This window comes from Bos taurus, chromosome 2 (genome assembly GCF_002263795.3).
Source record: "Bos taurus isolate L1 Dominette 01449 registration number 42190680 breed Hereford chromosome 2, ARS-UCD2.0, whole genome shotgun sequence".
NCBI lineage: Eukaryota > Metazoa > Chordata > Mammalia > Artiodactyla > Bovidae > Bos > Bos taurus.
In genome coordinates, this window is record NC_037329.1 from 105,846,360 (window position 1) to 106,415,369 (window position 569,010).

The 569,010-nt window shown below is 50.4% G+C and overlaps 12 protein-coding genes, 3 long non-coding RNA genes and 4 other non-coding genes across 55 annotated transcripts in view; 12 read left to right on the forward strand and 7 right to left on the reverse strand.

Moving 5' to 3' along the window:
- Positions 1–19,371: 19,371 nt before the first annotated feature.
- TRNAC-ACA (transfer RNA cysteine (anticodon ACA)) lies at positions 19,372–19,443 on the forward strand. The gene has a single exon. It is a non-coding gene; the product is annotated as a tRNA-Cys (tRNA).
- Positions 19,444–55,717: 36,274 nt separating this feature from the next.
- TNS1 (tensin 1) lies at positions 55,718–322,514 on the reverse strand. Of its 23 annotated transcripts, XM_024999100.2 has the most exons (36): positions 271,897–272,057; positions 259,746–259,860; positions 245,300–245,337; positions 179,302–179,343; positions 163,945–163,986; positions 163,163–163,213; positions 156,649–156,698; positions 154,275–154,446; positions 151,041–151,091; positions 149,881–150,003; positions 149,459–149,523; positions 147,822–147,905; positions 144,621–144,733; positions 143,910–143,970; positions 143,613–143,688; positions 142,651–142,780; positions 141,113–141,178; positions 139,835–139,951; positions 105,600–107,186; positions 97,992–98,078; positions 92,758–92,954; positions 91,824–91,899; positions 86,792–86,884; positions 85,961–85,984; positions 85,528–85,566; positions 77,673–77,871; positions 73,256–74,322; positions 70,386–70,472; positions 69,190–69,321; positions 68,664–68,756; positions 67,652–67,729; positions 65,563–65,634; positions 65,141–65,309; positions 64,368–64,436; positions 63,835–63,867; positions 55,718–60,586 (listed from the first exon to the last, which is right to left on the reverse strand). In XM_024999100.2, the coding sequence occupies exons 1-36, from the start codon at positions 271,927–271,929 to the stop codon at positions 60,442–60,444; spliced, it is 5,676 nt and encodes a 1,891-aa protein (XP_024854868.1). In that variant the 5' UTR covers positions 271,930–272,057; the 3' UTR covers positions 55,718–60,441. The 23 variants fall into 23 exon arrangements, with proteins under 23 accessions (XP_024854868.1, XP_024854869.1, XP_024854846.1 ...); XM_024999101.1 differs by lacking the exons at positions 97,992–98,078; positions 271,897–272,057; XM_024999078.1 differs by lacking the exons at positions 85,961–85,984; positions 271,897–272,057.
- MIR2356 (microRNA mir-2356) lies at positions 164,970–165,042 on the reverse strand. Its single transcript, NR_031076.1, has one exon. It is a non-coding gene; the product is annotated as a microRNA mir-2356 (primary transcript).
- On the forward strand, positions 240,936–246,762 carry LOC132343295 (uncharacterized). Its single transcript, XR_009492036.1, has 3 exons — positions 240,936–241,132; positions 245,325–245,378; positions 246,501–246,762. It is a non-coding gene; the product is annotated as an uncharacterized lncRNA (long non-coding RNA).
- Positions 307,684–329,593, forward strand: RUFY4 (RUN and FYVE domain containing 4). 3 transcript variants are annotated; one of them, XM_024974983.2, is made up of 12 exons: positions 307,684–308,788; positions 309,962–310,113; positions 310,218–310,324; positions 311,929–312,054; positions 312,402–312,508; positions 312,789–312,932; positions 313,384–313,453; positions 314,638–315,285; positions 316,014–316,120; positions 323,066–323,212; positions 328,361–328,471; positions 329,026–329,593. In XM_024974983.2, exons 2-12 carry the CDS (start codon positions 310,068–310,070, stop codon positions 329,126–329,128), a joined length of 1,716 nt encoding a protein of 571 aa, XP_024830751.1. In that variant the 5' UTR covers positions 307,684–308,788; positions 309,962–310,067; the 3' UTR covers positions 329,129–329,593. The 3 variants fall into 3 exon arrangements, with proteins under 3 accessions (XP_024830751.1, XP_059730739.1, NP_001095551.2); XM_059874756.1 differs by having other exon boundaries at positions 310,025–310,113; NM_001102081.3 differs by having other exon boundaries at positions 307,769–307,968.
- Positions 329,594–338,278: 8,685 nt separating this feature from the next.
- CXCR2 (C-X-C motif chemokine receptor 2) lies at positions 338,279–347,770 on the forward strand. 4 transcript variants are annotated; one of them, XM_024978406.1, is made up of 3 exons: positions 338,279–338,322; positions 338,669–338,744; positions 345,078–347,770. In XM_024978406.1, the coding sequence occupies exons 1-3, from the start codon at positions 338,285–338,287 to the stop codon at positions 346,164–346,166; spliced, it is 1,203 nt and encodes a 400-aa protein (XP_024834174.1). In that variant the 5' UTR covers positions 338,279–338,284; the 3' UTR covers positions 346,167–347,770.
- A 6,469-nt stretch (positions 347,771–354,239) lies between these two features.
- Positions 354,240–359,432, reverse strand: LOC132343296 (uncharacterized). Its single transcript, XR_009492037.1, has 2 exons — positions 358,202–359,432; positions 354,240–358,080 (listed from the first exon to the last, which is right to left on the reverse strand). It is a non-coding gene; the product is annotated as an uncharacterized lncRNA (long non-coding RNA).
- A 9,339-nt stretch (positions 359,433–368,771) lies between these two features.
- Positions 368,772–372,799, reverse strand: CXCR1 (chemokine (C-X-C motif) receptor 1). Of its 2 annotated transcripts, XM_024998731.2 has the most exons (3): positions 372,713–372,744; positions 370,619–370,682; positions 368,819–370,493 (listed from the first exon to the last, which is right to left on the reverse strand). In XM_024998731.2, exons 2-3 carry the CDS (start codon positions 370,653–370,655, stop codon positions 369,391–369,393), a joined length of 1,140 nt encoding a protein of 379 aa, XP_024854499.1. In that variant the 5' UTR covers positions 370,656–370,682; positions 372,713–372,744; the 3' UTR covers positions 368,819–369,390. The 2 variants fall into 2 exon arrangements, with proteins under 2 accessions (NP_776785.2, XP_024854499.1); NM_174360.3 differs by lacking the exon at positions 370,619–370,682 and having other exon boundaries at positions 368,772–370,493; positions 372,713–372,799.
- Positions 372,800–410,414: 37,615 nt separating this feature from the next.
- Positions 410,415–438,032, forward strand: ARPC2 (actin related protein 2/3 complex subunit 2). The gene is given in 11 exon segments (NM_001034713.2): positions 410,415–410,448; positions 410,662–410,743; positions 418,770–418,804; positions 420,022–420,134; positions 424,120–424,165; positions 426,519–426,705; positions 427,299–427,392; positions 432,844–432,970; positions 434,478–434,578; positions 434,887–434,987; positions 437,582–438,032. Coding segments are annotated over 10 exon segments (903 nt in total). The 5' UTR covers positions 410,415–410,448; positions 410,662–410,669; the 3' UTR covers positions 437,607–438,032.
- LOC112443653 (small nucleolar RNA SNORA42/SNORA80 family) lies at positions 413,519–413,655 on the forward strand. Its single transcript, XR_003032059.1, has one exon. It is a non-coding gene; the product is annotated as a small nucleolar RNA SNORA42/SNORA80 family (small nucleolar RNA).
- A 5,618-nt stretch (positions 438,033–443,650) lies between the features above and the next one.
- Positions 443,651–446,886, forward strand: GPBAR1 (G protein-coupled bile acid receptor 1). Of its 2 annotated transcripts, XM_024999245.2 has the most exons (3): positions 443,651–443,854; positions 444,659–444,818; positions 445,703–446,886. In XM_024999245.2, exon 3 carries the CDS (start codon positions 445,748–445,750, stop codon positions 446,735–446,737), a length of 990 nt encoding a protein of 329 aa, XP_024855013.1. In that variant the 5' UTR covers positions 443,651–443,854; positions 444,659–444,818; positions 445,703–445,747; the 3' UTR covers positions 446,738–446,886. The 2 variants fall into 2 exon arrangements, with proteins under 2 accessions (XP_024855013.1, NP_778219.1); NM_175049.3 differs by lacking the exon at positions 444,659–444,818 and having other exon boundaries at positions 443,674–443,854.
- Positions 446,887–447,245: 359 nt separating this feature from the next.
- AAMP (angio associated migratory cell protein) lies at positions 447,246–452,150 on the reverse strand. Of its 2 annotated transcripts, none has more exons than XM_005202870.5 (11): positions 451,979–452,150; positions 451,344–451,499; positions 450,582–450,701; positions 449,927–450,066; positions 449,528–449,672; positions 449,165–449,248; positions 448,951–449,066; positions 448,690–448,793; positions 448,468–448,558; positions 448,158–448,312; positions 447,246–447,737 (listed from the first exon to the last, which is right to left on the reverse strand). In XM_005202870.5, the coding sequence occupies exons 1-11, from the start codon at positions 452,097–452,099 to the stop codon at positions 447,662–447,664; spliced, it is 1,308 nt and encodes a 435-aa protein (XP_005202927.1). In that variant the 5' UTR covers positions 452,100–452,150; the 3' UTR covers positions 447,246–447,661. The 2 variants fall into 2 exon arrangements, with proteins under 2 accessions (XP_005202927.1, NP_001070463.1); NM_001076995.2 differs by having other exon boundaries at positions 447,248–447,737; positions 451,344–451,496.
- Positions 452,151–452,544: 394 nt separating this feature from the next.
- PNKD (PNKD metallo-beta-lactamase domain containing) lies at positions 452,545–525,440 on the forward strand. 3 transcript variants are annotated; one of them, NM_001114170.1, is given in 10 exon segments: positions 452,554–452,622; positions 453,374–453,542; positions 519,243–519,358; positions 519,477–519,589; positions 520,174–520,232; positions 520,844–520,936; positions 521,300–521,463; positions 522,156–522,242; positions 523,151–523,266; positions 523,493–525,440. In NM_001114170.1, coding segments are annotated over 10 exon segments (1,158 nt in total). In that variant the 5' UTR covers positions 452,554–452,555; the 3' UTR covers positions 523,667–525,440.
- TMBIM1 (transmembrane BAX inhibitor motif containing 1) lies at positions 455,711–473,273 on the reverse strand. 2 transcript variants are annotated; one of them, XM_024999379.2, is made up of 12 exons: positions 469,847–473,273; positions 464,099–464,331; positions 462,694–462,794; positions 461,427–461,491; positions 461,164–461,217; positions 460,536–460,586; positions 459,748–459,787; positions 459,158–459,195; positions 458,896–458,983; positions 458,482–458,577; positions 457,457–457,510; positions 455,711–457,076 (listed from the first exon to the last, which is right to left on the reverse strand). In XM_024999379.2, exons 2-12 carry the CDS (start codon positions 464,289–464,291, stop codon positions 456,930–456,932), a joined length of 927 nt encoding a protein of 308 aa, XP_024855147.1. In that variant the 5' UTR covers positions 464,292–464,331; positions 469,847–473,273; the 3' UTR covers positions 455,711–456,929. The 2 variants fall into 2 exon arrangements, with proteins under 2 accessions (XP_024855147.1, NP_991367.1); NM_205798.2 differs by having other exon boundaries at positions 473,241–473,260.
- Positions 525,441–531,941: 6,501 nt separating the features above from the next.
- Positions 531,942–538,066, forward strand: CATIP (ciliogenesis associated TTC17 interacting protein). The gene is made up of 10 exons (XM_002685591.6): positions 531,942–532,090; positions 532,266–532,358; positions 532,755–532,955; positions 533,233–533,288; positions 533,451–533,537; positions 533,726–533,893; positions 535,507–535,631; positions 536,530–536,606; positions 537,340–537,428; positions 537,668–538,066. Exons 1-10 carry the CDS (start codon positions 532,066–532,068, stop codon positions 537,896–537,898), a joined length of 1,152 nt encoding a protein of 383 aa, XP_002685637.1. The 5' UTR covers positions 531,942–532,065; the 3' UTR covers positions 537,899–538,066.
- LOC104971307 (uncharacterized) lies at positions 534,228–536,596 on the reverse strand. Its single transcript, XR_003031359.2, has 2 exons — positions 536,509–536,596; positions 534,228–536,102 (listed from the first exon to the last, which is right to left on the reverse strand). It is a non-coding gene; the product is annotated as an uncharacterized lncRNA (long non-coding RNA).
- Positions 538,067–546,180: 8,114 nt separating the features above from the next.
- On the forward strand, positions 546,181–557,287 carry SLC11A1 (solute carrier family 11 member 1). Its single transcript, NM_174652.3, has 15 exons — positions 546,181–546,441; positions 546,982–547,115; positions 548,145–548,267; positions 548,578–548,697; positions 549,804–549,910; positions 550,334–550,404; positions 550,745–550,812; positions 551,222–551,377; positions 551,991–552,149; positions 553,501–553,590; positions 553,732–553,851; positions 554,261–554,410; positions 555,887–555,960; positions 556,351–556,504; positions 556,639–557,287. The coding sequence occupies exons 1-15, from the start codon at positions 546,435–546,437 to the stop codon at positions 556,750–556,752; spliced, it is 1,647 nt and encodes a 548-aa protein (NP_777077.2). The 5' UTR covers positions 546,181–546,434; the 3' UTR covers positions 556,753–557,287.
- Positions 557,288–561,952: 4,665 nt separating this feature from the next.
- Positions 561,953–569,010, forward strand: part of CTDSP1 (CTD small phosphatase 1) — a 9,372-nt gene continuing 2,314 nt past the window's right edge. The window contains exons 1-7 of one of the 4 annotated variants that reach the window (XM_005202838.5): positions 561,953–562,255; positions 563,655–563,803; positions 564,238–564,342; positions 564,532–564,588; positions 565,242–565,334; positions 565,473–565,658; positions 566,375–568,256. In XM_005202838.5, the coding sequence (XP_005202895.1) occupies positions 562,189–562,255; positions 563,655–563,803; positions 564,238–564,342; positions 564,532–564,588; positions 565,242–565,334; positions 565,473–565,658; positions 566,375–566,503 (786 nt within the window). In that variant the 5' untranslated portion in view covers positions 561,953–562,188 and the 3' untranslated portion in view covers positions 566,504–568,256. Of the gene's footprint in view, positions 562,256–563,654; positions 563,804–564,237; positions 564,343–564,531; positions 564,589–565,241; positions 565,335–565,472; positions 565,659–566,374; positions 568,257–569,010 lie in introns of those variants that run through there. The other 3 variants (NM_001192440.1, XM_010802334.4, XM_010802335.4) reach the window with 3 other exon arrangements.
- Positions 564,827–564,911, forward strand: MIR26B (microRNA mir-26b). The gene has a single exon (NR_030883.1). It is a non-coding gene; the product is annotated as a microRNA mir-26b (primary transcript).

Sequence of the window (569,010 nt, forward strand, 5' to 3'; positions counted from 1 at the left end):
GCACGAAATTTGGTATTCTCTCCATTTTGCATCCATATGAGGAGAAGCTTCAGGGAGGCTGAAATTTCAGGCTGGTGTTGGGAGGGTTAGATGACAAACCAAGGGATTTCTTGATTCAAATAATTCAGTTACGGATTAAAAAGCAACAACTTTCATCACTCAACACTGGTGATATTTCTCTCGATTTAGGGAGGAAGAAGGGTTGGTGTGAAACTTGGGAGTCATTCATACCCTTACAGACTGTGACTGCATTGGATATGTCATGAAAATGTCCTATGAAAGCTTTAAGTTTGCCTCTTTTTCAACTTGCTTTGTAAGGCTCCAATTTGCTCATAAATGGCTTTAATAAAGAATTCTGTTAGCTTCCAGCACATGAAAGTCAAACACAGGGCTACCACGATCATATGCCAAGGTAGCAGTTTAGTCCTTTTAAAACAAGAACAAATTTACAAGCTGAGTCAGCAAATCTAAATAGACACCCAGGCAGTGAGCATCCCATGGTGGGGAGTTGAGGACAGCACCACCCTCAGAGCCAGACACGTGGGGACCTTGCTCCAGTATTCCCCACAGGCAAGGATTGGGAGGCAAAGTGATTATGTCAGCCCAGCACTCAGCGCTTCCTTCTGAGCCACACTCTGGGTCTCTGCTGGGCCTCTGCCCAGGATTCCTCCTCCTGAAACAGGACCAAGCCACTCCAATAGCACCCACACACCTGGGCTTGGAGGGTGGCCAAGCTTGGCTGCAGGAGCTGGGGCAACCCCACACATGCACACATAAGCTCCAGGTGGGGCTGGAGCTGGTGGCAGGAGGAGCAAGGGCTGAGTGGGGTGGACAGGACCAGTTCTCCCCCATCCAGAATATTCTGGCACAGGACTCTGAAGGGTCTGAAGTCCCAAATTAGAACCTGATCTTCTAGGTTGTCGTAGAGGGATTTTGTCAAGGAGAGCATACACAGTCATAGCTCTGTTTATAACTTTGGAATATTAGCCATTCGCTTGATGGACTGCCACCCTGGGCCCCCCCAACAGTGGTGCTGAGCCTGCCTGGGAAGGTGCTTCTCCCCATCAAGGCCCTGAGCCTCATTGCTTACAAAGCCCACAAGTGAAGGATATTGGAGGACCTAAATCCCGGAGCAGCAAACCCTTCCTCCCAGGCACTTCTGCAGGATTTGACCTTGAATTTGAACTTCCACCTTCCTCTGACAGAAGGAAAAAGAGACTTTCCCAGATTGTGCAGTGAGTTGCCGAGGTCACTGCTGTTAAGTCAGCCAACTCCCAAAGCAGAATGAGACAAAACCAAAAAATGTGTGGGGAGAGGGGAGAGGGATTCAGGGGACTTTGGAAGGGCCTAGAAAGGTTGCTTTCTCTGGAGCATGATTCCCTGCCAGGTTTGGATGGCTGTTGAGAGATGGGGATAAGGGGGAGGAAGGAGACAGAGGCCTTCACAGTTTTCTGGATCCTTGGAGCCAAGTGGCTGAAGGATTGGTGTTCACCCTTACATCAGGTGGCAGCAGGGCCCAGAAGTGTTCTTGGAGCCCTAGAGCCGCAGACAAGACTGTCAGGCTTGCCCTGCCACTCACAGCACCGCCCGCGGGGCCAGCATCTCCATGAGGCTTTGAGCCTAGGGCCTGTGGTGCTCTAACAGCCCCTCAAAACTTCATTTTGCTGTGCTGTGCCTTGTCACTCACTCGTGTCTGACTCTTTGCGACCCCGTGGACTGTGGCCCACCAGGCTCCTCTGTCCATGGGGATTCTCCAGGCAAGAGCACTGGAGTGGGTAGCCTTTCCCTCCTCCAGAGGATCTTCCCAACCCAGGGATCGAACCCAGATCTCCCACATTGCAGGCAGATTCTTTACCAGATGAGCTACCAGGGAAACCCTTTTTTATTTTAGTTTCTTTAAAAATTATAAGGAAAAATGAGTATCATGAAAATGAACATATAACCATGAATCCAGCCTGAATTATATCTGTCTTTTTACCATGGTAGTCATCCAATATACTCTCTAAGATTTTTCTCTGGAGGATGGGGCCCACTAGGGTAGGGGGCCTCAGGTCCACAGACACTATACCCGGGCCCTGACAGCAAGAGGCCCTGAGGGGGTTTCAGCCCCGCAGGGAGAAATGACTGGGATCTGAGGACCCCCAGAGCCAGGCACAGAGCAGCAGCTGACTGAATGTGGGGATCTGGGTAAAGCCCTTGGCAGCAGCCAGGGACACAGCAGGAGGAGGAAGGTCCAAGAGGGAGGGAATATGTGTATGTGCATGTGTGCTAAGTCACTTCGGTTGTGTCAGACTCTGTGTGACTCTATGGACTGCAGCCTGCCAGGCTCCTCTGTCCATGGGATTCTCCAGGCAAGAATACTAGAGTGGGTTGCCATGCCCTCCTCCAGGGGATCTTCCCAACCCAGGGATGGAACCCAAGTCTCTTACATCTACCTGCACTGGCAGGTGGGTTCTTTACCACTAGCGCCACCTGGGAAGCCCAGATATATGTATACACATAACTTATTCCCAGGTGGTGTTAGTGGTAAAGAACCTGCCTACCAATGCGTGAAATGTTAAGAGCCTGGCTCCTCTGTCTGTAGGATCATAAACAGTCAGACAGGACTGAAGCTACAGTCCATAGGGTCACAAAGAGTGGGATGTGACTGAAGACACTTAGCACACATAGCTTATGGACTTCATTGTACAGCAGAAACTAACACAACATTGTAAAGCAGGTATACCCCAATCAAAAATAGTTAGCAAAGTCTCAGAATACAAGGTCACCTCACCAAAGGAAAAAAAAAAAGGTAGATAAGAATCCCAGGGCCAAGTGGGACTGCGAGTTTAGAGGGAAATATATTTCTACTGTGAGAACAGTAACAACAGAGCCTCAAAAGCACTGAGTGAAGGTCTCCAAAATAATCTGAACAGATTTCCAGTCCAGGACTGGAAAGGACAGAGAAGAGAGGAAAAGAGCTGAGCCCTGACTGGGGGAGAGAGATGGGGGAAGGCCTACACTCGAGCCAGCTGGGGGCCGTCTTCTGCATACTCACCAAAGAGGTTGATCCATCTCCCTGTTGATCAGCATGCCTTCCTGAGGCCATGTCATCCACCTCTCCACCCCCAGCAGGGCTGCTAAGAAACCCCAGAGCCATCAGGGAACGAACCTTCTTGTTTTCAAGGACTCTGTGGAAAGGCAGGGCTTTTCAGCCCCTTCCTCTCTCCCTGCACATTTTAGACAGTTTACTCATATGTCTCAGAGATGGTGTTGAAGCCATAGGACTTCCTGATGATCTGAAAATCCCTGTCCTCTGCCCTTTCCTGCCATCCCCTCCCTGTCTGACACCTTCCAGCTCCCACCTGCAAAGGACTCTCTCAGCAGGAATTTAATTCACATAGACCATTTTACAAACCTTTTTTTTTAAATAGAATGACTAATTTTTTTAACCATTTTTATGTCCAATACTTTGGCTACCTCATGCAAAGAGTTGACTCATTGGAAAAGACCCTGATGCTGGGAGGGATTGGGGGCAGGAGGAGAAGGGGACAACAGAGGATGAGATAGCTGGATGGCATCACTGACTCAATGGACGTGAGTTTGAGTGAACTCTGGGAGTTGGTGATGGACAAGGAGGCCTGGCGTGCTGCGATTCATGGGGTCAAAAAGAGTCGGACACGACTGAGCGACTGAACTGAACTGAACTGATGTTCAGAAATCAGCTAAAGCCAGACCAAAGACCTGTCTTTTTAAAAAAAATAATAATAATTTTATTGCACTAAAAATCAACCATATATTTAGTTTTTCATTCCCCAAGCCAAACAACATGTGTGGATCCAGGTTCTAAGTTTCATACCCTTCTCCCAACCAGCTCATCCCTGGTGCAGAATGCAAGTCAAACCAAACAAACGGAGAGGAGGGGTGAGAAGAAAAGGCTAACTCCTTCCGGGCCAGCTGCCTGGTTTCCATCAGGCCCAGCCTGAGACTTCTGTGGTTGAGCCACGTGGTTGATTACGATGCGGAGGCTGACAGGATTGCACAGGCGTCTGCAGAAGCTAGAACCTCCCGATAAATGCTCGCACATGGAAGGAAGCAGGATTCATTTCAAAGAAAAATCATCCCATGAGGTTAAAGCATCGATCAGCCAGCATCAGGGCAGAACCTTAGAAATGATTTATTCAAAAGATTTGGCTTTAGAAATTAATGAACAGATTCAGAGAGAGAGTACCTTGACCAGTAAGGCAGCAAGGCAGGGCTGCAATCCAAGGAGTTCCAACCCCCTGCCCTAAGATGTTTCCATGATACCATTTCCCCCCGCACCCCAGCTGAAACCCGAACAGCCAAAGGGGAAGTTCAGGGTCTCACAGGGCTTTCATCTGGAGGTATCAAAAATAAGCCAGATCATCTACCCCACCCACCTTCTCCCACTCAACAATAACTAAGTGAACTAAGCTGAAAGTTTCCAAAGAATTTCACTTTGGGGCCAAGCCCAGAGATGGAAACTTTTAGCCTGGGAAGGGAATTTAAGCAGGAAGCAGAGCGAGTGAAAACAGAAGGTGGAATTAGGATGCAATGCAAGGGGCATCAGGGCTTCTGCGCATCCGGCCCACGTGGCCCAGCACCACGCAGTGTCCAGCCTGTGATTTTCACCCAAGCGGGCATCCTGCTGCTGGTTTGCCAGGTGTGCATGCGGTGCCCTGGCAGGCTGCCATGTCCTTCTACCCTTAGGGCCAGAGTCACGGGGGCGGGGTGGGGAGGGGGGCCTCTGGCCTTTGTCCTCTGGCCAGCTCGCTATCTCCCTGCACCCTTTCCATCAGTGATATGACTGAGGGCTCCAAGCTGGGCCTCCTTTGGAGATGCTAACCAGTCCTGACCTAACATGGAGACCCCTGATGTCTACAGGAGAGGGTGTCAACTGGTCTACAGGGCCTGTTACTGGCACCAGAGGAATCACTCAAATGACCAAAATCTTTCAGAAAAGAAGCCCCTGTCTAAGGGGGAGGATGGAGACTGGAGGAGAATCTCTTATTACTGGGACCTCCAAGCCTCCTTCTCACACCCCCAGATAGACTTAGGCATTTCCTCATCACAAAAACACTCCTCTACAGAAAGGTGAGCACCAAAGAATTGGTGCTTTTGAACTGTGGTGTTGGAGAAGACTCTTAAACATCCCTTGGACTGCAAGGAGATCAAACCAGTCAATTCTAAAAGAAATCAACCCTGAATATTCACTGGAAGGACTGATGCTGAAGCTGAAGCTCCAATACTTTGGCCACCTGATGCGAAGAGCCAGCTCACTGGAAAAGATCCTGATGCTGGGAAAGATTGAGGGCAGGAGGAGAAGGGGATAATAAAAGATGAGATGGTTGGATGGCATCCCCGATTCAATGGACATAAGTTTGAGCAAACTCTGGGAGATAGTGAAGGACAGGGAAGCCTGGTGTGCCGCAGTCCATGGGGTCGCAAAGAGTCAGACATGAATGAGCGACTGAACAGCAAGAACAAAGAAGGATGCGAGCCCTACACTACCTGCTAAGGCTGCTGACTGCATTAAATGAAACAACGCAAGGGACGCTTTGAGCCTGGGGACTGGCACTCAAAACTGACCATTGACCGTTAGAACAAAAGCCCCCAGAAGCCGGGCACCATCCGGCACTGCAGCTCTGTGTTCCCAGTGCCTGGCCTCTCCGTGGCACCCAGAGGTGCCTAGTTAATGCAAGATGGGTGCACAGTCCCACATTAGGAGGAAGAGGAGCCCTGCAGGGACTGGGGAGGATCACACATGTACGTTACCCGCAGCCAGGCCCCCGGTCCAGGGAGGAGGAGGAGACAGCGCATCTCCATGACGTGAGGCTGCTTCCTAGAATCTCTGTGGACCCCAGAGTCCACCTCCAGGGAAACTGGCCAGGGGAGAAGGTTAAAAGTGATAAGATGTACCAGTCACAACTGTCCAGCCCAGTTCCAGAAGCCGAGCTGAGGTCAGGAGTTGCTCTTCCAGTCACACGGGTTTGCATCAAGTTTCCCCATCCCAACCCCCACCTGGGTAAGCTTGAGACTTTTTCTTTACCAGTGCCATTCCAGATACAACCCACTCGGTGGCCAGGAAATCGCTATGTAAGCACAAAGCATCATAACACAATGGGCAGGGATGGTGGTCATCAGTACAACTGGCAGACAAAGTATGCTCCCCATTTCACAGGCAAGGAAACAGGCCTGGCACTCCATCACTTACCCAAGTTCTCCCAGCTACTGGGTAGCAGAGTTCAAATTCAAGCCCGCTCAGCCTCTCTGGTCCAGAGTTTGGGCCCCTTATTATGACACTCTTCTCCCTAAGAGGATGAGGGTTTAACCCGATGGGAGTTAGAGGGATTCAGTGCCATTGGCTTAGCCCAAGAGGGCATCCTGGTGGGAGAAGGCCCTGCTGAGTTCTGAGAACACAGAGATGGGGTCTCTAAGGAAGCCAGGAAGGAACAGGCTTCATGAAGCAGGAGCCTCAGAGACAATGGCCAAGTGGAGAGCACACAGCCCAGGAACACCTTTGTGGTGAGAGATAACGAAGACTTGGATGTCCCCCATACATCACCCAGAAGCTTGCCCTGGGACCTGGAATTAAACTGTGTAAAACAAAATAAACAAACAACAACAGCAACAAACCTGCATCCTTTTAGGCCCGGGAAAGCAGTATCCTTGGGTCTGAGGAGAGGAGGTTTTTGCACGTCAGCCGTCAGTCTGGTCCACAGAACTTCAGAGACGTCAGTTGCTCTGGTGTGGCCCCCAGAGGCCTCACCATCTGACCCCAGTCTCCTTGTCCAGTATCACTTCCTCCACCTCCCAGCTTCCCACAGTCCAGCCACACAGATGTATTAACATCCCTCAACCCTTTAACCTCACACTCTCCAGACTTTTATCATCTGTCCCCTCATCCTGAGCTGAAAACTCCTATTCATCCTTCAAAGCCCAGCTCCAATGTCACCATCCAGGCAGACTTTCTAACTTCCCCTAGGCTCCCCCGAAAATTAGTTCTCAGGACTACAATGGTCCTGAATGCCTTGCACTATGGTTTGTTATCTATCCATCTATCTCTTGCACCAAAGTCCCTCCAGGAAGACTATCTCACCTTCAGGCCCCCCACAAGGATGTGCTCCTTCTTATGAGTGCCCCTTCACAGGGTCTTGAAAGGGAGATACCAATATTATTATTGATATGTATTTTTATCTCTGCCTTTTTTATTGTGGTAAAACCAGTCAGTTCAGCTGCTCATTCGTGTCTATTTGCAACCCCATGGACCGCAGTGTACCAGGCTTCCGTGTCCATCACCAACTCCTGAAACTTGCTCAAACTCATGTCCACGGAGTTGGTGATGCCATCCAACCATCTCATCCTCTGTTGCCCCCTTCTCCTCCTGCCTTCAATCTTTCCCAGCATCAGGGTCTTTTCAAAAGAGTCAGCTCTTCACATCAGGTGGCCAAAGTATCAGAGCTTCAGCTTCAGCATCAGTCCTTCCAAAGAATATTCAGGACTGATTTTCTTTAGAATTGACTGGTTTTATCTCCTTGCTGTCCACAGGACTCTCAAGAGTCTTCTCCAACACCACCGTTCAAAAGCATCAATTCTTCGGTGCTCAGCTTTCTTTATGGTTCAACTCTCACATCCATACGTGACTACTGGAAAAACCATATTTTTGACTACACAGACCTTTGTCAGTAATGTCTCTGCTTTTTAATATGCTGCATCCATAGCATAAAATTTACCCTTTTAACCATTTATATGCGTATTGTGCATGGGTATTAAGTACATTCTCACTGTTGTAAAACCATCACCACTATTTCTGCCCAGAACATTCTCATCATCCTCCATGGAAACTCTACACAGTAAACCCGTCACTGCTCCCAGCAGCCCCTGGGAACCACCATTCTACTTAATGTCTCTGAATTTGACTGCCTTAGGCACCTCATATAAATGGAAGCACACACCAATTTGTCTGTTTGTGTCTGGCTTTTTCAGCATATCTTCAAGGTTCATCCATATTGAACATGTAGCATGTGTCAGAATTTCATTCTTTTTTAAGGCTGAATAAGACTTCATTTGTATGGAATGTTAAATAAATATTAAACCCTATAATACTTACAAGTCAATCCAGTGTTCTTGCCTAGAGAATCCCAGGGACGGCGGGGCCTGGTGGGCTGCCGTCTATGGGGTCGCACAGAGTCGGACACGACTGAAGCGACTTAGCAGCAGCAGCAGCAGCACTGTAAATAAAACATCACATTTTCCATGTCCATTCATTTATTGACAACAGTTGAGTTGCTTTCATTCTTGGCTATTATGAATAGTGCTGCTATGAACACGGGCATGCAAATCGAAAGGAAAGTTTCAAGGGGGATGAGAAAGAGTCCTAAGGCAGCAGGCCAAGCCAAGGAAAGAAGCCCACACTTTCCGCTTCCTGTCTCAAACTCCCATTGCCAGCTAAGAGGAACAGGCTAGGATGACAACTAGGGCTAAAAGCACTTGTCAGACACATGCCCATGGAAACAAAAAGAAACACTATGCAATGCTTATTCCATCAGATAACGCTTTAACCACATGACATGTGTAACTCCTTAATCCTCATGGTAGCCTTGTAGATCATCACAGAGCAGCAAGCTGGGCTCCCCGCGTTATACAGCAGCTTCCCACTAGCTATCTATTTTACACATGGTACTGTATGTATTAATACCTCAATGCTACTCTCAATTCATTCTGCCCTCTCCTTCCCCTACTGTGGACAAATACTATTAGCATGCCCCTTCATAGGGAGAACAAGCAAGGTAGAGAGAGGGCGAGTGACTGCTCACAGCTTATCAGCTGGCAAGAGGCAGAGCCAAGATCAGAACTCAGAAATATGCTTTAAGTCAATGCTGCAGACCCTTACAGAGACCTCCCCTGATCCAGGTGAAGGCAGGGAAACCATTTTCATGCCCTGATCTGCCTCAACATCTTCACCAAACAGAGAGAAAGAGAGCGTGGGACTCAGTGAATCAGGAAGAATCTGGTGGAGACATGTCTGGCCACCAGGGCTGAAGTCCTGTGGGACTTGAGAAGTTGAGGGGCCCAAGAGGGAACCAGAGGGGGTGGTTGGTGCCCAGAGGAGGAAGGGTGTAATTCTGAGGCCTAGAGGACTCCTGGATGGGGAGCCCTCTTGGCAGCCTAGGTTTCTGTGGGCCCCACTTGCCTTGGAAACCACAAAGCCAAAATGTAAAGGAATCTATTTTCTAAGGAAAACACATACTTATACATCCTGAGTAATTTCCCGTGGAACTAGGAAAAAATAAACACAACACCCCAAATGGTTTTTTGCTTACAAATGGTTTCAACCAAACAGAAGTGGGAGAAGAAAATACAGGGTCGGGGGAAACTCTCTGCTGGTTCCAAACCTCAGAATCAGCCTGGAGGCTCAAGGGGACTGGAGGGCTGGGGGTGCCAGAGAGCCAGGTGGGGGTAGAGGAGGCACCCAGACCCAGGGGCCTGCTGACTCCTCTCAGGAATTCCTTACCCACTTTCCGAGGAATGGAGAGTCTCACATCACACATGGAGGGGGTTTGCCAGCTAGAGGAGACCACGTGCCATAAGCTTCAGACTGGGTTCAAGGGCCAAATGCATAGTGTCCATCAATCAACAGTGATGTAAGCAGGACTAAGGTAAAAACAGGGGTTGTGTGCCCATAGCCTGGGTGGTTAGGAAAGAACGGGCTGTGGAGGGCCTGGGGACCATGAAAGAACAGTTAGATGGCATGGGGTGGCGTGGGGGGGGACATTAATATGGAGAGCATCATTCCAAAGAAATCCTGAAAGAAGACATGGGTAATAAAGGACATTGAAAGTGAAAGTCGCTCAGTCGTGTCCGACTCTTTGCAACCTCATGGAATATACAGTCCATGGAATTCTCCAGGCCAGAATATTGGAGTGGGTAGCCTTTCCCTTCTCCAGGAATCTTCCCAACCCAGGGATCAAACCCAGGTCTCTCACATTGCAGGTGGATTCTTTACCAGCAGAGCCACAAGGAAAGTCCAAGAATACTGGAGTGGATAGCCTAGCCTTTCTCCAGCAGATCTTCCCGACCCAGGAATCAAACCGAGGTCTCCTGCATTTCAGGCAGATTCTTTACCAACTGAGCTATTATAGGGAAGCCCCATAGAGGGCATTCAGTTCAGTTCCATTCAGTCGCTCAGTCGTGTCCAACTCTTTGTGATCCCACGGACTGCAGCATGCCACGCTTCCCTTTCCATCACTAACTCCTGGAGCTTACTCAAACTCATGTCCATCATGTTGGTGATCCCATCCAACCATCTTATCCTCTGTCGTCCCCTTCTCCTCCCACCTTCAGTCATTCCCAGCATCAGGGTCTTTTCTAATGAGTCAGTTCTTCACATCAAGTGGCCAAAGTAGAAGACATTAGTAATAGTCAAATGAAGTAGACAAATCACTTCACTTTCCTGAGCCTCAGTCTCCCCTGTAAAACAGTGGGTATGCTCTGATTTCTATTAATAGCATCCCTTACATCCATACAATTTACATGAGCCTGGCATGTTGCAGCCCATGGGGTCACAGAGAGTCAGACACGGCTTAGTGACTGGACGACAATAACAACAATAAAGGGCAAAGATCTGTGGAACTGGAGTCCTGGAGCAGGGGCTGGAGGATGAGTTCTCAAGAGCCTAAGAGAACTTAGAACAGCTAAGGGTCCATCTGCACCACAAATCCAACCCGGGGGGATTCCTTGCCTGGCCAGGTCAGGTTGTGGAAAGTCTGGAAGCTCCCACATCCTGAGACCCTGGCCTGGATCTTCTCTAGCAGAGAAGTCACATTACATAAGGGTTTCCAGATCTCCAGGGCCCCAAAGGCCCCACTCTGCCCAGGGAGAGCCCAAGAGCATGCGTTTCCCCAGCCAGCAAGGACCTACCTGCTGCAGTCATACAGCACTGCACTGGGGACAGGTCCCGTGGCCTCTGCCACCTCATCTAACCTTCATGGCAGCCTGGCAAGGGAGGGTGAATCCTCATTCCCATTTCACATATGAGAACACTGAGGCTCAGACCAGCTACACGCCTAGCAGAGCCAGGAATGACTCCCACAACTCCTGCCCCCTCCCCAGAGGAAGTGCCATGTGGGTCCATGGGGGTGTCACTGCCCCCCTGGAGGGGGAGCAGGTATAATGCCAAGGGCAGGAACCCTTCTCATCCTCTGCACACCCCCCACCTCTCCCCTCCAGGGCCCACGGAAGGAGCTGGAAGCAGGGAGATTTAGAGGCAAGAACATTAGACAGGGGCCAGAAACTTGTGTCCAAGGCTTCCTGCCTTTGGGGCAAGTCCCTTCACCTGCCTGAACCTTAGTTTCATCATCTATAAGAATAGAGAATGCACAGGTGAGCAGGTACTTTAGAGCAAATCTTTGCTTTTCCCTGAATGGATCTTATTCTAAACCCCAATCTAAAAACAGGAAAAGCAGGGCCATTCCAAATGAATCAGACCAGAGCCCTGGCACAGCTAGCAGCCCATCAAAGCTCCGCCATCCCCCAAGGCTACTCCATAGATCAACACAGTGCAGAACACAAATGGAAAACCACTTTACGTTCTCCACAAGGCTACTGGGGGTCAGAACTCCTCAGAGCCCAAACTGGGCCTCTTTCTCTTCTTGTGTCTTCCTAAGAGCTCAGCCACCATCAAACTGCAGTCAACATCCACATTTTAATTTCAAATCATGATAAATGCTTACCCAATACTTACCCTTGGCTGTTGGTATCAGCTATTTATTGCTGCCTAACAAATTGCCCCAAAACTTATGGTTTAAAAACAACAAACATTATCTCACACAGTTTCTAAGAGTCAGGCATTCAGGAGACGCACAGCAAGGTGGTTCTGGCTCCAGGACCCTAATGAAGTGGGCTGGGGATGCAGTCTTCTGAAGGCTTGACAGGGGCTGGAGGATCCACTTCCAAAATGGTGCACACACACGGCTATTGGCTGAAGGCCTCAGTTCATTGCCACAAAGGTTTCTCATGATATGACGGTGAATTCCTCCATGGCAAGTGACCTAAGAGAGAGTACCCAGATGGAAGCCACAGTGCTTCTTATGCCCTAGTCTTAGAACATACACTGGCATTATCGCCATATTCCGTTTATTAGAATTAAGTTACTAAAGCCAGCCCACAATAAGGAGAGGAGAATCAAGCCCTATCTCTTGAAGAAAGTAATAGCAAAGAACTCACGGACCTAATTTCAAACCACTACACTGTCCAAGATCAGACTTGTGAACTCCTCTCCCAAACCCAGCCCCATTCAACTGGTACCTATGAGAGTAACTGGTACCCATGAAGCAAGCTGTGAGCATCTCTTATCTAACTCTCCCTCATATCTAATGGAACACTAAGTCTTCCCATACTCACCTTCTAACATCTGAACCATTGATGGCATAGAATGATGTTAAGTTTGTGGGCTCCTGGTCTGAACCTTGTTTCCACCAATTGCCAAACTTCCACCTACCAGATGGTGAGGATTAAACATTCCATGTAAAAGCCCTCAGAAGAGTGGCTGGCATGTAGAAAACACTAAAATAAATACTTGCTATTATATTTCTTAGATTCAGATCTCCCTCCATCTGCACTGGTCTAAACCATCACCACCTCTCACCTTGTCTGATTTCCATGGCCTTCTATTTGCTCTCCTTAAATACACTCTGTTCTTAAATCTGGCCTCCATAGAGAAGCCAAAAGGAGCTTTGAAAAATGCACCTTTGATCATATTCTATACCCCACATTCCACCACTGCATAAAAACCTTCAAAATTTCCCAGTGCACTCAGGATGAACACAAAGCCTGAGTCTGGCCTGCACGGTCCTACATAGCCTGGGCCCTTTCTCAAGCAAGGTCTTCCATCTCTGCTTTTCAGATATTCCTTTAAAGCACCATTCTCCTGCCCACCGCAAGGCCTCTACCCCAGTCCATCCCCAGCAGGAAAACACACGCTCCCTCACATCACCATCCCTTCCCTAGACAGAGTTCAGCATTTTTCCAATCTTAACTCAAGCGCCATTTTCCAAAGAAACCCTCCCTGGCCTTCGAATTTCCTCAGAGCACATATCCTAGCCCACAATTACTCGATTAATCCCTCTCTCCTGCTTGACACGAAACTCCATGGGAGCTGTAGGCCACACCTGCCTTTACTCACCACTGTTTACACAACTCTTAAGCCAGTACCTGGCACAGGGCTGGTTTTCAGCAAGTGTTTATGGAACGCAAAACTGGAATGTTCTCTCAGGTATTTGTGGCGAGGGTTCCAAGACCCAGGGATTGGCCGACAGAAAAGGATCCACCCTTACCCTTCCTCGCCCACCCTGAAGGTGCCGACTCACCAAGCAGCACCCTTAGCTGGACCACCTCTCACACCCCGCAGCCTGCATAAGTGCAAACAGACACCAGACCCCTCCTGAGAGCGCCAGAAGGGGGCTTCCCACCTCACTCTCCAGCTGGCTGGTGTTCCCTCCACTTCTGAGAAAGTGATGGATCAGTTTCATCCATGGCTTTATTGAATTCCTGGGAAAGGCTCGTATGCGCCTTGCTTCCTCAAGCCTACATCTCCTCGCAGTCCAAATCCCTGACCTTCTCCTCAACTGCCCTCCCTGAAATCGGGCTCAGGAAACACATGCACTCTCCACTTAATGTCAGTTAAAGAACTGCTTGATTTCAGCCCCATGGTAAGGACTCGGTTTCCCCAACGCTTCCATCCAGGCGCTTGGAGAGGCAGCAGAGGGTGGCAGAAAGAGACTGCCACCCATGTGTCTTCCACCAACTTGCTTATGGCCTGGGAAAAATCACTTTTTAAGTCTGAAAATACACTATGACTCCTGCCTGACCCCTCTCCATATTCAGTTACCCCTCCTGCAAGCACTCACACTCAACATCTGTAATTATCCCCCAAGGAACCTCCTGCAAGTCTTTCCCCAGCCACCCTCTGATACTGGGGACACTCTCCACTCCTCCCTGGAAAGACTGTGCACTCATTCCAAGCCGAGCACCAAAATCCAAGTCTGACCCACAGAGCAAATAGAGTTCCCTTCTAACATCACATAAAGACATTCAGTGTTGGCCATGACCTCTGTCTGCAATTGATCTCATTAGCCTTTCTTGTCCACATGACTATCTTACTTATTTGGGGTCTATACCTGGAGTTGGTGATGGACAGGGAAGCCTGGCATGCTGCAGTCCATGGGGTCGTAAAGAGTTGGACACGATTGAGCAACTGAACTGAACTGAACTGATACCTCCCCCACCCCACCTGATGCTGATATACCCCATGTTAGGATCCTGTCTGCTTCCTAAGCTCTGAGGCTCTCCTGTTCCCACCACTAGAGTCACATGATCCCCATCTGCAGCTCCCCTTGTCCAAGTTCTAGAATGAATCCAAAAGGAAGCCAGGAGGGAGAAGGAGCTTCAGCCTCGCCCCTGGAGACACAGCTTCCTTGCAGCCGTCAGACCTGAGTCACGGGCCCAGGCCTGCATGCTGCCTCCCTGCTGCTTTGGACCCGTCCTGAGCCCCATCTTGGAATTCTGCTTTGAAACTGGTGCCAGTGGCCTAGAACCCGTCTCACTCTCATTCCTACTCTTGCTCCAAGGCCCTGCTGTCAGCTGGTAGACATCACTGGACCACCTGAACTTCTAAAAGTCTCCCACTGCAGCCTCAGGAGGGGAGTTGACCATCCGGTATGATATCTGACTCCCTTGCCTGGCCCTCTGCCCACTCATCCAGACCACGACCTTTCATCACTGTCTTCCAGCCTGGGTTGCCCCCACAGCACCACTAATCTTCAGTTTTCTCTCTGCTTTCTCCCCCCATAGTTCTCCCTCCGTTTGTTCCCTACTGTAGGATATTCCTAAAATATCCCACAAAATATTCCTAAAATATCCCTTGCAAGCATTTCAAGGACCCCAATGTGAATTTGGAAGAGACTATTAGCTCAGTCCCTAATATATAATGTTCTTATACCCTTGTGCTCAAATTACTTATTCATTCAACAAACTTCTTTTTCTTGAGAACCTGATCTGTGCTCCTCTCTATTTTACACACTGACATTAAAGCAATGGGCAAAAGGGACAGGAACCTCTGCCTTCAGGGGTTTGCATCCCAGTGAGAGGCTCTCAGAGCTGGAGCCCAAGTCCAAACAGAGAGTTCCCTCTGCCTGAACATGAGGCCTCTCCACTTACCAAGTGGAGTCAACTTCTCTAGTGCCACCATCTTGAATCCCAAAGTATGGAGTCCATTATCATCTGCTTTCCAGCTCAACTCCTGTTCCAACTGTTGTTCTCCATGATTTCCCTTCCAAGAAGTGACAACTGTGTCCGTGGGGCCTCTTTTTCAGTCTCCCCACTGTTTTTCCTCCCCTCCTCCTGCCTCCTTCCTTTCTTGGGTCAGACTCTCTTTCTTGGGTCAGTCAGCATTTCTATCCCAGAGGAAGGCCTGTCTTTCCCCTCTTCAGGAACCCACCTCCCTCTTGTTTTGTCTCCTCAGTACGGCTGCCCTGCCCTGCCCTCTACGAGGATTTTCTCCTCCCCAGAGGTTGCTGCTGGTGTCCACAATGACAGGGAAGCAGAGCATTTCCCAGTCAGCCCTCAGTAGAGCTTGGCCTGGGGCCCAAGCAAGCATCTCAGGAGACAAAAATCAACTTTCCTGGACTCAGCCCCTGGCTTTCCAGTGAGAGCCCACAAGCTCCGCAAGCTGCTGGCACTCCCGTTGGAAAGGACATATGGGATGGTACATAGGACTGTACATCCTGCAGCCTGCAGGCTCCACAGGAGGAAGGCCTGGCCCTTTCCAGAGAGGACTTGCACAGGTGCTCGACCTCTGGTTCCCACGCAAACTTGGTGCATTCGAGACCCGGGCTGAGGCCTGGCCTTAGGGACCCCTGACTCCCAGGGCAGCTGAAGGACTCCTGAGGGTACTGAGGTTCTGACAAAGGCTGGGATGCAATGCCACAGACCACAATGCCACACACGAGTCATTAACTCTTCCCTCTCATACAGGGAACTGTCCTGCATGGCCTAACATCTCAGGGGCATACAGCCCCAGCATGGACAGTGAGAAATTGCACACATCTCCCCTCCCCCATCAAAACAAAAGACATCTACCCTCACAGGCCAAGCAACCAACCAGGTGCCAGCGCCCAGGTGAGCCTCATTTGGACTTTCTTAAGCCTCTGCACTATCATTGGGACCCTCCAGACCTAGTTTTGGACCGTCGGCAGCTTCCAGTCACCCTCTTCAGGGGGCTGAGATCCCATGAGGGTAGAGAGGACAGCTGGGCTGAAAAGGATGGTTCTCCTAGTCAATCACAAGAACGCCCCACAAGGGAACAAGTTGGGTCAAGACAAAAGGGCAATGGAAATCTAAATGGGCCTCTGATGCTGGGGTGACCAACTCGACCCCTGGGAAAGAAGGCCTGTGGGGGGACTGCATCATCCCTCCCCAAGTGTCTCTTTCCCCCATTAGAAGAGAACATGGGTTCTGAACAAAATAACATGGGTTAGTTCTGGTGCAAACCAGTCCTGAGCTATAACCCAGGCTGACCCAGAAACAGATACTAAGGAAAGAACACTGGCCTTAGAAGACCAGCTGTACAGAGAGGAAAAAAGAGGCCAGGGAAATAGTGGTGATCCCATTGACCTTGTAAACCCAGCAAGACTCCGGGTCAAAGCTCCCAGAGCAGCGAGTACTGGTATTCAGAAATCACAAGCAACAGGATGGCAGCAAGAGCCCTGGAGGTGCTTCTCCTCGGGGAGACAGAGGGATGTAAGAGGGGCCAGCAAGCAGGCATCATCCTCCCAGGCCATCAGTGTCAAAGAGGTCACTATCCAGACCGAGGTTCCAGATTCCAGACCTGAAACCAAGAATCAACCAGTTCTCCCATCAGCCAAGAAAGTTTCACCATGGAGATGCTGGGAAGGAATGAAAATCAGCTCAGCCCCTTTGCTCTGCCTCCTGTGCAGACAGGGGTCCCCAACCCCTAGCAGACAGGCCCCCGTGGTACCTCCCAGGACAGGAGTCATTACACCAAGAGCACGGGCCTGTGCAAAGGATCTGGACACACGGCTCTGAGTGACCGCCCTGTCCCGAGGGTGGGGGACAAGATCAGCACTTTCCAGACTTCCCCACAAATACTTCAACCAGAATGCTTGCCTTTCATCTTCTTGCATCCAGTGGGGTTCCTTTTTAGCTTTCTTTTAAAGAAAAATTCACATGGCGAATGGGAATCTCTGGACCCAGTGTTACCCATGGACCCTCCCATCCTCCACGTGTACCATCGCATCTCTACTGCCCCCTCCATTGCTTCCCTGAGTCCTAGGAGTAAGAGCTGACCAGCTCAGCTCCTTCAGGGTCAGAGTCCACTAGCCCATCCCCCAATATCCACTTTGACCAGCTGGCATCAGCCCACCTTTGAGTGTCTGTGCAGAGCCCTGGCAGCAGATCATTTTTTTCAAGGTGGGTATGCCTCCATGCCTGAAGGCCCTTTAAGAGCCCACAAGAAACAGTGGCTGCCAAGGCCCCTGGGAGCACAGCTCATGCCCCTGGCACAGTGGTGGGGGCCTGTTTCACTTGCTCCCCCTGCTGGATCAGATGCCCCCTGATCAGGAGCCCCAAACCAGTCCTCAACCACAGTGAAAGGACATCCCCCCTTCTCTTTAGACTATAAAAATGAGGTTTGGGGATTAGCAATGTTTTCTAGGGCTCCCCTAGTGGCTCAGACAGTAAAGAATCCACCTGAAATGCAGGAGACCCAGGTTCGATCCTTGGGTCAGGAAGATGCCCTGGAGAAGAGAATGGCAACCCACTCCAGTATTCTTGCCTGGAGAATCCCATGGATAGAAAAGCTTGGCGGGCTATAGTCCATGGTTTGCAGAGTCGGACATGACTGAGCGACTAAGCATGCTAGAAGATCTGAGAAACTCTAATCCCATTAGATGTTCCACAGAAACAGGTTTCTTTGGCCAAATAGTCCTGGGAAACGCTGCCACCATACCAAGGCTTTTGGAGCCCTCTGGGTTCCCTTAGGGGAATGAGGATGATGCGTTGAGGATGCTGCAGTGAGGCAGGGAGGCATGGGAAGGACCTTAACTTTGGGTGAGGTTTTATACACCCAGCTGCTGTTCTAAACACTTTAGGTCAAACTCTTTGGGTAAAGCAATATTACTAACCCCACTTCACAGAGGAGGAAACTGAGGCACAGGTTTTTCAGGGCACTCTGTCTCCAGAGTGGGAACCCTCACCCCCTCACTGCCCTTAGACTCACCAGTGCCCAAATTGCAAAGGGGGATGGTCATGGCCTGAGCACTGCTCCCTGGACTCAGAATCTCTTTCCCCAAAACTGGAGGGATCAGAGCTTCAAGGAGAAGGCTGGGCTCCTGCAACTCTCCAAAGTCAAATTCTGATCCTAGGTTGGTTGTGGGGAGGGGGTTGCAGACTCTGACAGGCTGCGTGGGAGGCAAGTTTGGGGACAGGTGGCCCAATTCATCACCTCTCAATTGAGGTCCAAGTAAGTGACTGCTGCTTCCTCCTGCTTGACCTGTGCCTGTCACTGAGCCTGCACAGACACAGAGCGAAGATCCAAAATAAAAAGCCCTTCCAAAGATAAATGGCCTGGACGGGAAAGGGTTGTGAATTCAAAGAAAGATGGAAAGAAAATGTCAACTTTCAGGGGCTACCATCTGTCTGCTCTTGGCTGGAGGTCTCTACAACAGGCGACTAGGCTGGAGCCAGGGGTGGGGGTGCCATAGGTGGGTGGGGGAAGGAGCACATTCATGGTCAGCCTGGGTCTCCTCTGTGAGCATGGGCTGCCTCTCCTCCCCCAGCCCCGGCCTAGTTCTACCTCTGCTTAACTTCCAAGTGCAGAAGCCTGTCCTCCCTGCCCCAGGCAAGGGGTAGAGACCTCCCAGGCTCCCCTGAGGCCTCCTCCTCATCCAGGCCAAGCTGCCCCCCGAGAATCCAGAGGGCAATGACGAGCTACCCTGTGTCCTCTATGAGGATTCATCACTCCCTAGGCAAGGGCAGTGCCGTCCTCAGCTTGTGGGTCAAAACACACATCCCGAGGGGCTTCTGGCCTCCCCCAGCCAGGCTGTAGAGCCCTCACTCATGGTCTGTCTCTCTTCCTTCAAAACAGGGCTTGAGTGATGGAACCGACCCCAGCTGGGTCGCCTTGGTAACGGGGGTGCTGACTCTCCCTCTCAGTGTCTCTCAGTGTCTCTGTGTACCTTTCTGTCTCAGTGCTGTGGGCAGGTGTATCTCTCTCCATCTCTCTGTCTCCCAACCTCTCTCTCAGTCTCTCTCTCTACCTCTCCCTCATTTAATGGGCCTATCTCACAACAGACTTCCCTGGTGGCTCAGATGGTAAAGTGTCTGCCTACAATGCAGGAGACCCAGGTTCAATCCCTGGGTTGGGAAGATCTCCTGGAGAAGGAAATGGCAACCCACTCCAGTATTCTTGCCTGGAAAATGCCATGGACAGAAGAGCCTGGTAGGCTACAGTCCATGGGGACATGGCTGAGCGACTTCACTTTCACTTTCACTTTTCACTTATCTCACAATAAGGCAAGCAGCTAGGCTTGCTAGTCTCAGAAGCACACCTGCCCACAGTTGCTCAAGCTCTGTCCCAGGGTGCTAAGATGTATTTCATGACAAGCATCCTAGGCTCAAACCCACTGTTCAGGGGGCTCTGGGTGGAGAGGAGACAGCAGAGTGCAAGGTGGGTCCATCTGGGGACCCTGCAGACAAATGGATGCACAGTGCTGGGCTGCCCACTTCCCTCCCCTGCACCTTTACACTCTCAACCCTGTAAAATGAAGATGGTAGTCAGAGCACCTACCTTCCAAGTTTGTTGTGCACATTAAATAAGATAAATGGGGGTGACTTAGCACATAGCACTCAAATGCTCACAGCTTTTATCATCCTTTCAACTTGAGGTTAGGGGAGGTCTCTCAGACCCCCAGAAAATGACAGTTCTCTTGGCAGACACCACAGACTTTATGGTCTGGCCCAAAGGCAGTGGGGAATGCCAGAAGCTTTGGGAGGGTGAGAGAGAAGTGTGGCTCCATCACCATGCTGAGGGGAGACTGTCTGGGGCAGAGCCTTCACCATCCCATTTTGCAGATGAGGAGACTGAGGCTCTTCACCCCAAGCCCAGCGAGCCTGCCCCTTCAACAAGTCAACTTGGAGTTTAGCAGAAATGATCAGGGAGTGCTGGGGAGCAGTGACTGAAGAAGGAGGCAGGATTCTGAAACACCCCCTCCACCGACCCATCCCCGGGGTGGGGTGGGGTGTCCACCTGGGCGACAGGCCTCAACACTGACCAGTCCTGTAATTCCCCTGAGTTTTACGTTTTCCAAATCCTGCCTCTCCCCTCCTCCTTCCCCCTGGAAAGCCATCGTAGGCAGGCCTCTCCCAAGCCCCTGTTTACAAAATTATAAGCTTCCTTTGTCCCCAGCCTCCTCTGGTTACAATAATACTCGTCAGCTCTCCAGCTCTCCAGTTTTCAGGGGCATGGAAAATGTGACTTCACTTCTCAAGGATTTTCTGCCTTAACAAAATGGTATTGGGGAAAGAAAAAGAAAAAGAATGATTTTTGCCCATCCTTGGGAGAAAAGGTACCAGGGATCCCGCCTCTCAGCCGAGAGGTAGAACCAGAAGGCCCCAGTGGGTCCGGCAGAGATGGCCAAGGGACCTCGCTTACCCCACGGGCTGGGTGGGCTCTGAGGGAAGCAGGGAGGGAAAGTGTCCCTGAAGAGAAGTTTCAAAAGTGCAAGTAAACTCATCTGCCTTGCTATTTGCCGACTAGACTAATTTATGATTTCTGCACTTGGGTATTTGTTCAGCCCATCAGCCAACTACTTACTTGCTCCAGATGTTTGGAATGAGGGGTTCCAGAGTCGACCACCTGGATGAGTGTCCTGCTCTGCCACCTGCTAGCTTCTTCACGTTGATGACGGATGGCACCTCTCCAAGCCTCAGTTTTCTCATCTGTAAAGTGGAGACAATAGACTACCGATTTCATAGGCTGTTGTGAGAACTCCTGAGACAACATATGCAAAGGGCTTCAAAGTATGCCCGGCAGATCATACACACTCAACAAATGGTGGCTATTACTGTTGTCATCCACTCCAGCCAACCTTCCCCAGGAGGGCCAACATGTCCAGTCCTGCTGGGGCTGCCGATCTCAAGGTGTCTGCTGTCTAGAGACCCAGCCCTGGGCTGTCCCAGTCAAGCCCATCATTCAGGCCTTACACAGTGGGGAGACCTTGTCAGGTAGCCTGGCCCATAAGGAGAAGGGCTCCCAAGCCTGTGCGGTGGGCCAGGCTCGGTGCGGGAGCTACAGGAATTTCAGAAATAGCAACTCTACATTGTCTCCACAATCTCAGGTGGGCAACAAACATCATTTTTAAAAATGTCTTTGCTGCTGCTGCTGCTAAGTCGCTTCAGTCATATCCGACTCTATGCAACCCCATAGACGGCAGCCCACCAGACTCCCCCATCCCTGGGATTTTCCAGGCAAGAGTACTGGAGTGGGTTGCCATTGCCTTCTCCGAAAAATGTTTTTGAATCAAGTTAAATCTGTCTCTGAGCCCACGTCCCACCTGAAGGGAGGAAAGTCAGTCTCCATTGTTAATGATACGCGCACCCAACCTCTCTCTCACCAGCATGCACGGTGAAGGGAGCACACGTGGTCACTGGCCATTTGCCCCCACTGGTTACTGCAGGGACACCTGGCCAAGGCCACACAGTCCTCAGGAGCCCAGAGGCTCTGCTGCCTCTGAGCCAAAGAAACCCAGCCCCAGACACATCACACAGTCTGCCCAAGGGTCCTGCCCACCACGGGCACTGCCAGGGGAGCAGGCCCTGGGCCTTGGGACTCCTCTCTCAAAGACACTCATGGCTCAAAGAACTTGGGCTCCCAGGGGGGAAAAAATGCAGAAGGAGTTACAGCAATTCCTACCCTCTACCCTGTAGCGCCAGCCTCCAAAGGCTGGGGTTAAAAACGAGCCGGCTGTCAACATGGGAGCGAGGGGTGCTGCAGGGAAAAACACGGGGAGAACAGAACATGGAGCCTCTTCTCTCACAGAAGCGGATGGCATGGCCCCACCTCCAAAGAGGTGACTTCCAGGGAACATGACCGGACATCGCTACCTCCTCCCCTTACCCACAGACACAGGAGCAGTAAGCCACCGGTGGTTTCTCAGGCATAGCAAAAAGCCCTCCAGGAGGCCCATCTGTCCTCTCCTGAGTGTTTCTGAATTTCTGCCCTCTCATTGTCCCCTGTGTACAGACACCCTGGAAAGGTCTGTGCCTACTGGGATCAGTTAATTTATCACCATGACCTCTGTGAGGTTAAGTTTTGATCAGGAAGTTAAGTTTTGATCAGGAAGCCGTGCTGGTCCAGGAAAGAACTTGGAATTTATTTAGAACCTACTGTGCACTGGGTGGTTCTACAAATATCCTCCCTGTTCATTGCAACTGCACAAAATGAGCACTGTTGCTCTCTGTTGATGAGGAGCAAACAACCGTCCAGCAGGGAGAAGGGTCAAGGTCACATACCACAGCAGGGAGAAGGGTCAAGGTCACATGCCATGGCAGGGGGAAGGGTCAAGGTCATGCGCCACAGCAGGGGGAAGGGTCAAAGTCACACACCACAGCAGGGGGAAGGGTCAAGGTCACGCACCAGAGTGGAAGGGTCAAGTCACACACCACAGCAGGGGGAAGGGTCACGGTCACACACCACAGCAAGGAGAAGGGTCAAGGTCGTGCGCCACAGCAGGGAGAAGGGTCGAGGTCGCACGCCACAGTAGGGGGAAGGGTCAAGGTCACGCGCCACAGGGAGGGAGCCGAGACAGACGCTCCACAGGTGTTCACTGACACAGTAACCGTGCCACGACTTAGGCTGCTGCGACTGTTACCAAGTCCAACCTCGCTCTGCTTGCCGCATGACAGGCAGATGAATCCGAGTAAGGAGGTGTTGAGGCAAGGTATACGACAGTCGGAAAGCCAGCTGACCTGACTGAGAAGATGGGAAACTAACATTTCAAAATCATCATCTTATCAGGGTCTGGATGCCAGGTTCTTCATAGAACAGAGATGAGGAAACATAGTTAAAAGGCCATTAATCTTGCAAATACCTCCTAGAATGGCAAGCCTCTGGGGAGGAGATGTGTTAATCGCTTCCTTCCTGTAGCCATCTGCAGGTGGACAGGGCACTGAACAAAGGCACTTCCTTTAATGTTCAAGCAGAGGGCCTGGGTTCCCCAAGGCAGGCCAGTACGTATAAACAGTATCTGGTGAACAAAAAGAACGGGAAGCCAAACGGATCCTGGAGTCAGAATTGGCTCCTCCCTGAAAAGACTATTCCCATTTTACAGATGCCACTCGATCAGGCAGGCTGACCCTGATGCCTGAGGTCTTCACCTCTACATTTTTCTCCTCTGGGTGAGGGGCTTTTGGTAGGAAAGTCCCAGCAGCTCTGAGAACTAGGGCTTGGACCAGATTCCTGAAAATGACTAGAGCACTATCCAAAGGCATTCATGCTTTTGCGGAGGACTTAACAACGCACATTATTTTGAAATAAAACTTTTATGAAAATAAAAATACAGATTTTGTTTAACCGATTAAAGCATGCTTTTGAGAGCAGAAGACAAAATTCCTTTCTTCTCTCCTCCCCTCCCTGGCCCCCAACTCCAGTCAGTGGCCTGAAATCCTTAACTCTTAAATGAGCAAAGATTTTTAAAGATGTCACCCAAAGGTGTTGAGCAACAAAGAAACATTGGCTGCCAGAGTGAAGGTCACCCTTCCTGACAGATGAGAAAACAGGTCCAGTTGACAGGAGCAACAGGCCCAGGCTCAGGCACACACCCGTGTGCACACGCACAGGTCATGCACACTTGAGCTGGGGCCTGCACAGCCAGCATGTGCCCTCCAGGTCGTACACACCCACACTGTACACACCACACACGCAGCAGCAACCTCTCCTTGAGCCCACACCCCAACCCTCTCTGGGACGCTTTGGGGCTCACTCGTGCGTAACGACTGCCCCCTAGTGGACATCAGACCACCACAACACCTGAGCTGTGATTAAGTCCGCCTGACATAAACCCCATGATGGAGGATGCCCTGGGGACTGGACTGCTCTGGGTCAGGCATCTTAAGACCAGAGGAAGAAGACAGCAGAGACTTGGTGCTGCAGGTCAAGTTCCACAGGAGGCTGACTCTGAGAAGAGCAACAGGAAATGTATTGGGAGCTTTCCAAGGATCAACACCTGTGCTGGGAGGAGACACAGCTGAACCCGTGGGAGCACTAAAGTTGGGATGGCCCTTCAAGAGGGCTACCAGATTTAACAAAGGAAACTCCAGGCTCCTCAGTTAAATTGGAATTTCAGATAAATAGTGAATGACTTTTTAGCATAAGGATGTTCCATGCAAAGTGAAGAAGAATGCTAAGTGTCTTCAGTCGTGTCCAACTCTTTGCGACCCTATGGACTGCAGCCCACCAGGCTCCTCTGTCCATGGGATCCTCCAGGCAAGAATCCTGGAGTGGGTTTCCATGCCCTCCTCCAGGGGATCTTCCAGACCCAGGGATCGAACCCACATTTCTTACGTCTACCTGCGTTGGCAGGCGGGTTCTTCACCACTCGTGCCACCTGGGAAGCCTGATTTAAAGTATATAGGAGGTTATATGCAGTGTGTGCTTAATCTCTCAGTCGTGACAGCCTCTTTGCAACCCATGAACTGTAGCCTGCCAGGCTCCTCTGTCCAAGGGATTCTCCAGGCAAGAATACTGGAGTGGGTAGCCTTTCCCTTCTCCAGGGGATCTTCCTGACTCAGGGATCAAACCTCGGTCTCCTACATTGCAGGTGGATTCTTTACTGTCCAAACCATGCAGGGAAGCCTGTTATGTGCAATACTATGCCCTTATAGAGACCTGAGCATCCATAGATTTTGGTATCTGTAGGTGTCTAGGAACCAATCCCCTGAAAATAGGGATGACTGTACTCAGGATAATCAGAGGTGATGAAGTCATGAGGGAGGCGCCCTCATGAATGTAATTAATGTTCCTCTAAGAGACCCTGCAAAGCTCCCTTGCGCCTCTGGCATGTGAGAACACAGCAAGAGGGCACTGCCTATGAACCGGGAGAATGGCCCTCACTGGAACACGATCATGCTGGCTCCTTGACCTTGAACTCTCAGCCTGCAGAACTGTGAGAAATAAGTTTCTGTTGTTTATCAACGACTCAGACTGTGGTACTTTGGTATAGCAGGCCAAGTGGACTGTCGTGACTTAAACTGTCAAATGTAAAAGCAGAGGTTAGAAGAATGGATTAAAAAAAAAAAATTACCTAACACACCTTAAATATAAAGACAGGGATACATTGAAATTAAATAAGTGAACTGAAAAGATATACCATACAGGACCATATGAGGGCTGGAGCAGTTATATAAATATCTGATAAAATAGACTTGAAGACAGGATATTACCAAAAATAGAGATACTTTATAAGGACAGAAGGATCAATTCACTGGGAAGACCAATAACCATACATGCGTATCCAACTATCAGAAGGGCTTCAAAATACACAATGCAAAATTTGACAGAATTAAAAGTAAAAAGAAACAACTGCACAATCATCTCAGGAGATTTTAACATCCCTCTTTTGACAATTTATAGATGGACTAGACAAGATCGCCAGTGAAGAGCTGTAATGGTAAAGATGTTATTCAAGGATCTGAATGACAGTCTGAACCATGTTGTCGTAACTGGTAGTTAGAGACACTGTGCCCAACTACAGAACACGCATTCACAGTAACTGCATGTTTTATGTCCACAACATGGACCACAAAACAAGCATCAATAGATTTAAAAGAATTGAAATAAAAGAGAATATCTCTCTAACACAACTAAATTTTAAAATCAAAAATTGTAAGATAGCCAGAAAAAAAAAATGAAAGGCTTATGACAAGATTCTTTTTTAGTTTCTTTTTTTAATTAATTAATGTATTTTAATTGGAGGCTAATTACTTTACAAAGTTGTAGTGGTTTTTGCCAAACATCAACATGAAGCAGCCATGGGCGAACACCTGTTCTCCATCCAGAACCCCCCTCCCACCTCCTTCCCCATCCCATCCCCCAGGGTCATCCCACTGCACCAGCCCTGAGCACCCTGTCCCATGCATCAAACCTGGACCAGCGATCTGCTTCACATATGATAATATACACGTTTCAACACTACCCTCTCAAATCATCCCACCCTTGCCTTCTCCCACAGAATCCAAAAGACTGTTCTTTACATCTGTGTCTCTTTTGCTGTCTCACATATAGGGTCATCGTTGCCATCTTTCTAAATTCCATATATATGCTCTAGTATACTGTATTCGTGTTTTTCTTTCTGACTTCACTCTGTATAATGGGCTCCAGTTTCATCCACCTTATTACAACTGATTCAAATGCATTCTCTTTAATGGCTGAGTAATATTCCACTGTGTATATGTACCACAACTTTCTTATCCATTCGTCTGCCAATGGACATCTAGGTTGCTTCCATGTCCTGGCTACTGAACTGCGATGAACAGTGGGGTACACGTGTCTCTTTCAATTCTTGTTTCCTCAGTGTGTGTGCCCAGCAGTGGGATTTCTGGGTCATATGGCAGTTCTATTTCCAGTTTTTTAAGGAATCTCCACACTGTTCTCCATAGTGGCTGTACTAGTTTGCATTCCCACCAAGCATAAGAGGGTTCCCTTTTCTCTGCACCCTCTCCAGCATTTATTGCTTGTAGACTTTTGGATAGCAGCCATTCTGACTGGCATGAAATGGTACCTTATTGTGGTTTTGATTTGCATTTCTCTGATAATGAGTGACACAGGACTGGAAAAGGTCAGTTTTCATTCCAATCCCAAAGAAAGGCAATGCCAAAGAATGCTCCAACTACCGCACAATTGTACTCATCTCACATGCTAGTAAAGTAATGCTCAAAATTCTGCAAGCCAGGCTTCAGCAATACGTGAACCGTGAACTTCCTGATGTTCAAGCTGGTTTTAGAAAAGACAGAGGAACCAGAGATCAAATTGCCAACATCCACTGGATCATGGAAAAAGCAAGAGAGTTCCAGAAAAACATCTATTTCTGCTTTATTGACTATGCCAAAGCCTTTGACTGTGTGGATCACAATAAACTGTGGAAAATTCTGAAAGAGATGGGAATACCAGACCACCTGACCTGCCTCTTGAGAAATTTGTATGCAGGTCAGGAAGCAACAGTTAGAACTGAACATGGGACAACAGACTGGTTCCAAATAGGAAAAAGAGTGCGTCAAGTCTGTATATTGTCACCCTGCTTATTTAACTTCTATGCAGAGTACATCATGAGAAATGCTGGGCTGGATGAAGCACAAGCTGGAATCAAGATTGCCAGGAGAAATCTCAATAACCTCAGATATGCAGATGACACCACCTTTATGGCAGAAAGTGAAGAGGAACTTAAAATCCTCTTGATGAAAGTGAAAGTGGAGAGTGAAAAAGTTGGCTTAAAGCTCAACATTCAGAAAATGAAGATCATGGCATCCGGTCCCAATACTTCATGGGAAATAGATGGGGAAACAGTCGAAACAGTGTCAGACTTTATTTTGGGGGGCTCCAAAATCACTGCAGATAGTGACTGCAGCCATGAAATTAAAAGACACTTACTCCTTGGAAGGAAAGTTATGACCAACCCAGATAGCATATTCAAAAGCAGAGACATTGCTTTGCCAACAAAGGTCCATCTAGTCAAGGCTATGGTTTTTCCTGTGGTCATGTATGGATGTGAGAGTTGGACTGTGAAGAAGGCTGAGCACCGAAGAATTGATGCTTTTGAACTGTGGTGTTGGAGAAGACTCTTGAGAGTCCCTTGGACTGCAAGGAGATCCAACCAGTCCATTCTGAAGGAGATGAGCCCTGGGATTTCTTTGGAAGGAATGATCTAAAGCTGAAACTCCAGTACTTTGGCCACCTCATGGGAAGAGTTGACTCATTTGAAAAGACTCTAATGCTGGGAGGGATTGGGGGCAGGAGGAGAAGGGAACAACAGAGGATGAGATGGCTGGATGGCATCACTGACTCGATGGACGTGAGTCTGGGTGAACTCCGGGAGTTGGTGATGGACAGGGAGGCCTGGCGTGCTGTGATTCATGGGGTTGCAAAGAGTCGGACACGACTGAGCGACTGAACTGAATGAACTGATAATGAGTGATGTTGAGCATCTTTTCATGTGTTTGTTAGCCATCTGTATGTCTTCTTTGGAGAAATGTCCGTTTAGTTCTTTGGCCCATTTTTTGATTGGGTTGTTTATTTTTGTGGAATTGAGCTGCAGGAGCTGCTTGTATATTTTTGAGATTAATTCTTTGTCAGCTACTTCGTTTGCTATTATTTTCTCCCATTCTGAAGGCTGTATTTTCACCTTGCTTATAGTTTCCTTCATTGTGCAAAAGGCTTTTAAGTTTAATAAGGTCCCATTTGTTTATTTTTGCTTTTATTTCCATTACTCTGGGAGGTGGGTCATAGAGGATCCTGCTGTGATTTATGTCAGAGAGTGTTTTTCCTGCTTTCCTCTAGGAGTTTTATAGTTTCTGGTCTTATGTTTAGATCTTTAATCCATTTTGAGTTTACTTTTGTGTATGGTGTTAGAAAGTGTTCTAGTTTCATTCTTTTACAAGTGGTTAACCAGTTTTCCCAGCACCACTTGTTAAAGAGATTGTTTTTTCTCCACTGTATCTTCTTTCCTCCTTTGTCGAAGATAAGGTATCCATAGGTGCGTGGATTTATCTCTTCTTAGCACAAGCATTAGGAAATTTAAAATTAGAAAGACTGACACTACCAAATGTTGGTAAGGAAGCAGAGCAACTGGAACCCACATACATTACTGGAAGAAATGTAAAATGATACAAACACTTCCAAAAACTGTTTGGTAGTTCATTAGAAAATTACAAATATTCTGACCATATGACCCAGCCACCCATCCTTCAGTATTTACCTAAGAAAAATAAAAGTGTTAAGTCCACCATAAGACTTGCACGGGCTCATACAGCTTTATTCTCATTTGCCAAGTAAAGTGAAAACAACCTAAGTAGCCATTATTTAAGCGAATGGATAAACAAAAATGGTGTATCTATCCCATGGACGGAAGAGCCTGGTAGGATGCAGTCTATGGGGTTGCTCAAAGTCGGACACGACTGAGCAACTTCACTTTCACTTTTCACTTTCATGCATTGGAGAAGGAAATGGCAACTCACTCCAGTGTTCTTGCCTTGAGAATCCCAGGGACGGGGGAGCCTGGTGGGCTGCCGTCTATGGGGTCCAACAGAGTCGGACACGACTGAAGTGACTTAGCAGCAGCAGCAGCATATAAAAGAGTACTAAGTGAAAAGTGAAAGGGAAGTTGCTCAGTTGTGTCCGACTCTTTGCGACCCCATGGACACCAGGCTCCTCCATCCATGGGATTTTCTAGGCAAGAGTACTGGAGTGGGTTGCCTTTTCCTTCTCCAGGGAACTTCCCAACCCAGGGATCGAACCCAGGTCTCCCACATTGTAGACAGACGCTTTATCATCTGAGCCACCAGGGAAGTCTAAATGAAAGTGAAGTCGCTCACTTGTATCCAACTCTTTGCAATCCCATGGACTGTAGCCTACCAGGTTCCTCCGTCCACAGGATTTTCCAGGCAAGAATACTGGAGTGGGTTGCCATTTCCTTCTCCAGGAGATCTTCCCAACCCAGGGATTGAACCCTGGTCTCCAGCATTGTAGGCAGCGCATTACCATCTGAGCCACAAAAGAGTACTACTTGGCAGTAAAAAGAAAAAGTAAAGGAACAGATTACTGATAAACACCAAAAATGACTGAATATCAAAATCAATATGCAGGGTGAAAGAAGCTAAAACTAAAAGAATATATATGATATTCAGTTCAGTTCAATTCAATTGCTCAGTTGTGTCTGACTCTTTGTGACCCCAAAGACTACAGCACACCAGGCCTCCCTGTCTATCACCAACTCCCAGAGCTTGCTCAAACTCATGTCCATCAAGTCAGTGATGCCATCCAACCATCTCATCCTCTTTTGTCCCCTTCTCCTCCTGCACTCAATCTTTTCCAGCACCAGGGTCTTTTCAAATGAGTCAGCTCTTTGCATCAGGTAGCCAAAGTATTGGAGTTTCAGCTTCAGCATCAGTCCTTCCAATGAATACTCAGGATTGATCTCCTTTAGGATTGACTGGTTGGATCTCCTTGCAGTGCAAGGGACTCTCAAGAGTCTTCTCCTAACACCACAGTTCAAAAGCATCAATTCTTCAGTGCTTAGCTTTCTTTTTGTCCAACTCACACATGCATACATGACTACTGGAAAAACCATAGCACTGACGAGACTGACCTTTGTTGGTAAAGTAATGTTTCTGCTTTTTAATATGGTGTCTAGGTTGGTCATAACTTCCCTTCCAAGGAGCAAGCATCTTTTAATTTCATGGCTGCAGTCACCATCTGAAGTGATTTTGGAGCCCAAAAAAATGAAGTCTCTCACTGTTTCCACTGTTTCCCCATTTATTTGCCATGAAGTGATGGGACCAGATGCCATGATCTTAGTGTTCTGAATGTTGACCTTTAAGCCAACATTTTCACTCTCCTCCTTCACTTTCATCAAAAGGCTCTTGAGTTCTTCTTCACTTTCTGCCATAAGGGTGGTATCATCTGCATATCTGAGGTTATTGAGATTTCTTCTGGCAATCTTGATTCCAGCTTGTGCTTCATCCAGCCCAGCATTTCTCATGATGTACTCTGCATATAAGTTAAATAAGCAGGGTGACAATATACAGCCTTGACGTACTCCTTTTCCTATTTGGAACCAGTCTGTTCCATGTCCAGTTCTAACTGTTGCTTCCTGATCTGCATACAGATTTCTCAGGAGGCAGGTCAGGTGGTCTGGTATTCCCATCTCTTGAAGAATTTTCCTCAGTTTGTTGTGATCCACACAGACAAAGGCTTTGGCATAGTCAATAAAGCAGAAGCAGATTTTTCCTGGAACTCTCTTGCTTTTTTGATGATCCAAAGGATGCTGGCAATTTGATCTCTGGTCCTCTGCTATTGTTGAAGCCAAAATTGGAGAATTTTGAGCATTACTTCACTAGCGTGTGAGATGAGTGCAATTGTATAGTAGTTTGAGCATTCTTTGGCATTGCCTTTCTTTGGGATTGGAATGAAAACTGACCTTTTCCAGTCCTGTGGCCACTGCTGAGTTTTCCAAATTCGCTGGCATATTGAGTGCAGCACTTTCACAGCATCATCTTCCAGGATTTGAAATAGCTCAACTGGAATTCCATCACCTCCACTAGCTTTATTCGTAGCGATGCTTCCTAAGGCCCACTTGACTTCACATTCCAGGATGTCTGGCTCTAGGTGAGTGATCACACCATCATGATTATCTGGGTCGTGAAGATCTTTTTTGTATAGTTCTGTGTATTCTTGCCCCCTCTTCTTAATAACTTCTGCTTCTGTTAGGTCCATACCATTTCTGTCCTTTATTATGCTTATCCTTGAATGAAATATTCCCTTGGTATCTCTAAGTTTCTTGAAGAGATCTCTAGTCTTTCCCATTCTATTGTTTTCCTCTATTTCTTTGCACTGATCGCTGAGGAAGGCTTTCTTATCTCTCCTTGCTATTCTTTGGAACTCTGCATTCAAGTGGATATATCTTTCCTTTTCCCCTTTACCTTTCACTTCTCTTCTTTTCATAGCTGTTTGTAAGGCCTCCTCAGACAACCATTTTGCCTTTTTGCATTTACTTTTCTTGGGGAAGGTCTTGATCCTTGCCTCCTGTACAATGTCATATATGGTATTACTCCATTTATAAAAAATTCTAGGAAATTCAAACTAATATATAGGGATAGAATTAGTAGTTGCCAGAGACTAGGAGTAGAAGGAAGGACATACTATAAAGAAGAATGAGGACCCTCTTGGGGTTACCCTCATCTTAATTACGGTCATAGTTTCATGGCTATCTACAACTGACAAGAGTATACACTTTAAGGGGATTCAATATATAGGATATTATTTATACCTCGAAGTTGCCTTTTGTAATTTCAGCATAAAAAAGTTAAAAACGTGATCAAATGGGACCATTCTAGGAATAGCAGTATAACTCATTGTTAGAAAAGCCATTAATATGATCGATAATGTTGAGATGATTTAACAGATGGAATTATTTCCATAAAAACTGGAAAACATTTGACTAAACCCTGGATCTTCTCATGATACAAAAATTTAAACTAAGTAAACAGAAATGTATGGATATTTCCTTTACGTGTTGAAATACCTTTAACAGAGAGTCACAGAAGACATTCATGATTAAGTCAGCAATAAGGTAAGAGTTACTATATTTGCTTCCTATTGCTTCTATAACAAATTATCACAAACTTCATGGCTTAAATCAACCCCAAGGGATTATCTTACAATTCTGGAATGAGTCACACTGACTAAAATCAGGGTGCTGGTGGGCCTCTGTTCCTTCTAGGGGCTCTATGAGGGAATGGATTCTTCCTTTCTCCAGCTGCTAAAGGCCACCTGTGCTCCTTGGCTCATATAATCACATCACTCTGATCTCTGCTTCATGCTCACATCTCCTTCTCTGACTCTCATCCTCCCGCCCCTTCTTATCAGACCCACCCAGATAATCCAGGATAATCTAGCTCTTACCTTTAACTTAATTATATCAGCAAAGTCCCTTTTGATATGACTTTGCAACGTCATATCACCAAAGTATAGGGTAAAACATCAGGAAGTCATTCTGCCTACCAAAATTACCAAATGCATTCTCTGCAGACATGACTTCTGGTGACTGAGTGAACAAGATGACCTACTCAGTGGATATCAGCTGGTCTCTCTAGCCAGACAGCCCAGTGCTTATTCAGTGAGTTCATGAACAAAGTGGCCTTGATAGCAGGGGTGGACTTCATACAAGAGCTCACACTTCCCTTCCCTGAGTTAGTCTGAGCATGCAATAGCAGGGACCAATATTGAGCTCCCAGTGCAATAGTTCACCACCCAATTAGACACCTTCCATCATGAAAGGGGAAGTGATTTGTCTTCACTGGAGTAGACACTTCCTGGAATATGAATTTGGCTTCTCTGCCAGGAACATTGTTTCTCCCTCTCAACACTGCTACTGTCCAGGAAAATCATTTTAGAGCAATGGATAAAAGGCTTATTTCCACAGGGTACACTTGAATTATCATGGGTCTCATTACCCAAAGTAGCTGGAGTAACAGAACAGTGGACTAATGTGTTGATGGTTTCATTACAACCTTAGCTTAGAGTCAACACCTTGTGAGTGTGGGATGTGATTGGCAGATCACAGTATGTGCTCAGAACTGGGGGCTAAGATAGGGTGCTATTGTGCTTATAGCCAGAAATACACACGTGCAGGACTGAGGAATAGAAATAGAGATACCCCTTCTCTAGTAACCCTAAGGGTCCCTTACAGACTTTTTTTTTTTTCCATTCCTTGGGCTAAGCTGACATAGAGGTCTAAGTACACAAGGTAGAAAACTGTCCCCTAGGAAAACAAAAATGGATCCACTAAACATAGGAATAGGAACTTGTTTCCTAGCCATGTGGTTCTTTTTTAAGCCATTAAATCAAAGGCATAAGAATAAGACAAAGGGAAAATAAAGTTTCATCTGGTGGCTCAGACAGTAAAAAATCTGCCTGCAGTGCAGGAGACACAGGAGACTTGAGTTTGATCCCTGGATTGGGAAGATCCCCTGGAGAAGGAAATGGCAACCCACTCCAATATTCTTGCCTGGAGAATTCCATGGATAGAGGATCTTGGAGGGCTATAGTCCATGGGGTCACAAAGAGTTGGACACAACTGAACAACACTTTAACTTTTTCATAGGAATAAAGTTCTGTGTGTGGCAGCACGGAAAATATGTTAAGAATCCAAGGGATCTTCTGAAGCATCTCAGATGGCCATGTTCAGTGGCAAATAAATGGAACACCCTAACAACCCAATAGGTCTAATCCATCTCACATGCCAGCAAAGTAACGCTCAAAATTCTCCAAGTAAGGCTTCAACAGTACATAAATTGTGAATTTTCAGCTGTTCAAGCTGGATTTAGAAAAGGTAGAACAACCAAAGATCAAATTGCCAACATTCATTGGATCATCAAAAAAGCAAGAGAGTTCCAGAAAAACATCTGCTTCTGCTTTATTGACTACTCCAAAGCCTTTGACTGTGTGGATCACAACAAACTGCAGAAAATTCTTCAAGAGATGGGAATACCAGACCACCTTACCTGCCTCCTGAGAAATCTGTATGCAGGTCAAGAAGCAACAGTTGTATATGGGACAACAGACTGGTTCCAAATAGGAAAAGGAGTACGTCAAGGCTGTATATTGTCACCCTGCTTATTTAACTTTTATACAGAATACATCATGAGAAATGCTGGGCTGGATGAAGCGCAAGCTGGGATCAAGATTGCCGGGAGAAATATCAATAACCTCAGATATGCAGATGACACCACCCTTATGGCAGAAAGTGAAGAAGAACTAAAGAGCATCTTGATGAAAGTGAAAGAGGAGAGTGAAAACGTTGGCTTAAAACTCAACATACAGAAAAATAAGATCATGGCATCCGGTCCCATCACCTCATGGCAAATAGAGGGGGAAACAGTGGAAACAGTGAGAGACTTTATTTTGGGGAGCTCCAAAATCACTTCAGATGGTGACTGAAGCCATGAAATTAAAAGACACTTGCTCCTTGGAAGAAAAGTTATGACCAACCTAGACAGCATATTAAAAAGCAGAGACATTACGTTGCCAACAAATGTCCATCTAGTCAAAGCTATGGTTTTTCTAGGAGTCATGTATGGATGTGAGAGTTGGACTATAAAGAAAGCTGAGTGGAGAAGAATTGCTGCTTTTGAACTGTGGTGTTGGAGAAAACTCTTGAGAGTCCCTTGGCCTGCAAGGAGATCCAACCAGTCCATCCTAAAGGAGATCAGTCCTGAGTATTCATTGGAAGGACTGATGTTGAAGCTGAAACACAAATACTTTGGCCACCTGATGCAAAGAACTTACTCATTTGAAAAGACCCTGATGCTGGGAAAGACTGATGGCAGGAGGAGAAGGGGACGACAGAGGATGAGATGGTTGCATGGCATCACTGACTCAATGGACTTGAGTTTGAGCAAGCTCTGGGAGTTGGTGATGGACAGAGAAGCCTGGCATGCTGCAGTCCATGAGGTCGAAAAGAGTTGGACACAACTGAGTGACTGAACTGAACAACCCAACAGAAACAAGATTGTCAAAGACTCAGAGCCCTCAAGAATGGTTTTGGGTCACTTCACCAGGGAAATACCCAAACGACACTACAACCTCATGGTCAACTGCAAAAAGGAAGGCCATGACAGCCACCTATATTCTTGTACTTTCTTTGTTATTTAAAAATAATAATAACAATTTCTTATTTCTCCCTTTTGCTTTTCCCTAAGAGATGGGAGTACCAGACCACCTGACCTGCCTCTTGAGAAATTTGTATGCAGGTCGGGAAGCAACAGTTAGAACTGGACATGGAACAACAGACTGGTTCCAAATAGGAAAAGGAGTACGTCAAGGCTGTATATTGTCACCCTGCTTATTTAACTTATATGCAGAGTACATCATGAGAAATGCTGGGCTGGATGAAGCACAAGCTGGAATCAAGATTGCTGGGAGAAATCTCAATAACCTCAGATATGCAGATGACACCACCCTTATGGCAGAAAGTGAACAGAAACTCAAAAGCCTCCTGATGAATGTGAAAGAGGAGAGTGAAAAAGTTGGCTTAAAACTCAACATTCAGAAAACGAAGGTCATGGCATCTGGTCCCATCACTTCATGGGAAATAGATGGGGAAAGGGTGTCAGACATTATTTTTTTGGGCTCCAAAATCACTGCAGATGGTGACTGCAGCCATGAAATTAAAAGACGCTTACTCCTTGGAAGAAAAGTTATGACCAACCTAGATAGCATATTGAAAAGCAGAGACATTACTTTGCCAACAAAGGTCCATCTAGTCAAGGCTATGGTTTTTCCTGTGGTCATGTATGGATGTGAGAGTTGGACTGTGAAGAAAGCTGAGCGCCAAAGAATTGATGCTTTTGAACTGTGGTGTTGGAGAAGACTCTTGAGAGTCCCTTGGACTGCAAGGAGATCCAACCAGTCCATTCTGAAGGAGATGAGCCCTGGGATTTCTTTGGAAGGAATGATGCTAAAGCTGAAACTCCAGTACTTTGGCCACCTCATGGGAAGAGTTGACTCACTGGAAAAGACTCTGAGGCTGGGAGGGCTTAGGGGCAGGAGGAGAAGGGGACAACAGAGGATGAGATGGCTGGATGGCAGCACTGACTCGATGGACGTGAGTTTGAGTGAACTCTGGGAGATGGTGATGGACAGGGAGGCCTGGCATGCTGCGATTCATGGGGTCGCAGAGAGTCGGACACGACTGAGCGACTGAACTGAACTGAACCACTCTTTATAGACTATGTCTGGGTGGTTAATTACATAATTTAGTCCATGGGCTACAAAATATCAAGATGGCATTGTAACTAAACAAGAGGAAGAAGGCTCATTACCCAGTGATGATTGAAATAACTAATGCAACTTTCGGCGTCTCGTCAGTTTCAGAGGAGATCGCGAATGTGATTTGGTTTATACAAGATGATTGTATTGCATTCAGAGAGGGAATGTTGTTCCTGTAGAGATTGTTTATAGATTTAAGTATGGGTGAAAGATGGAGTCTGATGGATGGAGTGGGTCGGTGCTCTGCCTCCACCTCTCTTGCCCCACCCTCTGTGGTGCTTTTCTGTTTGCAGAGGCTGGATGACTGAGCACTACATTTCCCAGGCTCCCTTGCAGCTCAGGTTTCAGCTGTGATTCATGCTACGTCAGTCAGAGGCACTCAAGGTGTCTGAAAGCAGCAGTGGGGTCTTTCTGCTTGATTCCTGCTGGCACACACAGCCAGGGAGGTGCTGGTGTTTCTGTGGCAGCATTAACAGAAGTCTAAGTGTCAGCCACCAGCTTCGAGAGTGTTGAGGCAGAGCTCAGAGTGACCATTCCGCTAGTCAAATCGAAGCACCTCTACGTGGATCTAGAGCCAGCAGTGACGACTCCTTCATTAAGACAGCATGCTGGTCACAGGACTGACAGGTGTGGCTATGGAGATGGCGGCTCCCTCACTCCAGAAGAGTCACAGATCTCTTGGGGACTGTTTCCAAAGCAGTTCCTGATATCTTGGGCTAGCATCTGTTTTGTTCAATCCTCCTGATAGTGTTGAAACACATTTAATAAATTCCTTCCCAGCCAAACAATCTAGAGTGGAATTTGTCCTGCACTAGAATCCTGAACACACAGTTGTGCTCATGTAAACACAGGATGGTGACTTCCAGCTTTTAGATTCAATCTAGAAATAAAGTGCTGAAGAGAAAATGAAGACTATGAACTTTGACCATATGTAAATAACAAAGACTGCTAGTTATTAATCAAAATGAATCATTCTGCTTTTCTCTTCTTCCTGAGCACCTAAGTGGAATATCTTTCCCAAATTCCCTTGCAGTAAGGTGTGTCCATATGACAGAATTCCAGCCAAGGGAATGTGCATGAAGTATCGTGTGCCACTTCCATGCCTGGTCCATAAACATCCCCCATGTACCACTGTCCACCGTCCTTATCCTTTCCAGCTGGCTGAAAAGCTGATGATTACCATGGAAACCACATTGATTTGTCTTTGAACTCATACGGCTTCCATCAGACTGAATCAATAAATGAACTGCCAACCTATTCATCTCCCAGAGCTGTTACATGAGCAGTGAGTAAGTTTTTTTTGTCCTTGAGACATAGTTGTTTCCTTCCTGTTTGCATCTAATATCACCCTAACAAGTACAGTAAGTAAAAGCACACGTGCAAAACATTAAATGTAAATGGGGAGAAAATAGATGAAGGAAATGGGCCTGAATACCTTCAATTTGGAGAAGGCAATGGCACCCCACTCCAGTACTCTTGCCTGGAAAATCCCATGGGTGGAGGAGCCTGGTGGGCTGCAGTCCATGGGGTAGCTGAGGGTCGGACACGACTGAGCGACTTCACTTTCACTTTTCATTTTCATGCATTGGAGAAGGAAATGGCAATCCACTCCAGTGTTCTTGCCTGGAGAGTCCCAGGGACCGGGGAGCCTGGTGGGCTGCTGTCTATGGGTCGTGCACGAGTGAAGTGACTTAGCACCTTCAGTTCACAAAATTAAGGACTCAAGGTACATTTTTATAACTTAGGTACCAAGAGATAAAGATGCATTTTATTTCTATAAAGTCTCAAAATAAACAAAAGAGGAGCTGAAAGGAACGATTTGGTAGGAAGTAGGATTATATGAATTAGCAGTTTATATGAATTAGAAGACAGGATAATCTCTGAAGCTGATCACTGAGAAACAGGAATATAGCATGGGAGAGGAAATCACAAACAAAACTCCAAAACAGAGTTAAAGAATATGCTGTTGTTGTTCAGTCATATCTGACTGCTTGTGACTGCATGGACTGCAGCACCCACTGGCTTCCCCGGTGGCTCAGATGGTAGAGACTCTGCCTGCAATGCAGGAGACCTGGGTTCACTCCCCGTGTCAGAAAGATCCCCTGGAGAAGGAAATGGCAACCCACTCCAGTGCCTGAAAAATCCCATGGACAGAGGAGCTTGGCGGGCTACAGTCTGTGGGGTCAGAAGAATCCGACACAACTGAAGCAACTTAATACACACAGCAGCATGCCAGTCTCCTCTATCCTCCACTATCTCCCAGAGTTTGCTCAAATTTATGTCCACTGAATCACTATGCTATAGACCTAAAACTAACACAATGTCGTAAACCAGCTATGTGCATGAGTGTGTGCTCAGTCAGGACTTGCTCTTTTATGACCCCATGGACTGTAGCCTGCCAGGCTCCTCTGTCCATGGAATTTTTCAGGCAAGAATACTGGAGCAGGTTGCCATTTTCTCCTCCAAAGGATCTTCCCAACCCAGGGATCAAACCCACATCTCTTGCCTCTCTTGCATGGCAGGAAATTCTTTGCCAGCTGAGCCACCAGGGAAGCCCAAATCAACCATACTTCAATTTAAAAAAAGAAAAAATCAACAAGTTAAAGCTCCGTGTGGATAAAGGGGCAGGATAAAGAAGACTGGAGCAGGGCTCTAGGGTCAGCTTCATAAGCATGCGATCCGTACATGCAAAGAGCCCTGCGTTCAGAAGAGCCCCATGCTTGTTTTAATGTCCTCTGTCAACGTAATGCCATTCTCAATGAGTGTATCAGTGAACCTGTGTTTCCTAAGTCTAGTGCAATGGGCCCGTGGAGCAGGCCTGTGAGCAGAGAAGACTCAGCAACAAGATTGTCCCCGATTTCCTACCTCACACACACATACAGCTGTTGGCAATGCCACATGAGCCCAGAATCCAGTGGATGCACTATGCGCGGGAATCCAGCAAGACTAAAAGTGAGTATGACGTAAGCACACTCTGTCGATGACTGGATAATCAGGACACTGACAGCCGTGAGAGGCCACACCTTCGATTGAATGAGAATTTGCTTTGAACTCAGAAGAAGGCAGTGGTATTCTAAGAAACCAACCAAGGAACCAATCACATGGTTTTCTTATTTGTGTCTCCTTTCACTATTTATGCTGAAAATGACAACATAGAAGGGAAAAAAAGAGATGAGAGAGGAGCCCATCAAAGGCATTCTTTATTTTTTGAAGATTTTTTTTTTACATTTTTTAAATTGAAGGATAGTTAACAATGTTGTGTTCATTTCTGGTGTGCAACAAAGTGAAATATATACCTTCTTTTTCATATTCTTTTCCATTATAGGTTATGACGAGATATTGAATATATAGTTCCCTGTGTGATACAGTAGGACCTTGTTGTTCATCTATTTTACATATAGTAGGATGCATTTGTTAATTCCAAACTCCCAATTTATCCCTCCTTTGCCTTCCCCCTTTGGTAACTAAAGCTTTGTTTTCTGCTTGTGAATTTGTTTCTGTTTTATTTAAAAAAAATAAATTCATTTGCCTCATAAATTATATTCCACATATAAGTGATATCATATAATATTTGTGTTTCCTATTTGACTTAACTTCACTTAGTATAATAATCTCTGCTGCTGCTGCTGCTAAGTCGCTTCAGTCGTGTCCGACTCTGTGCGACCCCAGAGATGGCAGCCCACCAGGCTCCCCCGTCCCTGGGACTCTCCAGGCAAGAACACTGGAGTGGGCTGCCATTTCCTTCTGCAATAATAATAATCTCTAGGTCCATCCATACCGCTGCAAACAGCATCATTTCATTCTTTATTATGACTGAATAGCATTCCATTGTTTACATTTTTATCACATTCTCTTTATCCATCCAACTGTCAATGGGTATTTAGGTTGCTTCCGTGTCTTGGTTATTGTGAATAGTACTGCTATGAAGTTGGGGTGCAGGTATCCCTTTGAACTGGTGTTTTCTCCAGATGTATGCCCAGGAGTGGAATCGCTGAATCACACGTTAACTTATTTTTAGTTTTTTAAGGAAGGTCTATACTGTTCTCCATTGGAGAAGGCGATGGCACCCCACTCCAGTACCCTTGCCTGGGAAATCCCATGGACGGAGGAGCGTGGTGGGCTGCCGTCTATGGGGTCGCACAGAGTCAGACACAACGGAAGCGACTTAGCAGCAGCAGCAGCAGCATACTGTTCTCCATAGTGACTGCACCAATTTACATTCTCACCAACAGTGGAGGAGGTTCCTTTTTTTCCACAACCTCTCCAGCATTTGTTTGTGAGCTTTTAAAAGATGGTCATTTTGACTGGTGTGAGGTGATGACACCTCTTTGTTGTTTTCACTTTCATTTCTCTGATAATTAGTGATGAAAGGCATTCTTCATTTCTGTTACTATATTTTCTATTTCTACCATTTTCATTTGATTTTTCCATAGTTTCCATCTTGCTTATGTCAGATGAACCTCAAAAACATATTGCTAAATGAAAGATTACATAGTTTATGATCCCATTTACATAGCATTCCAGAAAAGGCACAGCTATAAAGACAGAAAACAGAGCAGTGGTTTCTAGGGTCTGGGAGTGACAGCAGAGAACTGACTACAAAGAAAAGCAAGGGAACTTTGGGAGTGAGGAAATATTACATATTTTCATTACAAAAGCACATAGGTTAGTAAAAATTCATAGACCTGTACACCTAAATTAGTGAATTTGACTGTTCTACAAATTATGTGTCAATAAATCTAATTTTTTAAAAAATACATTGAAATGCCTGCCATTACACATACCCCGGAAGTGCTAGAATTTAAGAAACTGTCAGTGTTAAGTGCTGATGGAGATGGAGAGCAATGGGGATCCTCTTACACTATTGGTAGGAGTGTAAATTCCTACAAGGGATTTGGAAAATCATTTGACAATGTCAGTTGAAGGTGAACATATTAATACCCCCTTGACCCTGCCATTCCATTTATAGATTAATAGCCCTTGACCCAGCCATTCTATTTCTAGGTTCACATCCAGAAAGAAATTCTAAGAGTGAACATCAACAGTACAAAGATGTGTATAGAGCTTTATTCATGGTAGTCCAAAACTGGAAACAATACCATATACTTACTAATTCACTGAACTCTACATTTATTATGCACTTGAGTTTGTGTTCTTTACTGAATGTATTTTATGCTCTTCTATATAAAAAAACACACTCTGTAGCAAAGTTTGCAAAGCCCTTCGTGCTTGGCCCCACCCACCTCCACAGCCTAGGTTCCCTGTCTACAACCCTTGCCCAGACACGCTCATCCACAGACACTATGGCCTTTGACCCTCACGCCTTTGCACACCCTTCCAGCTGTCTGGATATTCTTCACCAGTCCCACGGAATACTCTTCATCTGCGTGGAAACCTTCAACTTCTACTTCAAAACCCAAACCAAATATTACCTCCTTTTCCCACTGCTTTTGTGGTCAACCTTGTAACTATCATGGTGCCTGTGGGTGTGTCATTTAGCATGCTGATGTGTTACAAGGATCATATGCTGAGCTTCAACGTTTAATGGAAGTCGACTCATCCGCCATCTTGGACCTGCTGCTGCTGCTGCTGCTAAGTCACTTCAGTCGTGTCCGACTCTGTGCGACCCCACAGACGGCAGCCCACCAGGCTCCCCCGTCCCTGGGATTCTCCAGGCAAGAACACTGGAGTGGGTTGCCATTTCCTTCTCCAATGCATGAAAGTGAAAAGTGAAAGGGAAGTTGCTCAGTCGTGTCCGATTCTTAGCGGACCGCATGGACTGCAGCCCATCAGGCTCCTCCATCCATGGGATTTTCCAGGCAAGAGTACTGGAGTGGGGTGCCATTGCCTTCTCCGCTTCTTGGACCTAGTTGGTCCTAGTCAATTTATGACGCTGTGTCGGGCTATGTCATTCCCTTAAAGGTTGCACCCCGTCCCCTTCCGGTCTCACTAGGAGCTCCGTGCACATCCTTCTAAGTCTCTGTCCACACTGTTGCCACTGTTTCAGTGTGCCCGGGACACTCACAGCCCCTAAGTATCACCAGAGAAAACTACACTCGCTACATTGACTCTCGAAAGCCACCCTCTATTCCCCCATGCGCCCTGTTCCTGGGCATCTCTCACAAAGGGAACCTGACACTGGGAAGACCTCAAACATTTTTCAACTAGGATAATGCACTGGGCACTTCCTCTGGCCTTCTGGCCTCTGCTCGCAGTGCCACCACCATGCGCCACCAGGGGGCGACATCCCCCTTCAAATGCCTCTACATCCGCCATTCTTTTTTTTTTTTTTTTAATTGGAGGATACTTACTTTATAACCTTGTGATGGCTTCTGCCATACTCCAACATGATCCAGCCACAGACACACACATGTCCCCTTCCTCTTAAACGTCCCTCCCCACTCCACCCCTCTAGGTCGTCACAGAGCACCAGCTTTGGATTCCCTGCATCATACAGCAAATTCCCACTGGCTACCTATTCTACATATGGTCAACCCTGAACATTCATTGGAAGGACTGATGCTGAAGCTGAAGCTCCAATAATCTGGCAACCTGATGAGAAGAGCCGACTTACTGCAAAAGACCCTGATGCAGGAAAAGACTTAGGGCAGGAGGAAAAGGGGGCAACGGAGGGTGAAATAGTTGGATGGCATCACCAACTCGATGGACATGAGTTTGAACAAACTCTGAGAGATGGTGAAGGACAGGGAAGCCTGGTGTGATGCAGTCCATGGGGTTACAAAGAGTTGGACACAACCGAGAAACTGAACAACGATGTATGTTTCAATACTATTCTCTCAAGTCATCCCACCCTCTCCCTCCCCGTCTGAAACTAAAAGTCTGTTTTCGTGTCTGTGTCTCCTTTGCTGCCCTGCAAATAGGATCATCAGAACCATCTTTCTTTAATCCATTTTTAGTTTATTTTTTAAGTTTACATTCTTAAAACCAATGTCTTCCCAGGATCAGGGCAGAGACAGCAGGGAGGCCAAATGTCCACTTTCATCTTCTGGGAAAAAAAGAGAGGATTTTGGACAAGACAACTGGCCTCACTGCCCCCAACAGGATGCTGGGCTGATTCAGACACTAAACTGTGACGTCCTCGGGCGTAAGCTGCCTGCCTGTGGCTTCACCTTCCCTGCTTCCCATGAGGGCAGTTCTCTCCTATCGAGTCCAGGAGCATCCCCAGCCCCTCTGGAGTCAGCAGAGGTGACCCCACCCCTCAGCCCTGTCTCATGGCCCTCCTGTCTCAGGCAGGGTAGGAAGACCCCATACTGACCTTCTGGCATCCCCTCTTTGAGAATGACCCCACTCCCTCTGTAAGCCTGCTTCCCTGTGCCATGCATAGTTAAGCCTGGATTCTTCCCAGATGCATCCTGGAGATCATGTCAAGTCTGGCCGGCCTCTTGATGCTGTTGTAGGGTCTTTATCACTGGCTCTTTGGACTAGCCAGGCTCAGAGTTCAAGTGACCTGTGGAAAGTCCCTTCCCCTCCCTGAGCTTGGCTGTCTTGCTTGCAAAGGGCACGGTGAGATGAGATGGTCACCAGGTCACATGAGCCCTGAGTCTTCTCTCCAAGGTCTATCCTTACTCTCTCTCCCTCCCTCCTTCCCTCCCTCTGACTCTTCTCTGATTTCACAAGGGTTTCTGCCTTCTCAGGACCCTGCCTTCAAAGGAATCCTGCCTCTACCCTATCTATACGTTTCTAGATATGCCCATAGTCTTTAGAACAGATAGAGGTGAGTTTTTATTCATTCAATTGTCACCTTCTTTGAGCTTTGGTTTGCTTATCTGTGAAATGGGGGTGACAGTGACCACCTAGTTGAGGGTTTTGTACATGAGATCCTGTGCATCTCCCACAGGACTTGGCATAACATAGGCAGTCAATAAATGTCACTTCACTCTCAATATTCCACATGAGCACAGAGCTAGACACTACATACAGAATCACTAATATTCATGCACCTTTGTCAGGGAGTCATTACTGTGCATTTTATAGACAAGGAAACTGAGGCACAAAGAGGGAAACCTGGCCCAGGGACCATGAGCTGAAACTCAGCTCCTAATTACAAGGACCTGAAGGCTGAGCGCCCGAAGAATTGATGCTTTTGAACTGTGGTGTTGGAGAAGACTCTTGAGAGTCCCTTGGACTGCAAGGAGATCCAACCAGTCCATTCTAAATATCAGTCTTGGGTGTTCTTTGGAAGGACTGACGCTAAAGCTGAAACTCCAGTACTTTGGCCACCTCATGCGAAAAGTTGACTCATTGGAAAAGACTCTGAGGCTGGGAGGGATTGGGGGCAAGAGGAGAAGGGGACGACAGAGGATGAGATGGCTGGATGGCATCACCGACTCGATGGACATGAGTTTGAGTGAACTCCGGAAGTTGGTGATGGACAGGGAGGCCTGGCGCGCTGCGATTCATGGGGTCACAAAGAGTCGGACACGACTGAGCGACCAAACTGAACTGAACTGAAGGCTTGTCCTCCTCAACCCCTGACTCTGTCTCCACATTTCACAGGCCAGTGAAAGAAGAGTTCTCTCATCTTCGTTTTGCACTTAGTTTATCAGAACTTTGATCCTGCCTGTGTAGAGGCACCCACCACCCCTCCTTTTTAAGGAAAAGAGGTTTATTCACTTACTTATTTTTTTTCCATCAGATTCAGCTTCTCTTTCATGAAGACCTGGGGCCCTTTGGTGAGATCAGAGGCCTAAGAGCGCTGGAGAGAAATGTTCGTGTTTATTCTCACTGTCTTCATGGGGGTCACTGACTGTGAAGAAGAGGGAAGTAAACTAACCAAGTCCCGGGGGATGTCAATGCCTGTTCCTGGTTCTCAGATCCAGACCCCTGAGGACTGGAAGCAGCTGTTTTCTGTCTTTGTGAGGGCTGGACTCTCCAGAAAAATGCTTGCACAGAAGGAGGAGGCATGAGGGTGAGCAGAAGAAAATTTCAAGAGTGTCAGATCCTTCTAAAGGGCCAAGGGAACAGAACATTGCATTGTTGGCCTGGGAGAGACACTCATCTGCTTGACAACTTGATGGAGACATAAACTTCAGGCTGACTGCAGGGGGATGGGCTGATTGGCCTTGCAGACCTAGGGAGTAAGAACACAGGGATGGGTCATGCAGGACTGTGTGAAGGCACCCAGAGATGTCATCTGTCCCAGGGGGCCGAGTTAAAGAAGAAGACATGGAGGATCTGAGAAGGAACTTCTCTTGGCCAGCCACTGGTCTAACCAAATCTCCTGGCTGCTTTTCCAATGCCCTTTCCACTGAGCCACACTCTGGGGCCACACTTCACCGGCTCCTCCCACCACTGGCCACCTCCATGGTCTCCAGTCCCGCCACTGGTAAGTTATGAGGCTGGGGACCACTCCAATCTGCGGGGTGGAGAAGGAGAGGGGGATGACTGATGCTGGAAACAGAGGCCACCAGCTATCCATCCCCACCACCTCCTGGAGCTTTCAATAAACAGCCTGCCTCTAAGTGGTCGATTATGCTCAGCTTCCAGCGTTCAACCCACCGTGTCCCTTAAGCCTTGGAAGTTGGCTCTGCTGGGAGCCCACTGTGACCTCTTCCAGAAGGTGCTCCGAGTGCCTGCAGTGCCCCCATTGCCCACTGGAGGGAGCGCTAGGCCCGCGACCGCACTAAGAAGTCATTGCCCAGTGTGGACTAGCGTAAGAATCCCAGCCCTGGCTGGACTTTCCAAACTCCTTCAGCCCTCCCTGCCCAAAGCCTAAGCCCCTCCTGCCCCTGCCCCAAGGTCCCTGGGAAGAGAGGTTCCCCTGGTCTCCACGCCCCAAGAGGGAGCATGGGCAGCAGTAACAGCCAAAGCCCTGTCTACCTCCTTGGGTCAAAGCCCTGTCTGTCTCCTTGGGTCGGGGCTGGGAGGGATCGCTGGGAAACAGAGGACGGGATGGGAAACGCAAGAAAGAGAGAATATGCAGATAGGAAGGGATAGGTGAAGGAGCTAGACAGGCAGGGCGAATCCAGATGAGGGCCCGCCACCCTCCTCTGGTGTCTGTGTCCCCTCCTTCCCTGCCTGTTCACCTGGTCCAGCCAGTCTCCTTAACAGAAATCCAGGACTTGGGGTTAGTAGAGGCTGGACCAGCGAGCTCCTGGAGCAGGAAGCCAAGAAGAGGAAGTGGGTGAGATGGCTGTAATGCCACCCGAGCCCACACAAAGGCTAACACTGCCGCTCACCTGGTTCTCACCTCTCTTATCTCCACGTGGGATAGAGTTCGCGGGCTTTAGTCACTGGAGGCATATCATTGAGTACAGGTTTCTCCTTCCCCCATTGACCCTGCTGATACCACTGCTTAGGTATCAGGAAGCCTCTCCTGAAAGGCTACCCCCAGGGGGCTTCAGATTTCCAGGACAAATCGCCTTCCTTCTCGTCTCTACCCGCCTCACCTCGACTTCTGATACAGGTGAAAGCCAGGCCAACAGAACCAGCTGGAAGCAGAGAGCAGCACTCAGGAAAAGAAGTTAGCAGTGGGTCAAAGTCAAGGTTTTTGCAAAGCCGTCCACACTTCCTGTTTTTCTCCTCTTCCTGGCCACCTGATGAGAAGAGCTGACTTATTAGAAAAGACCCTGATGCTGGGAAAGATTGAAGGTGGGAGGAGAAGGGGGCAACAGAGGATGAGATGGTTAGATGACATCACCGACTCAATGGACATGAGTTTGAGCAAGCTCCGGGAGATGGTGAAAGGCAGGGAAGCCTGGCCTGCTGCAGTCCATAGGGTCACAAAGAGTCAGACACGACTGAGTGACTGAACAACAGCAATCACTAATCAGGTCACCAGTTCTACGCCTGTTGTGAGCCTTTTTTGAGCCAGGTGCTACGCTAAGCCTCCTCCTCAGCCCGCGGCCCCACCACCCGACCGTCGCTCTTTTCCCAAGGGAAAAAAGCGACTTTCTCATCGTCAATCAATAACCTTCTCTGCGGCTCTTTCAACTTGATTCCAAGGGAGAACTGGACTGTTGACCAGCCATTTCCTCCTAGAAGCTCTCACTCCTTTCACCTACTGAGACAGCAGTCCATCCAGGCTCACCGCCTTCCTTCTGAGAACTCTTACCTTCTTCATGGCACCCTCTTCCTATAACCCTCTGCACCGAAAGGATGAGAAACTGTGAATTGTGTCCAATACCTGGGGCTTCGAGAGCGCCCAGGCATTGAGACAGGTCCATCTGGACTTCAAGTCCCCAGTCCAGGGGCTCAGCCTGAGACGTCCATCATCTGGTCTGGGGGGCCTGGGAGTCAGGCTGCTCTCTCTACAGTAGTTCCTGCACCACACGTGGAGCACAGGGACCTCTATGCTGTTGTCCCAGTCCTAATCCTTCATATCTTGTCCCTTCTGTAAGGACAATGTTGAGAAGTCCATGTAGCAAATCTCCCCCTTCCCCCAGGCCCTTTCTTTTTCCTTTCTCCAGTCCAGGCAAGAACTTGGATGGTCCCCAACCTGTGTCAGGCACTCACTGCAGCACAACCTGCTACATCCTGGGAGGAAGCAGTCAAGGTGTCCGAGTACAGACACGGCCGCTGGGGGCCAGCCCGGTAAGTCAGGCTCTTTTGTGACAGAGGGGGACCGTTGGGCTGCACAGCCAGCCCACCTGGAATCTGCTCTGATTTTGAATCTTTACCTCCTGCCCTTCAGGTCCATTGCCCAGTAAACATTCCCACCTGGAATTCTCAGAGCTGCTCTTCTCAACGTGACCAACTTCCAACACTCTGCTCGGGGTGTCATCAGGGTTCAAGCAGCTGTTCTCAACCCTCCTCCTTCCTTCACCCCTACGCCTGATCACTGGTTGAACTTTTCCACTTCTACCTGCTTAGCCTCCCCCGGGTGTGGTCCTAGAAAGAAGCATGGAGTCACCCCTCACCTCCTGCCGCTGAAACAACAGAGGAGCTCTGCTTCCCTCTGGCATCAGAATGTGAGTCAGAAGAGCTGCTCCCCAGACCCAATCTCCTCTTCTTCCTTTAGGAATAAGCCCCTGGTTGGGCTCATGCCTGCACAGCTTAAAAGTGACATTTCCCAGCAGCTAGTTGAATCCATGTGACAATACTGGCCAGGGGCAACTGAGCAGGAAACAATGTGTACGGTGGAAACAATGTATTATGTCGGTAAGAAGAAGGGCATGCCCTTTCCTTCCTCTTTTCCTGCTTTCCACTGCTGGAATGCGGTTGCAATGGCAGGAGCTGGAGCGACCATAATGGACCATGTACTGAGGATGGCAGAGCAACAAAACGGAAGGACCTGGGATCCCTGGACAGCTCCATGGCAGGAGCTATAATACAAGCCAGAGCCTTTGCTTGAGAGAGAAATGCATTTTTATCTCATGTAAGTGTTTGCTCATTTGAAATCTATTCTAGAAGTTGAACCGATATGTTAAATGATACAGAACTAAAGAGATCTTAAGTCCATTTATGTAGAATTTTCCAGCTATGAGATCTTGCGCAAACCTCTTAATCTTTCTAAGCTTTCATTTCCCTAGCTCTATACCTATTCCCCCGGGTCATTTTATCAACAAATAAATGAGATAACATCTAATACAATATCTCATAAAACACCTAACCTATAGTTGGGGTTCAACAGATGTTGAAACAGACAGCCCAGTCATCTTTGCAAAATGCCAACCTGATCCTAACACCCTGTTGGTTAAAAACCTTCAAAAAACTTCCACTGTTTTTATGACAAACACCAAACAGTTCACATGACCGAATAAGCCCCGCCTCACCCGTCCACCCTTTCTGATCCAACCTCCCCCTCACCCGGCTCCAAGGGTTACACTGACCTTGTCGTCACCTCACTCCTTCCACAAACACTGATAGAGGGCTTCCCGCGTACCAGACACCGTGCTGGGCCTTTAGATACAGCCCTGGGTCCTTGCTCTTAGGGACTTAATAGTCCAATGAGGGAGTGAGAAAATAGATATATAAATAATAAACCTGGCTAACATGGATGACCATTTGCTGGTGGCCAGCTGCTGTTTCAAGCTGTTTTTACAAGTATAGACTCCTAATTCTTACAACAACCCCCCACTATTACTATCCCACATTTACAAATGTGGGAACTGCAAGGTCAAGGAGCCGGCCAAAGGTTGCTTGACTAGTACAGCCAGAGCTAAAATTTGAACTCAGGCAGTCTGACACCACAGCCTGTGCACATAACTACTTGTCTACCTGGCCTCCAAAGAAGTGGCAAGTGACACTGTCAAAGGTATTCCCCAGGGGAGGTACAAGGGTTCAGACCCACACGCCCCCTCCCGCCCCTGGATGTGCTCTTGGCACGTGCTATTCCCTCGCCTGAAACACCTTACTCCCCTCACTGCCCAAGTCCACTCCTACTCACCCTTTGGACCTTAACATTCAGAAACTGTCGCTTCCTAAGGGACACCTTCTTGGCTCTCCCAGACCATCCACATCTATTTACAAACTCTGGCCGCATGGTGTACCTTCCCTCCAGGGCATTTATCACATTGTGATCCTACGTTTGCTGATGCTTTATAGGTGGTCCCTGCTCTCCCTTCCCCACTGCCCCTAGGCTGGGATGCTACAATATGAAAAAAACACCCCAGGATTGCTCAGCGCCTCACATATAGATGCTCAATGAATATTTGGTGAATTAAGGAATTGGAGTGACTGACTTACCCAAGGTGGCCCTGAGGTTTCCACGGCTGTAAGGCTTTCTTCATCGCTTCTGGTGGTCTCCTGCCCTCCTCAAGGCCTCCCCACCATGTGCCCCCACTCCTGAAATCTCCAAACACCCGAGTCCCCAAGGGAGGGCCCGTGATGCTGCCATCAGACTGTGCTCAGGCAGGATCTGGTGCTGGAGGAGGGTGGCGGAGGGGGGCTGGTGACTGTACGGACACCTCACACTTTCCCAGGACCTAACCCTGGAATGTGAGGTTTCCCAGGACCAAGCAGGAGTCAGGGGATGAAGCGGGGGTTGAGAGGAGGGACACAGAACCCGGACATCCTGTCTAGATGACCAAAGATGATCTCTAAAACCCCATAAAAGCTGGAGCCACGGAGGCGGCTGACCACCATCCCCTAAGAGCTGCGGTCTGGAGTCAGGAGACGGTGAGATCGATATCGTTCGGGAGGCTTTCAGCTACAAGTCCTCTCTGCTGCCAAGTCTCCCCAGAGGCCTGAGGAAATGTGTGGAGGAGGCAAGAGGCACAAGAAAAGGCAGGGAAATGCATATTCCTGAAGGGCCAACAGCCCAGTAGCAGACCAAGGGACATGCTCCACGCCACACACAGTCTCAGTCCTCACACCTCCGGGGAAGGTGCTAGCCCATTTTGCAGATGAGGAAACTGGGGCCCAGAGGAGGAAAAAAACCTTTTTGAGATCCCAGCAAAGCCAGAACCAAACCCAGCCGAGCCTGGCTCTGAGGCCAGCAGGCGCCGAGGCAGGAAACCTCGGCGGTTCTCAGTGGCTGCAGGGTCCTGCCACACCTGCACTACCGGCTCCGGCCGGAAGAGGGGGCGCTCCCAGGCTAAGCCCGCAGCCTGGCCGGGGATGGAGACTGGGAGGGGGCCCCTCGCCCTCGCAGGAACCCGGACCTCAGCCCTCCCAAAGCATCCTTTCCCTTAGCGACAGCCCTCTCTCCCATGACCTCCCTGCGGCCCTCACCTATGGCACTGGACGCCCAGCGAGGGCTGACCGTCTCCTCCAAGAGAGGCCACTGCACACTGGACAGCCAGCACCCCATCCTCCTCACGCCGTCTCTTCTCCAGCCAAGCTCTTCTCCCCCCGCTGCAGCTCGCTCAGGTGCCATGTGCGGTGCGCACCCGGCCCTCCGGTGTGTCTGACCCACCGAACCCACCCGGGGTGCTCTCTCCCCTCTCTGATTGTGCCGGCTCTGCTAATTAACGCAGCAAGGGGTGGGCTCACGGTGGGAGCGGCCCTGGCCCATCGCTGGCCTGGTACCCCTGGGCCTGAACGCTCACTAGAGAGTTGGAAAGAAGGAAGGAATAGAGATGCCTACTGTGGAGACTCAGCACAGCCCAAGGGGCCAAGTCTATTAAGTGTGTGTGTGTGTGTGTGTGTGTGTGTTCCTACACTTACTGTCGGTGTTTTTAGAAGCAGTGTATCCTTTCCACATTTTGAAATGTTTAGAAACTGTTGAGACTAATAGTCATTTTCACCAATTAATGAGGGAACTCTAGTTCTTGAAAAGGAGGCCGACTTTGATCTGGGCTTGCCCAATGGCTAAGTGGCAAAGAATCTGTCTATAGTGCAGGAGCCATGGGAGACACGGGTTGGATCCCTGGGTTGGGAAGATCCCCTGGAGGAGGGCGTGACAACCCACTCCAGTATTCTTGCCTGAAGAATCCCATTGACAGAGGAACCTGGCAGGGTACCAGCAAGGAGGAACTCCAGGGCTCCTGGAGTTCGATTCTCCAAGCCCTTCCCTCCCCATCACTGTCTGTCTATGGGCCCTAGAGGGCACATTCTCTCCAGAGACTGGCCCTTAGGAGGGTTGGGAACAGCCCAGCCTGGGTGCAGGGGAGGGATGCTTGGATGGCATTCTGCCCCAAGGAGAAGGGATGTGGGGAAGGGCTGACCGTGGGAAGCCCACGTCCATCCAGGGGGTCCTCTCCCCACTCTGCTCTCTCCCCGCCAACCCATCTCCAGTGCACACACACCTGCCGTGGAAGAGTCCACCGAAGGAGTGCTGCCTGTAGAATTCCTGGGGAGAGATCGAAGACCCCAGCGCCCCTGCTGGACCTCAGACCAATTGACTCACCCTCTGGGGGGGACCCAGGCTTTGCTCCTTTTCAGCCCAGTCTGACACTGAGTGCGAGACTCCTCACCTTCAGTCCCCAGCCCCACTCCCTGCCCCTCCTGCCCTCCCCTCAGCTGATATTCCTGGCCCTTCCCGGGTCATACTCTGCTAACTCCCTGCACCGTCTGCTGCAACAGGAGTTCCTGCTCACCGGGGCTGGGCCTCACCCCAAAGAGGGCCCCGTCTCTGCAGGGACTCCAGAATCCCATCAGCAGGGCAGGCCCAGGGTGAGGCCTAGGGTGATTCAGCCCTGTGGAGACCCAAACAGGAGCACTGCAGTCCTGACGTTTCAGGAGGTGCCGAGGCAAGGCCTGGGCTCTGTGTCTCAGGCCCTGGGGTCGTTCCCAGCTGATACCATCTGACCGATCACACAGTCCCAGCTGTGTGGTGCTCGGACTTCAGTGGCTGTGCAGGCTTCCTGGGGGTCTTCTTAACATGAAGATTCTGGTCCGCAGGTCTGAGGTGGGACTAAGAGCTCCCACCCTTCTAATAAGCTCCCAGCCGATGCTTAGGCTGACAGAGCGTGGGCTACACTTTTTACAAGAAATGAGATTTTTAGAATTCTGCTCCATGTTGCATGGCAGCCTGGATGGGAGGGGGGTTTGGGGGAGAGGGGATACATGTATTTGCATGGCTGAGCCCCTTGGCTGTTCACTTGAAACTATCACAACATTGTGAATCAGCTATCCCGATACAAAATAAAAAGTTCCCCCAAAAATTAAAAATTAAAAAAAAAAGCGAGAAAGTCCTTTAGGTTTTCCATGTACTAAGGTGGGTCATGAGCAGCCACCTCCCCACCCCTCGCTCAGCTGCAGCCCTTTGCCGTCCTCAGGGGCACCAGGAGCACAGCTGGCCCCACCCTGGCTCACCGTTTAGTTCCCTCCGAGCCAGGCTAGCTCAGCCAGGCGCACAAGCCTGGTTCTCGTCCCCTGTACCAGGCCCAGCCTCAGGCACCCACATGGCTCCACAGCTGGGTAGCATCAGGGGGTGCCCTCCATCACACACCAGGAGCCCTGGGCCACTCCCTGGGGAGCCACCGCAACTGCCCAGCCCTTGACCTCCTCCTGCCTGAGCAGTGCCATCAGTCTGCTCTCCTGCCTGCCCATTGCTCATCAGCCCATCTTTTCCGTCTTTTCCTTCTGATGAGAACCCTGAGCAGAGGAAGAGGTGTGAGCCAGGAAGTCAGCTCCCTGGGTTCTTAACCTGGCTCTGCCACTTGGCAATGTTATGGTTTCGTGCATTCTCTGAACCCCCATGAACCTGTTTCTTTCTCTGTAAAGTGAAGACAAGGACACAGCCCTTATCTCACTGGGTGTGTGCCCGTGAGAAATACACACAGTGCTTAGCACTTCGCAGGTGTGCTAAATGCTGGCCGTCCCCAGTAGTGACAAGCATCAGCTCTGCCCAGTTAGAAGCTACGTGACCTCTCGCAGCCTCAGTTTCCTTGTTTGGCGTGCAAGTGTGACAACTCCTGCCACGTGGGTCCTTTGGGAAGATGAGACAGAATGAAGCCTAGCGCAGGGTAGGGGTGCAGTGCATGCTAATCCCCTGTCACAGGTGGGGTATCTGTGTGCCCACACGTCCTCGACCCTGAGAGCGGCAGTTCTCGAAGTCTAGTCTGGGACCTCAGGGATTCCCTGAGACCCTTTCAGAGGTATTGTAAAGTCAAAACTATCAAAGGTAATTTCTACTTGTCTTTTTCACTCTCCTTTTCCCACGAGTGTATGGTGGAGTTTTCCAGGGGAGCGAACATGTAATATTACAACACAGGGAGTACAGGAGTAGATAGGAGAGTCCAGCTGGCTTCTGCTAAGCCAGGCATGAAAGAGGCTTTTCAGAAATGCTAAACAGTGTCTTCCTTCTCACTCACTCCTTTTAGTTTTAGAGAATATCATTTTTCATAAAAATGTTGTTTATGGGAACATGTGGTGAGTTTAATATTGCTGTGGAAGTGAATAAACATTTTTAAATGTTTTCAGTTTTAACTCATAATATGGCAACTATAGAAAGAGATAACCCATGTGAACAAAAGTTCTTTGAGGTCCTCAGTGATTTTTTAAAAATTGTTTGTTCATTTATTTATGGCCTCACTGGCTCTTCACTGCTGCACACGGGCTTTCTCTAGTTGCAAAGCGGGAGCTACTCTCTAGCTGCAGTGAGTGAGATTCTCATTGCAGTGACTTCTCCTGTGGCAGAACACAGGCTCTAAGGCACGTGGGCTCAGTAGGCATATGGGCTTAGTTACCCCACAGCATGTGGAATCTTCCTGGACCAGGAACCGAACCTGTGTCTCCTGCATTGGCAGGTGGATTCTTGACCAGTGAGCCACCAGGGAAGTCCTCCTCAGTAATACTTTTAAATGTAAAGGAGTCCTTAGACCACAGAGTTTGAAAAGGCTGCCATGTGCTGGCCACATGGGGGTCTCAGCACACACTCGCCCAAATCAGCTCATCCAAGCTCAAATCAACTCAACAGGGACCTACAGTTGATGTTCTGTATGAGTCTCTGAGATCTCCCAAGGAGCGCTGCACTGTGCTAGCATGCCACACTGCAAACCTTCTGAATTGCAGAGAATTGACCCAGGACCACAAGGCTGGGTGTCCAAGTGAGACACACACCTGCTATCTAATTGGCAGCCAGAGCTTTTCCTAGCAGCCTCTGTTCCTGCATCCTCTGATCAACCTCGCCCCTTCAGGGACCAGCCCCGCCCCGTTCCCAGCCCCAGTGGTTCAGAAGGCGCCACAGACAGTCACATGACCCAGACCCAGCGGAGAGGTTGGTTCAGAACCCAATGACCCAGAACTACGTGACCCAATCAGGGTCTATCAGAGCCAGTGAGCATTTGTCCCAAGTTGTCGTTGAAAACACCAGGAGAAAAGAGCTCTCTTTTCACTGGTAGGATGAAAGCCTGGGGCCTCGAGGGGCCATATTCTAGAGCATCTGATGGTACCACCCCTGAGATAGAGGTTGCCTGAGAATTAAGCCAAATTTGGAAACAAATTCCTGCTCCTACCATTTGAGCACCTGGATTCAGCTGTGCTTGGACTTCTTGGTCATGTGTGCCGGCTGACACCTTTTTTCCCTTAAATCAGTTTGAGTTGAGTTTCTCTTCTAGCTGAGAGTCTGAAAAACTCATTGTAATCAGACCCAAGACCTGGCTGGTGGGGAAGTTTTGGGAGAACTTGGGGTGAGTCGTCCCCCAGCAGCATCCCTGAAGCCCACCACAGGCCCGGAGCCTGAGTGGGACACTCTTTTGCCCACTGGAAGTGCAACAGAGCCCCTTTCCCAACAACAGAGCTAGTTAACAACACACAGATTTTTCTTTCACTTTATCATTTATAAAGCCATACAATGGATCGCAAAGAGAGCAGCTGTACAGGAGTGAAACAGCTTCAGTGTACAATACATTCATATCCAGGATAAGTAGCGTACATCAGGGTTTATACAAGGTGACAGAGGTTACAGGCACAAAGATACAAAATAGAAAGTATATTTCCATCTATATAAATACACAGCCAGGGGAATGGGAGGATGCTGGGTTTTTCCCGCAGAGGGTCTGGGAGGCAGGGGCAGGAGTGGGGGTAAGGAATTCCTTACATCTGTTTTGAATGGCATGTCAGAGAGGAGAGAGGTGGGGAACCAGCATGCCCGCACACACATGCTCTCTCTCACACAGACACGAACCACACGTGGGCACACAGGAGAGTCTCCGGCTGCTGAACACTGATTAGAAACAAAAGTGGGCTGTCCTTCTACAATCAACCTTGCCGCTGGGAAGCACCCAGGTGTGGGAAGTAGACAGAGGCCCTCCAACATTTCGGCCATCTGAGGACAGAGGAGCACCACTGTGTGGCTGATCCCCTTCGCCACTGACACTGAGATTCCCCCGGTCGGGGGACCCTGCAAGCCTCACCTCCGGATTCCTCTCGCCACTGGGTGGTAGTGAACTTGACATCCCATTGCCCACCACCTCCAACCCAACTCCTAAGTTCCCTAAAGAGACAAGCAAAATACGCGCACACACACACACCCACACTTGCACACGCGCGCACACACTTTCTGTGTTACCACTGGCCAGGGCACTCCAGTCTCAGGATGCCGGGGCCTGGACCCGGGTGAAGAGTGGCCCCAGGATGCTGCCCACCCCAGCCTCTCCCAGGACCCCAAGGGTGGGGAGATGTAGAGGCAGCAGGATGCCTTTAGAAAAGACATTGGCCCCCTTGATTCGCCCAGACTCTGAAGCCGGAAAAGACCAAAGCAGGGGGGAGTGCCCAGGAGGCAGAGCTGGTGGCACTGCAGGCAAGGGGAGCAGAGACAGCAGTCTAGGTACAGACTTGTCCACAGACCCCTGGGTGGTGTGGGGGGTCTGCCCAACCTCTGCTCAGCCCATCTGAGTGGGCAGAAGAATGCCCACCTCATCTCCCTCCTGGGACCCCCTTTCAGAGAATCACATCTGTTCCGCCAGCTCCCCCTTATAGTCACGCAACCACGGGGCCCCCACCCCTATCCTGTCCGTCTCCGACACACACAGGGATCCCTCTAAACCCTGCCAGGGGAGAAGGAATCCTGGCAGTCCACAAGCATCTGGAACTACTATGGGGTCAAAGGGCCTTTCCCAAATCTAGGACACAAAGTCTTTGTCCCTGGAACACCTGGCTGGAGGAGGGGCAGCCAGAACACCTCGATCGCAGGGCAGGGGCATCGCTCACCCCTGGGGCTCCATCCAGCAGCTTCCTTCCTCCCCACTTCCCCTCTGAGATCACCTCTCCCCTGTTCCCATGCCCAGTCCTCCCCTCAGGCTCCATCTGGGAAGAGCCGCCTGAACCTGGCTGGGCCTCTGTCCCTGCTGAATGGGAGGGCTGTCACTTCCCTGCCCCACCCCCTCCCCCACCAGATACCATACAGGGCAGCTACTGCGAGGCCCCAAATGCCTCAGAGGCCTGGCTGCACAGCAAGATGCAGGCTGGGCCTGGGGCTGCAGGCTGGGCCTGGGGCTGCAGCCCGAGCCTGCCTGGGGTCTCTGTCCCTGCCTCCCATGCTGACTAGGGCCTCCTGCCTACGCCTCCCAGCCCCTTTCCCATCCCCCGCTCCCCAGCCTACTTTCAAGACCAGAAGGGGCACTCTCCTGGCTGACAAACAGATTCAACAATAAACAACAGCAAGGAAGATTGAGGGGGAGGAGTGGGGAGAAAAAAGGATAAACATTTACACAATAATAACAATAATCATTAAAAGTGCTTTCTTTTAAAGGAAATCTTTGGCAAGAACATACTGCAATGCTATGGTGTGTGTGTGTGTGTGTGTGTGCGTGTGTGTGTGCGTGCGTGTTGTGTGCACGTGTGCAGGGTGCATGGGCCTAACCTGTGAGACACGGAGGGTTACGGTGTCTTCCCAAGCGCTGTCTGACCCACAGATGAGGCTGCAGTGGAGACTGGGGTAACCCTTCCCCATCGTTCTTCTGGACAGGCCACATGCTAGGAAACCGGCTCCTTCCAGAAGCCTGTGGGGCAGGGGGTGGATCGGCTTTCCAGCATCTCCTGGGGCCTTCCCAGAGTCGCACACGGTTCAGGCCTGAGTGGGGTGGGGTCTGGCTGGTCGTGCCTGGTGGTGGGCTGCTGGTGGGCGGTGGAAAAGCACGTGTGAGGGGTCTGACGCTCCGCCCGGCCATCCAGACCAGGAGGAAAGAGTCCCCGGGCAGTCCAGTGGGAGATTTACAAAGGAAGTAGGTGGGAATATCTTCTGTCTGGGAAGAGAGTTGGGGTTAGGTAGGGAATGAAAGGGGAAATCAGGGTGTCTGGCTTGAAGGCCTCAGGAGGAGGAGCCCCTGGGATGAAACTCGGTCACCAGGAACAAGGTTTCCATCTTTGGAAAGTGGGGGAGGGGGCTGCTCCCCACCATCTTCAGACACTCTCCTTTCCAACTCCCTGAAACAGAACGTCCACACAGATACAGCTTCTTGGAAAAGAAAAACTACAAGACGCACACGTCACCCACGCCCACCACGCACACCCGTGTCCCTGCAGGCTCACGCACCTGCCCTTGCAGGGCCCGCAAGGAGGCGGGCAGCGCCCCCGGCATCTCTGGGGTCTGACAGCCGGGCCTGGGCTTGCCAAAAATGAGAAGGGATGAAGGGGGTGAAACGCGTGCACCCCCTCTCCGCTGAGCCCCCATCAGAGTCTAGGGAAGGCCAAGGCCTGGTCAAGGAGATCCCCGATTGCTCCAAGGATGAAGGCCCTGACCTTTCAGGCTTTGCTTAGAGTACAGAGAGGGACGGGGATCAGATTATGCTGGGGAGGTAACAAAGCAGTATGGGAAAATAATAAATACTTCTTGTCAATTTGCCTATTCTTTTTTTTTTTAACCTTTTCTTATATTTTATTAGCTTACAGATTCTGTCAGTATGTCTCACATATATATTATATATATTTATATATCAGTACAGTGCCTCTCTCTAGGGAACCCAGAGGCTTAAGAAGCTACTCAAGGATGGAATCCTGGTGGATTTTTCCATCCGGCTTAGAGAGCTTGGGTGGTGGTCAGGGGGTCCCCAGTTGCCCAGCTGGACTCTCGGCCCTTTGACCTAAATGTGTGCCTTCTGCCCTCTGGTCCACGGCAGCTGGGCTTTGGGGGAGAAATAAGGGAGAAGGGTGGGGAGCAAGGCTTTGGTATCAGAGCAGGCCATGTGGTATGCAGCGAGCAGCCCCCAGAGCTCTGGCCAGCTCCCCTGGACAGCCCAGCAAAATCAGACCCCTAAACCCTTACAGAGGGGGCACAGGAACTACAGGGGTCTTCCCCGGATCTCGCCAAGCAGGGCTTCTAGAAGCAGGTCCCGGGATGAGCCCCAACATGGGGACCCCACAGGACAGGGCAGGGCAGGGCAGGGCAGGAAGGCTCGCTCTTCCAGCATCCTAATGGCATCCTGAACACGGGGCACATCTGAGAATGGCTGATCTGGGGCACGAAAGAGAAGAAGGCGCTGAGGACTGGGAGCGATGGGAGCCCCCTGCCTGCCCCGAGGCTGGGCCATACGCCTCGGGAAAGGCTCCCCGAGCTGGGCAGCCATCCTTCCTGAGGGGTCTTTTCTCCAAAGCCCTGGACACATCTGTCCTCATCTTCTCAAACCAACGCCCCAGCCTCCAGGTGCCGGCAGGTCAGGAGGAATGCTGCAGCGTGGCCAGCCCCACTCCGTGGGGGTCTCTGCTGAGGAGAAGGGGCTGGCGGCCCCGAAGGCTGTTAGAGCAGGTCCAGGGACCAGGAAAGTCCATGATCTACAATGCTGGGTGCCCCTGGGGAAGGGGACTTATGCCCCCTCCTTGCTGCCCTGTCACCCCATCCCCAGCTCTTTCTTTCTTTGGACGGTGTGCACATGTGTGTGCAAACACAGGGGAAAAGTATACCTTTTATAATTCTAGCTGAGAGGCAAAGAAACCAGTGAGTGAGGATGTGGGTGTGGCCATATATACACCCCATAAACACACCCACAAACTGTACATCGGAGGCAGAGCAAAGAGACCTTAGGTGCCTGGGGTCTGAGATACTTTCAGAAGCAACAGTTCGGCCGCTGGATGTCCCATGCGGGCTCTTTTTGGTTTGGTGATCTACCCCAGAGGTGGCCAGAGAAAGATTCTCCACGGGATTTCTCCTTGTAAAGCAGTTGGGTTAGGGAGGAAGAGCTTTTCCATTTTCATTCAAAATGTGGGTCTCCAAGGAGATCAGTCCTGTCTCCCCCAAGGAGCTCCATCAGAGGGTGGAGGGGGACTCTGGTGGACCTGGTGAGTTTTGGAGGCTCTGGGGGTTTCGCAGTATCCATCTCCCCAGGGGAATCTGAGTTATTCTCCTCCATCTCTTTCTTTCTTCCTCTCTCTCTCCCCCTCCCCACTCAATTCACTTCCCTCTCCCCACATGACACTTTCTTCTCTCCTTCTCCAAAATGGCCCAAAGTCCTCCTTCTAGATTCAAGGATGGTCAGGATTTATGGGTCCCCTCCCCACATGCCCCATCCCCACTGCCCTGGCCCTGGGCAAGGGGTGGCGGGGGCTCATCTCTTCTGGCCGGCACTCAGCATGACCTTGGAGACAAAGCTGACGATGGCGGAGGCCGGCTGGTTGGGGTCAAGCTCAGCAAAGAGGTGGCAGGCGTTGTCCGTGGCGCTGCCCTGTTTCCGGGCCACAAAACCGAAGAGCCTGCAGGGGCAGGAGACAGGTAACAGGTGTGAGTGGGGAGCGGGAGGAGCCCCAGGCCTTGGAGAGGCACCCCGGGGAGCAGGCTCCTCCCTGCTCCCTTCCCCGTCTTTCCCCACCTCCCCAAGCCCTGGGCACTGAGGGTGATGCACACAAGAAACCCTCTCTTCCCTTCACCAGCAAGGGAACCAGCACTGGAGATGGCATGTCACTTGTTCAGGGTCAGCAGAAATTCCCTGGCGGGGGGTAGGCGAGGAGAAGGAGGAGGCGCTGGAGGCAAACGAGCAACAAGACCAGACAGCAAGAGGTGGGGATGACGCCAAAAATAAAACGGAACATTCCTAAACCGGCTTCTCCTCGCCCGTCCCTGCCACACCCCTGGCCGACTGTTCTTACACACAACACATAAACAAAACACCATCTGCCTGTCAGAGGGCTCGTCCTCAGACACCACAGAGGGTCAGGGAGACCTAAGGACGAGAGGCCACTGTCCCCCACCACATACACACACACGTACACACACACACACATTTCTCCTGTGCTCTGGAGAATGGGAAGGAGGCGGGACCCCACACCTGTTCCCCAACCCCGATTCCCCACACTAGGACTGGAGTGACCGAGCATTCTCTCTTTGCAAAACAGAGTTAAAAATACGAGCGCAGAGAACAGAATGTGAGCTCAAGTCCCCTCCCAGTAGGCACGTTGCTAATTAGAGCTGGATGGGGAAATCAGGACAGCTGGGGATTCCAATGGAAACCCCTCGCCCAGGACTGGACACAGCAGCTAAAATTAGCCAGGCTGGGTCTGGTTTGCCATCCCGTGCACACATGCGTGTGTACACACACACACACATACACACACAGGGGGCTTCCCACAGCTTTGCTCTTCCCAAATGTGTTTCAGGGGATGAATCAACCCAATCAGCTCAGAGGCCTGGGGTGATCATCTGCACAGGAGGCGGGGAAGGTTAGGCCTGTGGACCACACCCAGAGTCCCTTCCCAGCCTTGCAGGGGTGAGGGGGTGGGGGCGCTCCTCGGCGCAGTAGAGGGAGACGAGGGCAGAGGGCTCCGAGCTGCCCGCGTGACAGCGAGCCAACCCCAGCTCGCTTCTGCCAAGATGAGAGCCCGTCAACCTCTTTGGCCTGAACACTGCCCACCTGCCCTCCCTGGTGTTTATTTCAGCTCCATAGGTCCCTGGGCCAACTCAACTGTAGCCCAAGCTCTTTCTCTGCTTGGAGGAGTGGATGCAGGCAAGAAACCTCAGCCCCAAAGGCAGAGAGGGGCATGACAAGCACCCAAGAGGAAGCACCTCCTTAAATTCGGGGCCCGAGGCATCTCTCTGGCCTCACCCTGGTCCAGCCCTGAGCTCTCCTGGGCCTCAGCAAGGGTGAGTCATAAGGAAGCTCCACACAAAACCTGCTTTTAAATAAAGAATTTCCAGACCTGGGACCAACCTGCTTCAGCCCCTGACCCATCTCCCACTCGCAGGGCCCAGCGGTGAGTAAGGATAAGACCCTTCAAACAGAGAGCTCTGGCCTCCTTACTGGCAGAAGGGACTCAGAGACCCTAATAACTCTGTGAGTCTCAGAGGCAGCTGAGACAGAAGGGAGGCAAGCTTCGAGAGGAACTGGACACCGGGGCCTCCTGCAGCTGTATGCGACCGTGGGCCAGGAGAGGTCTCCTCCATCCCTCACGGCCCCTCTGGACACCCCCAGAGGGAGATTCATCGTGCCAATGCTGGTCAGTTCTACTCAGTTGGACCATGGCGGCCTCACTGGGCCTCCTCCTCACTCTCCATCTCTCTGCCTCCATCTTTTCATTTCTTTCTTTATGCAGTAGACACAGTCCTGCCCTCAGGAGCTTGCAGTCTGGTGGCTTCCCTTTCCCATCCCCATGAAAGCAGCTCTCTCCTACCCACTGCACCCATTTCTACCCGTCTTATAAGACCTGTTTTTAAATACAGGTTCTTTCCCCAGGTGGCGCTGGTGGTAAAATAACCCATCTGCCAATACAGGAGGCAGGAGATGTAAGAGACATGAGTTCAGTCCCTGGGTTGGGAAGATCCCCTGGAGGCAGGCATGGCCACCCACTCCAGTATTCTTGCTGGAGAATCCCATGGACAGAGGAAGCTGGCAGGGTACACTCCATAGGGTCTCACAGAGTCGGACACAATCAAGCTACTAACACTTTTCCCCAAGTCTCTCCCTGCCTGGAAGCACTCCGCCTCATGATACCACAGATGTGAGCCGTCCCCTCCTGACATGCCTCATTCAGCAGTGGTTGTAGTTTTGTTTTTTTTTTAACAGTGAAAGTTTCCTTTCTCCAAAGCCAATCTTATATGAAGTCTGGATATGTAAAGGTGACAACAGTATTTATGGCTATAAATGTAACAATTCAATAGCATAACATGGACCGATGATAAAATCGATCAGAAAAAACGGGGCTGTCTGGATATGCCTGACAAAGCGCAAGGTGGAACTACAGACCTCAGTGAGCCTTACGTCAGCTTTAGTAGCCAGCTTATTCCCATGCTTTGTTTTGTTTTACTGAGAAAAACTGATTCATGCTGATAAATAACCGTAAATCACAGCAGGGTTTTTCCTCCCTTCAAGCAGCCCAGTTACACCCAAGGAACCTAGAGCTCCTTGGAACACAGTTTGAAAATTGCCGCAGCACCTCAGCCCGTTTATACACTTCTCTCATCTACCGTGCCAACGTCAGGCACCCAAGGGCAGAGCCAGCCTCCTGGTTGGTCTGAATTTTCCAAGAGCTGAGTTCCCTGGAAACACTTACAAATGCTGAAATGGATGGGAAATTAACCAAAGGGCCACAAGGCCATCCCTGGAATTCTGGAAGGAATTCAGACCTCCCGGACTTGTGTGGTCCCATGAGGAGGCCTAGTCCACCAGGAAAGCAGGAATGGGAGTTAAGGAAGCCAGGATTGTGGAAGAAAAGATTGTTTAAACAACCCCTGCCCCACTGCCATCACCTCCCAATAAAACTCTGGGTTTTCGATTCCCTTCCTCAGCCCCTGCTGGTCTGGTTCTGGGAGCAGGATGGGGACAAGGCGGGACGCTGGGCCTTCAGTCCCAGGCAGGAGGTCACAGACTTGGCTGCCTGGGCCAACTTTTCTCCAGAGCCACCTTTTGCTTGCCCCCTGGTCCTGGAGTTTAACCTGCTCCCACACCCACCTCCCCCTGAGCCAGGGAGCATAACAACCTGCCAGCCGGGTGGGGGAGAAGGACACTTACTTAGCAGGGGCACCTCCCTCCGTCTTTGTCCACCTAGGGAGAGAATGAGGACACAGCGTAAACCACCACTTCCCCCTCAGAGCCCAGCCCCAGCGCCCAGACCCCTGGGGAAGACAGAGCCAAGGTGCCTGGGACCAGGGTCCCTAAAGACAACACAGAGGGAGGGTGTTCACAGTGGAGGGATGGAGCGAGCACTGTGGCTGCTTCCCAGGGAGCTGTCCCCAGCATGCAGAGGGAAGCAGCTTCAAGTCAGAGGGGTGGAAGCAGGCATTTGAGTCCCCAGGAGGGGCTTCAAATTTGTGGGGGAAAATGCTAAAAGATGCCAACACAGCCACGCCACTCACGGTCCCACAGACATGGGCAGATCTCCAAATTGAGCCAAGAATGCACACCCTTACACTTGCAGCACACACATGAGTGCATACACACACATGTGCACACACTCACACATGCACACACACACATGGATGCACACACACAGACTTCCAGGGTTGGAGAGATGTCTGGGAGGGCAGGTGTCCACAGAGACTTACTTCCTCTCCTGTGGATCCAGGTCACAGAAGGTCACAGTGTTGAGGGGGTAGTGCCGCCTGAAGAAAAGCCTGTGGCACACACATCAGATAAACAGTAAGCACTGAAGTGACTGCTCTTCCCCGCCCCCCACTGCAGGCCAGGCCACCACCTGTGGCTGTCACAGGTCAACACAACCTCTCCCTGATGAGCACGATGGCCTGGGCTACTCCCCTTGGGGACATAAAGCAATGCACAGGGACAGAGAGATGTGTCATAGAAACGTGTCTCAAATGCTAGAGACTAGGAAAAGAAGGAAAAAACTGGCCTTGAGGAATGAGAAATGGGGAGACCCTAGAGGAGGAAGAAAAGGACCTGGGGAAAAAACATGAGAGAAAGGGTCTCTGCTCCAGAAAGCAGAGACTTTTACCAGTTGTATTTATAGCTATATGGCCAATGCAGGCAGGTTTATAGAAGGAAGGAAGAATGGATGAATGAATGGATGAACAGATGGATAGATGGGGGAGACGAATGAAGGGAAAAAATGGGTGGGGAAGATGGATGGAGGATGAATGGATGCAGGAATGGATAGATCAATTAGTGAGTGGGTGAGCAAGCGGATGGATGGGTGGGCAGGTAGATGGATGGGTGAATGAGTGGATGGATAAGTGGATGGATGGGTGGTTAGATGGGCAGAAGGGATGAATCAGCTGGTGAGCAGGTTGATACATGTATGGATAGATGGGTCACAAGGCGGTGGGGTTGCCCAACATAGAAGCAAGTAGAAGAGTCTTACTTTCTCTGGTTGTCAGTCAGTGTAATTCCCTGGGCAGAAACTTTGAAGTGAACGATGGTGGCAGCTGGTGTGGGGTCAGCAGCCAGGGTCTCAGAAATGGCTTTGGAGATGGCCTGTGGCCCAGTGAGTGACTCCATGTCCACAGAGTTGACGAAGAGCACGTTGCAGGCTGGGGAAAAAACCCACCCAAGGAGGAGTCACAGGGGCCAAAGTGGGTGGGGGCCATCCCCAGGTCCTCTTTTCAGGGAGAAGGCAGCAGATGAATTTCAGGCCAGCCTTGGACCAAGGCATCACATACAGAAATGTGGACTGCCTGGTGACCTCTGGGTCTAGGAGAGACATCCAGCCTGCACGTGCAGGAGGGTCCAGGGCCAGGGGGAGCAAAGGTCTGGGCAGGGATTCCATTTGGGGTGCCCACTCACCTGCCCCTTGCTTCAGCAGGTCACTGGTTGAGTTGGCAGGGCCCGAGCTATCTTTCGATTCATCTGTGGGGTCTGAGACAAAAATTTAATTCAGCTGGTAATTAAAACCCCAGAGCTGGAAAGAAGCACAGGGTTGGCCAGGCCTCAGGCTAGCTCTGCAAATACTTCCGCAACAGATACTGCTTCTCAAAACCAGCCCTGCCAGTCGGCACGTGTGTCCAGTGTGAACGTGCAGCAATTGCTCTAAGAATTCAGTACCCTGGTTGGGAGCTCTGGGGTCCCACAGAACCAGGGTCAGGCAATTATCAGCTATCTACAAAACAGAGGTGAAGATGAGAATACCCACTCACTGGGTTTTTCAGATGCTCCATCAACGGTGTTAGTCCCTAATTAACAAAAAGCAAGCCTTCAAGTGGCCATTAATATGGTTGCTTTGCATCAACATGTCTCTGTGTATACTAGTAAACACTCTAATTCATTAAACCATAAGGCAGCACAACTATAATTTCAACAGTAATAAGAACTGAATACGGTGGTGCTAGTGGTAAAGAACCTGCCTGCCAATGCAGGAGGCATAAGAGATGGGAGTTCAATCCCTGGGTTGGGAAGATCCCCTGGAGGAGGGCATGACAACCCACTCCAGTATTCTTGCCTGGAGAATCCCATGCACAGAGGAGCCTGGTGGGCTACAGTCCATAGGGCTGCAAAGAGTCCAAGACAACTGAAGCAACTTAGCAAGCAATTTATGCCGGCATTTCCTAGACTTTGGTATACAGGTTTGTTAAAACATGCATTTCTGGGCCCCACTCCAGAGTTTCTAATTAGCTGGGGCTCGAGAATATCTACATTTTTAACAATCTCCCAGGGGTGCTGATGCTGCTTCTCTGTGGACCATATTATGAGAACCACTGGTTTATATGATGTAAATAAATAGCAGTTATATAATTGTTAAGTTACTTTGGTAAATTCCTTAGAAATACAATTTAATTAGTGTCTAAATCATGTGTTTAATAGGGCTATTTAAATAATATTTGAACTTTTAAGTTAATAACAGTAGTCAATTATCATTAATAATTCAATGAATTTGGATTCAATACACAGAAATTGCCAAATAATATTGGAGATTTTAAGTGTGGACATAAGCCCAGGAGCTCCAAGAGAGACTGAAAGCAAATCCCAGGCACAATTCTGAATATTCCATTACTGGACAGAGAGCATGGGGAGAAGACACCCCAGTTACTGGTTCCTGGAGCTCAAGTTCATGACCAGGCATACTCCTTTCCCCTCGTGGGAGCCCCACATACCTGGGGCTGCATGAAGGAAGCCTGTGTCGTTGAAGAGTTTGGGGTGTCCATCGGCCCTCCTCCGAGGATGAGGCACCTCTCTGAGAGAAACTAAAAATCTCCTCGGCGGCCCCAGTGTCACTCAAATTCTCGCCCTGTATGTCTGGAGGCTCTTGGGTTCCATGTTTACTTCCCACAGTCAAGAGAGCTGGCTCCTCCCATCAGCCCCACGTCCCTCCTGGCCATGCAAACCAGAAACTTCAGGGACATCTTGGGCTTCCTGTTTCCTTCCCAAGCCACACACAGTGCAGCCACCTCTTCCTCTAAGTGATCCCTCGAGTGTACGTTTCCGTCTCCACTCAGACACCTGGACGCCCCATGTTCTACCTCTGCCCTCCCCTCCCCCTTCCTCGGCCCTGCCCACTGATGCCCATCTCCTCTGCCCATCTCCTCCGCCGAACACGGTCCTCCCCCGACGGCTGTTTCCTGCTTCTAGCACCTCCCCTGGGATGAGGCTTACTTCTGAGGACACAGGGATGAATTCTTAAAACCTCCAGAGAAGTTTCCAGAACAATCTGGCAAGTCAATTATGTATGTTTCTGGAATTAAGCTTTTAAGTGAACTTTCTCTTCTTTTTTTTATTAGAAAAAATAAAGCAGAGAGTGGTTTCGAGTTTCCCCAGATTGGCAGCATGACCCGTTTCCTCCAAGCCTGGCCCACGTTCTGGAGCAGCTGGCTGGGGGCTGAGACGCAGAGGAGGCCAGCGCAAGGGTGCGCTTGGAGGGCGAGGAGTCTCAGGTTCCTACCTCGGTTTGGAATGACCAGCTTGCAGGGCAGGGCCAGCGGGATGATGGAGTGCTGGTAGACCAGGGCAGACAGAGATCCTGCAGAGAGAGACAGCCCCGCAGCGGCAGTGTTATTGGGAGCAGGTCGCAGGCACTGCGGATCAGCCCACCCACCCCACCCCACCATCCATAATCCTCTACTTCTTTACTACCTCTCCCTCATCCCACCCACAAAGCTGAAACTTCACTCTCTCTTGGTTAGCAAGATCCAAGGGGGAAGATTCTAAAGGCTCACTCTGGGCATCAGAAGGGTCAGCTTTCCTTTATTGACAGCTACACCCAGCATCCCTCCTACGTCCCTCCCGCTGCCAGGGCCCCTCTCAGGAGAGTGTAGCAGAAGTGTCAGAGGATGGTGGGATCAAATCCACACTCAGGAACTTACAAGAGGTGTGTCCCTGGTAAGTCTAACTCCGACGAACCTCAGTTTCCTCGTGTGTGAAATGGGACCATGACACCTACCACACAGGATGGTCAGGAGACCAGAAGTGGTATAAAGTACCTAAGGTGGCTTTCAGCTTCCAAGGTGGCACTAGTGGTAAAGAACCCGCCTGCCAGTGCAGGAGACATAAGTGATGCAGGTTCAATCCCTGGGTCGGGAAGATCCCCTGGAGGAGGGCGTGGCAGCCCACTCCAGTATTCTTGCCTGGAGAATCCCATAGAGAGAAGAGCCTGACAGGCTACAGTCCATGGGGTCGCAAAGAGTTGGACACAACTGAAGCGACTTAGCAAGCATCGTGGCTTTCACATGGCAGCCTTTGTTATAGTTGTTATTCCACTGATCACAGTAACAGGTCCCCGTGGGGCAGGACAAAAACAGAAAGGAATTTGGCAGAGTGAAGGTACCACGGTACAGAGGAAGGGAGTCACAGTGCATTTCCCTGCTGCGTCTATGACAAGGGTGACAAGACAGAAGCTGCAGCAGGGAAGCCGGGACAGGCCTGAGACAGTGGGGACAGAGGCAAGGATGGCTCACCGAAGTTTGGCTCATTGGGGCAGCCCTTGAGCTTGACTCCTCTGGGGCCGGTCTCTATCAGGAAATGCCTCACGAGCTCGTGGGTCATGTCCCCTGGGACAAAGAGAAAGAAATGCAGATAGGTCACTGCTCATGGCATCCCCCCTACCACCTGCCAGCACCACTTCCCAACTTCTCCAGTGAGTGAGGCTGTGATGGAGAAAGGTTCACAGCGATAATATGGCCAGAGCCCTGGGATGGAGAGATCACCACTGCCAGCCCGCCTCTCAAGGAAACTCAGTCACAGGGTTCCAGTCATCTTGCTCCCCTGTTCTCTGACCCCGGTCATCACCAAGCTCAAGACCCATCTTTCTGAAGAGTCTGACTAGCAGGGACCAGCTCCCATGAGAACTAGAAGACCTGCACACCCCATCCTACCAGCGCCCCTGCCCACATCCCTACCCCCAACCCTGGTCCTTCTAACCGATCAGGATCTAAAGAGACTGCAGGGACCCCCTGGTCCTGAGCCCCGCTGGATAAGCTTTACCTTTTTTATTCTGCTGCATGATGGTCGGAGGGGGCGAAGACACCTTCATGGCCAGCCCATAGGCTCCTCGGAAGGAGTGGCTGTCACGGATGATGAAAGCCCCTGGCTCCTGGTCCTTAAGGAGGGCGATGGCTAAATCAGGAGAGAAAAGGAAATGAGAAACTGATGCACTGGTCTCACCAATTCAGTGGACATGAACTTGGGCAAACTCTGGGAGATGGTAAGGGACAGGGAGGCTAGTGTGCTGCAGTCCATGGGTTGCAAAGTGACTGAACAACAACAACTTCACTTAAGTCTTATCAGGCCTCAAATCTCATTCTTTCTCAGATGAGAGGAGAGTCCCTAAAGTTAAAATGTAAACACTCCTAAGGGTCCTCCTACACTAGAGTCAGCAAAATTTTTCTGTAAAGAGCCAGACAGTCAATATTTCAGGCTTTGCAGGCCATGCAGTGTTGGCTGCAACTATTCATGGCTGCCATCATAGCACAAAAGCAGCCCAGACAGTGAGTAATCAGATAGATGGGGCTTCCCTAATGACTCAGCAGGTAACGAATCCGCTTGCAACACAGGAGATGCTGGTTCGATCCCTGGGTCGGGAAGATCCCATGGAGGAGGAAATGGCAACCCATTCCAGGATTCTGGCCTGGAAAATCCCATGGACAAAGGAGCCTAGCAGGCTACAGTCCATAGGGTTGCAAAGAGTCTGACATGACTGAGTGACTGAGCATACAACGTTGCAAGAAAACTGTTTATGGAAACAAGCAGCAGCCCGGATCTGACCCATGGCTAGAAGTCACCCTGCCCTACATCTGCACAGACTTTTCACTGGAGCTGATGCCTCTCATCTCCATCTCCACAGCCCCAACTATGTTTTTCTATAAAATGTGCAGAAATCTCCCACAGCATGCAGATGGAGGTTCCATATGATCTCAGCCAGACTTTTCATTTTGCCCTGGAAAATCAAGACTTTGCGGCTTTTAAGGAACTAGCTACAACCACAACTCCTGCTCCCTGCCCTTGGCCTTGGGAAGGTGCCTCCTACTGTCTAACCTTGGGGCCAGTTCCTCTCTGTGACCAACACCTACTGCAGAGAGGAGTGAGTCTGCTTATATCCCTTGCCCAGGGAAGACAAGATGGGCAGCAGCCAGTGTGACCTCGGATGGATCCCAGGACCTTCAGTATCGCCCAACACTCACCCTGTTCTCTGGAGATCTCAGGCTTGTACCAATACTTGGAAGTGTCTTGGACAAACTTCACTTTAGCCCGCGTCTCAGGACTGTTGTCTAAAGAAAAAGAGGACTGGAGGTGTTATGAGTCTCCATCTCTGTCCCCCCAAAAAGATATGTTAGAATCCTAACCCCCAGGACCTGTGAAGGGAACTTTATTTGGAAATAGTCTTTGCAGATGTAACCAAGTTAAGACGCAGTCATGCCAGATTAGAGTGGACCCCAATCCAATATGACTTATGTCCTAATAAAAAAAGAGGAAGGGAGACAAAGGGGAGAGCATCATGGGAAGATGGAGGAAGAGACTGGGGAGACGTGTCTACAAGCCAACGGACCCCAAGACTGCCACCCACCATGAGGAGCAAAGAGAAAAAGCCTGGAACAGAGTCTCCCTCAGGGTCTCCAGATGGAGCCAGTCCTGCCAACACCTTGACTTTAGACTTCCCAGCTCAGCTACACTGACAGCATCAACTTGTGCTGTCTTAAGTCACCAAGTTTGTGGTCCTCTGTCATGGCTGACCTAGGAAACTAACACAGGAAGATGATCTGCTCAGACTTCGTCAGAGCATTGCTGGAAGGGGCCTCGAGCTGCTTTCTTATCCTACCCCATCTCCCAACAACCACTGTGGGTCACACAGCTGTCCTCCTGCTGAAAAGCCTGAACAGCATCTTCCCCCAGCCAGTGACAGTCCTACTCCAGCCCACCTTGCCCTTTCTCTAGAACAGTCAGACTAAATCCTTCCTGAAGCTTCTCTCCCACCTTTTAATCCCTTTCTCCATGGGCTCAATTTCTCCACTTCATCATAAAAACCTTGAGGATGAGAGTAAAAAAACACATTTCTGTCCACTTTCCCCAAGCCCCTCCTCACTCCCCATATGGAAAATCTCATTTAGAACAAAATTATCACTCCTGTCCTGCCTGGGATAAACAGAGGAAGGGTTGGCCTGGAACTAAGAAGCTGTCTACCGAGTGTCACGCACCCCACTTCTCTGGTAGACATTTCCCACACCAGACCCTTTGCAGACTACAGATGCTTTCGTAGGATGTTCTGGAAAGAGAGCATCATATCCAACTGCTTAACTTTACAAGTGAGGAATGTGAGGTTCCTGGAAGGGAAGCGACTTGCCCAAGTCACACAGATGGTCCTTAAAAGGCTTTTGTTAGATGTTTCCAGGTAAGAAGACACAATAGCCAGTTCAGGTCAGCTACATCGTATCTTCCTGGCTGGGAATAAGGACATGTGGGACTCTCACCAACCTCTTCTTTCATTTTCTGACAGCAAAGAAAACAAAACGGAGGACGGGGGGAAGAGGGAAAAAAGGAATATTCCAGATCTGTAGGTCTCCTCTCCTTTCTCTAGGGAGGGGCTGAAGCAGAGGACCCTGTGCTCACAGTGCTATAAAAAGTTCAGGGCACAGACCAGAGATGAGAGCTGGGCTGTGTGTCCCGTCAATTTACCTTGTTATTTACATTCTGTTAGGCTTCTGGGATCTGTCTCTGGAGGACAGCAGGGGGAAGGTCAGCTCCTTTTCCTGGCAGCTGTGCACAGAGCAGGGCCTCTGGGCTAGGCAGCTGGGCCCCACAGCTCTGCAAGCTGCATCTCTCTGCTCCAGAGTCCCAGGCCCCAGGGCTGCTGCTGCCTGTCTAATGAGCTGTCAGAGGCGGCTGCAGCCCCATGTGCCTTCCTGTGTTGACTCCCATGGCTATTTTAAGCAAGGAAGATGGTGGGAAACAGGAAATGTCCCAACTACTAGAAGTTTTGCATCCTCCAAGAACTGGGGCTGGGAACCAGATGTCTCTGGTGGGCAGCAGGAAGCGAGGTCGTGCAGTGTCACTTGGCAGGCTCAGGGCAGGACCTGGGAGTGACACGGAGACTCTGGGCAGCTGGGCCCATCCCAGGCTGCCTGCTGCATTCTACATCTTCCTCGAATGCCCCAGGACTCTGGGGTCACTCTGGACAAAGTCAGATTGGAGATCTGGCTGAAAAGATGCAGATCAGCTGAAGCCTTGACCTTTTCATTTAGATAACAGGCCCTCTAAGTGGCGGCTAAAGATGCCCAGTTCTGGTGATAAGTGAAGAATTCAGTGTGTAAACCTGCGCGGGCTTCTGTTAAGCCGAGCTGGTAGAAATGAGACTCCAGTAAAAATGCTTAACCCTTGGCCTTTTCCCATATCTCATCTGGCTGCCAGATCTATTATTAGTGATGTGTGCAAAGTGGGGATCAAACGGCGGGAACAGTGCTATGGGCTGGCAAAAAGTGGGGTGGGGGGCAGGTGGTCCAGGCTTGGAAGCCATATTTTCAAGGATACACTAAATTACAGAAACTATCAAGACAAGGCAGTAAGACAGCTCCAATCAGGTTTTAAGAGCACATGTTTTAGGGTCATAAGGGTCTGGATGCTAAACCATTTATTAACTGTGGGACCCTGGACAAATGATTGAACCTCTCCAAGCCTCACTTTGCTCATGTGTAAAATGGAGGGACTGACACCCACTTTGCTAGGGGGCCATGAAAACTGACAAGATAGACCATGGCTCAGAGCCTGGCACAGAGTGTGTGTTCAGCAAGGGGTGGTGGCTGTGAAGATGCTGATGATAATGGGAACAGCAGGGCCATCACAGGCATCGTCACATCCACATCCCTGCCCCCACAGCTGCCAGACTACAGCACATCTGCTCTGAGCACAGCTCCAACTCCACTAACACACCTGAGGACCCGAAGTCAGTGACCCACCCAAGGCTATCTGCCAAGGAGATGTCAGAACAGAGATGGGGACAGAGCGCCTGACTGGCGGGTGTCATCTGCCAGCAAGAGAGGTGGAGGGGAAGGAGGCGCACCTGGCATGGAGTACTTGGAGAAGTCGGGCAGAGTGTGGGAGAAGGAGACGGTGCTGCCCCCGCTGGGACTGGACATGCCACTGGCGACCGGCGAGGAGGACACCTTCCCGTTGACGGTGGCGTAGTTGGGGAGGCTGCCCGCTCGGTCGCCCATGGACATCCTCCGCTTCTCCGGCAAGGCCGGGGTGGGGCTCCCTTGTCGGAAAGCTGCCGAATCAGGCGACGGGGAGGTGGCGGGGCTGCTCAGGCCAGGGTAGTAGGCGGGGGACACAGGGAAGGAGGGCGTGGAAGGAGCCTGGTAGCCTGAGGCGCTGCTCTGCCGGGACAGCGTGGGTCTCCGGTCCTCAGGGGTGGAGTAGCCACCATAGGGCACGTGCCGGTCCAAGCTGGGGCTGCCGGGAACCACAGATCCAGACCCTCCCAAGTGACGGCCCAGGCTGGGGCTTCCGGGGCTGGCTACTGCATTGCTATGGAGATTGGAGGCCAGGGTGCCTTGGTGGGCCCCGGGGTGCCGGCCCAGGCTGGGGCTCCCAGGAGCGGTGACCACATTGCCATGGAGGTTGGAAACCTGGTGGGCCCCAGGGTGGCGACCCAGACTGGGGCTTCCCGGAGTGGTTGCTGCACTGCTCTGGGGGCTGGAGCCCGTGTTACCATGGAAACCGGTTCCCAGTGGACCCATCACCTGGCGGTGGCTCAAACTGGGGCTGCTGGGGGCAGCCAGGCTGGGGTTCACAGCCCGACGGCCAAAGCCAGGGCTCGGGGGTGTATTGGTGCCCACTGTCCTGTGCCGTGCCTGGGGGCTCCCAGGCACTGTGTGGACACCGGCCACACTGAACTGAGACCGGGCCTGGCCTTCTGGGGAGCTGAACTGCTGCAGTGAGTAGTCGGGGCTGCTGTAGCTGCTGCCTGCAGTTGGGAGAGGAGAAGAGCTCTGGTAGTTTCTCTGAGCCAAAGGACTTGGCTGGCCCAGGCTGCCGGAGCGGAAGCCAGAATCCAGCAGAGGCTGGGTAGGTGTTCGCGCGCCCTGGTCGCTGCTCTCCCCGGATGGGAAACTCCCCACTGAAGTGCTAGAGAGAGAGAGAGAGACATGGGCAGGTCGGATGTCAGCAGGCGGCATTTAATGAAGGACAGGCTTTCAGTGAAGCTTCAGCCCTCCCTTCAACCACTTTGTTGTCCAGTCATTCAGTCATATCTGACTGTTTGTGACCGCATGGACTGCAGCATGCCAGGCTTCCCTGTCCTTAGCTCCTCTCACATGAACAGAAAAGTCAAGGCTTTTGAACGTCACCCTACATTCAAGATGTCAGAAGATGAAACTCAGACTCAGAGAGGTTAAGCAATAGGCTCACAGCCACACAGCTCACAAAAGACCAGGATCTCAACTCAGCAGTGCCGGATTCCAAAGCCCTCGTACCCTCAAGCATCACACTGACTGCTCAACCACAAGTCAGAGCAAGATCTCTGCTATCAAAACTGAAGGAGGCTGTCCTGTTGCCCCTTCCGGCACCATAGAAACTGAACACTGGAGAGGGAGTTAAACCACTTGGGCCCTGGTCCTCCTGGAAGCATCTTCCCCTGACTCACTTTCCCCAGGTGAGTTGACATTTACACGCTGAGAGTGTAACTGAGCATCCATTCCTGGGTAGCTCAAAAAAAAAAAAAAAAAACAAAGATGAAGAAGTCTCATAGCAGGAGATTTCAGCTCATTATAGGATCTGCTTTCTAGTCATTGGATCTGGCCACTAATGGAGCAGGGTGCATTACATGGCATTGAGACTCCCATCATTAGGAGCATTTAAGCAGAGGCTGACCAACCTCTTAATCTGAATGCTGTGGAGGAAATTTCCTCCACTGGGAGGTTAGATTAGATGAGCTCAGAAGTCACTCTCAATTCTAAGACTGATGAAATTCAGTTCAGAGGGCACTGTACCTGGGAGAATGGCCACAAAGGTTTTCCTCTGAAATTAAGTACAAGTCCATACAGGAGTACAGGAAATGGCCTGTAAGTTTGGGAAACCTGGATTCTGTTTTTTAAAGTTTTCTCAATTGATATTTTCAAACTGTGGTGCTGGAGAAGACTCTTGAGAGTCCCTTGGACTGCAAGGAGATCAAACCAGTCAATCCTAAAGGAAATCAACCCTGAATATTCATTGGAAAGACTGATGATGAAGCTGAAGCGCCAATACTTTGGCCACCTGATGCGAAGAGCTAACTCATTGGAAAAGACCCTGATGCTGGGAAAGATTGAGGGCAGGAGGAGAAGTGGGTGACAAAGGATAAGATGGTTGGATGACATCACTGACTCCATAGACAGGAGTTTGAGCTAACTCTGGGGGATGGTGAAGGACTGGGAAGCCTGGCGTGCTCCAGTCCATGGGGTCACAAAGAATCAGACATGACTTAGCGACTGAACAACAACACAGAAAATGAGGCAGGTGGGTTAGATGGCTCTGATTCCTTCCAGACCCAAACTTCCTCAGTGACGTGGCAGCAGAGACAAAGGTTCTCAGGGACCGTGCACAAACATTTGGTGCAGGGAGGCAGCAGGCAGGCTCGCACAAGGAGCCCTTGGGTGGGGGCTGACAGTGGGGCAGCAGGGTGGAAGGGTCCTGACAGAAGCCGATGCACCAAAGCCTGCAGCCGCAGACTAGAAGGAGTTTGGAGGCTGGCAGGCCCCACCCTGGGTTGGCTCAGTTAAGCTCAGGTCCCCAGGGTGATGTGAGGTGGGAGGGCCAGGCAAGAGCCAAGGGCAGGGAGAAGGTCAGGGCCAGGCCAGGACAAAGTCTACCACACATCCCAGAAGAGGCCAGAATGAAACACCACTTCAGTACAGAATAACCTGGATTCTGAGAAAATGGGGGGAGGGAGGAGATGGGGACACGGAAATGGCGTTTTGGGTGATTAATCCTGGAGGCTTCCTGAATCTTACTGTGGGAGGAATTTGAGTGAGAAAAAGTGAAAACTCCCTAATGTCAGGACTTCTTGGATATCAGCAAGGGGGGCAAGAGGTGAGGAAACTCTCCTCTCCTTTAAAAGAAGAATGTAGCTCCTGCCCAGAGGCAGACCTTTCCCCAAGTGGAGCCCTTAAGAGGCTGGGGAGGGGGCCAGGTGGACTCGGGGTGTGTGCTTGGTTTGAAGTTTCAGATTCTTAGAGTCCAGAAGAAAATTGCCTCTGCTCACCCGAACCTCCCGCCCCAACCTGGGTCGGGGAGCACATGGCTGGATAGTTTCCGGACTCGTGGGGACCCAGTCTGAGAAGGGGAGTGGACGTGGGAAGGGATGGTTGGGGAAGACGCCCCTACTGGGGGGTGGAATTCTGGCTGGTGCAGGCCTCCTCCCCACCTGGCACCCTGTGCCCTACCTGGGCTCATCTCAGAGTCCCTCTCCTATATCATCTTCCTGTCTCCCCATTATAAAGCCTATGCCCCACCCCGCCAGTCGAACAGCTTCTCACTGCACCCCAAACACAGGAGCCTCCCTTTCTGGGGTCCTCTCTGTCTGACTCCATAAAATGTCAGCCGCCCATCCACCAAGACATCCCTCCTCTAACCCCACAGTGACCTGACCCCCAGACCCCACGCCCAATACCTCCACACCCCAGTCCTGTCCTTGCTGTGCTGTGAAGGCCCTCTCCCTCCCCTTCACCTTTCAACCCCTGCTCATCCTCTGGCCTTAGCACAAATACTTCCTGGACTTCCAGCCCCCAGAGACCCTCTCTGCAGACTAAGCCAGAAATAACGGCCTCTTGCTCAGAGCTCTTTGCTTACACCTCTGCTTTGAGCACCTCTAACTGCTGCTCTGTGATGGGGGGATGGGGGGTAGGATAGAGATGTGGACTCTGGAGCCAGACACCTTTGGTCCAAATCCTATTTCTGCTACTGTTTAGCTGTAGGACCTTGAATAAACTACTTTAATCTCTCTCTGCCTCAGTTTCCTCTTCTGAGAAGTGGGACTACTACTACTACTTACCTCGTAGGATAGCTGTGAAGTTTAAACAGAAAGCACTTAGCAAAACGCCTGGCAAATGGGAAGCACTCACAACATAGTAACTATACTTGTTCGATTTTAAATTTGGGGAAAGGAGGCTTCCTTGGCGGTCCAGTGGTCACAACTCCACACTTCCACTGCAGGGGGCACAGATGTGATCTCTGGGGAAGTAAGGCTCCCGCATGCCGCATGGTGCAGCCAATAAATAAATAAAAACAAAAGTAATACATCTGAGGGAAGAACTGTGCCTGGTTCATCTTCATACTCTCCCCGGGGAGTTGGCACTCAGGGGGTGCTCTTGCCATGCACCCCAATGAGATGGTTTCCCAAGGGCAGCACCCTGGATGTGACTTCTGCCCGTCCATGCCCTAATCAGATCCAGGAGGCCTCATCCATGCTGCCCCGGGCCTGGATTCTCCTCCCCACTTACCTGTCAGCACTGAGGATGGGGCTGCTGGTGGAGAGGGGGCTAGGGGAGACAAAGGAGCCTCCCAGGGTCCCAATCCTCAGGGGTGTCTCATGGCCATACGCCTGCGCACCTGGGGCGCTAAAGCTCTTGGGCTCAGGTTCCTGAGTCCGGGGCCCAGCCACCGCCGTTCGTACCACCGACTCCACGTAGCTCCGGGGCTCTGGAAGGGGCGAGGGGACAAGGACTGAGCATGGATCCAGGGGGTGCAATGTGGACCCCACCCAACCCATGGGAACCGGCCTCCCCAGAGCCTGTGAGGGAAATCCCAAAAGGACAGCCAAGCAGACAAGGGGCACGTCTCTAGGGCTCCTGCCTGCCCAGGTCCATCCTTTTTCCAGCATCATGGACAAGCCATGAGAGCCCCCAAAGAACCTTTAACTAGAGCCTTGTTCTGAGAAGCTTCCCAGAAAGGGACCCCAGAATACAGCCATCACAGAGTCCTCCTTCCTAGAGCTGGGACACTCTCCTTCACTGGTGGCCCCTCTAGCTGAGCTTTTCTTCCCCAACCCTGCAACGCAGGTCCCCAGGCCCTTCTTGGCTCCCCAGGCACTGCTGGGGTCTGGGCTCTCCGTGGACCCCAAGATCCAGCCCAGCCTTGCGTCTCGGGATGCTCACTCCACCCCACACCCAGAGTCCAGAAACAGGCTTGCTGGCCTAGCAACAGGCCTGTGCGGGTGAGTCACACCCAGCCCTGCGTGCCAAGACACACCCATCCACCTTGCCTGACACACTTAGCATGCCTCCCGAGACTGACATCATTATCCCGCTTGGTGTTCAGAATGGCCCGAGAGGAAGGCTGGATGGGGGAGAGGGCGGCAAGTGCCAGAGAGGTCACAGTGCAGGTGAAGGCGCCGAGGCCAGGAGACTGAAGGGGCTGGAGGCACAACCAGACCCAGGTTTCCTGTGCCACCCGCCCCACTGCCATGCTGCCCCCAACTGCCCTCCATCTCGGCCTCTGGAAGCCCCTCCGCAAGCCCCTCTACCCCACCACTGCAAACTAACTCGCCATCAAACAGAAAGAAGAAGCAGGACACTCTCGGCTTCTCCAGGGACAGATGGTGTTCCTGCCACCTCCAAACCGGGCACCGTTCCCGAGGACGTCCCAGGAGGGACGTGACCTGAGCACACACCAACACTATGCCCACCACAATTAGGGCAACCGCTGAAACCAGCCTGAGAACTGGAGGAACGGCAGAGTCCGTGCAGCCCTGGGGTGCAGGGAGGGGGCCAGTCTCTCTCACAGCTACTCAATTCTACTGTTGTTATTGCGAGAGTAGCTACAGTACAGCAATGAACATGGCTGTGTTACGATAAAACTTTCCAAAAACAGGATTTGGCCATAGTTTACTGGTTCCTGATGTAACATGTCTTCCCAGCCCAGAGAGGTGGAGCGATTCGTCCCAGAACACACAGCAGCCATAGCTACCATCTCCCGACTCCTGGTGCTGGCTCTGGGTGGCTGAGAGAGGGGCCACCAAGCCTCATGGGACACTCCGAGCTGGCTGCTGCTACTCAGAGCTCCAGCCCATCAGCCAGAGAAGAGCCAGCTCCACAGACTGTCAATAACAGCAGAAATAGCAAACAACTACATATGGAAAGTAGAATTTGGAGAATGTAAGTATCCTGTCTGGGCCACACAGTAGCAGGTGACAGAACTGGCCTAAGAACCCCGTGGTCTGGCCCAGAGCCTGCTCTTGGGCCCTGCACATCCCGCCAGCTGAAAATCAGGGGGATCGACAATTTCAGTGTGTCTTTAGCCTTGGGGGGCCGGCTCCACACCCTGGGGCAACTCGAACTGACAGAAAGGGACCCTCAGAAAGGAACTCACACCCACAGAAATGGCAGCTGAGACCCAAGGCCAGAGCCTACCTTCCGGCCCATCCCTCACCTCCCGGGGTCACTCTGAAAATTCCACCTGGACGCCTCCAGGCTCCCAGCTTCATGCTGGTGCCCGCAGCGCCCAGCACCCTTCTCTCCCACCCAGAGGTGGCAAGAGGATCCATCTGCCCCCTGGCTGCCCCAGGCTCCTCGCTGATCTGTACTCACAGCGCCTGGCACACATGACTCCTCAGTGAGTGTCTGCTTCACAAACTAGTAGACGCATGACCTTTACCCTCTGCCCCCTAGCTCCCCCCACCACAGAGGTACACGGTGACTAAGACCTAAGAGGCACACATTCGTTTCTCTCCTTCCCTGGAATTCTTGCTGACCCCAAAAATTCAAGCTAAAATGCCCGAGGGCGAGCCCTGAAGTCTGTGGCCCTCTCCACCCGCCGTGTCCTCCGGATTCATCCCCCAGCCTGCTCTGTGTCCCTGCAGGCCAGCTTTTATTCACAGCATCCACCGGACTCCCAGGCTCAGGGCTCCAGAGGGCCCTGGCCTTTGGCAGCTGGCGGGTAGGCAGGACTAACAGAAGATGGAGGTGGGTAGGGAGAGAGGGTCAAAGTTCCAGGGCCGCATCCTCCACCCAAGATACCAGCTCCAGGGGCGGGCCCTCTCCTCCAGCTCCTCCTGGTTTCTTCAGGCCTGGAGTGAGGATGGCTCCCGCCTCCTGCTCAGGAGCACTGGGGGAGGTGCTTCACCATCCCTCGTTGGTTTGCCCAGACCATCTAAATAGTCCATTAAACCCTCTTCAGTTGCCCCATTGGAATGAGCTGTTTTCTGCCAAGACCTGACCCATACAGTGGGTAAGCAGCTCACGTTATTGGATCAGCACCCCATCCTATTAAAAAAAAAAACAAATACACAGACCACTTCTACCATCGGTAAAATCTAAGTAAGGCCACCCACACCACCCCGTCCCAGAGTCAGGACGGAGCCAGGCCTGGGACCACAGACACTGACTCCCGTCTGCCCTGTTTACCAGGAGTCAAGGCCATGTCCCCACTAACTGCTTTTGACCCAAACGTAGTGTCAGGAGCCTGAGTGTAGTTTGCACAGAACATTGAAGGGACAGTATGTTAGAAAGTTGGAGATATCAGAAAACCTGAGACGGCTTTAGGATAGCCACATTCATAAAGCATCAGCCTCAGGAGCCCCATCCTCACACCCATCAGATCCTCAGCTACAGAGCAGCTTACAAAGGAGCTCTCAGAGGACTCAGCCTCTGAACTTGAAGACAGGACCACTCATCCAGGGAGAAGTACCCACAGCGGTTCCCACCACGTTTGCAGTTAACAGCTCTGTGAGTTTGGGTGGCCAACTAGCCTGGGGGCTCTGCTCAGGGGCTCCCAGCCTGTGGATTTGAGACCCAGCCCTCCTGGCCCTGCCGTCACTTTACTCTCCATCCTCTTTCTTGGTTGGCTGCCCTCTCCTGACCTCCCAGGACCAAATCAGGATAGAGACTCCCTCAATCTCTGTTCCTCATGAGCCGAGAGCAGGAGGGACCGTTTGGGAAGATACTTGATTCTGAGTCCAACTTCATAACTGTTCAAAACCAACCTTGAAGGACAAAATAGTCCATTTCCCCCAAGTTTTCAGACTCAGATTCCGTATTGAAAATACCCTCTTTCCCTATCTCTTCCCATTTTCCTCTCCTCCCCACCTTAGTACAACATACAACGTGTGAGCTCCCTGTCTTTCACTTACTGGAAGGGTGACCAGGGACAGGCTGCTGAACCTTTCTGGGACTCTGTTCTCTCGTCTGTAAAATAGGAATGAGAACACCCACCTGCCCAGCCTGGATCAAGTGACAGGAGACGAGAAAGTCCCTCCTAGTTCCTTCTTGCTAGCTCCAGCGCCAGTTTACCAGGGCCCCACAGCTGCCTGCTGGTGTCTGCCTCCCTCTACCCCCTCTCCTACTGTTTTGCACACTCTCTCCTGCAGTTTTCTCCTCTCCGCCAATCCTGGAGCAACTAGACCCAGAGGCAACGGGGACTCGGAAGGGCAGGAGATGTGGGGCCAGGAGGGTGCTTCATGCAGAACATTCCAGGAGCCCAAACCCATTCCAAGAGGCTGTTGGAGGCTGAGAGCAGCTGGACTAGAGGCTAAGTGACTTGGCCCCACCAGGCTGGGGGCGCTGTCAGCTCCTGACCCACACCCTCAAGTGCATTCTCTGCCTGGCAGAAAAGGTCTTTTCCTGGAGAGAAATGGCCTGCCTGCTCCGAGTGAAATGAAGACACGCAGATGGAGAGAGGAAAGAAGTAAAACTTCTGAGGCCCAAACCAGGAACTCAAAAGTTGGAATTCCAAACTCTGAGACTGGGCCACACGGCCCTCCTCTGAGTTCCCATCATGCCCTGTTCCTCCCCCAGCTCAGCATTTCTACCTTGTGCTGAAATATCATCCTGACCAGCCTATCTCACTCATCTTTATGTCCTCAGTGCCTAGCACAGGACCTGCACAGAGTAGGTGCTCCATAAATCTGTGTTGCACAGCACCCTCTTAAAATACCCAGAGGGCACAGTGCAACTGTCACCGAGGATTTCAGAGCAGGAGGGATCCCCAGAGGGGCCATTTCTAATCTGCCGTCTTCCTTTGCGCCAAATGCACCCATCTAATCATCGGAACAGACAGAACCTCAGCCGAATGTTCCTTGTTCCCATTCCTCTAGGAAAGAAGGTTCAGCCATTTCTTTCCCTGTTTCCCTACTGGAAGATCCTTGATGTTGACCTCATACCTTTACTGCTATGGGCTTTCTTCCTCTGCTTCTTTCATGGAGAAGGGTACCCTGTACCCACACCCAGTAAAGACACTGTTCATGCTTAGAGGTCATACCCCGTGCAATCCATGGAAAGCGGCATACACTCTCAGCTGTGCATGGAGAAGGGTACCCTGTACCCACACCCAGTAAAGACACTGTTCATGTTTAGAGGTCATACCCCGTGCAATCAATGGAAAGCGGCATACACTCTCAGCTGTGCCCTTGATCAGCTGTCTGGGCATGGACAAGTCATTTGACATCCTTACACGTCATCTCCTCATCAGCAAACTGGGGCTCCTACCACCTTCCTCTCAGCGCTTCTGTGATTATTTACGTAAGATGATTGTGACAATGACCCACAAGGTCGCATCCCTGCCTGCTGACCCTCGCTCTGTACCACACTGCCCCTTGCTCCAGCATCCAGCTCCTCCCTGCTCTCACTTCACTGACCTTGCAATTCATGGGGGGAAAAACTGCTATTCCTCCCACCCCAGGGCCTTTGCAAGTGCCCTTTACTTCTACCTGGAAAGCTCTTCTCCCATCCCAGTGTCACTGAGTTAATGTCACTCACCCTCTTCAGCCAGGGTCTCATAAAAACTGTATCTCTTCACTTTGGAGCACTTATCTCAAGAATTCTTGGTGATAATTTAATTATGTCACCGGTCAGGCATTTGTTCCATGAGACTAGGAACCACAGTACTGCTTATCATTATATCCCCAGAGTGCCTGGCACATAGTAGGCACACAAAATATTATTGAATCAATGAAGAACAGAACAAATAGATGTAAAGCATTTAGCATGGCACCTTGAACAGAGCACTTCCCTAAAGTCTTTTTTCCCCCCTGAATAAGCCTACTGGTTATTTTTCCTTATAGGCATTTTTTCTGAATTCACACATATCAGCAGGGCAATCAAGCAGCGCTTCAGAGGGTCAACAAAGAATATGCTTTAGTCTGACCCAGAAGGTGATGCATGAGTCAGGAAAAATGGAACCAGCCACCCACATCCTTGGCCCGTGTCCCCACTCCAGGTCAAGACAACAATTCCGATGCCCACGCTGGAATCCCAGGGCATGGCGCCTGGAGGCGGGAGGAGGGTTTTGAAGTGGCCACTTGATTAGGAAACAGGAGACCAGTAAGTCCAGACTAGCCCTGCTGCCTCTTAACTGTGACCTTGGGCAGATGCCTATCCCCACCTCACAACACGGACCTCAGGTCCACATTCCTGAAAACGATGGCTGCAGTAGAGTGGATCCCTAAGAACCTTCCCTGCAGACTCCATGCCTCCAGGAGAGATGAAGGAGGGTCAGAGGGCTCGGGGCCTGTACGCGGGGCCTCATCACTCATCAGGAGCAAGGGCCAGGTGTCAGTCCCATTCTGTTGAAGTGTCATCCCCAAGTGAGGAACACAGAGCCAGGGCCTGTCACCCTCAGACCTTCCCACTGGAGACTAAATAGGTCTCACCAGTCTGCAGAGGTCAGCAGCCACAAGGACAGCTGAGAGCCTCCTAGGTGGATGGGCTCCTGGAACACAGCACATGAACACTGGCTCTGGGCCCCAGCTGATTCTAGGCTCCTGGCGAGAACCAGCTGCCCACCCCCAGCCTGGGGAAGGTCCTCCCCCGGGTGTGAGGCTGGCCAGGGGTGAGAGCCCACTGTAGTTCATCCCATTCTGGGATCTGTTCTGGGGGGCTGCCTTGTTCTGTACCCCCAGGCAGTCTGGCATTGTTGCCAGTACTCTGGCTGGCTAGCAGTGGGTAATGTTTTATGGAAAACTCCAGCCATCTTACATGGGTGATGACAGATTCAGAGGGGTACAACCCATGCCCACTTTGGGGATAGAAAATCAAGGTAGTGAGTGCAAAGGAAGTGGGAAATGGGCTTAAGAATCAGGAAGAAGGAATTCCTTAGTGGTCCAGTGGTTAGGACTCTGCACTCTCACTGCTGAGGACCTGGGTTCAATCCCTGGTCTGGGAACTAAGATCCCACAAGCCAAGACGCGCCAAAAAAAACCTGGATGGAGTCTTTAAAGAAACCAGGCCATACGGACCCAGGGCCCAGGTGGGAAGTCAGAACATCTAACACATCCAAGCTGGGAAGTGCTCAACAACCACCTCGTCCAACCCCCTTCCCCCGCTTCACCAGGGTAGAGATGGGGACACGGAAGCCAAGGCCACCCAGGCCAGCATCTCCCTCCTTTCACCTGCTGCTCTGAGTCATCCTTTGAATTCTGTTTCTAATTAGTTAAAGGCCTTCAACCAGATTACATCCCCTCTCTGCTTCTCCACGTACAAGGCTGAGTTCATTTAAATCAGGGGTTAAGCCAGGACACAGACATGCTAACCAGATACTGTCACAACTGTGCATGGATGTCCCAAGGCATCTGTGTGTGGCAGGGGAGCTGGGGGGAGGGGAGCCGAAATCCATAGCTTTTTTAAAATCTCCCCCAGTACATCCAAGATCCTAGAAAGACAGACATCCTACTATCTGTGCTGATAGGAAACCGGGCAAGGGCTTCCAGAAGGCAGCTTATGGTTCCAAGACAGTGGCTCTGAACCAGGAGCAATCATCCCCCCAGGGTCATTTGTCATGTTGCAAACATTTTGATTGTCATGACGGTGAGTGCTACCCACATGTGTAACAGTAGGTAGAGACCAGGGACGGAGCTAAACACCCTGCAGGGCTCAGCACAGTCCCCACAACTAAGAACTGTGCGGCCCAATTATCGGTAGTGCTGAGGCTGAGAAATTGTGCTCTGAGCTGTACATGTGGGGCCACACCCAGGAAACGGGATAGGAGCCCCCAACATCTGAAGGGGCTGCTGCACCCCAGGCAGGTGGGCGGGAACGCCTCCCGGGGAGGAGCATTTTGTCAGCAAGGCGGCACCGCACTCGTGCCTGGACCCTTGGCCACGCCTGGACCCGTGCCCTGGGGCTATGGGCACCTCAGTCAGTATCCAGAATGGTAGCTGTCACCAGAGTGACAGCTCATCACCCCCCTGATCACCCATCAGGGGGTGGGGATCAGGGGGGCGTGGCCTATGCGCCGGGTCACATGAGACCTGATCAGAGAAGAGCGCTACCCACAGCCCCCCCAAGCCAGGCAGAACCAATGGAGTGAACGGCCATTCCTGGACACGGAGAGCAGGAAGCAGTCACACAGCAAAGCCACACTTACCTTCAGAAAGCTCTGTCAGCACCTTCCTCTCATCCTCCTCTGAGGGAAGATGGGAAGAGAGGTGAGGAGGAAGGAGAGGCAGGAAAGAGAGGCAGGGGACGGAGGGGAGAGGAAGAGCAAAAAGGAGAGAGAGAGATGGATTAACAGGGATTATTTCCTGAGAGACAGAGACTTCGTTGAGAAAAGGGGTGAGGCCGAGGCAGAGGCAGGCCCTCCAGGGCGCACAGGTAAGACAGGGCCTCGCTTTTGGGAGCAGAGGCCCATGTCCCTGTTACAGCCCCCACGTCTCAAGCAGGAGTGTGCTGGCCTGGTGACAGGCAGCCCCCCACCCGGTGACTCCGTGTCCCTGGCCATGCAGACACGTCCTGAGTGGGAGGCTGTGCCCGACTGTGTGTCTACGTGGCTCACACCTGTCATGCCACTGCCCACCTACCTGGCTGGATCAGTCTTCTGGGGACTAAAGAAAAGAAGCAAAGTTGGTCCCCAGAGCCCCAGTCCAGCCCACACCAGAGTCTAGAGAGCAAGTTTCTGGGCCCAGCCTGTTGGAAACGGTCACTAAGGGCCCAGGGTCTCTGCTTTCCCTTTCCCAATAAGAAGAGGAGCTGGGGAATGTGACGAGGTATGAACCTGGAGTGTGTGCGTGCATGTCTGCATGTGTGTGTGAGTATGTGTGCATGCATGTCTGCATCTGTGTATGTGTGCATGTCTCTGTGTGTGTGCATGTCTCTGTGTGTGTGCATGTCTCTGTGTGTGTGCATGTCTGCGTGTGTATGCACATGCATGTCTGGTTGTGCATGTCTGTGTGTGTGCACATGCATGCCTCTGTGTGTGTGCGTGTCTGCATGTGTGTGTATGTGTGTGCGTGCATGTCTCTGTGTGTGTGCATATCTGCATGTGTGTGTGTGTGCACACGCGCGCACAAGCACCTGGACTCTGAGGCATGGGAGCCAGGCTTCCGGCAGAAAGTTAACCACCTCCAGGGAAACAGGGCATGCCTCCAATCCCCGACGTCAGAGGATGCTGGGAGTGGTGCTGACTCCATAAGGCAAGGGCGGGAAGTCTCCATCCCCCTCAACCCCTGAACAGAGAGACCCACCCAGGCCTGACCTCATCATGGACACAGAGCCAGGCTGCCACCTTGTTTCCAGAAGAATCCCGAGAACCCACCAGGCCTGGGCCCTGCCCAGGACCACAGGCGTCCTCCAGCTCCCCACCCCACCCTCTGGCCTCCCCAGCCGCTTCCCTTCCTGCCAGAGTCACTCACCACCAGTGGGATGCAGCAGGATGTCGGCTGGGTTGTGGGGCTTCAGGCCCAGAGCAGACAAGGGTGTCTTGGCCAGACCTGGAGGGGAACGCACTGCACCGGGAATAAGAGAGGAGAGCTGGGAGTGAGTGCGGGTGGAGGTGTGGGGAGAGGACCCCTCCTGAGTGAGGGCATGTGGGGGAGCGGGGTTGGGGGGGCAGCAGGAAGCAGAGCAGAGGAACCAGCCCCGCCCTGGTGGTGCCGGAGCGGCTCCACTCCCCACTCCCGTCTCCTGTGTTTCTCTACAGGATGAAGGGTAAAAGGAGTCAGGAAACAGCCTTGCCCCTCACCCTCCAGAAAGTCATTTCTATCCCTAGACCCTGAGTTTCTTCCATATGGTCCCTCCACACTGCGTAGTTATAACACACACACTAGTTTCTTGGGCACCCTCTGACTTGCTCTGTATCACTCTCTAACCTCTCCTCTCACATTCCCTACCCTACCCCCAAACACATACACACACACACACACAGAGATGGACTTAAAGAAAGTGCAGTATCAAGATGGTACAACCTGTAAAGGACAGAAGGAGGAGAAGAGATCACCAGCAGAACCAACCCTGAGACCCCAGGCCAGTCTTTAGCCACAGGTCTTTGACCTCCAGCCGAGCAGGCCTTTTGCAAGCTCCAGGAAGAGAGAATTTCTCAGCTGGGAGCTCCCTTACTTCCCACAAACCACAGTGTTCTAGAAGAGGGAAAAGCCCCATCTCTAAAATACGTGGGCAAGACCATGACCACTCTGCACAAACCCAGGTCACCTCCCAAGCCACCTGTCTGGGTTGGAAGTGTCACATAACACACAAGGTCAGAAAGAGCAGTCAGGCTTTCTCCCATCAGCCAAGGACGTGGCTGGACTCCAAGCTGAGCTGAAGGTTGTTGCTCTGCCCAGTCATAAGATTTCTCAGTGGCAGCTGCCACGTCTCCTAACCCACCTCTGAGGAGAAGTAAAGAAATGAGCTCCGTGTCTCCTGTTGCAGCTGTCAGGACCCTGACGAGCCCACAGCTGTGGAGGACAGGCGGTCATAGAGGGCCACCAAAAGCCTAAGGCTGCCTACCCCACCCCAGTGGCCTCAACAGATGAGCCGTGGCCCTCGGGTGCCCAGGACCCACACAGCAACTCCAGGACCCTCCCTGGCATCTCCTCCCTTTCCCAAAAAGGCAGTGAGACCTACAGGAAACTAAACTCCCAAAATATAATCTTCCAATGAAAGCAATTTAAATAGCTTATTTGTGATCCCCTGGAGGAGGACACGGCAACCCACTCCAGTATTCTTGCCTGGAGAATCCCCACGAACAGAAGAGCTTGGTGGGCTACAGTCCATGGGGTCACAAAGAGTCGGACATGACTGAGCGACTAGGCGCACACATACACATTTGTGCACACGCTGGGGTATCCACAGGCGTCCCTGGGAACAGAGAGGCATCACAGGAGTCCAGATGGTCGGCCCGCCCTACACTCTACCCTCACTCGGCCCTGAGATGCCCAGCAGATGATACAGCAGAGGGGACGAGTGTGTAGAAACACACACATCCAGGCAGGGGGTAGGTCTAGGCCTCCATGCTTGTGTGTGTTCCTCTTTCTCTCTTTACACACACAAACACACACACATCTTACAATAGACGTTTATCAGCACTTAGCAATGTTTGTCAGACAAATGATTTTGAATGTAATTCATAATGGAAGAATGAGCCCAGCCTCAGAGACCACTGTCCGTGGAATGACCAGGAAGACTCTGGGCCCATAAGGCTGCCTAGTGGGTGCAGCAGAGGTGCAGGTGAACGGGATGAAGGGGACGAGGGGACGGAGGCAGTGGGAGGTTTCTCTGGGCTTCCCTCAGCACCTCCAGCTCTCTCATCACTCCTGCCCTCAGTGCCCAGGCATCCAGCCCTTCTGCTGAGGCAGACATGTGGGTGGCCCTGAAGCTAGGCAAGGCTTGGCTTCCCCAGAGAAGAATTCCTTGCATTTCTCCACCTCTGTTTTCTCTCCCAACCCTGTGTATGGAGGAAACCTCTAACTTATTCTCTCCTCCCCAGGCACCCGGGGCTGACCCAGGGGAGGGAGGGAAGAATGGGAACAGAAACATGTGGTAGAACCAACTCTAGCCCAGCCCAGATGGCTTCATCCCAGACAGGGTGATGGCCAGAATCCTGGCTGTTTGGACCCACAGGAAATTGGAGCAAGAGTGAAGGTGATGGGGCAGGGAGCTTCCCAGATGGCTCAGTGGTGAAAGAATCCACCTGCCAAGGCAGGAGACGCAGGTTCGATTCCTGGGTCGGGAAGACCCCCCAGAGGAGGAAATGGCAACCCAATTTAGTATTCTTGCCTAGAGAATCCCATGGACACAGGAGCGTGGCAGGCAACAGTCCAGGGAGTCACAAAGAGTCAGACACGACTGAGCATGCATACACATGCAGGTTGGGGAGTTAAGACCAGGGAGAGAGATTCCAGGAGTCTGAAGCCTTTTATAAGGCTAGAGAGCTGTCTTGAACAGACTGCCCTGGGCTTTCACTGTCCAGTACGGTAGTCAGGAGCCACACGGGGCTATGGTGCATCTGCTGTGTGTCCAGTCTGAACTGAGGTGCCATATGAGTGTAAAAACACACAGTGGATTTCAGACTTGTATGAAACAAGAATGAAAAATATATCTTTATGTTGATTACATGTTGAAATCATACTTTAGATCCTTAGGGTTAAATAACAGCAAAAAAAATTTTTTTGGCAGCACTGTGAGGCTTGTGGGAATCTTAGTTCCCGGATCAGGGATTGAACCCAGGCCCTCGGTAGTGAAATCACAGAGTCCTAAACACTGGACCACCAAGAAACTCCCTAAATCATACCTATTATTAGAATGAATTTCACCAACTTCTTTTTAGATTTCTTAAAAAGATTGTAGGATAATATTCTCATTAATCGTTTTATTTCTACTTACCTATAGAAATGATAATACTCTGTGGATATTTTGAGTTAAATTAAAAAATCATCACAATTAATTTCTCCAGTTTCCTGTATATTCTTTAATGGAGCTGTTAGAAAAGTTTCTAGTGCAAACAGTTCATGTTATTTTTCTGCTGGACAATCCACTCACAAATTTAGCTTCCTGTATGTCCAAGATACCCACTCCAGTATTCTTGCCTAGAGAATCTCAGGGATGGGGGAGCCTGGTGGGTTGCCGTCTATGGGGTCACACAGAGTCAGACATGACTGAAGCGACTTAGCAGCAGCAGCAGCATGTCCAAGATGGGCTTTCCAGGTGGCTCTAGTGGTAAAGACCCCACCTGCCAATGCAGGAGATGTAAGAGACATGGGTTAGATCCCTGGGTCAGGAAGATCCCCTGGAGGAGGGCATGGCAACCCACTGCAGTATTCTTGTCCAGAGAATCCCATGGACAGAGGAGCCTGGCGGGCTACAGGCCGTGGGGTTGCAAAGAGTCGGACACGACTGAAGTGACTGAGTACACGGGACGTGTCCAAGATGGTGGCCAACCTAATTTTGTTGGCACAGAAGGCAAGCACTGGTGCCACCTTCCTCCCCCTGGCAGGACAGCCAACCACCAGAGAACACATGGCCAGCTCCAACTCTGCTGTCCTCACCCTCTACCCGTCTCACCTGGATGAACGAATAGCTTGGGTGGACCACCCCCCCAGTCTAATCCTGGAGCATCACCAGTCTCTTCACCTCTGCCAACTCAGGCCTCTTACAGGAACCCTGAGTCCTTCACAGCCTGGTATTGATCCATCACCGCTTTCCCAGGTCTCCTCCAGCTCCTCTTCATGTCTCTTCTACCATGAAATGGAATACTTCCTCTCTCCTGGCTCATTCAGGTTTTCTCATTGTTTGGAAATGTCTCTGCCCTTTAGGGATCTGCCACTCTAGTGAGAACATCAAGAAAGACACAGGCTAAAGGCTCCTGTCTGGAGGCCAAGAGATGCATTGGGCATATGGTCAACCTGAGGGTTCTGAGCCTTTCTTTCCTTGGTGAAAACTAGAAAGTGGAAGAGGTGCCTGGATGCAGACAGAAATGGGAGTCAGAAGCAAGAAGGTCCAGGGGTTACTTTAGGATGTTTCTTTAGGATGGGGGATGTTTTACACATAGGATGCAAAGACTCTTCAGTTCAGTTCAGTTCAGTCGCTCAGTTGTGTCCTACTCTTTGCAACCCCATGAATTGCAGCACGCCAGGCCTCCCTGTCCATCACCAACTCCCAGAGTTCACTCAAACTCACATCCATCAAGTCGGTGATATCATCCAGCCATCTCATCCTCTGTTGTCCCCTTCTCTTCCTGCCCCCAATCCCTCCCAGCATCAGAGTCTTTTCCAATGAGTCAACTCTTCGCATCAGGTGACCAAATTACTGGAGTTTCAGCTTTAGCATCATTCCTTCCAAAGAAATCCCAGGGCTGATCTCCTTCAGAATGGACTGGGTGGATCTCCTTGCAGTCCAAGGGACTCTCAAGAGTCTTCTCCAACACCACAGTTCAAAAGCATCAATTCTTCGGCGCTCAGCTTTCTTCACAGTCCAACTCTCACATCCATACATGACTACTGGAAAAACCATAGCCTTGACTAGACAAAGTAATGTCTCTGTTTTTGAATATGCTATCTAGGTTGGTCATAACTTTCCTTCCAAGGAGTAAGCGTCTTTTAATTTCACGGCCGCAATCACCATCTGCAGTGATTTTGGAGCCCCAAAAAATAAAGTCTGACACTGTTTCCACTTAGCAACTAGCAAACCATAATATGGGAGTCCAGGGACCCCAGAGTAGGTCAGCCTGGATCCCAGGATGCAGCTGCTGCATCTTAGATGTGTGAGTGTGGACAGCAGAAAAGAAGTGAAGAGAAAAGAGGTGAGGAAGGGAAGCAGAAGCAAGATGAGCCATAGGGATGAGAAGCTGCAGATTCTGGTCCCACCCAACTCTGCCAGCACTCCCACACTTGGGAAACCTACACAGGCCAGAAGGACCCAGGGAAGGAAGGCTGAGGGTGGAGTTCTTACCCCCACTGGGTGGTGGGCTGGTCGGAGAGGTTCCCTCCATCTCCTCAAAGGCTTCCTTGTAGCTGTGCAGATGGGGCTGCATAAGGAGAACAAGGGAGCAAAGCCGTAGTCATAAGCCTGAGGAGGAGTTTCCAGTTACCAGCCTAACCAATCATCCTTTCCAGTAAACACAGAGGTCAGAGGCAGATCCTCGTCACCTGTGGCCCCAGCGACTACTTGCAGCCAAGAGAACAGAAAATGGCTGATTGCAAGGCAACTGTCCAGCAGTACCTGCCTTGGAAATATTTCACAACAGGGCCAAAGAGAAGGGACGGAAGGCAGGAGAGAAAAGATGTCCAAAAGCCATTTATGTCCAGAAGGACCCATTAACCTGGGATTTTACCAAATATGGACCACTCACATCAGAATCTTCCAGAATCAGATTCCTGGGTCCCACCCCAAGTCTAACAGGCTAGAATTTTTACAGGGGAACTTGAGAATCTACATTTTTAACAAACTCCCTGGTGATTGTTACACTCACTAACGTTTAAGATCTACTTCCTCAAACTGCTGAACTGTCTCAAAAATACAAAAATTTTGACACTGAAATTAGATCTATCTCCCAAGTAAACCCTACATCCAGAAAGGGTTCAAAAACAGTCTGTAGGATCTGGCTTGGAGTCTAGAGTCTGTGGTCACCTACATCACACCAGGGTCCTTTACCACTCAAGAAGGGAACCTCAGTCTCCATGTTCATGGAAGAAGTAGGGGAATAAAAGCTATTTAAAGAGGGAAATTGGCTCCTGATTCCACAAACCAAAGAGAAGCCCTAGGCTGAGGATGCAGGGAGGAAAAAAACACTGAGTTTACTGACAGGTCACCATTACTCAGATGACAATCAAGTCCCTCAATAGTTAAGGTGGGCTCTGCTACCCTCTGTGGCCCCAGGACTCACCTCTTTGGGTCGCCCTCCAGGATTGAGAGCGATGGTAAGAGCCAGCTCTGGGGAGACACATTGGACAGGCGAGCGAACCCCAGGGCTACGGGGGGATGTGGGTTCTGGTGACTGGTTCTCATACTGCCCATCACTGGCAGCCCGCTTCCGGAGAGGTGCTGGGGGCTCTGCAGGCTGCTTCTCCCGAGCCTGCACCCCTGGGAGGAATGGCAGGGCAGAGAGGGCGATGAGCAAAACGTGGGGGGAAAGGATCAATCCGCCTAACTCCCCTAGAGGAGGCAGTGCATCTTAGCTCAGGGGGGCCAAGCTGGAGCTGGACTTGCCTCCCCTCACACCTCCTCCCCCCAGACTCCCTCTGCCCACACCCCAGTTTCTCTGCTGGGTGGGGGAATCTGCTTAGGTTGAGCTGGCCTTCAGCAGGAATCTCTGTTCTGCACAGGGTTGGGGCCCAGAGCACAAAGGACTGATACAAGAAACAGATGTCAACTTCTTCCAAGCCCCGGAGGCAGAGGGCCAGAGCTTCCAGGCAAAGGAGGGAAGGTGGAGGGAGGAAAGACAGTCTCCAAGGCAACTGCATCAACCAACACGCAACACCAGGCCCATGGGGAAGGACTTGGAAAGACTGAATGACGCATCAGCTTGCAAATGGTGCTCCCGAGAAGAAACCCAAGAAATGACTAAGACCTGTCACGATGTCCCAGCCCCAGCTGGCCCCTGGAATACTGCTGGCCTTCTCTGGGGTTCCCCAACCCTCCTCCATTCAGTGTCACTCTGAAACCTCCCACCCACTTCCTGTATGCCCACACTTTTCTTGCCCCAAAGATGGCCCAGGTTTCCAGGCTGCCCCAGAGCAGCAGGCAAAGAGCCTGCAGACAAGTGCTCCCTGTGCTTTTGTGTATTTCCCTCCTATTCCCCAGGCCTTAACCTCACCATCCTCCCTTCCCACTCCCTCTTCCCACAGCTGGGCTGCAGCACGAAACCCATTGCCTCATTGAGCTGGCTCCAGAATCCTAGAAAAGTTACTCCCTTGGGGCCCAGAGGCCATGACCCAGCCTGAGGGTGGGCCCCTCATCCTCACTACCCTGAAGAAGGAAATTCCAGCCCTGCCTTCGCCACCACCCGAGAGGGCAGGCGAGGTGAAGAGAGGTGCTGGGACTTATCAAAGGTCTCGTGAGACCCTAGCTACACCAGCCTCAGGCCAGCACTTGTGGGCCGACCGACCACCCCATGGCACACGTGCACACGCACACACCAGACGGCCTTAGCAACGAGCCAGCACAGCCAAGCAGAAATCACCCTCCATCAGACTGCATTGTCATCTACCCTTCACAGGGGGGGGTCTGCATGGCCCCAAGAATCCCTAGCTCCCGCCTGGCACCGCCATTGAGGCCACTATGAAAAGCACAGGCTGAGAAGCCTACCTACTCGTCATGAACAGCAGGCTGCCAGCTGCCAAGTCTAGGGACGGATGTACACACTCTCACACACACACACAAACACACACACAGTCACTCCAAGACGTGCACTCAGACCAGCCCATAACTAGGAGCCTCGTCTGGAGAGCACTTGCAGATGCAGAAGGTCCCCGGTTGCGGTGGTGTCCTGAGTTTCCACTGCCAGCTCTTCATTCATCAGAGGCAACCTGCCTACCAGCTCAACCAAGAGAAAAAAGAGCCTCGGGTAAAGACCGTAAACCAGACTCACAAACCGCCCTACTTAAAACAAATAAGCCCCTTGCCTCAAAGAACCCTTATTTACAGAAGAGAAAAGTAGGGGTCGCACCGTCCTAACCAGGGGCTGCTATGAAGATCAACCTGAATGGAGACGGGGCACACCTCTGAAGGGCTGGGCAGGGCCCACTCAGGGACCCTGGGGCAACCCCAGGCTCTCAGCCCTCAGAGAATCGGTTGAGGGGGGGGTCCCCTACCCTCTCTCACACTTCCCCCACCTCCACCAAGCTCCCTTCCCCGTCGAGCCTCCCCGAGCGGCTTGGTCCAGAGCTGCCACTAGTTTCACTCCTGGCAAAAACATTAGAGAGAAACAGACGTAGCCATTGATTTTCTAATAATAATTGTGACAAAGGAGGCACATTCGGAAAAGGCTCCCGGGGCTTTGGAACTAAGTTCAGCCCCAAGGTTAAAAGAAACGCATTAGGGCTGCACTGAGTTCCGGCTCGCCCAGCCCCACTGCCTCCCTCAGCCAGAGCCCATGTCTTTGCAAGGGGCGGCTGATGTCCTTGTTTGGGGATCCGATGTCTGCCCTTGAAAAACAGGTCTGCTTTAACTCAGGGCCCTGACTCTCCTGGAGGGACACAGAACATTCTCCTGAATGCACTCAGAACATGAGCTCCATGTTCAAGGGCTGCAGAGGGTTGCAGTGGCCCAGAGAGGAGGCTAGCCCATTGTGGGGAGGGGAAGCTTCCAGGCTGTGGAGGGTGTGAGGTCTAACTCAAGGCGGTCAGACACTTGAGAGCAATCCCACCTCTTCTTCAAGCCCCCTCTCCACCACCACCAGAGTGGGACCAGCTCTGTCCAGAGGCAGGGGGATGGACAGGCTGCCATCCAAAGCATAGGGTCCTGCAGGGCACAGCCCCCCTCTGCAGAAGAGGGAAGCCCCGCATTCCACTCCCACGGGGACAGACCCTCTCCCGCGGAGTGCCCCCCGCAGCCCCAGTGGCCAGCCCCGGGGCCTCTCGCATTCTCTGAACACAGTGTGCCACTGTTGTCCGCCTTGGCAGGCCCAGATCTGCCCCTCGAGTGCCAGGAGAGCCATATTCCCTCTCTCTTGTCCCTCTCTACAGGAGGGGAGACGGGCCATGGCAGAGGGGAGAGAGAAGGGAGAGAAGAGAGCCCCATTGTTCCTCAGCCAAGTTGGGACGTCTGGACACAAGCTGACGGCCTGTGTCAGAGGGAGAACACCCCTCCCTCACGTCCCAGAGACTGACGGATAATAAAAATAGCCCCACTCTCTCCCACCAGCCTCCTCTCCACCCAGCACATCCCCCCACCCCCACCCCAGGACTTTCTCAGTCTCCTGGCCCCGCCCCCGCTCTCAGGGCCTCTGTCTACGTGCCCCACTCCCTGCATACACATAGGCATGTGCGCACACACAGACACACACACACACACACACACACGTGGGCACACACAGCCTGAGCCTGACAGGAACAGCAGTGGGTCACAGTCATGCTCAGAACCTCCACAGTCAGCCCTCCCTCAGCAGGAGACCGGGGACCAGAGAAAGTTTATGAAGAAAGTAGGGGGAAGACAGGCAGCCCAGGGACTCTGCAAAGTCTTCCCAGCAAAGCTGATGAGTCCAGCCTTCTAAGCCCAGCAGCACAAAGGAGCAGCCAGAAAGCGGCCTTTAGAATAGTGACCCGCTACACAAGAAGCCATGTGTTGTCCTTCAAGGGCTGCTCACACACTCTGGGCATCACGCCTTCCCCACTTCCTGGAGGACAGCGGTCACCTCAGCCCGGGGCCTCCACATTGGCCACCAGACCTGAAGAGCAGGGCACAGGGCGCTGGAGCAGCTCAATCTCCCGGGGCCCTCACTTGCTCCCCTAGGATGGTGCTGTGCTTAGGGGACAGCTGGCTCCAAGGCTCCCCTAAAGTGGCCTGGACCTGAGGTCAAGAATCTCCTTCATCTCACACACACACACACACACAGTTCTAGAGGCTGTCGCCCTAACACACATCAATACACCTGATTCACAGATACAGCATGGCTGCCCACCACCCCGGCGTCCGTGGACAAATGTCCTTGTGCCAGGCTTCGTCACATGCCTCCTCTACAACCCCCCGACTGGCCGCTTCCACCTTCACAGACCCAGCTCTTCTCTCCAGCCTTCCATTTTCCAAAAGACTGGATTCCTCAGCTCCAGGTGGCAGGGCTGGGTGTCCAACTGCTTGCCTGGGGCTCCGGAAGCGAGGGGATCCGGGAGGCCACCTGCTGGGGCCAGGGCACCAGAAAGCCACACGGCAATCACACTAGCTAACAGCCCCAGGGCAAGCCATGCCAGCTCCCCTCAGGACAGGCCCACCCTCAGAACTCCCCCAAACCCCAGGCCCAGCTGGACACTGCACTCCCCACCACTGGGCCAAGAAGAAGGTGGAGGGACAGAAGAGGAAGCGGACAGGGAACCTTTCTGCTAGAGCCATCTCCCTGTTGTCCATGGACTGGGAGAAGGAGGGCCCTGAAAGCACCAGATATTGCCACTGGGAGTCAACAGCTCCCTTCACCTCCTAAGCCTTTTCCCAGAGCTGCTTAAGGCCACGGCATGGGATAAACCCGTGCACACCATCATCTCCCTGACCTGGGCTTCTGGCTTCCAAGGAGCTGGGATAGAATGAGGGGATTCCCTCCCCAGAACTAAAAGCCCCAGCTGGGATGGAGGATGCCAGTGGACCACATCATTCTCAAATAGAGCAGTGTGACTCTGGATAGAAGGGCCACCATATTGGAGTACATCAAGTCACCAAGCTAAAGGCACATGCCCAGGCTACAGTCCTCCATTTGTCATGCTGGGAGAGTGAGCTCTGAGCAATTCAGAGACTTGCCCGGGAGTGTCACAGAGGTGGTAACAGGCAGAGCCAGGACCACACCCGGGGCTTCTGACTCTTGCCCATGGGTCCTGGGGTCAGAGATTCAGGATGAGTCAGAGGGGGGTGCCCTGCCCCATCGAGTGCTGTACTCCAGAATGGACAGAGCAGCAGGTGCCGGGGCACCACTCTGTGTCTTGTGCCCGCTGGTCCATACTGAGCATGGCCTGGCTCCTGCAGAGGCTCTGGCCAGGACAGCCTGGGTCATCTAAGAGCCAAGGCGGCTGGAGAGCTGGGCTGTCCCGAACCCTCACTGAGCACCCTTGTTGCAAAGACCTGCATGCCCACAAGGAGCCTGAAAGTTGGTCCAGTCACCCCAGACCCTGTTCCCAGCAGGGAAGGCCAAGGCTGGAAGCATCAGGCCGTGTCCATGCAGAAGTGGGAGCACTCACTCATGCAGAGAGAAGGGAGGGAGAAGGGAGCAAGGACAGAGGAGGGAGGCAGTGAGAAAAAAAGCGGAGGCAAAGAGAAGAAAGAGATGGAAAGGAGAGAATATTAGAGGGAAAGGAGGGAAAATGAGGAGGAGATGGGAAATGAGGAGGTGGAAGAAAGTAGGCAAAGTCTGGAAGGGAAGAGAGAGAAAAGGGGAGTTAGGGTGAGTCATAAAAGGAGGGGAGAGGGAGAGGAACCAACCAGAGAGAGAGGAAGATCGGAGCCGGTGGAGAGGAGGGTGCCAGGAGCTGACTCTCCGCCCAGTGCCCTGCAGCCTGGCATTGTACGCTGCCCACCCCCACCCCGGGGAGCCGGCAGGGGGGAGGCAAGCAGCATGGGGTGAGGTGGGGAACGAGGGAGGCGGGGAGAGGAGGACACCAGGCAAGGAAGGAAACACGCCCGCGGCACAGGGGACAGATGGACACGGAACACACGAAGAACGCCAGGGACGAGGCATTTAACAAGACGAAAACAAAACAAAAACAAAGAAAAAAATCAATATTAGTTGGTGTTCTGAGTCTAGAATCTGGCCACACACTTGAGGAAGGTAGGCAGGATGTCAGACAAGAAGAGAGGGTGGATCTGGGGTCTCACTTCTCCAAAGGACAGGTGGACGTTCTGCAGTCCAGTAGGACACCACTCACCTCTCTCTTTCCTAACCCCAGCGTGGAGCAGGAAGGTGCCAGCCTGGGACCAGGAGATTTCAATCCTTTGGCTCCACATCTCATCCACCCTCATGGTCAGCACATCCTCGTTCCAGGACCTCCCTCCTCTCATGGTCATCTCCCACCCCCTGGATTCATCAGTGACCCTGCCAGTCTCAGTCCAAGAGTCATCTCCCCAGGCATCAGGGCATTCCTTGGCCTTTTATTCTTCCATCACACCCTCCTTAGTAATCCTCTTCCATGGGAGCCACTTAGGAACCACTTCAACTCCTGCCCCAAACTGCTGGGCACCACTGAAAAGTCCTTAAGATGAGCCTGCCTGGATGCACTGTAAGGACCTGGTATGTCTTTTTCTTCAACCCAGCTGACTCCAATACATCTCACACCCCAGGGGCTGCACAGTGGCCAGTATCACTTCTTTCTGGCTTCCAGAGAGCCATACCTTTTGAGTTTTCTCTACTTCGAAAGCTGCTCCATATCAGTTTGTTTGTTTGTTTTTACTGGTTCCTCCTCATGTCTCAATGCTCCAGAACTCAATCCTAGAACCTCCCCTCTGTCTGTGCTCACCCCTTGGTAAGATCATGCAGTTTCTTACTTCACATGACATCACAGACTGATATCTCCCACATTCCTAAGCTCCAGTCTCTCCCCCATAAACTCCTGACTCATGCATCCAACTGTCTTAAACAGTTCATGGGCATCTCAAACGTAACGTGGCCAAAATCACACTTCTGATATCACCTCTAAGACTGCTCTTCCCACATTCTTCTCCATCTGAAAGAAGAGCCACTCCATCCTTTAGTTGCTCAAGCCAGAAACCTTGACTTTTCCTTCTCTCAGGAAGCTTTGCACTTGCTATTTCCTCTGGCACATTCCCTCCCTACCCAACAAAGTTTCTCCCTGATCATCCAACTACCCCACCACCACCCTTTACCCTTCACTGGCACTTCACTGCTTTATCTCTATGGCACTTATCATCCATCTGACAAATTACATGTGCATTTGCTTATTGGTTTATTGTCCATTTCTACCTCTTAAAAAAAAAATCTTTATCTTTTTTGTTTACCACCATTTCTCCAGAGCCTACCTAGGCTAACATGTAGCACAGACAAGGAGCACTTGTTGAGTGAATGACAGAATGGACCTTGATCTTGTCTCCTTTTCCCATGATGAAATATAAAAACTGAGTCTTAATTCAGGCTCTCAAAAGTTGACACCAATATTTGACTATATGTGTATCCATTCTCTATTCTTATTTCATGAAGAGGTAACTTACCTCCTCAGCTCAGATGTGTGCTCAATTGTATCTGACTCTTTTCAATCCCATGGGCTGTAGCCCACCAGGCTCCTCTGTCCACGGAATTCTCCAGGCAAGAATACTGGAGTGAGTTGCCATTTCCTACTCCAGAGGATCTTCCTGACCCAGAGAGCGAACCCGCATCTCTTGCATCTCCTGCACTGGCACGCGGATTCTTTACCAATTGTGCCACCTGGGAAACCCCTACCTTACCGCCTGGTTGAGCCTAAATTATCTACCCAGGTATCTACTCCTAAGCCTCAGTTCAGTTCAGTTCAGTTCAGTCGCTCAGTCGTGTCCGACTCTTTGCGACCCCATGAATCACAGCACGCCAGGCCTCCCTGTCCATCACCAACTCCCGGAGTTCACCCAGACTCACGTCCATTGAGCAGTGATGCCATCCAGCTATCTCATCCTCTGTTGTCCCCTTGTCCTCCTGCCCCCAATCCCTCCCAGTATCAGAGTCTTTTCCAATGAGTCAACTCTTCCCATGAGGTGGCCAAAGTACTGGAGTTTCAGCTTTAGATCATTCCTTCCAAAGAAATCCCAGGGCTGATCTCCTTCAGAATGGACTGGTTGGATCTCCTTGCAGTCCAAGGGACTCTCAAGAGTCTTCTCCAACACCACAGTTCAAAAGCATCAATTCTTCAGGGCTCAGCTTTCTTCACAGTCCAATTCTCACATCCATACATGACCACAGGAAAAACCATAGCCTTGACTAGATGAACCTTTGTTGGCAAAGTAATGTCTCTGCTTTTCAATATGCTATCTAGGTTGGTCATAACTTTCCTTCCAAGGAGTAAGCATCTTTTAATTTCATGGCTGCAGTCACCATCTGCAGTGATTTTGGAGCCCCCCAAAATAAAGTCTGACACTGTTTCTACTGTTTCCCCATCTATTTCCCATGAAGTGATGGGACCAAACGCCATGATCTTAGTTTTCTGAATGTTGAGCTTTAAGCCAACTTTTTCACTCTCCACTTTCACTTTCATCAAGAGGCTTTTGAGTTCCTCTTCACTTTCTGCCATAAGGGTGGTATCATCTGCATATCTGAGGTTATTGAGATTTCTCCCGGCAATCTTGATTCCAGCTTGTGTTTCTTCCAGTCCAGCGTTTCTCATGATGTACTCTGCATACAAGTTAAATAAGCAGGGTGACAATATACAGCCTTGATGTACTCCTTTTCCTATTTGGAACCAGTCTGTTGTTCCATGTCCAGTTCTAACTGTTGCTTCCTGACCTGCATACAGGTTTCTCAAGAGGCAGGTCAGGTGGTCTGGTATTCCCATCTCTTTCAGAATTTTCCACAGTTTATTGTGGTCCACACAGTCAAAGGCTTTGGCATAGTCAATAAAGCAGAAATAGATGTTTTTCTGGAACTCTCTTGCTTTTTTCCATGATCCAGCAGATGTTGGCAATTTGATCCCTGGTTTCTCTGCCTTTTCTAAAACCAGCTTGAACATCAGGAAGTTCATGGTTCACGTAAAGAGACCTGCTCTATCAGTTTCTTTCTCACTCGCTTATATCTTTCTCTTCTCACTCTTCCCCTGTATTCAACCTCTCTCTGTTCCACCTCTAAAAACTCTCATGGCTCCTATATTCACACAAAGAAGCTCTCAGTATCTTGCTACCCTCTTTAGCTACCACCCTCTTCCCTTTTATCACAAAACCATTCAAAAGAATAGATGATGTACTGTCTGCACTCTCTCATCTCTCACTCCTCAATCCCTCAGTCTGGCTTCCGTCATCACCACTCTACTGAAAATACGCCTTTGAAACCCCTGAGGCCACCTAACTGGCAAGCCCAGTGAGTTTTCCCGAGTCTTCCTCTTCGTGATTGCTCCACAGTGACGTTGTTAACCTCCTGGGAACCCTTTACAATTCTGACTTCTATGATGACCCACTGTCTCAGTGTCTTCTCCCTGCCCGGAACATTCGTTCTCAAGGCCCTGCATGGCTTCCATTCCCTCACAGCCATTTCATTCTAAGTTCTTTTCTCTCCATGCCTTCTGATATAGAGAGATTTCATCCATGCCCAAAGCGTTAACCTTCATCTTTGCGAGGAGGACTCCCAAATCTATAGCTCTTTCCACTCTTTCAGGTCCAATTCCAGATGTCCAATTGCCTTCCATACATCTCTATCTGGAGCCTCCACTGTCACTCAAATTCAACATAAGTAACACTGAGATCTTCATCTTACACCAAACTGCTCCTCCTCCTAACTTCTGGCTTGTTAACGGAACAAACATTCTGTTTCTATTTATGGAGCCTCAGAATTATCTTTGATATCTCCCTCCTCTTCACTTACTACACCCAATCAACTTGTAGATGTGTTGGTTCTCATCCCACTACAGCATCCCTGCCCTCAGCTCTTCTTTTTCATTTCCATGGCCAGCACCCTAATTCAGTCCCCATCACCTAGGTTAGCCAATAAGCTCCTAGCATCTCCCAGCTTAAAGTCTCTCCCCTTTTGTATCCTTCCTCCCCAGACCCACCAGATACATCTTCCTAAACTACAGCTCTGACCATGGCATCCTTTCCTAAAACACAGTAATGGCTTCCTTCACTTCCACTAGCTAAGATTCAAGCTTCTCTGTCTGACATTTAAAACCAACCAGACGCAAGCCCCAGGCTCCTTTCTTGACTCTCTACTACACAGCCTATCTGCTTTCAATCCACTCCATTCCTCAAATACATCCTATGACTTCCTAGCTTCATTATGAGCCTTCCTTTTCCAATAATCTCATGCATTTCAAACTCCTATCTTCCAAGGCTCTGTTTAAAATATATACTCAACACAGAGCCTCCCCAGTCTCTCTACCTGATAGTGATCTTTCTTTTTTCTTCAGTCCCACAGAACTTTTCTTCATATTTCTCTTATTGCAAATAACTTCATTTTAAAGGTCTAGTTCTTTTTCCCCTTACTAAACTCTAGACTCCTTAAGGATAAGATCCACATTTGATTTCCAACATGCATTGAAACCTCTACCTTTAGAGACACCTGAGATCAGTGCAGGCACAGAATCGGGATCATATGAAAACTGATTGGACTCAACAACTCTGACTCTTATTTCTTTTTCGTGTCTTATTGCACTGGCTAGGATAGCCAATACAATGTTAAATGATAGCCGTGATAACAATCATCTTTATTTTATCCCTGGTGTAATGGGAATGCTTCTAATGTTTCACAAGAAAGTGTGATATGTGCTTCAGGCTCCTGGTATCTACTGTTTATCAAGTTAAGAAAACTACTCTGACATTCTCTGAGAGCTAAGCTGAAATAAGACATAAGTAGTAGTTGGATCACAGTGGCATGAATTGAAGTACAGAGGACAGCCAAGGAGTAACAGGCAGACCTGAGGGTGAACGGCCAGAAGAAACTAGATCATATTCATGACCATATAGAGGTTCTGCTCGGATCTGAGCTTCCTAGGTTACTCATGTGGAAGCTTATACTCCAGCTCCTTGCAGAAGAATACAGAATGAGAAGAAAGAGGTAGTGCTGAAAGTCTATCCTTTGGCTCCAAGACTGTTTTACAAATTAATCCTGCTGGTGCATCTTTATCTACAACAAGCACTGCAGATATCCTGAAGGGCTACTGAAGAAGTTGTGCAAGCAAGATCTGCTGACATAAGAAATACTGGTCATGAGAGGGCATGGACCAAAGAGACCTTCTGAAGCCCTAGGGACCAAATGTAACTGTCCCTTCTATACATCTTAGCCCTTCTCCTGATGGAGTCACTCAGAGTTGGTGGAGATGACAGTAGGGTTGGGGGACACAGATACTGTGCCAGTAATATCCCTCCTTCCCTATGACTTCTTGGCAGCCAAAAGCTGAGCAGCTACAGGATATGGAGGCTGAGAGGCAAGACCTCAGAAACTTGTAGGAGAGAAAAGGCTGAGCGGAGAGCCACTGTAAGATGGACATCCTTCTGGGACCACTAAAGTATGGCTTCCTCTTGAGCTACACGGAAGGGTTCTGGGAGGGGGAGGAAACTCATCCTACTCACTTTAGATACTTCATACTTCTCTTCTTCTCTTATTATAAATAACTTCATTTTAAAGTTCTAGTTCTTTTTTCCCCTTACTAAACTCTAGACTCTTTAAGGATAAGATCCACATCTGATTTCCAAAACCCATTGAAATTTGTACCTCTAGAGACACCTAAGACCAGTCCAGTCACAGAATCAGGGTAAATTTCTTTGGATACTGCCCATCATTAGATTGGTGTGTCACTATTCCTCAGGCCACCACCCCAACTCTGTAAAACATTGAGAGAGCCCATTCCTTTCCCTTCAACAAAACCAGGAATAAAATGGTTTCTACTGACAAGCCAAGTATTCCTTATCTTAGTGGCCCGGATGTGGACAAAAATAGAAGATGGCGGTCCCTTGGGGACCACCCCAAGGAGCATTTTGCCCCTCAGGTTATAGAGCTACTCATCTTATCCTTTGACCCTTGGGTAAAGCTGATGATGTGTTGCTAGACCAGATCTCCAGGGAAGGTGAAGCCCTTAACTGCCAATTTCCATAGTGTGAATACTGCCATTATGACCAATTTCAAGTTACCCATAGTTGAACGGGGGGCTGTGTTCTGCTCCGAAGTATAGAAGCAGGGCATCCATGTTCCCCACACCAGATCCTGGACTCAGCCCAAAAGCCAACTGGCCTGGCCCCAGCTCCCTCCCTAAACCAACTGTCCATCCCCAAGAAGGGCGTCTCCCTCCTTGCAGCTGGCATGGTGACTCAGCTTCCCCTAAATTTAGGAAAAGGGACAGAAGGCAGACTCAGCTGCCCAGGCTCGTCTTCTGACCTCCTACCACCCTGTCATCTGAGGGGCTTGGCCCAAGGTCCCCCTCACCCCAGGCTCTGGTCCACCCCCGCCTGGGCTTCACCCCTACGATAAAGCTGGCTCATAGGATTTCCGACCCAGTTTAGCTATCCCCCTGGAATGGTTATAGGCTTCGGACAAAGTGAAGGTAGGTCCTTCCTGTTCCTTGCAACATGGCCTGGACACTCTGCCATTTCTTGCCTTTATCTCCCCAGTAAACCTGTCTGGTTGCCCCACTCTGTCTCCTCTCTCCAGAAAGATAAGTCCATTCTCTGGTAGAGAAGGTTGATCAGTGTCTCAGGAGTTTTCAATCTAATGAGAGATCTGTTTCTCAGTGCCTGCTTCCCATACAGAGCTGGTCCTAAAGCAAGGACTAGCAGGATAGCTGAACAAGAAGGGGGATCTTGGCCTCCCTGGAGACATAAATATCCTGAGAGGACCCACTAGGGTTAAACACTCAGATACAGTCCAAGGGCTTTGGGGCACCCTTTCAGACATTGTTATGCCTCTGGGAGGGCCAAAAAAGGAACTGGAGTCCACAGAGGCCTCCCTTCAACCTTCTCCACTACAGGCAGCTACAGAGAGCATCTCATCTCTGCCTAGAAAAATCTGTACTCAGTCCGAGAGTCACCACCTCCAGGAAGCTTTCCCTGATTGTCCTAAGTGGTAAGCCTTCCTTTCCCAGGCTCTGGGGCTTTGGTCCCCATCTCTGTTGTAGCACACACTGCACTCTGTTAGAATAATCTGTCTGTGTACCTCTTTCCTCACTAGATTGAAAACTCCTGAGACACTGATCTTTGAACCACAAGGCCTGGCTTGGAGTCTAACAGGCACAGAATGCAGGAAGGGATGGGTGGCACGTAGGTTCCTAAAAGCCTCTTCCCCAGGCCAAAATGGCACTCACTGAGGCATGATGGCTGTGCCTCCCCCTAGCAAAGCCAACCAAGACCAAAGAGGGAAAGTGTAGAGGGAATAAAGAGGGGACATCCAGCACTCACAGCCCCTGAGACTCTTACCTGCCACCCGGTGGGCCACCAGCCCTTCCAAGTTCAATGGTTCCTCCTCTGGAGTTCGGGATGGGTCTGAAGTCACCTCCTTTGGTGGAAGCTGAGGCTGAGTGGTGAGGCCAGGGAGAGAGGCTGGGGGCTGCTGAGGCCCCACAGAGCTCTGGGTGGTTGGAAGGAAGGAAGACGAGGAGGAGGTGGCCGGGCTCTTTGGATGGTAACTCTGGTTGGGCCCAGTTGGACATGGCTGATAATCATAAGGTGAGTAAGGCCTGCCAGTGGGAACAGACTCCAGGGGGGCCCGGGGGGCTGGCTCAGGGGTTCCCAAGGAATGCCCACTGGGGATGTAGCCAGATCTGGACTGGGTCAGTGGGTGGGACTGGCAAGAGGAGCCAGAGAAGGGCTGGGAAGAGAGCGGAGAAGCCCCTGGCCAGGCCCCAGGCACGCTCTGGGACTTGTGTAGGGGGGCGCCCGCCGTGGCTGGTTCCAAATCGAGCATCAGCATATTGAGGGCTTCGATGGACTGCTCGATCTCCTGCTGGGAGGCTGCGCGAGGGAACTCAGGGAGGCCAGACATGGGGGGCTCTGCTAGTGGCTGGGGGCTGGGCCTGCTGAGCCCAAGGCTCTCCAAGTGGACTCTTTCCTGTTGGCGAGGAGGTGGGCGAGGCTGCTGCTGCTGCTGCTGCTGTTGCTGCTGCTGCTGCCAGGAATTCAGACCCCTCTGCACAGCCTCCCGGCTGCTCCCACCACGGGCTGGAGCTGGGGGCAGCTGGGGCTCCGTTTCAGGAAAGGATTGAGAGCGAAACATACCGTTGGGGTCATGGCCATAGTGGGAGGTGGTCGCTGACTGTGGCCAGGCTGGGTGGGGTCCCTCCCGCTGGTAGCCAGCTAAACCCTCCTGTGTGGAGTAGGAGGGTCTCATGGGGGCTGTGTGGCCAGCCTGGGCAGAGACTGCCCGGCTGGCAGACTCATAGGGGTAGCCCCCACCGTTGACCATAGGTTCCATGGGGTAGGGCTTGTCCAGACCGTTGGTCAGCGGGGAGAGGGCCTCCGGGTAGCCACCCTCACTTGTGTTGGTGACTCCATCCAGGGAGGACAGGGTGCCCATGCTGCCCACGCTATGCCCATCCTGGTTGGGCAGCTCATCATCCAGGATGTCTGTCTCCCGCTCGGACGCTAAGGCCCCACCGTTGACGTGAACCTGGGCCGGGACGATGTGGCGGCCAGAGGAAGGGGCAGCAGGGCCTCCCACTGGGCGGGACCGGAGATGCTGAGGGTGGTACATGGCGCCTTGCTTCTCCCGCTCCAAGCCAAAGCCACTGAGCAGGCGGTCCAGCTCACGCTTCTCCTCGGGACTCAGGGCAGCAGGGGCACTGGCAGGGCCGGGGGCAGGCTCATCGGTCTTGTCTGTCTTGGTGGAGGCTGTGGAGTTGCCCGAGTCACTGCTCACGGAGAGGGTGTGCTCCACGTGATTGGGGGTGGCTGACAGCACGGGCCGCGTGGCGTTGACAGCCCCAGTGCTGCCGTGCAAGGAGTCCTTCTTCTTCACCTTGGCATACAGGCTCCCGTCCAGGGGTCCCTGGGTATGGCCCACAACCTCTACAAGAGAGGGACCAGAGGAGAGACAGAGAGCAGACATCAGTGGGAGGTGGGACATCCTCCATTCTCCCAAGGAAAGCATCTGAGAGCTTCCCTTCCCTGGACCCCCAAAGGGAATTTGCTGAGAGCAGAACATACCACTGGGGTCATGGCCATAGTGGGAGGTGGTCGCTGACTGCGGCCAGGCTGGGTTGGGTCCCTCCCACCGGTAGCCGCTAAACCCTCCTGTGCGGAGTAGGAGGGTCACATGAGGGCTGTGTGGCCAGCCTGGGCAGGCACCGCCAGCCAGGCTGGCAGACTCGTAGGGGTAGCCCCCACCATGTACCACCTTCAGCATCTCCAAAGGGAATCCTCTCAACCCCCAGAGATAGAGCCAAAGTGGCAGAAAGGACAAACGGACCCCTTCCCAAGGCTTCTGAGCAGAGCCTCCCCAGCACCCAGGGCCAGGGCCAGGCAGTGGAGCCCCAGATTGGTCAGGAGACCTGGGGTCAAGATGCCCCAGTTCAAAGCCTGGCTCTGGCATTGCACTCACTTCCCAAAGACCCGCAGGGGCTGGGCCAGGCTGGAGCTCAGTAAAGCCAGCAGGACTGGTGTTAGAAGAGAACAGTTTCCCTCTGAATGCCAGGGCCCATGGGGGTTCTGGAAAGGAGCTTCAGGGGCCAGGAGTAGAGGGAACAGCTTAGGGATGGAGAACACAAAGGCAGAGGTCTTCTTCAGGGAGAGGTGACCCCTATGTCATTTTGTCCGCAGATACTCTGGGGGCCCCATGAGCAATACTTTCTCTGAAAGGAAAAAGTGAGCGCTGGGTGGCGGGAGGCCAAAGGGCTGACTCAGGAGCGAAGAACTTCCCCGCCCAGAGGAACTCAGTGATTTCACACCCTGTACAGTTAGCAGCCCAGCTTCCAGCCTTCAGACACACACACACACACACACACACACCCCTCCCCTTCCCCCACTCCAAGGCAGGCCCTCAACTGGCAAGAAAAGAAAGCCCCCTCCCAAACACTGCAGAGACTCCAGCCCAGACACCAACAGTCACACGCAGAAAACCAGACACAAAGACATCCAGAGACACACATTCCCACCAGAAATCACCCAAATCAAACCCCCAGACACAGGCACTCGTGGAGTGCACCAGACAGGCACCCTCAGTCAGAAAGAGCGAGTGTGGATACAAACACACAAATGCTAATATTATCAGCTAACATGCAGGGAACGCCTTGCTCCATTTACACATACATTATTTCTAATCCTGTGAATTGGGGCTGTTATGCTTATTTTAAAGATGGAGAAACTGACACTCGGAAAGGTGAAACCACGTGTTTGCAGAAACATAGTACCCGGCAGGGCTTCTCAGGTGGTGCTAGTAGTAAAGAGCCCACCTGGCAGCGCAGGAGGCGTAAGAGATGCAGGTTCGATCCCTGGGTTGGGAAGATCCCCTGGAGGAGGGCATGGCAACCCACTCCAGTATTCTTACCTGGAGAATCCCCGTGGACAGAGGAGCCTGGTGGCTACAGTCCATGGGGGTGCAAAGAGTCCAACACAACTGAACAATTAAGCATGCATGCATGCAGTACCTGGTAAAGCTGGGATTTTAAGTCAGAACTAATTTAAAATTTAAAATAAAAGTAAATTAAAAGTAAATCAGAACTTTGAAGACCACATAACTTATTATTCTACACTGTTATACCTCACACACACACACACACACACAAACACACCCTTAGGAAAAAACACACAAAAAAGCAGCAAAACCCCAAAATAAGTACTTAAATTTAAAGCCACAAACATTTAAGAAAATACAAGCTCCTACCATGCCCAAGGACTAGCCCTCAGGCCAGAAGTGGCAACCTCTAAAAATAAACACTCATACAGAAGCCCACGGCCAAAAACAAGTGATCAGACGACCACAAAACAGGAACATCCTGATCAACATACACACACACAAACCACAGGCCAACCAAATGACGTCACCCAAGCACCAGCACTGAGATGCTCGAGGAGGCCCATCGTGCACACACACCCCTGGGGGCTGGAGGCGCTGCCCGTTCACGTAACTCTCCAGAAGCGTCTCTCTGCCCCCAGTTCTCCCTGGGGCTTTGGGACCTCAGCCAGCAGCAGGCCCCAAGTGACACTGGGCCAGAGTGCTGCCACAGCCGAAGGTTTACGGGGATGGCACTGGTCTGAACTAACATGGGGTTTCGGCAGAGAAAGGTCCGATTCTCCGACAGCCTGCCCTTAGTGCTACTGAGACGCAGCTGTGCACACGTTGCCTCTCCCGACTCGCCTGGCATCATCCCTGTTGTTGTTGTTTAGTCGCTAAGTCGTGTCCGACTCTTTGCAACCTCGTGGACTGCAGCCTGCCAGGCTCCTCTGTCCAGGCGATTCTCTAGGCAAGAACACTGGAGCAGGTTGCCAGTTCCTCCTCCAGAGGCTCTTCCTGACCCAGGGAATGAACTTGTGTCTCCTGCATTGGCAGGCAGGTTCTTTACTGCTGAGCCACCTGGGAAGCCCTGGATCATCCCTAACCCGGCCGAAATGCAGTTGAGAGGCTGCCCCTCGTGCCCTGTCCTTCCAAAGAACCGGGCTCCGTGCTACACTCACAAAACAGAGACTCGGCTGGCTGTTTCCAGAGGACAAAAGTATTACAGACAGAAGGTTCTCATCCACTCAGATCTTGGTGGAGAAGGGTTGGGGGCAGGGGAGGGGAAGGTTCGCACAAGGATGGGCCCCTCACACCACTTACTGGGAATCTGAAGAGCTGTCCTTCCTTCTCACCTGGAAAGGAAAGCTGCTGGCCCCTTCCTGAGCCCTGGCCCCACTCTGCAGCCCACACTGTGAGATGACAGAGTATTCCTCCTGGACTAGAGATCTCTTCCATCCCCCGAACCCCCTAATTCCCCAGGTCCATATGTACACAGTCCAGGAAGGGGGGAGAGGAGTTAAAGGTGAAGTGTCCCACGGCCTCCCAATTACACTCAGAAGGCAACGAGACCCCTTGGGTGCAAACCAGTGCAGGCCTGAGGCTTTTTCCTTCCAGGAAAAAGCACACCCAGTCCAGGATGTCCCTAGGCTCCACCAAAGAAGAGTTTTTGGCAAGACAGATAAGAAAGCATCTCCCAAGACAGAAAGGGAGAATTCACACTGATCACCACTGCCCGATATCTTGGCCCATTTGGGCCAACCCCACTCTCCACCGACTTTGAAAATGCCAATATTAAACTTCTTCTGTCATGTCATCTACCCCAGTGTGGGCTACTGTTTGCAAGAACAACAACAGGATAACTGCCAGGCCACTGGGGCTTAGTAAGAAAATCGAAGAAGTAGAAGCTGTTTAATTGAATCCTATTTGCTAAGCACAAATGGAAATGTCTATTTCTGTCCTCAAAGAAGGGGCTGGCTGCTCCTGACGCCCAGGGCTGGCAGCACGCTCCAGGCTGTTCTACACTTTCAATGGGTCATCTTCCTTTTCAAATTAAGAGAGGACACCTGGGCCCAACCCAGGTCTGTCAGCCCCAGGAGGGTTCAACTGAAACCCTAGTGCACCACCAGCACAACCCACGAGGCACAAACACGTGCTGCTCCCATCAGAGATGAAGGGAAGTGCCCCGTCCCCCTGCCACAACACACTCACCACCCCCTTCGCCCCATCGACCACGGCCACATTAAGAGCTATTTACCAGGACCACAAGGAGCCGGAACATGTCGGTTTCAATCTATTAAGGCAGGAAGGGCAAAAGAGAGAGGCGGCCAGAGCAAAGGGGAGGACTGAAATAGTGGGGGAGGAGGACAGGGAACTGGAGTGGTGAGGGAAGCTGGCTTCAAGGCTCTCAAGCTAGGGAGCCACCAGATGCATCTTCAAGTCCCAGCAGCTGTCATGGGCGTGGCCAACTCAGGTAAAAGCATCTCAGAGGAGAGGGAGTTGGACCCGCAGTGGGAGGGGACAGGGGATACAGATGGGCCCATGGGTGTTGAGATGGGTGACAATGGAGCAGAAGGGGGAAATACAAGGTATGGGCAGCCCAGAGAGGGGAGATCTCCCAGGTCCCCAGCCCAGACCAGACTGGACTTCCTGCCCACTTCTCTAGGGAAGTGAAGTCCACAGTCCCTTCCAGGCCCTGCTTGTTTTGTCTGACCACACCTCGCTCTTCCCAGCAGCTGCTCCAAGCCCTGGGCTCCACCCTCAATGCTGAGCTCGGCTGCACCAAGGGGCCCCTATTCCACGGCAGCCGTAATTCAGATGTGCGTGTCATGCTTCTGGAAAGCTCTGAGGAAAATCCCCAGCTGATCTGGACGTGGACTACTCCCTACTCCCCAGGCTCCCTCCAGTGAACGGCGGGAGTTCGAGCGGGGCTGGATGCACAGAACAGGCCAGTCCCCTGGAAAGGAAAGATGCGTCCATCTGTTGTGTTTCAAAAGGAACAAAAGAAATCAACACAGGATGCTAAGGTGATAAGAGTTTGGACAGTTGTCTGATTTTCACGTTCATAAGAATCTCCTCCGAGGATTGTTAAAAAAAAAAAACAAAAAACAACGTAGATTCCAGGGCCTTATCTCCAAAGATTTTTACTCATAGATCTAGGGCAGGACCAAGAATCAGCATTAAAACTAGCTCCCAGCAGCTTCTGGGTCACCTCTTGAGTAACCTTGACCCAGGTGGCCAGCGTTTTGAGCCCTGAGGTTAAGGACCTTCGCTTCTCTCACTAATGTCAAGTGGGGAGAGCTCATTTGTTTAGATGTCGGCACAGACAGGCCAACCAGGAAAAACAAAGGGTACCAGCCTAGTGGACTGCAGGAAAGTGATTCAGCGAGGACAGATCCCCTCCATGTCCCACAGCAAGCCTGCTGTGCACCATGAGTGATTTATTAAGGTCTTTAGGACAGGGCCCTTCGTGATAAGAAGTCCTTTGGGTCCACATCCAGCAGAAGAACAATTCATTAAAAGACATTACCCAGAGCAGTGATGACCAACCAACGTGGAGGAAAATCAATGCGCTGCCAACAGGAAGGGGCACGGTGCCCACCCCAGACACAGGTGGTTTAGAGGCAGGCGGGGGCCCCAGCAAGCCGAGAGGACTCAGCACTTTAAACGTGGGAATGAGGCATCAAAAACCATGTGTGTCAGGGAGGTAGGTGAGCTCTGACAAACACTGAGGCTTGGCCAGGAGGTAGCCAGGGGAGCAAGTTCTGGGCATGTTAACCCTTTAGCTACAACCTCTTCCCCAGCTACAGGAGAAGGTGGGTCGGGACTAGGGCTGGGGCTATTGAGAAGCGGCACGTGAATGCCAGAAGAAGGGTACCAGGGAGGCCAGAGGGATGTGATTCTGTAGAAAAAGCAGAGGAAAAGCAGCCCCTCCCTCCTCACCCCTGCACCAAAAACACCCACCACCCAGAAGGAAGACCCCCATCTTAATAGCTAACTCAGCCAACTCAACCACTTAAACCATGCGGAGCCTGGCCTCCCAGCCCATCAGGTGAAGACTCAGAGGCTTACTGATAGGTTTGCAGAGTGACAAGATTCAGGAACTGAGCACCTTGAGCTGGGCCTGAAACCTCCAGGCACACTAACCTCTCTTGTCTCCGTTTTACACCCCTCATCACCCACAAAGTAAGGCCCAATCCCCCCGCCTCCTCACACATGCAGACCTTTTATCATCTGGCCCCTGCCTGCCTTTTGAAGCCTCATCTTCACTGTCCTCGATACTCCAACCACGCCCCACGGTACTCTTACTATTTATATGTTCTTTCCCACCTTGCGCCTCGAACATGCTGTTCGCTCTCCTAAAAGTCCCTTCCCTATCCTGCTCCCACAACTGTCAACCTCCCTGGCAAACCTCTTCTTCCTCCTGGAGGCTCAGTTTGAACCTCTCTGGGAAGCCTCCCTCGGCCTTCCCCCTTTCCTACAGTCCTCCAGACCCAGATAAACTTTTTAAATTCCCATTGCCCTGTTCCCATGACTGTAACACTGGTCACACCAGATGGTCAATATTATTGCCCATGCTTGTTTTCCCCACTAAACTCCTTGAGGAAGGCCTTTGCCTCTTTCCCTCCATCCTCCGGTACCTAGTTCCCAGACAGTACGATTCATAACGTGGTGTATGTGAAGAAGGCACACAATTCAATGCACAACTCACATAGCTATACAGGATGGCCCTACAGAATGCAGGGTCTGGTACACGTTAGAGGTTCCATCAGTGCTTCTTGCAGGACATTCATGCTCAGACACTCAGTCCTGTCTGTCACTTTGCGACCCCATGGACTATAGCCCACCAGGCTCCTCTGTCCATGGAATTCTCCAGGCAAGAATACTGGAGTGGGTAGCCATTCACTCCTCCAAGGGATCTTTCTGACCCAGGGATTGAACCTGGGTCCCCTGCATTGCAGGCAGATTCTTTACCATCTGAGCAACCAATGCATGACATTAAAGTTTTATATACCCCTGTAAGCCACTGAGATGCTCTTCTTCCACTGCTAGCCAGAGAAGTAGAAAATTATGGATTCAAGGTGGACCCCAAGCTTCCCTGAACGGGAAGAGACACGTTGCCGCAAAAATATCATGAGAAGGGTGTTCTACAGAACTGGTAGCATAGGCTGCGCCCATGGAGGTCCCTGCAAATTGGCTGAGCCAGAGCCCACCCCACAGAATCCCTCACTGGACTCCTCAGTCACACTCCAGCCCTGTCCAGTGGACATTCACTTTCTTAATCAAGATCCCCTGGGGGTATCTGATGAATTACCCCCCAAAAAACACACAAATACAAACTCTGCACATCATTTCAGGGGGTGATGGACACCCCAGAGTCCATACACGCTTCTTAAATTAAGACATATGCCTATGACAGTTAGGGTGCTGCTTCTGGGGGTCCACCCCCAGCATCTGGACTTCTGTGGGGAACACCGGGCTCCATTCAGGAGAAAAGGGAGGACATGCAAAAAAGGCAAACCTTCTAGCGGCAGGAGCTGGAGAAGGAGCCCAGCCCAGAGCAACACGCCAAGCTGCAGCCGCCCCAGGGCAGATGTGAGAGTGAGGAAGGGCCGGCGATGGAGAGGGCTGTGGGAAACCTCAGCTCCATGGCTCAAGTGTGGCCTCCTGCGGCCCTTCTGTGACAGCGCTGGCCTCCACCCATGCTGACCACTCCCCCTCCCCACCCCACCCCACCCTGACACACACACAACCCCTCAGAGCCAGCCAGGGCCTGAGGTCACCCTTTGTTCAAAACAGCTCGCAGAGAGTTCTGGAACTTTCCTACATGGGAATGGGCTTCCTCAGGGGATCTGAAGAGCTTCAGAATTAGGGGCTGAAGAGAAGACCCGAGTCTCTGAAGGGGAACCATAGAAAGGAGGCACGGCCTCTGAGAGACAAAGAGGGCAGGCGACAGGTGCAGCCTGAGGGACGTAGGTTCACCCTGGGAAGAGTCCACGGGGGCCACAGGGACAAGCACTGAGGGCAGGGACAGATGAGTCCAGGAAGCCAGACAGACACCTGTCTTTCTTCTCGCTTAGCAGCACTCACAGGGAACCTACTGCACTTTCCGAGAGTGGAGAGAAGAGAACGAGCTTCTTCCCAGGGTTTCTGTCACTTTTCTCACATGTGGCTCTGTTCCCTGCACAAGGGGCCTCACCAAGGTCCCCCCAAACCCGCCTCTGTGGACCCAGGGCGGATCCACAACTGGCCGCCACCCCCCAATCTGCTGAGGTAGGAAAGAACGAGGAAGGCGCTAAGCCCCGCGTCCAAACGCAGTCCCATCCGAATCTCAGAAGACGGAGAAAGCCAGCATTCAAGCAGAAACAGAAACTAGAGCCCCCTCCCACCCGAGGCTACTGCCCCACGGCTCTCAGCCGGCGCTCAGAGGCAGCAGAACGGAGGTCTGAGAGGGATCAAGAAAGTCGGCTGAGCCAAAAGAGCGTTTTAAAAGCCAGGAGATCTGGAGAGCTGAAGGGCCTCAAAGGCTCAGTTAATCCATTGCCCAGCCCCCCTCATTTGTTCCACAGGCTCTGGGAAACCCCCAAGGTCACCCAGAGCAGAGGGCATACAGACTTGCCTGCCTGCCTGCCTCCAAATTGAGTGCTCTTCCCCCTGATGGCGCTTCAAGGTGAAGATGGCCGGAGGAGCCTGGGGGGGGCGGGGGGTACTCTACAGCTGTGACTGCGGCCTAAGAGCCTCACCATATAAGACACGGGACTTGGTCAAGCGGTGATGATAGACGTGTCCCCAGGCTCTCCTCAGGAAGGACCCACACTCTTTACACAGATACCATCTTAACTTGAATTCCTCCAGAGAGAGGGAGCAGGGACAGGAAACCTCCTGGTGGCCTTTACTTCAGGCCCGAGGGACCCGGCCTGCAGAGTGAGTGACCTGCCCCGTCACAGGCCCGTCCACTTCCACGAGGTGAAAGTGAACTTGCAGGGCCAGCCTCCTGACTCCAGCCTGGCCTTCGGCTCCCACGCCAGGCACTAGGGGCAGAGCCTGGCACTCCCACTCCCCGCCCTCGGCCTGTCCAGGCAGCGGCTATCACAGGCACACTCCGGATGGTAAAAATAGCTCCCGAGCCCACAGCGACCCAGGTCCCTCTCTGCCAGGCCAGGGCACCCGCCTGGACACTCGCAGATCAGATCCCTGGCCAGGGGGACTGTCGAGCCGCCAAGAGTCCTGGCAAAGTTAGGAGAAAGCCATGAATGGCAGCCCACAGGAGGTCAGCCCTGGGGTGGGGAGGGTTCCACAAAGTTCAGGTCACAGACCTGGGGAGTTGGGAGTGCTATCCTGAGTAAGTGGGAATGTTTCAGGGGCTAGTCAACGCCTCCACCACATGCCTTCTGCCCACCCCATCCTCTTCCACCATGAACCATTACACCAAAGAGTGAGGCTGGCTCAGATACACTGGCCCCCCTCCTACGTATGCAGCCACCCCTCAGATTTGAGGCGGCAGCTCCTCCGTGTCCCAGAGCAGCGAGTCCAGGAGGGAGGTGGCCAGGTCGGCTCCATCTGCTCCCATAGGCAGCACACTGCTGGCCACAGCCCCACAAAGCCACACACCCTTCCCCAGTCCAGGTCCAGAGCAGACCCTGGCCCCTGCGCCCAGAAGCTGCCCACCACCCTCTCCCCAGGTCCAGCAGGGAGCCACACAGGAGAAACACCTGCCCAGCAGACACTTACCCTCTGGACAGAGGGAGCGAGGGAAGGGAAAAGACGTGCTCTGAAGTGCCCCCTCGTCCCTCAAGTTTCAAATAATTCCTCCATGGCTGCAGCTCCCAGCACCGCCGCCCGGTCTGTGTCCTACTCAGGCTCCCTCGGACTGTCAGGGGTGGGAGGAGCAAGTGCCGCCTGCCTGCCCATACACACACACACACTCCCTCCCTCCAGCTCTCACTCGCTCTCTCCTCCTCTCCGCTCAGCTCTGCCTCACTCTGGCTTGTAGGAAGCCAGTGGGATAAAACTCTGTCTGTAATTTCAGCCAGCTGGGTCCCCAGGGCTTCACTTATCATCCTGTAGCTATGCAGCTCTTGAATGACATCACAGTGGCTTCCCAAGCCCTCCACACGGAGTGAGAAGTGGCCGGGCCAGCCCAGCTCCAGCCCTGGCTCCATCCTAGTCCAGCAGTGGCCCCAGCCCACTCCTGCCCAGCACAGCCCAGCATGGCCCCAGTACCACCCCGGCCAAGCCCCAGTCCTAAATCCACTGTGGCCCCAGGACCCAGAGAAGAAGTGGAAGCAAAACGGCTGAGATGTGAGGTAGAGGGAAGGGTGAGAGTTCCTACGAGGGTATTGAGATTTATTTCCCCAAATTTTTCCACATTTTTTTCCCATTCTCAGCAAATGAAAGGCAGAACAGATGACAACAATTTTCCAGCTGCTGAACAATAAGGTGGAAGTCTTTTTTTCCTTTCTCCCGCTCCATCCCACCCGTTCCCCCACCTCCACAGGGCAGAGTCTAGGAGCCAGGACACTTCCTTGGCTTATAAAAGGGGAAAAAACCCATGAGCTCCTGGATTTCCCAGGGGTGACCACGGGGCCTGAATGGAGGGACTGGGGTATCACACAGGCAGGCTGATGGGAGGGGAAGGGAACGCCAAAGTGAAGTTCTCAGTGCAAAGCTTTGGCTTCTAGCCCAGGAACCACAACCACTGAAACCTGACTTTGGGAAGGCCAGTGGATGTCCGGTCAAGGATGTTGATCTGCCAGGCCACCTGAGAGGCCTCCAGGTGACTGGTCATTCATATGCAGTTTGTTCCCACCTGTGACCACCACGAATGGCAGAAAGGACAACTTTCTGGAATAATCAGTGACATCTCCCCTCACACCCAGGCACCCAGATCCAAAACAGCCCCCTCAAAAGCCAAAGGGACTCCCCAAAGTCCCCACCACTGTCCTGGTGTGCCTTTAAAAGTACCAGAAGTCCCTGACGCAGGATGCCAAAGCCCACCTCTTCTCTGCACATCAATTGAATGTACCAACCCCACTCCCACAGGCCAGGGATTTGCAGCCAGGCCAGTGGGAGCTGCAGGGCCTGGTGTCTCCTTGCCAGAGCCCTGGTGAGTTTGCCATCCTAAAGTGCTTCTACAGCCTCCCCATGCTGATGCCCAGACCCTTCACTGCCAGGTCAGGCACTGCAGGCCCGGGAGGGAGAGCCATAACAGATGCAGGCCACTTACTTCTCCCTTTTCAGAGCAGACAGCTCATCCCTAGTCCCCTCCCCGTTGTCAGCATCACTGGCTGCACTGGTTGTATTACTAAAGGCATGTTTTCCAGAAACCGGGAGGTGACAGGCCTGTGGTGCCCCTCATAGGTCAGAGAGCCCGCATGAGTTGTCTCTTGCTTCAGAGTGATAAAAACCCCTGGCAGCAAGAGCTGAGAGTAAAGAAGGAAAATAAGTGGAAGAACAAAAACAGTGCCCTGTACTCTGGCCCCCGCCCTATCCTAAGAGCATCTTCACTGAGGAGATGAGGAGGCCCCCAGCCCAGTGACAAAGACTTCATAGAAATCATCAAGAATGAGGATGAGAGAAGAGGGGTTTCATGCCCCAGGCTCCAAACTGGGGGGCAGAAGGATTTCCAGTCTCCTCAGCACAGTTGTCAGATGACAATTTGGACAAACTACTGTAATTATCCTGCTTATCTCCATAGAACCTTCTAGAACTAATGGACAAACTAGGCTCTTGAAAGGATTATAGTCAACCAGTCCACCCTCTTTCTCATCCCTGCCCCACAACAGTGTTAACCTAGATTTTATTTGCATACACTCTTCACCTTTATCTGCATACCTGAACCCCATCAATAGTATTATTTTATAAGATTTTCTAAAATTTTGAAAATAAATATAACTTCAAGTAGTTTGAGGCATCAATACCCATGATATCACAGATTTGGTGCAAAAGCTATATACTTCCTCCTCTAATATGCATTAAAATAAATACACCTAAAATAATTTCATATATAATTACCAGTCTGGCCCATATACCATACTTTGGAAACATCATCATACAACAATCTCTTGTGAGTAGCAATCCGATCCAATGGTTCCCTGCTACCACCCAGGGACTAGCTGCACCAGAAGCCTTCTGGGGAGTTTTGTGAAAACCTTGACTTCCTGGCTCTACCCCAGACCTCCAGAGGCCGAATTGTCAGGGGTGAAGGTGAAAGTGAAAGTCATTCAGTCGTGTCCAACTCTTTGCAACCCCACGGACTATAGCCCACCAGGCTCCTCTGTCCATGGAATTCTCCAGGCAAGAATACTGGAGTGGGTTGCCATTCCCTTCTCCAGGGGATCTTCCCAGGGATCAAACCCAGGTCTCCCGCATTGTAGGCAGATTCTTTACCATCTGAGCTACCAGGGAAGCCCATTGTCAGGGGTAGGGCCTGGGAATTGGAATTGTAAGACACTCTCCAGTTGAGAATGCAAGGCAGACAGGTTTGGACCACCACCACCACCTCCCTGCACCACCACCCCACTCCCCGGCAGTAAAAAAAAAAAAAAAGGTCCTAGCTATACCAAACTGTTTTCAGTTATAAAGATCTTACTATCTACCCCTCAAAGCCCATTGCATCATGAGGTGTCTCTAACAGATAGATTTTAGCTCCTTAACTTTTCCACTAAGTTTGTGGTACCCAATGGGGTGGCTCAGACAAGCCAAATCTTTGCACATGAGAGCTTCAGACACTGAATGTGATGTGCACATCCTGAGTCTCTCCTTTGACAGACAATCCTCCCCCACTCCTGCCCCCAAAGCCCCTGAGTCCGCCCTACCTCCCTCTGCTTCTCCTCACCACCTGAGCACTTGCTACCAGAGGTTTTTTATCACTCTGAAGCAAGGGACAACCCATGTGACCTATGAGAGGCACCACTATCACCTCCTAACTTCTGGAACACATGCCTTTAGTAATGCAACCTAAAATTAAACCCAGCCCTTCTGATTTGTCTCACTTCAGCATCTTCCAGGAACACAGTGACTAAGAACACAGGCTTAGGGATCAGGTAGACACTGGCTTAAATACAGACACTATACTTAACTAGCTTAGTGCAGCCCTGGGCCAATTACTTAATTTTTTGAGTTTCAGTTTCTTTATAAAATGAGTATCTCAGAGAGTATTGCAAAGATCGATAATAATGTGTGTAAAGCGCTCAGCACAGCAGAAAAGCACACAGCGGTGCTCGAAATGAGGCACCACATATATACAAGCACCACTCTGACATCCGCTTTTCAGTCCTCCTTCCCTACCCAGCCCCACCCTGAATAGCACCTCAGAGACGCTAGCTCCCTGGGCCCAGATGAAATACACCTGATGCTTAAGCTTCAGGACATGTCATTTGGCCTGTCCTTTCTCTGCTCAAAACTCATGGCAACGAGTGTCCAGCAGAGAAGAGTCTCACAAAACGGCCCAGACTCTGAGGATGTGATGTTGCTCAATCAACAAACTCTGGAAATGTCGTGGCATCTGTTACTACCAACAGGATGTCCGAAAATGCCACCCTGTCTCCTACCTCCCGAGACAGCTTCAACACCAAGGACCACGAGGAAGGAGGGGTGGCACCTGTCCAGATCTGGCTTTTTGCTCTTTCTTTTAAGGAACAAAATGGGGCTTCTCTGGTGGTCCAGTGATTAAGAATCCACCTTGCAATCCAAGGGACATCCGTGGTCTGAGAAGATCCCATATGCCTTGGGACAACTAAGCCTGTGTGCCAGAACTACTGAGCCTGCACTCTGGAGCCCGTGAGCCACAATCACTGAGACTGTGTGCAGCAGCTACTGAAGTCTGCATGCCTAGAGCCCAGGCTCCACAACAAGAGAAGCCCGTGCACCGCCAACTAGAGAGTAGCCCCCACTCACCGCAACTAGAGAAAAGCCCTCACACAGCAATGAAGACCCAGTATGGAAAAAAAAAAAAAAATTTAAGGAGCAAAATGGCTGAGTGCTCTGGTTTCCCAGCAGCCTGATCCTCGAAAGGAAGCAGGAAGCAGAAAAGAGCATCTTTGGGGAAGGAATACCTCACGCCCTCCCTAGTGAGAGACGTAAGGTTTCAGAGACAGGGGCTGAAGGGACACCTAGACAGTGGTCCTCCCCTGGCGTGGTGTGCTCCCCAGGGAACATGTGAAAATGGCTGGAAATACTCAGGGTTAACTCATCCAGAAGAAATCCCATTGCATCCAGTGGGTAGAGATGCTGCTAAACACCCTCCAACACACACAGGACAGTCCCATGTTCAATGTCAATGGTGCCACAGCCAAGAGTGGCTGAGCCAGAGTGAGGGCAGAGGGAGTCTGGGGTGTGAGAGACAGAGCTCAGGATTGACTCAGGAGTCCTGGGTCCCAAACCCAGGGGGCCGCTAACTCACCATGAGAACTTGGCCAAGTCACTTCCTGGGGCCTCAATTTCCAAAGGGGTAAGATGAGAGATAAGAGCAAGATGAGCTTTGAACTCTCAGACTTCGGTTCTAAGCAGAAAACAAAGAGGAGAGAGGCCTGGACTTTCCAGGGGTTGCAGTGTGAAAGTCTGGGGGAGAGGGAGGACCCTGGCGATAGGCCATTGCCTGGGCCGGGTGCGAGGTATAGCACAGGAACAAGTCTCAGCACCCCCACAGGACTTCCTCTCTGCCTTTCAGTACAGCAGAGGGAAGACAGGCAGACCTAAAGCTCAGGGCACCCCTCACACAGCCCCAGCTTTCCAAGGTCTCCACACAGTCCCCCAGGAAGGCGGCAGACAGGGCCAGGTTCAGAAACATGTTCCCTGAGAGTCACGCAGAAGCCTCAGCGCCCGAGAACCTTTAGGAAGGGAATCGCCAACTCCCAGGCAGACAGCTGAGCCGGACAGGGTAGATCCACTCACCTCCCTCCTGCCTGCTGCACTTGGATCACCTCCCAAGGCCTCAACACCATCTCAGTAGCAGTCCTCACTTGGGAAGGATGGCAGAAGAGTGGGGAGTGGGATGTGGAGCTTGGGGAGCCAGGAAGGATGAGACAGCGCAACAGAACGGGGCGGGCGAGTTGTAAGTGTGTGCCTGCACGTTAATGGACGTTTTCCTGTTTGCTTCGACAACTGCCCTTCAAGGTAGATCCTTGATAGAGAAACTGAGGCTTCGAGGTTTGTGGTTTACATTGCCAGTCTGACTCTGACACTCAAGTTCTTTCTGCTTCCCAGAGAGGAAGGAGGAAGGAAGAAAGAGAGAGATGGGCAAAGAGTGAGAGCTTGGAGGATCCAGTGGGATGAAGGGAGTGGAGAGTGAGGATCAAATCACAGCACTGGTTTAGAACAACCAAACCCAAACCACAACATCCAAGTGGGCGCTGTCCTCAATGCACTGGCTCCTGGGAATTTTAGGCATTTACCTGAACGATGCTGCCAGGGTTCAAAGCACTTATGGTAACTCGTAGGGAACTGCCCCAGAGTTGGTTCACAACTGACACAAGGAACCCATCTCTTGGGGGTCCTTGATGGACCCTTGATGGACACCCATCTCTCGGGGTCAATCCCATGTCAGTGGTACTTAACAGGCCCATTTAAGTACCTCACATAAGTATTGGTTGCCAGATTGGTCATTTTTTATAAAGACAGCTCTCCTCACTCTGTGGGGGTGTGCAGTGGCAGGGAGGTCAGTGGGATTCTATGCACGAGTGATGGGTGTGTGCAGGGGGTTCTCTGTGATTCTGTTTTTGAGAGGATGTGGGAATGGGGATGGATGGGGGGTCTGGGTGGGGTCTCTGCTTCCTTTCCCTCTGCACTCACGAGTATAAGGAGGCTCAGTAGGCATCTCCGTAGGGGTCTCCCAGGACTCGTGTCATAGCTCACACACATGAGTAGGTGTGGGTCAGAAGCAGGAAGGCCCTGGTGAAGAGGAACAAGCTGGGAGTGATCTTCCTGACCCACAGAAGAGACAGCACCACGGGGTACAGGTCTGGACAGGAGCCAGGGCCCCACCCCAGGTCTCTTTCATCCTTGTAAAGAGTGCCTGCCTGATTCTCCAAGGTTGTCAAGCAGTACACAGACAGAGGGGGACAGAGAGGCAGAAAGGGAGAAGGAAGGATCTGAGAAGCTTTGCACTTTCATAACAAAATCTGATCTCATTGCCCCTGGAGAAGGAGAAGAACAAACATCAAAGAACACTTTGCTGCTAACAGTTTTTTAAGTAATCAAAGCAACACCAACGAGCACCAGCATCAACTAGCTGTAAGGATGTGAAGACGCAGTCCGGGAGGAGAAAGGATGAGAAAGGCCACCAGTAGCTCCTGGCCCCCATCCACCGACTGCTCTGCGCTGCTTCCCAGAACCAAGGGGCCCTGCTGGCAACCTGCACAACTCGGCTGGAGCTAGACCAGGCCCTGGCCCTGAAGGGTGAGAGGGCAGTCCAGTGGGCCTGCCATCTGGGGCAGGATGCCCCATGTCCCTTCAGGAGGGTTTTGGGGGGCAAATAATGTTTGAACAGAAAAAAAGGAGGGGCAGGTGAAAGGGGAGTCTGTCAAGACTCTCAGGTCCCCTTTGCATGCAGAACCTGCTGGGGCTTTATCAGAAATCTATAGAAGCTGCCTGCTCTTTCCTGTTCATGTACCCTGGTCACTCACCCTATTGGGACAGGTATGCAGGTGGAAGACTCTCCTCAATGTCAAGAAAATCCATTCCTGTTCCCAGTTCCCCATTCTCATGTCCCTCAAAAGCAAGACAGATTTCCTAGATGCCAGACTCCTATCCTGCCAGCTGTAGCTAAAACATACTCTCTCCAACTCAGCCCCCCAAATCCAAACTGGTCACTGCATGATACATAGGCCTAGAGAAAGCGTTGTCTGGTAGTAACAGTAGTAGAAAGAAAGTGAAGTCGCTCAGTCGTGTCCGACTCTTTGCGACCCCACAGACTGTAGCCTACCAGGCTCCTCTGTCCATGGGATTTTCCAGGCAATGGTACTGGAGTGGATTGCCATTTCCTTCTCCAGGGGATCTTCCCAACCCAGGGCTCGAACCCGGGTCTCCCACATTGTAGACAGACGCTTTACCGTCTGAGCCACCAGGAAGTCCAAACAGTAGTAGAGTAGGAGTCAAAGGGCTAGAGTACCAAGGAGTGATTGAGGATGGGCCTCAGTTTATTCCTCCATGCAACAGAAGAGTACAATCAGCTAATGGTCCCTGAAATCCTGGCCAATTTTAGATGCTCAAGGATCCAACACAGAGAAGATGCTCAGCCTGGCACTGTCTGTGTCCCAGAGCCCTTGGACTCTGTAAACCTGATGCTCCTCTCCTGTGTGGTCTTGCTTGGGTGGCTCCAGGCTCCAAGCTCGTCCAAGGCTATTTCTGCAGCAGACACAGAGCCCCTGGGGGCTAGGACAGAAACAGTGACTTACAGGAAGTCTGGAAATACATGCCAGGCTGCAGAGGTTCCGAAGGCCATGCACAGCAGTAAAGAGGCTGATTTATTTTCATCAGTGAAATGCCGAAACCCAATCCCTGGAACAAGCTGACCCAGCAGACGACAGCGGGGAGCTCCCCACCCAGAGCAGAATTAGCTAGATCGCAGCATCCCAGGTCTCACCACTGGGGCTGATGTTGGGAGGGACCGAAGGGGAGGCCATCTCAGCCAGTGTGACCACAGGTCCCTAGGGTTGGCCACTTCCCACCCTGCCGCTGGCCTGCAAGGGTCTCCAGGATGTAGGCGCAGGAGTGCTAGGTCCACATGCCCACGTGCACAGGGCAGGGAAGCAGAGGAACAAGAGGCAGGGTGGCTCAGACTCTCATCCTCATGAAGCCATGGTGAGGAATGGCAGGCATCAGAACCCCAGTTCTACATCTTTCTGGCTGTGTAAGCATTGGGAAATTACTTGACCTTTCTTGCCTGTTTGCTCATCTGTGAAAGGGGAACAAGAATACTCAGCTCACAGGAGGGTCATGAGGAGTAAAGAAAATAACGGGCACCTAATAGAAGCCACCCCCTGCGGCTACGCTGGTGGCTGGGTGGTAAAGAATTCGACTGCAATGCAGGAGACACAGGAGACACGGGTTCAATCCCTGGGCCAGAAGATCCCCTGAAGAAGGAAATGGCAACCCACTCCAGTATTCTTGCCTGGAAAATTCCATGCACAGAGAAGCCTGGTCGGCTGCAGTTCATGGGGTCACAAAGAGTCAGAGGCCACAGCACACACAAAATAGAAGCTCACGTGTGGAGGATGCATGCAGAAGGGAGAGAAATTTTCCTCCTAGTCCCTAATCAAATTGCTCACTGGGAGTGGCAACTAATACAACCCTATGGAAGCCAATTTGACGCTATCAAAATTATATATGCATACATTCATCCAGCCAATTCCACTTCTAGAAATTTGTCCTACAGACAGATTTGCACAAATGAAATGGTGTTATGCACAAATAAAAAGGTTACTCACTGCAGCATTTTTCAAAACAGTAAAAAATTGGAAACAACCTAACTGTCCATGTTATTTTAGTTAAACGCAGTACCCATGTACAGTGGAATATTATGTAGCTGAAAACAATGAGAAGGCTCTTTGTGTGCTATTATGAAAAGATCTCCACTATGTGTCATTAGATGAAACAGCTCAGGTACAAGCCAAATCTTTACAGTGTCTACCAGACCCTAAATGATCTGGTCCCGGTTACCTCTGACCTCAACTCCTATTACAATCTTCACTGCAGTCACACTGGCCCCTGTGCTGCTTCTCAAACATCTCAGGTGGGTTTCTGCCTCAGGACCTTTGCACTTGCTGCCCGCCTCACCCTGCCTGGAATGCTATTCCTCAGATATTTGCTTGGATGACTCTCTTACCTCCTTCAATTCTTTGTTCATATGTCCCCTCCTCAGTGAAGCCTAGGCTGTTAAGCTTTTAAAATTTTTCAAATTTTAAAACATTTCAATACCCAACCAACAACAGCTCCCAATCACACTTACTCTGCTCTATTTTTTCACAGAGTGTTTATCACCTTCTAATATGCTCTCTTACTTACAGTTGCTGCTGCTGCTAAGTCGCTTCAGTCGTGTCCGACTCTGTGCGACCCCGTAGATGGCAGCCCACCAGGCTCCTCCGTCCTTGGGATTCTCCAGTTGACCCTTGCACAATGCAGGGGTTAAGGGCACTGACTCACACAACATCTACATCCCACAGTCAAAAATCCACATACTGCTTTTTCTGCCCTCAAAACAAAGGAATTGATAAATGACTCACCAAAGGGCAAGAAGTTGAAACAGTCTGGGTAGAATCAGGACTAGTTCTTTTGATCCCACATATTGTAATCTCCAACTGAACACAAACTTTTCGCCACAAAGTCCCCCATAAAATGGGGAACTTCCCTGGTGGTCCAAGCTTCCACTGCAGGGGACACAGGTTCAATCCCTCATCAGGGAACTAAGATTCCACATGCCACCAAGAGTGGCCAAAAAAAAAAAAAATCCATAAAATGAAAATACAGGTATCATATTTGTGGAGAAAAAGTTGTGTATAAGGGACCTGCACAGTTCAGATCTGTGTTATCCAAGCGTCAAATATATTTATACCTTAAAAAAAAAAATTTATTCTTTGTCTTCTCCCACTAGAATACAATCACAACAAGGGCAAGGATCTTTATTGTGTTCACTATTGTATGCTCAGCATCTAGAATAGTGACACACAGTAGGCACTTCACAAATATTTGTTGCTTGAATAAATGAATGTTACCGCGGACAGTTCTTTGTGACAAAGAACAAATGATTTGTGTTTTTCTTTATTTCTTCTTCTTCTATACAGTGCATTCAAGGTTACACCCATAATCACGTCATTCTCACTCTCCTACATCCTGATGTCTTTTCTCAAACGAAAGAGAAAGAAGCATCTTTACAGCTGTTCCAGGATCAGTGAACTCAGAGAAGCACTGTGTACAGTACCACCCAAGACCTCGTGCTGGTATCAGTGACAACTAACATTGACTGATGACTTCTGAACAGGCACAGGACTGAGCACCCATCCATTACCTCAGTTAACTCTCAGAGCCTACGAGAGAAGTATATCCTTGTTCCCATTTTACAAGGTAGAACAAAGGCTCAGAAAGGCTAAATGATTTGCCCGAGGTCAACAGAGGGCAAGAGACAGAGCCAGGGCTTGACCCCAGGCAGCTCTGAGTCCCAAGCCCACACTGTCAACCACTATGGTGCCTCCACTGCCTCCCAAGGATGTGAGTTTTGCCCCTTCTCAGACCACTCTAAGACACGTCCTTCTTCACCTCAATGGAGGCTGCCTATTATGGAAGGTTTGTGAGCTCAGCAACTTTGTCAGGATCTTAGAAGGTCTACTTTGGCCACCTGATGCAAAGAGCTGACTCATTGGAAAAGACCATGATGCTGGGAAAGATTGAGGGCAGGAGGAGAAGGGGATGACAGAGGATGAGATGGTTGGATGGCATCACCGACTCGATGGACATGGGTTTGGGTAGACTCCGGGAGTTGGTGATGGACAGGGAGGCCTGGTGTGCTGGGGTTCATGGGGTCGCAAAGAGTCAGACACGACCGAGCAACTGAACTGAACTGAACTGAACTTGGCAGGGGGAGGAGCGAAGAGAAGAAAGAGATGTACAGGGGATAAATCACCCACGAGCAGCTGAGGAAGTAGAGGAAGGGGAATCATGAAAGAAGAAAGGACAGATCACGTTATGGATCCCAGATCCACTGAAACCTCTTCCCACAAATGGCCCCAGAACTGTCCATTGGACAGGAAGCAGGGCCTGGGAGGATGGGCCAAAAGGGATGGGCTCCGTTGCTTGCAGAGAAGCACACCAGCTAGCAGGCAGGAGAGGTGAGCAAGACACACAAAAGCTCCAGGGAGGGTGCTGAACCTCACGGGCTGATGGCGAGATAGGCCCGAAGACCAGCGCCACTAACGAAGAAGTTAAACTTTGCCCAGAAGCAAACCAGCCTCAGACAGCACCTCTGAGCCAGCCGCAGGCCAACTGCCTGGGCGAGGAGAAAGAAGCCAGGCACAGCCTCCAAGGGCAGGGAGAAGCACCCAGGGCCTGAATAGGCACAACAAGGAACAATCCAGAGAGACAACTCTGTTCTGCTCTGTTCTCTCCTAGTGCCCATCACTCCGCCATGTCACTCAGCCTGGACAACAGATCCAGGCTCCAAGGACCCATCCACTGTGGGATTTTGTGTGCTCTTTTCCTCTTAATCTCCTGGTTTGTTCTCCCCTCCTGGATTCCATGCATATGGTTCCTCAGTGCTCCACTCACCCTCCCTCCACCTTCTCCAACATTCCCACCCTCACCAACCCCTGCATCCCATTGATCTCCTAATACCCAGCCCACTACGGGACCAGGCAGCATGACAAGGAGGCTGGAGCAATTTGATTACTTTCTTTCCCTCTACTTTCTAGCCTTTGAGCAATGTTGTTCGGCCACTTTTGATTTGAAAAACAATTCTGTTTTCAATGCTATCTGTGCTCTCAGGCCCAAGACAGATACAGTCCTTCTGCAAAGCCATCCACCTCTGATCATCACCATCCCCAGAAACTTCTCTCCTGAGAAGCCTGGCTTTTAGCCAAGATCTTCTGCATTTGACTGTGGGTCAAGGAGGATGGCACACCTGTCTGATCTGGCCGCACCCCCTCCCCTCCCTTGTCTGCAGGCAACTCCGAGAGAGGACTTTCTACAGCACCCGAGCCAGCCCAGGGCTCACCATCTAGTACGTGCCCTCTAAGTATTTGGGAAAGAAAAGAGAGAGAAGGAAGCAAAGGAAAGCAGAAGGAGGCAGGGCAGCAAGGGAATGATGGGTGAAAAGCAGCTTTCGTTGGGTATCAAAAGCATTTGATCAATGGAAGCTTGAATTTCCTTTCTTGGACGTGGTTAGATCTTGGGGTCTCACCAGGTCCACCTAACTTGCACCTGTCTGCAGGTCTGGCAGGAGAGGAAGCAGGGAGAGTGGTTGGGGGGGGGGGGGCGGGGCGCGGGGAAGACTGCACATTCCCCTGTTCCCGGGGCTGGTGCTTGATATTTGAGCGCAGCAAGAGGGCAGACGTGCCGCTCAGGCCACTGGCCAAGAGCTCTGCGTCTGCTCCGAGTGTGGCTCCGGTTTTCCAACCTCCACCCGATGGCAGAGATTACCGAGGACCAAAGGCACATTCAGTCAGGAGGGTATTGGTTTACTGAATGTTCCGTGGGCAGACACTGCTCTCCAAGCCTGCCAGCTGCCTCGCAGAGCAGGGCCAGCTCAGGGTCCGAGGGCATCAGCACATGCCCCGCCCCACCCGACCAGGCCAGCGCCAAGCAGGTGGCTGGCAGGTGCTGAGGCGGTGGAGTCATCTTCTCTACCCACAAGGTCAGGCCGGCCCTACATTTAAATTCTTGGCACTCTGATCGGTCCAGCAGGCCAGGAGGGAACTCTCTCTTGGGGGAGTAGAAGGGACCCAGATCCTCCTCAAGAAGTCATCTCACCCCCCGCCTCTGTCACTATCTCTATGGAGACCACCCCACACTGAGGCCCATGTCCCTTGTTTCTCGACATCTCTGCCCAAACAGGCCAGGAGGACAAGGGCCTGACCTCCCTGCCACAGCTGATCGACCCCCTCACAGTCCGGAAGTTCTCCCAGGTGGCTAACTCAGATCCCTCCTGCTGCAGTCTAAGCCCTGTGATAGAACAGCGACAGAAGTTGAAGCTTCCCATAACAGCTTTGAATTTCTCTCTCCCTGCCCTTTCCCCAACCCCTGACCCTGACCAAACCAGAAGGGCTGCCCCCTCCAGCAGTCAGGTTAGGACTTCCCAACAAAAGTCAGGCTCTTGGGGGAGTTCCCTGGTGGTCTAGTGGTTAGGACTCTGCACTTTCACTGCCATGGCCCGGGTTCAACTCTGGTCGGGGAACTGAGATCCCACAAGCCAGCTGCACGAGAAAAAAATAAATAAAATAAAATCAGGCTCTCAGCACCTGTGCTTAGAAACCCCTTAAAACCCCCTTCTCAGAGACAAGGGGCAGACGTACCACTCTGGGACCCTTGGACCCTTTTCCTGAATTATTTGGGACTACCTGCAATCTTGTCCTCCTCTCTTTTACTGGTTCTTCCACATCTTACCCCAGAGTTCAGAAGGCAAGAATGTCACACCCTGTGAAAGTATGTCAAGGGCAAACATTCACCATAGTGCTCAAGTGTTCTTCCAAGAGGGCATGGAGGCTGTTGTCCCCATTAACTGCTTTACTCCATACCCAAAGGGGCCACGTTCTGCTACCCACCCACCCCCACCCTGCCTCGCCCTGGGAGATACAGGGCCATGGGCCATGTAGGTGGCTGAGGCAGCCAGGAGGCAAGACTCGTGGCTTTGGTGTTGCCCCACCATCCAAAGACCTGAAACCCAGCCTCCCTCTCTGTGTGATGGGGCAGGTGATCTAGACCAGTACAGGCACCAGTTCCAGGGCTGGAAAGAGATTAGATGAAGCAGCCTAAAGCATTTCAGGCTGCAGATGTATAATCTCAGATTAGGATTACAGGAAGCAGTATCCCTGATTGGCTCCAGACCCCCATCCACCCCAGAATCTTGCCTTCAACATCTACTAAGGGTATTGTCTGAACAAGGTCCCTAACCTCTCTGTGACAGCCTCAGTTTCCTCTCCTGTAAAATGGGAACACTCATAAGCAGGTGTTCATATGGAAGTATTTGGGTCCCAGTTGTGACAGAGGCCCCAGGAAAATGAATAACACATTCCAAAAGTAAGGCAGGGCTTTAAAAAGGGATGACTGACATCAAGACATCAAGAAAGTTAAAAGCCAGCCCACAGAATAGGAGAAAATTTTTGCAAATCATATATCTAATAAGGGACATATTCTCAAGATATAAAAAAAAAACTCTTATAATGATAACAAAAAGACACAGAATCTGAGTTTTAAAATGTATAAAAGATGTAAATAGATGTCCCTTTAAAGAAGATGGCCAATTAACAAAGATGTTCAACATCACTAATTACTAGGAAAATGCAAATGAAAACCACAATAAAACACCGCTTTACACCCACCAGGAGGGCTAGAATTCCAAAGATAGAAAATTACAAGTGTTGGTGAGGATGTACAGAAATTATAGTCCTCATACATTGGCTGGTAGGAATGTAAGATGGTGCAGCCACTTTGGAAGACAGTCTGACAGTTCCTCAAACAACTGAACACTGAGTTACTATCTGCCACGACAATTCCACTCACAGACATCTACCTGAGAGAAGTGGAAACATAAGGACACGCAAAAATTACACGCGAATCCCCACAGCAGCATTCTACACAACAGCCAAAAAGTGGAAACAGTGCAAATATTCACCCACTGATGTGTGTGGTATGGCCACACGATGGAGTATTACAAAGCAAATCAAAATGAACCAATGCATGCTACAAAATGGATCAACTCTGAAAACATCATGCTCAGTGAAAGAAGGCCACAAAAGATCACGCACTGTATAATTCCTTTTACATGAAATAAGCAGAACAGATAAATCTATAGAGATAGAAAGTAGATTAGGGCGGGGGTGGGGAAAGATGTGGGGAGTGACTATTAATGAGTGAAGTCTCTTCTAGGTGGGTGATACTATCCTGAAATCAGATTATGGTGATGGTTGTACAAGCGTAGATATACTAAAACCCACTGAACAGTATTCTTTAAATAGGGGAAGTTATGGTATTAAATTACATCAATGTAATGTCATTTCATTATATTTGATTATATTATATTAGAAATATATATTAGCTGTTTAAAATTTTTTAAAGACAGAGATGGCTGAAAACTGTTTGTGGCTCTAAACTACCCCTCTCCCCACCCCACCCCCTCAACACACACACATCCACGTCAAGTGAATGAAAAGATAAGGAAGTGGGGGATTCTAACAGGCATCTTGCAGAGAAGAGTTGTTTTGCCGCAAATGCCACCTGCCAGGGCTTTCCCCTCATCTCACGGAGTCTGCTCAGCTCAGTGTCAGTCGGCTGGAGCAGGAAAACGTGAGAAACAGGCCTGGCACAGACCCGGAAGTCTACACAGTGAGAAGCCGACCAGGGAACAGACAGGGGATGCGCTGGCCACCTCTGTCCCTGGCTTTGCTGAGCCCAAGAGCGCCTAAGGCTCCTGCAGACCCAGCGGAGAGAGCCAGCCCCCGGACTGCCTCAGATCCTGTCCGAGAGGGCCCCCTGCAGGGCTGAACCACCTCCGCAGAAGGAGGTGGAGGGAGCAAGGGATGCTCGGCCGAGGAAGGGTCCCGAGCCTCTGATGCAGCTGCAGTCACCCACCTAAAGGAAAACATGAAGAGAGACTCTTCGGGAGTTCAAGGTCTGAGAGGGGGGTGTCCTCCAAAATGCCCACAAAAGTGCTGCAGGAGGAAACAGCACTCGATGCCTCCAGAATCTTGCTCTGGCAAAGAGCTCAGGCGTCATATCACCCAGACCTGTGTCCCCACACAGAGCAACCTCACAGTGGTGCAGGCAGGCAAGAAGGCTCCCATCCCTTCCCTGTTTCCCCTCTTCTCATCTGTCAGGAAAACAGAGAGGAAAACCTGCTGAAACACCCCCACCCCTCACACCCATACCTGGTGCCTGGTAAGGGTGGACAAGCGGGAAGAACTAACTCTGGGTGAAACATCAAGTTCACTGGCACTGGGCATATTGATTACTGCCCAGAGGCTCTTGTATTACCCAAGTGTGACTAGAAAAGGCACACGGGACTCTCCCTAATGTCATCTGGGGGCAGAGCGAGCTTTAAAACCACATCCTACAAGTGCCACTTTTTCTGCCTAATGGTTACAAAACAGTAGCCGCCTGTGGGCGTTTGAGGACAACACGTAGGCAGTGTTGCCAGGCACAGGGTTGGCACACAAGGCCAGCTGTCATCTAGTCATTGTCTTTGTCATCATCAATGTCATCGTTGGGGAAGTCCTCTTAGGAATCCACCCGCCTCAATTCACTGATAAGGAAAACTGAGAACCAGAGAGGGAAAGTAACTTTTCCGAGGTATCCCAGCAAGTTGGTATCAGAGGCAAGTCTCCTGATTTCCAAGAGTGGGGCTCCCAGAACAGAACCAGCTACAGATGGTTCCCAGAGAGTAGAGGGACCAGGGGAATGTTTTTTCCTAAGAAGAAAGACCTTGTATCCAATCAAAATCATACCTCTATCTTCTTTCCCCCAGTACTTTAATAATAATAATAACAGACACGATTATTGCCAGCATAGTATACACCAGGCACTCTACTTTTCACATCTCCGCACATCTTCACTCACCGAGTCTTAATGATAATCCTAGGAGGAAAGCGCTATTATTGTACTGATTTTACAGATAAGACATCAGAGAGGCAAAGTGACTTGACCAAAGAACACAATTATAAACAGAGCTTGGAACCAGATCTTCTGATTCTCAATCTCACAGTCTTAATCCCTAGAGTAGACAACAGTCTGTTCAACGATATTTCTGTCCTCTTGCACGCACAGATTCCCTACCCTCTTTGAAGTTAGGCATCGATCTGTGACATGTTTTGGCCAATGTAACATGAGCAGAAGGAAAGCATGTCTTGTCCAGACTGAAGTAGCATGCAAGTCCCAGTGTCCTCCACCTACTTTAGCAGCTGAAGTGGACACGCCTGTGACATGAAGCCACTACCAGCCCGGAGGAAGAAAGATGAACAGAGACCCCTGCCAATCCCACTGGACTGGCATCATGAGCAAGTAATACACTTCTATTGATTAAGCCACTGAGAATTGGGGGCTGTTTGTTATGCAGCATAACCAAGCCTCTCCTGACTGACACAGCCACTGAGCAATGCTGCTTCTCAGTACAAGTTCAAGGGAGGGAACCTCTGCACGTCCATCTTAGCTCCTCACCAGTCACAAAAAGGAACAATGAGCTCAATGAAATGGAAAGAATTGCTAGCTACCCCAACATCCTCATTTTACAGGAAATAATAAAGGTCTAAAGAAAAGGAGTTACCAAAGACACTCAAACCTCCTGCCTCCCAGGCCAACATCTGTCTGGGTCTGTCTGCCCCTCCATGTTTCTCACTGTTTCCTTCTCCTTTTCACTCTCTCCCTGTTTGTGTGTGTCTCTCCCTTCCTCTTTCCTTTCTCTCAAAGACAAATCAGAATCCTTGGACAAGCCCAGCTGATGAGAAGTCACTATAGACCAGGGACTCCTGGCTGCCATTGGAGAGGCTCTTCTCCAGCTCAGACAAAAGACTGTGCAGAGGAGATGGGGGTCCCATGGAGTCAGAAGCTCTCCCCCAAGGAAGGGGCCTCTGCTCCTCAGGGAGCCTGAGGATAAGAGACTTGGATGAAAAAACCAGCCCCCTGTCACCAACCCCTGGCTCCGGTGGGGCTACCCACAGAAACAAAAGAGGGGCCGCTGGTTTTTCCTGCAGGAGGAAAAACCCAGAAGAGGGGTGGTGAGCAGTCCCCCGGCCATCTTCAGCCAGGACAGCGGTCTTTTCTTTTCTCCCTTCATTCTTCCGTTTGGCTCTGAGTGAGCTGCTGCCTTACCAGCCCCAGTCCTCTTCCTCAGTCCTCTTGTAAGTCTTGAGAAACTCTAATCAGTGAAATGTCCAAGGAGGTGGGGGAAGGGAGGGAAGGACTGGGTGGGCAAAGAGGCAATGCAAGCCTCGTCCACCTGTGAGTTTCTCGGCAGTGGGAGGCAGCCCACACCCCTCTGGCCTGGCACTTGCTTCCAGGAAGGCCTGCCCTGGAACACTCTGGAGGAGTCTGGAGACAGCTCTGTGCACCATAGGCAAAAAACACAGCCCCGCTCCCACCCACGACGAGCTGAGATCTGGGCACGGGGCTTTAGCACTCAGGCCAAAGAGCTAATGGGGCTGCTGGAGGCTGTGAAACATGGTGTCAGCTAGAGTGCTGAACTGGCAGGCTCCAGACCAAACCGGAGAAAGACAGCAGGCGGCTCATGGGAGACCAGACTGCTCTCCTTGCCTCCACCACCCTAGACCTTCACTTGCTCCTCATTCGGGACCAAGATTCTAGGCATCCAACTACAGAAAACCCAGCAAACCCCTTCCTAGATGTGATAGACTGAACCACCCTCCACTAAATTGCTGTGTTGAAGTCTTAACCCCCAGGACCTCAGAATATGACTGTACTTGGAGACAGAGTCCTTAGAGGGGGTGATTAAGTTAAATGAGGTCATAAGGGTGGGCCCCAACCCAACACAAGTGATGTCCCTAAGAGAAGGTGAGGACTCAGACCCGCACGGAGGGAGGGCCATGTGAAGACACAAGCGAGGAGTCAGCCGTCAACAAGCCAAGGGGAGGCCTCAGGAGAAGCCAGCCCTGCCCGCACCTTGATCTCAGACTTCTGGCCCCAGAACTGGGAGAAAATGAATGTCTGTTGTTTAAGGTAAACAGACGTGGTACTTTGTTGTGGCCGCCAGCACAGACTAGGACATCAGGCCCTCGGGTCCACCAGAGGGCTCTGCTCCCAAAGGAAGGAGTCCCTGAGATGACAGGCACCCCCTCCTCCCCCCAGCCACCCACCCCAAGGCCTGGAACCTTCTCTTCCCAGAAGGTTCTTCATTGGATTCTTCACTTTTCATCATTACCCTCCCAAACACCCCACTTCTGGCTCAAGTACAGAGGAGCAAAAATGACCCCAGGCAGCACAGTGACTACAGCCTCGGTCCACCAGGCAGAGGTACACTCTCCCTTGATTTCTGCTGCTACTTCCTGGCCCAGTCCTCCAGGGAAATGGGCTGCCCTGCAGGGCACCCTGTCATCTAAGGTGAAGAGTGAGGGGTGTGAGGACGGGAAGAAGCTGAGATCCAGAGGGAGAGAGGGATTTGGAGCTGATCCCTGGATCCACATGCCAACCCACCTCTGATCTTCATACCCTGGGTGAGATCGCTGCCCTCCCCACGTGCGGTGTGGTCATCACGCAATGCAGTGGTCACAGGGTGGGCTGAGGTCCTAAGGGAGTTCCACACATGGGGATGCCTCCCCCTTGGGCAGGTCCCTTCCCCTGCAGAGCCTGATCTGGGAGGACCAGCCTTCAGGGACCAGAAGTCTTCACACGATTTCTTCCTTCATTTAGCCGCTGAGATTGACGGAGGACTCCCTGAGGTAAGGGGCAAGCGTGCTGAGTGCCCCGGGGTCACACGTTCTGAAGTGGAAAACTGCACGAGGGTCCAGGGGGTGGCAATGCAGGCAGCGAGGGAGGAGTTAAACAGAGCAGTTGCTCACAGGCAAGGTTAAGTCGGGGTCACCGGGAAGGCTTCCTGGAGGAGCCGGAGCTCTGACCCCAGCGCTGACCGCCTCTCACTGCAGGGAACGCCGAGGTGGGGCCCAGGCCAGAGATGACCTTTGTCGCCAAGACCTGGACTCAGTGCCCTCGCCCACCACTATGAGTCACCCAGCGGACTCCAGAGGCGACTGGCCGGCCCCTCCTACACCCACCCCCAATGGGCCTGACGTAGGAAAGGCAGACAGCCTCCAGAAATGTCATCACCCCACCTTGCATACACCACCGCCTCTGTATTTTAAGAGGCCAGTCCCTCAGCAGAGGCTGTCCTGAGTGAGCAGCCTCTCCCGTAAGGGGGACAGGGGGACCTCAGGGAGGTGCCTCAGTTATTCCCGACCCCAAAGCCCTGCTAAGTACCTGCCACAGGTGACATTCTGTGTGGCCCTGCGTGTAGCCCCCTGTCCTGAGAGGCAGGGCAGGCGTGACCTGGACTGCCTGGTGGTGACTGTAGGGGGCACAGCAAGTAGAACACTCAGCCAGGCTCAGCAGGACCCAGGTACCGCCACAGACCACACACCCAGGACAAGCTCTGCAGACAACGGCCAGCCGCGGTCGGCACTGGGGCTCCACGTGGGATGTGCTCTTTACTAGTGAGGCAACCCAGGCAGGTCGCTTAACCCCTCTGCATGTAGTTCCCCATCCAGGCAGGAGAAGAGTGCCCACCTCACACGGTGGCTGTGGGCATCAGATGAGACGGTGGCTATCAAGCGCTGGGCATCGTGCCGGCATGTGGCAAAGCCAGAGCTGACTCCCAAGGCCAAGGGGCCTCCTCCCTTAGCCCTGTGGGCAGACCCCTGAGGTCATGGTCACTACTGACATGGCAGAGACTCACAAGGAAACACAGCAGGCAGGCTCGCTACAGTTCCTGCTCCCTGAAAGGTACTCAAAATGAACTGTCGACAAAACCCCTGTTTTACAACAGAGTAAACTGAGGGCCCCAGAGGATGACACCTTGGCAGAGGATTTGAACCCAGAGAGTTTGGCTTCAGGGACCACACTCTTAACCACTGTACAAACTGCCTCACACGAAAACTGATACAATAGCCCAGGGACGTGGGTACTGCCACCATCCCAAGTTTATAGATGAGGATACGAGGAACACGAGACGTGAAATCATTTGACCAAGGTCACAGAGCTGAGGAGGGGACACCTGCAGGGTGGACATGCATGCTTGAGCCCTGCACTCCAGCACCTCGGGGTCAGCCTTCCTTTCCTGGCCCAGCGGCTCCCTGGGGAACACACAAAGCCATCTCTGGTAGCACATCACACCCCACAAGGCCAAGCCCCAGCTCCACCGAATAGCCAAGCCCCTCCCAGGCTCCAGCGTGAGCCATCTCTTGAGTGCCCCCAGAGTCTTGGGGGTTAGGCACCCTTATCCTAGCTAGCATGTGCGGAAACCAGGCCCACAACCAGGAAAACAGACACAGGACTCCTGCTTCCCTCTAAGACCAGAGAACTAGCCAGAAGAAAATGCAAGCTGGATGGCATGACCAACTCAATGGACACGAGTTTGAGCAAGCTCTGGGAGATGGTGAAGAACAGGGAAGCCTGGCGTGCAGCAGTACATGGGGTCGCAGAGTCGGACACGACTCAGCAATTGAACAACAACTAGGCCCAGAATCTAGAGCCTTCCAGAAATGCTCCAGCCAGGAAAAGCAGGATGGAGGTTAACAATCACTGCTCCCACCACAAGGCCACCCGGCCAGCTCTCCTGTCCCTGTGGGGCATGCAGCCCAGCAACAGCGGGGAGCACACAGTGGGACTGGGATAACGTGGGGTGTGCCCAGACCATGCGAAGTGACCCCCTCAGCCACCCAGCCCCCAGCCTAGGCCAGCAGGCCAGGGAGGAGGACGGCTGGGCTGAGAGCCACTCCCTTTGCCTTCCCTTCCCACCCTCGGGCATAAGGCCAGCATCTCAGCCTCCAGACAGGAGCCCCTCTGTCCCTACAGGACAGGCTGACCTTTAACTGGCCTGAAGGTCCCACTGGTTCCATCCCCCTGCCTGGGGGAGCAGATCGGAGGAGAAAGGAGGATGGGTAAGTGGGTGGGAGAGGAACCCAGGGCCTCCCTCGCCCCCTTCTTCCTCCCCCTTCCCCGCCTCTGGTACCAGCCTCTGGCTCCTTCCGCCCACTTCCTTCCCTCAGGCTGACTCTGACCCAAGTCCCATCCTTCCCGTAGCCCCTCCTTTCCCCTTAATTATTTTACCTTCTGTTTGCCTGGCACTTTATAGTTTACTAAATGCTTTTACATTTATCATCGCATTGAATCCACACCAGGGAGAGATGGAGAGACATTGAAAATTCCTTCAGACTGCCAAGTGTTCTTGTTAAAAATGCAAACATCCCCAGGATGATGAACAATTAGGTTGGCAGCCACCGGTACCTCAGGACTGATTCATTGCATCCTCTTCCTCCTCCCAGCTACTGGGTTCAAGCGGACATGATTGGAGGGAGGAGAACTTTGGGGGCGGCCTCAGCATAGTGAGTCCCTGGTGGCTCAGAGGTTAAAGCATCTGCCTGCAATGCAGGAGATGCCGGTTCGACCCCTGAGCTGGGAAGATCCCCTGGAGAAGGAAATGGCAACCCACTCCAGTATTCTTGCTGGGAGAATCATGGAGGGAAGAGTCTAGTAGGCTACAATCCACGGGGTCGCAAAGAGTCGGACACGACCGAGCTACTTCACTTTCACTTTCACTTTTCACTTTCAGCAGAGTGGGCAGGGCTTAGTGTCTGGGCCTCTGGGGCAGGAGAAAGAAGAGCAAGAACTAAGTAGGTACAAAGACAAACTTGGACCGTTGCAACACTGCACGTGAACTCTCATCAAACCCCAAACTCTAGCCCCACCATCACCCTCATCGCACTCCCTCTGAACTCCATCGCTCATTCTGGAGTGTCCAAGGTCAGAGAGAGAAACTTTATGCAGAAAAACGCCAAAAAGACTTTCAGGGTGGAGTCAACAAATCCAAAACCTTGGAGACGGAGGCAGGGTGAGGGCCCCTGGGCTACCTAACCCAGCTCTGCCATATGGCCCAGGGTCCCCTCCCAAGGACCAGCGTCAACAAGGTGCAGAAGCACAGAGACTGGGTGCTGGTGTCCTTGAATGAACACAGGCTGGTCATGGGTATAAATCAAAGGGGGTCTCAGTTACCCCATCTGAAAACTGATGGGGGATGGGGAAATAAGCCTGTGACCAAACCCCAGACAGGGCGTCTCAAGAGTTCCTGAGCTCCAGACAAGCTCACTTCAGAGGCCCCGCATATTCAAATGAACCACATAAATCAACAGAATTCATACATAACTCTCAAGAGCTGATATGAGTTGTGAATGACCGTATGACATAATGCTAGGGTTTGCTGCTAAATTAAACATGTATTAATTTCATTTCTGCTGCTTTCTTTTCAAATTTTGGAGCCTACCAGTTTGTTTCCAGCTCACAAACATTTTCGTTGGCTGTTGATGAAAGCCTGTGGGCCCTGAACACTGTGTCTACATTCCTGGTGCTCTGACCCCAGAGAACTCAGGCAGCGAGCCTGGAGAAATCCAACAACAGGGTTAAAAGAAACCTAACAAATGCAGTGTTTGCAGCACAGCAGGTATCTCAAGCTCCATGCAAGGCTACCTCCTCCAAGGAGGCCTCCCAGACCACTCCAGATCTCAAGAATCCTTCCCCTGCCAATCTCAGAGCATTTGCTGCCTATGAGACTCATTTGGCACCAAGAATACACGCTTCTGTGGCTGGTTTGCTGCATTCTTTGGCTCTGCCTTCTTAGCTTAACACATTCGTGTTTGGTTTTATCTTCCCTCACTGAACCGTGAGCTCTCAGAAATGCCTTGGACTTCTCCTCTGTCCCCCCGACCCTCTGAACCCAGTACGGTATCACAGCAAACCAAGAGACCCAAGGCCATTTGAGCAGGGCTATGCAATTGCAGAGGGATTAGAAGTCACTGGTCCCACCTACCCTCCATGCCATCATCTCGATGCCCATTGAAGTTGTCATAGGAATCCCAGCGGATGAGGGGGTCAGAGGTGTTATAGTCCACGGACACGCTCGGGCCATTCTCCAGGTGTTCCATGCCTTAGAAAATGGGAAAGGAGGAGAAGATAGCAAAGAAAAAGAAAAAAAAAAAAAACAGATCAGCAGCTGGAAAAACAGAGGAAGCCAACAAGCTCCCCAAGGATGCTCCCTAAGGGACTTCTCATTTTCTTGACCATGCGGGGTGGAACCAGTGGCTTAAGTTGGATGGAGAACCCAGGAGTCTGGTTTCTTACATTCTTGAAAAAGCTCTCACCAGGTCATAAGGGTAAATCAGGACAGCAGCACTGAGCATCAAAGACCCCCCAGAACAGAGCTGGGGGGAAGCTCTCTGGCTGGGTGGCTGCCTCTTTCTCTTCTGTGCCCCAGGGGCCCTTGTGACAGTGCCAAGAGTCCAGAGAGGCTGGCCCTGGAGTCAGAGGGGAGGGTGGGAGAGACTTGCAGTGGGCTGCACGGGGCCAGGGACAGCAGGCAAGTCACAGCCTTGACACTGAGAGGACACAGGTCATCCCAGCCATCCCCCTGCCCCTCCACGTAAGAGGCTCTCTCCTCTAGGCAGAAATCTGAGGAGAGAGGCAGAATCTCGCCTACACTTTCAGAGAAAGCCCAGGATGTGGACAGAAAAGCTACAGGTCCGGCCTTCTGGGGTGAGTTACCCTTCTGACCCAGTAGTCCCTTCTTTAATCTCCCCAGAGTCCCTCTGTCTGTAACCTGACTTCATCTCTTCCTATTTGGTTCCCAAATAAGATGGCGAACAACTGGTCTCCACATATAACCAGTCTAAAGGCTTAACGGCTATTATTAAATTGCCCTTCTCATCTTCAGGTTGAATCACCTCAGTTCTCATAAATACTTATTGTCCATCCAGCACCTATGAGTGTCCCCTGGCCACTCATTCCATCCACCACGGCCCTCAGTCTCTGAATATAATAGGATGATGACTTAATGGGGCCAAAATAGTTTATCCAACCCAGCACTGGTCTACTTTTTTATTTTTACTATCCAGAGATTAAGTCACTGGTTCATGTTTAGCTGGGGGTCCACTATGATACCCAGATCCTCTTCTGCTGGTCTGCCTCTCAACCACAGGTAACTTGATATTTGTAGAGCAGACCAGTGGGGAAAGGGTGAAGGTGAGCTGAGGTGGGGCAGGGCTGGATGGAGGGAAGGGAGTGAATTAGTGGGTTCTAACTCAGCTATTACCTTGAATTTTCTCTGGTCCATAAGAAAATACAAATTCAACTTTGCCGTATTCTGGAAATCGATCGTCTGAAAAAGGAGAAGGAAAACAAAAATGGGCGGTCAATTCCCAGAAAAGGACTCCACACAAAGTTTTCTTCTAGAAAGGATTAAAGTAATATATGTATTTATTGTTGTTATCTAGTCACTAAGTCATGTCTGAGTCTTTTGCGACCCCATGGACTGTAGCCCTCCAGACTCCTCCGTCCATGGGATTTTCCCGGCAAGAATACTGGGATAGGTTGTCATTTCCTTCTCCAGAGGATCTCCCTGACTCAGGGAACGAACCTGCATCTCCTGCAGTGGCAGGCATCCGATTCTTTACCACTGAGCCACCAGGGAAGCCCAACATATGCATACACGGTTGATAATATAATAAATAATATGTACGATGATGGTAAGTCTCCTGCTCACTTTAGTCCAGTCCTACGTGCCTAAGGTAACCGCTTCTTACCATTTCTATTTTCTGTTCTACTAGCAGCTACCTCTAAGACTCTATATAACAGCCACAGTTTTTATGCCACTATTTTTAATCAGTTTTAAGTAATCTTCATTGATGCAACACGATGAAGATAAATAATTTGGACCACTTTTAATATTCCCACCTCCCTTCTTAAATCTTGTTATGATTATTAATCACCCTTCTGATTACCTCTGAAACTTTAAATATTGGAGTTGAGCCTCTATTTCTTGATCTGTCCATTTTTGATCGTGTCCTGACTCCCTCCCTACAGGGGGAGAAAATTTTTGCCCTTCCCTTCCCCCACCTTCCCACAACCCCTTTTATCTTGTCAGTTATTCCTTTACCTTCCTTGTTAGGACTGATACCATTTACATTCTCTTCTGCAAATGTAACAGCATCTTCTGTGTTTGCCCTCCTGGCTCTGGTACAGGGAAACCTCTTCATAGAAACATCGTTCTCCCTGCGTGAGCCAGACCACACTGGGGGCTCAGGCCTCCCCTCCTCGGAGCTCCAGCTCCATGCTCTGATCTCTGCCTGAACCCAGTCTGGACACAGATCACACCCACCCTTCTGCTTGTCAGAAGGGAAGTTACAGCAGGGGTGGCTTTCCCTCACTGGACCACCTGTCACGCCCGTGCACATCTCCATCACTGCAGGCAGCACTTCACAGTATCACGTGTGTGTGTCTCTTCCTCCCGTAAGACTGTGAGCTCCCTAAGGATAGGGCCTGACTCCTTTCTGTTTGTATCGCCAGGGTCTAGCACGTGCCGGGCACATACGGACACTCAGGTGATGCTGGTGGGTTTATAGATAGATGAATAGATGGGTGAATGGATGTAGACATGTCCCAGACCTGAACATGATGCAGATAAAACCTAATGGATAGAGGAAAGAAGCAAAGAGAGACAGCTCCCTGATCACCCCCCTTCCCCTGGGAAAACGGTCACCCTTCACTGCTGCCGCAGCCCCTCCATTAGGTCCTTCTATCCAGTGGTATAATTATTCCTTGTACGGCTGCCTGTCTACTCAACAAGCCTACCCTTGAAGGCATCGTCAAGGTCCTCCTTCCCAAAGACAACTCCCAGGTCATGGATGGCACAGGTGTGGAACTGCACCCTGAAGATGACATCTCGGGCTGGGCTCCGGAACTTCTTGTGGTAGCACTTCAGCTGGTGGGAGAGACAGCAGAGCCCATCAGGGGCCCAGAGGTCGGAAGTTAGTCCCAGGGTGCCTCCTTATCAGCTCCATTTCTGGGCCCCAAACCCACTGAGGGAGCGGTCACTCATCCCCAACAGGACCTCAGAGCTCTCTGGGGAAAATTCCAGAACAGCAGAGGTTGGAGGCCAGTCCTGCCCTGTGGGGACAAAACTACCCTCCCGAAAAGTTCCTGCATGTAAAACATAGCCAATGGAAATTTGCTGTATGACTCAGGGAGCTCAAACCAGGGCTCTGGAACAACCCAGAGGTGTGGGAACAGGTGGGAGGTGGGAGAAAGGTTCGGGGGAGGGGAATATGTACACTTAGGGCTGATTCACGTTGATGTGCAGCAGAAATCAAATCCATATTGTAAAGCAATCATCAATCAATTAAAAATAAAATTTTTTAGAAAAGAAGTTCCTGCACAACAGTCAAAATGGAGAAAGCAGAAGTGGATTTAAATTGCAAGTGGAAGGAGTGAAGCTGGAATTGAGGCAGTCCCGGTCACCAGCGGGAAGCCTGGAGGTAACAGCTCACACAGAGCCGTATTTCCCTGGAGGTGCTCCAGAACAAGAGGAAAGCCCAGGCAAGGCATATCCCACTGTGAGGAAGTGGATGGACAAGGACCTTCCAGGCTGGAAGGCCTTGCAGGGCCCCTGAGAGCCAGTCAACGCCCCCAAGGCTGGTGGCCCACCAGGAGGGACACACTTATCCAAAGAGACAGGAGGGGAGCACGATGAAAAAAGAAAGAAAAAAATAAACGGTTGGGGGCAGGGGAGAGCTTGAGACGGAGGAGCGACTCACCAAGATGTCTCCCTTCAAGAGCAGCCCAGGCTCAATGGTGATGCAGATGCTGGTCTGGCTGTCTCCTTGGACGTTGCTATGGGAGAGAGGCGGGCAGAGGGACAGAGGGCTGCTACGGGGGCTGAGCAGTACCTTCTTCCAGCGGCCCCTCCACCAGGGGACTGTCGGGAAAGCTCACTGATGCATCCCTCAGCCCTCCTCCTAGAAAAGGTTCTAAACACCCCTCCAATCCCTGTCCCCAGTCCTCAGCCTCAGTTCTCCAACATTCCTGGCCTCTCATTCCTGCGGAATACCTACTAGATGCCAGATGTGTAGACAGGTTGCATGGCCTGGTAGATCCGGAGAAATGGTCGACACCCTGTAAAGGAGGGGTGGTGTTAGCCAAGACAGCAGAAATAGCCAGAGGAGGAAGGGGGAGAGGAGAGATGCAGGAAGGAAGGACCAACCAGGAGGAAGAAGAGTGAGCAGGGGAAGGAGGAAAAGAGGAAGGAGAAATGGGAAAAGAACGAGGGAAAAAATGCTAACTTTTCATTAAAGGCATTTTGAGGGACTTCCCTGGTGGTCCAATGGTTAAGGATCTGCCTTCCAATGTTGGAGACACGGGTTTGATCCCTGATCGGGGAACTAAGATCCCACCTGCCACGGGGCAACTAAGCCCGCACACAACTAGAGAGAAGCCTGCATGCTGCGACGAAAGACCCCATATTCTGCAAGGAACCCCAATGCAGCCAAAATTAAATAAATAAATCAATATTTGTAAAATAATAGAGACATTTTGAGTTTAAGAACGTGGTCATATCCAGCGTCACCTGCCGGCAGGCACTGCCAGTATTAAACCCACTTTGCAGATGAGTCAACTGGGGTGCAAAGAAACAGGAAGTGGTACAGTTGAGATGCCAAGCCTAAGACTTGGCTGCTAGCCAGCATTTTTACCACCTAACAGTGCCTCCTCAGAGAAGGAGATGGAAGACAGGAGGAAAATGGAAGCCAGGGGGTTCAGAGAGTTACCTCCTTTAGACTCGAAGTTGGGGATGCCGTGCATGATCACGTGGTGCAGAAACAAGGGCTTGTTGTTCATTTTGATGGAGCCAGAGAGCAGGCCGCTGAAATAATGCACGTACCTGGAGCAGGGAGGGGGCGGCTTCAGCCAGGGAGGCCTGTGCTAGAATACAGCCATCCTGTTCTCTTTCTCCCCAGCACACTGCCCTAGGTGGCCCTGCCGACTCCCACCATCTCCATCAACCCCCAGGTCTCCTGGCACCTGGGGTCTTCTCCACCCTTGCTGCCTGTACAGGTACCGATACACCTAGAGTGGAGTCCAGCCAAACCTCCCACTTGGGGTTCTCCAGCGCCCCCTGGTGGTCAATGTGGCCATCTCTTTCCTGCTTCACTCCCGGCCCAGGAATCTCCAGCTGGACCAAATTTCCTCCCACACATCCCTGACAGGCATCATTTAGCTGTTCACTACAGAACAAGGCAGGATGATCAACCATCAAACAGCTCTGACACCCTGACCCCCAGCCCAAACCAAGTTTACATTTGTACCCACAGGCCCCAGTTCTGTCCCTACAGACGCACCAGCCACATAACAATATAGCAAATAGTAAGAGCTTAATAATTTTAGTCCTTCGCTTTTTCTTGCCTGGAGAATCCCACGGACAGAGAAGCCTGGCGGGCTACATCCAGTGGTCATCCATCCACTGAAGTGATTTAGCACTCATGCAAAAAGGGTACAAAGTTACTCTATAGCACTTCATTTGATACTGAAGGATATCTAACTTCCATTAAGTAGTCCTATCTTTAGAGTCAACATTCCCCAATTCCCTTAACAAGGATCTCGCTAGAAGACTGGAAGGAAAAGCCACCCGCACTCCTAGAAGAAAGGGAAAACTAATCCAGAAAGAGTCATGAGCCTCCCCAAAGACACAGCAAGAGGGCACAAAGGTGAGAGGGGAGCAGGTGGGAGGAGCAGGGAACCAGTCTGACTCCGATGCATCTACTAGAAGGAGGGGCCAGTCCATTTGGTCAGTGCTTCCTCCTCTCCTGACTGGCCAGAGGATGCCACTCTGGGTCAGCTGGACCAATCAGAATGTATTCTGATTTGAGGTGAGTGGGACCAGAACCCTCATGACCTTGACAATGGTCTCGTCCTGACTCTCAGCTCCTTGGCCTACCTCCAGGCCTGTGGGCCTCTGTCCCTGGCCTGGGGTGGGGCCACCTTGGACTACCCTAGCAAGATAATCTGATGGGCAGCACCAGCTCCTATTCAAGCCCCTACCCAGCCCCCAGCCCCGTTGCTCAAACCGGAAACCTGGAATGGCAGGTTCCTATCAGATCTTCTGATCGTGCCAACAGGATGTGTCTGTGTGCTGGGGACAATGAACCCGGGGGTGGGGTGACAATGAATGGGGGAGCTGCAGGCAAAGCTCCTCCCTCCCTCTTTCCCTGCCCTCCGCTCCTCCAGCTGATCCAATCCCTGGAAGTAACACTGACAAGGCGGGAAAGTGGCAATGAATGCCACTTCCCCAACGGTCGCACTTCCACATTTGAGCACAGACAGAATTACCCACCCATGAGCAGATGCAGCTACAGATATGAGCGGCAAGGCAGATACAAGGCAGATAATATAAACACAGACACACACACCCCCCAATGGCATGCTATGTAAGCACACACTGAGCACGGTGGAATCCTTGAACCATCCTATTCCTGAGAGTAACAGTAATCCCTGTCCTCCAGGCTTTTAGCTGCAGAGATGTGACTGCCCTGCCCACACCCTCCACGCCACATCGTACCATCATAAACATCATGCTCCTCTTATCTGAATTTAATCTTTTAAGGCCAAGGGCCAGACTTGTGACCAAGGCCACCAGCCATATGTAGCAAGCCAGGATCTTGAACAATTTTTGATATTCTAGTAAAAGAACTCAAAAAAAGAACTGTAGCAGCAAGCCAGGATCTTGAACAAATTTTTGATAATCTAGTAAAAGAACTCAAAAAAAGAGCTCCAGCAGTTCTTTCCTCCCTGGGAAGACTCTCCCTGACCCACTGCTGCTGTGTCTGACAGCCTAGTCAGAATTTTCTGCACAGAAAGATATTTCCTTTCCGATCTCTGACCCAGAAGCTAGCTACCCACTGCCCTGTGCTGGTTGTGAGGCTCTGGTGGCCTAAGGACTCATTCGCTTCTGCTTGGGCTTCCTCTACAATGACAGGAACACAATCCCCAGCGGAGCCAGCACACTTTTAGCCAGGCAAGATGGAGGCGACGGGGTGTGACTTGGGAATCCCCTGCCTGGAGAGGTTGGAAAGCTCCAGGACCTGCAGCTAGGAGGTCCTGCTTTGCCTGGTCAGTGTTCCAAGGGGCTGGAAAAGTCAACGAAACACCGCGGCCTTCATACCTGCTACCTGGACCCTTTACCTCAGGCCTTCACTCATATGCTTCCTTCTCCCTTCTCAGACCTCACCTTACATGGCATCTTCTCAGAATGGTCAGTCCATTGGAATCAGCCTCTCACATCCACCCCCATCACACTCTCTAGCTCATCATGTTCTATTTTGGCTTTTTCCCCTTCAAAGCATTTATCACTGTCTAAAATGACCCTGATGGTCTATTGTATAAAGTTCTCAACAGAATAATCAGCTTACTAAGGGCTAAAGATCATCCTGTTCAAGTAGATATTGCCAGCACTTGGAACATTAACTAGAGTATCAAAAATTTACCAGACGAATGAAGAAATCCATTCCTACCCTGCTTCCTGCATGGGCTGTTGTGGACCACATCGTTGAGAGCCCTTCGTAAAATTTTAAAGCTCTCACAGCAGAAAGGGACCCTCATCATGAATGAGTGTCTGTCACCTCCTTAGAGCAGATGGCAATAACTTTAGCCTCCTGCAGACCCATCCAAACACAGGACCAAGAACGGCACTGCTTTCTCATACAAGCTGTCTTCTCACACCCCCGACTCCCTACTGCTGGGCCCGCTGCTCTCTGGCACCAACCTCAGGAGCCAACTGCTGTGCCCCACTGTGGGCACACACAGCTGCCCACAGGCTCCTGAGTTCATGCCCCTCCAGGCTGGACCTGAACATGCATGCTTGGCACACCACCACATAGGTACACTGTGCAGTCCCATGGGTTCACGAGGCTGGTTCCCACATACAGCGCACACACACACATGTATGTACTGGGCCAAGAGCCCTGGAGACCCACCTCCTCTGGGATGGTTGGCCAATGGGTACAATCTTATCCTCGTAGAACCGTTTCATCGCAAACCGGTCCAGGGCCTGGTCGGCACTGTGCGGAGAGACAGGTGGTCAGAGGAGCCAACTTCCACGATCCCCCTGTCCCCCTACCCCTGCTCCCCAGACCTGCAGAGCCCTCCAGGCACTCTGTCCTGAGATACTTTCAAGAAAGGGTTGCTCCAGCATCCCTCCCTCCTGTGTGCTGCAATACTCAGCACGGGGGCCTTAGAACCAGACATCCTGGGAGCCCGTCTCAAGTCTACCACTGACTTAGTAGCCCCTGGTCTTTGGGGCAGGTTACTTAACCTTCCTGAACCTGATTTTCCTTTCCTGGCAAATGAGGTGATAACTATGCCTTCTTTGAATGTTGTTACGGCAATTGAGAGAGATAACATCTCTAAAGAGCTTGGCACATGTGGGCCCACAGTAGGTGCACAGGCAGTGTTCACCATTAAGCAAAGATTAAGCCGGGTCAGGTTTCTTAAAGTCATAAAACTACCGTCCTATTGGCAAGCCCTTCAGAGAACACTCTACTCATCCTCGAAGAGGTCACTTTATAAAGAGACAGATCATATAGCTCCGCCGTTCTAGACTCTCCACCAATGTCCCTCTTAGAATAAACCCCAAAGTCCTCACCAAGGGTTGCAAGGCCCCTGGACTCTGCCCCCTTGCAGCTTCACTTCCTAGTCTTTGTCCCTTCAATCATTCGGCTCCAAACATGCCAGGCCCTGGTATTCCCATTGCTGGCATTTGCCCTACTCTCTTCTCTGCCTGGAAGGTCCTCTGCCACCACCACCCCCCAGACCACATATGAGTCAGTCCTTCCCAGCCTCCTGCCACTTAATTCCAGTCTCTGCTCACATATCACCTCCTGGAGAGACCTCCCCACTGTCGTGCTTCAGTCTCTGTTCCCAAAGGACTTGCCTCCTGCCCTTAGGGATGTGTTTGTTCACTTATTTAACACTCACGAGGGCAGTGGCCCACCTTTGCCCACTGCTCTATTCTCAGCACCTAGAACAGCTTGCACAGTGACTGTTCTGTAACCATTGTCAAATGACAGAATGAATGGACCAACTCCTCTGCCTCTCTGCAAAGCCAAATCAGAATGGAACCCATGGCTGGCTGTTTCCTGTTCTTGCTGCAAACTCCAAAGTGGGAAGATGCCCGTGATGGCCAGAGGCAGGGGCATGGATGAGAAAACGTCTAGGTGGCTCAGCTGCACCCAGATGTGTTCCAACATTTCCTTGTGACTCCCTCGCTGCTCTTTGGGGTAAATAGAAGGCAGTTTGGCAAAGGAAAGTGGCCCCAAGAAGCCAGCTGGATGGGGCGCCCATGCAGGGTCTGCCTCCCACAGCTGCCCCCCGACCCTTGGGGCCCCAGATAGGAGGATGGTCTCTGCTCTATGCTACCCTCTGTCCAAGGGCCCCTACCCCAGAGCTGTGGGCAGGGACTTTCTCCTTTCTGGGGGCTCCTCACCCTGTCCTCAGCATCTCTTGTCTCCTCTGTCCTCATCCTCCAATTCCAAGGAAGGCCGAGGCCTTGGGTGGGTGGGGAAGGGGGTCCTGCTGTCAACATTCAGAGAACAGGAGACTTGGGTTCTCTTACCTGGCAGAAATGTTGCTGTAGTGCATGTAAGCCGCGATCACAACGCCGATCCTGCCTCGGTTTCCCTGAAAGAGCCCCAAACACAAAAGCCTTCACTGTTAAGGCCGGCCCTCCCACCCCAGAGCCCAACCAAAAGCCTTAAAGAAAAGGGGCTGGAGAGAGGGGGAGTGGCTCTCAGACAGAAAAGGAGGAGGGAGGAAGCAGGTGGGGCTGAATCTTAAAAAGAAGAAACAGTAGATTATCCACCACACCTGAGGGCCCCACAGGCTGGTAGACCCCGTTTCTCGTGGGTGCCGCCCCAGACAGAATGCATTATCCCCAAGAAGGAGAATACACACAAAGTTGCACACTCACACAATCCAATGACACGGGCAGGTACACGCACTCATCGCACACACGCACCGTGCCATCCCCGCTCTGACCTTGTTGTGTAGCACGACCACGTTGTGGGGGTCTGCATTGAGCCAGGTGTCCATGGCCTTGCAGACGCTGCAGATCTTCTCCAGGGCCGGGGTGTGGAGGTCGGGCCAGCCAAATTCCAGGACCTGTGGCCCAAGCCATGAGTAAGAAGTGGCAGAAGCGCAGAGACCCAACATGGGTAGGGGACGGTGAGGGGACGTTAGTTCCCGCCCTGCCCATCAACCCTACTCGGAGGCAGGGGTGTGGAGGCTGAGGACACTGGTCCAAGACTTTGTTCTGACACCGCTCCCTGTGGGGCCTCAGGTTAGTCACCACCTCTACCCCAGCCCCAGCCCCAGTTTCTCACATGTGTATAATGCAAAAGCTTAGCACCCCCGAAGATCCCAGGTCCCTTTCACACAACTTTGACCTTAAGACAAGCTCTCCTCCCACACACCCCAGGGGCTGGCTCAGGGAGGAAGAAGGAAAGCGGAAGGCTGATCACAGCTCTTTCCCAGGCCCTGGACACACAAAGCATCAAGTTTTCAGGCCAAAAGGGGCCTGAGTGGGACAGAGAGTAGACCTGAATAGCAGTCATCAGGTTCCTTCAAACTTTAACTCACAGAACTTTAAAGTACAAGAAAACCTGTGTTCAGAAGGACCCAGAGAGCTGATCTAATCCAGCCCATCCACTTTTAGACAGGCAAACCAAGGCCCAGAGAACTCTGCCGCCCACCCAAGGTCACACAACGACGGTCACTGGACTCCAGGGGCTGGAGCGGCACGCAGAGCCCCTCCACACACGCTCACTCAACAGCAGGTGAAAGAATGCTGGCTGTCGGAAGCCTGCACTGGCGATTCCCAGCCAGGGCAAATCCAGAAGACTCGTCATTAAGACTGAAAATCCCACAACCGCAGCCCTGCCCCAGGAACTCTGTGTGCACACCACCAGAGGCAGGCCTGGGTGGAAATGACTGTACTGAGCTTTGCTTTCTGTAATTCATATCACAGAAGCACTATGCACTTTTCTATTTTCCAAAGAGAAGGGAGCACAGTGACTTTGAACAGGCTTTGCAAACAGTCACAGCACTTTCCTCCAAGATTCTAACATGGGATCTTCAGAGGAAGGGAGCCCAGGCAAGGAGAACTCCCCCCAAAAAACCCCCAAACAGCACAGGCTCACCTTGGCGTGGAGCTTCGTGATGTCAGGTCTCCGCTCAGAGAGGTTGAAAAGCTAGAAGGAGGAAAAGGAAGAGGTTGTGAGAAGGCAGCCCTTTCTCTCTCTCTGTCTTCCCTGCTGGAAATTCTACTACATGAACACACATGAAGCCCCACCAGACACACACAGACTGATGGGAACCAACTACAGGTTCTCAGGATGAACAGGGAGACAGAGACAGGTATGCAGACACTCAGCCCCGCCCCTGGATGAGCAAACATCCTGAACTGAAGGTGAGAAGGGGATGGAATCTGTCTTGGGCCCCATAGGCCACCCCCAAGGTGGGTGTCTCTCCACACTGTATGGAGATCCAGTGGTGGCAACTGGTAAGCATTTGGCCATCTCTGGTCTCTACTTCACATGGTGCCTTTAGAAACTCACCCCATGGAGATGCAACTGCTATGTGGTCAGACACCCTCTATCAAAGGGTGCAAATCATGCTGGGTGGACCCTCTCAGATCCTTGACCTCCCAGGAGACATCCCCTGACACTTGACCACATCCCACGGGAACCCCCCTGTCTCTGAATTCCTGTCTTCCATCTCTGGAGGAGGCAGGCAGAACTCCCAACATCCAGCTCAAGGCCTGGGAAACTCAAAGGCCTCTGTGATATCTCCTGGGGAGAGAAGAGGACCACAGAGTCTGGAATGGGTGGGACAGAGTGGGGAAAGTACAGCAGAGACTCATGGAACTCTGGACTCCTGAAATTGGGCAGGATCTTAAATGGCTTCTGGTCCACTCTTCATAGGCTTCCCTGTTGGCTCAGTCAGTAAAGAGGCTGCCTGCAATGCAGGAGACCCAGGTTCAATCCCTAGCTCGGGAAGACCCCCTGGAGAAGGGAATGGCAGTATTCTTACCTGGAAAATCTTATGGACAGAGAAACCTGGTGGGCTACAGTCCATGGGGTCGCAAGAGTCAGACATGACTTAACGACTAAACCACTACATTACATCACTCTTGAGTCCCATAAAGGAATATGCTTTATGCCAGTAACAACAGCTACCACTTGGGTGTTCCCAGACAGCCAGGCCACACTAAGGACTTGACATTTGACAAGCTGCCTTAATTCTCTCCACAACCTCTGAAATAGATAGTGTCATTAGGCCCATTTTACAGATGGTATCCTAAGGCTTAGTGAGGCTAAGTGCCAGGATCAGACAGTTAGTAGGAGCAGAGTCAGCATAGAACTTTCTGATGTTTAAAGCTGGATGTCTTTTTTTTTTTTTTTGGCTGCGCCATGCAGCATGTGGAATCTTAGTCTCCAAACCAGGGATTAAACCCATGTCCCCTGCAGTGGAAGTATGCAGTCTTAACCACTGGCCAGTCAGGGAAGTCCCTAAAGCCACACTCTTAACAACGTCCAACATAGCTGACGGATGGGTCTCTATAGAGGGTCGAATGGTGTCCCACAAAAATTCATGTCCACCCAGAACTTCAGAATGTGACCTTATTTAGAAACAGGTCCTTTGCTGATGTAAGTACTCAAGGGTCTGGTGATGAGATCATCCTGGCTTCAGAGTGGGCCCCAAATCCAGTGACTGTGTCCTTATAAGAAGAGTAGAGGACACACAGACATGGGAAGAAGGACGGTCATGTGATGATGGAGGCAGAGACTAGGGCAAGGCGCCTATAGGCCAAGGAGCCACCAGAAGATGGGAGAAGGCAAGGAGAATTCTCCCCTACAGGATTCAGATGGAGCACGGCCCCAGTGACACCTTGACTCGGACTCCTAGCTTCCAGAACCGAGGAAAAATTAATTTTGTTGTCTTAAGCCACCTAATTTGTGGGAATTAGTTACAGCAGCCCTGGGGACCTAACACAGTCCCTACACCCTGCCTCTGCTCTCTCACCGTGGCACAGCCGGTCCATGAGTCCAGCCCACATGTACCTTCCTATAAAGTGGGCCTGAGCCCTCCTCTGGGGCCAGGATAGCTCCAATCCCCTGGCCAGCCTTTCTGACCCCCATAGTGGGTGAGGAGTCGGGGATAACCTCCTCCACATTGGTTGGGAGATTCTCCTGTCCCAAGTACGATTCTGTGTTCAGCAACACGAGGTCCCTCAAAACACACCCTGCCACAGCTCTGCCCTAAGACTTCTCAGAGGTGCTGACAGTGTGACACCTCTGCTACTTCCTGACGCTGTGACCTCAGGCAAATACCCCACCTCTCTGTGCTCCTGCAGTAGCTGCTTCCTAGGGCTGTAGTGATGTTAAATACGTGGGAAGGAGTTAGGACAGGGCCTGGATCATCACAGGTGCTCAATAACATGAGCGTCACCATCAGCGTCCCTCCTCCTGGTCAACACACACGTACACCCACACACATACAGACACACCACATGCACACACACCCACTTGTACACATATACACACAAACATACATACCTATACACATACCTATACACACACTTGTACAGACACACCACATGCACACACAACCCACTTGTACACATATACACACAAGCACACATACCTATACACATACACATATAGACACACCACATGCATACACACAGCCCACTTGTACACATACGTGCACAAGCACACACATACGAACCACACATACCCATAAACATGCAAACACACAAGGACAAGCACACACACTCCACGGTACACATACATGCACAGGCACACATACCTATACACACACACGTACAGACACTCCACATGCACACACACACCCCACTTGTACACATACACGCACAAGCACACACACACAGTACAAACCACACATACCCATACACATGCACACATATAAAGACAAGCACACACACACACATACAGACACACCACATGCACACACACACCCCACTTGTACACATACATGCACAAGCACACATACACACACAAACCACACATACCCACACATGTGCACACACAGGACAAGCACACACAATCCACTGTACACATACACATACAAGCACACAAACAAACCACACATACCATACACATGCACACACAGGACAAGCACACACACACACGACTTGGCTCAGATGCTGTGTCCCAGCCACAGAGACTCTCCTCAGAGGACAGCTGGACAGTGAGTGAGGACTCAGACCATGAGACGCCCGAAGTCAGGGGCAGGTGAGAGAAGAGGGGAGAAGAGCTGGCGCAGGAGCGGCTGGGATGAGACTCCAGCAGGAAGAGGTGGCACGCAGAAAGGATGGGGCCCTGGACCAGTGGGGGGGGGCCCATCCTCACCAGGTAGTTGCCTCCATGTTTGGACTTGAGCATCTGGGCCACCTCTCGGAGGTTGCTCCGGAAGTTCTCCTCATTGGCTGTGCTCGGGAAGGAGACGGCGATGATCCTCTCGGTGACATACACCAGGTCCAGCTCACAGCTGTCCTCCGTGGTCCGGCTCGTACTCATGTTTCTGGGGAGACAGCAGGCAGCAGATCAGAATCCAGGCCCCCAGGACGAGGTCCAGGAACCTGCACCCCTCCACACCATACATGGCCCCCAGATCTAACCCAGGAGGGCTTGGCTGCTCCCTGACTCTGAGCCAAGGCCAGAGGCTTCCCCGGGGCAAGGCCAGTGTAGCCCTCAAGGCCAGTCTGGGAGAGCCGGGGAGAACAGAGCTGCGCAGAAGCCGGCAAGGATCTCAAGCCGTTTCAGAAACAAAGAGTAATGACACTAGTCCTACATGTTCATCAGTCCTGTCGGCATCGCCTTCAACCTATGATCCCAGAGGTCAGAGCCAGGGCCGGAACCAGCCAGGGCCCAGGAGTCCAGCTCAGCCTCCCAACATACAGCAGCCACCTGGTCTGGCAGAAGCTTCTCGAAGGATCCAGGGAGAGCTCCAGAGAGGAAGGAGAGCCTGAAGCGAGGGCTCTTGCATCCCAGAGCTGAGCCTTCTACCGCCCTCTGCTTGCTCTGAGCTGTGGCATGGGCGGGGAGGCCCTCAGGGGTAGGGGCAGCTCAGGTGACACGCTCACCTGGGCTCCAGGTAAGCCAGACCACAGCGCACATTCCAGCCCTCCCTGGAGGCAGGCTGACTCCTGCCCTTTGTTTCTGGCTCTCCCCCCACCTCTGGCAGCTCCCACCGCCTCCGGGGCTGCTTCCTGCCAGTGACCTCCCTGGTTTCTAAGGGCCCAGGAGGCCGAGGATGCTGCCACAGTGGCAGGGGACTCCCAGACATCCCAGTGCCATCTGAGCTTCTAAGAGAGGTAGGGAGCTGCCTGGGCCGGCACTGAGTGAGAGGAAGCGAGGGCTCACACCTTTACACCTCACCCAGCTGCTCTTCCAGAGGAGGGTCCAGGCTGAGCTGACGGGATGGGGAAAGGGGTCTCGGGAAATTGGTAATCCATTCCAAAGCCCCCCAGTGGCTTCTAGGGGCACCTCATACCGTTCTTACCCCATCACCAGCCTCCTGCTTCCCCTCGCTACCCAAGATGGACCACACTCATGTTGATAACCTCTCACTACCTCCGGGTAAAGCTGGGACTGGAGGGGCAGTGGGAGGGATACCACTGGGGTGTTTCAGAGTGATGGGGTGGCAGTAGGGTGTACAGCCCCAGGACACCAAGAACCGGGGCAGAATCCAAATCTCCTCCAGGGTTAGCTCTGAGCCAGGTGTATAGATGGGGCTTGGACACAGGGGAGCCAAAGGTGACATATAGCTTCTCCATGGGGACGGTGACTGGGACGCAGTGATAGAGATGCCAGTGTGCTGGGAGCCCACTGTGAATTTGGCCTCCGAGTCCTGATCATTCCTGGCCCTGCAGCCTATGGGGGTGGGGCTCCTACTGAAGGCGGAACAGCGCCACCACCTGGACAACATCAGCATCGAACTCTGCACCCACCGATTCTCAGCTACAAGGGAGGAGGGATCTGCTAAGGGGGCCCTCCACTCTCTGTAGACAGCTGGCAGTAGGACTACTGCCCACTGGGAGCTTCAGCTACACACCAAGCCCTCTCTGGCTGGGGCTCCAGATCCCTGGGGCCAGATTCTCACTCATCTCAGAAGCCTCGGATGAAGGAGAGGCAGAGGAAGCCAAAAAAATCAGAGAACCTGGACCCAGGACAAAGTAACTCTGGATGAGCAAAGCACTGAGTCCCCTATGATCCCCTTGCCCCAGCCCCCATCAGCCCAGCCAGCCAGAGAACATTCCTTTTATAAATGATCCTCGAGTATCAGAAGCCACTGCTCATGGAAAGGAACAGTATCTAGCACGGGCCTCAATGCCAGCCAGTCCTGAAGGCAAATCCAAGTGCTGCCTGTTGGTGGTTGCGTGACCTTTAACAAGTTGCCTCATTTCCCTGAGACCCAGTTTCTTCATCTGTCAAATGGGGATAAAATACTTACCCTGCAGGGTTGTTGCAAGGACTAGATGAGATCATGCAGGTAAATAAAGAATCTAGCTCAAGGACTGGCTTCAAACTAGAATTCAAAATATGACTGATTCCCAGTGCCATCTACCCACATCCTCTCGCTGTAGCTTCCATGTCTGCCATGCTCCCAACCAGTGGCTTCATGACTTTGGCATTAGAGACTCAAAGGCATGACTTGCTGGGAATACCCACAGTGACCTCACTGCCTGCCCCCCATCCCCTGCCCCCTATAGTCCAGGCATACCTGATGGGCTGGGGATGAGGCTGGACACTTGGTGTAACTCTGGTGGAACTCTGGGAAAGAGAAGAGAGGAGCAGCGTTAGGATGGGGACCAGCTGGACGGCAGGAGAGCAGCAGAGAGCTGTCCACACAAGTGGTCAGGGCCACGGGCAAACACAGATTTCCTTCTGCTTCTGCCAACATTCCAGCCCAGGTGCCCTAAAGCCCCACCAACACAGCAACTCAAAGCCAAAAGCAATCGATGCCAACCCCACGTGAGTGTGCCTGTGTGCCTGCAAGCCCCTGAGGGGAAGCGCTTTCCTCCCTCCGGGCAAGGAAAAAATTCCCAGTGCCCAGAAATGCACCAGGCCTGGGCTGGTGCCACCTGTATGGAGTACACACTCAATAAAGCAGTTACTAAATTGATGGACACTCATTTCACCTGGAAGTGCTGGATATCGAAACAGTAATCCCAAGTGGTGAACAGAGATTCAAGCATGAAAGAAGGAAAGATGAGAGCGCTAGCACCCCTCCGTCCAGCTCTGAACATTTCTTCTCTGCCCACCAGCTGCCTGCAAGCCTCTCCTTTAAAGCAGCAACACCAGGTCAGTCAAAAGTTTTGGGACAAGAAGCCACCAGGCACGATGTGTACCAACCAGAGCTAGGCAGCAAATCATGCTTCTAAGGACCCACTGCCCATTGTCTGTTACCTCCCTCATCCGCTCCCATCTCTAGGGTTGTCAACTGGTACAAAATTAGGCAAATGGACCCAAGTTGGTGTCCAAAACATCTCTGGGAAACTGTATGGTACGGCAACGAAAGTACAGGATCAGAGCCCCCACAGGATCCTATGGGCAGCCTTGCACTACTCAATGCTCTGAGCCTCTGTAATGTCACGAGTGCTGTGCTGTGCTTAGCTGCTCTTCAGTCATCGCCGACTCTTTGCAACACCGTGGACTGTAGCCCTCCAGGCTCCTCTGTCCACAGGGATTCTCCAGGCAAGAATACTGGAGTGGGTTGCCATGCTCTCATCCAGGGGATCTTCCCAACCCAGGGATCAAACCCAGGTCTCCTTCATTGCAGGCAGATTCTTTACCATCTGAGCCACCAGGGAAGCCCCAATGTCACGAGTAAGATGCAACAATCCTCATGGGGTTATTTGAACAGTAAAGGAAATTATGCACATCCAGCCCTTAGACATTCTTACCATTATTACATCAAGTACAATTAAAAGAATAGTTAGAGACACAAACAAACAGTTACCTCTATAGAAAAGCAAAATCCTGCATCACCAGCTGCTACCCATCCCTTCATCCACCTCACTCGATGCAGAATTGAAGCCCTACCTGGACACTCGCAGCCAGAGCCCTCTGAGCCCACTGGCACTTTCCAAACATGCCTGAGCCTCCCCTAAACCAGCCTTTCATGACCACCAAGCTGTATTCGCTTGGAGGAGAGAGGAGCACAGTCCACCAAGGAGAGGAGAAACCAAGGCTACAGCAACTCACCCCCAAGTCCTGACGACCAGCAGGATTCATCCTTAGACTCCAGGCTGGACCACTGGGGCCCCAAGAAGAGGAGCCCCCTTCAGCCCTCTCCACGCAGCACCAACGAGGCGGGGGTGGGTGGGCTCTGCAACCCCGCACCCAGCTGAGCCCCAAGTCAGGGCAGCCCCCTTAAGAAGAGGACTCTCCATCCAGCCTTTCGCAAGAAGGCTGCAGCCAGAGCCTGGGGCTGCAGCACAGCCCCAAAAAGCTCAGCCTAGAGGCAGCAGGAGGAAACAGCCAAGTTGTGCTGTCCAGCGGGAAGTTTCTCTGTCTCCACAGCTCTCCTGGCCCCGAGGACTTGGGTTTGCATGAGTCAGGCATGGGGAGTTGAGGGGTGGGAAGTGGGGCGGGGGGGCGGGCAGTAAGGAGGGGTTGAGTTGTGTTTGGTTTTTAAGACCCAAACCAGGCTGTTCCAAGACGACCCGCTCAGAGGAACGCAGAAACCCGACACTTCATCGGTCTCCGTTTCTCCGGTCCCTGATGAGGAGACGATGAACCTCCCCAGGCCCTAGGCCTGGCTCCAGGCCCCAGGGCCACCCTGCTATAAATAGCCCCTCGGGTTCCGTCGACTGCTGTTCCACAGCCATGTTTGGAGGAGGCCACTATAGCTGCTTCTAACAACTGGAAGCCACAACTATAGCCAAGGCTGGAGGTGTAGCCAGGACCGCGGGGCCAGGCCCCCAGGAGCCTCAGGGATACTGAGCTGGGTTTGGTGGGGAGACTGGGGAGTCAAGAGCCTCCACCGGCGCAGGGGCGAAAGGGAAGCGCAGAGCAGGACAGCCAGGTCCTGCTTCTCCACCCCCCTCCCCAGTTACAACACTCCACATTCTTCAGCCTCCCCACCCCAAAAAGCCGGGAAAGATAAATAAAAACTTGGCCCCAGCAGAGTCTGGCCACACCGCCTCCAGAGGTGATAAGACAAAGTCCAAGCCGGCTCTGCGGTTGGAGGGGAGGGGGGAGGGGAGGCAGAGGAGGAAGCCGCCCTGGACAGTGACCCTCGTGCAGAGGATGGGGACGAACAGCTGGACGGTCATCCCCTGATGAATCACTGGGCTGCCCTCTCACTGACGGGGCTTCCTGTTTTCTGCAAAGTTTGGAAGCATGTGACACTCAGTAGCGGAAAGCAGACGTGCACAGGTAACACGTCTGGGGGTGGCTGGGCCGAGTCGCAGGGAGAACTAGAGAACCACAGATGGGCCGGGGGCGGGGGCGGGGCACGTGAGCAAAACAACTGAGGGCTCTGAGAAACACAGTGACCTCACAGACACAGGGCTGGAGACCGAGCCTCCAGCAGCTGGGACTCACACAGGGCCTTTCTCAGGAAGGCTGAGGTCTTCTCCGCACACCATCATCATACCCCCTCCCTCATTCAGTGAACGTTGCTGAGGGCCACCAGCTGGGCATAAGGCCCCCGACCTCAGAAAGCTTCCATCCTACAAAAGACGACTCTCATCTATGAAGCCCACGTGAGAAGCAGCTGTTTGGCCTCACTGACCGCTCTGTAGAATGGGTACAACACAGTCTGGTGTGATTTACCTGGTCCACCCAGAGCCTCTGGGGAAAACTACCCAAGGGTTTTACAAAGAGTTCTCTAGGGACTTTCCTGGTCCAGTGGTTAAGAATTCCCCCTCCATTGCAGGGGACATGAGTTCGATCCCTGGTTGGGGAACTAAGATCCCACATGCTGCAGGGCAACTAAGCTCGCATGCTTACAACTAGAGAAAAGCCCATGTACAGCCACAAAGAGCCTGCGTGCCGCACCTAAGACCTGATGCAGTCGAATAGATAAATACATTAAAAAAAAAAAAAAGAATACTCGAAGATTTTATTTTATAAAGAAAAATAAGCTCTCGGTCTGCCCACCCATCCCTTCATCCACCTTTAATTCTGTTCCTTTCCTCTCTGGGGCTCTCAAAGCCATCTATCCACAGCTCTGAACTTCTTCCCTGCACCTCCCAAGACACAGATCCATAATAGAACTTCTGATCCAACTCCCATAGGCACCAAGATCTCTCCCCTACCATCATCACCAAAACGCAATCGCTCCTCTGCTTAAAGGACACTATAAAAGGAAATTCCACACCCTCCCCCAAACCGTGTCTTATGTCTCTTCCTATCAGCCAGTTCCTCCTGGTATCTAACCCTCACCCTTCCTGTTGCAGATTCTGCCAGCACCGTTGACCCTGGTCCTCAATGCCGGCAGGGGCTGCTGACCACCGCTCAGATGCTCTGGGGCAGCTCAAGATCTGTGACCCTCGGCTCCGTTTTTCGCCTTCTCCTTTCCCACCATGCAGCAAGAGTGGGAACCCCAGGATCTGGGCGGGGTTGGTTTGGAGCAAAGACTGTGTGGGAAGAGTCCTGCCTTCTTTTGAGGTCCACAGACCAAACACAACAGCACTGGACCAAAGGGAAAGCTGTTTCCGGAGCCCAGGTCCCCAGGGGGCACAGTTGGGAGGAGGGTCTGTAAGCAGCAGCCATGTCAGGCAGCCAGAGACTGGTGACCAATCTACAGCGGGGGCCCTTCCCCACCCCGACATCTCCTCTGGGGGCTGCGGCCACCCCCTCCCCTCTGCACCAGCCCCTCCAGCCACACCCCTTCCTCTCTCCTTCCTGCCCACCCGCCTGGATTTTTCCAAAACAAAGTGCGACACAGCACACCATCCACAAACCCTGCAACACACCAGCCTTGCTGGAGGAAAACAGCCATGCCTGCCCTGTGAGTCCTGGGCCGCAGGCCAGAGACAGGAAAACAGCTCAACAAACAGGCACATTATCACAGCAGCAAGACCCTGAGCAGCAGCCATGCCGCTTCAGAAATGGTCTCCTCACCAGGAGAGAGGGCAAGAGAGCTCAGTGGTTGGGCAGGGGACCCTGGGGGTCACTCAACCTGGGACAGGTTTCTGGGAACCTCAAAAACTAGGTTTTCTCTCTTCCTTCACAGTACACAGGTCATTCTAGAATCTGCTCACTTGCTCAGCTTTTCATGAACTCCTTTAACTAGACTAAGCAGACCAAGACTCATCACGTCCCTCCTCCCATATCAAGGCAAGACACCACTCTTAACCACCCCTGGCACGCACAGACACACACACTTTCATCCCCAATCAACAGATTTTTCCCCTAAAAAAACTTCTAATCCCAGCTAAGCGGCAACCTCTTTTTTCTCCAGGACCAAGGTCCGACACCCCCTCATGTCAAAAAGTTCTTCACGATGTCTAACTTCACTCTCTCCTGCTGCATCTTTACCTTGTTGGATCTATCTGGCCTGGGACGGCATTGTGGGGAGCGGCTGCCCTAGGACTCGACTTATAAGAACGTCCAGACCATTGGCTAAAAGGCTTGGTTCACACGACATCACCCTGTACCCTGGGCAAGAGTCAGGAGTCCTGGAAACACCATATCCAGGCAGTGGTCCCAGGACGGAATGGAGAAGACAGATATTCATCGCATCTGTGAGCTCCTCCAAGCCTCTGTTTCCTCATCTATAAAATGGATTCATAGCATCTGCCATAGTGGGATGTCATGGGGATCAAAAAATACCCAGGCCAGCTTCTGGCCCTTAGCCAAAATAACAGTGATAAGAATGGCTTACATGTATTGAGCATACAGTATTCACTTTGTGAATTCACTTTGTGAATTATAGAATTCACTTTGTGTCCGTTAAGCTGGTTAATCCTTAGTAGTAGGTACACAAAACATTACTTCCCCCCTGCACCCCAGCCCCAGAAACATCACAAATGTGGACAAGGATCCCTCTCGGCATGTGTACTCCGCACCCACAGGACCCGTGCATACCTTTTCCACTAATTTGAGAGGCATGTTCTTCCTCCTGGCCAGCCCCCGTGTGGCCCTGGGGACACCTCCGCCTTGCGGGGCTGGGCAATGTGGAGTGGCAGTGGGCTCCCCACCGACGTGCACTGCCTGCAGGAGCCTAGCGCCTCCCTCCCCGCCGTGGGTCAGGCAGCTGTCAGATGATACGGCCCCATGCCATCAACAGCTCCCCCTGTGCCAACCGCCAAAACCACTCCCTGTTCCTCTGCAGATCAGGGCGGGAGAGGATGGAGAGGCCCGCTGAGGGGTGAATTGTCAGAGAAGGGCAGGGAAGAAAGGGAAGGTCCGACTTCACTGGGCATCTGGCCCTGGGGTGTGAGGACAAGCCCAGGCATGAGTTGGGCTCAAAGCAGGGGACCCAAGGAGCCCCTCCTTCGTTCCCTGGGGTCCTTCCACTTAAGGAGTTTGCCTGTCACCCTCCACCAAAAAACCACACAGCAGGAGAAGCCCGCGAGGTGAACCAGCCCATCTTTCAGCTTCCTCCTGAATCAGTGGCATTTAGCCATTTTCCAAGCCTCTTCTGTCCAAAGAAGCAGAGCCTATGATCCCCAAGAGCCTAGGAGTCCCTCTTCATCTCTGCCCTTAGTCCCTCTTGCTGCAGTGTCACCCATTCCCATGGCCCTGCTCACCACCCAGCCAGTCCTTGCACACCCTCCCTCCCCACCTACTGAGGTCTGCTTAAGTGATGGGCAAATGAGCCCTGAATCCAGCTGAGCTGGATGGAGGCTAAAGCCAAGACTGAGGCTAAGTCATGGGCCTGCTCACCCTTTTGCCCCACCCCCCGGTGGCTCAGATGGTAATGAGTCTGCCTGCAGTGCAGGAGACCAGGGTTCGATCCCTGGGTCAGGAAGATCCCCTGGAGAAGGAAATAGCAACCCACTCCAGTGTTTATGTCTGGAAAGTCCCATGGATGGAGGAGCCTGGCAGGCTACAGTCCATGGGGTCACAAAGAGTCGAACACAACTGAGCAACTTCACTTTCTTACTTTCTTTCTTGCAGTCTGGAATTGAGTTAAGTAACCTTGCCTGCCCTTCTAGATAGGAGATTGTGAGGGATGCCCCACCAAACAAATCAGGTGTGAGACGTCATCCACCTCCCCGCATCCCCCACTCACCAGGGAACCACCACGTCTTCCTCTTCCTCCCCTTCCCCATACTTACATCTTCCTCAAGGCTTTTCCGTGTGTTTCCACCCCGAGAGGCTGCTTCTCCCTGGAGACAAAGAAAAGGCAGTCAGGGAGGGGAGTCGAGGAAAGTCATCAAAAGGTCCTGGGTCTTTCACTGCCGGGTGTGGCAGTGATGGGAGTGGGGGCCTGGCAGGGAGCTTGCTTGTTTGTGCAGCATCTTTGTCCAGTAAAGGCCCCTTGGAGCCAACTGCACCCACTCATGTGTGTCTCTCCTGGGGAGATATCATTATTCCCATTTTGCAGATTAGAAAACTGAGGCACAGACAGGCTTGAGACATGCTACAGTATCACAAATAGAACCTTGGCTGAGTTGAGATATGAACCCAAGTCCTCCAAGCCCATCAGCTAGCTGCCAGCCTTGGTTTCCCCACTGCACGATCCACCCACTTCCTTCCCTTCCTCCTCCATGCAGCCTTGAGGAAACCATCTGTCCTTCTGCTAAGGCAGAAAGATGTGTTTGGAAAGATCTTCCTGGCTCTCTCACATGCTACATATTTAATAAAGAAGACCACATTTTAGCACTGGCCTCTCCCTCCCTGCCTGCCTCGTCCCCCAGCAATCATTTCCCAACACACAGGGGGATGGTCTGATGTCCGGCTCTCCATGTCACAAGGTCTCTACCCTTCCCCAAGTTCCACAAATCTACTCCAGAAGGGTGTCCTCAGACATATCTGTTCACTGTCCCCCCATCTTCCTTCTGCTTTCCCGGCCTCCCCAAGCTGCTCCCTGCCCCCCGCCCCACCTGCCATCACTCACCGTGTCCACTACATTCTTCGGAGCAGTCTCAGTGTTGACGGGCTGTGGACAGAGAGACAGCACAGCATGAGGCCTCAGGGCAAACAGCCCCAGGCTGGCTCTCCCCCCCGGGCTGGAGGCCATGATGGGCAGGAGGCCTCTGGAGACAGCTTGGATGGCGCCAACCCAAGACTCAGACACAATGTGCTGACACGAGGCTTGGGGGCAGAACTTGGAAAGTGGAAGACAATCCTATTGGTCCTAGAACCATCCAGCTCAACAAACCTCAAGAGGGACCCTAAGCCCGACCCCTCAAAAGGGAACAAGGAGCGAGTAAGCGACTCCTGTTCCTACCTGCCAGGCGTGTATACCTACACCAGACGCTTCATCTACTCATAAGAACCCAGTGGGGCAGGGACCCTTACCATCTTTGAGCCTTACTTTACCAATAAGAAGAAATCAGATGAATGGACCAAAGCCACTGACTACTAAGGGGAACAAAAGGGTTGGATCCCATCTTGGGTCTCTACGCCTCAAGCTGTGTGAAACTGCAGTGGTCCGGCTTTCAAGGACCAGCCCACACGGGCCCTGCCCCCCACCTTGCAGACCTCAGTCTCCATGCCCCAAAGCTCTGCTCCATCCAGACTCCTCGCTATTCCCACATCCAGGACTTGGCTTGTGGAATGGCTTCTCCCTTTTTCCTGCAAGCTCTCCTCTTCGATGAAGCCCTCTCTGAACACCCCAGCAAGGCGGGCTGTCTCCCACCTCTGAACTCCAGTAAGCCTTACTGTCTGAGCTATTTATCTGGGCCTCGGTGCATGAATAATCTCATTGTGGGAATAGGTCTCATTCCAACTATTGTTTTATTTGTGATTCTTATCCCATTTTCCTCCAAAACAGATTCAAAGCAGCTTTTCTTTAACCAACTCAGTTGCCACATCCCTCATGCTGGAGACTGTGGTTGATGTGTAGTGGGCAGTCACTAAACACCTGAGGACTGATCCTGTCCCTCATCCTGGTGCAATCCTTCCCTCACCCAGACCAACAGAAGTGCTTCCCACTAAAGGCATCCTGAAACATGGGCTCCTCAGACTCCCTCATCACAAGAGAAAAGCTTCCCATTCCAGGGCCACCTCCTGACCACAGTCTCCAGGGCTCTGTTTCCAACTCAGTGATGTGGTTAGAGGGGCACTTGAATCTTGCAAGTGGGCATGAGTTAAGGTCATGAAAACAAGTCTTCACTGAGATGACCATGGACCAGATATAGATAATGGATCTCAGAATAGGAAACATCGGCCCCAACCCTATCCCCAGGACCTGAGGATGCACTGTTCATGTCTGAAGACAGGGGAATGAACAGAATGACTTCTGGCATCGGGGAGAGAATTGGACCAAGACAGGCACGGAGGAGGGCTTCCCTGGTGGCTCAGACAGTAAAGAATCTGCCTACAATGAAAGAGACCTGGGTTTGATCTCTGGGTTGGGAAGATCCCCTGGAGAAGGAAACAGCAACCCACTTGGTTTTCTTGCCTGGAATACGCCATGGACAAAGGAGCCTGGCTGGCTGAAGTCCATGGGGTTGCAAAGAGTCGGATATGACTGAGCAACTAACACTTTCAGGCTTGGAGGAAGGAAGCAGGCTGAGCTAAAGGCAGTAGTGCTCTTTCTAAAAACGCACAAACTTTACCCTACCGTACTAGAGACAGAGTATGCCACGGCCAGAGGAGCCTGGCAGGCTGCAGTCCATGGGGTCGCAAAGAGTCAGACACAACTGAGTGACTAACACACACACACACTAGAGACAGGAGGCTGAGGCCAAAACTTCTTTCCAGGTGAATAAAACCTCCTGTGTAGTTCAGGGTCAAGGCAGCTTGGGACGGTCGAGGGAGCACAGGGTCCAGGAACGGAGTCGGAGCTGGGGAGGTCCATCAGCCAGCCCCTCCCAGCCTTCTCGGTTGACCCACCTGGAGTCTGAGGATGACTCCGCAGAGCAATGAAGATGCCACATTCTGTCCCCACCCAGCCCAGCCCTAACCCTCCCCCAGCTGCCCCCTTCCTCCCCCAGAGTCCCCACTCCTGAGCCACAGGCCATGGGGCAGGAGGCAAATGAGCCCACAAGAAATCCCCAGGGATCCCTGCCCTAGACGGAGCTCTAGGAGGTGCCTGACAATCGGGACCAGGGTCCCCCTCAGCCTCCCACCACCAGCCGGCCCCACCCAGCAGAGTCCTCAGAGGCAGAGCCAGGCTGCCCCGCCCTCGGATCCCCTGGCCGTCTCTTCTGGTCCACAGCTCTGTGATGCTCACGTGGAGACCGAGGGCTGCACAGCACGCCCAAGTGCCTCCACCCTGAGTGGCTCTGGCCTCCTGTGGGTAGGAGAAGGCCTAGAGAGCAGTTCACAGGGACCTTCTGCATGCAGAGTCTACACAGCACAACTGAGTCTGGACCCAGATCTCCCAGCTTCAGTGCCCTCACTCTTCACAGTCTGTACAATCAGCTTCCCTGACAGGGAAAAAGCACAGAAACGGGGTGGGGTGGAGAAGCTGCAGACAGAATACCTGCCTCAGGTCCATTACAGTCCCCTAAGAGCCCCTCGTCCTGCTCTGGGGAAAGCCTCCCAAGAGACCCCGACTGGGCGGAGCAGAGTGAGAGCTGGGGGCCTCAAACTGGAGTGTGCCTGCCAATCACCTGGAGGGCTGCTGACACTCAGGCGGGCCTCTGGGCCCTCCCCAGAGGTCAGAACCCACAGACTAGGGAAGGATCCAAAAACGAGCATTTCTAACAGGTTTCCAGGTCCGGGAATGACACTATGAAAACTACCAATCTAGACTGGCAGCGTTGGCAACAGCCGGCCAGACCATGTCCTGACTCTCTGCTACTAACTGCGACCTCAGGTAGGTCACCGTGTCCTTGCTGCTCTCCGGCAGGACTGCGCAGTCCTATCCTGGGAGATGCAAATGAGATGAAGCACAGAAAGCACTCAGAACAGGGCCGGGCCCTTAGGAAGCTCTCCATAAATGTGAGCTGTTGTTTATCATCTCCACCCCACCCCACCCTGCCCCACCTTGACCCTCCTGTCCCACCCCTCCTGGGTCTGGCACGGTGCAGACCAGGGAGGCAATATTAGAAACCACAGGCCTCAGCAGGGCAAGAGCAACCTCTCTCCCTGCCAGCAATCATCTGAGCACCAGCCCCTCTGCCCGCATCCCTTCCCACGCCAGCTGGAGGCCAGCCACAGGGCCAGCCATTAAAGGCCTGCCCTCAACATTAGTGAAGAGGCTTTCTGAGGAGCTAAAAATTTCCAAAAAAACACTTCCAATCTCAACACCCAGTGTTTTCCTGCAGTGTTTGCAAACATAGCCCAGCATGTACACTGCACTCCCCTCCCCTCTCCTCCACCCCTCGCCTCCACCCAGGCCTCCTGGGATTGAAGTCCTGCTTCCCTGTTTCCCAGGCACTGCCAGTTCTGGGGCTAGTGGGAATGAAAAAGGCAAGGGAACTGGTAACAGAAGAGGGGTCTCCCGTCAGGCCACCCCTGTCCCAGGCCCTGCAGGGAGGCTTGGGTATGCTACAGGAAGCTCCCAGGCCATCAGGGCTTCAGTGGCTGACAGAGACCCACTAGGCCTCAGCTGTCACCTTAATTTAGCATGCACACACACACCCTATTTTTTGCACACCACTCCTCAGACACCATCTCCTCCCTCCCCATTTCACAGATGGGGAAACTGAGGTACAGAAAGGTACGGGTATGACTTGCTCAGCCTCTCACAGTGAGATGCACAGCAGGACTCCGGTGGGCACCCATGTTTTATAAAGCCCACCACTGAGCCCCCTGCTGCCCCTCACCCCAATTCCCAGCTGGCCTGCAGGCGGGGTGAGCAGGTGCCAGCTGGCCAACTCTGCTTTTCCTTCCCCCTAAGGCTCAGCAGTACCTTGTGGCTCAGCTGATAAAGAATGCACATGCAGTGCGGGAAACCTGGGTTCGATCCCTGGGTTGGGAAGATGCCCTGGAGAAGGGAAAGGCTACCCACTCCAGTATTCTGGCCTGGAGAATTCCATGCACTGTATAGTCCATGGGGTCGCAAAGAGCTCGGACACGACTGAGCGACTTTCACTTTCACTTTTCAAGGTTCAGCAGTAGAAGGATGAAGCAGATGGAACCCAGATAAGGGTGGTACCCCCCCCATTTGGCCCCGCCCCCTGCCCAATGCCAGGACAAACCCAGGCTTTTCAAAGCCGAATCACTGCCCCACCAGGGGTCTTCCGGAATGCCTCCTGCCCCCAGGCAAGACAACTCAAATCCAGCTCAGGAGCAAGTGGAAGGGTTTGGACCTGGAACTGCTTGACGGCCAAGTCTCACGGTGCATGTTGCACCCCAGGTGCCTCACTCGCCTGACCTCCTCCTGGTCCTGGTCTGGAGGTGCCTTTTCATAATGTGACTGCAGTAACAAGAACGACTCAGCAGGCACTAAGGATGTCCTGGGCTTAACACTGGGCTCTTCACTTTCATGATTATCAGTCCTCACAACCAATGTTCACCAGGTAAGCATTATCCCATTTCACAGGTGAGGAAAACTGAGGGGCCAAGAGATTAAATCACCCGATCAAGGTCACATAGCCAGTAGATAAAGACAGCTGGTTTTTGAACGCGGCTCCTTACATCCACCTCATGCTAGTCTCCTCTTGGGTATAATCTTCATCCAGTTGCTCTTACTCTTAATCAACTGCCCTCCTGTTGGGAACAAGTCTTCTGCGGCTTAAAAACTAATTGTCTCGGGCCCTCAGGAGGATGAGGCTTCTTCAATACACTTCCAGAGGAAGAGGAGGAAATGGGCTGCAGCAGGAGAAACTGGGATCAGACATCAGAGAGAACTTCCTGAATGCGAAGGGCTGTGAACCACAGGATGGATAAGGGAAGCTGCACATCCTTTGCTCAATTTTTTCTTTTTTTTCCAAAAAAAGACAAGCATGTCCTCTCACTGGGTTTAATCACCCCCAGTGGTGTGGGCCGGAGGAGGGGCCAGTCTGCCAAGGCTGCTGTGGCTGGGATGACTGCCTCGAGGTTCATGCAAGAAGACACGTCGGTGGCCGGCAGGGAGGGTGGGCTGGGAAAAAAATGTGTCTGTAGGCTGCTGTTCTGGAGGAAGGAAAAGGCAGAGGGCCATGGCGGGTGGGGGAGGTGCCCAAGCCCCGGACTGGGGGGAGGAAGGGCCGGGCAGAATGCGGACTCAGCCTCCGGAGGAACATTCCGTCCAGAAATTCCTCACACCCTCCCCCCTCTCACCCCTCCAGCTTCCCCTCTCTTGCCCCCTGGGAGCCCTGGAATTCGGACAGTTTTTCAGGCCAAAAAAGACCCCATGACATCACATCTACTGCCACGGATAGACTGTGAGGTCAGGGACAGCGCTGCCTGCCCATTGGGAGGCGAATCGAGGACCCACATTATTCTAGGCTCGTGTGTTCTCAAAATAGAGCCCTAAGCAGATGAAGAAAAGGGGTTGAAAGCCAAAGGGAAGGGCAGGGAAGCACCATTAACTGGGCACTTAGAGGGGGCGTGGCCGGAAGGGCACTTCGCAGGCCTCACAGCCAGTCAGGGACCAGTAACCTGGTAACAAGGCAGCGGCAGGCAGGGGAGCACTCTGAATCTCTCTCAGCCAATGAGGACACTGAGTTTCCAGGGTGGTTGGCCAGCTCCACTTGAGATCCGGTCAGCCCTTCGCCTCCAGTTATTTCCCAGCATCCCGGGAAGAGGCGGTCATCAAAACGGAGGGCAAGGGGCTAAGGGAGAGGGCACCAGCAGCCCAGGGCCCATGAGTCTTTGAGTGAAGTTGCTGCAGAGGCCACATCCTCTCCTGGGCAGGCCAAGGCCACCAGAGTAAAAGAGCACGCTGGATGTGAACAAATGGAATGTGATGCCTGATTTTTCCCTGCACACCCAGGGAGGGGCCTAGGCAAGCTCACACCTGTCTTCAGGGTCCCCCCAATTCACCCTGAGGGACCCAGGACCCGACTCCAGGTGGTTGAGGCTGGGCAACTGTGGACCCCACCCCCCTACCCTGTCTTGCTTGTGCTCACCAGGCTGGCCCTGAGCCAGGCTGGAATATTTCTCACCCCCTCCTGCGACCCTCTCCTCCCTGTGGACGTTGTTCTCCTCCCTCTCGGTCAGGGCATTGCGAGTGTGCACCTCCCCAGGCCCTTCCTCCATGACCCCCTGGCTGCCCTGGCGCAAGTCTTCCACCCAACGACTGTGCCAGCGTCATCTGGTCTACCAGCCCTCCTCCTGGCAGCCCCCTCGCCCCCTGAGCCACACCCCACAGCTGGCGGCAGACTTCACTCACAACTCCTGCTTTGGGTCACTTCCCCACTCAAGGACCCACAATGGCCCTTAGTGCTTGGCTCATCAAGTTCAAGTTCCCCAACCTGGCTTCTGGATTCCTCTCCCTTATCTGGCCCCTTTTCCCTTGTGGACTCCACTTCCTTCCCCCTCCTTTTATCTGCATCCTCTGCTCTCCTCTCCTCACTGCCCACCACCATGCCACCTGGGTTCCCGCCTCCTTTCCCACACTCAGGCTCTTCCCACCAGCACCCCAGCCAGAGCCAAAGAAACAAGACGGCCCGGCCCCTCATCCCCCCAGCAAGGGCGCTGGATTTGCTCCAGCCCCCAAGCTTGGTCTTTTGTTTCAGCCCTCTCCGTTTCAGCCCTGCTGCTTGCTGGAAGGCCCACCCTCCTTCCCTCTTCTTGTCCATTTGCTCAAGTCTTAACCTGGATGTGAAACAGGAGGCAGGCTTGCCCACCCAGCGCAGCAGAGTGACGGCTGCCTCCTTGGACTCCAAGGCTACCTCTGGTCAAAACCCCTGAGTACAGCCACTAGTTCACTTCCACAGTAGGGTTCACTCTCTCCCACTAAACCGGGCGAGGCCCTTCACCCAACTGGGCCCTCTCCCAGTGGGAGTCAAAGGGGATGTGGTTAGTACATTCATGGATGCCTTGCCCTCTGGGGACCACGTCCCTTCATAGCCCAATATAAGGACGGGACCTCAGTGGGCCCTGAGGACTTCCACCCAAGCACCCCCCACAGCAAGAAAACCTTCCATCTGCACCATAATAGGCGTCAGTGAGTGTGATGTGTTCCAGTGACAGACAGTGACTCCACCAGACAGCCCCGACGGCCCATTTTAGGTGTTAGAAAACTCATCTCTATACCCAGGTCTCCTGCTCTTTATGAGACCTTCCACCTAGGAGGTGCTCCTCTGGAGAGCAATGGCAAGGAAGCCAGTTTGTCCTTCAGGAAGGTCTCACTCCCATTCTATACCCACCTCCCCACCCCATACCCTCCCTCTCCACACCAGGCAGTCGAGGGGGCTGCTGCTGCTAAGTCACTTCAGTCGTGTCCGACTCTGTGTGACCCCATAGACGGCAGCCCACCAGGCTCCCCCGTCCCTGGGATTCTCCAGGCAAGAACACTGGAGTGGGTTGCCATTTTCTTCTCCAATGCATGAAAGTGAAAAGTGAAAGTGAAGTCGCTCAGTCGTGTCCGACTCTTAGCAACGCCATGGACTGCAGCCTACTAGGCTCCTCCATCCATGGGATTTTCCAGGCAAGAGTACTGGAGTGGGGTGCCATTGCCTTCTCCAAGTCGAGGGGGCACACAAACTCATTTCCATCCCCACTCATGGCTCTGCGAATCCTCTTTGGAATGCAATGCTCAGAGTTTGCCCTTTCCTTTGAAAACCAGGACTCTCTCGGGTTCATCTCTCCTGGCTTTGCTCCATTTTCCAGAATCTCCAAAAGATGGCCCCCCATGGCCCACTCAGTGCCCTGGGATGAAATGCATCAAGGTTAGGAGTTCAGACGAACTAAAGCCACTGCCAGCCACTCTCCCTGATGGAGAGCAGGATGGCAGAGCTGGGCTGGGGGGCTCCACGTGCTTCTCAGGGGCCTTCTTCTCTTCCACGAGGCAGCCTGGTGCCTCCTCACCCTAGATCTGACACGGGGACACCCTGAGCAAGTCATCTGAAAATCTCAGGACCACCACCTCACAACCATTAGGATGCCTACTATCAAAAAGAAGAAGGAGAAGAAAACAAAGAGTTTGGGCAAAGATGTGGAGAAGTTAGAACCTCTTGTGCACCACCGGTTGTAATACAAAATGGTACAGCCACCGTGGGCGAGTATGGTGGTCCCTCCAAAAAAAGTCACAAGCAGAATTACTATGTAATCCAGCAGTTCCACTCATGAGTATATACCCAACAGCACTGCAAGCAGGGACTGACAGAGATATTTATATGACCATGTTCATAGTAGCATCATTCACAGTAACTGAAACGTGGAAACGACCCAAGTGTTTACTGACAGATACATGAGTCAGTAAAATGCGGTATATACACAGGGAAGCCTGGCGTGCTGCAGTCCATGGGGTCGCAAAGAGTCAGACACAACATAGCAACTGAACAACAAACAACAGTCCATGCAATGGAGTGTTCAGTTCAGTTCAGTCGCTCAGTCGTGTCCGACTCTTTGCGACCCCATTACTCAGCCTTAAAAAGGAAGGACATTCTGACACATGCTACAGCATGGATGAACCTTGAGGACATTACTCTGGGGGTAATAAGCCAGTCACAAAGGACAGATTTTGTATGAATCCACTCATGAGGTACATTAAGTCATCAGACTTACAGAGGCAGAAAGTAGAAAGGTGGCTGGCAGGGACTACAGAGCTCTTATTTAATGGGTGTAGAGCCTTGTGTTTCACAAGATGAAAAGCGTTCTGGAGGTGGATGGTGGTGATGGTTGTCCAATGAATCGGGTGTACTTAATACACTGATTGTGGACTCCAAAATGATTAAAATGATAATTTGTATGTTATGCGTATTTTACCACAGGTTTCCCTGGTGGCTCAGCGGTAAAGATTCCGCCTGCAATGTAGGAGCCGCTGGAGACACGGGTTTGATCCCTAGGTCGAGAAGATCCCCTGGAGGAAGGTATGGCAACCTACTCCAGTATTCTTGCCTGGAGAGTTCCATGGACAGAGGTGCCTGGAGGTCTACAGTCCATGGGGTTGCAAAGATTTGGACATAACCAAAGAGACTTTGTGCGTACATACATATTTTACCACAATTTAAAAAAAAAGTGAATCAGAGTGAAAAAAACAATGTCGGTGCCTCAGTTTCTTCTCCTAAGAAAGAGCAGGATTTGACTAGATGTCCTGTGGTCCTCTCACTTCTGTGGCTCCATGCCCACTGAATCCACATCTGCCCTCCAGAAGCCCTGGCACTCGGCAGAAAAGAACCAGCATGAAAACAGTGCCCGGCACAAGGGAGGTGCTGGGGAGATGTTAGGTGGTAGGACAGAGGGCAGATAGATGGATGGAGAGTGGGTTATGGGGCTTCCCTGGTGGCTCAGTGATAAAGAATCTGCCTGCTAATGTAGGAGACTCAAGTTCAATCTCTGGATTGGGAAGATCTCCTGGAAAAGGGAATGGTTACCCACTCCAGGACTCTTTGCCTGGAAAATTCCATAGCCAGAGGAGCCTGGCGAGCTACAAGATGGATGGCAGACAGATGGATGGATAGACTGGCCCCTAAATCCCAGGCCCTCTGGCTCGTGACTAGCACTGTTTAGAAGAAGAAATCCAGGAGAAGCCCACTTGGCAATAGCAGGCATTGACATCAGCAGCAATCACTGAGGGTATCGGGGGGAAAGCTGGCCTAGGAATCCACAACCCCACTCCTGATCCAGCCTACCCCCCACTGCTGTGTGACTGTGAACCAGTCACCTGGTCTTTCTAAGCACCAGTTTGCTCCTCTCCCCAGGATGGGCCCACACCTGTCCAGACCTCCACACAAGTCACTGTGGGCTCGGGGAGCCCAGCATCAGGGGAAAGGCTCTGAGAACCGCAGCTGCTGTGTAATAAACCAATCCCGTTTGTCACAATCATGGTTATGAGTGTGGACCCTGGTGCCAGGCTACTGAGGTGAAACCCCAGGGCCCCTTCCAAACAACTCTGCGGCCTTAAGTCTTATCAGGGTTCTTCATCTGAGACATTGGGGTAATCACAGCACCTCCTTTACTGCACTGTGCTGAAGAATAAATGAGTTTATTTTTGTAAAGCTCTCACAACAAAGGTCTGCAAAGAGGAAATTCCATACATGGGTTAGCTTTTCACTTGCTCTGATTACTGAAATCAACCTGGCATCCCCATCCCCCACAACACACTCTCCACCCCACCTGTGATTCAATAGGACTTGTTCCGCAGGACATTTCACATCCTGGTTTTGGGGCTGCCCTGTAGAGGAGAAGCAGTGCCCACACAGCTCTCCCCCCACCCAGGTCTCCTGGGTGCCAGGCTTTGGGTGCAGAAGGGCTCAGATCCAGCCCACTTCAGTGGCCACTGCACTTGGCCATCACCCTGGGGAAATTCCTTTGGACTCTTATTTTTCCGAAGTTGAGAAGAGCTGCCTCAGCGCTTTCCAAGGATCAGGAGCATCCCCGACAAGCACCCCCTCACCCCTCTCCAGCCTGCCCCCAGCAGTGGACCCCACAGGAGGGAGGTGACCCTAGGACCCTTCTCCTCAAGCCCTTGGGCAACATCTGTTGAGTAAGACGAAAATACGGGTTGAAGATTAAGCCACTCTGCCCTGGTTGGCCTGGCACAGGCTGGAAAATGTTTGGCTGGCAGGGCCCTGAGGCTGGCAGAGATCCCGGGCCCAAGGATGAGTGGTCCCAATCCTGGGGCAGCGGGGTGGGGGCTGAACGGAAGTGAGATGGGTGAGAAGGCCAGAGGGAGAGCTGGGGACATGGAGAAAACTCAACAGAAAGACGAACACAGTGTGAGGCAAGAGGGAGGAGTCGGGGAGCCCAGAGACCAGCCCTGCAGAGGCTGAAGGGCAGGCATGGAAGGGAAAAGGAAGGAAAAATACGACCCGCCCTTTCCTCCCTCTTCTGAACCTGCTCAAAGCCCTTGCCTGCCTGCCGTGAGGAAACAGGTGTTGAGTGCTCTCTAGGGGAAGCCAAACTTTCTCCCAGCTTCCCCTGGGCCACTTTCCCTCCCCAGGGACAGTATCAGAGCTTCCAGCTGGAGACTGGCCCCCCTAATAGACCCCCATGGCCCAAGAACAAAGAGTCAGAGGACAACAGTCCTGTTTATTGAGCACCTAATCTTCGCTGAGCATCTGGCTGAATGCCTTTCTTCCAGCCACACAATAAGCATGCACTGAGTACCTACTGTGTGTCAGATAGTGGGAATACAGCAGTGAACACAGCGGACAGAAACCCCTTGTCATCATAGAGTTTACATGCTGGTGTGGTGGGAGGCTATTTTTTTTTATTTATTTTTAATTGAAGGATAATTGCTTTGCAGTATTGTGTTGGTTTCTATCAAACATCAACATAAATCAGCCATAAGTTTACCCATGTCCCCTCCCACCTGAACATCCTTCCCACCTCAATTCCCACCCCACCCATCTGGGTTGTTACTGAGCCCCCTTAGAGTTTCCTGAGTCATACAGCAAATTCTCACAGGCTGTCTATTTTACATATGGTAATGTATGTTTCCATGCTGCTGCTGCTGCTGCTGCTGCTAAGTCACTTCAGTCGTGTCCGACTCTTAGCGATCCCATGGACTACAGCCTACCAGGCTCCTCCATCCATGGGATTTTCCAGGCAAGAGTACTGGAGTGGGATGCCATTGCCTTCTCCATGTTGGTGGGAGGCTTTTAAAGGAGATCAGCAAGTAAGATGGTGACACATGCTGAGGGGCAAAGAAGGCAGGGAAGAGAGAGTGGGTTGCTGGGGGAAGGGAAATCTGACACTTGAGTAAAGATCTCAAGGAGGGAAAGAGCCTGGCAGGTATCCTTGGGAAAAGGTCAGCAAGTGCAAAGGCCCTGAGGCAGTATCTGCCTGATGTTCAAGACCAGCAAGAAGGCCAGGTGGTCACAGCAGACTGAGAGAAGGAGGGAGCTTTCAGAAGATGAGGTGAGAAAGGAAATCTGCCCATCATTGTAGGGCTGTGTAGACCAATGGAAGAACCTGGGCCTTTACTCTCAGGGGTGAGCAGCCATTGGAGGATTTGAACACAGACTGATTCAGTGAGCTAATTTGTTCCTTTTATTCGTTTCACCTGTCGTCATGTATGGATGTGAGAGTTGGACTGTGAAGAAGGCTGAGCGCCAAAGAATTGATGCTTTTGAACTGTGGTGTTGGAGAAGACTCTTGAGAGTCCTTTGGACTGCAAGGAGATCCAACTAGTTCTTCCTAAAGGAAATCAATCCTGAATATTCATTGTAAGGACTGATGCTGAAGCTGAAACTCCAGTACTTTGGCCACCTCATGTGAAGAGTTGACTCATTGGAAAAGACTCTGATGCTGGGAGGGATTGGGGGCAGGAGGAGAAGGGGACGACAGAGGATGAGATGGCTGGATGGTATCACCGACTCGATGGACGTGGGTCTGAGTGAACTCCGGGAGTTGGTGATGGACAGGGAGGCCTGGCGTGCTGCGATTCATGGGGTCACAAAGAGTCGGACACGACTGAGCGACTGAACTGACTGAACTGATTCTTTTCACAGCCTTATAAGGTAGGTACTGTTACTAACTCCCAACCCGCAGAGGAGAAACTGAGGTCCAGAGAGGTTAACCAACGTGTCCATGGTCACAGACCCAGGCCTCGGGGAACTCCCTCCCTCTTGATCACTTCTGGGGGGAAGTGGAGTATCCTGACTCAGGCGGGGAAATCTTTGTTGTCACAACCACTCCTCCACCAGTTGGCTCATGCAACGTCCACGAGACTCAGAGCCCCTCTGCTCGGGCAGGCACATTAGAGATGGGAACATTCCACAGCCTGGCCCAGGCAGGAGTCCTTTCTGGTACCATGCTGTGCTGTGCAAGTAGCTTCAGTCGTGTCCGACTCTTTGTGACCCTATGGACTGTGGCCCACCAGGCTCCTCTGTCCATGGGATTCTTGAGGCAAGAATACTGGAGTGGGTTGCATGCCCTCCTCCAGGGGATCTTCCAGACCCAGGGTTTGAACCCACGTCTCTTTGTATCTCCTGCACTGGCAGATGGGTTCTTTATCACTAGTGCCACCTGGGAAGCTCATCCCTTCTGGTATCTAACTGCAATTCCTCCAGTCGGAAAGCCAACCTATTCCCTTCTGTTCCAATCCCTGACCCCTCCTCATGTAAACAAAGCTCACGAGACTCCTGGAGGTCAAGCGTCTGGCTCCTGCCTGGAGAGCCCTAGACTCCAGAGCCCCCCAACTATCCTCAACCAGCCAAGAACATTCTGTTCTCAGTGGCCAAGTAGTAATCGGGTTGAAATGCTGAGATGTGGGCTCCTTCCTCTCCACCCCTCCCTGCCTGCCCTTCCGCAATCCCAGAGAGAGTTCTCCCTGGCAGTTCCAAACCAGGCCTGCACTCTGGCCTCATCCCCACAGTATTCGACCCCTAAGCCCTGCTGTTGTGAGATGACCTTTGACTGAGCTCTGTGCAAAGAATACTCCACATCTGGAGACACACAGCTAGGCAGAGGTGAGGCCCAAAAGCATTTGAGCCCAGTGAGATTAGGAAGGAGGGGCCGATGCGAGGAAAGGACATGGAATGCCTGACCTCTGGGAGTCTTGTGAGCTTTGTTTATGTGAGGAGGGGTCACAGGTTGGAACAGAAGGGAACAGGTTGGCATTCCAGCTGGAGGAACTGCAATTAGATACCAGAAGGGACTCCTGCCTGAGCCAGGTTGTGGAATGTTCCAGTACCCAGGCCAAGCAAGTCATGGCAGGGCCTAGACCGAGAGGGCAGAGGGCAGTGACTCTGCTCTGCATCCAAGAGACATCTAAGAGTCATAATCACTTCTGCATACTTTTTTTTTTTTTTTTTTTGCATGCTTTATTTCATTCCACCAATGACCCTGAATAGGGAGGGGAAGGATGGGAGGCGGATATGTATCAGAACTGAGAAGGCCTTTGGAGCTTCGAGTGCAGCCCCCTTCTTTGACAAAAAGGGAACCTGAGGCCCAGAAAGAGGGCAGTACTGGCCCACTGTCACACAGCACGTGGGTGTCAGAAGAGAAAAGACCAGGAAACCCGAGTGAGATGCCAGCATCCAGGCTGAGCAAGTCATGTGCAGACACCTCCAACTGCCTGGGCCCCACTGGGCCCTTGCCTACTCCCCAAGACTCCCACCCACATCAATGTCACCACAGGCACCGCCACACCGATCAGTGGGATGGTGCCCACTTGGGCCCTCCATCACGAACTCTAGTCACAAACAAGTACACACATGGGTGCGGGCCTGCACACACATACCTGAGTGCAGGCAGGGCCCTCCCTCTCCAGTCCCCAGGGCCCCCGACTGCCTCCTGTGCTGGGCTGGGGAGCAGGAGGGAGCTGTGAAGGGTAAGAAGACAGAGAGACGGCAGGGAGGGAAACATTCCAAAGCAGCCCAGCTGGGATGGGTCTGGAGCAGGCCCCTCTCCCCAGCCCGTAACTCACAGGAGTCCTGCCCATCCACACTTTTCTGGAAGCCTGACTGGAGGAAAGAGGGAGCAGTGCGGCACTGGGGGACATGGAGGGAGGGCAGAAAAGCAGAGTCAGCCAAAGAGCCTGGAGATGCAGCAGGCCACCTCAATGTGACTAACTTCCCAGGTACCTGAACTCTGTGGGTCATGCCATCCATCCCAGAGCCCAGGGCACATGGTTCCACAGGTGTGGACCCCTTCTAAGCTGGCATGTCAAGCCAGGTGGTCCCTGGAGCTGGTCAGATGATAGAACAGAGTCAGGGGACAGAAGGGCTCAGGCAAAAGGGACCTGACCAGGGACCAGGCAGGTCAAAGGAGATGCCATCCCCCTGTTCTGTAAGCCCCAAGACAACAGGCACCTGACCAGGCCTAGAGACAGGCAGGATGCCCTTTTATGGGCTTTTCTAAGGACTTGAGTCTCAAGATTGAAACAAGAGGCCGCGAGTCTCATGAAGTCACGAAGGGACCTCATGACTCATTTCCTTCTAGTTGGGCTTCAGCTTCAGGACACGGCCCCTTCCTCCTCATTACCTAATGGCCCAGCACCTGTGGGAGCTACCAGGATGCTTGGGGCTTCCCCAGTGGCTCAGCGGTAACGAATCTGCCTACAATGCAGGACACACATGAGACATGGGTTGGATCCCTAGGTCTGGAAGATCCCCTGGAGAAGGGACTGGCAACCCACTCCAGTATTCTTGCCTGGGAAATCCCATGGACAGAGGAGCCTGGAGGGCTACAGTTCATGGGGTTGCAAAGAGTCGGACACAACTGAAGCGACTGAGCATGCATGCAGGCAAAGTAAGCTGAAGCAGGAGCTGCGGAAAGAGAGGAGGGTGGGCTGGCGGGGCAGGAATGGACTGTCACTCACCACCAGTTCATGGCTGGAAGGAGGAATGCAGGGGGCAGCCACCTGTGGGAGGAACAGAGAAAGGGCAAGGTTAGCATCTTTCATCCCCACAGAAACCCAGGGCCTCCTGAAATCATTTTGCTCCCCCACCAGCCGGGGCTAGACACCCCGCCCTTCAGTTCACAAACACTGACACCCTCCAGTAGGAGAGTTCATTGGAAGACTGTGTAGCAACACGAGAAAACGCCTAGGCAACAGTGCTCAGATGAAGAGGCAAAAGTGAAATGGACACATTCTTAAAATTCTGTACAAAGAAATATGCAGAAAGACTGGAGGTCAAAGCACCAAAGTTAAGGTAATAAGGTGGTTTTTTTTTTTTTCTTTCTATTTTCTAAATTTTCTGCAATATGGTAAGATTTGGTGTGTTTTTTTTTTTTTTTTAAACCATGTTTAAGACCTCTAGGAAAGGTCACCTCCTCCATTCTCCCAAATGCCAAGGTGTCTCATTCCAAGGTCAGAGCTGCAGAGGGCTGGCCAAGCTTCCCAGACTGTGTGGGGAAACAGCATGGGGAAGGGCCTGTCGGCTCTTTCAAAAGAAACTAGCCACTCTGCTAATACACGTGGAAGGTCTTGAGGGTGGAAACACTCTCCGAGGGTGAGCTATTATTTTGTCATCATCCTCATCTTCTCTGATGAGGGAGGGGGTGGCCCCGTGGCCTCAAGTCAGAGGGAGATGGGCAGAGAGAGGGGGCTGGATTCTCCCTACGCTGAGATAACACTCCCTCCCCAGGGGCCCGGCAGCCAAACCACTACCCTGACAATTAGCAGAGGCCTTTATCAGAGACTCGATGTGTTCCTTTTTTTCTAGCCAGGACACGTTTTTCTTGGAGCTCATACCTCAACCTTGGCTCCAATTCCTGACCTGAACACCACGTAGGGGCCCACAGAGGGGACGGAGGGGGAAGCTCTCCCCACGTCCCCCAGCCCCAGGCATGAGGATGTCTGGACACAAGCCATGGATCGCCAAAGGGCAGGTGGCTACCTTCTCCAACAGTGGGCGATCTGGCCCCTTCCCCAGAAGAGCAGTGACAGCCCCCAGCCTCAGGTGGAGCTGGCTGTTCATAGGGGCGTCACCCTCAGCTGAGCCTTTCTGTCCCCTGACCCTGTTCTATCATCTGACCAGCTCCAGGGACCACCTGGCTTGACATGCCAGCTTAGAAGGGGCCCACACCTGTGGAACCATGTGCCCCAGGCTCTGGAAGAGGTAGAGGGGCTAGGAGTTGGCATCCCTGGGTTCTTGGCAGTCACGCTGCAGGCTCCCTGCCAACTCAGCAAAGTGACCTGGGTTGAGTCTCAGTACCTATCACCCTTGGAGGAGAGCATGGCAACCCCCTGCAGTATTCATGCTTGGAGAACTCCATGGACAAAGGAGCCTGGTGAGTTATCATCCATAAGTTTCACAAAGAGTCAGACACGACTGAAGCGACTTAGCACAGCACACACACCTACCACCAGTTGAGGTACAGGGGGCACAGAGAAATTAAACAACTTTCCCAAGGTCACACAGCTGATCAGTGACCAGGGGTGGGGTGGAGGATGCCAGGAGAACAGGGCAGAAGGGCAGGAAAGTCTGGAGGTGGCTGCAGCCTTCAGGGCGCCCTGCCCATCAGACAAGCTCTCAGTCACGGGGACGCTTGCAGTCCCCTAGGCCCTTTCAGAGCAGGAGTCCAGCATCCAGCAGTGACCTCCTTCCTCCCTGGATCCTTGCACCCCAGCCCTAAATCCCACTCTTGTAGGTTTCAACCCCTGGGGCCAGGCCCTCCTATCCCACCTCCTATCACCCATGGGTCCTCAGGTCCGGGTGGGAGTGGGTCAACCCACAGATCAGCACCCTGCTCTGCTCCTTCTCTCGGAGCTAGAGCTGGAACAGGGCTGAGAACCTAAATGTGCAATCAGCTGCAAGAGGACGGGACGCTGCTGGCTAGTGCCATGGCATCCCAGACACAGGCAAGCCCCATCCACCACCGCTGTCTTCCCCTGCAGTACCCGAGAGTGCGTCTGGTCTCCATTCGGGACTGGGGGTTAGGGAAGTGAGGGGGGTTACGGACACATGATGAGGCAAAGGCAGGACGGACAGGTGTCCTCTGAGACAAGAGGGAGAGCCTCTTCTCTAGGACTAAAGTACTAGTCGCTCAATCATGTCCGACTCCTTGCAACCCCCTGGACTGTAGCCCACCAGGCTCTTATGTCCATGGCATTCTCCAGGCAAGAATACTGGAGTGGGTTGCCATTCCCTTCTCCAAGTACCACCCTGAAGCAGCGGGGAGCCATGGAACCTAACCCCAGGTCCTGTCCTTGTCCTCTCTGAGGACTTAGATCTGTACTGTGGACCCCCAGTTTGCAGGCCTGATGCCGGGGTGCCCCTTCGTGGCCTGCTGCCCCCCAGGGCCTCCTCCACCCACTGCCCACAGCTGCGCATTCCAGGCCGGCCCGCCAGCCAGCCCACTAACTTTGTTGTGTGTTTCAATGTTTCTTGTCTCTCTATTTTTTTTTTTTTTTAAAGCAGAGAAATGTTTCCTTAAAAGGCTCTCTCCTTCCCTCCGGCACCCTGGCTCCTGGCCACCCCCTCAGGAACCTGGAATGTACCAGGGAGGGCCAGAGCCCCTTGCCACTCTGGCCTGTGCCCTGTGGCCCCACACTCCTGGTGTCTGCAGCGACCACTCCCACTGGCCCCGGGGGACTCCAGCTAGCAGCCCTCCCTATGCAAAGAGGGCAGACACAGGGGGTGCCAGTCATTTGTCTCCCCAGGGCTGGCAGGACAGGATTCCAGGACTCAGGCCCAGAAATTCAGCCTCAGGTAAGCCTTCTCCCCAAGTCTCCCTCCATGATCCGTCGGCAGACAGAGGATGCGGGCTGGTGGGCCTAAGGTTCAGCCTTTCCATTCTGAAAACTGTAACAACACTAAAAGCAGCAGCAGCAGCAAATACTCCCATCAAACTTGCTACCCGCCAGGCACTCTGCTTTGTCCCTGGCGTGAATTAATTCACTTCATTCCCACAACCCTGAGCATCCCATTTTGTGACTGAGAAGACCAAGGCACAGAGGTCAATCAAGTGTCGAGCAGAGAAGGCAGGACGCAGCCCCAGCAGTCTGGCTGTAGACAGGGTTGTGCCGCAGCCCTCTCTGCCGTGCCCACTCTCCGGTAAAGATGAATTTCCCCAGAGCCCTACACAACTAGAGCAGGAACAGAAAGTTTATGGGATGTGCCTATGTGTCTGTTACTGTCCTAAGCCCTTTCCCTAGACTCATTTGATCCTAATAAAAATGCAGACTTTGGACATAGGTAGGGAAGGAGACGGTGGGATGAACTGAGACAGTAGCGCTGACATATATACACTATCATGTGTAAAATAGATAGCTAGTGGGAAGCTGCTATATGGGCACAGAGAGCCCAGCCTGTGCTCTGTGATGACCTAGAGGGGCGGGATGGGGTGGGAGGGTCAGGAGGGAAAGTTTCTTTAAAGTTCACAGGGAAAAAGATGCATGAGTTATACTGTTTTATCCCCATTTCACAGATGAAGAAACTAAGGCACAGCAAGGGTAACGACTTGCCCAAGGCCACTGCAGTAGAACGATGCAGCTCTGGAGGTAGAAAGACAGGAATGCTGCCAGGATGTGAGCGTTATCAGGCTCCATAGCCTGGCACTGGGGCCAAAGCCTGGCATTCATCAGCCCTCCACCCACTAGTATTTTCTGAACTTCAAAGGTCCCCGGGAACAGTGCCAACAACAGGACACAGCCTTGGGGACCCCCCCAGGACAAGAGAGTCCTGAGAGCAGGCAGCCCAGTCAGGGGGCTCCCTGCACAACCCGCCCCCTGGCCGGTTCCCCACTGTCACTCTGTCCATTCACCTTGTCCAGGCCCAAAGCCACACCCAAGGGGTGGGCTCCTCTCAGTCCTCGGGACACACCTAGCTCTGTTCTTCCTCAGGGCCTCTGAGTATGCAGTTTTCTTGCCCAGATGTTCTTAGCCCAGCTGTCTGCACAGCTGGGTCCTTCCTATTCTTCTGGCTTTGGCTTAAATGCTACCACCCTAGAGAGAAGCCCTCCCTGACTCCCTTAAGCTATACACACACACACACACACACACACACACACACACACACATAGCTATTCTCTCTCCTGAATTCCTATCTCTCCTTCCCAGCTCTAAATACAACGTGTAATTACAGATGTGTTTATTTCCTTGTCTATAATCTGTTACTCACTAGAGAAATCAAGTGCCCTAAAGGAAAGGAGCATGCCTTGTTCATCATGCTAGTCCCAGCACACAGGAGGTGCACACGAAAGATTTCTGGAAAGATGAAAGCGACTCAAGGCCCAAGGACAGGAGGCACCAGTTACCACGACTGTTAGGCACCTACTCAAGGGAGCTGATCTACCATATGCTTGTGTCGTCTCTGAGACCCTCCAATCCTGCAGAGTTGGTATTCTGCTCCCATTTTACAGATGAAGAAACTGAGGCTTGAAGAGATCATAACAGAGTCAACCAGCTGGAAGGGGAGAGTCGTAGGTGAAAACCCAGGCACCTGCCTCCCACTGCCCCCAGAACCTCACTACCTGACGAGTGGCAGGACCTCATCCCCAGCTGGGCGACACTCCCATTCTCAATCAGGATTGGTTACACAACATCCCAGCCTCCCACGGGTCCCCACACCCATGTCCACCTGGTCCCCAGGACTGGAGGACAGCCCAGCCAAACTAGAACCACTTGAGTCTGGGAATTGAGCATTTCATATAATCCTGAGCAGAAAAGAGATCTCCCCCATATCTGGCTTGCCTCTCCCCCGCTTTAATTATGGTAAAATGCACATAACATAAAATTTACCATTTTAAGTGTAAATCAGTGGCATTGTATATTAACAATGCTGTATAATCATCTCCACTATCCATTTCCAGAACATTTTCATTATTCCAAAATAGAAAAACCCTACACCCATCAAACAATAATTCCTCACTCCCCCCCAACCGTCCCCGGCCCCAGTAACCTCTCATCTACTTTCTGTTCCTATGAACTTGCCTATTCTAGGTACCTCATATAAGAGGAATCATACAATATTTGTCTTTTTGTCTGAATTATTTCACTAAATGTTATAAGCTGAAGTATCCCTCCAAATTCTTAGGTTGAAGTCCAAACCCCCAGTACCTCACAATATGACTGTATGTAGAGATGGGGCCTTTAAATATGTGTATTAGTCCCTCAGTTGTGTCTGACTCTTTGCAACCCCATGGACTGTAGCCTGCCAGGCTCCTCTGTCCGTGGGAATCTCCAGGCAAGAACACTGGAGTGGGTAGCCATTCCTTTCTCCAGGGAATCATGCTGATCCAGGGATCAAACCCACGTCTCCTGTGTTGCAGGCAGGCTCTTCACCATCTGAGCCACCAGGGAAGCCCCAGGGGTGATTAAGTTAAAGTGAGGCCATTAAGGTGGGCCCTAATCCAATATGACTGGTATCCTTACAAGATAAGATCAAGACCCACAGAGAGTCACTAGGGGGACCTGCGCAAAGGGAGGACCACGTGAAGACACAAGGAGAAAGTGGCCAGCTACAAGCCAAGGAGGGCCTCAGCGAAAACCAAACCTGCCGGCACCTTGATCATGACCTCCAGCCTCCACACTGCGAGAAAATAAAGTTCTGTTGTTTAAAGCACTGAGTTTGTGGGTCTTCCCTGGTGGTCCAGTGGCGAAGTCTCCACGCTCCCAATGCAGGAGGCCTGGGTGAGATTCCTGGTCAGGGAATTAGATGCCACATGCCACAACTAAGAGCTTGCATGCTGCATGTTGCAACAAGATTGAAAAGCTTGTGTGTCGCAACTAAGATCCAGGGCAGCCAAATAAATAAATAAACCACTGAGTGTGTGATATTTTGCTATGCCAGACCCAACAAACTAACATACTCTGCCTAATGGTTTCAAGACTCTTTCATGTTGCAGCATGTATCAGAGTTGCATTCTTCTTTGAGGCTGAATACTACTCCATTGGATGACTATACCGCACTGTGCTTACCCGTCCATCCATCAGCGGACACTTGGGTTGCTTCCAGAGAAGTTCTTGCTGACACCCACTGCACATGCCTCCCCCAACAACTCCAGGCACTCACCTCGAATGACACCCTCCCTTCTTCATGACCCCCCTGAAGTAGGTCCTTAGCATCCTCATCTTATAGAGGCTCAGGCAGTTCAACAATCCTGTGAGAGCCAAGATGGCACATCTATCAAGTAACAGCATCAGGACTGATACCAGGTCGGCCTGCCTGCAATACCTGCCTTTCCTAGCAAGCCACACTGTCCCCTTGGCCAGATGAGGCCCGTGCTGTGGCAGAGGATCCGGGGCTGTAATAGCACAGAGAAAGCTGGAGGGGAGTGAGGGGTTGCCCAGGCATACTCCATGGAAGAGGGGGCACCTGAGGCGGGCCTCAAGAACACACTGCTTTTGTTTGTCTACTGCGTGGCTCCCCCTGTGAGCCCCAGAAGGGCAGGAAGCCCACAGGTCATTTTTGTCAAGAAGCTCGGGCTCTGCTCAGAACCTGGAACTTACGAGGTCCATGGGCAGGTTTTGAAGGTGGCGATGGGGAAAGGGCATTTCAGGAGAAAATAACCACACAAACAAGGCATGGAGGTGGGAACGCTTCCCACATCAAAAGAATCCCCTTCGGCTGGGACACAGGATGGGTGAAGGAAAAGATGGCATTGAAAGGCATGTAGGAGATGAGGGAAGCAGACTGGCCTGAAAGTTTCCCTCCAGGCTGGATGATAGGAGACTCTGAACACCCAGCAGAGGAGTTAAAGCTTTCAGCTGCCAGCACTGGGAAGCCACTGAAGATGCCTGAGTAGGAGAGGGACCAGGGGAGATGAAGGATGCAGAGCTTAATGCAAGCAGGAGATGTTCGGTAACACTAAGAATAATGAGGGGAGGGGGAAAGATGGGGAGGAGCCCTGAAGTCTAGAGACAAGGGGCCATCGCATTGCAGGTCTCCTGCTTTGCAGGCAGATTCTTTACCAGCTGAGCCACAAGGGAAGCCCAAGAATACTGGAGTGGGTAGCCTTTCCCTTCTGCAGGAGATTTTCCCAACCTAGGGATCGAACTCAGGTCTCCAGCATTGCAGGCAGATTCTTTACCAGCTGAGTCACAAGGGAAGCCCAAGAATACTGGAGTGGGTAGCCTATCCCTTCTCCAGTGGATCTCCCCAACCCAGGAATCAAACCCGGGTCTCCTGCATTGCAGGTGGATTCTTTACCAACTAAGCTATCAGGGAAGCCCTAAGGGACCATCAGGTACCTGAACGTCTGTGGGCCCCCATCCCCACCTCATGTTAATAGATGCCCCCTCCAGACTCTACTGCTCTCCCCGACCCAGAGCATGGAGGGCACCGCCACCTTCCTGCCCTCCAGAGCCAGGGATCCCGCCCTCAGCTCTGCCTGCTGCTCATCCTCGGGGCCCCACTCAAGGAACCTGTGGTGGCCAGGAATCAGCCATCCTCCGAGACTTGGTCACTGAGGTGACACCAGGGAGTCAAGAATAATGCAGACAATGATCCCGGAGGGACCCAGCCCGCGTGCCCTGTGTGGACACAATCAGACGACCTCCGTGTGTGGAGAGCCCAGCACCTCCAAGTTCACATTACGAATCCCCACTGGGCTCTATAAAGCCCCAGCCAGCCCCTGCCAGCCAGACCAAAGCAGGCTGGGAGCCCCCGCCAACTGGACCAGGGCTTGGCTTGGGAACCGGGTGAGGGGTGACTGTGGATGCCCACAGTCAGACAGCTACACAGTGCCCAGCCATGCGGGGGACTGGGCAAGTACAAGGCCCGAGGGTGAAGAGGGCAGCACCCCAGAAGAGCTCGAAGACACTGGCCTCCCAGACTGAGCCTCAAGCCTCAAGCTCTGGGCAGGGGGGTTCCCGAGAAGGAGGGGGCCCCTGCCCTGGCTCCATTTCCTCCCCAGGCCTGGGCCTCCCCTCCAGGCCACCCATCCTCACCAGAGCTTGCTCTCAACCTGCTCTGCTGTTTCCTTCCCTTATATAGAGTTCTGCTCACGACCGGGAAAGGAACTGCGTCAAGTTCCTGGAGGCAAGAAGGGGCCTGTTCCCAGGGACACCTCGAGCTGAGGGGCGGGGGGCCGTGCCCCTTCAGGGCCAGGGAGCCAGCCGGGGGCAGGGAGGGGGCCTGACCCTTTCCCCAAGCCCAGCAGTCTCCAACTGAGACCCCAAGCAGACAAGACACAGGGGCGACCCAGAGGGCCGACTCCAGTCACTGTCCCCAGAGTTCCAGGCCCATCCCTTCCCCAAATCCTCCTGGGCCAGGCTCCTCTTGGACCATTGACCCAGTCATTCCCCCTGCCAGCTCCAGCAGCTCCCCTGAACCCCAACCCTCCCTCTTATCCCGGGAGCCTCTTCTCAGGCCCCACTCACTGGCCGCCCCAGCCCCTGCCAGCCTCCAAGTCCTGTTCCACGCTCAAGAAGGTCCTCCTAGACAGGGAAGTTTCTAGCCACACCCCACACAGCAGCCCTGACCTGCACAGCCCAACCCCATACAAGGGGAGGGCCGGGTGTGCCAGACCCTCTTGAGCCTGCCGGAATGTGGTATTTCAGAGCAGACACTTCCCCAGAAGGTCGTGGCAGCAGCAAAGCAGGTGAGGTGGGTCTAGCACTGAGCGCCAGCAGGCCCGGCCCTCTGCAGCCGGTCCCCTTCAGAGTCTGTCTGGAGGATGGCATAAGATAGCACCCAGATCTCTGGATGCCTAGCTGGTGGCAGAACATCTTTTCTGACGATCTGTTTCCCCTGGGACCCAAGCTGGGACCCCAAGGGCCGAGCTCAGGGGCCACACTGGCCCACACCCAACATCAGTGACCCTGGGAGGGCTGAGTTGCATACCGGACCAGACTTCTCATGAGCAAACCCTTGTGAGCAAGAAAGTCAGAGAAGTTGAGTTCAACAGACAGGTACCAAGCATCTCCTACATGCCAGGTCCTGGGAGCACAAGAGGGGAGCCAGGGGTCCAGGGGAAGCCTAGCAATGACAAGGGTGGGGCGTGTAGGGGCACAGGGAAGTACCAGCAGAGGCAAGAGGGCAGAGCTGGGCCCAGGACTTGACACTGGTCAGCGTCCTGGGTTCACAGCCCTGTCCCCTTTCTGCCTCCTCCTGGCTCCCTCACTGCCATTGACGACCACCCCACTCCCTGACCATCTAAGGTTGTTAAGCCAAAAACCTGAGGGTCAGCTGGACTCTTCCTACACCCCCGTCCCCCCCAAGCCTGGCCAATTCCTCCACCAGAGTATCCTTCCAAGCCACTCCCTCACCCCTAGTCTCTTTAAATCATGGAGATTCTTACAACAGCCTCCTGACATCCGCCTCCTTGCCCTCAGCCCAGCTCCACGGGATAAAGTCCAGATGCCCTAATATGGTCCTCACAGCCCTTCGGGACCTGGCTGTGTCTCTCTTTCCAGTCCCATTTCTCACCTCTCCGCCTCGAAGCTCTCGCTCCAGCCAGAGAATACCACTTTCAAGTTCGCTTGTTTGTTTTTCCCATATGGTACACAGTGAGGTGGGGGTTATCAGCCCATTTTACAGAAGGGGAAACGAGGCTCTGAGAGGTCACATCCTTAGCCTGCACTAGGTAATGGAACCAGAGTTCCAACCTGGTAGCACCCCATGACTTGGCCCTGCTCAGGACCACAGCACTTTGCCCAAATCAGGTGTCACACGTAGAGTTTCATGGGGGGCATGGCTTCTAAGGCAGGTGGGCTGGGAAGATGTCTGAGTCAAGAGGAGGGTGGAGGCAGAACGGGAGACCAAAATGAAAGGAGACTCTGAGCTGGGGTTCTGAGCAGAGTAGGGAGATTACTGAGAACATTCTAAGGGGATGTAAGAAGCCTGAGGAGAAACCGGCCACCACTGAGGAGCCCAGGCCGGAGCACTCAGAGGATGCAGGGCCTCTGTTAATAAGTGGAGGCACTCAACAGATGGTCTGACAAACAGACTCCAAGGTCACCTTCTCCTAAGATCTAAAGAGCAGGGAAACCCCAGCTCTTCTTTCCCACCTGGAGAAGAGCCATTTGTTCTGGAGCAGGGGGTTGGAGGACATGGCCTCCAGCACAGAAAACCCTGCTTCTAGGAAGTTCCTAGAAGAATCTGGTGAAGGAAAGGACTGTGGTCTGTGGTCAAGGTTCTAGTGGAACCTGGGACGGGGAGGAGGTGATGGGCACACAAGCAAGGCAGTGCACTCCTTCAACAACAGTAACGGGGCCCTTGGTGCCACGTTCCCGGCTTCAGAGCCAGAGGGGAATAAGGATGGCCTGACCCGGAGGGGAACTTGTGGCCCAGTGGAGGAGACAGGCATGTAAACAGAGAATTATAAACGAGCCCAAGAACTGCTGTAATGGAGGTATAAGAGGGCTATTATTTCACTGGGATTCAAGTCCATCTGGTTTTCCAGAAATTACACCCAGAGGGAGACTGCCCACCCTGCCCCCTTACTCCTCATGAGGGTTTCTGTCCCTGATGAAAACTTGAAGGATCAAAGTCTTTGACCCTAAGCTGTGCTAAAACAGTGAGAAAAGAAGGATGCGTGGGAGAAAAAAAAAATGTATTAATAAGAGCAAGGGGGAAACCCAAGAAGCCAGAGGGGTCAGGACCTGCCAAGGAGCATGAAAGGGGCCCCCGCAGAGGAGGCTGGGGCAGGGGTGGAGGAGAGAATGGGCTGAGCCAGGCCCCAAACTGAGAATTCCAAGGCTGGGAGCCACCCTCAAACCTGCACAGACAAGAGAGGTTCCCTGTACCTTCCTAAACTCAGCCATAGTCAGCTCTCAGGACAACAGGACAACAGCTTCCAGGCTTCAGTCCCTGCCACATCTTCAGGAGGCTTTGCAAACCACAGGTGTGCATGGCTCTGTTTCTTAATCTCAATGATACCACTGACTATCTGGGGTAGCATCAACTGGACAATAGCTTTTGAGGAGGGAAGGCTGCCCGAAAATCATAAGATGCATTCCAAGTTCAAAAGCATTAAACAGAATGTAGGAGGGAAAAAAAGACATCTCAGATTTGAAGAAATGGCCAAAAGCTTTTTTGGTTATTCAGGCTTCTCACGCTGCCTGCATCACTGCTCGATGCTGCTGCTGATCAGGAAGGCCTACCCCCTTCTTTAAAGATTTAAGGCTTGCCAAAAGAAAAGCAAACAGGAGAAAATTCTGTATTCTCCAAGCCCATCTGTAGCCTTGCATTCCCTAAGCCACTAAAATCATTTTGTCTCATCACTTGACGCCAAACTGCGCTGAACCTAACACAAACGTGGTAACTGGAAGTGGGTTCAATTCTAAAAGATCATAACACCTTCTGCTTGTGGGTCCTCATTTCTAAATTCCTGAACACACTAAGGGGCATGAGTTTCCGACCAAAAGATAAGAGGTAAGATAGAAAAGCCCTGGACTGGGTTAGTGGAGTGGAAGTCACTCAGTCGTGTCTGACTCTTTGTGACCCCATGGACTATACAATCCGTGGAATTCTCCAAGCCAGAATACTGGAGTGGGTAGCCATTACCTTCTCCAGGGGATCTTCCCAACCCAGGGATCAAACCCAGGTCTCCCGCATTGCAGGCGGATTCTTTACCAGCTGAGCCACAAGGGAAGCCAAGGGGACGCTTACTCACCTCATGGTACAAAAACAGAAAACTTGAAGATCCGTCCCTAAAGAGCCACTGACTTGCCACATGCAGGCCCTGCTCAAGGGTGGGTATTGTCTGAGTACCATCAAGACAGCAGTGAAACAGGCCAGTGACTTTCTAAGATGCACACAGCCTATGAATGACAGGTGATTCTTGCACCAAACCCGCAGCTGCCTTCGAGGAGCCTGAGGGTTAGGCCTGGGCTCAAATATCCATCTGCCACAGACCGGCTACTGAGAGCTAAACTGGGGATAAGGAGACCTACTTTGCAGAGTGGTTGCATGCGCTCGTGCTAAGTCTCTTCAGTAGTGTCCGACTCTGTGCAATAATATGGACTGTAGCCCGCCAGGCTCCTCTGTCCACAGGATTCTCCAGGCAAGAATACTGGAGTGGATTGCCATGCCCTCCTCCAGCGGGATCTTCCCAACCTAGGGATCGAACCCATGTTTCTTACATCTCTTGCACTGGCAGCCAAGTTCTTTACCACTGGTTGGGAGGACAAAATAAAGCTGACTGAGATGACACAAGTAAAAATGCCTGGAACACAGCACATGCTTGGAAAACGTTAGCCCCTTTCCATGTGAGCTGGACGCGGTTCCTGCACCTCTCCATGCCTCAGCGCCTTCATTTATAGGTGAGCAAATGTACAGGGTGTACCATGCGCATTTGATGTGTTGCAACTCACGTAATCTTCTCTTGAACCCTGTGACCTAGGTTCTGTTCATAGGCCCACCTTATAGAGGTCAAAACTGAGGAACAATAACAGAATAAGAGGAATCTACCTTAAGTCAGAGCTCGGAGCAGTATAACACAATGCAAAAGATTACCATCAAAACAATTCAACTTTTTTCTTTGCACGTCCAACTGTTACATGGCCTAAGCTTCAACTATCTGAAAATTCACTCATGTAGAAAACCCCTGGGCCACAGATGGCAGCAGCAGGAGGAGCCGGTGTGGTGGTTCCGCACAATTAGTGCGTGTCAAGGCTGGTGTTCTGGAGCCCCATCTGCTCTGATGGACTGCTCCAGGGGCCCCAGGGGCAGGAGGTCCCCAGGGCAGGGCAGTCCAGCTCCCGCAGCTCCTTTAAATCCATCTGTGGCCCAGTCACAGGAAGCCCCTTACCGATCCCAATTAGCCAGCAGCAGAGACTTGAAGCCAGGCCAGCACTGAAGGCCAGCGGAGGCCTGGCTGTCACCAGCATTGTTCGGGCTCCATCTGACGCATATCCACTCCCCCCTCCCCTCAATGTTTCCTTGTTCCCCGGGAGGCCCTTCAAGATGCACGCATCTGCATCCAAAACCAGGTCTGAAAGGAAGAGGGGGTGGAGAGAGGGGCAGGGGCAGCGGAAGACCGGGCTCTATCTGGCTGGTAAAACACAGGCAGGTTTTCAATACACAGGAGAGAGAGCCCACATCAGATAGAGGCTCCGGGGACCCAGAGACACTGCACAGAGCTCAGATGCCCGGAGGCACACACAGCGCACCCACACGTCACAGGACCACTGTCAGGCCCAGATGCAGAATCACTCCCTGGTGCCCCCTCCGTGCCCCACCCCAAGCAGAGCCTCACAGACGGGAACACACCCCCTGGCAGGGGCAGTCTGCACAGCCCTGAGCTCAGCTGACTTCAGGAAGCCAGAAGGGGAAATGACCCACGTGGGCAGACAGTGGGGAGGGCTGAGCATGAACCGGCAGAGGTGGGCGGCGTGAGGTGCCCACAGGAGCCTGCCCACCCACTGAGGCTGGACAAGTGACACTTTCCCCTCGGACTCACCAGGACCACCTGAGCCCTGGGCATCCTTCCGCTACAGCAGGTTGCAGGGGTGGGGAGGCGAGGGGCTGTGTAGGGCACACTGATGGAAGCTGGATACGAGATGGCAGAAACAGGACGGCATATGTACGAACGATGGGGCAGATCCAACTAGAAGATAAGCATCCTGAGAACGATGCGATGAAGATGTGGAAGCAGGAATTTTGGAGGTGGAGGTGCTAAGGAGGAGCAAAACAAAGTTCAGGGCTTATGGGACAACTGCTTTATCTGAAAACCTACCGGGTACCATTTACTTCAGACACAGTATCACATTTAACCCTTTCAGCAATATGCACAAAAAGCAACACTTCGTTCCTCCATATGTGACCACTGAAACTCAACCAGAAAAGTTAAGCTGCCCAAGACCACTCACTTCTGAACAGTTGAGCTGGCACTCAAACGCAGGACAGCTAGAATAAAAAATCTATACTCCTTCAGGCGATCAAGTCACCAGGGTGATTTGAAGACAAAACAGGGCAGCTATGGGGTCAAAGCGGGGTGGAGGTATAGGTGGTGGGAGGGGCTAGTGCAGAAAAACACAGGAGAGGCAAAGGGGCAGGGGATGCAGGCCTGCAGCTGCTAAGCTCCAGGAAACGAGGGACACCGGGCTCCTAAGGAGGGCAGGGGCTGTGGAGCTCAGGCTGCCGTGACTCAGTGGCTGGGCCTCCAGAGAGCATTTCCGGAGCCCTGGACAGCTCTGTACAGTCTAAGAGCCACCTGCCCAACAGACACACTCAGCCATTACTCACAACTGTTACTCACTCCTCTCTGTACGCCCTCGCTAAGCACATCACTTACTCCCACTGTCCCCTAAGCATGACCAAGGAGGAGCTGGCAGATCTGCCTAGCTCCCTCTCTTACTCCACCAGCTCTCATCCTGCCAGCGCGTCCCTACCTTAAAGAGTGGGACAGAGACCCAGAAGCTCTGGCCCCTCAACTCAAGACAGCTGTTGCCCTCTGCTCTGTTCCAAGAAATGGAGCTGAGGAGTGGTCACTGGGCAAAGAATCTTCTAATGCCAGGGCTGGAAGGGACCTCCCCAGCATCTCAGCAGGCTTCTCAGTAGATGCTTAAAGACCCTCCAGGGCCTGCACCTCTGTGCCAGACCCTGGCACCTTTGTGCCAGCTCTTCCCAGAGCCCTAAGAGCAAGGACCTCTCTGTTCAGAAAGAGCCATGGATTTGCAGAATTTCAACACCAATTAGAAATCAAGAACTCTAGCTACACCCTCTCCTTTCATAAATGAGGAAACTGAAGCCCAGAGAGGGGAAGTGATTTTCCCAAAGTCACACAGTGCCAAAGAGGGACTAGAAACAGGCCATCTGAATCCCCCTGCCATCAGTCCCTCCAGCCAACCCTTCCCCTGCCCCAACTCAGGGCAGGGCCCTGATGTTTACCCTCTCTCCCTCCTGTTGCAAAGCAGCTGCTCCTCCCACCAGACTGCTCCTCCAGCCCAAAGGAACTGCAGCCAGACAGTAGTTCATGCAGAGCAATCACTTTCTAACAGGGAAGGGGCATCAGAAACAGGCTGCCCAGGAAGCAGGGAGACTGGACCACAAGCCTTCCAAAGGCCCTGGAGCTAAAAAAAGGTCAGGACCTCTGGCAAGAGATGATGGAAAGAATTCCTCGGGTCTCAGCTGGGGACTAGGGATAGTCCTGGCCTCCTCTCTGCTCACCTCTCCTCCCCCACCCCTCGCCCCGGCTCTCCCCTGCTCTCCCAGGACTACAGCCGGGAATCCAGGCCTGGCTGCTGCCTCCGCTCCCACGCTCTGCTCAGCTCAGCTGGCCACAGCACAAGCAGGGCCCTGTGTGGCATCGCAAGCAACTCACAAGGCACCAAGGATTCTTCAAAGCCTCCATCTATCTCTTGCGCTCCCCTCACCTCCCTCTGGGTGGTTCCTCTCATGGCTGCCAAGAAGCCCCTGCCCCACTCCCTCCCTCTGCACCAAAAGTGGTAATAACAATAATAGTAATAATAACCACAGGTCCCCCACTCCAGAATTCTTGCCCAGAGAATCTCATGGACAGAGGAGCCTACAGTCTATAGGGACACACAAAGTTGGACACGACTGAAGCAACTTAGCATGCACACGTGCAATATGTCCATAGGACACAGATCTTTCTGGTGCCCACATTTCACAGTTAAGTAAACTGAAGCCCTGGCAGGTTAGATAAGTGGCCGGCAGGCACACAGCCTGCAGGAGGTGGTCTCAGGATTCAAACCCAGACAGTGCAGCTGCAGGGTATGTGGTCTTGACCTCCATGCCACTCCGCCCTAGGGACAGGACCTCACTTCAGGAAGTTAAAGCTCCTGAAATCCTTGCTACCTCCTCCGCACAGTCGCAGAGCACCCAGCCTCTGCGACACTCAACCTTCCTCTTAGCTCTGGACAGGCAGCCCATCAGACACTCACCGGTCCACTGACGGTCAGATGGGACACCACTGCCTCCACCTGACCAGGGGACGCCCTTGGTCATGTGTGAGCACCTACTGGGTAAATAACACCTTCTACAGGAGTCTCTCTTGCATAACTCTTTAGAAATGGGAGCTGCCAACCGTCTACCCTCACTCCCGCCTGCTGCAGTCTGTCCATCCGTTCCTGTGTGAAGCCGTGCCCAGGCTCTCTTCTGGCCCGAAAGATGGCCCAGGAAGACCTCAGTGCCTCCCCAGCCTTCTGACCCCGGAGAGGAAGACAGCACGTGGGAAAGAAGCCCAGAGGCGTGAAGTGATTCAGGGGAGGGTTTCCCAGCCCGGGGACCCCAGGAGGCTGGCCGTGGGACCTGTCCCCAGTCTCCCTGGCCCAGTCTGGCCTTCTCAGGTGCCCAAATCACCATCTCTTTGTGTTTCTTCTCTGTCAAAGCCCTCTGCCACTTCCCTCTTTAACCTCACCTAGTAAACCCCCTACAGTTGAGCCCCAGGCAACACCTCCAGGGTCCCCCAAAGTTAGCCTTCCCCACACAAACCACTTTCTGTGGGCTTGGCCTGTGCCAGGCACTGAGCCTCTCAAGCGGGCACTTCACAAGTACGATCTCATTTCATGCCCACCACAACTCTATGAGATTGCATGTTAACCCCATTTTACAGATGCAGATACTGAGGCTTGGCCCAAGGTCAGGCAGCTAGTAAGCAGCAGAGTTAGGAGGAACACCAAAGCCGGACTCTGACACGCGGCTGGAGCGATTATTTCATCCATCATTACAGCATGCCCCTGTGCCTTTGTGCAGGCCTCCCCTCATGCCCAAAGAAGCCTTTGTCCCTTTTCCTTCCTGCAGAACTCCTTCTCAACCTTCAAAACCCATCTCAAACAGCACCTCTTCTCCAAAATTTTCTCCATTCTATCACCTCATGTGCACTCCTTCCTGCTTGATACACCCCCTGCCTGCTGCAGAGACCCTCCAGCGATTCCCCTTTGCGTCCTACCAGAGCATGCCTCCCTGGCCTTTCCAGCCCCACACATATCCCTGGCACTCTGCCTGGTAGAGGGCTGACACCCAGAAAGCTTTAAGTGTGCCCAGCTGCACTCAGCCATTGCCACACCGCCTTGGCAGAGAGTCCAGGGCACTGCCCAGGCCCAAAGAGCCAACCCCCAACCCCGCACAGGCATCTAGCACCCCCTAGTCACAGCCACCACCCCAGTTCATGTCTCTCCTGACTGGGGGCTGCTCCCCATGCTTCTGCCTTTCTGGCCTGGTGGTCCCTCTCTGCTCTACCAGCTTGGCTGTTTCTGGGAGTCTCAGCCGGTGATTAGGGCCCTAATCAGCAGGACTTCCTGCCAGCGACTGCCAGAGGTGGGGACAGGGTTGGGGGTTGGGGGAGGGAAGCAAGGTCAATCCAAGGTGAAGTTCAAAGCCTGGGACCAGGGGAGGCTTCGGAAGGGACGTGGACTCACAGACTCCTCCAGCCCAGCATCTCTCCAGCCCTCTTTCCTACAGATGAGGACACCGGGCCCAGCAAGGGAAGGGACTGCTCCCAAGTGCAGGAAGAGGCAGGTGCCTTGCTCTCCGACCACCCTCGGCCACAGGAACTCCAAGGCAGGAACCCTTCCTTACATGTCCCTTGAAGCCCCCTGCCTGCCCCTGGGCAGCCCCATCCCAGGATCAAGCCCCATGCTGAACCCACAGGCTGTTCCCCATAAAGGGTTGTCAGAGCCCAAGTGACTGCTCAGGTCTGATTGAGGTCAAAGGTCAACGGTGAGCCCCTCCTCTAGATGAGCAATGGCCTAGAAATGGGACAGAAATGAGCAGGGGCTAAGACAGGGAAGACAGATAGGGCCAGGCTGAACTCAGAAACCCTCCCCAGCTGTCATCATCATCAGCCCAAGCCTATTCTTTCTTCAAAAAAAAAAAAATTGCTTAATGCCTTTTACAGCTGCAACTGGGCGGGCCAGGGGTCCGGAAACAGAGCTCACACACACTCCACACCCCCTCTCCCCACCCCCTGACCTGGAGCAACCTCAGCCTCCCTGGGTGGGAACCAGGACCAGGTGGAGGGTGTATGTGGCAGGTCTTGAGGGCTGACCCTGACTAATGAGGAACATCGGGGGCGCTGGAAAGCAGATGACCCCAAGAGAGGCCTGAGATGGAGAAAGAGCATGACCAGGAGCCTGCAACTGCCACCAGGGGGTCAGAGCTGCCAGCTTCAAGGCAGACAGGAAGGGCTGGGCGTGGTTCTCCCCCACCTCCTACCAACAGGGGATGGAACTAAGGCTACAGCGAGAGGGATGCAGGTTAGACCTCGGAGAGACCTAGAGGGCATGAGACAAGCAACTTAGAGGGCGTGAGACACAGCAACTTAGAGGGCGTAAGACGCAGCAACTTAGAGGGCGTGAGACGCAGCAACTTGCAGCATTACTGGGGGAATCCCACTTTTAAAATATAGATGCTACCGCTATGCATGTAGCCCATGGTCAAGGGGAGCCTGCCTGGAGGCCAGGCCACATCCTTGCTCAGCCTGGGAGTCTCTGATCCGGTGACTCTCATCAACAAATGGGATGGGAGCCAAGAAGGGGAAACTGGGCTGGTTTATAATAACGCATCTTGTTTACAGTGATGGCAGCTTTCTCAGAGTCCTCCGTAAACAGAGCTCCCTGGGCAGAGAAAGCCTGGAGAGGCTCCCTTATCTCCCACCTCCCCTCAGTCACACAGAGAGAGTTAGGCAGGGAAAGAAAATCTCTTCTCTAGGCTCTGAGGCTAGGACCCCTCAAGGGAAAACAGTGCCACTATCTCCTCCACTCTCTGGGCCCATAACCCTCCCTGTCTTAGGGCTGGAACAGCCGCAACAGGAGAGAAAAGAGCCAACCCAGAGTTGGGCACCGAGAATAATACCACCACCCCCACCACCAATAATAATAATAATAATCACTAATATTTATTGAGCACTTACTATGTGCCAGGCACTGTTCAAAGTGATTTCAAGAAACTAACTCATCTGATCCTCACAAACAAACCATGGAGCAGAAATTATCATTAAAACTGGCAAGGGCATTATACTAAGTGAAATAAGTCAGACAGGGAAAGACAAATACTGTGTGATGTCACTTTTATGTGGAATCTAAAAAATGCAACGACCTCGTGAACAGAACAAAAAAAGAAGCAAGACTCACAGATACAGAGAAGAAACTAGTGGTTACCAGTGTGTGTGTTTGGGGGGGGGGGCCAGGGGGCAGGCGGGGGGTGCTAGAGAATAAGTGCAGGGAAGTGGGAGTTACAAGCTATTGGGTGTAAGGTAGGCTACAAGGATGTATTGTACAACATGGAAAATAGCCACTATTTTGTAATAACTGTACATGGAGTGTGACCTTTAAAAATTACATTAAAGAATAAACTTAAAATGTTTTAAGCTATCTAAAACTGTCCCCTGAGCCCATTAGTCCATCGGTTCATGTTAAGCAGCATTCTGCCAGGTACAGCCAGCATCACCAGGGAGGCAAAAGGCACAGGCCTGCCCTCAAGGAGCTTGTAATCAGCAAGAAGACAGGTGAGCACAGAGGAAGCCTGCAAGGGCTAGGAAATTGGGGGACCCCCGTATTCTCTGCTGGAGAACGCCTAGGAATTTCCAGGGGACCTGACCTGGGACGGGGGCCCTTCCCCACAGTGGCAGATGGACAGGATTTGGCCCTCCTGTAGCACCTCGTGCCTCACCAGCTCCCTGGGACTCCGCCCTCCTGGGCCAGTCCCTGTCTGCCTCCAAGAACACCCAGGCCCAAGCTACAGGCTTCCAGCCCTAAAAAGGCAGGGATTAGAGCGACCAGATAAACCCTGGAGGAGGCAGCGCCAGGGACTGGCTTGGGCCCACCTACCACCCCCACCCCACCCAAGTTCCCACTCCACGGAGACCAACCACCCTCCCGGAGGGAAACCAAAGTGTGGAAGAGAAGAAAGATGGCCAGGGTCACCAACCTGGGTGAGAGAGCTGGCCAGGGACCCAGCTGCACCTTCTGAAGGCCTCCACCAGTCCCCCAACCCATCCCACGGGAAAGAGTTTCAGGAGACTGAAGATTAGGAAGGAGGCGAGGGCACGAGTGACCGTGCATAATGGAGGGACACCTGGGGGGTGGCATGGACCGCAAGGCTGGCAGCCCTGCCACCCCCACTACCCTCGTTCCAGCTCACTGGTACCCACACCTCTGCAAGCCTAATAACTTTGAAAGCTAAGACCAGCACCATAGGGGGTGGGGACAGTACACAGGAAGTCCCTCCAGTCTCCCCAAACCACTCTCTCCCTCCTGCAGCACCGCATTCATTTCTGATTTGCTTTTTTCTGTGTCTAGTGATTGGGAGGGCTTTCCTCTGCCCCACTTCAGCACTATCCCTCAACTGGGCCTGTTTCCCTTTCTGGAATGAAAGAGACTAGGGACCCCAGAAATAAGCCAAGAAGCCAGAGCGGCTGCACCTGAAACCCTTTGACAGCCACCCCAGCTCCAAGCTGACATCTCCAGCCCCTCACCTCCTGCCCCTCGAATTGGTCTTTATCAGACCAGAGGAAGATGGGTCCTAATTAAGCAGCCTCATCAGGTCCCGAGGTGCTGAAGTCAGACATTAGCAAGGATTTCATCCTCTGTCAAAGCCAGGACCCTCCTCCTTCAGTCTCCCACTAAGAAGAAAGAGGCTTCCCAGGTGGCTCAGGGATAAAGAATTTGCCTGCCAATGCAGGAGATGCCGGTTCAGCCCCTGGAGAAGGAAATGGCAACCCACTCCAATATTCTTGCCTGGGAAATTTCACGGACAGAGAAGCCTGGTGGACTACAGTCCATGGGGTCAAAAAGAGTCAGACGGGACTGAGCATGCATGCACGCACTAAGGAGAAAAGGGCTCATAGGCCATCCAGAGAGGAGGGGCTGCAAAGAGAGGCAGGCTGGGACACCCAGCGTGGGTCCAGAGCCCAGCCCAGAAGCCCACCTTGACACTCCATCAGGGGAAGCCCAAGGTTCCCAGGGTTTGGTGCTCAGAAATCTTGAGCCCCACCCCCACTGAACTTCACCTCTCTGTTCTCAAGGACCTCCCTCCCCCTGCCACCCCTAACCTTGGAAAACAGGTCTGGAGAGGCTGGTGTGGGGGGAGCAGGTGGCCAGTTCCTCCCACACCCCAGAGAGGCCCTAGAACAACTCTCTTGGCTTGCACCTCCAGCTGTTAGTTACACAAACCACTTCTAGCTGCCCCGACAACCCCAAACCGGTATTATTTTACAAATTCAGAAACTGAGGCTCAGAGAAGTACAACCCCTGCGTTTTTCGCAAGATCTTGGCTCCACTGCCTACCAGCGCCAGGCAGGCTGGGGAGGCCCCTTTTTCCAGTAGGGGACAAACTGGGGAGGAGCTCAAACTACCCATACTAGCACACTTCTCTGCCCCTCCACTGCCCCCAGTTAGATCTCAGGGCAGGAAGTGAGCTCTAGCTGCAGAGGGGCACGGGTCCCCTCCATTGCACACCATGTCCTGAGCCCACAGGTCCGCTCCAACCCTTGTGGGATTAACCGGCAGGGCAAGGCAAGGAGCAGGACACGAGGAATAGGAAGAAACTCAGAATCTTTGCAGGAAGCAGCTGGGACAACGTGGTGGGCTGGTGAGCAATGGGTGTGAAGGCAGAGCATCAGGTTCGCTGTTCCCCAAACACTGGCAGAGAGAAGGAGGACCCTGAGAAGTCCTGCCAGTGCCCACGCCCCAGGCCAGAGGCCACTGCCTTCCTGCTCCCTGACCCCAGTGTCAGAGAATTCCCCGACTCCAAGGATCCCAGGACCTCAGCATCCCCAGAGACCTTCAAGGTCATCCCTTCTAACCACATCCCAGCTCAGGAATCTGTTGTCCAGCTTCTGTCCGAACTCCTCCCTGGACGGGAAGCTCACTACCTTACAAGGCAGCCCTTTCTCCCACTGACCTGCTAAGCTTGTTAGGAAAGCCCTACGTTAAACAGACCTAAGCTTCCTTCACCAAACAAAAATCCATTCTGCCCCCTTGCTTCCTATTCTTACTTCAAAAGAAACAGGACACTGAGAGTTCCCAAACTCCAAAGCTTCAGCCACAGTCCCTCAGCAATGAGAAGATGGTCACCAAACAGTAACCTCGTCTCTGAACTCCTCTGTTCCCCATATACCCCAGCCCCACTCCAGCCCCCTGTTTTCACAGTTCCAGACACAATAGCACCCCCCCCCCGCCCCACCGCCGTGGGAGACTCTGAACTGGGGCTTTGGGGGAAGTGAAGTGTGAAGTCTGGGATGAGGGATCAGGAAGAAGGGCCAGGAGGGTTCAAGGCCAGAGGTCTGGAAACAGGGGTTGGTTCCCAGGTTGCCTCCTCCGCCACCCAAGACTTCTCAGCTCCAGATCAAAGTCCTGGCTTCAGTTCTACTGGCCTGGCTGAGACCCTCCTAGGCTCTAGCCCACTGTCTCCACTCCAGACCCTCTGCGGGACAGCAGAGTCAAGGCCAACCCTAAGCCGTAACCGCAGCACTGATCCCACTGACAGCTCTCCCAGCAGGCTCCCCATCCAGAGCCAGGCCCAGGGCCTCCTTCCCCCATCCCTAGGCCAGAGAGTTCGGGGCAGAGGATGCCTTAAGATGTAGCAAGTTTTGAGGTCCTGGGGGGAAAGCCAAGGTGGGGGAGACAGGAGCAGCCGCCCACTGGCAGGAGTGGAAGCAACTTAAGGCCAAGCCTGACCACAATGGTCCCCACCCCACCCAGGCAGCTTCAGGAAGGGGCCCAGCAGAGACTCAAGGGTGTTCCCTCTCCACCTTCTCGAACCCCTGGCTTGGCTGGGCCACACAGAAGGCACTCTGGGGCTCCCAGAAGAGAAATTCTTGTTCCCCGAAGGCTATAGAACCCTCATCTCCAGCCATCTCTCTTAGCCTCGCTCCACAGCCGTCTGTTCTGCTCTGGTCAAACCAGCTCCTCTCCTACCCAACACGCATTCTGGAGGGAGACTGACTTGAGAACACAGTGGGTCACCCCTCGGTCACCACCCTCCCAGTTCCGTCTTCTAAGAGAGTAGCCAACCTAAAAACATCTGGGCAGGCAGTCCTGGCTCTGGTCCTGAAGGAGGGGTGGAGAACAGACCCTGAAGTTAGCTCTGTATGGATGCTCGGGCTTGGGAAGGGGTGGCACACAGGGTCAGGGCCCAGAGAGAGCAGTGGGGACGGGGGAGGCGGGGGGGGGGGGGGGCGGTTAAAAGGCACCTGTGTGTGTCTGTTCATTAACCACCTGGATTAGCTATTTCTGCCCAGAGGGGTGAGAAAGGAGTAGGAGCTGCTGGTTGGGGGAGGGAGGCAGGAGGCACTCATGCCAGGCTGTGCCCATGGGCAAAGGAGCAGTGACCCATGAGATGTGGGCCTGCCAGACCCTCATTCTCCACCGTGGCCACCCCGCCCCGCCCCCGGGGGATGAGATATGAGAGGAAGAAGAGCCCCAAGGGGGGAAAAGGTACCCAGTAACAGCTCCAGCCAGTGGCAGGGGAAGAAACAGAGAGAAAAAGCTGCCTACATCTCAGTCCTCTCCGTGACAGAAAGCAGGCAGGGGAAGGGACCCTGGAGACTGAATACCCTGACCTCCCGCCTGCCTCAGTCAGCGAGTCCTCCTCACTAGTCCCTGCTGGCCTCGGTCTCAAGCAGCCACTGACACCAGCAACTTCTCCAGGAAACAAAACTCCTTCTGACTGGCAACCGCGCCCCAGACATCCCTGCCAGAACCAGACACTGACGGCGGCAGGGGACTGACATGATGGCCAGGACGGGCCACTGAGCCCAGAGGCATGTGACCAGGCGAACCGACTCCCCGCTCCCCTAATTCGTACCCTGACGGGTGGTCCTGACAGCATCGGGGCCGGCAGCCCGCTGCACACACTCACAAACAAACACTGCGCACACCCCACGCTCACCTTTCCGGTAGAGGAGTCACTGGGCGGGATGGGTGTCTGGGCTCACAGGACGGGGGCGGTGGGCAGTGATGGGGCCGCAGCTGTGGCTGGCAAGAAGCTGGTTGCCGAGAGGAGGGCGTGAGTGAGCCTTGTGTCCAGGCGGGGAGCGGGCGCAGGGAGCGGAGCCGGTCCCAGGGCCACTGCTGGGAGCAACTGAGCGAGGGCGCTGCTCGCCCGGCTCCCTCCCCCAGCGGAGGCGGGCGGGCTACCGGCGCACCGCCTCCTCCTTCCCCCTTCCCAGAGCCGGCCAGCGGTCCGCCCGCAGCCTCCTTTAACCCCTGAAGCACTCGTCCAGGACACTCAGGCCCAGCTCCCCGGCAGAGCGGCTGGGAGTCAGGGCACGTATGCCTGGGGCAAGGGATGCCAAGAAGAGTGGCCTGCCCCCTCCTTCAGCCGCCGGCTCAGCAGTCTCCCTGGGGACCTGCAGGGAGGGGCAGAGGGGTTTCCGGGGCAGAGGTGGGGAGAGGGGGCAAGATGCCAAGAAGTCCAGAAACCCCACCCTCCCCTCCCCCATGGAAGAGACACAACAGCAGACAAATGGCCCAAGAGCTACTGGGTGGAGAAAGGATGGTTGATGAGACAGTAATAATAATAGCAACTCCCAACTTTTGTAAACCGCCCTGCTTTATACTGTTTCCAACTCATTTTGTGACTGGAGACCTAGAATCTCACTTCTGAACCAGCTTTTGTTTTTTTCTCTGTCAAATGTGGGATAACAACCCTGGCTTTTTTCCTCTGGGCTGAGTTAGGACATTTATGACTGTATATTCAAAGTGATTTGAATTGAACTCTAGTTAGTGAAATGCACGCTTCAACTCTCTTTGAAAAATATTTAAAAAATAAGATGGATTGATGGAGGGAGAGACAGAAATGTGATAAAGCAAATATCACAAAGTGTCCATTACAGAATCAGGGAGTTTACCATGTTATCCTTTCAACTTTTCTACATGCAAAAGATTTCTTACAATTAAAAGTATTAGGGGAATGGGACTTCCCCAGTGGTCCAGAGGTTAAGACTCTAGGCTTCCACTGCAGGGGGCACGGGTTTAATCCCTGATTGGGGAACTAAAATCCCACATGCCCTGTGGCACAGCCAAAAAACAAAACAAAAAATTGGGAGGGAAATGTGATTTGAAACTTGGAGTACCACACAAATGACAAAAGAAACAGATAGGATTATCCTGAGGGGAAGGGAAAAGTCATTTGCCGCACACCTGTTTGTATGCCCAGCACTTAATGAATATTCTCTCTCACTTAAGTCTTTGAATCTCCCTTGTTATTTTAGCTGAAGAAAGTGACCTCCAAGCGGTTAGCTGACTTCTCCAAGACCACACAGGATGGTGCAGAGCGGGAACTCTGATCCCATGGGCTGGCTCCAAAGCCAAGCACCCCACCACTCAGGCCCTCCAGAGATTCAAAGGCCCTCCTCTCGGCCATCTGGGCCACCTTCCTGTGAGGTCCTGGGCCAGCAGGCCAGTGACCTGAACCTCGGAGCCTCCTCAGGTTCCCCGGCTATCCAGTGAGTACGGATGGGAAGGTTTTTGAGATTTTTTCCAGCTCTGAGACTCAGTAGTTTTTTGAATCCAGCCAAACCCTTCCCCAAGCTTCAATTTTCCAAAGAGTAAAGTGATAGGGGAGGCCTGGGAGGAACAAACAGCCTTAGAAAGATTTGGTGCCATCTTGGGCCAGTGTCACAGAGATGGTCACCACACTTCTAATGTCCCCTTCACTGTCACCACCTGTGACAGTGAAGCCAGGAGAATGGAGGCAGGAGAGAGAGGCACCTTCTGCTAGGGGAGGGCGGAGACAGAGGAATCCTTGCATCCACCCCCTGTCTCCAGAGCAAGATGACCTCATCCCTTCCCAGATGGGATGAGTTTGGCCTCCCAGAGTCCCAAATTTCAGCATCTCGGGACCTACCAGCCTTGACAGCAGCCTCAATCTAAGCCCATGTGTACTGACCAGAGATGGGAAAGTCCTGGCCCCACAGAACGTGCCTCTGAGACGTTCTAGACGTTCCAGACGTGCCTCTGGCTTCAGGCCTCCCCCAGCCCTCACTAGCTCCAACCCTGGTCCTGCCTGATCCTCACACCCGCTGCAGACCAGGGGCTGCTCAGGAGCTTGGGCCAGCCCTGGTCAGGGGAGGGAAGGGAGAGAGGTCCGTGTCAGCCATTGAGGCTCTTCCAGAGGTGGATGGGGGAGTCTGCTTTAAAAGAGGACCCCTCTCCTGGTCAGAGAAGTGTCATCCTCCCCCATCGCCTCCTTCCAACCCACATCCACTATCATCCTGCTTGACATCAGATAGTGCCTGGCTCCCCACCACCTACATATCCAGTCCCAGCTCTGCAGCAGGACATTAAGAACCTCTGTGATGCGGTCCTGCCCTTTGAACCTTACCATCACACCATTCAGGAAAGAGTTCAAAAGCCACATCCTCCATGCACCCTTCGCCAATCATTTGGCAGATACTGACCGCTCCTCTGAATACCTGACACTCTTGCTCGTATACTAACGCTGGGAGACACTTGTTGGGTGCACTCCTGTATCTCCCAATAGTTGAGCAAAGATTTATTTGTCCTTTTCTTTCTCCTTTCCAACCGTGTCCAGTGCTTAGCACAATGTTGACACCTCCAAGCAAGATTACTAGAGTGGGTTGCCATTTCCTCCCCCAGGGGATCTTCCTCACCCAGGGATGGAACCTGTGTCTCTTGCATTGGCAGGCAAGTTCTTTTACCACTAGCACCACTTGGGAAGCCCTTAGTAGATTCTCAATAAATGTGGAATAAATAATGGAATAATGGAGAGATGAGATGGATGGGTGATGGATTAAAAACTGAATAAAAGGGCTCTTTTAAACACTTAATTCTGCACAAGGCTGTATCAAGATAAATGTATGCAGATTTTTATCTTCAAAGTTATATGATGGCAGACAGAAAGCCTGACTATGCTAAGACATGGGAACCATCAGACTGATACGTGGATGTGCCAGGAGCATCCCACCCTCCCCAGGTCTGCAGCAGATGCAGGGGGGTGCTCTGAGAAGCACCCTCCTTCAGTGGTGCCCGGAGCCCCACCATTATTCTCCCAACCCACCATCATTCCCTCTATCCCAGCCTTCCTGTTCCAGCACCTGGGTACAGAATCATGAATTCAGCAAGTCTCTAAAAACCACACAGAGAGTAAATCAAGGAACTAGAGGTTTTCAAAGGAGAGCAGCCTTGCCCTGTATTTCCAAAAGCTGTCCCATAGCCGATCTCACATACACACACACGCGCGCACACACACACACAAGAGCCAGAACTGCTTTCCCGAAGAAGCCTGCTCAGCCCTTCTCTCCCCACCCAGCTCCTCCTCCTCTGGGCTGGGGAAGACAGCATTCCCAGGGTTTCCCATCTCCCATCCCCCGACCCCTCCCCCCTTCCTGAGCCAGCCCATGCCCCCTTTCCCTCCTCCCTCCTCCCGTCCCATCCCCAAGCGCAGTCCCGCACATCTGGTTCCAGTTGTGGTTGGTCCATTCAGGGGCAGGCCTGGGGGGTTCTCATAAAACTGAATAATACCAGTGTTGGAGCCCAGTGCAGCTGGGGGAAGGGAGGGCAGGAGGCCGAAGGGAGTGGGAGGGAAAGAAGCAGCAGCCGGGAGGCAAGGAGACAAGAAGAACCGAGAAAGGAGCAGGGCAGTGCCTGGCATCTAATGAGCGTTCAATGGGTGCTTGTTAATGGCAGATTAACGCTAGAGACACGGAGGGTAGAAAAGCCAGGAGGAGATAGGGGGACAAAGAATAGGGACCCAGAGGGAGGAAGGAGAGGAGCTGGGGGGTGGGTGCCCATGGAGCCACAGAGAGGCCATTGAGAAGAGAGGGAAAATGAACAGCTCATGGTCGGGGCCAGGTGCTGAGTTAGACGCTACCACGCAGAGCGGAGGGGATGGGACAAAAATGGGGCCAGAAGGACACAGAGAGACAGAGAAGAAAGAGCCAAGAGAAGGTCAAGGCCCAAGATTCTCTCAGCCTCTCAGCTCCCTGGGAGGTGGTGGGGTGGGAGTGGGGGGCTGTCGAGCCAGAGCTGATCTCACTTGCTCCTTCATTTCACTTTCATCACTATTTAAATGCCTACCCTGCACCAAACCTTTCCCTTGTGTTCATCCACACAGACCCCCATCAAAACCTGGGAAGTGACTGTGACTCTTATCGCACAATTAGAGATGGGCTCAGAGCAGTTAAATGATTCACCCAACATTACAGAGCAGCTGATGAAGGAGAAGGAATCTGGATCCAGGTCTTCCAGCTTAAGAAGGCTCAGTCCCCATATAGCACAACCAGGCATTCTGGGTCCCAGTGCTCCCCCTGGAGGGCACCATGTCACTTGAACCCCCACTCTTGAGAGGCCAGATTCCCAGCCTCTTACAGTTCTGAGCTGGGCTAAGAGTTAAGAACACCCAGAAGGGAGGGACTGGCTTCTTAAATCTTCCTAGGGTGGGGGCAGGGGAGTGGTCTGCAGGGGAAGTGCTGGAGCCAACCCCTCCAGCACCCTTGGATCCCACTCTCCTCCTCCTTCTCCACCACAGAGAAGACAGGGCCACATGCCTGGACCCCAAAGGGAGAGGCCCTGGGCCTCAGAACCCCGCTGGGTCCAACACACAGCTGGCTGGGAGCCAGACCCCGGGGGACCGCCCTAGGCATGTTTGTCTGTGCATTTGGGTAGCAGCCTCCCGCTTCTGACCACACCACCCCACCACGGCTGGGGATGAGTTGAGGCTGTCCTCCAGAATGCTTTCATCCCAGGACCACCCCTAGGACCCCTGTCTAGGGCACCCTCCAAAGCTGACTCCAGGAGCCACACTCTGCCCTGTTGCCCCACAGAGCCCCTTCTCCCTCGTTTCCTTCCTGAGCCTGGGCTTTGCAGCTCAGGTCACTGGTTGTTTCCTTTCCTATTTGTCATCCTTAACACTCAGGCCAGACTGAAGCAGGAGAGGGATGCCCCCTCCTCACCACACTCCCCTATTTGCATCTCATTTGCATGCATTCCCAGCATGTCTCAGCGTGCAGCCCAGCCTCAGGCCCTCAGCCACACAGGCCCCCCCAGGGAGGATGAAGTGCTATGTGTTAGTCACTGAGTTGCGTCTGACTCTCTGTGACCTCATGGACTGCAGCCCACCAAGCTCCTCTGTCCATGGAATTATCCAGGCAAGAATACTGGAGTGGGTTGCCATGCCCTTCTCCAGGGGATCTTCCTGACCCAAGGATCGAACCCAGGGCTCCCACGTTGCAGGCAGACTCTTTACCGTCTGAGCCACCAGGGGAAATGGATCAGGGAGAAGAGGCAATAGGCTTCCACATTCTGGCTTCCTTCTCTCAGATTTGTACCACAGTCTGAGGATGGAGGATCAAGAGGGCAGGGAAAGCCTGGGGAAAACGGTCTGCCAACAATGTGTGCCCAGGACACCTGCTGGCAGTCCCTCCCTCCCTGGAGCCTGCCTCAGTTTCCAGCCAGGAGAGGCACTGGGAGTCAGTTCCAGCCCTGCTCAGCCACCAATGGCTTGGGGACCAAAGGTCACTCCCAGTCCCTCTTGGCTTTCATCTCCTTATCGGATAACCTCAGGTCCCTTGGAAGTTTCCAGGCAGATGTTGATCCCTGGCTGCTGGTGTCAGTTGACTGTACACAAATCGCTATCTCCCCTGAGAAGTGCAATTTTAAAGCATGAAGGACTCTGAGATTCAGATGCCTCCAGGCAGGATTCCTCTTAGCCCTCCCCCAGTGATGATTACTGGCTCAGCCTGAATCCTTTCAGAGACCCACGTCCCTCCCCAGCAGAGCCACATCCACTACCAGAACTCCTTTATTATAAAGTTCCTGGACTGGACGGTGGGGGAATCCCCTAACCTGAATTATCTGGATCTCAGGAAGGTGTTGGCAGGATTCATGCTGAAATGCTTAGAGAAAAGATAGAAAGTCGAGTGGATTCCTAGCCAGCAAGCCAAGGAGTGTTGATTAATAGATCAATGTCAACTTCCGGACTTGCCAAAGGGCTCTGTCCTCTGCCCTGGCTTGTCCGAAATACTTATCAGTAACTAAGGTGAAGACTCAGAATGGAGGCTACTGAGCACACAAAGAAAACAAAAAGCAGAAAGAAAAGCTAAGGTATCCAACTGAAGTGCAAAACCAACTATAAAAAAGGTTAAAATTAGCAAGGAAACATTTTTCTTGCAGTGAAGTCCTGAACTAAGATTCAAAGGTTCATTTTTTTCAAAAACTGAATTAATCATGTAGGAAAAGGTCTAAGATTTGGTGAAAACAAATTCAGTTCATACGGCAGAAGGATATGGCTGACCCCTGAACTTTTGCAACTTTTGGTTGCCTGAAGAAAGGTATGGAATCAAAATTAAAGGAAGGGACAGTTCCATTCAACTCCACACAGCTTAGACATCATCAGAAATGTCAAGTTCTCTTCCACACACTACAAACCAAAGAGCATCCAGAGGAGGACAACAGTACACACTCAGTAAATATTTCTTTTAAAAAAGCACAAGAAAGGTTAATGAAATTGGGCCCCATTTTTATTTCATATGATAAAGAAAGGATACAACATTCATCATCAAATACTTGAAAAACTGTCTTGGGAAGGTGAGCCAGCGCAAATTCCACTGCCCATGTACACCTCCCTTTGTCTTTCTGCCCCTCCATCTGTGAATTCCTTGAGCCTGGGACCACTTCCCATTCATCTCTGAATGTCCAAGAGGCAGAAACAGCCAAGGCTAAGCAGTTGCTAAGGACAGGATAGCATCCTGACAAGGCCAGGCCTGCGGGTGCCAATCAGCAGAGTAAACGCTGGCCCCAGCATGAGAACCCACCTCTAGCCAAGCCGGCTGCCAGGCAGGAAGAGGCAAGGATCCGGGCTGGTGGCTGAACTTCCAGCTTGGACCTGCTACCCAGGCTGGCTCACTGGTCAACTAGCCTCCTACTCCCTAAAACTGCCTCCTTGCCTGCCCAGTAGCTCTGTAGGGACTGGCACTAGCTTGCCACCTTTGCCCAGAGTCTGAAGCCCTGCAGCAGCCCACTTCCTGCGAGAGGTTGGGTTCCTCTCCCTCCTCTCTCATCACCAGCATGGGGTTCGCCCATGCCTCACCCTTTAGGGCATCTACTTCCCTCCCCTGAAACACCCCCCGCCCCATTTCAAGGTGCCCCTCATCTCATCATTCCTTCTCCATAACATCTAAACACACGTCTCCAGAGTTCCTCTTATGACTGTCTCCTTGCCCTGGGCCCCCTGGCAATGAGCTGCTGAAAATTTTAGCCCTTGTCCTACTCTCAGGCTCTCCCCAGATTTTTTTTTAATTACATAGTACTTTTAGGGTTGGACAGAATTGGAGACTTCCTTCCTGAGAACTGAGGTTCCTATAGATAACAATAATCCCTATAGATAATAATCACCATTTGAGTTCCACCTTGAAATGAATTGATGTCCTTCCCTGGATATGAGAATCAGAGAAACCTGGCCCCCTCCTACTAAGGCTCAGGAGTGGAGAGAGTGTCCAGGCTTTGGAGTTACACGAGCCTGGCCAACCACTCACTGGCTGCATGATCTCAGGCAAGTCACTTAACCACTTAAGGCACTGCTGAGTGCAGAGTCTGGCCTGAGCAGCATTCTCCCCCCACTCACGCCCCGGTATGGTTATGCTCCCCCCACATCCTACTCCTTCAGAGAAGCCATCACCACCCCCACCCAGAATCAAGATTCATCTCTTCTTCCCATAAAACTCTTTGGTCCCGTTTAATAAATGTTCAAAATTTATTGTGCTTTCCATGTTCTTAGAGCTTTGTGGTTATTAACTCGCTTTAATCCTCTTAACAACCCTAGGGGTATTGACCATTATTAATCCCATTTTATAGACAACGAAACTGAAGTTCACAGACATCAGCTATGACTGTGATTACTCTTCTAGCTGAAGCAGCAGCATCCATCAGGCAAGGACCTCAAGGCCTTTTGAGTCGACATCCTGTACGACGCAGGGCTCCCCCTATGCCTGGCGTACCCCCAGACCCTACCTGCACACCCCCAGCCCTCAGTTCCTCCCACACACAAGGCAGCTCCCACTGCTGAGAGGCCGCCTGCTCCCCGAGATGCCTGGTTTCGCTTCAGAGAACAAACCTCAAGGCTTTAGTCCTAGGTGGCGCTAGTGGTAAAGAACCCACCTGCCAATGCAGGAGATGTAAGAGACTGGGGTTCAGTCCCTGGGTTGGGGAAGATCGCTTGGAGAAGGGCATGGCAACTCACTCCAGTTTTCTTGTCTGGAGAATCCCATGGACAGAAGAGCCTGGTGGGATACAGTCCATAGGGTCGCACAGAGTTGGACACGACTGAAGCAACTTAGCATCACACACACACATACACACACACACACATACACATACACACACACACACACAATCACTCACAATCTCCCAGAAAAGTCACTTCCTAAGCTGGACATTACCAACTCTTTCAGTTGCTGGATCTTTCCACTTTCTAGGTGTTCAGCTATTTCTCTGGTTCTGATCCTTTTCCAGCTGCCCTTCATTCATTTGTTCATTCATTCATTCACCCATTCAGTCAACAACTGTTTTGTGAGCACTGTGGGGTGGACAGGAGCCAAGCCAGGTGGAAGGCCTACCCTCAACATCTAGAGGAGGAGAGACATGGAACAAGCCAAAGCACAGACACAAGTATGCAGTGACGAGCGAAAGAGCGGGTTGCCAGTGGGAGGGACCACATCCCTCCCAACAGCTGGCGTGCCCTCCACCCACGCCAAGCCATCCATGCAGGAGCGCGCTCACTCCGCACCACAGGCCTGGTAGGAGGTGTAATCCCTGCCTGCTCTGAACAGCGCAGGAAGCTCAAGAGGTGAAGAGGTGAAGTCACTTGCCCAAAGTCAATCATGATAAGATGGCAAAGTAGAGGTGATACCATCTTATCTCCAGAGGTTCAGAGAAGGTTCCTTAAGATCCATTCCCAAACTACTAACCCCCCGGCCACACACACATCCCAGCAGCAGCTGACCATGGAGAAGACAGTGGGCCTGCCCTGGCATGTCCCAGACCCCACGCTGAGCCCCTAGTGCAACACTGGCTTCACCAAGACGGCAGTCACCCTAACGCCAGGCCCTCTGCTTTTCTCCCACTTAATGTCACCTTCACACCTTTGACCTTTAGCCTGGCTGGCTTCAAGGTGGCTGGAAGGACTGTCCAAAAGGACATGAAGAGGTCCAGTCGCCAGCCCCTCTTGCATGAGACATGGCCCCTGGTCTCACCGATGACATCAGGGAGGGAGCAAGAAGGACTCCAAAGTCTGGGTATCAATCCCCCCAGGCTCTCCCCAAAGCCACCCAATCAGGACTCACAAAATGTTGGTGAGAATCTAGAGCTGACCAGAAAAATCCTGGGGATTCCCAGGTGGCGCTAGTGGTAAAGAATCTGCCTGCAATGCAGGAGACGCAAGAGACAGGGGTTCCATCCCTGAGTGGAGGAGATCCCCTGGAGGAGGGCATGGCAGCCCACTCCAATATTCTTGCCTGGAGAATCCCATGGACAGAGGCGCCTGGCAGGTTACAGTCCATAGGGTTGCAGAGTCAGACACGACTGAGCGACTCAGCACGCACACGTGCAGGGACCAATCCTCTCCTTGTAGTGATGTGGGAACTGAAGCCCAGAAAGGACAAGTTGGGAATCCCAACGTCACCACAGGGTCAATGGACTTGAATAGAGAACCAGGTGTCCAGCTCCCAGCCTAGCCCCCAGGAGAGCCAGTGCCACCCCAGCCAGATCAGACCAGAAGCAGGAGCCTGTCCACTTAACCATAAGAAGGGAAAGAGCAACTTGGGCCCCTGGGGTGGTGAGGGACCCACAGGGTCTGGATAAAGCATGCTTGGGCTCCAGGTGCAGCAGGGCCCTGCTCCCCACAAGACAAACAGAGCAAAAGCAGGAGTGGGAAGGCTGAGCAGGGCAAGGGGCAACAGCTGGAAGCCCTCCCCATGGGTGCTCCTCCCCAGGGACCCCACGGGTGACTGTTTTCCTAGGAACATTGTGTTCAGGCTGTGAGTCTTGGCTCAAGCACCCTACCCTGGCAGATCTCCAGCTGCCTGTTTAATAATGTACAGCCATGGGCCATTAACAGCAGATTCCAAACAAAAAAAAGTTCGATGGTTGTTTTTGTTGTTGGGTTTTTTTTTCTTCTTCCGGGTAGTTGGTGGTGGTTATGAAAAACAAGTCTTCTCTGGCTGGTGTCCAGGGCAATCGCAGCCGACCAGGCTCAGGGATCCTGGCAGATCCTACCTGCCTCTGCCCACCCGTGCCCCACCACGCTGCGGTGCCAGGGTGCCCACTCCCACTTCCACACTCTTGGCAATACCCTGGGCCTGCTACCCCAGGGGGGCAGCCGTCCTGGCACCTGGGAGTTCCAGGGAGGCCTAGGAGGGCCAAGGGAGAGGATGTGGGAGGTGCGGGCAGGGGCAGGGGAGGGGCAGGTGGAGGGCCGAGCTTTCCACGGGCCCAGCACTTCCTAGGAATTCCACTCCTGTCTGGCCAGAGCTGGGGGCGGAAGGTGGGGCCAGGGTAGCCCAACCAGGTGCAAGGACCTCAGTCCACAGCCAAATGCCCAGCTCTTCTGCACCGGACTAGGTCAGCCAGGGAGCAAAAATCCTGGGGCCTGCCCCCAAGGACGCCCGTTTCTCTTCATCCAAAAGTCACTAATTTTTTTTAATGAAACAAAGATGAATGTTTTTAATGATAAAAGGTACAATTCACAAAGAAGATAGATATCATAAACCATTAGACACCTAACGACAAAGAAACAAAGGTACATAAAGCAAAAATCCGAAGAAATATGAGGGGGAAAAAAAGAACGTAATCATAGTGACATCCAAGAGTCAGGATTTGGAGTAGGACCTGGGGAGTTCAGAAGCAAAGACTTATCGGAGGGCAGTTGGGACAGAGAGTGGAAACCTCGTCCTGTAAGAAGCTGCGTGGTGAGCGGAAACACCCTGGGCTTCCTGAAGCAGCTGGCCTGGGCGAGAAAGCCCTCCAGACTCTCCCGACCACTCCTTCCTGGCAAGGCGCTTCCAACCCAGAAACACGAGCAAGGCAGAAAGAGCCTTGGAGCCAAGGAGCTGTGTGTTTATGGCTCTGCCGGTCTTCCTGGTGACCTTGGGCCAGTCTCGTGCCCTCTCTAGGCCTCCCTCTCATGGCCTGCAATGAGTGAGATGAGCTGGGGGTCCCACATTCTGCCTGGAAGTCCTGGCCAGAGAGGAGCTGTCAAGCCAGATGCTGGGCAGACAGGGAGGTGCACAGTCATCATGATGATGGTGATAATGTTATCATTTATCAAGCTTTTATTGATTGATTGATTATTTATCAAGCATTTATTGATAAATGTTATCATTTATCAATGTTATCATTTATCAAGTGGGTACCACACACTGCTTTTTTTATTCTGCCAATAACTCTACTGGGCAGGTTACTATTATCACCAACATACAGAGGAGGAAACTGAGGCTTGAAGAGGTTAAGTCACTTGCCCAAGTTCATGAGGCTAGTGAATGATGGAGGCAGGACTTGGACTCAGGCCAGTTGACCTCGGGGCTTTTTACCACTCTGCCGCGGAGAGTCCAGGCTAGGGGAGTGGCCCAGACCTCAGGTGCTGAGAGCCCCACCAGCCCCTGCTGCCTGCCCTGCACGTCTGCCTGCTATCCTACCTCCCCCATCCACCTCCCGGCATCTCCCCACTCCCTGGTGCCGTCCAGTCTCCCCTCTGTCCTTTACTTCCCTTCTGCTTCCTAGGCCTCCTCGGGAGAGCTTCCTGCTTTCGCCAGGTAGAATCACACACAGACATAGACATGTAACCACAAACACTCACACATTCATACACACACACACATACACACACTCATGCACACATGCCTGCACACGTATCCACACACCGCACACAAACATGTGCACTTAAACCCATGTGCACACACACAGGCGTGCACACATCACTGCAGATAGCCACGCACACTCTTTACACATGCACTTCCAAACTTAAAGGCACCCAAAGATCCACACCGACATGCACACTTGCACCCACACAGGCACGTGCCTCACACTGGTACATACAGATCCACACACACACACACACACACAGGCACACACATGAGCTTCAGCCACGGGAGGTTCGGTGCAGACACCGGAGGGCTGTCTGGGCAGGCAGAGCCGGACAGGTGTCTCTGCCACGCCACCCGGGTGATTATTCCAAAGGCGAGAAGGCTGCCGGCTAATAATACCGCAGAACATTCCTGGCCAGAGATAAGCAGCCCCAAGCATCCCCGGCACGTTCCGGCCTCGGTGTCTCACCCCTCTGGATTCCACCCACCCGCAGCGCCGTGCTGGAGGAGCCCAAGAAGCCGGCGCCACCAGTACAGACAGACGCCTTGGCCAGGGGCCTGGCACGCTCCCTTCTCCAGGGACCCCTCAGAAACACCCACCCCACACAGGCAAGAGAGGAGGGCTTCATGCATCCTGAGAAGTGGGCTGAACTACAGGTCATCCTCCCCGCATTCCAGTCCCTCCAAGCTGGACAAACGCACCCCACACACCTCCAGGACTGAGAGCACCCAACCGGGACCCCCCCAGCTGCCAAGGGGTGTCTAGGGCACCTCATCTCACCCCATTCTCTCCACCACTTAATGACATCAGTGATACTGCTGATATTTTGCAGATGAAGTGACCTAGGTTCACTGAGCTCCCATAGCTAGGAAGGAAGAGACCCAGAATTTGAACCCAGGTCTTCTAACTCCTAAGCCAGGGCTCTTTCTAGGACCTCAAACAATCATCCGTCCTGGCTGAATCTTAAGTTACATATTTTCAGGGATCGCTTTTCTCAGAGAAAAGACTCGTTCATTACAGGCTCAGGAAGAGGGCACCCTCAGTAACACATACAGGAGAGCAACACCCCCACAAAGGTGTCCAGTGTCGGGGGCTATTCTGGGCATTTGTAGCTGCCTTGGAACAGGAAGACAGATGGGTGTCCATCAGTCGGACAGACGACAGGAGGACGGGAGTCCTACAAACCCCCAAGTCACAGAGAGTTTTGGAAGAAACTTGGGAGATAAATGGACCCCTTGTGCATGGAGTCAAAAGGGAGGGGTCCTCGGTTTTTTAGGGCTGGGGTTCTGTACAAAAGGTTGCAGGGCATCAGGACGAAGGGCTGGGGACGAAGGCAGGACCTTGAGGATGACATGTACCTACAGAGTCCTGAGGGGCACAGCAGAAGGGAGAGGGTGACATGGACACAGAGAGAAAAGTCAGATAGGAAAGAGACAGAAGACAGAAATACATGGAGGTGGAACCTGAGATCCCCAGAGGAAAGACGCAGCAGAAGGAGAATACGAGACGTGACCATACACAGGGGCGAGAAGCTGGAAAGTTCTGTCGGGCCTTGGAGATGCCAGGCAGCCCTCACTTCAGTCTCCCTCTGACCTGGATGCTCAAGGGCTGCAATTCTAAAGCCTGGGTGCACACACGTGCACACACTCACAAGTGTGCGCATGCACACAAGCACATGCCTAAACCTCAAATGTCCCTCTTGACCACTTGGTCAAGAGGTAAAGCGTTGCTCTGAGCATTTGTCACAGGACAGCACTGAGATCCAGGGAAGGGTTGCAGTATCCCCCAAGGTGCCCAGAATCAGGAGAAGAAATCTGGAAATAGGACCCAAGTACCCCCATACCCCCAAGATTCCCAGGAGGCAAAGGGCTGAAGCATGAGACCTCGGAAGCAAAGGCGGGAGAGGAAGGACAGTCCCTGGGGATGCTGGGGCACGACTTTCCCAGCCCCAGGGAGATGGGATCAGAGGAGCAGAGCGGCATCCAAGCTCGAGACCAGGCTCAGAGAGGGCAGGACCTTGGCTGGCAATTAAAGCAAGAGGGCAGGGGTCCGGGGGGTGGGACCACGATGGGGAGCATGGCCGAAAGCAGAGGCGTGTTCCCACAAGGCCTTGGCTAGCCCCAGGCCAGCCACCCAGTAAGGCTTCCCAGAGCCACCTGATCCGCACGGCCAGACCCTTCAGTGCTGCCCACTGGCCCCCACTCCAAGCAAGCCAGGCAGCCCTGGGCATCTCAGGGACACAGTATTCATCAGGTGAGGCATCGACGGAGATGGGCACTTGGGCTCCTTCCTGTCCCCTAAGCCCCACCTCCATCAACTTCACCCAAGAAGCACCCACTGCCTCTCCCTCCTAAGTCCCCTCCTTCCTGGGCACAGGGCAGCAGGTCAGCAAGGCCAATGCCAGGGAGCGGAAGCTGGGACCAGGAGAAATAAATACTGGACTCCTGATTTCACAGCCAGCTGGACAGAGACCCCACTTAAGAGCCTGCAGGGATACATGAGTATCTCCAGTATAAGAGCCTGCAGGGATACATAGGTATCTCCAGTATAGACTGCAGAAAAAGAGGGATGCGAGAGGAGATGAATATAAACTACAGAATAGGGACCCATAAGAAAAAGGGATCATGTATCAGCAGTTGATTAGTGAAGAGACACAGGCAACAATACATGTAGACACACGATTATTACTGAAGTAGAAAGAGAGACTAGAGCACAGTTTTCAAGTCCATCTGCCTGATTCAAACCAACCAACGGAAACAAGACATTTTTAAGATAATCAGGGAAAACTGAATGCAGACGAGGTATTAGCTACTTTTAGGAAAATGTTATTAATTATGTTGACGGTGATAATGGTATTATGGTAACGTTAAAATTAAAAGTCCTTATCTGTTAATGATATGGACTGAAATATTTACAGTGAAATGATATAATGTCTGGGATTTGCTTTAAAAAAAAAAACAACACTCCAGCAAAAAAAGAGAAAGAAAAGAAAGTGAAGGGGGACAAATGAATCAAAAATAGCAAGAAACTGACAATTTTTGAAGCAGGAGTACGGGTACTATTATATAGTACTATTCTCCCTGCTTCTGTAGATGTTTCAAACCTCCCATAATAAAGAACTGACCAAAAAAAAAAAACATATATATATATGGTGGCTCAGTTGGTAAAGAATCTGCCTGCAATGCAGGAGACTGCCTGCAGGAGACCTGGGTTCGATCCCTGGGTCAGGAAGATCCCCTGGAGAAGGAAACGGCAACCCACTCCAGTACTCTTGCCTAGGAAATCCCATGGACAGAGGAACCTAGCAGGCAATAATCTATGAGGTCGCAAGAGTCAGACATGACTTAACGACTAAACCAGCACATACAAGAGTGAGAGAAGTTTACCTGATCCAAAATTCCTGAGATGTAGTATTCTATTACTACTGATTTTCCTTGGAAACATGGTTCAACAATGTTATTTTAATTTTTTAGTTTAATTTACCAAGAAGCTAAAACAGATAACTATAGATTAAGCCCAGTCTTAGAATGAGTAAAAGGTTAAAAAAGCAAGTCAGGTTTTTAAAATGATGTTATAGTGCAGGATGGTGATGACTGATACAGTAAAAGAGGAAAGGAGAGAGAGCACCGAATCCTAACCACCGCACCACCAGGGAGCATCTAAAGACGAAAGGAGACCAAGCCTGACAGCGGCTGGGAAACCAAGGGGCTCACCCACTGCGTGGGAAGCCGATAACTGTCCCACCGCGGGCGTCGTTTGCTGTCTGCCCAAGCTCTTGTCTGTACCCTATCGGCAGGGATGCAGCTACACCAGGGACGTCAACCACAGAGGATGGAGTGGGCTGCTGCTGGGAGTCCCTGTTGATGTAGCTGATGGTAAGACAGTGGAGAGCTGCTTGTTTATCAAGGGCAGCTCAGGCCTGGCTCTAAACTTCTAAAATCTCCAACCTCTAGACCATCCCTGGATAGTGACAATATCCTGCCTGTTTACAGATGGGAAAGCTGTGACTCAGAATAAACAGGCCCCAAGGTCACTGGGTGGTAAAGCCTGGATTCGAACCCACATCTCTCTGACACTCAAGGCTGCTAGGTGAACCTCGGAGGCAAGCAGATAACCAACCCAGCAGGAGCCTAAAGCCCCACCAAGAGCTGGAGCAACGAAAGAGCTGGAAAGGAAGACAAGAACTGTATGATCATGGGAGGAAAAGGAAGGAGAGGAAGGCAGGGAGGGCCTGCACCACTGGTCTGGGTGGCTGGACAGTTATCACACAGAAGTGGCAGAAAGGGAGACTGCAGCGAGTTGAATGGTGGTTAGACCACTAAGGGAACTGGATGGTAAAAACAGAAGATGGTGAGCCTTGGTCAACATTTCAGAACTCTTCTGAGCTTTGCAATTATTGCAACTCAGTAAGGGGAGTTTGGTTACCCCACACCTCCTGGAACTTCTAGTCAGCAACTGAAAATGGGTCTGATTAACAGAACTGGGGAAATGAGTATAATTTCTGAAATTGTGAAGTTCACAGGGGAAATACTAATAAAAGAATCCTTTCATTGTCCACCAGAGCCTGAAAACAAAAGCATTACAGTAATACCTTGGAGAGGGTTGCCTGCTTGCCCAGATCCCTAACTTCACGTCTCTAAGAACTGGAGCAGGAATGAGGAGGGACACTAACCTTCCTTTGCAAAGTTCTCAGCAGCCAGGCGGTCCCCATCCATCTTCCCTGGCAGGTGAGATGCCCAAGGGAGTTCCGGTCCCCTGAGCAAGTCTTGCCACCCATGGCTGCATCTTCTCTCAGGACTATGTCCTGTGTCCAGGGACCAGACCGGCTGATCGGAGCCTAACGCTGCGGCAGGGGAAGGGGGTGAAGGGGAGAGGATGGGGAGGCAGGGGACCACTGGGACCTCTGCAGCATTGGGGGTGGGGGGTTCTGGCTCCGCCTATTCACTAGCTTGTGGGGTGGGGCAAGCAGTTTGACCTCTCTGAGCCTCAGTCCCCCCCTTCCAATCCACCTTCCCCTCCCTGTCAGTGCTAAAACTGGAAGAATAATAATAGCAGCCTCATGGGGCTGTCTTGAGAATCCAGTGACATGATCCATGTAATGTGCTTAGCATGCAACCTAATTGCTTAATAAATAATAACCACTATTATCATTAATAATAATAATATTATTGTTGTTGTTGTTAACTATACTATCCAAGGCCCCCAGTTGGGCCCTTTGGTATTCAATGCTCTGCTGAGACCAGCTGGAAGGAAGTGGCCGGTGGGCAGCAGCCGGCAGGACAAAGGAGGGGTGAGCACCGCAGCTCAACCTCATCCTCTCCAGGAATGCAGGGCTGGCGGCTGGGAGGGTGGGGGGCGAGGGGAGATGCCTCGCCGCTGAGGTCAGGCCCTATTCGGAGCTGGCAGCCTGTTTATCATCCTCCCGGGTGGGGGGAGTGGGGGTGGGGGAGGAGGGGGAGCAGGGAGCAGGGAGCAGGGAGGAGGAGGAGAGGAGGAGAGGCAGCTGCAGAGAGCAGGGGGAGGACTCCCTGTAGGGGAGGGACCACTCCTGCAAAGCAGTCCCAGGAGATCCCTGCCCCTCCTAACTAGTCCAATGAGGGGGGGCAGGAGGAGCGCCAGATTCTATGAGTGGGGGTGTGCCCCCACTCAAAGCCCCAGCCAAGAACAGGACACTGACCCCCAAGGTGCAGCATCTTCAAAGCTCTCCCCACAGCACTCAGCAAGCTAGAGGTTATTTCCTGATCTCCATCTTCCAGAGGGAGAAATGGACAGAGGTTCAGGCTGGTCCAGCTCAAGGTCCAAGGATGCTCACTGACACCAGTCCCATCTCCTGGCTTTTGTCACTGCCCCAGAGGCTGGGCTCACAGAGGGGTACAGGGCTGGCATGAGAACAGATGTGCTCTTAAGGGGCACAGCTGGCCTGTGCAGTACTCCCCAGGTCAGGGCAAAGCAGGCTGGGACTCCAGGATTCTCCTGGGTTCATCATCCTGCCCTTACAGACAGACACTCCAGTGCTAGAAGGCCAACCCTCCCCAGCCGAACACAACTACCTCTACCCTTGAGATTCCAGTCAAGGGGCCCCAGTTGCCCCTTCAGTCCCCTGGGGCTCCTTCCTGGGCTCCCGCCAGCAGCCCCTGGAACTAACCCTTTCCAGCAGCAGTGTCAACCTGTTCCTCCTAGGTTGTCTTCCATGAAAATCAAGGGAACAGTCTGGTTCCCCCCAGTGACTGTGCCTGGTACCTGCCCTGGGCCGGGCTTCCCCTTATGGAAAGAAAGAGGGTAACTGATACCCAGGGAGGTGGGGGAACACCAAGACCCTCTCAGCAGGGCAGGTCTTTGGGGATATAGCTAGGGTTTTCCTCTTGCATGAAAGCTCCTTTTCCACTAGTTTCCACCTCAGCTTCTCCAGTTCTGGAGAAGCCAGGCCCCTCACCCCTACCTCCCTAGCAGTCTAAGAACCTCAGGGAATCCTGTCCAGTTAGAGAGCTCAGCACCTGTGGGCCCCTCGCAGGCTCAAGTCCCACAAGGGTCTCTCTGTATTTCCCTATCTGATTTCAGGATACTAAACACACGCACATACACACACACGTGTGTGCCCGGAGCCACAATTCCTGCCTGGGCTCTGTGGTTAATGCACTTCGGATTCTCTGAGGACCCTCTTCCAAAGTGATCAGATTAAGGAGAGGAACAGCTGCTGCTAACAGCCCCTCAGCCTCTCCTGGGTTGGAGGGGTACCCCAGGTGTATTCCCAGAAGGTTGGCGGCAAGTCCTGGAAGGTACTGGAAGCCTTGTGTGTGTGTGTGTGTGTGTGTGTGTGTGTGTGTGTTGGGATGTTCTCACTCAGACTTCCAAGACAGGCATTTAAAAATCCTTCTTATGAGAATTCCCCAGTGGTCTAGTGGTTAGAATTCTTCATTCCCACTTGCTGGGGGCACAGGTTCAATCCCTGGTCAGGGAACTAACATCCCACAAGCTGCAAAATAATTCTCCTTTTGAATCCACCCATGCCCAGTAACAGCGATTCTCCCATTTTACAGAAGAAAGGAGGCATTTGCCCCAAGCTGTCACAAAGAACAGGAATCAAAGGTCAAATCTGGAAACTAAAGGGACCTGGATTGGGACTGCAAACTTCCAGCCCAAACCAGCCTGACAGGGGCCCTGTGATGTCCATCCACCCACTCATGCTGACATACGAAAAGCCAAATGACTCTCCTGCTTCCTGTAGGATGAGTGGGTGTGACAGGCAGTTTCCTATATCAACTTGGCTAGATAAGAGTACCTGGCGACATCATCAAACACCAATCTAGGTATGTGTGAAAGTGTTTGTAGATAGGTTGCTGCTGCTGCTGCTAAGTCGCTTCAGTCGTGCCCGACTCTGTGTGACCCCATAGACGGCAGCCCACCAGGCTTCCCCGTCCCTGGGATTCTCCAGGCAAAAACACTGGAGTGGGTTGCCATTTCCTTCTTCAACGCATGAAAGTAAAAAGTGAAAGTAAAGTTGCTCAGTCGTGTCCGACTCCTAGCAACCCTGTGGACTGCAGCCTACAGGCTCCCCTGTCCACGGATTTTCCAGGCAAGAGTACTGGAGTAGGGTGCCATTGCCTTCTCTGTGTAGATAAGTTAATAGGCCTTAAATAAAGATTACTCTGGATCCAATATGGGCCTCATCTAATCAGTTGAAAAGCAAAAACTGGTTTCTCGGGAAAGATATTCTGCCTTAAGGCTGCAACATCAACTCCGGCCTGAGCTGCCAGTCTGAGAGACTGCCCTTGTCAAACCTGCTAGTCCTCACAATTTCATGAGCCAATTCCTTAAAACAATTCTCTTCATCTAAATATCCCATTGGTTCTGTTACTCTGGAGAAGCTTCACTGCTACCAGGAGAAAATAACAGCTCACAAACCGTGGGTCCTACCAACTTAAAGGAACTCCCAGTGCCCAGAGCTGAGACAATCAGACGCAAGAAAAACAACGAAAGCATTGGATTATAACCTATAAAATAAAATCAATATCCACATCCCATACAGACATAAATTCAGTTCAGTTCAGTTCAATCGCTCAGTTGTGTCCAACTTTTTGCGACCCCATGAACCACAGCACGCCAGGCCTCCCTGTCCATCACCAACTGCCGGAGTCTACCCAAACTCATGTCCATTGAGTCGGTAATGCCATCCAACCATCTCATCCTCTGTCGTCCCCTTCTCCTCCTGCCCTCAGTCTTTTCCAGCATCAGGGTCTTTTCAAATGAGTCAGCTCTTCACATCAGGTGGCCACATATTAAAAAGCAGAGACATTACTTTGCCAACAAAGGTCCGTCTAGTCAAGGCTATGGTTTTTCCAGTAGTCATGTATAGATGTGAGGGTTGGACTATAAAGAAAGCTGAGCGCCAAAGAACTGATGCTTTTGAACTGTGGTGTTGGGGAAGACTCTTGAGAGTCCCTTGAACTGTAAGGAGATCCAACCAGTCCATCCTAAAGGAGATCAGTCCTGGGTGTTCATTGGAAGGACTGATGCTGAAGCTGAAACTCCAATACTTTGGCTATCTTATGCGAAGACCTGACTCATTTGAAAAGACTCATAAATTTAAAATTGAATAAGTAAACAAATGGGGTGCGGGTGGGGTACAGGACAGTTCTTTATAGTAGAATTGCAATTAATAAACAAAGAAGTGGGAGTAGTGTTAGTCGTTCAGTGATGTCCAACTCTTTGCAACCCCATTAATGTAGCCTGCCAGGCCCCTCTGTCCATGGAATTATCTAGGCAAGAATACTGGACTGGGTTGCCATTCCCTTCTGCAGGGGATCTTTCTGACCCAGGGATCAAACCCAGGTCTCCTGAATTACAGGAATATACTTTACTGTCTGAGCCATCAAGGAATGATGGAAATAGAAAATCAAATAAACCAAAATTGAGGGACATTCTCAATAACTAAGATAACTAAGCAGTTCTCTTCAGAAATGCCAGAGTCAAAGGAGACAGAGCAAGACAGGAATTGTCCCAGCTTGGAGGAGGCTAAAGAGACGTGATGAATAAATGCAAAGTGGGATCTGAAACTGGATCCTGGATCTGAAAAGAGGTAATGGAAACACTGGCCAAATTCTACTAAGATCTGTAGATTAGTTAATAACATCAGATCAGTGTTTCATTTCCTGGTTTTGATAATTGTGTAACAGTTCCATCAGAGATCAACATTCAGAAAAATTGAGAAAAGAGTATACTGGTACTCTTTGTACCATTTCTGCAAATCTTCTGGAAGTTTAAAATTATCTCAAAAAATTTTTTAATTTAATTGGGTCCTGAAAAAGACACAGATTAGGGGTCAGAATGAGAGCCAGAAAAACATAATAGAATTAAGTCCTTAGAAGGGAAAGTGAATTCAACCTGAAAAGGTCCCCAGACACCTTGGAATCAGACAAAGACGCTCAGAAAAGAGGGCAGAGGAGGAAGAAGGCAGACTGCTCAGGGAGCAGAGCAAACAGGATAAGGTGACACAGGTGGAACACACAGGTCTTCCAGCTCTGGAATCATCACCTGGAGAGGGCCAGACTCGACATCTAATAATAACCATGATGCTACCACTACAGCTACAGCTGTCACAAATCCCTGGCTACTGTGCACCAGCAGCTGAAAAGCACTTTCCATATCTAGCTAATTTAATCCTATGACCCTGTAGGTAGAGAAGGAAATGGCAACCCACTCCAGTGTTCTTGCCTGGAGAATCCCAGGGACAGGGAAGCCTGGTGGGCTGCCGTCTATGGGGTTGCACAGAGTCGGACATGACTGAAGCGACTTAGCAGCAGCAGCAGCATGACCCTGTAGGAACGTTTTTGTGACCCTAGTTTGTAGATGAGAAACCAAGAATCAGAGCATGTCAGAAAATGGTCCAAGGTCATCCAGTTGTAAGCAAGGAAAGCAGGACACCAAGCCAGCTCTGTCTCCAAAGCTCCCAAGCCTTAGCACAAAAGAGATCTTCACTGCTTCCAGTCCAACCTCCTCCTCATAATGCAAGATGGCTGCTGAGGGCTCACCATTTCACAAGACAGCCTACTCGAGCATGGACCACTCCAACTGCCTACCCTGGAGGTCCAGGCAGGCTTAGCAAAGCAGAACTTTGTCCACCCAACCTGTCTCTCTCCTAGGACCCCATGCACAGGGGGGCCGTGATAATAATAATGACAATAATTGCTGGTATTTATCTATTGCTCTGCACACTTTAGATGCATTCACTCTTATTCTCTCAATAATCTTCGGAAGCAGGAACTATTTTTATGACTTTTATAGATAGGGAACCCAAGTCATAAACAAACAACTTGCCCAATTAGAATTATGAGCATTAAAGAAGGAAAGTCAGACAGGAGGTCAGGATTCTCATCACACCACCTCCAGGCAAACTCTCCCCTGGAGGCTCTCCCTGAGTCTGGGTTCAACTCCTGGGTCCTGGTTCTACCACCTTCCTGGCTGTGTGAGCACACTGCTCGACCGTCTCAACCCGTTTCCTCCTCTGTGTCCTAAGGGATTATACTAATGCCTATCTTTTAGTGCCGGTGTGAGGATTAGATTAAATGAGCCTGTCTGTACAGGCATAGAGGATCTTCATAAGACAGAGACTGATGGTGGAATTCAAGCCAGTGTGATTTTCGGAGTGCAGGAGAGGGCACTGGAGCTTTTCCGCAGCTCCTCCGATCACATATGACCCACAAGTGACCTTCCTTCCCTGCTTCCTTGAATAGAACCTGGTTTGAACCCAGACACCTCTGGACACCCTCGCTTGGGTGCCCAGGCCCAGCAGGTGGAAACAGGCCAGGAGGTTAATCTGTGACTGGCTCTGCTTCACTGTGCCCCAGGGCACACATACCCCTCTCCTCCTAATGGCCCCCCGCTAACATCCCACCCTGCCTGCCTGCTGCCTGCCAGCTTAGCCAATGACAATTGGCCAAGTCATTCACTAGCCAAGGGCCAAAACCTCAGGGAGGGAGCAGGGGCCTCATAGGTCCTAAGCAGGGCAGAGCAGACAGGAGGACACGGGGCCAGCAGGTGACCGCAGGGGACCAGCAGCTGACCACAGGCAGAGGAATCAGTGTGGGAGGAGGATAAAGGAATGTGGGCCATGGTCATTCCAGTAGAGCAAGCCAGGCCTGCTGGCTAGGGGGTGTCGGTTAAGAATCCACCTGCCAATCAGGGGACGTGGGTTCGATCCCTGGTCCAGGAAGATCCCACATGCCTCAGGGCAACTAAGCCCGTGTGTCACAACTACTGAGCCCGAGTTCTCTAGAGCCTGTGCTCTGCAACAAGAGAAGCCACCACAATGAGAAGTCTATGCACCATAACTAAAGAGTAGCCCCGGCTCTCTGCAACTAGAGAAAGCCCAGGCACAGCAACCAAGATTGAGCATAGCAAAGAAAATAATAAATTAAAAAAGATCCACCAGAGCCCAAGGCCAGAGGGGCTCCAACTCTACCAGCACATGCAGGCTCCGGCACTGGCTTTGGGTCAGAGGCTCAGAAGGTTAAGACTCTCCCCAGGGAGAGCCAAGCAGGGTCGGATGCTTGCGGGGTCCTCAGAAAGCATCTTAGGGCCCTTTCTCAGGACCAGCAGCTTCTCTTGGGCAAAAGTAGATGCCCCGGAGGGGAAACCCCACCTCTCCCTCACTCTCCCTGCTCAGCCAGCTCCAGGTGAATTGCAAACCCCCTAAGTTGAAAGCCAGAAGCAGACAGGGAAGCTGGCCTGGGCCAGGGGTTCAAAAGTCACCTCCCCTCTCATGCTACTGACAGACCTTCTAACCTGCCCTGGCCCCCCTGCCCTCTCCCTGCCCCGCAGACCCCAGCCCTCACCAGATCCCTCTTTAGCAGGAACCCCTGGTCTTTGTTCCCTCCTGCATATCTCACCACGTGTCCTGCTTCTATGGGACCCCAGGATCTCCCACCCCCGTCTCCCTTTCTGGCTCCAACTCTGCAGCTCCCATCTGCCCTCCTCTCCCTGCCCTGGGTTCCCACCCTCCCCCTTCCTAACTCCTGCAGTCTCTCAGATGCAGCAAACCCCCATGTGATGTTTACACAGTCCCAGAGTCAGAAACGCTGAAAAATATGAGACCTTTTGGGAACCACATTCCAGGAAAATGAGAAGCCAGTCACAGCTCAGTGTCACTTTCTCCCCAGCCTTGGGTGTGGGTGTGTGTGTGTGTGTGAGAGGGACCGCGCACACTAACTGACTGCTTATGACACACTCCAGACCTACCTATTAACCCCTGAAGGCCCTATACTCTCAGATGAGTGTGTGTGTGTGTGTGTGTGTGTGTGTGTGTGTGTGTGTGCACGCGCACGCTGACTGCTTATAACACACTCCAGGCCTACTTATTAACCCCTGAAGGCCCTATACTCTCAGAGAGCACTCTGGGAAGATTGTTAGGGGAGGGGTGAGAGGGCCTGTTACAGCTTCTTGAAAATTTTTAGAAAGTGGAGATAAAATGGCTTCTTGCCCAAGACCTACCTCATCGTTGACCCCCACTGTGGGGGAAGCAAAAGCCAGGAGAACAGAAGCCAGAGAAACCAGTAGCTCCCTAGAGACCTGTGCCCAGTGGAGTTGAAGAGGAGTTTCCAGAGGCAAAGACATGTTAGTCAGGTGCTATCAAGAGACTCCAACATCAGAATCCTTGGGGGGTGCGGGGGGAGTCTTAGAAATTAATGCATATCCCTGGGCCCAAGCCAAGACCCACTGAACCAAAGTTGAGGGTGGCAAGAATATGCTTAATGGGTTCATCAGGTGAGGCTGAGGCTCATTGATGGGTGATGTGAGAGAATGGTGAGCCACAGCTCTTCTCCTTAGAAATCAGAAAAAAAAAAAAAAAAAAAGAGCCTCAGCAGCAGAGAATAGAGGCTGAAATTGGGAAAGGAAGTAGTGAAAAGCCATCAAGCGATGGAGCTAGATACTCAGCCCTGAGCTGCCTGCTAGCTATATGACTGGTGCAGAATGCTTCCCTTCAGTTTTCTCACTCAAGAGTGTGACCAATTATAGCCACTTCATGTGTGGTTTTTCAAGGATTCAATGAGATGAGTGTCAAGCAGCCACCATGCAGAGGATACTCAATAAACAGTGGCTATACACAAACTGACTATGATGAAAACCCCTTCAAGCTAGAGAGAAAATAGGATCTTTGAAAAGGCCAACAAAGTTGATAAGCTGTTAGTAAACTGACCAGGAAAAAGAGAGAAGACAAAATTACTTGAATCAGAAATGAAAGAGGGGATATTACTACTGATCTTACAGAAATAAAAAGAATTATGAAGGAATACTATGAACAATTGTATGCCAATAAATTAGGTAAATAAGATGAAATGGACAAACTCCTTGAAAGACATATACTGTCAAAACCGACTCAAGAAGAAATGGAAAATCTGAATATATAACAAAGTATCTGTTAAACCGAACTAGCAACACTGCATACAGAGAAAAGCTCAGGCCCAGATGACTTCACCTGTGAATTCTATCAAACAGTTAAAGAATAATCGATATCAACTCTTCACAAACACTTTCAAAAAGTGGAAGAGGAGCAAACACCTGTTAACTCGTTGTATGAGATCAGTATTACCTCGATGTCAAAACTAGACAAAGACAATACAAGAAAAAGAAAACTAAAGATCAATATTTCTTCTGAATAAAGATGCACAAACTTTCAACAAAATACTAGAAACCAAACCCAGCAACATATAATAGTAAGAATTACACATCCTGACCAAATGGGATATATCCTGGGAATGCAAGGTTGTTTTAACATCTGAAAATCAATTACTCTAATACACCATATCAACAGAATAAAAAAAAGAAAAAAAGCAAACAATCATCTCAACAGATGTAAAAAAAAATTTGACAAAATCTTGATTTCAAAAACACTCAACAACAAACCATAAATTGAAGGAAATGTCCTCAATGTGATAAAGGGCATCTATGAAAGCCCCACAGCTAACATCCTGCTTAATGGTTAAAGACTGCATGCTTTCCCCTAAGATCAAGAACAAGATAAGGATTTCTCTTCTTGCCACTTCTAGTTCTAGCCAGGACAATTAGGCAAAAAAAAAAAAAAAAAAAAAGGAAAGAAAATTTGGAAAAAAAGAAGTAAAACTATCCCTATTCACAGATGACATGATCCTGTATACAGAAAATCCTAAAGAATTCAATTTTAAAACTACTGGAATTAATAAATGAGTTCATGAAGGTTAGGGCAAATCTTCAATATACAAAGATCAATTGTATTTCTATACACTGACAATGAGCAATCTGAAAATAAAATTAAGAAAATAATTTCATTTATAATAATATCAAAAAGAATAAAATATTTAGAAGTAAATTTAGCTCCCCAAAAGTATAAAACTTCTACTCTGAAAACTACAAAACAGTATGGAAAGAATTTAAAGAAGATAGAAATAAATGGAAAGATATCCCATGCTCACAGATAAGAAGACTCAACACTGTTAAGATGCAATACTCCCTAAATTGATCTACAGATTTAATTTAGTCCCTATTAGAATACCAGCTGGCTGCTTTGTAGAAAATAATAGGTTGATCCTAACATTCAAATGGAAACTCAAGGGACCCAAAACAGCCAAAACAATCTTGAAAAAGAAGGAAACTGGAAGACTCACACTTTTCCAATTTCAAAACTTACTACAAAACAGTAGTAATCAAAACAGCATGGTACTGGTGTTAAGGACAGACATACCCTTATTCCATTCTCAATGGAATACAATTAAGACTGTATAGGGGACTGGAAAGCAAAATTAGGAAGTCAAGAAACACCTGGAGTAACAGGCAAATTTGGCCTTGGAATACAGAATGAAGCAGGGCAAAGACTAATAGAGTTTTGCCAAGAGAACGCACTGGTCATAGCAAACACCCTCTTCCAACAACACAAGAGAAGACTCTATACATGGACATCACCAGATGGTCAACACCGAAATCAGATTGATTCTATTCTTTGCAGCCAAAGATGGAGAAGCTCTATACAGTCAGCAAAAACAAGACTGGGAGCTGATTGTGGCTCAGATCATGAGCTCCTTATTGCCAAATTCAGACTTAAATTGAAGAAAGTAGGGAAAACCACTAGACCATTCAGGTATGACCTAAATCAAATCCCTTATGATTATACAGTGGAAGTGAGAAAGAGATTTAAGGGACTAGATCTGATAGATAAGAGTGCCTGATGAACTATGGACTGAGGTTCGTGACATTGTACAGGAGACAGGGATCAAGACCATCCCCATGGAAAAGAAATGCCAAAAAGCAAAATGGCTGTCTGGGGAGGCCTTATAAATAGTTGTGAAAAGAAGAGAAGCGAAAAGCAAAGGAAAAAAGGAAAGATATAAGCATCTGAATGCAGAGTTCCAAAGAATAGCAAGAAGAGATAAGAAAGCCTTCTTCAGCGATCATTGCAAAGAAATAGAGGAAAACAACAGAATAGGAAAGACTAGAGATCTCTTCAAGAAAATTAGAGATACCAAAGGAACATTTCATGCAAAGATAGGCTCAATAAAGGACAGAAATCCTATGGACCTAACAGAAGCAGAAGATATTAAGAAGAGGTGGCAAGAATACACAGAAGAACTGAACAAAAAAGATCTTCATGACCAAGATAATCACGATGGTGTGATCACTCACCTAGAGCCAGACATCCTGGAATGTGAAGCCAAGTGGGCCTTAGAAAGCATCACTACGAACAAAGCTAGTGGAGGTGATGGAATTCCAGTTGAGCTATTTCAAATCCTGAAAGATGATGCTGTGAAAGTGCTGCACTCAATATGCCAGCAAATTTGGAAAACTCAGCAGTGGCCACAGGACTGGAAAAGGTCAGTTTTCATTCCAATCCCAAAGAAAGGCAATGGCAAAGAATGCTCAAACTACCACACAATTGCAGTCATCTCACATGCTAGTAAAGTAATGCTCAAAATTCTCCAAGCCAGGCTTCAGCAACACGTGAACCGTGAACTTCCAGATGTTCAAGCTGGTTTTAGAAAAGGCATAGGAACCAGAGATCAAATTGCCAACATCTGCTGGATCATCAAAACAGCAAAAGAGTTCCAGAAAAACATCTATTTCTGCTTTATTGACTATGCCAAAGCCTTTGACTGTGCAGATCACAATATACTGTGGAAAATTCTTCAAGAGACGGGAGTACCAGACCACTTGACCTGCCTATTGAGAAACCTATATGCAGGTCGGAGAAGGCAATGGCACCCCACTCCAGTACTCTTGCCTGGAAAATCCCATGGACGGAGGAGCCTGGTAGGCTGAAGTCCATGGGGTCGCTAGGAGTCAGACACGACTGAGCGACTTCATTTTCACTTTTCACTTTCATGCACTGGAGAAGGAAATGGCAACCCAATCCAGTGTTCTTGCCTGGAGAATCCCAGAGACAGAGGAGCCTGGTGGGCTGCCGTCTCTGGGGTTGCACAGAGTTGGACACGACTGAGGTGACTTAGCAGCAGCAGCAGCATATGCAGGTCAGGAGGCAACACTTAGAACTGGACATGGAACAACAGACTGGTTCCAAATAGGAAAAGGAGTACGTCAAGGCTGTATATTGTCACCCTGCTTATTTCACTTATATGCAAAGTACATCATGAGAAACGCTGGGCTGGAAGAAGCACAAGCTGGAATCAAGATTGCTGGGAGAAATATCAATAACCTCAGATATGCAGATGACACCACCCTTGTGGCAGAAAGTGAAGAGGAACTAAAAAGCCTCTTGATGAAAGTGAAAGAGGAGAGTGAAAAAGTTGGCTTAAAGCTCAACATTCAGAAAACGAAGATCATGGCATCTGGTCCCATCACTTCATGCGAAATAGATGGGGAAACAGTGGAAACAGTGTCAGACTTTATTTTTTTGGGCTCCAAAATCACTTGCAGGTGGTGACTGCAGCCATGAAATTAAAAGACACTTACTCTTTGGAAGGAAAGTTATGACCAACCTAGATAGCATATTGAAAAGCAGAGACACTACTTTGCCAACAAAGGTCCGTCTAGTCAAGGCTATGGTTTTTCCAGTGGTCAGGTATGAATGTAAGAGTTGGACCGTGAAGAAAGCTGAGCACTGAAAATTGATGCTTTTGAACTGTGGTGTTGGAGAAGACTCTTGAGAGTCCCTCGGACTTCGAGGAGATCCAACCAGTCCATTCTGAAGGAGATCAGCCCTGGGTGTTCTTTGGAAGGAATGATGCTAAAGCTGAAACTCCAGTACTTTGGCCACCTCATGTGAAGAGTTGACTCATTGGAAAAGACTCTCATACTGGGAGGGATTGGGGGCGAGGAGAGGGGACGACAGAGGATGAGATGGCTGGATGGCATCACTGACTCGATGGACGTGAGTCTGAGTGAACTCCGGGAGTTGGTGATGGACAGGGAGGCCTGGCATGCTGCGATTCATGGGGTCGCAAAGAGTCGGACACGACTGAGTGACTGAAATGACTGACTGACTGATGATACCAAAATCACAGACAAACAAACAAACAAAAAAAGAGATAAATTGGACTAAATCACATTTTAAAACGTGTGTGCTACAAAGTAAAAAGACAATCCACAGGATGGGGGAAAATATATCTCAAATGACGTATCTGATAAGGAACTTGTATCCTAAATATACAAAGAACTCTTATAACTCAACAATAAAGAGGCAAATAATTTAATTTTTTCAATGGGCAAGAATCTGAAAAGACATTTCTCAACAAAAGATATATCCATGACCAATAAGCACATGAAAAAAATACTCAACATCATCATCAGGGAAATCAAATCAAAACCACAGTGAGATATCACTTCATATCTATTAGGATGGCTATAATCAAAAAGTCAAATAAGTGTTCATGAGGACATAGAGAAATCAGAATCTTTATACATTGTTGGTGCAAATATAAAATGGTGCAGCTATGTTGTAAGTTGAGTTGTGTACCCACCCCCAAAAGAGGTATGTTGAAGTCCTAATTCCTCATCCCTTAGATGTGACCTTATTTGGAAGTAGAGTCTTTAATGAGGTCATCAAGTTAAAATGTGATCATTGTGGTGGGCCTTAATCCCATATGACTGGTGTCCTTGTAAAACTTGGACACAGAGACAGACATACACAGAGAAAAGATGATAAGAGGACACAAGGAGAAAATACCATGTGAAGATAAAGATCAAAGTGAAGTATCTATAACCCAAGAAACATCAAAGATTGCCAGCAACCCACCCAAAGACACAAGGAAGGCTTCTCCCTACAGTTTTCAGAGGCATATGGTCCAATTTTGGACATTTAAGCCTCCAGAGCTGTGAAACAAGAAATTTCTGTTGTTTTAAGTCAGTCTGTGATACTTTCCTACAGCAGACCTAGAAAACTAATATTAGCTACTTTGGAAAACAGCCTGAGAGTTCCTCAAAAAGTTAAATGTAGAGTTAAAACAGAACCCCATAATTTCACTCATAGGTAGAGATAACTAGATAGATAGAGCCAAGAGAAGTGAAAACATATGTCCAGTGACAACCTGGAGGGATAGATGGGGAGGGAGGTGGAAGAGGGCTTCAGGATGGGGGGACACATGTATCAGTTCAGTTCAGTTCAGTCACTCAGTCGTGTCCGACTCTTTGCGACTCCATGAATTGCAGCACGCCAGGCCTCCCTGTCCATCATCAACTCCCAGAGTTCACTCAGACTCATGTCCATCGAGTCAGTGATGCCATCCAGCCATCTCATCCTCTGGCGTCCCCTTCTCCTCCTGCCCACAATCCCTCCCAGCATCAGCGTCTTTTCCAATGAGTCAACTCTTCACATGAGGTGGCCAAAGTACTGGAGTTTCAGCTTTAGCATCATTCCTTCCAAAGAACACCCAGGGCTGATCTCCTTCAGAATGGACTGGTTGGATCTCCTTGCAGTAAAAGTGACTCTCAAGAGTCTCCTCCAACACCACAGTTCAAAAGCATCAATTCTTCAGCGCTCAGCTTTCTTCATGGTCCAACTCTCACATCCATACCTGACCACTGGAAAAACCATAGCCTTGACTAGACAGACCTTTGTTGGCAAAGTAGTGTCTCTGCTTTTCAATATGCTATCTAGGTTGGTCATAACCTGTCTTCCAAGGAGCAAGCGTCTCAATTTCATGGCTGCAGTCACCATCTGCAGTGATTTTGGAGCCCAAAAAAATAAAGTCTGACACTGTTTCCCCTAGAGCCAATTCATACTGATGTATGGCAAAAGCCATTGTAATATTGTAATTATCCTCCAATTAAAATAAATAATTTTTTAAAAAAAGAAAACATATATCCCCATGAAAACTTGCTCATGAATATTCATGTCAGCATATTCACAATAACCAAAAGATGGAAACAATCCAAAAGTCCATCAACTGATAAATGGATAAACAAAATGTGGTATACTCATACAGTGCAATATTATTAGGCCATAAAAAGGATGTACCTTAAAAACATTATGTTAAGTGAAAGAAGCCAGCCCTAAAGAACATACATTCTGCTATTCCATTTATATGACATCTCCAGAATAGAGAAATAACGTGGAGATAAAAAGCAGATTAGTGGTTGCTTAGGGCTGGGGCCAGGGTATGGGAAGGAGAGGGGTTGAGGGACAGTTAAAATGTAGGGGGTCTCTCAAATGCTGGAGAGGGTATGGCGGTAAAGGAACTCTCCTACACTATGGGTGGGACTGTAAGTTGGTACAGCCACTACTGAAAACAGTATGGAGGTTCCTCAAAAAGCTAAAAAGAGTTGCCATTCAGCAATCCCACTGTATACTCAAACTCTAATTCAAAAAGATGCACGCACCCCTGTGTAATTAGCGGCGCTAATTACAATAGTCAAGACATGGAAACAAGGACGTTTGTTTCCATCAACAGATGTCCATCAACAGATGAATGGGCAAAGAAGAGGCAGCGTATGTACATACACACACACGCAATGGAATACTGCTGCTGCTGCTGCATCGCTTCAGTCGTGGCCGACTCTGTGCGACCCCATAGACGGCAGCCCACCAGGCTCCCCCGTCCCTGGGATTCTCCAGGCGAGAACACTGGAGTGGGTTGCCATTTCCTTCTCCAATGCATGAAAGTGAAAAGTGAAAGTGAAGTCGCTCAGTCGTGTCCAACTCTTAGCAACCCCATGGACTGCAGCCTACCAGGCTCCTCCGTCCATGGGATTTGCCAGGCAAGAGTATTGGAGTGGGGTGCCATTCAATGGAATACTGCTCAGCCATAAAAAGAATGAAGTGATGCTATTTGCAGCAACAAGGATGGGCCTAGAAACTACCATACTACATGAAATGTCAGACAGAAAGACAAACATACAACATCACAAATGTAGACTCTAAAATGTGACTCAAATGAACTTATCTATGCAATAGAAACAGACTCATGGACACAGAGAACAGACCTGGTTGCCAAGTGGGAGAGGGAGCTTGGGAGGGGTGGGCTGGGAGCTTTGATCAGCAGATGCAAACTATTATATATAGAACAAGCTTCCCTGGCGGCTCAGCTGGTGAAGAGTCCACCTGCCATGTAGGAGACCCTAGTTCGATTCCTAGGTCTGGAAGATCCCCTGGAGAAGAGATACACTACCCATTCCAGTATTCATGGACATCCCTGACGGCTTAGATGGTAAAGAATTCACCTGCAATGCAGGAGACCTGAGTTCGATCCCTTAGTTAGAAAGATCCCCGGAGAAGGCCATGGCAACCCACTTCAGTATTCTTGCCTAGAGAATCCTATGGACACAGGAGCCTGGTGGGCTGCAGTCCATGGGGTCGCAAAGAGTTGGACAGGACTGAGAGACTAAACACACACAATCCATCTAGAGACTAGATAAACAACAAGGTCTTACTGTATGGCATAGGGAACAATACGCAATATCCTGCGATAAACCATAACGGAAAAGCAAATGAAAAAGGATGTATATAAATGTATAAGGGAGTCACTTTGCTGTACAGCAGAAATCAACACAACATTGTAAATCAACTATACTTCAGTAAAATAAAAAAAAAATTAATGTATGAAGTTTCAAGATGATATATTGACTGTGGTGATGGCTGCACAACATTGAATACACAAAACACCACTGAATCATACATTCTAAAAGGGTGAATTGTATTGTATGTGAATTACACCTCAATAAAGTTGCTATTAAAAAAAAAAAAGATGACTAGGAGAGGTCCTTGGCTGCTGAAAGCGCTATTATACACTAGGCACTGTGCTGGGTGCTGACCAAGACAGCAAGGGCAGAGATGGGTCTTCAAAAGCTGCAGACCAGCGATTCTCCAGACTGGCTGCACAGTGGACTCAGCTGGGAAACTTATTTAAATCAACTTTATTGACATAATTTATATACAATAAAGGCATCCCTTTTAAGAATATAGTTCAGTGAATTTGACAAATACGTACTCTGGGTAAGCACGACCACCACAATCGAGATAAAGGACATCTATATACCGTCCAAAAAAAAGTTCCCTCACACGCTTTTGGAAACAATCTTCCCACCACCCCCCAGATCCAGAAAAGTACCACTCTGCTTTTTGTCATGAGAGTTTTGCCTTGTTAAGAATTTCATAAAAATGGAACCATTTTTTCCATTTGTGTCTGGCTTCTTTCACTAAGCCCAGTGTTTTTGAGATTCATCAGCGATGCTGCGCATAATAAGAGTTCATTCGTTTTTATTACCGAGTAGTATTCCACGGGAACTTTACGTCATGATTTGTCCATTCAGCTGTTGTTGACTAATTGAGTTTTTCCAGTTTGGGACTATTATGAATAAAGCTGCTAAGAATTTATGTGCAAGGGACGTGTTTTCATTTCTCTTGGGTAAATATCTTGGAGTGGAATTGCTGGGTTATAAGGCAAATGCATGTTTAACTTTTTAGGGAATGGTCAACGGCTTTCCAAAATGGTTGCCCCATTTTACACTCCCAACTCTGGCGGCTACTTTCAAAAACCCCAATGCCCGGATCATGGCCCAAACCAATTAAATCAGATTCCCTGGGGAGGAGGACCCAGGTAGCACTACCTTTAAAGCACCCCAGTGATCCTAAAGTACAGACAAGATCTGGAACCATGACTACAGGTCTCGGTGCCCTGAGGCAAGCAAGTAAGCAAAAGACAAATTATATTTGCTGACATCTGTTTCCTCATTCTTCCTTGACAGTGGAGAGGGAAAAGAGAAGCCAAACACATGTCAGCATCTAGTCTTGCCTGACACCGGTGCCCTCAGCAACCTTGGTTGGTCCCTCAAATTCTCCCCACCTTTTTTTTCTGCCCCTGCAGTGGAAGCCCAGAGTTCTAATCCCTGGACCACCAGGGAATTCACTCTCTGCTTCCCAGGTGGCACAATGGTAAAGAATTCACCTGCTAACGCAGGAGAAGGGGTTTGATCCCAGGGCCAGGAAAAGCCCCTGGAGAAGGAAATGGCAACCTACTCCAGTATTCTTGCCTGGGAATCTCATGGACAAAGAAGCCTGGGAAGGGTGGCTGCCTACAGTCCATGGGGTTGCAAAGAGCCAGACACGATTTAGCTACAAAACAACAACAGAGTTAGAAGCAGCAAGAAGAATACAAAATAAATATTAGCAACATTTTGACCACTTATTTTGAGCTTAGTATTTTAGTCCAGGTATCACAGAGCCCTACAAGTCAGGTCCTATTATAATCCATGTTACAGATGAGGAAACTGGAGCTCAGAGAGGTTAAAACCCTTGACAGGGTCACACAGCCAGTTGTTAATGTAGAAGACATTTAAACTCAACAGTCTGTTTCCGAGTCCAAAACACTCACTGCACTCAGAGCAATCGATGGGTCTTAGAGCCATGAACCTCCTCCTGCTATCCTGCTATCTCAGTAGCAGGAAAACACAGCAAGTCTCCAACAACTGCACAGGGAGGCTGCAGGTGTGTTTATGAGAGAGCAGGAAAGGTGCTATGTAATGTGATTGAATAATGTGACTGAAAGATGGGGGTTAATTATAGGATTTCCTTTCCTTTCAAGCTTAAAGGATGGGGTTTAAACCCCTCTGGTACAGGGGAGGGGACCAAGTCATTGCTGCAGCCTCCTCCCTTCATGCCCCTGGTGCAGAGGGAAACGAGGAGCCAGGGCTGGGAAGAGGGTGTTATCGTTGTTGTTTGGTTGCTCAGTAGTGTCCAACTCTTTGCGACCCCGTGGGCTGCCGCCCGCCAGACTCCTGTTTGTGGGATTTCCCAGGCAAGAATACTAGAGTGGGTTGCCATTTCCTTCTCCAGGGAATCTTCCCAACCCAGGGATCAAACCAGGGTCTCCTGCACTGGGAGGCGGATTCTTTACCACTGAGCCACCAACGAAGCCCAAGGGTGAAGCGAAGTGGCTCAGTCGTGTCTGACTCTTTGGGACCCCATGGACTATAGCCTATCAGGCTCCTCCGTCCATGGGATTTTCCAAGCAAGAGTATTTGAGTGGGTTGCCATTTCCTTCTCCAGGGATCTTCCTGACCCAGGGATCAAACCCAGGTCTCCCGCATTGTAGGCAGACGCTTTTACCATCTGAGCCACCAGGGAAGCCCAAGGGCAGGAGAAGGTAAAGGCAGCAAGGTGAGAAGGGACTGCCTGGAGGCTGAGGTGTGGGTCCCAGCAATTTGCCTGCTCTGCAGCTACCTGGCTCTTTGAATTCTTATCAGACCCGGAATGGACAACCAGCATTTTGCTGGAAGAAGCCACTCTTGTCTGCTAGAACTGCTTTCAAAACAAGGGGGCAGATCAGGAGTAAAAAGAGGCTTTCTCAAACACTGTATCCAGATTAGGGGAACCTGGGTGTGGGCTGCACAGGAACTCTGTGTTATCTTTGCAACTTTTCTGTAAACCAACCAGCCTGGTGGGAAGGGGAGGGTGGGACAAATTGGGAGAGTATGTATGTGAATACATACACTACCACGTGTAAAACAGATAGCTAGTGGGAAGCTGCTGTATAGCACAAGGAGCTCAGCTGGGTGCTCTGTGATGACCTAGAAGAGTGGGACGGATGGGAGAGAGGCTCAAGAGGGAGGGGATATACGTATACATATAGCTGTTATACAGCAGAAACTAACACAACATTGTATATCATACACTAATATTTTACAAATAAATTTTTAAAAGACAAACTATGTTTAAAATGACAAATAAAAAGAAAACCAACCGAAAATCTCCTTTAAAATATTAAATACATAAATGAACAAATGTATATGGAGACTGTGGAACCCTATAGCAGGCGAGTGAGGAGAAAAGCAAAACAGAAGAAAATCTACTGTGTATATACACACTGTGCACGTGCTCAAATAAAAGTGGAAGACAAATCCTGGGCCATTCATTTTAAGTCCTCAACTGAGAGAAACAATGGGGAAAGACGAGGACCCCTATGAGACTTAAGGGTGGGGACTAAGGGAAACTCACAATTTGCTCCCCTGGAGAAATTTATGCGGGGGAAGGTGGGGTGAGGGGCGGCAGCGCAGGGAGTCTGGGGGGTCTGGGGGGTCTAGGCAGGACCAGGGAATTTGTTCGATCCCTGGTCTGGAAGCCAAGATTCCACATGCCACAGAGCAACTAACCCCAGGCTGAAACTAAGACCCCCAACTAAGACGCTGCAAAGCCAAATATAAATATTCTTTTTTAATGGAACTAGCTTTTTTAAAAAAGAGATTTGGAGGGGCAACTAGAGAGTGGGGCTTCCAGGAAGCACGATGAAATGCCAGTGCCTGAATCAGCCCCTTCTATTTGTCTCCGTTTCTCTGGCTCGCTCTCAACTCACTTCCCTTCTCACCTGCTTCCCACCCATTTTTCCCAGGGCAGTACCAGAAAGCTACTGACATCAAGGTGCCCTTAGCCAAGACCCTCCCTGAGCCTCAACAACAGATCTATAAAATGGGGCTCCCATGAGCTCTGCCCACCTCTTAGGACTGAGAGGGTGAGGGAAAATGTTTTGTGCATTACAAAGTTCAGTGTAGATACAGGTGATTAAATGTTCGTAGTAGGTCTGTTCATTATAGTTCCAAATTGGAGATAACCCAAAAGGCAATACACAATGGAATGGATAAATAAATTGTGGTTTATTCACCTACTGGAATACAACATAGCAATAAAAAAAGAATGAACCACCGCAACTCACTAGAACACAAATGAGCCTCCCGGACATAATGCTGAGTGAAATAAGCCAGACACAAAAGTAAACATACTGCATAATTCAATTTATATGAAGTTCATAAACAGGCAATACTAATCTCTGATGTTATAAGTAAGACTAGCAATTACCTTTGGGGGATACTGATTGGAGGGGGGCATAAGGACTGCTTCTAGGGTGCTAGAAATGTTCTAGCTCTTGATCTGGTTATAAACATGTACAAATTTATCAGTTGATGATATGTGAGTTGTATCCCAACTAGAAAATGTAAATGACTAGATTTATTATTTGGAGCATCTTTTTTTTTCTCTCTCTCTCTCTTCTATTGGCTGTACCATACAGCTTACAGGATCTTAGTTCCCAGTCAGATATCAAACCCAGGCCCACGCAGTGAAAACACCAAGTCCTAACCACTGGACCACCAGGGAATTCTTTATTTGGAGCATCTTTGTGTCAAGTGGTAGGAGAGCATTTTGAAGGGGTTTTAAAATGGTTTTTCTGCTCCTTCTTTTCTGCTTTCATCTACTCCCTCAGCCTCTCGCTACGTAGGAACTTCTTGTTTCTCAACATTCCTTTATTCCACTCCTTTATTTCTTCATGGAACCTCTACTACCAAACAGGCACTATTCTACAAGTTGAGGGCGCATCATATCTCTCAACAGTTCTAAGTGTAATAAACAGCTCAGTCTACTCTGAGCTGAGCACTAGGGCCCCTCTTCCAGCATTTCCTCTCAAACAGCTCCAATTTGCAAAGAATGAGGCACAGAATATACGGGCTTTTTTCTATTTTTGCCTATGGTTCCAAGAAAGGAGAAGATGCCTACTATGTGCCAATGGGCACCTAATCCTCTATAACCCAGCTGACACAGCTGGAAGGCAGCAGAGGTAGAGTTCAAATCCAGGTAAGTCTAATTCCTATGTCTTGCCCTTCCCACCACTCTTGAGACCTTCCAAAAGCCAGATCAGTTTTGCTCTCTTCCTGGAAATCTGTGGAAGTCAGCCTCCAAATGGTCTCAATGATTCTTGTCTCCAAGGCCCTTCCCACACTCAATGGGGCTAAAGTGGTAGTTGCTCAGTTGTATCCGACTCTTTGTGATCCCAAGGACTGTAGCTCACCAAGCTCTTCTGTCCATGGAATTCTCCAGGCAAGAATACTGGAGTGATTAGCCATTCCCTTTTCTAGGGAATCTTCTCGACCCAGGGATCAAACCCCGGTCTCCTGCATTGCAGTTGGATTCTTTATCGTCTGAGCCACCAGGGAAGTTCCTCTCAATGCGACTGACTTGCATTAACTAACAGCATATCGCAGAAACGGTGTTCGTCTTCCAAGACTCAAGGCTTCCGCCTTGTGTTCTTGATTCACCCACTCTGAGGCAGCTACTGCCATGTTGTGAGGATACCCAAGCAGTCCTACGGAGATGTCTGTGTAGCAAAAAACAGACCTCCTGCCAAAAGCCAGCCCCAACTTGTTAGCCACAAGAGTAAACCATCCTGGAACAGATCCAGTCCATCAGGCCTTCAGACAACTATAGCGCCAGCTGACATCTGGACTGCCACCCCAGGAGAGACCCCAGGCTAGAACCAAATCCCACCAAGCCACCCCCAAGTTTCTGACTCATAGAAACTGTGTGTTGGCTGCTTTAAGCTACTAAATTTGAGGGTAACTTGTTACATTGTATTGTGACTATAAATAACAGGGCACCTCTCAGAGTCCTGGGTTCATGCTGCAGGAACAGCCTGAGCGAAAGAATGTTTAGGCATCCAGAGCCAGCCACTTACTAGAGGGGTGGCCAGACTGAGCTGAATTTGAGAGGACAGAGGAGGATCAACGTCAGCAAGAATTCCCCAGTGCGTGGGAAAGGAACTGTGAAACAAGAGACCAAACAAAGCAGACATCCCGGCACCCTCTTCACTGGAAGTTTCTCATACACTTCATCTGTCTCAGTAAATGGAACCACGTGTACCCAGTGACTCCGGCCAAAAACCTGGGAGTCATCCCATTCTATCTCTCACAGCCAACACCCCCTCTACTAGCCAGGCTCTGGGCTCTGGCCCACCATGCACCCCAGGTCTGGTCCCTTCTCACCGTCTTTCCCTCAAGCACCAGGGACTATACTGCCAGCCACTCTCACGTGGGCAACGTCAGCCACCTCGGCCCATCTCCCTGCTCCTGCCCTTTTGCCGGCTCAAGGTGAGAATGGCCTTCTCCAAGTGAAGTGCGGCTTATGTCTTTGCTGCTCAAAACCCTCCAGCTCTCTCCTCTCCAGCGCTCTCTACTCTACACAGCCCTCTTTGAAGTGTGACAAGCTCAGCTCACCTCTGGAACTTTGTACTGGCTCTTTCCGTCTCTCAAATCATCATGTAACATCATTTGGGTCTCACCTCACACAACACTCCCTTGGAGGAGTCTCCCTGGGACACTTAGCCTAATCATCCTCTAACCTCCACTCTAGCTCATTTCCTTCATAACTTGGTTGCCTATTTATCATCTGTCTCCCATGTTCGAATGTCAGTCCCATGAGGGCAAAGGCTTTCTTGGTCTTGTTCACCTACAACAATGTCTGGCACATGGAAAGAGCTCAAAAAACACTGATTTAATGAATCCTGTCTAGAGGCAGGGGGATGGATGAGATGACCTCCAAGTTGATCTGGTTATAAAAGCTGGAGTACAGAGCTCTGCTGTGTGTTCTGGGGCTCACATCACCCTTTCCCAGCAAAAGGAAACAGCAGGGTGGTAGTAAGAACTGTGGTTTTAGGGGAGAGGCTTGCCAGCTGGGTGGAGCTCACAGCACCAGTGGGTCCCATTTCCTACAGAGGAAAATCCTACAAAAGGCCCATCTGTCCGGCCGGCTGGCTGCTGCCCTGGCAGTCCACCTCTCCCCTCCACGTTGGCCTCTTTGGCTGGGCAGAGCAGGGCTGCTGCAGCCTGGTATATTCTGACTCCCAGCATATATGAGAAGTGCCAAGCAGGCTGCACACCATCCCCAGAAGTCATCTTTGTCATCCCTCTGCCTCCACACAGGAGGCAGCTGTACAACAAGAAGCCATCTTCTATCATACTTCTCAGCCTCTACAGAACACTCCCCCCCGACCCCCCAGCCACCACCATTAGCCTGCTCAGACCCTTCACTGTGCATTCATCCCCTTCTCCTCTCTGACTACATCCACAACTGCAAGAGATGGATGGCAAAGAGGGAGGGGCAGCTAGGGACCAAGGAATGTCTGCCCATAGGCAAGGAGGGGACGTTTAGAAGGAAGTACAAGGGCCCGGAGACAGAGGTGGGTGAGGGTTTATACTGGGAGACCTTGGGAAAGTCATTCAACCTTTGGGTGCCTCGGTTTCCTTATTTGTAAAACCATAGGATCTTTCAGCCTGTTTTATCCTCTGGTAGAATTAAAAGAACAGAATCGATAATGCATTGAAGTGCTTTCTAAGGCCTACAGCACTGTAAGTGTCCACTGTCATTGAGAGAAACACGTGCAGGAAGGAGGGGGCATATTGGGGAGGAGCAAGAACACCAGAAAGTTCTGGGATTAAGAGTGGGAAAACTCTGCTCTAAATGAAGAGATCAAGGAAGGAGATGGAAGGAGAAGCAAAAACTCACTCCCCACCTGGAGTGAAAAGGCTGAGGGAGTCAGAAAAGCAGAAGACAACAGAAGAGGCAGAAACCATCCAGATGGCAAGAACAAGCCAGGCCTTTGACACTTGTGCTGGGAGAGCCTGGAGTTTCCAGATGAAGAGGACAACAGCCCTCAGCAAGGCCTGAGCAAAAGTCCCTCAGGAGGAAGTGGGTCCCCTCTCAGAGAGACCTGCTGAGTCTACAAGGTCTACAAGTGTCACCTTTCTACAAGGTAACCCTTGGCCCTCAGAGCTACCAACTGATAATCATCAATTACCCGCTATGTTTTGAGCACCTGTTGTGTCTCAGGAACTGCGCTGGGCATCACACGTATTATCCCATCTCATCCTCGTCAATAGCCTTTTCTTATTCCCACATCCTTAAAAATGAAACAGAGGCTCAGAGAAGTTTACCCAGCTAATAAGAAGCAGAGCAGAAGATGCTCTGCTGGGCTTCCGCTGCTCAAAGTTCCTTTTTGAAGCATCTTTCCTCCTCCTTCCATTCCCTGAACTCCTTCCTAAAAGATCAAGGGTGAATGGCAAAGGGAGGGGTTAGAGGGCAGGGAGGATATTAACAATAATGGAGGAAGGCACGCAGACTGGCTGCCTAGGAAAGGCAGGGCATTTCCAGCTCCAGAAAGCTGGGCGCATCTGACAGAACAATTTCCTTCCCAAGTAATCCATCATAATCCAGCCTGGTGTCGCCCCCACCCCCATGACTCCAGAAGGCTGCCACGGGTGATCCATCACTCTTCTGCCAGGGCCTGAGAGGATACAGCCAGCCCAGGGATCAGCCAGCTCGGCCAATCAGGACGAAGCAAACCCTCTGGTCTTCCTGCCTCTGGTTTTTCTCTCCCCCAAGACCAGCCAGGCAACACTGATGAGGAAACCGAGGGCGAAAAGTGGGACACCGCCAATAGAGTAGGATGGTCGCTCAGGAGGTTCCAGGCCCAGAGGTCGCGACCCTGAGCTCTGACCTTTTTCCACCTCACCCCTCCTCCCCCTACCTATCCCCTGCTCCCGCCCTCGCGGTCCTGTGGCTGTGACCCCCATCCCGCCAAATCCGGCCGACTAGAGCTCCACGCGCGGCCCACGGGGTGATTGTAAAGCATCCCTCTGCCCCTCCATACCACCCCCTGGAGAACTAAGGGGAAATACCTTCAAAGGCCCTGCCCCCGGAGCTCGGTCTCCGCCAGCCACCCCCCAGCAGCCGCCGAGCCTGCGCATCGCGCCCCCATCCCCCGCTCGCAGCCCCCCGCCCCCAGTCCTCGCCTTCACCTTGACCCGAGTCCGCTCAGGGGCCCAGGAGCTTTGCATAAACAAAGAGAGAAGGAGGGGACGATCGGGGCACCGCCCCCGGCCCGCCGGCGCCCCCGCTCCCGTCCCGGGACCCCAAGCCCGTCCGGCCCTCCAGTCCCCCACGGGACCGGGCGGCCCGCAGCCCCCTTACCTTGGCCTGGCATTTCCGATGACAGGAGAAGCTGCAGACTGCAAGAAGGCGAGACACAGAAAGAAAGTTTAGCCGCGAGGTATGAAATGGAAACTCCGGCGAAATCTCCTCCCACCCCCGCCCGCAACCCGCGCTCGGGAGAGAAGGAGGGACGGAGGGAAGGAGGGACGGAGAGAGGAGGGGGCGGGGGGCTGCCGTGGCTCCCCGGGGCCTGCGGGGCGGGAACGCCCGGGACTGCGGACCCGCGGCCCAGGAGGCGCCGAGGCCCCCGTCGCCTAGAGCCCCTCGGGCGGGCGCGGGAAGTTGGGAGGAGCAGCGGGAGACGAGGGGACCCACTCCGTGGCTGGGTCCTGGCCACCCAGGCCCCTTGCCAGCCGAGCCAGGAATAAGAGGACCGTCTCGCCTTACACACGAGGCAGCAGGCGGCACCCCAGAACCACATCACTCTCATTCCGGCAAAGAGAGACATACAGACCCAATTCGCGGTCCAGGAGAGGGCCTGTGCACGCACACATACACATTGACACCCACAGACACCAATAACCACTTACACACGGACACTCAGCATAGGTGCACACGCAGCACACACAGCCAGCCTCACACACCCACTGGCAAGCCACACACAATTTCATGGGAGACCCTCAGAGTACAGGCTGACAGACTGTGGACACAAACTCACAAAGTTTATGAGAAAACACATGTGAGTTGAAACACACACAGACACACACACGCTCACACATACATGCACGCGCGCGCGCACACACACACACACACACACACCAGGACTTGCTCTGCCCTCCCACTACCAGAAGTTGGAATCAAATTTCCTGTGGGGTTCCCTCAGCCTGGAATGTCCCAGCCCTGCCCGCCCTACCCCCAGGGCCCTCCACCCAGGATTTGGTAGTCCCCTCCCACCAGGTCCCAGAGATGGGGTGAGGGGTCTCCCGAGCTGAGCTGCTGCACGCACTTAGGCCTGCAAAGGCAGCTGGGCTGTGGAGCCAGGGGCCACCCTGACCCCAGATCCTCACAGCCCTGGTCTCAGTCAGCTGCCTTTCCTCCTGGATCCATAGTTTTGTTGTTGTTTAGTTGCTAAGTCACATCCAACTCTTTGCAACCTCAAGGACTGCAGCCCCCCAGGCTCCTCTATCTGTGGGATTTCCTAGGCGAGAATACTGGAATGGATTGCCACTTCCTTCTCCAGGGGATCTTCCCAATCCAAGGATCGAACCCAGGTCTCCTGTATTGGCAGGCGGATTCTTCACCGCTGAGTCACCAAAGAAGCCCGAATCTATAGTTACCCACCCCTTTCCAACCTCATGCCAAACAGATCCCCAGCGAAATGAAGAGGGGAGACCGAGGCACACATGAAGGCCCAGAGCTGTCAATAAAGCCTCCATGGCTCCTCACATGAAAGCTTCTGGTTTGTCTGCGGTAGTAGGGGGTGGGGCAGAAGTTGGAGGACACTGGGCGGAGTCTGCGATGTGACCTTGGCCAGACCTTGTTCTCCCAGAACCCAGTTCTGGCCACAGCTCAGGCCTGTGACTCAGCCAGTGCTAAGCAAAGCTTTCCTGACCCCACCAGTCACACAATCCAGCTCGGGGACTTCTCCACCCCCAGCCACCCAAGTCAAGTCATGCCCACCCTTCTAGCCTTTCTGCTTCTTTCTCAGTCCCACCCTCACCACCCCAAGTGGCAACCCCCTCCAGAGGGTGTTTCCACTCTGACACCAGCAGCCTTCCCATTCCCATCCCTGAGCCTCCTTTCCTGGCCTTGGAATGTGGAATTGAGAAAGCCTCAGGCCATGTGGCCTGAGCTTTGAAGGCCCTTCCAGCCAGGCAGGCGCCCATTGGGCCAGTGCCTCTTGACCCAAGGAGCTCTCCTCCTCCTCTGCTAGTCAAATGCCAGGTCTTCAAGAATAATAATTCAATGGACATGAATTTGAGCAAACTCCGGGAGATAGTGAAGGACAGGGAAGCCTGGCGTGCTACAGTCCATGGGATCACAAAGTCAGATACGACTTAGCGTCTGAACAACAACAAGAATAAGTGCTGGGGCCCTCTGGAGGCCTCTCCAGACACTGTTCCCTCCTCCTTGAAGCCATCACCACAGAGTGTGCTTCTCCTGACCATCTTTCTTCCTACACTTGCTGGCTCCTTCAAGGAAGGGACCTCCTCTCTCTCTCCGTCTCCCTGTCTCTCCCTCTCTGTCTGTCTCTTTCTCTTAAACACGTACACACACACACATATGTGACACGGTGGTGCCTAGTACAGAGTAGAGGCTTAATAAATGTTTGCTGCATTGACCTGACTGAAGATCTCCCCTGGAATTTATGTGCATCCCCATTTAATCGGGCTTCCCTGGTGGCTCACATGGTAAAGCATCTACCTGCAATGCAGGAGACCTGGGTTCGATTCCTGGGTCGGGAAGGTCTCCTGGAGAAGGAAATGGCAATCCACTCCAATATTCACGACTGGGAAATTCCACACAGAGGAGCCTGGCAGGCTACAGTTCATGGGGTCCTGGGTCTACAGTCCAAGAGTCAGATATGACTGAGCAACTAACACACACACCCATTTAATCATCCCCACCCAACACTTAGTCTTTTCCTGAGCCATAACCCTCCCTATGGAGAAGGCAATGGCACCCAACTCCAGTACTCTTGCCTGGAAAATCCCAAGGACGGAGGAGCCTGGTAGGCTGCAGTCCGTGGGGTCACTAGGAGTTGGACAAGACTGAGCGACTTCACTTTCACTTTTCACTTTCATGCATTGGAGAAGGAAATGGCAACCCACTCCAGTGTTCTTGCCTGGAGAATCCCAGGGACGGGGGAGCCTGGTGGGCTGCCGTCTCTGGGGTCGCACAGAATCAGACACGACTGAAGCGACTTAGCAGCAGCAGCAGCAGCAGCAACCCTCCCTACAGCATCTCACAGTCAATCAAAAAGGCATTCCGTAGGGCTTCCCTCCCCAGGCTTCCCAGGTGGCTCAGTGGTAAAGAATCTGCCTGCCTATGCAGGAGACACAAGAGATGTGGGTTCAATCCCTGGGTTTGGAAGATTCCCCTGGAAAAGGAAATGACAACCCACTCCAGTATTCTTGCCTGGAGAACCCCATGGACAGAGGAACCTGGAGGACTGCAGTGCCTGTTGTCGAAAAGGGTCAGACATGACTGAGCAACTGAGCATGAACTCAAGGGCTACCCTGATGGGCTCAGTGGTAAAGAATTCTGCCAATGCAGGAGACACAGGTTCAATCCATGATCCGGGAAGATCACACATGCCTCAGGCATCTAAGCCCGTGTGCCACAACTACTGAGCCTGTGCTCTAGAGCCACAGCTACTGAAGCCCAAATGCCCTAGAGCCTGTACTCCACAACAAGAGAAGCCTGCGCACCACAACGAAGAATAGCCCCTGCTCGCCACAATTAGAGAAAAGCCTGTGCAGCAGTGAAGACCCAGAATAGCCAAAAATAGTAAGTTAAAAAATTTTAAAGACATCCCTAAGGGTCCACTCCAGGCCTCCAAGCCCAGTCTAGACACTGGAAGCACAGTGAGAGCCAGGACTCCATCTTCTTCCAGCATCAGACTTCATACTCCTGACGTTCACAGCGTGCATCAGGCTCTTTCCTACCTCAGGGCCTTTGCACTTGCTGTCCTCACTGCCTGGAAGGCTCTTCCTCACCCCAGCTCTCCACTGTTCACCGATCCACATCCATCTTCTACTTCTAGAATCCACTGAAAGCTATCTCTTCCAAAGGGTCTTTCCATGACCACTCAAATTACAGTAGGCTCCCCGTTATTCTTTCTTAGCAGTACCCTGATAAAACTCCTCTTAGCACAGCTCACAATCTGAAGTCATCTTGGGGAATTCCTGCTTACCTGTATATAGTACACCTCCCCACACTAGACTGATGAGGGCAGGGAACATGTCTGTCTTGTTCACCCTGTATCCCCAGCAGCTAGATCAGTGTGTGCTACAAGCACACGGTGCCAAACAACATCTTTTAGAAAAAGTCCCACCCTCTGGGCAGACCAGCCCCCAGGACACTGACAACCTTGTCTTTGTGGGAATGGCACAAAGATGTCCTTTCTCCAGGTGGGCCCAGCCCTGTGCCTGGATGCATGGCTTGGTGAACAAGGCACAGACTAATTCCAGGACTCTCTTGGGCAGGCACCCTCGGCACTGAGCGGCCTGCATGACTATACAGGGCAGCCCTGCCTGTCACACAGTGGGCAGACACTCAGTAAATGCCCTTGAGTGGAGGGCAGATGGGGAAATCGTTGGGCAATTGCAGTACAATGTGCTGAGTGCTCCCTACGTGCTGGAATGCAAAGAGCTTGTCTTTGAAAGCTCTACAGTGGGGAGCAAAGAAATACCTCCCCAGCCTCCAGCTCAAAAGACAAAAGCTTGGCAAATGGAATTCAAGTGGCACGTTCCAGGCAGCCCCAGTGTGGTCAAGCCCCCACAGATGAATTTTTATGCCTTAAGAAGCACCTGCTCCCAAACCCAAGGAAATCCCAAACCCAAGGAAATCCTCTTGCCCCGAGCCCCCTCCAGGGAAGGCGCCTTTACAATCTTGGTCACCTGTCTCCGGTATTCTCCCATAGGGCAGTATTCCTACTCTCCAACTTGCATCCCTCCTGCTGTAATTTGAAATATGCTGATCAGCTGGCTTCTCACTTCTCGGATCAATGATGCGTTCAAATGGGTCACAGAAAGGGAACCGCAGCAGGCAGCCTCCAAGGTGGCCCCAGTGTGAATCACCTCCCAGTAAGCACACCCTTCTGCAGTCCCCTCACACGATGAACTGGTTTATAGACCAATCGTATATTATAGAAAAGATAGTGTATAACCTCTGAAGCTAAGTTATCAGCCTTTGTCTCCTGGATTGCTCACTCTCGGGGAAGCCAGTCACTGTGTCATGAGGACACTCAGCCCAATGCGGGGGCCGTGTGGGGGAACAACTGAGTCCTCCTGCTGCCAGCCAGCACCAGGTTGACTGGCACACAACTGAACCACCTTGGAAGTGGATCTTTACTCCATCAGGCCCTCTGATGACTACAGCCCCAGCTATCTTGACAGTAACTTTATGAGACACCCAAGTCCAAACCACCCAGGTATGTGGGTGAGGCCCTACTCATGAATCCCTGACCCACAGAATCTATGTGAGAGAATAATTTTGTACTTGATGTAAACTGCTAAGACTTAGGGTGATTTGTTACACAGCTACAGCTAACTAATACAGATACCAGAGCACAGGATCCTTCAGAAAGCAAGAGGCCAAAGGCTGACGCTGAGAACTAGTACTAGAGGCCATCCTTTGGGTCCTTCCTCGCTCCCTGACTATATGTATATTCCTCTCTGTAATTCCTTCTTCCCTTTCATTACCTTACCAAGCAGTCAGTCATCCAAAGAGGCTGCTGAGTCTCAAACCTCCTTTTCTACCACTGTACCAGTTCAGACCAATTATCCTTCCCTGGGCCACATCCCCCTGCCAGCCTTGTCTCCCTTCAATTCACTGAGTCACAGGCCATTCCAAGGAACAAACTGATCATATCACACCCCTGCTTAGAACCCTCTGTCCAGCTCAACACACTTATTAAGCCTACGTCTTGCCTCCACCTCCAGCCACTGCCCATAAAGAGATCTGTCCCTGCCACACCAAACTCCACAGACTCTGAGTCAACAAGGCTTATGTCTGGAATGGTGAACTCCCATACATCCTTCAAGGCCCAGTTCAAAATGCTCACCCTGGATAATAAAGCATTCAAAGATGGTCCCTCTCTCCTCTGTGCTCCAAGAATCCTCAACCCACAACAAAGCTCTTATCACCTTGGAGGACTAAGCATTCCGTTATTATTTGTTCTCCCCCACATTCAACTGTTTAAGACAGAAAGGGAGGTCCTTTTTAACTCTGTAGCTTTGTGTCCTGCCCCTTCCCCTAGTACTGGGTCTGGCATAGATGAGCCTCAATAAATGTGGAGTAAATTTCAAACTGGAAGGATTCTCTGCAGCCTAAACCCTTGGGACCAGGGCTGACATTCTGAAGCAATGGAAAACATGCAAGTGAGGGTAGGGAGCTTCACTCTTCAGCTCCACCCCCTGTGGGGAGAAGGCAGGTGGGGACCACAGTCAGTCTTCCTAAGTGCTTCAGGGCAAACACCACCTACGATCAAGCCTGGCAAAGGGTGAGAGCACTGAAGGAGTTGATTTATCCTCACCTACTCCCCCAGGGCTCCTGCTTTCTATCTACCCACTTTCCTACCTGGCTGCATGTAGACTGACTCTCAGCTCAGACGCAGGTCATGCACCAGCTCTGTGATCTGGGACAAGTTACTTAACCACTCTGACCCTTCATCTCCTCATTTCTAAAATGGGGGTAATAAAAGCATCGACCTCACAGAGTTGTTGTGAGAACTAAATAAGTTAATATACCTGGCCAGCCCAGAGGTTGTTCTGTATAAGGGTTAGTTGGACCAGCAGCATCTCCATCACCTTTGTACCATTAGATGGAAAAACTCGGAGTCAGGAGAACTGGGTTCTAGTCCTGACTGCTATTACAGCTGTGTGACCCAAAGCAAGTCACTCCCCTCTCTGAGTCTCAGACTTCTGCTCAGAAAATGAGGCAGCCAACTAGCAGCCTCCAGGGCAGATTGGGCCTGGGCCCTTGTCTTCATTAACTGCCTCAATGTTTAAAATACAAAGGCTTCTTCTCTCAGCTGGAGTGCCATGCAACAGAACAGCTCTCTCTGGATACTTGGTGGCCCCACCATGACCTGTCCACACTCACTTGCCTGCTTTAAAGTCCCCTGCATCTCTGACCCCTGTTCCAGGGGAACAAGCGCAGAACTCCAACCTCCCCCTCCTAGCACCCCTCAGATATCCTGGACACACATCTCAGGATCAACGCCACCTGAGCACACCCACAGAAGGCCAGGGACCCTGCAAGATGAGGACCTCTGGGGAGGGACCCTGTCAAACCAAAGCTCATGGAGCCCAGAAGCCCCATCTTGGCCAGTGGGTGTCAACACTGCCCCTTCACAATAGAGCCTGAGATGGAGCCAAAAGCCTTGGAGTGGGGAGGGGTCTGTAGGTCACCTGTGGGGAGGAGCACCCCAACCCCAGCCCTTGGCTGACTCCTGCCTCACTGGGCGGCCTGGACTCTGTCCTGGGGTGGCTTCCTGCCTCTTGGGAACACAGGAAGCCAACATTGTTGGGATCTAAATGGCCTTTTCCTCCTGGCCTCGGGTCGGAAAATGAGCGCAGAGCCTCCGTGTGCACCTGACCCTGGCGATAAAACGCCTGCGTGCCCGGCAGGCCTCTGCTCCTTCCCCAGCTGGCAGAAACCTGCCTCCTGCCCACCAGGCCTCACAGCTCTTCCCTGCCTTGCTTATTTCTGTGGCATGGCCTGGAGGTGTGTGATGGTTTATATTAGGTGTCAGCTTTCAGTAGATTGTGAGTGAAGCACACTGCCGGCCATAATGTGGGTGGGCCTCATCCAATCAGTTGAAGGCTTGAAAGGCAGAGACTGAGCTCCCCAAGACAGAAGGAATTCTGCCGGCTTTTAGACTTGAACGGTAACTCTCCCCTGGGTCTCCAACCTGACTGTCTGCCCTGCAGATGTTGGACTTGCCAAGCCTCTACAATCACGTGAGCCAATTCTTGACAATAAATATCTACCTACCTACCTACCTACCTACCTTATTAGTTCTGCTTCTCTGGAGAACCCTAATGCAAGATGACTTGGGGTGGTAGGGGGAGTGCGTATGGTGTGGCTCTGAAGTTGAAGCAAGAAGAAACCTTCTAGGTCACCCCATCCAGTGGTTTTTGTTTTTGTAGCCAAACTCTTGATGCAGCTGGACTCTTACATGGAATCTCAATGATGTTGTTTAACTGCTAAGTCATGTCTGTCTCTCTTGAATCCCAAGGACTCTAGCGCACCAGGTTCCTCTGTCCATGGAAATTTCCCAGGTAAGAATACTAGAGTGGGTTGCCATTTCCTTCTCCAGGGGATCTTCCTCACCCAGGGCTTTAACCCATGTCTCCTGAATTGGCAGGTGGAATCTTTACCACTGAGCCACCAGAGAAGCCCCCTCAATGATATTGTTCAATCACTAAGTCGTATCCGACTCTTTGCAACTGCATGAACTGCAGCACGCCAGGCCTCCGTGTCCTTCACTATCTCCCAGAGTGTGCTTAAACTCATGTCCATTGAGTCAGTGATGCCATCCAACCATCTTATCCTCTGTCACCCCCTTCTCCTGCCTTCAGTTTTTCCCAGCATCAGGGTCTTTTCCAATCAGTTGGCTCTCCACATCAGGTAACCAAAGTATTGGAGCTTCAGCTTCATCATCAGTCCTTCCAATGAATATTCAGGGTTGATCTCCTTTAGGATTGACTGGTTGGATCTCCTTGCAGTCCAAGGGACTCTCAAAAGTCTTCTCTGGCACCACAGTTTGAAAGCTTCAGTTCTTCGGCATTCAGCCTTCTTCATGGTCCAACTCTCACGTCCATCTATGACTACTAGAAAAACCATAGGTTTGACTAGACAGACCTTTGTCAGCAGAGTGATGTCTGTGCTTTTGAATATGCTGTCTAGGTTTGCCATAGCTTTTCTTTCAAGGAACAAGCGTCTTTTAATTTAGTGGCTGCAGTCAATGATATTGGTTGGCATTTATTGAATGCTTGTTATGTGCCAGGATCTGTTCTGAGCACTTTACATATATTGTCTCAGGTAATTCCCACAGTAACTCAAGGAGGAAGGTTTGCTGTGTGTCTTATTTGAAAGGTTAGGTAACAGAGGCACAGAAAGATGAAGCAAGCTGCTCTCACTAGTAAAAGTTGGGATTTGAATCTAGGATGTCTGAATCAAATGCAGGACCACCACCATTCTGCTCGCTGATATATTTAACTCTTGAAACCAGGGCTGCTCCAAGTAAAGTGGGCAGAGGTTCCAGGGCCCCAGGTCCTTAAGCCTACCCTTGATTTCCCCCTTTTTCCCACCTTCTCAGGCCCTGAAGAACCTTATAGTTCCTCTGGAACTCAGTTTAGAGCCTCAGATCTAGTGCAACCCCTCGTTTGGAGAACCAGGAAAACTAGGCCCAGAGAGGTTAAGCGTCTCACTCAAGGTCACACAGCCAGGCAAGAGGAAGCCAGGACTAGAACCCAGTGTCTTCCCACTTGACCAGGCTGCTTCCAATGACTCCAAGGAGTGACTGGGACACAGGCTGGAAGCTGGGATTCCCAGGAAAGAGGAGAAATCCTGAAACAAGGTTTCCCCAAACCCAGCTAGTGAGGGCATCTAGGTGGACTTGTCCCATTAAGGGCTGAAGCATCTTCCCCAGGTACATCCCACTCTCGGGGACACTGCAGATGACAGCCCTCACCTTGCAAGCTGACGAAGAAGGGGAGGGCTCTTAAGTCTGGGCCCCACTCAAGGCTGGATGGCAGTCTTGGGCTCTTGAGCTGCCATTCTGGTCTCCTCCCTTGGATATCAGCCTGGTGGGAGGCTGAGGCCATTGGTCCAGGCCCTAGACTCCCTAGAGCACTGCCCCCCAGGGACCTGTGGGAAATCCTCTGTTTGGACTGAGGAACTCCTACACATTCTTCAAGATCCAGACAACATATGGATTCCCTACTGAAGACTGACAGGAAAATCTGCTAAGTCAGAGGCAGCCTTTCACACACACTGGGCTCTGGAATTGCCCAACAGCACGTCTGTCTTCCCAGGTTAGGAGCTGGGTTTTGGCTCCAGCATGGCATACGGCCCAGAGGGGCCCAGTTCACGACTGTCAGATGGGTGCACGCCTGCACGCAGGTGGTGGAGGGTGGGCCTACATTGGGAGAGTTTTCCAGACTCTGCAGATGCCAACAAGGGAATTCTCCAGGGCCTCCCACGGTCTGGGCCTCAGTGGATATTCTTGGTCCAACCCTTTTTCTAAAGATGACAAAACTGATGCCCGACAGGGGAAGAGATTTATCTGAGCTCACCTGGCCTACGCATGGCCAGCCCCAGAAGTCAAGGATAGGCCACTGACAAAGGCCCCAGAGGCCTCTTCTCCCGCTGTCTCATCTACCTACATCTCCCCATGGGGAGACTTAGTCCTGACACCAGGGGTCACTCTCAGTTCAGTTCAGTTCAGTCACTTAGTCGTGTCCAACTCTTTGCGACCCCATGAATCGCAGCACGCCAGGCCTCCCTTTACAGCCACACAAAGAATCTCAGTGCTCCTCACAATCACCCCCTCAGAGAGAGGACTGGGTTTATTATTAACTCTTTGATACCTGGGAGGAAGACCAGCCACGGTCTCATGGCCACCACTTTGCCTGTATATCCGTCATGTTGGCACTCACATGTCCACCCACCTCCATTCTGTCTGCCTCGTTCACCTTTGAGCCTCTCAGAATCAGAACTAGACCCCGGGTTCCCTGACTCTCTTCCCGACCTTGTCTCCCACCCCACCTCCTTCAGCCATAGTCTGTTAAACAGTGAAAGGCAGGCGCGTGTGGGGAGCTATGGGGCAGGGCAGCCAGTGGGAGACAGGACCCAGAGCCCCCATCTTTCTAGGTCTGGGCTGGTGTCCTCACTGCCCCTGCCTGCAGCAAAAGTTCCCTCAACATTGCAAGCCCTATGGAGATTGTGCATGCAGGGCCTTGACACTCAACCCTGAACCCCTAACCACTAATCCAGAGAATCACTGTGTTGCAGCCTGAGACTTGAAGACAGGAAGAAGAGCTAGTTCAGTTCAGTTCAGTTGCTCGGTCATATCCAACTCTTTGCGACCCCATGGACTGCAGCACATCAGGCCTTTCTGTCCATCACCAGCTCCCGGAGTTTACTCAAACTCATTTTCATTGAGTCGGTGATGCCATCCAACCATCTCATCCTCTGTCGTCCCCTTCTCCTCCTGCCTTCAATCTTTCCCAGCATCAGGGTCTTTTCAAATGAGTTGGCCCTTCGCATCAGGTAGCCAAAGTACTGAAGTTTTAGCTTCAACATCAGTCCTTCCAATGAACATTCAGGACTGATTTCCTTTAGGATGGACTGGTTGGATCTAGGGATGCAACCCTAAATCCAACTGGTTGGATCTGGTTGCAGTCCAATGGACTCTCAAGAGTCTTCTCCAACACCACAAAAGCATCAATTCTTCATCTCTCAGCTTTCTTTATAGTCCAACTCTCACATCCATACATGACTACTTGGAAAACCATAGCCTTGACTAGACGGACCTTTGTTGGCAAAGTAATGTCTCTGCTTTTTAATATGCTGTCTAGGTTGGTCATAACTTTTCTTCCAAGGAAAGCATCTTTTTATTTCATGGCTGGAGTCACTATCTACAGTAATTTGGGAGCCCCCCAAAATAAAGTCTGCCACTGTTTCCACTGTTTCTCCATCTATTTGCCATGAGCTAGAGAGCACAACAAATCCTTTGGTTTGGCCTTGGAGAACTCACCCCTCAGCCAGTGAATGACCTGTGCAACCGTTTCTGGTGACCCTGGATGGATGGGTGGGTGGATGGATAAATGGGTGGGTGGAGGGAGGGAGAAAGGGATGGATAAGTGAGTCTCATGCCACCATGACCTCCTGGTTCTAAACCACAGACAGTCGGTCCACTTCTGCATCTCCTGCCATTAAGCCTAGTGGCCCCAACCCTGCCCCCAAACCTGGTGACCTCACCTGTCTCACTGGGGGTGTACATGTGGCCTGAAGAGCGAGGAGTCTTCTGTCTTCCCTTGCAGGGCTGGAGGCCCCTGGGCCTTCCGTGGCCCAGTTCTGACACCTGCTGGTGCCTCTGGAGAGTGGCCCCGGCTTCTTCCTTCTCGCCACTCATTCACTCAGAGCTACCAAACCAGCCTGGCAGCCCTCTTGGCTACCCGCCCTCCAGTCTGGTTCACACTGGCAGGGCCAGGCTCCAAACCAGATGAGACCCAGGACATCTTTGCTCACTGTGGGAGCCTTCCATTCACATGGGGTCAAAGCCCCTGCTCCACCCAGGCCCTCTAGCCAGGTCATCCTGGGAACCTAAGACCACAGACTATCACAGAACATGCAGCCGGAGTGCCCACGGTCATCCAGTGAGCGTGTCAGGACTTCTTCTACTCCCAGCCCTGTGCCGCCTCCTATCAGAGCAGTGTTGTGTGTCACTGGGGTGAAGGGAAGAAGCACTGGGAAAGGAAGGAGGGAACTGGGGGTGGGCCAGAGGTTAACAGGAGCAGGTTCAAGAGACAGGATGAGGTGGGGGCTATGATGCAAGCAACATGCAAGACCCCACCTTAGGCAATACCTCCTTGACTTCTCCCAGTTCAGTTCAGTTGCTCAGTCATGTCCAACTCTGCGACTCCATGGACTGCAGCACCCCAGGCTTCCCTGTCCATCACCAACTCCCAGAGCTTACTCAAACTCATGTCCATCGAGTCAGTGATGCCATCCACCCATCGCATCCTCTGTTGTCCCCTTCTCCTCCCACCTTCAATCTTTCCCAGCATCGAAAATGGGAGAAGGGGACGACAGAGGATGCGATGGTTGGATGGCATCACCGACTCAATGGACATGAGTTTGAGCAAGCTCCGGGAGCTGGTGATGGACTTCTCCCAGCTCTGACTCTTAAGCACCATCCATCCTCAGAAGATAAAGAATCCACCTGCAACGCGGGAGACCTGGGTTCAATCCCTGGGTTGGGAAGATCCCCTGGAAGAGGGCATGGCAACCCACTCCAGTATTCTTGCCTGGAGAATTCCATGGACAGAGGAGCCTGGTGGGCTATAGTCCATGGGGTTGCAAAGAGTCGGACAGCACCAAGCGACTAAACACATCCCAGCCAGACCACTTGGGAGGAGGGTGCCACCATGCGGCTAATTTGGGTATTACATATGTTCCTTCCTGCTGGCCCCCAGAGTCTGGGTGTCCCAATCCTGCAGTTAAGGATCATAAAACTCTGCCCTTGGCCTGTATCAGGCTTGCCTGGAATGCACTCCAAATGCATGCACACACTCACACACTTCCATCCATCCACTCCAACTTCAACACCAGCAGAAACTCCTCATCTAGGAAGCGCTCCTTGCCCAGAGAGCACACAGGCTGGAAACACCACTCCGACCCAGCCAGCTGCGTGTCTGGGCAAGAGACTTGACTACTTGGAACCTTAGTTCCTTCGGCTGTAGCACAGAGATGACACGATCACCTCCCACATGCCATGAGCCCTGCATGAAATCACGTGTCTGTGTGCTTCACTACTGTTTTCATCACTGTTCCCTAGGGTCTGACACCCATCTTCCCAGTCTCACTGGGACACGGGCATGGAGGGAAGGGAGGGGGAGAGCCCGGCTAGAAAGAAGGCTCCAGGAAAGAAAGAGCCTGGCGCTTTGGCATGTTTGACATACTTGGCGTACTCGGGAAGTACAAGAGGTGCAGCTGGTTTCACTGTGCACTTGGGGGGCAGGGGAGCTGGCAAGGGGCGAGTCCACCAGACTGCACGGCTGCAGGAAGGTGTCTGCGCTTTGCCTTGAGGGCGTGGGGGCTCCCGAGGCGAAACCCAGGGAACTGACGCCGAGTCCCAGGGAAGCTGGCATGGAGGTGAGCTGAGAGGGTGGGTGGGGATGCGAGAGGCAGAAGGGCTTCTGTCAGTCACCCAAGCGAGAGAAGTCACATAAGATGAGAAACTCAGGGACTCAAGCTGTATGGGAGCGGGGAGAGGTGCTGGCAATTGATGGGAGACGACAGAGGGAGGCAGCCGGTGGCAAGTATGTAGGTGATGGTGTCAGTCGCCGAGACTGGGCACAGGGGCTTCCTGCTGATTTCACCATGTGATCTGGGACAAGACACGGACTCCTCTGGTGGCAGTGACAGCCGAGCCCAGGCGGTTCCAGGAACATGTGAAAACAATGACTGCAAAATCCTGCCAGCCAGCAGGCCCTCTGCCGAGGCCAGCTGGGGGCCTCTTAGACTCTCCCCTCAGTTGCCACAAGGGAAGGACTGTGGCTTGGCATCTTTGCAGTACTCCCAGTGCCAAGGCACACGCCCCCAGACACCTTCCACACGCCCTGAACACACCAGCCACACACCAACCACATGACATCCACAGGCCAACCACACCCCTTCACACACCCTCCACGCTCCAGCCGCACACCAGCCACACACCACCCACCTGCCACCACGTACTATCCAAACGCCTTCCCCATGCCATTCACATGCTATCTGTAGGCCACCCACATACCTTCTTCATGTCATCCACACACAAACTACATGCTATTTCCATGCCATCCATCACCTGCCATGTGCCATTCACACACACCTACATGCTCGCCATCCGTGTGCTCAGCCTCTCCTCCCAAATGAGAACCAGGCACCCACTTGGAACCCCAAGGACATCCCAGCCCCGCCAGGGCCCCAAGCCTCTCATTTCCACAAAGACACGCTCCCCTCCCCCACGGCCCCGCCAGCCACTCACCTTTGCAGGTGCAGCCCTCTCGGGTGATGACCTGTCGGCAGATCCCACAGGGCTTCACCTTCTTGAAGGTCTTCACCTTGAAGTGGTGAGTCTTGGGGGCCTCCAGGTCCTCTGGCTGTGGGAGGAGAGGCACAGAGGTCAGGCTGGGCTCCTGGGGAAAGAGCTGGGAGACCGAGGGAGAAGCAGGCCAGCACTGGGGGAAGGAGAAGTGAGAGCCCCTTCAGCCGTGAAGGGCCTGAGCCCATTTCTGGAAGGAGGTGCCCATGGAAAGAGAAAGCTATGGGTGTGACCCAGACTCCCAGACGGCAGTGGGGCTCAGACAACCAAAAACCCCAGCATCCAGGCACCACAGGCTCCTCCATGGTTTCTTAACCACTCTTTCTGTATTAGCAAAGTGCACTGATTTTAAGCGTGCTGCTCAATACAATCTGACACATGTATGCCCCCTGGGTTCACACCCCTGGAGGCTCCCTGGTGACCTCAGTCACTATCACCCCAAGGTAAGCTCTATTGGCTTCTGTCACCAAAGACCCATTCTGCCAGGTTTTTAAACCTCATATGATAGAATGGCACCGTATATACTCCTCTGTCTGCTTCCTTGACTCCGCAAGAACCTGTGAGATTCACCCCTGTGGTCACACAGAACAGCAGCGCCCTCCTTCTCGCCGCTGCATAGTACTCCCCGTGCACATGCAGCTAACTTCATCCACCCCTGCTGACGGCCCTCAACGTCTCACCCCTGTGAGTGCACTGCCCCTCAGTTCTCTCTCGAATCCTCATTATTACTCCCTGCCTCAGCCCAGAAGTCTTCTTCCATCTTTATTTCTATTTCCTCTTCTTTACATTATGAAAATATCAATAGGTTAAATACCCTTTTTTAAAAATTTTCTTTTAGCTGCATGCAGCATGTAGGATCTCAGTTCCCTGACCAAGGACTGAACCTCCACCCTGCACTGGAAGTGTGGAGTCTTAACCACTGGACCACCAGAGAAGTCCCTAAATATCCTTTTTAAAATGACACCACCACACACATGGGATGAGAGACAGGCTGGCAGTCCAAGCCTTCTCTATGTCTGGCTTTCTGTGAGCTCTGGGCCAGCCGCCAGCCGACCACTAACGGGGCCTCAGTTGCCCCCTCCAGACAGTGCGAGGTTGGGCTCCACACCCCCTTGTGACCACAGATGTAAACACACTCTAAGTCACAAAGTCCTCCACGCTGCTTAAGACCCCCTCCCTCCTCCCACCCGCAGCCCCCAGCCCAGGCACAGGCTGTTCCAAGGACACCCCAGGAAACCACGCCCTGAGTGCAGACGCTGCTCCTCTCCCAGGCACCTCCCCCTGGTGTCTGACTGGATTTATTCCCCGGCTCAGGCAGCAGGGGCCAGCAGAGCATAGACACTGAGCTGCCCCACTGGCTCCCCAGGCACAGAACTTTCCAAAGCCCCCGGCACACGCATGGGCACACACAGATGCGACTGCACACCCCACCGTTCCAGGGAGAAGATTCTTTTTCTCCAAGTCCCCCTCCCAGCACCCCAGTCTGAGCCTCCCAGCTCTAGGTGCTCAGGGGACGGCTGGCAGAGTCCCAGAAAGTTTTGATAGCAAATAGACATACATAAATGTGTGCAATGCCTGTAGGTTGGAATACAAACCCAGCATGTCCAGGGCTTGCAGCTGAGAGCCCTGTAGTGCTGAGTCCTGGGTAAAGGAGATGGAGCCACGAGAGACACAGAGAAAAACAGATGAAAGGAGAGGCAGAAAGCCAGCAGGGAAAGAGGCAGAAAGACAGAGAGAGGCAGAGGGAGAGAGAGACAGAAACAAAAGAGGAAAATACAAAGAGAGACAGAGACAAAGAGAAAAGCAACAGTCGGAGAAGAAAAAAAAAAGAGGATCAAGATAAAGGCAGAAACAAAGGCAGAGACAAGCAAGCACATACAGAGAATGAGAATGATTAGATGGAAACACAGAGACTATAAAGGGAACCAGAGTCTCAAAGGGGAACAGACAGACAAAAAGGACACAGGAGCCAGCTTGAAGGGGCTGCTCAGATCTGGGAAGACGTGAGCATCAATACATCATGATAGTAGTGATTCATCAAAATACATGCTGACAGTAATGGCAGTCCATACTGATACGTGAAATAAGTGAAAACACTGAAAGGCTGGTGAGGAACAGAGCATTTACGAGGCTCAGAGCACCTCCCCACATCATGCTTATAAATTACAAAGGAGAAAAAAGTAACTCTGCCTGGCAGGCTCCGCTTTAATCAAGTGATCAAAGCTAACGTCACCGGTAAGGGGATGAGTGGAGATCGTGCGCTAGGGAGGGGATGGAATGAGAACAGAACATCACTTCTGCGATACTCCAGCCAAAGACACACAAGCTGAATCTAATCAAGAGGAAGCATCGGACCGACCCCAACGGAGGGACAGTCTACCAGTGAAGCGGCTTATAATCTTCCAAAGTGACAAGGTCACTAAAGTCAAGGAAAGGCTAAGGAGACTTCCAGACTGAAGGAGACTAAAGAGACCTGACAACCAAATGCCACCACTGATTCTGAACTGGATTCTTTCCACTCCCCTAAAGGACATCAGGAGGACAACTGGCCGATCTTCAGCGGAGACCAAGGATGAGAAGGTAGTCACTCATCAGTGGCAATTTTCTGACTTGGATGGCTGTGCTGGGTTAGGTAGGAAAAGTCCTTGTAGGAAAATAGGGCCGTATTCAGAGAGGGTGGGAGAAGGCAATGGCACCCCACTCCAGTACTCTTGCCTGGAGAATCCCATGGACGGAGGAGTCTGGTGGACTGCAGTCCATGGGGTCGCTAAGAGTCGGACCTGACTGAGCGACTTCACTTTCACTTTCACGCATTGGAGAAGGAAATGGCAACCCACTCCAGTGTTCTTGCCTGGAGAATCCCAGGGACGGGGAAGCCTGGTGGGCTGCTGTCTATGGGGTCACACAGAGTTGGACACGAATGAAGTGACTTAGCATAGCATAGCCTTCAGAGAGGGTACAGCAATGGGTCAGCTACTCTCAAATAGTTCAGGGGCAGCGGGGAAGGCTCTCTGCACTGTATTTGACACTTTTCTGAAGTTTTAGATTGTCTCAAAATTCAAAGAGAGACAGACTATATGTTGAGATGGTGGGGAGGCAGAAGGGAGCAGAGATAAAGCCCAGAGCCGAGACAAAGACAGCAGAGGGTAGTGAAGCCAGCAGGTGCAGGAGCCCAGCCGTGCCCCTGTTGGCTGGACCAGGCAGCAGGACCCAGGTTCTGATATTCCAGACACTTTATTCTGGGAGCTTCAGCTGAGGTTGGGGGTGAGGGGGTGGACTGAGAGTGGGGGCTGGGCACTGCCCAGCTCTGGACTTGACCCAGTACCTCTTATCCCACACCAGGAGGAGCAGGTGAGTCCTCTCCTATTCTGAGGTCTCACCTCCCGTGTTTTCCCATCTCAGCCCCCTGCTGGCGACCTTCCAAATTATCTCTGTCACTGACCTTCCAGGGAGGGGACCCAGTCCCTTGTCAACTGCAGTAGCCAAGGCTTAGATGGGAGGAGAAACAGGGAAGGGATTTGGGGTTCAATTTAAGGCATGTTTGAAGGGGCATGCCGGAAGCCCTAAAGCCCAGTCATCTCAAGCCTACTCTGCCCCCGGAAGCCTGCCTCTCCCACCCTACTAAGTCAGCAGAGCTCCCCATACCAGCTTATCTTCCAGCCTTATCTGCCTACGACCCCAAATCTAGCCCTTCCCCTAAAGCCCGGGGAAAGAGGCCCCCCCAACTAAAGCAAAGTCAGGGCAGTGGAATCTGCCCAGTAAACAGAAGAGGAGCAGACTGGCCTTCCAGGCTGACCAGCAAACACCCAGGCTTCTCCCCTGGGTCCTGGGCTTGCTTGCTCTGCTTGGACAACTCCATAAAGTCTGGTTTACAAAATCTCCTCCCCCGTGGGCTTGGAGAACAGACATGAGGTTCAGAAAACATGCTCTCCGGCCTTGGTCACGGCATCTTTGAGCTGCCCTGGGTGATGGTCCGTCACACACCTGTCCCCTATATCCACCCCATCCTGGTTCTCTGGCTAAAGGATCTCTGGGATCTCTGGGATGGGAGTCTAGAGACCAGCTTTCTAGACTGGCAGTCTTAGGACCATCAGTGGCCTTCTCCGGGCCTCATAGTCCCCAGATGGAAGTGAGGGGTTTGGACAAGACAGCCTGGGTGTACACAGTATCCGGGAAACAATGGGCCAGTCTGAGAGGAAGGGACTGTGGGATCTAGGGGGTGGGACTTGCTGACGTTTACAGAGAGAGAGCTGTCTAATGGGGCATCACACCTCCGTGAGGGGCTGGGCAACCCCAGTGGGAGTGAGGAGACCAGCTCGGCCATGCCCAGGAAAGTGACCCCAGGTCATAACCTTGACTCTGCCAGCATCTCTGGCTATATACACTGGGGTGTCTGGTAATCTTGTTAAGAGTCATCCACAGAGGTCTGAAGATTTCCTGGGATGACGGAGGAGGAAGTATAGGGTAGAATATCTTCAAATATCTGAAGGAGCTGTCATGGCTGTGAAGTTTCTAAAGGCAAAACAAAACCCCAGTGGGTAGAAGGTGCCAGAACTCATGATTAGACAAGGGGAAAATAACTTTCAAACAATCATAGGTCAAAATCCAGAGGAAGAAGATAAACGAGGGTCTAGCACCTCCCCTGCCCCGCCCACGGTTACTCCCCAGGTACAGGCAGAGGATGAGAACGGAGCCCATAAAGCACCATGCTCAAGGGTAACGGCTTGTTATGACAATAAGCATCATTTTCCCTGACAAGTGGCAGACAGCCTCACAAAGCACACTGGCCCCTCCCTTGCCGGATTAGCTTCTAACGGATCTAGGGAAAATTCAGAGCAGAAGAGGCCCGGCCATGGCAGAAGCTGCCTGGTCTGTCCCCAGTCCACCTCTCTTGAGAGCCAGAACTCAGAAAGGGAAAGGGTCCCAGCTGAAGTCATTCTTCTCCCCTCTCCAAGCCCAGAGCCCTAGCCCGGCAACAAGCCCAGCCAGCGTCAGAGGGCTGTTCTGGCCCTCTGGGGGAATCTCTCCCTGCCCTCCTCCCCACTGTTCAGTCAAGCTGCCTGCCAGAGGGGTGTGGCACATCTGGCTTGGGCAGCCTGGGCGGGAGTTCTTGGCCTTGGGCTGGGAATGGCTGTTTACTGGCTCCTCCCGGCCCCATGGGGCAGAGCGCAGTGGAGTGGGGGTGTGATGAAAGGGGACTGATAACCCTAGAGGTCCTCAGCTCATGAGCTCCTGACCCCAAAAACATCCCCAGCCCTGCCCCACTGGGCTCCCTGGGCCCCATACTAGGAGCCATGGATGACGAGGCCAGAGGACAGAAGTCGGCAAGCCGGTAAGCCTTGGGAAAGAAAATCACGATAAAGCAGGCCCCGGACAGACCTGGAGTGTCATTCAGTCCTCTCCCAGCAATCCACCCCTCCGTGTCTCATCACGGTCGGCTGGGACACCAGGACCTGGTTGGCATCAGCGCTTATTTCTGTGAGGAAGACTGGGACTCCCAGTGGAGCTACAGGCTGGAGTCTGGGACACTCCCCACCACCAGCACCACAAATGCAAGCTCCCTCCAGCCCCATCTCACCTTCACATACACACCACCCCACCAAAGTTCCTCTTCACCATCACCCCCCAGCCCCTAGCCAGCTAATGCGCTGACCGTGTTCTTGGTCGCTCCGGGTGGAAAACTCTGAGTCACTCTCAACGCCTCCCAGCCCTCCACCCTCCAATCCAACCAGCTGCCAGACTCTGTAAATTTTGCTTCCTAAATATTCTCTTGGCCCTCCTGTGCTTTTTCATTCCATTGCCTTTGCCCTATTAGAGGCCCTGTCACTTTTTTGCCTGGGCACTGTTGCCTGTGGCAACAGCCTCCTGGTCTCCTTCCGCCCTGCACAGCCTCTAAGGTACACAGTTTTCTGGGGTCACCCCCACTCACTGCGAAAGGCTTCCATGCCTTCCCGAGCATCCACCATAAAACGTGCGTTCCCTCCAATCAGCAGGGAGCAGCCTTGGTCCATACCCGGCCCACCCAGCCATCTCAGTCCCCATGCCCCATTCCCTGACTCCCTGCCTTGGATCCATACCTGAGACCTGGTTCTGCCGTTCCCTCTTCCCAGAATGTCCTTCCTGCCTCTCAGCATGTCAGGCTTCTAGGCATCCTTGAAAGCTTCATTCAAACCTCATCCCCGAAGGGAAATCTTCCCAAATAACGTCCCCACCATCCCTTTCAAAATCGGTCTCTCCATACTACTTTTCTTTTTTCATTGTGGAAAGTTTAAAAGCTCTGGAAAAGATGGACATGCATATGCCCTTGGCCCCGACTCACTGCTTGTGAGCATTCTGCCACTTCTATCCACCCTCTGTCTCTGTCCCCTACCTCAATCCAATATAATCACCACCCTCAGGAAATTCGACCTCGCGACAATAGCATTATCCAACATTCAGTAATATATTCTGATTTCCCCTTTTGCCACAATGACACCCATACGAGCTGGGTCTTTGCCTTTGTTTTTATTTTGGACTCAGGATCCAGGCAGGATCTTGTATTACGTTTAGTTGCTGGGTTTCCTTCCTCTTCTTTCATGTGGACACATGACCCCACCTTATGATTTCTCTTTGATGACGTGGACTTTTTTGAAGAGCCCAGGCTGTTTTGCAGAATGGCCCTCGGTATCTGGATGTGTCTGATCATTTCCTCATGATTCGATTCAGGCTAAGGGTCACCCAGCACCCCTTCCTTTCCTCAGTCATTCATGCTTGGCGCCCCGTCACAGCGCCCTGTTCAATCCGACTTGTTAGCAAGGTGACCCCTGGCAAGTTAATTAACCCCTGTCTGCCTCACTTTACTAATCTGTTAAGTGGGCTAATCGTAGCAACCATCTATAGATTGTGACAAGGCCTGAAAAGCCACCGGAACAGCGCCTGACACATGGCAAGCACTCACTTAGATGTGGACTCTTGATATGTGTTGTCACGCCTGGGTGTGCACTGGACTTGTCCACCAGGCACACACACCTGCATGGGCTTCTGCTCCGTGTCCACTGTGTCTAGAACAATGTGAGCCCAAAACAAGTCAGAAGGAGCAAATCCAATGGAGTTGCTGCCTGACCTCATTCCCTGCAGCGGTTTCACCCACTGCCACTGTCCTGCCCTCAGGGGACAGAACACGGGTTCAGGGGGTCCTCACAGCTGAGGAGCGAGCTCTCCTATGCCAAGCAGCCCTGGGTCTCCAAGGGAGGAAAGATGCAGAGAATGGCTGTAACTGAGTTCGCCATGTGACAGAGGAGCACGCAGACGCTTGGGCAGCCTGGATTCTGCCTGGTGGCCTTCGGCCCCTGACAGGGCTTCCTGAGCTGGCCCATCTCTCACCATTGGCCTGCCTCTCTCTCTCTCTCCCCACTTGGCTGCTTTATAAACCATGTCCCAACGTTTTTGAGCATTAAGCCCCGGGTCCCTTTTTGTGCTCTAACATGAAAAAAATCAGCTCCTGGAGTGGGAGGGCACAGTGAAGGTGAAAGTGTTAGTCGCTCAGTCATGTCTGACTCTTGAGACCCCACGGACTGTAGCCCTCCAGGCTCTTCTGTCCATGGAATTCTCCAGGCAAGAATACCAGCGTGGGTTGCCATTCCCTTCTCCAGGGGATCTTCCCAGCCCCGGGATCAAACCTGGATCTCCTGCATTGCAGATAGATTCTTTACCATCTGAGACACCAGGCACAGAGATGTGGGTGGTCTGAAACCCCATTAACGGGCCTGGCCTGATGGCGAGGGCCTGGCACGGCTTCCCTCACTGATTCCTCACCGCAACATCCTAGTGAGGCTGAGGATGCTCTGGGGCACCAGGGAAGCCAGGATGGAATGAAGATTCAGATTCATGTCTGTCTGAGATAGGGTCCCCAGTCCCTAACCACGGACCACCACTTCCGAAGGTGTGTCAACAGCTGCCGCCTGTATTATCTGGAGAAGCCTTGGCAGTTACATTGTCAGGACTCCTCTGCGCAAAGGCCATCTTCTGGCCAGTTTACCCCATCTTATCTTTCCTCAGTTATCCTTACTTCCTGCGCTTGGGTTTCAGCAGTCTCAGCTTCATCTTTGGATCTAGTTTAAAGTTCACCTCCCAAGAGGAGAACATCTCTTTCCTGATATGTCCCTCCTTCTCCCTCAGTCTAGGCGAGGTCTCTCCTTAAATGTCCTTACAGATTCCCTCTTGGATAATATCCATCTTACTGCAATCATTTGTCCAGTATCTGCCAGCTTCTTGAAGAAAGTGGGCACTCCATGATCAGTGGCGAGATAGGTGGAGGGAATATGGGTGGGTGGTGCTTAGATGGCAGCACAGTGCTTTCCTAACATCATTTCCCATCTCTGGGCTGCTGGCCACCAACCCCTCAACCCAGAGGTGCAAAACCCCCAGCCCATACCCTTCCACTTTTCAGGAGCACTGAACCCACCATGGCCCCCTGGGCAGGCCACTTGCCCTCTGTGGGACCCCTTCGCCTTGGCCAGAAACTGGAACTAGCCATCCTTGCCCTTCCTACCTCACAGAATTACAGTGAGGTTCAAACAACATAGTGTAAGTCAAGGACCTGGAGACAAGGAAGGCACAGGGAGGCTACTTGGCTGCCCGGACCACACAGCTAGTAAGTGGCTGAGCCAGGATTTGTCCCCAGAATCCGTGCTCTGACTATGCATGCTGCCTGCAGGAGAAAGCCTGCGTGTTCTGAGCCTTCACACTGTCCTCACACTCCACCTGCCCTTCCCGGGAGATCCCCAGAATGGAAAGCCCTGCATGGGGAGGCGGGAGAGCCAGGCCCTGGTTGTGCCTCTAACCTTGTGCGGCCTTGAACTGCACCGTCGTAGAAAGGGAGCTAACATTTCTTGAGCCCTTACTGAGGGAGAGACACTATTCTAAAATGTATTGGCTCCTTTAAAACCTAACAACCCTATAGGTAGGTGGGGAAACCAATGGAGAAACAGAGATTTGAAGTCACCTGCCTAAGGTCACAGAGCTCCCAAGTGACAAGGCAGGATGAAACCCAGGCTCTGCTCTCTTGGCCGGCCTGCCATCCTTCCTCTGAGCACCACAGAAAAACAGTACCGTATTGCTCCCTGACTTTGGGCCTCGAATGTCATGTTGAAAAATTTTACAAAGGGGTCTGTTTTATTTCAGACCTTGTTAGTGTCACACCACCCAGCCTAGCTCCCAAGCCCACAGTCAGGAGGCCCCACGGTGGGCACAACCCTACAAGCCAATGAAACTCCAAAGAGAGCGAGTTCAGGACCGAGGGATCTGAGTCGGGTTTACAGGGCAGAAGTGCACGCCAGGCAACCGGGAGCTCACGAGGACCCTCTGACAAAAATGTGTGCTTAGCGCTGGGAGGGACATGGGCTCCAGAAGAGAGAACACTTCTTTGTCTGCAGCTGCAAGCAGCCTCAGAGGACAGCATCCAAGTTCCTGTGAGAAACTCAGGATGAAGAGTCAACTGATGAGCCAGAGGCCACACGGCTCACTCAGCACAGGCCCAGCGCTGTACTTGGCCCCTGGCCGCTGTGCCTTGTGGCTCTCTCAGCCCCACCTAATAAGCCCTCTCCCAGGGCCTGCAGCTCTAACACCAAAAAACCTCAATTAATAGGCATGTAATTATTTTCTAAATAAACCATACTTGAATATGTAATAGCAAACAATGGGAGCATTTGATGAGAAAATCAAGTTACGCATGATATACAGCTACGCACCTCAGCTAATAAAGTGATTTTTATTCCTACAGCTTGTTAAAACTATGTGTTATGGACAGATGACTCCGTGGATGAAATGTGTGCAGCTATTCCTGGGGACATTCCCCGCCGCCAACACATATCAGACCTGGGATGCAGGGCATCCTATAAGCCAAGCAGGGTCTTGTGGAGTGGGATGAGGGACCCACATTTACTGAGCAGCTACTATGTGCTGGGTACCTGGTTTTCTGACGCATGTCATCTCTGTCCTCACCCCAGCCAAACAAGGTGTGTGTTCTTCTCCCTATTTTACAGATCAGGAAACTGAGGCTCAAGGAGGGAACTGTGATAGCCAAGGCTGCCCATCTGATAAATGACAGGAGGAGGATCTAAGCCCAGCCCTGCCTGGTGACAAAGGCCACCCACCTCCCGCCAGCAGGTGCCTCTCAAGGTGGGAGCAGCCCCCTTGTCAAGGTCTCCAAGACCTCTGTATCTCCTCTCCATAATTTGCACCAGCTAGTCCTCCCCTCCCTGCTACAAACTCATACCCCAACCCACAGAGGTCCATGCAAAAAAGAGGAAAGTTGCTGGGACAACTGCAAGGGAGGATCCAGGACAAGAAGTTTGATGGGATCAGGACTGTGCCCTGGGACCAGTCCTCGCCGCTCCCCCCAGACTTGGGCCCACCCTGGCGATGGGCATCCAGGCCAGAGCAGAATGGGGAAAAGACATCCTCCTCCCCAGTCCACTCCACCAGCCTCTTCCACCACAGAAAGGCGCCCACTGGGTTGTCCCATGAAGCTGGAGAGGGACCGGGGCGGGGAGTCACAGGAGAGAGGACAGGAAAAGGAGGGGGGAGAACCTTAGAGAAATCGTAGCATCCACACCAGCCCTTGGTCTCCAGTCCCCTCTCCCAGCTCTCAGGGAGAGGAGTCACCTGGACAAGGCACTCATGCTCACCTCTTGGCACCTCCCCTCCGTCACCCTCATTTCACCCCCCAGGGAAACTGAGGCTCACAGCCACGAGGCACTTTTCCCACAGCCTCTCTGCTGACGTGGCCTTGTCTCCATCCACAATAGCATCACCCCGGAAGTTTAACCACCAACCTTCCCGCCACAGGCCTCCCTCCCTGCCCGGCTCCATCCTCAGCACCATCTACAGAGCTCTTCCAGAGCTGGGCCCAGGGAGCCAGAAGGGCCTGGAGAGATGAACTTGGCCATGGCTCCCATTATACAGATGTGGACAGCAGCCCAGCGAACCCCGTCTGTGCAGGACGCTCCAGACGCCTTCAGTCTGTTACTGAGAGCCCCACACGCCACCCAAACACCCTCATCCCAATGCTCCTCACTTCCCCTCTCTGCCTAGGTCTGATGTCCCGCTGTTGTCCTTCAGCCTGGGCTCCAGCCTAAGCTCAGGAGGGTCCTCCCCAGGGCCAGCTGGAACAGGGAAAGGGCAGGGAAGACCACATCTGGACCCGGGACTGAAGCGCCATCCCCCAAACCAGCCGGCACTCTCTCAGAGACCAACATTAACCTCGGCCAGGGAAGACTTCCTCGCCCTCCTGACCCTTGCATGCCTTCGCCCAGCCTGACAGCCTAGCCAAGCCCCTCTGAGGAAAGGGTCTCCAGCCCCTGCCCCCTCCAGCAGCCGTCAGCCCCCTCTCTCCTTCTGACAGGCCTCAAGACTTTTAACCCTCACCGTGTGGCCCCAGACCTGCCTGCCTACCCCTCAGGCACTCGCCCGACACACACCTTCCCGAATCTGGGGCCAAGAAAGGGGAAAGACAAGGCCTGTCTTCCTCCTTGGGACTAGGGGGTGCGTGGGGGTGGTTCTTGGTAAGGGTGGGAGGGCTGTGGAGGAAGAAGTGGCAATGGTTAGCAGTTGAAATTGGGATAAAAGTGACGGAATCCAAGCAGAACTTCCCTCCAGCCGGGCTTCCCCAGATTTCATTTTCTAGATTAATACCCCTTGTTCCCCAGGCCCCCTACCATCGCGCCTTCCTCAAACTCTGAGGCTGAGCAACTTGAGGGCTGACGAATTTCGCCCCCAGTGCAGGGGAGGGGTAGGGTGGGAGTGGGAATGGAGACAGGAGAAGCTCCAAAAAGAAACCAACTTTGTGATGGCTTCTTCGCCTCACAGCTCCTGGGCTCAGCTGGGGGAGAGGGCGGGGGGTGGGGGACTGGACCGACCCCAGAACTGGGGTGAGGGGCCCCCACTGATGGGGAAGGACTCAGGCTGAGAGTCTACTCAATTCGGTCCCTCAGAGGCAGAAAGGCCCCCTCCTTCACAGCCAGCACTCCCCCCACCCCAGGCTCTCAGCATCAGGCTAAGGTTGAAGGGACCAGGGTAGGGGCTTCGACCTCCTAGCTAACACAACCACACGTACCCAGAGCATGCAGGATAGACAGATCCATGTCATCTTCGCTGAGTGCTGTCCCTGGGGCCACGTTGGGGCTGGCGGATGGTCCACCCCGAGCTCACAGCCCCCACAGAGCAGGCAGAAGGGAGCTCTGAGTCCGCAGCGGCCTCGGCTCTGGCTCAGTCAGCATCGCTCGCCCTGCCTGCCTCCAACTCACCCTCCCTCCCCCTCCTCCCCCCACTCCACCCCTTGTCCCAGCCTCTTGTCTCCTCCCGCCTCCCAGCTCCACTGGTGGCTTGCAGGGTCTGAAGCCTTTGCTTTGCAAGGGGTAAGCAGAAGGCGGAACAAAGGGACAGCTACTGGAGACGGCCCCTCCCCACCCAAACCTCCCCTGTACCCCCAATCCCAGACACCCAAGCCCTGTGAGCTACCGGGCTGCTCCTGCCTTCTGCTCCTGCCTTCTGGTTCCATCCAGCACTACTGGCCAGGAGTCTGCTTTACTCCCCACAGATCCCTACCCCCAGAACCCCGATGGAGGGACAGACAGACAAGTGATGGCACAGCCTGAACTATGGTTCTTCAGGCCCGTCCCATCTCCAAGGACACACACATGCCCTCCTGCCCTGGGAACACACTCCCTTGCACACACTTAGCTAGGTCGGGCTCTGGTGCCCATTCAGTGAGCTCTGAGCCTGCACCTCGCTTGACTCAAGAGAAACCAGGCCTGGGATGGCTGGAAAATGGCCCTGCCCTCCGGGCTGTGAATTTCGTTCCAACTTTTTCCTACTTTTTTTTCTTCCCCTTCTTTCTTTCTTTTCTCCAAACATCTGTCCCAGCCCTTCCTGCCCTTCCTAAAGGAGCCCCGCTCCAGGCTCCCGCGAGAGTCTGTTTTTCTTGACTGTGCCCTGGGCCAACATTTGGTTTGCATTTCCCCACTTCCTCCTCCGCCTCCCTGGCTCCCCCTCCCAGGGCCGTTTTCACCTCCCACCATTCCACATGCCTATTTCTCCCGAACACTGTCCCGTCTACTCACTCCTGCCAGCCCTTCCCTGCCCCCCACCACCTTAGCCCAGGGACTAGAGTTTGGGGTCCAGGGTGGGGGGGAAGACGAGGGGTACAGATTCCAAATGCATTCCCAGGGCTCGCTGCAGGGGAATCCAGCAAAATCTGCCCCGCGCCTTCATTGTCTCAACTCCCCCCTCCACTGTTCCCCCAGAAACTTTCCTCTTTGAGCTCTGGCCACAGCTGGACCAAGCGAGGGTGGGTGGGGCTGGTGAATCACCCACACTATTTTTTTGGAGACTTCCAGGGGAGGGAAAGAGGGCTCAGCCCCACCCCCTTCTGTAGACACACACACACACATACACACACACACACACACACCAGGACACACAGTCCAACTCACACAAACACACAGAATGCCGAGGACAGGGCCCCACCCAGAGTAGGCACTCTGAGACCATTTTCTTGGATTGAGTAACTTGGCAAGAAAGTCCTCTTGCATGAGGACTTATGTACACACCAGCGTGTGGTACATGCCCTGGGCCACATGTAAAAAGGGTTGTGCATCCCCTGCCTCTCTCCCCGACTCACCCAAGAACATGCCTTCACCACTCTCTGTCAGCACCACACGCGGTGCCATCCCAGCGTAGCGTCTATACGACCAGCCTCTCCCCTCAGATGGACCTGTCCAGCCAGGTGTACTGGCTTCCAGCCCACAGTCCAGTCAGGACATCTACCTAGGAAACCCCAGAATGAGAGGGAAACATTCACACTTTGTCTGGGGAAGGGCTGCCATGTGCGGAAGTGCAGGTTGTGTGCTGCACAGAGGACTCTATTCCTTGGCGATTCCGAGAGGTCAGGGGAGGACACTATAGCAAGATGTCTCATTCCGGTCCCTCCTGGGGCGGGTGCCTGAGTTAAGAGTCTTTGCTCTGATGACGACATGATAAGGTAAAAAATCAGGGCCCTTCTCACATCTCTCCAAGCCCTTCTGCAGAGCCGTGGAGCAATCAAGGATTCTGCCTCTACCCTATATCCCTTTCCAGAACCACAGTGCCCCTGGATATCCCCTCCCAAGCCTGCCAGGGCTCAAATGACAGTTTAGCCAACACTGTAATGAAACAGAGTCCCACATGTAGTGGGCCCTGCAGCCACCGCTGGGGATGGCCACAGGCAGACACTCCTGCCAACCCTTCGTCTCGACTGGCTGGAGCTCAGGGCAATATAGGAAGGGGGCCTCTCTGGGAGCCCCTGAGCCCACCCCTAGCCACCACCACCAGCGCTGCCAGCCCTCCCAAGGGTTCAGCCAGCTCAGCCCTGCCATCCCCGCACTCATTCCCACCCCATCTCCCCCCGCCCTGCTCCCACAGCCCTGCCCTTTACAGCTGGCATCACTAGATGTGCCTGCCGGCGGCTATCTCAAGAGTTCTGAGAAAGCACCTTGCAGCTTCCCAGAAATGCTGAACAAGGCCAAAGAGCAAGTCACAGTGACACCAATTTGTCTGGCCTCCCACGCAGCCCAAGGGGACCCTGCAGCCCCCAGGCCAGCTCCCTCTGCAGTCCCTTGAGCTGGGACTGAAAGACAGGAGTAGAGAACCCTAGTGCTGAGGGTCTTCTTGGAAGAATCCGGCCCCCAGAATTCCCCCATCCCTCTTTTCTGAGACTACGGGGGTCTCTCTTGTATTTTAATCTCTCACAGTCGGAAAGTCTTTCCTCCTACCCAATCACCATCTTCCCCATTGCAGGTTCAACTCTGCCACCAGAAGTGTCTCTAAACTGTATGTGATGACCCTGTTTCAGGACCCTGTTACCAATTATTCATCTTTCCCAGCTGGTTCCCCTGCTCCACCCACACAAGGAGAGTTCCTTGGGCAAGGATCTGTCCTGTGTTTGGTATCCTGAGAGCCCGGCATATAGCAGGTATCAGACATGATTGTAGAAACAATGGATCAATCTACCAATCAATAGGTCCCGACATATTTTCCTACTTCTACCACTTACTATCCCCTTCCCAGGGTTTCCCCGGAGGCTCAGCAGTAAAGAACCTGCCTGCAATCCAAGAGTCGCAGGAGACATAGTTTCAATCCCTGGGTCAGGAAGATCCCCTGGAGGAGGGCATGACAACCCACTCCAGGATTCTTGCCTGGAGAATCCCATGGACAGAGGAGCCTGACAGGCTACTGTCCATAGGGTCACACAGAGTCAGACATGACTGAAGTGACTTAGCACGCACACAGCAAGCATGCATCCCCTTCCTAGGGGCTTCCCACATGGCACAAGTGGTAAAGAATCTGCCTGCAATCTAAGAGTTGCAGGAGACATAGTTTTGATCCCTGGCTTGGGAAGATTCCCCTAGAGGAGGAAATGGCAACCCATTCCAGGATTCTTGCCTGGACAAGCCCATGGACAGAGGACCATGGCGGGCTACAGTCTGTAGGGTCGCACAGAGTCAGACACGACTGAAGTGACTTAGCACACACACATGTACGTTCCCTTCCCAAACCCTCCTCCTGGTCCACTTCAGCACCCCCTGAAAGGATGTTGGCATACCTTGCCAACACACCCAAATTTCCTCAGCACCATATCTTCCTGCCACATGCTGATCTCTGAGCTCTCCCAGAAGGGGGAGTCTCCAGAGGCTGGACCAGTATCGCCCTTCCTGGGGTCCTGACCCCATGCCTGGACCAGGGACTCACAGGCAGAAGCTGTGGGCTGGTTGGGTCTTCCGGGCTGAGATCCCAGAAGCCTCAGCACCTGCCCCCACCCTGTGCCATGACACCCACTGCCCCGGCCATTTCTGCAGCGGCTGGTGTTTAACCCCACTCTCCTCTCTGCAGGCCCAGCCTTCCTGCTCGCTGCCCATGGCCCTCCAGCCTCTAGCTCAGCAGTCAGTTGAGGAAAGAGCCAGGACTGCAGGCTCTGGGGCCGGCGCTGAACTGAGGCAGAGGGAAGGGTGAGTGAGGGCAGGAATAGAGCTAACAGGCCTCGTAAGCCTGAGCCTGGCACGCCTGTATCCCAGCCTGTTTCCTCACCTGCAAAATGACAGAGCTGATGGTCTCAAAGGTCCCTGCCGGCCCCACAGGTGCTGTGGGGTGAGACCACACAAATCGGTGTGAGACCACCGATTTCCCAGGCCAAGATCCCCGCTCCCTCCAACCCATTCCTCCTCTCCTTCCACACTTGTCCATCAGAAAGTTCTTCCTGTTGTCAGCCCATCTCCTAATGGAGCATCAAGTCTTTTCTTGGTCACCATGGGTCACAAAATTCAAAGGTCACGGAACGTCAGAGCTGGAAAGACCTGGAGCCTTTCTAGGGGTCACAATCAAAACCTTAAGGGCCCCGACAGAAGGTAAATGAAAGGAGCAGGCAAGGAGTCCCTCAGAGACCCAGAGAGCTGGCAGGCTCAGCTAAAGGGGACCCCGCTCCTCGTCAACAGCTGCTATGGATCAGTGACATGGCCCACACTGTCAGATCTTTTGATCTGTCAAGAGAAGCCCCAGATCTATATTATCTAACAAAATCTTTTCTACAAAATATGAAAAGTGCACTTTTTAAGAGCTGGCTTTTTCTTCTTTTAAAGCTGTTCTGCCAGATTAAATTAAACAAGTCTGCCAGGAGGGTTTGGCTTTCGGGCACCGCTCACCTAAGCAGCCCCCTCATCTGAGAGAGGACAGCACTGCAACGGAGGGAGGGGTGGGATCGCCCGGTGTCACAGGGCTGTGGCTCCCAGCACCTGCTGTCCAGCTACTGTAGGACCAGAGTCATGCTCTTGCCTTTCCCCTGCCAACCCTGCAACCCGCTGCCTCCACACGGGGCCGCACACACCACAACCTTCCTCCCAGCCGGTCCCAGGGGCCTCCCGTTCAATAGACAGGAGCAGAGATGGTGCTGGGATTCTCCACCAACGTCCAACTACAGATTCCAACAGCACAGAACCCAGGAATCTGACACCAAAGCCCTCGGTAACTGCGTTATACCCTTTGGCCCCCTTGGGCAATGTCCTTTCGCTCTGTGCCCCTGGAAAGAGCAATATTAACTAATCATACATGTAACTGTGGTATCATATTTAAGCCTCCTACCAGCTCTTGTTTTACAGATGCAGAAACTGAGGCACAAAGAGATCCAGCAACTTGCTCAGCATCACATAGCTACCATGTGTGAGAGTGGAGTCCAGGGCGTCTGATAACACATCTTGTGGGTATCAAGAATTTTCCTGCTGTTCCTCTAGCAACGGTGTCACCCAGAGACTAGGGCTTATGGTCCCATGTTGAGGTGATATGTTAACTGTCCTCCCCACTCCTTGGCCGAGGAGAAGGTCAGCTGCCCAGGCCCAGGACTACCTTGGGTTGGGGGAAAAGGGGACACAGAGAGGGAAGCCAAGGACAGTGCTGCCACCTGGGTCAGGATGAGACTGACTGGCTCCTGGGGCTTCCCTGATAGCTCAGTTGGTAAAGAATCCTCCTGCAATGCAGGAGACCATGGTTCAATTCCTGGGTCAGGAAGATCTGCTGGAGAAGGGGTAGACTACCCATTCCAGTATTCTTGGGCTTCCCTTGTGGCTCAGCTGGTAAAGAATTTGCCTGCAATGCGGGCGACCTGGGTCCAATCCTTGGGTTGGGAAGATCCCCTGGAGAAGGGAAAGGCTACCCACTCCAGTATTCTGGCCTGGAGAATTCCATGGAGTCGCAAAGAGTCAGATACAACTGAGTGACTAACAGCTGGTAAGCCCTGGGGCCTGAGTTCTGAGTGAGAACAGAGGCCACAGGGTTTCTGCTCAGATAAGCCACACTACCTCTCCCTGCCCCCCACCCCCCAAAAAATTGGCCTTTGAGTCCTGGGGGGCTCAGGGCCCTAGCAGAGCCTCCATGTACCACTGGACAGGATGTTCTTTGAACTAGGTTGCAACCAAAGGGTGCATGGGGTCTGAAGTCCCAGCCATGCTCTACTCATCAAGCCTGACCTGAGACACATCAGCCTGGAGAATGGAGCATTCATCTGAATGCCCACCAAAGTATCCTATGGGCCAGGGACGTCCAGCCCCTTCCCCCATGTCCACCACCCCTCTAGTATGAGACGGAGTTGCCTCCTTGCACTCCAGAAATCAGAATGCTCTTTAAGAAGGAAAGTGAGTTTCCAACCAGGCCCTGCCTGGGCCCAGCCGACCTAGGAAGGAACATTCCTCACACTCCCCTCCACCAGCACCCTTCCCCTACCTCCCCTCCACAAGCACCCTGGGTGGGGACAGCGTCTGGGCCAAATCTTAACAATTTTTAATAAAACCCTTCCCAGAGCTTGACTTGGTGATCTGGATCTCTTCCCCAGCTCTAATTTCCTGCCTGACTCGGACTCTCAGAGGCTGGAGGGAGACAGCTGCAGCTGATCACCAAGTCCCGCACCCCCAGCCCCCGACTCTTATCCTAGCTCAGGAGCACTGAGGTCATCCTCAACCTCTGCAAATGAGGAGGGGGAGTTGCCAAGTAGCCTGGGGTCCAACTGACCTGGTCTTGGCTGGCCATTCCTGCTGCAGGCTGCCTTTTCCCCAGTCAGCAAAGCTGGACTCCACAGCATCTGAACTCAGAGCCCACAGGAACGTAGATGGGGCTCTGGCCCCGCGGTCCGCAGCGTGTGCCTCCCAGCCAATCCCTGGACACAATGCATTTTGCTAGAAGATTTCAAAGCACACCTTGGGTGACTGGAGGGACTGGAGCCTGCTGGCACCTCTTCCTCACTGCGGAGTAGCAGTGGGGGAAACTGAGTCCCAGAGGCAGCACCTGGGAGGAGGAGCTGAACATTCAGGCTTCTTATGGAGTGGAAAAATCCTTCCCTATGCATGTGATGGGAAGAGTGGATGCAGAGATAAATCCCTCCATCCTCACATATCCCATGTCTGGCCTGCCGGAAGGTCTGCACGGAGGGAGAGCCTGCTGGAAAGGCACAAGAATAAACCCTGAATATTTACTGAGTACCTACTATGGAATAAGCACTTGGTAACCATTCCAAATGCCCTACATCATTTAATCCTCACAACAAGCCAGTGATATAGGCATTTTTATAATCCCTATTCCACATGTTTGAAAGCTAAGGTACAGGCAGAGTAAGTCACTTGCCCAAGGTCCACAGCTAAGACATGGTAAACCCAGAATTCAAATCCAGGCAGACCAGCTCTACTGACTCTTAACCTGAATACCACTGAGCCCCTTCCCCCATATGACAGGGCCCTCTCTAGTTTCCCTAAGGAAAGGGGAGTAGATCAAAAGCCAGACCCCCAGCCCCTGAAATCCCTCCCCTCACTGGAGCCTTTCTGGGGGCTCAAGGTCACGTTCTCGGAATTCTCTCCTCTCTGTGCTTCCAGGGGAGGATTTAAGGTTATAGGCAGTTTCACCAGTTCCCTACTCTGCTGGCCAGCTAGGCCCCCACCTCTTCCTTCTCCCCAGCCTCCCCCCACCCCACACACACACACACACAAGCACACACACCCTGAAGACAGTAAGGATCTCTGGAAGAAAGATGCTCAGCCATGGCACGCCCACCCACAGCACTGCGGGTCCCACCACTCCCCTCCTCCCTCAATAACCCAGCTACTGCCCCAGCCCCCATCCTTTCCACCTCTGTTCAGGTCCCTCCATCCTCCTGAAGAGATAGGAAGTCCCTCCTGACATCCACCAGGCTCATTTCTCGCCCTGTTAAGGGCCCAGCCTTAACAGTCTCACTCTGTCAAGTCTCACTCTGTTAAGTCTTAACAGCCTCACTCTGTTAAGGGCCCAGCCTTAACTCTGAAACCTCTGAGTCCAGTGCGGGGGCGGGGGAATGCGTTTCCAGGGACTTGCCCTCCTTTTCCACAGAAATTTCAGAGGGATGCGGAACGACCCCCAGAAGTGTTCCTCTGTGCCCAGGTCCCCAGCGTCCTCGCACAGACTCCAGTGGTATCCTTTAGACTTCTGACCTGAACCCCAGATGCTGTCCCCTGGCAGAGGGGCGTCCACTCCCCGACGTGGATCCATGCGTGGGAGGGGGTTCCCCAGGAGTTCCCAAAGTCTCACGAAAGCCACACTGACCCATTCAAGGTAGGTGTCCCTAAGGGCACGAGGGTGATAAACCCGAGGAGAGTGCCGGTAGGGAAGAGTGGAGCAGGTGTCAGGTGAGTTTACCTGTCTTCGGAGACAGAAGCGCAGGGGCAGGAAGCAGGAGAAGAGGTACTTGCTCCATCGAATCACGCAAGAGAAGCACCAGCTCAGTCGAGTCATGTTGACCCCCGAGGTGGGTGCCCCCCCACCCTGGGCACGAGGGTTAGGGTTCGGGGGAGGGGGAGGAGAACCGGCTGCTTTGGAGAGGCGGTGAGGAGCAAGGCGAGAGCCCCGCCCCGGGCTCTCCGGGACGCTTAGCCCCGCAGGAGCAGCCCGGGTGTCCCGGCCCCTCTAGCGGGAGGAGCTCGATGGGGCCCCCGCGGCGCCGCCCCGACGTAGGTCCATCTGCCCGGAAGCCCCGATGGGAGGCGCGGGGGCTGCGGGGCGCTTCCACCCTGGGGGACTCCTCCAGCTGCTGCCTCTCTCCTCCCCTCGGCCTGACGGCCTCCGCCTGCCGGTCTCCCAGGCGGGCTGGGGGGCGGGCACAGCAACTTCGTAGGAGGCTCGGGGAGAGGACCGCAGGCGAGGCTGAGCGGGCAGAGCAGAGGCGGTGCCAGGCACCCAGCGTCCACCTGCGGGGAAGGCGCAGCAGCGGCGGCGCAAGCCTGGGCGGCGGTGGCGGCAGCATTGTGCTCCAAGCTGCAGTGAGTGTGTGAGTGTGCGTGTGTGTGCCCGTGTGTGCGGATTTCCCTCCAGACCTCACTCCAATTTCCATATTGCTCCCCAGAGCATAATGTGATTAACTTAAACGGAGGCCTCCAGCTGCCCTGATTGAAGGAGAAACATCCGTGGGCCTGGCATGCACGTGAGAACACCTCCCAGACAGGGCTGTTCCAACTCAGCAACCTCTGACCCTGGCCACACCCCAACTCCGCTGCCTGGATCCCTCTCCAGACAACTACAGGAGGGAAGGAGCTCTGAGCATCCAGAGGCGCCCCCATGAGTTGGAAAGGCCCCTGCCTCCCAGGCTGAACCAGCTCTGACGGATGAGAGCTGGTGGGCCACCCACAGCTATGGCTGAACCACCCCTCAGGGTTCAGGGTGCGCCCCTTCCCATCGCCAAGTGTCACATGGCCGCCATCAGCCACCAGGGACACTTCTCTGCCTCTGCTGTGCTCAGAGGATGTGAATGGGGGTTGGGGGCCTCTCGGGAATATTGCTTGGGGTGGGGGGGTCGCCCTACTATGTCCCTGGCACTAGGCAGCAGGAAGAAGAGGGGGTGAGAAGGAGGTGCTGGACTCGGGAGAGAGGGAAAGAGACAGAGAGACAAAGGCAGAGGGAGACCCACAGACAGATTTCGGGGAGGGGGAGAGGCAGCAGTGAGCTTTGCCCCTGGTTTTTGTCGCTGCAGAGAAACTGGGAAGGGAGCCAGCCAGCCAAGCCCAGAAAGAAAAGGGGTGGGAGAGCTGGAGAGCTGCGGCTGAGAGCAGACCCTGCCAGGGCCTCCCCACAGTAACAGGCCGCTGGAGCACCAGCCAAGGGCCCGCCCCCGCACCCCACCACTGCCTGCACTCCCCGCCTGGGCTTCCCTAGGCACCTTCTCAGGGCCGGTTTTTTTTCCCCATGGCAATGCCGTCTCTCTGGCCCCCTCCTCCTCAAGGGAGGATGGCGACACAGAAACAACATCACACAGTCTCCTTCCCAGCCTGCGGCCTGAGGACCGAGTTTCTCAGTGAGCTCACTCCTGCCTCCAAGCTTTCCCCCACTCAGCAAATTTGTCAGGCCCCCCTACATCCCCAGCTCAGCTCCCCACTGTGAGACAAGCGCTTTGGGGGAGGTTGGCAGGAGCACAGTGAACACAATGAAGGAGAGGGAAGGGGGCCCTGCTACGGCCTGGCTAGAGAGAGAAGAAAGACAAACCTCAGCCCCCAACAATCTCCAAACAAGGGGGGACCCCAAGCTGCCTCCTGCCCCCGCAGCGTACATCACCAAGGAGGCCCTGGATGAAAGCTGGAGAAGGGGTACCAAGGAAGTTAGGTGGAAATAGAGCATATGAGCCCATCCCTAGCAGACCCTGCCTTTGCTCTTGCCAACGACCTCCAGCCAAGTGCCTGGCACTGTCGAAATCTCTGCCAGGCTGCAGAGCGGGCCTTCCTTCTCTCTGGTGGCAGAGGTTGGGTGGGGGGGCACGGGTCCTATAATCTCCACAGGCCCCCCAGCCTGGCGCCAAAGGAATTGGATATGTTGTGAGATGTGAGGAAACTGAGCAAGTGGAGCTAAGTTTAATCGAAAGGGATCACTGGTTGAATTTGTTAAACAGAAGGAAGTTCTTCAGATAGGCTGAAGCCTGGCCCTGCCTAGACTGAGAGAGGAGGACAAGGTGATTTTCCTTATGAGGATTCTTAACACCTCAACACCAAAGATCATGACAGGTACTCATCAAACAGAAGGAAAGAAGAGAGGATGGGAAGAAAGAAAAGAAAGCTATTTCTAAGCTTCAGCCCTTCTGGACAAGGAGATCTTGACGAATAGGGCTCAGAAAGTGGAGAGTCCTTAATTTCATCCACCGGCCAGCAGGAGGTGTCCTTAAGCCAATGACCCTCCAGAGAGGAAGGAAAAGACCATGGTTGACAGGGATAAGAAGCCAGGCCCAGCCCTGCCTGGAGCATCTCCAAGCTCTCCCCTCCCAGCCCCTGGCTCCACCACACCTCACTGAGCTTCATGCCTGGTTTCTCAGCTCCTGAAAGTCAGTGAAATCCTGCCCCCTTGTGCGTGCCCTTGAGACACAGAAATGTGTCCTTGGGGGTTTGGTGCCTCATGGGAAGTCACACATCCTCTGTTCTGTTTTCATCACCAAAGGAGATCAGAACCCCAGGGACAACAGCTACAGGATCCCCAGAACCTCCCGGGAAGCTTTAGCAGGGATTCCCTATGCTTCCTCTTTCAAATTTTGTGGATGCATGGAGGGGTCCAATCCCAGCAATCCATCTCTCGATTTCAATCCATTTCTCCTCAAAGCACCAGAAACTGCATCTGGTAGGTTCTAATGTGTATCCCACCCCCCCGTCTCTCCTTCCAGGCCCCCCGAGTGTCAGGGATAGAGATGCAGGATTCCACAGAATGGATCAGAGGCAGGGGATATAGGGGACCACAGATAAAGAGGAGCCTGGGCAGACCTGGTCTGTCAAAGGGACCTGACATCAGATTCCAACCTCTCTGCAGCCCCCATGTGGATACCTGACAACAGCCCCCCAGTTCCTCACCTTGGCCTCCACAGTGAAGCTTTTGAAAAGCTGGCCACCATCCTTGGAGGGTTAACCAACTCTCTGGGGACTTTTTGTCTCTCCTGTCCTGTGCAGGCTCCCACAGCCCCCCAGGCCTCTCTCCCAGCCCTCCCAGCCCCTGGGCCCACCCTTCCTCCCTTTGCCTCCTCCCCTCAGCTAGAGTCCAGACAGCCAAGTGGGTCTGGCCATGGCTTGAAAGAGGAGAAATTTCTGTTCCACACCCCACTCTTATTTACACAGCCCAGAGACCCGAATTCTGAGGCCAGGCCAGGGAGGAGATTCCAGAGTCTAGAGCCAGGCAGGATAGAAGCCACATTCACAGAAAGGGGGCTGCTTTCCCCTCACCCCACCAGCCTCCACACCCCCACTCCCTGCGAATCGGGAGAAGAACGGGAAACTTCCCAGCGGCATCCAGAGGAGGTGTCAGGGAAACAAGAGAGCAGGTCACAGCCTCCAGCTCCCTGGGGACAGGGTAAGCACAGATTCTCCTCTGTCCCAGGTCCCCAGGGCCACAGTGCCCCCACTGGTTTTGTCTGTTAGGAGACAAAGGCTGCTCCTGTGAGGGGAGAATGGCCTGGGCATCTGATCGGAGGCTCTGGGTCTTGCTTTCACACCGAGAGAGATGCATAGAGGCTGCTCCCTGGAGGCCCCCAGCCTTTCTCCTCCATCAGATGGGAGCAGACCCCAATCTTCCCAGCCATAGCAGTTCCTCCCTGGGGCTCCCACTTGGGTCTCACCTCCAAGACCAGGTTCCCCAGAGCCTCAGCACTTTCACCAAGGGTGGGTTTCCTTCCCCAGCCCCACTCAATGGTTAAACTACCCAACCATATTCAAGGTCCAGGACTTCCACATAGCCACAGAACTCCGGTCCCTGCAGAGCTGGAGTCTCATTTCATATTGGCTCCAAGGTTTCCTCCTCTGATGCCCCCACCTAAGTTCTTCCATCCCTTTAGTCCCGAGTCTCTGTGTGACCCCTAGCCAGTTCATGTCTTCAGAGCACTTAGCACTCTTATTGACAGATCCGCTCACTCCCTCACCCCCTTCCCCACCAGATTGTCAGCTTTCAGAGGACCTTGTCAGTCATTCAGGGCTGTACTCCCAACACTCAGAACCCGGCACCCAGCACTCAGCATGGTTCAGGGCACATGGTCCATGAACATGAGTTACTTGGTAGATTGGTTGGTTGGCTGCATGAATACAGGAGAGGAGGAAGGCAGGCCATCCCTTCTTCTAAACCCAGAGTCCCTGCCCCAGCCCTGGATTACAGCCAGTGGGCAGTATCATTTTCCAGGTTCTAAGTGCTACTGCACCAGGAGGGTAGGATCTTTGTGCCTCTCCACTCCACCCACCCCTGACAGGGGGCACCTCCTTATTCTGCTCCGCCACATCCTGTACTGATTCCAGTTAAACTTGAGAGTGAACCAACACCTTCTCTGCTCCCTCCCCCAAGCCCAACATGTGATTTAGGAATAGGATTCGAGATCCAGAGAGGGAAAGTGACTTGCCAGGAGTCACACAGCTAAAAGTAGCAGACCCAGAATGAATCAAGGTTTCCCCCACACACATTTCCGGCTCTTTGCTTTTCCATAGCACAACATTGCGGATGGAGGGGAGGAGGCTGAGAAGAGGAAAGGTCCCCCCTCTTATAGATAGCCCAAGGAGGTGAGTCCATAAATTCTCTTTCTCTTTACCACTACTAACCCAGGTCTGTGACCCCCGACAGGCAGGAAGTTCCTCCTGATACCTAACCTTCATCCCCACTCTCAAATTCCAGACCATTTCCTCTTAAACTGCTTTGCCTGGGGAAAGACAACTTGATCACTCTCTTTGCACAATAAATGCCTTCAGACATTGGCGACTCATTATTCACGCCCCCATCCCCACCCCACCCCCAGCCCTCTCTATTCTGCAGGCTGAGAATCCTGGGTCCTCTGGGCCCCTTTCCAAGTGACTTCCATCACCACCCAGCAGCTGACATGATAAATGGGTGGGGGAGGGATGGGGACAGATCTGGAGTGATGGTGCATATTGATCCATTAGGGAGCCCAGGGGCCGGGGGCTGCCTTTCCAGGCAAGCCATAGCATCTAGGGGTAGAAACGTGAGAATAGGGGCTCTGAGGTCATCCTGGTCATCCCTCTGCCCCCAGAGTGTTCATGGCAGGGCCCGTCATGGAGACTGCAGACCTAGGAGCTGGGCTGCTGGGTCTGAGCCCAGGTTCCAGCAATGAGATTAAAGCAGGGACTGTCTAATTGATTCTGATGGAACTGGGAGGGGGAGTGAGATGAATGGAGAGGGCAGGAGGAGAGGGTGGAAGGAGCGGGCAGGCAGGCCGGGAGAGTCCAATCTGGGAGACCCAATTGCATCAGAACCACCTAATACAATTACTGTCCACCCCACTCCCTCCTCCCAAACACAACCCCCTCCTCTTCCTGGGAAACCAGCCCACTGACTGTCTGCCCCTGAACTGGGCAGAGAAGGCAGCTGGGCATGGGAGGCACAGACGGAAAGAAGCTGGGTTAAAGCCCACAGTCCAAGGAACCAAGATGACCCAGAAAGGCAAAGATACTGACAGTGACAGCAGACAGCAAGGGACATCAGAGACAGAGACAAATGGAGATGGACACAGACAGATAAGCAAACCCCTCCTACTCCCCCACTCCATTTTCACCTGACAACCTTCCTCCATCCACTCCCTGGCACCCCTCGCCCCTCTCCAGCCAGGACATCACGCTGGGCTCCTCTCTTGGGCCCACCTCCCACGTTATTCCTACAGAGTGAAGAAATGGGAAGAGAGGCCAGGAAATGGGACCTCCAGTCTCTCCGGTCCCCCTCATCCCAGGGCCCTCAGCCTGTGCCGTGCAGGCATCCAGGATGGTGTGAGAAGGGAGGAGGGCCGGGAAGAGCCAGGCCACTGAGACAGATGCCAGGTGGACCCCAGGATGGAGAGGAGGACAGGAGGGGGAAAATGGAGCCTCCAAAAGGGACATCCAAGATGAGAAAAGCAGTGGAGCCGAGGCTGCCAAAGACCAGACAAGTGAGAGAAAGCCGGCCTGGGTGGAGAGGAAGCCAGCAAACAGAGGGAGGAGGAAATGGGGGCAAGGAGACAGGAGGAAGGTGATGAGCTCTAACCATCTCACAAAGAGCAGCAGGGAAGGGCCAGCATCAGGCAAGGGGTGGGCGATGGGCAAGAATAAAGAAGGGGGAGAGAAAGCATGGCATGCCACCAGCCAGGCTGCCAGGGAAACTGAGGCATGAAACGGAGTGACACGGCCTCATCTCCAGGCTCCAGAAGCAAGCAGGGCCCAGGGCTTCCAGGGGCTCCCAACCCCAGGTTCAGAAACCCAAAGGGCAGACCCAGAGCCGAGTCCAAGCTGACCCGCAAGTGTCTGGCTGCAGCCCCTGCAGTCAGGAGCCAGGTCTGGACCAAGGCTCTCAGGGTACTTGCTTCCAGACTAGGAGAAAGGCACGCCTGGTCCGGGGGGTTGGGCTGGGGAAAAGCTCCTGGGAGGGCCTCAAGCACCTCCAGACATGACTCCTTCACTCCTCCACAGAAGCAACTGTGTGCCCTGGATGGACCCTGTGTCAGATGTGGGTAAAACCCCTGCATGAGTGCTAACTCACTTCAGTCGTGTCCAGCTCTTTGAGATCCCGTGGACTGTAGCCCACCAGGGTCCTCTGTCCATGGGATTCTCCAGGCAAGAATACTGGAGTGGGTTGCCATGTCCTCCTCCAGGGGAGCTTCCCGACCTAGGAATTGAACCCACGTCTCTTACATCTCTTGCACTGGCAAGAGGGTTCTTTACCACTGGTGTCACCTGGGATGCCCAAGCAAAATCCCTGTATCCCCTCAAATCAAGGCTGCAGCTCTCCTGGGCTGGCAGATTTCCATTTGCTCCCCTGCCCTGAATGGTATCATGCGGCTTCCTCTCCCCCGCCAACCCCAAAAGGGTCCCAGGCCCCCTCTGTGATCCCCTGGATCCTGGTTCTGGTATGTTCTATTCTCACTCCGTCTGGGAGCTTCAGGGTAGAGCAGGGCAGGCCCAGCCCCAGACAGACCAGAGAGAACGAGCTTACTGATGCAGCCTGCCCAGCCCCAGCCCGGCCCTGGATGGATGAACAGAGGCCATAAGGGGTAGGGACTCAGACCGGAGGGCCAGAGGGAGCACCGCAGACTAGTGTTGGAGCACAGTCCCTCTGGGAGCTCCCGTGTCCTCGTCTGGGGAGCAGGCACCGCTGCATTTGCCTTTCTGACTTCCCAGTGCAGTTGAGAGCACACCAGGAGACACATATGCGAAGTGTCACCTCCATCGTTCCCACACTTACCTGCCAAAGCGGAGGGTTGAGGTACAAAGCCAGCAGAGACCAGGGTCCAAATCCTGGCCCTGATACTCCAGCTATGTGACCTTGAAGAGATTATTTCTCTATTCTGAACCTCTTTTCTCTTCTGTAAAATGGAGACAGGGATCCTAGCCTCCTGGTAGCTATGAGGATTAAATTAACTGTGAAAACGCCTGGCAGCAGACCTGACTCATCAAGGCACCCTCAGGAGCTACCGGACAACCATCTCAGAACCTGAGACCAGGACGGCACCCTAAGGTGACTGTAAAAGCAAGTTCATCTGCCCTGAAACCCTTCCTGGGTCTGCTAGCTCCACACTGCACACCCAGCCCCCACCAGACAGAAGCTCCCCGCCAGAGCCCTGGGCAAGAGCACCCTGTCTGGAACATGGAGTTCACACTGCCATCTGGGGAGTGGACACCAAAAGGAGGAGGAGCCAGGAGTCCCAGCAGGATGAAGCCAAAACAGCATGGTTAGGAAGACGCTGGGAGCAGGCCAGAGGAGAGGTAGAATGGGGGCACATGAGCCCAGAAGAGGCTGGAACTCAGGAAGAGGGAGGAACTGAAGGATGCCTCTCAAGTAAAGAAGACAGAAAGGAAAGCATAGCAGGGAGGTCCTGAGCTTCCCGTCCCCACTGAAGATGTGTGTGTGTGTGCTTCGTCGTGTCCAACTCTTTGAGATTCCAACCCCATGGACTGACTGTAGTCAGCCAGGCTCCTCTGTCCACGGGATTTTCCAAGCAAGAACACTGGAGTGAGTTGCCATTTCTTACTCCAGGGGATCTTTCCTACCCAGGGATCGAACCCACATCTCTCGAGCCTCCTGCCCTGGCAGGAAGGTTCTTTACTACTAGTGCCGCCTGGGAAGCCCCTCACTGAAGATAATAAGGAAGAAGTGGTCAGGAGATACTCGAGTTAGACAACAGGCAGAACTTCCAATGAGGCACCACACTGCCAGAGAGGCCTCTGCTCTTACCGTACTGTTCTCCTACTCTCCTCTTCTAAAATGAGGTTTGAGTCTTCAATTTCATATGACTTAGCACGAAACCTCAGTATTAAAAGTTCCTGTTCACTTTAGCAAAAAAGCTGGCCTGCCCTGCTCCCCTGGTCCCCAAATCTCCAGCCTTACTCAGCCCAGCACTTTCTGTATGGACTCTCTTGCTAAAACCAAAAACCAGTCCCACCATTCCTGGCCATCTTAGATCCCTGGGGCAGGGGACCACTTCCCATCCAGACATCTACTCCTCATCCATCAGAAACATCTTCCTCAATCAGGCCTTGCTGAGGCCACTCACATCTGGTTCTGTCTAGCACTAGATTATCCCCTTCCTGATGTTTGCATCTCTGGGAGGCGGAGGAAGGTGTGCAGAGGCTGAGGATAGAGACAGAGATGGTAGAAGTGGTGAAGCAACTTGCAAGACAGGCTGATGGAACCACATTATTGTTCCTGAAAGTTTGTAAGTAAGGGCTGGGACTTGGTTAGAAATGGGGTATGTTTTGTTTAAGGAGCCAAAGGAAAGAAGCAAAAATGAGCCTGGAGAGGAACTGTGTACAGCATACACAGACACAAATAAAACACACCTCAGGCAAGGTGAGGGTGCTGGAAGGAAGGATCTATGGCTGGAACTCGGTAGACAAGGAGGGCCAGGGGGACCGGGACAGGAAAGAATGGAAGGGGATGGAGCTGAGAAGCCCCAGAAAGAGAAATGTAGGTGCAAGTGGAAACTTCTGGCCATTTTGGACCCCAAATGACATGCAAGTTGGATACAGGAGAGTCTGCAAACGAGGCTGCTTCACAGAGAATTCTTTATCTCTGTCCTGCTTCACTATAAGGAGATGCTGATGTAGGGCTGCCCTGGAGGTTAGAACCACTCCAATCTTCCTCCTCAAGACCCTCATCTCCTTGGAGGTGGCCCCTCTCCCTCCAGCCTTGGGCCCCAGGGAGGGGAGCCTCCTGGGGCCTCTCCCTACCCTTACATCTCTTTCTAGATCCCCAGACGTCCTTATATCTCTGCCCCTCACACCCCAAACTTCCTCTTCCACAAGGGGTTTATCCTTTAACCCTGCAGAAGAGGGAACTCTGCTTCCCCTAGATAAAAGCTTTCTACTGATGAAAAGAGGAAGGAAGGCAGCAAAGGGAAGTCAAGAAATCAACAATCATAGGAGGGACTTCCCTGGTGCTCCAGTGACTAAGACTCCGCGCTCCCCAATGCAGAGCACCCAGGTTTGATTCCTGGTCAAGGAACAAGATCACACATGCCACAGCTAAGAGTTTGCATGCCACACTGAAGATCAAAGATCCCATGTGCTGCAACTCAGACCAGTGCAGCCAAATAAATAAATAAATATTTTTTAAAAATTATGGGGGCAGGACAGGCAGCAAGGATCATCTCAGTCAGCCCCCTGCCTTCCCGCAGATCCCCTCCAGCCAGGGTCAATAAGGGGCCCTCCTGGCTTAAAGTTCTTCCAGAAGGGAGACTCCAGAGCCTCCCCAGACCATCCTGTTCTCTAGCTTCACAGCCCTGACTACTGGGAAGTGCTTCCTAAACCCTGACCTCCTGCCCTTCTGCTGCTCTTCTCACACCTGCTGGTGGCTTCACACCTCACATCCCATCAGTGGCCTCAAGGCCACAACTAAGACAGCAGATCTAGGAGGAAGAGAGTGGAGGAGACCCTGTATCTGGGTCCCGCACCTTGCAGCCCTCCTCGCCAGGCTCAGCCTTCCTGCCAGCCTCACTCCACTGCAGGTTGAGGGAGGCCCCCGCCCAGAGGACCCCAGGTGGACACTTCCGGGGAAGCTGGCTGATTGAACATACATGTGGACTTTTGCTCTCCTCTCAAAACGCCTCTAATGCAACAGAAAACTTTTTTGTTTTAATGAAAGTACAGAGACTTTCCTGGTGGTCCAGGAGTTAAGAATCCACCTGACAATGCACAGGACACGGGTTTGATACCTAGTTCGGAAGGATCCCACATGCCGTGGGACCCTTAAGCCCGTGGGCCACAGCGATGGAGCCACACACTTACAGCCTGTGCTGCGCAGCACCAGAAGCCACTGAAATGAGAAGCCCACCCGCTACAACTAGAGAGAAGTCCTCCGCTCAGTGCAACTAGAGAAAGTCTGTGTGCAGCAACAAAGATCCAGCGCAGCCAAAAATATATAAATAATAAATAATTTTTTTAAAAAAGCATAAAGCCTGGAGGATCAAAAAAGACCAAAACAGGGGAGAGAAGACCATAGGAGCGATGTTCAGCACAGCACAACCATGGCGGTTGCTAAAAACTAATGAGTCCAGTGAGTAGTTACAGTGCACCCACCCTCCCAAAGCTCTAGCCCCTCCTCTGGACCCAAAAGGGCTAACTCTTGGCTCACAAGGGGCCTCAGGACCCTCTCCAGACTCTCAGTGCAGTCCCTAGGATCTCTTGTTAAATATTTTGATTATCACCCCTGACAACAGTGTCAAAATTCTGGGAGGCGGAGAGCAGATGGATGCGTGGGAACCCTGAGCCTGAGAAAACTAAACTCTGAGCTGGCTGCAGAAAAAGCCAAGAAGCCACCCAATTCTTCCGCGCAGACCCCCCAAAGGCTCAGGATCAGTGGCTTTGGAATCCCTTTGCAAGCCAAGGAGGAGATGGGGGAGGGAGGCGGGAGGGGCAGGGTGTGAACGTAAATCTGAACCTGATTGGTAGGACACCGAAGAAGTGGTTAAATTTCTAGATCCTCTCCCTGACCCCCAGCAGAAGACAGATTTATTCCCTGGAAAGGATAAGAGAGTGAGCTCTGGCCCCAGGGCCAGCAGGCACAGTTAAGAACACAAGTACTAATAGGAAAGACAGAGTCAGCTGGGCGTTTCCTGAGCAACAGGCAGCCAGGCCTTTACCTGCCGCCAGGCAGAAAAGTGAAAACTTCTCTGGAGATCTGGCAAGCCCAAGAAGAGAAACCCAAAGATACCGACAGCAGTTTCCCCAAAGTAGCAGCCCAGCCGGACACCTGAGAGCTGGAGAAGCCCTTGGTGTGTCCACCCTCACCTCCAGTGCAAAGGATCCACCCTTTAAATCTCCCACTTGAAATAGAAGTGGAAAACCCAGGTTCCCAGGCATTTAAGGAAAGCTTAGTGTTAGTCGCTCAGTCGTGTCCAACTCTTTGCAACCCCACAGACTGTAGCCCACCCGGCTCCTCTGCCCGTGGAATTCTCCAAACAAGAATATTGGAGTGGGATGGAACCACCACATTCTCCAGGGATGGAACCCTAGTCTCCTGCATTGTAGGCAGATTCTTTACCATCTGAGCCACCAGGGGAGCCTCCCTAAGGCAAGCTTAGCAGAGAAATAACAGAGGCCAACAGCAACTGAGAGAAAGTAAGTGAAATTCAGTGGGGAGAAAACTGTAAGAAAAAGTTATCAATATCCTTAGGGAGATCAGAGAAGAAAATGTATCCGTGAAACAAGAACAGCAGGTAATAACATAAAAAGAATATTCAGAGAGCAAGAAGAAGAATAACAAAACCTCAGAAATTTAAAAGCATGGAGCCCAGACTGAGGCCCACACCAAGCGCCCGGCCTGTACCTGCCCCTTCACCCACTCCGTACACACTGACAGGGGCCTGGCTCTCCTCTCCAAGCGGCTCTGCAGACCCCGGAGGGGCCCTCTGGGATGGGAACCATCTGGAGACCAGAGAAGGAATGAAAACCCGGACACAGGGAGGGACCCAAAGGGCCAGGAGGAGACGGAGGGCCCAGGGCTGAGGCTGAAAAGGACAGAGGCCACCACCTTGGTGAGCCTGTGGACATCCCCAGGGAGCCCTGTCAACCACTGAGCCAGTAGCCATGGGCCTAGTGACGGCCCGATCACCCACATAGGAACGCTGATGCTCGGAGAGCCCAAGTCATCGCTCAGAGCCTAAAGCAAGAGAAGTGAAAAGCTGGGCATGAGAACTCGTCTTAATTCAACCCACGTGAACAAAACCAGCTACGGCTAGAGTGGTACTGCCTCCAGTCTGAGAGCCTGGACTTGGGTTCAAGTCCTAACCAGCTTCCCTGGTAGCTCAGACAGTAAAGAATCCACCTGCAATACAGGAGCCCTGGGTTTGATCCCTGGGTTGGAAAGATTCCCCTGGAGGAGGGCATGGCAACCCATTCCAGTATTTTCGCCTGGAGAATCCCCATGGACAGAGGAGCCTGGTGGGCTGCGGTCCATAGAGTTGCACAGAGTCGGACACAACTGAGCTATGAAGCACACAACCACCCACACTTACCAACTGGGGATCTTGGTTTGATCTCGGCACTCAGCTTGCCTCTTTCTGCCCACATGTCACCCACCAGCAACAGAAAGTCCCTCCCAGGTGTCGCTGGGGCCTGAGGCCCTCCACCCAAGAGCTTCTGGTTGCAGCAAGATGGTGCGGAGGCCCCAGGGCCCTGGAGGAATAAGTTCCCCAAGGACAGCATGAGGGGGCCTGTGGGCTGGACCCTCCCTCTGCCCCAGACTGCCCCGAAAGCACACCACAGAAGGGAGTATTTTTAGCCAGGCCCCAGCAGGCAGCCAGCCACCCAGTGTTATTCGAGACTCTGGGGTCAGCAGGCCAGCCAGGGTCAAGGGAGCCAGGCTGAGGCTGCGGAAATAGCACCCCTGGGAGGAGGCACCCTGTAGGTTGGAGGGCTGGATCCCAGAGCAGGGAGTCATGGCCAGAAGGGCTGAGCTCAGGACAGAAGTCAAGAAAAGGTTAAAATACTGGGATGGCAGCAGGTGACAGGGTCTCCCTGGAACTAACATCCAGGGGCCGGGTGGGGTGCCCTCCTGGCTTCTCCTCAGTAAGGGGGTCAGTGCCAAGGAGGGCAGATGCCAAGGTGAGAATAAGGGAGTGGATGGAGAGAGATTGTAAGAAGAGACAAGGAGCAGGGAAGGGAAAAGAGGGAGGCGAATGATGGTCTCGGGGTGGGGAGGGGTGACAGCACCCAACTGGACCCAGGGTCACTCCAGGCCCAATCACCCCCTCCTCAAGGCACCCAGTCTTCTTTCTCCCACTAGGGTCTCTCAGCCTTGGTATAGGCTTGCATCTCTAAATCCTTTCAAGATTCCTCCCTGTCACCCCATATAAGAGAGGCCAAGCTGGGATGTGAACACACGCACGTGTATACACACACACACACACACACACACACAGCCTCCTGGGAAGAGACAAGACAATGGAGAGGGGAGAGGGGTGTCCCTTTGTCCACCCCACACCCCCCACCCCTGCCCAGCCTTGAGAGCTCAGATCCACACAAAGAGCTTCACAAAGGGCTTCTGGCTCCCAGAGCGGGAGATAAATGAGGAGAGGAGGACAGGAGAGACCCTGGAGCTGGAAATGCCCGGTCAGTGGGTCTGGGAAGCAAGATGGGGGCTGTTCTCACAGCCACGGAGGCCGCTGAGGAGCACCGAGGGCAGGGGAATTGGGGTGAGGGTGGGGCTCATGTGCCCAGAGGGTGAGGAGAAAGCTGGGGCAAGAGGCCGCTTCCTGGAGGAGGCAGCCAGAAATGCCAGCCTGCTGGCCAGCCAGCTGGAGGCAATCAAGAGACAGGTGGCTGCCCAGCCTGAATGAGAGGGGCAACAGGGCTAACCCTACCCCAACCCCAAAGATGGTCGCTGCACCAGACCAACCCCCACGTACCCCCTACACTGACTCAGGTCTGGCAGGGAGGAAGGTGGGTGCCTTCAAGGCTCAGGGCCAGACCAGGAAGGGGGGGCATGTCTGTCCCAGAAGGACTGACTGGTCAAACAGAACACTGACTTCTTACTCCCAAGAGACTGCAGAGAACAAGAGGAACCTCCCTTCTACTCGTATCACACACCCCTCCCCAGCACAGTTAAGGGGGGCTGTCTTGCTCAGCAGGAAGAGAATGGATAAGAGGCAGTTGGCAGGGCAAGTGCAGAGAGCCAGGGACCCTAAGACCGCACTGACAGTGATGAGACCATGGACAAGTCACTCACTGGGTCTCAGCCTGCCCACCTGTGAAACAGGGTGATGATGCCTGCTCACGTTGTTTTTCAGGGTTGTTGTGGCATCATGTGAGGTTGGTATGAAGGACATTTATTATTATTATTATTATTATTATTATTATTATTGCTAAATGACCTCTGACCTGTCTGCCAAGTCAGAGACCCCAAGCCCAGGGCTCTCCCCAGCCATCCCTCTTTCTGAAATGGGCTCAGATGTGAGGCCCTTGGCCAAGCCAGCAAGTGAAGGGGTGGACCAGATGATTCAAAGGCCCCTTCCAGGGGGAGAAAGAAACTGATGTGTATTGAGGGCCTACAAAGTGTTGGGAACTTTACCTACATCAGCTAACTTAACCTCCTACCTAACACTGTGAGTAGGTGTTATCATTCCCATTTCCCAGGTTAGGAAACTGAGGCTCACAAAATTAGTCAGTGGCAGAGCACAGACTTGCAACCAGATCAGCCTGGCCCACTGAAAGTGGTTCCACACTTTCCCACCACACACCCTCCCTCATTTTGTTGGTATCTGGGGTGGCGCTAGTGGTAACGAACATGCCTGCCAATACAGGAGATGTTAGGGACACAGGTTCAATCCCTGGGTCGGGAAGATACTCCAGAGGAGGGCACAGCAATCCACTCCAGTATTCTTGCCTGGAGGATCCCATGGACAGAGGAGCCTGGCGAAAAGAGTCGGGCATGACTGAATCGACTTAGCCCACACATCCCACCTCTAATCCCTGAACCCCAGAGCAGAGCTCCCAGAACAGCCTCCTCCCTGCACACCCATCCCCAGCTGACCTCAGAATTCAGGAGTCCAGACAGCAGAGGGTGATACAAGAGGGAAAGAGGGGCCAACAAGAATCGAGTGTGGACAGGCTCCAACTGTGCCTCTGCCCGCTGTGTCCCAGGGCTTGGCATACACTCTTCACAACAGCTGGCAAGGTGGGCTCTATTGTCCCCATTTTACAGGTGAGGAAGCTGAGGCTACTAGGTTGGCCAGTGCTCCCAGCTAGGAAGCAGTAAGCAAGGACTCCTCAGGTGCCTGTCCGCAAGTCCCTGCTCCCTTCACGACAGGCTCTCCTCTCTGAGCTGACCGCCTTGAGAGGGACGGTGCTGAGTCACACAGGGAGCTGGGGTCTTACAGCAGAACTGTGGAGAACCACCCTCCCGCCCCCAGCCCCATCAGACGCCTCCAACACACTCAGCCCCTGCTGGCTTTGCTGCAGTTCCATTAAGGAGAAAGGGGATAAATTAGCCCTGCTTAGCATATCCAGTGGCTGGGGTTCAAGAGGCCGTCTGGGTGGCTCACGCATCTCAATGAAGTCTGCAGTGGCGGGGAGCTGAGGCGGGCAGTGGACGGGGGACAGTCTGGCCAGACTGGGCCTGGTCTGACTGCCCACAGACAGCCTCAGCTCAATACCCAAAAAACGCTTGTTCCTGCTCCAACTTCATTCCCCTAATGGTGTCGCAGCTTGGCTCGGGTGTCTGCACCCCTGTGCCACACTCAGGCCAGTCCCGGAGGACACTCAAGGTTAGCGTAGGGGTAGTTACCGGCTGCCCAGCCTCTCCTAGGATGAACCTGGAAGTGAATGGCTCTGTCCAATGGGGAAGGGAAGGCCATTCAGAACAATACAGATTCCTGAGTGCCCCCGCCTGGAACCCACACCTGCCCAGTGAATCTGTGCCTCAGTTTCCCCCCTCAGCACTGAGGTGCCTCAAGCAGGAAGGGAAGACTGGGTGGAGAACAGAGAACAGTGCCACAGGCCAGGTACAGTCAGCCCTCTGCTCCAATCAGGACCACCACACCATTAGCACAATGAAGCTAACACCCAGGACTCAGCCTGAAGCCAGGCCCTGAGTGAGGAGGCCTGGCAGCCAGGCCAAGAAGGCCCGGGGCCCATGCTCCATGGCAACCTGGGACCCAGGCCTCTGCCCCCTTCCAGCTCCTTGGGTCACCCCCTCCACCTGTCCCACCCCACCTCAGACTCCAGAACCAAAGGCCCTGTCCTCCTCTGAGTCGCAAGGCCTCAGGGGGCACCTCGCAGGCCTCCCGTGGGAGGAGCAGGGGCCCAGCTGTGCTTTGAAATCCACGTCTCCCTCAGGCTGCTACCCACCGTTGATTTTAAGGCCGATCAGTTACTGGGGATGAGAAGGCTTGTCGGCCAACTGTGTCTCCTGGATTCCCTGTCCTGAGAGGACGGGGAGGTATGGGACACTTCTGCCCCTCTCTAGCTCCCTGTCTCCCCTTCGCCAGGGGTCAGGCTCTTGCTGCCTGCTAAAGGCTCTCTCAGCCTTCCCCGGCTCCTTACTCTCACTCAAGCATTTCCCCTAATAAAATCTTTACACATTTAATCCCATCTTGTTTCTCGGAGGACTTGGGCTAATACAATCATTCCATAACCATAACGACAGCAACAACAACAGCTACTCTTTATTAAATGCTATCGATATGCTTCACGCTAAGTGCTCTTATGGGCAGCGGAAGCACAGAGAGGCTACATAGTCACTCGGGGAGGCACAGCCCTGCAGTGGCAAAGCCCAAAGCTGAATTTAGTTCACCCCAGAAGGCCACTGGTGTAACCACAATGCCACAGTGCCTCTTCGGTCAGAGAGAGGCCATCTATCCATCCCCATCTCCGGCCCGTGGGGAGGAAGAAAGGTGGGAAAGGGACTTGAAACTCCTAAGGAAGGGACGAGCCAGAGAGAAAAACAGAGAGACAGAGCTTGAGGGAGACTTAAGAAGAGAAAGAAGGCGGAAATGAAACAGAGGAGACCAGGAAGAGAGCCAGGGCTGGGCCTCAAAGAATCCTGATTCTACAAGCAACAGTGCCTCACGTCCCCGGGGCAGGGCTGGGCTGGGCTGTAGGACCAAGAGAAACGGAGGAGGAAGGAGAAGGCGGCCCTGGAGCACTTTCCAACCCCACCCTCCTCTTGCCACCCTTGGCCAAGCACCCCCAACTGCGCCCTCGGGCACGTGACCAGAGTATGTCAGAGGTGGCAGCCTAGGAAGTCTGCAGTCAGACTCTTCACAGCCCCAGGTCCAGGCACCTCCGTCCCTTCCCGCCCCCTGCATTCCTTGTCCTCCAGCCCTTCCAGGGCAGACACAACAGGCCCAGCCCAGGTCTTGGGGTCCCAACAAAGCCAGGCCTGTCCCCTGCCCAGCCTCCGTGGGAGTGACGTCTGGGCTGGGCAGCAGGTGAAACTGAGCCAAAGGGATGAGGCAAAGAGCCAGGAACTACCTCCCCTAGGTGAGCCTGCAGCTTAACTCCTGGTTTGCCAGATCCAAGTTCTTGGGGTTGTTGGTTAGGGGAGGAAGGGGTGGGTGGAGGTGAAGTCAGGGACGAAGAAGGGGAGCAGCTTCCAGGGGCACCCCTTAGCACACACACATACACAAACACAAGCACATGCACACACTTGCACACACACACACACACACACGGCCCCATTTGGTCCAGCCACAGTCACATGAGAATGACCCACCAGCTAGCTCACACCCACCCATCACCTATCCCCTACCCTACCCCGTAGTTTAAAATGCAGGCTCCCTCCAACCTTGGTTGAGACTTCCAGAGGCTCTCTATGACCCACAGAAGTCCAAGGTCCAAACTCTTTAGCTTGGCATTCAAGGCCCTTCCCATGCTGGCCCACTCTTTCTTAGCCTCTCCTCTGCTCCCCTCTACTCCAGCCCCCTAAGGACACCACACACTTTCATACCCCCAGGCCTGACAAAAAGTGGCTTTGGCTCCCCTCTGTGAACTCCTACTCACCTGCTAGACCCAGGTCAAAATGTCACCTCCTCTGGGAGAGCTTTCCAGACAGCCCCCGGCAGAAGAGCCACTCCCTGCCCTACAGCCAGGTGCCAGCTTGCACAGGCCTGCCTGCACCTTGTCTCAGGATGAGGTGTTTGCATTCTGGCCCCCCCGCCACCTGCCCCCACCCCCACAGGGCCCCTCCCACCACAGAGTGAGGACTCACTGGGGAAGACAACGTGTGTGCGCCCGGGCAGCGGGTGGGTGAGTGAGAGAGAAGGGTGACAAGGACGAAGGGTGGATGGGATAGAGAAGATGGTAGAGGGAGGCAGCAGCAGGCAGGTGGAGAGGCAGATGGGCTGAGAGGTGAGAAGACAAATGAGAACAGGGAAGAACAGGGCCAACATGTCACATCCAGGGCACCAAGGCCTATGGAACATCAGACCAAGCTTTGCCAGAAGGCTCTGAAAATTGAGTCCAAGGACCCACTCAGCCATTCTTGACAACTCTGATTTCAGCTGCGGCAAGAAGAAGGGGGTGAATGGGGCTTGATGGGGGCCCCTAGAAGTTCCTGAGAGGGAGATCCTGGCAGGAATGCCCAGAGGAGGTAGGCAGAGGCAAAAGCTTGAGCTGACAGCAGAAGACAACCCCTTCACCACCACCGGCCTCCTTGGGACTGCCACCCACTGCTGGTCCCACCGAACACCAGGGTCTTAGCTCCCTTCCCACTCCTTCCAAACCTTCAAAATTCCTGCTCTTCTGACCCTGCACACATTCCTATTTGACCCTCCCAATCAGGTCTGAGCTTGACCAAGGTTGTCTTATCCCAGCTCCGTCCCCACTCCAGCCCCAGCCACCACCCGGTGGGTGTCCAGAGGAGCCTACGACCCAGGGGAGAAGGTGGCTTTCCAGGCACAAAAGCAGCAGGCCCACCTGCCCATCACTGTTCCCTGTGCCAGGCCTCCACCTGGATTCTCTCTCCTTCTCCAGGGTCTTCACCTGCCCACCCTCTCCATCTATCCACTGAATAGCCCTTACTGAGCATCTCTCTGATCTACATCCTGGGATATCTAATCCACCAAACACCGGCTCACAGACTTACAGGGGAGACTGGCTAGTGAATAGACATCACCCAAAGCACCCAACACTCCCCTTGTCTTGTCCAGAAAGCAGCACTAAAGCTGAGGCCTCTCCACCCTCTTTTCCTGGGGTCTGTTTGGAGATCCAGTGTCCTGACGTGGGCTCTAGGGCTATTCAGGTTGAGAGAGAGGGGGGCTGGCCGGAAGCACCAGGGCTGGGGTATCAACTTAGGGCTCTGAGCTGGGACAGTCAGCAAGAAGACCTGGACCCTCGGCATCGCCTGGGTCTCCTTCGCTCCCCACCACTGGGTTTCTCTGCAGATGGCAGCCTTGGCTTCCCACTCACCAGCTGCTGTCCCTCCAGGGGTTGCCTTGGCTTGCCTGCCCTTGGTTCTGTGCTCCCTACTGGTGCCAGGGTCTCCCTGCAAGTTCATACATCAAACAAGGAGGCAGTGGCTGGCTTCCTGCCCTTGGCAAAGAGAGAAGGACTAGAGGCCACAGCCCTCAGCCTTGTATACTCCTGACCCATCAGGGACCTGGGCCTGCCCCCAGAGAGCGGGTGAAACTGAAAGAGGTGGTCGGCTGCCCTCCACCCACCCTGACTCGAATACAGACCTCCAGGGCTTCTTCCTCCTTCCTCTCTGATATGTGAGCCCCACACTGGGGGCGAGGGGTGGCAAGATGAGAAGAGTCACCACAAAGGGACATATTAGGGACCTAGATAATGTTCTCCCCTTCCCCTGGATGTCTCTCATGCCTATTGTCAAGACAGTGAAGGTCTCCCTTTATAGAATGATGCCTCAGACTCTTGAGATACTTGAGCCTTCTAGAGACAGCGTATTAAAAAGCAGAAAAAAAATTAAAAAATAAAAAGCAGAGACAGGCTGCCCAGACTCTCCTAGGATGAACTTTGAAGCAGATGGCTCCATCCAGGGGTGAAGGGGAGGCCATTCAGTGCAATACAGATTCCTGAGTGCCACCATCTGGAACCCACACCAGCCCAGTGGATCTGTGCCTCAGGTTCCCCATCAGCACTGGGGGACCTCAACAGAAAGGGAAGATGGGGAGGGGAACAGAGAGCAGTGTCACAGGCCAGGTGGAGTCAGCCCAATGCTCCAAGCAGGACCACCACACCATTAGCATGACTAAGCTAACAGCATATTAAAAAGCAGAGATGTTACTTTGCCGACAAAGGTCCGTAAAGTCAAAGATATGGTTTTCCCAGTAGTCATGAACGAATGTAAGAGTTAGACCATAAAGAAGGCTGAGTGCCGAGAATTGATGCTTCCAAACTCTGGTGCTGGAAAAGACTCTCATTCAATGAATATTCAATGAATATTCATTGGAAGGACTAATGCTGAAGCTGAAGCTCCAATACTTTGGCCACCTGATGCAAAGAGCCAACTCATTGGAGAAGATCCTGTTGCTGGGAAAGATTAAAGGCAGGAGGAGAAGGGGACGACAGAGGATGAGATGGTTGGATGGAATCACCAATTCAATGGACTTGAGTTTGAGCAAACTCCTGGAGATAGTGAATGACAGGGAAGCCTGGTGTGCTGTAGTCCACGGGGTTGCAAAGAGTCAGACATGACTCAACAACTGAACAACAGAAAAGAGACATGCATCAAGATAGATGGATGAGTCTGCCCAACAGAAATTAGAACACAGGATCGCTGAAAGACATGCGTGAAAATGTTCATGTTCATGTGCAATAGCCCCAAACTAGAAACAAGCTAAATGCCTGTCAGTAGCAGAATTGATAGCTTCAAACAGTGGAGCACTAAGCAGCAGTGAGAAGAAATGCTCTACAACCAGACACAAGCACGTGGATGAACTTCTCAACCATCATGTTGATCAGAAGTCAGACATCAAAGAACACACATGCTCCATTTCTGAGAAGTTCTATAATAGGCACATCTATGCTGGTAGAAGTCAGGACAATGAATAACCCTCAAAGGGCAATTAATACCTGGAAGGGAACGGGGAAGGGGACCTTCTGGTTGTGGGCAAGGCTCTATTTCTTGACTGGTGCTGGTTACATGGCCACAGGAGTATGTTCATTTTGTGGAAAGTTTGTGCACTTTAATGCATTTATGAAATACTTCACTAAAATGGAGGAATGCCCAATGAAGCCTTCAGATCAGATCAGTCGCTCAGTCGTGTCCGACTCTTTGCAACCCCATGAATTGCAGCACGCCAGGCCTCCCTGTCCATCACCAACTCCCGGAGTTCACTCAGACTCATGTCCATGAGTCAGTGATGCCATCCAGCCATCTCATCTCCTGTCGTCCCCTTCTCCTCTTGCCCCTAATCCCTCCCAGCCTCAGAGTCTTTTCCAATGAGTCAACCCTTCGCATGAAGTGGCCAAAGTACTGGAGTTTCAGCTTTAGCATCATTCCTTCCAAAGAAATCCCAGGGCTGATCTCCTTCAGAATGGACTGGTTGGATCTCCTTGCAGTCCAAGGGACTCTCAAGAGTCTTCTCCATCACCACAGTTCAAAAGCATCAATTCTTCGGCGCTCAGCCTTCCTCACAGTCCAACTCTCACATCCATACATGACCACAGGAAAAACCATAGCCTTGACTAGACGAAACTTTGTTGGCAAGGTAATGTCTCTGCTTTTGAATATGCTATCTAGGTTGGTCATAACTTTCCTTCCAAGGAGTAAGCGTCTTTTAATTTCATGGCTGCAGTCACCATCTGCAGTGATTTTGGAGCCCAGAAGAATAAAGTCTGACACTGTTTCCACTGTTTCCCCATCTATTTCCCATGAAGTGATGGGACCGGATGCCATGACTTCGTTTTCTGAATGTTGAGCTTTAAGCCAACTTTTTCACTCTCCACTTTCACCTTCATCAAGAGGCTTTTTAGTTCCTCTTCACTTTCTGCCATAAGGGTGGTGTCATCTGCATATCTGAGGTTATTGAGATTTCTCCTGGCAATCTTGATTCCAGCTTGTGTTTCTTCCAGTCCAGCGTTTCTCATGATGTACTCTGCATAGAAGTTAAATAAACAGGGTGACAATATACAGCCTTGATGTACTCCTTTTCCTATTTGGAACCAGTCTGTTGTTCATGTCCAGTTCTAACTGTTGCTTCCTGACCTGCATACAAATTTCTCAAGAGGCAGATCAGGTGGTCTGGTATTTCCATCTCTTTCAGAATTTTCCACAGTTTATTGTGATCCACACAGTCAAAGGCTTTGGCATAGTCAATAAAGCAGAAATAGATGTTTTTCTGGAACTCTCTTGTTTTTTCGATGATCCAGCAGATATTGGCAATTTGATCTCTGGTTCCTCTGCCTTTTCTAAAACCAGCTTGAACATCACCACCTTCCATTACTATAAGGGGAATCTTCACCTCACACCCTCCTTCCTGCTCCCTCTCACCCCACCTCCAAGCCTCCATGGCCTGTCCCTTCTCTGGAATCAGTCCTGGCCTCACCCACCCCACGTGACCCCTCCCCATGACCTGTCACCTCTCTAACCCAAACCACCATCATCTCTCCCCCAGGTAACAGCGACCACCTCCCCAGGTCTTGTTGCTCTGCCTCTCCCTGCTTCCAGTACACACGCGTGCGCACACACACACACACACACTGCATGGATCACAGGGCTCAGGGGGAGCAGCTGGAGAAAGCCTTTGTAGAATTCCCCAGGAGCTCCCAACTCACCTCCATCTGAGGACCTTCACGTGTGCTGGTCCCACCACCTAGAACGCTTCTCCTCTAACTGCTACCAGCACGTCAGCTCCTTGTTTCAATGCTATTTCCTCCGCCTTCCTGATCTAACTCCAATCCCTCTGGTATCCCCCATTACCTCTATTGCACTGTTTCCAACAATGCATTTGTGCAATTACTTGTCTGCACTTGGTTCTCCCTCTCCTCTTGGACTGACACCCACTCTGAAGCCAAGAACAGGGGCTGCCTGCAGGGATCTGTGTGGCTGAGTCCCTTCGCTGTTCACCTGAAACTATCACCACACTGTTAATCAGCTACACTTCAATACAAAATTAAAAAGTTAAAAAAAAAAAAGAACAGGGACTGCCTGCATTCCTGCTCTGGCCTCAGCTGCCAGCTCCATGGCTAGCTCACTGCAGGTGCTCAAAAGTGCACATGGGCTAAGAGACCGGGTCTTCATTGCTCCCATCACTAAAAACGAAGTGATAATCATGTGACATGATAGAGGTGTTAGCCAATACAGCAGTGGTAATCACATCACAATATATAAACGCAACAAATCAAAATGTTGTATACTTTCACCTTACACAATGTGATATGTCAATTATATCTCAATAAAAATAAATTTAAGAAATACATAAACCTGGATGTAGGCGTGCTCAATCGTTTCAGTCGTGTCTGACTCTTTGAAACCCCATGGACTGTACTCCACCAGGGTCCTCTGTCTATGGGATTCTCCAAGCAAGAATACTGGAGTGGGTTACCATGCCCTCCTCTAGGGGATCTTCCCAAACCAGGGATCGAACCTGGGTCTCTTGCGGCTCCTGCATTGCTGGTAGACTCTTTCCCCAATGAGCCACCTGGGAAGCTCAATGCATACACTTACAGTGAAGTTAATTCTACTACAAACTGGGGCAATGAATATCCCAAAACTAAAGAAAAAAAAGTTTGTTAAATAGGTGAATGACCAGACCCACCTACCTTGCAGGCAGTCTGAGAACCAAATTCCCACTTATGCAGGGTCAGGACACAGATTATGGTCCTGTCTATCCCTCTATTATGGCTCTGCTATCCCTCGTGTGGCCCTGGACGAGTCATTTCCCTTCCGTGGGCCTCTGTGTGCTCATCTGTGCAGTGCAGGGTTGGGGTTGGTATGGATCAGGACCTGATATTGTGCGAGAGTGATCCTACAGTGGTGCAGTGTGTGTGTGCATGCATGTCTGCATGTGTATCTGTGTGTGCACACGCCTGTGCACATTTCCCTAGCCGGAGAATCCATAGCTTTCATCAGATTCTCAAAGGAATCTATGACCTTTCAAAGTTCAGAACCACTAACCAAACCCCTTCAGCTGTGGGGTCTATGAGTATATATGACTAGAGAAATAGAGGAAGCAATTCAACCCAGAGCAGAGGGAGTTAGATGAGACCCCAGAACTCCCATCACAGATGTAGGACCCCATAACAGGAATGCAGGGGGGCTGCAGGACCTTTTACCCTTGGGGATCTCCTAAACTCAGTAGGGCTCTGAGCTACTGGGCAGAGGCTGGATGAACTGACCCCAGGAGCCGGCTTCCAGAGAGAGGAGGCAGAGGCGGCCCAGAGTCTCCTCCCCTCTGCTCCCACCAGCATCCAACAAGCAGCCACTTGTCTTGGGATATGGCAGAGAGTGAGGAGGCGAGGCTGGCACCTGGAGATGCCCTCCAGGCCCCTTGGCGCCCAGGTCAGAGAAGGTTTGGCAGGGAATGCTCCGCAGGAATGCCAAGCCCCACCTTCCCCTCTCCAGAGGCTGGCAGGCTGCTGTGTAAGACTAAGGGAGGGCTCCAGGTGTAGGGCAGTCATGGGACCACAAGGAGGCCGCCTGAAGGGTGCAAGGCCTACACCGCCAGGCTCCACTAATTCAGAGCTGAGGCTCAGAGTTGTGGGTACCAAGGCGAGGGCAAGCTTCCTTAAAGCCAAGAAGAGGAGTAGGTCACAGATTCCGGCCAGGGGAGGAGAGAGGTGCGGGCAATGGGGCCTGAGGGGGACAAAGAGGCCACCAGAGCGAGGAGGGCAGTGTGGCCTGAGTAGAGGACAGACTGCTTAGGGGGGTGAGTGTGGCCAGCATGCAGGAACTAGAGGACAAGATGGCCTGGTGGGAAGGGAACTTGCCAGAAGGGAGAGGGGAGGAGCGAGGCTGTGGGTGGGGACAGATGATGTGAGCACAGCCTGTGGCCCAAGGAGAGAAGTTCAGTCTATAGAAGGAGGCGGAGGGGAAGGGGGTCCTGTGGCAGGGAGGGTGGCATTTCAGTGGCAGGACCGTTGGTAGGAGTGCCCTGGCCAGGAGCCCAAATGCTTGAGTAGCTTCTAAGCCCTGACTCCTAAGGGAGGCTGAGAGCCCGAGAGATGTTTATCCACCACAGGAACGTGATAAAACACCTCCTCTGGCAGGCGATCAGCAGCCCGGCTGCCCTTTCCAGGGTGACCGAAGTCTCCTGAGGGTGGCAGTGTGAATGGGGCGCCTGGAGAGGGGAGAGCACACTGGCGACAGCACCTTCCCCACCCCCACCCGCTGGAGCCAGAGGAGCGGTGGGCATGAGCTCGGACTGGGACAGTTCCATCCTGCAGATGAAGGCAGGCTGAGTCATGGGTGAGAGCCAGGCTCTCTCAAGAGGCCACTCAGAAACCAGCTCATCCGAATGCAGACAGTCACTCGTCCCCATGCCCGTCCCCGTGGTTGTCACACGTGGGCGTCCACAGGCCCATGAGCCCACTCTCCCTGCCCCCACCTTCTCCCCTCTCCTTGATCACCCTCCTCTAGTGCCCCTGGCTCCTTCATCTGAGCTGCCCTGACTGCCTGTCCCTGCCCACCCTCAGGTGGCCCCCTGGCTCCCACCCACCACCCTCCACCCTGCAACCGCATCCAGAGTAGAGAAGGTAGGGAGACGGGAGACAGAGAGAAAAGTCAGAAAGGGTCTGCAATAGGAACGGACAGGGGAGGGAAACTGTGAACTCACTTTCCCCTGAAACCTTCCAAGGACAGAGGAGGGTTCATGAGGCTCTGAGGCCAGGACAAGACTGGATGACATCTGGGGAGGGGGATATAGAGTCCAAAAATTAGGCCACATCACCTTCACTTTCTGCCCCTTTTCCAGGACAGAGAGGCGGTAGTCTGGGATGCCCAGCACACCCTCAGGCTTCACCCTATCCTCAGGGCCCAAAGCTGGGCTCAGGCTTCCAACAGGATCATCCCTGGGCCACCAGTCACTGTAGGACCCAGAAAATATCTACACCCCACCAAGCCTGTCCCTCACCATGGTTGGTCATTACGGTGATGACTGGCGCTAGAGTTTGGGAAGGACAGAGTAGGGTTTATAAGCGCAGCCCTATGCCTGGCATTGTGAGTAAAACCACGAATATGCCAGATCTGAGACCTGGAGGGGCATCCAGTCAAGTGAGGCAGAGGAGTCACTTCGGTGCACACACACACACATATGCACATGCACACACCTGGCTTCACTGGTTGCCTCAAAAAAGGGGGATAAGGGAGCAGGGATTACCCGCACCATACATTCTGAGTTGCCCATACTCTGTGAGCCCCAGATGGAGGAACAAAAGACACCAGCATAATCCAAACCCCATACAGCAAATGAAACTTAGGAGGCTGCAGCCTTCACAGCCCCCAAACAGGGAGGTAGGCTGGGATTGTGCAGGAAGCCTATAGCAAGGTTGTCTAGTCCCAGGTGAGTCCAAGTATCCCTCCTCCTCCTTGGAGAAATCCAATGCCCACACCTACACCAAGCTTTCTAGTTCAGGGGACAGAGGCCTCATCCAGAACAGACACCTGCCTCCCTACGCCGGCCTATTCCCACCCACCTGGGTCAGCTTCCCACTTGCAAGGCTCTAAGGCTTACCCAGAACAGAGAGTGCAGAGGTGAGGGTCCAGCTCCCCCACCATCTTCAAGTCAGTCCTGGCTCTAACCAGACCCTCCCTGACTCAGAAGGCCCCCTCCCTCCTGACTATGGAGCCCTGGTCAGAGACAACAGTCCAGCTACGGGTGGGGACACACAGTTAACTGCTGGACTAGCTTGGGGAAAATTCATTCTTTCAGTGCCTTTCCCAGCAAGCCCAGCCCTGCCTCCCTTGCATGGCGCCTAAAATCTCACCTGAACTATTTGCCCTTTTAAGGGTCAGGTCCTACATCACCCTTCTCTCAGGGTCACAAGACAGCCAGATGAGACCTAACACGCTGCCCTTCACCTGGTCCGGGCTCCAGCGCGCCCTGACCCATGTTGGGTGCTTTCCCTGCGAGGCTCTTTACCTGTCTCAGGTGAACCAGGCTGTGCCTGCCACCTACCCGCACAGCGCCCTACCTGAAGCAGCAGCCGTCTGCTCTGGGCTCGGACTGAGCCCGGGGGCTCTCGGTCCTCCCACGGCGCGGGGGCCGGGGGACTCCCCGGGGGCTGGGGGCCGCAGGGGGGCCCGGGCTCCAGCGCCTCGCAGCACACCAAGCTCACCGTGCAGCCCATCCGGCCGGGCGCCCGTCCGCCCCTCACCCTGGCCACCGCTCGGCCCAGGGCGTCGGGAGGGGACCAGCGACTCCCCCAGCCCGTCCCCGCCCGGAGCCTCCTTGGCCCGCAGTGCCAGGAAGCGGGGGAGCGCGGGGCCGGGCGAGGGGCGGTGACACCGGCGCCCGGACGCAGCCAGTGAGGAGGGAGACCCGAGGGCTCGGTGGCGCGGGGAGGGGCGCGCGGGGTCTCGGGACCCGCCGGGAGAGAGACAGCGCCGGCGGGAGCGACGGGAGAGGCAGGAAGGAGATAAGGAGAGATAATGAGGGAGAGACGGGGACACGGGGGACGGAGAGGGGGGACGCAGCCTCTGCACGCGGGAGACCAAGTCCCGGAGAAGAAGAGACCGGCAGGAAGTCCTCACGGAAGGACGGAGCCAAGCTTGGGTACCGCGTGCGCGCCAGGGCTTACGCGCGGCTCCTAGCGCGGGGGTGGGTAAAGTGGGTTGTCCTCGCAGGGGCCTGCTGCTCTGTTCCCTGCGCTCAGTACTAGCTCCTGGGGACCCCACGGGGAAAAAACCCCAGCCTCAGAGAGGCAGAGCCATAGCCAGGGAGGGAGAGTCCCAGCCCACCTGGGCAATCCACCCAGCCCATTCCTGAATACAGCCTTTCACCAGTGCTTTCACTTTCGACCTTTCTCTGGTGATTCCCAGAACTGGGGAGATGGCACTGGTGATCAGCAGTCACGGGGAGACACGCAGTGGGACCCTTGTTCTCCTCTCCCCATCTGTACCACACTCCAACTGACAGTGAAGACCCGCGGTGATCATGGGGGCAGCATCATAGCCTCGTTGTGCCACCTGGTGGCGATAAGGAAGAAAGACAAGAGCAAGTGACCTTGATGAGAAGCGGATAGAACGTGCAAAGCAAGCACCTGCAAAGCAGCAGTTGCCTCTACTCTGGGTCCCCATCTCTGTTGGGCCAACTAGTGAATCTTCCCCTGGTCTGCCTAAGAGGAACCGTCTCCCATCTCAGGATCTGCCCCGGTGCCCTTGACCCTGCCTTTACCACTTCTTCCCTGTGTACAGTCTTCCGTTCCTCCTGCTCTGAGCAAAATTTCCCCTTAGTCCAGGGTGCTGGACTGGGCGTGAGTCACTTCCCAGGCAGCAAACCCTGAGAGAGGCTGTACAGAGCGCTCAGTCACAGATAACAGGCTGAGGCTGCAGTGCCCCAGCTTTCCATGCCCCAGAGAGCCAGGCCTTTCCAGGTGAGTAGCAAGGAGACCCCTGGGTCTCTGGGGGTGGCTGGAGAAAGGGAGTGATGCCAGAAGCAAGGGCAGAGGAATCCTGGATAGAGATGAGGAAGGGGAGGCGGTTCGGCTAGGTGTTTGTGGATTTCAGAGATCATCTGGGCTAAAAGGAGCTGCAGAGACCCTCCATCCAACCCCTTGGTCTACAGCTGGGGACATCCAGGCCCATGAAAGGTGAAGGATGTGCCCCAGGTCACACCGCAAGCTCACAACAGGGCCGGGTTGGAGGAGCAGGGCTCTTGACTCTCAGCACCGTGCTCCCTGAATACCATCCCCCGAGCCTCCCTCACCTTCCCTTCGTTTTGTTTTCCCTTCCCCTCCTCTGCATCCCAGCGCTCCTTCACTCCCACTCACCCCCAAATTCCAGCCACCACAGTGTGGGAGGCTGGACACCTGGCTTTCCCACCCTGTGCCTGTCTCAGGCTCAAAGAATAAGCTCATGGGCCCTAGGGGCCACGTCATTCCTCTCTGAGCCCCAGGATCCACTGTGTGTGGGGAAGACAGGCTGAGATTCCCTGGGCAGAGAGCAGCAGGGTTAAAACCCTGCTCCTCACACCCCACACCCCAGCATTCTAGCCCACCCCCCACTCTGGGGCCTTGCCTTGCTTCTGCCTCCTGCCTCCTTTTCCTCAAAAAACACACATTTTCCGCTCGGCTGGGGCCCAGGAAAGGATGAATGTGTGTCCCAAGGATGATGACTGTTTGGGCAAGGCCCCCTCTGGGGAATAGGGCCTCACCCCCTCAGCCCAGCATCCACATGGCTGGCACACATGAGCCCTTAGGACTGCTCACAGCCAGTCAGGGTTGAGAGCATGCACCCTGCAGGCACAGGGACCTGAGTTCAAATTCTAGTTTCATCCCTTAGAGTTTGGTAACTTTGGATAGAACACCCTCTCTGAGCCCCCCTCTCCTCGTATACAATGGAGTTAATAACCTCCCAGGGTTACTGTGGGGACTGAATGAGACATGGGTATCAGGCAAGGGCACAGAACTTGCCTCCCAGGAACAGCTCCCTGGGGCGTGGGGGAACCCCACCATCCTCCTCCTGCCTTGCCTCTCATGAAGGAGCTGGGGTTTTCTCCTACCAGTGGACTCGCCGGGTGACCCCAGAGATGTCACATTGTTCTTTAGGCTCTGATTCTTCCTTTGTATGAGAAGAGTGCTGGGCAGCTTTAACCTGAGGCTCCTTCCCAGGCCGGTATTCTAGACCATAAGGAATCACGTCCTTCAGATACTCATGGCCAAAGAAGGGGCTGTCCTCAAGATGACCAGGGACCTGAAAGGTGAGAGTGTCCAGAGAGAGCTCTGGGACGGCACTTGGGGAGAGGTGAGGGGTCTCGGAGCCCCACTCCTCTCTGAGGTCTGACGTCCACCGTCCTCCCCACAGCTGCTGTCTCTGCCATCCTTCAAGGCTACGGGGCTGGGCAGCAGCCGGTGACAGACACCAGTGCTGAGCTGCACAGACTCTGTGGCTGCCTGGAGCTTCTGCTGCAGGTAGGTCCTCCCCTCCCTGTCTCTCCCATCTCTCCAGGTCCCAATAACCAGTAACAGAAAGGGTTTTCCCAGGCGCTGAAGGAAGAGCCCCTGCCACTCTGTGTTACCACACACTACCTCGTCTCTGTGACTGTGTGTGCACACTCAGTTGTGTCTGACTCTTTGCGACCCCAAGGACTGTAGCCCACCAGGCTCCTCTGTCGATGGGATTCTCCAGGCAAGAATACTGGAGTGGGTTACCATTTCCGACCCAGGGATCGAACCCATGTCTCTTGCATTGCAGGCAGATTCTTTACTATTGAGCCACTGGGGCCTCCTCTCTGTCAATCAACAAATCCTTCTGGACATCTCACCTCACTTTTGGAGGGAAGTGAACCAGAGCAGAGCTAGGGTAGGGTTGGGTGGGGCTGGAGGCAGCCTCCTGCTCTAAAGACCAAGGTTTCAGAGGCATGGATGTCCCTGGGCTGGCCATCCTCACTGCTGGTTACAGCCTCAATCATCAGTAGCACTAGCTTTTATTGAGCACCTATTATGTGGCCAGCTAAACCTTTTATATGTTCACCTTGTTTAATTTGGGCTTCCCTGGATGGCTCAGATGGTAAAGAATCTGCCTACAGTACAGGAAACCCAGGTTCAATCCCTGGGTCAGAAAGATCCCCTAGAGAAGGGAATGGCAACCCAGACCAGTATTCTTGTCTGGAGAATTCCATGGACAGAGGAGCCTGGCGGGCTACAGTCCATAGGGTTGCAAAGAGTCAGACACGACTGAGCAACTTCACTTTCTTTCTTGTTTAATTTTTCTTTCCTGTGGTGCTTGATGACCAGCCCATGCCCAACCCCCCACACACATCCCCTTCCTACTTCTCTATGTGCGTGTAGATGTGTGTGGTGTGAGTGTGCATGTATGTGTGAGGTTTGTTTGTGTGTGGTGTATGTTGTGTGCCTAGGTGGTCTCCTGCCAGTCTGCCCTTCAGGTGCTGCACGCCAGTCACACTGGCCTCTTCCTAAAGCACAGCAGGAAAGCACCTGCCTCAGGGCCTTTGCACCTGCCGTTCCCTCTGCCTAGAATGCTCCTCATCCAGAAATTTGGATAGCACATTTTCCTTCAGATCTGGACTTGAATAAAACCTCCTCAGTGAGGCTTTCTTGAGCCACCCTAATCTACATTTTTAACACACACCACACATGCACATCACACACTCACACACATCTTACACATGCATGCACACGCCACACACTTTCCATTCCCTTTCTCCACCTTATTTTTTCTCCTTATCAGTCAGTGCAATCTAATGTACTATCTGTTTTGCTTATTCACTTTGTTCATTGCTGTATCCCCAAGGCTTAAAATGGGGCCCAGAACATAGTAAGTACTCAATAAGTATTTCTGAGATGAATGAATGAATGAAAACACCAAAGGCTCTGAAAGATCGAGCAGCTTACTCCTGATCACACAGCCAGCTAGGGCAGACCAGGACCCTAAGCTGGCTCTGTCTGCACTAGCCCTTTCCCTGCCATCACATGACCACTCAGCACGCTTGATGGCAGAGCGGGTTCTGGCAGGAAGCATTTCCACACTTTCCTTTCCCTCTTCTTGCTCCCAGTTTGACCAGAAAGAGCAGAAGAGCTTCCTGAGGCCTCGGAAAGACTATTGGGACTTCCTCTGTGCGGCCCTGTGGCAGCAGCGGGGGGACACGGAGCCAGTCCGCTTCGTCCACTCACTGGACAAGGTATCCAGGGCCGGGTGGCAGGGAGGCTAGCCTTGGCATGGTGGGGTCCTGCCCCTAGGCCCTTGACAAAGATGGCTCATGGGCTGGAGGGGACACAGGCCTGCCCAAGGTCCCCCTTGTCACCCATCCCTGCTCCACTGGCCATAGGAGCCCTCCCCTGGTCCCCACCTGTTATTAGCCCCTCCCTCAGCACCCCTCTCCACTCCCTTTCCTCCCACAGCCTTGAGTCCCAGGACACCCTTTCTCATCAACCATTCAGTCATTCCATCTTCTCTCCCTCTGTCCCGGTTGAGTTCCCTCTGTCCTAACACCTCCATCTGCCCAACTTGTCCCCTATGCACTCTCAGTTGAAGACTCCACTGGGGAAAGGCCGGGCCTTCATCCGCTTCTGCCTTGCCCATGGACAACTGGCCGAGTCCCTGCAGCTCTGCCTCCTGAACCCAGAGTTTACCAGGTGGGTAAGAGCCTCTTTACCCCAAAAAGGATGATTTGATATCAAGGACAAATAAAGGAAGGGAAGTAAAGGGAAAGTCAAGGAAGAAAGGGCAGAGGGGGAGCTTAGAGCCCCAGTCCTGGTAGCATCATGATGCTTGGGCCTCCTGGTCCCCAAGGGCCATAACCCTGTTCTGCAGAACCATCCCAATATGGTGTGCAATGGAAGTGGATTCTCTGAGGTCGGGGGTGGCAATAGCACCAGAACCAAAGGCCAAGGGCATGGGTCATTGTTAACACAGGGAGTGGTATGGCCCCCGGAGCCCTCTGGTGTGCCCTGAACTCCGGGAAGACATCCTGGACTCCCTCTATGCTCTCAACGGGATGACCTTCGACTTGGACCTGCAGCGGCCAGACTTGGATGGGGCCTGGCCCATGTTCTCAGAGTGAGTGGGGGCAGCATGGAGGGGAGCTTCTTTTCAATGCCTGCTCCCAGTACCACCACCCTCCCAAACTAACCCTAAGCCCTCAGTCCCTAGCCCCATCTTTTCCTCCCTCCTTTATTGCTCCCTGAAATCCCTGTTCTCCACCTCCCTAGACTTCTGTCTTCCAAGTGTCATCTTAGGATGTCCCATGATGCTTCATTAAAGAGTTGCTGGATTGTTGGGGTAGATGGTTAGAAGGATGAATGGATGTTGGGATGGAATGGAAGGATGGATGGAGGATGGGATGCATGTGTAGATGGACAGAAGGAATGCATGCATCAGGGCGGAAAGGCAGGAACGCGGGAAGGTGGGGGGATGAATGGGTGGCTGGAAAGATGGGGTGTCCTGCATCCGAGGACCAAGACCACTGCTGGAGAGAGACCCAGCTTCTCCCTGCTTCTTTCACTTTCAGGTCCCACTGCTCCAATTCCAGCCGGACCCGGGGAAGAAGACCCAGAAAGACCAGAGAGTCCCCAAAGGAGGTGCCTCTTCCCAACCTTCACTCTAGTTGCCTCTTCTCTATCTCTGTTGGGACCCCCAGGTTGAAAAGTAACTGAGCCCTGACCCAGCTAGACAAAGACGGAGAGGCCAACAGGTGGACCTCGGGAGCCACAGTAACATAAGCTTATATTCCTCAGGTGGTGAGGGTATCTACCAGGGAAAGAAAGGAACCACTGGCAGCACCTGCAGGCGCCGCTGGGGGCCCTGGGGAGCAGGGAAGGCTGGGGAGGGTGACTGGAAGCTTATAGAAAACAGCCCAGGGAAACCACCTCTGCTGGACCGTTTGCAAACATGTCAATTCAATTCAGAGAGTGACGAAAGAGCCAAAGTGCCTGCTTCGTATCCCGGCTCCATCCCTTACTAACTATAGTCCTTGGCACAAAACTTGTCCTGCCTCACAGGGTGGGGGTGGGGGTTGTGACGATGCATCAGCCCAGGTGCAGCGCAGGGCAAGGCTCCTGGTACATGCCCACTCATTAGGCAGTAGCTTGTGGTTCTCATCCTTCCATGGGCTCGCTTTTCACCACCACCCCTCCAGCTTCCAGGACCGGGGTGCAGATTCTATAGCTCAGTCTCAGACCTTAAGGAGTTCCAGATCTTTAGGGAGATAGACCCTAAAGGAACACATTGCAACACAAGTTAAAGGTAGTGACCAGACACACCTAGGAACATGGGAGTGCCAGGAAGGCTTCTTGACAGAGGTGACTCTTAGGGGCTGTTGGTCTATTTAAGCCTTCACCACAACCCTGTAAGGAGATAGTATTCCCATTTTACAGATCAGAAAAAGGAAACACAGAGAAGTCAAGTTTGGGGGGAGGGGGGAGATCAGAGGAGAGTGGTGGGAAGGACTTAGTGGAAATCAGATAGATGCAGAAGATGAAGGTAAAGGAGGGAGGAGGATGCAGACTGGAGGTGAGGAAGGAGAGGGCGTTGAGAAGCACCATTGCTCCCAGATGAGATGAAAGCCCAGGCCTTGGGTCACCTGAGGTTGTCAACACTCAGATTCCTGGGCCCTACCCCAAATATCCTGAATCAGGCTTCTAGTGGGAGGACACAGGAATTCATATATTTAGCAAACACACTAGATTAGGGCTGTGGCTTCTCCCATGCACCAGGATGGTGAGCTGGTGCTGAGAGTGATGATGGAGTCGGGGCTTCTTTGCAGATATCAGCCACATATGGGAACTCCACAGAAGTCCACCTGGAGGAGCCACACACAAGCCAAGCCAGCTGTCTGCAAGATGCACCCAGGAAAGACGGGTTGGCTGGACTTCCCAGGTCCCAGCAACACAGGCATCATCCCCACTTTTTGGAAAAGAAGAAGGAGGATCCCAGGAGCCTTGGGTGCCCCCCAAGCATGTGGGAACTAGATGGGGAGGAGTTTCAGCAAGACCAGGAGAAAGGAGTTCCAAGGACAGAGATCTGCCTGGAGGACTCAACACCCACCATCCAGGGACAGGGGGAGGGAGCCAGAGAGACCCTGAAGGAGGTGGTAGGGTCAGAGGCTGAGGGCAAGGGAGCTTTGCTGGGTGTGGAGGGCCAGAGGACAACAAAGGGGACTCATGAAGGGGAAGCAGAGAGGAGTCATATCCATAGACTGCTGGCCTCCAGCCCCAAAGGGACAATAGGGGATGTAGTGTCATGGGGCAAGCATGATGGGAAGGTGCCTAGTATCCCAGGGGAGCTCTGGGTCCTTCAGGGCCTGGGAACCAAGGAAGACTCCACCTCAGAGAAGCCTCAAGAGCAGACAGGAGTGACCAGTGTGACCAGGAGGGAGGAACAAGCAGAGATGGCCTTGCAGGATGTCGTCAAGGTGAGAACAGTCGAGCTCTGTACTTGTCTCTGCTCCCCGCTCTAACCTGCCCCATAGGCAGGTGTCTTCAAGGGTGGCCCTGGGCCCTTCCAGCCCATAGACTAATTTGTATTGGTCCACACAGAACCATTATGATCTGAGGATACCATTTGAAGTTCTTTGGTTCATCACATGAAGATCATGCATTCTTCAGTTTATCACAATCCCCACATCTCCCTATTGCCTCACACCAGGCCCACATTGTTCATCCATGCTACCTGCCCAGCTCTGTGGGCATCTGAGTTTGCAATCCCTTCCCAAAAGTTCTTCAGGGCAGTTGCTTATCCTCAAGGTCCATTACCCTCTTTATTGGCAGATTTCTTCCCAATATCTAAGTTCTGCTGTTGCAGGCCCCACCCACCTTGTTGCCCCTGTGGCTGCTTCTCCTCGAGGTCACCCAAATTGTTTTCAAGCCTTCCTCTAGCATCCTCCCTAGGCAGAGGCTTCCAGATGCTTGCTGCCAGTGACTTGGATTTTTTAGTGAAGGAAGAAATCATGGCTCCAGGCTCATCCAGGGGCACAGCCAGGCACCACAGCTCCCAGGGCTCTCCCCAGTCCTGCGCTCCACCCAAGAGCTGTTTCACATGACCTGGGGTCTCATGGGAGTGTTTGCCAGGTCAAGTCCCGGGCTGGGGGCTCTGCCCTCCTCCTTCACCTTCCATTTCCTTTCACCCTGTCCCTGCCTTCAGAGCCTCAGATATGGGCTGCAGAAAACCCAGGAGCAAGCCCAGCACCAGGAGCAGATGCTGAAGGAGCAGGAAGGGGAGCTGAAGGCACTGCAGGAGCAGCTCAGCAGGTAACCTGGGCAACCAACATCACAGCCAGGTGTGGGAGCCAGGAGGCAGGAGGCTCACATTCACGGTCACGCCAGGAAGCATCTTCTGAGCACCTCCCGTGTACCAGGCCTTGCCAGGGCACAACTTCGGGGTGCTGAGGTATACAGAACACTATTCCTGCTATCCCTTGCCAGCCCCCTCCCTCGCTGGCCTCCCTAAGTAGCCCCAGGAGAGCTCTATGGGTCCCTCCCTTCCTGCACTCACCTTTGCCACTTGCTGCTGCCTCTTCATCGTTCCCCTCTCTCTTTTCCATCCACAAAGCACCCCCGCCCCACCACATTCCTGCCCCACTCTCTGTCTCCCTCTTTCCCTCTGTTTGCCTCTCCTTTTCCTGTTCCCTGTTGTACAATCTCTCTTTCACCCTCTTGATCATCGTAATCATAACTATCATCACGGAGCACGTACAGCCCTGGCATTCTTCCAGGTGCTTGCTCCTAGCAACCTCAGGAGACCAGTCCTTCAAGAACCCCCGTTTTATAGATGAGGAGGCTAAGGCTCCAAGATGCTACACAACTCACCCAACATCAGCTAGTTAGTAGAGGAGCTGAGATCCAGACCCTGCAGCTGACTCCAGAAGCAATGGGCTAAAGGCCACTCCTCAGCCAGTACCCGCTATGCCTGTGTATCAGTCCCCCCATCTCTCCCTCTCTCAGCAACCAGCACATTCATCTTCCCATCATCACTCCACCTCAGGGGTCCAAAGTACACGTTTGTCTCTGCTTTCTCCCTCAGCCTTTCATTTTCTTAGGTTCTTGGTCACAATTTATTTTTAAATTATGACACCACGCGAAGTTCATCCTAGGTCTGACTCAGTCTCACCATGTGTCTCTCCCTTGGTGTCTGTGTGCCTCAGTCTGCCCGCCGGCCTTGCCTCTCCCACGTGGCTGACACCTGCCCTAAACCAGGGGAGCCTGCGTAGCTGTGATTCAGAGTGAATCACAGAGCCATCTACTGACTGCTTAACAGGCGCAAAGAGGCCTGGGACCCAGGAGCCAAGCCCAAAAGGCCCCCTGGGACTCCTACCGCTAGATGCTCAGCTGAGTCCCATGTTCTTTTTCAGCAAAGTATCCCATGATTCAGACCCTAAGTGAGTGTGGGGGCCTTGCCCACCCAAGACCATCTCTGGGGACCAAGACAGGCTGCAGGGAGAAGCTGGGAGGCTCTGGGAAGACCACCCAGCCCCAGTTGCTCCCTGGAGCTGGGTGAGCCCCTGTCTCACAGCCCCCTGTCCTGAGCCCATTATCCCATCCATCACCCAGTCATTCCACAAACACCACATGCCCACTCTGTGCCAGGCCTGTTCTATGTGCTATGGTAGTTATGATTATGATGGTCAAGAGGGTGGAAGAGAGATTGTGCAACAGGGAACTGGAAAATGAGAGGCAAACAGGAAAAGAGAGACAGAGAAAGAGAAGACACTTTCAAGGATAAAACGCAAAATCCCGGCCCTTGTGGAGCTTACACGCCAGTGGGAGAGGCAGTTAATAAATACAAGCAATAAAATACACAGGATGTCAGATTGTGATGAGTTCTAAGAAGAAAAAAATTAAAGCAGGAGAGAGGAATGGGAAGTAACAGGGCTGATACTTTAAAAGGAGGTGGCCTCACCAGGGGAGGCCTCCCTGGAAAGGTGAAGTTTGAGTTAAGACCTGAAGGAAGGGAAAAGGAGTCATTTGCATATGTGATAGAAGAATGTTCCAGGCAGGGGGAACGGCAGGAGCAAAGGCTCTGTGGTGGGAACGGGCATGGCATCAGGAGTGCCACTATAGCCCCAGTGGCGGGAAAGAGAGAGAGGATGTAGGAAAAGGTCAGGTGGGTCATGGGAAACCCTAGTGGGTCATCAGAGGACCTTGGCTTTGGCGTGACTTTGAATCACTGAGTCTCCTGAGCAGAGGAGGGACATGATGTAACTCTGCTTATGAAAACTATACTTCTCTGCATTTAAAAAACAATTCAGGGGTTTTTAGTGTATTCACAAAGTTGTGCATCCATAGTCAATTTTAGAATATTTTCATCATCCCAAAGAGAAACCTGGTACTCATTAGCAGACACTGCCCAACCCTCCTCCTCCGCCTCCTAGCCCTGGGCAAGCACTAATCTGCCCTCTGTCTGCATGGGTGTGCCTGTTTCAGGCTGGCCTGTGTTTTCGAGGATTCACGCCCCTGGACCCATGGAGCTAGTCTACAGGGGATCCAAGCTGGAAGCAGGGAGACCGATCAGGAAGGGGAGCTGGGATGTACTAGGGGCGATGAGGGTACAGGGAGCAGCTGGATCCTGAAGTCAGGCTCAAGGGACTGGATGTGGGGTGAGAGAGAAAGACGGAGTCGAGAATGACTCCAGGCCTTCGGCCTGACTAACTGGAAAGCTAGAGTCAGTGTGTGGAGGAGCAGGCTGGCAGGGACAGCTCAGGTGTTGGGTTTGGAGCCTGCCAAGTTCGAGACCCCTGTAAGACACCAAGTGGAGCTTTGGATGGGTGGTTGAGTGGAGTGGAGGAGAGAGGGTGGGCTAGAGGACCCACTGGAGAACCACTGGAATGAGGGTGGCGAGTAACAGAAGCTTCGGAGGCCAGGACAAAAATGTGCCCCTCTGCCTCCTGGAAGCCAGGAACTTAGACCCCACACCCCTCGGAAAGGAGCCGTGGGCTTCGAGCTGGTGACAGTGTGTCACCAACTGTGAGAAGGGCCATGGGGCCCAGGCAGAGAGTGAACAATGTTCACTCTGCCTCTGTTGTGGCCAGAGGTGGGGAGGGCACAGCAGGGAGCAGGACAGGCACGTCTACTCTCAGAGGCCTGCAGAGACAGACGACAGATCAACAAACAGAAATACAATTTTAGATAGTCATGGGCCCTGCAGGGGCCAGAGAGAGAGGAGAATCATCTAGAATTGGAGTCAGGGAAGCGCTCTCTGAGGAGGTGGCTTTTGAGCAGAAATTCCAACCACAGGCAAAGCTGGACCAGGCAGGTGTCTCGAGAGGAGCCTTTCAAGCAGGAGGACAGGCAGGTGCAAAGGCCCAGGAGATGTGAGCTTGGGGACAAGCAGGCGTGTGGCTAGAGCAGAGCCCTCCACGTGCTCTAGAAGCAGAGTCATGAACAGAAATGTCTCATGGTCTGACTTGGGTTTCTGAAGGATAGCTCTGGCTCTGGTGGGGAGAACGGACTCAGGATGGGCAGGGTGCAGAGCCCCAGGCTATACGCACAGGGGAGACGCGGCAGGTCCCAGAGCAGAACAACCCAGGGCTATAAAAATACACCTGGGCTTTCCATACCCGCTTCCTGGCTTTCTGACTGTGTGGCCCTGGGTCCCTCTTCTGCCTTAGGTCCCTGATTTGCAAAAAGGAGATGGTTGCCTCTCTTCCAGGTCAGATGCTCTGTGAGATCTTCTTTCTAAGCAGATCTGCCCCCTGGGTTAACCTCAAAGCAGAAGGGATTAGGACAGGTACGAGTGGAAGGTCTTCAGATGGGGAACTAGATAAATATCCCTTCTCCCCAACTTGGGTGGCAGCACTGAGCTCCCCAGAGGCTGCCGCAGGACCGTCAGGATCCATCCCACTCTCCTACCTGCTGTCCACTCAGCCCTGATGCCACAAACCACTGGTGACCAGGGCCCTGCATGCATGCAAGTATGGGGAGGCGAGTGATTAGAGCTGGGCAGGCCTGCTCTCAGATTTCTGCTCCCTCCACTTATCAAGTTGTGTGACCCTAGGCAAGTATTACTACCTCTCTAAAGGTCTGTTTTCTTTCCTATAAAGTGATGATCATATCACCTGTCCCATAAATTTGTGGAAGTTCAATGAAACAAGGCTATAAAGCACTAAGCTCAGTGCCAGGCACGTAGTAGATTCTCAATAGACTTTAATTCCCTCCGGGTTGAAAGAGGACACCTCCTGCCCTAGGAGGGTCGGTGGTGCTGGTGGTTTAGTCTCTTAAGTCGTGTTCAACTCTCGTGACCCCGTGGACTGTAGCCTGCCAGGCTTCTCTGTCCATAGGATTCTTCAGGCAACAATACTGGAGTGGGTTGCCATTTCCTTCTCCAGGGGATCTTTCCCACTCAGGAATCAAACCCAGGTCTCCTGCCTAGCAGGCAGATTCTTTACCAACTGAGCTATGAGGGAATCCCAGGAGTGTCTGTCACCCCCTTGAAAGTAAAAGTGAAAGTAACTCAGTCGTGTCCAACTCTTGTGACCTCATGGACTGTAGCCCACCAGACTCTTCTGTCCATGGGATTCTCCAGGCAAGAACACTGGAGTGGGTTGCCATTTCCTTCTCAAGGGGATCTTCCTGACCCAAGAATCGAACCTGATTCTCCTGCATTGCAGGCAGATTCTTTACAGACTGAGCTATGGAGGGAAGCCCTTAAATACTTAAAATGCTTCGGTGGTTTCCATGGCACTGAGATCAAAGTCCACTCCTCCTAGAGCACTGAGGACTCTGCCTGCCTCCCGCCTTGCCTCCTGCCTCCCCACCCCACCCCACCCCCTGTATTAGTTGGCCAAAAAGCTCATACAGGTTTTCCTATTACAGCTTATAAAAAACCCAAACAAACTTTTTGGCCAACCCAATAGTTTCGCACGTCTTTCTTTCATTTCCTCAAATAAGCCAAGTTCTTCCCAACTTGCAGAACTTGGTATGTCCCTTTCTCTGGCTCTGCAAGGCTGCTTCCTTGTCTTTCAGATCTGCTTAAAGGTCACCCTGTCTAAGAAGACCTCCTGAGTGCTCCCTCAGCTCTGCGGCTCTGCCACTCCTTTGGCGTTGTCACACACTTAATTATGTTATTGGTCCATCACTCATTTTAACCACTGCCCCAAACATGCTATAAGCTCCACCAAGAACCTTAGGCATTGCTGTATTCCTGGCACCTAACACAGTCATTGGCACACAGTAGGTGCTTAATTTCTTACCTGGAGAATCCCATGGTCAGAGGAGCCTGGTGGGTTCCAGTCTATAGAGTCACAAAGAGTTGGACACAACTGAAGTGACTTAATAACAGGTGCTTAATAAATGTTCCCTCTAACCCCAAAGACACTGACTAACCGCAGTGGTCACATTAGGGCCTGCGCTGCCCACACCAGAGGCCCTGGGATCACTGGGCAAGTAACTTAGCTTAAGAAAATGAAATCCTAATACTAAGAAATGAAGAGGCTGAGGACTCGAATGTTTGTTAAGTCACTCTTCCCTATGGCTGCAGGGACTGGCCTTTCTGGATTTCGGTGGCTAGCTGTTGTCTGTCTGATGTTATGGCTCACCCAGTTTTCCTCCCTGCAGCATGCTATGGCAGAAATTCTTAAATTAATAATTCAATTCATTGTCAAACCTCTTCCCTTAGGGGCATGGGTATACACACACAAACATACACACACACACACACACACACACACACACACACACATCCAGAGGTCATAGAACAGACACCACCATTACAACACCCACCTGTCTGAACAATGGAGTAAGAGGTAGGGGCCTGGAGCTAGGACCCTTTTATTTCCAGTCCATTAGATTTCTTAGAAACTTCTAGGAAGACACTAAGACAAAAGGAAAAGGCAAGAATAGAACTGAGGAGTTTCCAAGCCCAAACTGAAACAGAAATTTAAGAAAGCCATATGTTTAATATGACTTTTTTTTAAACTGAAAAGACAATCTAATGCAATTTTCAAAATATTTTAAAGCCAAAAAGTCACTTCAAATCCTGCATCACTTACTGCTTTCCCCAAACACCGCAGTTGTTTTCAGCTGGCACTGCCCATCCAGCCTGGGCTCCCAGGCATCCGCTACCCCCCAGAGATCAGCCAGGATTGTGAGCATGCCTTTCCAGAAAATGGTATTTTAAAATGAAAATGTTAGAGAGAGAAAGAAGGAAAACAATTGAAAATATTGGCTCGTTCTCTCTAGAGGAACATGCAAGGCTAGATCCTGTTTTCGTTGCTCTGATCGGTTGATGAGTCATCTGTAGGTGTCAGCTCACACAGTGCTTTTCTGGTGAGATGTGTGTGTTGGGTGATGAGTGTATGTGGTGTGTCATAGGAGTTATCGGTGTATGATGTGTTGTGAGTATGTGTGAAGTGTGTGCGTGTTGTGTGGTGTGTGTGTACATGTTATGTGCATGTGTGTGATGTATGTTGTGATGTGCAAGTTTAAGTGTGTGATGTGTTGTATGGTGAGTGTGTATGTCTAGTGGGGGTGTGGTATCGGTACATGTGATGTGTGTGGTATATGTGTAGTGTGTGTGTGCTGTGTTGTAAGTGTGTGGTGTATGTGTGTGTGGCATCTAGTGTGGTGTGTGCGCCTGTATGTGTGGTAAATGTGTGTTGTATGTGGTATGTGTGGGGTGTTGTGTATGGGGTGTGTGTGTGTAGTGTGTGCTATGTGTGTGTGGTGTCTAGTGTGGTGTGTGTGCCTGTATGGGTTGAGATTGTGTGTTATATGTGGTGTGTGTGTGTGCTCTGCTGTGAATGTATGGTGTGTGGTGTGTTATGCGGTGTGTGTATACAGTGTGTAGTGTGTGTGTACTATGTTGTAAGTATGTTCAGTGTGTGTGTGGTGTCTAGTGTGGTGTGTGTGCCTGTATGCGTTGAGATTGTGTGTCATATGTGGTGTGTGTGCGCTGTGTTGTGATTGTATGGTGTGTGGGGTGTTATGTGGTGTGTGTGTATAGTGTGCAGTGTGTGTGCTATGTTGTCAGTGTGTTCAGTATATGTGTGTGTGGTGTCTAGTGTAGTGTGTGTGCCTGTATGTGTTGTGGTTGCATGTTATATGTGGTGTCTGTGTGCAGTGTTGTCAATGTGTGGTGTGTGTGTACACTTCAGCTGCGGGGGCACCACCAGCTTCCCAGGTGGGGCTCCGGTCACTCAGCCCGGCTCAGACACAGATGCTGCGCCATCCCCTCAGAACTCAGCCCTCCTCTGTGCCCAGGTGTCAGGAGGAGAGGGCCCGGCTGCAGGCGGAGCTGGAGCAGAAGCAACGGGAGGCTGAAAGGAAGGACGCCGTGTATGAGGAGGAGCTTGGCGGGCAGCGGGACCTGGTCCGAGCCATGAAGAGTCGGGTGCTGGAGCTGATTCAGTAAGGGCGGGACCCCGGGCTGGGGTGCAGGAGAGGGCGTGGTATCAGGCATGCCCTCTGGACCTTTGGTACACCAACTCATCTCCTTCTTTCAGCCACCTCTGCTGTTATCCCCATGCCACAGATGAGAAAACTGAGGGTCAGAGAGGCTGACTTGGCCACCAAGGAAGCACAGCATACAAATTGCATAGAGTCCTCTGCCTCTAAGGAAGCCCCCCTCCAACCCCCACAAACACACACAACAACCAAGGCTAGGAGAAGGGAAAGGAGCCCAGAGGTTAACTGGGAGATAATCTCATGTCCTATACCTGCCTGCCTGCCGGACTTCCTCAGACCGCTGGGCCTGTGGCCTGTCCTGGGTCAGCTGCCCTGGGTTCCAGAGGCTGAGCTCACCAGGATTCATCCCAAACCACTAAACTCGCTGAAGGATAGGAGGAAATGCATAAAACCTGCTTTCTACCCTCCGGTCCAGTGAGGAGATAATTTCCAGATACACAGTGCTCTCTCACCTCATTCAGAAAATACGAGACTGCTGGACTCAGGTTCCCTTAGAACTGGAAGGCTGCTGAGGGGTCACCTAGAAATAAATCCTCTTGCACAAAATCCAAGTGATTAAAGGTGAGACAAGGGAGAGGTCAGACAGGAAAGAAAGAATAATTTAAGGAATAATCTCCCCTGAGGATCTGTCAACTGGGAAGAAGCTAATAAAAAATTAGCTATATATCTCACAAAAGAATTTAAGGTGGCTAACAATAAGACAGAGAGACAGAGGGAGGGAGATACATACACACACACACACACACACACACACATATATATATACACACACACACATATATATATACACTTATGATTGTTAAAGAAAAAGAGAAGATTTCCTGAAAGATGAAAAAGATACTCCTGAAGTATCAGGTTTAAAACTTAACTCTGAACATCTTGGTAGCAGGATGAAAAAGAGAAATGTAGAAAGTTTCACCATCCATTCAAAGGAGCAATACCAGTTCACCAAGAGAGACAAATGTTTTTCCTAGTGCTAAAGAAATTAATCACAAGGTCTCAAACCACATAGTACAATGTCCCTCCCAGAAGCATTATGGAAGACATGGCCCTAAGCCAAAAAAAAAGGAGTGTGGAGCAAGAAGTTTGACTTCTGTGTCAAAATGGTAGACTGACCACATGTTAGTTCAGTCGCTCAGTCGTGTCCGACTCTTTGTGACCCCATGGGCTGCAGCACGCCAGGCCTCCCTGTCCATCACCAACTCCCAGAGTTTACTCAAACTCCTGTCCATTGAGTCAGTGATGCCATCCAACCATCTCATCCTCTGTCATCCCCTTCTTCTCCCGCCTTCAATCTTTTCCCAGCAGCAGGGTCTTTTCAAATGAGTCAGCTCTTCACATCAGGTGACCACACATTATCCAGCCTCTATCCTGAGATCTCACTAGAATGACTGTAAAGGAATAAAACAGAGAGAAAGTTGGAGGAGCCAACCACAAGTGAGAGATAAGAGCTAATTTCAAGAAGCCAGAAAATAGATGGAGAAGTGGATACTGAATTTGGCCCAAGTTAGTACTCCAGGGCCCAGAGACACCGAGAACACAGATGGCAGAAGGGAGATGAGGGGCAGAAACCGGGAAAATGTACTGATAAAGTCATTAGGAAGAGCAGTGTACAGCCTGCTCTGTACAGCTGTGCGGTGTACAATGTACAGTACTTTCTGCCTGCCTCCCCAACTACAGAACATCTAAGAGTGAGGGGTCTATCATCAGGCAAATAAGTAAAAGTTGATGTGGCAGGTAGCTCCCTGCCCAATCTGCCCTAAAGTGAGGCTACTAGTCAGCCATCCCCATCTATGCCTTGGAGCCCTAACAGCTTGTATCACCTCTTTCTTAAACATGAAATGACAACCGAGGACCCCAGACATTTGGCGAGAGCCTAGAAAATAAAGGGGAGTGACAAAGATACACAGACAAAAAAGGTCCATCGTCCATGAAGCTATGAAAAGCAACCATCAAAAGATGAGAAACATTCTCGGAAATTAAAAATATGATTACTGACATGTTTCAATTCACTCGGATTGGAAAAGAAAGATGAGGCAGTCTCTCAGAAAATATAATGAAAGCGCAGATAAATGAAGACATGAGAGAAATAGAAACACAGAGAATCAATCCAGGAGTTCTGATAACTTCTCCAACTGACAGGAGTTCCAAAGAAGGAGAGAATAAAAAGGAGGTGATTTTCCAATAAAAATATGAGATGCTTTTCCAGTTCTGATGGGAGTTGTTCTTCAGATTTAAAGATTTCACTGAGCAACCAGCATAATAAAGGAAAGGGGCAGGGTAAACCGCGTCTAGATACATCATTGTGAAATTTCATTAAAACAAAGATGAGGAGAATATCCTAAAAGACAGGTCCACTTGTAGAAGAAATAGAACCCAACAAATTTTAAGGGTTCAGTGACGTAGCGGTCAATGGTTAAGACTCTATGGTGTAATGCTTTCAGGTTCTAAGAAAAACTGGCTTTTGCCCTCGAATTCTACATCCAGTCAAACTATGGAGCAAGTGGGGAGGTGGTGGAGGAAAGACATTTTTCAGATAGACAGGTTACATAAAATTCACCTCCCACACAGACTTTCTTCGGAAGTTAATTAAGGATGTGCTCCAGAGAAACAAGGAAGTAAGCTAAGAAAGGAGAAGATGTGGAACTCAGGAATAGTGGCTCTAGCCCATGAGGAAAGGAAAGGGAATTCCCAAGATGACAAGTGGGCAGCAAGCCCAGAAAGTAGTCAGTTCAGACTACAGGAGAAGTATGGAGGGCCCAGGAGGGAGGTCTCAGGAGAGAAAAAACTTCAGTAGAGTATCTGAGATGATGAAGGGGGTGGGTGTGGATTAGGCCATGTTAAATGCAAGTCATGAAAGGAGCAAAGAAAAGGAGTAAGAAAGTTCCAGAAAAACAAAAAATTTCCAAGAAAGGGAATATCACAGAACACAGCTCCAGGTGATGCAATATGTTTATGTACTGTCTAATAATGTAAATACTGCTCATTGATTATTTTCAATGTTAGAATCAATCTAAAGGTAAATCACAGAAAACAATTATAATTATAGAACAAACATAAATGTTACTTGGAGAAGGCAACGGCACCCCACTCCAGTACTCTTGCCTGGAAAATCCCATGGACGGAGGAGCCTGGTAGGCTGCAGTCCATGGGGTCACTAAGAGTCGGACACAACTGAGTGACTTCACTTTCACTTTTCACTTTCATGCGCTGGAGAAGGAAATGGCAACCCACTCCAGTTCCCAGGGACAGGGGAGCCTGGTGGGCTACTGTCTATGGGGTCACACAGAGTTGGACACGACTGAAGTGACTTAGCAGCAGCAGCAGCAAATGTTACTACCTAAACAATGTCAAGTATATAATAGGATCCAACAGGAATACCTGTGAAGATGGAAATGTTCTGCATTTGCCCAGTCCAGTATGATAGCTACTAGTCCCATGTAGCAACTGAGTATCTCAAATGTTGACTGATGCAACTGAGAAAATGAAGTTTTAACTTTATTTAACTTTAAGTTAAATAAACACCTGATATCACGTATATGTGGAATCTAAAAAATACAACAAACTAGTGAATAAAAAAAAAGAAGCAGACTGACAGCCATAGAGAACACACTAGTGGTTACCAGTGAAGAAAGGAAAGGAGGGAGGCGCAATATAAGGGACTTTTTAAGGAAGTTATTATGAGGTTATCGTGTGTGTGAAACTTTTGAAAATTCTAAAGTACTGTAGAATTTAAAGTATCTTTCATTCAATAAGCATAATAATAAGATAAAAAGTTAAACATATACCTAAATATCCACATATGGCTAATGGCTACCATATTGGATGTTGCAGGAGTAGATGACAAATTAGGAGGTGGAGAAGGAGGCGCACTGAAGAGAAGGGATGCTGACACCACCTTATTACAGAATGGCAGTCGTATTATGCTGTCTATAGTTAATAGAATGAGTGAGAAATAAATGTGTGGGTATATTCTATAAAATTCCAGTAGTAACCAATAAAGGAACAAAAAATGGAGATAAAATTGCATTGAGAGGAAAGAGGAGTTAGTAAGGAAGGTAATAAGTAAGCTGTATCCTGTGATATCAAGGAGTTCTATGAAAGATACTCTCGATAAATCAAGGTGGAAGAATATGAGCGTATTACTTGAATATGGAAGTAATATCAAGGAAAAAAAACCTAAAGGATGTAAGAAGTGGTTTGCCACTGAGAATGGGAAGGAGGCATATCGATTTCCTTTTGATATAATTCCTTCTGGACTGTTCAGTGTTTAAATCATGCCTGTGCGTGTCATTTTGGTAAAAATTTTAAGCAACCCACATTCCTAAACATTCTTCAAAAAAAAAAAAAAAAAACCAATGAGGATAGTTTTGGGGGAGCATGAACATACATAACTACAAGGCAGTTTGTACTGAGTGTCAAATAAAAATAATAGGCATTATATGCTATAGGAAGCTCCCTGGGGGCTTCCAGGATCAGGGAGCATTTCTTAGAGGAGGTGGGATATGAACAGATTCTTAAATAATGGGTCAAGATTATGTTGGGTGAAGGGAGCCTGGGTGTCATCGTCCATCTTCCCAGAAAAACTGGAGACTCGCTGATCTCTAATGTGTGTGTCTCTCACTGTCTCTTCATTTGTCTGTGTCTTTCTGCCTCACTACATCTCTTCCTTGGTCTCTCCATCTTGCTCCCTGTCTGTGACTCTGTCCCTGTCTGTCTCTGCATTTTCCCCCTGTGTCTTTCTCTCTCCCTCCACATTATCTCCCTGTCTCCCTCTCTGGGAGTCTGTCTCCCTCTCCAACTCCCTGACTTTCTCTCTCTCTCTGAGTGCCTGTATCTCTTTCCCTCCTTGTCTTCCTCTCCATTTCTGGCTCTCTGTCTTTCTGCTCTGCCGTTTCTCCTCTCTTCTTGTCTCTCTATGTGTATATCTCTGTGTGACTGCCTCTATTTTTCCCTGTCTCTCCCTCTTCTTTGTCTCTGTGTATCTGTTTCTGTCTCTCCATCTGTGTATCTCCATCTTTCTCTCTTTCTCTATCATCTTCTTCTTCCTCTCTCTGTCTGTGTGTGTCCCCACCTCCACCTGCCCATCAGAGAGAAGGATATTCTGTGGCAGAAAGTCCAGCATCTCTCGTCCATGGCCCCGGGATGCTGCGTCGTCTGCAGCAAGATCTTTGGCCGGTTGTCTCGGCGGTACCCATGCAGGTAATGGGTGGGGTACAGCATCCTTCCTTTGGGACAGCCCAGTTTCCACCAGCCCACAGCCCCGTGCCCACTCCAGAGAGGGAGGGGCACAGGAACTAGGCATTTGTGAAAGGCCACTTGAAGCTGGCCACTCATTTTCCCCAATACTTGGCAGAGACATGAGCAAGAACTGTAGAAAGGGGGCAGACAAGGAAGGGCCTCTGCAAGAAGGGACTGGGTGACCCTTCCAGGAGCTGACTGATTAATCGACCAGCTAATCTCATCTGGGAAGAGAGTTCCTGTCCAAAGCAAGCTGCTCTCCCCACTTTGCCCTGGGAACACGGTGAGAGGGCAGACAGCAAGAGAAAGGACAGTGGGCCATCAGCAGAACCTGCCACTTGGAGGACCCTGGAAGGGTGGGGCACCAGGAAAACTTTTTAGGAAAGAGGAGGCCTCCTGAGATAGATCCAGGGCCGTCCAGCCAGAAGATGAGAAATGCAGAGACAGACACAAAGATGCTTGAACTTCATGACCCATCCCCCGTATGCACCCACTCTTCTGCCTCTGCTCCCCAGGCTCTGTGGAGGCCTGGTTTGCCATGCCTGCTCTGTGGATTACAAGAAGAGAGAGCGCCACTGCCCACCCTGCTCCCAGAGGAGAGACGCCCAGGTTCTCTGACCGAGACCCATCCAGGACTGGCTGCTGCATCCCACGCGACCCCTCCCCTTGGCCCTTGGTGGCCCTCTGGTCCGACCAGTCCTGCCGTCTAAGGCAGGCAGCACTTGAGTGGACAGACCGTCGTGTGGAAGGTGGAAGGAGCCGGGGTGGCAGTCAGGAGAGGGGTTCTGACCCTGCATCTCCCACTGATGAGCTGGGTGACTTTGGCAGAGCTGTCAGGCTTTTCTCGTAAGGTGAGAGAGTGGGCTCCATCTTGGTCTAAAGTCCCTTCAGGCTCAGAATGTCTTGTCCAAGAATAAGACCTGGTGGCCTGGGTGTTTCCCTTCCACACTCATTCCTCAGTCAGCCCACCCTTCACAACACAGGGGAGCTTCCTGTCCGGAGTCTGCTTGGGGGTCTATGTAGTATTTTATTTTTAACAACTTTCTTCAGGTACTATTAACATATAATACACTTTATATAAAATCTGATGAGTTTTGACTTTAATATACACCCTGAAGCCATCACTGTATTCAAAATAACAGACGCATCATCCATCAGCCCCAGTTTCCTTGTGCCCTTTGTCATCTCTACCCCGACCCTCTCTCCATCCCCAGGCAACTACTTACTCACTTTCTGTCACTAGAGACTAGGTTGCATTTTCTAAAATTTTGTACAAAAAGAATCATACAGAATACACTCTTTATTATCTGCCTTCTTTCACTCAGCATAATTCAGTTCAGTTCAGTTCAGTCGCTCAGTCGTGTCCGACTCTTTGGGACCCCATGAACCGCAGCATGCCAGGCCTCCCTGTCCATCACCAACTCCCAGAGTCCACCCAAACCCATGTCCATCGAGTCGGTGATGCCATCCAACCATCTCATCCTCTGTTGTCCCCTTCTCCTCCTGCCCTCAATCTTTCCCAGCATCAGGGTCTTTTCAAATGAGTCAGCTCTTCACATCAGGTGGCCAAAGTATTGGAGTTTCAGCTTCAACATTAGTCCTTCCAATGAACATCCAGGACTGATCTCCTTTAGGATAGACTGGTTGGATCTCCTTGCAGTCCAAGGGACTCTCAAGAGTCTTCTCCAACACCACAGTTCAAAAGCATAGTTATTTTGTCATAAAATACTGCTGAGTAGTATTTCACTGCATGGATATACTGAATTAGTTTACACATTCAGCTGTTGCTGATACTTGGGTTGTTTCCAATTTGAGGTTATTACAAGTAAGTTTCTTCTCATCACCTGTGTACATATATTTGTGTAGAGATATGCCTTTATTCCTCTTGGGTAAATACCTAGGCATGAAATGACAAGGTGTGGTAGGTACATGTTTAAGAAATGGCAGAGTTATTTCCCAAAGAGATTATATTAATATGCCACATCTTCTCACTGACAGGGTGCAGGAGTACCAGTTACTCCCCAAAGCATCTGGTTTGGTGGGTTTGAGGGGAGGCTTGAGGCTCTCTGCCCTTTCCTTCCAACCACTACGGTGATTTGGTGGGTCCAAGTTCTGAGCACTTCAGAAGAAGGGGCTGAGTCTAGGTGACTTTCTCTACAGTGCTTACGCAGCTAGACTTCAGTACTAAAGACAGTTGATGAGGACTCTTGTAGCTCCATGGTATGAGATGATATCCCCCAACTGCTCAAGAAGTCTCACCCAAATTATGGTTACTCAGTAGGAGTTCCCCGGTGGCTCAAACAGTAAAGAATCCAACAGTAAAGAACCAGCTTCGACCCCTGGGTCAGGAAGATGCCCTGGAGAAGGGAATGGCAACACACTCCAGCCTTCTTGCCTAGAGAACCCAATGGACAGAGGAGCCTGGTGGGCTACAGTCCACGAGGCCGCAAAGAGTCTGACATGACTGAGCAACTAAGCACGCACACAGTGGTCATCCAGTTATGGTACTTCTGAGAATGCGGTTTCAGAAGAGGTGTGGACCCCATTCTGTGGCTAGGTGATTAGCTGCCTACTTGGGCTATAGGGCAGACTTCACAGCCTCAAAGAGGCATGCTACTCCTGGCCCCTCTGCCTCAAGCAGACTGCCAAAGCCTCTGCAGTGGTTGGGCAACTCTGTGGCTCTGACCAGAGCCTGCAGACCGCCTCTTGGGGTCAGGGCCGCCCAGATTGCATCCCATTACCATCTCAGGGAGGAAGAATTTTGCAACAGCAGTTCCTGCCCTGGAGAGCTGGTGAGAACTTCTCCTTAACAAAGGCAGCAGGGAGGTTGAAGCGGGGTGGGGGTGGGGAGCGGTGGCGGGGTCGGGGTGCAGGGAATAGAGGGAGTGAGGGGCAGAGCTGGGGCTATGGGAGCAAACAAGGCAATAGAATCATCCCTGCCCTAAAGGACAGTGGTCCCTTCCTGGAGGCTAGACTTACTCAGACACATTTATTAGGGCCGGTTCTTATTACAGCAGAAGACATCATATTCTAGTAGGACCTCCAGCGGGAAGCTCAGACCTACCTGATGAACTGATGGGGGGAGGGAACCCAGAAGAAGCCTATGCTCTAAGAGGAAGCAAGATGCTCTGGGAAGAGAACTCAGGAGGAAATCAGGGGCCAGGTACGGAGGAGCTTGACTGTCTCCCCTTATTTGGGAGAGATGGAAGGGCAATGTTGAAGACCAGCCTCTAGCTCAACACTGCCCCCCAAAGAGTCCCACCAAGTCCAACAGAGAGCACAGAAGCTCCACAAAGATGTTGGGAAGCTTGTTAGACCCTGGGGACCCTCCAGCCAAAGGTTCCACAAGGGTCACCATAGTCCATCCCAGAGCATGGCACTGCGAGGGCACCAGTCCACCAGAAAAGAGCCCAGGGCACAGGTCTAGCCCAGTAGCACCAGAGGCACACCTAGGGGATGCCTCCAACAGATTCCCCCATATTTCTGGGGAGCAGTCTATTGGGAATAAGCCCTGCATGAACACACGGGTCTGAGCCAGTGCAATCTGGGTTATCACTGTTGACATGACTTAATTTGTGCTCACAGGCTGGGGGGTGCCCGGGAAATTTGGGTGACATAATTATTTCTTTAAATCAGATTATCACTCAAATGCTCCAACATACATCAGTTCTCTCACTCTGTCAGTTTATTCAGTGCTCAACAAAATGATATCAAGCACCTAGAGTGCGCCAAACTCTGTGTGGGATAGCTTTGGGGAGACAAAATTTCATATATATATATATATATAATCCCTTCTTTCAAGAACCTCGCAATGTGGAGGAGGAAGCCGTCCTACTGATGATTATAAATCCCTGAAATTGATGCCATCGTAGAGGTAAGCCTGGGGATGCAGAGAAGCACAGAGAGGGGTGGCAGTGCGTGGAGGTGACGACAGGGCTGAACTGGAGAGGAGAGAGAGTCGGCCGGCCCAAGAAGGTGGGGAAAGGGAAAAGGAACTGTGTGCCAAAGCCCAAGAGGAACCAGAGCAGCTGTAGTGGGGGAACTTCGAGTTGTTCCCTGTGGCCAGAGTCAAGTATTCCAGAGGGCATGGCTAGAAATAAGGCAGGAGAAGCATCAGGGGCAGGGGCACCAAGTGCCCAGATCAGAAATTTGGCACTGACTGAGGGCAACTGGGGTCCTTGAAGGGCTGTAAGAGGGAAAGAAGGTAATAAAACTCACGTTTGAGGCACATGGTTCTGATAGAGAGTGGAGGATGGATTGAGAGGGGAAAGACTTAAGGCAGAGAACATTTAGGAAAATAGTGATCTGGTCATGGTGGTAGCAGCAGCAGCAGGAACCAACAGTGCCAAGCACCATTCTGTTTTGTAAATATAGACTCATTTCATCCACATGACAACCCTATGTGGTGAGTGCTCTAATTATCCCCATTTTACAGATGATGAAACTGAGACCAGTAAGACACAATAACTTGCCCAAGGTCTACAGCCACTGACATTGCTGGGATCCTAACTCAGACAGATTTGCTCTGAAATTCAGAGGCGTCCCACGATGAATCCAGTAGCTTAGGTGAGAGAGTAAAGCGGGGCCTAACTCGTCAATGACGATATTGAAGAGGAAATAATACAGAAAGATGTTAGAGAGATGGCCTTGGTAGAGAGGAGGAGCAAGGTGAGCCTAAGGGGCATGCCCGTTCCCCCGTTAAGGAGCAGGGGCACCCATGTCAGGGAATTCATGAGACCAGTTGTTTTTTTTTTTCCTTTAGCCACAGAGTTTATTGTTTGAATATTTGCAACTAATATTCTATACACAAATGTTAATTTCTTACAAAACCCTGTATTCCATATTGCTGGGTCACTTCACTCTCCATTTTATGCCATATTTCCATCAAAAACTATTTCCCTAAATTACAATGTGCCTGGTTGTATGTTGTTGTTCAGTTGCTAAGTTGTGTCCGACTCTGTGATGCCATGGACTGCATAGCCCACCAGGGTCCTCTGTCCATGAGATTTCTCAGGCAAGAATACCGGAGTGGGCTACCATTTCCTTCTCCAGAGACCAGTTTTCTGTATGTTGAGTTTGCAGCATCTGTGGGACCTCAGGGTAGATTTCAGGAAGTGGTTGCATGTAAGAATTTGAGCTTAGAGAGAAGCTTAGAAGAGAAGCTGGGAACTATAGGTGTGGGAGACACTGCCCCAGACTGGGTAGGGGCTGAAGCCAAGGAGGCAGGTGGGCTGGTCTAGGGAGAGCAGGGGGAGACAGGGGCCAAGGCAGACTCCAGGGAACATCCATATTTGAGGAATGAACCAATAAACAAAGCAACAAACAAGACCAAAAGAGTTTCTCAGAGAAATAAAAGAAGAATGGAGTTAGTGGGGTGAAATGTTGCAGAGATCAGATAATGTATAGTATCCATTTCACCATAAATAAAGTTTAAAAGCATACAGCAGGTTGGGAGAAAATATTTTACCATAATTGACAATTATGAGACAGTATGAGTGGATAGGGTAACAGGTCCTTATATAGGAGAAGGAAATGGCAACCCACTCCAGTGTTCTTGCCTGGAGAATCCCAGGGACGGGGGAGCCTGGCAGGCTGCCGTCTCTGGGGTCACGACTGAAGCGACTTAGCAGCAGCAGCAGCAGCAATAGGTAATAGGAGAGTACATAATAATAGGAGAGCACACTGGAACAGTCTTTTGAAGAACGATGAGTATTATTTATCAACATTTAAACATGCACAGTTATGACCCAGCAAAATTGTACTTAAGTTACTGAAGCATACAAATTCCCAAAGACCTACATCCAAAGATGCTCATAATAAGAACCTAAATATTCACCTGTAAGTGTTAGTAGCTCAGTCATGTCCAACTCTGCAACTCCTGACAGGCTCCTCTGCCCATGGAATTCTCCAGGAAAGAATCCTGGAGTGGGTTCCCATTTCCTTCTCCAGGAGATCTTCCTGACCAGGGGTCAAACCCGGGTCTCCTGCATTACAGGCAGATTTTTTACCACTATGTAATGAGGGCTTCATTCATCTATAAGCTAATTACCAAATAAATCATCTTATATCCTTGCCATGGACCATGATGTCATCACTGAAAAGAATAAGATGGATGTATATGGACTGATGTGAAATAGGAACATGATACATTGTTAAAGTGAAAAACAACATAACTAGTTTAACACTCTTAACTATGCATGGGGAAAAGTCTGGAAAGATACAGATGATACACCTGTACACAAGATACAGGTGAACAGAGGGATGGAAAGGAATCCAATTTCACTTTATATGCTCTTGCATCACCTGTATTCGTTACAGTATGCCCATTTTATTTTATAATATTAAAACAGCTTTATTTAAGAGAAGGGTTTACTGGGTTTAGCAACTCTAGGTTATTGGGAACCTTGGCAAAAGCTGTTTCCGCAGCGCAGTGGGAAGGAAGCTGGTTGCAGTGAGTTAAGCAGTGAACAAGAAGTTGGTGAAGTGGATACAGCAACTGCTCGCTGTGTTTTCAAGAAGTTTGCCTTTGAAATGGAGGCAAATACTTCTCCCAGGGGGAGAAGTAGCTGAAGGAGTCCTAGAACAGAGGAAGGGAGAGAAAGACAAATGCAAGTTCAGGGAAAGAGGTGGTTCCAGGAAAGAGAGGCAGAGGGACCAGGAGGCAAGACCCTCGAGGTTATGAGAGGCAGTGGGTCCCACCGGCAGGTGCAGGAATTCAAAAGGAGAAGAAAGGATACTTCTCATCCTGCCCCTAGAAGGAAGGAAGAAAGTGTACACATAAATTCAGCACATGTGTCAGCTGGGCGGTGGGGTTGCTTGCATCTCCCTTATAAAGAAGAAGGCATATTTTGAAAATGAGACAGATATGGACTAGGCAAACCACCACCTTCAGACTCCTCTAGAAACCGTTAGCCAGGAAGGTGTGAAAAGTTCCAGTGCTATTACAGAATTGCCAGGTAGAGCCTTGACCTTTAGTCAGAGTCCCAGGACAGACCTCGTTGCTCCTCTGTGGGGACACCTCCCCTGGTGGGCCTCCTGAACTTCCCCCTCGGCAGCCCTGGGTCAGAAGGTTCCACACAGAAGCTGCCTTCTCCTGTCCAACATCCCTGACAGCTACCAAGCCCTGGGTCACCGTGGAGGCATCAGTGGCTATTCCAATAACAGCAGCAGTAGCGACAACATCAGGCGGGTGAGCAGTGTGGCCTTCGGGCAGCTGGGGACATATTCTGATAGAAGGAACTTGGAAACGTCATTCTCTTCCTGTGAGTCCCCTGAGAACCGAAGTGATGAATTACAGAAACAAAATATTTACGTCTTCACTAAGGCAGCTCAGTACAAATGAACCTCCTACAGTAATAGAAATGTCCTACAGGACATCTGCACTCTCCAATATGATAGCCAAAAGCAGAGACATCACTTTGTCAACAAGGGTCCATCTAGTCAAGGCTATGGTTTTTCCAGTGGTCATGTATGGATGTGAGAGTTGAACTATAAAGAAAGCTGATTACCGAAGAATTGATGCTTTTGAACTGTGGTGTTGGAGAAGATTCTTGAGAGTTCCTTGGACTGCAAGGAGATCCAACCAGTCTATCCTAAAGGAGATCAGTTCTTCATTGGAAGGACTGATGTTGAAGCTGAAACTCCAATATTTTGGCCACCTGATGCGAAGAGCTAACTCATTTGAAAAGACCCTGATGCTGGGAAAGATTGAGGGCAGGAGGAGAAGGGGACAACAGAGGATGAGATGGTTGGATGGCATCACCGACTCGATGGACATGGGTTTGGGTGGACTCTGGGAGTTGGTGATGGACAGGGAGGCCTGGCATGCTGCGGTTCATGGGGTCCCAAAGAGTCGGACATGACTGAGTGACTGAACTGAACTGAGTCACATGTGGCCACTGAACACTTGAAAAACTAAATTTTTTATTTATTTTAATTAATTTAATTTTAAATAGCCATATGTGACTAACCTCGTTTTCCAGGGGACCACATGGAGGCCCAGAGAGAAATGACTTGTCCAAGCTCACCCTGATCTTTAACAGCAGAACCAGGACTGGAAAACAGTTCTGTATTCACCCCACCATCTGTAGGCCTGCGGTGGGCTCAGTGGAAATGAAATCAGTCTAATGAAAATTGAGAAGTAGGCTGCTTGGGAACTCCCTGGCAGCTCAGTGGTTAGCACTCCATGCTCTCATTGCCGAGGGCCTGGGTTCAATTCCTGGTCAGGAAACTAAAATCCCACAATCTCACGTTATGGCAAAAAGAAGAAAGAAAGAAAGAAGTAGACTGGTTGGGAAATGTCAGATCTGGACTGTCCTTTCTATATCCAGTTGTCTGGGACAGAGAAGTACTTACAGGAGCTCAGAAACCTAAGGCTGGGGTCCAGCCCCTCATTGCGGTGGACAGAATGCCAGATTTGAGGTCAGGTTAAAAAAAAAATGTCTTAAGAACTGCTTAAAACTCAGTTTATCTGCGTCATTCTAGGTAAGTTGCCTAACTTCACAGTCTCGGTTTCCTCATTCAGAAAATGCATATCTCATGCAGCTCCTGTGAAGATTAAATGATACAGATTCTGAAAAGCACTTTTCTTGGATGCTAGGCCCTAGCAGGCACTCATCATTAGAGCTAAAGTGACGACTGTTATTTCTGGTCAAAGCAAATTAAGATATACCTGGAAGTCAGCCCGGAAAGCAGACATGCTGCTTTCTCTTGCTTGGCAATGTAGTGGGAGAGACCCCATGCTTTTAGCTGATCAACTATTTCAGTAATAATAATACCAATAATAAATGCTAACCCTAAAAATAAAAAAAATAAAATAAATAAATGCTAACCCTGTGCTTTATGTATGTCTTAAGTGTTTTATAGGTAATCTCTCCTTTCATCCTCAGCACAACCTGGTGAGTCAGAGTCTACTATTGAGTCTAAAATGAGTCTCATTTTACGGATGAGCAAACTGAGAATCTGAAAGGAAAAGTCGCTTGTCCAGAGCAGCTAGGTTAGCAGTGTTCTTCACTGCTGCACTCAGGGCCTCTCCCCACAGGTCCTGGGTCTCTGGGTTTACCATCACCTGACCAGGAGTCTCTGGGTTCTTCAGCATAGTAAAGAGAAAGGTGACAGAACGTTTGCTAAACGGTTGGACTCAAAGGTTCTTTCCTAGGGGTAGGCAGCTAAGATGAGTTTTCCACAGGCTCTGAGTACCCTGTGGGCCCTGGGATGCCTGGGGCAAGAGGCCAGGATAACAAGTAGCAGAGGGCCTGGGGAATCAATCACTGTAAGGGTAAGGACTTGGGAGGGTGCGGTGAATTAATGTTCACAGCTCCACCCAAATTTATCCTTCCAGTTGTTATCAATAGCAAATGTGACAAAACATATGCTTGGTGTCATCTGTTTTCAAAAATGTATTTGAACTTGGATGGGATTTTAACCCTTACCAAATGTCTTTCTTTCCAAATGAGATGGTCTCGATTCCAAAATTAGTAGCTACTACTGACCCAGTTCCAAGTGGACAAATCAATAAAAAAATATCAATGCCCTAAGAGAGGAGCATGGTCAGAGAGGATGACTGGGGAGTGAGGAGAAAGACAAGAAGAGGTGAACAGGGCACCCATGTGGGGGTGGAAGTTGAGAAGGGCGTGGCGTGGAGAAGGAATTTATGAGGATTTAAGAACACCGGGGGTGTGTGGGGTGGAGATGAGAGGCCAGGGAAGAAAACCACCAGATGTGCCAAAGGCTAACGCTCCATTTCTGGTGCCTTCAAGAGCTGTTCCCTTTGAGATGGGAAAAATGTTGAAGGGCCATAGAACTGCTGGGGGGTAAGCACGGGAAGCCCGACACAACTGGAATGCAGGGAGAAACAGGCAGGGCAGCTGAAAGAGCCCGGGGCTGCTGAGCTCAAGGCAAAGACGAGAAATCTGTGCCAAGCAGGGCCAACTACTTCCTTTGGGTGGGCCTCAGTTTCTTCATCTGGGAAATGGAAAGATTGGCTAGGAAACCCCTTCCCAAAATGAACTCTGCCAGTTCATAAAAGGACGACTAGTTGTTAAAGAGCTGACCTGGGAATTAATTATTCAAACTATCAAAAGCATCCCGCACCCTCAGGGGCTCCACCCCAGAATTGAGCAATATAATCCACCACTCACTTCCTCACTGTGTTCTCAGCACCGCCGCCCTTTCTTCAGTCAGACACATCTGCCTTTCCTGGAGGTGTCCCACAGGTGACAAGCCCAGAATCATGGTAAGTCTTGAAACACCCACCCCTCCCACCTTCCAGACACTTCTCTGTTCTCTGTCCCCCTTGACACCCAGGCTCCATTTGTCCCCTCCATCTATCCCCACACCTCTCAGTCTTTCCATTCTCTCTTTAGACCACCCTGTCCTCAAAGGGAGAGCCTCTGCTCCTCTTCATACCCCTCTCTCCAGCAAGCACCTAGGGCAACTCACTGCCCACCCTCTTTTCTTCCCGCTCCCAGCCAGCTCTCCCTGCCTTGGCTAGAATTGAGTCTGAGCCAGATCCTAGTGAGGCTCTCCTTCCCCATATTAAACACAAATATGTGTGGATTCTATTTCTAGAGAGAAAGAATACTGGAATTGTATTCAAACAACCTGGACTTTGTTGCGTTATTATTGTGTTGCTGCTGTTAAACAGATTGCCTTAAGTATTTGGGCTCTTCTAAGTATAAAACTTTTGTGAAATAAATTAGAATCATGCTTTTCATGGAGTCACTAGGGGGCTGGCAATTCCACTCAGTGAGGGACTTTCCTGTTTGGTTACCAAGGACATAATTGGGTGGCTACCAGCAGGGAGCCAGTCAATTCAAGGACATTTGGTTTATTATTTCATGTGAGGGTTGTTTTTTTCATCCTGGGTCTTATTCACTTATTTGTTTTCATTTTCAGCTGCACTGGGTTGTAGCGAGCGGGGGCTGTTCTCTAGGTGCAGGAGCTTTTCACTGCGGTGGCTGCTCTTAGCGCAGAACATAGGCTGTAGGCTCACGGGCTTCAGGAGTTGTGGCGCACGGACTTAGTTGCTCTAGGGCATGTGGGATCTTCCTGGACTAGGGATCGAACCTGCGTTCCCTGCATTGGCTGGTGGGTTCTTAACCACTGGACCACCAGAGAAGTCCACAACTGTATTTGAATCATTGAGTTGTGATTTGTTGTTGTTTTTTTTTTTTTAAAGAAGCAGATCTGTGGACTGAAAATAGCATGTGAAGTCATTCACACCTAGTTGAAATTCTGGCCGTAGCACTGAGAGGCTCTGTGGCTAAAAGCTGGTTTCTGAGCCTTGCTGTGCCTGCCTGTTTGTAACTGCCGAGCAAGACCATGTACCTGCGAGGCACAAATCGGATCTCAAATATGCATCTCCCTTCAACTGTCAAACATCCTCACCAGAGACGGGTAAACCAAAAAAGAAACAAACAACAACAAAACATTCCCCTGCCCCAGCCTCCCGTGGCCGGAGGTCATTGCCCTGGCCTGGTTCCCATTTCTGAGTTCTCTACCTTCTGTCCTGACTTGCGTGGTCGCGCCCTGGTCCCTGAGACTGAGCCTTCGTGTCTAGTAATGGGAGCTCACCCATACACCTCCAGCCCATCTCCTGCACAGCTGAACACTGGATTATCCGGAATGAGGACTGGGCTGTGACAACTTGCTTGGCTGTTGCTGCTGCTTCTGAGAGAGGCAGTTTCTGTGGCTGCCCCACCTCTGCCTTTTCGCAGCTGATGCTTGTAAATGTTAGGTTCTTCCCTCTAAGGGCACAAGCTCTCTGCATCCATCGTGCTCTGTATCCACTCTCAAAGGTGGGTCTTCTCTTAGGTCATGTGTTCCCTGAAGAGCATCTCTGATCATCAGCTCCCAGAAGTGACCCACCTTGTGATTTCATTACTCTGGGCTTCTGAGAAAACTTGGCCTTGACCTTGGGATGGCAGAGTCAGTGGTTTCTCGCAGGTTTTGCAAGCAACACTGGCTGAGCCAGCTGTACTAGTCACCTCCCTCACTACAGTCCCTGTCTCCTGGCCAGGCAGGGCCCCATCTTTATCATCACATCTTTTAGGTTCATGGACTGACTTAATCTGCTCTATTTGTGATCTCTGTGTTCTGAGAAGGCAATTTATCTGGCCCCCATCACTAGCAGAGAGATACCATCTCAGAAAAGGGAAAGTTAAGAATTCTTTCACTCTAGAGGAAAGGGGCTTTGTTCTTCTAGTTCCTCGTAACCTCATTCTTCCTTCTTCTTTGCTATGTATGATTGACAATAACAGTTTCTTCTGCTAAAGAGGAGAACTTCCTAGGACTTTCGTGTTGACGATGATGAGGATGATATTACTGATTTAATATTTCTATTTCCTTTACACTTATGTTGTTGTTGTTGTTTATTAGCTAAGTCGTGTCCGACTCTTTGTGACCCCATGAATTGCAGCATGCCAGGCCTCCCTGTCCATCACCAACTCCTGGAGTTCACTCAAACTCATGTCCATCGAGTCGGTGATGCCATCCAGCCATCTCATCCTCTGTCGTCCCCTTCTCCTCCTGCCCCCAATCCCTCCCAGCATCAGAGTCTTTTCCAATGAGTCAACTCTTCATATGAGGTGGCCAAAGTATTGGAGTTTCAGCTTTAGCATCAGTCCTTCCAGTGAACATCCAGGACTGATCTCCTTTAGAAATCCCATGGACTGTAGCCCGCCAGACTCCTCTGTCCATGGGATTTCCCAGGCAAGAACACTGGAGTGGGTTGCCATTTCCTTCTCCAGAAGATCTTCCCAACCCAGGGATTGAACCCACAACTCCTGCATTGGCAGGCAGATCCTATATCACTGAGCCACCAGGGAAGGCCAATACACCTTTTTTCTTTTTTATTGAAGTATAATTGATTTATAATGTTGTGCCAATCTCTACTGTTCAGCAAAGTGACTCTGTTACACACACATACACATTCTTTTCTACACACCTTTGATTCATCTGTTGTAATTGAGATATAATCCACATGCGATAAAAGTCACCCATTTACAGTATACAATTCAGTGGGATTTTGTATACAGACAGTCCCCAACTTACAATGGTTCAACTAACAATTTTTCATCTTTGCAATGCTGCAAAAGTGATATGCCTTAGCTGGAAACTGTTCTCTGAATTTTGAATTTTGATCTTTTCCCAAGCAAGCAACGTACAATAATATACTCTCTCATGATGCTAGGCAGGGCCATGCAGTCAAGAGAATAAACTCATGAAGTCTTTTGTCTCTGGCTGTTTTCACTTAGAATAATGTTTTCAAGGTTCACCCATGTTGTAGCCTATATCAGTTCTTCATTACTTTTTATGATTGATTAATATTCCTTGTATGTGTATACCACCATTTGCATATCCATTTATCAGTTGATCGGCATTTGAATTACTTCCGCTTTTTGGCTGCGTGCTGCTGAGAAGATTCACATACAAGTTTTTGTGGGGATATACGCTTTCAGTTCTCTTGAGTATACTAGGAGTGGAATTGCTGGATCATATGGTAACTCTATGTTTTAGCTTTCTTAACAGCTGTTTTCCAAAGCAACTGTACCATTTTATATTTCCACCAGCAGTATATAAAGGGTTCAACTTCTCCACATCCCATCACCATCATTATAGTCTTTACTTTATTATTATGATCATGATACTCCAGTACTCTTGCCTGGAAAATCCCATATATGGAGGAGCCTGGTAGGCTCCAGTCCATGGGGTCACTACAAGTCATACACGACTGAGCAACTTCACTTTCAGTTTTCACTTTCCGGCATTGGAGAAGGAAATGGCAACCCACTCCAGTGTTCTTGCCTGGAGAATCCCAGGGACGGGGGAGCCTGGTGGGCTGCCGTCTATGGGGTCGCAGAGTCGGACACAACTGAAGCAACTTAGCAGCAGCAGCAGCAGTGAGTATAAGGTAGTTCCTGAGCCTTCTTATTTTGTATTCGTCTCTTTAACACTGGGTACCATGTTGAGGTGAGTTACAGACTGGCATAGGGTCACAGGATGGCCATATCTTGTTATAAAGAAATGACATGATAGTGATACAGTTTGTGGTTCAAAAGGAAGCTAATTCAGTAGCTGGTCACTTTAGTTTATTTCCTTTTGGAAAACTGGGATAATATTTCAGAGTGGCTGCAGCTTCCCACGAAAGCAGGTTCTCTGCTACCCCCATAACAACGGCAGAGCCCATAGAAGTTAGCTAGGGATAACCTGTGGTGGGGTTGGGGGTTGCTGGAGAGTCAGGTTTGGAAGAAGGCACCCGTGAGCAACACAGGAAGGATCTCTGTCAGGATTGGAAAGCCACGCAAACAAGAATTATGTGTCTCCACCTGCCTTCCCTGCTTCCTGCTGGCCTTCCTCCTTATGCTGGGAACATACTGCCTTTCTCTGCTCACCCCTGCATGGCAGAATATGCCTGCTCAGAGCTCCCAAAACAATCCGCTGCATTTCCACCCATATGGGAAAATCAGTCATCCACCTGCTCCTGATTTTTAATATACTTTTTCAAACTACACAAGTGTTCCCAGAGGAAGCCTCCCACATCAAAAGAAACACTCTGGGTGGTACAACTTCCTTTTAGCTTGGGCATCCTGAAACCCTACGCTGCTATCACTCAGATTGTTTTTCCAGAACACTTCATTTTATTTTCTTTCAAACTTTAAACTTTTTACTTTGTATTGCGGTAATAGCTGATTAACAATGTCGTGACAGTTTCAGGTGAACAGAAAAGAAACTCAGCCACACATATATGTGTATCCATTCTCCCCCAAACTCCCCTCCCATCCAGGCTGCCTCAGTGAGCAGAGTTCCATATGCTATACAGTAGGTCCTTGTTGGTTATCCATGTTAAATATAGCAGTGTGTACACGACCTTCTGAAAGTCCCTAACTACCCCTTCCCCCCACCCCCAGCCCCAGCAACCATAAGTTCATTTTCTAAGTCTGTGAGTCTCTTTCTGTTTTGTAAGTAAGTTCATTTGTATCATTTATTTTTGTTTCCACATATAAGGGATATCATATGATATTTTTCCTTCTCTGTCTGACTTGTTCCACTCAGTATGACACTCTCTAGGTCCATTCATGTTATTGCAAATGGCATTATTTCATTCTTTTTAATGGCTTTAGGTAATATTCCATTGTATATATATATACATCACAACTTCTTTATCCATTCCTCTGTAGGTGGACATTTAGGTTGCTTCCATGTCTTAGCTATTGTAAACAGTCCCACAATGAACACTGGGGTGCGTGTATCTTTTCAGATAATGTTTTTCTCCAGATATATGCCCAGGAGTGGGACTGCAGGGTCACACGGTAGCTCCATTTTTATCTTTTTTTTTTTTAAACTTTACAAATTGTATTAGTTTTGCCAAATATAAAAATGAATCCGCCACAGGTATACATGTGTTCCCCATCCTGAACCCTCCTCCCTCCTCCCTCCCCATACCCTCCCTCTGGGTCATCCCAGTGCACCAGCCCCAAGCATCCAGTATCGTGCATCAAACCTGGACTGGCAACTCGTTTCATACATGATATTATACATGTTTCAATGCCATTCTCCCAAATCTTCCCACCCTCTCCCTCTGCAACAGAGTCCATAAGACTGTTCTATACATCAGTGTCTCTTTTGCTGTCTCGTACACAGGGTTATTGTTACCATCTTTCTAAATTCCATATATATGCGTTAGTATACTGTATTGGTGTTTTTCTTTCTGGCTTACTTCACTCTGTATAATAGGCTCCAGTTTCATCCGCCTCATTAGAACTGATTCAAATGTATTCTTTTTAATGGCTGAGTAATACTCCATTGTATATATGTACCACAGCTTTCTTATCCATTCATCTGCTGATGGACATCTAGGTTGCTTCCATGTCCTGGCTATTATAAACAGTGCTGTGATGAACATTGGGGTACACGTGTCTCTTTCCCTTCTGGTTTCCTCAGTGTGTATGCCCAGCAGTGGGATTGCTGGATCATAAGGCAGTTCTATTTCCAGTTTTTTAAAGAATCTTTTTAAGGAACCTCCATACTGTTCTCCATCGTGGCTATACCAATTTACATTTGCACCAACAACCAGAGCAGTCCTTCCAAAATAACGTTCAGAAAGTTGGACAAAAGAATTCATCTCTTAGCTTTATAGTCAAGCTTTGATCTTTTTCTAGGGATCTAACCCAGTTAGATTCCCTGCTTAATTCCCTAGGTTGAAAAATGAGTGGTACCTCCTGTTTCTGACATTAAAATTAGCTTCAACGGTCAAATGCTCACCACCAAGGATCCAAGACAGTATGTTCTCTAGGGATTATAAGGGGAAGTTTCAACAATGGTTTGGGCAATGTCATGGAAAGTGATAAGAACCTCTCTGACATTGAAAGAAACTAGATGCTTTTTGTGAAATCATTTTTTCTAAATGTGTCTCCAAAACCTTAGAACTTTAGTGACTCCTTGAAGTGAAAGTTATCTCCATATAATATACAAGCTAACACAAAGAATTCCATCTGAGATGTACAAGTTGTTGGGCTAGAATCTGGGGAGGTTTTACTATGCAGTAACCCTGATCTCTCTTCTTTAGGCTGAAACAAAATTTACTTCAAATATAGAAGGATTTAACTGGGAAAATTACAGCGATGAAGATTTTGGCAATTACAGTTACAACACTGACCTGCCCTCTATTCTAACAGACTCTGCCCCATGTCGGCCAGAAATTCTGGATATCAATAAGCATGCTGTAGTCGTCATCTATGCCCTGGTCTTCTTGCTAAGCCTCCTGGGAAACTCCCTGGTAATGCTGGTCATCTTATACAGCCGGATTGGTCGCTCTGTCACTGATGTCTACCTGCTGAACCTGGCCATGGCTGACCTGCTCTTCGCCATGACCTTGCCTATCTGGGCCGCCTCCAAGGCAAAGGGTTGGGTCTTCGGCACACCCCTGTGCAAGGTGGTCTCACTCCTGAAGGAAGTGAACTTCTACAGCGGTATTCTACTGCTGGCCTGCATCAGCATGGACCGCTACCTGGCCATTGTCCATGCCACACGCACGCTGACCCAGAAGCGGCACTGGGTCAAGTTCATATGTTTAGGCATCTGGGCCCTGTCCGTGATCCTAGCCCTGCCCGTCTTCATCTTCCGCAGGGCCATCCACCCACCCTATTCCAGTGCAGTCTGCTATGAGGACATGGGTGCCAATACAACGAAATGGCGAATGGTGATGAGGGTCCTGCCCCAGACCTTTGGCTTCCTCCTGCCCCTGCTGGTCATGCTGTTCTGCTACGGATTCACCCTGCGCACGCTGTTTTCAGCCCAAATGGGGCAGAAGCACCGGGCCATGCGGGTCATCTTTGCTGTCGTGCTCGTCTTCCTGCTCTGCTGGCTGCCCTACAACCTGGTCCTGATCGTGGACACCCTCATGAGGGCCCATGTGATTGCTGAGACCTGTCAGCGCCGCAACGACATTGGCCGGGCCCTGGATGCCACCGAGATCCTGGGCTTCCTGCACAGCTGCCTCAACCCCCTCATCTACGTCTTCATTGGCCAGAAGTTTCGCCACGGACTCCTCAAGATCATGGCCATCCATGGCCTGATCAGCAAGGAGTTCTTAGCCAAGGATGGCAGGCCTTCCTTTGTTGGCTCTTCTTCAGGGAACACGTCTACTACCCTCTGAGACTCCACACCGGGCTCCTCGCTTCCCCTCAGCATCATCCCAAGCCCCATGTCCTCTGGCCGTTCACAGTCCCATGTCAAGGCAGCTCCCCATTGTGGTTACAGGAAGTTGCTGAGGCCATGTCCCTAATAGGCCCCCATCACATGGACTAGACAGCCTGTCCTGGGCCCACCTCTTGCTATAATCACCATGTCAACTGATAGAGCTTGGTGCATCCTACCACTGAGCCCACAGTGCTCTATCTTCTGGCAGACATCCTTTGAAGATATTCTTTACAATGATTACAAAAAGTTCCCACTATTGGGAACCATTAATGTAAAACACCATTGGTTACTTCCCTAACTCTCCCTTTCCTTGTCTGTCGGCAAAGTCCCCTTCCCTTGAGAGAGGCTGAAAATGACAGACACTCACTTTCCAAGATTCCCTTAAGATAGGAGTGGCCGTATCATCTTGTTCTGATTTGTAATACTTAAAAGCAATAGTGTGCTGGTAAACCACTCTCCTGGGGGAAAAAATGTCTTGATTTGTAGCATTTGCTGTGTGCCATGGTGTATATAAACACTCCCACCATAGCCAGTTTCAAGGGTGATGGCATTTAGCAATGAGTTCAAAAAAATCTAGAAAATGTAATAATCAACTTTCACCGTCTGGTACAAACTGGTTTTAGTGCATCATTACCTAAGAGGAAGTCTGCTGGGGCCAGAAGACACCTGGAAAGTGTTCCTGATTTGAGAGAGAGTGACATATCCTTGGTTCTTGACTTTGAATATGGTTGTAGGATAAGTTCTGTTGAGGCAGCCACTTTGTAACAATGATGCAAAAAATATACCCAACACACTTAGGCTGATGGAGTCAAACAATAAAAAGAACCTGAGAATAAAGAGCCCAAAGTAAACCCACCATAAATAATCAAATGAATTTTAACAAGGATACCAAGACTATGCAATGGGAAAAGGATAGTCCTTCAACAAACTGTGCTGGGAAAATTAGATATCCACATGCACAGAATGAAAATGGACCTTTACCTTACATCATACACAAAAATTGACTCAAAATGGATCGAAGACCTAAATTTAGAACCACAACTATAAAACTCTTTCAAGAAACCATAGAGGGAAAGCTTCATGTAATTGAATTTGGCAATGATTTCTTGGATATGATGCCAAAAGCACAATTAACCAAAGAAAAAATAGTTTAACTGGACTGCATCGAAGTTTAAAACTTTTGTGTGTCAGAGCCAGACACAAATATTATGTTTCCCGTTATATGAAGTACCAAAAATAGTGACATTCATAGACACCAGAAGCTAGGGAAAAGGGGGATGTGGGGAATTATTCTTTAATGGGTCCAGGATTCAGTTTGGAATGATGTAAAAGTTCTGGAGATGGACAATGGTGATAATTGAACAACAACATGAATGTACCTAATGCCACTAAGCTGTACTTTTTAAAAATGGTAAAATGGTAAATTCTGTGTTAGTGTATTTTGCCACAGTCAAAAACAAACAAAAAAATCTCGTTCTAAAAAGGCAAACTTGATCCACTGGAACCACCTACTTATAACTTCTTAAGTGAGATAATTAAATGTCTATTTTGTGTAAATTACGTTTAGTTGGGTATTACATTACTTGCAACAAAAAGCACCCCAAGTGCTACAGAGAGGTCTGGCAAGGGTGAGCAGAGGTCCTCAGTGAGGGTCTTTATAATAAATAAATCCTTTTGCTGTTTATGGAGTACATAGAGAGAAGGTCTAAAATCAAGATGGCGGCTGCTATCTCCTCTTTCTTCCCCAGCCCAAGCCTCCTGCTGCTGAACACATATTACAGAAGGAAACATATCCTGGGATCTTCCTGTGCATCTTGTTTCCCTGGGTGAAACAGTAGTCAAGAGGGTCAAGGGTGGGAGGACTTAGAACTGCCTAGAAAGTCCACCAAATCAGCTGGATTGTGTAGCCAAAAGTCAGAAGGCTCTCCTGAGGTCAGCCAGTGACTCCCACTTTGAGTCCCCCTTCACTCTCTTCTCTCTCCCACCCAAAACACACACACACACACACACACCCATCATTCAGGTTTGACAAAATGCCACACTCATGCAGAACGGGGAAAATGACTATGTCACCCAGACAAAACAAACAATTGATCTCATTTCTTCAACCGTATTAAGAGCCTATTGTTCCAGAGCTTTGGGTAAAGCAACAATCAAAACAGACTGAGCCTCACACTGGCACAGCCCCTGTTCACAGGGCTTGACTCTGAAAGGGCTTGGACGGGAGGGCCTCTGGGTCCAAGCAGCCTGCTAAGACAGTAAGGGAGCAAGGGGAACTAAACCACACTTTTACCAGCTTCTGATCACTTTCATGTTAACAACTCTCTGACCATTAAACTGAGGAGAGAGTAGCCTTGGCTATAGCACAAGACCTCTCCAGCAAGGCAGAAACAAACCTCAGAACTGAAGTGCTCAAGGGACAGGTGACCACCACTCCTAACTCAGGAACATGCTTTTCCTTTTGCAGTCAGCAAGCGGGCTCAATTCACCAACAATAACCCCTCCGTTCCAAGCTCACTCTGCCAGGTACTGGGCTGAACTCAGGATCAAGCATGACTTAGCTGTTCTGGCTGAGCTTCAGAACAGCTTCTGATTCAGCAAGAGGAAAAGGCAGGGGAATGTGTTTTTACCAAAGCCCCTAGTTACCGGAGGAACCAGTGGTGTCCTAACTGGACAAGGCGGACTAAGTGGACAGCTCTCTGTGATGACTATTGGTGGGAGGAGGCCACCCTGGTTCCAGGAACTCTGCTCTTTCCTTCTGGAACCAGGGCTGGAGGAAACATGGTTCTCCAAGGAAAACAAGAGGATAAAATAATCCCAGAAGCAATGAGGTGGAGGCTGAGTTGGACTTACGTGAACTGTTAATACTTAGCCCTGACTCTTACTCACACTCTCACACACAAGTAAAGACTGTCTTGGCATAAATAATCAACCTGCCAAGCCATCACTAGCACAGGGCAAATCCAAGGGCTGCTGATTTCTTTCTTCTCTCTGATGTTTCCAGGTTTGAGTCAGGGCCCAGCAGCTTTCTGCCTAGATCTGCCTTCTCAGTCTAAGCTGGCCCTCTTGCTTTCAGAGATATATGTTCCTCTACTTACACTAACACCATCTGTCTTTTTCCTCTGACCCAATATTTATGATGTCTTCCTCCACCACCATCCCTCTTCAGATTCTGTAAGATGGGATCCCCTCATTCATGACATCAGGACAGCCACCAGCCTCTCTTGGGTGATACAAAGAAGTACCTCCAGTTTGCACATCACGTTGAAATACATCACGTGTAGGCACACGTGGAAAACCACACCATCACACAATACCAAAGACAGGGGAGACCTAGAGACGCCCCTCCCCATGGAAAGGCTGACTCTTTCAGTACATAAACGAGGAAACTGAAGCCCAAGCAAAGCATCTTGACCATAATCTCATGGTTAAATAGTAATGAAATTGGAATAAAAATTCCTAGTTCACTTCATTTTTTCAGATATTTTGCTTTTCTAATGGTAAATTTTTAAACCTCTTACAAAGGAACAGGAAACAAATACAATGAACTTCTCAGAGCACTCGGGTCACGCCACAGGGCCAGTCTACATCTTCAGGGCCTGGACTCATCCGTGTTGGCACTGGGCTTTGGAATCTCCATCCTGTGATAGGGGCCACCCAAGGCTTGGGGCGCAGTGTGAAAGCAGGCTCAGCTGGGGTTACCCTATTCTGTGCTGGCAAGCAGGACAGTTAAGAGGCAATCATAGACCAACATGAAGTTCAAAGACAGGCCAAACTAAACCTTCTACTGAGGCACACCCTGTGTCACACAAGATTCACTTAGAAAACCAGAACTAAATTTCTGAAAAGAAGAAGGGATTTGTTACAGGGATCTGACTGTAGCACTTGGGAGCTGGTTCAGGAGCCTAGAGTAGCTGTCGACTTTGCTTCTGGTGCTGGGACGTGAAAGTGACAGGACACGCAAGTGAGAAGGAAAGATGCACATCAAGGGGCGAGGAACAAGGGCAGACTGAGAGATGAGTGGCAAGCTCTGGCTGTGGATGGCCCGCCTGCCGGATGTCTGTTGGTGTCTGCATCACAAAGGTCTCTTCCCAGGTGACTCAGTGGTAAAGAACTCACCTGCCAATGCAGGAGACACAAGTTGGATCCCTAGTCTGGGAAGATACCCTGGAGAAGGAAATGGCAACCCACTCCAGTATTCTTGCCTGAAGAACCCCACAGACAGAAGAATCTGGCAGGCTACAGTCATGGAGTAGATACAAAGAGTCAGATACAACTTAGTGACTGAACAACAACAGCAACGTGACAAAGGTCAGCACACTCCACGCGGGAGCACTCAGAGCTGCAGACCACTGCCAACCCGAAAGCAAGAGCAGCCAGAAGATAAGCGCCAGTAATGTCACAGTACTGCTGACTTTCCAGCGCATAAAACATGCATCTCTGGCCAACACGAACCTGGAATGATGCAAGGAAGGAAACTGGGGGAACATAGTTACAGCTGAACTAAAAGAAAAGTGAAAAGTGAAAGTCACTCAATCATGTCAGACTCTTTGTGACCCCCATGGATTGCAGCCCACTAGGCTCCTCTGTCCATGGAATTCTCCAGGCAAAAATACTAGTCTTCCCTTCTCCAGGGGATCTTCCCAGCCCCAGAGATCAAACCCAGGTCTCTCACATTGCAGGTGGATTCCATTCAAATCTTTTGCATGAATAGAGGTTACCTATGAATAGAACTCTAGAGAAAAAGAAATGGTTACCACAAAGGTTTGGATTATGCTTTTTCAAGTTTTAGTACATCAGAAAGGAGCACACTGGGGTATTTGAGGGTCCTGATCAAATTTTCTTTACCTTGATCTTGGACACCTAGTTCACTGTACTCTCATTCTTTAACCTATAAACATAACTTTTCTGCAAGCTGTTCACAATAAAAATGCTTTCAATCATTAAAATAAAAGAAAAAGCTATGAAGAAAGTTATCAAAACCACAAGTGGACACCTCCAGTAATTTCAAGGAGCCCCTACAGGGTGTTGGGCAGAGGTGTCTATTGCTCTGGGGTCCAAATGCAGCAGAGTAGAAGACAGTATCATCACCCACTACTTCTAGGAGAGTAAAGAGGTGCGACCTTTAGAGAATGTAATTTGATCAAACCTACTTCAGTGCACACACCCTGTGATCCAGGAATGACACTTCAGATGTGCACCCTATAGAAATACCCGCTTAAGTGGACAAATGTCCATCAGTAGGGAAGTGGCTAGTTCAACTGTGAAGGTCCATCCATACCATGGACTGTATTGATGGCAGTTGTTTAAACATACGGTTACAAACATGATGTTAAGTGGTAGAAACCAGAACAGAAGACCACATATCGTAGAATCCATTGACATAAAATGTCTGGAAAAGGTAAATCTACAGAGGAAGAAAGCAGATGAGTGATTGCCTGGGGCTGGGAGTGGGAGCAGGGCGTGATTGCAAACAGGACTGTGGTTCTGTTAGGGGCAGTGGAAATATTCTAAGTCTGGATTGTGGTATAGTTGTATAACTCTGCTAATTTACTAAAAATAATTATATCGTGTACTTAAAGCAGCTGAATTTTATATTAAACAAATTATACTTCAGTAAAACTATTTTTAAAAACCTTAAAAAATAATAAGGTAGTTACAGTCAGCCCTCCACATTCACAGGTCCTGCATCTGTGGATTCAAACAACCATGGATTGAAAACACTTGAAAAAAATATTCCAGAAAGTTCCAAAAAGCCAAAACTGACTTTGCCATGCATTAACAAATATTTTCATAGCATTTACATTGTGTTAGCTATTACAAGGAGTCTGGAGATAATTTAAAGTGTACAGACCAGGGGGCGGGGTGCTAAAAGAAAAGAAAATAAAGTGTACAGAAGTACATGCAGAGATTATATGCAAAGACAATGCTATTTAATTAAGTTTCATATAACTACTGAAACAACTGTGGATTTTGGTACCCAAGAGCGGGGAATGGGTTCCTACAACCAATACCCTGTGATGCCAAGTGTTGGTTGTATACGAATGGACATGGAAAGATCTTCAAAAAACCATATTGAATGAAAAAGGAAAGTAGAACAGCATGTGCAGTAACCAGTTTATCCATTTGTGTAAAAACATTATAATTATATGGCTTTATAAGTGTTCAGAAAAATATCTGGGAGGAAATACACCAAGCTGTTCAAAGGACTTCTTGTTAAAGAACTTTATTCTCTTTAGTCGTATTCATGATTAATTCATATGGCTTTGCATTGTTCTAATTTCTTTGGTTGGATCAGAGTTTTTGCAAAAACGAAGGAGCTGAGGCCTGGTATTTATGGATGAGACCTATGGGCTAGCACAGATATAGGCCTCCTTACGGACAAAGAACCTGAGCTATGTGGATGTGCCTGTGTCTCATTGACCAGTATTAGTCTTTTTTTTTTTTTTTTTAACTTGATTTCCTGATAAAGCTGCTTTTTGAAAAACATCACCGTAAATTGATGCTTTCATTTGAGATAAAGTTATCATCTCAAATAAGTTAAACACTAAGGGGCCAAAAAAGAACCAAGGAGCATTAAAGTCCAATGGAGCAGTATTTTTAATTTCTATCTCCATGTTTAAAATGGGCTCTTTGCTTAAAATGCAGCTTTATGGACAAGCCCAGACTGGATCAGCATCCTGGCAGGAACCTGATGGCATAGTGGACTGGGCAAGGAGATAGAGTTTCATCAAACTCATGAGAATTCAATACAAAGAGCTTTAACAAAAGTGGGGGAACAAAAATAAACTCAAAATGGATTAAAGATCTCAACATAAGACCAGAAACTATAAAACTCCTAGAGGAGAACATAGGCAAAACACTCTCTGACATACATCACAGCAGGATCCTCTATGACCCACCTCCCAGAATATTGGAAATAAAAGCAAAAATAAACAAATGGGACCTAATTAAACTTAAAAGCTTCTGCACAACAAAGGAAACTATTAGCAAGGTGAAAAGGCAGCCTTCAGAATGGGAGAAAATAATAGCAAATGAAGCAACTGACAAACAACTAATCTCAAAAATATACAAGCAACTCCTACAGCTCAACTCCAGAAAAATAAATGACCCAATCAAAAAATGGGCCAAAGAACTAAATAGACATTTCTCCAAAGAAGACATACAGATGGCTAACAAACACATGAAAAGATGCTCAATATCACTCATTATCAGAGAAATGCAAATCAAAACCACTATGAGGTACCATTTCACGCCAGTCAGAATGGCTGCGACCCAAAAGTCTACAAGCAATAAATGCTGGAGAGGGTGTGGAGAAAAGGGAACCCTCTTACACTGTTGGTGGGAATGCAAACTAGTACAGCCACTATGGAGAACAGTGTGGAGATTCCTTAAAAAACTGGAAATAGAACTGCCTTATGACCCAGCAATCCCACTGCTGGGCATACACACTGAGGAAACCAGAAGGGAAAGAGACACGTGTACCCCAATGTTCATCACAGCACTGTTTATAATAGCCAGGACATGGAAGCAACCTAGATGTCCATCAGCAGATGAATGGATAAGAAAGCAGTGGTACATATACACAATGGAGTATTACTCAGCCATTAAAAAGAATACATTTGAATCAGTTCTAATGAGGTGGATGAAACTGGAGCCTATTATACAGAGTGAAGTAAGCCAGAAAGAAAAACACCAATACAGTATACTAACGCATATATATGGAATTTAGAAAGATGGTAACAATAACCCTGTGTACGAGACAGCAAAAGAGACACTGATGTATAGATCAGTCTTATGGACTCTGTGGGAGAGGGAGAGGGTGGGGAGATTTGGGAGAATGGCATTGAAACATGTATAATATCATATATGAAACGAGTCGCCAGTCCAGGTTCGATGCACGATACTGGATGCTTGGGGCTGGTGCACTGGGATGACCCAGAGGGAGGGTATGGGGAGGGAGGAGGGAGGAGGGTTCAGGATGGGGAACACATGTATACCTGTGGCGGATTCATTTGTATATTTGGCAAAACTAATACAATATTGTAAAGCTTAAAAATAAAATAAAATTTTAAAAAAACTGGGGGAAGAATTTGGGGTAAGTAAGGCGCAATGGTTTAGCACCCCAAGGCCAGTAGCGACTGGGAGCTGTTACTATCCCTACGCCTAAGAAGTGAGGTAGGGGAGCTATCGCAGGAGCCCAGAAGGAAAGCTGTATGATAAGGCCTGTCTGACAAGAGTCAATCCCAGTATCCAAGGAACAGAGGTAGGAGAATAAATGCCCTGACCTGTAGTTTTGCCCACAGATCTCCAACAAGGGCTCCCATGAGCCAAGCTCAGAAATCAGAGTATGGGGAACCCACTAAGGTAGTCCATATTGGTCACTATCCCAGGGCACAGAGCGTGGTAAAAGAAGGCAGAGAGTGGGTCTGAAAGCACAAACAGAAGGTATCCAGCTTATGGTTAAGGTAAGGTGACAGTCTAAGCTAAGGAATGTGAATGGCTCAAGGTGGGTCCCTGGGAATCTGGAGCTAAGGTGAGTCTGATCAAGACTCAAGTTTATGTTGATGGGAATGTAAATTGGTGCAGCCACTATGAAGAACAGTATGGAGGTTCCTCAGAAAACCAAAAATAGAGTTACCATATGATCCAGCAATCCCACTCCTGGGCACATACCCAGACAGAACTATAATTGAAAAAGATACAGGTGCTACCATGTTCATAGCAGTGCTACTCACAATAGCTGAGACACGGAAACAACCTGTCTATTAACAGATGAATGGATAAAGAAGACGTGGTAATATATGCAGTGTAATACTATTCAGACATAAGAAAAGAATGAAATAAAGCCATTTTCAGCAGGATCGATGCACCTAGAGATTATCATACTAAGGAAGTAAGTCAGAAAGAGAAAGACAAATACTATATGATATCACTTACATGTGGGATCTAAAAATTTGGCGAAAATAAACCTATCTACAAAATCAAAAAAACTCATAGACTTATGGTTACAAAACAGGAGGGACTGTGGAGGAGGGAAGGACTGGGAGTTTGAGGTTAGTAGATGGAAACTATTACATATACAGCAAATAAACCACAAGTTCCTACTGGACACAAGGTACTCTATTCAATATCCTGTGATAAATCTTAATGGAAAAAATTTTTTAAAGATATGTGTGTGTGTGTGTGTGTGTGTGTGTGTAACTGAGTCACTTTGCCATGTAGCAGAAATTAACACAACCTGTACATCATCACTACTACAATAAAAAATAAATATCATTAAAGTCATGCTATTAAAAAAAAGATTCAAGTTTAAAACCCATTGACCCAGAAGCCATGGGGCAAATCTGCTCAAACTGGAGATGAGAAACGTCCTGTTGGAATTAAAACTGTCTGTGAGGATGATTCTTTCCCTTCCAGATATATGTTCTCCTTCCTCTCTCTCTCCTTGTACACTTCTGGTCTCTAAGACCCCCACAATTCCCCTTAGCTGACCTCTAGCCAAAAGCAAGGTGGCCTTGCAGGGAGTCGCCTCCTGACCATTTCACCCGCCCAAGGTGAGACAGATGTAGGGGTGGGGAGGGGGTGCAGGGAAGTGCACACATCACTGCCCCAACCTAAGGCCCCTCCTCCAGCAGCTTCATAGCCATAAGCATCTGCCCGGAAAAGACAGATACATCACTGATTTCTCAACAGAGTCTTGCAAAGTGTGATGTCAGACACGTCCCCTTGGCCATAACATTGGGGTTGGTGTCCTAGCAAAGCTGGCTCTGTGCCAAGCTACCCAGACATTGGGTCAAACTCTTGATTTTCACAAGGTGTCCTGTCCCGTGTTTGCTTTCTATCCCACCAGAGCAATAATTCCCACCAGCTAGCATTTCTAGAAGACTGGCTTGGAGATCCAGCATTATGCTAAGGGATTTACTTCTAGAGTATGCAGTCGGCTATGGCACTTGGGTACCTCTTGCTTCCCAGATGACTCAATGGTAGACAGTCCGCCTGCAACGCAGGAGACACAAATTCAATCCCTGGGTTGGGAAGATCCCTTGGAGAAGGAAATGCAACCCGCTCCAGTATTCTTGCCTGGAAAATCCCATGGAGAGAGGAGCCTGGCAGATTAGAGTCCATGGGGTCACAAACAGTCAGACACAATTGAGTGACTGAGCACAGACACACACACACACACACACACACACACGCCCCCTGCCTAACTCCCTTGCCCAAGGATCCAGCTCAACTGCCAAAAATGAAAAGCATGACTCCTAGGGAGCATCGAAATGCTTCCAGGGTCTCAGTGTCATAGTAGTTCCCAGGGACCAGAGTCAAGGTTGTACAAAATCCCTCTGTTTATGGGAAGATTCTACTAATTTCACTTAAGACATACATGCAATAAGTGTGTTAGTCACATTGTAACACACTCCTTTAGGGCTGTGCAGTGTCAAACCTGCCCATCTATCAGTGGTGGCCTTGAACTGCTTTGCCTAAATCTAGACTGTCGGGGTGGAAGGGAGCTTAAAAGATTCACTTCTAGACTGACCTCTCCTTTTATCAGGTGAGTTCCTTGTTGCCCAGAACAGGTGAATACTTGCCAAAGGTCTTGAACTGTGAGTGACAGAGGCAATGCTGGGCCCTGGTCTCCAGAGTCCGCATTCCTTCTCCTCTTTGCCATACTGGGAAAAGTGAAGTCGCTCAGTCACGTCCCACTCTTTGTGACCCCGTGGACTGTAGCCTACCAGGCTCCTCCATCCATGGGATTCTCCAGGCAAGAATACTGGAGTGGGTTGCGATTTCCTTCTTCAGGGGATCTTCCCCACCCAGGGATTAAACCCAGGTCTCCCGCATTGTAGGCAGACACTTTACCATCTGAGCCACCAGGGAAGTCCTCCCTACAAGTTGCTGGCAAACCTAATTCCCACAGGACGAATGGCAGGGCTCAAGACTGTGCTATAACCTTTCACTTCCAAACCTGTAGATAAAGGTTCAGGGAGAAAGAAAACTTTTTTTTTGAGAAAGATTCAAAGGGCAATTTCAAAGTTGCTAGTACCGTCACTTATTCACTTATTTCCATCCATCATGTGAAGCAGGTAAACATTTGGAGCTTATTCAGTGGTAAACATTAACACGATTAAAGCTTCTTGCAAGAGATTTGAACGCTAAGAAGACTTACACTCACACAGAGAGGGTTTTTTGTTTTGTTTTGTTTTTTCACTTTTTTAACAGTTTGGCTGAAGTGTAATTGACATAGCCAAAAAAAAAAAAAAAAACTGCAGGTGTTTATAATCAAGGTACTAAACATATCTGTCACCTCCACAAGTTTCCTTGCATCCCCTTGTACTTTTGCTTTTTTGTTGTTTGTTTTGGTTTGATTTTTTTTAATGTTTTCAGAGGTTTTATTGTTGCTGTTTGTGATGAGAATACATTTGAGATCTACCCTCTTAAAAAAGATTTTAAGTGCGTGATATCGTATGGCTTATTATAGGCACTATGTGCCTGTGCTGTCATTCCAGTCATGTCCAACTCTTTGTGACCCCATGGACTGCAGCCCAGTAGGTTTTTCTGTCCGTGGGATTCTCCAGGCAAAATTGCTGGAGTGAGTTGCTGCACCCTCCTCCCAGGGATCTTCCTGACCCAGGGACTGAGTCCACGTCTCCTGCATTGCAGGCAGATTCTTTACCACTGAGCCACTGGGGAAGCCCTCTAGGCACTGTTTTGTACAGCAAATCTCTGTAAGTAATTCATCTTTGGGATACATTTTTTAACTCAGCAGATTTCAAAAGGTTAAATTTTTTTATTATGCCAATATTAGTAAGAAAAGCAGGAAATTTAATTCCAAACATGATTTTTGTAAGTCACAGAGAGTTTTTTTTAATCTAAAAGAATAAACATAAAACATATTTTAAAAGAAAACTCTATTAAAGCATGGTGAAATAAGGCATAATTAAGTAACCACCATTAACAGATAAGTATTGGAAGAAAGGTACCAAACCATACCTGGAGGGAGTTTAGCAGAGTGATTGAAGGTGTAGGCCCTGGAGTCAGATCCCTGAATGCACATTCCAACTCTAGTTTAATTCTTGTGCCTCAGTTTCTTCCTCTGTAAAATGGGCTAAAAAGTAATTAATAAGAACCAACCTCATAGCTAGTTAATACATATAAAGCACTTAACCCAGTAATAGACTATGATAAGCTTTCAATCAATGTTAGCTATTAGGGAGTTTCTTAGCTCAGTGATTTGGACTCAGCGGTTTCACTGCCGAGAGCATGGGTTCAATCCTTGGTCGGGGAACTAGGATCCCACAAGTCACACAGCTTGGCCAAAAAAAAAAAGTTAGCTATTAATATTTATGTAACTCTTTAATTTTGTTCCAATTTGTGGATGTAGTAATTTGGACTGAACTTTATGGATAGCAATTTTGATATAAAGTCCAAATGAGTTCCTAACTGGTGTTTATATAAAATATACACAGCCACCATTGACATGCCTGTCGTATAAAGGTGGTGATGTTTTTCAAATCTGTTCTAAATCTGATTGGTTCCACTTTTAGCCATTCATTTATTTGCATCAGCTACTCCGTCAAGTTAGGCAGTTTACATCAGGAAGTCACAACCCTGTAAACTTGCAGAAAGCTAACCCTAAATTACGCAGTTTCCTGAGGGCAAATAACTCATGGGACTGTGATGAACAGTAAGAAACATGCTGCCATCAGAATTAGCCAACTGGGGTGTTTTCTTTTTTCCCATCTTATACTTGAATCCAGCCCACATGTGGTAAATGAAGGATAATTGGCTGTTCTGTTCATTCATTTAAAAGCTGAATCTATCCTCATTTTAGACCTACTTCTTCCTCTGAATCTAATGAGAGTGGTGAATAGATTTAGCAATGTCATAATGTAGTTTGAGACAGACCAATAATCAATTAAACAACCCAAATGTGATAAGCATTAGAGATAAGTCATGCAATGGTCTTGTGTGAACATGGAGAGAGGGACTCGTAACTCAGCCTGGGGAGGCTTTCTGGAAGTTCTTATTCTTTTTTTTTTTTATGTTTTTTAATGATTTTATTTATGGTTGTGCACGGTCTTTATGCTGCGTGGGCTTTTCTCTAGCTGTGGCTCCTCTTGTTGCGGAGCATGGGCTCTGGTGCCCACAGACCTCAGTTCTGCGGCTCCCGGGCTCGAGAGCCCCGGCCCAGTGGCTGTGATGCATGGACTCAGCTGCTCTGCCATGTGTGATCTTCCCAGACCAGGGGTGGAACTCTTCCCCTGCTTTGGCAGGGGGGCGATTCTTTACCACTGAGCCGCCAGGAAAGCCCTCAGGCGTATTTTAGACTAGTTTTCCACGCTCCTATCTGGTGAGAGAGGCCTGGGAGCCGGGAGTCCTCAGCCACAGTGCTGGCTCTGCCATCAAAAGCTCTGGGGCCTCTAGCGAGCGCCTGCCCCTCCCTCAGTCGTGTCTGACTCTTTGCCCACCAGGTTCCTCTGTCCATGGGATTTCCCAGGCAAGATTACTGGAGTGGGTTGCCATTTCCTTCTCCTGGAAGTTCTTATTCTTAAACTAACTTTTTTTTTTTTGGTTGAGCTGAGTCTTTGTCAATCCTAAAGAAAATCGGTCATGAATATTCATTGGAAGGACTGATGTTGAAGCTGAAACTCCAATACTTTGGCCACCTGATGCAAAGAACTGACTCACTGGAAACGACCCTAATGCTGGGAAAGATTGAAGGCAGGAGGAGAAGGGAACAACAGAGAATAAGGTGGTTGGATGGCATCACCGACTCAATGGACATGAGTTTGACCAAGCTCTGGGAGTTGGTAATGGGCAGAGAAGCCTGGCGTGCTGCAGTCCATGGGGTCGCAAAGAGTCGGACACAACTGAGCGACTGAACTGACTGACTGACTGAGTCTTTGTTGCTGTGCGTGGGCTTTCTCTCGCTGCCATGAGTGGGGGCTACTCTTCGTTGCGGTGTGCGGGCTTCTCATGGTGATGGCTTCTCTTGTTGTGGAGCACAGGCTCTAGGCACACAGGCTTCAGTAGTTGTGACACGTGGACTCAGCAGTTGCAGCTCACAGGCTCTAGAGTTGAGGGCTCAGTACAGTAGGTCTGGCACATGGGCTTAGGTGCTCCATGGCATGTGAGATCTTCCCAGACCAGGGATGGAATCCCTGTCCCCTACATTGGCAAGTGGTTTCTTATCCACTGCCCCTCCAAGAAAGATCTTGAGCTAACTTTTGAGAGATGAATAGAATTTATCTAACTGGAGACGCAGAGAAGGACATATAGTAAAGGAGAACAGTATATGCAAAGGTTCAGCAACAGACCAAGCCGCAGCCTGACTCAAAGCCCCCAGGGCTCTCCCTCCACCCCAGGGCTTCTGCATGCATAATAAGGAACTGAGAGCCCAGACTCTGAAAGCACTGATTCCTTAATTCGAACTCTGATTTGTGGTTTCTCTGCTGCTCTGCTACCATGGGCAAGATGCTTAATCTCCTTGGACCAGGTATTTAATCTCCTTGGACCTTATTTTCCTCATCTATAAAATGAGGATAATAATAATTACTACCTTAAGGTCTTAGGAAGCATTCAATGAAGTAATTCATGTAAAAAGTGCTTTTCACCAGTCTGGCACATCTTAGGTCTGCAGTTACTAGCAGGCACATCTGTTAGTAAGAGGCTAAGCTGATGTGTTGGATAGCAATGTGCAGGTTTGCTCATGACCTTGAAGGTGCAGAAAGAGAGATTCTTCTGTTCAAAAGAATGATTTCAAAAACCCATTATCTTTCTAAGCTAAATGACTGAAAGAAATGTAGTCCCCTCACCAGGGATATTTGCTGTTTTTCCAAAGGACCTGCCTACCCCAAAGGAGTGAACTGCTGACAGTTGAGGGAGGAAGGTGTTGGAGGGGAATAAGGGTGGATGGAAGAAGGAGTAAAGAGAGGGGGAAGGAGGAAGGCCTCTCTAGAACTTTTCATGTCAGTCCTGGGCAGCAGCTGCACAGAAAGCACACACTAAGTGGTCTTCTACGAAGCACCTAATTACTAAGTTTCATGTTCTAAGCAAAGATGGAAGTTTCATATCAAGTTCACTAAACATATAGATTCTCCAATTTAGAACATTGACGCTTCAAACAAAAAAGGAGCTTACCTAATTCAACCTCATTTCGTGGAAGAGGAAACTGAGATTCAGAAAGGTTTTTTGTTTTGTTTGTTTGTTTGTTTTTACCCCTAAAAGAGCAAACATTTATTGAGCTCCTATGTGCCAGCAGGAAGCTTAAATTAATATTCAAAGTCATACACCTACTAAGTTTTTCTTTTCGTTCTCTATTTAATTAGAAACATTTTTTTCCCCAAATTTTCAGATTAAGTTTGTGGTTCACTAGGACCTCCAGATAATTCTTTTTGTTCTGATCACCTTGTCACTACAGGAAACTTGATGAACTCTTCACATATCCTCAATTCACAAGTCTCCTTGTGTCCTAAGTTTCATTTCTATAGTACCTACCCTTATTTTAAGGGTCTTGCCTAAAGGTGGGCGCTTAATAGGCATTTGATACATACTCAGGTAACTGGCCATCTGATTCTTACTTAGGAACACACATTTTCTACAACACCTTGGGGAATGGGCACAGGGGCCTACAGAGTAAGATCCCAGCTAACAGGAGTGTCGAGTGTACAAGGATGATGGTAAAAAGAGGAACTCTGTACTGTCTGGCCCTTAGACCTTACTTGCTTAGTCTCCCTCCACCTTCAGTGTTCTCAAAGTTGGAGAAAAGCCAGCTCTTTCAGGAAAAGAGTCTTGTTTACGACATGGGAACCAAGAGAAGTACGGATGTGTCCTCATAGGTTTCTGTTGGGCAATACAATTTCTTCCCACGTCGGAAGTGACTAGATTTCTTCAGAAGCACCTCCCCACTTACCTTCTGTATTTCAGTCCTTTTACCCTGCTGACTTGAACCTGGCTAAAAGAAGGGGTGATAATCCTGAGATACTGCTGGTCATTCACCTCCAATACACATGCACACATGCGTATGCAGCATTCGCATCCGTGCTGTGAGTTAACTAGACATTTGGCCAATGTGTCCTCCAGACTGGCTTTTAATTTCACTGGGAGAAAGTTTCAACAATAGTTGTGTTTAAGGAAAGGAAAGAAATAGTGAAAAGAGACTGATCTATTTTATGATCTATTTGAATTTTTACTGATATCCTGTTATGATAGTACTCTGAGGATGCGTGGGAAGATGTATGGGAACAGTACACACACACATCGAAATATTAGATAACATATACTTTTAAATTTTTAAATAAATATCTGAGATCAAAAGCAAAAGGAGAGGGGGTCTCTGAAGGTCAGACGTGAAAAGGAAACTCAGAGATGTACAGGCTTATCAAGAAGCAGGAGTTGAAACCATGGGAATCCAGAAGGATACTAGAAGTGGTCATACATCTTAAGGATGAGAATGATAATATCAGTGGGTCTACAGACCGTGTGTATGGATTCCTTGCAAAAAACCAGGAACCACGGAAGAACTGGCCCAGGCTTTCCTGGAGACAGAAAACATTTGCCAGCTCTGAGACATGACCCCAAAGTGAGCGGCCTGCCCTAACTATGGATAAAGAGGGCCACCTGAGGGACAATTCAGACTTACAAGTCTTGAGTAAAAATTGATGAGGTTCCAAATATGCCATTTGGAACGATGTGGAAACAAGGGCTCAAGCAATAACAGCAAAAATTACCAAAAATGCTATGAACCATATGACCCAGTAGGGCCCCAGCAAGGACAGCCACCTGGTTCCCAGCAAAATTATTGAGAAAAGAACCCCAACAAGGCACATCATCATGCATTCTAAAACTGAAAAGATGAAGAGAATATCCTAAATGTTTCTAAGAGAAAATTTGATCACATACAATAGGTCAAGAATAGAATAACATCAGAAGTATTGATTGTAACCCTACAAGCTAGAAAAAATTAAGAAAAGCCTGCAAAACTCTGAAGGAAAATAAAGGCTAATCTAGAATTCAATACTCTGTCAAAATACTAATCACATGGGAGAACAGACTAAGACTTTTTTGAAAACTCAGGATCTCTAAAAGTTATCTACTATATGTATTTTTTCAGCAAAATCCAGTAGTAAAATGAAATAAGGGAGTAAACCAAAATTATAATGCCTCACATTTATATAGCACCTATGATATGGTAGGCATTCTTCTAAGTGGAGTGTGTATGGTGTGTTTGTAGTCATTTACTTTAATCCTCATGGAGAATAGTTGAACATCATCATTATTCACATTTTACCAAGTGCTAGAGGGAGCTCAAATGATCTGCCACTAGTCATGAAGACAGTAAGCAGCAGTAGTCTGGCTTCAGCAGAAAGAGGAAGATTTAATACCATTCATGAAAGGAACTTCCTCAACCTGAAAAGGGCCTCCATGAAAAATCTTTAGCTAACACCATATTTAATAGAGACAGACTGAATGCTTTACCCCTAAGACTAAGAATTGAGCAAACTCTTACAACTTCTATTCATCATTGTACTGGAGGTTGTAGTCAGTGAAATAAGGCAAGAAAAATAAATAAAAGGAAGAAATAAGATTGTCTTTATTCTCAGGTGACATGATTGTGTACATACAAAGTCCAAAAGAACCTTTAAAAATAAAACTACTAGAACTAATAAGTGAATTTACCAAGGTCCCAGAATACAAGGTCAATACAGATAACTCAATTATATTTCTCTATAGTAAGAAAAAACTGGAAATTTTTAAAAACTAGATACCACTTACGTGCTGTGCTATACTTAGTCAGTCGAGTCTGACTCCTTGTGACCCCCATGGACAGCAGCCCACCAGTTTCCTCTGTCCATGAGGACTTGCCAGGTAAGAATACTGGAGTGGGTTGTCATGCCCTTCTCCAGGGAATCTTCCTGACCCAGGGATCAAACCCAGGTCTCTCACATTGCAAGTGGATTCTTTACCGTCTGAACCACCAGGGAAGCCCAAATACCACTTATAAAGTATTCAAATAACCATAAAATACTTAGGGATAAATTTAACTTTAGGAATAAAATATGAAACAAGATCTATGTACTAAAAACTATGACACATTGCCAAGACAAATTAGAAAAGATCTAGTAGTTGGGAAAAGATGCCATGGTCATGGATTGGAAGACTCAATGTTATTAAGATGTCAACTTTTTCCAAATTGATCTATAAATTCAATGTAATTCAGATAAAAATCCCAGCAGGACATTTTATTGAAATTAGCAATCAGATTCTAAAATTTACCTGGAAATGTAATTAAAGCTATTTAGAAAAAAGAACCAGGCATGGAGAATAACCTATCCAGATTGGAACAGGGGTATAAAGGGCTCCAGAGACGGGGTCTCCAAAAAAGAAAAAATAATTATGGATTATCTCAAATTTATTATCTGATTAATGTGAATGTATTGAGGGAGACATTTGAGAGTGATGTAATGAAAAGTACATGGGAAAATTCTGTCATTAATTCTAAAGAAAAGAAAACTTGTACCAAAAAAGGAAGTGTAAATGTTGTACCCAACTGTGAATTACTTTTTATACAGTAAAACTGAAACACTGAATGCTGATTTAACCAAAAAGTATAGATCTATGTCCTGGAAGAACAGAAGAGGCAATGTTGTATTTTCTGGGACAGGAATAAAAGCAAGAAAAATGTGAAAGAGTGTTAAATCTTCAGAAGCCAAGATAGAAAGTCAATAGATGATATCCAAAACTCAGAAAAAAAAATCTCAAGAGCTAGCAGAATAAGCATAATATTTAGAAATACGTAGACCACTGTTGAGGCTTCCCTGGTGACTGAGTGGTAAAAAATATGCCTGCAGTGCAGGAGACATGGGTTTGACTCCTGGGTCAGGAAGATCCCCTGCAGAAGAAAATGGCAACCCACTCCAGTATTCTTGCCTGGGAAATCCCATGGACAGAGAAGCCTGGAAGGCTATAGTCCATGGGGTCACAAAACAGTCAGACATGACTTAGTGACCAAACAACAACAGACCACTACTGAATGAAACAGCTATGTGAGTTGAAAGTCACAGACTTTGACGTGGGGAAGTGGGACAGGAGGGCTGCTGCTGGTTTTCATTATAAACCTTGTAAATCTATTTCACTTTTATAAACAATGTCAGTGAAATATTTTGATTAAAAAAAAGAAAAACTAATTTTAGAAAGTTTGCATTAACATATTCTGCTTTTTTTTTTTAATTTTTCAATTCATTTCTACTCTCAAGGTTGGAAGAAGAACCTTGAGTTTAAAAACAAAACCCAGAATTTCCCTGGTGATGCAGTGGATAAAAATCAGACTGCCAATGCAGGGGACACAGGTTCGAATCCTGGTCCAGGAAGATTCCACATGCCTCAGAGCAACAACTACTGAGGCCTATGTACCACAACTACTGAAGCCTGCGTGCCCCGGAGCCTGAACTCTACAGGAGAAGCCACCACAATGAGAAGCCCATGCGCCACTACAGAGTAGCCCCCACTCGCTGCAATGAAAACTCGTGCAAAGCAATGACGATCCAGTGCAGCCAAAAATAAATAAATAAAATACCAGGATGGAAAAACCAGCCGTGGGGAAAGCCCAGATATGAGCCACTTGCAGGTGTCTGGGTCAAACCCAGAGATCTTTGGCCTCTCCAATCTCTGCATGGAAACACCAATGGCTGTACAGGAATACCTCCTCAGTTCATTGCCCTTCACTTTGTTGTCCTTTGCAGATATTGTGTTTTTTTACAGATTGAAGGTTGGTGGCAACACTTACCTGAAGCAAGTCTATTGGTGCCATTTTTCCAACATTATTTGCTCAGTAGTGATCTTCAGTGTTACTGTTGCAAAGAGATTATGATTCACTGAAGGCTCAGATGATGGTTAGCATTGTTTTGCAATAAAGTATTTTTAATTAAGGTATGTACATTTTTTAGACATAATGCTATTGCACACCTGATAGACTACAGTATAAACAACTTTTATATGCACAGAAAACCAAAAAAAAAAAAAAACAACAACCAGATGACCCACTTTATTTCCGTATTTGCTTTATTGTGGTGGTCTGGAACCAAACTTTCAATATTTCCAAATTACATCGGTACTCTTCATGACTTCTTGATTAGTGGTCATGTCTGGGACGACCCTTAGACCAAAGAGGATTTGGTCATTTAATTTCATCTTCATCTATAAGACTTCTCAGTCTCTGAAAGATCCTATAAAACACAAATTTCTGGAAAAGAAGCAATACTAAACCCCTATGGAACAAAATACAGATTATCAATTAATATTTTTGCTAGACTAAGAATGGGCTACTAGACAGGGAAACAAGGGCTGGTGAGGAGGCTGTGGTTGGTCAGAAGGGGAACAGTGTAGGGGGAAAAAGTATTATTCAACATTGTAACTTGAAGGCTGAAAACTTTTAACTAAACCCACAGAACAAATTTTCAAAATTTAAAATCAGCAAGCATGGGGACTTCCCTGGAAGGCCAGTGAGTAAGACTTCCTGCTTCCACTATCACAGGGAGAGTGGGTTCTATTCTTGGTCAGGGAACTAAGGTCCTGCATGTCACACAGTGCAGCCAAAAAAAATTTTAAAATAACTTTAAAGTTTTAAACATCAGCAAGCATTGTGCAAAATATACATTCACATCCCAATCTCTATCCCCCGTCTAATCCCTGGTGTTTACCCCATCATTAATGCCAATTCCATCCCCGACTCTCTCCATCCCTGACCACCTGCTGCTCCCCTTGATCTTAAGATGCAGCCCATCCTGATGCCAGCTCCATCCTGGATGCTGAGCTCCTCCCCGAGGTAAACAGCTCCCTAACTTTGAAAGTGAAAGTAAAATGGCTCAGTCGTGTCTGACTCTTTGCAACCCCATGGATTGTAGCCTACCAAGCTCCTCCATCCATGGGATTTTCCGGGCAAGAATACTGGAGTGAGTTGCCATTTCCTTCTGCATTTCCCTAACCTTGACCAGATAGCTAATCCTTACACTATTCAACGATTAGAACACCAGTTTCTGATATTTTCATACATTATGTTACTTAAGTACTAACATCTCGGCATTCTTACAGATCTAAAATCCAAATCATTGAGCTATACCCAGAGAATTACACACTGCATTAAAAAAAAAAAATCTAACTGAACAATGTTGCACTTGTTTGAAGAGAGTTCAGACGGAATCTTTGTCCTGAAAACATTTCCAAATTATTTTTTGCTCTTTGATTTCCACTTCGCAGGTTACTAGTGAGGGCAAGCATTTTTTCAAATGTGTTATTAGTCATCTGTATATTTCCACAGGCCCAATATGGATCCTTATTTACTTACTGAAGCCCCTGATGGAGTTGTCTTTAGGGCAGCAGAGGATGAAGGAAGGTGAGCATTGAGTTACACAGTAGGTGAGGTGGAGAGGGGACTAGGGGAGGGAGGGAGAGGAAAGGGAGGTTTCCAGGCCCAGTTCCTGCTTTCCTCCCTGGATTCTTTCTACATTCTTCTATCTTCTCCCCTGAATCAGAGGTATTTCTTAGGGCCTGAGCCCCTAACTCCTTCCTCACCAACCTACTTTTAGAGTCTCAAGCTGGACAGGCCAAGGTGTCTCCATCTGGGCCCCTGAGAGAGCATCATAGGCAATACTCCAGAGAGGATGGTGACCTTACTGGTGGTGCCTTTTGCAGCAGTCACTAACTAGATTAAATCATAGTGGCCAGTATTGTAGCCATTAACTCATCCTTGACATTCACTCTATTTCTGACACCCCTCCCACACTCCCACATTCATTCCATTCCCAAGACTTACTCCACACCTGGTCCCAACCCCATCTCCAACCTCCCTGAATCTCACCCCATCCTCAGCCTCAGTCTGTTTGTGGATCTCTCCTTATTTCTGACACTCATTCTTCTCTGATCATATCACAAACTACCATCCCATCCCTGGTTCCCCTACACTTCATCTCTGACTCCAACCTCAACCCCTGATCCCAGTCTCAACCTTGATCTAAATCCCATCTCTGAGCCTCACTCCATTCCCAACCTCAGACCAAATTATGCTTTTTCCTTAAGTTTTTTCCCAGGAGTTTTATAATTTTAGCTCTAATTGTAAGTCTTTGATCCATTCTAAATTAATTTTGTATATGATGTAAGGTAGGGGCCCAGATTCATTCTTGTGTATGTGGATATCTAATTTTCCCAGCACAATTTGTTGAAAGACCATCCTTTCCCCCTTAAATAGTCTTGGCACGCTTGTTGAAACTCATTTGACCATTTATGCTTAGGTTTATTCTGGGCTTTTTATTCTCAGGTCCTTATTATCCTTTGACTCCATCAGCCTAAGGCCTTTTCCCTCCTTTTCACAAAGTGGCTGCTTCAGCTCCACACATCATATCCTATAACCATAGTCAAAGTCAAGAACCAAGGATGTGTATGTGTGTGTGTGTTTTAAATTAAGAATATTTCCCAGGAGTCCCCTGAGCCCATTAGACTTCCTCTTAAGCAACAGTATGCTGAAGCCAGTTTGCACAAGCTTGTGAAAGCACATTATCACATTTTTTAGATTTTGTGAGCTTGTTGTTAAACACCACCATCCTTGAAACCAGCCATGGTGGTAGCATTTATTTATACCACAGAACATAGCAAATGCTACAAATCAGAACTTCCTCCCCACCAGGAGAGTGATTTACCAGCACATCATTATTTTTAAGTTTTATAAATCAGATCAAGATGATATGGCCACTCCTATCTTAAGGGAATCTTGGAAAATGAGTGTTTGTCATTTTCAGCCTCTCTCAAGGGAAGGGGACTTTCCTGGCTGACAAGGAAAGGGAGAGCTAGGGAAGTAACCAATGGTGTTTTACATTAATGGTTCCCATTAATGAGAACGTTTTGTAATCACTGAAAAGAATATCTTCAAAGGATGTCTGCCAGAAGATAGAGCACTGTGGGCTCAGTGGTAGGATGCACCAAGCTCTATCAGTTGACATGGTGATTATAGCAAGAGGTGGGCCCAGGACAGGCTGTCTAGTCCATGTGATGGGGGCCTATTAGGGACATGGCCTCAGCAACTTCCTGTAACCACAATGGGGAGCTGCCTTGACATGGGACTGTGAACGGCCAGAGGACATGGGGCTTGGGATGATGCTGAGGGGAAGCGAGGAGCCCGGTGTGGAGTCTCAGAGGGTAGTAGACGTGTTCCCTGAAGAAGAGCCAACAAAGGAAGGCCTGCCATCCTTGGCCAAGAACTCCTTGCTGATCAGGCCATGGATGGCCATGATCTTGAGGAGTCCGTGGCGAAACTTCTGGCCAATGAAGACGTAGATGAGGGGGTTGAGGCAGCTGTGCAGGAAGCCCAGGATCTCGGTGGCATCCAGGGCCCGGCCAATGTCATTGCGGCGCTGACAGGTCTCAGCAATCACATGGGCCCTCATGAGGGTGTCCGCGATCAGGACCAGGTTGTAGGGCAGCCAGCAGAGCAGGAAGACGAGCACGACAGCAAAGATGACCCGCATGGCCCGGTGCTTGTGCCCCATTTGGGCTGAAAACAGCGTGCGCAGGGTGAATCCGTAGCAGAACAGCATGACCAGCAGGGGCAGGAGGAAGCCAAAGGTCTGGGGCAGGACACGCATTATCATCCGCCATTTCGTTGTATTGGCACCCAGGTCCTCGTAGCAGACTAGGTCGGAGTACGGTGGTTGATAGGCCTCACGGAAGATGAAGATGGGCAGGGCCAGGATCACGGACAGGGCCCAGATGCCTAAACATATGAACTTGACCCAGTGCCGCTTCTGGGTCAGCGTGCGTGTGGCATGGACAATGGCCAGGTAGCGGTCCATGCTGATGCAGGCCAGCAGTAGAATACCGCTGTAGAAGTTCACTTCCTTCAGGAGTGAGACCACCTTGCACAGGGGTGTGCCGAAGACCCAACCCTTTGCCTTGGAGGCGGCCCAGATAGGCAAGGTCATGGCGAAGAGCAGGTCAGCCATGGCCAGGTTCAGCAGGTAGACATCAGTGACAGAGCGACCAATCCGGCTGTATAAGATGACCAGCATCACCAGGGAGTTTCCCAGGAGGCTTAGCAAGAAGACCAGGGCATAGATGACGACCACAGCATACTTGTTGAGTGTCTCAGTGCTTATCTCACAGGGACTATAATCATAGTCTTCTGTGGGTGGCGTGCCGCTGTAATTTCCAAACTCATCCTCAAACCCCTCCCACAAAATACTGCTATTAGATAAATCTTTCAGGATGATTGTCATGGTGTGATCTGGTTGAAAGACTAGAAGGAAAGAAAGGTGATTTAGTAACTCAGATCCAAATCACTCTCATCAAGGATGTGATAACTGTTACTAGGTTATCTTGTGCTTATCTGCTAGCTTGGTAACTGAAGAGCCCTTCCTTCACCTCTGTCACAGGCTGCTTTAAGGATCAGCTTCATCATGTTGTCAGCTTTCCAGAACCCCGAGGCCTAAATGTGGGATAATATGGACATACACACAGGGAAAAACATCAGCTGTTGGTTGGCCCCATAGTGGCATCAGGTTTACCTATAATACTGCCTCTGTGCTGACTTTGACTTTCTGCATCCTCAGCCATGTCTGGGCATTCAGATGGGAGGACTAAGTTGTTCTATACATTCAGGGAAGGGCCAGCATCAGGCAAAATGGAAGGAGGCAAACCTGCTCTAGGGCTTCCCAGGTGGCTCAGTGGTAAAGAAACTGCCAACTGATGCAGCAGATATGGGTTTGATCCCTGGACTGGGAAGATCCCCTGGAGAAGGAAATGACAACCCACTCCAGTATTCTTGCCTGAAGAATTCCATGGAGCCTGGTGGGCTACTGTCCATGGGGTGGCAAAGACAAAACCTGCTCTCAGATGCCCCTTTCTATGCTATTTCCCCTCCATGGTATTCCTGGTGTTTTGTTTGTTTTTTGCTGTATTATGCAGCCTGCAAGGGCCCAGCAGCGAAAGTGCTGAATCCTAACCACTGGACTACTAGGGAATTCCTTTACCAATTCTTATTTAACCTTCTTAAAATCCACTGAGGGAAGACAATATAGTAATAAATTGCATTAGAGTGTATTTCAAGGGGCTTCTGCTGGTGGTCCAGTGGTTAAGATTCCCGCTTCCACTGCAGGGGGCACAGGTTCAGTCCCTGGCTGGGGAACTGAGATACCACATGCCACGCAGCACAGCTCCCCCCCTCAAAAAAAGTGTATTTTAAGCTTTTTCTCTAAAGGAGCAATAAATGTTTGGGTCCTCTGTCTAAAGAAAGTGTAAGCATTTAAGAGAAACCCCCATCATGGTCACCCCTTAAATACCCACAGAATTGTTCAGCACTTTTCAAATAACTTTTAAGGTTGTTAAACATTTATTGAAGCAAAATCTTACCAGAAGAAACAGACATGAAACAGACAAAAGCTCTTCTGCTGAGGAGGGTGGGTGTGCCCCTCTCTCCAACTAAGTAGTCACTACAGAGGCTGCTGCTGCTGCTGCTAAGTCGCTTCAGTCCTGTTCGACTCTGTACGACCCCATAGACGGCAGCCCAGCAGGCTCCCCCGTCCCTGGGATTCTACAGAGGAGGTTCCCACAAAACCTCCAGGGCTCTTCCGAGAACAATCTGAAAACCCTACAAATGATTACCAAGACTGGAAATAAGGATATCTGGTATCCAGTGCTCGTGCTGTCCTGATTCTGTCACTAATTAGCTATGTGACCTTGAGTGGGTCCTTTTACCTCTCCAGATTTCCATTTCCTCATCCAAATTGAGGGAGGCAGAGTAAATAACCCCTGAGATGTTTCCAAATCTGAGGTTCTATGAGTTCATTCAAACCCACACCTTTTAATATCTCTGCCAGGACTGCATTTTCACAAAAGACTAAGCCTCAGGGCAAAGCAATAAACGTCAAATCAGAAAAAGTCATCCTCTTCCCTAAAAAAGGGGAGATGTGGAATTTCCCTGGTGGCACAGTGGTTAAGAATCTGTCTGCCAGTGTAGGAGACACAGGCTTGATCCCTGCTCCAGGAAGAGCCCACATACCACGAAGCAATTAAGCCCGTGAGCCGCAACTACCACTGAGCCCGTGCTCTAGAGCCTGCAAGCTGCAGCTACTAAGCCCCTGTTCCACCACTACTGAAGCCTACGTGCCTAGAGCCTGTGAACCTCAACTAGAGAGTAGCCCCCACTCTCTGCAACTAGAGAAAGCTCCCGTGTAGCAACAAAGACCAGCTCAGCCCCCCCAAAAATTTTTTTAATAAATAAATATTTTTAAAAGGAGAGAGGTGTGAAAGGTGAAGGTGAGAAGACTGTGGCCCCCTGGTCACCATCTGTAGCCATGTATAAAAACAGAACTGAATACATGGTCATGAGGAAGGAGGCAGGGAGTCAATGGAGTACAAATCACAGGTCCCAGACAACCAGATGCATTTTCCAAAATATAGTCAAACTAAGTCACCCTGCCCCAGAAAAAGTCCTGGCAATCAGAGGTGGCTCCCTACCTGAGTCACCAACCATGTATGTCCAACTGTAAGAGCCTGGAACTCAGAGACCAGAGTGCCTTAACACTGAGAGGAAACTTGATGAATAAAGAATAGGGAAGCCTCGTCACAGCACAGCTCCTCCTTGGGCCCTGCCCATGTCTATATTTGGAGAACAGGTTAAATCAGGGGGTCACAGGCTATCAGAGACTCACAGGGTCCCTGTGTCCAAGCAGGGGAACCCTAGGTGAAGATGGAGTTAAGGATCCATTATCTGAATTCTCCACTCTGTGGATGGCTATTGTCATTCTCTTCCTTTTCTTGCTTTTATTTCCGTTTGAAAGCTTCCAACTTGCCTGACCTGAATAAAGGGGAAAGAACTTGACTTTATATAGTACAGATTCTAGCAGTCCGTATGGGAGGGCCTTGTAGGAGCCCTCCACCACCGGGGTGGGGTTGACGGCTAGAGGACAACCCAGTGGGAAGGAGGTCAAAGACTGAGTTGTGTTTGGACAGCAAACATGCAGTGTTTACTTCAACTCTAGGCTTCTTTGGGATGGAGATGTTGATGGAGCTTTGGAGGAAGAAGCTCCACCACCACCAACGAAGAACTGGTTGATTAGAATTGCCCTGAGTCTGGGGGCCACTCCTGGAGTCTGGCTGGACCACAGGGAGACCAGCAGAGCTGGGGCCAATGGTGGTGATTGGAGGAGTGGTGGTAATGTCATTCGCCACGCTCTCAGTCTTGACGGATGGCATCTCTGGGAACCTGCCTCAGCTGCTCCCAGCAACTAATGTCTGTCCTTTAGCTTTACCTCTGGTACTTCGGTCACTTCTTCCTTATAACAGGAACCCTATTGTCCTGTAATGATGCATTTACAAGTCAGTCTGCCCCACTAGACCGTGGGCTGCTAGAGACCACTCCAATTCACCTTCAGAGCCTCTGCCAGGATACAGAGTAAGTGCTCACTCAATGGTTATAGAGTAAACAACATTAGTCATATCTCCTTGGATTGATGTGCTGTCGATCCTCCCCTACCTGCTTCCTGCGATTCAGGGTGCCTATCACTTTAAGGAACAGAGTGTATATAAGCTGTGCCTGAAAACTGCACTTTCATATAGCCGAGCTGGACTGTCTGTCCTTTCCAAACTATCTGCTACTGTTTAGAGTTGGTGCTGTGTAATCTGTGTTCTGCCTCTACCATGCATGCCGAATGTAGCATGGCACTGGTGCCTACAATTCTGCCCCTGGCAAGCATATTTCTTAAACTAAGTCATGCTCTCCTCCTGGGTTCTCTTATCCTTTATAAGTAATAGCAGGAAGTGTAAGGAGACAATTGCCCTGGGGCTACCCATGCTTTGATTTTACAGGTGTTGACCAATTGCAAACTAATGCCTAGACTAGAAAGGACTTGAAGATGGGGTAGTCCCTGGAAAGAGCAGACATGTCTCTAATTAATCATCTAGGGAAAAGGTAGCTCCTGGGGCAGAAAATAGAGAACAAGGGAGAAAACAGACTGGGGTCTGGACTGCGCAAGCCAGTATGCACTCCAGGGCAAACTGAGAATATTCGCCACGAGGGGGCAGCAGTCACTGGGCGAGGAAGTCTGCAAGGAAGAGGCCCATAAAGACCGGGGCAAGAAAAGTCTCATCTAATACTTAGTTTTAAGCTCCTCTTTGTGAATAATTCCCTTCTGCTTTCCCAGGCCCTCACTCAAGTTGTTTCAGCATTCCAGCATGTTTCAACTAATCACTGGGGTACTAGGGAAGAGTCCTCCCTCAAACCCAAGGAACAAAGGAGAATCAGCCCCTTGGGATGAGCATGACAGGGTGGGGGTGGCAATGGTGGTAGCTTAGGTCTCCAGTGGAAAAACAATCTGGGGAAAAGAGTTGAAAAGGATCTTTCCCTTTATGGTAGGAAAGGGCATTTCACTGAAGGAGGGGGAAAGGCACACACCGATGAGCTTGGAATAAAATTCTACCCACTTGAAAAGGTTCCAGCAAGTTCGCCCATACAACGTATCTTCTGTACGTCACTTTCCATTTATCACGGCTCCCCCTTAAATGGCTCTGCTGCTGCTGCTGCTAAGTCGCTTCAGTCGTGTCTGACTCTGTGTGACCCCAGATGGGAGAGCATGTTTCCATTCTGTGTAGAACATCCAGTGCCACAAAGACTGCTGTGACATGTGCAGCCCAAATGCCAGTCCTTAGCAAGACGCCGAGGCCTGTTCTTGCCATTCTGTTCTAGAAGTGGCAGCTTCTATGCAGGACCGTGTGAACCGCACAATTTGGCTATAAGGTTATCTATTTTGTCCCCCTGCCAGCTTTGATACCGGCCTCAACATCTCTGCACAGCCCTGCAGAAGAATCCACTCGGACCGGGGGACCAAATTAGAGGCAAGGGAGGTGGAGGAAAGGGTTCATCCCTCTCCCTGATGACAGTCCCTGTTGCCATCGTGACAGGTTCAAGGGCAAGTATATGACCTAAGACGATCCCACTCAGAACCAGGCTCAGGGTGGTTGTTTAATGACTGTGGAAAAGCAAGTATGTAGCCTTGTGGCTGCTGAAAGCCATTTTGCTACCATAAATGGCAAACCAGTCCAAAGACAAACCTAACACTTGGAGGAGACAGAACCGAGAGAATTGCAGAGAAACAGATCCAGGGTCCTGAACATACTGTGCCTAGAGTTCATCTTCTCTGTGTATTTTTCAGTTATGTGAGCCAGTAAATTGTCTTTATTGTTGAAGACCAGTTATAAGTGGAGTTGTCTGGTGGTGGTGGTTTAGTAACTAAGTCGTGTCCGACTCTTTGCAACCCCATAGACTGTACCTGCCAGGTTCTTCTGTCCGTGAGATTTTCCAGGCAAGACTACTGGAGTGGGTTGCCATTTCCTTCTCCAGGAGTTGTCTGTACATGCAACCAAAACTGGGCCTGACCAAGAGAGTTCTGGAACCCAACAGTAATCCAGGATGAGAGGAGAAGGGAGAGAATATGTGTCACGGGCAGACAGTTGTGTAACGCCAGGATGTGACAGGGGTGTGACCAGGGACCCAGCTATGGTTGGACCTCCCAGCCCTGGTTATTATCAGCCTCTGGTGGAAGATGGAGAGGAAAACTTGGAGACCAAGCAGATGAGATTCCAACTGAGGACACTCTCCTGAATGAACTCAGAAATCCTTCTGAGGAACCCAGAAACCACTGCTTTGGATACAGACAGCATGTGTGTGTGGTAAGTTGCTCAGTCGTGTCCTACTCTGTGTGACCCCATGGGCTGTAGCCCACCGGGCTCCTCTGTCCATGGGGATTCTCCAGGCAAGAGTACTGGAGTGAGTTGCCATGCCCCTCAGACAGACCATGATTCAAATATTGGTTTTCCTTTAACACTTTACAACCTTGGACACATTTCTTCAGTTCAGTTCAGTTCAGTCACTCAGTCATGTCCGACTCTTTGTGACCCCATGTACTGCAGCACACCAGGCCTCCCTGTCAGTTACCAACTCCTGGAGTTTAACCAAACCCATGTCCGTTGAGTCAGTGATATCATCCAACCATCTCATCCTCTGTTGTCCCCTTCTCCTCCCACCTTCAATCTTTCCCAGCATCAGGGCCTTTTCCAATGAGTCAGTTCTTTGCATCAGGTGGCCAAAATATTGGAGTTTCAGCTTCAACATCAGTCCTTCCAAAGAACACTCAGGACTGATTTCCTTTAAGATGGACTGGTTGGATCTCCTTGCTATCCAAGGGACTCTCAAGAGTCTTCTCCAACACCACAGTTTAAAAGCATCAATTCTTCGGTGCTCAGCTTTCTTTATAGTCCAACTCTCACATCCATACATGACTACTGGAAAAACCACAGCCTTGACTAGACGGACCTTTGTTGGCAAAGTAATGTCTCTGCTTTTCAATATGCTATCTAGGTTGGTCATAAGTTTCCTTCCAAGGAGTAAGCATCTTTTAATTTCATGGCTGCAGTCACCATCTGCAGTGATTTTGGAGCCCAAAAAAATAGTCTGACACTGTTTCCACTGGTTTCCTATCTATTTGCCATGAAGTGATGGGACCAGATGCCATGATCTTCGTTTTCTGAATGTTGAACTTTAAGCCAACTTTTTCACTCTCCTCTTTCACCTTCATCAAGAGGCTGTTTGGTTTTTCTTCACTTTCTGCCATAAGGGTGGTGTCATCTGCATATCTGAGGTGATTGATATCTCTCCCGGCAATCTTGATTCCAGCTTGTGCTTCTTCCAGCCCAGTGTTTCTCATGATGTAGTCTGCATAGAAGTTAAATAAGCAGGGTGACAATATACAGCCTTGACAAACTCCTTTCCCTATTTGAAACCAGTCTGTTGTACCATGTACAGTTCTAACTATTGCTTCCTGACCTGCATACAGATTTCTCATGAGACAGGTCAGGTGGTCTGGTATTTCCATCTCTTTCAGCATTTTCTACAGTTTATTGTGATCCACACAGTTAAAGGCTTTGGCATAATCAATAAAGAAGAAATAGATGTTTTTCTGGAACTCTCTTGCTTTTTCGATGATCCAGTGGATGTTGGCAATTTGATCTCTGGTTCCTCTGCCTTTTCTAAAACCAGCTTGACCATCAGGAAGTTCACGGTTCACATATTGTTGAAGACTGGCTTGGAGAATTTTGAGCATTGCTTTACTAGCGTGTGAGATGAGTGCAATTGTGCAGTAGTTTGAGCATTCTTTGGCTTTACCTTTCTTTGGGATTGGAATGAAAACTGACCTTTTCCAGTCCTGTGGCCACTGCTGAGTTTTCCAAATTTGCTTGCATATTGAGTGCAGCACTTTCACAACATCATCTTTCAGGATTTGAAATAGCTCAACTGGAATTCCATCACCTCCACTAGCTTTGTTCATAGTGATGCTTCCTAAGGCCCACTTGACTTCATATTCTAGGATGTCTGGCTGTAGGTGAGTGATCACTCCATCATGATTATCTGGGTCAAGAAGATCTTTTTTGTACAATTCTTCTGTGTATTCTTGCCACCTCTTCTTAATATCTTCTGCTTCTGTTAGGTCCATACCATTTCTGTCCTTTATTGAGCCCATCTTTGCATGAAATGTTCCCTTGGTATCTCTAATTTTCTTGAAGAGATCTCTAGTCTTTCCCATTCTGTTGTTTTCCTCTATTTCTTTGCACTGATCACTGAGGAAGGCTTACTTATCTCTCCTTGCTATTCTCTGGCAGACCTAAATTGAAGAAAGTAGGGAAAACCACTAGACTATTTCTGTATGACAAAAATCAAATTCCTTATGATTATACAGTAGAAGTGGGAAATAGATTTAAGGGCCTAGATCTGATAGAGTGCCTGATGAGCTGTGGATGGAGGTTCGTGACATTGTACAGGACACGTTTCTTAACCTATATCAAAATATCCTTAGCCATCAAAATGGGGCTACTTGCCTCATGAAGCTGTGTGAGGATGAACTGGGGTAAGATCATGGGCTCTAGAACCAAGCTGTGTGTGCTTGCGTGTTGAGTCACCTCAATCATGTCCGACTTTTTGCTACCGCATGGACTGTAGCCCTCTAGGCGCCTCTGTCCATGGGTATTCTCCAAGCAAGAATACTGGACTGGGTTGCCATTTCCTCCTCCAGGGATCTTGCCAACACAGGCATCAAACTCACATCTCTTACATCCCCTGTGTTAGCAGACAGGTTCTTTACCACTAGCGCCAACCAAGCCACCTCGGTGCAAATCCCAGCTCTGTCCCTGGCCAGCTCTGTGCCTTGGGAAGCTTAGATACAAACTCTGTGCCTCAATTTCCTCCTCTGTAAAAAGAGACTAAAAGTGGACGCTAACTCATAGGGCTGATACGAGGATCACTGAGTTAACGCATGTAGTGCTTAGCACAGAATCTGGCAGATGATAAATGTTCATGACTTGTACCTGTACACAGTCCTGTTCAGTGAGTGTGGGTCAGACTCACTAAACAATGCGAACCTTCTGACCCTGTGAGCCCACTTAACGTGAGGGAAGGAAGGAAGGAAAGAAATAGGAACAGGGAGGAAGAGGGGAAAGGGAGGGAGGATAAAGTTTGTCTCAGAGTCATTTATAGCCATAAAATTTGGTAATATTTCAATGCCTTTCAAAAAACTTATTTTACAAATTATAGTCGACCTGTAAAATGGAACACTATTTCCACTAAACACGATAAGGTATAGCTACAATTAATGCTGTGACAAGGTGTCTATAATAGAACCGCTGAAAGAAAGGTCAGCAAAAAGAATGCACAGGATGATAGGATTCTGTGATAAGTCTATGGATGCATGTGCACAGGGAGGAAAGACAATAGAGGGGAAATGTTAACAGTGGTTATCTTTGGATGGTGGGATTATGGATATTTGCTTTCTTGCTTATATCCTTTGATGTAGCCCAACTGGTAAAATGAGCACTAATTGTGCAATCAGAAAAAAAATATGTATTTAGCCATTTTCACTCAAAAGTAAATAAATAACACTATGACAGTCATTTCCCTCTCCTCTCTCAGATCTGCCTGCCAGCTAGGTCAGTGAGCAGATGTCCAAGACACTGAGATTCCTCCTATTTCTGCAGCCCTTCAATCTGCCATAGTCTCCTTCCCCTCGGGCCCTGTGGCACCCATCCTGTTTTCTATTGTTGTACTTTTTCGACTGGGTTCCATTTTCAGGACTCTGTCTCTCCTACTGAACTGCGAATAGGCGAGACTCTGATACAGAGCAGTGATTGGTAAAGCCTCTTTTCCTTTCCTCTTTGCCCCTCTGTAAAGGATTCTATTTTGCATCCTCAGTGCCCAGCAAAGTGTATGACACACACTAGTAGATGACACATGGGGAGTGGGCGTGTGACTGTGCAGTGTACAGGGCCCCATGCTGGGAAGAGCCCTGTGTTCAGGGTGGAATGCTCTGCAGCCACTACCATGAGACTCCTTGTAATTTTATTTTAGAATTTGTGTTTTTTAAGTGAGGTCTGAAGGGACAATGGAACACACACAGGGCCCTGAGCTCAGCTCTCATGTATCCCACCTCTTGTTGCCTTGGAATGGGAGAGCTCAGCCTGCCACTCCCCCACCCCCAAATATCCCCAGCCTCAGGGAGTCCAACATTAGATAGAAAATAAAAAAACACTCTGTCTCCCCCACACACTTTTTTTTTTGCCAGACCATGCAGCTTGTAGGATCTTATTTTCCCAACCAGGGATCAAATCCAGGTCCCTTGTGGTGGAATTTCAGAGACCTAATCACTGAAGCGATTTAGCAGCAGCAGCAGCAATCACTGGAAGGCCAGGAAGTTCCCACTCTGTCCCCTTAAGAGAAAGGCCATAAAAGGAAGAAACAAGCTTTTTCCTGCTTTCTGAACAAGGGACTCTGCATTTTCATTTTGCATTGGGTCCTTCAAATTATGCAACCAGCCTGGACACCAGATACATATCTCCTGGGTGGGTGAAATATTGAAGGAATGGAGAGGACACAAACACCAGACTGGACTTTTTACCTGAGCTCACTCAAGATGGCAACTCCATCCTTCCGACAGCTCAGGCCAGAATTCAGTGACACGTCTTTATCTGTTACACTCAAAATTCAATCTATCAGAAAATTACACTGACTCTACCAAAAGAAATTCCACCTTCTACTTTCTCATCTCCCCTACTGCTCTTGCCCTGGCCCCTGCCACCATTCCTTCTCACCTGAATTACTAAGGCAACCTCCCAGTCTTCCCTGTGTCCACCAGGTTTCTCCCACTGTCTGTTCTCATCACACCAGCCAGAGAGATCCGTTTACATTTTAAGTCAGATCATGTCATGCCTTCTTACTACCCTCCAATGTTTCCAAAAGATGAATTTTACAACTTTTATTTCTTAGGTGCATTTTAAGTGACTTCACAGTGTAGAAACCAGACAAATACCATCTTGACCAAGTGAAAAAGGCTGATGCTACCAGGGATGCTGTGTAGGTTTCACAAACCCACGGGATGTTGTGAAGAGAAGGGCACCTCACCTCTGGGGTAGTGTCTCTGAACACCCATCACCCTGACTGGTTATGAGGAAAACATCAGACAAGCCTAGACTGGGGCATACTCTACCGGACACCTGGCCAGCACTCCTCAACGCTGTCAGGGTCATGAAAAGCAAGGAAAGAATGAGCAAAATTGTCACAGACTAAGGGAGACTGGGGAGTTATGCCAACGGAAGCCTTGGGGAACCCTGCATCGGATCCTGATACAGAAAGAGAACTAGTGGAAAAACTGGAAAAATCCAGATAAAATCTGGATAACACTTGCTTTTAAAGTTGTTACTTATGTTATTTTATTGAGTTTTATTTTTTAAATCAGAAATAAGTATTGAATTTTGTCAAATGCCTCTAAAGATAATTATGTTTTTTTTCTTCTTAGATATATTAGCATGTGAATTATATTCATAGCTTTCTAACGTTGAGTAATGTTTGCATGGGGGGCGGATATAGCCCACCCAATCATAAAAAAAAAAAAGTGAATTTGATAAAAGTAAAAGTTCTCAAGTGCTTCCCTGGTTGTCCAGTGGTTAAGAGTCCCACTTTTAGTACAAGGGGCACAGTTCGACCCCTGGTTGGGGAACTAAGATCCCACATGCTGCACAGTCAAGAAAATTTTAAAAAATAAAATATGGCTAGATTTTTTAAAATAAAAAATGCCTTCTCCATCACTCCTCCACCTCTTGCCCCCTGGACCACAAACTGGGAGGATTAACCAACAGAAAAGCATTTTCTCACAGTTCTGGAGGCTGGAAACCCAAGATTAGGGTGTGAGCAGAGCTGCTTCCTTCCGAGGGCTACAAGGGAGAATCTGTGCCCAGCTTCTCCCCCAGCTTCCGGTGCTGTGCTAACTATTGCTGGCATTCCTTGGTTGTGGAAACACCACTTCAGTCTCTGCCTTCGTCTTCACATTGGTGTTCTCCTGATGTGTTTGTGTCCAAATTTCCCCTTTTTCTAAGGACACCAGTTTGTTAGACTAGAGCTCCCTCTAATGACTGCGTCTTAATTAATTACCTCTGCAAGGACCCTATTTCCAAATCAGGTCCTGTTTTGATGTAATGGACTTCAACATATGAATTTGGGGGGAAGGGACACAATTCAGTCCATAGCATCCTCTAATCGAATCCTCCTTTGTCTCTTAGAGCTCTGCTCCACCACACTGACCTCTTGGCTCGGCTGCTGTCTGAGGGCATTGCCTGTGCTGTTCAGGCTTCTAGGAATGGTCTTGTGTAGATGGTCCCCCAGGTAACCCTCATCTCCTTAGTGTTTGCTCAGACGCTGCCTTTTCACTGGGTCCCACCCTGTCCACCTATTTACAGTTGTATCTCCCCTAGCATTGCTGGGTATCCCTTTCTCCACTTTTTATTTTTTGAAATGACATATTTATTTATTCATTTATTGCAATGTTTATTATTGTTAGATTTTTTTTCCCCGAAAGATAATCACAAGCCTGGGGCTACATGGTGAGTGCCAGGCTAACAATATGAAAGTGTTCCCTGCTTTACTTTACACATTTTTCTCTCTCCACAGCACTTATCACTTTCCAACATAATACTATACAATCCACCTGTTTACTATAGACACTATTACTTATCGTCTCTCTCTCCTCTCTAGAACATAAGCCTCACAGGGGCAATGATCGTTATCTATTTTGATCACTGTATCCCAAGTGCCTAGGAGACAGCTTGGCCATTAGGTGCCACAAAAAGTTGTTGACCAAAGAAAAGGAAAGAAATATGGATTATATTTCTAGAGACTGGGAGACCCACGGGGGTTGTCTTCTGTTTAACTCGCCTCTAGCCTCCGGGAAATTACACTGGAGGGAAAGGTGACCGCACCATGGCTTCAGAAACCATGAGACCCATAGCAGTGCTGACAGCAGCACCTAAGCTCTAGCAGGAGAGCAAAAAACAATCTACTCCTGGTGGCCAGGATCTCTGTAGTTGAGAGGTCAATCCAGCAGAGGGAAGCATTACCTTCAAATCATACCAAATACAGGGAGGGTGAGGGCAGGCGGGGTGGAGAGGGGCGGGGCAGGCAGAAAAATAATCGCGGTAAAAGTACTCTACCCGCTGGAAGCTGGCTTAGGCAGTCAACGACTAGAACGTAACACCATCCTTTAAGGAGCGCAGGCTTTTTCACGTACATTCATTTTCCCCTTAATGTCCTCCCAGGTGGGAGTTTTGGGGCTTCCCAAGTGGCTCTAGTGGTAAAGAGCCCCGTTTGCCAGTGCAAGAGACAGAAGAGATGCGGGTTCGATCCCTGGATCAAGAAGATTCCCTGGAGGAGGGCATGGCAACCCTACTCCAGTAATCTTGCCTGGAGAATCCCCATGGACAGAGGAGCTTGGCGGGTACAGTCCATGGGGTCACAGAGTCGGACATGACTGAAGTGACCTAGCATGCATGCAGATGAGAGTTTAGCAATTCCCAGAGGGGCAGTGCGGCTTGGGATGAGCAGGTGAAGTTTATCACTCATTTGGTCATATCTCACTCAGCTTGTCACAGGCTTCGTGAATAGTCCTGTCCCTGTGGGCACCCCCCTTCTTCCGCAGACCCTTCCTCCACACCAGCAGTTCTCGGCCTCTCTGTGTGAATTCACACTTTTAAACACAACACGTTGGGATGCATTTGGCAAGGCAATTAAAAGGTATATTTCGGAGAACTGGAAATCTTTTCCCAGATTCCTTACAGCTCACTTTTTGGTCCTCCAAATTTATCTTAACTCAGGCTGCCATCACAAAATACTGTGGACTCAGTGGTTTAAACAACAGATTATTTATTTCTCACAGTTTTGGAGACTGGAAGTCTGAGATCAGGGAGCTGGTTGCATGGGTTCTCGGTGAGAGCTGTCTTTCTGGCTTGCAGACCGCTGCCTTCTGTGCAGAGAGATAAAGAGCTCTGGCTTCTTCCTCTTCTTCAGTTTAGTTCAGTCGCTCAGTCGTGGCCAACCCTTTGCGACCCCCGTGCACTGCCGCACAGCAGGCTTCCCTGTCCTTATGAGGATGCTAATCCCACCATGCAAAGGGCCTCACGGTCATGACCTCGTGTAAACCTAACTCCCTCCCACCCCCAAAATACCATCACATTGGAAATCAGGGCTTCAGCCACTGAATTTTTTTTAAATAAATTTATTTTTTTATGTTTGGCTGTGCTGGGTCTTTGTTGCTGCATGGACTTTCTCCAGTTGGGGTGAGCAGGGGCTACTCTTCGTTGAGGTGCTCAGGCTTCTTTATTGTGGTGGCTTTTCATGTTGCGAAGTACCAGCTCTAGGGCACTCAGGCTTCAGTAGTTGAGGTTCATGGGCCCGAGAGCACAAGCTCAATTGTTGTGGCACTCGGACTGGGGATGGAACCCGCATCTCCTGCATTGGCAGGCGGATTCTTTACCACTGAGCCACCAAGGAAGCCCCAGCCCATGAATTTTGATGGTCCTGACAGATTCTGGGTCTGGGGAGGACCTCCTTTTGTTATTTTTTTCTACTTCTACTAAAATGTAATCATAGGAAGTGATCCCCATTACAGGGATTTGGGGATTTTCTTCCAAAAAAGAAAGAATTTTGCAGGGATACAGACATTATTCAGCCCATAACAAGCACCATGTCCCATTTTGAGGAGAATGACCTCCCTCCCTGATAACACTCTCTTACATATTCATGAGACAAGGTTCTAGCAAGCGCTAACAAACTTCTGTCTTTCATGCAGCCTGGCTTGTTTTCTCTTACATGCAGCCCGCCACACCAAGCTCTCCCTGGTGTGGCTCCGTCAGCATAATCAACATTTTGCCTGACAGACGGGGCTGCCAAAGTGGTATCCTTGGTTGCGGTACAAATAAACAGCACAAATGTTTACCTGGGGGTGGAGGAGTTGGAGATAGGAACTGGGCAGATGGGAGGCAGTTGGGAAGAAGACTTTTCATCAATAGCTTTTAATATATTTTTTTTAATTTTTGAAATATGTGATGTGGTTCCCATTATGTTTTAGATGTGAAATATAGTCTTACCATGTTTAAAACAAATAGCTTCACCATGGGGGTGGGAAGCACGTGGTGCTGCCAGGAGCCATCCTTGAAGCTCTGGTGCCCACAGCTATGCTGTCTTTAGGCTGCCGGCTCACCTTCCACCTGACAAGCTGAACAAGCCTCAGACAGCTCCAGGAAGCGTTTTCCTGGGTCCGGGCCTAGCCGCTTGTCATTTCTCTAAGTCACTTCAGACCCCTTACTTCCAGTCAGGTCACCCTGGACTCTCTCAGTCCTTGTCCATTTCTTGTCACGTCTGTCTGGCTACCTATACTCTCTCCTCAGTTGCAGTCCAGGACATCCTGGCCTCTCCACATCTCCCACTAGGCCCTCTCGGTCTGTATTGTCCTTCCTGGCTCTCCTAGATGCCAAAGAAACCTTAGGCCCTGGGACTTTTTTTTATTAAAATATAATTGATTTACACTATTGTGTTAGTTCCTGCTGTACAGCAAAGTGACTCAGTGATATATATCTTTACATTCTTTTTTTTAATATTCTTTTCCATTGTGGTTTATCATAGGATATTGAATATGGTTCTCTGTGCTGTAGAGTAGGACCCTGTTGTTTCAGGACCTGGGTTTTAAACTCACCCTGGCAGTAAATTCTCATTGACTTTCCTGGTCTATTGAAATCCACGTACTTACTCTGGCAACATTCTCGTTTTCTTTCACTTAAAACAAGGCCCTTGAGACTTCTCTGGCAGACCAATGGTTGGGACTTTGTCCCAGTGCAGGGGGCTGGGGAGCAAGTTTGATTCCTGGTCAGGGAGCTAAGATTCTGCATGCTGCTGCTGCTAAGTCGCTTCAGTCGTGTCCAACTCTGTGCGACCCCATAGACGGCAGCCCACCAGGCTCCCCTATCCCTGGAGTGCGTTGCCATTTCCTTCTCCAGTGCATGAAAGTGAAAAGTGAAAGTAAAGTCACTCAGTCGTGTCCGACTCTTAGCGACCCCATGGACTACAGCCTACCAGGTTCCTCCATCCATGGGATTTTCCAGGCAAGACTACTGGAGTGATGTGCCTTCTCCAAGCTTCTGCGTGCCTTATGTCCAAAAAACCAGAACATAGAACAGAAACAATATTGTAGCAAATTCAATAAAGATTTTAAAAATGGTCCACATCAAAAAGATCTTTTAAAAAATAAAAAAACAAAAATTTTTAAAATAATATTTGAAGGAAAATTTTTCAGAAAATTAAATGAATATCTTGATATACAAATTTCATAATAGCATATTTCCATATTTAAACTTTAAATATTATAATAAATAACTAATTATTAATATCTTAAAGAAATAATAGTCACACAAACTTATACATCCTTGATTTATTCAAAATATAATCAACTCCCCAAAAAAATAAATAAATAAGGCCCTTGATTTATATTTGAGCATAAATAGGATTCTCCCAGTCCACACGCCATAGACCCAATCAGCCTGCAGATGACTTTCCTTGACTACCTAGGTTTGGTTTACTTATTTGTTCATTTAAAGTAGAATTGACTTTCAACTTATTAAAATTTAAACTTTTCACATTAAAATAAGTCTGGATTTCTATCCTCTCTCCTAACATTTGGAAGATGGGGCAATACTGAGTCCCTGGTAAAAATCAGCTGAAGTTGGTACACAAAAGAGATGCTAGAAATAGAACCATGCTACCACCATCACTTGATTTCATTAAAAGTGCCAAAGCAATCAAATGGGAAAAGGAAAATTCCATCCATAAAATGGTGGTGAAATAACTAGATATAGGAAAAACATGAACTTTGATCCATGCCTTATACACAAACATTATGTTGACGACTCATAGGTCTAAATGTAAAAGCTGAAACTGCAGAGCTTTTAGAGAAAAATGTGGATGAATATCATGACTTGGGAGTAAGCAAACTATTTGTTATAAATAAAAGAAAGCAGTAACCTTTAAAATACTTGACTTCATCAAATTTTTAAATTTAAGTTCTTCAAAAAGACATCATTATAAAAAAGTAATAAGCCACAGCCTGGTTGAAAATAATTGTAAAACATATATATCGCATAGTACTGGCATTGAGGATATACAAAGAATTCTGAAAATAACCCCTCCTAAATGGCAAGACAATATACAAATACACGAAATATACATATACACAAAAAAGTGTTATCAAGAAAATGCAGATTATAACCACAATGGAAATCCCATTATACAATCACCAAAATGACTCAAAAAAATTTTTAAATGATAATATCAAGTGTTAATGGGTCTTCCTAGGTGGTTCAGTGGTGAAGAATCCACCTACTAATCCAGGAGCCACAGGAGATCTTCCTGGGTCTGGAAGATCCCCTTGAGAAGGACATATTCTTGCCTGGGAAATCCCATGAACAGAGGAGCCTGGCAGGCTACAGTCCATAGGGTCGCATAGAGTCCGACACAACTGAGAGACTGATCGTGCTCACATCAAGTGCTGGTGAGGATGTAAAGCAATTGGAATTCTCATAGGTTATTGGTAGGAATGTAAAGTGGTACAACTGTTTTGGTAAATGGCCTGGCAGTTTCTTGTAAAACTAAACATACTCTTCCTCTCCTAAGAATATACCCAAGAGAGGTAAAAATATATGTCCACAAACATATTTGTCTAAAAATATTAGTAGATTTATTCATAATAGACAAAAACGAGAAACAGCCCAGGTGTCCATCCATAGGAGGATGGATAAACAAAATGTGGTATATTCATACAGTCAAATACAATGGAACACCTCTCAGCAACAAAAAGGAAAGAGCTGCTTATACACTCAACAACATGGATGTATCTTTAAAACTTTATGATGAAGAAAAAAAAAAACTTTATGATGAGTGGAAAGAAGCCTTGTACAAAAGAGTATATACTGTATAATTCAGTTTTTAGAAAGTTCTAAAATAGGCAAAACTAATCTGCCCAGATGATTTGGCCAGTTGATGTGAACAACTGACTCATTGGAAAAGACTCTGATGCTGGGAAAGATTGAATGCAGGAGGAGAAGGGGACAACAGGGGAGGAGATGGTTGGATGGCATCACTGACTCGATGGACATGACTTTGAGCAAGCTCCGGGAGTTGGTGATGAACAGGGAAGCCTGGCATGCTGCAGTCCATGGGGTTGAAAAGAATCAGACACAACTGAGTGAATGAATTGAACTGAATCTGTACTGAAAAATAATCAGAACAGTTGTTACCTTATGGGGGATGGAAGTAGAGACAATTAGGAGGAACATGGGGAGTTTAAGGGATAATGGTGATATTTTCTAGACTGGGGTTTTATTCCATGATGGAAATTGAGATGAGAGGAACACATATTTTGTCAAAACTTAGTGAATATACACTGAAGATCTGTGCATTTCATTGTATTAAAACATAAAAAAAACATAAATATTACATCAAAAGAAAAACTATATTGATCTCTAGTTAATGTTGTACATACATACTGATGTATTCATATTTAGAAAGATATGTACTGCTATCTGTAATTTCTCTTTAAATACATTTTAAAAAATAAAATGCGTTAATGAATATAAGGATAGTCAAATGGATAGGTACAAGATAAAACAAGTAAAATGCTCATGGTAGAAGCTAGGTAGTAGGTAGACAGACATACACTATAAAATTTTCAACTTTGCTATATGTTTGAAATTCTTCACAATAAAATGCCAGGTAGTCAAATCAGCTGGCACTTGGTCTCACCTACACCTTTATTCAGAGTGTACACCCTCCAATCTGCCACACTCCTCACCCCTCTTTATTGCCTCATGCCCATACTGCTTCACTCACTGATACTACCTGCACAATACATGGATGTTTTACCCTAGACATATATGGCATATCCAGGGATGCAGTTGTTACATACATTCCTGAAAGAGGCAGAATAGCATTGTACCAATCCCACCACTCGGAGAAGGCAATGGCACCCCACTCAGTACTCTTGCCTGGAAAATCCCATGGACGGAGGAGCCTGGTGGGCTGCAGTCCATGGGGTCGCGAAGAGTCGGACATGATTGAGCAACTTCACTTTCATTTTTCACTTTCATACATTGGAGAAGGAAATGGCAACCCAGTCCAATGTTCTTGCCTGGAGAATCCCAGGGACAGGGGAGCCTGGTGGGCTTCCGTCCATGGGGTCGCACAGAGTCGGACACGACTGAAGCGACTTAGCAGCAATCCCACCACTTACCAGTTTTGCAATCTTGGGCAAATTAATTCACCTCTTGAGCCTGTTTTTTCAACTGTAGGATAAGTGAAGTGAAAGTTTCTAGAACACAGTGGGCACCAGGTAAATGTTGACTATTTTTACATGTTTAATGTTTGACTTTGTAGATGTAAACAGAATAAGGACTGTTTTTCACAATAAAAAAATACTGTTGAGTTTAAACTGACAGGAGAAAGAGCAGGAAGACTATTTTCATGAAAATAGCCTTATCTGCTTTCACAAAAGTTCCTCTCACAGAAGAAAAGCTATCTGTTCAGTAGTTGTTTACCAAGAACCTACAACTACTACAAATCCTATGTGTAGCTGTGAGCTAACCGCAGACTCTGCCACAGAGATTTCAGTGAGTTAACTGCAATAATAAACATATGCTCAAGTCCTAAAGAGGGCAAGGAAAGCTTCAAGGAAGGGAGAACACTTGAGTTGGGTCTTGCAGGATGGATAGGAGTTTTCCAGGTAGACCTGGGGAAGAAAGGCTGTCCAGGCAGAAAGAACAGCATAAGCAAAGGCAGCACTGAGCAGTGAAGAAACAATGGGATCCTCAAATTCGATGAATAGTTTGTATTATTAGAGCTCAGGAAGACAGGAAATGAGACTAGATAGAGCAGGAGGTAGTGACCACACCACACCCTGTTTATGATGTTACAGGGTTTGAGTTCTGTGTGACATGAGAGACTCTGGTACATTTCAGGAAGACACTTCTGCAGCAGAGCAGGGCTAGACTGATAAGGGAGAGATTTGAGGCAGGGAGACCAGCATGGTCCCAGTGCCGCCCATTGCTTGGAAAAATTGCCAGGAATGTCTGTTAAGCATACGGATTCCAGGCCTATTGACTCAGAGTCTAGGGGAAGGGCCTGAGCATTTAGCTAATTAGCAAGCACCCCAGGTTTTCCAAAGAACTTGGGAAATACCAAATCCAGGAGATGGCAGCCACCATCCTCTGGAATGGAACGAAGAAGGTCTGAACTGAGACATTCGGGGAAGGAAAGAGGGGGCGTATTACAGTGTGATTCAGAGGAAAGAATCTGCATAATGTGGTAAGGGTTTGCATGTGGGGGTGATGACTTCCTGGCATGACTGTGTAGATGGCTCTACCATTTACCAAGACAGGGACTGCAAGAAAAACGTCAGGTTTAGGGGGAGGAAGTAATGATTTCTGCTTGACCAGGCTGAATCAGGATCTTGAGAGCCACCTTTGTCTTGGTGGTGGTTAAAGTCATGGTCGGGCAAGGTCACGCATGTAGCTCCACACTTGATTTCTCTTGTGCTTTTCACACAGATCTGGAGCTTAAATGCCCAACATCCTCCAAACATGTTAAAATTACAACCAGGACAAAAAATTACAGGCATAAAGTTTGGAAATAGACGAGCAGAAAGCTAAACATCCCCTAGGTCTCTGAAACCCAGGTGTGTGAGAGGGTCAGGCTGCCTCCTGCCTCCTGATTTAAGCCAGGGACAGACCTGATGGGTGATACGGAACAGCCCCAAAGGAAACTCCATCACTCACGTATTTTATTCTTTTGTCCTCTTGATACTACTTAAGAAATAAATACTTCCCTCTAAAGATGATCCTCCAAAAAATACAGAGATGGCATAAAGAATATGTTAGTTGTCAGAAAACCTTGGTTAAAGTCACATGAAGTTGAGCAACTTAACCTGAGTTTCTTTTTCCTCTTGTGTAAAATAAGGATTCTAATAGCTGCTGTAAAGAACAAACAAAAACACATACACTTTAACACATGTCAGAAACTCTGCTTGGAGCACAAGAAACTATACTCAGTGTCTTATAATAAACTATAAGGGAAAAGAAAAAAATATGTATATATATATATACACATATATATAAAACTGAATCATTTTGCTGTACACTTGAAACTAATATAACGTTGTAAATTTAACTGCTGTTGTTTAGTTGCTAAGTCATGTCTGACTCTTGCGACCCCATAGACTGTTGCTCACCAGGCTCCTCTGTCTGTGGGATTTCCCAGACAAGAATACTGGAGTGGGTTGCCATTTCCTCCTCCAGGGGATCTTCCCAACTCAAGGATCAAACCCACATCTCCTGCATTGCAGGCAGATTCTTTACCTTCTGAGCCACCAGGGTACTTAAATTTAAAAAAAAAAAAGAAAAAATTCTGCTTGGGGCTAGAATGAATAGAAACCCACTCCCACTAGCTCAAGTCAAAGGATGGTTTATGGAAATGATAAAACAGGCAATCTTGCCAACTTGCAAGAACATGAAATGAAGCACAGTTTGTTACTTAAGGATTGGAGCTGAGAGCCTGGTATTACTCCCACTGCAGCATCTCTTTGGGGCCAGATGGTATCCCGTTTCTGCATGTCTCTGCAGGTCCACACATCCACACATGGCAGACACTGCAGTTTTCTACCTACCCATTCGCCCTTCCTTCCTCACTAAGAGGACCTCAGTTTGATGAGAATGTACTAAGTCAATTACAACAATCTATGGTCCACTTTCCCAGTCTCCTTTACACTTCACAGTGACCATATATATTCAGGCAAATGAGGGTGAAGGAGAAGACTGCTGGGAACTCTGGAAAAGCTCTTACTTTTCCTGACAAAGGTCAAAGACACTGCTTGGTCCCACCTTCCTTTTTCTTCCTTTTGGTTGTGATAGCCAGAGCAGCAGCATCCATCATGGGACCATGAGAAAAAGGCCAAAAGAATCACAAAGTGGTCTTTCACCCTTGAACATCACTGAGTGCCTGAACCAACATAGTCCAACAAGTGAACATTACATGTAAAATAACAAAACCAAAAACAAACAAACAAACAACAACAACAACAACAAAACCTTCACCCCCTTGCTTTTAAGCCACTATGAGTTATTAATAGGTTGTTGTTACTTACATCTGAGGGTTTCCCGACTGGCTCAGCTGGTAAAGAATCCACCTGCAATGCAGGAGACCTGGGTTTGATCCCTGGATTGGAAAGATCCCCTGGAGAAGGGAAAGGCTACCCCCTCCAGTATTTTGGCCCAGAGAATTCCATGCATTATCCATGGGGTCACAAAGAGCCGGATACAACTGAGTGACTTTCACTTCACTTCCATCTGAGGGCACTTTTTTTTTTTTTTTTGCCACATCACTGGGGCTTCCCTGGTGGCTCAGTAAAGCATCTGCCTACAATGCGGGAGATCCGGATTCAATCCCTGGGTTGGGAGGATCCCCTGGAGAGGGAAATGGCGACCCACTTCAGTACTCTTGCCTGGAAAATCCCATGGATGGAGGAGCCTAGTAGGACATAGTCCATGTGGCCAAAAAGAGTCAGACACGACTGAGCGACTTCACTTGGCTTGTTGGATCTTAGCTTCTGGACCAGGGATCAAAACCGGGCTCTTGGCAGTAAAAAAACGGAGTCGTAACCACTGGACTGCCAGGGAAGAGCACCTGGGGCCACTCTTGACTGATAACACTGTCATCTGACTTGAGATTTTCCAAACCTTCAATCATCCTCAAACCGTCTATAGCATTTTATCACATCCACTCAAATACAGTATTCTTTAGGCTGATTCACTTATGTTAACCTACATACCTATTTTAAGCTTTGCACTCTCAGGTGTGTCTTATTTTTTTCTAATACTGATTAAAATAAATAAATAAATGTAACAATTATAATTAAAGCAGTTTCCAGATTGCTGAGTACATTCCCCTGCCATGAGGGTGGTGCACCCCAACTCCACAGGGAAGCTTCTGCTCTCAGGATCCTTCTAGAAGTTGCCTGTTCATCTGGCTGTTCACATTTATCCTTTACAAGGTAAGTAAAAAAAGAATAATAATTTTAAATTTTAATTAAATTAAAACAAATTCACCCCAAATCATCTCGTTTTTGTTTTTTGTTTGTTTTGTCTTACCAATGGAGCATTTTGTGAAAGTAAAGCCAGCTGTCTCGACATTCCTGTTCTAGATATACAGGAGGGAATGTTACAGATAAGGGTCTTCCCCTGAGCTGCATAGTACATAAGGCCTTACACACCTGAAGTCACTCAGGGGAGATGGAAATAGGTGGCAGGTCTACCACAACCTTAAACAGGACGATGATGAAGAAGGCAAAATGGCTACTAAGCTAAGATTTCTCTGTACACAGGGATAAAACAACCAGGGAATACTGGCCAGCCCTGTATGTCTTTGCAGAGCAAACTACATGGCCAGGGGAGAAATAAGAATACAGGCCGGCTGGTACAGCTGGTACATCAGAAACAGCAAGGGCTTCAAACACCCCTGAACACTCAACTATGCCCATCTCTCAAAATTCTCAATCTGGTGTTCATTCAACATATATAAAATAACATTTTAGGACTTCCCCAGTGGTCCAGCGGTTAAGACTCTTGAGTTCTCAATGCAGGGGATATGGGTTTGATCAAAGATGGGTTATTCAAACCATGGTGTTAAGATAGTTGGAAAACTATTGGGAAAAATTAAGTTGTATCTCTAATCACTACGCAAACACACATTTTCAGATGAATTGAAGACAAATATTTTAACAGACCACAATTTACGGTACATTCATACAATAAATTCATACAATAAACTATCATTCAGCAATAAGAAAAGAAAGAAATCAATACATAGGTACGGACAAGGAAATATTTAACCACTGTTAAATGAGAAAACAAGTTACAAATAACACATGTAAATGATGCTATTTATGTTGAATATGTGTGGGTATCTTCACATGAACACGTAAGAGTCTAAAATGATAGCCCTTAATCAAATAGCAGTGATTACTTCCAAGGAAGTTACTAGAATGTAATCACATATTGCTCTTCCGATTAAAAACAAGCAGAAACAAATAAAATTTTAACTAAAAAATGATAAACCTCAAAGCCATAGAGAAAACATAAGAATTTTTCAATAATTTTGATGTGACAATCAGCTTTATTAGTACTGTGCCAATGACAAAAACCATTTTTTAAAAAAGATTGAGAAAATTGACATGAAACTGTAAAATCTCTGAGGTAGGTGGGAAGGAGGCTCAAGAGGGAGGGAATATATGTATACTTAGAGCTGATTCATGTGGAACAGCAGAAACCAACACAACATTGTAAAGCAATTATCCTCCAATTAGAAATAAACTTTAAAAAAATGCAAAATTGCTTTATTGCAAAGCAAATCAACAGCAGAGCTAAACACCAAAATAGAAAAAAAGTATTTGCAACTTTCTGGAAAAAGAATAGTATTATTAAAGTATGAAAAGTGAAAGTGAAGTCGCTCAGTCATGTCCAACTCTTTGCAACCCCATGGACTGTAACCTACCACACTTCTCTGTCCATGGGATTTTCCAGGCAAGAGTACTGGAGTGGGTTGCCATTTCCTTCCCCAGAGGATCTTCCCAACCCAGGGATGGAACCTGGGTCTCCCACATTGTAGGCAGACGCTTTACCATCTGAGCCACCAGGGAAGTCACATTATTATTAAAGTATGGATTGTGCTTAATCACTCAGTCATGTCTGACTCTTTGTGACCCTATGGACTGTAGCCTGCCAGCCTCCTCTGTCCGTGGGGATCTCCAGGCAAGGATACTGGAGTGGGTAGCCTATCCTTCCTCCAGGGGATCTTCCCAACCCAGGAACTGAACTGAGATTTCCTGCATTGTAGACAGATTGTTCACCAGCTGAGCTACCAGGGAAACTCAGTCTCTGCAGAAGTAGATGGTAAATACCCTTGTTGTTATTGCTGTTTGAAGTAAAGTGAAGTGAAGTGAAGTCGCTCAGTCGTGTTGGACTCTTTGCAACCCCATGGACTATAGCCTATCAGGCTCCTCCATCCATGGGATTTTCCATTCAAGAGTGCTGGAGTGGATTGCCATTTCCTTCTCCAGGGGATTTTCCTGGCCCAGGAATAGAACCCGGGTCTCCTGCATTGCAGGCAGACGCTTTACCGTCTGAGCCACGCTCTTGGCAAGCACCAAGTTGTAGTTGACAGGGCCCGCTTGTGGTCATAAATCCAACGATACTTTGGGGGGGCATTTCATGACCATTTTGTCCCGAGTTGCTGGGAAGGCTCATTCCCAGTTACGAAGGTTTTTGCTGATAGGCCATTCAATGTTTACTCACTGTTTATCTGACTCATTAATTACAAGTTAATTAACGAGTCAGATAGACAGTGAGTGGATGGCACAAAGAAGCACTCCATAAAAGAAGACTTGAAAATGGCCAAAATTCATATTGAAGATGTAGAACCTCCCTAATAATTACAGACAAGCAGATTAAAACAAGATTCACTTTTTCCTTAGATGGACAGGATTAAAAAGATTTCTAATAGCCAGTTGTTGACAAGTGTATGTGCAGACAGGTAACCTGACATCCTGTTGATGGAAGCTTAAATTGGCACAGTCCTTCGGAGGGCAATTTGGAGACAGGTACCAAAATTTGAAATATACATATGTGCTGCCCTCTTTTAAATTTATTTTATTCTATTTATTTTTGTGGGGTAGGGAGCCACTCCATACAGCAGGTGGGATCTTAGTTCCCACATCAGGGATCAAACCCATCCCCCCTGCATTGGAAGGGCAGAGTCTGAATCACTGGAACACCAGGGAAGTCCCTAAATTTATTCTAATAAAATAATGGTATGGGTGTTCAAAGCTGTATTGAAAAATTAGCAACAACCTAAACGATTATCAAAAGAGGTTTTTGTTAATAAATGTACAAGACTCAAAGGGGTCATGGATATCAAGCAGGTGTTATGAAAGATAAGGAAATTCTTTACATATTGACACAAAGGATACAATGTTAAAGTGAGAAAAACAACTTACACAAATCCAGGCATAAGGTGATCTTTAGTTAATATGTAACCCACTGGGGCAAGGTAGATGCTCACCACTTGCTGTTGTTATCTCTGTGGGGGAAAATTTCAAGGGAAATTTTCTGTATTATTTACATTTTTTATAAAGAGCATGTGTCACTCATATGATAACTAAAGTCAATAAGTATTTCGTTTCGAAAAATCAAGGAAAACGTACACTATTTATGCTGTCCTTTAAAGGATTTCTGCACCTATTCTTTTATTCAACAAATATTAAGTTTATTATATGAAAAACTAGTGTCTCAGGGATAGGGGTGGACACAAAAGATACTTGGACCTGAACCCTGGAAACCTCCCTCTACTTTCTGACACCAAACCAATACTCTAACTGGGCCCCCTGCACACCTTCCTCCTTGCTTGTGCATCCCTCAGTATTTGCATCCCTCAGCCAACTCAAAGCCAGTCTGTGCCCTGGAGTCCATTTCCCCATCATTTTCTCAGAAGCCTCACACTACTAATTACCATCCTTGTTTTATTTTCACCTTCTCCTTCTCTCTTGCAGACTACTTGTCCTCAATGAAACTGGTCAAGTCTCTTCCATACTAATTTTGGAATGGAGGGAGGGAGGGAAGAAATACATTCTGGACAGAATGATTTAGGAGGAGGAAGAGAGAGGGAAGAGGAGAAAAGGAGAGGAAAGAGACTTCTTGAGTGTATTTTCCAACCTTAACATTCTTAAAGAAATGTGTTCAGTTCAGTTCAGTTGCTCAGTTGTGTCCGACTCTTTGCGACCCCATGAATCGCAGCACGCCAGGCCTCCCTGTCCATCATCAACTCCCAGAGTTCACTCAGACTCATGTCCATCGAGTTGGTGATGCCATCCAGCCATCTCATTCTCTGTCATCCCCTTCTCCTCCTGCCCCCAATCCCTCCCAGCTTCAGAGTTTTTTCCAATGAGTCAACTCTTCACATGAGGTGGCCAAAGTATTGGAGTTTCAGCTTCAACATCAGTCCTTCCAAAGAACACCCAGGACTGATCTCCTTTAGAATGGACTGGTTGGATCTCCTTCAGTCCAAGGGACTCTCAAGAGTCTTCTCCAACACCATAGTTCAAAATCATCAATTCTTCGGCACTCAGCTTTCTTCACAGTCCAACTCTCACATCCATACATGACCACTGGAAAAACCATAGCCTTGACTAGACAGACCTTTGTTGGCAAAGTAATGTCTCTGCTTTTAAATATGCTATCTAGGCTGGTCATAACTTTCCTTCCAAGGAGTAAGCATCTTTTAAAGAAATGTGTTAGCTTGACTATAATGAAAACATGATAGAGAAAGCAGTATAAAGGCACGATCAAAAAATCATCAGAGAAGATGTTCTCTTCCCTTTTGACCAAAAAGCCTGGTCCCACCCCAGTGCCTGTCTCGAGCTGCCCTCTCTCGGCATCAGAACCTGGCTGATCTCTACAGTGGATGACTCATCTGTCTCCAGTTATCACTCAGTCTTTCCTCCCCTACAGCCAGATTTCTAGAAAAAAAGGGTTGGCTTGCCTGCCCTTTCCTTACCTCCTGTCCGCTCCTTAGCCCCGCCACTCCACCAAAACCAGTTCTCCCCACAGACCCCTCTCAGTACTGACTCGGATTCTCAGGAGCATTTGACAACAGCCTCTTATGCCTGTCCTTTCTTGGTATCCTTTGGCAGTGTTTCCTCCTCAGCCTGACCTGTTGGTGCTGTGGCTCCTAGCATTCAGTCTTGAGACCCTGGCCTTCCTCTCTTCTACCCTCTTTTCGAGGCAGTCTCATCCAAGGTGGTGTGTTAATCAGTGTACAAACACCAGTGACCTCCAGGAGATACTGGCTCATTGCTGTCTACATTTGGATGTCTCAGAGAGGCATTTGTTCATCCATTCATTCTATTCAGCACCGACTATATGTTAGGAACTACTTGAGGTACTGGATAAAAGAACAGAATAGTCTTGCTTCACGCCCTTGAGCAGCTGACATGTCAACAGCTGAGCTCAGGAACTGCCCTCAACCAACGTGTCCCTCCATGTTTTCATCCCAATAAATAGCACAATAGCCATCCACCTGCTCAAGCAGAAATCTGAAAGTTAGGTTTGACACTTTGCTTTCCCTTATCCTTCCTGTGGGGGACACACTCTAAACTGATAAGCCCCCTCCACAGAGTTATGTTTCGGAGAAGGCAATGGCACTCCACTCCAGTACTCTTGCCTGGAAAATCCCATGGACAGAGGAGCCTGGTAGGCTGCAGTCCATAGGGTCGCTAAGAGTTGGACACGACTGAGCGACTTCGCTTTCACTTTTCACTTTCATGCGCTGGAGAAGGAAATGGCAACCCACTCCAGTGTTCTTGCCTAGAGACGGGGGAGCCTGGTGGGCTGCCATCTATGGGGTCGCACAGAGTCGGACACGATTGAAGTGACTTAGCATAGCATAGCATAGCATAATCCCTTCTCCTTGAGGCAAAATCTGTGACGTGCTTTCTAGTCAGTAGAGTATAGCCAAGGTGACCGATGTCAGCCTCTTGTTCAGGTTGTGTTATATTGCAAGGGTGACAGGATGTCAGCTCCATAGTTACATTCTAAGACTCCATCCTGCAGGCTGAAGTGAGAAAGACGTCCTTCCTGGTTTTAAAGAATTAAGCTGTCATATTTGTCAAGGGAGTTGTGGGGGTGGGGTGGTTTTGACAGCCAGAAAGAAAATGGGGGGCTTCCCTGGTGGGCTGAATTGTAAAGAATCCATCTGTCAATGCAGGAGACATGGGTTCAATCCCTGGTCCAGGAAGATCCCACATGCTGCGGAGCAACAAAGCCTGTGAGCTACTACAATTGAGCTTGTGCCCTAGAGCCCGTGCTCTGCAACAAGGGAAACCACGACAATGAGAAGGCTGTGTGCTTGCACACAGCAACTAGAGAGTAGCCCCCACTTGCCACACCTAGAGAAAAGCCAATGCAGCAACAAAAACCCAGCACAGCCAAAAATAAACATACAATTTTTTTTAATTTAACTGTGAATTATTTATTAAAAAAATGAAAGAAAGAAAATGGGGACCTCAGCGCTACAGTTGTTAGCAGATAAATTCTGCCAATAACTTTGGAAGTGGATCTTTTCCCAGTTGAATCTCTGATGAGACCACAGTCCCAGTCAGCACCTGGACTGAAGTCTGCTGAGATCCTGAACAGACGACCAAGTCAAACTATGCCTGGACTTCTGACCTATAGAAACTGTGAGCTAATGCTGCTGCTGCTGCTGCTGCTAGGTTGCATCAGTCGTGTCCGACTCTGTTCGACCCCATAGACAAGCAGCCCACCAGGCTCCCCGGTCCCTGGGAGTCTCCAGGCAAGAACACTGGAGTGGGTTGCCATTTCCTTCTCCAATGAGTGAAAGTGAAAAATGAAAGTGAAGTCGCTCAGTCATGTCCAACTCTTCACAACCCCATGGACTGTAGCCCACCAGGGTCCTCCATCCATGGGATTTTCCAAGCAAGAGTACTGGAGTGGGGTGCCATTGCCTTCTCCTGTGAGCTAATAAATGGGTGTTATTTTAGGTTGCTAAGTTTCTGGTAGCTTGATACTCAGCATAAAAAACGAATGCAGCACCTATTCAATCCACCACCAGAACTTTTTGATTCCTTCACTGCAATAACTCTAAAAATATCTAAATCTCTCCATCTTCCCTACTCCACCCAGAGCAGACTGTCATCCTCTCCAACCCAGACAAATAGAAGAGCCTCCTGATCTCCCCTGTCACATTTGTGCATCCTATCAAAACAGGGCCAAGACACGAGAGCATCCAAGGCAAGTGAATAATTTGACTTTCGTTCAAGTCAACCTTTATTCACCAGAGATGAGGAGAAATTGTCTATTAATAAAAGTAGTATGTCTCTCTTTTTATGCTGAAATGAGAGGCTCAATACATGTGATTTTTTTTTAAGCAGATAACTTCTTGGGAGGCATATGAAACCACTCAAAATTTAAATAAATCACTAATTTCCTGTGAATAGCACAACCTATTGCATTATTCATATTTAGCCGTTCAGCTGACTTTACTTAAATGACAGTCCTTGGCTGACTTATCTCAGGTTTAGAGGTATGGCTTGTATATGTCTATCACAAGTTTTTAATTTTGATGAACAATTTATTTTTCCTTTGTTGCTTCTGCTTTTAGTGTCAAGTCTAAGAATCTATTCACAAATCTGAGGTCATGAAGATTTTACCCCTATGTTTTCTTCTAATAGTTTCATAGTTTTGACATTTATATTTAGGTTGTTGATCCAGTTTGAATTAATTTTTGTACAAATAGTCAGATAAGGGTACAACTCCCTTCTTTTGCATAAGGTTATCCAGTTGTCCCAGCATAATTTGTTAAAGAGACTCTTCTTTCCCCCATTGAATAGTCTTGGCCTCCTTGTCAAAAGTTAGTTGGCCATAATGGGTTTCTTGGTGAATTCTCAATTCTGGTCCATTGGTCCATATATGTCTGTCTTTATGTCAGTACCACACTGTTTGGATTGCTGTCGCTTTGTAGCAAGTTTTTATTTTTGTTTGCTTTTGGTCATACTGCCTGGCATAAAGGATCTTAGTTCCCCAACCAGAGATCAAACCTGTGCCCCCTGTAGTGGAAGTGAGGACTCTTAACCACTGGAGCACTAGCAAAGTCCCACTTTGTAGTAAGTTTTGAAACCTGAAAGTGTGAGTCCTTCAATTTTGTTTTTTAAAAACATCGTTTTGGCTATTTAGTGGCCTTTGCACTTCTCTCTAAATTTGAAGATCAACTTCATTTAGGCAGAAAGGCTACTGGGATTTTGACTGAATCTATAGGTTGCTTTGGAGAATATTGTCAGCTTAACAATATTAGGTCTTTCAGTTTGTGAACATTGGGATGTCTTTTCATTAATTCAGGTCTTCTTTAAATTCTTCTTTTAGCCATGCTTTGTAGTTTTTAGTGTATGAATCTTTCACCTCCTTGGTTATTCTTATTCCTGGGTAATTGATTCTTTTAGATGTTATTGGAAGTAAAACTCTTTTCTTAACTTCCTTTTCAGATTATATATAGAAATGCAACTGATTTTTGTGTTGATATTGTTCCCAAAAATGTTGCCAAATTCTTTAATTAGCTCTAGCAGGGGTGTGTGTGTGTGTGTGTGTGTGTATTCTTTATGATTTTATTTCTATAGAATCATGTCATTCACAAATAGGGATAGTTTAATTCTTGTGTTCCAGTGTGGATGTTTTTCCTTTATTTTTATTGCCTAATTGCTCTGCTAGGACTTCCAGTACAATGCCAAAAACAATGGTGACGGTAGACATCTTTGTCTTGTTCCTGATCTGAGGGACAATGTTTTAAGTCTTTCAAAATTGTGAATGATGTCAGTTGTGGGTTTTTTCATAACTGTCCACTATTATGTTAAGGAAATCCCCTTTTGTTCCTAACTTCCTGAGTATTTGTATCATTAAAAAGTGCTCTATTAAAAAAAAGAAAAAGTGCTGCATTACATCAAATGCCCTTTCTGCATCTATTGAGATGTTCTTCATTCTTTTCTTTCATTCTGTTAATGTGATGTATCACATTGATTGATTTTCTTACATTGAACCATCCTGCATTCTTGGAGTAAATTCCACTCAGTCATGATATTCTTTATTCACTAAGTCAGGTCCGACTCTTTTGTGACCACTGGACTGTAGCCTGCCAGGCTTCTCGGTCCATGGGATATCCAGGTAAGAATACTAGAGTGGGTTGCCATTTCCTCCTCCAGGAGATCTTCCAAACCCAGGGATGGAACCCACATCTTCTGCATTGGCAGGCAGATCATTTATCACTGAGCCACCAGGGAAGCCCCGGTTGTGGTATACAATCTTTTTAATGTGCTGTCTGGCTTGGCTTGCTACCATTTTGTTCAAGATTTTTTCATATATATTCATAAAAGATAAGAGTAGTTTGCTTTTCTTGAGGTATCTATGTCTGGCTTTGGTATCAAAGCAATGCTGGCTTCACAGAATGTGTTAGGAAGTTTTCTCTTCCTCTTCTGTTTCTTGGAAGAGTTTGGATAGAGTTGGTATTAATTATTCTTTACACAGGGGGCTTCCCAAGTAGCTCACTAGTAAAGAATCCACCTCCATTGCAGGAGACATGTGTTTGATCCCTGGGTCAGGAAGATCCCATGGAGGAGGGCATGGCAACCCAATCCACTATTCTTGCATGAATACTGCAAGAATTGCATACTTCATGCAAATGAATACTGTGTGAATCCACGAACAGAAGATCCTGGCAAGCTACAGTACATCAAGTCGCAGAGTCAGATACAACTGAAGCCACTACACACACACACACACATTATTTACATGGTTAGTATAATTCACTAGTTAAGCCACCTGGTCCAGGACATTTCTTTCTTGGGAGATTTTTGATTATTGATTTAATATATTTTTCTGGTTAGAAGTCTGTTGATATTTTCCATTCCTTCTTAAGTTTTGGTCATTTCCACATATCTAAAAATTCTTCATCTACATTATCTAATTAATGGGCATACACTTATTCATAATATTCTCTTACAATCCTTTTAATTTCTGTAAGGGCTTCACTCGTCTGATTTTAGTTACTTGTAGCTTCTCTTTTTTCTCTTAGTTGAGTTAAAAGTTTTTCAATTTTGTTGGATCTTTTTAAAGAAAAGAATTCTCCTTTGGGTTTTGTCGGTACTCTGTACTGTTTCTCTGTCCTCTATTTAGCTATGCTCCAAACTTTATCATGGGCTGTCCTTTCTTTGCCAGCTTTGGGTTTAGTTTGCTCTGTTTTCTAGTTTCTTAAGATATGAAGTTAGGGTATTGATCTGTAAATATCCCCCTGAGGACTGCTTTCACTGCATCCCATACGTTTTGGTATATTTTAATTTTCATTCGTATCAAAGAATTTTCTAATTTCCCTAGTGACCTCTTCTTTGATGTATTTGTAGTTAGAGCATGTTGCTCAATTTCCATGCATTTGTGAATTTTTCAGTTTTCTTCTGTTACTGATTTCTAGTTTCATTCTCAAGTGGTTGAAGAAAATGTTTTGTATGATTTTGATCTTTTAAAATTCATCGAGTTTTTTTATGGCCTAACATATGGCTTATCGTAGAGAATGTTGCATGTACACTTGAGGAGAATGTGTATCTGCTGATGTTGGGTGGGATGTTCTGTATGTGCTAGGTTTAGTTGATTTATAATATTCTTCAAGTCCTCTGTTTCCTTACTGATCTTCTGCCTAGATATTCAATCCACTGTTGAAAGTGAGATATTGAAGGCCAACTGCAACTGTCATTGTAGAATTATATATTTCTCCCTTTAATTCTATCAGTATTTGCTTCTTATATTTTTGGACTTTGTTTGGTGTGTATGTTTGTAATGACTGCTATTTTCTCAATGAATTGAGCCTTTTATCAATATATAGCATTCTTCTTCATCTCTTGTAATAACTTTTAACTTAAAATATATATTTTCTGGTGCTAGTATAACCACCCCACCTCTCTTGTGCTTACTATTTGCACAGAATATATTTTTCCAATCCTTTCAACCTATTTGCGTGTTTTCTTCTTAAGTTTCTCTTAAGCAGCATATAGCTGGATCACAGGTTTTTATATGTTCTGCCAATCTCCATCTTTTAATAAAGTGAGCCAATCAATTTACATTTAAAATGATTACTGATAATAAAGGACTTACTTCTACCATTGTGCTATTTCTTTCCTTTGTATCTTAAGTCTTTTTTCTCCTTTATTTCCTTGAATACACTCTACTTTTGTGTATGACTGATTTTTCTAGTGTACAATTTTGGTCCTTCCTTCATTTTCTTTTCCATACTTTTTTTTTAGTTATTATCAGTGGTTACCCTGGGGGTTACAACAGACATCCTAAATTTATAAAAATCTAGGTTGAATTGATTCCAGGCCCCCAACCCCAATATGACCTCCAGCTTCTGTCTTTAAGACTGAAAGCAGCAAATTTATGGCTGTTTTAAAACAGTCACCTTCCTTATTTTGACCATTGGGGTTCAGCAGGATGAAGGTTCAATCAAGAAGCTACTGTCTTTATTTTTAAATGCAGTGTTAGGTACAGTTTTTTTATACTTTGATTTTATTATACTTGAAACTAAAATGCAGAACTATCCAATTCAGTATTGCATGTATTGCATGTCAAGAGCATGACATCTGGAGTCTAAATCCCAGTTCAATGATCAGCCACATGTAGCTACACATAAAGCTTCAATGATCAGCTACATTTGGATACATTTGGATACCTTTGGATACATTCTTAGCCTAAAGGCATCTCAGTTTCATCATCTATAAAAGGAACTAATGGTAGTTCCTACTTCTTACAGTTGTCACAGGAATTCAATGAGATACATGTAAAGTTCTTAAAATAGCACCAGCACCTAACAGAATAAATCTTCAACCTGAATAAATGTTAACCATTACTGTGTTTTCAGCTGTCTGCCTCCTGGCATTTCCCTCCCTCCCCCTTCAGCTCTACCCCACAACTTACCAGTCTGCTTTTACTTTCTGCAAGATGTCATGTTCTCTTGCCTCTAGGCCTTCATGTATGCCTCTTTATCGACTTGGCTAATTCTTATTTCTAAAACAGTCAGATGTCTTTTCATATCCATCCATTTGAAGTTTGACGATGCCAAGGACAGGGAGTAATAAGAACCCTTGTATATTGCAAGTGGGAGAATAAATTGGTACAATTTTTTGGAGAGCAATTTGGCAACAGATGGAAAAGTTAAAGGTATCCATAATCTGTATCTCAATAGCTACACTCCTAGGGATATATGTTAAAGAAACTTTCACACCTGTACACAGGAAATATGTATAAGAATGTTCCACACAGCACTGCTTTTTATGGCAAAAATACGGGAAAGAACTTTAGTGTCCTTCAACAGGAGAGTAGATAAGTACCCTGGTGATCATAACATATAATCATATACTGGAATGCTGCTGTTGTTGTTCAGTTGCTAAGTCATTCCCATGGACTGCAGCATGCCAGGCTTTGCTGTCCTTCACTATCTGCTGGAGTTTGCTCAAATTCATGTTCATTGAATCAGTGATGCTAACCATCTCATCCTCTGCCACACTCTTCTCCTTTTGCTTTCAATCTTGCCCAGCATCAAAGCCTTTTCCAATGAGTCAGGTTTTCCCATCAGGTGGCCAAAGTACTGTGTCAGGAGCTGTGTTAGGCATTACTGACAAAATGGAGGCACGGCCCCAACCCCCTCTCCTCATTCCGCAGGCACAGTCCCAGGATGAAGGAGTTAAGTTTTGTGATTCTGACTTGTTCTTTCCTTGCTTTGATTTAGTTGGCTGGAAAGAATGTTAAGGTGCTTATTGTTCTTGAGAGAAGCAGGAGAAAGCACAAAGCCTTCTGCAGTTGTGCCCAGAAAATAATCTATAAAGTAACCATTGACATTTGTTCAAGGATTTTTACAAAGAACGTCCCAGGATGAGCACATAAGGCCACAGCTTGAAGCCATGGGAAGGATTGTTATCTGAGACCTGTTTGTGAGGGAGATGTTTGTGGCAAAGGAAGTTTGCTGAGTTTAGGGTTTAGGAATAATTAAGAATAGTTGGAAGCCTTTTTAGGAGATAGTGAGCTTAGGATACTAGGGGCAAGCAGGATTTAGAAAGATAAAAAATAAACTGAGGAATGTAGAATGCAGCCCAGACATAAGCATGAGTTACAATGTAATCACAAGTAAACATGATTCTGAGAGAATCACTGAAGCAGGAACTCTGTTTGAAGGGCAACAAGGAGATAATACATCTGGGTGAGGGGGAGCTGAAAATGTAAAACCTCTGACCTGATGCTTTTGAAAAAGTATAAAAGAAGACCTGATGCTTGAAATAAACATGTAGTCCCAAACCTCGAGTCAGAGGCTACATCATTCCCCGACGACACCGCTCATCCCTTCAGGCTGATTCCCTGGCTGCTGGAGCTGGAGTCCTGCAGTACTGGAGCTTCAACATCAGCACTGGAATGCTACATCACAATTAAAATAGCTTCATGTAACAACATGGGTAAATCTCAAAAACATATTGCTGACTAAAAGAAACAAGTTTCAAAAGGAGATATACAGTATACTAATAACAAAAAGTTTAAAATCATGCAAATTTGCTACACATTATTTATGGATACATGCATATGTAATAACCCACTCCAGTGTTCTCACCTGGAGAATCCCAGGGACAGGGGAGCCTGGTGGGCTGCCGTCTATGGGGTCCCACAGAGTCGGACATGACTGAAGTGACTTAGCAGCAGCATATGTAATAAAAGTGTAAAAACATGCCATGGAAATAATAAACACCAAATGCAAGGTGATGGGTGCCTTTGAGGAGGAGGGGGAAGGAGAAAAGGGAATAGAGTTGGGTGGGCTTCACAGAAAGTTTCAACTGTATTTCTTCTTTTAAAAAAAGCACTCATGCACGTTTAATTATAAAACGTTAAAATTCCAGAAAGCTGGGTGGTGGGACAAAGAGGTTTGTTCAATCAGTCATAAGTTTAAATAAACCAAAAGCCAGATGAAGAAAATGGAAAGAGTGGTTGAAAAATCTGTGTAATAAAAAGTCTTTGGCACTCTAGGTTCCCAAACAGTCAAGTGATTACCCCTGTTTCCATCTGACCCATCCATTTCCACCCCTTCCTCCATCTCCACCAACAGAGATTCATTTTCTATACACTCTAGCCCTGGGGAAGGCAGTGGGGAGGCACAGGGCTTACAATGGGATTAAGTGGAAGTGGCTTGGAATTTAGAATGCATTCTTAAGACCCTAGGAACACTCATAGCCAAGTTTATAAGTCCCAAGAAACTAGAGGATGCTTCTCTGGAGAAAAGATCTCCCAGTACTGACATTTTTGGGCCCTCTAAGAAATCTGGCACATCAATGCTGTGCTTAGTCGCTCAGTCATGTCCAACTCTTTGCAACCCCATGGACTGTAGCCAACCAGATTCCTCTGTCCATGGGATTTTTCCAGGCAAAGATACTAGAGTGGGTTCCCAAGCCCTCCTCCAGGAGATGTTCCCAACCCAGGGATCGAACCCAGGTCTCCCACATTGCAGGCAGATTCTTTACCATCTGAGCCACCAGGGAAGCCCATGGATATTACGGTAGGTAGCCAATCCCTTCTGCAGCAGGAATCAAACTGGGAATCTACCACATTCCAGGTAGATTCTTCACCAGCTGAGCTACCAGGGAAGCTCAGCATATCATTGGTACACCTCATAATAAGCCCACTCATCCAGTGCTTCTCACAACATAAGTTGCATTTGAGTCACGTAGCAATCTTGTTAAAGTGCAGATTCTAAATCTGTAGTTTATGGTGGGACCAGAGATTCTGTATTTCCAAAAAGCTACCAAAGGAAGCCAACGCTGCTAGTCCCTTTTGAGTAGTAAGGTGCTTGTCAATGCTTCTTGCCCACACACTCAGCCTCCACTCAGCTTTTTGGAATCTCATCCCTAAATATGAACAAGTTGCTAAAGAAATCAGACTTTTGAGGATGGCCATTAACATAAATGAGACAAAACAAAAATAAACAAGCAAAAAGAAAAACAACAACAAAGAAATAGATCAAAGAGACGAAGAAAAACTAAAAGAAACACACTATTGTATGCTTAGAGAGAAGATATTCCTGTCCATAAAACATACAATATCCTCTGAAAGATAGAAGATACTCCTGTCAAATAAAACAAGGATAGGAAATTCCCCAGAGGTTTGGTGACTCCCAGTTTCATTCCCTAGTCAGGGCCAAGGTTCATTCCCTAGTCAGGGAACTACATCCCACATGCTGCAATTAAGACCCAGATCAGTAAAGAAAAGAAGCATAAAATAATATGGGAAGGGGAGTTGGGAAAAAAATGTCTTGGGAATTAAAAATAAAAAAACCTGAAACTTAAAATGGTTGAAGATAATGACAAGGAAATATCTCAGAAAAATAGAACAAAAACAAACAAACAATGGGTACAGAGTTTCAACTTTGCAAAATGAAAAGAGTTTTGAGACTGTTGCATTAAATTCCCAATAAATGACTTAACTGACTGAACTGTACACTTAAAAATGCTTAAGATGAGAAATTTCACATTATGTATATTTACAATTGAAAATAAAAATAAAACACAGCAACCCAAAGCAACAGAAAACAGAAGAAAAAAAAAAAAAATGAAAGTATCAATCCAGAAATCTAACTTTTACATAATAGGCATTCCAGAAAGTGAACAAGGAAAATGGAGAAGAAATTATCAAGGAAATAAAGAAAATTGCCTCCAAAGCTAAAGTACATGAGCTTCCATTTTGAACAAGTGCTCAATTCAAAAAAAATTAAGTCACAGCAAAGGAAATCATTATAAAATTTCCAACCCACAGCCTAAAGAGAAAATCCTAAAGCCTCCAGAGGCAGAGAAGATGTAACGTACAAAGGATCAGGAATATGAATAGGAATCAGGCTTTTCACAATAGCAACCTGGAAGATAGAAGAAAATGAATAATATCCTCAAATTTATGACAGGAAATTATTTTCAAAACTTAAATTCAATAACCAGCCCAACTATAAATTCAACTACAAATCAAGTATTAAGATAAAATAGATTTTAAAATATGCAAAGATTCCAATATATCCCCCTATGCCTTTTCCTTTCAAAGTTACCAGAGGCGGTGCTTCAGCAAAACAAGGAAGTAAACTAAGAAAGAAGACGGCATGGGATCCATGAAATGGGCAAAACCAGCCCAGGAAAATCCCAGAATGACAACTGTACAGCAAGTCTAGAGAGCAGTCAGTTCCGATTGAAACAAGAGGAAGGAGACTCTAGGATGAAGATTCTAGAGAAAAAAACAGAACTTATGCATTTGAGTATACAGAAAATACTGCCAGACTTTTGGACAGAGTCTTAAGAGCACCTTCAGGGGTGGGGGCAGCCAACTGTAGATAATACAAAAAACTAACAAGAGAGGGGGAAAAAGGCAATAATTAACTCTAAGAAAAATGAAGGGCTGTATAAATTATAAGGCACAGTTGTAGTACCCATTGGCTCATTGGTAAACAGTATTTGCATACATAATTTAAATGCTGATTATTGGTTTAACTAAAATTTTTACATAAATAAGGGAGGTGGGGAACAGAAGTGATAGACTCATGTTTTTAACTGTCATGGCAGGAAGTCAACAAATAACCCTTAAAATGAATAAATCAAGAATTAGTAGTATATGGATTTATTTAGATATATGCATCTAATCTGGATGAATACGTAATAGAGTTGAGACTACCGCCCCTAAAGAGTAGGCCAGGGAACAACTTTTTTCATTACAAGCCTTCTAGTATATGTATGTATTTTAAAGCTCTGTACCTGCATTATTTTAGTTCAATAAACCATGTTAAAACATTAGCATATAATTTGGGAGTAGTTTCAAATGGAAATCCATTTTGAAGGGCTGTCTGGGCCTTGATAACAAGGGCTAGTTATTTGTTCATTTTTGCATTCCCCATCCCTCCCTTTACCAAGAGCACGTAGCAGAAAGTAAATCAATACATGTAAAGAGAACTCAACTACATTTGTTCAATTCTCCTTGGGGAAAAAGACAAAACAAGACGCACAGGCATAAGACACAGACGCAGCACAAAAATGAGTTCATTTTCCACATGCTGCTGCTGCTGCGTCGCTCAGTCGTGTCCGACTCTGTGCGACCCCAGAGACGGCAGCCCACCAGGCTCCGCCGTCCCTGGGATTCTCCAGGCAAGAACACTGGAGTGGGTTGCCATTTCCTTCTCCAGTGCATGAAAGTGAAAAGTGAAAGGGAAGTCACTCAGTCGTGTCCGACTCTTAGCGACCCCATGGACTGCAGCCCACCAGACTTCTCCATCCATGGGATTTTCCAGACAAGAGTACTGGAGTGGGGTGCCATTATGTCTCTGGCAGAGGTACTGGAATGAAAGGGTTTCAAAGGCAGAGAAAAACCATGTTCGGAGCACCTAGAGGCAACTCTAGGCACAGAAATGGAGGCATGACAGGAATCTAGGTGGGCTTATTCACTTCGGTGACGTCTCATTCCTTTCCTTCCTTGACCTTGTTAACAATCTGTAGTTAGATAAATAGAGAATTTGTCCGTTTCCTTCACCAGACTATAAGCTCCTCGAGGGCGGGACCTCATGTGTTTCACTGTATTCCCCGCAGAGCAAGAGCCCACTACACATTTGGTGAAATCAATGAGCGACAATGCCGCTGGACAGCCATTGGTGTGGCACGAGGAAGGGTCACTGACAGGCTGAGAGCAAAGAAGCTGGCTGGGAGATGACACGTGCGAGCTTCTTGCAAGGTCTCTGAAATTACAAGACCGGAAGAGTGTAAGTTAACCTTTGGGGAGTACGGGACCGGACCGCCAGGTGGACCTCGGGGAACTACAGCAGGCCGGGAGACGGTAGGGATACTAGTGAAGAGGAGCTGGGACTACCGGTATCGCGCGTGCGCAAGCGCGGCACCACCACCCACTACATCTCCACCCCGCCCCCTGCCCGGCGCGATTGCGTGCGCGTGCACGAGGGGTCGGAGCGGAAATGGCGCCGCGGGGCCGCGCGTCCGGGCGGCGAGCGGAAGTGGGTGTGAGAGCGGAAGTGGCCGGCTAGAGCCGGGGGCTGGGCGGGGACCAGGCTTGTCGGTGAGGCGGCAGCGGCGGCGGCGGCGGCGGCTCGGCAGGCGGGTTCAGGCTTCAGGGGCCAGGTCGGTCGGGTGAGGGGTGTCTCCACAGTCAGTGCGTGCGCGGGCAGCGCGCAGGTTTTCCCCTTCTCCCACCCCGGTCCCTTTCCCCTTCTTCCCTAACCTCCTACCCCACCCAGCCCCCCTCCTCAAGGGGCAGCAGGGCCGCTCCCTCTGTCCTTTCCTCCCTTACCCACCCTCACCCGCCCTTGTTTCTCCTTCCCCTGTCCGGGGCAGCCGCCGCCATGATCCTGCTGGAGGTGAACAACCGCATCATCGAGGAGACGCTCGCGCTCAAGTTCGAGAACGCGGCCGCCGGGTGAGCGCGCGCCTGGGGCCGGTGGGTGGCGGGGGAGGCCGAGTTGACCCCTAATGGTCGTTCAGTCCTCCAGACCCAGAGGAGGGAGGTGGGAGACCTGGGCGGGTGTGGGGACTGCCCCGGCGGGGTTAGACGCGGGAGGTGATTGGGCGCGGTGGGGTGAAGGGCAGAGATGCGTGGGGAGAGGCTCAGAGGAGGGATGCGGAAGCAGTGAGTGGACAGGAGTGCGCGTGCCAAAGGTCAGGAGACCTGTGGGACGTGAGGGGAGCCGGAACTCTCCGCTGGAGGATCCCATTGCCCTCTGGAGCGAGCTGGGGACCACTTCCCTCTGTATTCCCCGTCATTGTTCAGAACCCAAAGAAAGCCTATTTGGGATTCGGTTGGAAGGAGTTTTCAGGAATTCCCAGCACTGGAGGAAGAAAGAAGGTGCCAGGCCCAGATTCACCACCCGTCTTCTCGCTCCCCACCCCCATCTTCTCGTCTAAAGGAGCAGAAGACTGAAGGCAGGTCCTGCCTTGCTGCCGGAAAACCCGTTGATCTCTCTAGTTTTACTTCCCTGAACCCTACTGTTAGAGAGACTGATCATTTTGTTACATTTCTCGAGCAAAGTTAATAGGTCCCCCATATCCACACTCCTTTCTTACCGCTCTTCTGAGGTCCTGATTCTTTTTTCCCCACTCACTGTCCTCTGTCTGGTTATCTTTTAAATCTTTGTACCGTACCCTGGGTCTGTGATTTCTTCTGTAGTCATTCCGGCCCAGATACGCACTTAAAAGCCTCCAGAGTCTATAATAAAGTTCTCAGATAAGACCTGTTTGTTAACCATTGGCCTTTTTAAAAGTGGGCTTTAGGACATGTTTCTAAGGCAGCCTTTGGAGTCAGACACAAGAATCAATAGAAGACGACCTCCTCCCCCAAAGCTGCTTTGCTTTTCTAATATAAAATTTAATACATGAACCAAAGAATCGGTTTTAACTTCTAATTTTTGATGGCTTGTGGCTAGTCCCTTTGCCTCATTTCCCCATGTGTGAGGATGGGAACTTCACATCTTGGTTACACAGTTGAGGAAATAGTGCAAACCGTTTCTGGTGAACTGGGAACTAATAATAAAGTAAGTGCTTGGAAGGCCACCGATGGGAGAAGATTGGTAGAGGGAATTTCTAAGTGGACATAATGAACTTGTGGCTTGGAGGCATTAAAAAAAAATACTTACTACCTGCCTCTTAAACTGAATATATTGTCTCCTATCTCTTTTATAAGGCCACGGGTTTTATCTGTAGTACAAAGCACAGCTTTCCTTGAAGTAACACAGTGAGCAGTAGTGACTGTTTCCTGCCAGGGGCTGCAGTTGCTTGTATTTTAGGCTGACTTGTTTCTTGTCTTCCGCCTCACTTACCAGTTCCTTTGCATTTTAAATGTTCAAGCGAATCAGCTTAGTGGCTTATTTTGGGTGATTGCTGTGTACTTTTTTGAGCAGTGTAGCACATAGGAGGAAGTTAAATGAACTTCTGCATTTTCACAGCTTATCTCAAGTGAATTCTCAAGTTTAGACTAGCGAAAAATGAGACCTGGGTGGTTATAAGCTGATCTACAAGATAAATCCTGTGCATTTCAAGTGGAAGCCTGCCTTGTAGTGTAGGAGTACGTTCACATCTGCTTGTTTATTAATAACTTGTGACTCTGAAATGTAGCCCATTATTCATAGCTTCAGCTCTTTTCCTTTTAGAACATTACTCTTAAAAAGAGCTCCTAACTATTTCAGCTGGGAGTAAGTAGTCACACAAGTCTGGAAGGCATAATTTAGAACTTCTCCACTTTTTTTTTTTTTTTTTACAAAGTATATGTTGTAACAATGTTGAATCTTAGGGCATGGCAGCAAATTTTGTTTTTTTTTTCTGGCCTGTCTTCCAGTTGAGATGTGACTTTAAGTTAGTTGACTCAGAACATACTCTGCTGAAAATCACCTCGAAAAGAGACCATGATATTTAACCTAACAGGTAGGGTTTTCCTGGGATTGCAAATGAAACACCTAGAAGAAGCCTAGAAGTTTCTAGGCATACTAGTAAGGTGAGGCAGCAGTAAAGCATTTAAGTATTTATCAAGTAGTTAACTACTTATCAAGGTGCATGCCTAGCCAGAACTTTTAGAGAATAATAACTAGTGTGATAATCATGAACATTTACAGGGTTCTCTCAGTGCTCAGCCCCAAACAGGAACAGGAAAGGGGGACCTTTCTAAGAGTATGGCAGCATTACAGAGGACCTAAGGGGGGACACATTTTGGGGTGGAAATCAGAGAAAGATTAAAGAAAGGCAGTAGCTCTAAGGAGAAACCTTTGAGATTGGAAAGGCTTGGCCATTGTGGGAACCTGCTGGGAGAGGTCAGCTCCGCCCTGCTTTTCCCAGTTGGGGAAATGAGGTTCTGTGCAGCCTTCCCCAGAGTGAAACCTCCAGCTCCACAATGCCTGGTAATAGGCAGTTAACTACGTGTGGCTAGTCAGGTTGAAATAAAAAAGTGAATTAAAATAATAAAGCTCCCCAGTCACACTAGCCACAGTTCTGGGACTCAGTTGCCACACGTGGTTAGAAGCAGCCAAATGTGGGCAGCCAGATGTAGGACATTTCCATTATTGCAGAAAGTCCCCTTGGACAGCCCTGTTGCAGCTACTGAAAACATGAACATGAAGTAGTCTTAAAAATAGTTTTGCGGTATATGTTTCAGAACACAGTAATTTTCCTTTTGAAGTTGATCTTATTTTAAGTGATGCCTCTTGGAGCATGGTAATGAATTTATGGCAGGTCCTCCTCTGTGGGCCTCTCATAGTGTACCCATGCCAGAGTAAATTGCAGCCTCGAACCATTACCCAGCCTCCTTACTTGTGGGCTGTGAGCACTGAAGGGGGTTGTACAATGTGAAACAAGAAAGAAAAAAAAATGATGCCTCTCAGATTATCTTGCTGTGTCTTCTTGCCTGTGACATCCTTCGAAAAGTCTATATTTCCTTCAAGTAAAGCAGTTCTGTCATAAACTGCTTAAGAATATATTTGGTCATGAAAACCTTTTAACTTGGAGGCAGTTTTGACAAAGCCTGAGAGCCATTCCAGGCAAATTACTTCTTTTTTTTCCCACCACACTCATGGGAAGGTGGCTTATTGAAATGATTCCTGTATCCCCACAAAATGATAATTATTGGTAACTTGTTTTCTCAACAGCCTCCAAACTGAGAGACTGTCACTGATTAAGAAGCTGTGCACAACACTGCAGATAACCTCATGTGCAGGTCTTGTCAACACTTTTTTGGGTTTTTTTTTCCCAAGCATTTAGGAATTCTTACTTAGGCTCCCAATTAAAAAAGTACTCTGGCAATTTAATTTAATTCTTTTGTTACTGTATACACACCAAGAACCTTTATAGCCTCCAAAGCTAGGCTTGTCAACTTCACTCTAGTCTGGAGTGCAAAATTGAGGAAATGCTGTCAGATGCGAATTGCTGTTGATTTTAAGTGCGTACTGGCTCCTTGCCACAGCTGTGCATATTGTGGGGAGCTGTGCTTCTGTGAGGGGGAGTGAAGCTCAGTAGGCAAGCCGTGCCAGTTGGGGTGGGCGAGGACTGTGGGAGGAGAAATTTGAGCGAGGAATAAATTAAATCTTGCTGATACCTTCTCATTCCCAAATATGCTGCATATGTCCTCAGGGAGACAGACTGCTGAGAAGTGATTTGGAATTAGGACATTGTTTAAGCATTTAGAAGAAACTGGATGTAGTGGCTGACTTGCTGAGATGATCTGGTTGGTCTTTTTACCGGTCACTGTAGTCACACACTGCTACCCACTCTGGCTGCCTTGGAACTACTCTGGGCATGAGGCCCAGCACTGTGTTCCTTTTGTGTGTACCAAACCTGCGACTCTTGGTGGCAGGGTCTATGGTTCTATCATCTTTGTTTCCCCAGAATTCTTACTGTGTAGTATAGTCAGCTTAGTACACTTTTGATGAAGCCAAATAGAATGGTTCTTAGTTTTTTTAGGAGTTTATCCTTCTTCTGACATTGTGTGAATCAGCTTTTAGACCCTGTTGTTTTGAGACATGCCTTAAGAGAGTAGGACCACCTCTTACCTAATATGATCCATTTTTGTAGGCTTTGCTCAAAAAGGATGATGGGAGCCTTAGAGAGGACTTAAAGGAGATTAATCAAAAACTTTATGATGAGATAATGAGCAGAATTCAATAATTCCTCTTAATTCAGCTCATAGAAACAGTAACTAGAAGAGGGACATAAATGCACAACAAGGAACTGGATGTGTTCAGGAGTAAAAACTCCAAAATCCTTAATGAGAAAAGAGGATTGGATAATAACAGTTGCCAGGAGTTCTTTAGTGACATTTTACAAACTTCTTTAGAAAAAGGAGAGGAAGAAATTTTTTCTGAAGGAATTTAAGAATGGCTCTTGAAACCCATCTGAATGAATTGAGTATATTTTAGTGTCTTGTGCTGTCCTGTCAGTAACCCTGAGGACTTAGCCACCTGGCTTACTGTAGGATTCCAGATATTGCAGCAGTCTGACACTAATATGGTTCTGTTTCTCCTTGTTTTGCTGACCAATTCCCGATTGTTTGACATGGTTTCCTTCCATTTCAGAATGTGCCTGGGTTACAGATAGCAGCTGTGATTTACAATTGACAAAACTGGGGCTCTTGGGAGTTACTGAGGGAGTAGATGGATTCAGCATTGTGTAGGCACCCTTCCCTGGTGATTCCTGACCTTGTTATGGTATGTCACATCTGGGTGAGTGGTCTAGCCTGGAGATCTGCCACTGGGCTGCCCTAAGGGCTGTGGGATCGTTATCTCAGCTGAGTCATAAGACCTTTGTTGGGAAACTGCCATGTATATAGCTTCTCAGTCCTCACAGCAGCTTTGTGTGGTAGAGGCTTTTAATCTCCATTTTCTAGAAAAGGAACCTTTGACTTGCCGATGAGTATCATTGCTGTGGCTACAGTAAGCGGCAGAACCTGAGGTAGAGAGTCAGCTCTGAAAGACATGCTTTTTCTGTGATTAATTTACTCTCACTGCCTGAGACAACTATTTGCCCTTTTGGCCTAGGGGCTTCTGTGGTAGCTCAGATAGTAAAGAATCTGCCTCCAATCCAGGAGACCCAGGTTCGATGCCTGGGTTGGGAAGATCCCCTGGAGAAGGGCATGGCAACCCACTCCAGTATTCTTGCCTGGAGAATTCAACAGACAGAGGAGTCTAATGGGCTACATTCCATGGGGTCCCAAAGAGTCAGACACGACTGAGTGACTAACATTCTTTTGGCCAGTTAAGAGTACACTTGCTCCCAGACCAATCTTATTCCTGTCTGTGGTTGCTTGTGGTTTAGTCGCTAAGTCATGTCTGACTCTTGCGACTCCACGGACTGTAACGTACAGGCTCTTCTGTCCATGGGATTTTCCAGGCAAGAATACTGGAGTGAGTTGCCATTTCCTACTTGAGGGGATCTTCCAGACACAGGAATCAAACACCAGTCTCCTGTGCTACATGTGGTCTCCTGCATTGCAGGCAGATGCTTTACTAGCTGAGCCACCAGGGAAGCCCTTTATTCCCCAATAGCTCCGTGATTTTTAAACCACAAAACACTTGGTCTTGGACTTGAGCCATGGCCCTGTCATGGTATATTTCCCACTCAGCGCAGTCCCCTTGTTGGGGACAGAGTTAGACAGAAGCCTAACCCCTAAGTGACTTCTCAGGAGGACTCCTTCAGCCCAGTGCTCTCCTCAACAGCCTGCCTGTCTTCTCTGCAACCTCTGTGCAGCCATAAATAGCAAACTAAAATATTAATGACAATGATTTGACAAATATTCCCAAGTCAGGCAGCAAACCACTTGGTATAGATCTTAGCAACTTCTCCCAGAGGGGATCAGTGCTCAGGGAACTTTATGACCTAGAGAAATGCAAAATTTCAGAGTCAAAATGTTGGAACCCTAAGGTTTTTTATCTACAGTTGATCTTTTTTTGGTCAGTTGATGAAGTGAGAAAGTGAGGAACTCAGTCCTTCTGTGGCCGACTTAAAGCCTAAAGGTTAAAAAAAAAACCAGCCTCCTCCTAAGTGATACAACATGGGCTTTTATAAGCCTCCACCCTGCCTCTTTGGCACAGCCAGCCTTCCTCAGGAAAGTGTGTTTCAGTGCTTCCTCCCGTTGTGCAGCCTCTTAATGTTTCGTTCAAATGAGCCATAGATTAATGTTTCTACTTCTTCCTTTGCTGTTGTTTTTTCTAGAAGTGAGAAATGGTGGTTGGTCATTCCTCGCCTTAGTCACCAAACTACAGTTACAAATGAAAAATCAGAAACAACTTTTAATTTTTATCCAGTTCTTTCCATCGTATCCTGAACTCACTGCTTGTCCATTAAATTTTTATCTAGTTCTTTTCATCATATCCTGAACTCACTGCTTGTCCATAAACGCACTTGATGCTTCGATTCTCAGACACCCAAAGTACTTTTCCTAAGTCACGTATGGATGGCTTTGAAGAAGCAGGGTGGAACTCAGTATGTGATTTGTATAGGTTGATTTTACAATGGGGCTAACATATGTTTAATAGAAGCCAGTTTCCTTGAGAGGTATGGTTTAGCTTTGCAGCAGTGTTTTAACAGTCATAAACCATGTTATTTATTCCGTTATTTCCCAGCAACTCTGGAGGGCAGCTCAGTCTTGGTTCCTTCTGCAGATGAGGGAGCGGAGATAGTAAAAGAGATACACATTTGATGGTGAGGTCTTGAGCAAGTTAGGCAAGAATAAATGTGAAAGTGTGTATATCGTGTCTGCTGGCCCATAAAACAAAGTGGAATCATTTGAGTTACAGGGTGTTAGCTAATAAAACTATGGAGTCTTCATTGGTTTCCTACCATTGGGTTTTGAGGAGAAGTGAGGAAAGCATTTGAAGTAGCTTTTCACTGGAGGTTAATTGACCATTAGTGTTTTTAACTGGATATATGTCATGCTTTCTGGGTTAATAACTCAGCAGCATTTATCAAACAGAAGTCCATGTACCAGGCTCAGCTGGGAATCACATTGAAAGTCGTAGACCGTCAGTGCCTCCCAGGAAAAGTTCTTCCGTGTCTGTTCTCTTGTTTTATCTTTAGCAGTTGTGTAAAGTAGGTAGGATCATTTGTGTTCTCGCATTTTAAAGATGAGTAGGTGAGAAAATGAAGGGATGCAGGCATTAATTTGTCTGAAAACATGATCTTGAAAAGGCTAAAGTTGGAAAACAGGTGTCTTGACTGTTCTCAGTGATTTTGCTCTGTTACTTTGTGCTATACTTTGTATGAAAGTGCAACACTGAAATTTAAAAACAACCACCTCCCCCCACCTCCCCCTCAAAAAAAAACAAAACTAGAGGAGAACCAAAGAGGGCTTCACAAAGGAGAATGGTGTGAGTACTTAGGTGATGAAAGGGAGAGGGAAACACAGTGTAGAAAGACTTACAGATTGTCTTTGAAATGGAATAGGACTGCATCATTCTGTGGCCTGAACTCATCCTTTCACTTTACGTAAATTTAAACCGTTCTGCTCTCTGTTTAGCAGTTTTCCTGCTGAGAGTGCAAGCAAAAGAGGGCATTTTGTGGGTCTATATACAAATGTGTCTATCATGGTCTTAAGGAGTTAAGAATTGAAGATGAGCACCAACCATAGCAGAGATTCGAGCTGCAAAACAAGCTTTTATCTGTCCTTCCTCAGTCTTCCACCATTAGTAAGCAGAGATTCAGGTGCATAAAAAAATGAATTGTGTACCTGGATCAAGGTTGTCTGATCTTAACTAAAGCTCAGGAGCCTTTTGCAAGTCTCCCTGAAGGCAGGCAGCAATGTCGTTACCCTTTTCTTGGCTGTGTTGCACAGCACTCAGGATCTTAGTTCCCTGACCAAGGTTTGAACCTGTGCCCCCTGCATTGGAAGCATGGAGTCTTAACCACTGGACCACCAGGGAAGTCCCAGTAATATAGTTAGCTAACTAAAGGACTTTTATTTCATTTTGCAGAAACAAACCAGAAGCTGTAGAAGTAACATTTGCAGGTAAGTATCCTTTATCTCACCTATTAAGAGAAGGCACAACATAAAAAATAGAAAAGAAAATTGTTCCTAAAATAAGCTTTTTTGACGTTTGGGCTCCTATCTTGATTGTCAGATTTTTTTTTTTTCCTGGCTTTTATTTTAGATCATTATTCATGGATTTAGTGAGCTATATAAAGTTGCCTGCTGATATCTTAGACGTTTGGGTTTAATTTTGTGGTACAAACTAAGGTTTTTTAAATTTGAAAATATTGTGTTATTATCTTTAGTCATCGTCTTAGTTTGCCTAGCATTTAGAGGAGTAGGGAATTAGAAATATAATCGAGACTTGTTCAACAAGTCAGAGAGAAAGGTTACTGCTTTCTTTTCCCTAGAAAGAATTGGGTATTGACACTACTCACTTGCTCTGTGAACTTTGAGGCCGTTGGTCACGCTGTTTATTAATAAAATGGGAATGCTTGACCAGGTGATCTTGGAAAACTTTTTGCAGCTCTGAAGAGCTCTGACTTGGAGGCCAGGCACCATCCCCTTCCCCTCCTGCTAACTAGCAGTGCCAGAGCTCCCTAAAGTAATGACACTCAGCCCCAGGTTTCAAGAACTTAAGAGCTAGCCAAAAACACTGTGTGAGCCTTGTGTGAATCCTAATTCAAATAAGACAACAATAATTTTTTTTTAATTCTTGAGATAATATTTCAGTGCTTGACTGGACATTTAATTTTTTTTTTAATTTAGGCATGACAGTGGAATTGGGGTTATGTTTTTTTTTAGACATGTATTCTGAAATATTTGTAGGTGAAGTGACGTGATGTGTAGGATTTGCTTCAGAATAAATCATTGGGAAGGGCTGTGTCTAAGTGAAAACAAGGTTGGCTATATGTTGATTAATTGTTGAAGCCATGATGAGAATAGGGGTTCGTTGTATATTATATTTTTATACATGTTTCAAATACATTGCAATAAAGGTTTGTTAAATTCTTTCAGCATAAAGTGATGATTAAAGTAAAAATAGCTTGGTAGTTTTAGAGAAAAGAGATGAGTACTCAATAATTCTGATCTCAGTGTTTCTACTGATTTTCCACATGGATTTTAAATGAACGTCATTTTACTTACATGCCTACTTGTAAGGGAGACTTCCTTGTGCCCTGCAACAGGTAGGCAGGCACTTTGAGATGTTACTCCCTATTCCCAAGTTAAGCAAGATTATTTGCCTCTCCTGGCAGATTTTGATGGAGTCCTCTATCATATTTCAAATCCTAATGGAGATAAAACAAAAGTGATGGTCAGTATTTCTTTGAAATTCTACAAGGAACTTCAGGCACATGGTGCTGATGAGGTAAGTTCCACATCACTTTTCCTTGGGAGTCTTGTTTCCTCCTCACCTTTTCCTGGCAATTTGCCACTCGTGGAAGATCCACGGCACTGAGTCATCCACGCTGGCACTGGCCACTCTGGATGGCTTGCTCACCTAACCAGGGGCTCTTGACTTCATTTCCATTAGTCGTAAAGAAGGGTGTTTCTCAGAACGGATTTTGGTTCTCTGCTTGACTGCTTTTTACACTGAAGAAATAAAGATGTTCTCTAACCAGTGAAAACAAAAACAGATTTAGTTCTCAAAAAATGTAGCAAGGAATACTTTTCCTTGACCAATACAAAAATAGCTATGGCAAGACTGAGATGGATTCAGTTCTATTTCTGTTACATTGTGAAGCAGGTATATAACCTCTAGTCTGTTTCAAGTTTACAGGCTTAATTTCTCATTCTAGAAATTTAGGAACAAATCTGCCCTTTACACTTTTTAATTTAATGCTCTTTAGAACTGACCTCTGTATCTCTTGTTCCTTACGACTACCTTAGGGGAAATAAGAAAGGGTGTCCATGTGTTCAGAAACTCTTGGTGGCCATGCTTTATTCACTGGCTTCTTTCAATAGATTTGGTTCCTGTTGAACTGTATTTGCTCTGGGGAGAGCCATTTATGGAAGAAAGAAAATGTTATTACACCAGTGTGTGCACGTTGTGGTTGGGTCTCAAAGCAGGAAGTATGACTCAGTTCCTGAATCAGTTTTCAAGTATCTTCTAGTTTGAACAGAGTAGGTTCTCCTTAATGTGGTAAATGAAGATACAGCCATTTCTATTTTCTTTCTGATTGAGAGTAATAGTAGTTTGTTATTTTTTTTAAGTTTATGTATTTTTAATTGAATGATAATTACAGTATTGTGTTGGTTTCTGCCATACCTGAGCATGAATCAGCCGTAGGTATACATATGTCCCCTCTTGAACCTCCCTCCCACCCCCTACCCCTTCCCACCCTTCTGCGTTGTTGCAGAGCCCCATTTTGTGTTCCCTGAGTCATACAGCAAATTCCCATTGGCTGTCTATTTTATATATAGTAGTGTATATGTTTCAATGCTACTGAGAGTAGTAGCTTTTAACTTATTTAAAATTCATGTGATGAAAGAGCTGTTTAACAAAAGCATATGATCAAAATCTTGATACTAAAAACTAAAATTAATGTTAACCAAGCCAGATACCAAGAGCCATACACGGTCACTTCCCTTACTTCTTCATATGCAATTGGCTTGCCCTGGAAGTTCAAAGGAACAGCTAAAACCTCTGATTTTGCCTCAAGTTCAAGAGAAGAAGAATGGTTTAGAGAATTTGCATTCAGGGTTATTTTACCTGAAAAGAAAGAGCCTCAGGAGAAAGACTTAAGTCTTTGAACGCATTTGAAAGATTACTAATGTAAGTGAGACCGGCTAACTCTTTACCAGATGAAGATCAAGAGGAAATAAATGGCAGTTAAGGTGGCCCTGCTTTAATGAAGTAGAAGACAACTACCTAGAAAGAATATTTCTTTGAAATGTTGAACATTTGAACAGATAACTGAAAACCTGTGCGATTATTCCCCCTAGACCTTCCCCTCTCTAAAGACGGTGCAGTAAGAACACTCCTTGGGAGGGAGAGAAAGTGTTAAGCTAGATTTCTTAAATCTCTGTTCCAGTCTGCTTTCCTTACAGTGAAACTCCAGAATACATTGCTATTCTTGTAGCTATCACAAGGGTCAGAGAACCAGCCCACTCAAGTGGGTGGAATAGGTAACATTGGCTGTGTTGCAGCAGAGTGCAGGGTAAATGGCTCCCTATGTTGGTTAAACAGTAACCAGCGTGTGATAACCACAGGAAGCTTGTTACTTTGTCACAGGCCTTTTTTCAAAGCAGAAAGCTCAGCTGCCAGGTGGGAAGGTCTGATTTCCTGGTGTCAGGTTGGAAGAGGGGGCACAAAGTGAATCAGTTAAAAGTGCAAGTGACGTGAACTAGGAAGCGTTGGCTGGTTTTGCCAAGAGGAGGGAGCAGAGGAGTTGAACCTGGTATAATTTTGGTTCTAAGAACCGCTTAGATCTCAGAATATTAACTTAGTATCTTGGGCTTAAACTGAATAACTTGGAACCTAAACTAGGAGCTATGGTTTCTCCCACATCTGATTTTCCCTTCCTCCAAGTACACATAGTACAGAATTGCAGATAGTTAAAATTACTAATGGGACATGGGTGCTACTTTTTTTGCCCTGAAATGATTTAGGAGAAGTGGTATATGGGACACCTGAAGTCAAATCTCTGTGCCACCAGTAGATTCTATGACCTTGAACCTCTCCCTTCAGCTCCTCTTCTGTAAGAGGTACCTCACAGTGGGTGTGTGTCACCACATAGGAACTACATGTGGCATTCCTTACCCTTTGCCTTTACATAAACAAGTGTGATCACTGATTCATGCTGTGAAGTCCACCCTGCTGTCCAGGTTTTACATGTTGAGACTTTCTTCCAGCTGTAGGATAATGGTTAAATAAATATGTGGAGTACTAAAAAATATTTAAGAATGAGGAGAAAGAATGTACTATATGATAATTCTTTAAAATGGGACATGAAATAAATGGTTTGCTCCTGGTTTGTATATCGTATGTGTTTAAAAACCTGGAGAGAACACTGAAAATAAGATTAGAAGAAAAGCATTGACGTTTGCTCAATCTGTTATCTGAGTCCCCAGATGCTGGAGCTGGGCTCTGAGATGACAGGAGCGGACCAGACGTGGCCCTGCTTAAATGGGCCTCCACTCTAGTACTGCCTGTGTTCTTAGTGCTTTTCTCTGGCTAGTGAGATTCTTCAAAACACACACACCACTCTTATAATTAAAGCAAGTTTGTGCTCTTGTTCACTTTTAACTTGGTAACTTATCTTAGATTTGAGTACCTCTTTTTTTGGTATTCCAGAAAATACAAGAGGGTCGTTATTAGTATATTTGTGGTGACACCGTTAAAAATTGGATGCATAGAGACAAAATCCCACAGCCTGTTATACGACTGGGGGTTAGTATTGATATATTGGCCTCAATTCTGCCTTCCTGTGGAATAATGCTGACTCCTTCCCTCCCTAAGTTCAAGATTTTAATGAGACAAATAATAAGACCTGTCTGTGTCTTGCCTCTAAAACATAATAAAGACTATTAAATACCAAGAGGTTATTGAATTCTAGTGACTTTAATTTTTCTCTCTCTCCAAATAACTGCCTTTCTCCTGCTTAATGTGTCAATAACATTTAAGTCAGAACTGTTCCTTCCCAAATAAAAAGACTGATTCTTAAACCATGTCAGCCTCAGAGCAGTTCCTACCAGGAAGAGCAATCACGCCGGCAGAGAAAAAATAAGAAGGTGTAAAAGGGACTCTTGTTTTATCATTTACTCCAAAAAAGCTGGAAAATAGCCAGCTGTAAGGATTGGTTTTGAGAAAAAAACATTTAGAGAGTACACCCTTCTGTGGACCCCCACAGTATAAATAACTGGCTAAGATTGAATTATCCATTGCTTTTTAAAGCATTCAAGATAAGCAGGCTAACCAGAATCAGTTCCTGACAGTTCTGGTTTTACTGTTTCATTCACCTGAGTTAGTGGTTTGGCCTATATTTGGTTGATAACTAACATGATCAATTCTCACTTTAGTTCGGCATTCTTTTACTCCCTTGGAGGAAAAAAAGGGTAATTATGTGCAATATAAGATCTGGAGGAGAACAGACCATATAAAGGGGGTGACCAAGTGCTAACCTTTTGGAGTTAATCGAAGTTCTGTGAGTAATTTGTTTGATAACTCAGATAAATCTTCTTGGCTCCCTGTATCCTATTTCCCATTCGCCTTTTGAAAGTTAGGAAGAATGCTGGCTTAGGAAAAACTTGGCATGCACAGTCCTTTGAAAATAATGAAATTCTCATGGTCTTTGAATTAACATACTTGTTGATATGTATTTGTATAACATACTTGTTTTTCTATTTTCTAGTTATTAAAGAGGGTGTACGGAAGTTACTTGGTAAATCCAGAATCAGGTATGTAGTAATGTGAATGGCTGTGGAATGACTTGGAAAGAGATTCGTCCTGTTTGTGCCATGCCTTTTTTAGCCAATGGATTTTGTTTAAATGTTACTTATTTATGAGTATTTCTGCATGAGTTCAGGTCCCACTTCAGCTGTCTCCATAAACATAGCTTTTAAGGGGCTTTGCGTTGTCCAGTAATGGATACACGTTATTGGTGTAGTCACACAGAGAGTTGATGGATGCTGTTTGTAACATTTATTGGGTAAGATCTAATGACTCTTTGTTAATGTTTCAGCCAGAGGGCCACCTTTGTTTGCCCGTAGTGATTAACATGGCTTTTGAGAAGATTAAGCCAATATTGATTCTCCCTCCCAGCCCCCAGTAACAACTTTGTACACTGCACATTTGGAGAAGGAAGAGGAATATTCACAGCTATTTTCACATTTTCAAATAGAAATTTCAGCCCCTGTAATCCATTCTTCTAATCAGTGATCTGTGCCTCCTTGGTTAGAAGAGCTATGTTACACAGCTTTAAAGGAAGCTTAAAGAGGAAAAAAACTGAACAGTATTTTTATCCCTATGATTAAGTAGTAGTTTCGAATTCTGAGGCATCTATAGCCAGACCCCATAGTGAGGACCAAGTTGTAAGACTGCTTGAATGTAATATTTATTACTCAGATCCTATGACTGGTACCTTGACTTAAATCTTTCTAAAAAGGAAAGGGTATCTGTCTCTTTTTAACAGTGGTTACTTTAAAAAAAAGGCACCTCATCTGCTCATTAGAATACCTTCCCTTGACTCTTATCTGCTGTTTTGGAAACAAAGTATCTAATAAAGAAAAGTGCCTTCCAATGTAACTTGTTACTTGGAGTGTTTGTCTATGAGAACTTTGTACTCCATAAAGAATACTGAAATTTATTATTCCCCAAATTGATGGTACAAACATATCTCAGAAATAAAAGCCAAAAGATAAATAACAGTGTAGGCTCTAAGAAGAATCGGGGAATTTCAGAAAGAAAAATAACTAGAGCAGAAAAAGCATAAAGGAACCCTTGGCTGTGCTTGTCACCACTCAGATCCTAAAATCTATCAGAACAAGCAGAGTGTGACCTGGATTTTTCCTATGGGTTTATCTAGACAAGTTTGGAAAACTCGGCTGGCCATACTAGATTTTACTTTTCTTCACATCGTGTTTTCTTCATCATATTGGAAGCCATACTGAAGTCTGGCTTCAGTTATAGTTTTATTTAGTTTGTTTTATTTGGCTTCTTAAAACTAACAAACCCCAGCTTTAAATATTTTCTTCTTCTTTTTTTTTAATCTAATCTTGTGGTCCATTTGTTTATCTGGTTTTCAGGTACCCAAAATGGAAGGCTGATTGATATTATTTAATACTGGAGTGCCAAGAATGTGCTAAACCCTGTCTAGAACAGAGATTTAGATAGCCAGTTGATGCTCTCAGTGAGGATAGATCCAACAAAACAGACCTCAGGAATGCTCTTGGAAAAATACTAAATGGTAACAAAGTATAAAGGTCTAAGAAACTCAGAAATGTGTAGTCTATACAGTTCCTGGTACAATTATTCCCATCATCTGTTTAGAATATGAAATGATCCTCAGTGATGGGCAGATATTTTTGCAAAATCATTTACAGGTTTTTGGGCAGGTATAAGTCATTCAATTACATAATAAAGCATCCTAGGCACTTGGCTTCTTTGAACCTTTTTTTCCCTCTAAAGTGAGAAAAACTATATCTGGCCTATTGCATACAACTTATATGGCGATTAAATGAAGTAAAATGTTTTAAAACACTTGGAAAATTTTACAGTGTACACAAATAAATCTTTTGAGGTGTATTCAGATTTTTTTTCCGTTTTGGGTTTTTGCCATATTTCCATTCCCAGGGCTTATAGTGGCATGCAGGCAGGTATATTTTTTTATCAAAAAGCAACCAAGCTGCTCACCATGTTGGCACTTGGCATGATAAACCGTCAGAGAAAAATATGAAACTCATTAATAGGTTGTTAGCATATTCAGCCTGCTTTCACGATTGTGTCTGGAACATTAAATTTCTAAAAGTTCCAGGATTATGACTTCCTCCCATTCCTTATTTGTAATCAGTCATCTTTGATACTGATTTAGATTTTTGCATGGTATCTGTTAATTAGCTATATGTATTTACAGTAATTTTATAAGAATTAAGGTTTTTATTTCACTTCATTTGCCCTTTGAGGAAGATGGGAGTGGATTGCATTCTCCTTAGGTTAAAAGTATGGACACTGAGACAAAATAAAATGCCATTTGAACCCAAAAAGCTTTTTTTTTTTAAATATACCTACTGGGTGTTTTTTCCCCTCCTCCAGGATACAATGTCTCTTTGCTATACGACCTTGAAAATCTGCCTGCATCCAAGGATTCCATCGTGCATCAGGCTGGCATGTTGAAACGAAACTGTTTTGCCTCTGTCTTTGAGAAATACTTCCAGTTCCAAGAAGAGGGCAAGGAAGGAGAGAACAGGGCAGTTATCCATTATAGGGATGATGAGACCATGTGAGTATAGAGAGAATTTGGTCCTAAAACTTGGTTGTGGCTGTCACATGTGCTTACCAAAAGATATTCAGCTAAGTCAGACCTTAGACTATATTGTGTGAAGCCCCCCAAAGTGTCTTTCTCATAAAATTCTTTAACCCAGGATGTAGATGGTGTGGCGAAGGAGAAGGCCACTTCTCCTTATCTACAGAAAGTTGGAAAAAGATAAAAAGAGAATCTAGCACTTCTTTAAGGCACTAACATTTTGAGTCCCCTTCTGTAATTTAGCTAAGTAATCAGGAGGCAGAGGGTAACTATAGGTTCTAAGAAATATTTTTTAAAGTGGGCTTCTGAGAATCAACTAACTCTGGGCTCCATACCATATAGACAAGTTGATAACGTCCACTTTGGGTGCTTTTCATCTCTTGCCTCATGTAAAGTTTGCGTTTATTCTACTGACTTCGTGGCCATAATTATTCAGTCTCACTAGCACACCTTGTATTATGAATTAAAAGGTTTATGATGGCTTTACCCTCCTGCTTCACTTGTAGATCAAGTTCTTGGCAAAACCCTGTTCTGATTCTGTACTTACTCGTGAGTTTTGTTCCCCTCAGGTATGTTGAGTCAAAAAAAGACAGAGTCACAGTAGTCTTCAGCACAGTGTTTAAGGATGACGACGATGTGGTCATTGGAAAGGTGTTCATGCAGGTATGGAGCAGACATCTTGGGGCAGAGAGTAGGGGGACCATGGCCTAGTGACTTACACCTTGGCATCAAAGAGACTTCCCTTGTGGTGCAGTGGCTAAGATTACTCACTCTCAATGCAAGGGGGCCCAGGTTCGATCCCTGGTCAGGGAGCTAGATCCCACATGCCACAACTAAGACCCAGCACAGCTAAATAATAAGTCAATATTTTTTTAAAAAGATAAGAACTGGCAGCCCTATTGATGTTGAAACTTGATTTAGTTAAACAGTCCCCCATCAAACTCACTGGTTTTTTTTTTTTCCTTAGTGGTTTTAGCCCTTTTGCAGGACTGAACTAGAGTTGGTTCAGACAGTAACGAATCTGCCTGCAGTGTGGGAGACCTGGGTTCAATCCCTGAGTTGGGAAGATCCCCTGAAAGAGGATCCCCTGGAGTGGCAGCCCACTCTAGTATTCTTGACTGGAGAATCCCCATGGACAGAGGAGCCTGGTGGGCTACAGAACAGGAGTCACAAAGAATCAGACATGACTAAGCAACTAAGCATAGCACATAGTAACAAAATGACTGAATATGAAGCATGCTTCCTGCCATGGGGTCTTTGATTTAAAGCTTGGTCCTATTTCCTGCCCGCTTAAGTTTTCTTAAAGCTTCTAGCAAGGTCTGTTGGCTTGGCTTATTAGTCCTAAAGTCTTTTCAGAATGGAGTCGAGAGAAAATTCTTAGGTGGTAGGTAATGCATTAATAGTGTAGAGTTGTCAAACTGGCAGTGAAGAGAATGGGCCTGAGTTTGGCTGAGGTCCCCACGGAGCACCCTCAGAAGCAGCTCATCCGCTAGAAGAGTAGTGGGGGTTAGCAGAACATTTTGTAATTGGATTTCTGGTGTGGTTGGACTCGGGTCTGACACAGTACAACCACTGTGGCTTTGTCATGCTGTCTGCTAACCAGTTGCTGGCTTTAGGACATGAGCTCTCACTGGTGAAGTATCCTGGCTGGTTTCTTATGAGACAGCTCAGCATTCAAAGTCTAGTACAGAAGTTAAATTTAAAAAAAAAAAACAAAACACAACTTTGTTCATTCTGTTCTTTGGCAGGGTAATGAAATTTAAGAATTCCAGGACAGAACCTCTTTTGCCAGGTTGAGTTGAAAAATAATTGTGCTTAATATAGTGAGAATACTTTATGTGTAGGCATTCTGAGTGGCTAGGGAAATCTTCAAAACGGATATTCTCCATTTGACCATCTGTAGTGGCTTTTTGTGTTAAGCTAATTTAATCAGAAACTAATTTTTTTAGTCCCCATGCAGAAAAATTGGAATATTGACACAGCATTTGAGAGTACTAAGCTTTCAAAAGTGTATGGTTGTGCACATACCTAAGACATATGTATGTCTTAGGTCCTAAATGTAAACCTCAGACAGGCATTTCATGTGTTTTTATGCAGAATTGACAGGGGAATTAAATGCAGTAGCTCAGAAATTGGGCTAAATCCAGACTGACAACCTAATTTTAAAACCTATGAAGTATATATTTAGATTTGGCTGGTTTTTTTACCAGTCTTCTTCCATTTTATTCCAGACAACATCTTAACTTATTTTTATACTTTAAACAGATCTTGTCTTGGAGAGTGTACTGGAGATTTGTTCCTTAGAAGAATTTTGAGTATTCTTTTTTGCATGTGAACTTAAACACTCTCCCTCAGAGTCCATGTGGTGGGACACTTGTCTAAAAGGGAAAAGAACATCTGCATTTTTGTACCGGCAGTGTCTCCAGTGAGTGACAGGCCTGGCCTCATGTGGAAAGGCAATGCCCAGGAAGCCGTCTGCCCTTCCTCCCGCTCTAGACTCAGAGGCAGTGGTAATTTAACTTGAAATGACCTTAGTAATGTGGACTTATTTTGCTGGTTTTCCCCTCCAAAATAAATCAAGCACTGTCCTAGGCCTAGTTATTTTAAATTTCTGGGAAAAAGGAGGATGGTGGATGCCTAGCCTAGAATGCTGTGACCGGGGAGGCTGGTCGTGGTCACTTGTCTGCCTGCTGTGGGTCCTCGTTTCCCATGCCGACATGCACCTCCAGCCTAGTCAGGATGCCATCCCTCCCTTATCATTTGGCAGGCTGACTTGGAGGGATGCTTATTGCTGTCATTTGGAAAAAGACAGGGAGGGGCCATTCCCCACTCTTATGGATATGCTAGTGCTTGGCTTTGAAGGCATATGAGCTGTGAGCATCAGAGAAAACCTGGTAGATGTTATCGTTTCAACACTCATTACGTGAAAAGCAATAGTTACCCTTTCGGAGATTGGTGAACTAAAATTGTTTATATTACTAGATCTTTAAGTTAGTTCAGTAGGTAAGAGAAATTAAGTGGAAGCCACTGGTTACTATATGTTCAGGGGCAAGACAAACGCAATTTTCCTCGTAGGCAGTAGTGAAGATGTCATTTTGAGGATCCTTGCTGCCTGTATACATGTGGGATTATACCTGTGGGATATTTTCCTGAACTGAGGACCCTGAGGCAAAGTGAATAATTTTAGTAGCATTGCCAACCCCTTCTCCACAGAGGTTATGCCATTTCCCTCCCACCTCCAGTGCATGAGTGTCCATTTTCCCAAAGTGGTGTTGAACTTTTGGATTTCTACCAGTCTGACAGGTTAAAAATGGTGTCTGCTTTCTCTTATGAACAAGGTCAAACTTTTTGTTTTTAATGCTGAAGGCTAATTTTTTTTTGTCTTTTCTTGTGAGATGTCTCTTGATGGCCCCTACCCATTTTTCTATTGGGTTATTGATCTTCTCAGTTTCTTCATGTACTTGGGAGACTGGCCCTTTTTCTGTGATAAGAGTTGCAGATTTTTTTTTTCCAGTTAGTCATTAGACTTCTTTTTTTCCAGTTAGTCATTAGACTTCTTGGGTTGTTTTTGTTGTTTGGTTTTCCCTCATGTAGAACTTTATTTTCATGTAGTGAAATTGATCAACCTCTATGGCTTCTAGATTTTGAGTCATAGTTAGAAACACCTTCCCTACTGAAAGGTTGTAAAGAAATCTACCTGCATTATTTTCCTTGTGTTTTTATACTTTCATATTTTATGTGTAAATCTTACTACTTATGTGTAGTTTCTCTTGGTGCATGATATGAAAAGTGGAGCCATCTTTTTTTCTAAGTGACTACTGCCTGTCCCAGTGGCAGCTACACTACTGGTTTAAGATGCTGCCTTTATCATATACTTAATTTCTGTATATATTTGGGTTTATTCTGAGCTTCTGTGGTCAGTTATGCTGTGATGGAAGAAAGAAATGATATTGTGATGCCCCAAAGAGAGAAAAAGGAAGAAAAAAGAGGCAGTATTGCTGATACATAAGCAACAAAGACTCTAAGGCAAAAAGCTGCTGGGTTGGTGGGTTTACTGGCTTTTAAGTGTTGTGTAAGAGAGAAAAACCAAGGAGAAACAAAGGCAGGAGATTGCCTGAATTACAGCCCCGAGTCAGGACATTGTTAACCAACTCCGAAATGTATCACTCTTCATGTACAAAACTGAGAAATGCTGCCAAGTCACCACGGGTTTACAGATACTCTGTCTGGTTGTGAACGCCACATGTACCAGTGAACTGGAGCGTTTAAGAAACTTAAGAAACAAGAAAGTGCTGGCAGGCAGTTTTTATCTGTTCTCCCCGCCGGGGGCTAAAAGAGAGAAACTGATAGAAGTTAGAGAAGGTCCCAACCCAGTTGCAGAATGAAAGATTTTCTAGAGGAGGGCAATTTCAGCAGCTTTGCTTTAAGGATTTTCGTTTTGAATTATCTTGAATCCTTCCCTCCCTCTTCAGATATTTTCCTTTGGGGATCAAAGTTCAGAGGGGAGCCCACCTAACCCAGTGATGTTATTTCCCACCAACCTTTGGAAGCTACACAAGGAGTTCAGGAGGCAGGGGGTGAAACAGACGAGCTCCCCGACTGGGCATTAGACCTCCTCAGGTAGTATCCTTCCTTCACACATCTGCTGCTGAGGGCTTGCCCGTCAGTGTGTATCCTCCTGCTGCGGGTGAAGTGCAGTCCCTGCTCCTTCTCATACAGTGTGCTGACACTGTCAGCTAGAGAAGTGGTACTTTCTTTCTCATTCTTGTGCTAGACAGTCTCTTTTAAGGGCAGAGGACTAGATACAGAGATGAATAAAAGAATCCTTGACTTGAGGAGCTTAAAACCTGGTAGGGAAGCCAGATGCATTCATGAATAGTGAAATATCACAGTAGAGGTTTGCAGAAAAGCCATGGGAACCCCCACAGGAGAGCAACTAGCTGTGCCCAGGCTGTTGGAGAGAGCGTTATATCTGGGCAGCAGTAGAAAGAACGTTGTAGACTAAAGGGCTGTATAACTTGCTCTCAGTACTCTCAGAAAACTCAGGGACCTTGGAAAACTTTTGATTCCATCCTTCTGTCCTTCAGAGAGTTTAAACCCTAGGTTTTACTGGCATTGCTGAAAAGTCCAGTCCTGTTATTACGGATCTGAGTTGAAACGGGGATGCCTCGTATCACTTACCTGTTTATACAGGAATGTATGGATTGGGAAAGCTTGAGACATGGGGGTTAGGACAGGGAAGAATGGCTTGGTTTTGACATCCTTAGGCATTTTTCTGTAGTTTGCTGAGGGTGGATACATTTTGTCAAGGGTGAGCTCTTACTTGAGCTCCACTTGATATCTTAATCAAATTTCCTGAAAAATACAACCTCCTTTCATATTAAATCAAAAGAAACTAATAAACTGTCATCCTTATCCTGAACGTAATCTGGTTCTCTCAGTGCTTTGCAATTTGTTGTCTATTTAGCCTCAGAAGTAATTTTATCATGCATATTTTTCCAAAACAAAAGAAGAGGATTAACAGTGCTTTTCTCTGCTCTTTGAAGATCGGACTTGTTAAGTACTTTGTGATCTCTCCTCTTTGAATCTGAAGTGCGCTGATGGCAGCCAACACTGGTAATATTTCACGTTGTGCTGTGCTGAGTCGCTCAGTCATGTCTGACCCTCTGCGACCCCATGGACTGTAGCCCACCGGGCTCCTCTGTCCATGGGGATTCTCCAGGCAAGAATACTGGAGTGGGTTGCCATGCCCTCCTCCAGGGGAATCTTCCCAACCCAGGGACTGAACCCAGGTCTCCTGCATTGCAGGTGGATTCTTTACCATCTGAGCCACCAGGGAAGCCCAAGAGTACTGGAGTGGGTAGCCTATCCCTTCTCCAGGGGATCTTCCCGAGCCTGGAATCGAATCCACCTGCATTGCAGGTGGATTCTTTACCAGCTGAGCTACCAGGGAAGACCAGTATTTCACATTAGGTGTCATTTATTTTTAGCCTCTGCCAGTCAGAGGGCTCAGAGGTCACATCCACAGGGCAAACCCCAGAGCATAGGTTGCTGTTCTTGCTGTTCGTCTCACACCAGATTCTCTTCTGGTTGCTTTTTGCTTCATCCTGGCAGGAGTTCAAAGAAGGACGCAGAGCCAGCCACACAGCCCCACAGGTCCTCTTCAGCCACAGGGAACCTCCCTTAGAGCTGAAAGATACCGATGCCGCCGTGGGTGACAACATTGGCTACATTACCTTCGGTGAGCTGGGCAGGGTTGCTGCATTTGCATACCTTGGTGGGTTCATACTGCAGTTGAAATGGGGCTGAGTGGCAAAAGCAGGTGTGCCAGAGTGTTCCTGTTGCCGGTGCCATGACTATAGGAGGCATGTCATGGGGCACTAATATAAGTCATGTGCTATTTTTATTTTTATACAGTAGTCATTTTCTTTTTTTCCCTGTTTTATCTAAATCCTCAGGAAAAAAAAAAAAGGGTAGCCTGGTGTGAAGTAGGAGGGGTTAGGGCCACTTAAGCACTGCGTAGCAGCTGGTTGGGGTTCTCTGTCCTTTGGCGCCTGTTGGGTTTTTTTGCTCATTAGACCAGAGCTCTAGCCGAGATTCAGTTACCCACTTTCCCTCTGGAAAGATTCATATCCACCCCTCTCACAGTTTGCTTCAGCCTAGTGATCTGGTTCATTGATAACAGCTGACAGTTTAGAATCGCAGCTCATACACACACTGACCCTGACAACACTAAAATGTCCCCTTTTCTGAAGTTCTTTAAGTCACCAGAGTGCTGAAGATGCATCAGTTTATTGGAAATAAGCGGGTTGATTAACCAGGTTTCCTTAAGTCTAGTCTACATGTTTTTTTGGCGGGAGGGCACGTTACTCTCTCTGAGGTTGGGACAGCCTGTTACAGTTTAATTAGCAATGTCTCTCTTTGTGGTACATAAACTGATGGTGAACTTACAGTCATTAGCATCTCAGGACCTCTGCAGTATAGTTATCTCCTGGCCTGGCGCTCTTTTCTCTTGAGAGCAAGTTGACACACAGTGGTCCCACCCTTTCTTAGGAGGCATTTCATTTCGTTTCAACAAAACCTGATACTCAAGGACTTTGCTGATGCTGAGATCACTGAGTAGGGTAGATGCAGAAGATAGAGGGGATTCCCAGGAGCCAGAGGGAGAGGCGTGCAGGTCTGCCCAGGTGTGAAGCTGAGTGACTGACTGCTCAGGACTTCATGGGGCCAGGCAGTGGCAGGGGCTTTTCTCAGCCCCCAGCCAAAGCAACTCATCTTGCCATTCCTCCTCAGGAGTGCTCAGGTTCTTTCCCTTCCTGTTTGGTATTCACCACAGACTACATGATCCTCTCTGGATCTAGTTTCTCTGAACGCTTACTCTGCTTCAGCACCAAGGGCCTACAACAGGCAGGCTTTGTTCTCTAATCCCCATTGCTCCAGAGTCTACCCAGGTAGCCAGTTGTGTCATTTTCTAGAGGGACTTCTGAGAAGCAGGAGCTAGTAGACTTTGCAGTGCACAGCCGAAGAATCCAGACCCGGAATGAATGCCAGGACCAAGCCCTTTGCCGAGGGAGCCCTGGTTTTCGGCCATGGTCTCCTCCATTTGCACTCCCTGGCAGAAAACCCTAATGAAACAAGTGACGGTCCCAAAGCAGGGCCAGATGGGAGCTGCCGGTAGGCTGCTGGTCTTTCCACCCTTTGGCATTGGTGTAATTAGACCTTGACACCCTGTCTGTGCCCCCACCCAGTGCTGTTCCCTCGCCACACCAACGCCAGTGCTCGAGACAACACCATCAACCTGATCCACACGTTCCGGGACTACCTGCACTACCACATCAAGTGCTCGAAGGTGAGTGAGAGCAGCCACAGCACCGGTGCTCCGGGCCGTCCTCTCCGCCAGAGCTCATGGCATAAAGTCCTCTCTGGTCCAGGCTGTTGCTAGGAACTCTACAGAGATGGTTCTAGACGCTTTGAATCATGGCCTTTTTCCATCTCTCTCACTCCATAGTAGAGAGGTGAATATATGCTTCCTTGCACAGCCCTATGTCAACCCCAGGGTGGATGTTCCCAGACCTTTCTGATAATTTCCGCTACTTAGAGCAAAGCTGTCTTTCTGGAACGTGACTCTGCTTCAGTATCCATTGTGTTTGCCTCCAGGCCTATATTCACACACGTATGCGGGCAAAAACATCCGACTTCCTCAAGGTGCTGAACCGTGCACGCCCAGATGCCGAGAAAAAGGAAATGAAAACAATCACGTGAGTAGAACCATCCTGCAACAGGACTGCCTTCCTCTCCTAAGCTTACCAAGGAGGTCATGGGTGTTGGTGACCCAGGTGTCTGGGCAGTGGCTGCAGATGAGATGGGCAGTGGGGCGCCTATAGCTGCCTGGCAGACTAAAGATGGGACAAACAGGTTTTCACATCTGAATGGGCCTCCTTGTTTCCACATCTCTGTGATCGAGGAGAGTGGCTGCTAGAAAGAAACACAGACCTTTTTACCAAGATGAACTGTTTTCTTTGGGTCTGAGTTGAGAAGCCTATCTTAACTGTCTTGATGATGTCTTGTAGAAATGGAATAATCTGCTTGAGGACATTTAGTTGCATAAATAGGCCTGGAACTATTCCAAAGCATTCTTTTTCCTGGTCCGAGTCTTGGCAGGAATTTTGCCTAAAGAGGAGGTCAACTTTATCTGAGATAGAGATGATGAGGAGATCCCTAAAGGGTGCAAGACACTGTCCGCAGTAGAGCAGCATGGTCGAGGGCCTGGGGGTTTGGGTCTGTGTCAGATGCCAAACCTTGGGATCCCCTCTGGTAAGGTTTAGGCCATCCTGTTCTCCAAGTAGAGTAATGGGTGCTGGTCTCCTATCACTTGTTCCCATTGAATTAAACATCTTGAGGTGAACTAAGCCTCCCCACAACCCACACAGCCATTTCCAGCACCCCACACTCTTGGGATAACCTTCTATAGGTATGTTGTGCCTAGGCCTTCCAGCTCCTTCCCTTGGCCCCTTCTACCAAGCTAGTTTTTGCTGCCATTTAACAAGATGAGAGAGGGTCTGACTCTCGGGTGCCTGGGCAGAATGCTTTTAATCTCAGAAGCATCAGACATTTATACAGAGCAGTGTAAGTCATCCCTGCCTTCTATACTTGAGAGGCTGCCTGTCTCACTAGGAAATTGATACCAAAGACCTTTCTCTAGAATAGCTCTTCCCACTGCCCAGAGCCAGCAGAGTGTTCAGTCCATAGCTGGATCCTCTGCTTAGAGAGAAGTGCCCACGTGCCATGGCAACACAGTGGCAGCATCGTTCCTTCTACTATTCAGCTTTGTGGCACAGCCTAAAATGGGCAGAACTCGAAAGGTGGGGAGGCAGGGAAGGTGTGTCCTGGGGGGCACGTGCTCTTGCTGCCCTGCAGACTCGTACCTCCATCATGGAGTTGACAAGTTTCCCTTTCCTTTCCCTGCTTGCTTCTCTCACTCACACCATTTTGGTGACCCTGAATGTGAGGCAGCCAATTTTGTGCCACTTTCAGGGCCCCGTTCAGTAGAGGCTAGGAGGTGAGCCAGCAGCCAATACAGCAGAAGGCAGCCTGACCCGCCAGCCTGTCGCCCACCAAACGGGGGGGCTGGGCGTCATAAATAGTCAGGAACTTCTGTCGCCTTCAGCCCTGTAACTGCCTGTCCGTTGAGGAGAAGCGCCCACCAGGCAGCCACTACTCAGTGTCTCCCCACAGGGCTTCTCCCCTGGTTCCGTCACACAGCTCGGCAGCCTTGGAGTGTGGAGTTACTGCAAAGCAGGTGCAGTGGAAGGCAGGAACAACTCCCTGTCCTGATGGGGGACTAAGAAAAGATGAGTCCTTGAAACGAGCCAGTCGTCCATAAACTTCCTTCCTGGAACTTAGGGAGAGCAGCTTTTCCTTTTTCCATCCTGTGACCCCTCTTTGGCAGAGGTGAGTCCCAGAAAGGAGAAGCAGGAGGTAAAGAACCCTGAAAACCAGATTGAGTTCCCAAAGCTAAGCAGGAGAAGCCAGGACCCCTCTTCTGCTCTGGGTTCTTAGAACCTGGACCAGCATGAAGGAGGGTGGCAACCCTTCTGTGATCAGAAGCCAGCCATCAGCACCCCACAGAGCTCTGCCAGAATTGAGCTTTCTATTTGGGGAATGGATAACAAATATTTTAGCTTCATCTGTGGTAGGGTAAGACATTCCAGAGAGGAAAATCTTAGTTCCCGTAGTCCTCTGCTCTAGCTTCCAACCAGGCTTCCGTGCCAGATAGGTACCCTCCATCTTTGGGAACCATTCCCAAAGTTGGCCTTTTTAGAATGCTGGGTAGGACAGGACACACCAGCTCAGGAGCCTTAAGCGAGGCAAGTGTTTTGTGACTGAGTGTAGTCACCGTATGACAACACAAAACACGCTTAAACTTGGAAAGTTTGGAGGGTTGCTTCTGACACACTGGCCCCATGAGGAAAGATTTAAGGAACTGCTGTCTGCTAGGCTGAAAAAGTATAAGCTGTGTTAGGAGGACCCCAAATTCTTTTACTCAGAAGAGGGTTGAGACCAGTCTAAAAGGCAGGTAGATCTAGGCCATCCAGAAATTGTGGGCAAGTGATTCTCCTGTCTAACTTGGTATATTTACTGTCCTCATGGGCTTATTACTTGGTACCCTGAAGTATTCAATAGGAAGAAAGAGCTGATGGGTTGTTTCTGTGAAAGCTGGGCCTTAACCCTTGCCTGGAGTTCCCGAATACCTCTGCTTGAGAAACATTGACCCCATCTCTAGTGCAGAGCCATGGGGTGGATGGGAAGGTGAGCAGAAACTAACCTTCACACTTAATCTCTGCTTTTGAAGGGGGAAGACGTTTTCATCCCGCTAACTCTTGGGAACAGGAAGAGGAAGCGGCTGGCAACTGAAGGCTGGAACACTTGCTACTGGATAATCGTAGCTTTTAATGTTGCACCTCTTCAGGTTCTTAAGGGATTCTCCGTTTTGGTTCCATTTTGTACACGTTTGGAAAATAATCTGCAAAAACGAGCTGTGCTTGCAAGGACTTCATGGTTCCCAAGAATTAAAAGAAAAAAAAGAATTCCACTTGATCAACTTAATTCCTTTTCTTTATCTTCCCTCCCTCACTCCCCTTGCCTGCCCCTTCTTTTCCAAGCTGTTTTGCTTTGCAATATGTTACTGGTAATGAGTTGCAGGATAATGCAATCTTAACTTGTTTTCTCTAAGTATTTGAGTTCAAAACTCCTGTATCTAAAGAAATACGGTTGGGGTCATTAATAAAGAAAATCTTTCTATCTTACATGAGAATTCACTTGGTTTCTGGACTGGGAGTCCAAAAAAAAAAAGGAGGGATGAAGGATACATCAATACTGCCCTTGAACCTGCAAACATGCACTGGAGAAACTCAGGTTCAGGAACCCCACCCCCACCCCCACCCTCCCTGTAGAGGGGGGAGAGGCTCACTGGTAAGCTCTTAGTTGGCATTTCTAAGTAAACTTTATGCACTGCAAAGCTTTTTAATTTGTCTCCATCAAGTTCATTGTTTCAGACTGGTTTGAAACTGTCAATGAATTGTGAAATCTGATATTTCCTCAACAATTATGAGGTATTTGTAGATTAACTGCAGTTGTAAGAAACAGTGCTGAAATCCTGTAATACAATATAATTGCCAGGAGGAAGCTGATGTTAACACGATCACAACCTTACTCATATTTCCCCAGTTGTACATGCAGCTCATCTGTGTGTGTGTGTGTGTGGTTTCCTGTGTGTTTTTTTTTTTCACATATGTGACTTCATCTTCAGTGTTTTAAAATGGAATAGTAGATGCTGTTGTGTCATATATGCTGAGTACATCACTCCTATTATAGGTAAGTACTGATTCTGAAATATGTCTTAGTTGTGGACATACTGACTAGGTCATAGAAATGTCTTTACTGTGGGTCATGGTCAGATTTGAAGGGACAGGTCGTTTAGTCATCAAAACTTCACTTTACTCTTTGTAAATGAGATCCTGGAAAGCTCAGGATCAGTTAAGTTCCCATGCCCTCAACAAACAAGTGCCCTGGAGAGTGCTGTCCCCTTGGGGAGGCCAACCATGACCTGCAGTGGAGAGAGTTCACTGCCAAGGCTTCCCCGTGTTCTCCTGGGATGCGGCCCCTCATCACCTACTGCTGGTGGATGGAAAACTGGGCTAAGTTAGATCTGTTAGGAGACAGTGACATAGCTGTGCTCTGTACCCCTGTGTAAGGGGTTTGTGAAGGTAATTTTGCTAGAAGGTGTGTTTACCATCCCGCTGAGTTTCGAACAAATCTCCTTAGTAAGTTGGAACTCAACTGTATTTTGCCAATAATGGAGATTGGATTCCTGAAAAGTGCTGTAAATGGCAAAACCAAAATTGCTTAGAAGATACAGAGTTAGGAGGAGAAGAGGCATTAAGTACTTTTTACAGCAGTAAACCGTAAGGAATTGTCTTAATTCCAAGACTTGATCAGCATAAAAACTCATACTGATGAAAACCCCCTCCAAACTGGCTCCTTTGTGTACATCTGTTTCCAGGGCACACTTAACTCGTTCTCAAGGGCCCGCCTTCACCGTTATGGACAAAGGCCCACTGTAACTTCAGCCAGAGCCCATTGGAGGAGGACTTCAGCACACTGAGGATGTGGGCTGGGGAAAATGGGATCTAATCTCAGTGCTGATTTGCTCCTTTGCCCAAAGGTCCATGCCTGGGAGGTGTAGATGAGCTGGGGTGTAAACTGGAGAGTTTCAAAAATGTTTTTTCTCCAATGCGGGGAAACCCAGGTTCGATCCCTGGGCTGGGAAGATCCCCTGGAGAAGGAAATGGCAACCCACTCCAGTATTCTTGCCTGAAGAATCCCATGGACGGAGGAGCTTGGTAGGCTACAGTCCACGGGGTCGAAAAGAGTCGGACACGACTGAGTGACTTCACTTTCCACTTAATAGCTATGTGACTGAGTAGATTTCTTAATCTGAGCACCAGTGGCCTCATCTTTGGTTGGACATGACTCCACCTATCTCACCGGGCTCTTAAAAGGAATAAACAACAGATAAGTACCTATCACATCAGATCAGATCAGTCGCTCAATCGTGTCCGACTTTGCAACCCCATAAATCGCAGCACGCCAGGCCTCCCTGTCCATCACCAACTCCCGGAGTTCACACAGACTCACGTCCATCGAGTCAGTGATGCCATCCAGCCATCTCATCCTCTGTTGTCCCCTTCTCCTCTTGCCCCCAATCCCTCCCAGCATCAGAGTCTTTTCCAGTGAATCAAGTAGGCATTTATAATGAGTGAAAAAGTTGGCTTAAAACTCAACATTCAGAAAACTAAAAGATCATGGCATCTGGTCCCATCACTTCATGGCAAAACAGTGACAGACTTTATTTTTGGGGGGCTCCAAAATGGTGACTGCAGCCATGAAATTAAGATGCTTGCTCCTTGGAAGAAAAGTTATGACCAACTTAGCATATTAAAAAGCAGAGACATTACTTTGCCAACAAAGGTCCATCTAGTCAAAGCTGTGGTTTTTCTAGTAGTCATGTATGGATGTGAGAGTTGGACTGAAAAGAAGGTAAGTGCTGAAGAATTGATGCTTTTGAACTGTGGTTTTGGAGAAGACTCTTGAGAGTCCCTCGGACACCAAGGAGATCCAACCAGTCCATGCTAAAGGAAATCAGTCCTGATTATTCATTGGAAAGACTGAGGCTGAAGCTGAAACTCCAATACTTTGGCCACCTAATGCGAAGAACTGACTCATTTGAAAAGACCCTGATGCTGGGAAAGATTGAAGGTGGGAAGAGAAGGGGACAACAGAGGATGAGATGGTTGGATGGTATCACCAACTCAATGGAGATAAGTTTGAGTAAACTCTAGGAGTTGGTGATGGACAGGGAGGCCTGGCATGCTGCAGTCCATGGGGTCGCAAAGAGTCGAACACTGCTGAGCAACTGAACTGAACTGACTGATAATGTCTATAATTAGAGTTGATAATGCTTTCTAATAAATCTTAGTTCCATTCTTACACTCCCAAGGGGATCAGAAGGGGCAGCATAAATCAAGGTTATTCTGCTTTGGGGTTATTCAGGTCCTCCCCCAAGATGGTGATATTTTTTGCTGGTGGCCCTCATACTGCAGTTTGAGGTGAGGAAGGTGTTGGTGGGTATCTCCCAAGTCTGGAGAAAGTAGGACCTGGGGAAGCTAAAATCCAGGAGCTTGGTGGGAAGACGACGACGTTAACAGAAAGTGGATAAGTGGACGTGTGGAACCAGAGGGCGGGAAATTGAAGCCAGGAAGAGGAAGTAACACCAGCTACTGTGTCAGCCCACATACCCAGAGCTGCTTCTCCTCTGTTACCATTTCAGTTCCTTCAGCCTCGTTCAAAGTAGGCCAGATGGACCCTCAGCCTAAGCCCAGCAGCCACACAGGCCCTAGACCCAAAGCCTGGGTCCATTCTGGGGACTCAAGAATTCTCAGTTCAAGCAATGCTGCCCCCTTCTGGGGATTGCTAAAAGCACTGTTAAATTTCTGTGAGAGATCTGTCATTTATCCGTAAGGGGAAGGACCAGTGTCCTCTGCTCATACAGCTGACTTAGGGCTTCCTCAGTCTTGGTCATAGTATTGCGCCCACAACCCTCCAGAGACCCCCAGGGGCTCGTCTGCTGTTGCATCTGGGGAGGGTTGAACAGTTCCATAGCCACTCATCACCCCTTTGCCTCTGTTCATCCAGTCAGTGAGTACTCACCACCAAGTCCCAGACACCCAGGGTCAACAGAAAAGTTAAATACCCAGGAGAACAGAGTGACAAAGGAGACCCAGGTGCATTTCCTGCCCCTGTCCATATCGGGCATCGTGATAACAGGCTGGACCTAAGGAGAGAAGGGGGACGGGTGGGGACTCTAGGGCCCGAAGAGTCAGCCGATGGGAGCATCTGAAGACTGCCTGCATCAGAGCCCTCCCGTGAGCAAAGGAGAGAAGGCTGTGGATGAGTCAGTCCCAGGGATTGATGGAACAGAGGAACCAGATGATCAAGGCAGGAGGAAACAGCTGAGTGGAAGACAGAACCCAGGCTGCCCGGCTCCTGCTCCCAGAGTTGTTCTTTACACGTCATCCCACACACTGTTTAGACAGAGCAGCGGAGAAGAAACACAGACATCCTGGAGGCTGCCGGGAGGAGGCCAGGGTTGGGAACAGAAGGTCTGTTTATTCTTGGCAGTCCAGTATCCAAGGGGCCCCACTCCCACTTCTGTCCAGACCCCAATCTGAACTCTCCCAGAGCCTCTTGACTTCTACCCAACCAGAGAGCGTGGGGCTGGGAGCCATCCCCTGGAACGCTGCGTCCTCCTAGCCCCCAGCTCCCTAGAGGACAGGTCTGAGACTGGATGCTTCTCCCACTTTTTGTCCAGAGACCCTTCTCTCCAGGACCCCTGACTGCCGTGCAGAGTTGGCAGAGCCAGACCTCTCAGGCCTCCCGCCCTTTGGGCCCAGGTCGTCCTGGGAGAGGGCAGAGGACCCCTTGCTCCATCTTCATGTGCTCTTGAACAAGAAAGCTTTTCCTAATGTCTAACCTCCAGTTTTCTTGCTGAAGTTTTAGCCTGTTTCCTCCCATTTCAGGTCTCAAGAAAATGTAACTGCTTCTCTCCCTCTCCCCAAAGTTACACTTGACACAAGGTGGAAATCAGGGCTTCCTGGCCTTGAACTTGCCCTTCCTCTCACTCAGTTTCCTGTGTTTCCTTGTGGAGTGAAAGTGTCATTACCCTCTTGCTATTCACAAGCTCTTCATCCGCTTATTTCAATGGAATTCTCAGAGGGGACGTGCAGAAAAGGCCAGAAGTTCCTCTCATTGACTGCTTCTGTGCCAACCACTGACCCAAGTCCTTATTACACTTTTTTTTTGCCCACACCACGTGGCATGTGGGATATACCCCAACTAGGGATTGAACCTGTGCCCCTGTAGTTGAAGGGTGGAGTGTTAACCCCTGGACCTCCAGGGAAGTCTCCCCACATTTTCTCATTTAGTCTCACAATAGATGAAAATGGTACGAGCCCCCATTCTACAGATGAGGAAACTGAGGTAAGAAAATCTAAAAATTTGTTCAAATTTACACAGCCAGTAAAATAGGATCCAAGTAGGATTCTGAGATTTAAACCCAGGCCTTCTGATTCAAGCACTGGCTGTTTCTTAGTCTTCATGGAGGAGAAAAGAAGGATGTCATTTGTTGAGACCCCTCCCCCTGTTAGGTGTCCGGCAGTGGGGTGTATGCAGTTACGTATATTATCCCATAAGACTCCTGGCAACACTGACTGATGGTTTGCCTTGTTCCCATTTTACAGGTGAGAAAATAGAGGTCCAGAGATAGCTTGCCCAAGAGCCATTCATGCCTCAGCCCAAAACGTGACTCACAAAGTAATTGAGAAAAGTGCGGAATGAACCCAGATTCTAGGAGGCAAGGCTGGCTTTATAAGCTGAAAGTTCCCATCAGGTAATAGGAAGGGGAGATAGCAAGGATTCTCGCGTTCCAAAGGCCCCCACCACCGCCACCATCAGACTGTACTCAGCAGAGTGGCAGAATTACAGAGCTGGATGCGCTATCAGCTGGCTGGCCACTGATATATTTATAAAATGTAAATATATCAGCCGGGAGATGGGGAGGATAGACTAAATCATTGTTCACTAACTGGAATGCATTTCTCAGATTAGCTAACCAGCAGCAGGCCAGAGAGCTCCAAGCTGCCTCCTTGGAGCCAAGCTATGTCCAGTGGCTGGAGACAGGGCCACTGGTATGGGAGGAAGACGTGGAGGGCGCCCAGGGGAAAGGGGAGGAAGCCTTCCCAGCACAGCAGCTCAGGGTGTGTCGGGCCCCACCCCCAGAGGCGGGGCCAGGCTGGGTCCCACCAGCCTCAGCTCCATCCCAGGCGAGGGCAGAGCCAGGGCAGCAGAGAGCTGGGGGCCCTGCTGTCTCCACACAGTGGAGGTACCATGACCTCAACGGTCAGGACACCAGACGTCGCCAGAAGCCCTGCAGCACTGGCTGGGACAACTCCCTGACACTCGGAGGGGAGCCCAGGCTGGGCAAGCCACATCTGTCACCTACAGTCATGTGAGTAGCTACCTAACCCTAACCCTAGCCCCCACCCGGCCCCCGGGCCACACCTGGAGACCTCAGCCGCAGGGCCTGAAGAGACCTTGCATCCAGCCCAAGCCACCCGAGCCTCCATGTTGTGACTGCCAAGAAGTCCCCCCACCCCCAGGGCTGACCCTGCCTTTCTTGCTGCTCTGGTGGAGGTGGGGTGGGAGACTCACTCCCAGCGAAGAGCTGGGAGTGCCAGCCCGCGACTCCAGAGTCCAGGTTTGAAGTCTCAGGTCCCTGAGATCTCCTGGGGTTTGAACAAGTTAACAGTGTGGGGATGAAGGGGAACAGAAACCAGAGGGCCGCTGGAAGGGAAAGATGTTCCCAGCAGAGGGCACTGGGGGACACTGAGAAAGAGGAACCAGGCTGAGGGTAAAGGGGTGCAACGGCCTGGGGGAACTGGGGGAGCTGGGAATAGAAGCGGTAGCATCTCCTGTGCTCAGGGTGGCCTTGAGGCCCTTCGACCCTCTGACCCCGGGGAGGGGGCAGGTAGGAATCCTTCCCTTATTGACTTTGATCCTAGCAACAGCAGCTGCTCCCCTGTTGACAGAAGCAGGAGTTTCCCACAGGGCCCAGGCAGGATACCCCCTCCCTCATCCCCATGATGTGGCGGCAGGGCCAGGGCATGGGAGGACTGGGACAGGTCAGAGCCACGGAAAGGCCAGGCGCTGCCCAGCAGCTCCCCCTCCATCTCTGGGCTCACTTCAGCCCCCCTTGCCCTCCACACTCACTGCCAACCTTCCCCCTCACTCAGCAGCTCTTCCCCTCCTCCAGTTCCCAGGAAAGGCCGGTTGCTAGCTGCTAGCCTGGTGCGGACGTCAAGTTTATGGGCTGGAAGTCCTACCCGGAGGCTGCTCACTGAAGTGTAACCAGCCACAAGGCGGATGGAAGGGAGGTGCTGGGGACAGGGCAACCCCTTGGTGCTGCTAACTCAGTGAGCCCTGCCTCAGACTGACTTCTGCCCCACCCCACCCCCACCCCCACCCCCACCCCCAATCCTTAGTAACCTACCACTTTTTAAGACACTGATGCCAACCAGCCTGCAAGCATCTGAAGACAGGGATCACTCTCCACTCTCCCACCCCTCCCCACCCAACCCCAGCCCTAGCCCCTAGTCCAGGGCCCGCCCATGGCCCAAAGAAGGCTGTCAGCTGTTGGCTGGCCAGAGGATCACTACACACCAGCCAGACTCCATCCTATCCCTTTAGCTGATTTAGACGCCTCACCTGGTGGAGGCAGGGATGGTCCAAATGCTGTGGGGACGGGTGTGTCTAACCAGAGGCATAAACACAGCTGCCCAGAGAGGGTCAGGCAGGTAACAGAAATGGGGAAAGGGCTGGGTGGGGACTGTAGGGAGCTTTCTGAAGGCAGTGACAGCGCAACTCTAGCTGGTTGCTACTACATAGGCCCTGATTGTTTTTTTTAACCAAAAATATGAATTTTTATGTAAATTTTAATTGGCAATTCATTGGAGGAAAAATGTGTATCAGCAAACAGGATATGGTCCACAGTGCATTGGTCTCCAACCTCTAGATAGCTTCCCTGGTGGTTTAGAGGTAAAGAAATCCGCCTGCCAATGCAGGAGACGCGGGTTCAGTCCCTGACTGGGGAATAGCTCAATAGTTCAATCGAGAAGGGACTAGCTACCCACTCCAGTATTCTGGCCTGGGAAATCCCACTGACAGAGAAGCCTGGTGACCTACAGTCCCTGGGGTCACAAAGAGTCCGACATGACTTAGCGACTAAACAACAACTTGCCGAGAGAGGACAGTGATCCGCAGCCCCATCCTAACTCCAGCCACCCCATCTTCCGTCCAGGCATGCCTGCTGCTGCTCCAGGTCTCCCCCGTCCCCAGGCCCAAGATGACATCCAACAGCACCAGGGAGGTGCCCAGCCCCGTTCCTGCAGGGGCCCTGGGGCTCTCCCTGGCCCTGGCAAGCCTCATCGTCGCTGCCAACCTGCTCCTGGCCGTGGGTATCGCCGGGGACCGCCGCCTGCGCAGCCCGCCCGCTGGCTGCTTCTTCCTGAGTCTTCTGCTGGCAGGGCTGCTCACGGGGCTGGCGCTGCCCGCGCTGCCCGTCCTATGGAGCCAGAGCCGCCGGGGCTACTGGTCCTGCCTCTTCCTCTACTTGGCTCCCAACTTCTGCTTCCTCTCCCTGCTCGCCAACCTCCTACTGGTGCACGGGGAGCGCTACATGGCCGTGCTGCGGCCCCTGCGGCCCCGTGGGAGCATGCGGCTGGCCCTGCTCCTCACCTGGGCTGCCCCCTTGCTCTTTGCCAGCCTGCCTGCCCTGGGCTGGAACCACTGGGCCCCTGGTGGCAACTGCAGCTCCCAGGCCGTCTTCCCAGCCCCCTACCTCTACCTCGAAATCTATGGGCTCCTGCTGCCGGCTGTGGGCGCGGCCGCCCTCCTCTCGGTCCGCGTGCTGGTCACTGCGCACCGCCAGCTGCAGGACATCCGCCGGCTGGAGCGGGCCGTGTGCCGCGGGGCGCCCTCGGCCCTGGCCCGAGCCCTCACCTGGCGGCAGGCCAGGGCGCAGGCTGGGGCCACGTTGCTCTTCGGGCTGTGCTGGGGGCCCTACGTGGCCACCCTGCTGCTCTCTGTCCTGGCCTTTGAGCAGCGCCCGCCACTAGGGCCCGGAACTCTGCTGTCCCTCATCTCACTGGGCAGCGCCAGTGCGGCGGCCGTGCCCGTGGCCATGGGGCTGGGTGATCAGCGCTATACAGGCCCCTGGAGGGTGGCCGCCCAGAAGTGGCTCCGGATGCTGCGGGGCAGACCGCAGAGCAGTCCTGGTCCCAGCACCGCCTACCATACCAGCAGCCAAAGCAGCGTGGACCTTGACTTGAACTAGAGGGAGGGCCTCTGCTCATTCCAATTAGAAGCATCCATCCATCTTGGCTCCCAAGCCCGTCTCCACATGTCCCCACAGATCTGGATCATGGATCAGAGAGTGTCCCTGTATGACCCCACTCTGACTGAATAAAGCTCCCTTGGCCCAGGTGATGGTTATCTCATTCTGTGTCTTAGCCAAGGAGGGACAGGTGAACAGCTGGGGAAAGAACCTAGAGGATCCAGGGAGATTCCATGTCTTAGCCAGGGAGGGACAGGTGAACAGCTGGGGAAAGAACCTAGAGGATCCAGGGAGATTCCATGTCTCAGCCAGGGAGGGACAGGTGAACAGTGGGGAAAGAACCTAGAGGATATATATCCAGGGAGATTCCTGGTAGGCAGGCAGTTGTAGGTGAGGGCGGTGAGTTGAGGAACCCTGAAATCCGGCAGAGGGGGAGGGTAGCAACACCCTGACATGCCCCTCACTGGTTCCTCCTCACGTCCAGCCACAAAATCCACACAGACACGTCTCTGGGAAGTATATTTTATTTACATTTTTAAAATCTGTTAACTAACATCTCTTCCTCCTTTCCACCCCCAGAGACTTGGGAAGGGAAAGAACGGGAACTTCAAAGACCTACTCCCCACATACAAACACACACCCCCATGGCTCACACCAGCAAAGGAAGTGAAAGAGAAAGAGGTCTGAACCTCCCTCTGAAGTATCCGCCAGGTCTGGGTGAGAGGGAGGGAGCGGGGGAAGGAGGAGCCCGAGGGGTGGGTTTCTTAAGAAAAGGAAGAGACAGAGAGGGAGCAAGTCAGTTTGAAGGGGTTGGAAAGTAGTCCGAGGCCCCTCCCCTCCTCTTCCCTCCTACCCGACCGCCTCTGCTGTGGGGGGTCTCCCTGCGCCCCCTCCACACCAGACACAAAGCAGACGCTGCAGCTGTTAGCGGTCAGGTCTCTGGACACAAAATACTTTTGCTTTGTGGTCTCCTGACGTGGTCACCACCAAGGAGGCATCTCTGTGGACAGAAAGCACGGTTGGAAAGGACTGGAGAACCTAAGGCCCACCCCAAGCCCACCACCCAGGGGCCCTTTGGGGGGCTCTTCCAGTGTATCCTCAACTCTAGACCGCTAGTGCCTGGCGCTGGGCTCACCAGCCCACATCCGGTGAACACTCCTGAAGCCAGCCATCAGCCTGAGGATCAGGGGAGAGCTGCCCGCATGGGGGAGGCAGTCCCAGCCCCTGAGCCCGAGAGTGAGATGAGAGGCCACACCATCAACAGAGGACGACTCCCACAGGCCCCCAGCACGGCTGCCTAGGCAGGCCCAGGCCTTGGGTCCCAGCTTCCTTTAGCAGCCCTCCCACACTTTAAGAGCCCCACCTGCTGCTCTCACCTTTCAAATACGCAGAGACCCTAGCCCATGCCAAATCCACTTACTTGCTGAGGGCAAAGTCCAGGATCTCGGCCGTGTGGCCCCGGTAGTCAGTAAGCAGGCGGCCAGTCCGAGCATCCCAGAGGCGCACGATGCCATCCAGGCTGCAAGTGTAAACCACGGCGGTGCCTGCCTCCCACAGCAGCTGCACAATGCCCGACTGCAGAAGGGTACACAGGAGCGAGGTGCGTCATGGGCATCTGCTCCCAACTCTCAAGGAGGGAGGAGGGGATGATGGACCATAGGAAGGACTAGGCAGGAGCCATGTCTGCGGCAGATGCTCCCAGAGAACCTGGGCTTCCCCACAGCCTGTACCTGGTGCTGACACTGGTGCCTGAGGGTCTGTGTGGACAGGTCATAGATGGCCAAGGTCCCATCCAGGTAGCCAACAGCTGCCAGAGGCATCCTGGCAGAAGAGAGCATCATGAAGGCTCATGGGGGGACCTGCACTTGGCGCCCTCTGTCCTCCCTGGTCCCCAGCCCCCTCCCCCAAGCCCCCTGCTCATGTGTCCAGGCTGAGGCCGCGCTCACACTCACACACTGCAGAAGCCCAAGGACTCCACGGAGTTGGACTCACTCTCCTCCCCTTCTCCCAGGCTCGGCTGGGAGGCCACAGTCTCGGGTCTGAAAACGCCCACCACCTATGAGCCAGAGGAGAGGATCAGAAGAGGGCCTGGAAACATGATTCCCCAGTAAGAGAAGAAAGGTACTGGGGCAAGGAGGCTGACTGAAGAAAAAGAAGAAACGGAGATGCGGAAAGCAGAGGGCCCCACAGCCAGACTTCCAGGTCCCACTCACCTTGCCGGTGGTGGCACTGACCAGCTTGGCCTGGCAGTCCACAGAGCCAGTGAGGATCAGGCTGCCATCCTGGTTGGTGGCGACACAGGTCAGAGGGCCCTGGTGACCCTCGGTCCCTAGGATGAAGCAGGGAGGAAGTCAGGCTTCATCCTGACCCAGGTCTCGGCCCTTTCCCCACAAAAGCCTAGGTTAACACCTTCGCCACCTCCAATACCTTTTAGTACGTGGATAGAGTTTCCCTGCTTCAGGTCCCAAATCCTGATGGTGCCATCTTCATAGCCAACTACAGCTCGCTTCCCTGAAGGATCAGAGATGCAGGTGAAGAGACGACAACCAGCACAGACACACCAGCACATCAGGCAAGAGAAGAGAGAGGCAGGCAAGGAAGCGAGGGAACAGACAGTGCCCCAGGGAAGACCCAGTTCCAGGTGAGAAAGGGGAAGCTGTTTGCTCTGGTCCTGGGAGGTCACTGCTCTCAACAGCAGACCTCGGAGTTTGCTGACCATGGCCCAGGAGGGTGCCAGGCATGTGTGGAACCCAGACCCCACCTGTCTACACTCAGGAATGCCGCTCTCACCATCAGGGAGGACTCGGCCACAGGTGGCCGGGCAGTTGGGGCCCTGGAAGGTCTTGCAGTCACCAGTCGGAACCTTCCACATCCAGGTGTTGCCATCAGCCGTGCCCGCCAGGAGGACAGGTGCCCGAGGGTGCCACTCCATCCACTGGGCAGGGACAAAGGCTCAACAAGGGTTCCCCTCAGCCCATCTCACCTAGGAGTCTGCCCCCAGAACCCCACCAAGCTCTCCCTGCTTCCGAGTCAGTGGGGACATCCCAGGGGACAGGCCCAGACACTCTTGCTGTCCCCTGGGAGAGCACTGGCTCAGAGCTGGCTTGATCCGTTCAAGGTGGTATGGGCCCCCGAGTTCTCCCTACTCCACCCGGCCCTCAGAGTTGAATCCCACTGTGACAATCTCACCTCTAGATCTCCTGCTTCAAAAGACCAGACCTCCTCCTTTGTGTCCACCTGCCACACTTTTAAAAGACCACTCATGTCTCCTGTGGCCACTAGGGTAGAGTCATGGCTGAAACCAGCACAAGTCACAGAGTCTTTATGGCCTGCAGAGAGTGGGCAGAAAGAGAAGAGAATGTCAGGGAACCTGGTGCTGGGGATACAGGACCCAGGTATCCGGCCCCCAGAAAGTACCAGCTGGGAAAAAAAGGATGAGTCCCCACAAAACAGGCAACCAAACTCAGAGCTGCTGCAGAAGCCCACTGCAGCAACCCCCAGCTCTCCCCAGGCAAAACACTACTGGGCCCCCACTTGACCATGTGTAGCCCAGACCTATGTCTTTCCCATTCTGTCCGCACCTCTGCCTGAAATATCCACAGCCTCCTTCCCACCCCCATTCTCCGCCACTAGTGTCGCCTCCTCCAGGTCTTTCCCTGACTCCCTCGGCCAGTCAGTGTCTCCCTCCCCCACACCCACAAAAGACTAGGATATTCTTTGGGGCTCTTGGGCCAAGCATAGAGCTGGCAAAACAGGGGTCAATAAATGGCTGCTGGATGCATAACCACTGCAGGCCAGCCCCCTAAGACCTCCAAAGAGGCAGGACTTCACCGAGCTCCCTCACCTGCACACTCAAAGAGCAGTTCCCCATCGCTGAGCCTCCACACAAAGGCTTTGTCGTCTTCACCTCCTGTCACTGCCAAGGTGTTGGTCTTGGGGTCCAGGCTCACACAGAACACTGATGCTGTCCCAAGAGATATTCCAAGAGTAAGGAAGTGGGGATCCCACCTAGAGTCCTGTCCTTCAGGACCTTTGGGGAGCCCACCCCCCTTCCACCTAAAGCAACATGTCTTTCTTCCTGGAAAAGAAGGGTGCATTCAAGCTCTTCTAAGTTTCAAGCATTCGGTTGTTGGAGAAGTCCCTCCCCAGGACACATCGCTCTCCTGTACTCTTTCTTCCATTCACCCCACATTTCTGTGGTGGACAAGAGGAGGGAACGAGTGTAGGGCTTACAGTTCTCAGAGTGGGATGCCACCAGGTTGGGGGCTGAGTGAGGAAAGCCTGCGTTACTGGTTCCTTATCAAGAGTTAATATTTAAGAGGATTATCCAAAAGATGATCTAAAAGGTACTATTACCCCTAATTCAGAGTAAAGGAACTTTTATCAATGACAACTTTTTAAAAGGAAACTAAAGCCCAGAGACGTCAATAAAGATCATAAACAACCAAGTAGCAGAGACAGGATTTGAATCCAAGTGTGTCTCAACTGACTCCAGGAGCCAACAGCTCCTCCATCACAAAGGCAACATTTTCCCACCACTACATGGCGGATGATGTGCAAATGTCCACCTGGACTGAACTTAGGACAGCTCTCCCCAGGGACCTACCAGAATGCAATGCAAAAGTGACCTCGCTGTCGTCGGGGCCCTCCATGCTGCCGACCACCCCTTCCTGGGGTTCCAGGACCCAGCCCTCCTCGTTGCCCTCTTCTTCTTCCTCTTCCTCGAAGTCCACATCTTCCATCTCCTGGACCAGATCGTCTGCTTTGGGGAGAGGGTTAACAGACGGTGTGCGGCAGGCGGGAAGAGGGATGGCAAGTGTGGGGAGGCCCGAGGCTGGGGTGGTCATGTGGCGAGAGGGCAAGGTGAGGTCAGACAGGAGGGGTGAAGCGGGGGGTGAGAGGCGGCAGGGAGGAGGGGGCGTGCAGAACGGAGGACCGGAGAGCTCTGAGGACCTGGGGTTGGCCAGAGACCGTGTGGGAAGGGAGGGCCGAGGGAATGATGGGAAGGGGGTGTGTGAGGGGAAGGGCCAGGGGAGGCGTCAGGGGAACCCCCACCCCGGGCCAGGCCTGAAAACTAAGTGTGGGGCTGGGGGAGAGGGGAAGGGCGAAGGAGGTAGGTAGGAATGACAGGTGAGGTGGGGTGGGGTGGGGTGGGGTAGGGAGCAGAGGGGGGAAAACCCGGGGTCAAAGGCCAGGGGTAAGAGCCTCTTGTCCCATGGCCTGAGGATCCGCAGCTCTTACCCGGGTCCGGCGGACCAGGATCCAGTTCTACCACCTCGATAATCTCTTCATCACCATGGAAGCTTAGAGTCTCCAACGGGGGGGTGTCAGCAGCGGCCCCGCTCTCCGATTCGGACTCCATGCGGCGCAAGCGGCGGACCCACTTCTCTGGGCCCAAACGCCTCCCAGAGTCAGCTCTGCGCGACGACGCGGAACTCGAGCCCCTCCTCCCGGGAGGAAGTAGGCGTAGGCGACTCCCCGGCAGGGAGAGCGACGGCCTCTTGACCAATAGCGAAAGGGGTGGACCGGCTGAGTCACCAATCACAAGGCAAAAGTGGGAGACGAGGCCGAGGCGTGGCGAGGAGAACCCAAACTCCGCCCAACCTGACTCCGCCCCCAACAGGAGGGAAACAAGCGAGCGTGCGCGCTTCCGGGGCTCTCCTGGGAAGAGTAGTTCTCCTGGGTCCGCTGCTTGGGCTTCTGGGAGTTGTAGTTTCTGATCTGTAGGCCGGACGGATACAGCGGGAGAGGCCCCTTACGCAAACTACAATTCCCAGCGGGGACTGCGGTGAAGGGGGGGTGGGATTGGGATCTGAACATGGCGGCGGTGGTAGCTGCTACGGCGCTGAAGGGCCGGGGGGCGAGAAATGCCCGCGTCCTCCGGGGTAAGGAGAGGGACCCCGGGGAGGGCAGGACTGGAGGGGATACCCTTTTTTTCACATCCCGCTAAGCTGTAGCAGGAGTTCAGGGCTGTCGATTGCTGTCCGCATCCCTCTGCAGGATTTTAAAGAGTCTGGGGGCTAAAAGGTGCTCTTTAAAAGTCAACCAGTCCATCCCTCAGCCTACGACACCTCTGGGGTCTTGCACGGAAAGGGAGCCTCAAGGAAGCCTTTTAGACTCCCGCGCTCCAGGTGTTTAACACTCACCGCAGTGCAGAGGAAAAGAGCCCTGGGCTTCTGGAGGCTTGGGTTCTAGCCCCGGATAATTAGCAGTTTGACCTTGGGCGAAGCAGTTCGTCTCTTGGGGCTTCAGTTTCCTCTTCTATAAAGTGAGGGGATGGAGTAGAATACCTTTAAGCTCCCCCTCCAGTGCTAACATTCTGCAGTTTGCAAGCCATGTCTCGGATTTTCTTTCATACGTCTCACGCTAGCCCCACTGCAGTCCCTTCACATCCTGAGGTCTGAGGAGATGAAGAACAGCGAAGCTCGCTCTCCCGGCACCAGGGTGATGAGCCCGCAGTGACGTGGAAGCGGCTTTCAAAGGTGCCACCTCGATGGCGATTTTCCCATTTCCCTCTGGACTCTCCCAGGCACCTGTTACTCCAAACTGCAGTCACTCCCCTTCCTCAGATCTCAACCACTCTTCCCTAGGCTTTCTTCTCTTCTCTTAGCTGACCTTCTTTGCCTCCATTCACAGGGATTCTCTCAGGAGCCACTGCTAACAAGGCTTCCCAGAACAGGAGTCGGGCACTGCAAAGCCACAGCTCCCCAGAGTGCAAGGAGGAGCCTGAGCCCCTCTCCCCTGAGCTGGAATACATCCCCAGAAAGAGGGGCAAGAACCCCATGAAAGCTGTGGGACTAGCCTGGTAAGTTTTAACTAACTCTTTGCCCACCAATGGGGAGTGGCACCAGGGGCGGGTGGGACCCAGAAACTTCTCCAAGTGTCAGGTGATGAACTGAATCCAGGGTTGCCGGGACAGAATGGCTGGGTGTGAGGACTGGAACCTCAGAGGACTGGAGCAGGGGAGGGAGGTGGCAAAGTCTGAACTGGAGAGAGAGTGGGTTTTCTGTGCGCTGAGCTGAGCTAATCTGATTCAGATTTCGGTCTATGGCCTCATCCTCTCTTTTGGGAGCTTGGGGCAGGACCCAATTGAGGTTTTAATTGAGATCATGCAAGATTATGTTAGTTATACAGTAGCAGCACCTGTAAGATGTTCAGTGCATTGTTATTTGGATTTGATTCTGATCTTAATACATTGTTGTTCAGTCGCTCAGTCGTGTCCGAGTCTTTGCAACCCCATGGACTGGAGCTTGCCAGGCTTGAGCAGTATTAAAAGCAGGGAGAAATTAATTTTTTTTTCCGGCACCCGAGGTGTGCCAGTCCTTTACTGTGTATTGTTTTAGTCTTTCTGAGATAAATAGGACATCCCTATTTTACAGAGGAGGGAACTGAGGCTCAGAGCTGGGTTTTCACCAGGTCTTATAACTCCACGCCCTTTCCCCACGCCAAGTGCCTCCCACATAGCAGTTGCTCATGTTAAGGAGAATCAGGGATGGGGTGTGGGGCAGTTTAGGCAGAGGGAACTTTTGCCAAGACTTGGAGAGGGAAAGAGGATGGGCTGTCCCGAGAACCCTGCACAGTTGTTAGGGCAGGCTGGCAGGGCTCATGCTAAGGAGTGTCAGACTAAAGGGAAAAAGAATGACAAGGTGGGCAGAGACCCAACCACAAGGCCTTTTGTGCTGTGCCTAGAGTTTGGTGGACTTGGCCGGGAAGTGATGGAGAGCTGTTGCGGGGTTTTGAGCAGGGCAGTGGCAGGATCCGATTCGCGCGGAGCCTTCCAGCAGCCAGCACTGAGGCTGAATAAATGCGAGTAGCATTACAGTGTTGGTGCAGTTGATGAAGCTGGAATGAGGTTCTGCCCAGCTCCTCTGGCTGAGGCTTGGCCCCTCCCCAAATCCCACGCACATCTCCCCACCCCTAGGGCCATCGGCTTCCCCTGTGGTATCCTCCTCTTCATCCTCACCAAGCGGGAAGTGGACAAGGACCGTTTGAAGCAGATGAAGGCTCGGCAGAACATGCGGGCATCCAACACGGGCGAGTATGAGAGCCAGAGGTTCAGGGCCTCCTCCCGTCATGCCCCATCTCCTGAAGCTGGGTCGGGGGTGCAGTCCTGAGGAGCACTGCAGCCCTCCCCTAAACTCTATTGACTGTGGCCTGCAGACTGTCCAGTCCTTTCTGGTCCTTGCCTCTGAGGCCCACCAGAGGGCGCACGAAGCCCAGGCTCCTGCCAGCCCCATTCCTCCTGAAAACCCAGCCAAAGGCAAATAAAGTTACCGAGTGTCTGAGTGGAAAGGAACCCTGACTGGGTTTGTGAGTCCCCTGGGATGGGAGGGGCACAGGGTGGGGTTGGTTACTCCTGTGTACTCCCTCTCACAGAAGCCTCAGTGTTCTAGGCTGAATAGTTGGGGAAACCACAGAGACTTAAGTACAAGCCTAGGCTCAGGCCCTGGGGAGTGAGCCCTCAGAGCTGCTGGCCAGGAGGGTGGGGTTCCACTCAGACTCAAAGAGGGTGTTCAGGGTGTGGAGTTTTTCAAAGACACTTAATCTCAGCTGAGTCCAAATGACTCAACCTCTCTGGGCCTCAGTTTCCTTATTTGTAAGAGGGATTGAACTAGTGATTTCTAAGGCAGGAGTTCTAAACCTGAACACTGTGGTCCATTCCCACCCCCACCCCCACAGGCAAAACTGTGTGTACACATAGAGCTTTGAGGGGAAGACCGTTTATAGCTCTCGTGTGCTTTTGTGAAGGGTCTGTGATTCACAAAAGGTCATGTGCTATGAATCTGAGCAGTGCCTGCCAGACCTGGGGTTGAGCCATCCATCACCAGGAAGTGCTGGGACAAAGTATATTTGGTTATCGTAGAAGGTACCAAGCCAGAATGCAAGGATAGGATATGGATGTTTTGGGCAGAGCCAGACTAGTTCTCCGAGAACTGACCCCTTAAAGTGAAGAAAAACCAGAGCCAAACAGGGTTTTACCTTCTAAACATAAAACTTTATTTCTAGTTACGTCCCTTTGTGGGATATATTTAGGACCAAATACTTAATAAAGAAGTCCTAATTATATCCTTGGGCTGTTTTGGTTTCCACCCCTACCCCGTAGAGTGACCCTTGTCCCTCTTCCCCATTGCAGCTTGAGGCACTTGGTGTCATGAAGAAAGCGGTAGTTGGCTGGAGAGATGGGGCATCTTAAATCCCCTCAGCATGAGTTCACAGACTAAGAGGGGCTTCTTCCTCTCAGGGCCCTCCCCAGTTAGCAGAAGGGAAGCCCGTTGGGTACCACATAGGCTTCCATATCTCTCCGACAGGGTGGGGGACCCTGCCCACACCCTAGGCTCTCTTCACCCTAGTTACTTCCTGGCCATAGTGATCCTACACACCACCCATCTCCTGACTTCTGCCCTCACTTTCTACTCTGAGCAGCCTGAGCACAGGAAGCAAGTGGTCCCACAGACTATAGAGATCTCAAAAGTACCAGAGAGGCCCCAGGCAGCTTCAGAGAACCAGGTGACTGCCGGGGGGCCTGCTGTCTACCACACAAGCCCTGAGGAAGCCTTGAACAGATGCTGCTCTCAACTGGCCTCAGTGCTTGACTTGGCTCACTCTCCACTTCCTCCCCACCTCTGACCCAGAAGACCATCATATATATGCTATCAAAAGAAGGGGTTGAAGCAGGGGAGAGAAACCCCCTCTACCTTCCTGTGTTGAAAGGTGCCACGGGTTGCCAAAAAGTACAAGATATGAGTCCAGGAGGCAGGGGACAGCTCTCTGGGTTTGTTGGGATTGAGAGAGGAAAAATGTTGCAGCTGTCAAGCCCAGAAGCCCCTGGCGGGAGTGGGAGGGGAAACCTTATCACCAGGAAGTCCCTTCTCCTTCTCATGTTCCCTTTTAGCTACAGAACAGGCTCTTTTCACCCCACCTGACTCCAACCCCAGCTGTTAAGGCTTTGGTGCCCTGTAGTGGGGTGGAGGGAAAACACACATCTTTGGCCCAGCTCTGTCCACTAAGGGCAAGAGTTAGTCCCTAGTTCCTCCAGCCCCACCAGGTACCTATACATCCACAGCGAGAGAAGCTGCCCATCCCGGGACAGAAAGAAAAATGGGCGTATTACTTGAGAAGGAAATGGGTGTAGGCCCAGACCAGGATCATAGGGCCCAGCCCTCTAGGGAAGGGAAAGCCCTGGAGGTGCTCCTTAATCGCGACTCCCCACGAGCTGCAACACAAAGGTGAAGATGTAGACGATATCTGTGTAGATCTGCAGGGCACCGGTGATGTAGTCCTCCGGGCTGATGGTGTGCTTCCGGTTCCCCAGGACCATCTGTGTGTCATAGGCCAGGAACTGCAGGGACAAGAACCCACGCATGAGGATCCAGGGGCTCAGTGGCCCACAGACCTGTCCTGGGAGCCTCAGGGCCATGAGGTGTGCTTAGGGAACACTTTAACAAACAGCAGAAGGCATGGTCTCTGTCTTTAAGCAGTTCACAGTCCAGAAAGGGAGAGCGACACTGGAAAAGTGTCGCCTCTGGAATACGGCTTACTGAGTATTCTCAAAGCAAGCAATGTGAATTAAAGACAGGAATGCCCAGGAAATCAGTGGAACCTCTAGACAGTAGGGAAAGGCAGCCATGGCCCCACTCCCTGCTTCTCAAGCAGCCTACATTCAGCACCCACCCGGTCCCATACCTCCCACTCCCCTTCCTAGAGTGGGCAGGATCTTACCAAAGTGAAACAAATGGCCCCCAAAGCGGCATAGACCATGTGCAGCCAGTAAACCTGGGGAGAGAGGACAGGGATGGCATTAGGAAACTTGGCAAAGCCCAGACTGAGGCAGGCGCTCAGGACCATCTCCCCCCCTGGGATTCTGGCCACGTGGGAAGATCCATGAGAGAACTACCTCTCCCTTCCAGATCCTGGGAGAAATTAAGAATGCTAACATGTTTGGCAGAGAAAACAGAGGCCATCGTCCAATGGCTATATGAAATCAATCACAGCATCTTTTAGCCAAACCAATTTCCAGTTAGTCAAGGTACAGAGGTGTCCACTCTGCTTCTGGAAGAAAGTGGTTGAGCTATGGCTCTGGGAGGGCAGGCCCAGCCGTGCACTCCTTGAAGAGCCCCATCACCTTTACCCTTGGTCACGTCAGCAGTCACTAGACCATGTTCCTGCAGCCCAGCCTAAGAGGGACACCCCCTAACCACCAGGTGAACAGCAGAGTCAGGGAGCACCCCCAGGGCAGCCTTGTCAGCAGCCCTCCAGGGACCTGTCCAGGGCAGGGCCAGCCTCGGTCACATGGGCAGGCTCCTGTCACGTTCACTCTCCCTCACGTGCTTCCCCTTCCCACCGCAAAGCTCCCGTCAGCCGAGGGCCTCACATGCTGCCCCCTGCTGCCTGGAGACAAAGAGGAGATACAGCGGTCCCTAAGGGCCCTTCCAGCTGAGCCCATCTCTGCCCTCTGGATTCCTCTGCCAACCTGCCTCCGATTGGCAGCAGATCACACTGCTGCTTCTCATAGGAATCCCATGATGCTGTCTGGGGCCTCAGGTGCTATGGCTCCCAGGACCTGGGTCTCCACTGATACCCCAGTCCAAAGGATGGCGCTTCAGCACAGGTGCTTTGGCTAGCCAGTTGAGAGGTTCTGGAACCCAGAGCCGTCCAGAGGCCCCTGGGGCCTGCCGCACAGAGATATACAGAAAGTCTGCCCTGAGCACTGGGTTCACCGACCCCAGCTCTGCCAGGACACTCACGTATTTGAAGACCAGCACAATGACAGTGATAATCCCAGTCACTGTCATCACTATTCCCAGGACACAGAAGAGGCCTGTGCACGAGGTGAAGTCCACCTGCCAGGAAGAGAGAGGGAGGCACGTGTCAGACGGGCCACAACTAGCAGCCTGGCCAGCCAGGCCCTGCCTCCTCCAGGGGGCTCAGTGCTGCCTCCTGGGGCACTCGGGAGTGACCATGGCATTCTAAGGACAGACAGGAAGCAGAGTTGTGGATGTAAATGTGAAGGGAAGGGGCTTCGGGTCTCTGAGGGAGACCCCTAGTATAAGGATCTGGGCCCTCCCAGGCCTGCTCAAGTGCCAGGCCCAGAAGATCAGGTCTGTATAAGAAAGGGGGATGGGGTGGCCAGGGAGGGGCCGGCCCTCCAGTGCCCTCACCTTGGTCTGGAAGCAGAAGATGGTGACTGAAATGGACACCACAGCAGTGATGATCATTGCAATGATGACAGCTTTGGTTTTATACACACTGCAGGGAAGGAATTAAGAGAAGCCAGAGGCATAAGCCATGCACAAATGACTTCAAAATACAGCTTTCTGGAAGTACCGTGCCCAGCATGCAGCCATACAGGCGGCTGCCAGCCCAGGGGTGCCCCAATCCCCTATAAAACACACTACCGTGTACTGACTGCCCCTAACGCACCTGGAGATGGTGCCAGTCATGTAGGCCATGGCAAGAGTCTGAGGGAAGAACAGAGATGAGTGAGACACTTCATGGAGCCTGTGGGACGTCCCCGGTGGCTCAGTGGTTAAGACTCCAAGCTTCCAAGGCAGGGGGCGTCGGTTTGTCCCCTAGTCAGGGAACTAAGATCCCACATGCCCCGTGGTGTGGCCAAAAATATATATTTTTTTAAAAAAAGAAGGACTTCCCAAGTGGTCTAGCGGTTGGGACTCTTTACTCCCAATGCAGGGGCCCAGATTTGATCCCTGGTCAGGGAACTAGATCCCACATGCCACAACTGAGACTCAGTGCAGCCAAATAAATAAATCAACAACAAAATTAAAATCAATTTTAAAAAGAGGGGGCAGACAGAACCCTGGAGGCATGGTGGGGACACTACCACAGCTGGTGGTACGTGTCACCTCGCATGAAAGTGGCAGCCACAAGGAAACCGAGGGCAGAGGCAGGTCGGGGAGAGAGCCAGGGCCATCTTCCCCCACAGGGTCCCATTCCTTCCCTGGGCCCAGCCCTCCCTCACCAGCTCCACCCCCTCCCCCGACCCTCTGACTCACAAAGATGATCAGCAAGATGATGTTCCATGGGAAACGGCGTCTGAAGGGAAAGAAACCATGACTTAGTGGTGTGTGGCTGGCCAGGTCTCAGAAGGAAGTTCCTGGCTTGTGCACCTCGAGAATGAGGCCTGGACTCGAGGGAGAGGAGGCTGGCATGGCCCTGGGGACCTGCTCGTGTTCTATGCAGAGACAGCAGGGGGAACAAGACAGACCTGGGCTGTGGGGCCACAGAGACCTGGATTTGTCCGCAGCTCTTTGACTGCTTGTGTGACTGTGAGAAAGTTCCTTGGCGTCTCTGAGCCTTGGGTTCTTCCTATTTATTAAAGGGCTAAAATGCCACGTATCTTGTAGGGTAGCTATAAGAATAACAGCTAAATAGCTAAATAGATCCTGCACACACAAGGCACTTGGCACCCAGCTGAGAATAGCCAGTAGCTGCCACCACCATCTTCTTCACCTTCATCATCATCATCATCACTGTTGGTTAAGTCTCTACTCAGATGCTATAAGGGGGCTTCCCAGGTGGCGCCAGTGGTAAAGAACCCGCCTGCCAAGGCAGGTAGACATAAGAGACTCAGGTTCGATCCCTGGGTGGGGAAGATCCCTTAGAGGGGGCATGGCAACCCACTCCAGTATTCTTGCCTGGAGAATCCCATGGACAGAGGAGCCTGACGGGCTACAGTCCACAGGGTCACAAAGAGTTGGACACGACTGAAGCGATATGGCACACGTGCATGTCCTTGCCCCCCCCGCCATCCCTTCCCATGGTCTAAGTCTCTGGGACTCACCTGGGTCCCTGGCAGCAGGCGAGGGTCAGGTATGTGACCAGGAAGACAGCACTGGGAAGAAAGAGACAGGGAAGTAGTCTCAGGCCCACTGTGCCCCTCAGCCCCCTCCTGGCCCAGCCTGGTGGCACTCACCAGCCTGGCAGACTGGAGGCCCAGAGAGGCGTCTAGAAGTCTAAGGGAAAGCTGCCCAGCAGGACAGGATCACCCTGGCCACAGGCACTGAGGCCATCAGTAACAGGAGGCCAGGCCTGGGAGGTGGAGGAGGAGCCGCCAGAGAGAGAGGTGGCCGCCGCAGGAGCCACAGAGGGAGGTGGCCAGAGCAGGGGCCTGGTCTGGGAGGAGGCCGCAGGAGCCACAGAGAGAGGTGGCCGGAGCGGGGGCCTGGCCTGGGAGGAGGCCGCAGGGAGAGGCGGCCAGAACAGAGGCCTGTCCTACAGGATGCATGCGGCCATGGGTCCCCCACCCCCGCTCTCAGGAGTCCCCTGACACTCACACTCAGTAGCACACACCACAAGGCCCAGCACAGCTGGCAACTGGGACACCCCTCCCTCCGAAAGGATTCTATCCCTACTAGTCAGTTGTCACCCCTCGTCTCCCAGCCCCCAAGCAGAGAAGAGCGCACACTCACTAGGATGCGTAGTACACGGCCATGTTTGCCCTCACGAAGTCACCGACTGGCTTCCTGTGGAGCAGAGAAGACACAAAAAGAGTCATGCCAAGGCTGTCCGCCCCCTGCCGAGGCCCTACCCCATCTTCTCTCAGCACCCGCAGCCAAGCCCCTCTTCCTGTCCATGGGTCAAGGGCCCCACCCCAGCCATGCTCCCAGCAGGGGACCCAGAGCCCAGGACGCCAGAGCCGCCTTCAGCTGTGCAGAGAGGCCCAGAGACTCACACGAAGGTGAAGACAGCGATGATGCCCACTGTGACGAGCAGCTGGATGGAGATGATGGTGTAAACCTGGAATAGAGGCACCGGACAGCACCGTCACCACCCTCCGCTCCCAGCCTTCCCCCAGGAAGCAGCCAGCCCCGAGACCAAGGAGCCCAAAAGACCTTACCACTCTAGGTCTGCTCCCATCTTCCAGAGGTAGGGAGGAGGTTCCTTCTTCATTTTGAAGGATCTACTCTTCTTTTCCACCTGAGAGCCCACCCCAGCTGCACTGCAGCCTGCCAGAGAGGCCAGCCCAGTGACAAGTCTGGCTCAGATGCTGAGTGGCTCAGATGCTGTGCACACCCGCAGGGCTGGTCCCACCCCGCTGCTCCTGACATCTCCCCTTCCTGGCCCAACACCTGGCCTTCACTGACATTCACTGCCCTGCCTCTGCTCTGCCCCACCACACTCCCGGGTATGGCCTCTGCGCCTGCAGCAATTCAGCCTGAATGTTGATCAGGTATCTCTCTACCCTGAGCAGATGCTGGGGCGAGGTGAGATGGCGGGCAGGGGCCTGTGAGTGCATGTGATCAATTCTGGCTTCAAATTGCTGCCGTGTAACAGGAGAAAGAAGTTTGCAGAGGGCAGAACACTTCAGCAGGACTGTTCAGATTGAACCTGCCCCCCAAAACAAGGGCAAGGAAGAGACAAGCAAAAGCGGGTGAACACAGCTTAGAGGAGCTAGGGTTCCCTCAGAGGAGAGCGCAAGGCTAAAGTGGACCAGAGGACCGCCATTCCTGTTGAGGCAGTCCCAGCGCAGGATGGAAAAGAATTTCCAGACACAGAGTATTGCAGAAAGGAGTTCAGAACGAAGAGCACAGATAAAGTGGGCACTGCAAGCTCAGCAGCTGACAACTCCTGAAAAGCCAGGGAGAATCGACAGTTTTCATGGGTTAATAGCCAATTTTTATAGCCTCAAGACAAAGAAAATTCCTGGAAGGTTGGCGTCAGGTGACTGGTTGAGGCGCTACAGAGTGTTTACTGCAGTCGGCATCTTTGCCTAATTGGGAGTCAGGAAGCTTGTTAGTAATGATTAGGGGGGCTTTTGGCATTGGGGCTCAATTAGTTTTGGAGGTAACCTTGGTTCTGGGCTCCACTTCTGTGGCCTTGGTGCAAAGCCTCCCACCTGTGGCTTAGGGCAGGACTCCACATTCACCCCTCTTCTTATCAATGGGCCAAATCACAGCCCCAGTGGCCCAGATTCACCTGCCCACCAGCCCATATCTCACCTTTCGGATGAAGGCGTGTCGGACTTTCCGGTCATCCCAGTCTCCAGATCCAAAAGTGTCACTCACTGCTCTCTCCCCGCCATCATAGCCATGGCCTGCACCTGGGGACAGATCACACATGACCAACTGGGGAACCGGGACCTGTGGCCTCAATCCCCAAGCCTCTGGAACACTATCTCAACAGTCTCACGGATCTCCAGCCAAAACTCAGGAACTCCTCTCCCCAGCTGGTCCTCCAGGTGCCCCCGGAGTGACCTGAGTGGATACTATAGGGAGCGATAGGTCCCTGGCCGAGAGGGCCCTGAGGTGTAAGCACTCCATCAGCATGATTCCACTGAGGGGTGTGAACACCCGCCGCCCCTGCCGGCAAGGGAACACGAAATCTTAAGGAATCCAGGCAGGTGTGGGTCAGAGGAGCTGGTAGGGTCAGAGCAGGGACTCAGGGATTGAAGGAGGGAAAGGGAGACAAAAATAGCACATGCGTGCGGAGGATAGAGGACAGAGTGTGCAGACTGTGGTCTCCATCAGGCAAGCGTTAGGATTCTGGGAAAACAGAAACGTCAGGGCTATCTGTGCACAGGACAAAGCATCGTTGTAAATGTGACTGGTGTGCCGGTATTCACACCAGAACACGAACGGCCTGATGAGAGCTGGCTGCACTCCAGGGTTGCAAAGATGCTGCAGGGGCTCAAAGCATTCCTCAAGTGCCTCCCTGGGATCTGCTTTCAAAATCCGCAGGCGAGCCACACAGGAAAATCTCACCACATTCTAATATCATTTCTCACCAGATCTACCAGCCATGACGTTTATCAAACATCCAAACGAGTTGTGGATGTTTGCAAGTCAGATGTTACCTTAAAAGATGAGGATCCGTCAGCACTGAGAATATTAAAAAAAAGAAAAAAGTGCTTCAGGTTCCAGTGAAAAGTCTTAGTTGCTCAGTCGTGTCTGACACTTTGCAACCCCATGGACTGTAGCCTGCCAGACTCCTCTATCCATGGAATTCTCCAGGCAAGAATACTGGAGTGGGTTGCCATTTCCTTCTTAGCGGCAGTTCCTAAAGAAGAGAGGGCTGTGGATGAGTGGCAACTGCCTAGCAGGGAAACAGAAATGGCCTCCTGAAGTAATTCCTTCAATAGCCACTTTCTCATCTGATGTGTAAGTTCTGGTGTGTGTCTTACAGACTCAGTCTCCTGCTGAATAAAGGGGCTGGCAGGTGGCCCGGGGGTGGGGGGGCTAGGAGCTGAAGGAAAAGGCAGAGAGGTAACAGAGATGGGGAAACAGAAGGAGAGAGCTAGAGAGAAGATGAAAAAGGAGATGAAGGAAGTTACAAAGTAAAGAAAGGAAGTGGCCTCATCAGTATTGCCTCTTTCCACCCACCCTCAGCTGCCCTGCAGGGACTTACCATAGTTCATGGGCATCGGGTGGACTGGGGGCATAGGCTGTGGGTAGCCAGCAGGGTGACCATAGCCAGGCTGTGGGTAGGCGGGATACCCCCCGGGCATGACAGACGGCTGCCCGTAGCCCCCTGGGGGCGGAGAGCCAGGGTACAGGGGGCTGCGGTCCTCATATGGAGGAGGGGCACTGGGATGGGACATGATGGTTCAAAGGCTGAGGAGAGACCCCAGCTGCTGAGACCTGAAACAGAAATGAGAAAAGCAGTCATGAGTGCATAGGCTCAGCTCACTGAGCCCCAGTCCACCCTGCCTCTGCAGAGAGGACACCTTCAGTGTCTCTCCAGCACCAAGTGTCATTTTCCTGCAGGCCACTGTCCCCACGCCCGCAGTCCCGCCCACCCCACCAGCTCAGCCCCTGCCCCTCTGCCCTCACACCAGCCCCTCCTCACTGTGCAGTTTCCTGCCATAGGAAAGCAGCAGGTGGGGATTTAGCGCAGGAGCCGGGGCAGTCACATGGGTGGTATGAGAGCAGGGGGTTCTCTTAAGTGAGCAGGGGGTTCTCTTAAGTCACTTCCAGTGACCAGGGAAGGAGCCCGATGACCCCAGCAAAGCCACTGATGAGTCACAGAGCCAGCCAGGACCCACTGAAGGGGGCAGCCCAGCCCCCACAACAGCTGGCAGGAGCTGCAGGCCTGAAAGGCGGAGCTGGGGAGAAGCCAAGGCCTCAAATGGAAGACAACAAGCTGGTCCCAGGGCCGGAGCTGCCAGGCCCAGAGGAGGAGGGCACGAGGCTGTGGAAGGTGTCAGGCTGAGTCAGGGGCCGCCAGAGAGGCCTGAGCATGTGGGTACATGGGCTGACCCCTGGGGGCTGGGAGGCTGCACAGAAAAGCAGGCTGGAGACAGGACTTTCTGGTTCCTTCAAATTACAGCCGAGGAGGAGCTTCAGGCATGTGACAGCCTGTGGCTGCCACCAGTTGCTTCAGGGCCATGCCAGGGAGTTGAATGCCAGGGAGTTCAGGGCCCTCAAACCCCTGGGGAAGGGTCAAGACGCCAGGCCCTGGTGGCCCTGGGATTCCTGCCTGTTTGCCCCCAGGGTTGGCAGCTGAGAAAGGCTAGACCACTGAGGAGTGATGCCAGAGCCAGCCAGTGCCCTCTCTGAGGCAGGAGAGCCCCATGGCCGGGGAAGGGCAGAGGAAGGAGGGGAAGGGAACCCCAGAAACATCCCAAAGGGACCCCCAGACTGTACGGCCCCAAGTGCTCAGTTCCACAGGGGGACTCAGGCCCAGAGCAGTAAAGTGACTCCCAAGATCACAAAACTAGCTCATTTAATAGTCCAAGAGCCGAGGTCTTCCTGATCCTGGGTAAAAGTGAAAGTGTTAGCTGCTTAGTCATGTCCGACTATTTGCAACCCTACGGACTGTAACTCGCCAGGCTCCTCTGTCCATCGGATTCTCCAGGCAAGAATACTGGAGCGGGTAGCCATTTCCTTCTCCAGGGGATCTTCCTGATCCAGGAATTGCACCAGGGTCTCCCACTTTGCAGGCAGATTCTTCACCATCTGCACCTCCAGGGAAGTCTAGGTGTCCGCTCTAGTATGCGATGTTCTCTGTGTCTCTTATGCCAGATAACTGTCCTCTGGACCTGGTATCCCCCTCTGAGGTGGCAGAGATGGGGGCTTGGGAAAAGTTGAGGAGGAGGTCCCTGGAAGGGCTGAGCCCTGACAGAGTCTGGGCCCCTTCAGAGAGCCACAGCCGCCCCTAAAGCGTCTCCCAAGGGCACATCTTCCTTCAGGATGCCACAGGGAAGATACATGCCCAGGTCAAGGTCAGCAGACATGCACAGAGGATCTGCCGGAAGGGCAGAACAGACCCTTCTTTTTAGGGCCCCCTGCACAGTTCAGGGAGCAGATAAAGAACTGTCCTAACTAACTCTTCTCTCTCGACTGGGATAACATAGAGGGGAGGGGAAGGTGGCAGGGAGGGGTGGGGAGGAGGGCTCACGTAACAGGCCAAGTCTCTTAAAAGAGTTATTTTGAGGAAAGCCGTTCTCCATTTTCCAAGAATGAACAGACCAGACAGCAAGAGTGTGTCAGGTCAGAAATAAGAAGGAACTTCCTGACAGGGTATGGCAGCAAACCATGGGCCATGGTGGAGGCCCCACATGCTGGGGTAGAGCGCTCTGAGGAAATGGAGCATAGGGAAACAGGAAGACCCAACACTGAGTGGTGTGAGTTCAAGAAACAGAGCGAGCAACTGTTTTTGAAACCATGTGTGGTTTATGTCAGGGTAGCATAGACAGTTACAATATGTATATCTCCTTAACAGACCTTCTTAAGGAAGGAAGAGAAACCAGACCCTCCTCCCCTGAAGCAAGAGTCTCCTCTCCCCACTGCCCCCTCTCCCCAAACACCCCTTTAACTCCACCAGGAAGACAGCTCCCCATCTGCAGGAAGCGGGAAGGGCAGGCCACCTGTGGAGTAGGGTTATCTGTCATTACTGCCCTGGGCCCAGCTGACAACAGGGTCAACACACCCACGAGACACTGGCAGGGAGGACCCTGTGGTCAGAGGCCCCAGCTGGCTGCCTGACCATGATGTCACCATGACCTGCTGTCAGCAACTCAGGGTGCCCCTCTGTGAAATGGGATGAGGGGCCCAGATGATCCCTGAGCTCACGTCCAGCTCTAACAGACTCCGGGCCTGGGACTTATCTGAGGAGCCCAGTTATGTGGGGCCTGCCCTTTGCCCGACCGGCCAGCTGCCCCACCCCCTCAAGCCAAGCCAGACAAACAGGTCCCTCCCCAAGGGAAGCGCAAGGCCGGCCTTGGATAGGCCCCCAGGACGCCACGGTTTAGGCCTGGCACAGAGGGCCGTTGACTCTCGGAGATGCCCTCTGCCCTCCCGCACCCCTCCCTGTGATGTTCCTGGTTTCAGAGGAGCCAGACTTTCTGCAGGGGGTGCAGCAGCTCACAGTCCAGTTCTCTGGGGGCTCGGCCACCAGCCCATGCTCACCAGAGACCAGCATTAACCAGTTTACCTCACTGTGTCTCAGTTTTTCCACCTGGAAAGTGGATTTACCACTACAATAGTACCCTCCACAGAGCTGTTATAACATTTAAAAGAAAAAATATGTGTAGAGTACTTAAAATGGTACCTGAACACTACCTGTAATTGTTATTTCATTAAATTCTTATGATATCCCAATAGGGTGGATACATTATTACCTCTGTTTACAAACAAAAAAATAGAAGCTTAGAAGAATTAAGTCACTTGCCCAAGATGACTTAGCTAGGGTGTGATAAAGGCAAGACTCAGCTCCCAAAGATTCCAGAGCTCTGAACCCCTCTGCTTTCCCTCCCAAAGATTCCAGAGCTCTGAACCCCTCTGCTTTCCTCCTCATCCCCCTTTCTGTCCACTCATCACTTCTCAGCTTCCCATCTCAGCCTCTCTACTGACAAAAGAGGGCTCACACAGCAAGTGCACACTGAACCATTCAGCCCCTTCCATCATCCCCATGGTTCCCAATCTCTGTGCAGCCACCAGAAGAGGGTGATCAGAGATAGAGATTCTTAAAACGTCAGCACTGAAAGGAAACTCGCTATCTAAGGCAAGCTGACCCCTCCCTTTAGCAGCCAGTCCACCACGGTTGGGAGTGGGAGGGGTGTAGAGGGACCTGTCCCAGGCCATAAAGCAGGGGCCAGGGCCCAGAACTACATCCCAGCTCTCTGGTGTAGAGGCCTGTGCGCAGGAGACAGGGAGAGTGTTCAGACCAGTCAGGGGAGTGCTAGGCATAGTCACACCCCCCCTGAGCAGGACCAGATGTGCAGGAACCTCGGGCCCCAGGGCTGCCAGCATGGGCAGCTTCTGAGCCTGCTCCCTGGCCAAGGCCTGACCTACCTGCGGCCCTGACCCCTTCCCCATCATCAAGGCCTCAGCTAGGGACGAGTTTGGGGCTGGTAGGTGACCAGGAGTAGGGAAAGGCAGAAGTGGTCTGAGTCTACTTTCATGACTAAAGGTGGAAGCTGCAGGAGAAAGTGGAGTCCAAAGGAAAGGGGAAGAAGTGGGAGAAGATACAGAGACAGAGTGCAGATACTTGATGCCCAGAGACCAGAAACCAGGAATTGGGTCATTTGAATTCCACCGGTAGCTAATGGAAGGGCTCGGTCTCCAGGGGCTAAAACGGACCTTCAAGGTGCCCCATCAGAAGCCTGAATTATCCTAAAACACAGTAGGCATTCAGTTTCTACTGAACACATTCCCACAACAGGAAGCGAGACTGTTTTGTGGCAAGGAGCTTGAATCATTACAACATGCTTCCTCACGATGCCTTTTATCAAGGCATTCAGGCTCCACCGCACCCTTGTCAATTTAGATCTAACCTTGCTCCCCATTTTGTGACCCCCATTTTCATGACCCATCAGGAAGGAGCCAGAACCTCTCCTTTCTCCTACACGATCCACAGACCCAGCCATCAGAAGTGGGAGGGCCCAAACACAGGACTTGTTGGCTGTCCAGGTTTTCAGAGGCAGCCTCGGGGAAGCCAGCTCCTTCCCCTGGTGCTGTCTCAGTGTGGCCAGTGTGCTCCCCGCCAGCTGGGGCCCAGGTTCAGGCTCCTGGGAGGAGGGCATCTGAAGGGTTAAGCCTCTGGAATCTGCTGAGAGGAGGCTGGATCTACTGGGGTTACAGCAAAAGGGTGTGTGTGTATGTCTGTTTGTGTGTGCTGGAGGGAGGGGTGGAAAGGAGCAGCTGACTGGTTCCGGCAACCCGTGCTCCTCTCTGCCAGGAACGGGTGCCCAGGGCCAGAGTGGAAAGAATAGCTCAGGGTGAGTATCTCAGGAAACTCCACCCAGCAGGAAAGCCCCTGGCCCACTGTGACCAAGTCTCTCGTGACAGCCTCCTCTCCCTTTCCCTACCCCAAACCACCCCCCACCCCAGCTCTCCTCTCCCCTCCAAGAAAACACTTGGCCCTCCTAACCCAGCACAGAGCCAGGAGGGCAGAGGAGTAAAAAAGATCCACCCAGGAGTGGCTGGGCTCGCCACCATGTCTGACACACAGACCAAGGGCCCAGAATCAATTTAGCCTTCTGACTGTCTGGCCTCGGAGGTCAACAGGATGAAGCCAAGAGGATCTGAAAACTGAAAACGTCAGAGCTGGAACAAACTTTAGAAATCATCTGGTCATTTGACAGACTAGGAAATCCCAGAGCCAAGGAAGTTCCTGCCCAGCCAGTGAAAGGCCCTCTTGGTCATGGGTTTGGAACTTTCATTCCCAGCCCTGCCCACTGTCGGAGAACACAGAATAACAGACGTCAGCGCACACACCCCTGAGGCGGAGCCACAACCAGCTCCCCTCCCCCAGTTCTCCTGGCCCTCCTGCTCAGAAACAGATAAGGCTGCCAACTCAAGACCTCCCTCCCAGCCCTGGTCTCCAGGAAACTGAGGTGGCTCTAGTCTCCTGGGAAAGGGAAGCCATGGGAAGACCCAGGCACCCAGTACTCCCATAACCCTTCAGCATCATTAGTGCGGGTGATTTCCGAGACCCCAGTCAAGCCAGAACAGCTCAGAAGTCCAGATAAGGAAAGCAGGCGGCATTAACCGGGGCTGGATGCAGCTTCAGAAACACAGCCCCATCCACCTCCTTCTTTGTGTTTCATCTTCTCCTGCCTTTTCAGTTCAGTTCAGTTTCAACTCCCAGATGAGGCAGGGAAAAGCAGACAGATAATTAACAACCCCTAGTGGAGAAGGGAGATATACCCACCTCCTGCAGTGGGCAGGGAAGGAAGAGAACCACTTAGAGCAGCAAGTACTGTCTACTATCAGGTACCAAGGACATCTGCTCCTCACAAGGGCGCTATGAAGTGCAATCCTTATCCCCACCCTACAGATGAGAAAACTGAAATTCAGAGAGAAGTTGATCCAAGGTCCCAGAGCAGGCAAACAGCAGAGATAGGTTTGAACCCAGATCTGAAGTCTGACTTAAGGTGCCGTTTGCTTTTACATCTGCCTGGAGGCAAAGTCCCTGAGGCCCCCATCAGTCGCCTGTGTGAACAAGCCAACAACACATGGACGGACTGAGGAAGTAAAGACCTTTCTCTCGTTGATACCAATTCCTTTCCGCTTGTCAATCCCAAAGTCAATCCTTGTCAGAGCCCTGGCTTACAACGCAGGGAGCTGAGTTCTTGTCCTGGTTCTGGTCCTAACTCCACTGTGAGAGTCAGGATGGGTCTTTTCACATGTCTGGACTCAGTTTCCTCATCCATAAAACAAGTGTCATGTCCAACTCTTTGCGACCCCATGGACTGTAGCCTGCCAGGCTCCTCTGTCCATGGGATTTTCCAGGCAAGAACACTGGGAGTGGGTTGCCATTCCCTTCTCCAGGGGATCTTCCTGACCCAGGGATCAAACCAGGGTCTCCTGCATTGCAGGAGGATTCTTTACCATCACCAAATGATCAAAGTCCATTCAGACTCTGAGAATGTCTGCTTTTGAAAGAACAGCTAACAGACCAGAGCAGAAACCTTCAGGGCAAAATGTCTTGCTTCCTAAAGAGTTTCTGCCAGATGCAGCCTCATCCTTATCCGATCTGGAGGAGGCTGAGGCACAGAGTATGCACTGGGTGTGGGAGTGGCCACAACTCCCTCTCCTACCTCTCTGGACTCTAGAAAGCTAGAATCATCCAGCCAGGTGTTTCCCAGGCTGCTCTAAAGAACACGAGGAGATGTTCTCCTCCCCAGGAGATCTCCTGCCCCAGGACATGTTCATGGATGAGCTCAGAAACAGAGAATCCATATCCCCTTTTGGAAATTCTCAAGACACCATGGCATAGGAAGCTTCCAAGTTCTGCAGTGAGCAAAGCTATTCAACTTTGTTTCCTTCAAACTTTCTTAAGCCTGAAACACTTTTATATAGTCACACCTAGTTGCCATCCTGTGGGCTGCTGACCAGGCCACCTCTGTTTTACAGATAGCCCTGGGAATGATTCATGTCCTAACTCATCACCCTGTTAAACCCCTGTCCTTAGCCAGCCCCTCGGAACAGCCACACTCAGTACCAGCTGTGCCCCCTCACTTGTAGGGCCAACTCAATGCCCTGATCCTCCGTGAGGGTTCTTCCTCTCTGCCATCCCCGCACAGCTGCTCTAAACTCCAAAGTGGAACTCTGCAAAGGGCTGGGGGCATCTCCAAGCAGCAAAGAGCCAGGAGGCTGCCATTCCTAACATCACCTTCACGCAATAGGAAAAGTACCAATCATTGTATATACAAACAAATGGGCTTCCCTGGTGGCTCAGCTGGTAAAGAATCCACCTGCAGTGCAGGAGATCTGGGTTTGATCCCTGGAGAAGGGAATGGCTGCCCTCTCCAGTATTCTGGCCTGGAGAATTCCATGGACAGAGGAGCCTGGTGGGCTAAAGTCAATGGGGTCACAAAGAGTCAGACACAACTGAGCGACCATGACCGTCACTTTCACATATATAAGAACAAGGACTTACTCTCATTCTCCTCCCTGACCAATGTACTGACTGTCCTCCAGGTACCCAGCACTGTGGCCTGTGGACTTCTAGATATCATTTCTACTTTAAAACAAGACCCAGGTTTGGGCCCAGATCCCCAGAATCTTAGGGGTGGAAGAGTCCATCAGGGCCATCCCTTCCTCTGCATTCCCATCAGAATACTCCAGAAAGCCCACATGAGGATTAGCCATATGGTTAGCAGAGACCTTCTCCCCCAGTTGCTGTATGAGCTTCCACTCTCTGGCCCTTCGGGTGCAGCTCTCTAAAGACACACAGTATGTGTCCCTTCCCTGGGGCTTCTGCTCTTTCTGAAGGGTCCAGGGTGACCAGTTAGGGGGATGTAAATGCTCTTCCAGCTGAGCCATTCCCATGGGAGGAGGCTGAGCTGAGGTGGCTATTACCCCAGCTCATGACGTGAGGTTCTCCCCACACTGGAGGTGTACCCCGTCATTACCTCTCTGACGTGCCCACTTTTACAGGTGAGGCGCTGAGGTCAGGGCACAAGAGGAGAAGAAGTCAGGGCCCCTGACCCCTTGTGTGGTCCCACCACTTTTAAATTATAAACCAGGTCTCTGGAGCCTCGTGGCTGGAGAGAGAGAGTGGGCAGGTGAGGAGGAAGTATGGCTGCCCCCTTGCCTTTGCCCCAGACAAAGCAGCCCCAAAGGCTCCTGGCTCCTCCTGCCACCACTGGCCAAACCAAAGGCGCCAGCTTTGAAACCAAAGCTCACCAGTGAGATGAATATTTCAGAGCCCCAGAGAACTGGACACCAGAGGGACCTTCCGTGACATCTGGCTCTGACCCTAGTTCCCAGGCCTACCCCCACCTCCCCCGATCCCATGACCAGGCTCCTCGGGGCAATCCCAACCCCAGAGGCCACTGTGGGATCAGAGGGGATGGAGACCCCGGGGAAGACAACAGCTAGAGCAAAATCCACAAGATCAGGGCCAAGCCTCCGAACGGCCTGCCTCCACTTCCCTCCTGCTGTCTCCACGGTTCTCCCCGCTCACATTTTCCTGCTTGGTTTTTACTCCCACCCAAAGAGGCCACAAAGAAGAGAGTACTGGCTAGTCCTTTTCAGAACCCAGCCTGAGGGCAGTGGCCAGACCACTGTGGGGTAGAGGGGACTGAGGCAAAGGCCTGGTGACAGAGGTGACAGGTTCCCCACACCAAGGATGTGAGCTGCCGGGGCTTCCCAGCGGCTCTCTCCCTCACTCAAATACCCGGTCACCTGTCTACACCCAAGCTGGCACCAGGGCGTCAGAGGCGGCCAGGCCAGGCCCGGGCCACCTCCCCTCCCCCTCCCACCAGCTGAAGGCCCGACACCCTTTATCCCACGCACAGCTGGCCACCCTAGGGCTGGCCCTGTGGACACGCCCGGCGACAGATCCGCGATAGGAAGCAGGGGCCCGGGACACCCTCAGAGCCCCCAGCCTGATCACCCGCGCCCACAACTCCGCGGCTGGACTCCCAAAGCTAAACAGGCGCCACTCGCCCGCCGGGGCGCACAGAGAAGAACTCAAAACTGAGGGCGACAGAGCCCCATTCCGGCCCACCGCGCACTCCGAGAAAGTTTGGGGCGCCGCCCAGTCCCCGCCAGTCTGCGGTCCCCCGCGCCCGCCGGCCCCGGGGCCCCTGGCTTGCCTGGCGCTCCGGACGGTGCGTCGCCGGCTTCCTGGTGTCGCGAGTCCAGCACAGCCCGCGCTGGCCTGGGCAGGGCTGGGCCTCCGCGCCCCGCCCCGTCGCGCCGGCCCCTGCGACGCGCTGGGGTCCGCCCCGGTCCCGCCCGCATCCGCCCATTCCCGCTCCGCCCAAGTCCGCCAGGACTTACCAGGATTTTCGGATTTTAAAGCAATACGTGGTCATTGTTGAAAACACAAAACTACAGGAAGAGATAACGTCTTTCCACTCCTCCTGACTCCCAGCGGCCAGCGCTTGCTGGTGATGCTTCTTTGCCTAAATATCTACATACTTTCCTTCTTTTTTTGCGCTGTGTTTTGCATCCGTTGACCATGATGGCTACTCCCATTTCTTCTGAGGGATTCCTGCCCGCAGTAGTAGATATAATGGTCATCTGAGTTAAATTCACCCATTCCAGTCCATTTTAGTTCGCTGATTCCTAGAATGTCGACATTCACTCTTGCCATCTCTTGTTTGACCACTTCCAATTTGCCTTGCTTCACGGACCTGACATTCCAGGTTCCTATGCAATATTGCTCTTTACAGCATCGGACCTTGCTTCTATCACCAGTCACACCCACAACTGGGTATTGTTTTTGCTTTGGCTCCATCCCTTCATTCTTTCTGGAGTTATTTCTCCACTGATCTCCAGTAGCATATTGGGCACCTACCGACCTGGGGAGTTCCTCTTTCAGTATCCTATTATTTTGCCTTTTCATACTGTTCATGGGGTTCTCAAGGCAAGAATACTGAAGTGGTTTGCCATTCCCTTCTCCAGTGAACCACATTCTGTCAGACCTCTCCACCATGACCTGCCTGTCTTGAGTGGCCCCACGGGCATGGCTTAGTTTCATTGAGTTAGACAAGGCTGTGGTCCTAGTGTGATTAGATTGACTAGTTTTCTGTGATTATGGTTTCAGTCTGTCTGCCCTCTGACGCCCTCTTGCAACACCTGCCTTCTTACTTGGGTTTCTCTTACCTTGCACGTGGGGTATCTCTTCATGGCTGCTCCAGCAAAGCGCAGCTGCTGTTCCTTACCTTGGACAAGGGGTATCTCCCCACTGCTGCCCCTTCTGACCTTGAACGTGGAATACTTCCTCTAGGCCCGGCTCCTTGGAGGTGGGGTTGTTCCTCCTGGCCGCCGCCCCTGACCTGAGACATGGGGTAGCTCCTCTAGGCAGTTCCTGCGCCATAGTAGCCTGGCACTCTCGGCCGCTGCCCCTGACCTCGGACGTGGGGTAACTCCTCTTGGCCGCCTCCTCTCGGGCATGGGGTCCTCCCGGCTTCTGCCCCTGACCTCAGATGTGGGGTAGCTCCTCTCGGCCACAGTAAGTGCGCAGGTCGCAGCCGCCAGCGCGGTGAATGATCAGAATGATCTCTGTTCGTTTCCAAGGCAAACCATTCAATATCACAGTAATCCAAGTCTATGCCCCGACCAGTAACGCTGAAGAAGCTGAAGTTGAACGGTTCTGTGAAGACCTACAAGACGCTCAGTCGTGTCCGACTCTTTGCGGCCCCATGGACTGTAGCCCGCCAGGCTCCTCCGTCCATGGGATTCTCCAGGCAAGAATACTGGAGTGGGTTGCCATTTCTTTCTCCAGGGGATCTTCCCAACCCAGGGATCGAACCCAGGTCTCCCGCATTGCGGGCAGGCGCTTTAACCTCTGAGCCACCAGGGAAGGCACAAGACCTTTTTAGAACTAACGCCCCCAAAAGATGTCCTTTTCATTATAGGGGACTGGAATGCAGAAGTAGGAAGTCAAGAAACACCTGGAGTAACAGGCAAATTTGGCCTTGGAGTACGGAATGAAGCAGGGCAAAGACTAATAGAGTTTTGCCAAGAAAATGCACTGGTCATAGAAAACACCCTCTTCCAACAACACAAGAGAAGACGCTACACATGGACATCAGCAGATGGTCAACACAGAAATCAGATTGATTATATTCTTTGCAGCCAGAGATGGAGAAGCTCTATACAGTCAGCAAAAACAAGACCAGGAGCTGACTGTGGCTCCGATCATGAACTCCTTATTGCCAAATTCAGACTGAAATTGAAGATCGTAGGGAAAACCACTAGACCATTCAGGTATGACCTAAATCAAATCCCTTATGATTATACAGTGGAAATGAGAAATAGATTTAAGGGACTAGATCTGATAGATAGAGTGCCTGATGAACTATGGACGGAGGTTCGTGACATTGTACAGGAGACAGGGATCAAGACCATCCCCATGGAAATGAAAAGCAAAAAAGCAAAATGGCTGTCTGGGGAGGCCTTACAAATAGCTGTGAAAAGAAGAAAAGAGAAAAGCAAAGGAGAAAAGGAAAGATATAAGCATCTGAATGCAGAGTTCCAAAGAAGAGCAAGAAAAAAAAAAAAGAAGAAGAAGAAGAGATAAGAAAGCCTTCCTCAGCGATCAATGCAAAGAAATAGAGGAAAACAACAGAATGGGAAAGACTAGAGATCTCTTCAAGAAAATTAGAGATACCAAGGGAACATTTCATGCAAAGATGGGCTCAATAAAGGGCAGAAATGGTATGGACCTAACAGGAGCAGAAGATATTAAGAAGAGGTGGCAAGAATACACAGAAGAACTGTACAAAAAAGAGCTTCACGACCCAGATAATCACGATGGTGTGATCACTGACCTAGAGCCAGACATCCTGGAATGTGAAGTCAAGTGGGCCTTAGAAAGCATCACTACAAACAAAGCTAGTGGAGGTGATGGAATTCCAGTTGAGCTCTTTCAAATCCTGAAAGATGATGCTGTGAAAGTGCTGCACTCAATACGCCAGCAAATTTGGAAAACTCAGCAGTGGCCACAGGACTGGAAAAGGTCAGTTTTCATTCCAAGAAAGGCAATGCCAAAGAATGCTCAAACTACCGCACAATTGCACTCATCTCACACACTAGTAAAGTAATGCTGAAAATTCTCCAAGCCAGGCTTCAGCAATACATGAACCGTGAACTTCCTGATGTTCAAGCTGGTTTTAGAAAAGGCAGAGGAACCAGAGACCAAATTGCCAACATCTGCTGGATCATCGAAAAAGCAAGAGAGTTCCAGAAAAACATCATTTCTGCTTTATTGACTAGGCCAAAGCCTTTGACTGTGTGGACCACAATAAACTGTAGAAAATTCTGAAAGAGATGGGAATACCAGACCACCTGACCTGCCTCTTGAGAAATTTGTATGCAAGTCAGGAAGCAACAGTTAGAACAGGCCATGGAACAACAGACTGGTTCCAAATAGGAAAAGGAGTATGTCAAGGCTGTATATTGTCACCCTGCTTATTTAACTTCTATGCAGAGTACATCATGAGAAACGCTGGACTGGAAAAAGCACAAGCTGTAATCAAGATTGCCGGGAGAAATATCAATAACCTCAGATATGCAGATGACACCACCCTTATGGCAGAAAGTGAAGAGGAACTAAAAAGCCTCTTGATGAACGTGAAAGAGGAGAGTGACAAAATTGGCTTAAAACTCAACATTCAAAAACGAAGATCATGGCATCTGGTCCCATCACTTCATGGGAAATAGATGGGGAAACAGTGGAAACAGTGTCAGACTTCATTTTTTGGGGCTCCAAAATCACTGCAGATGGTGACTGCAGCCATGAAATTAAAAGACGCTTACTCCTTGGAAGAAAAGTTATGACCAACCTGGATAGCATATTGAAAAGCAGAGATATTACTTTGCCAACAAAAGTCCATCTAGTCAAGGTTATGGTTTTTCCAGTGGTCGTGTATTGATGTGAGAGTTGGACTGTGAAGAAAGCTGAGCGCCAAAGAATTGATGCTTTTGAACTGTGGTGTTGGAGAAGACTCTTGAGAGTCCCTTGGACTGCAAGGAGATCCAACCAGTCCATTCTGAAGGAGATCAGTCCTGGGTGTTCTTTGGAAGGAATGATGCTAAAGCTGAAACTCCAGTACTTTGGCCACCTCATGCGAAGAGTTGACTCATTGGAAAAGACTCTGATGCTGGGAGGGAGTGGGGGCAGGAGGAGAAAGGGACAACAGAGGATGAGATGGCTGGATGGCATCACTGACTCGATGGACATGAGTCTGAGTGAACTCCAGAAGTTGGTGATGGACAGGGAGGCCTGGCGTGCTGCGATTTTGGGGGTCGCAAAGAGTCGGACATGACTGAGCGACTGAACTGAACTTGCATCAGTTTCCTACTTTAAAGGACATTTTAAAAATGCTGTTTCCCATTTTTCTCATTATTAGAGAAAAATCAATGATGAACATCTTTGACAATTATATGTGTTTTTGCCAGATGTACTTTTCCAGTTTAAAACTTAAAATTTGCAAATGTAGAAAGAGTTAGTCGCTCGGTCGTGTCTCTTTTTGTGTCTTCATCTTTGACAATTATATGCTTTTAAGCCAGATGTACTTTTCCAGTTTAAAATTTGCCAATGTAGAAAGAAAGTGAAAGTGTTAGTAGCTCAGTCGTGTCCGACTCTTTTCCACCCCATAGACTGTAACCACCAGGCTTCTCTGTCCATGTAATTCTCCAGGCAAGAATACTGGAGTGGGTAGCCATTCCCTTCTTCAGGGGTCTTCCTGAACTAGGGATGGAACCTAGGTCTCCCATATTGCAGGCAGATTCTTTACAAAGAATATAGCGATAGATGGAACTTAGAATTTCCTGAGAATAAGACATTTCGTGCCTGAAGTTACTTCAACCAGCAAAGTAGGTGTTTTAGAGTCAGAGATCCTATAGATAACTAAGTCAACGCACAACATTGGGTTTGAGGCTTTCCACCAGTAGTCTGAACCCTTGCAGCCACTAATGGTAGAATGTGCTAGTCTTCCATTTTAGAGACAAGGAAAGAGACAAGGAAATAGATTCTGGGAAGTTTTGTAGCATTACCAGAGATTTCATAGTTCCAAAGTCCATGTTTTTGTCCCTTTTTTTTTTTTCTTTAGGCCAAGACTGCTGGTAGAATGACTGTATTTAAGGTGCTTATCTCAAGCTAGTAGCTTCAGGTTGACACTGCCACTGAATGTCATTCACAGCCTGTTGACACAGTTCCTTTCTGAATGGGGGTGAGATGACTTGACAAAACACAGAAATGAATGCAGTTAGACAGCCAGGACAACCTGAGCACCTACTGATTCCAAACCCAACAGGATGCACTTTGTGATCTTCAGGGCCAGTCTCCCTCTTTCACAGAGCTAGGCTTAGGAAACAAGAGCCCAAGGACTTATCTGGAAGCTCGTCTGCATACTAAGCATTAGTGAAAGCAGTGTTTTTACTACTAGAAGGGATAATAAACAAGGTTAGCACTTGGTAAACAAAAAAAGATGTTTTTTGTTTTTTTCAAAGATGTTTTTAAAGTCACCCCCTGCACACACACACAGTATGTGTGTTTATTTGTATATAACTTAGATAGAAGGTTACTTAGGACTGGTAGACATTATGGAGGGCTAACTCCCCAGCCACCTTCAGTGTAAGTTCCATGTGAGGTCAAAGAACTCACTTGAGGAAAGTGAAAGTGTTAGTCGCTCAGTCTTGTCCAACTCTTTGCCACCCCATGGACTGCTCTGTTCATGGGATTCACCAGGTAAGAATATTGGAGTGGGTAGCCATTCCCTTCTCCAGGGAATCTTCCTGACCCAGGGATCAAACCCAGGTCTCCCACATTATGGGCAGATCCTTTACCATCTGAGCCACAGGGGAAGCCCTAAACATAAGGATAGGGCTTCCCTGATGGCTCAGTGGTAAAGAATCCATCCACCTGCCACTGCAGGAGACACTGGTTCAATCCCTGGTCCAGGAAGCTTCCACATGCCTCAGAGCAATTAAGTCCATGCATCGTGACCACTGAGCCTGTGCTCTAGAGCCCGGGAACTGCAACTACTGAAGTCATGAGGAAGTCCTCTCCCAAAGCATGAGCATGGGAACAAGAATGCAATGGGGAAAGGACAGTTTTGGTCAGTATCAGTTTTCCCCTGGATCACAGAGTCCTCATGAGCTACAAAACCCTGCAGCATTTGGCTGGGTCTCCTGACATTGTTTCATGCTCTCTGCACTTGGCCCCTTTTGCCAGAAAGCACCCTTCACTTTCTGAAACAAAGGGGTTCATTTTACATCTAGCAATCACATTTGCCCCCCGAAAAAGTGGACAGTGGGGCTGCACACCGACAAGCCCCACACAAGCCTTACTGAAGGTTCTTTCTCCTGTTGACTAAAACAGATGCACAAGGTGAGAGTAGCGAGTTAAGTTTTATTTGGGGCAAAATGAGGACTGCTGCCTGGAAGAGAGCACCTCAGATAGCTCAGATAGACTGCTCAAAGAGGCAGTGCTGTGCTTAGTCACTCAGTCATGTCCACCTCTTTGCAACATGGACTGTAGCTCACCAGGCTCCTCTGTCCATGGGATTCTTCAGGCAAGGATACTGGAGTGGATTGCCATGCCGTCCTCCAGGGCTCTTCCCAACCTAGGGATCAAACCCAGGTCTCTTGCATTGCAGGCAGATTTTTTACCTTCTGAGCCACCAGGGAAGCTCAAAGAGGCAGTGGGGGAAGGTCAATACATAAGGCTGGTGAAGGAGGAGTGCCATGCAGTCAAGCACTTACTTTACAAAAGGTTTTCTGCTAGTCCTGAGGAGCTGATGTCACTATGAAGGGATTTAGTGATTTTCTAGATATGAGGAGATGCGAGGATTAGGATCATTAAATCAGTTCCTGAAAATGTTTAACTATTTAAAGGCCTATTTCATCAGATTCCCTGGAGCACACAGTGCTTCACTCTCCACCCTGAACTCCCTCAGCGAGTGTTGAAGCTACCGCTGCAGCGTCACAGTGTTCAGTCTCTGCAAAGGCAGGTGGCAAATGCCCTTGTTGTTCAGTCGCTGGCAAATTCTCTTTGTTGTTTAGTTGTTAAACAACTCTTTAGTTGTTAGTTGTTTTTGAGACCCATGGACTGTAGCCCACCAGGCTCCTCTGTCCATGGGATTGTCCAGGCAAGAATACTGGAGTGGGTCACAATGCCCTTCTCCAGGGGACCTTCCAAACCCAGGGATCGAACCTGTGTCTCCAGCTTGACAGGCAGATTCTTTACCACTGAACCACCTGGGAAGCTCAGCAAATTCTCTTGGCAAGTGCCAATTTGTAGTTGACACTCCTAAGCCCATTTATTTATCTTTGGCTGTGCTGGGTCTCTGTTGCTACAAGGGCCTTCTCTATTGCAGTAGCTTCTTTTGTGAAGCACAGGCTGTAGGGCGTACAGCTTAATAGATACTGTGCACAGGCTTAGTTGCCTGGAAGCATATGGAGGGATCTTTCTGTAACAGGAATGGAACCCATGTACCCTGCTTTGGCAGGTGGATTCCTAACCACTGGACCACCAGGCTTCCCAAGTGGTACAGTAGTGACGAGTCTGCTTGCCAGTGCAGGAGACTCCAGAGACTCTGGTTTGATCCCTGGGTCAGGAAGAGCCCCTGGAGTAGGAAATGGTAACCCACTCCAGTATTTTTTATTTATTTTATTATTATTTTTTTGGCTGCACTGGGTCTGTGTTGCTGTGCCTGTGCTTTCTCTAGTTGCAGCGAGTGTGAGTGGGGACTACTTTTTGTTGCAGTGCGTAGACTTCTCACTGTGGTGGCTTCTCTTGTTGCAGAGCACAGGCTCTAGGCACGAGAGTTCAGTAGTTCTGGCGAAGGAACTTAGTTCCTCTGCGGCATGTGGAATCTTCCCAATCCAATGATCAAACCCATGTTCCCTACACTGGCAGGCAGATTCTTACTCACTCTGCCACCAGGGAAGTCCCACTCCAGTATTCTTGCCTGGAAAATCCCATGGACAGAGGAACTTAACAGGCTACAGTCTATGGGATCACAAAGAGTCGAACACAGCTGAGCGACTGAGCATGCAGGCACGCACAGACCATCAGGGAAGTCCCTCCTGAGCCTATTTTCTGATCCTGAAATTGTTAGGGGAAGCACGCTGATTGAAACCACCCACCTTGGCCAGGTAACCATTTGCATGAGTTGTTTTATGACAGGAGGTCTTGGTAAGGAACAGGGAACTAATAAGCCTCCACCAACCAGAAGAGTTCGGGAAAGGTCAAAAGGAGACACCACCTGTCCGACCACCTCCCAGAATCCTCTCTGGTATCCATCTTGGCTGAGCAGTGCGTGCGCCACCAGTAAAGACTATGAATTAGAATGATTGGCCAAACACCACCCGGAAACTAAGCCCATCACCATAAAACCCGAGACTGCAAGCCACGCGGCAGAGCAGTTCTCCTGGGTTCCCTTACCCTACTGCTCTCCACCCGGGTTCTCTTTCCCAGTAAAATCTCTTTCTTTGTCAGCACATGTGTCTCCTCTGACAATTCATTTCCTAGTGTTAGACAAGAGCCCAGTTTCAGGCCCTGGAAGAGGTCCACCTTCCTGCAACAAAATCAAGATTATGTGAACTGAAAGAAAAAACACACCTTAAAGTTGTGAGTTAAGTTTTATTTAGGGTACCTTACTGAGGACCTTAGCCTCTCAGATAGCTCTGAGGAACTGCTTCCAGAGAGATAAGGGAGGAGCCAGAATATTCAGAATCTTTTTTTTTTGTGGGGGGCGCGCTGGAGGAAAAAAAAACCCTGTGTTTAAGCAGAAAAAGATAACTGTTAATTACAAAGAACAGATATGTCAAGTTAATGACTTTAGTGCTTAAAGGGACAATGCAAGAATCTGGGGTCATTAAAATTCTTCCTTAGATAGGTATCTTAACTATCTAGGAACTCTTGTATCCAAAGCAGAGAATGCATCATTGTGGTTATTTTTTTCCCTTCCTCCCCGCCTCAGGTACACTGTTGGTGGGCGACTGCAGAGACCAGTGCCTCGATCCTGTAGTACCAGAATGGCAGGCATCTTTTTTTTCTTTACAACTGTAGTTCTAAAAGAACATCTGCAGAACCAGGCCCAGGATGACCATTCACACTAGGTACTCAATAAGTGATGTCTTCTCCTCTGGACCCTATCTTATGCCTGGATAAAAGAGATAAAAGGCCTTTATCTCTAAGACCCTTAGCAGATTATTAATTAAGCCTCTACTGTCTGAGAGTAACCATCTTGTCGAAGTCTGGATGCCAGTTTCTTTTGTAGAATCAGAGAGAAAGAAGCAATGAGGAACTAAAATCCAAAGGCAGAAAAGAGAGGGAGAGGCAGCAGGGAAATAAAGTGAAAGGGTCTTCAGTTTGTGTGCAACTCAGTCGTGTCCAACTCTTTGCAACTCCATAGACTGCAGCACGCCAGGCTTCCCTGTCCATCACCAACTAACTAGTCTGGCGTCTTCTCTGTCAGTGGGTTTTCCAAATAAAGTCGTATTCCCTGCCTCAACACTTCATCTCTCGGATTCATTGGCCTGTTGTGCAGCGAGCAGAGGGAGCTTGGACTCTGTAACACTATCTCTCTTAGACTGTGAAAGGGTCTTCAGTCTTGCAAAACATCTACTAGGGGAATGGCCAGTCTTTGGAAGGGGGGTGTTAATCTCTTCTTTTGTTGCAGCTATTCACAGGTGGGCAGGGTCAGATTATCTCTCTAGGAGTTGAACAAAGGCCCTTTAGTTTACAATCAGGCAGAAGGGCAGGGTCTTCTGAGGCAGGCCATTATGTATGATTGTAATAACAAAAGCAACAAAAAAGCAAGTCAAAGAAATAGTTTCAACATGGAGTCAGAGTTGGCTTCTTCGCCTCAACACTAGTAAAAGACCAAATAATTGCAGTCTTGCCAATTTTACCAGTGCTGGGATAGAGGAGTGCTCACTTGCATCCATGGAATCCCAGAGAAAGGAGCATGGGGAGGGAGTGAGGGGATATTTCAGGAAAGACTCCTGAGGGGGAATTCCCCGGTGGCCCAGTGGTTAAGACTGCACTGGGGTGGGAGGATCGCCAGGTTCCATATGTTTTTTGTTGTTCACTCATTAAGTTGTGTCTGACAAAATATGCCTATTCACCATTTCCATGGAGGTAAAATATATTTCTCCCACACCACTGATTTTGGACTTGGTCTTGTGACTCACTTTTACCAATGGAATGTTAGCAGACATGATACAAAAGAGGTCTTAAATGTGCTATAATGGTTAACTTGGACTCTAGCCACAACTTTCACTATGCAAACATTCCGGGTAGTCAGTTGCTAGGCTAAGGAGAGTCAAAGACACGTAGAGGCGACCTGGACCCACTCACAGCTGGAAGTCAGCCCAGCCCAGTAGTTGTTCAGTCGCTCAGTCCTGTCCAACTCTTTGCGACCCCATGGACTGCAGCACTCCAGGTTTCCCTGTCCTTCACCATCTTCCTGAGTTTGCTCAAACTCAAGTCCATTGAGTTGGTGATGCCATCCAACCATCTCATCCTCTGTCACCCCCTTCTCCACCTGCCCTCAATCTTTCCCAGCATCAGGGTCTTTTCCAATGAGTCAGCTCTTCGTATCAGGTGGTCAAAGTGTTGTAGCCACGCATTCCGGGAAACAAACTCACTCAGAAGGGCAATGCAGATGGTGGAGTGCAGTTTATTACACCAGTGGGTACAAGGCAGTCTCCTCTTAGCCAAGGACCCCAACTAGTTTTTGTGAAAACCTTATATACCCTAAGTGTGTAAGGTTCCCTGAAACTAGTCTGAACAAAGGAAAAAGAAAGATACAATCAAAGTTAACACGTGATCAAGATACAATCAAAGTTAACCCGTGATCATATTCCTTAAGCCTGGGTAGTTAACAGTGGACAATTATCAATACGCCTGTGGTCATACCCCAGTAAGCATAATAGAATGTATGATTCTATTCAGTTACACAGATAGTAGGGTATTCTTTTAGACTGTGGAGAGCCCTGGGGCTCTTCCTTCCGGAGGCCTGGTTTTCCAGTTGGTATGTCGTTACCACAGATACATAGATACCATAGATACTGGGCATACAGCTCAAAGTCCACAGTCCGGCCCAAGATGGAGTCCTGCTTTCAAGATAGAGCCTGTTCTGTTTCCTCCTTCAAAAGTATTGGAGCTTCAGCTTTAGCATCAGTCCTGCTGAAATCGTTTACTTCAGACTGGGACTTGAACCTACATGGCTGGGCTCTAACCCGGCCAAAACCCACAGTACCTGCTTTCAGAACCTAATGAAGGTCAGGTTCTTAATGTCTCATCACAGAAAGAATTCAGTGAGAGACAAAGTGATAGGTAAGAAGTGGATTTATTCAGACTCAGAGAGAAGGACACTCCAGAGTGTGAGCCATTGCAGAGGGCGAGTGTGGGGGCCCCGAAATGTGGCCTGGTTAGTTTATATGGGCTGGGTAATTTCATAGGCCAATAAATGGGAAGATTATTCCAACTGTTTTTGGGAAGGTGTGGAGATTTCCAAGAATTGGGCCCCTACCCACTTTCTGGTCTTTTGATGGTGCCTTGGAGCTGTCATGGTGCCTCATTTAGCTTGTTAAGGATCAAGATCTAGTGTAAGTTGACTTGTCTGCCATCTTGGACCCATTTTATTCTTTTATTTTTTTAATATTTATTTATTTGGCCGTGCTGAGCTTTAGTTGCAGCACGTGGGATTCTTCATCTTTGCTGTGGCATGTGAACTCTCAGTTGTGGCATGTGGGATCTAGTTCCCAGAGCAGGGATCGAACCCAGGCCCCCTTCACTGGGAGCTAGGAGCACAGACGCATAGCCACTGGACCATCAGGAAACTCCTGACGGATTTGATTCTAATTGGTTTATGCTGTATCCTTGGGCTATGTCATTCTTTTAAAAGTTGTGCCCTGCCCCCTCCTTCCTGTTTCACTTCCAATGAATATTCAGGGTTGATTCCCTTTAGGATTCACTGGTTTGATCTCCCTGCTGTCCCAGGGACTCTCAAAAGTCTTCTCCAACACCACAGTTCAAAAGCATCCATTTCTTCTTCATGGTGTAACTCTCACATTCGAACATGACTACCAGAAAAACCATAGCTTTGACTATATGGATGTTTATTGGCAAAGTGATGTCTCTGCTTTTTGATATGTCTTGGTTTGTCATAGCTTTTCTTCCAAGGAGCAAGCTTCTTTTAATTTCATGGCTGCAGTCATCGTCTGAAGTGATTTTGGAAACTAAGAAAATAAAGTCACTATTTCCACTTTTTGCCCATCTATTTGCCCTGAAGTGATGGGACCAGATGCCATGATCTTAGTTTTTTGAATGTTGAGTTTTAAGCCAATTTTTTCACTCTCCTCTTTAACCTTCACCAAGAGGTTCTTTAGTTCCTCTTCACTTTATGCCATTAAAGTGGTATCATCTGCATATCTGAGGTTGTTGATATTTCTCCCAGCAATCTTGATTCCAGCTTATGAGTCATTAAGCCTAGCACTTTATATGATGTACTCTGCATATAAGTTAAATAAGCAGGGTGATAATATACAGCCTTGACATACTCCTTCCCTAGTTTTGAACCAGTCTGTTGTTCCATGTCCAGTTCTAACTATTGCTTCTTGACCTGCATACAGATTTCCTAGCAGGCAGGTAATGTGGTCTGGTATTCCTATCTCTTTAAGAATATTCCACATTTATTGTGATCCACACAGTCAAAGTCTTTAGCATAGTCAGTGAAGCAGAAGTAGATGAGATGTTTTTTTGGAATTCCGTTGCCTTTTCTATGATCCAGCATATGTTGGCAATTTGATCTCTGATTCCTCTGTCTTTTCTAAATCCAGCTTGTACATTTGGAAGTTTTCAGTTCACATACTGCTGAAGCCTAGCTTGATGGATTTTAAGCATCATCTTGCTAGCATGTGAAATGAGCGAAATTGTACTATAATTTGAACATTCTTTGGCATTGCCTTTCTTTGGGATTGGAATGAAAACTGACCTTTTTCATTCCTGTGGCCACTTCTGAGTTTTCCAAATTTGATGGCACATTGAGTACAGCACTTTCACAGTACTTAGCACCTTCATAAAGAAATAGGAATAGATAGCTAGTTGGAAGCTGCTGTGTAGCACAGGAGCTCAGCTGGGTGGTCTGTGATGACCTAGAGGGGTGGGTGGAGGGAGGGAGGCTCAAGAAGGAGGGGATGTGTGTATACATGTATACATACAGTTGATTCACTTTGTGGTGCAGCAGAAACACAACACTGTAAAGTGATTATACTCCAATTAAAGAAGAAGAAATAGGGAGTAGAAAGAATGGCAGATTCAACATCCCAGGAGCAAGGGTGTATCCCAGCTTTGCCACTGAGGGGCTGTGAGACCTGGGCCCAGCTCTTTTCCTATAATGGGTTTAATGGGTCTAATCCTACTGCTCTTTCCTACCTCCTATGACTTACACATTGTGATGTTGTTAGTAACTCTACTAGATGAGTCTCCAAGAGTCAGACATGACTGAGCCACTGAACAATTCTTAGATGAAAGAGAACTGGAATCAGGTGTGAGAAACATGCTCACCAGCCCAAACTCAAAGATGGACTTGGAAACACAAGTTGCAGCGGGAAGCTAGGCTTTAATGACAGTCTTGCAGATGTCTGGTGGGCCGGCACACCCAGAGCTGTTACATGTGTCCTTAACACGCAGGTCCCTCCCCTCGTTCCTCACTGACTGACTACTGTGGGGTGAACAAGGTTTGTTCCCACCCTCTTTATGGGCTGGCCCTTCCCTGACATCATCTTTCCTCCTTTCCTGCGGACCTATTCCTGTTCTGATGTTTTGAATTTACCAATAGCATGAACCCGTGTGAAAATCCTAAGCATCCACCCTCCATTTGTTTGTCTGGACTTTCCAGTTTTATAACCCTTATGAAAGTGAAGCTGTTAGTCACTCAGCTGTGTCCCATTCTTTGTGACACCATGGAATGTAGCCCACCAGGCTCCTCTGTCCATGGAAGTCTCCAGGCAAGAATACTGCAGTGGGTTGCCATGCCCTTCTACAGGGGATCTTCCTGACCCAAGGACTGAACCTGAGTCTCGAGCATTGCAGGCAGATTCTTTATCGACTGAGCCACCAAGGACGCATTTGTAATCCTTACAGCTATCCGCTATTACATCATCAAAGCTGGCTGTTCTTGAAAATGGACCACTGTAACTTTTAAGCCTTCCTCAGCAGGCAACCCACTCCAGTACTCTTGCCTGGAAAATCCCATGGACGGAGGAGCGTAGTAGGGTACAGTCCATGGGGTTGCAAAGAGTCGGACATGACTGAGCGACTTCACTTCAGTGATCAATGCAAAGAAATAGAGGAAAACAACAGAATGGGAAAGACTAGAGATCTCTTCAAGAAAATTAGAGATACCAAGGGAACATTTCATGCAAAGATGGGCTCAATAAAGGGCAGAAATGGTATGGACCTAACAGGAGCAGAAGATATTAAGAAGAGGTGGCAAGAATACACAGAAGAACTGTACAAAAAAGAGCTTCATGACCCAGATAATCATGATGGTGTGCTCACTCACCTAGAGCCAGACATCCTGGAATGTGAAGTCAAGTGGGCCTTAGAAAGCATCACTACAAACAAAGCTAGTGGAGGTGATAGAATTCCACTTGAGCTCTTTCAAATCCTGGAAGATGATGCTGTGAAAGTGCTGCACTCAATATGCCAGCAAATTTGGAACACTCAGCCATGGCCACAGGACTGGAAAAGGTCAGTTTTCATTCCAATCCCAAAGAAAGGCAATGCCAAAGAATGCTCAAACTACCGCACAATTGCACTCATCTCACATGCTAGTAAAGTAATGCTCAAAATTCTCCAAGCCAGGCTTCAGCAATATGTGAACCGTGAACTTCCTGATGTTCAAGCTGGTTTTAGAAAAGGCAGAGGAACCAGAGATCAAATTGCCAACATCTGCTGGATCATCGAAAAAGCAAGAGAGTTCCAGAAAAACATCATTTCTGCTTTATTGACTAGGCCAAAGCCTTTGACTGTGTGGACCACAATAAACTGTAGAAAATTCTGAAAGAGATGGGAATACCAGACCACCTGACCTGCCTCTTGAGAAACCTATATGCAGATCAGGAGGCAACAGTTAGAACAGGCCATGGAACAACAGACTGGTTCCAAATAGGAAAAGGACTACATCAAGGCTGTATATGGTCACCCTGCTTATTTAACTTCTATGCAGAATACATCATGAGAAACACTGGACTGGAAGAAGCACAAACTGGAATCAAGATTGCCGGGAGAAATATCGATAACCTCAGATATGCAGATAACACCACCCTATGGCAAAAAGTGAAGAGGAACTAAAAAGCCTCTTGATGAAAGTGAAAGAAGAGAGTGAAAAAGTTGGCTTAAAGTTCAACATTCAGAAAACTAAGATCATGGCATCTTGTCCCATCACTTCATGGGAAATAGATGGGGAAACAGTGGAAACATTGTCAGACTATTTTGGGGGGCTCCAAAATTACTGCAGATGGTGATTGCAGCCATCAAATTAAAAGACGCTTACTCCTTGGAAGAAAAGTTATGACCAACCTGGATAGCATATTGAAAAGCAGAGATATTACTTTGCCAACAAAGGTCTGTCTAGTCAAGGCTATGGTTTTTCTAGTGGTCATGTATGGATGTGAGAGTTGGACTGTGAAGAAAGCTGAGCGCCGAAGAATTGATGCTTTTGAACTGTGGTGTTGGAGAAGACTCTTGAGAGTCCCTTGGACTGCAAGGAGAGTCGCACACGACTGAGCGACTGAACCGAACTGAACTTTTATTTCTTACATCAGGTTAGATTAGAGCTTCTTCTTCCTACAAGGAAATGTTGCTATGTGAGGAAGAGCCACAGAATCAGCCTGACATCCACCTGGGGCACCACAGTGGTTAGCCAGGGCAAAATGTTTTTCAGTCTCTCCTGACTATCAGAATCCCCTGAGGAGCTTATGAATATAATATATAGATTCCCTTGGCTCTGAATCAGAATCTTTAGGGAATATAGTAATGAATGCCTGAAGGCAAATCCAATTATCAGCCAGCGTTGGTGCCAGATAGAGCTGTTGTTCTGTCACTAAGTTGTGTCTGACTTTTTATGACCCCATGGACTGCAGCACGCCAGGCTTCCCTGTCCTTCATTATTTCCTGGAGTTTGCTCGAACTCATGTCCATTGAGTCGGTGATGCCATCCAACTATCTCATCCTCTGTCTCGTCTGCTTCTTCTCTTGCCTCCAATCTTTCTCAGCATCAGAATCTTTTTCCAGTGAGTCAGCTCTTTGCATCAGGTGGCCAAAGTATTGAAGCTTCAGCATCAGTCCTTCCAATGAAGGAATATTCAGGGTTGATTCCTAGGGGCTTATGTAACATGAAGGCTCTCTGTCAGGAGTCAGTGATGAGGAACAAAGGAGTTAGGACCTTAATTTCTTCCTCTTGCATTGTTTCAAAGACCGTAGTAATTGAATTCTTTAGCCTTCTTTCTGATTTGTAACTACAAGGAGAAGGATGTTGAAGGGGTAAACACCAGATGCAGGATGTATTTAGCATAGAGTCAAAGGAAAATAGGTGTGAAATGTAGCTCCTGCAGAGTTAGGGGCAGAAAAGCAAAGATAGATACAGACATGCAGAGTTAGGAGCAGTTAAAGTAAAAAAGACTAGGAATGTTCAGGCCTGCTCACTGTTCTCTTTATATTCTTTGTTATCAGGAAAGGGAAAGAAAAGAGCCTCATTCCTCTTCTTTTTTCCTTTTCACTGCAACGCTTCCTTTGTCATTGAGCAAAAAAAAAAAAAAAAAAACAGAGAGAGAAAGAGAACTGCCCTCTGTATCTCCACTTGGCTATCGAATAGGTGACTGCTTCTCAAATTTTTGGTGCAAACAAAACATGTGTTGTGTGCGTGCTAAGTCGCTTCAGTTGTGTCTGACTTCATGACCCCATGGACTGTAGCCTGCCAGGCTCCTCTGTCCGTGGGAATTCTCCAGGCAAGAATACTGGAGTGGTTTGCCATTCCCGTCTCCAGGGTATCTTCCCGACCCAGGAACTGAACCCATATCTCTTATGTCTCCTGCATTAGCAGGGGGATTCTTTACCCCTAGCACTACCTGTTGTTGCTGTTGTTCAATCACTTAGTCATGTCCGACTCTGGGACTCCATGGACTGTAGCACACCAGGCTTCCTTATTCTTCATCATCTCCAGGAACTTGCTCAAGCTAATGTCCATTGAGTCAGCGATGCCATCCAACCATATCATCATCTGCCGTCCCCTTCTCCTGCCTTCAATCTTTCCCAGCATCAGGGTCTTTTTCAATGAGTTGGCTCTTTGCATCTAGTGGCCAAAGTATTGGAGCTTCAGCATCAATCATTCCAATGAGGGTTAATTTCCTTTAGGGTTGACTGGTTTGATCTCCTTGCAGTCCAAGGGACTCTTAAGAGTCTTCCCCAACACCATAGTTCAAAAGTATCAATTCTTCGATGCTCAGCTTTCTTTATGGTTCAACTCTCACGTCCATACATGACTACCGGTAAAACCATAGCTTTGACCTCAGAAGCCCATAAATCATGTGGAGATCTTGTTAAAATGCAGATTCTGCTTTAGTAGGGGGTTGGGGCCTGAGAGTCCACATTTCTAATGTGTTCCATGTTGTGCTGGGCTGTGGGTGGGAGGCCCACACTCTTAGTGGTGAGGTCATGGGCCTCTCAACCTTAATAGGTCCACCATTTAATTCCTAATTCCTCCACCTATCCAAAGCCCAGTCTGAATGAGGATTCTTGCAACTTCCTCCATCCTTTCTCCATTAGGGATGCAAAATGCACAGGAGGGGCTGGAGGAAGGGACATGAGAAGGAGCTTAGCTTTGTGAGTGCTGTCCAACAGAAATACAGTGTGAGCCACATGAGTAATTCAAAATTTTTCATTACGCACATTTAAAAAGTGAAAGGAGGGATTTCCCAGGCAGTCCAGTGATTAAGAGTCCAAGCTTCCAGTATAGGGATACATGGGGCTCAGGTTCAATCCCTGGTTAGGGACCTGAGATCCCATATACTGTGCAGTGTGGCCAAAAAATAAAAAGTAAAAAGAAACAGATTCATTTAATTTTAGTAATATATTTGTTTAACCCAGCATATCTAAAAATATTATTTCAACACTTAATCAGTATAAAAATTATTAATGGGAATTTTTTCCATGCTAAGTCTTTGATTTTTGTGTGTGTGTGGGGGGTGGTCTGTGCAAAGCACGAAGTATCTTACTTCCTATGTCACTTCCCCTGTAGTGGAAACACAGGGTCCCAACCACTGGATCACCACGGAATTCCCTCATGCTAAGTCTCTGATGTCCAGTATGCCGTGTACACTTACAGCATATCTGGATTTGAAATTTTCATCAAAAATATGGAATCTTTAGTTTTTATAAAATGTACAGTTGAAAAAGTGAATTCACATATCAAGTTTGTTCCAAACATATTTGAGTGTTTTCCAATAACTGAAAACATTTAAAATACAATTAAATTAATAGTAAATTTGTTAGTTGCACTGCTGCTGCTGCTGCTGCTGCTGAGTCCCTTCAGTCGTGTCCGACTCTGTGCGACCCAATGGACTGCAGCCCACCGGCTCCTCTGTCCATGGGATTTTCCAGGCAAGAGTACTGGAGTGGAGTGCCATTGCTAGCCGTATTGAAATATTTAGTAGCCAAATGTAGCTGGTGGCCACATTGGACAGCACAGACCTAGAGCAATTACGACGTGGTCATCAGTTGGGAGAATATTCTTTGGGTCGAGGTCTATGCTGTGATTCTTCTCAGACCCCAAGGCTTCAGATGCATGGCCGGCACTCAGTACTTATTACTGGAAAATAATGTATTCCCCACCTTGTATTCCTCTAAGACACGAACAGTTTCCAAACGCGACCACTAGGGGGCAGGATCTGACTATCATTGGCAAGGAAAGCCGGCCCGCCCCAACAACGTTTTTCTAGGTGCAAGATGGTTATAATGCAGCGTTTTTCATACTTCGGGTAGTGACCCATTAGTAACATCAATTAAATGGATAATGCCAACATTAAAAAAAAAGGACTAGAAAAAAATGAGAATATAGGCATTGTTATTGTTTTGTGGAACTTTGATTCAGTCTTATTTCTGTATGTATTGTGTATGGGTCTTCATGTAAAATGTCTTTCTTACTGTGAGTCAAGGTCAAACAAGCCTTAAAATCACTCTAATTTCCCTTATCTACAGATAACATCCTTATAGACATGGGTGTGTTGTGAGTGTGTGTCTGTGTATGCAGTGGCAGGCATGCTGTTACTATTCTCTAAGTGACAAGCTATGTAAAGGTGGTGGAGGCTACTCAGAACTGAAAGGGCTTGGGGTATTCCAGAAACTTCCAGGAGAGCTGTGTGCCTGAAGAGCGGGGAGCACTGGGCATGGCCTAAGAGGAGGCTGACTGAGGTCATGAGCAAGGCCTGGTCTGCAGAACCTCCGGGGCCTTGTTAAGGATTTGGAGTTTCACTGTATAGGGAAGCCACTGACCGGTTTTGAGTAGGGGAAGGACATGATCTGTGCTATATTTTAAGAAAATCCCCTGGTTCTGAGCAGAGGATGGGATGAGTGGTCAGTTCAGAGCTGTCTCAGTCAGTAGATGAAAGGTAGGCCTTCACCTCTAAAGGGTCAGTACACCCCACCTACAGTCACCTGCCCGAAATCCATGTGTCTTCTCTGGCCTCGTTTGGCTAGCTCCCTTCCATCTGCCCCCCACACCCATCCACCCTCCTCCCCACTGGGCTCAGGGCTGGCCTGGGTGGACATGGCAGGGAGCCCTTTGACCTCCAACCTCAGCTAGGTTTGGCCAGTGGAGAGCCCCACAGGAGAGGGGTGGCCAGGAGCCAGTGGAGCTGGGATATTTGTTCTTCCTCCCAAAGAGTCACCAAGGACTGGCTTATTCACACCAGCAGTCAGGTGGCCCTGTCCCAGCAATTCTCTCCCTCCAAGTCCCATAACTGCTCCCTACCTCGCCTGTCAGGCCTACAGGCGGTGACAGCCCCACTGCCCCTAGCCCTGGAGAGCCGCGTGTCCCCTGCCCGTCGCCTGTAAAGTAGTCCTTCCATAAAGCTCTCCTCTGGTTACCAGTTTGAGGAAGTCATCTGTTTCCTGGCTGAATCTGACCTAACCACCCCCTACCTTACTCCCTACCCCAACTGGCAACATGGCATCAGTGGATAGAGCTTGGACTCTCTCTCTCTCTAAGTCACTTCAGTTGTGTCCGGCTCTGTGTGACCCCATAGACGGCAGCCCACCAGGCTCCCCCGTCCCTGGGACTCTCCAGGCAAGAACACTGGAGTGGGTTGCCATTTCCTTCTCCAATGCATGAAAGTGAAAAGTGAAAGTGAAGTCGCTCAGTTGTGTCCGACTTTTAGTGACCCCATGGACTGCAGCCCACCAGGCTCCTCCGTCCATGGGATTCTCCAGGCAAGAGTACTGGAGTAGGGTGCCATTGCCTTCTCCAAGTGCTTGGACTCTGGGGTCAATAAAACCAGGACCGGATCTGACTCTGTCACTTATGAGCTCTGTGATGAGGTACTCCACAGACTCTCTGAGCCAGGGCGTTCACCTTAATTGAGGATACGGCTAGGGTGATTAAATAATACATGTGAAGACTTGTATGTACATGTCTAGGGCTTAAAGGACAATCAAACTTGCTGGTTCTAGTCTTCCTTGCCCTGTACCCAAGGAAACACTTAGGCCTCTGTGATACTAGGTGCTAGGTGCTGGATGAGGGGCAGACCAGGAAGCACAGGGCATCATTTCTGCCCACAAGGAAGCCACGGTGGCACCCCGCACCACCACCCCTGAGCTGGACTCCCCATAGTTCAAAGTGGAAAGCAATAAGGCTTACATTTCAAACTATTCATTTCTTTTTGACTACCAGGTGGCAGGCAGTTTTCCAGAGTCTGGAGGAAGAGTAGTGACCAGGCACTGCAAAGAGTTATGGTGATCACAGGGGCTTCAAAGAGGATGTCGGACTTTCAAGGAACTGTTAGTCAAAGGTGGGGGCATCTCAGTCTCTCTGGGCTTGAACTCTCCTTCAGGAAGGGCCTCCTCCCTTCCTCCTCCTGGGAGAACCTGCAAAACTTCCCAGACCAAGAGAACCTGGCCCTTAATTGGTTGCAGTTATCCTGGAAAGCTTTAGATCATATCCAGTGTGCTGGGGCAGAAGGTGAGCCTTAAAGGATTTCTCCAGGTGGTGGGCAGGGGGAAGGGGGCAAAAGTATCAGAAAATGACTGCTGCAGGCTGCCTGAAAGCCAGGGACATGGAAGGGAGCGGCGTGAGCGCAGAACACTGGGAAACTGGGTTGAGACTGTATTGCTAAACCAAGTCAAGTGAATGTAATGCTGTAGATACTGGCTTTGAGCAGGAGGCAGATCTGATTCAGACCTGGGCTTTCAAAGCCTATGTCTGATAACCTATGTAAAGTCGACAGGGGCGGGAGGTAACCACAACGGACCATGTGTTGGGACTCAGGGCCCAAATTCGGGTGATGACGGAGCACTCACAGGGACCAGACCTTGATGTTGCAAGAATGATACAAGGTGCAATAACTTCAACCAACGTTTAGTGAGTACCCACAACAAGCTTGGCACTACATCCTTTACTTGGGTGATTATGCTGCTGCTGCTGCTAAGTCACTTCAGTCGTGTCCAACTCTGTGCGACCCCATAGACGGCAGCCCACCAGGCACCCCCGTCCCTGGGATTCTCCAGGCAAGAACACTGGACTGGGTTGCCATTTCCTTCTCCAACGCATGAAAGTGAAAAGTGAAAGGGAAGTCGCTCAGTCGTGTCCGACTCTAGCGACCCCATGGACTGCAGCCTACCAGGCTCCTCCGTCCATGGGATTTTCTAGGCAAAAGTACTGGAGTGGGGTGCCATTGCCTTCTCCGAGGGTAATTATAGTTAATCATTAATAAATACTTGGTGCAAACTATCTGTTCTTTTTACAGAGGAGACTGAGCCCTTCCCATCCCCTTGCCCTGCCCCACCACACCTGGAGATGACCAGAAAGAGGATGGGCCTTTAGGTTTGGAACTAGAGGGGGAAGCTGGAGTGGAGACTTCTCTTTGGGAATGATGAGTGATAGCAAGTGATTGAAGTCAGGGGAAGCAGTAAATGTGAGGGATGACAGCAGAAGGGGAAGCTGTAGGGGGTGTGAGAAGGGAACCAGAGGACAAACACAACGTTGATAAAGGAACTGTACTCCAATTTAAAAAAAGAACAAGGCACAGTCATGACCACTGGAAATTTATTTCATTGCTTAAATACGGTTCCACACATCATGGGACACATGTTTTCGATCGGAAAGCAGAGCCTTGTTAGAATTCTTTTTTATTCATCATATTATTTATTTGGCTGCGCCTGGTCTTAGTTGTGGCGTGTGGAATCTATAGTTGTGACGTTCAAACTCTTAGTTGCAGGATGTGGGATCTAGTTCCCTGATCGGGCATCTCTGAACCTGGGCCCCTGCACTGGGAGTTCAGAGTCTTAGCCACTGGATCACTAGGGAAATCTTAGAATCCTTTTTTTTTTGATAAATAAAATATGTTTTATTTCTTCACACACACACACAAAAAGACCCAGAGGACACCGTGACATGGAAGCTGAAGGCTCTGCTCAGAGGTTAAGTGACAAGGACAGAACAGTGACAAATTTGTTGGAGGTTCCTGTGGTCAGAGTCAAATTAGGATTGAATGATGAGGGCAGAGGCTCAGGAGAGGGACCTAGGAATTGATGGGAAGTGAAAATGAGGCAGCAAGGAGGACTACTTTCTTTGTTTTAATAAAATAATACTTTTTAATTAAAGTAGTAATTCCTTCTTATCATAGAAGTTTAGAAAATATTTTTAAAGTATAAAAAAGAAAACAAGTGATACCCCATTAGTCAGTCAATTAAAGATCATCATTATAGCATTTTGAATATTTTTCCATGCATTTTTGTTTATAGCCATCATATCAATTACACAAAATTTCTACAGTTTTGTATCTTGTTTCCCCTCCCCTCCATTTTAGATTAAAATGTAAAATTTATCCATAGTGCTAGTTTGGGTGTTTTGGCTGCAAGTATCAAAAAAAAAAAAAAAAAAAAAATTAGAAGTGGCTTAGACAGTAACAACAATATTTATCTCACATAACAAGAAATTCAGGGGCTAATCCAGACAGGTTAATTCAGGGGCTCGGTACTGTCTTCAAGGATGCTAGTTCCATCCACACTTTTGCTCTGCCATCTTTAGCTGTTGGAATTGCCTCTTGGGCCGCTCCCTCATAGACCTAAAACGGCTGCCATAGTTCCAGGCATCATAGGCAGGCAATAGCATCCCAGAAAAAGAAAAGAGCAGAGCCCTATTATATTCTGTTTTGACAACTATGAAAGGCCTATTTGGCTCAGATGATAAAGAACCTACCTGCAATGTGGGAGACCTGGGTTCGATCCCTGGGTCGGGAAGATCCCCTGGAAAAGGAATGGCAATCCACTCCAGTGTTCTTGCCTGGAAAATCCCAGGGACAGAGAAGCCTAGGGGACTACAGTCCATGGGATCGCAAAGAGTCAGACATGACTGAGCAACTAACACCTTCACCTTCCAGCCTATTTCCCTCCCCATCTCAGCCTGGAGCAAATCACCGTGTGACCTGGAGGGACTGACTTGGTATTTCGGTGCCCATGTTTTATCTATGCTAATGGGAATTATATCCATGTTTGATTCATAGGGTTGTCACGAGAACTGACAGTTAAACTCTGTAAAGCACTTACAATAGTGCCTGGCACATGATTTGTGCTATATAAATATTTGCTATTATTATCTAATGGCAAGAACTGTCTCATATTCCTGAGTCTAACCAATCACTTGGCACGGCCACGAGAGCACCAGTTGGCTTGGACCAGTCGGGAGGAGGGGCTCACATGGGAGCCTTAGCTGTTCACAGGCTCAACAGGGGTTAACAAGGAAAGCAGGGAGGGTTGGAGAATGGGTATCAATCAAGCAGCAGGATCAACGACACCGGTACTGTTTTTTAAAAACGATGTTTATTGACATATGAACTCTGTTCTGTTTGTGTGTATTCTGTTCTTTTAAAAAAACTTTTTATTTTGAAATTATTTCAGGCTTAGAAAACATTTGCAAAAAATACAAGGTGGTCCCATACACCTGCCACCTAGCTTCCCTAAATGTCCACTTCTTACTTTTAACTACACTGTTAGAATCAAAACCAGGAAATTAACATTGATACAAATCTAAAAACCTCTCTACAGTCATTATTCAAATTTTGGCAGTTGTCCCCCAGTGTTCTTTTTCTGGCCCAGGATCCAATCCAGGATCAATCATACCTCGGGTTCTAACTATAAGCACCATTTTAGGGACTTCTTTGGTGGTCCAGTGGCTAAGAATCCACCCTCCCAGTGCAGGGGACCGGGCTTCTATCCCTAGTCAGGGAACTAGATTCCACATGCCACAACTTAAAAAAAAAAAGACCCTGCATGCCACAACTAAGACCTGGAATAGCCACATAAATAAATAAATAATAATAATAAAAGAAAAGTGATGACACGCACATCATCTTTAAACGAAACAGAATAAAAAATAAACATTTTAAAGCTGCACAGAGGTTCATAGAACCTCAACTCTTCCCTTACTGCCTGACTTCTTGGCTATTTACAGCCTCACCATTGTGTACATTGGGGGCAGATCTTTTGCAGGTTGCTAAAAAGGAATTATTGAGTCAAAGGATGTATATTTTTTAAAACCTTGATGCATATTGGAATTGTTGTCTGGAAAATTGTACAAGTTGATACCCAATCTGTATGAATCATACAATTCATACCAATGTATGAATACTCAATGTATGAAGCTTTTGATAGAGTGGATCACAACAAACTGTGGAAAATTCTGAAAGAGGTAGGAATGCCAGACCACCTTACCTGCCTCCTGAGAAACCTGAATACAGGTCAAGAAGCAACAGTTAGACCCGGACATGGAACAACAGACTCGTTCCAAATGGGAAAGGAGTATGTTAAGGCTGTATATTGTCACCCTGCTTATTTAACTTCTGTGCAGAGTACATCATGCGAAATGCCACGCTGGATGAATCCCAAGCTGGAATCAAGATTGCCAGGAGAAATATCAACAACCTCAGATATGCAGATAACACCACTTTAATGGCATAAATTGAAGAGGAACTAGAGAGCCTCTTGATGAGGGAGAAAGAGGAGACTGAAAAAGCTGGCTTAAAACTCACCATTCAAAAAACTAAGATCATGACATCCAGTTGCATCACTTCATGTCAAGTAAATGGGGGAAAAGTGGAAACAGTGACAGGTTTTATTTTCTTGGGTTCCAAAATCACTGCTGATAGTGACTGCAGCCATGAAAGACGCTTACCCCTTGGAAAGAAAGCTATGACAAACCTAGACAGCATGATAAAAAGTATCACTTTGCCGGCAAAAGTTTATCTACTCAAAGCTATGGTTTTTCCAGTAGTCATGTACAGATGGGAGACTTAGACCATAAAGATGGCTGAGTGCCAAGGAATTGATGCTTTTGAATTGTGGTGCTGGAGAAAACTCTTCATTTCTTGGACAGCAAGGAGATCAAACCAGTCCATCCTAAAGGAAATCAACCCTGAATATTCACTGGAAGGACTGATGCTGAAACTGATGCTCCAATACTTTGGCCACCTGATACGAAGAGCTGACTCATTGCAAAAGACCCCGATGCTGGGAAAGATTGAGGGCAGGAGGAGCAGGGCGTGACAGAGGATGAGATGGTTGGATGGCATCACCGACTCAATGGACTTGAGTTTGAGCAAACCCTGGGTGATTGTGAAGAACAGGGAAGCCTGGAGTGCTGCAGTCCATGGGTCCCAAAGAGTTGGACAGGACTGAGCGACTGAACAACTACTGGGCTGGGCTGACTTCCAGCTGTGAGTGGGTCCAGGTCATCTCTATGTGTCTTTGACTCTCCTTAGTCCAGCATCGGACTACCCGGAATGTTCTCACGGTGAAAGTTGTGGCTAGAGTCTAAGTTAACCGTTACAGCATATTTAAGACCTCTTTTGTATCATGTCTGCTAATATTCCATTGGCAAAAGCAAGTCACAAGACCAAGTCCAAAATCAGTGGTATGGGAGAAGTATATTTCACCTCCATGGGAATGCTGTGTAGTCACACGGTGAAATGTATATTTTCAGGGAGAGATGAAGAATTGAGAACCAAAATGCAATCTATTAATACCACACACAAGGAGAGAGCCTTTCAGGAAACTAGGTTGTGTTAAGATAAAGGCAGAACATAAATTAGATATGGACCCAAGGTCAAGGCCAGATTTTGTTTTTTTTTTGGTTCCACTACATGGCTTGTAGGATCTTAACCAGGGATTGAACCCTGCTCTGTGCAGTAGAAGTTCAGAGTCCCAAACACTGGAAAGTGAAAGTTGCTCAGTCATGTCCAACTGTTTGCGACCCCAAGGACTATACTGTCCATGGAATTCTCTAGGCCTGAATACAGGAGTGGGTAGCCTTTCCCTTCTCCAGGGTATCTTCCCAACCCAGGGATCGAACTCAGGTCTCCCGCATTGCAGGCGGCTTCTTTACCAACTGAGCCACCAGGGAAGCCAACCACTAGACTGCTAGGGAATTCCCAAGGGAAGTTTTTAAAGCAAGGAGATACTTGAGTTTGCTTATAGAGTGAGAAAAAGTGGAGGCCAGGAGAAATACTGCTTGACGATATGAATAAGAAGAGCTAATAGCATTTCCTCTAAAAATTTCGTATGTAAGTCGCAAAATTTGTAGAAGGCTGGCTGGGCAGGGAAATTACTTCCTCTAAGAAGCATATTGGCTGAAAGCAAAGGAACTGGAGCTGGGCCTGAGGTTTTCAATAATAACTGTGGATAATGAGAGGAGATCTCAGCAAAATAAAAGCTCTGCCAAGCGCAGGCTGATCTTCATCTTAGCAGTGCCCCCCAAGCCAAATGTCTGCAAGCAGTGAGGTATTACCGGGTATAAAGTGCAGGACAGGGTGAATAATGAAGCATCGATCTGGCTAGGGCAAAAGATTCTCATGGGAGAGGTGTGTATGTGCTCAGTGGTGAGGTTGTGTCCAGCTGTTTGCAGCCCCATGGATTGTAGCTTGTCAGGCTCCTCTGTCCATGAAATACCGGAGTGGGTTCCCATTTTCTACTTCAAGGGATCTTGCTAACCCAGAGATTGAACCCATGTCTCTTTAGTCTCCTGCATTAGCAGGTGGATTCTTTACCACTAATGCCACCTGAGGTGAAACCAAAGCGGATTTGGAGTGAATATTGAACGTCTTCCAGAATAGTTCAAGAGGGGAAGGTAGTTTCCTGGCCCTGTGTGAATTCTCCAAAACACCCACTCTCACTGCTTATCCCCAGCTTTGTCCAGCTCCCTGCATTTCATAAAATGTGTGTTGGATGATTAGCTACAATCTTGTAAATGTGTGTGTAGCATGAGATAGATTTAGCCTTCAATCATTTCTGTATCTGCAATCTCATGCTTGAGCCTGCATTTCCTGTTTCAGATGTCAGGGACTGTGTTTTGATTTCTCAATATCATGCCTGGCACAGCCATACCTGCAGAAAGGTGTGTTCACAGTGACTTTTGACCAGGCTCCATAATTCTTCACTTTGCATGTATAGACACGGACTTAGAGACACACAAGTTCCCTTGGCCCAGAAGGGCCTTCTACAAACTAGCTTGTTAGTGTTCTCAGCCCTGCCTCTTTTGCAGCGTACACAGGGGTTTAATTCATTTCGATCTGATTCTTGTTTATTGGGAGCCCTTTATGTGCCAGGCACTGAGAAGAAGCTGAATTATGGGTATGGAGACAGGAAGGGAGAAGGCTATAGTTCTGACCTTTAAGATAAGAGAAACTTAACTGTCTGGAGTTACAGAATGAAACCCAGGATTGGGTGTTGGGATTATAATTCAGTTTGGGGATAATTTAACATGTATCTTGGCTTTTTCTTCAGAGGTGGGTGAGGAGTGAGGCCTCCAATTCATTGTGCTAATGAGCCTATACCTGGATGCTCTCCACACTTGGAACTCAATCTTTAGATCCAGTGATCTACTCAGAGTACATCAGAGGGAAAGAGAAAATGTGTGGTTTGGGGGTCAGGTTATTCAGCCTCTCTCAAGCCAGAGCACAGGCAGAGGCAAAGAAACAGAAGAAAACAAGAGCCCTGCCTCCCCCACTCCCTCCCCAACCATCTTCCTGCAGGAGAGATCACTGCCTTCACTGTTTGCAGATTTCCTTCCCTCCCTCTGCAGGGCTAAGGCTAGGGTTGCAGCTGGAAGAAGTCCAGCCCCAGTTCCAGTTTGCCCAAATTTATAAAGATCACCATGCCAGTCTTTACATTTTCTTCCAGCCCACTGATCATAACCTCTGGAACTCATCTGGAAGGCAGTATGGTGGGGGTGGAGGGGTCAGTGATGTGGAAATCCCACCGGTTTGGGCTATTTTGGGTCCTATTCCTGTTTCTGCCATCATTTTTGTATAATCTTGGTGGAATCACTCCCTCTCAGCCTCTGGGATGTATTATCATTCAGGGCATGGCTTACATTTCACTTGCTCAGGGAAGCCCTTCCACATCTAAATTGGCCCTCTCTGATCTCCATAAACCACAGTGTTATAATCACACAGCAGGTAGGTATGTATGTGTATATATACACACATGTGTATATGTATATGTGTGTATATATACACACGTGTATATGTAAGTATAGTAAGTGCATAGATAATTGTTTGCTTATTTGGTTTGTTTCTCCCAGAGATTCTAGGCTCCAGGAATGCCTAGAATGTGTGTCTTTGACCCTTGCATCCTCAGATCCTGGCACGGAGCCTGGCACAAAGGAGGACACAGAAAATTCGTTTAGTTAATGAATAAATGAATGAACGGCAGCTGACCTACGTTATCCCCCAGGTTCCTTCCAGCTGAAAAAGTTTATGAGGCTAAGGTTTCCTGCCAAGAAGACGTCCCCAGGACCTCTCCCAGAGCTCCCTAATGGGGCAAGGTGGGGTGTAGGGCCGAGCCCCGGGCTCTGGCAGTTGTACACCGGGATTAGCGCAGGTCGGATGCTGGCTCCCGCGCGGCCCCGCCTTCCGGCCGGCCAACCCGGGGCGGGGCCAGGCCGCCTCCAGCCGGGTGGCATTCGGGGAGTCGACAGTACCCAGGGTGGCGAGTGGGCGGGTTCGAACTGGAGTCAATGGCGGGGCGGGGCCAGAACGCCCCCAGTCTCCCCGCCGGCTGGTGCAGGGGGCGGGGCCCCAAGCCCTCAGGTTCCCCACGTGGGGGCCTGGGCCGAGCCGTCGCCTAGCAACGCCCCGCCCCGCCCCCTGGGCCGCGGGCGCCTGCCCCCAGCATGGCCTGGCGAGGCTGGCCTGCGTCGTGGTTGTGGGTCGCCAGCTGCGGGCTGCTGCTCCTAGTCTTCGTCCTGCTCTTGAGCCCCCGCAGTTGCCGAGCGCGGCGGACCCTCCGCGGCCTGTTCATGGCGCGTAGCAAGAGGCTGCTCTTCCGAATCGGGTTCGTGCGGGGCTCCGGCGGGCTGCGGGGATCGGGAAAGCTGGCGTGCTGGAAAAGGGACTAGAGGAGGGGTGCTGGGGGAGGGCTTAGGGGTTCTGACAGGGCTAGGGCTGGGGGATCCAGGGCCGGAGCTAAGAACGATCAAAGAGGCAGGCTAGAGAAGCTACTGATTTTGGCGAGGGGGCGGCGAGGGCTGACGAAGTGAAGAAACTGGGGGTGAGTGGAAAATTGGGTTGGGCTGGGGAAAGCAGTTTGCTGGGGGAAGCAAGCCGGGGTAGCCAGAGAAGGGGGCTTTGAGAGGACCTCTAGAGAAAAGAGCCAGATGAGGGGTTGGAGAAAAGGGAGCTGGAAAAAGAGAACAGGTGCAGGATCCCGGGCTCCCCCCACTCCCCAAGTTCCCTCCGGTGGGCAGGTGCTGGAGAGAAGGAATGTCAGATGACTGAGTCTCACCTGAAACCGCTAACTCTTTCCGTGTGTCCGTGGTCCTGTCCCCATCACTCAGCTTCCCACCGCCCAATGCAAGCACTTCTGTCCCAAGCGGGATTCCCCACTCCCACTCTGTAGGTCAGTCTGTCCCTTTCCTTGACATCCCTGTCTCCCCCACCGCCCTTGTCATAAGCCCCAGCCTGTGAAATCCGACCCTAATCACTCAGCCTGACTTGTTGAAGGTTCACTGACCTCCAGTGACTTGTTCCTTTCAGACCTCCACCCCTTACCCCAGTCTTCACTCTTCTCTTACCCCTGCTTCTCCTGACAGGACGGAGTAAGATGGTAACCAGCCCTGTTCTGCCTTATAGGCAGTAAGAATCAGGGTAAGAGTCACAAGAGGAAGGCTTCCTAGGGTCTCCATCCCCTTCCCAGGACCAGCAGGGCCAGGGGGCAGGCCCTCAGACCACACTTGAAGGCCAGTGATGTTGGCCTAGGAACTGTGGGAGCCCTGGCCCAAGGCCAGGTTCAGGCGAGAGCTGAAGCTGGGGAATTTCCTGAGTTTCAGAGAAGAGGTTGTACAATTCACCCCTCCTCTCGTGATCACCCCAGATAGCCCAGAAACTTTATCCCTAGGATTATCCTCACTCAGTCTAAGACACAGAGATGTAAGGGCCCAGTGGGGGAAAAACTGAAAAAACAAGGGGTGAGGAGGAATCCTGTGTGTGTGCCTTATGGGGGCATTCACATCTCTAATAACCCACACAATGATCACATTCTCAATAATGCTCCAGCTAAGTCACCATTGCTCTGCAAACAGCATTAAAATAATAAGATTCAAAAAAAAAAAAAAATAAAAAAATAAAATAATAAGATTCACAAATATTTAAATATTTACATATGTGAGATTAAAAAAATATATTGCTCCTCACAAAATTTCTGAAAATTTTATAGCTCTATTTGGGGAAAGATTTTTAAATCTATTTCTAGCTTTCAGCATCAGTAACATTGAAGTCATACAAAAAGCCAGAGAAAGTGAAAAAGTCTCCACAAGTGACTGGAATCAGAAGTCCTGAGGTCAAAAATTTCCAAGATTGCCAACTCAGAATCCGGAAGGTTTGGGTATTCCTAGAACATGGGATCTGGGTGTTTCCAAATCCTCAAACCTGGAATTGTCCGAGAGCTTCTCAGGAATTCAGTAATCCATGAGCTTTCCTGTGGCTGGATTTCAAGGTTGCCTTGGAATCAGCTCCCCAAATTTGCAGAGCAGGAGGGCGTGCCTGGAATCAGAGTCCCAGATCCTGCCTGTCCAGGATCTGGGAAACAATCAGTCCAGTCCCTCGGGTGGGAGGCTGCTGGCTGCTGGGAGGGACTGGGGGTGTCAGCAGGAAACTGGTCTGAGGGAAATGGGCAGGTGTTGATGCTGTGAGGGCGTCTCCAGGAAGGATGGAGAGGGAGGGGCCGGGATGGTGCATGACGTGAGGGGAGGGGCAGAGCTCATGGACACACTCCACCCTGAACTTGTGGCTGAGGACCACAAGGAGAGGGCTGTACTGGGGGGCTGGAAAGTGGACAGTGGAGATGGGAAGCTGTACTGGGAGAGGAGTCCTTGTTGATGTTATCAGTAGTAACAGTCCTCACTGGTATTTGATGTTATGAAGTGTTATATAGGGCTTTCTTCAAACATAACCACCATTGTCTTGGGATGGCGATAACTGGGCACAGCAGAGGGTCGATCTGAGCTAACCTGAGGTGGACACACGCATTCAAGACTCTGCAGGGCCTGGGAGGCAATGTACAGTAGTTAAGCACATAGCATTGGGGTCAGATAAATCTGCTTTTGAATCCCAGCTTTATTGCTCAGTAGCTGTGTGACCTTGGACAAATAACTCCGCCTCTCTGTGCCTCAGTTGTTGGCATCTGTAAAGTGGGCCTGGTGATAGTGCCTACCTCAGAGGGCTCCTATGGGGATCAAATGAAATTGTACACAGGATCTGGCTTATAGTAAGTGCTCAGGAAATGTTAGCAGTTATTCTTTCTATAGTATGGGGGATGTGGGGAGGGAAGATACATGGCATTAGGCCAGCCGTGGCTCCTTCTGGAGCTTCCTTTTTTTTTTTTTTTGGCCACACCATGTGGCATATGGGATCTTAGTTCTCTGAGCAGGGCTCAAACCCATGCCCCCTGCAGTGGAGGCACAGTCTTAATCACTGGGCCACCAGGGAAGTCCCTCAACTTTTTTTTTTTTAAGCTTCCTTACGTGCTTCTTCCCAGGTGGCTCAGTAATAAAGAATCCACCTGCCAACGCAGGAGCTGCAGGTTCAATCCCTGGGTCGGGAAGATCCCCTAGAGGAGGAAATGGCAACCCACTCCAGGATTCTTCCCCAGAAAATCCCATGGAGAGAAGAGCGTGGTAGGCTACAGTCCATGGGGGTCCCAAAGAGTCAGATGCAACTGAGTGACTGAGCACACACACATTCTTCTATTGTCTTCCAAGTGTATCCTGCTCACTTACTCTCAGGAAATCCCACATCCCTTCGTTCATTCAGTGACCCCCACCCCTCCTTACTGCCCTGGGTCAGGATTGCGGGATCACTGATAGGAGCTGTTCTCAAGGAGTCAGATAGAGGAACAGGGACCCTAACTGGCCAGAGGCACAGGGCATGATAGATTCCCCAAGAGTGACAGGGTGTGCCTGGGCAGGCTAGGATTGGGAGTGTGTGCTCCCCTCTGTGTGCCCCCTGCCTCATGCCTCAATTTCCCTTTTGCCCCTTTGTCTTCTCAGTGGTAGTTGAGGAGGTTTGGTTAGAGAACAGGACCCTGAGCAGGGCCTGTCTGCAGAGGGAGCAGTGAATGGGAAATTAGGCTGAGTTCCTGCATGCAGGGATGGGAACCATCGTTCAGAGGTGAGAAAGTGGAAGGCAGCCAGCCTCTGAAATGGACAGTCCGGCAGACAAAACCCTCCCACCCTCCCTGACCAAGTCCCCTCTTCATTCCTAGGCATAGAGGATCTTTCTTGAATCTCCTGACCCAAGTGAAAAGCTGTCCCAGGACAAACATTGCTTGCTCCACTTCTGCAAGAGAAAAGCCCTTCTCTGGGGCCAGTGAGGACCAATGGTTTGATTTCAAAGAGAGGGCAGGAGTCCTGAGCTGAGGACCCGAGAGTGAATGGCCCACCTGCTTGTGGCCAAGGCCACACAGAGGCAGTGGGCTGGGCCATCCACAACACAGCCTTCAGGAGGGAAGCAGGGAGGGTCCTCTTCTGCAGGCCTTGGAGCCCAGGAGAGCCGCAGCACCAGCACCCATAGCGGCTCCTCTGCCGGATGTCCCCGTAGGTGTGCCCTTCCCCAGGCCGTGCTGCCTGCAGAATGGAGTCCACACCCCTCGCCCAGGCCTTTGGGGCCCTCCCACACCCGCTCCAGAGCTGCCCAATCCCACCTTCCCCAGGCCCTGTGCTCTTGCTGTAGTTCTCTCTGGGGTCTGCCAGACCTTCCTCCCTACATCAAATATTATTTCCTCAAAGCTCATCCTCAAACTATGCCCAAAATCTGAACACTCACCCCACTTCCACTGCTACAACCCTGAGCCAACCCCAGGTCGCCTCGCACCTGATCTCCTAAATTGATAGCTCCCTTCAGCCTTTGTACTCACAAGAGCACTCTCAGCAAGGCAACCAGAATCAAACCTTTAAGATTTAAGTCAGAAATGTGCCACTCCTCTGCTTAGAACCCTCCAGAATGGCTCCCTCTGGACCTGCCCATCCTCCACCTCACTGTTTTTGGTGGTTTTTTGTATGCCCTTCACCTTGCTCGTTGGATTTCAGCCACAGGCCACTTTGCTGTTCCTCAAGCACTCTGAGATAGTCTCACCTCCAGGCTCTTTTGTCGCTGTTCTCTCTCACTAGACCCTTCTTCCCCCAGATGGCCACGTGGCTGTGCCTGGCTTCCTTCAGGTCTCTGCTCAGATTTCACTGTGTTAAAAAGGCCTACCCTGACCACCCTGTATAAAAATCGCAGGGTCCCAATGCCTGCAGTCTTACTCCACAGCGTGCTCACGTGCGTGCTCAGTTGCTCAGTCACGTCCGACTCTGCAGCCCCATGGACTGCAGCCTGCCAGGCTCCTCTGTCCATGGAATTCTCCAGGCAAGAACACTGGAGTGGGTTGCCATTCCTCCTCCAGGATCTTCCCGACCCAGGGATTGAACCTGGGTCTCCTGCATTTCCTGCATTGGCAGGCAGGTTCTTTACCTCTGAACCACCTGGGAAGCCCCTTCTCCACAGTACATATCACCATGTGACATCCTATATATTGACTTGCCTGTTGTTTACTGGCTTTCTCCCTCAATCAGAATATGAGCCAGATGAGGGAAGAAACTTCTTTCACTACTGTATCCCAGCTTCCAGAGCAGTGGCTGACACAGAGTTGCCCTCATTAAAGGGCTTTGGAGTTAATAAAAGCTTGGCCCAAATGCTATCTCCTCCACAAAGCTTGTCCAGCCTCTCCAGTCAAAGTTCATCACTGCCTCCAGACTGACCCCTGGCATTGTCTGTCCTCTTAGAGCTTTCATTGTGTATTCTTGCTTGTTCCTGCATCAGGTGTTCATAGGTGTGATTTCCTCACTGGACTCCCACAGGCCAAGCCCAGGGAACAGGGCTGAATCAGGAGGGCCTGGGGTTGGGGTGAGGAGGGGACGGATGGAGGCGGGAGGGAGGGCCAAGAAACAGACCCACACCAAACAAAACCCTAGGGCCTTGGCTGGGCAGGTGGCCTGGGATTTCAGGCAAGGAGACACAAATAGTCCAGGCCTCCTGCCCAGGACTGAGATCTGACTGTGCCTCTGGTCCTCCCCGGGAGCCCTCAGGAGCCACTCCTCCTCCCCTTGGGAAAGATGCTAAAGGCTGGAGAGGGCTGCAAAGTCAGCAGAGGACCGAACCGGATGAGGGGATGGGTATGAAGATGGGGCCTGTGGTCTCCCAGTCGGGCCTGTGTCTTGACCTGTTGCAGGCACTGCCCCTCTCCTGGTCATGGGGAAGTTGTCCCCCGACCCCTCAAGGCCTTGCTGGCAGCTTCAGGAAACTCTTCACCCTCTAGGGCCTTTTTCGCTGTCTCGTTATCTTCTTCAGTTTCCTCAATTTGGGGAAAGTGCAAAACATCTCGTGGCTCAGTTTGTTCCTGAGGGGCCTCCGAGCAGGCTGTGCTCCAGCAGGACTCTGTGTCCTGGGGGAGTCCAGGTCCCTAGGCCTGCAGACAGGCATTTCCTGTTTGCTTTCATAAAGATTGCCTGTCGCTGGTCAGATGAAAAGCCTGGGAAAAGCTGGGTCCCGGGTGGAGACCGGTAGGGGAGGCAGGCAGGAGAGGAGAAGCCAAAAGCACCCCCTGACCAGAGTCCTCTCAGCCTGGGCTTGTTGTCCAGCTGGTGGAGTCTGGGGCCAGGGCCCAGCTGGGACAGGCAGCCCCCAGGCTGTCTCAGGGCTGCCCGGGATGGCGAGACTGCTCACGGGAGGAGGCGGGGAGAAGAAGAGCTTCATTGTGTGCTCTCCACTGTGTGCCAAGAGAAGGGGGTGGGGGGAGGGCTGTGTGTCACTCTCCCCAGCTGTCCCATGGGGCCTCCCATGGGGCCAGAGGCTCAAACTCAGATACCAGAGAAGCCACGCTGTGGTTCAGTGAGGCGAGGAGTGAAAGGTATGCCTGTGGCCCCCAGTGGGGATGGCAGGTGCTTCATCCTGCAGCCCTGACCCCAGGCGGAGGGCCCCCTCAGGCCCCTGCAAGGCTGCCCCAGACCGGCTACCCCCACCCCAGCCCCACCCGGTAGAGTGTTTTTTCTGTCTTCCACCTGGGTCCCAGAGGACCAATTAGGAAACTTGCTTTTCTTTTTGGTGAGGTGATGGTGGGTAGTTCCGGGCCCCAGAACTGCTTTATCAGAGTCCACGAGTGGGTGGTAAACCGAAGAGGAAAAGGTCAGCATCTTCGGGTTCCACCAGCACCCCCAGATCATACTGATGCATTCTGGCACATTCTCGCGCTGCAGGGAGTTTGAATCCCACATCAGGCCCTGCAGAGGTCTATGTCATTGTGTAAGTCACCTGAACTTTCCAGGCTCAGCTGCTCATTCAGAGGGGAAGAGCACTTGGTTTTACAGAGCAGGAAACTGAGGCTTGGGGAGTGAGTTTCTGCTTCTTACCTCAGGCAACAGAAGAAAGGGAGCTGTGAGCCCCATTACAGGGGACGGCGACATCCCAGCAAGATGGGGGGCTAGGAGATGGGAGGCAGGTTCTTCCCAGGGACTCATTCACTTTTGCATTTTCCCGTCTTTTTTTCCTAAATTCTCTTGTCCATCTGGCTTGCGCTGCTCCCTTTGGAACCATCCACCCAGTCATGGTTCAGGGCAGAGAGTGGCAGAGCCTAGACTGAAAGAGGTCTCCAGGATTCTCCACTCAAGGCACCTTCTCCTGAGAGCTGCTGGGGTCTCAGACCCTCTGCGGTCCTCAGGAAAACTGCACATGTGAGGAGGTGGTCTGGGGAGAGAGTTCACAGGGTTCAAAGGCTTGTGTCTCATAGAGACTGAAACTAGTGCTCCAGGAGTTTCCAGAGGCCAGATGCCTGGCTGTGTCTGAATACTGTAATTACCCCGACAAATATGTTTTCCCAGCAAAGGCCCTCAAAGGAATTTAGTCTGACCCCAAATAGTTCAGGCCCACTCATCTCATCCTACCTGCTTATTAGGGGTTTGCAATGGTTAAAAGTGTGAATGAACTCCAGGAACTTTACTGGCCATCCAGTGATTAAAACTCTGTGCTTCCACTGCAGAGGGCGTGGGTTTGATCCCTGGTCAGGGAACCACAGCCATTAAAAAAAAAAAAAAGAAGAGTGTGGGCTCCGGGATCAGGCTGCCCAACCACTCACTGCTCTGTGATCTTGAGCAAATCCCTTTCCACCTCTCTGGGCTCCGTTGGCCTTATCTGTGAAATGGAGGAAATAATGATACCTGACTCGGGGTTGCTTGGAGGATGACAGGAGATAACCAACGAGAGGCACTGAGCCCACTGGTGGGGTCTGGGAAAGCTGAGGGAAAGGTCATTCTTATTAAAGATGAGGCCAGTGGGCTCCGGAGAGATGTTCTAACCTGTGGGGCAAAGCCAGGACTGCGGACCCGTCTTCAGACCCCCTTGCCTCTGCTCCCCCATCTCCTCCACTTTAGAGGCCCTGGGTGCAGACCCTAGGCCGGGGAAGTTGAAATTTTGTGCCCCATTGACACAGCCTCACCCAGGCCCTTGGGTCTAGATGACCTGCTTATCAGAGTACCCTGCTCTACCTTGTGGGTCCCACCAGAAGAGGGGAGGGACTTGGAAGCAGGTGGGTGAGGTGGGAAGGGAAGAGCCAGGGCAGGGGTGGCTGTAATTCGGGCCTCCGATACTCTCACTGGGCATCACAGCCTGGCCTGGGGCAAGTTAGGTGGAGCCGCAGTCAGTGCTGACAGTCCGCTTTCTATGCCCGTCACGTTTATACTTACATGCCTGGCCCTGTGCTGCCTTTCCTGCTCACTTAGCCAGGGTTTTGTGAGTCCTGGTTCTGTGCTGGGCCAGTGCTAGGGGGTTGCAGAGGAGCCACGAGAAACAGGCTGGTGACCGCCCGCCCCTTGCGGGCGCTGCATGGCACTGCATGGCTCTGATTAGGGCACCAGGTAGAAGTTGATAAGGCGCAGCCACTGCCCCGGGGCTCAGCTGCTCCTGAGCGCCCCAGATGGAGCAGGGGAAGGCAGCTTTCTACCAGGATAATCAGGCCCTGGGTGCCGAGGTCCAGCCCCGGCTGATTCAGGGTATTCGAAGGAGAGACGGCCTAGGCGACTATTTATATGCTAATTAGAGATACAAAGAGTAATAGAATGAGGATAGCTCAGTAGGAAAATTCAGTGGAGAAAAGAGGCTGAGTAGCTTGGTTTACGCGGAAAATCAATATAACCCGTGACACCAGGTTAGCTCTGACCACGGAGGCCGCAGGCGCCCTCTCGAATAACGGAAGGTGCCCCACCTTAGACACCTTCTCGAGTGGGTCTTAGAAGCCCAGGCAAATAGATGGTTGCAAAGGATATCCACGCTCCAGATGGAGACTTCAGCCAGAAGTTAAAGGGAAGAATGACATGGGGAGACCAAGCGTTGGTGAGCAAGGCCCGTAGCTTTATTTTCAACAAGGGCTTTTATACCCTAAGTTACATATAGAGGCTAATAGGGGATGCAAAGTCAGCAGTTTTTGATCCTTATCAAAAACCAGGGTTTCTTTCCTGCAAATTTATCGTATACAAATGGTTTAGGTGATTTACATCATCTTCTGGCCAGAAGGCCTATTAACATTTTATGACTCTTGACAAGGACTTATCAACAAAGACTTATTTTCTTTAAGAGTAATTATTTTAAGGTTTGGCGCCATCTTCCGAAGATAAAATTGCATTCCTATAGGGCGGATGTGTAATGGGTTTACAACAAAGGAAAGAATTTATTACCTTAAGGGTCTAAAGTTACTAACACCAAGGCCACTACTTATTTTTTCTACATATCATCTATTAATTAATACACATTCAAGGATACAATTCAGGGGATGTGAAAACTTGGCAACAAACATTGGCTCATGAATGAAATCCTCTACTAGTCTTATTCTGACAGTTTCTAACTCTCTGAGAGGCTCTAAGCTATTTGAATATCTTAAGCTTCCCCTGCCTCTCCAGGCTGGGAGACTGTAAAGAATCATATGCATAGCTGTAGGAGTCCGGGTAAATTTGTCAGGCGAGTTAGAGAGCCATCTGAGGGGTTTGGATTTAAACACTCCTAATTGCCCAGGAACTTTATTAATTGGAGCTGTAAGTTAACTCTTTGACAGAGAGAGAGAGATGGTGGTAGGGGACAGCCCCCAGTAAAGTCAGAGTTGAGACCACAAAGCAATAAAGTAGGCAGACTCTGGTTTTTTGGGGGGGGTAGATGCTCGAGAATATCCGGGGGGACTCCTGAGGCTCGATCCCGCCTTTGCATATGCCGAGCCTCCTTTCTCATGACCTTTGTCACGAGTGGAATGCCTCACCGGCTCCCGGCACCTGGGGTTGAGCCCAGCCCTAAAAAATGCTTGTATGTGTGTGTGTTAGTCGCTCAGTCGTGTCCAACTCTTGGTGACTGCGTGGACTGTATTCCCCCAGGATCCTCTGTTCATGGAATTTCCCAGGCAAGAATATTGGAGTGGGGTGTCATTCCCTTCTCCAGGGCATTTTCCCAACTCAGGGATCGAACCTGGGTCTCCTGCTTGGCAGGCAGATTCTTTACCGTATGAGCCACCAGGGAAGCCGTGAAGGATGCTTTGGGTTCCTGCATGGCGCTGATTAGTAGGGACTGGGTAGTGTTCCAGTAAGTTAGAAAGGCCTGGAGGCTATTCCAGCCTGAGACCTGTGGGAGCCAGGCAGGACTGTAGTTCTGAAATTTTAATGAGCTATTTCAGGCATTCAGAAGACAGATAAAATAATACTCTCAGCTTAAGAAAGACAATGTTACAGACCCTGTGAAGCTCGGTGCCCACCTCCCCAGCCCACCTTCCCCCTCTCCCAGAGGAAACCCTACTAACCATGCTGACCATGCCTTCCCCTCGGCTGCCTTTATTCTTTTACTATTTATGTCTGCATACCAATGATGGTTTTGCTTGCTTTGGCCTTTGTTTTTTTCTCCTAGCCACACCACGCGACATGTGGGATCTTGGTTCCCTGACCAGGGATTGACCTGCACCCACTGGACCACCAGGGAAGTCCTTCTTTGGCATTTTAGGGAAATATTGTCAGGTTATCTGTTTGCTGTGGCCCATCTGTTAGCTCAGTGTTACGTTTGAGCTCTGTGCAGGCTGAGAGCTGGTAGCCTAAATCATTCACTCCCCTGACGTGTAGTTTTCGATGGTCGGAATATGTCATTATTTATTTGTCCATTGTGCTATCGATGGACATTTGGGATGTCAACTTGTTCACTCTTGGGACACGGGGTTTCCATGGGGCCATATTGGGGAGGGGACAGAGGCTTGCCTCCTCCCGGTCCACAGAGGGCCTGCCTGGGGGTTGGACACTCTCCCACCAGCCCTGGGGAGCCGCTGAAGGCTGTTGAGCAAGAACAGGATGCAGTCGAAAGTGGTGCTTTGGGAGTATGAGCATCTGCCAGTGGTTTGCAGTTTGGTTCAGTGAGTCAGAGAGCTGACTAGAGGAGGCTTTCCTTAGGGCCTCGCCAACAGTTTCTCTTTGCAGGGGTGAGCCCATGAAGGGAAATGAGAAATGGAGAGGAATTCTGTCTGAGTCACCGGGGAAAGGGTTAAATGGATGCTTGAGTTGTGAAACTAGGAGGGTGACAGCGCCTTTCCCAGAAAGAGAGGCAGCAAGGGGAAGAGCTGACAGGCATGGTTATAGACCCTGGTGATGCAGCCAGCCCGCCAGTGGAGGTGGAACGGAGCTCAGGGACTGGAGAGAAGCACGAGGAATCCTTTGTCTGCAAAGAACCAGGCCCCATGCAACCGGGTCCTCAGGCCCCTCCCCCCTGCTCTGTGCTGCGATCCAGACCTCAGGGCCACAGGGGCCACCCTGGCCAGCACAGATCTTGGGTCTGACAGCCATCCCACCACCACCTTTCTCCATCTGCAACACCTCCTCTAGTCCAGGCCCTCGTCGTGTCCCTCACTGCGTGACTCCCCAGCCCCCTTCCCCTCCGCTCCAGTTCATTCTACCCTCCACACAGCAGCTGAGCAAGCTCTTAAAAAGGAAGTTAGAACATACGCTTCCCCTCTTTCAAACCCACCAGCAGTTTTCCACCCCCTCTCCATGGCCTGACCCCTGCGCACTTTGCTGACCCTTCCTCTGCCTACAGACTTCGAGGTCTCTTGGCAGCTCCTCGAATGTGCCCCACTAGTGCCTGTATAGGGATGTTGGTGCTGCGCCCCCCACAGTCAGTCAGCACCACTGGCTGCCCCATCTGTCTGTTCCCTGCTCAAGGATCGCCCTCAGAGAAGGAGCCTTTCCCAAGCACCCAGTCTACCGGGAAACCATCTTCCTTTCCCACCACAGTTAACCGCTTGCTTGTTGATTGTTTTGTTTTCCGGTTCAGTGTCTGTTGGCTGCTCCTCTCATTATGTTGGCAGGGAGCCATCTGCCTTGTTCTCTGCCTTCTGTACCTGGTCCAGCACGTGCAGTAAATATTTGCTGGTTAAAGCCAATGGAAGAGCAGAGCCTGGTTTACTGCAGCTTCTTACTGCATAGTCCCTGCCCTTGTACATCTTGATCTTTGTTGGAGGACAAAGTACGTGTACTAAGTATCCAACAAGGGAAGACAGGGAATGTTTACCAGTCCCTCCCAGATTGTGCACAGCCTTGTTCTAGCAGCTGTGAAGGGTGTCCGGCTGAATTTGGGAAGGAAACAGCAGTTGCTAAACACCTTCCACCCTTCAGCCCCTGGAGAAGGCTAACATTTGTCATCTTGTTTTACGTCACTTAATCCTTACACAGTCCTGCAGGGGTAAGTCATGGTATCCCTATTTTATAGATGAGAAGTCTGATCTGTGAGACCATTGACTAGCTCAAGGTCTCAGACCAAGGACGGCCCAAGCCGTGATGAGAACCCAGAGCTTCCTGTTGCCAGGGGTCCTGCGCTTCCCGTAAGCCTAAATAGGAAGAAATGAAGTCAGGAACAGGGTCTAGATGCCAGGTGGTGGCTGGGTACAGAGGCAAGGGTGATTTTCTTTTCTTCTTTATTATTTTTAAAATTTTCATTTTGAAATCATCTCAGATTTGCAAACTTTGTGCAAAGAATTCCCATATACCCCCTCACCCAGTTCTCTGAAATGTTAACATCTTCCATAACCATGGTACAGTCATCAAAACCAAGAAATTAACATCCATCCAAACCGTTACCACTCTCCAGACTCCAGTGAAATTCCGTGCATTGTCTCCCCAACGTTCCTTTTCTGGTCTACAGTCCAGTCCAGGATATGTAGGTTGATCCAGCCAGTCCCATCCGTGCTGTGCCGAGTGTTTGTTGTCCCCGTGGCACAGCAGGCGGGAAGGCAAGAACCAGCAGCTCCCGCCAGCGCTCACCTGGTCTTGGTGCGCCTTCCCCAGGTTCTCACACGTCCTGTCCCCTTTCCTTCTTGGAAATGTCACCTCCTCAAAGAGGCCTTCCGTGACTGACCATCAGATCTAGAATAGCAGCTCTTGTCCTCCTTCTCTGTCCTTTCGCCTTGTTTATTTTGTCATCTTCTCTGGACAGTGAAAGTGAAAATGAAAGTCTCTCAGTCAAGTCCAACTCTTTGCAACCCCATGGACTACACAGTCCATGGAATTCTCCAGGCCAGAATACTGGAATGGGTAGCCTTTCCCTTTTCCAGGGGATCTTCCCAACCCAGAGATCGAAACCAGGTCTGCTGCATTGCAGGCAGATTCTTTACCAGCTGAGCCACAAGGGAAGCCCAAGAGTACTGGAGCGGGTAGCCTATCCCTTCTCCAGCAGATCTTCCCGATCCAGGAATCGAACCAGGGTCTCCTGCATTGCAGGCGGATTCTTTACCAACTGAGCTATCAGGGAACAGTATGTTTGTTTATTTATTTATTTGGCTGCCTCGGGTCCTAGTTGTGTTGCACGAGGTCTTCATTGCATCTTGTGGGATCTTTCACTGTGGTGCAAGGACTCAGTTGTTGTGGTGTGAGGGCTCAGTAGTTGTGGCCTGTGGACCTAGTTGCTCCATAGCATGTGGGATCTTAGTTCCCCAACCAGGGATCAAACCAGAGTCCCCTGCTTTGCAAGGCGGATTCTTAATCACTGGTCCACAAGGAAGTCCCTTGACAGTATGTTTACTGTCCTGTCTGTCCTACTAGAGTAGAAGCTGCAAGAAAGCCAGGACTGTGCCTTACCCGCTGTGTGCCCAGAGCAGGCTAATAGCAAGGCCTCACTAAATATTGTGGAATGAGTGAAAGTGGGAAGTGGTCGAAATTAATTTTAAAATAAAACAAAAACAGGACCTATAAAAAACAGTCATGAAGACTCCTAAAGGATGGTAGAACCCCTCCACAGCGCATTCAATTTCCCAACTGAAACAAGTGCTCAGGCACACAGAGCTGGGACAGCAGTGATTCACCTTCAGCAAACTTACGGAAACATGCTTGCTGCTGCTGCTAAGTCGCTTCAGTCGTGTCCGACTCTGTGCGACCCCATAGACGGCAGCCCACCAGGCTCCCCCGTCCCTGGGATTCTCCAGGCAAGAACACTGGAGTGGGTTGCCATTTCCTGCTCCAGTGCATGAAAGTGAAAAGTGAAAGTGAAGTCGCTCAGCTGTGTCTGACTCTTAGCGACTCCATGGACCGAAGCCTACCAGGCTCCTCCGTCCATGGGATTTTCCAGGCAAGAGTACTGGAGTGGGTGCCATTGCCTTCTCCGTGGAAACTGCTTGGTTTTGATCAAATTGCTTGCAGACAGATCAGCTTGCCCTTCCCAAAGGGCCCTCCCCTTGCCCCTGCCCCCCACAGACACAATAAACCTCTGTAGGGATTTGGGGTCCTTCATCCAGCATCCCAACTTCTACTTTTCTGTCTCAGGCTTGATCAGCCAGAATCCCACCCCCATTACCGCCTTGCTGTGTAAACCTAAACACTGACCAAACCCACCCACAGCCTAGCCTGTCACTCTCCTGTGAGCCCAGGGCCCAAGATGGCTCATTCTTCACAGGGCCCAGTATAAAATGGCATTTGGACCCTCTTGCTCAAAAAGCAAGAAAGAGGTGCCACATCCGATACGAAATTATGAAGACTTTCCTTTGTTTTACAATCTCTTTCTCTTGACTTGCCATGATGTTTTTAATTTGCTACTTAATGTCATTTGAGTAGGGGAACATTTAAAATGTTAATTATTAGCATGAATTGTGCCATTCATTATATATCATGCAATGTCAATTTTAAATGCAAATATAAGAACACTTGGGGCTTCCCAGGTGGCTCAGTGGTAAATGAATCCACCTGCCAAGCAGGAGATGAGAGTTCAATCCCTGGATCAGGAAGATCCCCTGAAGGAAATGGCTACCCACTCCAGTATTCTTGCCTGGGAAATCCCATGGACAGAGGAACCTGGTGAGCTACAGTCCATGGGATTGCAAAAGAGCTGGACCCGGCTTAGCGACTAAACAGCACCAACAGCAACAATAAGAACATTTAAGTTATGCGTGGGATCACTGAAACTACGTAGCTCACACTTCTTAGCCTGCACACAGATATGTGTTATGTTCTTACCAGAACAGTGGAAGTGTGGGGCAGACCTAACTCAGCTGTTTTTGTTTCACTTCTTGATGCATAGCACATTCTCAGCTCTCTCTACTTTCAGCTTTCCGATGAATGAGGAAGAGCTGGAAGGAAAAGGACAGATCCGTCGCCTCTTTCCTTTCCTTTCTATAACAGCATCATTTGCAGCACTAATGGTAGGATTATACATAAGATAGGATGTGGTAGGGTTCCTGTGTCTCTTAGAACACCATTGCCTCTTGATGCATTTTAAGCAAATTCCTTTTTTTATATAAGATTTTTTTTTAATGTGGACCATTTTAAAAGTCTTTATTGAGTTTGTTACAATATTGCTTGAATTTTGCGATTTGGTATTTTGGCCACGAGGTGCATGGGATCTTTGCCTCCCAACCAGGAATCGAACTCACAACACCTGCATTATAAAGCAAAATTTTAACCACTGGACCACCAGGGACATCCCACAAGCAAATTCTAGTTTGAACCCAAAGTGTGGCTCACAGGTCAGCTATGCTAAGTCCCTTCAGTCGTGTCCGACTCTGTGCGACCCCATAGACGGCAGCCCACCAGGCTCCCCCGTCCCTGGGATTCTCCAGGCAAGAACACTGGAGTGGGTTGCCATTTCCTTCTCCAATCCATGAAAATGAAAAGTGAAAGTGAAGTCGCTCAGTCATGTCCGACTCTTAGCGACCCCATGGATTGCAGCCTAACAGGCTCCTCCATCCATGGGATTTTCCAAGCAAGAGTACTGGAGTGGGGTCAGCTAGTGCCCTCCAGCCCTTTACTCATAGAGGTACACTCACTTGTCTTCACCTTGGGTCTTGAATTCCCACACATAGAGGGTCCACCAGAATTCTGCGCTCATGGCCGTGGTGAACACGGTGTGTGAAGCAAGGTCAGGGCAGCAGGGACCGAGCACACACGTGTGATGTGACGTGATGATATGTGCATCACCCCTGCCCATGTGCACGTTCCGTTGTCCCATCAGACTTCACGTTCAAGACACAAGTTCAAAGAGAAAATCATTAAGGATTTCAGGATGGTGACAGCAGAGCGTCATGCCCAGTGTGGGGCCCTCTGTGACTGCCGGGTCGCGCATCTGTAAAGCTGCCCTGTGTGCCAGAATCCTGTATTGGGGGACTCTGTCACTCACGAGTCCCCTCTGTTCCACGTGCCCCCTTTTCACTGTGTAGCCTAGAACGTGGCAGGTGGAGGGAGGGAGTGTGGTCAAACCATCCAGCCTCACTTCTGCTGGCTTCCTCCACCAAAGAGCCAAGCAGAGCTTTCTATAATTTCCCTAAGTGAACCCTGCTGTCTGCTGTCTCTGGGCCTGGGCCTATTGTTTCCTCTACCCTAGGGGTTCTCAGCCTTGTGGTCTCTGGGCCAATAGCATCAACATCACCCAGAGCTTGTTAGAAATACAGAATCCTGGGCCCCACTCAAGCTGTCTAAGACTCAAAACGCTGGGATGGGGCTGAGGAATCTGGCCTTCAGTAGGTCCCACGCGTGACTGCGACGCACCGCTGCTGTGCCTGAAATAGGGTTCCCACCTCCTTGCGGCTTCCTAACTCCTGTACTGCTTTCACTGAATAAAGCCCTCATCCTCAGATCTCTTCTGTGAATTCCTCAGTTCACATCTGGCCTGATGAGCTTTGAGCTTGGGGTCTGTCTGTTTCATTTTGCATCTTTGTCCTGAGTCCTGAGCAAGGCAGACAGTCGGCACACGACAAGTGGCGGTGGAGTTGCACTGGCGCAGGGGGTGACCGAGGCAGTGGAGACATGGGGCCTGGGCTGAGCAGACGTCCCGCCCCGCAGGTACAGCCTCTACACGCGCACCCGGCTCGGGTACCTCTTCTACCGCCAGCAGCTGCGCAGGGCTCGGAATCGCTACCCCAAAGGCCACTCCAGAACCCAGCCCCGCCTCTTCAATGGTGAGCTCTGGCCGCCCCAGGCCAGCAACCGCCCCAGGCTGTGCCCACCCACCCCATCTCTTTCCCCCAGTGGATGGGCTACCTGCCCTGCCCCCCAACCCACATCTCGGTTTCCCAGGAGTGAAGGTGCTCCCCATCCCCGTCCTCTCGGACAACTACAGCTACCTCATCATCGACACCCAGGCCCGGCTGGCTGTGGCTGTGGACCCGTCAGACCCTCAGGCTGTCCAGGTGAGGGGAGGATGAGGGCAGTGGGACCTGGGCTCACCTGGGGGGCTGGCAGCTTCTTGCTAGAGAGAGGCTGACCTTGCTCTCTGCCAGTGGGAGGTGCCCCCTCCATGTGCACTCACACAGCACACCCTGACCGCCACAAACACACGTGACCCACTGGGGAAGGGTCAGTGTGCAGGGTGTGGCCGGGGGAGGAGGGGAGGACAGCAGTGGGAGAATCAGAGCTGGAGGGAGAGTGGTGCTGACCCGGGGCTGTGGGTCTAGCCAGCTTCCTTCTGCCTCTTCCTCTCTGTGGCCCCCTCTCTGAACCTTGCTTTTCTTGCCTCTGTCTATTGTGTTTGGGTCCCTTCATCATTCTCTCCATTTCTTACGTCTCTGTGTACATGTACCTGTGTGTCCACCTGCTCTGCCAGTCTCCCTCCACCCTGTGCCCGTGCTGGGGCTCAGGTGCCCCCCTTTATCCAACCCCCTCTTCCCTACCCCCTTCCCATTCTCTGGCTCCATCGCCTTCCCCACATCTCTCCCTGCTGTCCTCTCCACCCAGCATCCCGATCCCCAGCCTGACTACCTCCTCTCTCCCCCAGGCTTCCATTGAAAAGGAAGGTGTTAACTTGGTTGCCATTCTCTGCACCCACAAACACTGGTAAGGGGCTGAGGTGGGAGGTCTGAGTGCAGATCATCTCCCCTTGGCCGGCCCTGGCTCCGCTGGGCTTTCCAGGACTGGGACCCATGAGAACAGACTGGGCTATGGGTCAGGGGTCAGGCTGGGGGGCACCATCCTCATGAAGTCACTGGGGCACCAGGGGAGGGGGGGAAGAGGGAGGGACGGGTCTCCCCCTCTTCTACTTCCCAGGCTCCTGAAGCACCAGAGAAGGGCAGGGCAGGCATTTCTCTTTCATTCCATGGGCATGTCTGCTGGGCATGGGCAAACCTTGTCATCTCTTTCATCCAGGGAGGTTTTAGTCCAACAGGGGAGACAGCCCTGTGGGAAAGTATACAAACAATAACAACTGTGCAGCCAACACAGGGTTTGGGGGGCAGGGGCACTGGGTGGGTATGATGAGATCCACGTGGAGGAATTAGAGGGCAGGACGACAGCTTGAACAAAGGTCTGAAGTGGAGCGGATGGCTTGGTTCAGTCCAGGAACCAGGAGTCGCAGGGCTCAAAGCCCTGGAGATGCTTTGTGAAGAAGGAGGCTAGGAGGCCCAGTGCAGTTGCCCTTAAAGCCCCTGTCTGTCTGTGCCATCCTACAGGGACCACAGCGGAGGGAACCGCGACCTCAGTCGGCGGCACCAGGACTGTCGGGTGTATGGGAGCCCTCAGGACAGCATTCCCTACCTCACCCAGTAAGTCCCTGACCCAGGGGTGGGATGGCCCTGTCCTTCACCCTCATCCTTCAGTTATGTGTTTCAGGGCTGTCAGCAGTTGGATCTTTGCTGATGCCCTTCTTGGCCCTTCAAGGGCAGATCACAGCCCATCTGAAGCATAACACTGTCCACCCCACAACTGATCCAGCCATAGTCCCCCAAAGAGGAAGCAGGAGGGCTTGAATCTGAAGCCCTGGGCACTGAGGGGGCCCATCTTTCCCTGGTGGGGAAGCCCTGCTCCTGCACATCACCTATCCCCTTGGGCCTGGGCGGCGCGGGGGAGGGAAGAGGAGCATGGCCCAAGTTTTAGTGCCTTCTCTCCACTGTTGCCTCCCTCCTCAGTCCCCTGTGTCATCAAGATGTGGTTAGTGTGGGACGGCTTCAGATCCGGGCTCTGGCCACCCCGGGCCACACACAAGGCCATCTGGTCTACCTGCTGGACGGGGAGCCCTATGAGGGTCCCTCCTGCCTCTTCTCAGGGGATCTGCTCTTCCTCTCTGGCTGTGGTGAGTCCCCCAAAAGGGAAGGGGAAGTGCAGGGATGAGAGGGAGGAAGAGAGGCCAGGGCAGGGGCCTGAGGACAGCCGCAGCCCCACGCAATGCACGGAAACGTTGGTTTCCGCACACGTGTTGCCTTAGCAGTTATTCCCACCTTTGTTACCTCGATTTTTCTTTCATATCCTCATGACATCCCAAAGGGGATGGATGGAATGAGGTGAAGCCTATAACTGAGTACTGACCTCAAAGAGCATTTGTTTCCATTGGGTGGAGCCGGGTTATCTGATAGAGTGACTGGCAAGACCAGTTACAAAAACCTGAGAACCCCTGAGTGACAGGGTGATCCTGTGGGTGGGGGATCACCAGTCCCAGGCAGTGCAGGCAAAGAAGGAGGTGCTGTGTGGAAAAGCACAACCTTGCCTGGAGTGGGCCTGGGGCCACAGAACTCAGCCTGGAGGCTCCACACCCCCTCTCCCCCCACGTGTCAGTCTGTGCCCTCAGACAGGCCCAGCTAGGGCTTAATGTTTGGGTCCAGCTCCCAGGGGGAGGGAGGGATCGATGCCAGACAAATGGGCATGGCAGGGGCATGGGTGAGGGCTGGTGGTCAGCCCCAGCTATACAGGGGGGTCCCCACCCCTCTCCATGGACCTTACCCTGCTGTGTGATCCTTGTTCCTCACACATACCCGCTGACCCTACCAGGACGGACCTTTGAGGGTACTGCAGAGACCATGCTGAGCTCACTGGACACCGTGCTCGGGCTGGGAGACGACACTCTTCTGTGGCCTGGTGAGGTTCCCCTCCATCTCTTCCCAGCCCCTCACACACCCAGAGTCCCAGCCGACCCAGTTCCTGACCCAGAGGTGACACAGCTCTGCCTCCAGTGGCTCCTGGGAGCCATCTCCAGCAGTGGGGGCAGACTCCCTTCTTTCTGGAGCACTGGCTGTGTAAGGCCTCTTATGTCAGCTGCCCCTGGCAGCCAGCCCACAGCCTCTGGGGAGCCCTGTAAGCCCCAGAGTGTCCCCATGGGATGGCTGATTTCTCATAGCCAGAGCCTAGAACAGAAAATAGCCTTTGCTTAATGAGGCGCCTTAAATCCACTCTGAATGGATCATTACCTGTGTCCATCACACCCACACGGCACACCCATCATCCATATGCATGTATATAGAATATCCATCCATACATACATACATGCATGGGTACATTGCGTATCTGTAGTTTCTAAAACACATCCACTAATATCTCAGTCAATCCTCAGAACATATGTTCATCCATTCATTCCATTCAACAAATACTTTGTTGAGCACCTAACGAGCACCAGGTCGTGATCCCAGCCCCACGGACACATAACATTCTAGTGGCATTATTATTTTCCCCACTTGCCAAAGGAGAAAACGTTGGCTCAGAGAGGGGCCATGACCTGACTGAGGTTGCACAGCTGGGCAGAACCAGCAGCACTAGAATGCAGGTCTTCTGGCTCCAGGTCTGTGGTTCCCCCCCCCAATTGCTTCTGCAGCGTCACTCGTGGCTGACTTGCGTTTACAGAAGCGGCTCCTTGTGGTTGGGCTTTTTCTAGAAGCACTATCCCTCCTCCTCAGTTGTTAGGTACCCATTGGCCTGGGAATGGGAGGACTTTTCCTGACCATAACCTGTCTCACTCTGCTCTGTGTCTCGACCCCCATGGCCATCCTTAGGCCACGAGTATGCAGAGGAGAACCTGGGCTTTGCAGGCGTGGTGGAGCCCGAGAACCTGGCCCGGGAGAGGAAGATGCAGTGGGTGCAGAGGCAGCGGATGGAACGCAAGAGCACGGTGCGGGGCTTGGGTCCAGGAGGGGCCGGGGGCATTCCCCAGAGGGATCCCATCTCTGCTGAGCCAGGCCCTGCAGGCCCCTCCCCAGAGCTCTGGCCTGTTTGGCACAAGGGCCTTCCAGTGAGAACTCCTGAACCCCAGGATGGGGCAGGAGGTGGGGAGGTTTCCCTGGTTGGATCTGTTTTCCAGATCCTCCCCACCAAAGCCCGTGTCTCTCCTCCCACAGTGCCCGTCCACCCTGGGGGAGGAGCGCTCCTATAACCCGTTCCTAAGGACACACTGCCTGGTGCTGCAGGAGGCTCTGGGGCCAAGCCCCGGCCCCACAGGTGATGATGGCTGCTCCCGGGCCCAGCTCCTGGAGAGGCTCCGCCAGCTGAAGGACCTGCACAAGAGCAAGTGACCCCACCCCGGCCCGGCCCAGCCCACACACCGCGGTGGGGAGACCGCCCATCATCGCCCACACCACACCATCCCTCTCTCTGCTACCACCCCACCTCCATCAGCTCGTCAGCGGGCACCACCCGGACACTGGTCAAGGGCAGAGGAGGGACAGGCGAGGAGACCCTGAGACCGAGAGGAGGCCGGCTGACGGAAGGCTTGGGGACTCCACAGGGTGAGGCTGAGTCACCAAGGGCAGAGCTGACACTGGGAGTTAGTTCCCCCTGTTCCTGCCACGGCAGTGAGGACGCAGAGCCCTTGCTCTCGCTGCAGCCTCTGAACTCAGGGCAGCAGGAGTCCCGAACAGGGTGAGTCCATCTTCCCCTTCCTCCCATCCACGGCTGGGAAAGAAACTCGCTCCCCCAGATTGGCCTGAGGTGAGGTGCTTTGGAAAAGCAGTCACTCAGAGGGGCACCTGGGCTCTGGTTTTCTGAGCCTCTGCCCCTCCTCCCCCAGGCATTTTTGCACAAGAGCAAGGCACCCACAAGAGCAAGGCCACCCCCGCCCCCACAAGGGCATTTTTTTTAAACAGAGCCATTTCTGAGAAAGAGGAAAGGGCTGGAAGCCTGGCTGTGGACAATCTGCCTCTGTGACTCCCCTGCTGCCTGGAAGGGGGAGAGTCCCGGTTGCCAAGGAGACACCAGGAGGCTGGGACTGGAGGCCCACGGTCATGTAGGTCACACATGCTCCCTGAACAGCTGGCCTGGTCCTGCCCACTGGCCTCTGCCCCTGCCCTGGGCCAGCAGGGCCCCTCCTTCCTTGGGGACCAGAGAGCCATTGTCCACCAGGTCCACTGTGGTTTTCTCATTGTGGCCCTTATTCTTAGAAACTCCTGCTTCATCCTCAACCCTTGCCCCTTTCAGTTAGTGAAGCCATTCATCTGGCCCTTTGCAATTGGCCAACAACATCGCCTTGTCATTTCTCATTTGCCCTTGGCCCCATCCTGGCAGGAGCAGGGGGTCTACACAGCAGAGAGCAGAAATCAGAAGTCCAGGAGTGGACAGCTCTCGAGTGAGTGGCAGCTTCTAGGACCCCGGGTCCGGGCCTTTCCCCTCTGCTCAGCCCTCCCTCAGCTCAGCTCCTCCTCTGGCCTTGGGTCCAGGTCCCTTTGGGGCCACAGTGAGGACAACGATGGTCCTCAAGCAGGCGTACCTGGGGTCAGCCAGGAGCCTTCTCTTCCTGGGTGGAAGCCTTCCCTCAGGCTCTGCTCCCCACTGGGGAGCCCCCGAGATGCCCCTGCCCTCAGTTTCCCTCATCATCCTGCCTCTGCCTCCCTCTCCGGCCACAGCCTCTGGTACCAACTCTAGCAATACGGCCAGAATAGTCAGAGCTCCCCGCCCCTCCAGACCTGCAGTTCCTGCCTCTGTGCCTTCGCTCCTGCTGTTCCTCAGAATGGAATGCCTTTCCCTTGCTCCTCCTGCCTTGTCTGCCTGGCAAACACCTAGTCATCTCACCAATCCCCCTCAAGGTCCCCCTCCTCCAGGAAGTCCCCCCTCGTCCTCCCATGCCCCTCCCCCTCCAGGCTACCTCTGCTCTTTGTCAATGCTTCTCTTGCGGCACTTATCACACTGTATTTTACTTGTTTACACATTTGTCTCCCCCTTCTCGACTGTGAACCCTTCAGGGCATGGACTGTATCTTATGCATCTCTGTATTTTGCGCCTAGCACGGTGCCTGGCACACAGTAGGCGCTCAATAAATGTTGAATGAATGAATGATTTAACCAAGGCTTGGTCCCTCAGTGGGCTTGTCTTTATTGCTAGCTCTGTTTCCCTCTCTGGGTTACAGTTCTTGCTTGCTCAGAAGGACTGCACTTCTAGAACTCTGGGCAAAAACAAAGCTATAAATATATCCTTCCATGGCTCATGAGGATTTGTTCAGGGTTTATGATTTGCTTACCTTGGTGTTTTCCAAAGCTTGAGAGGCACAGATGCACCGCTAGCTGCAGGGGAAGTGGTTTTACATGGTCACCACCCAGGCGTGAATATGCTTCAAGGACAAGGCCTTGGCGCTGACCCCTCTTTAAGGCCCTTTAAGGCCTCTGCAATTAACAGCCGGACTCATCTGTTAATTGTTAAACAGGTCGGCTGTCAAGCCTGGCAGCTATCTTGAGTTAAACTTTAACAACATCATTTTGTGTTCCTTGTATTTATCCTCAGGGTCAATATTTTTGACAAGTGACACCAGTTTTCAATTCATGTAGGTGATTAAAGGTACAGGCATATCTCATTTTACTGTGCTCCACTTTAGGGTGCTTTTCTGGTAATTGCATTTTTTTTTACAAATTGAAGGTTTGTGACAACCCTGCATTGTCAGATGATGGTTAGTATTTTGATCAATAAAATATTTTAAATTATACTTTTAATTAAGGTATGTACCATTTTTTAGACATGATGCTGTTGCACACTTAACAGACTACAGTATAGTGTAACATGTGTTTCCCTGGTGGCTCCGATGGTAAAGAATCCACTTGCAATGAGGGAGACCTTTGTTCAGTCCCTAGGTTGGGAAAATTCCCCTGAAGGAGGGCATGGCAAGCCACTCCAGTATTCTTTCCTGGAGAATCCCCGTGGTCAGAGGAGCCTTGTGGGCCACAGTTCATGGAGTCACAAAGAGTTGGACACGACTGAGCGACTAAGCACAGCACAGAGTGTAATAAAACTGTTGTGTGCACTGGGAAAAACATTTTTTATGTGACTCTTTGTTGCGACATTCATTTTATTTTGGTGGTCTAGAGCTGAATCTGCAATATCTCAGAGGTGTGCTTGCGTTATTGAAACAGGAAAATATGAAATACAGGTGACACTTGGCTATAGCAGAATTCTTGAAGGTGACCTTGTTGTGGCTGAAGACTGGGAAACACTGGCTTAGCTCCACATTTCTTTGGGCCCAAGTCAGAGTTTTCCCACCCCTGGTAGTACCTCGGCCTCCCATCTTGGTGTCCCTCACCCTGAGCCAAGGACCTTGGCACTGGCTCCCGACCCCATCCTGGCTCAGGGTTGCACCGGGGTGGGATTGAGGGAAGAAGAGGTAGTCCTTACCTTCCTGAAGAAGGGCGAGTCTCTGCTCTGTAACTGTCTCTTGACGGGCCAAGCCCCAGGGCCAGGTCACTCTGGGTGTGCCCAGTTTTGAAGGACAGATGGTGACGGTTCTCTAGGGCTTAGTGAAGCATTTTCCTGCAGCCTTGGCCAATCCTCCCACTGGGGCACCCGTCCTGAATGACGGCACGTGCTTCAACTGGAACCAGCACTGACCAGCAACAACTAGGACACCTGCTCTTTGTCTGCAGAACAGCAACAGTGACAACTCGTGTTAAGAGATCTGAGTTCTAGTCCTGGCTCTACGACTCAACATCCAAGGACCTTCCTCTCAGTTTCTGCATCTTCCGATGGAGACAACTTTGAATGAGACAGAACCTTTACTGTGTATGTACTTTCAAGTGCAAGTGACACATGCTCGATAGAAAGGGGCTCAAACCAAAGGGGAAATTTATCAGCTCATGAAGTTGAGAAGTGTGGGATCACATCATGGTAACTTCAGGCATGGCTGGATCCAGGGATTCAAAAGCAGTTTCGTCATTCAGCTCTGCTTTCTTCTACATTGATACCATTCTCTGTCAGTCTTTTTCCCTGTAATGGAAAGATTTTCTCTAGAAGTTCCAGGTTTACAGGCTACTAGTTCATCAACTAGGTTTACAAGTTAATAGCAGAACCTCTAATAGTCCCAGGGACTGAGTTTCATTGGTTCAGTTTGGATCATGTGCCCAACCCTAATCTATCATAGGAGTTAGGGGAATGGGCTTCTCTGACTGGCCAGGTTCAATGACATGACCACACCTAGAAAGCCAATGTCAGACTCAGTTGAAAAACAGTGTACTGGGAGTGGGGAAAGAGTTCCTCAGAGGAATAGGGGGTCTGATATCAGAAGTGATGCAAAGCAAAATCATAAACAATCACCAACAAGTCCACTTATTTGGAGGCTATTAGAAGAGTTAGATGAGAAAGGCATATAAAGTCACTTTGGAAAATGCTACGTCTGATTTCTAGTGCTGTGATTCATTATATGAGAAGAAATAGAGGTAGACTCGTGGCCTCACAGGTATTTGAATACTGCGTAATTTAAAAAATAACCTGTAAGCACCTCCATCTTTTTCCCCCTAAATCACAGTCTCTTTCTTTCTAAATCACAGAAAAAGAAAAAGGGAGGGGTATGTTAAGTGGGCAGCCTTAGAAGTTCCAGGGAAGGACAGAGAACAGGATAAGTTGTAGATGTGAACTTGAAAAGCCCTGTGTGTACACTTGTGTGTATTGGGGGAGGGGGTCATCCTAGTCCTCCAAGGCCCTGGCCACAAATGGAGTCTTTGGAAGCAGGTGGAAAGCTAACCCTGATGGTCAGTAAACCCTAGGCTTGGGCCAAAGCAGGGACAATGTGGGAGAGAGAGGACTCGGACTGGTCTGGATTTGAATACAGACTCTGACCAACCATGGGTAGCACCAGACAGGGGACTTCTGTCTCTTAGCCTTCTTCTGGAGTGGCTGGGGAGCCAAATGAGATGCACATAGGTGTTCATGAATGGTAGTCTCTTCTTCCTCTTACTGTTCTTAAAAAACATGCTGCTGCTGCTGCTAAGTCGCTTCAGTCATGTCCGACTCTGTGCGACCCCATAGACGGCAGCCCACCAGGCTCCCCCGTCCCTGGGATTCTCCAGGCAAGAATACTGGAGTGGGTTGCCATTTCCTTCTCCAATGCATGAAAGAGAAAGGTGAAAGTGAAGTTGCTCAGTCGTGTCTGACTCCTAGTGACCCCATGGACTGCAGCCTACTAGGCTCCTCCGTCCATGGGATTTTCCAGGCAAGAGTACTGGAGTGGGGTGCACTTAGCGCTAGTCTATCAGGAACAAGAGGACTTCCCAGGTGACGCTAGTGGTAAAGAACCCGCCTGCCAATACAGGAGACCTCAGCGACATGACATGGGTTCGATCCCTTGGTCGCCCCTGGAGGAGGGCATGGTAAGCCACTCCAGTATTCTTGCTTGGAGAATCTCATGGAAGAGTAGCCTGGCGGGGGATCACAGAGTCGGACACTACTGAAGCAACTTAGCACACACTCACAGTCTATCAGAGACAATAGGGCAAAGTGATTAAGAACATGGACTCAAGCCAGCCCATCTGGGGCGGAGTCCACACCTTCCATTTATTAACTGGGTGACCTTGGGCAAGTTACTTAACCTTTCTGTGCCTCCACTTTTCATCTGTCCAATGGGGTTGATGCTCACACCACCTGAGAAGCTGATTGGAAGAATTAAATGAGTTACACCCTGTAGAGCTGGGCACATAGGGCACCCTCTCTGCAGCAGTGGCTGTTGTTCAGTAGATGCCCACCCCAGCCACTGGGAGGGCACTGGCCATCCATGCTACAGGCTCAGAGAGGCCAACCTGTCCAACACAGCTGCACAGCTAGTACATCAACTTCTCCAGAGCATCCTTCCACTGGTCTATCAGGCCCTAAGCAGCAGTGGTAACAAGGGTCCTTAACAGATGACTAAGAAAATAGACGAGAAACTGGATGTTGATCCTTCTGTGAGTCTACGGCCATACCACCCTGAAGGCGCCCGACCTCGCTGATCCTTCTGTGATCCACCTTGCCAACTTGCTCTTTCCCCTAAACGACTAGGAGGAAACAGCCAGAACCAAGGGGAAGAGAATTGGGGGAAGTGAGAGAGCTCCCCGCAGGAGGCGGGAGCCTGTCAGGATAGGTAACTGGGGGGGTTCTGTGCAACTGGAGAGCCTGAGCAAGGGGAGGTGAAGGAGAGCAGGAGTGACAGGAGAAAAACTCTAAGGAGTAGAGGGCTCAGGGAGCAAATTTTCCCTCAGGCCAGGAGTCCAGAACAGCAGGGATACGGGGATGCGATAAGGAGGGGGACTGTGTTCAGTTCAGTTCAGTGAGCATCCCTTAAGGAACAAAAAATAGCAGTTTGCCCTTTTTTTGACCTTGCAGCATGGCATGTGGAACCTCAGTTCCTGGACCAGAAAGTGAACCCATGCCCCTTGCAGTGGAGTCTTAACCACTGGACTGTTGTGGAAGTCCCTGCTGCTTCTTCTTCTTTTTTTTAAACTTTGCCTAATAGAAAAGATTTTGTCAAACTTTATGTAATTCACACATGAAAGCAATAGGTTTGTTTTAAATAATCTTTTTATTATTTTTATTGAGATACAATTTATATGATACAAATGACACCCTTTTAAAGTATACATATGTGCAGTTTTGCAGCTACTGCCAACAATCTAATTTTAGAACATTTTCAACACTCCCAGAAGAAACCCTGGGACCTTCTGGTGTCAGGTGTCTGCCTGCCTCCACGCCCCACCCTTCCCCCACACCAAGCAACCACTGGTTTATTTTCTGTCTCTATAGATTTGCCTGTTCTGGGCATTTAATCATATAAATGGAATCATACAATATGTGGTCTTTTGTGACTGGCTTCTTTCACTCAATACATTTTCAAGGTTCAAGCATATTATGGCATGTGTCAGTACTTCACTCTTTTTTACGGCTGGACAATATTCCATTATATCTATCTATCTATCTCACATTTTGTTTATGCATTCACCAGTTGATGAACAATTGGGTTGTTTCCACTTTTTGTGTATTCTGCATAATGATGCTATGAATATCTGTGTGTACGTTTTTATGTGGACAGATGTTTTCAGCTCTCTTGGGTATACACCTCAGAGTGGAATTGTCATATAGTAACTTCACATTTAATATTTTGAGGAACTAACAAACCACTTCCCAAAGCAGCTGTGAATTTTCTTAATGCCACTGGTGGTGGCTCACGTGCACAGTGGGCTTTTATTTATTTATTTATTTTTTCAGAGTGGGCTTTTAAAAATTAGTGCTCGATGTTTTAAAATGCAAATTTTAAAACATAAATATTTTTAAAACGTCTAAGTTCAATTTTGTCACGTCATTCTAATTATAAACCTAGCTAATGCTTTTTAAATGTATTTATCTATTTATTTTTGGCTGTGCTGGGCCTTTGTCGGTGCTCAGGCTTTCTCTAGTTGCAGTGAGCGCTGGCTATTTGTTATGTGCATGGTCTTCTCATTGCAGTGGCTTCTTCCGTCGCAGAGCACAGGCTCTAGGTGCTCAGGCGTCAGCAGTTGCAACCCGTGGGCTCTAAAGCTTGGGCTCAGTACTTCTGGTGTACGGGCTTACTTGCTCCTCAGCGTGTGGAATCTTCCTGGACCAGGGATCAAACCCATGTTCCATGCGTTGGATTCCTAGTCACTGTACCACCAAGGACGTCCTAGCTAATATTAACTTTTAAGGGGACTTCAATTAACAATATGTCCTCTTTACAAAATTAAAACTGCTTTAGGCAGTTTGTGCCTTATTTATTCATTCCATATATTCTACTACTTTTTTAAAAGCAACTGATTGTTATATGCCAATTATAAAAAGCAGAGACATCACTTTGCTAACAAAGGTCTGTATAGTCAAAGCTATGGTTTTTCCAGTAGTCATGTGTGGATGTGAGAGCTGGACCATAAGGAAGGCTGAGCATCAAAGAATTGATGCTTTCAAACCACAGTGCTGGAGAAGACTCTAGAGAATCCCTTGAACTGCAAGGAGACCAAACCAGTCAATACTTAAAGGAAAGCAACCCTGAATATTCATTGGAAGGACTGCTGCTGAAGCTGAAGCTCCAATACTTCGGCCACCTGATGCAAAGAGCTGACTCATTGGAAAAGACCCTGATGCTGGGAAAGATGGAGGGCAGGAGGAGAAGGGAGCAACAGAGGATGAGATGGTTGAGTGGCATCATCAACTCAAAGGACAGTGAAGGACAGGGAAGTCTGGCATGCTTCAGTCTGTAGGGTTGCAAAGAGTCAGGCACAACTAAGCAACTGAACAACATATCCTGGTAACACTGGAAAAAATAAAGGAAAAATAATTCTCTAATTTTTTTTTAACAAATTGATAAACCAGCTTCCCAAGTACTTTTAATGCAATCTAATAAAAGTATACATATAAATATAGTAAAATTTAAAGTTTTTTTTTAAGTATTGGTTCTATTTACAATGCCAGTAAGAACTGAACTCCAAAGTGCAGTTGTGTGTTACAGCTTCCAAGGTCATTGTAAATGCTCATGTCATCTCCTCTGCCGCCTAAGAATGTCAGATACTCCCTCTGCTGGACAGTACCTCAAATTTGGGCTTAGCCCAGAAGTCACAGTTCCAACCAGCTACTCAAAGTTCTGGGTGTTTAGTGAAATGGGTTGATGGCCCTTTAAGAGGCGGTAGGGAGCTCCCAGTTGCCATGGAGACATCTGGATACAAAGCAGGTAGCAGCAGGCAGCATGTCCTCTAAAGTTCAATCCAAAGGTGAGAAGGGGGCTGAGGAGTTTGGGGGGTGGGGGCCTGGAAAGTGAGGGGGGCATCTCTCCCTCATCATCCACCTTGGGGTGGCCTTGAAAGATTCTACTCTTGGGACTCTGGCCCCATCACTGTCCTTCTCAGGGCCCGCCATCTGCCATCTCAGCCTCTCCTCTCTCCATAGGCTCCAAAGCCAAGATCCACCAACCCTCAACCCAGGGGAATCTGCCACCCCCAGAGGCCAATGCTGAGGCCATCCACTTCCTCAACTCCCTCCGTGAGCCTGGGCGGTGAGGGTGGAGGGGGTGGGCAAAACTGTGGACCGGAGGGAAGACAGAAAGCCCAGACACGGCCACCCCTCTCTCAGCCTTGAATCTCCTGGGACTCAGAAAGGGCCTGAAGCATATTGGTTGATCGTCTTCAACTAATGGAAGACCCCAGGGACACAGTAGGGGTGGGGATCGCTGTGCATGTGTGTGTGTGAGGAGGGGTGGGGGTGTCTTCACCTCTGACCGCTGCAGAGGCCAATGGAGGGGAGGCAAGGGCTGCCTGGGAGACGTGAGATGAGGAGAGGGTGGGTGGAGACCATGGTGGCACTGCTGGCCAGGGGGTCAGAGAGTTGAGGGCTAGGAGCTGGGGCTTTAACTGTTCCCACGGGACCCTCACTCTGCAGGGCAGGAGGAGCTGCTGCTGCTGTTCTTCTCGGAGACTCTGGTCATGGTCTCTGACACAGGGGAGCCTCAGGGAGAGCTGACCATTGAGGTGCAGAGAGGGAAATACAAAGACCAATCTGGTGTCATAACGTACTTCCCCTTCGTGCATGCCTCCAGCCGAGGCTTCATGGACAAAACACTCTGCGGAAGCTCCCTTCTGGGTAGAGTTCCTGACCACCGCCCCCCCCCAACCCCTACCGTCCTACCCTGCCCCCCACTCCCAGCCCCTAACTCCTAAGACGTTCACTTAGTACCAACCCTTTGATTTCACCTTGGGACTAGAATGAGGCAAAGAGAAAGCATGGGTTGTGGGGTGACAGCAAGATAATCACAGTCTTAGTTTTGACCTGTGGCCACCCTACCCCTGAGTTGTCCAGCCCAGGCCACCACCCACCCTTCCCACAGTCTCCAGCCCTGTCTCCACCTCCCTCCCCCCAGCCTATCTCTCATGGAAACTGGAGGTTGTGGAACAACAGAGTCAGGAGTTCATCAAGGTACCTCCTGGGCCCCCAGCCTTGACCACAGATGGAAGGTTTTCTATCCACATCTCTCCTCGGTTTTCTCATTTATGGAGGACGGACAAGGTGGCCTCCGGGGGATCTCACTCATATACAGTCGGTGAGTCCCTGATTCTCCCTTCCTGCTCTGGCCCCTAGTTCCACATTCTCCCCATGGAACAGAAGATGAGTTTGCTGAAGCAGGATGATCAGCTGGCCATGACCAGAATGGTCAAGGAGGGTGAGGTAAGGTGAGAGCCAGGTGGGAGCCATAACTCAACATCCTCTTTGGAACCACAAACGGGACAGATGGTGTCAGGCCAGGAGCCTGCCCTGGGAACCATAGGGACTGGACCGTATGCTCAACATCTGGCTTGCCCAACCTCCCTCTACTTCCCAGCTCAAGGTCCCTGACCCAGATTTGTCCTGAACAGGAAGTGAAGACCGAAGTGACTTTCTTCCCCAGGCCCTCCACTGAGGGCTTCGTCTCCCAGGCCGCTAACCTGGTGTTGCTGAGGGTGATGGCCTGGCGGCATACGGTGCCCAGCAACGCCCGTTTCCTGGCCTTGGACACTGAAGGCAAACTCTGCTGTTCTACTTACGTGAGCCATCTCCCTGGGTGGGGACTTGGTCTGCGGGCAAACTAGAAGGGGCAGAGCTGATTTGGGAGAAAAGGCAGCTGTGGAGTGGAAGAGCAGGTGGGGCTGGGATAAACCTGGTGTGTGGGGGTGAAACTTCCAAGGGCAGGAGAAAACAAGATTGCGTTTGTTAGAGAGAAGACCAAGGCAAGTGGCGTGAGGAAGACAGGGACTAAAAAGGTGGGAGCCATGGAAGAAAGTGATGCTTTTTGCACAAAAGTCAATTCAGGAAAAAAAACATAGTGTGGGGCCACTTTTAGAGACTTTTTTTAAACATCAGGAAATTTAAATCTCCAACTTCACTTGAATTTTATTTTATTATGTCTCAGCCCTGAAGGGTGCTTCTTTATTTTGGCTAAACTTTCATCACCAACCTACCTAGGACTTCCTGCAGTATGTGATTTTGAAGCTGTGTCTGTGGACATACACTTTGGGGGCTGATTTGACCAGCTTTGTAAATGACACGGGCGTCTCTTCTGTCACAAACATGACAAACAGCAAAGAGTTTGACACAAACAGGCACATACCATGTCCCCTCAATTTTCTCTGAAATGTTTTTATGTTAGCACTTTTCTCCTCGCAGCCATAGCTATAATAGGGATTTAAGTTTTAATTACAACAGGTAGCTTGCATGGGCCTGAGACAGCCCCAAATCTCAGTCTCAATTCTTTCTCCTTGGAAGAAAAGCTATGACAAACCTAGAACACATATTAAAAAGCAGAGATAGCACTTTGCCAACACATCTCCGTATAGTTAAAACTGTGGTTTTTCCAGTAGTCATGTACAGATGTGAGACTTGGACCATAAAAAAGGCTGAGCACGGAAGAACTGATGCTTTTGAACTATGGTGCTAGAGAAGACTCTTCAGAGTCCCTTGGACAGCAAGGAGATCAAACCAGTCAATCCTAAAAGAAATCAATCTTGAATATTCATTGGAAGGACTGTTGCTGAAGCTGAAGCTCCAATACTTTGGCCACCTGATGTGAAGAGCTTCCAATACATTGGAAAAGACCCTGATGCTGGGAAAGATTGAAGGCAGGAGGAGAAGGGGGCAACAGAGGATGAGATGGTTGGATGGCATCACTGGTTCAATGGACATGAATTGGAGCAAACTCTGGGAGATACTGAAGGACAGGGAAGCCTGGCATGCTGCAGTCCATAAAGCTGCAAAGTGTCAGACACGACTTAGAAACTGAACAATAAAAAAGTCCCTCTCCAGAGCCTCACTACCCTCTCTCCCCCCAGTAACCCAACCCCTGTCCTCTCCCACACTCACACCTAGTTGGTTATCTATGTTACAGAATCTGCCAGCTAGAAGCAGTTGGTCATGGAGCTGGCATGGACAGGGGTTGAGGCAGGAGCAGGGTGGAGCTGGCTCTCTATGAGAGGACCTCAACTTAACCCGGGGCTGCAACCCAAATCTTGTGGAGCCTAAGGGTCTGGACAGCCAAGGGTTGCTTATCACCAGTGAACAACCAATGAAGCTACAAGATGGAGAGAAGGGCAGGGTGAGATGCAGGGGGAGGTCCTGGTGGGCATCCGCCTCACCTCCCTCCTTTCATTTCGGTTGCTGCCAGCAAGCCCTGGGCTCCCAGACGATCCAGGTGGGCCATCAGCAGGTGGAAGTGTTCATTGTGGAGCAGACGGTACACTCAGAACAAGGCATCCCCATGTCCTGCCAGTTCTACCTGCTCTCTGATGGGTGAGCTACTGTCAGTGAGGCCAAGGGGGCAGTACTGAGCACAAACATGGGAGCTCAGTCACCTGGGCGGAGATGGGCCAAGTCTTCCTTCACTACCAGGGAGACCTGTTGTTGAGATCGGAGTGCCCCCAGCGTTACCCACTCATTCACCTTTTTCCATATATTCGCTCGTGTTCCTGATCTTCACAATGCCTCCCAAATCTCACCAAAGAGCGCTGAACAGTTGAGGGAGTCAAGGTCAACTTCACAGGGGATAGCTAAAGTAGCTGCCACAGGTGTGGGTGTAATGTTGAAAAACACAAAAGTTTGAACAACTTAGCACTCGATAAGATCTTCAGGTTGGAAGAAGAGTCTTAATACACCGCCAAGCTGTCACCAGCAAAGCACAGGCACCGAAATCCTGAGAAAATTCGGAAGGGAGAAGGGCTTTGTTTCTTGAAATTTCCACAGAGGTACTGACAGAATCACCAACTGGGAAAAGCAAACAAACAAACACATTAGAACTTTGTTGGCTTTCCTTATTTTATAATTTGGCTTGTCATTTCTTTCTTTTTTTTTTTTTTTTTGGCTGCACTTCATGGCTTGTGGGATCTTAGTTCCCCAACCAGGGATTGAACCCAGGCCCTTGGCAGTGAAAGCGTGGAGTCCCACTGGCGTGCCAGGGAGCTCTTTCATGGTTCTATTAGCACGCACACTATAAAGGTCTTGCACATGTGCACATATCTTCAAAGTAGACACTGTCCCCATTATCTGGGGATCTAAACATGAACAGCACCCTGGAACTCAAAGACAAGTGGGGGAGGGGGAGAGGACGGCAGTAAAGGGAGGCCCGCAGGACACCCTTCAAAGGAGCCGGCTGGTCTAGGAAGACTCACACCTTTTCCATGTTGCACTCCAGGCACCTGGCCAAGAGGATCCAGGTGGGCTCCCCGGGGTGCTGCATGATCACCAAGGTGCCTGTATTGAGGGAAGAGGGTGAGTGAAGCCACTGAGACTCCCAAGGTGCAGGGGCTGCCTTGAGTGCGCCATCTCTGGGGTGGGAGGCCAAATGAGACACAGAGGCTTTGCTTTCCAGTAAGTGCGTAGTCCCTCAGTCATGTCTGACTCTTTGCAACCCTATGGACTGTAGCCTGCCAGGCTCCTCTGTCCATGGGGATTCTCCAGGCAAGAATACTGGAGTGGGTTGCCATTTCCTTCTCCAGGGGATCTTCTCGACCCAGGGATGGAGCTCAGGTCTCCTGCATTACAGGCGGATTCTTTACCATCTGAGCCACTAGGGAAGCCCTTGATTTCCAGTCCCTGTCCCTAATTAGGAGAGGATCACTTTGCTGGGAACTCCGCCCATATGGGCAGCCAGAACCCTGAGGTTTTCCCTGAGCCTGCCTAGAACAGGTGTCCTCCAGTCATCCCTCTATATCTGAGGAAGGTTCTGGGGTCAGAATGGGCATGCAGCCTTCCTCCCACCCAGGGGCTTCCCTGGTGGTTCAGTCAGTAAAGAATCTTCCTGCAACGCAGGAGACCCAGGTTCTATCCCTGGGTCGGGATGATCCCCTGGAGAAGGGAATGGCAACCCACTCCATTATTCTTGCCTGGAGAATCCCATGGACAGAGGAGCCTGGCGGGCTACACAGTCCATGGGAGTCGGAAAGAGTCAGACACGACTTAGCAACTAAACCACCACCACCTTCCTCCCACGGGACTCCTTCAGATGATATTGAGCCTCGCCCAGTATTTAAGAAGAAGCCCCTGGTGTGGGAGGAGGACCTGGAGCTCTACTCGCGGTTCCTGGACCGAAAGGTGAGGAGGGGCTGCAGGCAGCCTGAGGTCCCCATCCCTCCCAACCCCCTTAACCCCCTACCCCCGCCCTGGGCATATATTCCACCCTTTGTCATCACTTTTCCTGCCCGGTTGAAATACTGCACCCCGAGGGGTTGGGGACCCCAGCGTTCCTAATCCCTCCATGGGTCAAAGGAGGAGGGTGCGCCCCTGGGGAGCGGGAGTCCGGGTCCGGCTCAGGCTCGCCACGGCACCACCAGGAGGAGCTCCGTCTCAGCCACAACAGCTATCTACGGCAGCACCCCGAGGCCCAGGCGCTCATCTCCGACTTCCTGCTCTTCCTGCTGCTGCGCCAGCCGGTCGACGTGGTCACCTTCGCCGCCGAGTACTTCGGCCCCTTCGCCAAGAGACGCTCGCCCACCCCAGCCTTGCGCTCCTCCAACCGGCCCAGCCCTTTCCGCGAGCTGGAGCCGGAGCGCAGCGAGGCCTAGGCGGGCAGCACGGCGGGCCCGGGGCCTCCCTGGCGGGGACTGGACGGGAAGCGGGGGCGTCAGGGCTGGGCTGGGACGGGACGCGGGCGGGACGCACCCCGGAGGCACCATTTCCTGCCTGCGGTTTCTAATGGGAATAAACGGGGCGCTCCCCAGCCTCTGCTGTGATCCGGATCCTTCTCTGGCCAGCGTCTGGGGCTGAACATAGGAAACGTGAACAGGGTTTATCGAGCGATTTTCAGCCCTTCTTCCTAGATTTTTATTATGATCAATATCCCTATTTTGGGCTTCCCTGGGGGCTCAGTCACTAAAGAATCTGCCTGCAATGCAGGAGACCCAGGTTCAGTCCCTGGGTCGGGAAGATCCCTTGGAGAAGGAAATGTCAACCCACTTCAGTTTTCTTGCCTGGAGAATTCCATGGACAGGCGAGCCTGGAGCTACAGTCCATGGGGTTGCAAAAGTCCGACACGACTGAGCGACTACACCACCACCATCCCTATTTTACAAATAAGAAAATAGAGGCACGAAAATGTTAACAGAGTTAACACGTGGGAAATAGGATTCAAACCTGGACGTTGGATCCCCAAAACGGACATTTTAGGAATTTCTCTGGTGGCCCATTGGCTAAGATTCCAAGCTCCCATTGCAGGAGGTCTGGTTGGATCCCTGCTGAGGGAACTAGATCCCACTGTGTGTGTCTGTGTTCAATATAGCTCAGTCATGTGGGACTCTTTTCAACTGGAAATCTTTGCCATCTCATGGAGTACCAGGCTCCTCTGTCCATGGAATTTTCCAGGCAAGAATATTGGAGCGGGTTGCCATTCCCTTCACCAGGGGATCTTCCCAATCCAGGGATATAACCAGCATCTGGGGCTCCTGCATCGGTAGAGGGATATTCTTTACTGCTTAGCCTCCAGGAAAGCCCTTAAGATTCCCCTAACCCTAACCCAATTAACAATTTGCATGCTGCAAATAAAGATCCCACAGGCTGCAACTAAGACCTGATGCAATGAAATAAATAAACAAAATAAGAAAACCCCACATTTTGAGTCCCTAGGTTAGTCAGGATAGAGGGGCGGGGCTTTTGGCAAACAGAATAATTAATAGAGCCCACTCAGCATAATTGCAGGCTACCGTCAAAGAAACAAAGAAGTCAGTGTGTTCACCAGCAGCCTTGCTCAACAACACTCCGGAAGCTTTCCAACCCTCCCTCCCTCCCCATGCCACCAGCTTACCTTCTTCCTCCCAGTCTCCACTACACACAGGAACCCCTAAACTGCATGGAGGGTCCCCAGTTACAAAGAATAGGCAGGCGATCATCACCTCCTTTTGGCTCCTTGGTTAATGACAGTTCTGGCCAGTGACTTGTTTCTGCCCAATACAACTCAGTAACAAATAGGGGGCCACCCCCAATGTGGCAGCTAGTAATCTGTACATAGACTCCATCCTTCCATCTGTTCATTCCTCCCACCAGCTAAGAGACAAGGGTCCCAGAGCTTTGCACTCCAGTGGACAAGAGGGATCAATATCTACAAGACTGTAATGATGGAAATGTTCTCTACCTGCCAATGTCCAGTAGGGTAGCCACAAGTCACATGTGGCCACTGAGTACTAGAAATGTGATTAATATGACTGAGGAACTGAAGTTCTACTTTAATTTTAATTAATTTCCATTTAAATAGCCACACGTGGCTAGCAGCTATCAGCCTGGATAGCAACAGCTATAGAGGATGAGGTCTTTTCGTTCAGTCAGGCAATCAGCTCAACAAATATCGGGTTCCTTCCATGCGCCAGGATTGTTCTGAACACTCGGAGATTAGCAGGGACAAGACCAAGCTTCTGTCCTCACGGCACTTGCAGATAGCATGAGGAGACAGACAGCAAACACAAAAGATCATTTATTATGTGAAATTTCAGATATTTTTATGAAAACAATTATGGCTGAGTCATGGACAGAAAGGGATTCATGGGTGGAGGCTTAAGGGAGGGTTTCTCTGATGTCTCAGCTGAGTTGGGATCTGAATGATCAGGAGTCAGACCCGTGAAGAGCTGTGGGAATAGCAAGCCAGAGGAATGGCAAGTGCAAAGGCTCTGAGCATGGCAAGTTGGTGTCAGAAGGCCAGCAAGGCTGATCCACAATGGGGGTGGGGCAGGAGGGAGAAGCTGGTGTGAAAGTGCTCAGTCATGGTGAGGTAGGGACAGCTGGGTCTTGAAGAGCCTCCTAAGCACTGCGAGTTCCCATCCATGGAGAACTGAAACCAAGGTTGACCCAGCCCAGTGCACCCAGAATGTTCCTGCAGAGACTTTGAGGGCTCCCTCAAGTGCCTGATGCTTTGCTGTGGTCGGGGGGAAGGGAGGGCAGTAACGTCCAGCCCACAGACATCCTTCCTCTGTAGAGCATCAGGTGACTTGGGAAGGGGTCTGCCACTTCCCTGCCTTCTCTCCCATTCCAACACCAGTTTGTTTTTAGATTGTATCATTTGTCCCCAGAACTTCTATGATTCCCATTTCTTACTCCATACTCCTAAACTATATATATCTCTGAACATATGGAAAACTATAATACAATATGGAACGTCCCTGGTGGTCCAGTGGTTAAGAATCTACCTGTCAATGCAGGGGACACGGGTTCAATCCCTGATCCGGGAAGACCTCACATGCAGCAACTAAGCCCACATGCCACAATTACTGAGCCTGAGCTCTAGAGAACCGTGCTCCGCAACAAGAGAAGCCCAAGCACCACAAGGAAGCGTAGCCACCAGTCACTGCACCTAGAGAAAGCCTGCATGCAGCAACAAAAACCCAGCGCAACCAAAAATAACTAATTAAAAAACTAAAGGACAATATCACAACCAGGATTTTTTCCACATTTTTTTTTTTTTTTTGGTGGTAATATATACGTAAAGGGGCTTCCCTGTGATTCGGCTGGTAAAGAATTCGCCAGCATTGTGGGAGACCTGGGTTCAATTCCTGGGTTGGGAAGATCCCCTGGAGAAGGGAAAGGTACCCATTCCAGTATTCTGGCCTGGAGAATTCAATAAAGTGAAAGTGATAGTCACTCAGTCGTATCTGACTCTTTGTGACCCCCATGGACTGTAGCTTGCCAGGCTCCTCTGTCCATGGAGTTCTTCAGGCCAGAATACTGGAGAGGGTTGCTATTCCCTTCTCCAGGGGATCTTCCTGACCCAGGCATCGAACCTGGGTCTCCTGCACTGCAGATAAATTCTTTACTGTGTGAGCCACCAGGGAAGCCCAAAATATGCTGTACCCTTTTAACCATTTTTAGGTGTACAATTCACTGGCATTAAGTACATTCACATTGTTGTACAACCATCACCACCATCTGTTTCTGGAACATTTTTGTCATCCTAGACGAAATCTTTGTACCCATTAAATAATAACTCCCTTTTTTTCCCATCCCACAGCCTGTAGTAATCATTGTCCTATTTTCTGCCTCTGTAAATTTGCCTTGTGTAAGTGGAATCATACAATATTTGTCCTTTTGTGACTGGCTTATTTCACTTAGCATACTGTTTTCAAGGTTCATCCACATGGTAGCATATATCAGAATTTCATTTCTCTTTAAGGCTGAATAATATTCCATTGGATAGATATAGCACTTTATTCCTCTTGATAGGTATTTGAATGATTTCCTCCTTTTGGCTACTGTGAAAAACGTTGCTCTGAACACAACTGTACAAGTATCTGTTTGAATCTCTGCTTTGAATCAACCAGGATATTGACCTTGACACAACCCACAGCTCTTTTTCAGATGTCCCTATTTTTACTCTTACTTATGTACAGATGTTACATAATGAAAGAGTAAAACATGAAAACTTTACAAATTGATTTTTTTCATTTAGCATGATTTCTTGGAGATTCTTCCAAGTTACTGTGTATCAGTAGTTCGTTCCTTTCACAGCTAAATAGGAATCAATGGTTTGTACTGCACTTAGTTTAACCATTCTCCTGTTGAATGACAGCTAGGCTAATTTTAGTTTGGGGCTATTAGAGATAAAGCTGTTATCAACATTCATATACAGGTTTTAGTATGAACATAAGTTTTAACCTCTCTGGGATACATGTATACCATAGTATATTATGAATATCACAGTACAGTCTATGGTATGGATGTACTGTACTTTGGTTAACTATTTACCTGTTGAAGAATGGTATGGATTGTTTCTAGTTTGAGCTCTTATAATTAAAGCTGCTTATAAAAATTTGTGTACAGATTTCTGTGTGAACATAAATGATCATTTCTCCAGTTTAAAAAAAAAAATGCCCAGGAGTGCAGTTGCTAAATCATATAGTAGTTGCATTTTTAATTTTTTGGGGGGAGTTATAATTTTATTTATTTTTGGCTGTGCTGGGTCTTCATTGTTGTGCCTGGGCCCTCTCCAGCTGTGGCAAGTGGGGGCTTCTCATTGCAGTGGCTTCTCTGTCCCTGAGCACGGGCTTCAGAAGGTGCAGTATGCAGGCTGCCAGGCTCCAGAGCACAGGCTCAACTGTTGTGGAGCTCCGGCTTAGCTGCTCCACCACACGGGGATCCTCTAAGATTAGGGATCAAACTCATGTCTCCTATATTGGCAGGCGGATTCTTTACCACTGAGTCACCAGGGAAGACCACATCTTTAATTTTTAAAGAAATTTCCAAAGTATCTCCAGAGTGGTTATACCATTTTATATTCCCACAAGCAATACATGAGTGATTGACCTAGTTTCTCCACATCCTCATCAATATTTGATATTGTGACTACTTTTTATTTTATCCACTCTGATTGGGATATAGTCATATCTCATTATGATTTCATTTGTATTTTCCTAATGGCTACTTTGGCCACCTCATGCAAAGAGTTGACTCATTGGAAAAGACTCTGATGCTGGGAGGGATTGGGGGCAGGAGGAGAAAGGGACGACAGAGGATGAGATGGTTGGATGGCGTCACTGACTCAATGGACGTGACTTTGAGACAACTCTGGGAGTTGGTGATGGACAGGGAGGCCTGGTGTGCTGCGATTCATGGGGTCGCAAAGAGTCGGACACAACTGAGCGACTGAACTGAAGTGAACTGAACTGAATGGCTAACAACACCAAACATCTTTTCATATATTTGTTTGCCATCTGTATGTCCTGTTTGGTGAGGTGTGTGTTCATGACTTCTGCCCATTTCTTTTTCATTTTTTTTTTTTCGGCCACACCACGAGACTTGTGGGATCTCAGTTCCCCAACCAGGAATTGAATCCCTGGTCACAACAGTGAAAGCACTGAAGTCCAACCACTGGACCACCAGGGAACTCCCTGCCCATTTCTAATTGGGCTGTTGGTGTTTTCACTCTCGAGTTTTAAGAGAGTTCCCTATTTCTAGATACTGGTGTTTTGTCAGATATGTGGTTTGTAAATATTTTCTGTGAATTTTTAGCTTTTCTTTTAACATGGTTCTTCACAGAGGAAAAGTTTCCATTTTGATAAGGTCCAGTTCATCCTTTTCCCCTTTATCAGTCACGCTTTTGGTGTCAAGTCTAACAAGTCTTCATCTAGTCCTAGATCCTGAAGGTTTTCTCCTACTTTTTTTTTCTTTTTTGTTTTGGGCCATGCTCTGCGGCTTACAGATCTTAAGTCCCTCCACCAGGGATGGAACCCGAGTCACAGCAGTGAAAATGCAGAATCCTATCCACTGGACTGCCAGGGAATTCCCTTCCTTACTTTTTTTCTAAAAATTTTATAGTTTTAAATTTACATTTAAGTCTGTGATCCATTTTGATCGAATTGGGCTTCATGCAATTTCACTCTACGCATATAGGGTTTAGTATTCAGCAACAACTCCAGATCTGAGGGGACCACTATGCAGATTTCCAGAGCTCTGGCTCATGGAGACACTGGCCAGAAAGCCCTGCTCTTAACCATTACACATACTGCCTCTTGTGTAAGGCAGAGTTTGTGCTGGATTTAATCAGTGATTTAATCAGTCATTAAGTTACACTCACCAAGTTCCTAACTATAGGGCAGGCCTCAAAAAATGCAAAGAGGACGACCTCTGTCTTAGGGTCTCCAGAGAAACAAAACCAACAGAAAATATAAATAGATAGGCAGATAGATAGATAATAAGGAACTGGCCCATGAGAGTATAGAGGCTAAGAAGTCCCAAGATCTGCAAGCTGAAAACCCTGGAGTCAAGGGCATATACAATTCCAATCTGAGTCTGAAGGTCTGAGAAACAGGAGGGCTGATGATATATAAGTTCTAGTCCAAACTAAGTCTGAAGACCGAAGAAGACTAGTGTTCAGTTCAAAGGCACTCATCGAGAGAGAGAATTCTCCCTTACTCAGCCTTTTGTTCTTGTCAAATTCATTGGATGATACCCACATTAGGGAGAGAAATCTGATTTACTTAGTCTACTGCTGCTGCTAAGTCGCTTCAGTCGTGTCCAACTCTGTGCAACCCCACAGACGGCAGCCCACCAGGCTTCTCCATCCCTGGGATTCTCCAGGCAAGATCACCTGAGTGGGTTGCCATTTCCTTCTCCAATGCATGAAAATGAAAAGTGAAAGTGAAGTTGCTCAGTCATGTCCGACTCTTAGTGACCCCATGGACTATAGCCTACTAGGCTCGAAATTCAAATATTAATGTCCTCCAAAAACACCCTTACAGACACACCTAGAATGTCTGACCAAATTACTGGGCTCCCCATGGCTCAAACTGACACACAAAAATTAAACCATCACAGCCTCCTACCCCAGCCCTATCCCCCAGCCACCCCACGTGAGTCCAAAGTAGTGATTGCAAACCTGTGTAAACCCTAGAGGTCAAGGCTGGTGACTTGAGCAACGGGATTGCACATGGACAAACCACAGTGCTGCTCTGTCATTCGTGACTCAACCATTCACCCCTCTACCCCTGCCTCTCCCGTCCCTCCAGCCTCTCTTTTCAACGAGGAGCCAGGAAATTGGCTGCCTCCCCCCATCCTGGGGTTCCAAGCTTTGGCTCAAGTTTTTGACTCAACCTGAGGAAACATCACATCCCAGATCAAGCCTGGGCTTGGGAACAAGCCCTGATTTTCTCTGTGTCTGGAGGTCCAGACTTTGGAGTTGGAAACACCATGACAATTCGAGTTTTAAATCTTCTTGGCAGAAAAGAAAGGATACAGGATAGAGGACATGAGTGGGCATGGCAGGGAGAAGACTCTGAGGGAGGTAAGTGGGGGGATAAAGGAGTTGGCAGCTGGCAAGGAGAAGAGATTGGGAGCTGGAAGGGTCTAGAGCTAACAGATTGATCATCCTAAAGTGGAATCTGGCCCATAGAAACGCTTGCTTAGGTCACCCAATATTTGCAAAACATTTGAGCCCAGTATTCAAACAGCATATGTTGCATAAATTTTCCAGCATCCTTGACAAAACAGACGACTTAGTGACAGTGGACCCACATCCTCACATGACAACTGGCTGGAACTCTGTGAGCACTGCCCTCTTCAGACAGAGTTTATGACCTTTGTCTCCATCATTCCCTCCCTCCCTCCCTCATAGCTCCATCGGTAAAGAATCTGCCTGCAATGCAGGAGACCTGGGTTCGATTTCTGGGTTGGGAAGATCCCCTGGAGAAGGAAATGGCAACCCACTCCAGTATTCTTGCCTGGAAAATCCCATGGACAGAGGAGCCTGGCGGGCTACGTCCATGAGGTCGCAAGTGTTGGACACGACTTAGTGACTAAACCACCACCACTCCCTATTACTTCCCCCTGATACTGAGGCTGAGCATCGTTTGTCATTGAGCACTGAGCCAGCACTGTTCTTCTCATTCCCAACCTGTCTCATAGTTTATCTTACCTGCCTGGCCTCCTTGGGCACCTTTTGACCTTTTAGCTAGACTGAACCCTTCTTAACAGAAGGAACAAGGTCAGAGACAAGACGTGATCTGGTGACAATGTCAAGTGGATCGGTGGCAGAACCAAGACCAGAATTCCAGTGCCTCTTTCTTCTGGGGATCTCTTTGGCCTGAATCTTCAGTGTATGTCCCCGTGGCAGTAGCCGGAAGATCTTTCCCTCTAAGGCACTCAGTGGGACACTGAGACCTAGACAGCCATCAGAACTCCCTTCCTCCCCGTGGCCATGGGACCCAAGATTAAAAAGGAGAAGGACCTGACTGCTTGTACAGGGTGAGGGTGGGCTAGCGGGCAGTCACGTGATCTAGACATGCATGCCCAAGTGGCAGGAAGTTGTCCAAAATCAGAGCTAACTTGGGAGAGGTGCAGAACTCAGAGTGCCTGGAAGGGAGCCAGAGGTGTTGTGGGGCTCAGGCCAGGAGGGGAACAAATGTCCTTGCTGTGGCCACCCAGACCCTTCCTCCAGAACTGGCCACTTCTGCCTTTGGAAAGTGTTTCACAACGTGCCTGCGTGTGAGGACAGCTGAGGATGGCTAAGAGGGCGTGGACCCGCACAATCGCCACCGCCTAGAGAGGAAGCACGGGCTTGCCATGCCCGTGAGGGGCTGCCCGGCACGCCAGCCACTCGCACAGAGAGTGCCCGAGCCTGCGGTCCTCATGTCAGGTGAGCAGCCCCCTCCAGGGACAGAGCCTGAGTGGGGGTGTGATGGGGAGAGTCAGGGCGGGCAAGGGAAGTCCCTGCTGCAGTGTGGGGGTCTGGATCTCAACCACAATCCAGACACCAGCCTGGGGCTGGGCTCTTCACACCTCCAAGGGCAGAGCCTTGTCTCTGTGAACCTGGAGCCCTTGCAGCTTCCTTGGCTCCTGCAGGCGGCAGGGATACGGCACGTGGTGGTGTCAGTATCGCCTGCTCGGAACCCACGTCCCTCTCCACATCCTGCGTGGAGAGAGAAGTAGATCTGGGAATCTCTGCCCTCCCATGGAAGGAGGGAACCCTGAAGGCTCCACTTCTCACACGTCTACTGGAGTGTCTGGTCCATGGGTGGAGGTGATGGACCCAAGATGGGAATGAAAGGCTCTTATTTGGTGGGGCCTTCATTTCTCCTGTCTGCCAGGAGCAGGTGGGGAAGAGGACAGATAGCTTTAACCCTGGGCCAGCAGAAAGAGGCAGGTCACTCACCAAGGCTTGTGGGGCCCTTCACAGGTGACACGGGCCCCCCAAAGCAGGGAGGGACCAGATATGGCTCCATCTCCAGCCCACCCAGTCCAGAGCCACAGCAAGCACCTCCCGGAGGGACCTACCTAAGTGAGAAGATCCCCATTCCGGATACAGAATCGGTGAGAACGCTGGAGACTTCCTGAGGTCTTTCAGGATGCACCGGATCATGCGGGATCTCACCAGCCTGGGGAGGGAGGGAGGTCTCCTGAAGATCAGGGCCAGTCCCTCCGGGCTCTGAACAGCTGTGACAGACGATGGGAACTGGCGCCCTCCTGCTTCTGTCCTCAAGTGCTTAGCTGGGGCGCTTAAAATTTGTCTAAAAATTACCAAGTGGCTTTTTAAATGAATCTCAGCTCTCCTAGGAAGGGGAAAGGACCTGGGATGAGTTTGCGTTGCAGCCTCAGGGATTTGTTGTAATATTTAAGGAAAGGAACCAGACAAGGGCATGGGGAGAGGTGAAGCCGGCGGGCTGGCTTCTGGGACAGTGTGTGTGTTAGTTGCTCAGTTGTGTCGGACTCTCAGTGACCCCATGGACTGTAGCCCACCGGGCTCCTCTGTCCATGGGATTCTTCGGGCAAGAATACTGGAATGGATAGCCATTCCCTTCTCCAGGGGATCTTCCTGACCCAGGCATCAAACCCAGGTCTCCTGCACTGCAGACAAATTCTTTCCAGTCTGAGCAACCAGGGAAGCCTAGGACACATCATCCTGCATTTCCAGAGTCTTCAGAGAGACTCAGGCTCCCCGGAATGGGGTGGGGAGACCCTCGGCTTGGTGGACTCCAGAGAGGAGGCCCTGTGGTCTGAGAAGGTGCTGCAGAGGGAGGAGTTGGACCAGGGAGGTCTGACCCAGGAAAGCTCCCCTTTGGGCTCTGAGGATCTGCTGAGTCAGGGCCTGCATGAGGCGGGCCAATCAGGTGCAGACTGCAGAACTGACCCATCCAGACAGCCGATCTGCCGTGACTCAGCAAACCCTAAATCCTTCCCACCCCATGTGCTCCACTAACCCTCCAGGTGATAGCTCCAGGAATGGGGAATCGAAGGCAGGGCTGGCCAGCCTGGGCCCCTGAGCCTGGGAAGGTGTCAACTGGGGGCTGGCCAAGGCCAGCTGGGCCCACCCAAGACCCCTCATTCCACTCCCCTCCACAGGGTGCATTCAGCCTGCGGAAGCTGTGGGCCTTCACGGGGCCTGGATTCCTCATGAGCATCGCATTCCTGGACCCAGGAAACATTGAGTCGGATCTTCAGGCTGGGGCTGTGGCTGGATTCAAAGTGATGGAGTCGGGGCACCATGGGGAGGGTGGTGACCAGGCTAAGTGGGTGGAGACCCCCAGCTTTGCCACAACTCCCCAGAGTGGCCTGCCTGGCCAGTGTTGCTGGGAACAGGTGTTAAGTTCAAATGGGCCAGAAAGGGGTCTCCAGGGCAGTCGGGCCAGAATGTGGGGTGTAGGGGGCATTGTCTTCCAGCTTTGTCTCCCCCGTCCTCTCCCCAGTGAGTGTCCTAGGTTAGAAGGTCCCAGCAATTCAGGGGTTATCAGAAACTAGCCCCTCTGGCTGACGGCCTCTCCCTAAATTCTCGCAGCTGCTCTGGGTGCTGCTGTGGGCCACAGTGTTGGGCTTGCTTTGCCAGCGACTGGCTGCCCGGCTGGGCGTGGTGACAGGCAAGGACTTGGGCGAGGTCTGCCATCTCTACTACCCTAAGGTGAGCTTGGTGCCCCTGGACAGGAAGCATCTGTAGCTTCGAAATCCCAAACAGCCATTGAAAGCTTCGATGATCAAATAAAAATATCATCTCAAGTGGAGCATTGCAAGTCCACGTGATAGATAAGGCTGAGGCTCAAACGAATAGAATGCAGAATGAGAGGGACGCTAGAGGTATCTTGCTCTTTTTACCGAAGAGGACATTGAAACCTGGGGAAGTGACTTGCCTAAGCGCAAAAACGGTGTGGGTGGGGGGTGGCAAAATTGGTGTGGAATAACCATTGGCTGGGGTGGACACTGGGGACTTGGCTGTTGACAGCGTCCAGGCAAGCAAACAGAAATTATACCACTGGATCAGTCAAAGGCATCTAATACAGGATGTAGTCCCAAAGGTGTTGACAGAGCTGAAGGAGCAAGAGAAGGAGGTGTTACCCAGAGATCAGGAAGCTGCTGGACAGAAACCCGAGGACCATCATTTGCTGTCGAGCTTCTAGAAACACTGCCACCACTGCTGATTGGAGCCCAGACTACACGGTGCCCTTGCTGGGGCCAGCTCCAGAAGCAGAGGGAAAAGATCTCTACCTGTTTTTTAATTTTCCTTAAATATTTCTTACTGTTGACCTAAATCAGATATTTTAGGTTAGATACGTGTCCAGCAAAGATGGGTTTATTCAGTATCAGCAGAGAATGATAATTCAGGGTCTGTAGCCATGGGGAGCCACCTGCAAGGTCTCTACACAGCAAGGGAAGGAGAACGCTTTTATGGAGGGAAAAGGGAAGGTGGGAGGGAGGCTGATAGCAAACAAAGAGTCCATGACTTTTCAGTGCCTAAGTCCTTTCCAGGAAAGAAGAGTCTTCTGTCTCTTGGGTTCTGCTATCTTTGAAGGGTGTGGAAGCTTCCCCTTCTTATCTCCCGACTCTATTTAATTGAAGCTTCTGTAACTAATTTTACACGTGAAACCACCATGGCACCATGAAGCCAACTGGCAAAGCCAACTTGCAAATGTAGTTTGCAGGCTTCCAGGCATATAGTGCCAGCTGCAGACAGGTGAGTGCAGGACTGAGACAAGAGACAGCCTTGCTGACGGGACTACGTCCTCCCCCTAGGTGCCCCGCATTCTCCTCTGGCTGACCATCGAGCTAGCCATCGTGGGCTCAGACATGCAGGAAGTCATTGGCACAGCTATTGCATTCAGTCTGCTCTCCGCCGGACGGTACTCCAGAGGGGCCCTAGTTCTTCAGCCCAGGGCTGGGAACAACTGCTGCTTCCTCCCCAGGCCTTCTATTTCCCCCTGGCCACTTCATCCTGCAGTCATCTCTGACTCAGTTATTGACCAATCTGCCAGATGGGGAAACACAGACCCAGATATGTAAAGCGACTTGCTGCAAATCAGACAGATGTTGGTCATCTTGCAGGCTTCAATACTGCAGCCCCAAGCTCCCTACCACGCTGGTCCCCTGCCCAGCATGGAGGTGCCATTTTAGGTCTCCAGCACCCTGGCTCCCCTCTCCCTCAGCTGTCTGGGGCCCCTTGAGTGCCTGCTCCCTGGAGGCCCCATTCCACGGCTCCAGCCCTGAGGATGGGAGATCCAGACTCCTGAACTGGGCTAGGCTGACCCAGGCCACTCTGGTTTCAGAATCCCACTCTGGGGTGGTGTCCTCATCACCGTCGTGGACACTTTCTTCTTCCTCTTCCTCGATAACTACGGTGGGTGTGTGCCTCTCATCCCCAGCGGGACTCGGGCGAGGAGGGGGCTGGCAATGAATGTAATGGTACTCTGGTGAACTGGGAGAAGAGCTCTGAGCAACCTTGCTCTGCACGGCCTTGAGCAACTTAGACTAGTGTTTCTTCATCTACAACACGCAGAGACTAGCACAGAGGTCACAGGGCTGTGGGGAGGATTCATTGCGGTAACACTGGTCAAGTCCGGGGCACAGTGCCTGGAACAAAGTGCTCAGGATATCAGCCATTAATAATTGCTTAAGTTACAATTTTGGTTTTGGGTGGTTTTTGTTGTTGTTGTTCAGCCCCTTTGCTCTCACCCTAGGGTTGCGGAAGCTGGAAGCCTTTTTTGGATTTCTTATTACCATAATGGCCTTGACCTTCGGCTATGAGGTGGGAAGCCAGAGCCATAACAGGGGCCTGCACCAAAGCCACCCTACTCTGCCCCATGCAGAGCCCAACGGGACAGGGGAGAGGACCTTAGCTATGCCCTACCCCCACCCCACCTCACCCCCCCATTCCCCTACCCCACCACCCCCATTCCCGCACCCCCCCATTCCTGCACCCCACCCCACCAGTCCCTCTCCCCCACTCCAGCCTCTGGAAGTGGACTGGAGGGTAAGAACGGAGACTCAGGGGTGGAGTGGGGCCTAAGGAGGCTCCTCCCCACAGCACAGGAAGATCCTCTGGAGAAGGGAAAGGCTACCCACTCCAGTATTCTGGCCTGGAGAATTCCATGGACTACAGTCCACGGGGTCACAAAGAATGGGACATGACTGAGGGACTTTCACTCACCCCACAGTACGTGGTGGCTCAGCCTGCTCAGGGAGCATTGCTTCAGGGCCTGTTCCTGCCCTCGTGCCCAGGCTGTGGCCAGCCCGAGCTGCTGCAAGCCGTGGGCATCATTGGCGCCATCATCATGCCCCACAACATCTACCTGCATTCCTCCCTGGTCAAGGTGAGCAGACTGGAGGGGAGGGAGACATGCTCTCTCCCTTAGAGCCATGCTGGCCCCGCCCCCAAGGCTGAAGCCACGCCCCCTCGACTCCTGCCTCTGAATTGAGGAGGGAAGTGAATCACTCTTTATTCAATATATAATAATAGAGAGGGTATGCTGTGTGCTGGGAGCTGAGGATCAGTGAGGGAAAAGATAAGTCTTCTGACTTCTTAGAGCATGCATTTCTAGTAGGGGAGGCAGACGATAAGCAAGTCAACAGTAAAGGAAAGAAGTGGATTGTGAAAGATACTCTGAAGGAAACGAAACAGAGCAGCATGATGGAGGATGACTGAGGAGGGGGCTCCCCTAGAAAAGGTAGCCAGCAAAGGCCTTTCTAAGGCAGTGGCTTTTGAAACGTGAAGGATGGGAAGGAAGATTAGGGGAGAAGATATTCTAAGCAGAAGGACCGGCAAGTGCAAAGGTCCTGAGACAGAAACAAAGGACTATCCCAGACTATCATGCAAGGGGGCTTTAGAAAGAGCGGGGTTTGGGGGAACGTAAGCAGACTGTGAGGGTAGAGAGTTCTGGGACAACTCTAAGGGACTTCGATGCTTCCGTCCTTTTACCTTCGTAGTCTCGAGAGGTAGACCGGTCCCGGCGGGCGGACATCCGAGAGGCCAACATGTACTTCCTGATTGAAGCCACCATCGCCCTGTCTGTCTCCTTCCTCATCAACCTGTTTGTCATGGCTGTCTTTGGGCAAGCCTTCTACAAGCAAACCAACCAGGCTGCGGTGAGGCACACCCCATATATTCATGCTCCTCAAGTTCTGCAGGGGACTCCAAAGAGTGCAGCTAAGCCCTTTGAGTCTCTGTCTTGCACTACAGGCACTGGTAGGGGAGGGAGTCTTGACACTGGCCTCTGTCTGGGAGCCCCTTTCCCACCCCACTGGGGAGACACAGCTGCCCCCTGTAGGCTTGTAGAGGGTCAACCACCACACCAGGGGCTCCAAGGCACACACATCCAGGGGAGGTGATGGCGGGGGGCGAGGAGCTGAGTCTTCGAGGACTCAGCATTCCAGCTGCACCTGAAGAGTGGGCAGGATTTGCCCAGCCAGCTGTGGGGAGAAACTTCTGGGAGGGGGTGCCTGCCTAAGGATGAGCATGGGGTTGGGAATATGCAAGCAGTTTCTTCTCCTGAATTTCTAGTGATAGTTCTTCATTACTAGCAGATAAACCATCATTCATTCAGCAAATATTTATTGAGCATTTGTTATGTATCAGCTAGTGTCTTAGACCATGGGAATACAACAGCCAATGATACAAAGACCTTGCCCTCTTGTAGATTAACTTCGAAGGCAGTGAGCAAACTGGAAAAAAATCAACCAATCAGTTGACTGATTTCAAAGGAAAATATGAACAATGTTGTAAAGAAAATAAAGGGGGTGATGAAACATAATTGGGGGTGTGGTGGGGGAGGGGCTTCTACATTAGCCCAGGTCAGGTGGCCAGGAGAGGCCTCTAGGACGAGATGGCATTTGAGTGGACTCTGAAAGAGAAGGAACCAACCAGCTCCTCCCTGGCTTTCTGAGATTTGGGACCTGGGTCTGTCTCAGTTTTGGGGTGGATCTCTATCCAGAGGCACTAAAGGGGGGTGATGGGGTCAGAACAGACTAGTCAAGACTCCGAGCACATAGGCACTGTTGGGTGCCTTGCTGTGTGACCTTGTGAGGTCATACCTCTCCGTGAGTCTCTGCTCCTTAGCACAAGGAGAGAGATCTAAACAGGATGGCAAACTATAGTCACACATCGTCTTTGAGACCAACCGAGTCACAGAGCTGTGGGAAGTGGGTCCCAGGGCCTGTGGGTCTGCTTGAGTCACTGCCAGCCAATTGTGTCTCTGTAGTAATGCCAGCTCTCACCATCAAAGAGAAGCTAGAAACCAGGCTTGTTAATGCGTCTCAATTGTAAATGTTGTTAACAAATTCACATTAAAGAAAAACATGTGTTGGCCAAGTGAAATATGTCGGGCTGGATTCAGACTGTGGGCCACCAGTTTTCAACCCTTGGTCAAGGCTTGGAGGTCTGATTTTCCAGTATTGAGTGTGTGCTTCACATCTCCTTCCTACTGCCCGGTGCCCGCAGTTCAACATCTGTGCCGACAGCAGCCTCCACGACTACGCGCCGATCTTTCCCAGGAACAACCTGACCGTGGCAGTGGACATTTACCAAGGAGTAAGCAAGCCAACGGCAGGGCTGGGGCTGGGCGAGGAAGGGCTCCATCCAGCGGGACTCCCCCTCGCCACGCCCACTTCAGGGGCGGAGCCTGCGTGAGAAGGGGGTGGGTCCATGGCCTGACCACACCCCTCCTTCCAGGGCGTGATCCTGGGCTGCCTCTTTGGTCCTCCAGCCCTGTACATCTGGGCCGTGGGTCTCCTGGCTGCTGGGCAGAGCTCCACCATGACCGGCACCTACGCGGGACAGTTTGTGATGGAGGTGTGGCTGGGCCGGGCCGGTGTCTGAGCACAAGGCAGACCACTCAGGACTCGGATGTGGGCCTCCTTGATCCTTAAGGCAGCCCAACGGGTACCCTTATAAGCCCTACTATACAGATGAGAAAATTGAGATTTAGGGAGGTGAGGCCTGAGACTCACCCAGGACTAATAGGGGCCTTTTCTCCAAAACCGTTTAGGCTTCAGCAATCAGCTGTAGGGGGGAAAACCTCGCCCCCAATTTCCCTCCATCTATCCCCTCACCACCAACTATAGACAGAGCTGCCCCCATTTCAATGATGGAAAAATAGAGGGTTCCTGCAGGTATCAGATGGGCTGAGGGAGGATGGAGGATTCGTCCCCTGGAACCCCAGTCCTGCATCCCACCACCGAGTTCCCCCTGCATGGCCCAGGGCTTCCTGAAGCTGCGGTGGTCACGCTTCGCCCGAGTCCTGCTCACTCGCTCCTGCGCCATCCTGCCCACTGTGCTCCTGGCTGTCTTCAGGGACTTGCGGGACCTGTCAGGCCTCAACGACCTGCTCAATGTGCTGCAGAGCCTGCTGGTGAGCCTGCGGGCCCTATCACCTCCTCCGCCCTGTGGGGCCAAACAGGAACCACAGCAATCCCCTACCTCCCCAGACTCCCCCACCTCCCAGGCACTATTCTAAACACACTTTACCTACAAGGTTCTGGTACTACCCATAGCTGCCCCAGGGTGTAGGAACCACCATTACTCCCATTTTGCAGATGGAAAAACTGATGCACGCAATTAAGTGACCAGTAGCAGAGCTGGGGGCTTCCCTGGTGGCTCAGATAGTAAAGAATCTGCCTGCAATGTGGGAGACATGGGTTTGATCTCTGGGTTGGAAAGATCCCTTGGAGGAGGGCATGGCAACCCACTCCAGTATTCTTGCCTGGACAATCCCCATGGACAGAGGAGCCTGGTGGACTACAGTTTATGGGGTCACAAAGAGTCAGACACAACTGAGCGACTAAGCACAGCACAGCAGAGCTAGGATGCACACTCAGATAGTCTGGGGCCAAAGCCCCCAAACACTTCCTTCTGCTTTGGAGCCCCCACAACCTTGGGGCTTCTTTGGTGGCTCAGATGGTAAGGAATCTGTCTGCAGTGGGAGATCTGGCTTCGATCCCTGGGCTGGGAAGATCCCCTGGAGAAGGAAATGGCAATCCACTCCAGTATTCCTCCAAAATCACTGCAGGTGGTGACCGCAGCCATGAAATTAAAAGATGCTTGCTCCTTGGAAGAAAAGCTATGACCAACCTAGACAGCATACTAAAAAGCAGAGACGTTACTTTGCCAACAAAGGTCCGTCTAGTCAAAGCTATGGTTTTTCCAGTAGTCATATATGGATGTGAGAGCTGGACTATAAAGAAAGCTCAGCGCTAAAGAATTGATGCTTTTGAACTGCGTGGTGTTGGAGAAGACTCTTGAGAGTCCCTTGGGCTGCAAGGAGATCCAACCAGTCCATCCTAAAGGAAATCAGTCCTGAATATTCATTGGAAGGATTATTGCTGAAGCTGAAGCTCCAATACTTTGGCCACCTGATGCGAAGAATCCACTGGAAAAGACTCTGATGCTGGGAAAGGTTGAAGGCAGGAGAATGGGATGACAGGATGAGATGATTAGGATGGCATCACTGAGTCGATGGACATGAGTTTGAGTAAGCTCCGGGAGTTGGTGATAGACAGGGAAGCCTGGCGTGCTGCAGTCCATGGGGTCACAAAGAGTCAGACACGACTGAGTGACTGAACTGAATTGATTTTTGCCTGGGAAATCCCATGGACAGAGAAGCCTGGTGGGCCATTGTTTGTGGGGTTCCAAAGAGTCAAACACAACTGAGCGGCTAGCACACACAGTGGAAGCAATGGATGTGGAGAAACAGGTTCAGAGTGGTTAGGGGACTTTCCTAAGGTTGCACAGTGAAGCAGAGGGTGACTGGAGCCCTGGCCTGCTCCTCCCCTCCTCACTGTTTTCTAACGGCAGGGTCCTTCAGCCCCTTCCTTCCGACTCTCCCCAGCTTCCCTTCGCTGTGCTGCCCATCCTCACCTTCACCAGCATGCCCGCCCTGATGCAGGAGTTTGCCAATGGCCTGTGAGTACTCCCCAACCTCAGCACTGGGCTTATCGCACTTGATCCTCACAACCACCAAGAGGTAGGAATTCTCACTATTCCAGATAAGGAATATCTGATAAGATCAGAGAGGTTAAGAAACCTGCCGAGGGTCACACAGCTAGCAAGGGGAGGAGCCAGGACTGGAATCCTGAGCCAGGGGCTATTTCTAGAGCTTGAGCTCCTCCCCCTCACTTCAGCCTGTACTCTTGCCAAATCCTGCCGGTGTGGTGCCTGGCCAGCCCAGGAGGCAGAAAATGGCCAGGGGTCTACACCAGACCCCACAGCCCAGGGAAGCCCTAGTTACCTCCAGGCTGACTGTGGGCCCTGAGGGAGATGCAGCCGATCCTGAATCTCCCTCTCATTCCCAAGGGTGAGCAAAGTTATCACTTCCTCCATCATGGTGCTGGTCTGCGCCGTCAACCTTTACTTCGTGATCAGCTACTTGCCCAGCCTCCCCCACCCTGCCTACTTCAGCCTTGTAGCACTGCTGGCCGCAGCCTACCTGGGCCTCACCACTTACCTGGTACTGATGGGTCGGCGGGTGCCTGGGGGATGGGGGAGGCAAGGAGAGGAGACCACAGATGGAGGGCGTAGTGGGGATGCACCCGGGGCTTCCTCGTAGGTCTTCTCCCCTCCTCATAGCCACCCCTTCCTCAGGTCTGGACCTGTCTCATCACCCAGGGAGCCACTCTTCTGGCCCACAGTTCCCACCAACGCTTCCTGTATGGGCTTCCTGAAGAGGATCAGGAGAAGGGGAGGACCTCGGGATGAGCTCCCACCAGGGCCTGGCCACGGGTGGAATGAGTGGGCACAGTGGCCTGTCAGACAAGGGTGTGTGTGTGTGTGTGTGTGTGTATGTGTGTGAAGGCAGCAAGACAGACAGGGAGTTCTGGAAGCTGGCCAACGTGAGTTCCAGAGGGACCTGTGTGTGTGTGACACACTGGCCTGCCAGACAAGGGTGTGTGTGTGTGTGTGTGTGTGTGTGCATGCACAGCAAGACGGAGAGGGAGTTCTGGAAGGCAGCCAACGTGAGTTCCATAGGGACCTGCTATTTCCTAGCTCAGATCTCAGTGTTCTTGACTATAAAATGGGGACACCTACCTTGGAGTGGTTGTAAATAAGACACTTGAACGCAGAGCCTAGCACTTCAGATTTAAAAACAAAAGAATCATAATTCCAAAAGTTACTGAGCACTATCACAGGAGTGACCTGACAGACCCACCCAGTCTAGGGTGGGACCCAGGCTCCAAACTGATTTAAAATAAGAGTCTGAAAATGCTAAATAAATGCTGTTGTGCTTAGTCCCTTCAGTCATGTCAGATTCTTTGCTTCCCCACGAACCACAGCCCACCAGGCTCCTCTGCCCATGAGATTCTCTAGACAATACTGGAGTGGGTTGTCATGCCGTCCTTCAGGGGATCTTCTCCACTCAGGGAACCGCCATATCCTGCATCTCCTGCAATGCAGGAGGATTCTTTACCGCTGAACCACTGGAGAAGCCCAAATAAATGCTAATGGTACCCCACTCCAGTACTCTTGCCTGGAAAATCCCATGGACGGAGGAGCCTAGTGCGCTGTAGTCCATGGGGTCGCTAGGAGTCGGACACGACTGAGCGACTTCACTTTCACTTTTCGCTTTCATGCATTGGAGACTGAAATGGCAACCCACTCCGGTGTTCTTGCCTGGAGAATCCCAGGAACGGGAGAGCCTGGTGGGCTGCCGTCTATGGGGTCGCACAGAGTCGTACACGACTGAAGGGACTTAGCAGCAGCAGCAGCAGCAGCAGCAGCAGCAGCAACAACAACAACAACCGCTTAAACCAAAAGAGAAGGGAAATGGAGACAGGCAAGCACAAAATCACTGAACTATCAACTGTCCCCCGTCCTCGAATGTCTGCCTCTCGCTCCTGCTCTCACTGGAGTGGCCTCAGCCTTTCGGTTCCACCCGAAACCCATTTTCCAGGCAGTAAAACGGAGGCGTGATTCTCCTCCCTTGGGGCACCAGGTCTCAAAGAACCCAAGAGTCCATGCCTCCGAGGCCCAATTCATTTGCCATCTCCCCAGGGGACCAGGCGGCCGAGACTCCCACGCCGCGCAGTAGACGCCCCCAGGGCGCTGTCTCCCAGCTCCCCCTAGGGGTAAGGGACGGTCCCGAGCGCCGGTACTCTCCGCCTCCAAAGAGGAGGCGGTCGCTCCGGCCTCGCGCCCGGGGGCCTCGGAATCCGCCCAAGCTGGAGGGTAGCGGTGAGCTTAGTGGGCGGGGAACCCCCTTGGCCGTAGGGAGCGGCCCAGCGCCCCTTCGCCCCTTCCAGGGACTGCACTTTACAGACGTTCCCTGAGCTGTTTCTAGGCTCCCCCAAGTCCCTCCTCCAGCCTCTTCAAGTCCTTGGGACCCCCCCCCCCGCCCGCGCCTCCACCCTGCTCCCAGCCCCGGTGGCGAGCAGCGGCGTGGAGGGGCCACCAGTCTTTCCCCCTAGATTGAGCTTGGAGTGGGCGGTGTGCCTGGAAGCACCCCTGATTTCCCGGGGATGCGGCGGGGCAGGCAGTCGGGCTCCGCACTCAGGTTGAGGCGCTTGTTTATGAGAAGAATTTCCTCTTTCTTAAAAGGGCAACAAAACAAGTGGGGCCCTCTGAGAGCACCGGGATGGGACAGGTCTGGCTCACCCCACACAACCATGGAGAGGTACCCAGACTAGAAAGCTGCCCAATCCTCTTCTCCTGGCTTGGCCCTGGAGAAGCTGGGGCCCACGGGAACTGGAAGAGGGGATGAATGGGGGCCAGGTAGCCGAGAAAGGGGAGACCCTTTTTCCTACTTCCTGGAGGTGCCCCCAGCTGTACCCCCTGTCCACCTCTTTAAACGATTCTCTAGGCATTAGTTGGGCACCAGGCCTATGCTGGACATGGGGGAGGGAGGCGCAGTCTCTAAATAAAGACTACCTGGCGGAGTTGGAGCGGGGTGGGGGGAGTGGGGGGGGGGTGGAGGATAAGTAAACCACTACACACCGGTGTGTCAGCACACCTTCAAAAAACGAGGCAAGGTCCAGAGATCAAGTACTAGACAGTATTTTGAAAACTGAATAGATGGAGGGGGAACCCTCAAGGGGAAGGTGAGCATGCCAGGAGTTGGGGTTGTGTATTGGTGTGTGCAAAAGCTAGAGACATGCAACCTTGTTGGGAGTTCCCCAGAGAAACAGGCCGTCTGGTCACATGAGTAGTCAAGCTTGGAACTTAGAACTTGGGGGGAAAAGAAGGGGGAGGGGACCAAAGGGCCAGCTAAGGGGTAGCCCTGGGCCTGGGTAAGGGGTTAGCCATGAGGTCAGGCCAAGGCCAGTCATTCCCCTGCCTGGACCCTTCCCTACCCAAAAGGCTGCCCCTTCCCCAGTAGCTCTGGTCCTCCTAGCTTTTCCCCACCCGCCCTTGCCATGTTCAGATCTAACTAGAGAATCCTCCAGCCCCTCCAGCTGGGAATGGCCTGACACCTTAACTCTCCCCCAAAACGTCCACCCACAACTCTTATTACTACACACCCCCAGACCTCCCAACTCACTCGGCATCCACCCTGCCCTGTGGGAAGGTGCACCAGGTGTGCCTCGGGGCAGGGCGTCCAGTCTTTCTCTCCACATGCTGCCTACCCACTTGCCCGGGTTGGACCCCAGCTGTCAGATGGGGGAAGCTGAATGCTGGATGATGTCCCGAGTTGCCAGACCGAGCCTGGCTGAGTCCCAGTGTTTCTTGACTCACAGTCCCCATGACTTGATTTCTCCTGGAGTGCAAACCAACGAAACATATAACTAAACTGCACGGCGAACCCCACCTGCTGTAGCAGAGAGGGTAAGGGAGACAGCAGCTGGGTGTGGGTTTTCTTTCCCGGGGAAAACCCTAAGAACCCCACCCTCCAGAACGCTTCCACCGGCAACTCACTCCCCACAGACCCCTAGAGCCCGCACTGCCCGGGTGTCAGGACTCGGTCTGCATCCACCCCGCCCGCGCGGAGGGGGCACCTCGGCGAGCCCCGATGCCGGGGGATGGAGAGGGGGTGGTGGGAGTGGTGGGCGGGGTAAGCGGGGTAGGGCAGGTTTCCTGGGAGGAGTCAACAATTTCGAAGTCTGGGAGGGGACGATGGGGGTGTGTCTTAGGGGCCAGAGGTGAAGAGAATAGCGACTGGGCGGGCAGGGGGGCGCGGTCCTGCCCGCCCTATCCCCGCTCCTCTGACCGTCGAAGGGACAGCCGGCCAGGTTCCAGCCTCCAGAGAGGGGGAGGGGAGGGGAAGGAAGGCGAGCCGGTCAGACTAGAGACGAGGCCAGGGTTTCGCTCAGCCCTCCGCCGCCCATTTCCTTTTGGGGTCAGCACCGGCTGGGCATCCGGAGATAAAGCCGAGGCGCCGCCCCGGGGCCGCACCGTAGGGGAGGGGACTCCGCCCGGCGGCCGGAATCCCACCTCTGTTCCTGCCGCAGGGCGGGCTGAATCGCTCACTAGTGGGGACTCAGTTTCTTTATCTGTAAAACGGGGTTTTAAAGGAGTCGTTAAATGAGATGAGGGGCGCAGCCACAGCCGGACCCAGAAGTAACTGCTCGCAGCACGTTGGCGATTATTGTGACTAAAAGCAGAAAGCGAGTCGTGCTGTCCAGAGGATCCACAGACCCCGACCACCTCCCCACCCCGCCCTGGACCCCAGGCCCGAAGCGAATGCGCCCTGGGGCCAGCTCTGCTCACGACCCGTCGCCCGCGCGGGGTCTCTCCCTCCCGGGCGCCCCCTCCGCCTGGCCGGGAGAAAGCGCGCCGCGCTCACACCGGGCTGCCGGATGGGACACGACGCGCCCGCCCCGCCCCGCCCGGCGGGGGAAGGAAGTGCTGGGGCGTGTTTATCAAGCCTTGGCGTTATTAATATTAAAAAAATGTGAACACAAAACAGTAACGATAAATATAAGGAACTTCAGAGACAGGAAAACAAACAAACCCCGCCCGCAAACCTCACCGCGTAGCACACGGGAGTTTTGCTCGCGAAGAATCCGCGTGGAAACGCGAGCCCCGCGCCCGGGGCGAGTCTGCACGGACCTGAGTAGAGCGGGTGTGCCAGTGGATGTCCGTGGTCCCCACGGTCATGCATCGAATCCCACTGTGTGGGGCCCCGGCCTGATTTCCCCTCCCCACAGAGGGGCCGGCGGGTGGGAAGCAGAGGAGGGGGCCTGGGAAAAAGGAGGGTTTCATTTCTTCGAGGTCTGTAGGATTTGTCTATGCGAAGCGGTAGGAAGTGCATTCAGGCAGGACGAACAGCACGTATAAAGGCCCTGAGACGTGGAGGCCCTTGGCTTCAGGCAAGAAAACCAGGTGGCTGCAGTGGGTATGGGGAGTGGAGGTGGCCGGGCGCCCGGTGAGGAGAGGTCGGCAGGGGGCACCCCGGGGCAGACAGCTGGAATTTCTACAGGTCCGGGTTTAGAGAAAAGGGGCCGAGACTGAGAGTAGGTCACGGTCTGGTTAGGGACCTCATTATGTGGATCTGCATAGTCGTTGGGAGGTGCAGCAGAGGCTTTGCACACTCACGACTTCCCCTGCGACCACCGGAGAGAAGACCCACTTTTCAGACCAGATGGTGTTATCCCCATTTCCCAGATGAGAAGACCGAGAAGCTGCCAGTCCCCGACCTTTGGAATGTTCAGAGGTGGAGTCGCGCTGCCTCGGGGCACTCCCGGCGCGGGCGCCCCGGGCGGGCCCTGGTCCCGGGCCGCTTAGCGCGGAGAACCGTGGGCCGGGGTGCCGGCCCTGCCACGCAGCCGCAGAGGCTTGGCCTGGCTGGCGGGAGGGCGGGCGGCGGGAAAGGAGGCGGCGCCCCCGGGAGCGCGGCAGGAACCTGGCCGGGCCCGCCTCCTTGCCCGCCGAGCAGCGCCGGCCCCTCAAGTGATGAAAGCCCCGGCCGAGTCCAGGTCACGCTGAAGCCGTTGCCCTTTTAAGGGGGAGCCTTGAAACGGCGCCCGGGTTCCATGTTTGCATCCGCCTCGCGGGGAGGAAACTCCATGTTGTAACAAAGTTTCCTCCGCGCCCCCTCCCTCCCCCTCCCCCTTAGAACCTGGCTCCCCTCCCCTCCGAAGCTCGCGGGGATCCCTCCCTCCCACCCCTCCCCTCCCCCCCGCGCCCCGATTCCGGCCCGAGCCGGGGGGGAGGCCGGGCTCCCGGGCCAGAGTCCGGCCGGAGGGGAGCGCGCCCGGCCCCATGGACAGCTCGGCCGTCATTACTCAGATCAGCAAGGAGGAAGCGCGGAGCCCGCTACGGAGCAAAGGTACTGGGGAGCGCGGAGGGGCGCTTAGACCCGGCGCCGCAAAGAGGAGGGAGCCGAGACTCTCTCGAGGGCGACAGTTGCCGCCGCCGCCCGGGGCGCCCGCCTTGGCGGGACCCGAAGCTTCCAACTGGAGGGGAAGCTGGGTGAGAGTTTGAACTTGCAGAGACTCGGAGACCCGGGGCGGGGCCTGGCGCGTTTGGGGGCGCTTCGGTCTGCTCGAGGTGGGGAAACTGAGGCAGGGGTGGAGCACGGGGCGCCCTCCAGGTTTCGCAGACTGGGTGTGCGCGAGGCCGAAGAGTCGTCTCCCCCCCCCCCCCCACTCCCCCATTGGCGCCAAGGGGGCTGGGAGATGGGGGGGCTGAAGAGGGCGCCTTCAGGCCACCAGCTGAGACTCCGCCCCCTCCGGGCCGCGGTCTGGCTGGGTCGCGGGAGGGGGCGCAGAGGTGACAGCGGGCTGGGGAGGGTTGGAAAGATCTCCCACTAACACAGGGCCACGTTCCCCACAAACTTCCGCGTCCCGCGTGGAGGCGCGGAGAGAGACAACCACTTCTAAGGATCGCCCGCGCGCCCGCAGAAGACGCGGGATCGGACCGCGCACTTGGCTCCCGGAGCCGGTGGGCGCCGTGTCTGTGCATACACGCAGCGACCCGAGATGCCGCCAGCTTGGGCCGGGCACCCCGGGACTGATGGTTCTGGTCTAGGGGGTCTGCTCCTCCCTGTCCTCGTGTGGACTTAAGAGGCTAGGAAGTCCTTCCAGGTCTGTCCACTTCTGGCCGGGACCTAGGTCCTCCCGGGGTCGAGGGTGGGGGGTTGGATAGGGGGTCGGGTGGAGGGTAGGCCAGTCTATGAGCGGGATCTAGGTTGGAGGTCCTGGCGGGGGCGGAGGAGGAGGAGGAGGGGCCAGTAGGTGGCCGCAGGACGCTAGCTTCAAGCCCCCACCCCCTGTGTCTGGGCCCAGCTTCAGGGAGGACTTTGGACCTCTGGAGGTGGAGGATGGAAGGAGGGCGGGAGTGGGCCCCAGGGCCCCAAGCCCCAGCCCTCTTTGGTAGGGGCCCCACTGACCAGGGGCTGCTCGGGTCCGGCGGGTGTCAGGAGGTGCCCCTATGCACTGCTCCCCATGCAGAGATGGAAACTGTTGGGAAGAGAAAACACCTCCTGTCCCAGCCTCCAACCAGCCCACTCCCTAGTGTGGGTGACGTTGTAGCCACATTAGAAGAACTTGTGGGGAGCGGAGGGGTGGCCTGGAGCCAAGACTGTCAGGCTGCCACCTTAGTGTGTCTCCCTCAATGAAGGAACCATGGCCAGATCCTCTCAGCCCAGGGGTTGGCAGCTGGGCATATAGGCACAGCCCTGCAGGCCAGGCAGTGTGCATGCCCCACCTTGGGCCTCCCTGCTTCAGGTGACCAGAAGTCAGCAGCCTCTCAGAAGCCCCGGAGCCGGGGGATCCTCCACTCGCTTTTCTGCTGTGTCTGCCGGGATGACGGGGAGGCCCTGCCCGCCCATAGCGGGGCACCCCTGCTCGTGGAGGAGAATGGTGCCGTCCCCAAGGTGTGTGCTGGCCAAGTGGGGGCTATGGGGGCACCTGGACTCAGCCCTTCGGGGGGTGTAGGGGAAGGGGGCTCTTCATGAAGTGCTGCTAGGCCCTGTGGAGGAGGGTGAAGCCCCCCTACCCCCCACCAAGCCCTCCACCCTCCCAGGCCTTCCCAACCCTGACTGCCTCCTAAGGGCCCCCAGCCCCGAGGATTCTGAATTTCCCCTTCAGAAGTGGAGGCTTTCCTCTGCGTTGGTTTCCCAGGTCAGGAAGTGAAGCCCTGAGAGCCAGGCAGCCTACCCCCAGGCTCCAGGGTTGGCAGGGGCAAAGCTGGGAAGGGGCTGGTGTTCCCACTCTGTCCTTGGGGCTCTCCAGGAAGAGGGCTGGGGTAGGAAAAATAACTGGGGCTTGAGAGAGGTGGCAATAACCAGCTCCCCCCTTGTCCCCACAGCAGACCCCAGTCCAGTACCTGCTCCCTGAGGCCAAAGCCCAGGACTCGGACAAGATCTGCGTGGTCATCGACCTGGACGAGACCCTGGTGCACAGTTCCTTCAAGGTGGGCCCCCGCCCAGCAGCCCTCAGGCCCCGGTCTCTGAGCCCTAGATGGGATTTTGATAAATGTGGAATTGTCAGAAGTCCAGAGAGGATGTGAGACTTGGCTGAGGTCACACAGACCCTGACCTGGCCTGGGAGGGTGGTCCTGGCGGGCCTTGCCCCAGCTCCAGCAGCTCTCTTCCCTCTGCAGCCAGTGAACAATGCTGACTTCATCATTCCTGTGGAGATTGATGGGGTGGTCCACCAGGTGAGGGGCTGGGGGTGGGGGGGAGGTGGTAGGGTTGGCATCTGTCTTCCAGACCCCAGGTTCCTCCCACCAGTCCTGAGAGCCCTAGATGGGATTTTGATAAATGTGGAATGTCCGGGGCCCAGAGAGGGTGTGAGACTTGCCTGAGGTCACACAGACCCTCAGGGACTTGGCCCAGCTCCAAGGCCTGCAGGGAGTGGGGTGGGGGGTCTTCCTCGGTGCCCCCTCGCCCCCACCCTGCCCGGGACCCAGTTCAAGTAATTCAGGATAGGTTGTGTGCTGTCCAGCCTGTTCTCCATTACTTGGCTCGGGGGCCGGTGCCCTGCAGCCTTGGGGTGAGGGGGTTGCCCCAGGCCCCCACATCCGGCCGAGGCCCTGGCGGAGGAAGGGGTGGGAATTAGTGATTCCCTCTGAGGTAGGGCCCAAAGACAGGAGTCGGAGGTTATTTGATCCTCTTCGGGGACAGTGGGTGGTTTACCTGGCGGTGGTGGGGGTGGCTGGCCAAGTGGAGCCCACGGGCCCTGGGACCAGCTGCCCTCCTGTGCTCCTCTACCTCCTGCACCTAACTCCTGCACAGCCCCCTGGCTACCCCACCCTGCCCCACCCTGCCCAGGCCCATGGGCCAGCAGTCCCCTCACTGGCCCACCCCCCAGGTCTACGTGCTGAAGCGGCCCCACGTCGATGAGTTCCTGCAGCGGATGGGGGAGCTCTTCGAATGCGTGCTGTTCACCGCCAGCCTGGCCAAGGTGAGCCCTCCACCCTCCGCAGGGCTCCCTGGGCACCTCTGCTTCCTGTCTGCCTCTGACACACAACCACTGGGCAGAGGTCTCTGGGTCCGTCTTGGCGCCCTCCCTGCCCCCGATGACCCACCTCCCACCCCCCAGTACGCAGACCCGGTAGCTGACCTGTTGGACAAGTGGGGGGCCTTCCGGGCGCGGCTGTTTCGGGAGTCGTGTGTCTTCCACCGGGGGAACTATGTGAAGGACCTGAGCCGACTGGGCCGAGACCTGCGTCGGGTGCTCATCCTGGACAACTCGCCCGCCTCCTACGTCTTCCATCCAGATAACGCCGTGAGTGCCCGGCAGGATGGGGGTTGGGGCCCTTTGGGGGTCTGGTCCCTCCCGTTCCTCCCTCTTTTCTCTCCTCGGTGGCCCCTGGCTGCTGCCTGCTTACCTTGTCCATCCACAGCTGCCCCAGGTCTCTTATCAGTCACTCAGCCCGTTCTGCCTGCATGGACAGGGGGCCTGCCATGGGTTTGGGTCCCTTGCTGGGCACTGGAGCAGTTTCCACTTCATCCTAACAGTTGTGAACTGTTAGTGGATCCCAGAATTAACTTTTTTAAAAAATGAACCGGAAAAAAAAAAAAAAAAAAAATGAACCGAAACTGTCCAAGTGCTTAGCACACAATAGGGTAAGGGCTTCCCAGGTGGCGCTAGTGGTAAAGAACCCGCCTGCCAAAGTGGGAGACGTAAGAGACGTGGGTTGGATCCTTGGGTCAGGAAGATCCTCTGGGAATGGCAACCCACTCCAGTATTCTTGCCTGGAGAATCCCATGGACAGAGGAGCCTGGCGGGCTACAGTCCATGGGCTCCCTAAAAGTTGGACACGACTGAAGAGACTGAACTCAAACATGCAGGGTTGAGTATGGTTCCCTAAAACTTCTGCTCTGACTTGTGTGGTCAGTGCAACTTACTGGGGAACGGTGAGTGAGGGTGCTCGGGGCTGATCTGGACGCTCTGTGCCCAGGGCCCCCTGCCCCCCTCATTGCCCCGCACCCATCTTCCAGGTACCAGTGGCCTCATGGTTCGACAACATGAGTGACACAGAGCTCCACGACCTTCTGCCCTTCTTTGAGCAGCTCAGCCGTGTGGACGACGTGTACTCAGTGCTCAGGCAGCCTCGGCCGGGCAGCTAGTTAGGCGCCACGGGGCTCGGACCTGCCCCTGACCACACCCGCACCCCTCTCACTTGGACTCTGCCTTAAGAAAACTCAGCGCCATGGGGAAGCGGGGTCTCTCCCCACCAGCCCCGCCACCAGCCTGGCCAGGCTCTGGAGGGGGCAGCAGGCTGCACGGAGGGCGATGAGCCCCTGGGTCCCTGAGTCAGTGCCTTAGAACCTCCTCCTTGGGGGACCCGTGGGGCTCTGCGTGCCACTCCCCCTTCTTTCCTCTGTCTCTCTGCACCGCCATGTTTCTCTGCTGCCAAATTGGGCCCCTCAGGCCCTTCCGGTTCTGCTTGGGGGCGGGGCAGGGTTTGAGCTGCCCTCTGCCTTGGACCCCCCTCCCCCCCCCAGCCTGGGAACAGTGGACACCAAGTGCCTTGCATAGAGCCCTCTTCCCAGCCGATTTTCCCAGGGCCACAATCCGGGTCAGCTCTGCCTGGAACAGCCTTCAGGTTGCTGCAATCTAGGCTGGTGGGGCAGGACTCCGTCTCCCCACCTCTTTCCTGGGGACTGCTGCAGGCCCCCCTCACCCCACCTCTGCCTAGGGCGGGGAGGGTTGATCTGTTTTCACTTGTGAAGGGAGCAGGGGTCTGTTGTTCAGGACCCCAGAATCCAGCTGCTCTGGGTTCACCAGCTGCTGAGGGCTACTTCCCACACTGCCCCAAGTTCCAACCTCTCACCTCTGCCTTGGCCGCCCTGGAGGCCCTGGGGCTTGGCGCCCCCAGCTCCGTGTGGGGGCCCAGGCAGTATCCTGCGGTGCCATATAAATATGTATATGTGTATATAGACTTTTAGAGGAGGGGGAGAGGGAAGGGTCCAGGTAGAGACACCCTTCCCTCTCCCTTTCCTGGGCCCATAAACAAGGGGGGGAGGAGGGAAAGGATTTTTACATTTTTTAAACTACTATTTTCTGAATGAAGCAGGCTGGCCCAAGGGGCCCCAGGCCCTGTCCTTTGTCCCTCACACCCTCTCTGCTCCATTCATTCATTCATTCAAGAAACATGTATTGAGCACCTTTTCTGTGCCCAGTGCTGTGCCAGGCCCACCAGCAGAGTTTGTGTGTGGGTCTCTCTAGACCACCTAACTGGTGCCTCCCCACCCCACCCCGTATTTCACCGGTGCCTTTAGGGGATCTGTAGGAAGTGGGACCCTTCTTGTGGGGTTTGGGGGTCTCCAGGAAACCTGGCCAAGCTGTCCCCCAGCCCCTGTGCCAACCCCACCCCTGCAGCCCCTCTGCTTTGCCCCCTGCTGGCTGGGGGCAGCTCCCAGGACGTCCTGCCTTCTAGCTCTCAGTCCTTTATCTGGAATCCCTCCCCCAAATGCTGAGTCTGGAGGCCAGAGCCTTGGGCTCTCCCAAAGGCCTAACGGTTAAGGGGACCCACATACCAGTGCCAAGGGGGATGTCAGGTGGACGTGTCATTACCCTCCACCCCAGACAGCTGAGGGTGGGAGGGAGAACAAAGTTGGTCTGACTCAGGTGACCCTCCCATCTAAGTGCCTTCTCTGTAATGGAGAACCCCACAGTTTGATAAGAACTAAAGCTAAAGCCAGACCCCCCCCCCCAATCCTGGCTGTGTGGTTATTGGTGGGAAGGGGGCTGTTGAAGTTGGGGGAATGTCCAGTGAAGCCACACCTGCTTCAGCAAACCCTGTGGAGGGAAGGGCTGCCCTCACCCTTCCAGGGGCATCAAGCCTGAAAATGCAAACTTTGAATGGGTCCGAGTGCATCTGTGCCGTTTGCTGTTTAGTCACTAACTCGTGTCCAACTCTTCTGAAGCCCTGTGGACTACAGCCCACCAGGCTCCTCTTTCCATGGGGTTTCCCAGGCAAGAATACTGGAGTGGGTTGCCATTTCCTTCTCCAGGGATCTTCCCTCCCACCCGGGGGTCGAACCGGTGTCTCTTGCATCGTGTGCGTTCGCAGGCGGACTCTTGACCGCTGAGGCACCAGGGAAGCCCGAGTTCATCTGACTGTTATTTAATTCTACCCGTTTTGGCCTCAGTTATCTGATCAGCAAAATGGAGCTAGGCCCTCTTTGCAGAAGTGATTAAATAATGCCTGCATCGGGAGGACTCCATAGAGTATTAGCTCTGAGGCGAACTGAAATGCGTCCCTAGGAGAGGCCCCTGGAAGGTATTTGGAGACTGGAGGGGTGTGGTCTCCGCCCCGGAGTGGAGGGGAGGGACCCGTGAGGCCCCAGAGGGTGGAGGGGAATGGGGCGAGCTAGAGGAAAGCCAAGTTCAGCTCCAAACGGAACTTGGAACGCAGCTGACCCAGGCCGCGCGCGGACGGCCGAGGCGTCGCTGGCAGCGCTGCGCCGCCGGACCCGGCTGCGGGCAGGCGGAGGCGTCTGGGGCCCCGCGGGGGTGGGTGGGGTCGCGGCCTCGGTCTGGTTCACCTCCGTGGCCCTCCCCCGCTCCCGGCCGCGGCCTCTCACTACCCGCCGGCCGCACCCTAGCGCGAGCCTCCGGCCCACTTCCT

Excerpts from the sequence above, each read along its gene's own strand:
- TMBIM1 (XM_024999379.2), bottom strand. The coding sequence starts at position 464,291 with ATGTCCCATCCCAGTGCCCCTCCTCCATATGAGGACCGCAGCCCCCTG. Across the intron at positions 462,795-464,098 it reads CCCGATGCCCATGAACTATG|GTGCAGGCCATGGCTATGAT; the intron begins GTAAGTCCCTGC and ends ATCTGTCCCCAG. Across the intron at positions 459,788-460,535 it reads GCCTGCTGCCAGGGACCCAG|ACGCCGTTTCCCATGGAACA; the intron begins GTGAGTCCCAGA and ends CTTTCCCTTCAG.
- AAMP (XM_005202870.5), bottom strand. The coding sequence starts at position 452,099 with ATGGAGTCCGAATCGGAGAGCGGGGCCGCTGCTGACACCCCCCCGTTG. Across the intron at positions 450,067-450,581 it reads ACTGCTCTTTGAGTGTGCAG|GCCATAAAGACTCTGTGACT; the intron begins GTGAGGGAGCTC and ends CACTCTCTGCAG. Across the intron at positions 448,313-448,467 it reads GGCACCAGTGTCAGCACCAG|TCGGGCATTGTGCAGCTGCT; the intron begins GTACAGGCTGTG and ends ACCCTTCTGCAG.
- CATIP (XM_002685591.6), top strand. The coding sequence starts at position 532,066 with ATGTCCTCTAAAGTTCAATCCAAAG. Across the intron at positions 532,956-533,232 it reads CTGCGGAAGCTCCCTTCTGG|CCTATCTCTCATGGAAACTG; the intron begins GTAGAGTTCCTG and ends CCCTCCCCCCAG. Across the intron at positions 533,289-533,450 it reads AGAGTCAGGAGTTCATCAAG|TTCCACATTCTCCCCATGGA; the intron begins GTACCTCCTGGG and ends TCTGGCCCCTAG.
- CXCR1 (XM_024998731.2), bottom strand. The coding sequence starts at position 370,655 with ATGATGAAGCTGATCCTTAAAGCAGCCTGTGACAGAG. Across the intron at positions 370,494-370,618 it reads TAAAGCAGCCTGTGACAGAG|TCTTTCAACCAGATCACACC; the intron begins GTGAAGGAAGGG and ends CTTTCCTTCTAG.
- CXCR2 (XM_024978406.1), top strand. The coding sequence starts at position 338,285 with ATGGGAAAAATGTTGAAGGGCCATAGAACTGCTGGGGG. Across the intron at positions 338,323-338,668 it reads GGCCATAGAACTGCTGGGGG|CACCGCCGCCCTTTCTTCAG; the intron begins GTAAGCACGGGA and ends CTGTGTTCTCAG. Across the intron at positions 338,745-345,077 it reads GTGACAAGCCCAGAATCATG|GCTGAAACAAAATTTACTTC; the intron begins GTAAGTCTTGAA and ends TCTCTTCTTTAG.
- SLC11A1 (NM_174652.3), top strand. Across the intron at positions 550,813-551,221 it reads CCTTGACCTTCGGCTATGAG|TACGTGGTGGCTCAGCCTGC; the intron begins GTGGGAAGCCAG and ends CTCACCCCACAG. Across the intron at positions 555,961-556,350 it reads CAGGAGTTTGCCAATGGCCT|GGTGAGCAAAGTTATCACTT; the intron begins GTGAGTACTCCC and ends CTCATTCCCAAG.
- RUFY4 (XM_024974983.2), top strand. The coding sequence starts at position 310,068 with ATGGCCAAAGAAGGGGCTGTCCTCAAGATGACCAGGGACCTGAAAG. Across the intron at positions 312,509-312,788 it reads CTGAACCCAGAGTTTACCAG|GGAGTGGTATGGCCCCCGGA; the intron begins GTGGGTAAGAGC and ends TTGTTAACACAG. Across the intron at positions 315,286-316,013 it reads CCTTGCAGGATGTCGTCAAG|AGCCTCAGATATGGGCTGCA; the intron begins GTGAGAACAGTC and ends CCCTGCCTTCAG.
- TNS1 (XM_024999100.2), bottom strand. The coding sequence starts at position 271,929 with ATGACATGGATCTGTCTATCCTGCATGCTCTGG. Across the intron at positions 154,447-156,648 it reads CCTCATCCCCAGCCCATCAG|AAACATGAGTACGAGCCGGA; the intron begins GTATGCCTGGAC and ends CTGTCTCCCCAG. Across the intron at positions 68,757-69,189 it reads CATGCAGCAGAATAAAAAAG|GGGACATGACCCACGAGCTC; the intron begins GTAAAGCTTATC and ends TCTTTGTCCCAG.
- GPBAR1 (XM_024999245.2), top strand. The coding sequence starts at position 445,748 with ATGACATCCAACAGCACCAGGGAGGTGCCCAGCCCCGTTCCTGCAGGG.
- PNKD (XM_005202869.5), top strand. The coding sequence starts at position 502,557 with ATGGCCTGGCGAGGCTGGCCTGCGTCGTGGTTGTGGGTCGCCAGCTGC. Across the intron at positions 519,359-519,476 it reads CCAGCCCCGCCTCTTCAATG|GAGTGAAGGTGCTCCCCATC; the intron begins GTGAGCTCTGGC and ends TCGGTTTCCCAG. Across the intron at positions 522,243-523,150 it reads CGACACTCTTCTGTGGCCTG|GCCACGAGTATGCAGAGGAG; the intron begins GTGAGGTTCCCC and ends GGCCATCCTTAG.